The sequence below is a fragment of the Notamacropus eugenii genome, chromosome 3 (genome assembly GCF_028372415.1).
Source record: "Notamacropus eugenii isolate mMacEug1 chromosome 3, mMacEug1.pri_v2, whole genome shotgun sequence".
Taxonomy (NCBI): domain Eukaryota; kingdom Metazoa; phylum Chordata; class Mammalia; order Diprotodontia; family Macropodidae; genus Notamacropus; species Notamacropus eugenii.
The window spans coordinates 198,934,181-199,510,896 of record NC_092874.1 but is presented as its reverse complement, the minus strand read 5'-3'; the positions used below and the strand labels follow the sequence as shown (position 1 = coordinate 199,510,896).

General features: G+C 38.2%; 1 protein-coding gene and 1 pseudogene across 3 annotated transcripts; both read left to right on the top strand.

Moving 5' to 3' along the window:
• Positions 1-112,405: 112,405 nt before the first annotated feature.
• On the top strand, positions 112,406-113,066 carry LOC140531346 (ATP synthase F(0) complex subunit C2, mitochondrial pseudogene; annotated as a pseudogene).
• A 15,362-nt stretch (positions 113,067-128,428) lies between these two features.
• On the top strand, positions 128,429-450,861 carry ETV6 (ETS variant transcription factor 6). Of its 3 annotated transcripts, XM_072653929.1 has the most exons (9): positions 128,438-129,083; positions 175,742-175,862; positions 264,864-264,996; positions 362,594-362,758; positions 387,773-387,907; positions 414,273-414,818; positions 439,011-439,153; positions 441,483-441,583; positions 448,222-450,861. In XM_072653929.1, the coding sequence occupies exons 2-9, from the start codon at positions 175,821-175,823 to the stop codon at positions 448,325-448,327; spliced, it is 1,371 nt and encodes a 456-aa protein (XP_072510030.1). In that variant the 5' UTR covers positions 128,438-129,083; positions 175,742-175,820; the 3' UTR covers positions 448,328-450,861. The 3 variants fall into 3 exon arrangements, with proteins under 3 accessions (XP_072510031.1, XP_072510030.1, XP_072510032.1); XM_072653930.1 differs by lacking the exon at positions 175,742-175,862 and having other exon boundaries at positions 128,429-129,083; XM_072653931.1 differs by lacking the exon at positions 175,742-175,862 and having other exon boundaries at positions 128,493-129,083; positions 264,867-264,996.
• The last annotated feature ends 125,855 nt before the right edge of the window (positions 450,862-576,716 follow it).

Here is a 576,716-nt window from a genome sequence, read left to right as displayed (position 1 = left end):
AGAAAATTTGGAACTTTTGGAAGTGATGGTTGAAAATTGAAAACAAATAAATTAATGAATTTGGGGGAAAAAAGAATTGTTGGGAGGAGACAGATGCTGGAGAATGGGACTGAGTTTGAAGGTATAGGTTGAGAATATTAAGATTCATTCTATATCACATATATTGATCCTATTTACAATTATAGGGCTAGTAGGTGGCACAGTGGATAGAGACATTGGACTTGGAGACAGCAAGAATTATCTTTCTGAATTCAAATCTAGTCTCAGACATCTACTAACTGTGTGACCCTGGACAAGCTGCTTAAACCTGTTTGCCTCAGTTTCCTCATCTGTAAAATCAGCTGCAGAAGGAAATAACAAGCTACTCCTGTGTCTTTTGCCAAGAAAACTCCATATAGGATCACAGAGAATCAGACACAACTGAGTAAAAGTAACAGTTTATGATTAATTGATTTTGTCTTTTTGTACTTTTGTAACTGTTTAAGGTCAGGGTTCTCTGACTTTGAATTCAGTTCAGAATTCAACTCGACTTTAGTGGGTTAAATTTAGAAAGCCAGTTTTCTTGCTGAGCTAGAGTTTATAAGTACAATTCTCTCATAAAACATTCTAATTCTGTGGGAACTTGTTTCTCAACAAACACCTCTAAATCACTCCTGTCAAGCGAACCTTATTCTAACTTCAATTTCTGAGAAACTGAGTGATATTTTAGTGTTATTCTTGAGAAACAGACTAGATGACCTTGTCCCATCTTTAAGGCTCTATCCTTGTAAATTGTAAGTGGTCTTATCTCATTCCCCTAATTCCCAGGCACCAGCGAATCTACATCCCTGGGTCCATTACCAATGACCTCAAGATGCAACTAGGTCCCATAAATTCACAAAAGTATTCTTCAAAGACAGAAAGAGGTGGTCTTCACCCTACATGCATGGTATGCCCACTTTATTTTATGTAACCAATCATGATCTCTCACCTGGTGATGCTAGCCAATTATATGATTTGTTTTTGTTCTTTTTAGTTTCTGTGCTTATAAAACAATAAATTACATCTCCAGTTCTGGGTTGTTGGCATAGAAAGGAGGTAATCCATTGACTTCTTCATTGTCAGGGTAGCACCCCTGCTAATAAATGTTTGTAGAAATGTATCTCAGTTTACCCTTTTCTTAAATTTCACACACAACAGGTTGCAATAAGATGGTTGTTCCATTTGTTTTGTATCTCAGTTCTTACAATCCCTAACCTCTGTCATATATGTTAATGTAGGATAGGATATTCCTGCCTCTGACCTTTGGTTCAGTCAAGAGTCTACATTATGCTGTGGAGCTAATTTTAGCTGCATATTATTTCAAAGTTTTGTGGGATAGACTTTGCCTTAGGTCCTGAGTAAGCCAAAACCATTTTGGTCCAAAGTACCCATTAATTAGGGAATGTCTACAAAAGTTTTGTTACATGAATAATGTCATTTTTCAGTCACTTCAGTCATGTCAAACTCTTCAACCCCAGTTGAAGTCAACCCTAACTCTGGGCTCCATGACCCTATTTGGGGTTTTCTTGGCAAAGATACTGGAGTTCTTTGTCATTTTCTTCTCCAGCTCCTTCTGCAGATTAGGTAGCTGATGGGGCCATGGATAGAGCACTTGGAGTGGAATTAGTGAGACCTGAATTCAAGCCTAGCCTCGGACACTTTCTAGCTGTGTGACCCTGAACAAGTCACTTAATATCAGTTTCCTAATCTCTGAAATTGAAGATAATATTAGCACCTGCCTTCCAGGGTTGTTGGGAGGATGAAATTAGATAATAATTGTAAATTGCATAGTGCCTAAAGCATAGGAAGAACTGTATAAATGTTAGTTGTTTTTACTATTACTAGACAATCACCTCTATCATGAACTGGGCAGTATTCTTAATTTGTTCTTTTTCTAGCTTTTTTAGTTGCATGTCCAGTTTATTGATCTATTCTTTCTCTGTTTTATTGATGTAAGCAATTAGAGACATAAATTTTCGCCTAAATTCTACTTTGACCACATCCCATAAATTTTGGTATGATGTCTCATTGTCATTTTCTTTAATGAAATTATCTATTGTTTCTATGATTTGTTCTTTGACCCATTTATTTTTTAGGATTAGATCATGTAGTTTCCAATTAATTTTTAAACTATCTTCCATTGCTTGTTATTGAATGTAACTTTTATTGCATTATGATATGGAAAGGCTGGATTTATTAATTCTGTTTTTCAGGATTTGGTTGTGAGATTTTTATATCCTAATATGTGGTCAATTTTTGTGTAGTTGCCATGTAGTACTGAGAAAAAGGTATATTCCTTTCTTTTCCGATTCAATTTTCTCCACAGATCTATCATATCTAACTTTTGTAGAATTTTATTCACCTTAACTTCTTTATTTTTTAGTTAGATTTATCAAGTCCTGAGAGGAGAAAGCTGAGGTCCCACACTAGTATAGTTTAATTGTCTATTTACTCCTGTAACTCATTCAACTTCTTCCAAAATTTAGATGCTAAACCATTTGGTGCATATGTTTCATATTGATATTGCTTCATTGTCTATGGTACCTTTTGGCAAAATATTGTTTCCTTTCTTATCTCTTTCAATTAGTTCTATTTTTGTTTCTGCTTTGTCTGAGATCATGATTGCTACCCCTCCTTTCTTTGCTTTAGCTGAAGCATATTAGATACTGCCCATTGCCTTTACCCTGTGTGTGTCTGTTTCCAATATGTTTCTTGTAAACAGCATCTATTAGGATTCTGGTCTTTAATCCATCCTGCTCTCTGCTTCTATTTTATGGATGAGTTCATCCCATTCACATTTATAGTTACGATAATTAACTATATATTTCCCTCCATGCTATTTTTCTCTTGTTTCTCTCTCCCACACACACACACTTTTTCTCCTCATAAGTGTTTTACTTCTGATCATCACCTTCCCCAACCCATCCTCCCTTTAATCAGTCCCCCCTTCTGTTATCCCTTTCCCTTTTCACTTCCTAATAGGGTAAGATAAATTTCTGTATCCAACTGAATGTGTATGTTATTCCCTTTTTGAGCCAGTTTTGTTGAGAGTAAGGTTTAAGCTTTGTCCACTGTGACTCCATCTTTTCCTCCATTATGATAGCTCTTTCATGCCTCTTTTATGTGGGATAATTTACCCCATTAATATCCCCCCCCCTCCTTCTTACAGTATAACCTTCTTTCTCACCCTTTATTTTGGTTTTTTGGGGATTATCATCCCATCAAAGTCATCTTATATCCACACCCTTTTTCTAGATATACTCCTTCTAATTGCCCTTAAAATTATGAAGTTCTTAAAAGTTACAAATATTGTCTAGCCATATAGAAATATAAAGTTTAACCTTATTGAATCTGTTATGTTTTCTCTTTCTTGTTTCTTTTTTACATTTTTAAGTTTCACTTGAGTCTTGTATTTGGAGGTCAAAATTTTTATTCAGCTCTGGTCTTTTAATTAAGAATGCTTTAAAGTTTTCTATTTCATTAACTATTCATTTTTTGCCTGTGTAAGATTATATTCAGTTTTGCTGGGTAGGTGATTCTTGGTTGCAATCCTAATTCCTTTGCCTTCCAGTGTATCATATTCCAAGCCCTACAGTTCTTTAATGTGGAAGCTGCCAAATCCTACGTAATCCAGACTATAGTTCCACAACATTTGAATTATTTCCTTTTGGTTGCTTGCAGTACTTTCTCCTTGATCTGTGAGCTCTGGAACTTGCTATGATGTTTCTGGAACTTTTCATTTTGGGATCAAGAAATGATTGGAGAATTCTTTAAATTTCTATTTTGGTCTTTGGTTCTAGTATATCAGGAAAGTTTTCCTTGATAATTCCTTGAAAGATATTGCCTAGGTTTTGTTGTTTTTTAATCATAGATTTCAGGTGGTCCAGTAATTCTTATATTATTTCTCCTGAATCTATTTTCTAGACCAGTTGTTTTTCCAGTGAGAATTTTCACATTTTCTTCTACTTTTTACTTTTTTATTTTGTCTTATCCTATCGTGATGTTTTATGGAGTCATTAGCTTCCACTTGCTTGATTCTAATTTTCAAGGAATTATTTTCTTCAGTGAGCTTTTGTACTTTCTTTTCCATTTGGTCAATTCTAATTTTTAGAGAGTTATTTTCTTCTATAAATTTTTGTATATCTATTTGCATGCTATTAACTCTTATTTCACAATTCTCTTGTATTATTCTTATTTCTTTTCCCAATTTTTCTTCTACTTCTCTAATCTGGTTTTTAAAATCCTTTTTAAAAGCTCTTCCAGTAGTTCTTTTTGGACCTGAGACCAAATTACACTTTTTTTGGGCACCATTGTTCTCTTCTAAATTTGTGCCTTAAGCTTCCATGTCATCACAGTATTCTATAGTCAAGTTCTTTTTTCTTTGTTTGTTTTTTCTCACTTTTTCTGCCTATTTTGTGACTCAGTGTTTTTATGTGAGAGTTGGGCTCTGATCCTACATTGTACCAAGTTTTTTGTGCTGGGGCTCTGGGTCTTACTGCTGGCTTTCACTGGGCTTCAAGACTTAAGTGCTTGGTTGCACTGGAGGTAAGGCTTCCCTTCTGATGTACCATTTGGTGGGGGTCTCCCTGTTGGCCTCCCCCGGGTGTGAAGTTTAGATGCTGACCTGCTCCATGAGTGGGACCTTGTTTCTGGGTTGCTATGAAAGTAGGCACCAGGAACAAGGACTTGTTGTTGGCTAATCCCAGTGTGAGGGCCTTACTACTGGTCAGCAATGTCAAGACCTACTAGGTGACTTGTGCTAAAGGTGGTGCCACTGGTTTGGGAGCCCTGCTGCACTGCACAGACGGTTTGCCCTGCTGGCTTACAGGAGGGCAGAGCCTCACTGGTGGATTGCCTCAGGCTTGGAGCCTTGCTGCAAGCCCCCTGCTCTGAGGCTGTCTGCTTTTCTTAGACCTTGCTCCCCTCCTATCCCAATGAGACAGATCTTTCCTGCTGTCCTGATAAGCTGTTTCCCTGTTCCTATATCAGTTCTGAGGTGGATTTCAAGTTGTTTGGAAGGGAATTTGGGAGGGTTTCAGAAGGCTTCTTCCTCACTCCACCATCTTAGCACCAGAAGGCTCCAATGGGCAGTATTCTTTATCTAGAATCATGGTTGGTCTTTGCATTGATTAGAGTTTTTTAATCTTTCAGAATCATTCTTTTTTTATAATATTGATGTTATATTATGTTATTCTTGGTGCTACTCTCTTCACTCCACATCAATTTATACAAGTCTTCCTAGGTTTCTCTGAAATCACATCTTTCTTTATTTTTTACAGTACAGTAGTATTCCATCACCTACATGTACCATAATTTGTTCAGCCATTCCCCAATGATGAGTACCTCCTTAGTTTAAGTTCTATGTCACTATAAAAAGAGCTTCTATAAATGTTTTTATACACATAGTATCTTTTATTCTTCCTTTCATCTCTTTAGAGTATAGGCCTAGAAGAGGGACCACTAGATCCAAGAACATACACAGTTTTAGTAACTTTGAGGGCATAATTACCAATCAACTTCCACAATGGCCCAATCAGTTCATAGTTCCACTAACAGTATGTGAGTACTCTGATTATTTTATATTAGCATATAAATATACATATTATGTATATATGTATATACAAAATACATATATGTAAAATACATGATAATTATAAATACATATTATAAATAATCAATATGTTTTCCCTCACCTCCTTGAATATTTGTTATTTTCTGGTGTTATTAGCTTTACCAATGTTATGGGTATGAAGTAGAATCTTACAGTGGTTTTATATGCATTTTAATATGCATTTCTCTAATTATTAGGCATGTGAAGCATTTTTTTCATGTGGTTATAGTTAGACTGAGTTTTGTCCCTTGAAAACTGCCTGTTCATATACCTTTACCACTTTTTGTTTGGGGAATGACTCTTCTTTTTATATATAAATTTGAATCAATTCTTTATGTACCTTGGAAATACCTTTTTTACCAAAATAAAATTTTCTTTCTTCCACGAGTTAGTTGTTTCTTATTTGATCTAATTTGAATAGGATTTGTTTGTGCAAACGCTTTTTATTTTAAATAATCAAAATTGCCCGTTTTATCTTATGATTCATTTTATCTCATTTGTCATGAATTCTCCTATCCATAGACCAGAAAAGTTATTTTTTCCTTGTTGCTCAAATTTGTTTATGATGTGTTCTTTTATAACTATGTCAGTATCCATTTGGAATGGTGTGAGATGTTGGTCTAATTTCTTCTAGACTGCTAGCCACATTTTTTTGTTATTGCCAAATAGTAAGTCCTTATTACAGTAGTTGAGGTTTTTAGATTTACCAAACACTAGTCTACTAAGTTCATTAGCTTCTGCATGTCATAACTAATTTATTCCACTGATTGATCGCTCAAGTTTTTAATCAATACCAAATTATTTTGATAATTAATACTTTGTTAGTGTCTGATCAGATAGTCGTAGATAACCTTCCTTCCCACCTTCCAGATGAATTTTCATACTTTTTTTTCCTAACTTGATAAACTAATTCTTTGGTAGTTTGATTGTTATAAAATGATATAAATACCCTTTCTGTCTCTCTTTGTGCTTGGTTTTATTAGTACTACATGGAAATGCCAATAATCAGTGAGTGTTTGTTTTATATCCTGCAACTTTGAGATTATTATTTCAATTAATTTTGATTTGACTCTTTGGGATTCTGAAAGTATAGTATCATGTCCTCTCTAAAAAGATAATTTTGTTTCTTTTTTGCCTATGTTTATTCTTTCAATTTCTCAAATCTAATTCCCTTATATGCAGATCCCCCAGAAAGATCTGTCTCTCTATCTGTCTGTTTGTCTGTCTGTCTGTGTGTATGTATCTCTCTCTCTCTCTCTCTCTCTCTCTTTCTGAAAACTCCTGCACTATGAAGGGGAGTTCCTTTCTCCAACACTATTACACTTGGCCCTTGGTAGCCTTTCTGGATTTTTCTCTGTGGCCACTGCATGGGATACTCTTTTCAAAGTTCTAGGAAGCCACTTTTTCTGCTGTGGTTGTATTGAGACATGCCCACTATAAAACTGAAAGTTGATTATAATTCTATTTTTAACACTCAGTCAAGTTGGCATAGGTTAATTTTTACCCTTGTAACTTCACTCTTCACCTATATTCCAGAGAAATTTGACTAAAGGTCAAGCTTTTATCTTGTAATTATCCCCACCCTTTACTCAGGTAGCCTCTAGGCATTTGGATCCAATTCTATTATTTTAATTTGTATCTCTATCCTGGTATTATCCACCTTTGTAACCTCATCCCCATTTAACTCAAATGCAAGTTCCTTTGTAACCTTACCCACACCCATTTAACTCAAATTCAAATTGATTCAATCAAAGCTACTGAAGACTACTCCCTTTGTCTGCTTGTAGTTCAATCAGTCCTGTCCAATTCTTCTTTAACCCATTTTGGCAGAGTTAATGGAGTGGTTTGCCATTTCCTTCTCCAGCTCATTTTATAGAAGAGAAACTGAGGCAAACAAGGTTAAATGACTTGGCCAGGGTCTTACAGTCAATAAATATCTGAGGTCAGATCAGAAGTCAGGAAAATGAACCTTTCTGGCTCTTGGACCAGCACTATATTCATTGTACCACCTAGAATCTGAGGATTATTCTCATTTTCTTAGTAGGGGGGGGCCTATGTGACTCTCATCCCTCCTCCTCATTAAAATGTCTACTAATATGGATCGTCTTACCTTTGTCAGGGAAGGTCCAAATGATGTACTGTCAGGTCAATCAGAAAAAAAAAACACAACTAAGTTTAAAAAATCCTGTCAGCCCTCATTCAGAACCTTTGGTCATTGAAAGAGTACATTGACCCAATTTATAGGTTACTGCTAGTCTAATAAATTGATTGTGCTCAGATCATTATCTCTCATTTTACTTTAATTTTTAAAGGCAACACCACCCTTGCAGGGACACAAACACACAAGGAGCTAACATTTCTAAAGAAAAAGTAATGACAAAAGCACATCGTTACTCCTGGTCTTAGTGAAAAGGACTCTGGTTTATTCCCATTTTCTCTTGGTTTTAGATATATACTTTTACCTTGTTCAAGAAAGGTCCATTTACTCCTTCTTATGTTATCTAATGTTTTGCTGTTTTTGTTTTTAAGAAATAGGCATTGGGGGAGGAGCCAAGATGGCAGAGTAGAAAGATACACATATACTAGCTCCAAACCCACAGCACATAAAATACCTGTAAAGAAGAACTCCCAACAAATTCTGGAGCAGCAGAAGCCACAGAACAATGGCCTGGAGGAAATTTCTGTTCCAGAGAAAACTGAAAAACTGACCCAAAAAGTCCGTCGCGCACCGACCCAGAGCAGAGCCCAGCCCTGCCTCGGCTGCGCGACACTGTGGGGAGCAGATCCGAGCAGGCTTCAGGGACAGAATCTCCAACAACCTCGCAGGTCCCTCCACCCACAGACACCAAAGGTCAGTGAGAGGGTCTTTCCAGCTCACCAAGAGGGGAGCAGGGTGTCTCCATAACTTCTCCATAACTCAGGCCCCCTCAGGAGGCAGCAGCGGAGGCAGCAGAGGACAAGGGCTCCCAAAGCAGGCAGGAGCTCAGATCCATGGTTGAAGGTCTCTGCATAAACCCCCTGAGGGAACTGAGCCCTGTGGGGCGGCCCTGCCCCCACCTGAGCACCTGAACTTAATCTCACACTGAATAACAGCCCTGCCCCCACCCAAAGCCCTGAGGCTGGGAAGCAGCATTTGAATCTCAGACCCCAAGCACTGGCTGGGTGGATCTGGAGGCCAGGTGGGTGTGGAGAGGACACTCAGAAGTCAAGTCACTGGCTGGGAAAATGCCCAGAAAAGGGGGAAAAAAAATAAGATCATAGAAGGTTACTTTCTTGGTGAACAGATATCTCCTCCCATCCTTTCTGATGAGGAAGAACAAGGCTTACCATCAGGGAAAGACACAGAAGTCAAGGCTTCTGTATCCCACACATCCAAAATAAATATTCAATGGGCTCAGGCCATGGAACAGCTCAAAAAGGATTTTGAAAATCAAGTTAGAGAGGTGGAGGAAAAACTGGGAAGAGAAATGAGAGAGATGCAAGAAAAGCATGAAAAGCAGGTCAACACCCTGCTAAAGGAGACCCAAAAAAATGCTGAAGAAAATAACACCTTTAAAAATAGGCTAACTCAACTGGCAAAAGAGGTTCAAAAAGCCAATGAGGAGAAGAATGCTTTCAAAAGCAGAATTAGCCAAATGGAAAAGGAGGTTCAAAAGCTCACTGAAGAAAATAGTTCTTTCAAAGTTAGAATGGAACAGATGGAAGCTAATGACTTTATGAGAAACCAAGAAATCACAAAACAAAACCAAAAGAATGAAAAAATGGAAGATAATGTGAAATATCTCATTGGAAAAACAACTGACCTGGAAAATAGATCCAGGAGAGACAATTTAAAAATTATGGGACTACCTGAAAGCCATGATCAAAAAAAGAGCCTAGACATCACCTTTCATGACATTATCAAAGAATACTGCCCTGATATTCTAGAACTAGAGGGCAAAATAAGTATTCAAGGAATCCACCAATCACTTCCTGAAAGAGATCCAAAAAGAGAAACTCCTAGGAACATTGTGGCCAAATTCCAGAGTTCCCAGGTCAAGGAGAAAATATTGCAAGCAGCTAGAAAGAAACAATTCAAGTATTGTGGAAATACAATCAGGATAACACAAGATCTAGCAGCTTCTACATTAAGGGATTGAAGGGCATGGAATAGGATATTCCAGAAGTCAAAGGAACTAGGACTAAAACCAAGAATCTCCTACCCAGAAAAACTGAGTATAATACTTCAGGGGAAAAAATGGTCTTTCAAAGAAATTGGGGACTTTCAAACATTCTTGATGAAAAGACCAGAGCTGAAAAGAAAATTTGACTTTCAAACACAAGAATGAAGAGAAGCATGTAAAGGTAAATAGCAAAGAGAAGTCATAAGGGACTTTACTAAAGTTGAACTGTTCACATTGCTACATGGAAAGACAATATTTGTAACTCTTGAAACTTTTCAGTATCTGGGTGGCTGGTGGGATTACATACACACACACACACACACACACACACACACACACACACACATAGAGACAGAGAGCATAGAGTGAATGAAATAGGACGGGATCATATCTTTAAAAAATGAAATTAAGTGGTGAGAGAGAAATATATTAGGAGGAGAAATGGAGAAATGGAATGGGGCAAATTATCTCCCATAAAAGAGGCAGGTAAAAGATTTTTTTAGTGGAGGGAAAAAAGAGGGGAGTGGGGCGGAGCCAAGATGGCATAGTAGAAAGACGCACATACACATAGCTCCGAACCCACAACCCATAGAACAACTACAAAGAAGTAACTCACGGCGAATTCTGCACCCAGAGGCCACAGAACATTGGAGCGAGGGAGATTTCTGTTCCGGAGAGACCTGCAAACCTCTCGTAAAAGGTCCTTCGTGCTGCGGACTGGGCGCCGGGACTGGGAGCTGAGTACAGCCCTGCCGTGGCCGCGGCACCGAGAGGAACGGATCCGAGCGGGCTTCAGGGACGGGATCTCCAGCGGCCGCACAAGTACCTCCACCCACAGGTGACGGGGGTCTGTGAGAGAGTCCCTTTGGCGGGTCGAGGGGGGAGTGGGGTGCCCCCATGGCTCGGGCCCCCTCGGGAGACAGAAGCTGAGGGGCAGCGGCAGACCAGGGCTCCCCAAGCAGGCAGGAGCCTGGATCCATTGTTGAAGGTCTGTGCATAAACTCCCTGAGGGAACTGAGCCTGAGAGGCAGCCCTGCCCTCACCTGAGCATCTGAATTTAATCTCACACTGAATAGCAGCCCTGCCCCCGCCCAAAGCCCTGAGGCTGGAAGCAACATTTGAATCTCAGACCCCAAACACTGGCTGGGAGGATCAGGAGGTGAGGTGGGTGTGAGGAAAATATTCAGAGGTCAAGTCACTGGCTGGGAAAATGCCCAGAAAAGGGAAAAGAAATAAGACTATAGAAGGTTACTTTCTTGGTGAACAGGCATTTCCTCCCTTCCTTTCTGATGAGGAAGAACAATGCTTACCATCAGGCAAAGACACAGAAATCAAGGCTTCTGTGTCCCAGCCCACTCAATGGGCTCAGGCCATGGAAGAGCTCAAAAAGAATTTTGAAAATCAAGTTAGAGAGGTGGAGGAAAAGCTGGGAAGAGAAATGAGAGACATGAAGTCAAAGCATGAACAGCAAATCAGCTCCCTGCTAAAGGAGACCCAAAAAAATGTTGAAGAAAATAACACCTTGAAAACTAGCCTAACTCAATTGGCAAAAGAGGTTCAAAAAGCCAATGAGGAGAAGAATGCTTACAAAAGCAGAATTAGCCAAATGGAAAAGGAGATTCAAAAGCTCACTGAAGAAAATAGTTCTTTCAAAATTAGAATGGAACAGATGGAGGCTAATGACTTTATGAGAAACCAAGAAATCACAAAACAAAACCAAAAGAATGAAAAAATGGAAGATAATGTGAAATATCTCATTGGAAAAACAACTGAACTGGAAAATAGAGCCAGGAGAGACAATTTAAAAATTATGGGCCTACCTGAAAGCCATGATCAGAAAAAGAGCCTAGACATCATCTTTCATGAAATTATCAAGGAAAACTGCCCTGAGATTCTAGAACCAGAGGGCAAAATAAATATTCAAGGAATCCACAGAACACCGCCTGAAAGAGATCCAAAAAGAGAAACTCCTAGGAACATTGTGGCCAAATTCCAGAACTCCCAGGTGAAAGAGAAAATATTGCAAGCAGCTAGAAAGAAACAATTCAAGTATTGTGGAAATACAATCAGGATAACACAAGATCTAGCAGCTTCTACATTAAGGGATTGAAGGGCATGGAATAGGATATTCCAGAAGTCAAAGGAACTAGGACTAAAACCAAGAATCACCTACCCAGCAAAATTGAGTATAATACTTCAGGGGAAAAATTGGTCTTTCAATGAAATAGAGGATTTTCAAGCATTCTTGATGAAAAGACCAGAGCTGAAAAGAAAATTTGACTTCCAAACACAAGAATGAAGAGAACCATGAAAAGGTGAACAGCAAAGAGAAGTCATAAGGGACTTACTAAAGTTGAACTGTTTACATTCCTACATGGAAAGACAATATTTGTAACTCTTGAAACATTTCAGTATCTGGGTACTGGGTGGGATTATACACACACACATGCACACACGCACACACACATAGAGACAGAGTGCACAGAGTGAATTGAAGAGGATGGGATCATATCTTAAAAAAAAATGAAATCAAGCAGTGAGAGAGAAAGATATTGGGAGGAGAAAGGGAGAATTGAATGGGGCAAATTATCTCTCATAAAAGAGGCAAGCAAAAGACTCATTAGTGGAGGGATAAAGAGGGGAGGTGAGAGAAAAACATGAAGTCTACTCTCATCACATTCCACTAAAGGAAAGAATAAAATGCCTACTCATCTTGGTATGAAAACCTGTCTTACAATACAGGAAAGTGGAGGATAAGGGGATAAGCAGAGTGGGGGGGGATGATAGAAGGGAGGGCATGGGGAGGAGAGTGCAATTTGAGGTCAACACTCATGGGGAGGGATAGGATCAAAAGAGAATAGAAGTAATGGGGGACAGGATAGGATGGAGGGAAATATAGTTAGTCCTATACAACACAACTATTATGGAAGTCATTTGCAAAACTACACAGATTTGGCCTATATTGAATTGCTTGCCTTCCAAAGGGAAGGGGTGGAGAGGGAGGGAGCTAAAGAAGTTGGAACTCAAAGTGTTAGGATCAACTGTAATGTTCTTACCACTAGGAAATAAGAAATACAGGTAAAGGGGTATAGAAAGCTATCTGGCCCTACAGGACAAAAGAGAAGACGGAGACAAGGGCAGAGAGGGATGATAGAAGAGAGAGCAGATTGGTCATAGGGGCAATTAAAATGCTTGGCGTTTGGGGGGGGAGGGGAGAAAAGGGGAAAAATTTGTAACCCAAAATTTTGTGAAAATGAATGTTAAAAGCTAAATAAAAAAAAAAAAAAAGAAAAAAGAGGGGAGGTGAGAGAAAAACATGAGGTTTACTCTCATCACATTCGACTAAAGGAAGGAATAAAATGCACACTCATTTTGGTCTGAAAACCTATCTTACAATACAGGAAAGTGGGGGAGAAGGGGATAAGTAGGGTGGGGGGGATGATGGAAGGGAGGGCGAGGGAACAATTTGAGGTCAACACTCTTGGGGAGGGGCAGCATCAAAAGAGAGAATAGAAGCAATGGGGGGCAGGATAGGATGGAGGGAAATATAGTTAGTCTTACACAACACGACTATCATGGAAGTCATTTGCAAAATTACACAGATATGGCCTATGTTGAATTGCTTGCCTTCCCAAAGGGAATGGGTGGGGAGGGAGGGATGAAGAGAAGTTGGAACTCAAAGTTTTAGCAACAACTGTTGAGCACTGTTCTTGCTACTAGGAAATAAGAAATATAGGTAATGGGGTATAGAAAGTTATCTTGCCCTACAGGACAAAAGAGAAGATGGGGATAACGGAAGGGAGGGATGTTAAAAGAGAGGGCAGATTGGTGATCGTGGCAATTATAATGCTTGGGGTTTTGGGGTGGGGGGAAGGGAGAAATGGGGAGAAAATTTGGAACCTAAAATTTTGTGGAAATGAATGTTAAAAGCTAAATAAATAAATTTTAAAAAAAAGAAATAAGCATTGGATTTTTCAAAAACTTTTTCTTAATTTATTGATACAGTCATTTGATTTTTGTTCTTTTTGTTATTAATATTGTCAGTTATGTTTACAGTTTTCCTAATATTAAACCTTCTCTGCATTCCTAATGGTATAGTGGCTAGAGTGCTGGACTTGGATTGAGGAAGACTCACCCTCCTGAGTTCAGATCTGAACTCAGACACTTTCTAGCTGTGTGATCCTGAGCAGGTCACTTAACCCTGCTTGTCTCATGGTTTACCTCATCTGTAAAAATAAACCAGAGAAGTAAATGACAAATCACTCCCGTATCTGCCCAGAAAACAACAAATAAAGTCATGAAGAGTCAGACCAAACTGAAACAAATGAATATCAGCAATAAATTGTGAATTTTCTTTGTGATAGGTTGATATAATTTCATTGTTAATATTTTATTTAATATTTTTGCATCCATGCACATCATAGCCTATAATTTTTTTTCCTTTTGCTTCTTGCTGGTTTATTTATCAAGATCTTTTTTTGTGTGATAGAGGAAATCTGGTTGGATTTCTTCTTTTACTATTCTTGTAAATAGTTTCTGTAATATTGGAATTAAACTTTTATTGAATATTTGATAGAATTTTCTTGTTAATACATCTAGTTCTGGAATTTTTTACTTCCTTTGGGTTTTCTTTGTGCATTTATGGCTTATTTAATTTTTTGCTTTGAGTTTAGGTTGTTCAAATTCTTCATTGTTTGTTCTGTTTAATCTAGGTGTTCTTTATTTCGGTAAATATTCATCACTTTCACTTCAGTTTGGTGGTTTTTAACATATGGTTTGGCAAAAATAGTTTCTAGTTATTTCTTCATCTGTAGTGAGTTTGTTTTCATTTTTATTACTAGTCATTTTATTTTTCTCTATCTTGTTTTTAATCAATGGTTTGTTAGTGGTTAGTGGCAAACGGTTTCTCTATTTTATTGGATCCCGCTCCCCCCAAAAAACCAACTCCAATTTTTATTTGAGCGTTTTATTTATTTTATTTTTGCTTTCAATTTTACTAATGTCTTTCTTGATTTTTCAGGATTTCTATTTTGTTGTTTAACTGCTTTTTTTATTTGTTGACCTTACAGTTTTTTAGGTACATATCCTACTTGTTAATCTGCTCTTTTTCTCTTTTGTTAATGAAAATGTTTAGAGATAAATTTCCACAAAGACTCTTCGGCTGCATCCCAAAATTTTTAGTTTGTGGTCTTATTTTTATCATTATCAAATAAAATTTTCATTTCTATGATTTTTCATTTGACTTATCAATCTTTAAGAATAAATTACTTTGTGTCTAGCTGATTTTTAACACTTTCTTCAGTGATTCTTTACTTGATATAATTTTTATTGCATTGTGATCAGTTAGGTTTTATTTAGTATTTCTGCTTTTTTTTCTTGCATTTGTTCCATTATACCATTTCCTAGAAAGGATACTTTTTCTTAATACCATGTTCAATTTAGGAAAGATATAGAAAAACTGGAGTATGCCCAGACAGGGTCAGTATATGAGCATGTCAGAGCATGTCCAGATAGATCAGTATACAAGAGACTGGAGAATATGTTGTGTATATATCGGTTAAGGCTAAATTACTCCTAGTCCATCAAGTTCAAGATTACTGGAGGATATATGCTTTCTCATCCAGAGATTTCTAGGGAAAATACCTTGAATCCTATGGAATTGAAGGCTATAAAACAATATAATAGGGGTATTCATAATTTGGGATTTAAAGGAGGTGGCAAAAGAGCCTCAATTGCTAAAGTATCTATGGGTGAGTCAGAGAGTATAAGAGAAATGAAACCCCAGAAAAATTGCAAATTAGAATTTGAACTAATTTAGGAACATTTCTTAGTTTCACAATTCCATAGATTGGGAGAATTTATAGGTGATTTACTCTTGCAAAATCAATTGAATCAATTGGAGAACCAAAGTGGGAATTATACTTTAACCATTTTCAGGTGGTTAAAGTGGGGAAAATTGTACATATAAAAATAAATTCCTTCCATAGCCATTTTGAAGGACAATAAGGGAGGGAATTATTTTTTTTAATATTAGGTGTGATAAATCAAATAGATTTCCCCTCCCCACGATTATACATACACACAAACATGCATGCGCACACACACACACACACACACACTCATTATGATCAGCCTCCTTCATGGGCAGTTAGATCACACCTTTTAAGTGGCGCCCACCCCAAGTGACATTGGGCTGCAGTTATAGGCTTTCCCCACCAGACCACCATAAAAGCCTGGTCAGATCAATTGGTATCATTTGAGTGGAAGATCTGAGCAGCCCCAGTATGTGTGCTAATAAACCAGGCTATCAACACATACAAGAGATGTGGAGATGACAGGAGGAAGCGTAATGGGCAGAAGGTGATAATATTCTCTCTCGTAATGAACTTTGGAGTTTGGCTTTTAAAACACAGTCTAGATTAGGTTATTGATAAATAGTTTTAAAAGGTGTTAGTAATATTATACCAGGACATATAGGTACAAGGTAGTAAGGGTTCTTTTACACCATCAATATTTAGAACATCTTTGAAATCCTCTACATCACCTGATCACATCACCTACACACCTCTGTGTGTTCTGCAGCATGTAAGTCTTTACGTCCAGACTTGAGATATTGGAATGAGGGCCCCTAAGGTGAAAACCAAAGTTCTTCTAGTGTTCAAGTTGTTTTAAGTACAAGACCATAGAGCAGGTCTGCCATGGCCAGTATGTTGCTCAGACCTGTTTTATATCCTCTACATTTTTCATGGGCCACCTGAAATCCTTTCATGGGTTGCAAGCAGTTACAGGTGATACGTGGACTGAATGAATGTGGTGCAGGCCTGCCTTAGGGGGACCTGAGACCATGTGTCTAAGATACTGTATATGAAGAGGAACAGCTATCAAACACATAAGAGGGTGCTATATACTGGAAGCTAGGTTAAATTATACAAGGAAATGTTCAGTGGTTTTATAACAGGATCCTAGTTTCTTTTAAGGGACAAACCACTAGGGAATAAGTTCCCTTAATCAGGTAGAAGTGAGTGGAAGACCTATTGGTAGGGCCTCAGTGGTAGTGGCTGATCAGGAAGAACATTGTGGGCATGGCTATTTCTAATTCTTAGGAGCTAGTAACTGGATTAAAAATTATAGTATTTTCTGTTGGTTATCGAGGCTATGCCTTAAATTATACTTGCTGATCTCGTCAGGCATTGGTGTCCTTAATGAACAAATTGTGATGTTGGAGGCTGAAACCTCTATTCTCAGCCCTACAATGAGCCCCCTCTATCAGCCCACAGGGCCCCTTCCTTTGAGGACCTGGTTCTTGAAGAATATTGTTTAGGATAGTATGCAGCTACAGTTATCCCTTCCACACCACGGGGATTAGCAGTATGGTGCCTCCACAATCTAGAAAATCCACATAAAATTTTTTGGCCCTCCCTTTGTCCCAGAGAAGTCTGAATTATTATGGTATTAAAATGTAAAATATGTTGATATGAAATAATACTATACATATATTTTATGCATTTCTGAGTTTCTAAACTTTTTCTGAATCATCTGCTGGCCTTCGCATGTCATGTGTAGCTTCCACAAAACCCTCAAAAAAATCCCATTTGATTTCTTACGTCGGCCCAATATGTTGAAACCACAATGGTGAAAGTCACGAAGTGTAAGGGATAACTGCAGATTTCTGCAGCTATTAACACAGTGACTGAGTGGGAGCCTTGGCAAGAGGGTTGAATTGATCCACTAATTTATGAAATTATGAAATGGGAGTGCCCAGTTCTTTGGTTACTCATTGGGAAAACACTGAGATACCATGGTAATCACACTTTAATTAGGCACAGAGGATGTAAGGGAAAAGAGCATAGCAGAGACAAGAGGCAGAGGCAGACATGGAGTCAGGGCATGGGATAGTGAAGATAGACAGTGTGAAGAAGAGGATGGAGCAGAGAGGAAGAGAGTGTTACAAGTAAGCCTGTTTTTTTTAGTGATTTGAGATCACTAAACAGCATGGCCCCAAAGGAGGTGGAAGAGAACTTACAAGGCAGGAGTTTGGGATCTCATTTTATGGGGTTTTGGGGGAAACAGACTAAATTTTATGTATGCCACCTTGGCGTTAGATCATTAATATACCCACATCACCTCAAATTTGTAGGTAAAACTTTAAGAAGTGAACATGTTCACATTGTCTCAAAATTATCAGCATCGTATAGTTGGTCTTTGCTATGGAGGTCCGGAATTCGTCTGGGATTCACATATCATGGAACCAAAGGGCCTTGACTGTAGCACTTAGACAGCTTCCACTGATTTAGCACATACTACCAGGGTGTGAGTTTTTGTCAATATAGGATAAAACTTGTAAATTATGCTCCTTTGATCTTTGGGACAGTTTGTATGTGATTTCCAGATCCCCCTTTCCAACCTTATTGCTCCTAACCCTTTACATTTTATACTACTTGTAAGTTTTATTCTTATATATTTATAAGCTTTATACTACTTATAAACTTACTTACTATACTGACTAGAAAGAGTAGAAGACAGGAGAAACAGAACAATATACAATTTTAACACAAGGGCTGAGCAGCAAGTTGTATGGCCATCCTCGGAAAGTACTTTGAAGGATGGAGTAGATAAAAATTTTGTTTATCCTGATTCCTGGATAGCATCCATAGGCTGAATGATCTGGGACTGGGAGAGAACAGAGCCAGATAGTTAAGACTCTCCATTTTGGGGTGAATATCAATGAAAGAATTTTGTCATTGTCACAGTCTCCTCTTGTTTAAAGGTATGTTGGCACCTATTAAAGACCCTCTGCTAAATCAGTTGAATGCTGCTACCACAAGGAAAGCAGAGTTTGGGGATTGAGTTAAACATTAATGTAGATGTTGACAGATGGACTATGGATAGATGTTAGGATGCTGTGTTACAGTGGGTATGGGATTATATGATCCTTGTAACCAAGAATGATGCAGCTGCTTCTGCCCAACAATGCTTTTTATGCCAGTTAGAGGATTCACAGTTGAGAGATTAGTATGCTCTGATCCCATATGGTTTGAGACCTGTCTGTGGTGGGCAGATTGATTATACTGGCCCTCTTCCTCCATCTGGAATTCCCTGAGACATATGGTATAAATGTGGATCCAAATTCATTTCCTCCCAAATTACTAAACAACTTTCCCAAGCACATTTGTTAGATGTTAAGTATTTTCCCCAATTACTAAATCTTTCTATAGATTCATCAAAAACTTTTACTTAGATCTATATGTTCATACATATATATAACATGTATATGTATATACATGTGTTTTATATGCTATATTAGTGTATATATCATATGTGTATATATGTTTTTGTTAGATTATAACATCTCTCCTATTCCACTGACCTATTGCTTCATTATTAGCCCAGTATCTGGTAGTTTTGAGGACAATAACTTTATGGTGTTTTAAAGTTGGAGAATGCAGGATCATCTTCAGCAATTTTTTCTGTATAGATTGTGATGTTTTTGCCTGTTAATTATTTCCATGTGCATTTCATTATGTTTGTATTCAGTTCTATGAAGAAGTTCTTTGATATTTTTGATTGATATTACACTAAAGCCTTAATAGTTCAAGGACCAGTGTTTTAGTTGGTATGGAAATTCCCTCCATTAGCAAAGATCACAATTCATTTATAACTTAATAAATTGGTCTTATACAGTTCTTTGAGGTTCAGAGGAATTAAGTTACCTGTCCATGGTACATAACTAGTAAGTGTCAGAAATAATATTTAAACCCAGGGCTTCCTAATTCTAAGCCCAACAATATGCTATGCTGTTTCTCAGTTAAATACATAAATTGACTAGAGAAATTGTGTTATTTTTCTTTTATGACCCATCCATGAACATCAAATGTTTCTTAACTTATCTATATATCCTTCTACCTTAGACATTATAGTTTTATGCTTGACCTTATAAATGTAGCATTTTTAGCATACCATCATTGTGGTGCATATAATTCTCACATGTAGAGTAGCCTCTGGTTCTGGGAGCAGAGAGAGAGATCAAAATACAGTCCCTTTCTTCTATCCCACTTTTGTTCTTGGCTTTGGGATATAATATAATATGATATGATATGATATAATGTAATGTAATATAATATAATATAACATAATATAACATAACATAGCACAACACAACACAACACAATACAATATAATGTAATGCAAGATAGTGTAATATAATGTAATTAATATAACATAACATAATGTAACAAAATGTAACATGACATAATATAATGTAATAAAATGTAACATAACATAATGTAATATACTATAACATGAAATGAGATTATGATATGATATAATTTATAACAAATATGCCTATGTATCTATATGTATAATTAGTTATGTTGCATAATTTTACATATATGTAGTCTAGGGAGTTCAGCTTAGAGCTCACTCTTTCTGCTTTTTCTTCTGCTTATTCCTTTGGGCTGGCTCAGAAAGAAGCTGAAGCCAACTCTATTAGGTTCCTGGGAGCAGCCCCATTGCTCAGCTGCTGCTCCTACGCTTCCTGCTGAGGGGGAGGGGAGAATGTAATACATCTCCTCCTTTGGTTCCAGACTATTTTTCTCCAACTTCCATAAGCCCAAATAACAACTCAAACCCAGGTTAGCCTGCTAAATTCTTTTATCTAGCAGGGGGTATCCAATATCAATGAAGGGCAGGCAGAAAGAGCATAGGGAAGGGGACTAGGCAGTGTTTGCCAGCACAGTCCATTGGAAATACCACAGTCAATGCTAAATTTCTTACTGTAAGGACAGGAAATAACTTTCTCACTTAGACACCAGAGAAGGAGACAGTTAATGCAGCAGCTTACTTGGTGGCTCAGAGATGTGGGGGAAGAGAAAATCACTTGGAGGGACAATATCACCAAACCAAAGCACTTCAACACCTCATCATCCTCACTCATACCAGCCAGCCATAGAGTTAGGGGAACTGGCGTGGGCACCAACACCTCCCAACATGTTCCCAAGATGGAAGATACATTTATACCCTTAAATTGATTCCTCTTTCTTCTCCTTCCAGCATCTCTTTCCCAGAACTTTCTGTGAACAAACAATTCCAGAAACCTGCACACAGATCATGACCTCAACTGTCAATTGAATTCTGGGAAAGTATTTGAATCTCTATTTACCCTGAGGCAAGGATAGATTCCAATGTAGTTACATAAAAGTCATGAATTTATAGTTAGATTAATTCTCAAATAGTTTGTGGCTTTGTTATACTTGTAAATAAGTTTTGGTTTTTTTTATAAGTTGTCTTACTGTTTGTTGCAAGTAAATAATCATGCTAAGTTTTTGTTTTTTAAGGATTTTGGTTTTGGTTTGGTTTTGGTTTTTTGGATGAGTTTTTTGTCCTGTGACTACTGAGATCCTTTTTTGTCTCCATTAATTTTTTGAATGAGACAGTTAATTTTTTTTTAAATGCTATATAATCATATGTGTGTGTATTTGCCTCTTTGTTTCCAAAGTTAATCCTTCTAATTATTGAAAGCTATGCTGACTCAGTGACCCCTTTGTTCCCAGTCCTGTTTATCAGTCAGTGTTAAGGAGGTTCTATTAAGGGAAGCTTTATTGGAAGAGGTATTATGTAGTAGGCAGTTTTTGTAATCCCTGTATCCCACCTGCTAGCTGGAACTATCCCCTTATCTGTATTCTCATTTCCTTATGATCAGGTGACTGAGGATGAACTGAGATGCAATGGTCCTTCCTCTTTTGCTGACATGGACCTACCCAAATTGTCATTATCTCATTATGAAAGTAATCAATAGAAGCTGGCTCCACCTTGAATCCCTTGCTGAGCTCTAGTAATCAGCCCCTTGTATTTTTTAATAAACACTTCTTAATTCTCTTTTTCTTGACTTTGACCTCATTTATCAAGGAGAAAGCCTGAACAGAGAAATTTTTTAATATAGTACATTAGTCCTATTTTAGTGCTATTGCTAGTTTCTAAAAGTGGACATCCTGGCTTTGTGCCTGTTTTTATTAGGAATACTTCTAATGGGTCTCCATGTCATAACATTCTTTACTTTTGGCTTAAGGTACATATTTTCTATTGCGTTGAAGAAAAATCTCTCTCATCTTATTCTTTGTAGTATTTTATTATGAATCAATTTTTCATTTTATCAAGAGTTTTGAGATATCTAGTGACATAATCATAGATATGCACATAGTATAGGGATACAAGAAAGGAAGCAGGAAAAGAGCCAAGCATTTATTAAGTATTTACTAAGTGTTTAGGGATACAAACACAAGTAAGAAGACTGCCCCTACATTCTAATGAGGGAGAAGGCCACACACCAAAGAGAGCTGAAAATGCGTGGTGAGAGAGATGAAATAAAGTATCCCTGGCAGCAAGGCATAATTCTGAAATCCACAAAGTCAAGAACAGGACCAGGAGTGGAATGAGTCAGCCTCAAGAATCAGAATGTCCAAGGCTCAATACCATCTTTTGGCATCTATTGGTCAGGGTCTGTGACCCTGGAAAAGTTACTTGACATCTCAGTGTGCCGTGTAATTCTCTAAGATTACAAATTGCAGAACATTTGCTGATTTAATTAGTAGGAGTTTCCAAGCTGAGAATGTCCTAGACAAATGAAATCATAGGTCTATAGCAAAAAATAATAGTCATAATACAGTTGTAGTTTTATAAGGAGTTTGTTGTTGTTTATATATTACATATCATGTTGAATCAGTCTTCCATATCTGGCATAAGTCCTGCTTGATAACGATGACTATTTTAAAATTATCATATTATATTCTGTTAGCTAATATTTTACTTGGTATTTTTGAATCTATATTCATTAATTGTAAAACTACCATGCTTATTTGTATTAGTATTATCTTTGACAGGTTTAAAAACTGGCACAAGATTTGCTTCCTTAAAGTAATTAGGTAGTATTCCATCTTTATATGTATTTATGAATAATCTGTGAATTATGGAGGTGATTTATTCCAAAAAGATTGGAAGAATTTAATTGTGAGTTCACTTGAGCAAGATGTTTTTAATGGGGTGTTTTTTTGATTTGTCTTATTAAGTCCTCTGAGATTGGACTATGTGTTAATTTTTGTTGTATTTTGATAATTTTTATATTTACAAATAGTCATCTGGTTCTATTAGATTCTCCAATTTCTGATAGCATAAATTGCATGTAGTATTCTATAACAATAGTCTTTTTTGTGCTTTTCATTAGCATCCTTTCACACTTGCTTTCTTAAAAAATTTGTTTTCTTTTCCTTTTCATTTTATTTAAGTTTGTTAATACTTTGTCACTTGCAATGGTCTTTTTTTAAAAAAAATTAATCTTTTGTTTTTGTTCTTTCCTTTTTTAGTCTATTTGTTTCTGCTCTTAACTTTAAAATCTCCTTTTTTGCACTCTATTTTAGAAAGTGATTTTAAGTGTAAACTTCATTCATTTCTCTTTTTCTATAACTCCTGTAAACATTCAGTGATATAAATTCATCTCTGAGAACTGCTTTGGCTGCATCATCTAACTTTTGATACGTGGTATAATTGTAGGTATAGTCCTTTAAATAATCTGATTTCTTCTTAGACCCAATTGTTATATGATAGATTGTTTTGAGTTTTCATGTAATTTTATAACTTCTGAGGTTATTGTTGTTTAATTCTAATTGTATTGCATAGTGACCTGAAAATATAGTAAATAAAATTGCTACCTTTTTGGATTTATAGAGGGTTTCTCTAGAAGTAACCTAGTGTATGACTAATTTTTGTAAGTTTTATAGATATTGTTTAATGTAGATTTCCTACATTTACCCTTTATTCCATTTTATCCATATATTTGTTAATTCAAGCATTGAATAAGTACTTCAAGTCTGTGATTTCTTTAAACTGATAATGTAATGCCAAATATTACTTGTCAATTTCTTGTACTGTTGTGGTGAATGGCAAAGTTTTATCAACTAATGATTTGATTGTTTGACAGGCAGAAATTTTAAATTGTTATACGTTTGCTATTCATTTTTCTTATTACCATTATCCATCTTTAAAGGTTTCGTAATTTGAATTCTACTTTATCAGACATCATTACCACAACTCCTTTTCTGGGGGAACTTGTATTTAGTTACATGATATATTTTGGAACAACCTCTCAAAATTAAACTATCTGTATTTTTTCATTATGTTTTTTTTTCCTGAAATAACACATTGATGAATCTTGTTTCTTGAATGAGGCTATATTTTTTTCTTTTAGTGGTAGAATTTGGACCACTCATATTTTCATAAGCATTACATTTTATTTCTTTTAAAATGTTTTTTATCATTGTTGATGTTGCCTAAAGGAAGTAAAAAAATACTTTCTTGATATCTATGTGTAGATAGATATTTATACCTATATCTATTTCAGGGAGGTAGGTAGTGCAGTAGGTGGAGTGATGGAGTGGACAGAATGAATAGAAGCTTGCAGTTAGGAAGACTAATCTTCCTTAATTCAAATCTGACCCCAGACACTTACTAGCTGTGTGACTCTGGGCAAGTCACTTGATCCTGTTTCCTTCAATTTTCTCATCTGTAAAATGAGCTGGAGAATGAAATGACAAACCATATCTTTTGCCAAGAAAACCCAAATGTGGTCATTCAGAGTCAGACATGATTAAAAAATGAATGAACAACAACAAAACATTTATTTATATGAATGTACATACACACATGAGAACATACACATATGTGAATCATATGTGTATTGCACATATATGTATGTGTATACTGTACATGTGTACATATGTGTATATATTTCACCTCCTAGAGCTAAAGGAAACAAATTCTATTGCATTTCTTATACTTCCTTGAGATTTATGTTTCCTTTTATTATAGAGTTGTTATGCCTTGGGTATTACTCATTCCTTTCCTTTTTTGTTTGCTATTAATGTATCTCATCAGTCTGAGACCTTTTTATTAGTAAATATGGATGTATTTTGATGTTCTTTATCCTTTTGGGTTATTTTAACTATTTGTTTATTTTTACCACATTTTTAAAATTTTGAGTTCCAAATTCTCTCCCTCCCACTCACCTCTTCCTCCACTCATTTCAAAGGCAAGCAATATGATATTAACTATCCATGTGAAATCGTACAAGATGTCCATATTAGCCATATTTCCACCAAAATGTAAGAAAAATAAAGAAAGTGAAAAAATTATACTTTAATCTGTACTCAACATTTATCACTTCTCTCTCTGAAAGTAGATAGCATCTTTTCATCATGAGTCCTTTGGAATTGTCTGGGATATTGTATTGATCAAAGTAGCCGAGTCTTACACAATTGACCATTATTACAACATTGCTCTTTCTGTGCACAATGATCTCCCAGTTCTCATTTCACTTTGCATCATTTCATCTGGTTCTTGACATGTTGTGGTTTGTTTGCTGCTGTTTTTTTCCTGAAGCCACCTCCTTGTCATTTCTTACTGCACAATAGTATCCATCATAATCATGTGCCACAACTTGTTCAGACATTCCCAAATTGATGCGTATCCCCTCAATTTCTAATTCTTTGCCACCACAAAAAGAGCTGTTGTAAATATTTTTGTACATATGGGTCCTTTTTCTTTTCCTTTGATCTCCTTGGGTATAGACCTAGTAGTGATATTGCTGGATCAAAGAGTATGCACAGTTTTTATCAATTGGGGAATGTCTCTTAGTTTTATAAATTTGACTTTCTTTCAATGTTGTTTTTGTTTAGTCATTCAATCATATCCAGCTCTTTGTGATCCCATGAACCATAGCACACCAGGTTCTTCTATCCTCTACTATCTCTTGAAGTTCATTTTCCATGTTTCCATAATACTATCTATTCATCTCATCTTCTGCCATCCTTTTATTTTTATTATTATTATTATATCTTTTAAATACTTCCCAACATCAGGGTCTTAACCAATCTCTTCAATATACAGCCAAAGTTTTTAAGCTTTATCTTCAGTATTTGACCTAGTGAATAGTCTGAATTAATTTCTTTAAGTATTGACTAATCTGATGTCCTTGCTGTCCAAGAGATGTTCAAAAGTTCTCTCCAGCACCTCATTTCAAAAGCATCAGTTCTGTAGTACTCAGCTTTCCTTATACTTCAACTCTTACCATTCAACTCTGGCAGATTGCTACTAGAAAAAACATACTTATGACTATATGGACACTTTTTCAGCAAGGTGATTTCTGCTTTTTAGGATGCTGTCCAGATTTTCCATAGTTTTTATTCTGAGGAACAAACATCTTTTCATTTCATATCTGCAGTCACCACCTGCAGTGATTTTTGAGCCCAAGAATAAAAATCTGACACTGCTTCCATTTCTTCCCCCTCTATTTGCTAGGAAATGATGGGACCAGTTGCCAAGATCTTAGTTTTTTGGATTTTAAGCTTCAAGTAAGCTTATATACTTTCCTCTTTCACCCACAGCAAGGCCTACTTAATCCCTGTTCACTTTGAGCCATCAGAATAGTACTGTCTGCATTTCTGAGATAGTTGATGTTTCTCCTGGCAACATTAATTTCAACCTCTTAATTCATCCAGACTGGCATTCTGCATGATATACTCTGCATAAAAACTAAATGAATAAGGTGACAATATGCATCCTAGTTCTATTCCTTTTCCAATCTCAAATCAATCAGTTATTCCACGTTTGGTTCTAACTGTTGCTTCTTGGCTCACATACAAGTTCCTCAGGAAACAAGTAAGATGATCTGGTATTCCCTTCTCTTTGAAGACTTGCCACATTTTATTGTGATCTACACAGTCAAAGGCTTTAGTGTAGTCAATGAAGCAGAAAAAAGAAGAGTTCTGGAAATTGTTTCTCTATAATCCAGCAAATGTTGACAATTTGGTCTCTAGTTCCTCCGCCTCTTCGAAAACCAGCCTGCTCTTCACATATTTCTCAATTTACATAGTGCTCAAGCTCAGCTTGCAAAATCTTAAAACTGTAAAATGAGATGGCATGTAAAATAAGCACAACTGTTCAGTAATTTGCACATCTGTTGCAGCTGCTCTTCCTTAGGATTAGGACAAAAACTTTTCTTTTCCAATCCATTAACCACTGTTATGTTTTCCAAATTTGCTTGCATATTGAGTGCAGCACTTTAACAGCATCATCTTTTAGGATTTTAAATAGTTCAGTTGGAATTCTGTCATTTCCACTAGCCTTACTGTTTGCAATGCTTCCTAAGGTCCACTTGACTTCATTCTCTAGGATGTCTGGCTCTAGATCAGTAACCACACCATCATGATGTTAAGATCTTTCTTGTATAGTTCTTTCATGTAAGAATACTATCTCTTCTTAATTTCTTCTGCTTCTATTAAATCCCTACCACTTTTGTCTTTTACCATGCCCATTTTTGTAAGAAATTTTCCCTTGATATTTTTAATTTTCTTGAAGAGATCTCTTGTCTTTACCATTCTATTGTTTTCTTCTATTTCTTTGTATTATTCGTTTAAGAAGACTTTCTTATCTTTCCTTGTTATTCTCTAGAATTCTGTATTTATTTGGGTATATAGTTCCCTTTCTCATTTCCTTTTCCCTTTCTTTCTTGCCTCAGCTATTTGTAAAGCTACATCAGACATCTATTATACTTTCTAGCTCTTCTTTTTCTTTGGAATGTTTTTTGTTGCTGCCTACTGTACAATATTGTGAACTTCCCTCCATAGTTTATTCTATCTGCCAGATGTAACACCTTAAATCTATTCATCACCTCCACTTTAGATTCATAAAGGATGTTATGTAGGTCATGCCTCTATGGTCTGATTTTTTCCCTACTTTCTTCAATGCAAGCATAGACTTGTATTACTGTGAAGTGAAAGAATTTACCTTGATTTCAAACAGATATCATGAATTTTGAATAAGAACTTCATGACCTGATCCACAGTTAGCTCCAGGTCTTGTTTGATCCATCTTATTTGAACTAACTATAGAGAGCTTCTCCACCTTTGACTGCAAAGTATATAATCAATCTGATTTCTACATTGACCATCTGGTGATGTTCATGTATAGAGTTGTCTTTTGGATTGTTGAAAAAGAGTGTTTTTACAACCAGTGAGTTATCTTGAAAAAATTCTGTTAGTCTCTGCCCAGATTAATTTTGTACTCCAAGGCCAACCCTTCCTACTTTAGCTTTCCAATCTCCCATGATATCTCTCTCTTTTTTTTTGGTGTTATTTCTAGAAGGTGTTGTAGTTCTTCACAGAATTATCAACTTTGGCCGCTTCATCATCAGTGGTTGGAGCATAGACTTGTATTACTGTGAAGTGGAATGATTTGTCTTGGATTTCATTTGGTCATTTTTGAGATTGTAGTCCTGTACTGCTGTATCGCCAAGGCAATATTCAGAGCACTGGTGGTGACTACGAATATGCCAGCATAGTTCTCAATCGCAAAATGTAAAATACTCTACACACAGAAGGCAGAAGAAAAACATTTATTTAGATACCAGAAAGCCAAATCCCAGAACCAGAAAGCCATCATGGTGACCAAGAAATTAACAAACATGGTCATCACAAGGAGCAAAGCCATTCTAAGCCTCCCCCTTTCCTCCAGGGCCTTCTCACAAGCAAACACTTACGAGCCTGAGCCCTGCCATACACCTACCTGTGTCCTCTCCTCCCTAACCCAAACATACTCACTCATTTCCTCCAAGTTCTGCTCCAACCTTTCAGCAAACTCTTCCCAACACATGTTACATGTGACTTAATGGACCTGTTAATGAGTAGGAAAGATTTTCCAATTAAATTACCATTACAGCTGCTTTTCTTACCCTTTTGTTGACTATGAAGGCTATTCCATTACTTCTAAGGGATTCTTTCTCACAGTTGTATATGTAGTGATAATCTGGATTAAATTCACCCATTCTCATCCATTTTAGTCTACTGACAGCCAAGATGTCAAAGCTTAATCTTTCCATTTCCTTACATTCCAGGCTCCTATGAATATTGATCTTTATAGCATCAGACTTACTTTTGTCACCAGACACTTCCACAATCGAGATTGCCTTTGTCATTGGCCCAGACACTTCATTAGTACTGGACCTATTTGTAGTTGTCCTCTGAACTTCCTCAGCAGCATGGATGCCTTCTGAACTAAGGGTCTCATCTTCTGATGTCATCTCTTTTATCATTTTAGTACCATCCATGTGGTTTTCTTGGCAAAGATACTAGGGTGGTTTGCCATTTCCTTCTTCACTGAATCACCATTTGTCAGAACTTTTTACTGTTACCTTTCCATCTTGAAATTTCTATCTCACTCTGAATGGCATAGTTCCTAGTTTCATTGAGCTCCACAAGTCCCTCCTCCAAAATAAGGCAGTGATCCAGGGGTAGTAGTTTCCCTGATTATCTTTTTTAATTTAATCTACTTTTGCTTTTGATTTGCCGAGATCATGATTACTAGCGCTGCCTTTTTTGCTTCAACTGAAGGATATCAGATTCTACTCTAGCCCTTTATTTAATTCTAGGTATATCTTTCTGTTTCAAGTGTGTCTCTTGTATACAACATATTGCTGGATTCTGGTTTGTAATCCATTATGTTATCTGCTTCCATTTTTTGGATGAGTTCATTCCATTTATATTCAAAATATTTCTCTCCATCCCATTATCTTGTTTTTTCCTCTTCTACCCTATCCTTCCTCAAAAAATCTATTTTGCTCTTAACCAGCTTCCCCTTTATCATCTGCTTTTCTCTGATCTCCTTCCCCTCCTATTACCCTATTTGGTAAGCTGTATTTCTATACACATTTGATCATGTGTATATGTACATATATTCTTTTTTCTTTGAACCTATTCCAATGAGAGTGAGATCCAAGTATTGGCTGCTACCCCCTCTTCAATTTCCCCTTCATTGTAAAAGCTCTTCCTAGCATGACTCTTCTATATGAGGAAAATTTCTCCATTCTATCTCTCCCTTTCTCCTTCTCCCACTGTATCCCTCTTCCCCTTCCCTATTTTTTTTTTTGTCAATCATTCCAATACAATCAACTAATAAACCTGTCTTCTATATAAACTCCTTTTAACTGCACTAATGATGATAACATTCTTAGGAGTTCCAAGTATCATCTTCCCATATGGAAATGTAAACAGTTTAATCTTATTGAATCCCTTATGATTACTCTTTCACATTTACCTTTTTATATGCTTTCCTTGAGTTTTCTGTTTGAATGTCAAATTTTCTATTTAGCTCTGGTATATTTATCAGTAATGCTTGAAAGTCCTTTATTTCATTAAATATTCTTTTTCCCCTAAAGGATTACATTTAGTTTTGATGGGCATGTAAAATACCATGTTCTTAGACTTCCACTCATTTAACATGGAAGTTGCTAAATCTTGTGTAATCTTTGACTGTGGCTCCATGTTATCTGAATTATTTCTTTCTGGCTACTTGAAATATTTCTCTTTGTTGTAGGAGCTCTGCAATGTGGTAAAAGTTTCCTGGAAGTATTCATTTTAGGAGGTGATTGGTAAATTCTTTCAATTTCTATTTTCTTTTCTGAATCTAAGATATTGGGGAAAAGTTTTCTTTCATAATTTTTAAAAATATAATGTGTAGACTCTTTTTTTTATCATGGCTTTCAGGCAATCCAATCATTCATAAATTAACTCTCCTTAATCTATTTTCTATACCAGTTGCTTTTCTGATAAGATGTTTCACATTTTCTTCTAGTTTTTCATTCTTTTGGATTTTGTTCTATTGTTTCTTGATGTGTCATGGAGTTATTAGTTTCCACTTGTCCAATTATAATTTTTAAGGAATTATTTTCTTCACTGAGCTTATTTAAAATTTCTTTTTTCCATTTGGCTATTTCAGCTTTTTAAGGAGTTCATTTCTTCACTGAATTTTTGTCCCTCTTTTACCATTAGGCCAGTTCTGTTGCTTAAAAGTTACGTTCTTCAGTATCTTTTCTTGTGCCTCTTTTACCAAGCTATTAATTCCCTTTCCATGACTTTCATGCCTTACTCTCATTTTCCCCCAGTTTTTTCCTCTGCCACCCATCTCTTTCTTTAACTTTTGCAGAAATTCTCATTGGATTTAGGTCCAATTAACATTTTTCTTTAAGGCTTTTTTGTATCTTTTTTCACATTATTGTCTTTTTCTGAGTCTATATCTTGGCCTTCTCTGCCACAATAGTAAATTTTTATGGTCAGATTCTTTTTGCTTTTGCTGCTTACTCTTTTTTCCTGTTTATTTCTTGACTTTAAACTTTATATTAAAGTTGGGTTCTATTCACCTGCGGGTGGAGAGACACTGCCCTAAACATCAGGATTTTTCATGCTACTCTTTTCTGAGATAGTTCTGGGGTATATAAGTCTTCCATGCTTCCAAAATGGTGTGATCCTGAGTGAGATATGATAGCCTTTCTCCAGGTCTATACTCTGGTCTTCACCAAGGAAAGATTTCTAGTCATCTGTAGCTGCACACATTAGTGCTCCTTTTTGTTTTTGGTACTGTGAACAACAGTTGCCCTTCTGAGCAACCCCCACCACTCTTCTCTGCTCTGGAGTTGTGCCCCAGAATTCCTTATAGAGGGTGATAGAGTTGCCAATCAGTGTCAGCAAAGTGTCTCCTATAACCACCACATGTGTGGGGTCCAAACAGACTTTCACACTAGTGTTACAGGCTTCTCCTGCTTACATCTTAAATTTTCTTAAGCCAGAAAAACATCTCAACCCGACTTTCTGTTGGCTCTATCACTGCAAAATTTGATTTGAGATATTATTTTAAAGTTATTTGAAGGGAAATGGTGTAAGTATTCAGCAAGATGGCTGCTCCTAAAATAGTCCATCTTGACTCTACCCCCTAACCCTTTTGTTTTAGTCATAACACATATTTCATGTCCAAACTCTACTTTTATCATTTTAGTTATGACTATAAAATATTATATATACATATATATACATACAGCACAAAATAATATGTATATATGGATAACAAGCATAAGATATATATATATATACAGTTCATATAAGAAGATGATGGGTTTTGGGGTTTTTGTTGTTGTTGCTTGTGTGTTTGTTTATTAGGGAATGGGGGCATGAAGAATACATCCTCTAAAAAACGCTTGGTTTCTGAAAGATTGCAGTTGTCATAATAAATACAAGAATGCAGATGAAGTGAGCAGGGAACATTATCCTTGCCTCCTCAATTTATTGTTTGTTCTGGTTCAGTCTTATTTATTGCTAAGCCATAAAAATTTGTGGGGAGATATTAGGGGAATCTAAAGATTATTAGAAACCCAACACTTTCATTTTTTAAAAGGTTTTTATCTCTGCCCAGACATAGAGTGGGGAGGAGGTAAAAAAAGAAAATGCCTAATTTTAACCTGGGGACACTCTGCCTGGCTTATTTTACTGGTTTTGATGGCTATATCTAAAGAGGTAATGGTCTATCCTTAACAAGGATTGGTACTAGGTATTCAACTCTATCAAATAAGCTCAGATGACTTGTCTGGCTCTAAAAAGATGTGGACAGTGGAACAACCTGCCCAACAGATTCTGCGACCAAGAGCCAATTGAGAATCCATGGTAAGATCAGCAGGGTCCAGTAGAGTCCAACAGAGCAATATACCTAGGAAAGATGCTATGACCAGTTCAGTGAGAGCAGTGTAATGGTATTGACAGAAAACGTTAGCCCCCTGCATTGCCAGAAGCATGTTATCTCTCAACAATATTCTCCATTTGTGAGAGTATGCCATTGGTTTATGGAAGTGATGTTCTATTGCAAATTTTTTCTTAAATTATTTTATTTTTTTTTTTACTTTTTAAATGTTAACTTGATCATTGAAAAGGACAAGCACTTTAAAACATAAAATACAAGAAATAGGACTGAAGAAGCCAATACTGATTTACATTGCACACAGATTTTTTTAATTTTTAAATTTTTTTAAAAATTTGTACATATATGTAGAAATTGTAAGAAGTAGAATTTGAGCCAGATTCTCAGACTCTGGATTGATTCATTACATTACTATATAAGGAATTCCTTCACAGATATTAGCATAAGACCAGAATAAACTTGTATTTCTGTTGCAATTCTTGGGAAATTATAATTTTGATATATTATGTGAAAGTAAAATATTGGGATCTCAAATTTGTAGATATTTGAAATCAAGCAATGTATAAGACTTAGTTAAGCTTTACCAAAACTTTAAAGTTACTATCTGGTCATGTAAAACAAAATAACATACAACCAAATTTTAGCATACACTATAAGATATCAGAAAACACTAGCATTTTATATACATGATAAAATAGAATTTAGTTTATTTCATAAAACCACTATTGTTTGAATTGTGTAATTTGCAGTATCTTTACCTCATGTTAGAATTCCTTGAAGTTATATGATATTGGCTGCTGTTATTTAACACCACAAAATGTAATTTCAATTTTTTTCCTTTAGTATTGCTAAACACTCTGTTCCTTAGTTGCAACTTTTTGGAAAATCCTACAAAAAGAATATGAAATAATTTATAGAATTTCCCATGAGGGTTTTCACAAGATTATATAAGATCCATACTTCTTTTATGAACCTGCAATACCTGTTGATACAGAAGGTTCTCTCTCTGTCAGGCGACTTTTCTCCAAGGACCTGTTTGAATATTTTTCTAATTATAATTTCCCAATAAAATATTAGTTCTAATAGATCTGATCACCACACAGATTGCCTTTGTTTATTTGTGCAGGCCTGAGATAGACCCTCAGATAAAACAGCTTTAAGACCTTGTAGCCCTTCTTTTGGATGCTCTTTGGCTTATCAATACCTCAAAGGTCTCTGACTTTGATTGTGTGGATGTACCCTCAGTCAAAGGCACTGCACTTTCTCTCTAATTTAGTAAGTGGTCTTCAGGAGTTTCTATCAGAGGGGAAAAAAAACATATCAAACCACAGCAGTCCTGATGATGAGTCTCTCAGAACTTAACTAGGTGTAATGGCAATTATGAGAGTTAAAGATCTTCCCCACCCATTAATGGGCCTGTCCATTAAGGGAAGTTTGATTAAGGAAGATTTGTTTCATAAGAAGACCCAACTTTTTGTTAATTTCTAATAAGGCACTCGTTCTCAAAGGTTGTGATGCCCTCTGGCTCTGAAAAGTGTATAAATACTCTGAGCTTAGTCATTGGAAGTGTTTGTTTGGCCAAATGAGACTTTGGGCAGCAGCTAAGAAGCCCCCAACTTTGAAAACCCAGATGTTGGTGCTTCTCTCTCTGGTAACTATGTATGTATTGCTTACAGTCAGACAGTTGGAAGACCTGTCTGTTGATCTTTGTTTCTCTGTTTGTATTTTCTCTGAAATTCAGGGTGCTGACTTTTTCCTCTGAACTAAGTCAATGATATATATACTTGATTAAAGTGATTGTTGACCCCTCAAAATTTGCTTTCCTTTTAGAAAAGCAGATCTAAGAACCTGTACCGCAGGCTCTCCTGTGTATGTCAGGGTCCTTGCTGTTACACTAAGGTTAGCCTGACACAGAAGATATGTTGTATAATTTGGCCCATACTCACTACCTTTCTAGCTTTGTAGATGCTATCAATATCAGCAGTACCCTAGCAGCATAGGCTTCCAAAACCAAGAGTCAGCTCCATACAGTGACGGAATAACATAGTAGGACTTTAGGATAGGTGAGCAGAAATTTTTTTTTTTACTGTACCTGCGATTTCATTAGTATAGAAAACTCTTGATTAGGAAACTCCCTTTATCAATACCATCTGTAGTCTTCAAGGAAATCGGACATCCAAGTGAATAGAATGGAAAATAGTGGATAGAATATTGGCCCTGGAAACAGGAATAGCTGAGTTCAAATCCAGCCTGGAGCTGGGTGACCATGGGTAAGTCATTTAAGTTCTATCTGCCCCAGTTACCTCATCTATAAAATGGAGGTGATAATAGCACAGACTTCCCAGGGTTTTTGGAAGAATGGTATGAGAAAATATTTGTAAAGTATTTTTCTAATCTTAAGGTGTTATGTCAATGCTAGCTATTGTCATTATTATTATTTTTGTAATTCTTTTTAATTTATGGAATGATTTCACACATATACATATATGTGTATTGTGCATACACACACACCTACATATTTGTGCCTAATGATAGCCATCTCTAGGGTAGGAGAAGGAAGGAAAAAAGGGGGAGAAAGGGGGGAAAAAAGAAATTTACATGATAACTGTGTTATATATTTTAATGGATTAGCAAGTTGTACATAATAGATTTGCAGTTTCTTGTGCAATCTTTTTTATTGTTATAATAATACACTAGTATTATTACTACCAGTAGTAATAGTATTATTAATTCTATGCTATAATATATAATAATATCTATACTATTATTATTACACTATTAATAATAATAACATATTATTATACTATGTTATGGAAATGTTTATTGTATTATTACTATTTTAGACAACAGTTCATATACAAAAAAACTGAAGGTAGTAGTGGATTGAAATTCAATAAGTCAGAAGTAATATCAGACAAAAAAACCAATGTGATCCTACTTTTAGCATTAAGGGCCCAATGAACTGGAGCATTCCCTGCACTTGCTCCCTCTTCCTAAGGGGTCCCTCTGCTCTGAATGTAGTCCAGACTCCATTCAGTCTTAGACAAGCCTGGTATCTAATGAGAGGTTTCCTTTTCTCACACTCTCCAACTTGCTAAATTCCCCGTGCCCTGGCAGACTGGGAAAGATTGACATAACTTAGATTGTGCCTAATCTCTAAGGTTTTCCCCCAAAAGATGGTAGGGAATAAAGTAGAAAAATACTGAATATCCAAAAAGAATGAGATATGGGATCAGTTTTTATTTCCCAGGCACAAAGAATTGCTCCGAGACTTGTAGCACATATTGATAAAGTAACTACTAATAAAATCTTTGGGGAGTCTGATATTTAAACTTCATCTAAACAAGAAACAATATGAAGGACTGCTGATTAAGCATTTTACATTTCACCTGAGCTCTATTCTGGGTCCCTCCAAATCCATGTCTTCCAGTCTAGTCCCCCGCCATCATCAATTGTAAAAGCTCTTTGTCATCAGTTGACTCCACTCATTGGACTCAATGTTTCTGAACTTCTTGAACTCACTAAGTTACTACCAAGCCTGGACACGTCCACCTCAAAAACTACATTTGGTCACCTACTCAGGAAAGATAAGGCAAAGTAGAAAAAGCAACCAAGGGCCCAAGCATGAGCTCATGTAGGTGAGGCCCCACTCCAGGTGCTTGTGGGAGGAAAGAACATTGCCAACCTCCCCCACTTCCTCAGAGGAGAGTTGAGTAACACATATTACTTATTACCATGGGAAAGTAGAAGCAAGAGTGAGAGCCAGAAGCTATCTCTTCATTTGAAATGTTACGGCACTTATCCTCATGACCACCATCACAAAGGCATCAGTCTTGGCCAGAAGCAACCAGGGAGTTTGTTATTTGAGTACTAAGTCATATAAGTGGTTGGTGGGAAGAAGGAAGAGCAATTTTGTACATGTTCCATGGGATGGCTCTCATACTACTGTACTGAACTAATAAAGGAATAGTATGTAAGACAAGACCAGGGATATCAAGTCTGGTGGTATTTTTCCCTGGTCAGATGATATTTGGAATAAGTAATGTGTCCAGCTCTCAGCATCACACTAAAGGAAGGACATTAACAACTTTCAATGCAGATAGACTGGAGCAGTGAGTATTCCAAGAAGACTAGAGACATGTTATATGAAGATTAATTGAAGGAAGAGAAAAATATTTAGCCTGGAGAAGAGACAACTTAGTGGGGACATGATAGCTGCCTGCAAGTATTCAAAAGACTTTCATATAAATTAGGATTAGATTTTTTTTTCTACTTGACCCCCGATGGAAAAACCAGGAACAATTTCAGTAGAAGTTAGAGTGGAGCTTGTCTTCATCTCTATAAAAAGGGGGGAAAATAGTAATTAGACTTGATCAAAATGATATGAACTATTGTAACAGGGTTCAGACTGATCTGATGCCTCTGGTTCAAAATTGGAAAGAAATTAAATATTTGTAGAACATTAGCAGACATAAAAAAAAAAGTTTACTTGGCCATAGCAGGGAAAGGATATTCACAGAGGATAAAACATTTGGGCATAGCTTCCCTGCTTCTGTGTTAGTCATGTTGGTCAGAAACCTGAGGAAAGAGCCACTGACTACACATTCCTTGGCTTTTTTGTTCTTAGATCACCAGGAAACTCCATTAGTGGCCCTGTCCTTTAGTCCCTTGAACTGAGTCTTGAAGAAAGTTTTGATACCTTTTAAGAAAAAACTAGTTTAGCCTGCTTGTCATGGCCGTAGGATATTGTTCTTACCACAGCTGCCTCCTGAGATAATGGGCTCTCCCCAGTGGCATTCTAGAGCCAACTCATGATTGTTAAAGTTTTTAGTGTGAGCATTTATATCTCAGACATTAGCAAAGTACAAATCAGGGTTTGATTTATTGCTTTTTGATAGTCTAGACTTAAGAAGGTTTTAGAGAATGTGTCAATACAGATTAAACTTTAAAGTGTGCCATGCATATTTTTTTTTTCCAGAGACCTGGTTGTCAAACATTTACCTGAATACCTTCCTCTCCCTCACTAGAGGGCTCCCAAATTCAAGCACAGTTTAGACTAGATGATTTCTGAAGTTTCCTTTTAACTTATGTCATTCTTTTTATAATAAGAATCTCTCTCTCTTTCTCTTTCTCTCTGTCCTCCATATACATATATATCCAACTAGATTATGAATATATGTGTGGTTCATTTTCTCTTCTAAGATTTAATGTTTTATTTTTCCCCAATTACATATAAAAACTTTTTTTTTCAAATTTTGAGTTGCAAATTCTCTCCTCTTCTCCCCCTCATTGAGAAGGCTAGCAATTTGCCATAGACTATACATGTGTAGTCATGCAAAGCACTTTTTTCATGTAAGCTATGCTGTGAAAGAAAATGGACCAAAAAAACCAAAAGTAAAGATAGTAAAGAAAAAGAATCTTTGATCTGCATTCAGGCTCCTCTGTTTCTTTCTTTGGGCATTATAAATTGGGCATAAGATGGACATTATAAATTCATAAATATAATTCATAGACAAGACAAAATACACCTTTGGGGAAAGGCAATTTTTACAGATGAAACTCATTTTTCCATTCAAGGCTATGATAATGTCATTGTCAGAAGAGGATGAGCTAATCAATTCTTGTCATGTTTATCAGACTGTAAAAAATATTACCTAAAAAATGTTTTGGGGATTTATTTTACTTCCAGTAGACCTAAAAGTCTTTGTCCACAGTGAGCAAATATATTGATAAATTGAGAAGCAGAATCATTCTAGAATTACTGAAATTCTAAAGTGGAAATGGAATATACCAACATTGTCCTGTACCATGTTACACATCATGAAAAATAAAGAAATTTATCTGGGTTGGATATAGACATGCTTCAATGGTCTTGGAACTAACCTTATTTAAACACCATTAGAACCTTTTAGGCTAGACTTGGAAAAACGAACTGTTCACCAAAAATGGTTGATATTGGGGACTTCAGGCAAAGTAGTTGCCTAACAAGAGTCAGACTACCTAGCCCCAACATATCTACTCCATCAAAACACATCAAAAAAAGTTTGCACCAGACTAAATTATATTCAGAAAATCCAGTGAGAAACAAATAAATTTTCTGCTCCAGAAATTAACAAAAGGTCAACCAGATGCCCAAGAGCATTAATAAAAAAGACCACAAGCAAAGCAATCTCTAGTACACGTTAGTCTCCCAGTCCACTATCCAGAGGTATATTATGAAGCTTGGAAGATTTTATGTTTAAAGGCAGTAAGAGTGGAAGACCACCTATAAGAAATGAAGCAAGAGATTTTTTTTTAATGAAATGAATAGTCTAGGAGAATAAATAGCTTAGAAAAGAAAGTGGTAAAAAAAATTTTACCCAGTTAAGTTTACTCCATCATAATAAATGACTCTATGAAACAGAAAAAAAGATTATGACAAAATCAAAAGACTGAAATAATTATGGAAAAGGCAAGCTATTTGATACTAAAAACAACTGAAACAAGTGATCATTTAAGAACTGGATTCTCTAAAACCTTAATTTGTTTTTAAAAGCCTAGATATTATGAAGACTGCTTAGGTCTATTAAAACCAGAAGGCAAAGTAAAAATAGAACTAGTATTTTCATGTGGAAATTCCTTCCCACCATTTTTGGGGAAATTTGTGTGATTTTCTGAGAAATTCTGAGAAAAATTGGGGGAAAGGTATTATAATTATCCTGTAAAAATTAAAGTTTAATAATCCTATAGACATTACTGGTTGAAGGAATCCAGTAATATAAAGTTGAAAGTAAGAACAGGAAACACTGACTCACAGAGTTGAAGGTTAAGATTAACATCTCCAGGAAACAGGATAAGAGGATGTAGGAGAAAAGTGTTCGTGATCTAATCCGTCAGTCTTTTTCCTAACTGTTACCATATTATAAGTGTGTGTGTTTGTGGTCCTATCTGCTTCTAATGGTGAGTCATTCTTGCAAATAAAATCAATATTAAGTTTATACATTTAATATACTTTATATAATCCTATGAGTGATGTTTCAAAAGATCACAAATTTTGAAAGCTAAATAAATCCTTGAATAGGTGATTTCAACATAGGATTCTATGAGTACTAGTAACCTTTCTAGGAGATCTGAATGTCAGATAATCATTTGAATATTACCCAATGTATGTTGGTGATTCCCAGTGTTTGAGCATTTGCTATAGGCTTCCTTTCTTTGTAAATACTACTAAATTTAATATTTCTTACTTATTAAAGAAGTGTTTTTTAAGATATCTGTAATAATGAGTAAAAAAGTATTAGGATTGTTGCAAATATTTTAAGATAAAAGAAATAAGTTTTAAATTATTGTACTAATAATTTGTTTCATGATAAACTGTGTATTTGTTATGAGATGACTTTTTTTTTACAGAATCCCTCTCAAACTTTTAATATAACCCTATGACAGAAAAGAAATGATTCATTATTTATTGTTATGGACACTAATTATTACTTTAAAATCTGTAAATAAGATGGCATGGAAAATATAGGCTATTTCCAAGAATTCCTGTGAATTCTAAATTCTACTTCTCAAATCCCAAAGTTTAACATCTATCAGAAATTTAGAAACACTAGAAAAATACACCAACCCACTCCCTAGAGGAAAAGTTCCAGAAATGTCATAACCAAAATCCAGAGTTCCCACATCAAATAAAAAATACTGCAAGTAATACAGAAGCTGATCAAGTACCAAGGGACCATGGCCAGGATCAAGCAAGACTTGGCAGCTTCTACTCTAAATGAGAGGAGAACTTAGAACACAGGATTCCAAAAGGTAAAAGAGATAGGCTTACAACCAAGAATAATTTACCCTGCAAAGCTGTGTATAATCCTACTGTGTTGGGGGGGAAAGGAGGAAGGAGACCTTTAATCTTTAATGGACTAGGTGAGGGAGAGAAAGGAAGGGTAAGAAGGAAGAGAAGGAAAAGAGGAGGAAAAGAAAAACTAGGGAAGGAAGGAGAGGAGACAAGAGGAGAAGGAAGCAAGAAGGGGAAAAAGACAGGAACTTGAATCTAAGAAAATGCTTCAGATTGCCTGTTAGATAACTAAGGAATAGCTGAACAAACTGTGGCGTAGGATTGTGATGAGATAACATCTCTATTGCACTACATGGAATTAAGAAAGAGGTATAACCTTTTACTGTAGCCTTTTATTGGCTGCATAACTGAACCAGGCTACATCTTTAAAACTGGCTTGACAGAGAGGATCACTCCCTTTCTCCTGTTCTTTTCTGATCTTTCCTTCCTGCTATGCCCAGAGGGTGAAGATCACTGTTCACCAGCAGCACCCACTCCAGAAAGGGAACCAGCGAGAGCAGAAAGATGGTCTTCCTCCTACTCTCCCTCTCTTTTACCCCAGCTCCAAGAAATGGACCTCAGGATGTTTCTTCCTGTTCTACGCCATCTAACCTTCTCAGTTTTAGGTGTGGGAATTACACCAATGACAGAAAACTAGAATCATTTGTACAGAGCCTAGATACCCCAAACTTCTTTGAGGATACCAGAGATCCCTGGGAGAAAGGTAAAATCTAAGTTATTTGGCCTTCCAAGCAGAGAGGATCCCAGTAGTCAGTGTTACAATACATTTCTTGATTGAGAAGGTGATAGACACAGGGTAGAAGAAGAGATACATATTTTTTGGACATGGACACTATGTGGATTCATTTTACCTGAGTATGCTTATCACAAGGTGCTGTGTGTGTGTGTGTGTGTGTGTGTGTGTGTGTGTGTGTGTTTTCTTTCACTTTGTGGTTAATAGGGAAAGGGATTAGCTATAATGATGCAAAAGAGAGAGAGAGAGAGAAAGGGAAAGAGAGAGAGAGAGAGAAAAACAAAGAGAGAAAGAGAGAGAGAGAACAGAACTTTTTTTTAATGCCCATAGGGAACAGAAGGAAGTACTAACAAGCATTACAGCTATGAGAATAACATGTAGAACTTACCATAAGGTTTTTTTTAAGTAAGTAGTATGAAATGGAGATTCCCAGTTTCATGGAAACTCCTCTTTTTGTGTTCTTTAGTCTTTATAAAAATACTCTCTTTTGGTATTGAATTCAAACAAAAAATTGAAATGGAAAAAATTAATCCAATATTATACATGGTTTCGTGATGAAGAATTAAAGAATATATCAAAATCTCATGAACACAATGCTGTTATATAAGACAGTTATAGCAAAAAGAGAATATATGTTGTATACTAAAAACTTTGAAAAGATATAAAACATACTATTATGTAACTCATAACACTAAAAACATTTAATTATTTTATTTTGTCCCAAGTAATTCACACAGCAACTGTATGTATACAGAGCCAAAAGCAAAAGCATCTTTTTGTAGATGTTCTAAAAACTGTGATTTTATACTTTCTTCTCTCTTTTCTACTACTCTGCCAGTGTTACTGCAGAAAGCAAAAGGAACCACGGAAAACTAGAGGCTGTTTTCTTTTTTTTGTAATTTACCGCCATCAAAAATAAAATGCATAACCTAGGGACCAATCTTCTAGTGACTGGAGTCTCCATGCTTAACAAAACTGTTGCTCAGAAATTAACAGGACAACGTTCAGGGCCTTAAAATCTACCCGTGTTTCTCTGGCACAGCCTTTGAGAATCCACATTCATCTTAGGGAAGAAGTCAGAATAAGATTAAGATAAAGCCCTAAAGATGGGAAATGGACTGACACTATATATAATCCCCCTTATTTATTAACTGAATGAAAATTGAGATCTTTTTAAGAAGCTGTGAATGCAAAGAAACCTACCTAGCACTCAGCTTGCACCACTGGGCAAGTTTGTGGAACCTGCAGTTTTACTACTAGAGGGACGAAAGCTTCATGCTTATGACCACCTAAGAAAGAGTTGACAGACTCTAACATGGCTAGCCTGGCCACAACTCCAGATCTCCTATTTGTTCAACTCTGAGGGGTCTGTGGTCTCCCCTTCACTTCTCACACTGCTGTTGGGAGAAAATCATTCTGCTAAGAAAAATAAGGACTCCTGAGGTCAGAGTTTGATACATAAATGATGGGACTGAGAGAGAGAAGTGGGGCATCTGGCTTGGGCACAGAAGTGGGAATGACTCAGAGCTTCAACAAATAGGAGGAGAAAATGGTGGTTGGTTTGATGATCATGGTGAGTATCTGACTATATGTGTATTTCATGTACAATTGGGCTACAGAAAAAAAAAAAAAAAAACAGGCAAAAGACAAGCAAACCGTAATGCTTCCTTGCTCTTTGTGTTTACCTCAGCATTACTTTAGAAAATAAGCTGTGGTCCTTTCTCCCACTGAGTCTAGCACCAACTCTGGAGGAGAGAGTGAGGTTGGTGACTTTGCACAGCTCTGTCTCACTTAAATCCAATTCATTTGCCAGTCAAGACATCACCCTCATGATGTCATTGGTCCTCTTCAAGAATGATGAATAACATTACCTTAACATCCTTAACAGTCTTCAAATAGAATTACTTCACATTTTAAGCCCTAAGGCACAACCAGCAGGTGGCAGCACTAGATAGCAAAAAAAATTATTAAATACTGAATCTTATCACCCTGGAGAGTTTCTGCTGCAGACTCTTTTTCCCTCATTTTTTAACAATGATTAGGAAAAAAGAAGGATGATATAACTAAACATAAAAGTTTAAAATGTATTCTAAACAAGAAAAAGCCAAAATAGTAATCACCATAAAGGATGATCCACTCAAACCATCAGCATCACTACTGTCAAGTTATAAATACATTTTTTTAAATAAGAAAGAAGTCACACTGTACTAGTCTTTCCTCTCTTCTCCCTTTTGCCTTTCTGCTCGCTTTATCTTCCATTTAAATATTTCTCATTTCCTTCAGTTGTTAATCCCTCAGGAAGATGCATTATTTTTCATCAGTTGACATAAAATAGAGAAAAAATTCTAAACCTTTCTACTTCTAGTATAAAGTTGCCTAGGCATAATAAATAAATATGCCTATGCATAAGAGCATAAAGTTAACACAGCCACATGCTGAAGGTAAAGAACCCCATGTTCAGATTTTTTAGATTGGTTTTTGCAATACATTTAACTAACATACAATTATAAGGTTTTACCATTATCAGTCTATAAATCTAGATAGACGGACAAACAGACGGACAGACAGGCAGACAGACAGACAGACAGACAGACAGATAGAGAGAGAGAGAGAGAGAGAGAGAGAGAGAGAGAGAGAGAGAGAGAGAGAGAGAGAGAGATAGACAGAAGTATTTATTATTACAAACACTATAACTAACCAGGCTACTAAGATTATCATTTGTCCTATTTGGAATCAATCACTTTGAATTGTTATGGTTTGTTTTTCCTTTCAAAAGCAGACCAATGACATCATGGGGTGATGTCTTGACTTACACATGAACTGGATTTAAGTGAGGCAGTGTTGCACAAAGTCATCAGCCTTACTCTGACCTCCAGAGTCTTCTAAGTGCAATGGTAAAAGAAAAGTCAAGATGACTGGAGATGACCCAAGGGTTACAGTGGATGCCTTGGCACCTTGATGTCTGACCAAGCTCTAAGAGCTCCATGGAGCTTCAGCCACTCGTTTTACTAGAGAAAGTCTTCATTTGCTTGGGGCAAACGTCCCCCCAACTCACCAATGAATTTGAGACCTGTTGTCTACCTTCAACTTGGTTTAACTCATCTGCCAAGACAATTTTACCCTAGGTGTGCCTCTGTGAATGCTAGTTTCTTAGAGCCACAGGTGAGAGTTGGATAAAAGGTAGCTACCAAAGATGGATGAGCAGTCCTGAAAAGGGCTCAGAAAGCCTTTACACCAGAGGCTCTAGTCTTCCCTGAACACCCCATCACTCTTTGTACACATACAGTATTTATGACTGTCCTTATTAGTTCAAAATAAGGATCAAAATTTCTCTGAAGAGCTTTCTTTTCTACTTTAACTTTCAACTACATGTCAGAGATTTGAACTCAGACATCTCTTTAAGACTATAAGTTGAAAAATAATTGCTGGTCTGCCTCAGTAGAGAGTTTCTTCACTGGAGTTCCCTACATTCAGGGGTGTTTTAAAGCTCAAATGAAATAGTGGATATAAAACACTTTGCAAACCTTAAAGTGTCATATAAGTACCTATTACTATTATTATTAGCCCGTAAGCATCAGGAGTCTGGTGATGACTTCATTCCCTGAGTCTTATACTGCACTCCTTCTGAACTCAAGCCTTATTTATAGAACAATCTAGGGGTATACTTTTAAAGGCTTAACGACCAGGTTCTCTAGAAAGAGGGGATGGAGAATGTATGCTTTTAAGTTTAATTTGCATTATTAATATTTTCCTAAGTCTAGACAGTTAACAAAACAGTAAATCAAGCACTGATTTCTGATTTCTGAGGTGTAAATGGCTCACAATGAAAATTTAATAATAGGTTGGTCAGTCAATTAGAATTGGCTTGAACACACCCCTACCTACATCAGTGAAATCAAAGATATACCACCCTCCCCAACCCACTCTAATCTGTATTTCCCAGAGATCTGATTTTTTGCTAGGAGACTTAGGTTCCTCAGAATTCCAGAGGCATGAGTAGTTCTCAGTGGTAAACTAGTGAGGGTTTGGTGATTGTCCATCACTGGGCGAGGTCCAATGATTCATAGGAAACTATTAAAAATTAGGGAGAGTACTAAAGCAGGTTTTCTATTTTTAGAAACACTAAGTAAGGGCAATTAACAAAATAAACTAAAGATTTTAATGCAAGAAAAAAATTCAACATCAAAGGCATATTGGTAAAAATAAAAGACAAAGTAGAGAGGCTAAGTACATTGGTCTCCCTGAAATACTTAAAAATCAGGCTGAGTTTGCATTGACAGTTTCTCTGTGGAATATTTATAGAAACATTTATTAAGTACCTACCAGGCCCAAAGTGGGGCAGCTAAATAGCACAGTAGATAAAGCACTGAGCCTGGAGTCAGAAGAACTGAGTTCAAATCTTGCTTCAGATACATATTACTTATGTGACTCTGAGCAAGTCACTTAACCCTGTTTGCCTCAATTTCTGCATTTGTAAAATGAGCTGGAGAAGGAAATGACAAACCACTCCAGTACCTTTGCTAAGAAAATCCCAAATGGAGTCAGGAAGAGTCAAAGATGACTGAAACAACTGTACAACAACAAATCCCGATGTAAGGGCACAGTGAAGAGGATACATAACTACTACATACTATCCTTGGACAAGGGACCCTGTAACTTTGTCTAAAAGCATTTATTTCACAGTTTTCAAAGTACTTGGTCTCTTCCTTTTGTCTCTTGTCCTTGAACAAGGAATGTTTTCTTATTGTGATCATAAATACTGCTACTTACATTCTAAATATTCCCCTTTCTCTCTGTTGACTGATCCCTTCTTTCTCTACCCCATTCTCTTTTGAAACACTTCATTTTTCTAACCTAAATTACCACAAAGTGTTGCTGATAGACTGCGTACTCTAAGAGCACCTGAAAGGTTCTCGAAACCACATCTACATCTCAGCAATCTGAGTTTACTATCAGTGAGAGCAGATTTTTTGTTGCTGTTTTCTAGTCATGTTTGACTCTTTTTGACCCCATTTGGGGTTTTCTTGACAGACTTACTGGACTAGTTGGCCATTGCCTTCTCCAGCTCATTTTATAAATCAGGAAACTAAAGCAAACTGTTAAATGACTTGCTCAGGATCGTACAGCTAAGTGTGTGAGGTCAGATTTGAACTAAGGAAGTCTCATCTTCCAGACTCCGTGCTATCCTCTGCCCCACCTATCTGTCTAGCTGCAGATTCTTTAGCATGTTTAAATGTCTTAACTTCTAATTTGGCCTCCTATCTTTGACCCACAGTCAATGGAAGCTCTCCCCCGCTTTCCCCTCCTGAAAATAGGTATGCCTCTCCTAAGAGGTTCAGTGATATCAGCGATGATTCATTTTTCTATTTGACAAGATGCTCACCTTCAACAATCCCATCGAATAAGCCTTTATTAGCCACTTGCCTACTATGTAAATATACACTGCAAATATATGCTACAGATTCTAAGACAAAATAAAACCTTCAAACATTCTACTAAAACAATACAAAACGTTCATAGATGAATTAATACAAAATTAATTTCAGGAGGGAGAAGGTAAGGATAATTTGAAGGATAGAAGATTAGAAAAAGCTTCTGTTTGGAAGCAATGGCTGCATTGAGCCTTGATTTTCAGTGACAAAGGTGAGGAAAGACTGTGTTCCAGGAATGAATGATAGCGAACGCAAAGACAAGGAGATGAGAGATGGCTTGTGAAGTTTTAGGGAATACCTCGTAATCCAATTTAGCTGGAACAGAGAGTACAAGAAGGAGAATAATATGTAATGCCTGCAAAAGTCAAGTTGGAGGCATTCAGTAAAGAGTGTCAATACTAACCTGAAGAGAAAGAAAGGAAGGGTAATAGATAATAAACAAATCACTTCAGTTGCAGATCACAACTCCTCTTTCCCATCTTTCTTCTTTGTAGAAAGGAAGGGTAACATAATTAACAATCATAATCATAAACATGATTGAGATGAATTCACTACAAATGAAAAAGGATATCAGAATGAATTTGAAAGTAGATTCCAAAACTATGTTGTTTACAATAAACACATTTAAACATAAAGGTTTACTTTCCCAAGTCACCATGATTGTAATCCTAATTACCAGGAAGGCTAAGGCTGACAGCTGTAAAAATCTTTTAAGTTCAGAAGTTCTGAGCTTCAATGGTCTATGCCAATTAGGTTCAGGAGGCTACTAGGTTACTTAAGAAGGAGTGAACTGATTCAGATCTGAAATATAGCAGATCAAAGCTCCCATGCCAATCAGCAAGGGGACAAAGTCTACATCCTACCTGAGATAGATGGGGAGACCTAGTTTAAAAAAAAAAGTCACTTCCAGTAGCAGCTACCATAATGAGAAAAAAAAATAGCCTAAACATCATATTTCAAGAAATTATCAAAGAAAACTGCCCTGATATTCTAGAACCTGAGAGGAAAATAGATATTGAAAGAATTCACCAATCACCTCCTGAAAGAGATTCCAAAAAAAAAAAAGTCCCTTAGGAATGTTGCAGCCAAATTCCAGAGATCCCAGGTCAAGAGGAAAATATTGCAAGCAGTCAGAAAGAAACAATTCAAGTATTGTGGAAACACAATGGGGATAACATAGGATTTAGCAGCTGCTACATTAAGAGATCTAAGGGCTTGGAATATAATATTCCAGAGATCAAAGGAGCTAAAATTCAAACAAAGAACCACCTACCCAGGGAAACTGAGGGAGGAATACTTTGGAGGGAAAATGGACATTTAATGAAATAGAGGACTTTCAAGCATTCTTGATGAAAAGACCAGAGCTGAATAGAAAATTTGACTATCAAATACAAGAATCAAGAGAAGCATGGAAAGGTAAACAGGAAAGAGAAATCATAAGGGACTTACTAAAGTTGAACTGTTTACATTCCTATAAGGGAAGATGATATTCATAACTCATGAGACCTTTCTTAGTATTAGGGTAGTTGGAGGGAATATATATACATATATACATATGCACACATTTGTATAAACATACATATAGAGACAGAAGGCACAGGGTGAGTTGAATATGAAGGGACAATATCTAAAAAATAAAATTAAGGGGCAAGAGGGAGGAATGTACTGGGAGAAGGAAAAAGGGAGAAGTAGAATGGGATAAATTATCTCACATAAAAGAGTCAAGAAAAAGCTTTTACAATGAAGGGGAAAAGCGGGGAGGTGAGAGGGAATGAGTGAACCTTTCATCAGATTTTGCTTAATAAGGGAATGACATACACACTCAATTGGATATGAAAATCTGTTTTACCCTACAGGAAAGTGGGCACAGACAATGGTATAGAAATCTATCTTGCCCTACAAGAAAATAGAGAGGAAGGGGATAAGAGAATGGGGGTTATGGTAGAAGGGAGAGTAGATTGGGGGAAGGGGTTATCAGAATATCCACCACCTTGGGGTGGGAGAGGGAAGAGATAGGGAGAAAATTTGGAACTCAAAATCTTGTGGAAGTGGATGTTGAAAACAAAAAATTAATTAATTAATAAAAAGAAAAAAGTCACGATTGAAGTCCTAATTTTCAAATCCGATACTGTTCATTCAGTCTTAAATATACTTGCTCTTTCGGCAGCTCTTAATGGTAATAACCAACCAACCTTTTTTACTTGGATAGTCAACTTTTCTCTTAGCTTCAAAAGCACCATACTCTCTTGATTTTCCTCCTCATGCTCCAATCACTGCTTTTATTTCTCCTTCACTGAATCCTCATCTTCTTTCCATCCCTCTAATTGTCAGTTCTTGGGCTTCTCTTTCCTAAATAATTTCATTCATTCTAAAGGCTTCAGTTACTATGTCTATACAAAGCAAAGTCCTCCACTTGGGTTCAAAGGATCAACTTCATAGTATAAGAGAGGTGTAGTTAAATAGCAATGAATCTTGAAAAGATCTAGAGGTTTTGGTAAATTTTAACTTCAACATGATTCAACACTGTGATGTGGCAACTAAGAAAGCTACTGTAATTTAGGAAGGTGATAGGATCATTGTCTTCTGACCTTATATATAGCACATCAGGGGATCTAATGTCCAGTTTGGGGCACAATGTTTTAGGAAGGACTTTGGTAAGCTAAAAAATATTATATCAGCAAACATATCCGCCTACTAAGGCTTATATAAGCTAAGTACTACAAATGTTATTTCATTTCATTCTCCAAACAATGTTGTGGGGTGGTTGCTGTTATTATCCACATTTTGCAGTTAAGGAAACTGAGGACAGAGGTTAAGTGACTTGCTCAGGGTCACACAGCTAGTAAGCATCTGAGGTCGGATTGGAACTCAAGTCTTCCTGACTCTAAGCTCAGAGTTCTATCCACTACACTACAGAAAGGCTACCAAGAAGGTGAAGGGACTCAAGGTCATGCTATGAAAAGGTTAGCTGAAGAAATTAAGAATGTTTACCTTGGAGAAAAAACTGGGGGGAGGGGGAGACATGATAGTTGTCTTCATAGGATGATGCAATCACATCATATGCATATTAATTTATATAAATTCAATTAGAGATGAGGGAGGGAGAGAAGAAAAAAGACAAGGATAGGAAGGGGGAAGGGAGAGATTTAAAGAGCACTAGAATTTCATCTGCCATACCACTCAAGGAGCTAATTCTCTGGATAAATATGAGATGGAAGATGTGAATCTTCCCTCCAGCTCCTTTAGAATATAGAATCTGTATTCTGAAACTAGGGATATGGCATCCAAGATGGTCATGCCTTTCCCATGTGCAATCCTTTTCTTTCTCTGGATCTGGCTGACTTTGACTTAACAGACTATTTCGTGAAGATCGTGACAGAGAGACTACTGTTGATAAGGAAATCACACATGACATCAATGACGTGTTACGTTGCTCTAGACTTTGAACCAGTGCTACATATAGTTGTTCCTTGCAAAAGAACTATGAACTGCCCCAGAGTCACATTGGCACCAGTGGCAATGAAATTTTTAAGTGCCCAGAAGCTCTTTTCCAACCATCTTAGTTATGGAACCTTGTGGCATTTATGAAACTACTTTCAATTCAACTATGAAGTGCGAAGTTGATATTCACAAGGCTGGTTGTCCTCCTTCCTTCTAGAAGAGAACCAAAATGGCATCACTATGTTAGAGTCAAGTTACAGTGTGACTGATTGTGGCTGATCAGACCTAGGAAGGCTCTACCACAGGTTGGGCACTAACAGTTCATAAGAACTTTTTGGGTGGATGTTCTAAATTTGTGCATCTCATGTTTCTTTTGAGCTACTTTAATTCTGCTTTGCTTAGCACCTTTTTTGAGGAGGGCACACCATGCTGGGCAGTCCTGCTTCCATGTCATAGGATCAATTCCAAAGTTCTTAAAAGAAGCCTTGAGTGTATCCTTGTAACCTGACTGCCATGTGAGTGCTTCCCCTTTGTGAGTTCTCCACAAAATAGTCTTTGAGGCAAGAGCATTGTCTGGCATTCTAACAATATGGCCATCCCCATTGGAATTGAGCTCTCTATAGTAGAGTTTTCATGCTTGACAGTTAACTTCCATAAGAATCTACATGCCAGGAGGAAGAGCCAAGATGGCAGAGTGAGAACAACTACTCACCTAAGCTCTACAACAAACTCCTTCAGATACCTCTAAAAAGAGGATCTGAACAAATTTTAGAGTGGCAAAATCCAATAAAGATAGAGTGTGGCAGATTTCCAACCCAGGACAGACTGGAAGATCCACAGGAAGGATCTGTTGCATGGGGCTGGAGGAGAGCACAGCACACAAGCTGTACAAGCACAGACCTCAGCATAGCAAAGCCAAGCAGGAAGCCTCAGGCAATCTGAAGCATCCACAGCACTGTAGAATCTCAAACATATCAGCCTAGGACTAGAGTCCAGTGGAAATGAGTGAGAGAGAACTGCAGAACCCCAGGTAAATTGCAGCAGCCACTCCGAAGACTATCAGCTCACAGATTAAATGTCTGTAAGTCACCTTTTTGAACTTCTAGGAGCCTAGATGATGAAGTGATCAGTAAATGCTCTACCCTTCCCCTTGTTGACCTTGAAAAACTCAGAGAATATTTCCCCAGGAAAAATCCTGGAACAGTGAGATCAGTCAAAGGGGCAAACAGTCTCTTAACTCATGAGGCTAGGAAAATTGCACATGGGAGTCCCTCTTGCTGTGACTGAAGAGGACCAGTGAAGGGCCAGAGCTGTCCCAGACAGCACCACCTCAAAAAACTGAAAAGAGATCCTGAGTTCCAAAGGGGTGGAGCCTGTAATCATCAACACCAGGACCTCAAGCCTGCCTCTGCACAGCCAAGGGAATCAGGAAGACACTAGTGAAGAAGGGGTTCACCAACCACTGAGCCTGCCTGTGCTCAGGAGAGGAGACCTCCTGTGGTCAGACCACCCCTCCCCCACACTTAACACAGCTAGTTCCAGGGTAACTCCAGGGAAACTCAGAGAGACTTCACCTGATTTCTGCTTTAGCACACTAGCCAGCTCAGTACCAAGTAAGCTACAGCATTCTAGCTTCCAGCTGAAAGAACCAGAGGCCACAATATACAAAACCTCAAGTTCTAAAAACAAGAACCATAAGACAGAGCCCATTGTGCCTCAGAAACAGAGATCCATTTTAAAAGCCAGGAAAAAGGTGTTCATCACAAGTAAGAAGCAAACCAGATAAGATAAGACCATAGAATCTTTCTATGGGGACAGGGACCAAAACACAAATACCCAAAAGGGCAGCATTGAGACTGTACTCCCTTCAGAAGGGAATATGAACTGGTCTCAAGCCCAAAGAGCATTCTTGGAAGAGCTCAAGAAGGATTTTAAAAGTCAAATTAGGGAAGCAGAAGAAAAACTGGCCAAAAATTTTAAAAATATGAAAAAAGAAATCATGGAAGAATTTAAAAGGAAAATTGGACAAATGATAAAGGAAGCACAAAACCTAACTGGGAAAATTGAACAAATGGAAAAGGAAGAAGAAAACCTAACTGAAGAATCTACATGCTAATACCGTATAGTCTTGTGATAACACCTTGTCCCCAGGCATTGCTGGACAAAGGAGATTACAGCACTAGTTCCCATATTATGAAAAACAAGCTGAAATTGAAAGTAATGACCCAGTATGGGCTTCATCCCTCTTCTAGAAGATGTGCATCAGCAAGAAGAAAAATGACAAATCTGGATGCTCCACTACCTACTACAAATGATTCTAGATGGATTATTGTTTCATTTGTTTTTGTCAAAGGATATGATATGATAATTAACCAAAAAAGGAGATGAGATTAGCATGGCTTTAACTGGGGGATTTTGGTGCTTAACTCAAGATTTCAAAACAATAAAACAAAATTTTAAAACAATAAAAAGTGAAGGTGGCAAGCAGTCTACATATGTTGGAAGCAAACATTTCTGAAGTTCTATAGGAGGTCTCCAGGACTCAAAGTGTACATTTCTTCTTGTTGTTTTGAACAGTCTTTTCATTTATGCATTATTATGAGGTTATTTACTTCTATAATAGTTGCCCTTCTCAACAAAAAGAGTTAATTCTATAAATTTGGGGAGAGGGGAAGGGGGAGGGAGATAATTTTATTGTTTGCATGGAAATTACATAATCATTTTAAAAATTACTTTTTGCATCTCCACTTTAATACTTACTCCTTGTTTTTAATTATCGGAGTCATGGCTTCCTCTTATCTTTTCAACACCTATCTTTTCATAGATGTGAATAAAGACTTTTTATTACTTCCCTGGGGAGTTCAATACGATTAGTGCTAGTTCCAAGGGGAGAGAATGAGTTTTACCTATAAACTGATTTAAAACAAATTTTTTTTAAAAAGTGTATATATTAAAGACAATTTTTTTAAAAAAGATTCATTACCATCCACTTTGTTGATGCACCCTCTGGAGTACTGGGCCTCTTCATCCAACAAGTAACTAAAACCTTCCAAATTTTATCTCCCCCATTAGAATTGAATATCTTTTGTGGCTGTTCAATCCTTTCAGTTCTATCTGATTTTTCATGACTCCCTTTGAGATTTTCTTAGCAAAAGATACTGGAGTAGTTTGTCATTTCCTTCTCCAGCTCATTTCACAGATGGGAAGTTGAGGCACACAGGGTTAGGTGGCTTGTCTAGGGTCACACAGCTACTAAAAAGTGTCTAAAGCTGGAAGTGAATCCAGTCCCAGAGCTCTATCCACTGTACCACCTAACTGCTTTTTGAATGCTTTTACCATCTTGCTTTTCTATTTCTATCTCCAATTTTTAGCACAGTGCTTTGCCCATAGTAAATGCTAGTATCCCTATAATATCTGCCCGAATTGCTACCTTAGCTTCCTAAAAGTCTTTCCATCTCCACTCTCTCCCCAATCCTTCCTACTGCTGCTAGAATAACCTTTCTAGATCTAACCAGTATCTCTGTTAAAAAAAAAAAATGTTTTGTGGTTGGCTATTGCCTAACAAGCAAAGGTTAAACTATTTTGCCTGATATTCAAGGTTCTCTAAAAGGATGAGAAGGCCCCCATCCTTCCTTTCTAGCCTTTCCTCCTAATCTCAGGATTGGGAAGGACCTCAGAGACCATCTAAGTCAACCCATATCTACAACATCTATGAGGGATCATCCAGTCCTCATTTGAAGACCTCTAGTGAGGAAGAGCATGGTATATCAGCAAAATGTTATATAGAATCCTCTCTTCTTGTTTCTCATCTTTCTTGACCTCTTTTCCTGGATTTTCTCTTCTCTCTAAGTTTTCAGGACACTACTCTCTCCTGGTTCTACTACCTGTCTGACTATTCCTCAATCTCCTTTGCTAGCTCATCATTCATATGACAGCCTCTAACTGTGAGTATTCCCCAAGGCTCTGTGCTGGGCAGTCTCCTCTCCTCTCTCTACATTCTCTATGTTGGTGTAATCAGTTCCCATGAATTTAATGATCATCTCTAGGTAGATGGGTGTTTGTCCTTCGTTGCCGAAGAGACTGTGCCATCAGAGAAATGATGGCATGACTTGTACCTGACTTTGTTTTGAGTGAGGGAGGGCTGTGCAGGTCACCAGTCTCACTTCTCCTTCACAGCCATCTGAATCCAGTGACCAGATATTCATCAGGATGACTGGAGATGACCCAGGATTAGGTAGTTGGGGTTAAGTGACTTGCCCAAGGTCACACAGTTAGTGAATGTCAAGTGTCTGAGGTGAAATTTGGACTCAGGTCCTCTTGACTCCTGCACTGGTGCTCTATCCACCGTACCACCTAGCAGGTAGACATCTCCAGCCCCAATATGCATCACCAGCTATTGATCATTTCAAAATGGATTTCCTAAAGACATCTCAAACTCAACCTGTCCAAAAAAATTATATTCCCCCCTCCTGCCACCAACTGCATCTTAGCACAGTACCTGGCAGATAGTAGATGTTAAAAAAATGTTTATTGACTGACTGATGGTTGAAGGCAACACTGTTTTTCCAATACCTTAGGTTTATAACATGACAGAATCACAGACTTTGAGAATTATGATTAGGAATCCCACCTACATACCCAACAAGTTGTCATTAGCTTCTGCTCAAAGACCTCTAAGTCTTCAGTGGTTAAACTGACCTCTTTCAAACAATTATGGAGCAAACTGAGTCAGTGTTGTAGTGTTATGAGGTACAGTTAATACAACAGGATAAGGGCTAGACCTGTGATATTGGAACTCCCAGTTTACCACCTTCTGTTAACTTTTTGGAGAGCTGACAAGAGTTCTAAAAGGTTAAGTGACTTGGCCAGGGTCAAACAGCCCTGGGTCAGAGCTAAGTCCCTTGTAGCAAGTCTGGTCTGACTGCCTCTGGTAAGATTGGCTTTCGAAGACTCTGGGAGTTGTTTTCTTCCAAGTATGAGAAGAAAGGACTCATAGTGGGATCCTGAAAGGAGAGCAGAGTTGAGTTTCTGAGTTTGAAAAATCTCTGAAAAGGGACAAGAAAAAAGAGCGGGGAGGGAGAGGCAAAGAAGGAATAAAAAGTGGGAGGAGAAGTAGGAGAGAGGGAGGAGGGAGAGAGACAAAGGGGGAGAGAGAGAGACAGAGACAGAAAGAGAGAGAGAGAGAGAGAGACAGAGAGAGAGAGAGAGAGACAGAGAGAGAGAGAGAGAGACAAGAGAGAGAGAGAGAGAGAGAGAGAGAGAGAGAGAGAGAGAGAGAGAGAGTTGTTTCCAGAAGATTTACAGATTTAGAATCCTCAAATCACCTGTGAACTTTTCTTTTCCCTTCTTCCAAGATGGCTTTATGAAGACAATCCAGCAGGGAGGGACTAAAACAAGGGTGAACCTACACCATTTCCATTTTTCCCTTTTGTTTTATTGGCCCAGCAAAAGGTGACAAAGTTAATTACCAGGGGATTCCTTTGCTATTTAAATGTGTTGCCTGCTAGTTATTTACTTTTTTTTTATTTTGAAAAATGGCTTAGTTAAGATAATTGAACTTCATCCTAAGGTTATGTTTTTGATGTACAGAGTATGAGAGAAGTAAGGGAAACCTTTGGATATTGGATTGATCTAATTTCAACTAGCTGAGAAGTCACTCTCCTGACCTAGAAATCAATAAATTGCCTAGGATCTTGGTGCATTTTATGAATTGCATTTTCTGTTGTTGTTGTTCACTTATTTCGGTCATGTTCAACTCTTTGTGGAGAGTTGGGGTTTTCTTGGCAAAAATACTGAAGTGGTTTGCCATTTTCTTCTCCAGTTCACTTTACAGATGAGGAAACTGAGGCAAATAGGGTGAAGTAACTTAATCAAGATCATAGCTTGTCTGTGTCTGAGGCCAGATTTGGACTCTGGAAAATGAGCCCTTCTGATTCCAAGTGCAGCACTCTGTCCACGGCACCACCTAGCTGCCTGTGAATTCTATTTGCCCATTTGTATTTTTAAGTTTTTTTCTGTGTTGCAGGAAAAGGAAGTCTTGGAACTGGGACCTTATCTCTAGATTAAATCCCTCAAGAGCTAATCTCATTACCTCTCAACAGACTGTTCCCTTTGCATCTGGGGCCTCTAGGGGTTTTGTGTTTGTTTTCTCTCTGTCCTCTGGAGGAGGAGGGAGGGAGGGGAATAGAGACCTCAAGAAAGTCCATGCCCTGAGCCAGCCACAGTGAGGTCTTCTGGACAACCCTGGCTTCAAGGCTATGTCTCTATCCACTGCTATAGTTCATCATTAATATGACATCACTTGCAAATGATGGCGATTGGAAAGCCAGGCAATCAATAGGGATCATTGTTCTGTAGAAACTCTCTACAGAACTTCCAGGGTGTGCGGGGTGTTCCGAGAGGACCAACACTTCTGGTGTAAGGGCTTGCATGGACCTTTTCAAGCACCACTCATTTGCTTTTGGTGTCCACCTTCCACCCAACTGTCACCTGTGGTTCCAAGAAGCTGTAGCAGCCTCATGCGGGGTAAAACCATCTTGGCAGACAGGCTAAACCAGACTGAGGGTAACCAACAGTCCTCAAACCTGGCAGCAAGTTAAGGGGATGTCTGCCCCAAACATGTGAAGACTTCCTCCAGTGAAACGGTTGGATGAGAACAATTTGTTCCAACAGTCATGAAGATGGATTATTTACCAATTTGTATTTAATTAGACAAGCATTTGGAAAGAATCTATGATGTAGAAGACACTGTTTTGCCTGTGTACATATTTAATCACCCCTTTCCAAATCTTTTCATCCCTCATTAAACCTCCCATGGCTTCCTCTTTCCTTACCCTTTCACTTGAGAATCTCTTCTACAATTTTACTGAAAAAAATTGAGGCCATTAGCCAAGAGCTCCCTCTTCTCTCCTCATCACATATCATTCTGATGCCTTCTGCTACTATCCCCTCCTTCACCTCCTTTTCACATAAAGAGGTGGTCCTTTTCCTTGCTAAGGCTAACCTCTCTTCACTCATAAAATGCTAAGTAGGATCCTGGAAACATACTATGCACCTGTAATCTGAGACCATTCTCATTAAATTTAGTGGGGCTCCCTACCATGTTGGCTTTGTGAGGGTGGAGGGATAGCAAATTTTTCAACCATATCAATTCATAAAGATCATCTGCTAACATATAAAGGGGCTACTATCTGGATCAGTCAATCACAAGATTCTTACAGGATCAAATATTTTAAAGTGTTTCTTATCTTAATCCTGTCCCTTGCATGTTGTTCTCTAGGTGCCTATATGCATCGTTGTCAATCCCCAAAGGTGTTCTCTTCAAGGAGCAGTGATATTTCATTTTGATCCTGTACTGTAAGTAAATTTGGTGACTAAGATGACTCCACCTGATGAGAATAAGCAAATCTGGGGGAGGACGTTTTTTCCCTCTGGGACCGAAAGGCAATCAAAATATGGGCTATGGCCTGGGTGTAGTTATACCACACAAACTCAAGTCAGCTTTTATTCAAAACTCTTTTGTCAACTCAGCAGCTCCTCTCATGTGGAAACTACACCCAAAGCAGTTTGAGTCATGTCATTTTTATGACATTAAAGTGGAACAACTGATAAAATCTATTCTCCTTCCCCAATTCAAATCATGAATAGTTTTCTGCTTCTCATCTATTTTTCAATGTGTAAACTCTGATAACAAAATTAAATTTTATTTTGAACTCTAAACAATTTTTGGTTGAATCAAGGCAGCCAAAGAATCCCTAATATTAATTTTTAAGTTTGATCTGAGGAGGAATGAGGACTAAGAGAGAATTAAAGAATAGAGAGATTACCGACAAAGAGTAATGAAAAATTTTAAATACACACAAGGAAACAAAATGCTTGCCTACTCTGTATAGGGAAGGGAGAAAAATTGATAATTTGAGATTTTGCCTGTAGATCATTGAAGACCTGTACTGCTTCTGACATAGGCCTTTTAGTCACTGACCCCTCCAGGGTAGAAAACCCTAAGAGAAAACAATGGTTTGTAGAAGCTGGAGTAATTTTAGATCTATTTAGGGAGCTAATAGGATTTGAACACCACTAATTAAGTTATTCAGTCGCATAAGGGTTTGTAAAAGCTGGGTGAAGATGACAAAGTCCCTACCCTCTGGAAAGTTCTAATCTGAAGCCAGAGACAACAGTAACAGCCAACATTGATGCTGCCTCCTTATGAAACTTTCTGATTTTTTAAAAAAGTATTATTGATACAGTGGTAATATCCCTCTCATGCTCTCTGTCTCTTCCCTTGCTCCAAAGGGGGCAATTCTTTAGTTGCAAGAAAGAGAATTAAGAGAGGAAGTTTGTCACACAAATTAATAACAACATAGCTACAACCCAGGGAGGAGGATGTAAGAAGAAACAAAGTCCAAGTTAGAAAGATGTGATCTTGGTGTGATGGCAGCTGTACCATCCATTCATTCAGCACCATAAATAATGAGCTAGCACCAATGAAAAGAGATGAGAGGACACTGATAGCCACAGGACAGCCAAGACCAAGAAAGGGCCCAATTCTAGGAGCTTCTAGCTTTTCCTAAGACCCCTGCAAGCCAAATCCTGGCTCCTGTGCCTAAGGAACAGTCATGTCCAAAGGGCCTTTAGAGGTCCCAAGGCTCAAGATTGGCCCTACTGGAACCCTGAGTCCAACAATAAGTGGGAACTGGGCTGTATTTTCAACACTGTTGTGCTGTCTTTCAAGGAGTGAACTAAACAAACTCAAACTTCCTAGGATTCCTAGGTTGGAAGAGGGTTATTTACTGTCTGAACACTGCTTTTTAGAATAGACTTCTGGGTTGCAGTCAAGAGGTAAAGATTCCATTATTCATCGCTTTAGTGCTATTATGTATTTGTGTATTGTTTTATTTGATTCTATGCCAAATATAAATACCATATGCAGATAAGTATATTTGCCTCTATGTGAAACAATTCTGTCGTGCCATGGTCATATGACTAGAGCTGATTAAAAGAAATACACACAAGAAATATACAATTCCTTCCAAGGAGGAAATAAGATTCATCTTCAGGTAGGAGCTTCCTACTTGATTTCTGATTGGGTAAATCAACCAGAATAATGAAGCTGTGATCTCCTCAGCACTTATGCTCAATAGTGTAAAACCACTAGGCTAAAGGGAGCAATACACACACTCTTCCCATTCAGTAAAATCAGGAGAATATTTAGCAGCATCACCTAATGGTTAAACATTTTGTTATAGCATAATTAGCAACCCCCAAAATACATACCCACAAGTGCATTCTCACAAAACAGACAATTTATACTACCTTCTAGAGTAATTGCACCTGACAGTACATGTCATTTGCTAATGTTGGCATTTACTGGATAAGAGGGGAAATTATCCTAGCCCTACCCACTCACCTCCAACTCAGAGGATGGAGTCATGGAATGTAGTTACACACAAAGTTATTTTAATGTGTTAACAGAGTATAGCACCCTTTGATCTCTTTGGAGGTGTAAACATCTTTTTCATTGGATCAAGAAGGGAAAAACAAGTTAGTCCCACCCCTGGGAGCTTTAAATGAAATTCATGGATGAATTTCAGAGATTAAGGATGGAAGAGATTGCAATCAGGGAGAAAACACCTGCAAAGGGGAGTGGGAGGAAGGAAATTTTTTTGCTCTCCTCTGCCCTCCATATCAGCCATGTAGCTTTGAAGGAGACTTGCTGGAGCAGCAGGAGATGTTGTATCCAGTGAGGAACAGAGACACACACTTCAGACAGATACAGAAATAGGAAGATATATGAGAGAGGTAACTTCAAGCGTTGTGACCCACTGGCAGTAGAAAAGAAAGCCTGACTAGGGACCTAGCTGAGCAACTCATCCAGGCAAGGTAGTACACCCAAGCAGCACGGCTAAACTTTGTAGTAGCAGGAGTTAGGAGATGCCTTTGCTACATATGCATCCCCAATGTGTACCTCATTACTATTGTACTATTGAATCTATTCTATAATTGTTATATGTATTTGAGCGGAAATAGACCCCAAGTTTATGGGGGGAATGTTTGGTAACTGTTCTTGCTAAACCCTCCAAGTATTTACCTCTGCTAACAGCTCATTGAATCTATTGACTAAAGGGAAACAAACAGGTGGGGACTCCATACTGATCTATACTGTTAGGAATGCAGTCCCATAGTGCCTGGGGCAACTCTAATGCCAATACTTTCTCAGTTCAGGTTCAATACTACAATGAAACGAGGCACTCTAAAGTCATTGAACAGTTAACTAAAAATAGCTTACTCTGTCCTGATACAGTACAGATTAACAAGTATAAAGTGGCATTTTGCTTCCCTGAATATACCTCTACTTCTCTCTCATTATTCATATACAAAGAGTCTAGTTATCAGGATAGAATATGGTGAAAGACATGATGACTTGCTGGTCTCTATAAAGTTGGATGGTCCTTTTTATAATCCTTTAAGTGGCCAGGAAGTAGACGGGGCCAATCAGGTCCTAAAGACTATTTTGTCTACTTTTAGGGAAAGCTAATATCTGTCTAAGGAGGGAACGAAGAGGAGTCTGATCCTACTCCATGTTGTGGTGGGAGAAAAGAAGCTGAATCAGGGAAACACTGGTAAATACTAGACCCATCACATCTAAAATTACCTCTAGAACCTGAAATAGCAGCCACTCTCTAGGGTCCCAACCTTTGAGTGTTAAGTCAAAACTAACTTGGGAAAGTATCCTAGAGCGGGCATTTGAGAGAGAACAAAAGTGGACTTTAATTTGTCATTTGGTACCAACATTTTCGACTGTATTTCAAGAGGTTTGTTGCTTTTTTGTGCTGCTTTCATTAGCTTTGCTGTGTTCATTGTGTGCTTTTGGCTCTGATTTCTTTGTTATGTACAATTTGATGCCAGATTCCCAGTGTTTCTCTGAACTCCTCATAATAATTTTTCCTTATAGTGCAATACTCTATTGCATTCATATAGTAATAACAAGGGGCATTTATGTAACATTTTAAGGATTGCAAAATGTCTTATATGTGTTGTCATTTGAACTTCATGACAACCAGATGGATAGTAGGGATCCAATTATCCTCATTTTTATATATGAAAAAACTGGGTTAGAGAGAAGTTAAATAAGTGATTTGACTCTTGCACTATTCCAAAAGGAGGAGGAGAAATTGAAAGCCTCTTATTTACCTCCTGAGGAATGAAACAGCTTTCCCTGGGTGATCCTGTTCCATCTCTCCTCTCCCAATCAGGGAGGAATTTCTCTTTTGTTATATCCCACTACTATTAATATTTACTTACTAATGATGGAGTGAGATACTTTTGTTGATAAAATATGAAATTTCTCTTACTCTCCTGATTTTTCTTTTTACAGTTTTTGGCTCCTTAGATTCTTAAGTCCATTGTCTGTTTTTCAATCATATGTAATTTAAAAAAAAAATCAAAAAGTAAACAAAACAAGGCCTTTCATCCCATGTTTATTGCCTCACCTCACCCTAGCCACATGCAATCTGGGGGACACCAAGGGTTATAGGTAAACAATATAAGGAGCACAAGAAGGAGTAGTCAAATAGGGAAGAAATTAACCAAGTAATATTAGTGTCATGAAAGCCAGGAGTCCTTATTATTATTATCTAGAAGTCCTGGATATCCAGGATATGTCGAATAGTGCAGAAAAATCAAAGAGGGTAAGAGTTGAGGAAAAACTTTATCAGATTTTGTAGTTCATACATGTCCATGAATACTCAAATCTTTTTTCTCTCATAGTGAATCTTCCTTCAGCCAGCCTCCTGGTGTGGGACTTCCTCAGTTGCCTGGGTCTGAAAATTATAGAACACACAAGAAAACTTTAGTGAAATCTTGTCTCCAGTGAAAAGGATTGAACAATAGATGTACAATGCTGATGGATGAATTTATGATACATATCTTTTGAGTAGTTACAGCAGATTATAATGACATTACTAATAAAGGTGATGAGATATCTGAAATTTACACTTGGGACAAAGAATTCAGAGCAACCAAGGAACAGGAAATCCCTCCTCCTCAAAGTGATCATTTAACCCCCATTCTACCCCTAATCAATAGGAGAGTGAAGAGCCATTCCTTGAGTCTCTTTCATCTGCCCTACAAAGAGAGACACCAGCCTTTGAGCATTGATGACAATTATTTGGCCATGACATAAAGACAAACCTGTTCTACTCAGTGTTCGTTGTTTGTTTTGATTTCTTTTGAGAGACCACACTGACAATCTCCATTGATGTAAAGAATTCTCTCTACCAACATAAATCAGCTTCTGCTCTTCAACTAATCACCTTAGAGTTTTGAGGGAGAGGGACACTGAGAGGTTAAGTGACTTGCCTACAGTCCCACAAACTGTATGTGCTGGAATCAGGACTTGAACTCAGGACTTGTTATTATAGTCTATTTACTGTACCATTTTGTTTCTCATTGGGTAAATACAACAGTAAAAATAGACACCTTTCATAGAAAGAGAGAGAGATTAACTAAATGAGAGACTGAAAAGATCACAAAAGTTGAAGCAGGTCATTCAATTCTATGAAAGTAAAAACCTTGGCTCCTAAAAAAAAAAAGGCATCCAAATAGGAAAAGAAGGAAAACTGTTGACTAGGAAAACTGTCAAATACCTCTGATAAGAGTCTGATGCCCAAGTTTTATAGGGAACTAACAAAAATACGTAAGATCAAGGACTATTCCTCCAACTGGATAAGCAGTCAAAGGATATGGACAAAAGTTCTTAAAAGAAGAATTATAAAATGCTAATAACCAAATAAAAGACTAATTTACTAATTACTAATTACTATTATATCAAATTACTAATGAGAGAACCAAAGACAACTCAAGTTTCACATTACACCAAACAGGATGACAAAGATAACAAAAAGTTGGAATCATCAGTATTGGATGGAGGCGCACAAAAACCAGTAAATGAATACACTGTTGGTGGAAATGTGAATTGGTTCTAGTGACTAAAGTGTTCAGACTTTTTGAACCAGAGATCCCATTACTGAAAGACTATGGAAGTGGAAGGGGAAGACTACACATATGAAACACTGCATATGATGGCAGAATTAATTGATATGTTGTTTAGTCTTCTCTTTTTGCTCTTTCTTTTTAATTCTTTGTTATGAGGAATGACTTTCTGGGGAGGGAGGGGAGGAAAAGGGAGGGGCGAAGAATATATTCAGAAATAAAAGTGATGAGAAAAGAAAAGGTATAAATAATTTTTTTAAACCAGGGGATTTTGTAATTGCTGGGTTGTTGGGTTTTGTTTTTTTGTTGGGTTTTTTTTTTTAGTTAACCTGGGAAAATAGCAAGCAGAAAATGAAAAAGACAAACAACAGAAGAAACCAATAAGAACTTAATGAATTCATGGAACGGGAAAAATGAAAGATCTTGGAGATTCCTTGGAAAAATTATGTGTTTAGTAATATGGCAAATATAACTCAATAAACACTGTATTGCTGAGTTCTTGAAGGTTATTTCATTTGAATGCAAACTCTGACAGATTCTACCTATCTAAAAAGGCTTCCTGTATATGCCCATTGATTACATGTCTGTTGTCCAAAAATCAGCCTTAACTAAGTCTTAACCAGCTTGAGGAGGTTGCTCACTAAGTTGGTCATGGTGTAATCTAATTTTAGAATATAATAGCTCTCAAAAACTATTTCTTATAAAGACATTGCAATGTGTATTGTGGTAAAGAAAGTGCTTTTGTTGTCACATCCATTTTTTTAATAACCCCATTTTTTTATGTTCTTGGCAAGGACCCTGGAGTAGTTTGCCATTTCCTTCTCCAGCTTATTTTATCAGCAAACAGGATAAAATGACTTGCCCAGGATCATACATCCAATAAGCGTCTGAGGCAAGATTTGAACTCAGAACAATGAGTCTTCCTGACTCCTGACTCCAGGCCTGACACTCTATCACCTTAACCTCCTACTTAACTACCCAAGGGAGTGCCCACAATGATAAAATAACAGCTTCTTGAAGTATTTAAGTAATACGATCAAAAGACTTAGCACTTCATGAGTATTTTAATATGGGCACTATTGTTTAATAATTCCTGGGTTAAAAAGAAATTCTAGGCAGCATAACAGATTATTTCAAGATAACAAATATAGCATGTCAGAATTTATGGGATGCATTCAAAGAGACAAATTTATGGTGCTGAATTCCTAGAGTATTAAAAAGATAAAACAAATGAAAGGAAGTCGCATTTAAAGAAATTTTACAATGAATAAAATAATATACCTAGAGAAAGAAGAAAAAGTAAGATGATTGAGATCAAGGCAAAGATTAGCCAAATTATTTTTTAATGCTTTAATTAACAAAATCAGTACAGACTAGCTAATTGATAATGAATTAACAAGTTTACTATATACGATCAAAAAAGAGAAGAGATAATTCAGATTACTGAAATTAGAACTAAAAAATGTAGGAGAAATAACAATGGATAAAGAAATTGCAAAAATTATTATAGATTATTCTGCACAGTTTTATTCTAATGCTGATCCTCATCTCCCACCCACCCCATACCCCGCCCCCTCCAAAATCTCCAGGCGTCTCTAAAGGATGACTACCCCAGACTCAGAGTTAAAACCTAAGCACGCAGTAAGTTCTCAGCAAGCAGGGAGCACATGACCCAAAGGCAATATAAGGAGGGACAACCCATTCTTCCCATGCTGGTAGACTTCAGGACCACAAACAGCTTTACGCTATTCCCACTGAGCTTGTTCTTCAAGTCTCCACCGGATACTGCTTTATGGCTGTTACTGTCCTATTTGGCTGGCTTGGCTAAAAATCAGAGGTAGGATATTGCTATACTCTTTCAGAAAGAACTAGAGCCTCTACCCTAGGACCAGCAGAAGTCTTTCCTTCAGAGTCCCAGCTGTGTTTCATGTCATCTTCTGAGCAGGGTCTTAGCCCCAGGTACCAAACTCTCAACTCCTCTTACTGGGTCATATCCAATTTCATAACTAGATTCTGTCATATGCTTCTACTGCACACTACTGTTAATGGGGGGAAGGAGGAAAGAAAGTGAAATCTTCTACCCTGCCTTCCTTCAATATGTAAGAGTTGGGAGGGGAGAAGTGAAGTGACCTCAGGATCCAGATTCTTCATAGATGACCCACTTTTATGAATGCCAGAGCTGACTGCCTTTCTCAATTGACTCTGCAAATTGAGATTCCAGGGCTGGCCCTACCCCATCTGAGTTTCCTGGTCATTCATATGCAAATATGCCCATCTAAGCCTGAAAGTGGTTCACTCTTACATCTCACTGTCTCTGTTACCAGCCCTTTACATGTTTTAAATTTAATCCCTCAAAGTCTGAAAGGGATTTGCCTTTATATTTTATCTCTTTTACCTGTCCTTTTAATGCAGTAATTTCATCAAGTAGCATGGGAGAACTCAATTGATCATGGATCCTTTGATCAACAACTCCCCTTCAGTAACAAAAATTAAATAATAATGATACCTAACATTTATATAATACTTCCCATGTACCAGGCACTGTGCTAAGTGCTTTACAATTATCATTTCATGTGAACCTTACAACAATCCTGGAATGCAGGTATTATTACCATCTCCATTTTATAGATGAAGAAACTAAAGCAGAGGTGAAGTGACTTGTTCAGGGTCATACAGCCAGTAAGTATCTGAGATCAGATTTGACTTTGGGTCCACCCAGTACTCTATCTACCTAGCTGCCTCTAAGCAAATTAAATTAAACAGATGAATGCCTCCAAAAATATAAAAGCTCAAGTTTGAAAATTAAAAAGGAAATGGAAAACTTAAAAAGTCCAACTCAGAAAAAAGAAATCATGTAAGTCATTAATAAACTATATAAAAAGATATTAGAACTGTTAAAAATATCTAATCTTCATATTTCATGTTTGTACCAATTCTTTCCATGTGGTAAATGTAATTTTGATCCCTAAACCTGGTAAAGACAACATAGAAAAAGTAAACTAAAGGTCACTGTTATTATGATATTGAAATTACATATCACTGTAAAATATTATATAAAACATTGCTAAATAGAATGCAGCAAAAAAAATAAAATGTATTATAATAAAGTGGGACTTATATCAAGAATACAACTACAGTAATAGTACTTTGCTAAGTCTTTTAAGGTTTATAAAACCAGAGAAGAAACAAAGAGAATAATGAATTATGTCAAGAATATCATATGGTTTTATTAGTAGGTTTAGAAAATGCTTTTAAGAGGATACATCCATTTACTTTTAAAATACTGAAAAACATAGGAATTGAAGAGTTTAACATTGTTTAAACATATATGTTAAACATAGTTTAACATGGTTAAAAAAATATATTGATTAGAAACTAAGACCTAACATTATCTTGCCCCCAAAGCCCTCAGAGTAATGGCTCAGCCATATCTACATATGAAAACACCAGAATTGTGGTTAGACTTACAGAAGAATTTTTTAAGTTGAATTTATTTATTTGATCTTAATCCCGGACTTAGCTTCTCTTTATGATTTAGTTTCTCTATCCACTCATCTACATGGAACAACAGAAAAAATGTAGGGTTTGAAAAATGGAGAACCCAAATCCTACAACTATTTGATAAAGATTATGACCTACTTGAGAGCTAGGATTGTCTTTCACCTCTTTTTGCATCCCCACCACTTAACACAGTGATTGTTAATAGGCACTTAATAAATGCTTATTGACTGATGAACTGACTATTGAGCAAAAAACCATCACCTCCATAGACTATAGAGGGATATGGAATATTCATCACAAACTAGGATGAAGTCTTTTATAGGATGATGTAAGTTCCTGGAGGACCAGAAAAAGGAGTTCAAAGAAAAGACTAGGCAGAGCAGGAGGAAACAATACTTTCTAACTTTCCTTGACAATCATACTGACAAATATATAGGATAAGCACCAGAAAAAGTAGTGATCAGAAAATCCAAGGAGAAATCACAGTGAGTCATTTATCCTGCTCAGGTTAACATAGGGAGACAGAGCTCTTTCTCACTGACAAAAAGTCCCAGTTAGGAAGACCTCTCAAAACCTTCCTGCACAGTACTAAACTGGAGCCTGTTTTGCAAAGCGTAGTCATGGATCCAGCAAGGACTAGGCCTGACAACATGTACCAAACAAGGAAACGCAAGAGAGCAACAGTCATTTGGCAGATACTAGAGAGAAGTTGTGGATTAATCCCATAGAAGCAGACTAAAAACTGCAGTTCAATTAATGGTCCAGGGTTATCATGAGGAGAAAGACAAGGCAGGAACAGGGGAACCAAAGATGATCATTACTATCATTATTTGATATAGTGCTGGAAATAATAGCTATAACAATAAGATAAGAGCAAGAAGTTGGGGAAATAACTAGCAAATCAGAAACAAAATTATCACTTTTTGCAGATGATATGATGTTTTATTTAAAGAACTCTAGGGTGTCAACTACAAATTAATTGAAACAATAGCTTTGACAATGTTATAGATATAAACTCTGAGTCATTTTTCAGTTATGTCAAACTCTTCATGACTCTTTGGGGTTTTCTTGACAAAGGCACTGGAGTGGTTGGCCATTTTCTTCTCCAACTTATTGCAAATGAGGAAACTGAGGCAAACAGGGTTAAGTAACTTGTCCAGGATCACCCAGCTAGTAAGTGTCTAAGGTCAGATGTATACTGAGAAAGATTACTGACTACATGACTGGCACTCCAACCACTGTGCTGCCTAGTTGCCCAAGGATATAAAATAAATACACACAAATCATCTGTATTACTATATATTGCCAACAAATCCCAAGAGAAATAAAGAGAAATACAAATTTCATCTAAAATAACTATAGAATATATAAAAATCTGAGTTTGCCTGCCAAGATAAGCACAAGAATTATATTAATAACTATAAATTGTGTGTGTATGTGTATGCACACATATGTATGTGCAGCAAGTACTGGTGATGCAAAGAAAGGGAAAAACAGTTGATCTCAAGGAGTTTACAGTCTAATGCAAACAATTATATACAAAAAAGATATGTAATATATATGTTTACATATTTGCATGTATATGTATATGCACAAACAAGATATATACAAGACAAATTGAAAGTAATCTTAGAGGAAGGTCGTAAGAGTAAGGAGAACTGGGAAAAATTTCTTGCAGAAGGTGGGACTTAAGCTGATATTTGCAGGAGGCTGGGGAAGCCAGGAGGCAGAGATGAGGACAGGCAAAGTTGACAAAAAAAGAAAACTTAAAATGTTGGAGAGGTTATGGGAAAATCAGCACATAAATGTGCTAATGGAGCTGTGAATTAGTCCAGACAACATAGAAAGCAGCTTGGAACCAAACCCCCAAAGTCACTAAACTATGCATGACCTTTGATCCACTTATATCTACACTAGGTCTATGCTCCAAAGAGATTTAAAAAAAAATAGGAAGATGACCCATGTGTACAAAAATATTTATTGTAGCTTTTTTTTGTGATGACTAAGAATTGTAAATTATGAGGATATCTGTTGATTAAGGGACAGCTGAACAAAATATGTCATATGAGTATAATTGAATACTGTTGTCCTAGCCCAGTCAGTTCTAGCATGAGTAGGGTACACAGGGTGAGATGAAGTTGCAGAACATTAATCTTTGGAACTCCATGGAATTCACAATCCTGAAAATGAAGATGATTGGCACCATTGAAGAAATATCAGGGGATACTTATCAGAAGTGCCCAGACAACTGGTTGAGGCATACAGAAGGCAGAAAAAATTCTGAGGAAGGTGCACCATGGATTGCTAGAGGCAGACTTTGGAGAGAGCATCATAAAGGGCTCAGAATGTGCATACCCTGTTCCCCATAAGCTGCATGATGAGGAAACTACATCCTAAGCCTCAATGTTTTTCCCTCCATCTCTTTTGTGTATGTTCAACTTGACCCTCTTCTTTGTGTAGACATCTTTCCCCCCAGACCACACAGAGCCCTGTGAGACATTATGTTTGCTCTTATAATTTTTTTTCCTCAATAAAGGTTCAAAAACAAAAGCAAACCAAACAAAAAGGAATATTATTATATTCTAAGAAATTATGAAAGGGATGGTTCCAAGACCTGGAAAGACTTGCTTGAACTGATGCAGTGAAATGACCAGAACCAGCAGAATAATTTATACAATAACAACATAGTAAAAGACAAACAATTTTGAATGCCTTAAGGGTAAATGTGATGACCAATCATGACTCAGAGGACTGGTGATGAAGGATGCTACTGTCCAGACAGTGATCTCTTTAAATGCAGAATAAGACATATAAATTTTTGTACATAGTCAATGTGGGATTTTATTTGACAAATATTTATTATAAGAGTTTTATTTTTCTTTTTCTAATGGAGAGAAAGGTAGGAAGGAAAGAAAAATAAATGTTGGTCAATTTAAAAAATTTTAAAAATTTTTTTAAGATCTTGGTATCTAGGATCGAACAACTCTGACTTCAGAGCCCAGACTCTGAGGAAATTAGAAAGGAAAACCAATTACAAATAGTAACTTCATGCTTATTTCTAGATAAGAGTTTATGCTTTTTAAAATATATATACACACATAGTTTTCTGAACTTAAATACTAAAAAATATTTCTACATGCCCATTAGAACACAAAAGTAGCATTCTACGTGAAACCATGAATCTCCATTTCATACTTTTTAAGAGCTAAAGAAAAAATTACAGGCTTTAAGGTGAGAAAGCATGGCAGTGTCTCCCCTTCACCAAGAAAGCAAAAACGAAAGATTTCAACTCAACCAGAAGATACAGACAGAGGATACAATAGGCAAGTTATGTCTGGCAAAAACTACGTATCTAGGCAAGTAGCACTCAATAGAGATTATGTGACCAGCAAAGGGCAGGGCAGTCCAACAGACTGTGAGACTAACTGTGGACAGCAGATGAACACAACCATAAGGTTGGAGGCATGAGGAGCTGCCTCTCACACATGTGCCTTGGCTATATATGTTCGCAGCTGTATTTGTACATCCCCTTCTGCCTCAGCCACACTGTTCCCTATGTGTTTCCATTCTTCCTGATGATTCTGTATGTACTTGTGAAAGAGAATGCCCAGACTAACAGGGGTAATGTCTTGTGGTTACTTTTCTTCGATATTTGTTGTCGTTCACTTGTTTCAATTGTGTCTGACTCTTTCTGACCCCTTTTGGGGTTTTCTTGGCAAAGATGCGGGCATGGTTTGCCATTTTCTTCTCCAGTTCAATTTACAGATGAGGAAACCGAGACAAACAGGGTCAAGTGACTTTCCAGTCTGAGGCCAGATTTGAACTAAGGAAGATGAGCCTTCCTGACTCCAAACCAGGCACTCTATTCATTGTGTCACCTAACTGTCCCTTCTTAAATGTGCCATTGCATCAAATGCCTTGCTTTGAACCAGCTGTGTTCTCTGGTTGATTATGATAAGGTAAACACAGTGGTGGTGACATTTTAGCTGTCTTTTTAAGGGTGTGTAGATGTATGGAGTACTTGGAACCTTAGTTCAGTTTCGTTCACTTTGGCTCACTTTGGCTGTTGTCCTTTGTTCTCAAAGAGGAACAAAATGACATCACTATGTTAGAGTCAAGTTACAGCGTGTCTGACTGTGGCTGATCAGCCCTCGGAATGCTCTACCAGGTCAAGCACAAATAGTCCATATGAACAATTGGGATGGATTTTTTAAATTTGTGTATCTCATCTTTTTTCCTTTTTTTTTTTTTAACTTTTTTTAATAGTCGTTTTTTTCCAGAACACAAATACCGAATAGAGAAAAGAAACATAAACACTTCATAAACTTAAATACTGGAACTGAAATACAAAGTAAGAAAAAACATGTCATGTGCATAGCAGAACATAAGAGAGGGTTCAAAATATTTAACAATAAATTTTCATTTCAAGAAAGCCTGTATGATAAATATTGATAAAAAAAATAAAATTGTCCATCTTCTCCTTGCTTCCTTGTGAGTTTTCTTTTGTTCTCTGCTGTGCACTTTTTTACTTTGTTCTTTTTTCCCCTCCTTCCACCCCTCCAGAACATACACATGTACATATATACATATATAGACATATAGTTCACCAAACCTATTCTACTCCTAATCTTTGTTTTTTTGTTTGTGCATATTTCTTGTTCCCTACACCTCCTGCCTCCTCTACGTAACTTTTACCCACTACCTTGCCCTCTTATTGCTTGCCTACTCCCCTCCAAGGATCCCTCCCCTAACCTCCCATTTCCATAAATCTAAACACCCTTCTATTACCCCCCTTTACCTATTCCTTCATTCTCCCTACTAAAAATCCCTCCCTTGTCCTCTCCCCCTCCCTATGCACCTACCATTTTATTTCTTCTGAATTTGGTAGACTTTCATGCTCTTCTAAATACATATGTATTGTTCCCCCTTAAACCCATTCCCAATAAAAGTAGGTTACCAGAACTACCAGCCCTCCTCGCCCATCTAATTCCTCTGTATCCATTCTGCCTCTTGCACCTTATTTGTATAAAAAAAATTAGTCTTTTTAGCTGTTCCTAAATGGTTTTACTTTTTAAATTCATATCTTACTCAGGTTTTCCCCAATCTTACTTATGAGCTATCCATTTATTAATTAGAATCTTGGATATACATTTTACATTTTATATACATGTAAACAGTCTGTCCTTATGAATCCTTTATAATCAATCTTTGATATGTACTTTATATTTCTCTTGGTTCTTGTATGTCAAATCTTCTATTAAGTTCAATATTTTTTTAAACAAAGTCTTGAAAGTGTGAGAGTTTATCAAATGTCCATTTTTTTTTTTTGTTCAAGATAATACTTAACTTTGCAGAGTATGATATTTTCGAGTCAGAGTTCTGGTTTTTTTGATCTTTGATATATTGTGTGCTAAGACCTGAAGTCCTTTAATGTCTCTGCTATCTCCCATGTCATGGAATCAGTTCCAAAGTTCTTAAAAGAAGCCTTAAGTGTATCCTTGTATCATTTCTTCTGACCACCATATGAGCACTTGCCCTTTGTGGTTCTCCATAAAATAGTCTTTTTTTTCTCTTGATTTCTTTTTTTTTAAATTTATTTATTTAACTTTTAACATTCATTTTCACAGAATTTTGGGTTCCAAATTTTCTCCCCATTTCTCCCCTCCCCCCACCCCAAAACACCGAGCATTCTAATTGCCCCTATCACCAATCTGCCCCCTCTTCTAACGTCCCCCCCTTCTCTTGTCCCCATCTTCTCTTTTGTCCTGTAGGGCCAGATAACTTTTTATACCCCATTACCTGTATTTCTTATTTCCTAGTTACAAGAACAAAACTCAACAGTTGTTCCTAAAACTTTGACTTCCAACTTCTCCTCATCCCTCCCTCCTCACCCATTCCCTTTGGGGAGGCAGGCAATTCAATATAGGCCATGTCTGTGTAGTTTTGCCAATGACTTCCATAACAGTCATGTTGTATAAGACCAACCACATTTCCCTCCATCCTATCCTGGCCCCCATTGCTTCTATTCTCTCTTTTGATCCTATCCCACCCCAAGAGTGTTGACTTCTAATTGCTCCCTTCTCCCACTGTCTACCCTTCCATCATCCCCTCCACCCTGCTTATCCCCTTCTCCCCCACTTTCCTGTATTGTAAGATAAGTTTTCATACCAAAGTGAGTGTGCATTTTATTCCTTCCTTTAGTCGAATGTGATGAGAGTAAGCTTCATGTTTTTCTCTCACCTCCCCTCTCTTTCCCTCCACTGAAAAGTCTTTTGCTTGCCCTTTTTATGAGAGATAATTTGCTCCCTTCCATTTCTCCCTTTCTCCTCCCAATATATTTCTCTCTCACCACTTAATTTCATTTTTTAAAGTTATGATCCCATCCTATTCAATTCACTCTGTGTTCTGTGTGTGTGTGTGTGTGTGTGTGTAATCCCACCCACTACCCAGATACTGAAAAGTTTCAAGAGTTACAAATATTGTCTTTCCATGTAGAAATGTAAACAGTTCAACTTTTATAAGTCCCTTATGACTTCTCTTTGCTGTTTACCCTTTCATGCTTCTCTTCATTCTTGTGTTTGAAAGTCAAATTTTCTTTTCAGCTCTGGTCTTTTCATCAAGAATGCTTGAAAGTCCTCTATTTCATTGAAAGACTATTTTTTCCCTTGAAGTATTATACTCAGTTTTGCTGGGTAGGTGATTCTTGGTTTTAGTCCTAGTTCCTTTGACTTCTGGAATATCCTATTCCACGCCCTTCGATCCCTTAATGTAGAAGCTGCTAGATCTTGTGTTATCCTGATTGTATTTCCACAATACTTGAATTGTTTCTTTCTAGCTGCTTGCAATATTTTCTCCTTGACCTGGGAACTCTGCAATTTGGCCACGATGTTCCTAGGAGTTTCTCTTTTTGGATGTCTTTCAGATGGTGATCAGTGGATTCTTTCAATATTTATTTTGCCCTCTGGTTCTAGAATATCAGGGCAGTTTTCCTTGATAATTTCATGAAAGATGATGTCTAGGCTCTTTTTTGATCATGGCTTTCAGGTAGTCCCACAATTTTTGAGTTGTCTCTCCTGGATCTATTTTCCAGGTCAGTTGTTTTTCCAATGAGATATTTCACATTATCTTCCATTTTTTCATTCTTTTGGTTTTGTTTTGTGATTTCTTGGTTTCTCATAAAGTCATTAGCCTCCATCTGTTCCATTCTAATTTTGAAAGAACTATTTTCTTCAGTGAGCTTTTGAGCCTCCTTTTCCATTTGGTTAATTCTGCTTTTGAAAGCATTCTTCTCCTCATTGGCTTTTTGAACCTCTTTTGCCAATTGAATTAGCCTATTTTTAAAGGTGTTAAATTTCTTCAGCATTTTTTTGGTTCTCCTTTAGCAAAGTGTTGACCTGCTTTTCACGCTTTTCTTGCATCTCTCTTATTTTTCTTCCCAGTTTTTCCTCTACCTTTCTTACTTGATTTTCAAAATCCTTTTTGAGCTCTTCCATGGCCTGAGCCCACTGAATATTTATTTTGGATGTTTGGGATACAGAAGCCTTGACTTCTATGTCTTCTCCTGATGGTAAACATTGTTCTTCCTCATCAGAAAGGATGGGAGGAGATATCTGTTCACCAAGAAAGTAACCTTCTATGGTCTTATTTTTTTTCCCTTTTTTGGGCATTTTCCCAACCAGTTACTTGACTTTTGGGTCCTTTGTCAAGAGTAGGGTATACTCTGGGAATCTGTGAGATCTCAGTTCCTCCAAGGTAGCATGATCAAGCATGTATTGGTCTGGACGCAGAGAGGGATTTTTATGCCCAGAATCTTAGCAGTTACCTCTCCACAGCTTCCTGGCCTCCAGTTCTGCCAAGTCAGCACTGGAGGCTGATTTTCAGATAAGCTGGATGGTCAGGGTTGCCATTCAGTGTGAGACAAAGACCAGCTCTCCCAGGGCCTCCACCCAGGGCTGAGGTAAGAATCACATCTTCAGTGCCCCCCAAGGATTTTTATGCTCCAACAGTGGAGCAGTCTGTACAACTGCTGTGCAGCCTCTGTGGCTGCTGCCTGCTGCTGCAGCTATGGGAAGGCTCTTCTCCCTTCCTGGCCAGCTAATAAAATCCTGTCACTTACGTTTGACGCCTGTGGGTTGAGGGATCTGAGGACCGCTGCTGCATCTGGAGATTCTCCCCCTGAGGTATCCTCCTCCCAGAGTCTCGTCGTGCTGCGCTGTGCCAAGCGGCCAAGGCTAGGCTGGGCTCTGTTCTGTGTCTGGTACACCTGGCATTTCCACGGGCCTCTCAGGTCACCCTGGTCTGGAAATCTCCTCCACTCTGTTGTTCTCCACTTCTGCTGCTCCAGAATTTGTTTAGAGTCCCTCTCTACAGGTATTTTGTGGGCTGTGTGGGGAGACCCTGCATAAGTGTGTCTTTCTAGTCCACCATCTTGGATCTGCCCCCCCATAAAATAGTCTTTTTAGGCAAGTGTGCTGTTTGGCATTTTAACAACATGGCCAGCACATCAGAGAAACCCTTTCTGCAGTAGAGTTTGAATGCTTGGCAGTTTATATTGAGAAAAGACCTTAATGTCTGGTGCCTTATCCTGCCAGATGATCTTTAGAATCTTCCTAAGATAATTCAAATGGAAATGACTCCATTTCCTGGTATGGGGCTAGTATACTGTCCATGTTTCACAGACATACAACAATGAGGTCAGCACAATGACTCTGTAGACCTCAGTTTCGTAGTCAGCCTAATTCCTCTTCTACACTTTTCTTCAGAGCCTCCCAAACTCTGAACTAGTTCTGGCAATGTGTGTATCAACCTCGTTGTCAATGTGTACATCCTTAGAAAGAATTCTGCCAAGGCAAATGAACTTATCCACAGTATTCAAAACTTTTCCATTTGCTGTAACTAATGGTTCTATGTATAGATGGTGTGATGCTGGCTGATGAAGTACCTGTGTGTTCTTGGAGTTAATTGATAGGCCAAAATTAGCACAAGTAGCATACTTTGCTGTATCTTGGTTTTAGAGGCTACATTTAATTCACAATCTACTTTAAACAAAAAGTCATTCACCAACTCTTCCTCCACTTTAGTCTTGGCAGGTAGCCTTTTCAAGTTGAATAATTTACCACCAGTGAGATAACTGACCTTGATATAGTATTTATCCTCATCGAAAGCATTTGACAACATGGCTGAAAACAACATGCTAAAAAGCATGGGAACAAGCATACAGCTTTATTTCATTCCTTTGGTGATTGGGAAAGCATGAGAGCATTGTCCATGATAATTGTCTATTATCCAGAATTCAAGCATGTTATTACAAAACTGACATATAATAGCGATAAACTTCTCTGGGTAACCAAATTTTGACAAAATTTTCCATAAGCCTTCACAGCCGACAGTATCAAAGGCCTTGGTCAAATCTAAAAATGTTGTGTACAGACTTCTGTTCTGCTGGAGTTGTCAGGCAGCAAACACTATATCGACTGTTCCACAGCTCTTTCTGAAGCCACACTGGCTCTCAAGTAGATGACCATCTTCCACTGGCAAAAATTTTACCAGCAATGACTAAGACACATACACACACACAGACACACATGTTTGTCACAAGACAATCTATTTCCTTTATAGAGATGGACAATGGAGGCATCCTTGAACTCTTGGGTGATAACCTCCTCTTGCCATGTAATAAGCCAGAAAAATTTCAGTCATCTTTTGTATAAGCATTGGATACCCCCCCTCCACTTTTTAAATCTGAGCTGTAATATAATCAGCACCAGGTACTTTACTGGAGGAAATGAGCTCAATGGCATTCAGAACCTCTTTTTCAGTTGGAAATTTGGCTTGAGAGGAATTGACTTCAACCTGAGGTAAATGGTCAATTGTTTCAGCATTGATTGATGATGGTTTGTTGAGTACACTATGGAAGTGTTCAGCCCATCTCTCTAGAATCATGTCCTTATCACTGATCAATGTGGCTTCATCAAAAGTGAGTATTTGAAATGCACCATATGTCTTTGGTCCATAGATAGCCTTTCAGGCATCATGAAAGAGCTTTGCAGTGTTACTCTCAGCATAAAACTGAATTTATTTTTCCTTCTTATTGAGCCAAGAATCCTGCCTCTCTCTCTGAGATTTACTTATACTTTATTTTTAATGGAGTTAAATATTGCCTTCTTAGAGCTGGATGACATACTGCTGGTAAACCCGATGGAGTTCTCCTTTTTCATTTAGCAGCTTCTGAATTTGCCCATCATTTTCATCAAATCAGTTTTGATGTTTGTGAGTTTGTGAGTGTTCTGACCCAGATAAGCAAATGTAGTGCAGTGCTATACACCAAATATCTGAAAGTTGCCCACTCCTTTTCTGCTCCACTGTGGCCAACTGTGTGTTGGTTCAGCTTCCAAGTTAGAAACAAACTATTCCCTTTCAGAGAAGAGTTCTAATCTGTTGACATTAATTCTTGTGATAGTCATCTTGCCTTGGGGCTGCAGCTTTTGTTGAATGCAAATACTTAGCTTGGAGAGGATAAGTCTATAATCAGTCCAGCACTCTGAGCCATATATTCCTTCATCACTCTCACATCCTGTCTGTCTCATCTCCTCATTAAATGCCAGTCTTTGCTGCCAGGGTGCATCCACAAAGTTTTATCACATCCAACAGTGTTGGTAATGAGAGGGTCCTGATTCTTTAGTAGTAAGTGACCAATGCTGTTGTTGTTTCCAGCTCTATTCCTCCCAAAACCTCCCTGCCATGTCCAGTAGCCTGAGCCTAATCTAGCATTAAAATCACCAAGAATTATAAACTTGTCTTTTTTTTAACACATTGATCATGAGAATCTCCAGGTGTTCATAACATTTTTCTTTTACTTCATCAGGGTTTGACACGATGGGAGTATACGCCATTATGATCGTGGTGTGGCATTTTTCTGCAAATGACAATCACATCATCATGAGTCTGTCATTCACTCCTTTTGATAGGCATATAAGCTTGCTGACTAGATTAGTTTTGCCAGCAAAACCTATGCCAGTTTCACAGTGCTCCCTTCACTGAGGTCACTGTAGAAAAGTGTGTATCCAGCTCCGACTTCAGTAAGTGCTAACTCACCAACAGATTTGAGCTCCCTTGGTTACCCTCAGCCTGGTTTATTTAGCAAGTTTGTGGAAACAGTTTCCTGGGGTGTGGCAGTTGCACATGCTACCACTTCTTAGAGCCACAGGCAAGAGTTAGGTGGATTAGGTAGCACCAGAGGTACTAGTCTTCCCTGAACACACCCCAACTCTACCTGGAACCTCAGGTTGCCCTGAAGAACTTTCTCTGGGTTAGAAGATGCTACCCGACACTATAGATGTAATGGATAAATACTAGAAAATTTCCTACAAAAGACAGGAGTGAAGTAGAACTGTTCCCTTTGATCATATTGTGTAACAACGTTTTAGAAAAGCCACCTATAGCTATAAAGTATGAAAAAAGAAACTGAGGGAATAAGTTTTATTTATGAAGAATTGAAAATGTCTTCATTTGCAAATGAATGATTGTACATTCAGTACATCAAAAAGACTCAAAAATGGAGTAATTGAGATAAAATACTTAAGCAATATAGCAGGGTATAAGATGAACCCAAAAAAATCTACATTTTTTTTCATATACAACCATTGCTTTGGAATAACACACTATAGCCTGGATTTTAAAAACAAATGCAGTTGCCTGTCATGGCAACCAAAGCAGATATCCTCAATAGAGACCCAACATGGACATTACCATATGGTACCAAGTGAAGGTTACCCTGTGACATCAGTTCCCTACCATCTACTCCTGGGCATCCATGGATCAGATCTAGAATCTGTCAAGCTGTGTTCTACAATTATATGGGTGATAAGCTTGCCTTGTGGAACCTAGAAAAAGCAGAAGGGAGAAACCACAAATAACTGTATGTAGAAGTTCAGGGGGGAGGGGGATTGGGAGGTATGACAGTAAGTAACTTTTCTTAGAGAAGCCCAAAGCATCTGATGCTAAATCCTCTAATGATCTGCTTACTGAGACAATGGGAAAAGAAAGTGATCTTTATAAGATAATGCTTTTCCTTTTCTCTATTTACTTTTTTCACAGTTAAAACTCAGAACCAAATGAAAAGATAGTGGTAGCTGGTGCTGCCCTGCATGGGTGTAGCCAGTCAGCCATTTTTTAAAAAGAGTATTTTATTTCTCCCCCAATTATATGTCAAGACAATTTTTAGCATTCATCTTTATAGGAATTTGAGTTCCAAATTTTTTTCTCTCCCTTCCTTCCCTCCCCTCTTCTTAAAATGGTAGGCAATTCAATATGTTATATATGTGCAATTATGTAAAATATATTTCCATATTAGTCACAGTAGTGAAAGAAGAAACCAATCAAAAGGAAAAAGAAACACACAAAAAACATAAAGTTAAGTGAAAAAAAATCTATATTCGGAGTCCATCGGGTCTTTATCTGGATGTCTATAGTATCTTCTATCATGAGTCCTTTGTACTTGTCTCTGAATTGTGTGGCTGAGAAGAGCTAAGTCATTTATAGATGATCATCACACAATGTTTCAGCCAGGTATTTATTGACCTGATAACACTAGAGAGTTATTTTGCTTCCTGAAGCATGGACCGAAGGCAATACTGGAGTCAGCTTCTAATCAGCTAATTGTTAAATTTTCAGTAAGAACATTTACACCTGAGAAATTAGCAAATATTACAGGTCAAATTTGTTGACTGTCAAGACTTAAGAAACTGATGAAGAAAATATTAATAAAGCAGATTAAACTTAAAAATGTGCTGTCTATACTTTTTTCACCTGGAAAGCCAGTTGTTAAACATATTCCAACGCACTCATGAATGTACCTGAGAGGTAATAGAAAATTTTCTAAGAATCATCAAAACAAGTGACTACTGTCCACTTTTGATGTGTACATGGAAGCTGATGGTACTGACAAGAGGAGACAAAAAAGTATGACTGAAGATTATGACATTTTAGACAAGGAATTAATTGCCTTTGATAAATTCAAGTCACCTGTCCCAGATAAAATGAGTCAGGCAGTCAGCTGGGGACATAAAGAAAGGCAAAAACACTCCCCCTGTTCTTAAGGCATTCCCATTTTAATGAGGGAAACAACATCCAAACAACTACACTACATAAATAGGAGGTGATCTCAGATGGAAGGGGGTAGGGGAGAAAGAAAAGTTTCTTGAAGAAAGTGGAGTTTGGGCTGAGTTTCAAAAGAAGTCAGGAGATGCAGGTTAGAAGGGAGAACTTCAAGGCATGGATGACAGCTGGTTCAATGTCCAGAAGCAAAGATGAGGAGGGTGGGAGGGAGGACAGAGTATATAGCAGGCAAAGAATATCAAGAAGACATGTTGTTATATTGCAGGGTTTGAGAAAGCACACAAAATGTAAAAGTACTAGATTAGTAGGAAAGACCAGATTGGGAAGTGCTTTTAAAAGCCAAACAGAGGATTTTATTTTTAGAGGATTTGATTCTGTAGGTAATAGGTAGCAATTGGGGGTGGGGGACGAATACGGCATAATAAGGTCAGACCTTTAGGAAGAACACTTTGGTAGCTGTGCATTGGATGGATTGTAGTGGGGACAGACTTGAGGCAGGAAGAACAACCACAAGACTATTGAAGATGTTGCTGACCAGGTCTCTAGTCCTTCAGATTCAGCACTAGCAAAATTTAGATATATAGACCATTTGTTGTCATTTTTCATCCTTCTTTCTTCAAGTGGACCAAGGGCAGTGACCATCAGATACATTAAAAGAGGGTAGCTGTGGACCCCTAAGATCCCTTCCTCTACCCCTCCCTAATCCTGACTTCAATTTAGAAAGGTCAAGGTCACTCAGTGCATAGAATATCTGTTAACAAAATTAGATTTACTTAGACATAGTGGAGAAAGGATATTTAGGAAGGATCCAGCATCGATTCTATTAGATGTAGCTCTCCTGCTTTGGTGTTGAACATAGTGGTCTATGAAGCCCAAGGGAGGACAAAGTACTGCCTCATTGACCTTTATACTTAGACCACTGGAAGCCAAGTCAGTGGCCTGAGACCTATTCATAGAAACAAAGATTTAGAACTAGAAAGGATCTTAGAGACCATGATGGGGTACTTGGGTGCCTATGCTTAGACCCCAATTCTAAAATCACATTTCTCTCTAAAAATCACATTTCTCCCTAGCCTTAAAACACTGTTCCAGGCAGTTTCTCCCCAGCCCAAGGACAGCCTGCCCTAGCAACAACCATTATGTCCCTTCCTACTACAGTAGCCAGCTGCACCTATAGAATTTATTAGTTTGAACCAGATGTGTACTAGCTACACTGGGTCATAAGACATTTACTACTCACTGACCAATCATATGCATCCTAGACTTAGACATACGTATACTCCCTCCATTTATCTTGTCTAACAAGACATTGATGAGAGCAACCTGATATTACTTAGTCAGTCCTGACCATTAGCTTAGTTAGTGATGATTCAGACTGAAAACCACACCTCCATGTAGCCCCTCCTTGGGCTATTTCCCTATGAACTCTGAGTAAAATACCTGTGCAGGAAATACTAAAAGTGAATGTTCCTTTAAGAACTAACCACTCCTTAACCACACCCTAATCCCACCCAGAATCACCTAGTTAGCATATTTGCCACATGTTTTATTATACAATATCCTATATAAACTTTACCTGTACCCCATTTAAATCACAGGTTCCCTAAGAACTCTTGCCCAGTGAAAAGCATAAACAATCTTTACCACCTTGACCTCAACAATGCTTGAATTCTTTTCCAGAAAGTCCTTGCAGGGAACTCCAGTCTTGGAGTTCCTGTACTTCTATCTCTCCAGCCCTCATCAGTCAACACCTTCATGTTATAGATGAAGAAAGTAAGACAGAAATAGGTTGCTCAGGGTTTCTTTGAGTCAATTAAGTCTTAAAGATGAGATCGAAGATCTTATCTTTTAAAGAAATATTAGCACCTAGATAGCAATGTGAATATAATGTCTGACTTAGAGGTAAGAAGATCTGAGCTCAAATATGACATCAGATACTTACTAGCTGTGTAACTCTGGGCAAGTCACTTAACCTCTGATTACCTCAGTTTCATCATCTGTAAAATGGAGCTAATACTACCTCCCAAAGTTGTTGTGAAGATCAAATGAGATTATCAGTGTAATGTGTATAATACAGTACTTGGCACATAGTAGATGCTATGGAAATCTTAGCTATTATTATTAGTTAACAATTATCATTAATTAATAAGATTTTTTTTCCTTGCCTAACTTATTGCTCTAATTACAGATGAGAAAGAATAGTTTATCCTGTAGCTCCAAGCTCATTTCCTTTCTGAGAAGAGTCCAAACCACTATAAGTCTGGGGAGGTGGTCTACATAAACTCCAGTAGAAAATGGAATTTACCAAAATGTTGGGGTGTTGCCTAACAATTTCAAGTTAGTTTATTTTCTAAAGGAAATCCAATTCACAATATAGCATGATGAGCCTGAATGACTTATGGAGAGAGGTACTTGATGGAGCAGAATTCTGATCATTGTGAATTCTTTATGTATTTTTATAGACTTCTGTGGGAAAACAAAAGGCTGCCACATATTTGATATGTACATGACATCCCCTCAAGCTATCTCCTATATCTTGGGCCCTCTTTCTCAATCGAACTCCTTGCAAAAAAAAAAAAATTACTTAAAGTTACTGTCTCCACTTCTTTTTTCATTCATTCCTCAATCCTTTGCAATCTGGCTTCTGACCTCATTACTCAAATGAAACTGTTCTGTTCAAAGTTATAAATGATCCATCATTTTTTTTTTAACATAGGCTTTTATTCTTATATTGTCTAGGTTTTTTCCTACAATCTTTCCCTTTCCCTCTCTCTTCTCCCTCATTCCTTGTGACACAATTTTTTTTTGAAGGAAAATAGGAAAGGGAAAAAACCAATCACATATTGAAAAAAAGTGATATGTTTAAAAATTCAGAGCCAACATCCCTGACCTCTACAAAAAAATCAGAGGGAAGTATGTCCTTATATCTCCTCTTTAGGGTCAACCTTTACTTTTTTTTGGTAACTATAACCCAAGTTTCTAGTCAAGCCTGGGGCTTTTTCTGAAGACTCTCTTAACTGGTACGCACTCTCCATATGACTGTGTCAGGGAGGGAATTAATGAGAAAGTTTGACAGAAGAGAGATATTCTTCTTTCATTCTGTCTCTTAGAGAGACAGTCTCTTAAGGACTTACTATGAAAGATAGACTTTGGAAGGTGCAACCATGTAAGGAAAGCCAGCTCCTAAATGTCCCTTATTGCCAGCTTGCCTCCCTAGATATTTCTGGGAATATTCCTTTGAATGAGACTCAGGATTCTTTTGGCCAAACAGAAATTTCATTTTGCTGCCATTTAAAAGAGATCACTCTCTGTCTTTTCTGAAGATTTTCTAATCTGTTTCACTTTTCTGATTTCTTTCTGTTGTCTTTTATACGACTTTTACATAACTAACATTTGGTGGGAAGGGGCCATGCTGGAGGTGTAGTGGCTTCTTGTTTTGAACCAAGATCAAGTCTCCAGAACCACAATATTAATAGAGCAAAGTAAATATGGATCTAGTGAAGTATATGTTCTCAGTGACTGGAACTGAAAAATCACTAAGTGCTTGCTTATCCCTCCCCCTTGTTAGCTTGCTGGCTCTCCTCCTAAACCTTTCCTTTCATCTTCTGGCTGTTACTGAGACCTGACTGACAGGTCACAGAATTCCTGGCTGCTCTCTCTGTAACTGGCTACACTTTCACTTATTCATCCATCTCATCCCAAATCATTGGTAAAGGAAGAAGAATTGGAATAACCCTTGCTCCCCATTATCACTTAGAGGCTCTCCCCCTATCACTATTGCTCAGTAACCTCTCCTCCCTTTAAGGTCCATACAATTCATATCTACTACCCAATTAAAATCCTTGTAGGTATAAACTCTTTCCTACTTCAGTGAGTACAGGACCTGGTTCACAATCTTTCTCTCATTCTTAGGGATTTCAACACATACATTGATATGCCCTCAAACACCCTAACCTCCCAGCTTCTCAACTTATTCATTTCCCAAAATCTAGTCCTCCATTCCACCTCAACTACGTATAAAGGTGGCCTTGCCATCACCAACAAATGTACCACTTTCTTCATAAACTCTGTAATTTTCCTATCTGTCCACAGTCTGTTAACATTCTGCCTCTCCTTTTGCCCTGCAACCCCAAACTCTGTTCTTCATTTCCACTGTGACCTCTAGTCCCTCCACCCCACTGTTCTTTCCCAGGCTAGCACCATGCTCTGGCTAAACACTCCTCCTTCCCCCATCCTGACCCTTGGTGAACCAGTTCAACTCTCCACTGTCTTCTCCTCTTGAGTCTCATGCCCCCCTTTTCACATCACTAACTGCGTACTGCTAAACTTGTCATGTATTACTCCCATGTGATGTTGTACAAAAGTGGAGAAAATCATGAAACCATTCTGATTGGATCCACTAGAAATTTACATTGTATAACTTCAATTGCAGCCTTATGGCTTCTAGGCAATCCTTTTATACTTCCCTGATTAAGTCACTATCCCACTCACAACAAAGGCTCTTAAAACCTTTTCATCCCTCCTCAAAACTTCCCCTAGTTTCTCCTCTTCCCCTCTCCCAGTTGAGAATTTTGCTTTATATTTTATTGAAAATTTGAGGCTGTTCTCCAAGAGCATTGTCTTTTTCCCCCCTCCTCTCACATCACATAGATACTTTCTACCACTATCTCAGTATCTCCTCTTTAATTTCTGTCTCAAATGATGAGGTGCTAACCCTTGCCAAGGCCAACCCCACTATATGCAGAAGTGATCCCATTCTATCCCATCTCCTAGAGAAGAGTGTCCCTTCTCTCATCCCCACTGTCTCACTTATCTTCAGTCTCTTCCTGTCTACTGTCTGCTTCCTTACTGACTATAAACATGACCCTGTCTCCCTCATCCTCCAAAAATTCTCACTCAGTCTATCCATTCCCACTATTTCATACTATATTTCCTGTCCTTTGTAGCTAAACTCTTTGAGGTCCTGTCATCATTTCCCTGATGTCATGGTCCTCTTCTAGAACAGGACAAACACAATCTGTGAATAGTCTCCTCCTTTCCCCTCCCCTCCCCTCCCTTCCTCTCTTCTCCCCTCCCTTTTCCTTACCTCTCCTCTCTCCATTTACTGACTAGATTTCTTTTTCAAAGACCAAGCCTTAAACCCAATTCATTCTGGAATCCTTAGATTGGACAACAATAGGTCTCCTGCCCTCCTAGCACAGACTGAATTTAATAGTACATAGTAACTGTTTTGTCTTTTTGGCCAGCAGCCTGAGGGTCTTCCCCTCCCAGTTTTTGTTGTTGTTGTTGTTGTTAAAGGGGTCATCCCTTGATTCACTTCTTAAAGAGTCCTATTCACTGAATGGGCATTACTTCACTCAAAGTGAAAACCTGAAAAGTTCTTAACCTAAAAGGGCCAGGGTATCCCATTGCATCCTGGGCCATCTCCAGTCATCCTGAGGAATATCAGGCCACTGAATCCAGATGGCTCTGGAGGAGAAAGTGAGACTGGTGACCTTGCACAGTTCTCCCTCCTGCAAATTCAAGTCAACTGAAAGTCGTGTCATCATTTCCCTGAAGTCATGGTCCTTTTCAAGAGGACAGGGCAAATACACAACAACCACAAAGGTCAGCTTTGAGGTCATCCATGAAAGATATCTCTTCTTCCTCTCCTATCACCCTTTTAACTCTCTGCTGAATAGCTTCTGCCCTTGTCATTCAATGAAAACTGCTCTCTCCAAAGTTATCAATGGTTTCCTAACTGTCAAATCTCATAGCCTTTTCTCAATCCTTATCCTTTTTTAAAAATCTCACTATAGCCTTTGACACTGCCAGTCATTGTCTTCTTCTTGACATTCTCCTCTCTCTAGGTTTTTGTGACCCTACTCTCTCCAGGTTCTCCTACTTCTCAGATCCTTTCTTCTCATCCTCCTTTGCCAGATCTTTATCCAGGTTAAGATCACTAACCATGAATATCCCACAGGGCTCTATCCTGAGCCCTCTTCTCTTTCACTAGATGATCTCATCAGATCTCATGGATTCATTGATCATCTCTATGCTGATTATTCTCAAATCTACTTATCCAGTTTTAATTTCTCTGCTGATCTGTAGTCTGAATTTGACATCTCTAATTGGAAGTCTAGTAGACATCTTAACATGTTCAAAACTGAAATCATTATCTTTCCTCTTAAAATCTCCCCTTTCCAAAGTTCCTTGTTCCTGTTGAGAGTACCACTATCCTCCCAGTCCCCCAGGTTCGTATCCTAGGTGTTATCCTTGACTTCTTCCCCTCTTTCACATCACATATTCAATCTGTTGCCAAGGTCTGAAGATTTTACCTGCATGGTATCTATTGAATATGCCTCCTTCTCTCATCTGATATTGCCACCACCCTGCTGCAGGACCTAATGTACTCACAGCTGGACTATTACAATAGCCTTCTGATTGGTCTGCTTGCACAAATCTCTTCACATTCTTATTCATCCTCCACTTAGTTGCCAAAGTGATTTTTCTAAAGCATAGATCCAACCATGTCACCCCCCTCCACTCAATAAACTCAATAAAATTCATAACCTAATCCCTTCCTCCATCTTTCCTGTCTTCTTAGTCATACTTTGACCTGGTCACACCGGGCTCCTTGATATTCCTTAAACAAGACACTCCCTCTACCTGAATAAGACACTATATTTATTAACTCCAGGCATTTTCACTGGATGTCCCTCATATGTGGAATACTCTCCTTCCTCATCTTCACCTCCTGGTTTCCCTCAAGTCTTAGCTAAAATCCTACCTTCTGCAGAAAGGTTTTCCTCATTTTTAATTCTAGTACTTTCCTTCTGTGGATAATTTCCTATTTGTCCTATAAATAAATGGTATATAATTGTTCTCATATTTTCCCCCTTCAGACTGTAAGTTCCTCAAGAGCAGAGGCTATCTTTTACCTTTCTCTCTCTCTGCTGCCCCTATCACAATGCCTGGCACATAGTAGGTACTTAATAAATGTTTATTGACTTACTATACTTAGAGGCAGGACAGACCTCAGATTATATCCATGTCTTTCATAATCTGCATTTAGATGACCCCTGTGGATGTCGTACCTGACTTGGGCAATGCATACTTTATATTTCTAGCTTTACAGAATTCATTTCATAGCATTTGATTATTTTGTGGTTGTTTTTTCCATTTACATTGTTGCAGTCACTGTGTATATTGTTTTTCTTCTCTGCTTATTTCAGTTTCCATCAGTATATACGTCTTTTCAAGCTGCTCTGTATTCATCATATTCATCATTTCTTATAACAGTAATATTCTATTGCATTCAGGTGCCATAATTTGCTTAGCCATTGCCTGGTTGATAAGCATCCACTTTGTTTCCAGTTCTTTGCTACTGCAAAAAAATTCAGCTGTGAATACTTTGACATACATTGAGCCTTCCTTTTGTCAATGACTTCCTTGGGATATGTATCTAGCAGTGGAATCTCTAGGTTAAAGGTTATGGATATTTTTCTCATTTTATTGGAATGAATCCAAATTGATTTCCAAAATGGATTTTTGTCATTTCACAGTTCCTTCAACAATGCATTGGTGAGTATATCTTTTTACAACCTCTTCATCACCCACTATTTCCATCTTTTCTCATCTCAGCCAATTTGCTGGTTATAAGATAAAACCCTAGAATTGTTTTCATTTATGTTTCCCTTTTGATTAATGACATGGAGCATTCTTAGTGACTTGGTTATTAGTACTTTGTGATTCTCCTTTTGAGAACTGTTAGTTCATATTCTTTGACTACTTCTCTCTTGGAGAATGACTTTTAGTTTTATAAATTTCTCTTCATTGTCTCTATATCTTGGATATCAAACCTTATTTTATGTAAAGCTTTTTGAAACCAGTCAACAGTTTTCCTTCTTATCCCAGATGCATTAATTTTGCTTGTGCAAAAAGCTTTTCAATTTCATGCACTCTAAATTATCTATTTTATCTACTATTATTGCTCCTTTCCCTTATTTAGTCTTTTCTACCTAAAGCTGTACCCATTTTGACTTGATTGTGGCGTATAGTGTAAAGTGTTGGCCTAAGCCTAATTTCTGACAGACTGCTTTCCAATTTTCCCAGCATTTCTTATTAAAGTTTTTTTGTAACTTATTTGTGCCCCCAGGTTTGTCAAATGATAAATTATTGAGTTCTACTTTTTTTCTAATGACTTTCTTATCTAGTTCTTGCACTGATCTATGTTTCTACTTTTTAATTAGTAGTGAATGGTTTTTGATGACTCTGCTTTGTAATGTATTTGATGTCTGGAAGTACTATTTTCCCTTTGTTCCTTTTTTTATTATTTCTTTTCATATTCTAGCTCTTTTGTTCCTCCATATATTTTTTCTTTCTTTTTTCCTAGCTCTATAAAGTATCCTTTTGGTAGTTTGACTGACACAGCATGAAGTTTGTAGATGAACTTTGGTAGAATTGTCATGTTTATTATATTGACATAGCCCAACCATGAGTACTAAATATTCCTCCAGCCACTGAAGTTCTTAATTTCTTTAAGTAGCTCTTTATTAAAAATAGAATCTATATAAATATTAAGTATGCTCTGGTAGGTTGAGTTCCAAATATTTTATGCATTTTATAGTTAGAGTGAATGGAACATCCCTTTCTCTTATTGCCTCCTGAATCTTGTCATGATTATATGGAAATGCTGTTAATTTTTATGGGTTTATTTTGTAGCCTGTAACTTTCCTGAAGGTATTAGTATTAATTGTCTCAATTAGGTTCTTCACTGATACCCTAGAAAACCAACATGTCATCAGCAAATAGGAATAATTCTGTCTCCTCTTTACCTATCTTAAAATCTCTCTTTTGCAGGATTTTGAAGCTTCTTATGTTGCTTGGACCCTTTTCACAACCTGGTGGATTATAGACTTTTTCTCAGAATAATGCTTTTTAAATGTGTGTAATAAAATACATAGGATTATAAAAAATAATTATTCTAAGTACACACATAATTTTTTTTAAAAAAGTTCACAGACCCCATATTTTAGTCCCTGCTCTATGTCTAAACTTTGTAAAGGTTTTTAGCATAAAAAGTTTTGTTTTTTGTCAAAGGCTTTCTCTGCAATTGTGTGGTCTTTACATGTGTTACATTGTGGTCTCTAGCCCTTTTGTTTGAGGATCAGATCTGGTACATTTTAACCCCTCACCCAGGGTTCTCCAGTATCGTAAGTGGGTTGTGAACTCTCTGTTCTCTAACTTTGTCTTAAGCCGCTGATTCTGGCCCTTTTTAAGTGGCCCATCCCTTCCCTCTATTTAATCACCTAACATCTGATTAACTTTTACAAAGGGATATTTACTTCAGAGATAAAGCAAGAACAAACAAACATTTCTTTCAGCTCCTCATGGGCATAAATCACCCTCACACACCAAACTCAGGTTCTGGGGTGCTAGCACCTTAACTCAGTTCCTTTTCCTTTGATCTCTTTGGGATACAGATCTATTAGTGGTATTACTGGACCAAAGGGTGTGCCCAGTTTTATAGCCCCTTGGGCATAGTTCCAGTTTGTTCTCCAGGACAAATTCACCACTCCACCAACAATTCATTAATGTACCTAATTTCCCTCATCCCCTGCAGCATTTGTCATTTCTGATAGGGGTGATATGTATCAGAGTTGTTTTAATTTATTTTTCTCTACAGAGTGACTTAGAACATTATTTCATATAACTATAGAAAACTGATTTCTATTTTTCTGAAAACTGCCTTTTCATATTCCCTAATCATTTATCAGTTGGGGAATGGCTCTTATTTTGAATAACTTTGACTCAGTTCTCTTTATGTTTGAGAAATAAGACCTTTGTCAGATAAACTTGCTATAAAGTTTTTTGATATTACTTCATAGTCTATGCTACCTTCTAGTAAAATGTAGTTTCCCTGATTATCTCTTTTAATTGGTTTTATTTTTCTCTTTACTTTGTCTGAGATCATGATTGCTACCCCTGCCTTTTTTTCACTTCAGTTGAAGCATAATCGATTCTTCTCTAGACCCTTATTTCAACTCTCTAGATGTCTTTCTCTATCAAGTATGTCTCTTGTATACAAAATATTGTTGGTTTCTGATTTCTAATCCATTCTACTATCTACTTCCATTTTATAGGTGAGCTCATCCCATTCACAATTATGATTACTAACTGTGTATTTCCCTCTATTCTATTTTCTTCTGTTAATCCTTCTCTCACTTTTTATCCTGTCCCTCCTCCTGACCACTGACTCCCTTAATTTACTCTCCTTTTTATCACACATCCCACCCTGGAATCTCTTATCCCTTTCCCCTCATATCTCTCAACTGAGTGGGATAGATTTCTATACCCAGAAGAGTGTGTACATATATTCTTCTCTCTTTGAACCAATTCCTGATGAGAGTGAGGTTCAAGCATTGCTCACCTTCAACATATTCCCTCCTTCACTATAAAAACTCTTCCTTGCATAACTCTTATGTGAGAACAACTTCACCATTCTACTTCTCCCTTCCTCTTTCTCCTATTGCATCCTTCTTAGTCCATCTTTTTTAGCAGATCACCCCAACATAAGTGACTTACATTCATGCTCTGTATCTATATAGATTCCTTCTAACTGCTTTAATAATAATGAGCTACATGTATCATCTTCCCATACAGGAATGTAAATAGTTTAACTTTTCGAGTCTCTTATGACTGTGCTTTCATGTTTACTTTTTTAAGCTTCTCTTGAGTCTTCTGTCTGAAAGTCAAAATTTCTATTCAGCCCTGGTCTTTTCAACAAGAATGCTTGAAAGTCCTCTATTTCATTAAATATTCATTTTCCCCCCTGAAGAATTATATCCAGTTTTTCAGGGTAAGTTATTTTTTATTGTAATTCTAGTTCCTTTGTCTTTCAGAATATATTCTAAGTCTTACATTCCTTTATCATGGAAGCTGCTAAATATTGTGTGATCATGACTGTGCCTCCATGATGTTTGAATTGTTTCTTTCTGACTATGATATTATTGGGAGTCTTCATTTTGGAATCTTTTTTTTTTTTTTTAGCACAGTTTATAACAGATAAAGCAATTCAAACTTTTGGTCAGGTGATACTTCTTTTTAAAGCATTTACAATATGGACCACAAAAGAATTATTTTTTTAAACATTAACTAACTGACACACAAATAATATTTAAGTTGCTAACTTCACAAGCTCTTGACCTAATTGTCTCCACAGTATTACTAAGAATTAAAGGACCCTAACTTATTGTTGTTGGTCTAAAGTCCTGTGCCTAATAGCTTAATTTTAGACAACCTCGGATATTCCCCTACCAATAATCTATAATTGAATAGATCTAGTATTAAGCTTACAAATCTTTTGACTATAGGGAATTGCCACCAAGAGTAGGGACAATGCAGGGATACAACATCTCCCCAACTTCATGTCAGTTCCAGGCAGAATTAGATTATCCACTTGCATTCAGTCAGGCTTAAAGTCTGCCAGGTGTCAGTGGGGAAATTGAGTCAGGAGAATCCCACCTCAGCCCATGCTGAACATTTTGGTATCTCTTTCAGGGGAAGATTGGTGAATTCTTTCAATTTCTATTTTAACCTCTGAGTCTAAAATATAAGGGCAGATTTCCATGATAAGTTCTTGAAAGAGGATGTTTAGCCTTTTTTTTTATCATGACTCTCATGTAGTCTAATAATTCTTAAAGTATCTCTCTTTTATTTATTTTCCAGGTCAGTTATTTTTTCCAACAAAATATTTCACGTTTTCTTCTTTTTTTCATTCTTTTGATTTTGTTTCATTTATTATTTCTTGATTTATTGTTTAATGACTCCTCATGGAGTCATTAGCTTTTACTTACTTTCTAATTTTTAAAGAATTATTTTCTTCAATGAGCTTTTGTACCTCTTCCCATTTAAGCAATTCTATTTTTTAAGAAATTCTTTTCTTCAGTGAATTTTTGTGCTTCCTTTTCCATTTGGCCTATTCTACTTTTAAGATTTTTTTTCTCTCATGAATTATTGTTCCTCTTTTATCATTGCACCAATTTTGATTTTTACGGTGAACATGATATTGCTTTCCCAGACACTGTCCCCTATTATGTTCATCCTGCCTGGCATGCTCCCTCTCTCTGCCTCTTCCCACAACTTTCTGCAGACTTAGCTTACATCCCACCTTCCTCAGGAGATCTTTCTATTTGCCCCTTCCCTTGCCCCTCTCAAACCCTCCCTCCCAGGTCCTTTGTTCCAAGATTAATCTAGAATTTTTACTATATATATCTTGATGTGTGCTTTTCACATGTATCTCCTATTAGAATGTGAGCTCTTTGGGAGGAGATGGGTGAAGAGAGGAGGAAATGTGTTTTTGCAATGGCTTAGCACTATGCATGGCAAACCAGAAGTACTTAATATTTATTGATTGTCTCCCCAACAGAGCAGAAAAGGGGCATATACAAGGGTATGTTAGATCCAGCTTTTGGGAGAGCCCATTGTTACCTTTTTTGTATACCTTAGAAATCAGCAAACACTACAAATCAGGGCTTGATTTATTGTTTTGTCAAATGTCTAGATCTAAGAAAATGTTAATAATGAATATTAAACTTAAAAGTATGTACCTTTTTCTCCCTGGAGAGATGATTGTTAAATATTTACCTGTATACCCCTAAAATATCAGTTCATTCATTTTAGGGACTTAGAGACACTCACTGAAAGTATTCGAGACTAGCATGTGAAGCAGAGTCTGTTTGGTTATTTTCTTTTCTACATTAATGCAGGGGCAGTCTTTTTTTTTAAATGAATATTTCTATACACACAGCAGAACACAGAAAGTAAAATACACACACACACATACACACCTATGTGTGTGTGTGTATAACTCTGAATCTCCATTTCACACTACTTTCTTTTTTTCCTAAATATCTACTAAATTTCACATGAATTTTAAAACTGTCCTACTTCTCTGTGCTTCCTTCTGGTAAGTTCTGAGCATTTTAAAAAATGTTTCAATGGCATCTTTTTTTTTTTTTTTTTTTTGCAGCATTACTATTATTAACCCCTGTCCTGACATATAGCATAAGTGTGACGCAGGGTAAATTCTGGTTCTGCTCATTTCACTCTTATGGAATGGTAAATCTTATATGAACTGATATACGTTTTCCCAGATTTCATAAGAGGACAGAATAAGTCTGAATTTCTTGACTGTAGTGTTTATATTTAGAAGGGAGAAAAGTGAGGTCAAGGCAAGGTTTCAGACTGAGAAATCAGGTAGTAGAGAGTGAATGGAGGTTGTTGTGAGGGCAAATAGACCTTAGGAGGGATGAGATGTAGGGAAAGATGGAAGGACTGGAAATTGTAGTCAGAGGAATTTTGGAATTCTGGATTGTAGAGGCGGAACACATTGAAGTGATGATAAAATCTAGGATCTAACCATCCCTGTGTGTGACTAAGGTGGAAGAAGGAAGAAGTTATGTGATTTGATGAACTAGGAAGCAAACGTGTTTGAGGGGGATATCAATATGTATATTGAAGTCTGCAAGGCAAGGGTTAGGGTGGAGAGGAAGATTTTGAGCCAGACACTGAACTCCAAGAGGAAAGAGAATGAGTTGAGGCTTGGAGATAATGACCACTAGGACCCTAAAGGGTGGTAAACCTGAACTGAGTGACTCTTCAGAGGCAGAGGGGCCATCTTGCAGTAGCCATGAGTTCCAGCATGCTGCAAAAATGAGGGAAGGTGCATCGAATATTGAGAGGGTAAATAGTAGTATCTTTTTGGCAGGGGAGCCAACTTTTTATGATTTCTAGAATACAGAAGGGATGTAAGGGGAAGATGTCTAATAAGAAAGGAAGTCTGTTAATAATACCATTGGGTATAATGGAAAGGCAGGTCATAGGAACCCAAGAATAACACCATTAAAGTGAATGATGAAGGAATAGGGAGTGAAGACAGAAAAAGGGAGGTTTAGCCTGAGTGGTCTTTAACTTGGAATCCTAGCAATTTGGAGAGAGGAGAGAATTTACTAGCTATAAGAAAAGAGATTGTCACATTCTTCTAAGTAATAAGGGGAGCTGTGTCCTAGGGGGCACAGAGAATCTGCACCAGGTGACCCTGATGCCATAGAGATCGTGAGAAGTCTGGCTGGATTCTCCCTGTATGTGGAGAGCTGAGGCAGTCAATACTCTCAGGAATTAGCAGATTCTGCCTCAATTGAGGTCCATAAGTAAAATCTGGAGGACCATTTTTTAACTAAGTAATGGAGAGTATTCCTGTTCGGGTATGATTTTCACCTAATGACCCCTGAGATTCTGGGGGTGGATCCGAACATGAGATAGAGGATTGCAGTGGATGTTTTGGGATGTGTTTGGTTCATGGGATTTTTGTTTTTAATTTTAGTGGAGGCAGGACAGGGCAGAAAGATTAGTAAATGGATGACTGTCAAAAATGAAGCATTCCAAACCAAGGATGGGAGAAGGTGGTAAATCAACCCTTTATAAGACATAGACTTCTTTTTTTTATATTGACAAATTCAATAGATAGACAGATATCCAAACTTAACTACCAAACATTAGCTAAGCTTCTAATCTGTGCCGGGCACTTTGCTTGTGTTTGTGATATAAAATCAGAAGGAAAATATTTACTGTCCTCAAGGAAATTGTTCTATCAAAAGAGTTATGGGCTGTGACTCAGAATCAAGACTCATTAACTGCAATCTTGAGTTAGGCTTGGCCCCCAAGATCTATCTGCCACATCTCAAGGGAATAGCCATACTAGCCAGGGCTCCCCAGGCTCTTCACAGAATTTGTGGTATATACTCTAGATCTCCTATAAGTAAACACCCTCTAAACTAAATAGCCAACTCAACTGGCACTCCAATTCCAAACAGGAAATAATATTGACCTTCTCAATTAAAAAAAAAATTATAAAACTAAGTATAAACTTCCTTCTCAATTAGATTGACTCTAAAACTCTCACTTGGCCCCCATAGACTCTAATCTTAGTGACCCACAGACATGACCTATTCAGTCATAATTTTGTCTTTATCATCATATGAGTATAGTGTAAGGTACTTCTTCTTTTGCATGTGAACAGTGTGTCTCTGAAACAGAACCGTAAAAGAAATTCACATAAGGAAAATGACAAAATCAACTTGTTCAGAAACATAGTTTCTCAGATAACAGATTGAGAAGAGTCACAGAGTGTTCTGAGGACCAATTAGAGAGCTGCCCCAGATGAATATAGGAAGAAGATATGTTTGCAGTCATAGCAATAACTAAGGTAATGACGACTGAAGGGCACTATGGCCTGTCAGCTCATTTGTCTGTGGCTGTTTTTAGAATTTTGAAGTTCATAACTTCCTTTTTTCAAGACTATAAAAATATTATATATGGATTTTGGAGTTCATTCCTGACAAAAAGTTGAGTTTCTTGAATTTTACATCACTCATGTAAAGATGAGTAACTGATTATCAGGAAGCTTTGATATGAGGCATAGAAGAGACATAAGAACAAAAAGTCAGAGAAGAAGGGTTAAGAAGAAGCTATAGTAACATAAACAGAAGAAGAAGGAGAGTAAACAGTGCAGGAGTCACAAGAAGCCAGAGGCAGAAAGAAGGCTTCCAGCAGAGAAAGATGACTCTGAAGCTGCAGGGCTGGGAAATTGCTTTTTGGAATAAAGGAATTTTTTTCCTGATTGACTGGAGAAAGGCTGGAGCAGCTGCTGAAGGAGAGTTGAATATTATTGTTATGTGAAGAATTTCTGGGGCTTATTGCTCTCTACTTCCATCCAAAGCCTGAGAGAGGGGAAATCTTACCATTTTCTTACTGGGCAAAGATGTTCATCTTCTGTTCCTGAGTTGATGAAGAGGTGACAAGCTCTTTTCATAAACAGCCACGTTTAACAAGGTGCTGAGAAAAACTACTACGCTTTTTTAGTATCAAGAACTTCCTAAAGCCAGAATTCCTCCTATGTGCAAATAGTAGGGGATTCTTCTCATCCATTCAGTTCCAAGCTCCTTTCATAGCAAAGTACAGTTTACAGCAAAGCCTGTTCCTCCTCCTTCTTCCTTCAAATCAGAGAGGGAAGTAGAAGGGCAACACTAGCACCCTAGAGGCAGCTAGGTGGCAGAGTAGATAGAGTGCTGGGCTTGGAGTTAGCAAAATTTGAATTCAAATCCTGCCTCAGGCACTTACTAGCTCTGTGACCCAGGCAAGTCATTTAACTTTTTGTTTGGTTCAGTGTCGTCATACGAAGGAGTTAAACTCAGTTGACTCTCAGATTCCTTCCAATTCTAAATCAATGATTCTGTGAGAACAGAATGGGGAGTAGAGAGAAGAAAAGTGGCTTTTCTTGGTGCAGATTGTTTCTGAAGGACTGGTCCAAGGACACTGAGGCCTGAAATCCAGAGTTGTGAATTACACCAGGCAAATAGGTTCCCCTCCCCACCATGTGTATTCCTGTTAGGTTTCTGTGTGTATCCATTCTCCCTCATGATCTCATGTACAGTGGTGGGTGTGGGCCCACGTGAATCATCACTGATCCTTCTCTAGTTATCTATTGAGTAAAATATGATTATTCTTTCTTTTGGTCTCTATTGCTGGTGTGGTTATTATCTTTTTCTTATTTTTTTTATATTTAGTAGGAGCTTAATCAATGTTTATTGAATTGAATGATTTAATATTTTACATCTATAACCAGAGAGAATAATGAAGAGTTAAAATTTAGGACCTAAAAGTTTACAAAATTCTTTCCATCCATTAATTCATTTGAATCTCACAAGACTCTGAGGGACAGGAATTATTGCCTCATGTTGCCCAGGTTCAGCTAGGATCAGAGGCAATATTCAAACCCAGACCTCAAAACCTCAGGGCCATTGTTCTGCTGCCTCTTGACTGAGAGTAAGCCACTCAGAAATGGCTTTTTTTTTCTTTTTTCTTTTTAAATTTTACTTATTTATTTTTCATTTACAACATTCAGTTAAACAAGCTTTTGAGTTCCCAATTTTCTCCCCCTTCCTCTTGTCCTCCTTACTCCCCTTCTCAAGATGGCATGCAATCTGATACAGGCTCTATATATACATTCACATTAAACAAATTTACACATTAGCCATGTCATAAAGAAGAATTAGAATCAATGGAATGAACTATAGGAAAGAAGAAACAAAACAAAAAAGAGAGAAACCAAATAGTATGGTTCCATCTGCATTCAGACTCCAAAGTTCTTTCTTTGGATGTGGATAGCATTTTCCATCATGAGTCATTTGGAGTTATCTTAAAACCTTGCATTGCTGAGAAGAGCCAGTTCTATCAAAGTTAGTCATCCCACATTGTGGCTTTTACTGTGTACAATGTTCTCCTGGTTCTGCTCATTTCATTCACCATCAGTTCATATAAGTCTTTCCAGATTTTTCTGAAGTCTGCCTGCTCATTGTTTTTTTAGCACAACAGTATTCCATATACCCCAACCTGTACAGTCATTCCCTTATTAATGGCCATCCCCTCAATTTCCAATTCTTTTCCACCACAAAAAGAGCTGCTATGGTACATGTGAGTCCTTTTTCCATTTCCATTTGGATGATCTCTTTGGGATACACACCTAAAAGTGGTATTGCTGGGTCAAAGGGTATGCACATTTTTATGACCCTTTGTGTATAGTTCCAAATTGCTCTCCAGAATGGTTAGACCAGTTCACTTTATTATTGTTTAGTAAATGTTTTATTTTTAAGACAACAGTGTCATGGCTATTGATTTCAGTAAATAGACAGCACACTGGTAGGGGCTCAGGAAATACAATGGTGAGTATTAGAAGTGTACTTCCCCATGCCAGTTACCCATAGGACCTCAAAAGAGGGGTTGAGCTGCAGCTGTTGGCTATAGTCAGTCCAACCACTCTAGAGAAAACCAATCATTCCTGCCAGTGTCAGGAGCCATCACATTGAGAAACAAAGGAAATAGAGATGTCATATTAGAGACTATGCCTGAGGTTCAACAGGATCATAGATGTATAGCTAGAAGGGCCTTAGCAGTCACCATCATCATCAACAGACTATTGTTCATTCAATTTTCTACATAAATATAAGGAATAATGACACAAGTACATTCTTAATAACAGTAAATCTAAAATTTGCTTCATATAGATATATTTTTATTCAGTTATCAAATATTTTTCTTCCTCTCATTTCTCCCAACCCCTACTACCACCATGGAGGGGAGGTAGTGAAAGGAAAAAAACCAAACCCTTTGAACAAATATGCAGAGTGAGACAAAATAAATACCCACCTAGGCCATGTCCAAAAATGAGTCTCTCATTCTACATATTTAGTCCAACACTTCTTTGTCAGAATGTGAGCAACCTTCATCATCAGCTCTCTGAAATCTTAGTTTATCTTTGTGTTGATAAGAGTTATTGTCTTCTGAAATTGTTCATTTTTGTGGTTTTATAGTATAAGTTGTTCTAGTTCTGTTCATCTCACTCTGAATCAGTTCATATGAGTTTTCCCAGGGGTCTGCGAAAGCAACTCTTTCATAATTTTTTCCTTTTAGCATTCATTTTTGAAACTTTGAGTTCCAAATTCTCTCCTTCCCCTCAATCCCTCTCCCACCCATTGGGAAGTCAAAAATGCAAAACATATTTCTATGTCAAGCATGTTGCCAAAATATAAAAATAAAAAAAGCAAGAAAAATAAGGAAAGTGAAAGACAATGTGCTTCATCTGTTTATCAGTTTTCTTTCTGAAGGTGGACAGCTTTTTGTTTTTTCTTTTTAATTGTGAGTCCTTTGGAAGTGTCTTGGCTCAGTGTACTGATTAAAGTAGCTAAGTCTTTCACAGTTGATCATCATTACAATATTGCTGCTTCTGTATACAATGTTCTTCCAGTTCTACTCATTTCACATTGCATCGGTTCATCTAAGTCTTCCCAAGTTTTTCTGAAAGCATCCCCCTCTTCATTTCTTAAAGCACAATAATATTCCATCAAAATGGGACATATCATAATATGCCATGGCTTGCTCAGTCATTGCCCAATTAATAGGTATCCCCTTAATTTCCACCATAAAAAGAGCTGATATAAATATTTTTGTGCATATAGGTCTGTTTCCTTTTTTAAAAAAATCTCTTTGGGGTATAGATCTAGGATCAAAGAGTATGCACAGTTTTATAGCTATATCGATAATGCATTTTTGCTTATTGTTAATATAATTTTGCTTCTTAATGGGAAGATCTTTCCCATCCATTAAAAGGTCCATGTAACCTGCTTAAATCACCTGGATTTGAGATCACCAAGTATAATGCCTTGGTTTGTTCCAGGATCCATGGCCATTTGGATTGTAAGGCCAAGGATCATGGAAGGGTGGAGTTTAATAGCAAGCAAAGTAGGATCTTTTGCAGTTTTTGTTTTAGTATAATCAAATGCCTCTGTTTGAATCTTGCCTTTGAATTAATCAAGAGTCTTTAACTAAAAACAGCATATGTATTTATATTGTTAATTATGTTAACATGATTAAAGAAGATCTTCCCTACCCATTAATGGGCCTGCATATTGGCTTTCCATTTGGGAAGATTTGTAGGAAGGCCCACACCTTTTGTTAATGAGGCATTAGCGCTCAAGAGTTGTGATGCTCTCTGGCTCTGAATGTATAAAGAGTCTGAGATAAGGTTTTACTTTGGCGCTTATGGATGGGCAGAGGCTTTTTGGCCAGAGGAGACTCTGGGTAGCTGCTAAGGAGCCTTCTCCCCTCCCCAACTTTGAAAACTCAGATATTAGTGCTTTTCTCTGGTAACTAGATATGTATGGTCAGAAAGTTATCTGTCTGTTGATCTGTGATGTATGTATTGCTTATGTCAGGTAGCTGGAAGCCCTGTCTGTTGGTTTTTATTTCTGTGTATTTTCTCTGAAGTTCAGAGTGCTGACTTTTTCCCCTGAACTAAGTGAATGATATATGTGCTTAATTAAAGTGATTATTGACCTCTCAAGTTTCTTTCCTTTTACAAAAGCAAATCAAAGCACCTTGCTTTAGCACTTTGGGCATACTTTCAAATTGTTTCCAGAATGGTTGGAACAGTTTACAACTCCACAAACAGTGCATTAATGTCCTTATTTTTCCACATCCCCTTCTGCATTTATAATTTTCCTTTTTCATTATTTCTTACATCATAAGAGTATTCCATTATATTCATATACCACACTTTGTCTGGTCATTACCAAAATGAGGGGCACCTCCTTAGTTTCTGGTTTTTTGCTCCTACAAAGAATTACAAATAATTTTTACGTCTAGCATCTCTTTTTCTGTTTTTTTAGGAGGGAAAATGTCTTTGGAATTAATCTATATTTAGCAATAGACTTTGTTCCCATGGACTTACTATTACTGGTTTTCATTCCTTTAGCAACTATTGGTTTGGTGGAGGAGTTGGTAGCCCAGGAGGGCACTGGGCAATGGAAAGATAGATAATGAATTTTTAAAATTACATGGCAAATTAAGCACCAATTTAAATTTAATGTAGTACTCAAAGTAAAGTGAGAGATACAGTCCAAGTTCCTGAGACATTATAATGTAAAACTATCTGGGAAAGATATAAAGCTTGGAAAAATGAATTAATGAAACAATGCATTATCCTTATTTCCAAGATTAAGTGCTTGTGCATAATTACAATAGTGACAGGAGTTATGGGAAAAGATAAGATTTGACCAGTAGAACAATTTATATAGCAACAAAAACATTGTGAAAACAAATAACTTTCAAAGACTTAAGAACGCTGATCAATTTGAGAACCAATCGTGTGATTCTAGAGGATCAATGGTGGATCATGCTATCTAACTTCTGGAAGAGGTAATGGACTTAAGATGTTAGAAAGAAATACATTTCTTTGAACATGACCAAAGTAGGAATTTTTTTTGCTTACCTGTGCATATTTATTACAAAAGTTTTGTTTTATTTTTTCCAATGGGAGGAAAGTAGGAAGAAAAAAGAGGATTAAAGGCAAGGTTCTCTCCCCAATTCCCTGTACCAAAAAAAAAACAAAACACCTCAACAGCAACCAAAACCAAAAAATGAATCAAAAGAACAAAAGGATGGCTAGAAGAAATCACAATCAGGACAACTTTGAAAGTTACATGTTGAATTTATCATATACCCTAAAAGAAAGGCAAGTTCTACATCACGGAGATTTTCAGTATCATATGTAAGCTCCTATATTCTACAATGCATGTGGAAATGTTAATTTTATTTGATGTTTGTTATGAACAGAATAAGAGTATAATAAAATGGAAAAGGCTAGGATTTCAGATGCTGCTTAAAAGAAGCAAAAGCTTTGAGTTAGTAAATTTTTAAGTGGGCATTGGATGCTCCAAGTGTAAAATACACCTTTATCTGAAACCTGAACTTTCAAAGGTCAGACCTGGCTTGAACACTTCCTGAGATGAGGAACTCACTACTTTATCAGATAGCTTAATCTGCTTTGACAAAGTTCTAAATGCTAGGAAATTCTTTCAACTCTTTTAGTTGGAAGGTTCTTTCTTGCCAGAATAATTCTATTTCCTCTTTCAGAAAACATCTTTTCAAATGTTTAAAGACATCAATTATTTTCCCTTCATATCTCTGATCTGGGTTAAACATACAAGATTCTTCAAGTAATCATCCTATGACATCCTAAAATCTACTCACCATGTTCATTCTCCTTCTTTGTTATCTCTGCCATGTTCCTCTAAAAGTGTTCCATGTGGCTTCCATAAATGAGTACAATATTCCAAATATAGTCTGACTAGAATACAGTGAAGCTATCATTTTGTTCATTCAGGGCATTTGTAGTTGAGCACAAGATGCATTTGTTTCCTGGGAAGACTTGAATATTGGAGTGGGAAGACTGGACAAAGGGGACATGGTATATTTATAAATCACATAACCTAAAGGTTAAAAAGGACTTTAGACATCACCTAAGACAACCCCTACCCATATCAAGCTTCTCCCCCACAGCATCCCTGAAAAGTGGTCATCTAGACTTTATTTTAACCTTTTCAGTGCGCTGATGCTAAATCATTAACTTTCCTTCTTAAAGCATCTGAAATCCCATTCCCCCCTGCATAAATTCTTTTCTCACTGCTGTAATTGTAAAAGTTTATAAGATGATCAGATAATGTAGCTATGATTCTCTGGCCTAAAGCTAGAAGAGACAGTCAACTCAAGTTGTTTTTTTAACTTCCCCTCATCCCATATCACAAAATATTATGTTTGAGCACTTAACATTGAATATAGGAATAATGTGTTAGTATGTTAATTATTTAATTCATTATCCTATGAAGCAACTCATTCACTGTGGGATACCTCTAACTTTTAGAAAATTTTTTATGTTAGAATCTGCCTCCCTATAAATTCTGACTATTAGGCACACTAAAGTCAAGCAGAATATTTCTAGTCTCATTATTATTTTGGCTGCCTTCCTGGAGAGGTTCCAGTTTGTCAATGCTTTTCATAACTTGTATTGTTTACAATTGAATATAATACTCAATTTGTCATCTGACCAGTATAGACTACAGTGGTATTGTCAATTTATTCATACTGGATACTACTTAAGATCATATTAGTTTTCAGATAGCTAAAATTAGACTGTGGACTTATAATGGATTTATAGTCAATTAAAGCCTCTAAGTTTGTTTGTATTCCCCCTACAACTTCTATCTAATAAGGACTTTCATATCTTATACTTCAGTCAACTTTTTAAAATTTAAGTTGAGAACTTTACATTTATTCTTATGTAAAGGCAGGATTCCATTTATTATCCTACTTGGATTAAAAGCTAGATAAAGAAGAAGAAAAAAACCAAGATGGCAGAGTAGAAGCACTATGGCATAGCTCTCCCAACATTCCCCTACAAATAATGTTAACAGCTCAAATTCAATTCTGGAGTGGCACAGCCAGGAAAAGATCATGGTGAGATACTTTTGCAGCTCAAAATGATTTAGAAGGTCAGATGAATAAGTCTGTGATGCTAGGGAGGGGAATAGCTCAGAGTATATGCCCCAGCATGGTCTTGGAGGAAGCAGCAGCAGCAGCTTCAGAAGCTCTCAGCCCAGAGACTGCAAAGGATCAGACAGCTAGTCAGAAAGAGATTACAAGGGACTCCTGTGATAGCACTGGGAGAAGGATTGGGCACTGTTTGACAACTCCATTACCCATTTGCAGTTCCAGGTTGCTGTTTCAAGAGGAGTTTCAAGAAGAGTGCTTGCAGTCACAAGGGAGCAAGGGCCCTTGCTGGGTAAAGACAAGAATAGGGACCAGGAGAGCAGTGACCATACCTCTCCTTGAATCACACCACTTTGGAAGCAGCAAAAACTTATAGAACTCCCAAAACCAGCTGTAAAAACAGCAGAGTGAAAAGGTCTGAACTTTGGGACAGTGTTTCCTACTGCCTCCTTCCAGGTAAGCAGAGCCCAACTTTAATCTAAAGTTCAAAATCAAGAAATAGGTTAGAAAAATGAGTAAACAAACCAACCAAAAGAACCTGACATAAAAAGCTACTTTGGTCACAAAGAAGATCAAGACATAGATTCAGGGGAAGACAAAGTGAAAATAGCTAGAAGCAAAGCCTCAGAGAAAAATACAGATTGTACACAAGCCCAGAAAATATTCCTGGAAGAGCAAAAAAAAAAAAAAAAACCCTTTTTTTAAAATCAAATAAGAGTGGTAGAGGAAAAAATGGGAAAAGAAATGAAAGCAATGTTAGAAAGTTATGAAAAGAGAATTAACAGCTTGGTAAAACAGCCATAAAAAATATAAGGAGAAAATAACCCTTTAAAAATAGATTTAACAAAAAAGTAAAAAAGACACAAAAACTCACTAAAGAAAATAACTCCTTAAAAAACAGAATTGGCAGGGAGGGGCCAAGATGGCGGAGTAGAAAGATATACATATGCTAGCTCTTACCCCACAGCCCATAAAATACCTGTAAAGAAGAAGTCTCAACAAATTCTAGAGCAGCAGCAGGCACAGAACAACAGAGTAGAGGAGATTTCTATCCCAGAGAGACCGAAAAAACCAATGGTAAAGGTCTGTCTCACACCGGAGGCTGAGCAGAACCCAGCCCTGCCTTGGCCACGTGGCACCAAAAGGAACAGATCCAAGAAGGCTTCAGGGACAGAATCTTCAGCAGCAGCAGAAATCCCTCAACCCACAGGCGCCAAAGGTCAATGAGAGAGTCTTTTTGGCTGGCCAAGAGGGGAGCAGGGTGTCCTCATAACTCAGGTCTCCTCAGGAGACAGCAGTAGAGGCAGCAGCAGACAAGGCTCCCAAATCAGGCAGTAGCCCACATCCATTGTTGAAGGTCTCATCAGAAAGCCCCTGAAGGAACTGAGCCCTGTGTGGTGGCCCTGCCCCCAACTGAGCAGCTGATCTTAATCTCACACTGAATAGCAACTCTGCCCCTGCCTAAAACCCCTGAGGCTTGGGAGCAGTTCATGTGAATCTCAACCCCCAGTGCTGGCTTGGTGGAACTGGAGGCCAGGTGGTTGTGGAGAGGAAACTCAGAAGTCAGGTAACTGGTTGGGAAAATGCCCAAAAAAAGGGAAGAAAAATAAGACCATAGAAGGTTACTTTCTTGAGGAACAGGTGTCTCCTCCCATCCTTTCAGATGAGGAAGAACAAGGTATACTGTCAGAAGAAGTCAAAGCCTCTGCCTCCAAAGGGAACTTAAACTGGACTCAGGCAATAGAAGACCTTAAAAAACAAGTTAGCAGCTTACTAAAGGAGAACAAAAAACATGCTGAGGAAAATAACAGCTTTAAAAAGAGGCTAACTCAATTGGAAAAAGAGGTCCAAAAAGCCAATGAGGAGAAGGAGGTTTTAAAAAGCAGAATTAGCCCAATGGAGCAGAAGTTTCAAAAACTCACTGAACAAAATAATTCGTTGAAAGAGAGAATTGAGTTCAGGGAAACAAATGACTTTGAGCCAAACCAAGCAGTTAGTAAACAAAACCAAAAATTTGAAAAAATAGAAAATAATGTGAAACATCTCATTGGAAAAACAACTGACCTGGAAAATAGATCCAGGAGAAATAATTTAAAAATTATTGGACTACCTGAAAGCCATGATCAAAAAAGAGCCTAGACATTATCTTCCATGAAATTATCAAGGAAAACTGCCCTGATGTTATAGAATCAGAGGGCAAAATGGATATTGAAAGAATTCACCAATCACCTCGAGACCCAAACAGAGAAACTCCTGGGAACATTGTGGTCAAATTTCAGAGTTCCCAGATCAAAGAGAAAATACAGCAAGCAGCTAGAAAGAAATAATTTGAAAAAACAATTAGCTAAATAGTAAAAGAGGTACAAAACAACATTGATGAAAATGGTAAAAAGGAGAAATGACCAAGTGGAAAAAGAGACATAAAAACTCACTGAAGAAAATAATTCCTTAAAAATTAAAATTGGGCTAGTGGAAGCTAATGACATCATGAGACATCAAGAAACATAAACTAAAGTCAAAAGAATTCTTTTAAATAGAAGAAAATGTGAATTATCTCATCAGAAAAACAGCTGATGTGGAAAATAGATTGAAGAGAGATAATTTAAGAACTATTGAACTACCTGAAAGCCATGATCAAAGGAAAGGGCCTAGACATCATCTTTCCAGATATTATCAAGGAAAATAACCATGATAGCTTAGATTCAGAGGGCAAATAGAAATTGAAAGAATCTACCAATCAACTCCTGAAAGAGATCCCAAAATCAATACTCCTAGGAATACTCTAGCTAAATTCCAGGGCTCCCAAATCAAGGAGAGAATACTAAAAGCAAGCAGAAGGAAATTCAAATAGTAAATAGTGTGGAGCCACAGTTAGGATTTTACTTTTTTGCAGGTTAAAGAATGGAAGACTTGGAACACAATACTCCAAAATTCAAAGCAATTAGGATTGTGATCAAGAATGACCCATGCAGCAAAATCAAGTATGATTTTTCAGGGGAAAAAATATATTTAATGAAATAAAGGACTTTCAAGCATTCTCAAAGACCAGAGTTGAATACAAAATCTGACATTCAAACAACAGACTCAAGAGAAGCATAAAAAAGATAAAACATGAAAGAGAAATTATATGGGCAAATTTAATATGGTTAAACTGTTTACATTCTATATGGGAAGATGCTGCACGTAACCCCCAACAACTTTATCATTATTAGGGAAGTTGGGAGAAGTCTATATAGACAGAGAGCATGGGAATGAGTTAATTATTTTGGAGTGATCTAAAAAAATGAATGGGTGAAAAAGAGGGATGCACTGGGACAAAGGAGAAGAGAGAAGAAGAATGGGGAAATACAATTTCACATAAAAGAGCTACACAAAGGAAGAACTTTTATAGTGGACAAGAAAATGGGGAAAGATAGTCAACAGTGAAACAGCTCCCTCATCTGAATTGCTTCAAAGAGCATAGAATATATGTGTGTATAATATATGTATGTACATGTCTGTGTATATGTGTTTACACACATATACCTATAAATACACACACAAACTCAATTGTGTATGGAAATCTCTCTTGCCCAACAGGGAAGTAGGAGGGTACAGGAAGAAGAGAAAAGGGGGGATGTAATGAGAAGGAAGGAAGATTAAGGGAGGCAGTGGTCAGAAACAAAACAAACTTTTGAAGAGGGACAGGGTAAAAAAGGAGAGAAGGATAAATAGAAGAAAATAGTACAGAGGGAAATACATAGTAATCATAACTATGAATATGAAACAGATGACATTACCCATAAAATGGAAATGGATAGGAAAAAAATGGATTGGAAACCAGAATTCAACAACATGTTGTTTACAAGAAACATGCTTGAAACAGGAAGGTGTACACAGAGGTAAAATAAGGAGTTGGAGCAGAATATATTATGCTTCAGAACTAGCAAAGCAAGAACAAAAAAGGCAAAGTTAATGATCATGATCTCAGACAAAGCAAAAGCACAGATAGGTCTAAGTAATTTTTTAATGATTAGTTTATTTTTAGTTTTTAACATTCACTTCCCTAAGATTTTTGAGTTTTAAATTTTCTTAAATTTGAGTTCTAAATTTTCTCTGCCTTCTTCCAAGCCTCTCCCCTCCCCAAGAAGGTATGCAATCTGATATAGGCTACTTATACATTAATATTAAACATATTTTCACATTAGTCATGATGTAAAGAAGAATTAGACCCATTGGGAGGAACCACAAAGAAACAAAACAAAGAAGAAACAAAACAAAACAAAAAAAACAAAACAAAAGAAAAGGAGAGCAAATACTATGCTTCCTTCTGCATTCAGACTGCAAAGTTCTTTCTCTGGGTATGGACAGTATTTTTCATTATGAGCCTTTTGGAATTGTCTTAGAACCTTGAATTGCTGAGAAGAGCCAAGTCTATCAAAATTAGTCACAGAACAATGTGTCTGTTGCTATGTATAATGTTCTCCTCGTTCTGCTCCCATCACTCAGCATCAGTTCATATAATTCTTTCTAAGTTTTTCTGGTCTGTCTGCTCATCATTTCTTTTTTTTTTCTTTTTTTACTATTATTATTAATTTATTTGTTTTCAATTTTCTACAATCACTTTCATAAGTCTTAGATTTTCTCCCCCTCACTTCTCCCCTCCCTTCTCCCTCCCAGAGATGGCATGCAATCTTATATGGGTTCTACACATACATTCTTATTAAACACATTTTCACATTGGTCATGTTGAACAGAAGAATAAAATGAATGGAGAAACCATGAGAAAAACCATAACACAAGAGAAAATATTCTGTTTCATTCTGTGATACAATTCCATAGTTCTTTCTCTGGACATGAAAGGCATTTTGCCTCAAGAATCCATTGGGAATGTTTTAGGTCCTTGCATTGCTGTGAAGGGCTAAGTCTACCAGAAAAATTCCTCTCACACTGTAATTGTTACTGTGTACAGTGTTCTCTTGGTTCTGCTCCTTTCACTCAGCATCATCAGTTCATATAAGTCCTTTCAGGTCTCTCTGAAGTCTTCCAGTTCATCATTTGTTATTGAACATTAGTGTTCCATTACAATCACATACCTCAACTTGTTCAGCCATTCCCCAATTGATGGGCATTCCCTTGATTTCCAGTTCTTGGCCACCACAAAGGGAGTTGCTATACATGTAGGACCCTTTCCCATTTTTATGATCTCTTTGAGATACAGTCCTAGAAGTGATAGTGCTGGGTCAAAGGGTATGCACATTTTTGTAGCCTTTTGGGCATAGTTCCAAATTGTTCTTCAGAATGTATCAGTTTACAGCTCCACCAGCAATGCAGCAGTGTTCCAATTTTCCAACATCTTCTCCAACTTTTATCATTTTCCTGTTTTGTCATGTTAGCCAATCTGATAGATGGGATGGGTTATGTCAAAGTTGTTTTGATTTGCATTTCTCTAATCAATAGTGATTTAGAGCATTTTTTCGTAAGACAGTAGATAGCTTTAATTTCTTCCTTCAAAAACTACCTGTTCATATCCTTTTACCATTTATTAATTGGGGAATATCTTGCATTCTTATAAATCAAACTCTGTTCTCTATACATTTTAGAAATGAAGTCTTTATCATAGACACAAGCTGTAAAAAAAAAATGTTTCCTAACTTTCTGTTCCTCTTCTAATCTTGGTTGCATTGGCTTTGTTTGTGCAAAAACTTTTCAATTTAATGTGATCAAAATCACACATTTTGCATTTTATAATGTCCTCTGCCTCTTGTTTGGTCATAAATTCTTCCCTTTTCTATAGATCTGACAGGTAAACTATTCCTTGCTCTCCTAGTTTGCTTGTAGTATCAGACTTTTATCTAAATTATATACCCTTTTTGACTTTATCTTGGTATAGGATGGGGAGATATTGGTTTTTGCCTTTCTGTCATACTACTTTCCTTTTTTCTCAGCAGTTTTTGTTAAATAGTGGGTTTTTATCCCAGAAGCTGAGGTCTTCGGGTTTATCAAACAGTAGATTACTATAGTCATTGATTACTATTTGTTATGTACCTATTCCATCCATCCATGACTCTATTTCTTAGTTAGTACCAAATAGTTTTGATGATTGCTGCTTTATAATACAATTTAAGATCTTGTAAAAACTAGGCCACCTTCACTTGCATTTCTTTTCATTTATATGCTTGATATTCTGGACCTTTTGCTCTTCCAGATGAATTTTGTTAATTTTTTTCTTGCTCTATAAAATAATTTTTTTTGGTAATTTGATTGGTATGACACTGAATAAGTAAATTAATTAGGGAGAATTATCATTTTTATTATATTAGCTCAGCCTCCCCATGAGCAAGTGATATTTTCCCAATTATTTAGATCTAACATAGTTTGTGTGAAGTGTTTTGTAACTGTGTTCATATAATTCCTAGGTTTGTTTTAGCAGGTAGTCTCACAAATATTTTGTAATGTCTACAGTAACTTTAAATGGAATTTCTCTTCCTGTCTCTTGCTGTTGGGCTTTGTTAGTAATATATAGAAATGCCAATGATTTATGTGGGTTTATTTCATATTCTGAAATTTTGCCAAATTTGTTTATTATATCAAGTAATTTTTTACTTGATTCTCTAGGATTCTCTAAATATACCACCATATCATCTGCAAAGTGATAGCTTTGTTTCCTCTTTGTCTATTTTGATTCCTACAATTTCTTTTTCTTCTCTTATTGCTAAAGCTAACATTTCTAGTACCATATTGAATAACAGTGATGATAATGGACATTCTTGTTTCACCCCTGATCTTATTGGAAATGCATCTAGCTTATTCTCCATTGCATATAATGCTTGCTGATAGTTTTAGGTAGACACTGCTCATTATTTTAAGAACGGCTCCATTTATTCCTATACTCTCCAGTGTTTTCAATATAAATGGGTGTTGTATTTTGTCAAATGCCTTTTCTGGATCTATTGAGATAATCATGTGATTTTACATGATTTAATTTACTCCTCCTTTCCTCTTCTCCCAGTATAATCCCTTTTTACCATATTTTTTATCATCACATCAAATATTACACTCACACCTTCTGTCTACCTATGTTCCTTTTAAATGTCACAATAACAATACAGTTCTCAAGAGTTACAAGTGTCATCTTCCCTTGTAGGGATCTAGATAGTTTTCCCTTGTTAATAACATGCTGTTGTTTTTCTTTCCTGTTTACTTTTTTATATCTCTCTTAGTCGTGTATTTGAAGATCAAACTTTCTGTTGATCAAATTTTCTCTGAGTCTCTTCATTAGGAAGATTTGGAAGTCCCCTATTTTGTTGAATGTCCATCTCCTTCCCTGCAAGATTATGCTCATTTTCACTATGTAGCTGATCCTTGGTTATAATCCAAGTTCCTTTGCCTTGTGGAATATACTATTCCATGCCCATTGATATTTTAATGTAGAAACTACAAGGTCTTGTGTAATCCTGACTCTGGTTCCATGATATTTAAATTGTTTCTTTTTGACTGCTTGAATTTTTTTCTCTTTGACCTGGTAATTTTGAAATTTGACTACAACATTCCTTGGCGTTTTTAATTTAGGATATGTTTCAGGAAGTGATCAGTAGATTCCCCTCTGATTCTAGGGCCACAGGGCAGTTTTCCTTGATTATTTCTTGAAAGATGTTGTCCAGGCTCTTTTTTTCATCATGGCTTTCAGATAGACCAATAAATTTTAAATTGTCTCTTCTGGATCTATTTTCCAGGTCAGTTATTTTACAGTGAGGTATTTTACATTTTCTTCTATTTTTTCATTATTTCATTTTTGTTTGACTGGTTCTTGATATCTCAAAGAGTCATTAGCTTCCACTTCCCAATGCTAATTTTTAATGTATTGTCTTCTTCAGTTAGATTTTATACTTTGTTTTCCATTTGGCCCATTCTACTTTTTAAGGAGTTGTTTTCTTCAGTGTCCTTTTTTTCCATTTGACCAACTGCAATTTTTAAGAACTTGTATTCTACAGACAATTTTTGTCCTTCCTTTCCCAAACCATTAACTTTCTCTTGTATACCTCTCATTTTTTTTCCCAATTTTTTTCTACCTCTCTTATTTGACTTTTGAAGTCTTTCTTGAGCTCTTCAAGGAAGGGCTTGAGACCAGTTTATGTTCCCTTTTGTGTTTTTACATGTGGGCATATTGACAATGTTGTCCTCTTCTGAATTTGTGCCTTTATCTTCCCTGTTCCCATAATAACAACCTGTGGTCACTGATCATTTCTGCTCCTTGCTCATGGTGTTTACGTTATTTCCTGGCTTTTGAAGTTGAGCTCTCTTGCTGGAGCATGGGGGCACTGACCTACACTTCTTGTGCTGGCAGCCTGGGACCTGGCAATTTACTTTGTGTGCTCGGGCCTCAGGTGCTGGCAGCTGGAGGCTGTAGGGGTCTGACAGCTTACCTGGTGCCGAGCTGGGATCAGCAACACTGGAGCTCTTGGGGTGGGGGTGGGGAGTCTGGTCCCTGGAGGGGGCTCACCCAGGCTGCTTTAAAGTACTGGAAGGTTTGGCTGCTACAGAATGCCTGCCCACCATCCTGGTTTTCCAAACTGGTGTTTACCAGTTTCCCTGCCTGTGCTGAGGCAGTTGGGGGTACTGGTGTTAGCATTTGCCTGCTTCACCACCCTAGGGCTCAGGATCTCCTCCTAGTTTGCTGAGGTGGAACTTGCTGCTAACTGGTTGGGATGCCCCAGAGTGAGAGGAGCTCCTCCCATTAATCCCCCAAGCTTTCTAGGTTATAAGATTGCTACATTCCATCTTTCTGCTGGCTCAGCTATTGCAGGGTTTTTTCTGAGGCAATATTTTCTGGGCTTTCAGAGGTCAATAAGGGAAAGTATGAGCGAGTTACTTCTTACTCCTCCACTTTGGTTCCAAGAAGTCCAAATAGGCCTAATTAAAAGGAATAAACAGGGAAACCATATCTTGCTAAAAGGTACTACAGACAATGAAGTATTATCAGTCAACATAGACGTACCAAATTGCATAGCATACAAATTCTCAAAGGAAAAGTTAAATGAGTTACAGGAAGAAATTGACAGCAAAACTATACTAGTAGGTAGCCTCAACTTTTCCCTTCTTAGAATTAGATAGAGGGGGAACTTGAACAAGACATCAATAAGCTTTCTAAGAAAAAGTATCCAGCACTATTCACAAGTGAATTCTACTAAACATCAAAAGAACATCTAATTATATAACTACATAAACTATTTAAAATATTTATAAAGGAGTTCTGTTAAATTCATTTTATGATTTTAATATGATTTAATACCTAAACAAATATGATATATGATTTTAATACCTAAACCAGGGAGAGTAAAAACAATGAAAGAAAACTACAGATCAATTCCCTAAATGAATATCAATACAAATTTTTTTAAAATGCTAACAGTGAGACCAGAGCAAAACATCACAAAGAACATACACAATGACCAAGTGGAATTTATACTAGGAATAAAGGTTTGGTGCAATATTAGGAAAATCATAAGTATAATTCACCACATAAATTACAAAAACAACAAAAATTATAGGATTATATCAATAGATACAGAAAAAGCTGTAGAAAAAGTAAAACATCCAATCTTATTAAAACACTGGAAAGCATGGGAATCAATAGAACCTTTCTTAAAATGATAAGGAATATCTATTGAAAATCAAAAGCAAATATTATCTGTAAAGGGGATAATCTAGAGACATTCCTAATAAGATCAGGGTGAAACAAAAATATCCATTACCACCACTATCATTCAATATTGTACTAGAAAAGCCAGCTGTCACCATAAGAGAAGAAAAAGAAAACAAAGGAATAAGAATAGGCAACAAAATTATCACTCTTTGCAAATAATATGATGTAGACAATACTTAGAGAACCCTAGAGAATCAACTAAAAATCTAATTGAAACAATGTTGCAGGATATTAAATAAATCTACATAATTCATTGACACTTTGATATATTTCCCAAAATACCAGCAGGAAGAGATAGAAAGAGACATTCCTTTTAGAATAACTCCAGACAGTATAAAATACTTGGGAGTCTACTTACCAAGATAAACTACAAAATCCTTTTCAAACAAATAAAAAGACCTCTCTATCTCCTCTGCTCTGCTGGCAGCTCTTCAGCTTTGCCCCTCACCCCTTGAGAATGTATGCCTGCACCAAGCTCATCTCTGCCCCTGCCCTGGTGAGGAGCAGCTCTCAGCTACTGAGTAGACCTTTATCTGCAGTGGTACTAAAACGGCCAGAGGTTCAGACAGATGAGAACCTCAGCATTTTGGCAGCGTCAGGTCCCTTGACCTCACTTGTCCCCAGATGTGGATTCCAAACTAGTGCCGTCTCAAGGGACATTGACACAGCAGCCAAGTTTATTGGAGCTGGGGCTGCCACTGTGGGGGTGGCTGGCTCTGGAGCTGGTATTGGGACAGTATTTGGAAGTCTCATCATTGGTTATGCCAGGAACCCCTTCTTGAAGCAGCAGCTCTTTTCCTATGCCATCCTGGGTTTTGCCCTGTCTGAGGCCATGGGGCTCTTTTGCCTGATGATGGCCTTCCTCATCCTCTTCGCCATATGATGGAGCCATTTCTATCCCCCAATGTTTCTGAATGTTCCTCCTCGTCCTGGTCCTTTCATATCTCTTGCAGCCTGTGAATATCTCCCCCTCCATCTTACCAGGTGGTCCTGGGGAAAGCCACAGGCTCAGGGTTTGACAGAGGGAAGACAAATAAATACTGTATTAATAAGCTGCAAAAAATAAAATAAAATAAAAAGAGATCTAAACAGAGAAATATTAATTGTGCATTGTTAGGTTGAAACAATATAATAAAAATGACAATTACACCTAAATTAAATTATTCAGTGCCATATCAACCAAACTATCAAAGAATTATTTTATAGAGCTAGGAAAAAATAGCAAAATTCACATGGAAGAACTAAAGGTCAAGAATATCAAGGGAATCAATGAAAAAAATGTAAAGAAAGATGGCTTAGTAGTATCAGATTTTAAGCCCTCTTGAAAAGTGACAAAATAATCTGGCTAAGAAATAGAATAATGCGTCACTGGAAGATTATAGACACAAAATACTTTAGTAAATGACCATAGTAATCTAGTATTGGATAAGACCAAAGATGGCAAGTTTTTAGGGCAAGATCTCACCATCTGACAAAAATTGCTGGAAAAATTTCAAAAGAATCTAGGCACAGACCAAGACCTCACACCCTCCACAAAGACAAGGTCAAAATAGGTACATGATTTAGACATAAAAAGTGAAATCATAAATTAAGGGAATACAGAAAAATTTACCTATCAGATCTATAGATAAGGAAAAAGTTTATAACCAAATAAGAGTTAGAATATCATGGGAAATGATAGATAATTTTGATTATGTGAAATTAAAAAGGGATTGCACAAATAAAACCAATGTAGCCAAAATTAGAAGGAAAGCAGAAAACTGGGGGGAAAATTTACAGAAAGTTTCCCTGTTAGAGGAGTCATTTTTCAAAAATATAGGGAACTGAGCCAAATTTAATTTTATAAGCCATTCCCCATTGATAAATGGTCAAAGCATATGAATAGGCAGTTTTCAGAAGAAGAAATCAAAGTTATCTATAGTCATATGAATAAATGCTCTAAATTACTATTGATTAGCAAAAAGCAAATTAAAACAACCTCATTCCTATCAGAAATGACAAATGTTGGAGGGGATGAAGACAATTGGTACATTAATGAATTGTTACTGGAGTAGTGAATTGGTCCAATGATTGTGAAGAGCAATTTGGAACTATGCCCAAAGGGCTATAAAACTGTGCATAGTCTTTGACCTAGTAGATCTATGTCTCAAAGATAGCAAAGAAAAATGGAAAAGATTCGTGTACAAAAAATATTTATAGCAGCTCTTTTATTGTGGTGGCACAGAACTGGAAGTTGAAGGGATACCCATCAGTTGGGGAATGGCTGAACAAGTTATAATTGTGATGGAATACTATTGTAGTGTAAGAAATGACAGACAAAAATGGTCTCAGAAAAACTTGGGATCACTTATGTGAACTGATGCAAAGAGAAGTGAGCAGAACCAGGAGATTACACACAGTAACAGTAATATTGTGACAATAATTAACATGAAATACTCAGTACAGTAATCAGTACAGTTATCCAAGACAATTTCAAAGGTCTCAAGATAAAATATGCTAGCCATTCCAGAAAAAGAAATGATATACTGTGTACAGATTGAAGCATACTTTTTTCACTTATTTTATTTTTCTTGCCTTTTTTCCCCAACGTGGCTAATATGAAAATTTGTTTTGCAAGACTTTATAAGTATAGTTGATATCATACTGCTTGCCCTCTCTGTGAGTGGGGAAGGGGCTAGAAAGGAGAGAATTTAGAACTCAAAATTTTAAAAAAAATTAATGTTAAAATAAATATGATATTGTATCAACATTCAAAAATATTTTTTAAAAAGAATAAAAAAAAAGCTAAGAACATTTCTTGACTGAATCAATCAGAACCAAATGTGAAGAGGGTCTACAAACCTATTTAAAAAAATTTTTTTTAACTAATTAATTTGTGTTTTCAGTTTTCTACAGTCACTTTCATATATCTTAGATTTTTTCTGCTCCTTCCCCTGCCCACACTTCTCCCTCAACCCCACCTCGAGATGGCATGCAATCTTATATAGGTTTTATAATAAGCATTCTTATTAAATACATTTTTACCTCAGTCATGTTGCATAGAAGAATTAAAATGAATTGGAGACACGATGAAAGCAAAACAAAACATTACAAAAGAGAAAATGGTCTACTTCATTCTGTGATACAATTCCATAATTCTTTCTCTGGATGCAGAAGGCATTTTGCCTCGAGTCCATTGGGAAATTTTTAGGACCTTGCATTGCTGTGAAGGGCTAAGTCTACCAGAAGAATTCCTTGCACACTGTGGTTGTTGCTGTGTACAAATTTCTCCTGGTTCTGCTTCTTTCACTCAGCATCAGTTCATAGAAATCCTTCCGGGCCTCTCTGTAGTCTTCCTGTTCATCATTTCTTATTGAACAATAGTATTCCATTACATTCATATACCACAACTTGTTCAGCCATTCCCCAATTGATGGGTGTCCCCTCGATTTCCAGTTCTTGGCCACCACAAAGAGAGCTGCTATAAATATCTTTGTACATGTGGGACCCTTTCCCATTTTTAGGATCTCTTGAGGAAGAATTTAAAAAGAAAATTGGCATAATGGAAAAGGAAGTACAAAAACTAACTGGAGAAAATAACTCTTTAAAAGGAACAATTGGACAGATGAAAAAGGAGATGCAAAGGTTAACTGAAGAAAACAATTTGTTTAAAATTAGAATTGGGCAAGTAGATGCTAATGACTCTATGAGACATCAAGAATCAGTCAAACAGAATCTAAAGAATGAAAAGATAGAAGAAAATGTGAAATATCTCATGGGAAAAACAACTGACCTGGAAAATAGATCCAGGAGAGAAAATCTAAGAATTATTGGTCTACCAGAGAGCCATGATGAAAAAAAGATCCTGGACAATATCTTCCAAGAAATCATTAGGGAAAAGTGCCCAGAGGTCCTAGATCCAGAGGACAAAATAGTCATTGAAAGAATCCACTGTTCACCTCCGGGTCAAAGGGAATGCACATTTTTGTAGCCCTTTGGGCATAGTTTCAAATTGCTCTCCAGAATGGTTGGATAAGCTCACAGCTTTTTCAGCAATGAATTAGTGTTCCAACTCTCCCACATCTTCTCTAACATTTACCATCATTCTGTTATGTCATGTTAGCCAATCTGATAGGTGTGATGTGGTACCTCAAGAGTTGGTTTGATTTGCATTTCTCTACTCAATAGTGATTTAGAGCATTTTTTCATATGACCATAGATAGCTTTAATTTCTTCCTCTGAAGAAATTTGACCATTTATCAGTTGGAAAATGACTTGTATTCTTGTACATTTGACTCAGTTCTCTATATATTATAGAAATGAGGTCTTTATCATAGAAATTAGTTGCAAAAATTCTTTCCCAGTTTTCTGCTTCCCTCCTAATCTTAGTTACATTGGGTTTTTTTATGCAAAAGCTTCTCAATTTAATGTAATCAAAATTATCCATTTTTGCACATTTTAATATTCTCTATCTCTTGTTTAGTCAAAAATTTCTCCATTTTCCATAAATCTAACAAATATACTATTCCTTGCTCCCCTAATTTGTTTGTAGTATCAATGTTTATACCTAGATCATATATCCATTTGGACTTTTTTCTTGTGTATGATGTCAGGCATTGATCTATGCCCAGTTTCCACCACACTGTTATCCAGTTTTCCCAGCAATTTTTGTCAAACAGTGAGTTCTTATCTCAAGCTGGGGTCCTTGGGCTTATCAAACAGTAGACTTCTATATTTATGGACTATTGTGTCTTGAGTACCTAGCCTATTCCACTAGTCTATCCTTCTGTTTCTTAGCCAATACCAAGAGGTTTTGATGACTGCTGCTTCATAATACAATTTGAAATCTGGTAGGGGTAGGCTACCTTCCCTACCATTTCTTTTCATTAGTTCCCTTGATATTCTGGACCTTTTGTTCTTCCTGATGAATTTTGATATTATTTTTTCTGGCTCAAGAAAGTAATTATCTGGTAGTTTGATTGGTATGGCACTGAATAGGTAAATTAATTTAGGTAGGATTATCATTTTTATTACATTAGCTTAGCCTACGCACGAGCAATTGATATTTTTCCATTTACTTAGATCTGACTTTATTTGTGAGAAAAGTGTTTTGTAATTGGGTTCATACAGTCCCTGGGTTTGTTTTGGCAGTTAGACTCTCAGATATTTTATAGTGTCTATCGTAGCTTTAAATGGAATTTCTCTTTCTATGTCTTGTTGTTGGGCTTAATAATATATAGAAGCTGTTGGGCTTTGTTAGTGATGTATGCAGATGATTTATGTGAATTTATTTTGTAACCTGCAACTTTGCCAAAGTTGTTTATTATTTCAAATAATTTTTTACTTGATTCTCTGAGATTCTCTAAGTATATCATCATATCATCTTCAAAGAGTGATTAGTTTCTTCTTTCCTATTCTTATTCTTTCAATTTCTTTTTCTTCTCTTACTGCTAAAGCTAACATTTCTAGTATCCTAATGAATAACAGTGGTCATAATGGAATCCTTGTTTCACCCCTGATCTTATTGGAAATTCATCCAGCTGATCCCCATTACGTATAATGATTGCTGATGGTTTTAAGTAGATATTGCTTATTATTTTATGGAAGCCTCCATTTATTCCTATGTTCTCCAGTGTTTTCACTAGGAATGGGTGTTGTATTTTGTCAAAGGCTTTTACTGCATCTATTGAGATAATCATATGGTTTCTGTTAGTTTTGTTGTTGATATGAACAATAGTGCTGATAGTTTTCCTAATATTGAACTAGCCCTGCATTCTGGGTATAAATTCTACCTGATCATAATGTATCATTCTCATGAAAAGTTGTTGTATTTGCTAATATCTTATTTGAAATTTTTGCATCTATATTCATTATAGAAATTGGACTACAATTTTCTTTCTCTGATTTGGCTATTCCTGATTTAGGTATAAGAACCATATTTGTATCACAAAAAGAATTTGGTAGCGCTCCTTCTTCACCAGTTTCCCCAAATAGTCTATACAGTATTGGAATTAACTGGTTTTTTTTTTTTAATGTTTGATAGAATTCACTTCTAAATCTATCTGGCCCTGGAGATTTTTTTCCTAGGGAGTTCATTGATGGCTTGTTCAATTTCTTTTCCTGAGATGGGGTTATATAAGTATGCAAGTTCTTCTTCTGTTGATCTGGGCAATTTATAAATTTTTTAAAATATTCATCCATCTCATGTAGATTCTCAAATTTATGGGCATACAGTTGGGCAAAGTAGTTTCTAATTATTGTTTTAATTTCCTTCTTGTTGGAGGTGAGTTCACTCTTTTCATTTTTGATATTGGTAATTTGGCTTTCTGCTTTCTTTTTTTGAATCAAATTGACCAAAGGTTTATCAATTTATCAGTTTTTTTCATAAAACCAGCTCTTAGTTTTATTGATTAGTTCAATAGTTTTCTTAATTTCAACTTTATTAATCTCTCCTTTGGTTTTCAGCATTTCTAATTTCATATTTACTTGGGGATTTTCAATTTGTTCTTTTTCTAGCTTTTTCAGCTATATGCCCAATTCATTGATCTCCTCTTTCTCTATATTATTCATCTAGGCATTCAACAATATAAAACTTCCCTTAAGAACTGCTTTTGTAGTATCCCATAAGTTTTGGTAGGTTGCCTAATTATTGTCATTCTCTTGAATGCAGTTGTTGATTACTTCTATGATTTGTTGTTTAACCCACTCATTCTTTAGGATTAGATTATTTAGTTTCCAATTAATTTTTAGTTTATCTTTCCTTGGCCTTTGATTAAATATGATTTTTATTGCACTATGATCTGAGAAGGATGCATTGACTATTTCTGTCTTTCTGGACCAGATTGTGAGGTTTTTATGCCCTAGTACATGGTCAGTTTTTGTATGTATGCCATGTACTGCTGAGAAAAACTGATATTCCTTTCTATCCCCATTTAGTTTTCTCTAGAGAACTATCATGACTACCTCATCCAGAGTTTTATTCACCTCCTTAACTTCTTTCTTGTTTATTTTGAGGTTAGATTTATCAAGTTCAGAGAGGGGGAGGTTGAGGTCCCCCACTAGTATAGTTTTCCTATCTATTTCTTCCTGTAACTCCCTTAACTTCTCTCCTAAGAATTTGGACACTATACCACTTGGAGCATATCTGTTTAATAATGATATTGCTTCATTGTCTATGAAGCCTTTTAGCAGGCTATAGTTTCCTTCCTTATGTCTTTTGATTAGATCTATTTCTGTTTTTGTTTTGTCTGAGATTAGGATTGTTATCCCTGCTTTTTTTACATCAACTGAAGCACAATGTATTCTGCTCTAGTCTTTTACCTTTACCTGGCATGTATTCCCCCATTTCAAATGTGTTTCTTGTAAACAACATATTGTTGGATTATGGGTTTTAATTCATTCTGCTATCCATCTCTATTTTATGGGAGAGTTCCTCCCATTCACATTCACATTTATGATTACTGTCTGTGTCTTTCCCTCCAACTTCTTTCCCCTGTTTATGCTTTTAGTTCTCCCTTCTCCTTTCCCCCCCATAATAGTTTTAATTTTTGACCACTGCCTCCCTCAGTCTTCCCTCCCATCTTTCAGCCCCCTCCCTTTTCCTCCCCTTTTCCCTTACTGTTTCTTCCCTCCCTTTTTTAGCCTCCCCTCCCTTTTCTTTCTCCTTTCCCTTCCTACTGCCTATAGGGCTAGTTAGAGTTCTATACTTAACGGAGTTTGTTGTTCCCTTCTTGAACCAAGTCAAATGAGAGTAAATCTCAAACAATGCTCATCTCCCTCCCCTCTGTCTTTACTCTAACATGTTTTTGTCCCTCTTCCTGTGATGTAATTTACCTTTCTCTGCCTCCTCCTTTTCACATCTCCTATTACAAACCCTTCCCACCCTTAAATCACATTTTTAACATCATATCATTTAATTTATACCCACTTCCTCTATCTATGTATATCTCTTTTATATATATCATAATAAATATACAATTCTCAAAATTAACAAGTTGTCTTCCCTTATAGAAATGTAACAGTTTGCCCATATTGAAAAACAAGTTTTTTCCCCCCTGTTTACCTTTTTATGCCTCTCTTGAGACTTGTGTTTAAAGATAGAATTTTCTATTGAGCTCTGGCCTTTTCATCAGGAAGATCTGGAAATCCCTTATTTCATTGAATGTCCATCTCCTTGACTGAAATATTATGCTCAATTTTTCTGCATAATTGATCCTTGGTTGTAGACCCAGCTCCTTTGCCTTACATAATATCATATTCCAAACCCTCTGACCTTTTAATGTAGAAGCTTCAAGGTCTGGTGTGATCCTGACTGTAGCTCCTCGATATTTGAATTGTTTCTTTCTGGCTGCCTGCAGTATTTTCTCCTTCACTTGATAGTTCTGGAATTTCACAATGATGTTCCTTGTTGTTTTCAGTTCGGAATCCCTTTTAGGAGGTGAACAGTGGATTCTTTCAATGACTATTTTGTCCTCTGGATCTAGGACCTCTGGGCACTTTTCCCTAATGATTTCTTGGAAGATATTGTCCAGGATCTTTTTTTCATCATGGCTCTCTGGTAGACCAATAATTCTTAGATTTTCTCTCCTGGATCTATTTTCCAGGTCAGTTGTTTTTCCCATGAGATATTTCACATTTTCTTCTATCTTTTCATTCTTTAGATTCTGTTTGACTGATTCTTGATGTCTCATAGAGTCATTAGCATCTACTTGCCCAATTCTAATTTTAAACAAATTGTTTTCTTCAGTTAACCTTTGCATCTCCTTTTTCATCTGTCTAATTGTTCCTTTTAAAGAGTTATTTTCTCCAGTTAGTTTTTGTACTTCCTTTTCCATTATGCCAATTTTCTTTTTAAATTCTTCTGTGATTTTTTTTCATATTTTTAAAATCATTGACCAGTTTTTCTTCTACTTCCCTAATTTGGCTTTTAAAATCCTTCTTGAGCTCTTCCAAGAATGCTCTTTGGACTTGAGACCAGTTCATATTCCCTTCTGAAGTTTCAGATAGGAGTACAGGCTCAATACTGACCTCTTTGGTATTTGTGTTTTAGTCCTTGTCCCCATAGAAAGACTCTATGGTCTCATCTTTTCTGGTTTGCTTCTTACTCATGATGATCACCCTTTTCCTGGCTTTTAAAGTGGATCTCTGCTTCTGGGGCACAGGGGGCTCTGTTCCATGGTTCTTGTGCTTAGAACTTGAGGCTTTGTGTATTGTAGCCTCTGGTTCTTTCAGTTAGAAGCTAGAATGCTGTAGCTTACCTGGTGCTGCGCTGGCTGGTGTACTAAAGCAGAGACCAGGAAGTCTTTATAAATTTTCCTGGAGTTAGCTGTGTTAAGTGTGGGGGAGGTGTGGCCTTGCCACAGGAGGTCTCGTCTCCTGAACACAGGCAGGCTCAGTGGTTGGTGAACCCCTTCTTCACTAGTGTCTTCCTGATTCCCTTGTCTGTGCAGAGGCAGGCCTGGGGTCCTGGTGTTGATGATTACAGGCTCTACCCCCTTAGACCTCAGGATCTCCTCCCAGTTTTTTGAGGTGGGGTTGTCTGGGACAGCTCCAGTCTTGCACCAGTTCCCTTCAGCCACAGCAAGAGGGACCCCCCCCTTTACAATTTTCCTAGCCTTATGAGTTAAGAGACTTTTTACCCCTTCAGCTGATCTCACTGTTTTTCCTGGGGAAATATTCTCTGGCTTTTTCAAGGTCAACAAGGGGAGGGGGATAACATTTACTGATCACTTCACCATCTTGGCTCCTGGAAGTTCAAGTAGGTGACTTACAGACTTACATTCAATCTGTGGGCTGATACTCTCAGGTGCAGCTGCTGCAGTTATCTGGGGTTCTATAGTTCTCTCTCACTCAGTTCCACTAGACTCCAGTCCTAGGCTGATATGTTTGAGATTCTGCAGTGCTGCTGCTGCTTCAGATCACCCTGGGCTTCCTGCTTGGCTCTGGTATGGTGGAGTTTGCACTGGTAAAGCCTGTGGTCTCTGTGCTCTTCCAGCCCTGTGCAACAGATCCTTCCTGTCAACCCTCTAGTCTGTCTTGGGTTGGCAATCTGCCATACTCTGTCTCCTATTGGATTCTGCCACTCTAAAATTTGTTCAGATTCTCTTTTTAGAGGTATCTGAACACGTTTGTCTTAGAATTTAGGTGGGTAGTTGCTCTCACTTGGCCATTTTGACTCTGCCTCCTACCAACCTTTTTTAAAAAAATTTTTCTTAATATTTTATTTTTCCCCAATTACATCTAAAAACAATTTTTTTTGAAATTTTGAGTTCCAAATTATTTCTCTCCCTCCTAACCCCCACCCTCATTGAGAAAGCAAGCATAATTCCAAATTCCTCTCCAGAATGGTTGAATCATTTCACAACTCCCTCAACAATGCATTTGCTGTACACATTCTCAAAGCAGTTAGAGTTCTTGTGTGAGAGACTCAGTCATGCACTAAAGACCTTGTATAAAAGGGATGAGCTTTCTTAGAACAGATTAGAAATTCTGAGGATTTGGAAGAGCAGATGAAACAGAGAGCTCCTACAGGGGCTGAAATTGAAAGAATCTTCAGGGCAACTAATGAAAGGAGAATGAACAATTAGGACTGATTTGTGGCAGAGAAAGTAGACGTGGAAGAGGGTCTTCAACCTTACTGACATGTCAGAATGGCAGCTTGACTGATGACAACAGTGTATCCACTTCCAAGAGAAATTCCGGAAAAAGATCTGCTCTCCCTCTCCCCCTCACTTTCTTTTCTGGTGACCATCTATCCAGAGACACTATAATATAAACTGCAGTTTTCTAAATGTTTCCAGTAATCTGAATTTTTCCTTAACCACAAAAAGGTCAAATAGACGTTAATGTAAATTAAGACTTTGAACCTTTGCCTATGTGTTAGGAATTTTCCTGACCAGGAGTTTGGAGTAATTGTGATGGAATTCACAACTATTAGTCTTTAAATACACTCCCTAAAGCTGCAAAAGAGGGAACTACATGGATAGTAGGGGCCATTATTCTGCCCCAAGACGTAAAATGAACTAATTATTGTAATACTTATTAAATTTCATTTTGCTAGTTTTAACCCATAATTCCAGCCTAATCATATCCTGATTCTGTCAACTGATATATTAGCTATCTCTTTCAGTTTTCCGTAAAATGTCTTCCTAAAAACCATTGATGACAATATTGAATAGGCTAGGAATACGGAGAGCTTTGTAAATATATAATGACTTCTCTTCAGGTTGACCTTAATGAGTCTGTCAGGGGCCATTGCCAGTTGTCCTGACCTGTGTCTTGCCACTGGACTCAGATGGCCCTGGAGGACAGAGCGAGGCTTATGACTTTGCACAGCCCCGTCTCAGTTAGATGCAATTCACTTGTAAGTCAAGACATCACCTCCTGATATCATTGGTCCTCCTGGAGAATGAAGGACAAACAACAAAAATGAATTTGTCAATACTCTTTAGGTTTAGTTGCCCAATCAGTTTTGAATTCACCTAACTCTTGTCTACCATCCCATATCTATCCCGTATGCTTCCATCTTGGCTATGAAGATATATCAGTGCAGACCAGATGACCAAAGAGCCATAGCAGCTCTGCAACTGCTATTTAAAAAACAATCAGAGAACTCACACAGGTTATGAAAACCACAGTTAACTCTAAAAATAAAATAAAACAAAATAAAATCAAAGAGCTAACAGTGGTTATAAGCAAAAAGCTTTCTTTATTCTGTTAGAGGAGGGAACGAGACACATATATGCCATGATCCCCTCACCCTCCACCTCCCCAGTTGGAGAATTGCTTTTGTGTGAACATAGCTCAATTCTTACACGAGTGGCTATGCAGTGAGCTGTAGCCCTGACAATGGAGGAGTAACAGCAGCAATGAAACAAGTTTTATTCATAGCAGGACTTCGTAACCAGAACACAGGTACCTGCTGCTGGTGTGAAACGATTCTGGGATTGTGCAGTGGCTGAGTTCATCCAGAGGGTGAGCTGCTAAGCTCAGGGCACAGTTTGCTTGATGGGTCTTAGCTCTGGAAAACAAGGTGTCTCCCAACAGTAAAAAGAGAAAAGCAAAAAGAGAGGGGTGGTCTTAGCATGGGGATCCCAACATTTCCTCTTCTTGGCCAAAGGGAGGGGGTCTGAAAGAACCCATTCTATTCTGGCCAAGAAAGGAGAGGCAGGTATAAACCAAGATGCCATTTGAGACCAGTTTGGCCAGGATGAGACAGGATGAGATGTCCCAGTTCAGGGACAGATGTAGTCTTAGGTTGGTGAGCTATGGGGTTAAGGTGGCAAATCTAACAATTTATTTAGCCCTTCCCCTTTGCAATGATGGAAAGGTATTTTCATCCCAGGAGGTCAGTTCCTTGACGGGGGCTTATCGGCAAAGTGAGTCCCAGGAAGGAGAACCAAGACTGTAGAGGGAGAAAATGCCAACATACTCTTGAATCAGGGCCTTGATGGTTGGACACATAACAAAAGGGAAAAGAGAAAAAACTAGGATAATATACTTAGCCTTTGTCTGGGAATCTTGGAACAATTGTCTCCTCTGGATGTTGGCTACTTCTGGGTCCTTACTAGATAAACCTTGAGGTCCCCAGAGGCTTCTGCTATCCACTAAGGAGCAAGGACTTTCTTCAAATGATCCAGGAGTCCACACCCACAAAACTGGAAACTGTAGGGGTAGTCAAAAGAACTTGGTGGGGGCTCTTAGAAACAGTTACTGATTGATCAGTATGGGGTCAGTTTTCAGATAAGATACTTTAGATGTATAATTGTGAGAAAACTCTTTGCATCAATCTTTGAATCTGAGTTTCTGGTCAGCATAACGTAGGTCCTTAGTTAAGTTTTTAAACAGCGTATAGAGATGGTCCAGTTTCCTAGCCAAACAAGGCTTGATTCAAACAATGCTATAAGGTTTTTTATAAATTCATACTCATAATTACATTGTCATGTTACATTAATGTCACATTACAGATTAAACTACTTAGAGAGCTCACAATGGACTAGTTTTGAGAAGGAGAAATTTATACGTCACCAAGAAAACTTAGACATAAATATCATGAAACAAAAGACCAAAGCAATGCACGAATTAACACCAATATGAACCAATATCAGGTCTGCTTGTATCCCGGTGATCCATTCTCAATATCCATTTAACCAGCACATTTTGAGTTTCAGATGTCTTATGTAGTTATCTGGTCCTGAAACGTCTTTTCTTGTACAATAGGTTTTATTCTCAGGACATCTATAAAAGGGTCTCTGATTTTCTGGTTCATGATCTAGAGGTTCCTAGATAATTGTGACTTAATATAGTTTGGTACAATCACTTAAATTTGGTTCTCCAATTTTGAAACTTCAGAGAATCTCAGTTTATATACCATTTGCTGTTTCTATCCTTACTTAAATCCTGTACCTGATATAAGAATACTTTTTAAAAATTTATGAAGGTCAAACTGTAAGATGAATTCTTCTGCCTTTTTAATTATTAGACAGATGCTTTAGAATTGGGAAAATAATTCTAATTCTGTTGCTTTTTTCAAAATTTACCATTCCATTTATTTAGAAAAACTGTTACATCTTTGTCTTGTTACTTTGTCTAATCATTACCCCTTTAGGAGGATAGCATCCCTACATTATATTTTGGTCATAAATACAGGTTTAAAAATTGCAAGATGCAGTTAGATAGATAGTAACTCAGAGATGTTCCTATCATTTAATAGATTTAGTATTGTATTTACAAAAATGCTTGATTATAGAAATTTGCTATAAAAGGAAAAAGAGGGACATATTTATAACATTGTCATATATCATAACAGAAGGGGAAAACTTCCTTAATTCTGTTTGATTCCAGGCATGAGTCATATCTGACATCTAATCATGAAATCACAGGGTGTTAAAAGCAAGACTCAGAATTAGCCAGGTGGGAAAACTTCTTTTTTCAGAAGGAATATAACACAATGGGGAAACAGAGTCAGGAGGATCCTATCTAAGACCAGGCCAAGGTTGTTCCCCAAACTTTTTCCTGGGCACAGACATCCAGTAACTTTAGCAGTTACTAGGCTGACAATTCAGACAACTATCCCTGTAATCGAAGTTCAAAACAATAGTAAATTACAGTCCCAAGAATTTTCTTAAATAGTAAACTTTCATAGATACAACCTAGGGCTTGAATAACTTTTCTGATATTTCCCTAACACTTAACATTTCATTTATTCTTTACAAACTAAAACTACCCATATTCTGGGGTTTCAGACATACAGCAAATACCTAAGAGTTAACTCATCATTAATATGTGGAAGCTACATCTCTGAATCACCCTATATACTTTCATAACAGCCAAAAATTTTCAAATGAAAATTTGCTATTATAGTAAACATTATTATGTGTTTTATGACAAAATATACTCCATTAAATATTTAACAGTTTTCAAATATTTCTTTTTTATCATCCTTTTAAAAGACCAATTTATAATCTAATAACATCTAGATTAAAAAGTTATTTCATCTAATAGCATATCTGTTACAATGGTTTTTCAAATTTCACAATATAAGAGAATTTAGAAATGCTATAACAAACAATAGCATGTATTTAAAACATGAAACAAAACTTCAGATGACATCAATTCAGTCAATTGAATTTCCAAATTATCCCTTATAAAAATTATTAACCTAATAACCTTTAGCATTTTAAATCCATTTTAGAGTTATCAGGTATTTAGCAATGATATTCAATTAAAGAAGTAACAATAATACAGTCCTTGGCATATGCCAGTCACGGCGTTAAGCACTTTACAATCATATCATTTTGATCCTCAACACAGTCCTGCGAGGTGGCTACTATTATTATTTTTCTCTTTCAAGATCAGAAAACTGGGGAAAACAGAGATAAGTATAGTATAAAAGTACTAAGTTTCAAGCCAAAAGACCTACGTTCATATAACTCCACTAGTTATTACCATTACTTCTATAAGACCTTGGTTTCTTCATGATGTTCATACTTGTCAGCTTTATGATCCTAAAAGCCTGTTGAAATACAGGTATGATCTGTGAATGGTCTTTTCCTCACCTACTAGTCTAGTGATCTTCCTGGCCTGCTCACTAATTCCTTGGAAAAATGACATCTTCAGCAGGCCTCTAAAGATTTATCTTGGTGCCTCCACTGTTAATACTTAAAAAAAAGGTGAGTTGGGTACATGAGCATATTGGCTCAGAGGAATGGCAGCTTCCCATTTGAAGTGCTCAGACAATATAATGTATGGGAGCAGGTTTTGCAACTGGAAGGTGCTTAACAAGGTAATTGTAAAGTTCATACTCTTAATAATTCACAGGATTCCTTTCTCCCTCTCCCCTCCCCCCAATCTGCCTGAGATCATCTTCTACCTTAAGATCCTCAAGAAAGTCCTAAGGATAAAGGGTTTTTATTTTTTTTAGGATCAGTTCCTCTAGAATGGTGCTTCCTTTTTCCTCCTGTCTTATCTACATGAACACATCCTGCCAACTTTGTAGTCCTGCAGCACATTTCAGTCGTTAGGAAGTAGCTGTTTCTTTAAAAGGACAGCACTCACTGAACGCAATTTATTTCAAAAGGGGAGGAGGTTGAGGAAAAGGAAGGGGAACTAAACTGCCTTTGATAACTGGCTACTCTTTCCTTCTCTTGAATGCAGTTTTCGTTAGAGGGGTCCCCTCCCCCAGTACTCTGAATTCAAATCAGCCTACGTCTTTCCTTTCCAGTAGGTCTATTTTCCTAGAAAAAAAAAATCTTCCTGGTTTTATCTTCTAGCCGACTTTATCTTCCTAATCCATCATTCTGGCTCAGCCTCCAGTGCTTTTGTCTCCACTGTCCCTCCCGGGCTCTCTCCAGATTTCCCTGTGTTCAGTTTGCAACCTGATCTCCCATTTCCTGGTAGATTCTCTTAAAGAGGCAGCGGTCTAGGAGAACAAAGGCTATTGTTTTATTTCCTCGTTTAGACTTCTCATCCTTAAAAGACTATCCCGGGTTTTTTATTTTTTTTACCATGGCCTTGGCGTATAGGGGGAAGAAAAACCCAACCACTCCTGCATTTTAAACGTTGCTTCCAAGGGACCAGGGGTTTTAATAAATCCTGTAGCTTCCGAATGCAAAAAAAAAAATCAATTTAACATTCTAAAATGCCCTTTATTTTTACTTATGGGATACAGTCGTTGGCACAAGACTAAAAAAAAATCTGAGGGCATAAAGGGTTGCTAAGCCCGTACTATTTTTTATTTCCTTTTGCTGGTTTCCTTATTTCCTCCTCTTCCCCTCCCCCCAGGGATGCATCGGCCTTTCGAAGTTGGGCGCTCTCCTTCCTCTTAGTTTCTACACTTTCACCTGTTTTATCTGCAGCCCCTCCTCCCCCCTCCCCACCCCACCCCCTCCGCCCCCCGCCTGCCTCCCGTCCTGCGTTTATTTCCCTGATGCCTGGCTGTAACCTGAGCTTTTATTTCCTGGTGGCTCCTTTAAGAGGCTGAGCTCTTTGCTGGGAATTCACGTCAGTTTCAGCACCGAAACTCTCAAGATCAATGAGCATAGAGGTTTCTCAGTTCGCCTTTCAGTTTCTCTCTTCCAGGAAGGAAAACATTGAGAGAGAAGAGAGGAGAAGGAGGGGGAGGGAGAGAAGGAAGGAGGCAGAAGGAAGAGGAGGAGGAGGAGGAGAAGGAGGGGGGGGGGACGGACGGACAAGCCCGAGAGAGACCCAGATAAACAGTCTCATCCACCAGACTAGCTCCCAGCCGACCCAAATACACCTCCCTCCGAGGTCCCCTGACCCCAGCCCTCCTCTCTTCCCCTTCTTCCCCCCCTCACCCCGACCTCTTTTTCCCAGCCCCCCGGAAAAGAACTGCCAGGCTGCCTCTTCTGCTGGAGGGCAGAAGCCGCAAGATTCCCGGGGTTTGTTTTTTTGGGGGGGAAGGTGGTGTTGGTGAAGATGGTTGAAGAAACTTCTTAAATGATCGCATCTGGCTGGCTGTTTGGAGGATTTCTGGGTTGGGGAAGAGGAAAGGAAAGTGGAAAAAAACTGAGAACTTCCTGATCTCTCTTGCTGTGAGACATGTCTGAGACTCCAGTTCAGTGTACCATTAAGGTAAAGATCTTTTTCCCCCTCCTCCTCCTCCTCCTCCTCCTCTTCCTCCCTGTTTTAAAAAAACCTTTTGGCTCGACCCCCGGGGGTGGGGGGTGAGGGGGAAATCAATGTTTGCTGGTTTCTTAAAAGTGGGTTCGTTTGCAGTTCCATTCGCGATCAATCTCTGGGGCTGAAGGGAAGGAGATGCAGCTTGCCGCCTATACCCTTTAATTTAACCTTGCTGTTTGTCTCCCCCCTTCTCCCTTTCCCCCCTTGTTTTTTCTTTCCCCCCTCCCCCTTTCTTTTTGACAATGAAAAGCTTTGTCACAATTGGTCAAGAAAAAAAAAGCCAGGCTTGTTTTTTGGACTGTAAAACACCCTCAAGTGATAAGTGCTGCTTTTAAAAACCCTGCCTCTGTATGTGTAACCCTAACATGTGGACGGGGGGAAATTAACTTTTATTCTGAGAAGGGTGATTTTCTCTCTCTTTCTTTAAAAAACCTAAACTTCTTTACCCTGTAATGCTGGTTGAATCCTTTCTTTTCCAAGGATTGAACGTTCTCTTCCCTCTGATTGTAATTAAAAGCTGCAATTTTGAAGGCACTGGAGAAAGAATCCTAGTGGCAGCTTTTCTTAGCATTGCACAATGAATGTTTTTGACTTTTTTTTTTTAAGGTGAATGAAGTAGTTTGTGATCAGTGCATAGGAAAGTTGAGTAGGACCCAAGTAGATAACTCCTGTGGTGCATAAGGAAAATAGAGCTATGGAAGCTGCCATAGCTAAAATGACCTTCTGTATTTGACAGGACACCGAGGAAATCTTAAACTGTAGAATTTTCCTTGTTTTCTGTCCATTCCTTACCCCCCACTTCCCCATCGGAGTTGTAAATGCAGCTGCCGAGTGTGTTTGCAAACACAGCACTCACTCTGAGTAGTGGTGTAATTAAGGTTGGTGGTACTGTTCTGGGCTGCTTCTGAAAAGTTGATCATGTGGGAACACAAGAAGGGCTGTACATTTCCCCACTCACTTTTTTCCATCCGTCTATTTATTTGATTGGCTCACTTTAAGGAGAGCATGGAAGAGCAGACTCCTTCCTGTGCAGTTCCTTCGCTTTCTTATAAGGAAGTTTGCTGGTAGCTTGGCCTGTTTTAATGTGATAGCAACACCTCGTTTTAAGTGGGTACAAAAGAAAGAAATATAAAAATCAGTTTCCACAGTCTTCAGGAAAAGCTTCTGAAACCCTCCTTCCGTATTGAGGTGCTGAGTTTTATTTAGGAGTTACCTGTTGAGAAAGTCAGTATTCTTTCTTATGCTATGTATGTGTGTGCGGTGTGTGTATATATATATATATATATATATATATATATACACACACACACACACACATATATACACACACCGCACACACATACATATATACACACACACAGACTCCCTCTCAGGAGGAAGTTAAATTTTCATGAGTTTTTAGATTGGGCTAAGGACAGAGAGGTACTTGGATCGTGATTTTTAAATTTGTTTTTGTTGTTATTTGTTTTGGTGGGAGCAGGTCTGGGGTTTTTTGCCTTAACAAAAATAACTAGTGAAACTTTTTGGTCTTAGATATTCATTCATTCATGTGTGGTTGTAGTTGTAGATTTGGAGCACCTCAGTTAAAGAACTTTTAAGTCTTCTCACACTTTTAAGAGCACATTTCTTTTACTGTGCAGATTCAATTCTCCACTGTGTTTTGTGAAATATTGTGGTATGGATAATCTAATTTATTTCATGCTTCATAACACAAACTGAGGTAGCTAAATAATAGGGTTTTAAATCAGCAAATTATATTTAGCCCTATAGCAATAAATCTAACATGAGGAAAATCTGTACTACTAACAGGGCAGTATTTTTAGGGGGAAAATACTTTTCTTGATTTCTCTCATAGAGACTGCATATATCCACTGTAAACAAGAGCTCAGATGGTGGTTGTGCCTGAGCCAGAAGGACTACTATTCTTTGTACCAGAATAGAAAAGAAATTCTGCAATTAAGAAAGAAAAAATTTAAAAACTCAAAGCCCAAACCCAAAGCCAAACATTATTTCAAGTGCATCTTAGAAATCACGTTCATAGTTTCAATATCAATTTTATTCTTATTATTGCTTCCTCTGGCATTTAATCAGGTGTTGTCACTCTTTATGATAGAGGAATAGGTGGACTTGTAATCTAGGATATCTTTAAAAAATTTATTGGTGGGTGTGTGTACATATATACATATATATCTATGTATATATAATTTGCTTAGATGGTATGTACTTTTAGATGTTCAAGAAAAGTTCTCACATTTGCACATTGGTTTGATCAAGAATTTTAAAAAGTTGTAGGGTCAAGAACTGAAATTATATCAGACTATTTGGAAAGGGTTTGGGAATGTTTCATTTCTTGGGATGTGATACAGTTACTGCATAATAAAGTATTTTTGCTGGCAACAAACAAAATCTTTGCATGGCTTCCAGATTCCAGTAAACAACAAACTTTTCTTCGGAGTGGGGAATGAATGGCAAACATGTTTGAAGGACTGTCTGATGGATCAGAGCCTGTGTGTTGTGTAGAGGAGTCTTCTGTTGCGTGTGGGAGAGTATCTTTCATGTTCCTTCCCTCCCTCCCAACAGTGATCCTTACTTTCTTTTATTCTCTTCCACAAGGGGTAAATCAGTTGGCACAGTTAATCCCTCAGCAACTGGTGTGGGAAAACCTGGAAAGACAGGGGCTGAACCGAGCCCTCCAGTTTAGGAAGGTGCTTTGTTTGCTACTGAGAAACTTTTTTTTTTTTTTTGTGACTGGAAGGAAAGTATAGTAGAATTTGAGGTGGAGGCCTCCCTCCACATGAGTGTTTCTGAATCTGCCAGTCAGCAACACTTTTGGAGTCATCTCTTATCTAGGTGGTGGTTGCTAATGCACATCTCTTAACTGGCTTTGATGCTGAGTACTTTACCAGCATTTTCTCATTTAGCAAGTAAAGATCCCTTTCTGCCCTACTGTAAAATAGTGTGTAATAGTACTATTAGCTTAATTGACTTGTCCAAGGTTGGGGGGGAAAGTTAACTGAGATAGAATTGGAATCCTTATCTCCAAGTCAGATTGCCTCCTAGCCTCAGTAGGCCATAGGAACATAGATTTAGTGCTTGAGGGAAACTTAGAGGTTTGTTCTATGGCACCGATCTAACTCTTTTAACAGTTGCAAGCATGGGATCTTAAGAGGAGACGGAGTGCTGTGGAACGTCAGGAAGACCCAGATTCAGATTCTCTTTGACACCTATGTGTGACCATGATTATCTTCTTTGCCTCTCAGGTTAATCATCTGTAAAATAGGGATAATTAATAATAGCTGTTGTGCTTAATCTCAGGATTGTTGGAAGACTCAGATAAAATAATATATACTTTGCAAATTTAAAAATGCTATATCTGATCCATTGCCCTATCTTATCATTTCTACCCTCCCAACATCTCTTTATATGTTCCTTTCTCTTCACTTATATAGCCATCACTAGTTTCAGGTCTCATTCTCTGTAGATATGGCCAAAAAGTAGTTATTTTTTACCTGGACTCCCTGCTCCATTCAGCTGCCAAGATGATTTTTCTTGACCATGTCAACTCAATGAATTCCAGTGGCTCCCCATTACCTCTAGGATCAAATACAAAGTCTTCTGTTCTTTTGGCATTAAAATTCCTTATAACTGGGCCCCTTCCAATCTTTAGAGTTTTCTTTTCACTGTTTCTCTTGCTGTCTGTCACTGTCTTTTGTCTGTCTTTCCAGCACCCAGGAGACCATTTAAGTAATGGGACTGTTGTCTAGTTAAGTCACTAATGCTTTCTGTGTGCGCTCTCTACCTCTAGGTGTAACACACCACCCTCATTGACTCAGGAATTTTCTCAACGATGATCTCCAAAGATGGACCATGCTATGATTCTGCTTTGTGGCACTGGGATTTAAAATCTGCTTTCTTTTGATTATTAAGGGAGGAAATTGGGTGAGGATAAATAAAAAGCCAACAGAGAAATTTGAGAAATAACGAGCTGTCAGGCTGCTTTAATTTTTCCTGGTTTCTTGGTGAGGAAGAGTCTTAGAATGTTCAAACTTGCTGGATACCTTAGAGGTCACCTTGTCCATCCAAGCCATTTTAAAGTTGGGGATATGGAGGCCTAGAAACAATTAAATTAAGCAGTTTGCTGGCCATCTGTTTGGTCAACAAGTGTTTGTTGAGCACTTGCTCTAAGCTTACTACTGAGTTGTAAGGAAAGAAAAAAACAAGGATTGTCTCTGGGCTCAAGGAGCTCTCATTCTAAAGGAGGACAGATGCGTATACACACATGCACACATGCACACACACTCACCGATAACTAGACATATACAAGACATACAAAACATTGATTGAACGGTGTCAGTCAATAAGCATTTATTAAGTGCCTGTTGTGTGCCAGGTACTGTGCTAAATTTTGAGGTCACCAAAAGATATTTCTTGGGATTAGAACCCAAGTATACGTTTTCCACCCCCTTGACGATATGTTGTGCCTTAGACATAAATTTATAATAGTATGCTTCTGCCACTACTAGAACCAGAACGAGCTGGATACACATTGGATTATGGGCAGCTTTGCCATTTTCCCAGACTATTTTATTTTGGAGTCAGAAGATACCTGGGTTTGAAGCCCAGCTAAAACAATTACTAGTCATGTGACCTTGGGCAAACCATCCCTTGTCTTTAAACCTCAGTTTCTCCTTCTATAAAATGGTAGTAATATTTGCAGTTCCTAGTCATTGGGTTGTTGGGAGGAAAGTGCTTTGTAAACCTTAAACAGCAATGCAAATGTGAGTTTTAATTGCATATTGGTTGTGTGGAGAGTTTTTTAGCAGAGTGCTGGCACATAATAGGTGCTTAATACATGTTAGTTAACTGACTGGATTTGGAATCCAGAGACTGGAGTTTAATAGTGATTTTTTTAATTGTTGTGATAAAATTACTAGAATTCTCATTACTATGTTAACTGTTAATTGTTATGTTGAAATTACTAGAATTCTCAATACTGTGTTAAATAAATAGTGAAAGTAGTTATTCTTTACATTCATATATCATCATTTGTCCACTCCCCAATTGATGGGCATCCTCTTAGTTCTTTGATAAATCAAAAGGGATGGCTATTAATATTGTACATATAGCTTCTTTCCCTCTCTCTTATCTCTTTGGAGAGTGTGCCTTGTGGTAATGCTGGGTCAAAAGGTACACCTTGGCAGTATGTCTGTACCAGTTCACAGCTCTGCATCAATGCATCTTACCCAAAGCCTTCCAGCAATTATCATTTTCCCTTTTTTATCACTTTTCAAATCTAAAGGGTGTGAAATTGAATCTTAGTGTTATTTTTAACATTTCTCTTATCATTAGTGATTTGGAGATAATTTTTCATGTACTTGTTGACATCTTTTTTCTTTCTTTTTTTTGGAGAGCTGCCTACTTATATCCACTGGCCATTTATCTTTTGGGGAAATGCTTTTGTTCTCATTCATTTTAATCTGTTCCCTTATAATGTGTATATCTTGGATATCAGAACTTTATCAGGGAAACTGACTGCAAAGATAGTTTACCCAGTTAACTTTATGCCTTCTGCTTTTAAGTGCATTGGCTTTTTTAAAAACCAAACCAATCATTTATTTAATCATTCATTTATTCTTTTTTGGAGGCAATTGGGGTTAAGTGAATTGCCCAGGGTCACATAGGTAGTGAGGGTCTGATGCTGGATTTGAACTTAGGTCCTCCTGACTTCAGGACTGGTGCTTTATCCATTGTGCCACCAAGCTGCCCTTAAATCGCATTGACTTTGTGCAAAAGATTTTCAATTTTATGTAATAAAAACTTGCCATTTAATCTTATGTGGTCTTCCCTTCTGTCAAAATTTCTTGATAATATAAATAATATAGTAATAACTAGCATATATTATCTCATTTGATCCTCACATCAACCCTGTGAAATAGGTGCTATTACTGACTCCATTTTACAGATGAGGAATCTGAGGCTTGAGAGAGGTTAAATGACGTGTCCAGGATCATGTGGCTAATGACACAAAGTCTCACCAAAGTCTAAAGTCCCACCTTCTGCAAGAGGCCCTTCCCAAACCCCTCTGAGATGGAGTTCAGGGCCTGGAGTCAGGAAGACTGATCTTCTAGAGTTCAAATCCAGCCTCAGAGACTTAGTAGCTGAGTGACCCTGGGCAAGTCACTCAACCATGTTTGCTTCAGTTTCCTCATCTGTAAAATGAGCTAGAGAAGAAAATGGTAAACCAATCTAGTGTCTTTGCCAAGAAAACCCCAGAATGGGGTTGCAAAGAATCGGACACAATTGAACTACCAGCACCACCACAAACATAATTTTTTGCTTGTTGTCTCTCGTTAGACTTTGGGCTCCTTGAGAGCAGGAGTTGTTTTTTTTTTTTCCCCTTTCTTTGTCTCCCCAGATTTTAGCACAATGCCTGAATATATTACGTGCTTAGTAAATGCTTATTGACTTTGTCTCTTCTTAAGAATTTTGTGGTTCTGTTTGTCCTTTGGTAATTTGGTGTAGCACGGAATAAATGAACTTAAGTCGTGATAAGTACTTGTTGACTTGACTTTGTTTTCTCCGTGTGAATTTTGTTATATTTCTAGCCCTTTGGTAGTTTGTTATAGTGCTGAGTAACTAAATTAATTTAGGTAGTTTCGTATTTATTGACACAGTTCTATAGCGATTAATATCTCTTCAGTTGTTGATTTCAATGTGTCTATAAGGCCTGTTTTGTAGTTGTTCTTCTGTGTGTCTTGGTAGCCGAACTACCAGATATTTTGAACATTTTGTAGTTATTTTGAATGAAATTTTATTTTTATGGTAATAAACAGAAATGCTTATGATTTATGTGTGTCAGAGGCAATACTCTAATGCCAACCAATGCTGTCTTAGTTTGGGTTTGAGATTGGGATGTAATGAGACACTTGCAAGTCATTGTGTATTTAACACAAGGAAGTTTACTTTGTCCTAATGGAGCAAGGATCTTTTGGCACAGTTTCTCTAGATATATTTCCCTTCCTCCTGAGTCTTTATATGCAGATGAGTTTGGTTAGCAAACTAGGTAAATTGACCCAAGAGACTTTTGGGTATCCAAGTAAGAGGGGTGTAGACTTCATGTGACTAGTCTTTAGATGACCAGGAAATTGTGTCAGAGAAGCCAGAACCATTCATGTACACCAGTCAAGTCTAGGGGCAGGTTTGTCCTTTTTTAACGAAAGCCTCCGCATGTTGTAGGTTGGGAGAAAGATGCTGTGTCCTGTCACATGTGAATGGATTATGATGATTTATGCTAGTTGTCGGATTTGTTTTATATCTCACTACTCTGTTGAAATTTTTGTTCAATTTTTTGTTGACTTTCTAGTAGAGCATATCGTCTGCAAAAAGTAAATTTTGTTCCTGCTTTTCCTGTGTTATTCTCTCAACTGTTTTTATATGTCATTCTGATGCTATTACTAGTATTTCTACTACTTTATCAAGTGAGAACGGAGATAATGGACATCCCCATTTTACTCCTGATCTAAATGAAAAGTCCTCTATGGTTTTTCACCATTGTATATAATGCAGGCTCTTGCTTTCAGGTGGGTATTATAAGTAAGATAAGTCTATCTTTTTGTATACTCTAAATTTTTTTTAGATGAAATGGATAGTTTGTCAGAAGCTTTTCTGCAGCTTCTGACAGTCAAGTGATTTTATTGTTTTTATTAATGATGTGATGTTTTACAATTATCCAAATATTGAACCAGCCCTATATTCTTAGTATAATATAACATGTTCATAGTATGTAATTTTTTAATTATGTTGATACGGTCTCTGCTTATATTTTATTCAGTGTTTTTGAGTCTGTATTCATTATAGATATTGGTCCACAATTTTTTTTCTTTGTCTCTCTCTGGTTTAGCTATCATGGCCATATCTGTATCATAGAAATAATTTGGGCATCTCTTGTTTAACTAGTTTTGTAAACAGTTTATGTAATACTGAAATTGTTTAAACATTTGTTAGCATTTACTTGTATGTCCATCTGGTCCTGGGTTTTCTGGTTTTTTTCTTTGAGATTTCCTTTATGTCTTGTTTAATTTATTATTTTTCCCTATTTTTAATTTGAGTATTTTATATTTTTATAAATATTAATCCATTTCATTTAAACTATCAGCTTTTCCAGTTCTTTTTTTTTTCTGCTATGTTCAGTTACATTTACATTTTTTTCTTTTCTTCATTCACTTAAAAATCTTGAATTCCAAAATTCTGTCTCCCTTCAGCCCCTTCCCCACCTATTGAGAAGGCAGGCAATATATATCATATAATATATCATATATTATACATGTGAAGTCATGTGAAACATATATTCATATTATCCCTGTTACCAAAAAAAAAAAAAACTCAAGAAAAATAAAGATAGTGGGAAAAAATGCTTCAGTCTATACTCGGATAAACTATTGGTTTTGTTGACATATTCTTGGGCAAAGTTTTCAAATAATTTTCATTTGCTCTTTATTGGTTGCGAATTTTTTTCCTTTTACTATTATTTTGCTTTTTTTATTTGAATCAGATGAGCTAACACTTATTGTTCTTGTTAAAAATCAGCTCCTAATTTTATTTATTTATTAAATAACTTTTTTGCTTTCAAATTTGTTAAATTCTTGCATTTTCAGACTTTCTACTTTGGTGTTTTATTGGGTTTGTTTCTTATTTTTGGTTGCTTTTCTAGTTTTTTTAAGTTGTATATCCACATTCATTGATATGCTTTCTTTTTTGTTGGTGAAGGTGTTGAGAGACAAACATTTTCTGTTTTCCTTTAATGACTGTTCTGCTTTGACTACATTCTGAAAGTTTGGATATGTTGTCGCATTGTTTTTTGGATGAAATAATCTATTTTTTTCTCTGATTTGTTCTTAATCTTTAGAATTAAATTAGTCTCCATTTAAATTTGAATCTTTTCTTCAAAGTCCTTTTATCTTTATTGCATTATGGTCAGCAAACAATGTTAAATATTTCTGCATTTGTTATGAGGTTTTATGCTCTACGATCTGGTTAGTTTTTTTGAAGGTGCCATGCACAGCTGGAAAAAAATGTGTGTGTGTGTATATACATATATTCCTTTCTATTCCTATTCAGTAATTAATAGAGATACATCAGTCTACCTTAATTTCTTATTTATCTTTCTGTTAGGTTTGTTTACATGTGAAAGATTACATTGAGATTCCCAACTTTGGTCCTTGTAATTCCATTAACTTTTATTTTGCATTTTGAGATTTCTTTCAGGTGACGAGTAGATTATTTCTCTTCCACTTTGTCCTCCGATTCTAATAAATTTGGGAAGCTTTCATTTATGATTTCTTGAAATATGGCATTCATTTTTTCCTTTTTTCCCATGATTTTTAGGATGTTCAGTGATTTAAAAATGATTTCTCCTTGACTTGTTTTCCAGATTAGTTGTTCTTCACAGTAGGTATGTTGCATTTTTTCCCCTGTTTTTTAAATCTTTTGTTTTCAGCTTTTTTTGATGTTTCATGAAGTCACTGAGTTCTCTTTGGTCTATTCTAATTTTCAGGGAGTCTGTTACTTAGGTAAGTTTTGTTTTTTTTTAACTTTCTGTTCCAAGATATTCTCCTTCCATATTTTTTCTACAAATATACATGTTTTTCATTTTTCTTGATTTTATTTTTCCCATGTACTCTTAGTTCTTTGTGGTCATGTTTTTTCTCTGAACCTCTGCTTCTTTGCTGAATTTCTCCATTCTCCTGGGTATCCTTTTGGACATCTCTTGACCCATAATATTTTTTCACAGTTGTAAGTGTCTGTCTATTATGTAATCAAATCTTCAGGCTGAATTCATGATTTTTGATCTGGCTAGAGCCAAACTCTACAACCCTCTTGTACTCTTGGACCAGAGGGGTTTGCCCTGATTGTGACTTTTTGGGCTCCTGTGACTGTTTTCTACCTCTCCTGGTCTCTGAACACTCAGAATAAACTTTCAGGTCCCCATGGCTCTCTTTTTGCTTTGTATCCCTGGTCAGAGCACTGTTGTAGTCTCCCATCCCTTTCTGTGGCTTTCCTATTTGGAACACTGCTATGATCTTTTGACCTGTTTCAGTGCTGTGACTTGTCATTGCCTTTTTTGTGCAGTCCTGGGCTAGTTAAAGGATACATTTCATATGCATCTAAATGGAAGGAATTACTAATAGTAACACCATTTAGCGTTGATGGGAATTTTGGAGCAACGAGTACACTTGTACTTGGTGGAATTGCAAATCTGCAGAAATTCTTTAGGAGCAACTTGTAGTACACAGCAAATTCTTTTTCCTTTTTTTTAAAATAATTATCCCTGGAAATTCCATTGTTGGTAATATTTCCTGAAATTGTTATCAAGGAGAAAAAAAGAGCTATCTAAAAATTTCCACAGTATTACTTGTAATCGTGAAAACACTGTAATCTAAATGTTCAACCATGGGGAATGGTTAAATAAATCATGGTAAAACACTATGGAACAATATAATTAAGATAGACAAGTATGAGGAATACAAAGAAATCTGGAAAGACTTCTGTGAAATAATATGAAATTAACAAAGCAGAATCAGAGCCATCGACTGTGTATACTGCCTGACCACAAAGATGAGAGAGTGGTAATGAAGAGATGGAATTTAATTATTACATTGTGTTTGTTGAAATCTATTTATTTTAATGTAAATAATTACAAAGTAATCTTAATTGATTGCATAGATGATTAATATTAACTTTTTAACATTTTTTTTAAAAAAAGAAATGTTTAAAGGCTGATTGACTTGGTCCTTTAGGAAAGCTGGAGAAAGAATCCCTTGGTCACATAGGATATTCTGGAGAAATTGAACTACTTACTAGCTATATGACCTTGAACAAGTTACTTAACCTTTCTTGGCATCAATTCCTTCGATTTGTATAGTGAAAGAGTTAAGCTAGACCTAGGGATTTGTGGATAGATTTCGGGTTCTGGTGAACTTTGGATGGAAATAAAATTATACCTTTATTTTCTTTAATCTCCAACTGAAATTTAGCATTTCTTTCATCATTTTTTTAAAAAGCTATTCTGAGAAAGGGTCTGTGACACAAAGAAGGTTAAGCTAGATCTCTGAACTCACTTTGAGGTCTGATCTTATGAGCCTCCATTAAGACTTGGAAACTTGAGGGAATGTGTATTTGAGGGAGACTGGTGTCCTGTGAGAAGAAAATGTCTTTCAGAGGAGGAGATGTTAGAAGAGGTCAAGAGAGGAAACTTCAAGGAGTTATTTATTAAGAGAATGAAGGGAGATGTGAAAAATGCAAATCTCCACTAAAATGGGGAGGGAGGAATTCAGGGAATTATCCTTTGGATACTGAATGCTTTCCCCTTTAGCGTATGGGAGGTTGGTCAACCAGCAGTGACTGACTTTTTGCAGCTTGTAAGAGTGAGTTCCTGAGTTGTATTAACAATTAGGTACAACCTAGCTGATATGTCTCAGACTGGGTAAAAGATTTTGCTCTCTGTGGATAGCCAAACTTCTACCATTTACATAAATCAGATTTTCTATTTAAAGCAAGACAAAATGAAAAAAGCAGCAGTTGATTTCTATGGGAGGCAGCTACAGAAAAACATCAGGGTAGGAATAGGGAGGGTGTTTAAGGAAGAAACCACCGATTTAATAGCTCCTGATTGTACAAATTCTGTCCAACTAGAGAGGACTTGCTGATCCTCTTTACACAATTTATTGTTTTTCCAAATTACGTTTTGGTATCCTGATGTGTGTCTGACTAAACTTTTCTCAAATTAGAAAGTTTGGGCAATATTGTTGATATTAACCTTTCTGTATGTACCCAATTTTACAACAAAACACATTTTCTTTTCTATGTGAGTTAGTTTGGGACAAAGTATTAGTGTGTTTTTAGTTGAGAGATAGAGTGGTAACATTCAGTTTTGGGCTCTCTTGGTAGAAGAATTGGATTGAAGTTAGGCATGGTTGTGCCTTCCTGGAGTCCCTACTACCATATATGCTGTGTGAGGCTTGTGGATCTCTGGAGCTCTGGAGTTTTGAGCTGCAGTGCCCTTACCCAATGTGGTGAAGCCCACAGAAGTGGAGGTACACCAGGCTGCTGAAGAAAATGCTATCCAGCCCCATGTGTTGATAAGTAGTGGGATCAGGCCTATATGGCAGCTGAACTTGCAGCCTAGGGAAGTACCTAGGGAGACTGGTTTCACCCTTTGGCTGGGACATTTACTAGTGGTGTCATCTTGAACAAGTCAACGTTTTTATGTCTATTTTTGTTATTAGTAGAATAAGTAGAATGATGCTTAATAGTTCTATGAGGTAGGTAGTATGTGAGGAAACGCTTTGTAAATGCTTAAGTATGATATAAATATGAAACTTATTATCAACTGGTAACCCTTGGACCTTAATTTTGTCATTTGTAAAGTATTAACACAAATATTTGTAATCCTTGTCTCCTATGGTATTGGTGTAATAGAAAGAGTTCCCTTAGTTTGGAGTCAGAGGACTCAAGGTTAGATTCTTCATCTGTTACTTATTACTGGTCTAAATTTGGGAAGCTAAGTGCTGTAGCAGATAGTGTGTAGGTCCTGATTTTGAGTCCTGCCTTAGACACTTACAAGGTGCATAGTTGTAATTGACTTACCTGCTTGGCAGCTTGCTTGGGCAGTTACACTTCCTTGTGCCTCAATTTCCTTGTATGTAAAATGGGGATAATTGATGGTAGCTACCTCAGATGGTTGTTGTAGAATCAAATGAGATAAGCTACGTAAAGTGCTTATAGCACTAGTTATCATGATGTCATATAAGCTTTGTAGGCCTTAGTTTCCCTTTTTGTAAAATGAGGTTAGACTAGATCAAAGGTTTTTAACCATTTTTATGTGTTGTGCATCTCTTTGGCAGTCTGGTAAAGCTTATGGACCCTTCCTCACAATAATGATTTAAAATGCATCACATGAAATGCATTGGATTACAAAGGAAACCAATTACATAGAAATAGTTATATATTTTAAAATATATATTTTAAAACTATATATTTATATTTAAAATAGTTTTAAAGTCACATCAAAAGGTTCTGAGGCCCTTCAGGGAAAATGAGCTTGTTCCTAACTTCTCTGTGAGAGAAAGAAAAAGGTAAGTGAGGTTATACCAAGGTCATAAAAGAACCCTCTGTTAAGGAGACAGAGAGGACAAAAGACACCCTTATACATTTGCCTTTTCTCTTTCTTTCTTTGTGTTGCAACTTCTAAGAGAGAAATAGGAGCAGCCATAGTGCTCAAGGACTACGTGGAGAGGGAATGATGCCATGAATATCACTGTGCAGAAACAACTGAGTCTTGGGACCTACCATGATTTTGATTCTCTTACTTGGCTGTATCTGAGCCTGGGATGGGGAGTAAATACCCTGCTCTACCCAACCCCTTTTCTTTCTTACAAGTTTCTGGTGTATGTGGTCTGAATTTTGCCAGAAAATTTTTGGTGTTGACTGGCTCTCCAGAGGAGTGTTTGGTTAGTTTCCATTTTACATTATTCTACGTACGATGAACTCTGTGATCATGTCCTACAATTTTCTGAATCTGATGAGTAGGGAGAATGAGCTCAGAGAGTAGAATTCCTTAAAATGTAAAGGCTCAGAGTAAGCTATAAGATAATTGATTTTATAGTTGAACATTTGAATAAAATTCCATTTCACCTAGACCAAATTGAAACTTGGCCAGCAAAGACCAATAAAAGCCATTTCTGAGCCAAACACTTTAAAGTGATGCCACCATGTTGTGGAGCAATATGCGTCCAGTTTGCTCAGTCTTTTAGACTATTAGTAAGCGACTAGCCGGGGGTGTCTGCGAGTCCAGAGGCAGAGGTGTTGGAAGATTTTGAGCACCACTTTGTGGTTAGCTCAGATACATAGACGCTTTGAGCTCCTTTAAAGGCCCTTGGCTGGATAATTAACACAATGGCAGCTGGCTCCTTGTATGGTTAAGGGAGGAAGTACTGAGTCAGTATCACAGAAATTACTGCTTCATTTCAAGGGTTGTAGTAATAGTAGCTTACATTTATACAGTAAATTAAAGTTTATACGGAGCTTTTCTTAACACTGTGAGGTGGGTTATTATATCCATCCTCATTTTACAGCTGAGGAAACTGACGCATTTAGAGACTATGTGATTTGCTTAAGGTCGTTGTTCAGTCATTTTCAGTCATGTCTGATTCTTTATGACCCCATTTGGAATTTTCTTGGCAAAGATCCTGGATTGGTTTCCCATTTCTTTCTCCATGTTACGGATGAGGCAATTGAGGCAAATAGATTAAGTGACTTTCCCAGGGTCACATAGCTAGTAAGTCTCTGAGACCAGATTTGAATTCAGGAAGATGAATCTTCCCTAATCCAGGTGAGTACACTATCTACTGTGCCACCTAAGGTCACATAGCTATTAATGGCTGCAGCTGGACATTGAGTGTTAGAGGTCTCTTACTCCAAGTCCAGAATTCTTTCTACTGTACCATGGTGGGGGAATCACACTCAGTGTTATCTCCATCTAGATCAGGGGTTCTTAACTTGGCATCCACTCTCCAACAGGTTTGTGTATAGATTTCAGAGGGGGTCTGTGAACTAATCTGAGGAAAAAGAAATTTAGTATTGGCTTTAATTTTGAATGGAGGCAACAAAAAGTCTGAGAATGGGCCCATAGACCTCACCAAACTACCAAGGGGGTTCATGATGCAAAAAGGTTAAGACTTATATGTGTGGCTTCACAAAAATTATGTTGAGATAAATCTGCTTCTGAAGTGCCATTTGTCTCTGCGAATGATATTACCGTGTTAAGAATGATAGTATTAGGGGTCAGAAGATGGAGAAAAATCAGCCTCTAGAGGTAATGGGCTCCCCTTCGATAGAAGTCTCTAAGCAGAGGCTGGATAACCACTTGTTCGTTACAGATAGTGGAGATTCTTTTGTGGTCTAGGTTGGACTAGTTGACTGCTGAAGGTCCCTTCCAATTCTTAAATTGTGTGATTCTGACAGTTGGCTGATATGCTTATGGAGGCAGCCTGTTTTGGTCTTTCAGGAGGGATACTACAGGTTATTATGCTGTCAAAAGTAGTCATCTCATTTCTGATGAGAATGGAAGGCAAGGAGACTATCTCCCCATAGGATGCTCCATTTTTATCTTCCTCCTGTGGTGAAGGAACTGCTAAGTACGTATAAAGTGTAGGCATGTCTCCCTCCTAAAGGGAAAGGCAAATGGGCTGGGGCGGGGTATACCTCATTACTTTTCAGGTTATTAGGGAAAGAGAAAGGTGCCCCTCACCTTTTTTTAATAGAAGAAAGACTTCAAGGTGTAAAAGGGTAGAAGAAAAAGAATCCTAATGAGACCGAAAGAAATCCTAAGTAGGGCTGGAGGGCAGAACATGACACAGAGGAGCAAGGGAAGGATCATTGGATCCAGGTAAAAAAGACTCTTTGGGTAAACTGGGGAGAAAGACCTTCTCTTCGCACCCCAGGAAATAGTGAATGTGAATTCCCAGGGTCATCCAGCTTGGGACACAAGAACAGAACAGTAGTGGTAGGAGCTTCCTTGGCAATTTGTGTATTTAATATCACCATTACTGTGATTTCTACTGTCTTCCTAGAGCAACAAATAGCTTTTCCAGCACCTGTAAAACCTGATGGCCACTCCTGTCGTGGTTCACATGGGGACAAATGATACTGCCAGAGAAATCTAGAGGGCATTGTTAGTGATTATGATACCCTGGGCTAGAAACCAAAGACCTTAGGGCACATGGGATGCTTTTTAAAAACTGGTGCTGATCAGTGGCAGGAGTCTTGGGAGGAGGAGGTGACTTTGGGAAGGTAGTTTCTTAGGAATGTAGTTTTCTGACAACAATATTTGGATTTCTGAATCATGGCTTAAAACACAGGAATAATGGGGTCCTGTGTAGGAGAAATGTGTAACTAATGAAAACTAGTTTTTTCTAGAGAATTGCAAATCTGGTATAAAGAGAGCTTTAACCTGAAGAGGGAAAAGGACAAAACTGCTCCCCTATATTTGTCTACTAAGCCAGATCCTTTGAAGAACAGTAGCTGCAGCATGGGGAAACAAGTAGCAGTAAAGATACCCTAATAATTTACAGACTACAATATAGGAAAGGAGTCAGTAATACTTTTTTTGGCTTAGGTCTGGTTCTGTATGTTTCCTTAGACACAAATACAAATGAGTGTGGAGTAATGAGAGGAGGGAAGGAGAGAGACAGAGAATGTGTATATATATGTAACATGGAATATATATTATACATGTTTGTAAATAATATATACACATATGTATGTTTATCTGTATATGTGTATATGTGTGTAGTGTCATGAACATATACACACATGCTTTAAGGTAAAAAGATCTTAGTTCAAATCCTACCTTAGATCCTTATTAGATTTAACTCTGCATTTCAGTTTCCTCATCTGTAAAACTGGGGTAATAGTAGCACTTTCCTCACAGAGCTATTTATTGTAAGGATTAGATAATGTTTGTAAAGCTTTTTTGCACGCCTTAAATTATTGTATTAATTGTAACAGTCAACTACTGTTTATTGAAACACTAAAACGAAGGATGAACACAGACAGATGTTTTGACAGAACACATATTTCTCATCAAATACCCTGATCCCTCCATAAAATATGTTTCTTGGGGAAAAAGTCTAATTATTGAAAGAGGGGAGGTATTTCCTTTAACTAACATTGACCGGCATATGTGAACAGTTTTGGTTGCCTCTCCATATTGACTTTACATATGTCGTAGTTCTTTTGAATCTGTTTTTCTTGGACTTTCTAAGTTTTTTTCCATGTTCCTCTGAATTCTTCGCATTCATCACTAATGACAAGAGTAATATATAGTTGCATTTATGTTCAGCCATTCGCCAGCTGCTTGTCACATGTAATAAACTTTATGGGCCAGGCATTGTGCTAAGTGCTAGGGATACAGAAAGAGACAAAAATAGTCTTTGTGCTGAGGAAAATTAACAATCTAATGAGAGAAACAACAAGCCAAAGAATATCTGCAGGCATGCGATATACAGGATAAATAGGAAATAAACGAGGAGAGGAAGGTTGATGAGCTGATGATTTCTAGCCTTTTGCTAAACACACCATGATACTATGAGCATTGTTTATGAGTTCTTTTTAGCTGTTAGGAATCTTCCTGGAATGAAGTCCCAGTAATGAGATCTTTGCTTCCAAGGGAATAACTTAACTTTTCTTACATAATTTAAAATTATTTTCCAGAATGGTTGAACCAATTCATGACACTTCAAGCAACAAATTAATATGTCTGTCTTTCCGCAGGCCCTCCAATAATGAGTTTTTCTATCTTTTAACACTCTGTTAGCTTCATAGGTGTGATATGGTACCCCAGGTTTGATTTTAATTTATATTTTAAAAATTATTAGTAATTTTGAATATTTTTTTTCTGGTAGTAACCCAGTAGTTTTGTATTTCTTTTGAAAATTGTTCATGACCACATGACTTGTGAATTAGATTTCAATGTCATGTATATGTCAGTTTCCTTTATATTAGATATCAATCTTTTTTCTTCTGACCGTTGGGTTATATTGCTTTATTGTGCAAGAGCCTTTAAATTTTATCTACTTAAGATCATATTGTCTTTCACAATATCTTTTGCTCTGTCAGGTTACTAATTCTTGTCCCATCCACATTTTTTTTTTATGGTGTAGTTTTTGTCTATTTAAATATTTTAGACCCATAAAATTTGGATTTATTAAATGTAAGTTGCTTATACACACTTTTTTTTTTTTGCCACATGGCTTAATTCTAAGATATGGCAGCCACATATGGCCAACACTACTTGAGTCTCATTTCCTAGAGGTGTTATCAAAAGAATTTGCCAGACTTATGTGTCGTTGGTGAGTGTCATAGTTTATTTCAAGTTGACATTTCTTCACATTACAAATTTGACATAACCTACAAAAATCATATTTTATATTCTCTATTTCATGTACGAAAGCTTTATTTACTTAATAAGAATATAAGTTCTTTGAGAAAAAAACTTGTGTTAGTGTCCTAGTATATGTAGTATAATGGTGATCAAGCAACAAATATTTGATAAGTTAAATTGATTTGAGTATTGACCTCAGCCTTGGAAGATGAGTCAACCATTCACGTAATAATGACAAAACTACTCCATGTTCAGTAGTCAAGTTTTGAGGAAAGTTAGCATGATTTGGGATAATTCTCAGAGAGGAAAATCAGCATCTGGAAGGGTTGTACAGTGAAGGTATGTAATATTATTACTCAGTTCTGAGGCATCAAGAGAAAAACCCTAGAATCAGGGAGTCTGGGGTCTTTGCCATTGTGCCCTGAGAAACATATAGGCAGGCCCAGCCCAACCCAGAATGGAAGTCAACTGAAACTAAACCATGGCAAGAGAAAAGGCCAAGCAATTCTTAGATGGTGATGAATAAGAAGGACATTACCAATATGAATTACACTTTAGAAAACTTAGAACTGATAAAATTTCTGCTGATTACTGAATGAGAATAGCAAGGCGTTTATATGCTACTTGAACATGTATTGCAACTTTACAAAAATTGATCATTTGTATTGGGGCATAAAGTCTTCACTAAAATAAATAAAATTTGACTGCATTGTTTTATTTATCACAGCAAAATAAATTCACTAAGGTGCCTCTTAAGAAATTAAAAATTAACCCAATAACTTAATTCTAAAGAATAGATCAAAGAACAAATGATAGAAAGAGTAAAACCTTTCAACAAATAAATAACATACCCAAACTTATGGAATGCAGCTAAAGTAGTCATCAGGGGATAATGTATGCCTCTAAATACTTTGATCACTAAAAGAAAAATAAGAAATAACTGATTTGGCTAAGTGATTATAAAAACCTGGGAAAATAACAAATCAAAACCTTCCAGTTCCACCAGTGGAGCAAATATTTTGAAAATAAAGAAGAGATCAATTTGAAATTAAAAACTACTAATAAGCAAAATTAAGCTTTTTTTTTTTTTTTTTTTAATAAGGACAGCAAGGTGGTGCAGTGGATAGAGCACTGGGTCTGGCATCAGGAAGATCTGAGTTCAGATCCCCAGCCTCAGACATTTACTAGATGTGTGATCCTGGGCAAGTCACTTAACCCCTGTTTGCCTCAGTTCCTCATGTGTAAAATGGGAACACACTGTGGTGGGAAATGCCAGACCATAGTATCTTTGCAAGAAAACAGTCTTGTGGAGTTGCATGCAACTAAACAATAATGCTATAAAAGAAACTAACCAAACAGCTGGTCTTATTTTTTAAAAAGAGAAAGCAGAACCAAAATATATTAAAAATGAAAAAGGAGACTGCAGCAATTGGAGAAAAAGCAAAAGGGAATTATTAAAAATTTTTTTGCCCAGTTTATAAGCAAAATTGATATCTTAGAAGAAATAGGTGAATACTTACAAAAATATAAAATACTTAAATTATGAATAGAAAAAATAAATTATTTAAATTTAAATTTAAATTTAAATAGAAAAAGTAAATTAAACAGGTTAATGAACTTAAAAAAAACCTCCAAGATAGATCAGTTTACAAGTGAATTCTATCACTTGTTAAAATTAAAATTAATTTTAATAGTACACAAATTCTTTTCAAAAATAAGGAAGGGACCTTTTTAATATCTGTAATATGCATAAAATTTTCATACCTTAAAAAGGAGGGAAAAGAAGAAAGAAAACTAGACCAATTTTTCTAGTGAACATTGATTTTAAATATTTAAATTTTAAATATTAGTAAAATTTTAAATATTAGTATTTCAAATATTTTAAATTTTAAATTTAAGTATTTAAAATATTTAAATATTTTAAAATTTTAAATATTAATAAAGAAGTACAGTAACATAATAGAAAGATTATATAGTGTTCCTACATTGGATTTATATCAGGCATGCAAGGTGCATTCAATAAAAGAATTGTAACAGAAATAATAAACTATGATAACAAATTATCCCTTTCATCAAAAGATACTGAAAACAAATCAAATACCTGGTTCTGTAAAATAATGGCAAGCATGGGAATAAATGAACCTTTACTTACTATAGTATATTATAGCTATCTAAAGCAAAGGTAACATTTTTTTTAATGAAGAAAAGTTAGAAAGCTTAAAAAAAAGGTAGGGTAAAATAAAGTTGCCCATTGTCGGCCTTTTAAATTTAGGGATAGAAAAAGAGAATAAGGAAATGCACATTTCGCAATCATAACTCAATTTAAATGGGAAGTAGATAGGAGAATGGATTAAATTTTGGAATCTAATTTGTTTACAAGAGACACACTTGAAATAGAAAGATGCACAGAGTTAAAATAAGAGGCTGGAGCAGGATCTATTATGCTTCAGCTAAAGTAAAAAAGGCAGGGTAGCAATCATCTCAGACGAAGAAAAAGAAAACATAGGCCTAATTAAGAGATATTTGGGGAAATTACATTTTGCTAAAAGGTACCATATATAATGAAGTAATATCATTCTTGATATATGTGCACCAAATGACATAGCATCCAAATTCTGAAAGAAAAAGTTAAATTATAGGAGAAAAAGTAAAGCTACACTAGTGGAGACCTCAGTTTATCCCTCTCAAACTTAGATAATCTAATCATAAAATAAGCCAGAAACAAGTTAAGGAGATGAATAGAATTTGAGAAAATTTAGAAGGATAGACCTCTGGAAAAAATTGAATAGGAATAGAAAAGAGTGAGTATACCTTTTTCCTCAGCTGTACATGACACCTTCACAAAAACTGACCATGTATTAGGATATAAAAACTTTACAAATTCAGAAAAGTAGAAATATTAATTGTACTGTTTTCAGATTATAATGCAATAGAAATTCCATTCTTATAAAGAGCCTTGGAAGCATATAGTAAAAATTAATTGGAAACTAAATAATCTAATGCTAAAACAATGAGAGGGTCAAAAAACAAGTCATTGGAACAATCAATAATTTCATTAAAGATAATGACAACAAAGAGATCACATATCAAAATTTATGGGATACAGCCACAGTACTTGGGGGAAAATTTATGTCTCTAAATGCATATATCAATAAAGAGTAAAAGAACATACCAACAAACTGGGCATGAAACTAAAAAAAGACTAGAAAAAAACAAATTAGAAATCTCTAATAAATACTAAATTAGAAATCCTGAAAAAGGAGATATTAATAAAATTGAAAGCCAAAATCATTGAACTAATAAATGAAACTAGGAGCTGGTTTTATGAAAAAAAAATCATTAAAAGAAGTGATTAAAAAGAAGAAATCTGAATTACCAGTATCAAAAATGAAAAGAATGAATGTACCAATAATGAAAAAAATTAAACCAATTATTGGGAACTATTTTACCCAGTTACATGCCAACAAAACTGACATTCTAAGTGAAATGGATAGATATTTACAAAAATATAAATGCTCAGATTAACAGAAAATAGAATACACAAATCACCTTATCTTAGAAAAAGGAATTGAACAATCCATAAATGAACTCCTCCTCCTATCCCTCTCTGCAAAAAAACAAGGACAAGATGTGTTTACAAGCAAATTCTACTAAACCTTTAAAGAATTAATTAATTCCATTATTATATAAACTGTTTGGAAAAATAGGTAAAGAACTCCTACCAAATTCCTTCTGTGACACATATATGGTTGTGGTAACTAAACCAGGGAGAGCAAAAGCAGAGAAAGAAAACAGACCAATTTCCCTTCTGAATACTGATAGAAATATTTTAAGTAATATAGTAGGAAGATTATAGTAATATATCATAAGACTGACACACAATTACCAGGTTAGATTTATATCAGGAATGGAGGTTTGGTTCCATATTAGGGAAGCTACAGTTGATGACATCAATAATAAAAGCAATAAAAATCATAGGAAAAAGTTTTTGAGGAAATACAATGTGCAGTCCTATTAAGTACCCTAGAAAGCATAGGAATAATTGAAGCTTTTCTTAAAATGATAAGTATTAACCTGTTGAAATTCAAAAGCAAGCATTATCTGTAATGGTGATAAACCTTTTCAGTAAGATCAAGGGTGAAGCAAGGATGTTCATTATCACATTACTATTCAGTATTCTAGGAATGCTAGTATATTAATAAGATAAGAAAAAGAAATTGAAAGGCTAAGCATAGGCGGGAGGAAGTTAAACAATCACTTTTTGCAGATAATATGATGCTATACTTAGACAGCCCTAGAGAGTGAACTAAAAAACTAGTTAAAACAATTTGTTTTAGCAAAGTTGCAGGATATAAAATAAACCCACACAGATCATCAGCATTTCTATGTATTAGCTATGAAACCCTGCAAGAAGAAATAGAGACATTCCATTTAAAATAATTCTAGATAGTATAAAATACTTGGAAATCTACTTGCCAGGATACCCATAGGAACTTTATGAATAAATTTTAAAACACTTCACACAAACAAAGACAGATCTATGAAATATCAATTGCTTTATGGATAGGCCAAGCCAATATACTAAAGATGACAATATTACCTAAATTAATTTACTTATTCAGTGCCTTATCAATCAAAAACTAAAGAATTATTTTATAGAGCTAGAAAAAATATTTATTAGGAACAAAAGGTCAAGAAATCAATGAAATAGAAGTGAACAGTGGAAGCTTAATAGTACCAGGTCTCAAATCATTCTACAAAGTGGTCATTATCAAAACAATCTGGTTCTGGATAAGAAATTGAGTGGTGGATCAGTGGCATAGATTTGGTATGCAATATGGAGAAGTAATTGACCACAATTACCTAGTGTTTACAGACCCAAAGATCTCAGTTACTGGGGCAAGATCTCACTATTCAAGAAAAACTGCCGGGCAAATCAGAAAGCAGTCTGGCAGAAACTAGGCATAGACCAACATTTCTGTCTACCAAGATAAGGTCAAAAGGGGTCCATGATTTTGATATAAAGCATAATCTCATAAGCAAATTAGAGGAGCATGGGAAAAAAATTGTCAAATCTTTGGCTAAGGGAAGAGTTAGCCATCTAAGAGATAAGAGATAGAGAGGATCATGGGAGGGAAAATGGGTCATTTTGATTATATCAAATTAAAAAGGTTTTGCAGAAACAAAATCAAATGCAGCCAAAATTAAAAGAAAAGCAGGAAACTGGTAAGAAAAAAATTGACAGTAGAGTTTTCTGATAAAGGTCTCATTTCTCAAATACATAGGAAACTGAGCCAAATTTATAAAACTAAGAGCCATTCCCCTATTGATAAATGATCAAAGGATGTGAATAGGCAGTTTTCAGAGGAAAAAAAATCAAAGCTATTGAGAGTCCTATTAGTAAGTGCTCTAAGATATTAGTAATTGAAGAAATGCAAATTAAAACAACTTTGAGGTATTAGCTCATACCTATCAGATTAGCTAACATGATAGAAAAAGAAAATGACAGATGTTGGAGGGAATGTAGAAAAATAGGAACACTAACAAACTGTTGCAGGAGCCCAGATGGCAATAAAAGTGTGCCTAGTCTTTGACTTAGTAATAGCACTACTAGGTCTGTATCCCAAAGCAAAAGGAGAAGGACCTACATGTACAAAAATATTTATAGCAGCTCTTTTCGTGGTGTCAGAGAGTGGGAAACTGATCAGTTGGGGAATGGTTGAATAAGGTGTGGTATATAATTTTGATGGAATACTACTGTGCTGTAAGAAATGAGGAGGGGGATAGTTTCAGAAAAAGTTGTTAGACTTATATGAGCTGATGCCAAGTGAAGTGAGCAGAACCAGGAAAACATTGTACACAGTAATAGCAATTATTGTAAGGGTAAACAACTGTGAAAGACTCGGCTACTTGGATCAATACAATGCTTCAGGCAGGACACTTTGAAAGGATTCATGATTAAAGATGCTGTCTATCCTAGAAAGAGAAGCAATGACCTCTGAATGCAGATTAAAGGATATTTTCTTTCACTTTATTTTTCTTGCTTTTCTTTCCTTTTTTCCCAACATGGCTAACGTGAAAGTGTTCTGCATGACTACTCATGTATATAGGGGACATTCTGTTACTTGCCTTCTCAGTGAGTGAGGCAGGAACTGGAGAAAATTTTGAACTGAAAGATAAAATTAAAAAAAAAAAATTAGCCCTACAGATGTTTGCTAAAACAATTATATAAGAAAAAGAAATTGAGAAAACAAACATAGGGGAAAAAAGAAGCACAGTGGTCATTGTTTGCAGGGTGTATGATGATTCACTTGGAGAATGAAAAACTAAAAAACTTGGTCAACTAAAACATGAATTGAAACAATTCAGCAAACTTGCAGGACGTAATAATAAATCCATATAGATCATCAGCATTCCAGTCTGTTACCAACAAAGCCTAGTGTTTATTCAAAATAAGTGCAGAATATATATAAATTGTCGAGAGCTCTTTGTACTCAGACATATCCTGGACCTATATGAATCCAACCAAGAAAACTTTATATAGAAATAAACCTATGTGTAGGCTAAGCCAATAAAATAAAAATGACAGTCTTACCTAAATTAATTTGTACAGCACTGAACAGATGTTATCAAAAGATTGTTTTATAGACCTAGAAAAAATAACCAAATTCATCTATAATATCAAAAGGTCTGGATGGAATTAATGGGAAAAAAAGTAGAAAAGAAGGGGACCTATCAATCCTAGATCTCAATCTATGTTGTAAAACCAAAGTCATCTGAATGATTTGGGACAGGTTACAAAATAGAAATTTCATCCATAGAACTGATTAGATATGTGATATACTTTTAATATTCCATAAGCCCAAAGGTGTCAGTTCCTGGGATAAGGAAACTACTGGAAAAACTGGGTAGCAGTCTGGTGGAAATTAGAACTGGCCTACCACTTTTGACCATATACCAGTATAAACTCTAAGTGAATACATGAATGAGATTTTAAAAATGATGTCGTAAGCAAATAAGAGGAGCAAGGAAGAATTTTCCTGATATTTGAAGGTGGAAAGAGAAAGAGAATATCACAGAAGATAAAATGGACAATTTTGATTATGTGAAATCAGAAAGTTTATGCACAAACAAATCCAATGCAGTTAAAGTTAGAAGGAAATGAGGTAGCTGGGGAAAAAAAAAACATTTTTTTGCAGCAGGTTTCTTTGATAAGTATCTTATTTCCAAGATTTAGAAGGAACTGATTCAAATGAATAAGACTAAATCATTCTCTAATGGATAAATCATTGAAGGATATGAATAGGTAATTTACAAAGTAGGAAATCGACGCTGTCAGTGGTCATGTGGAAAAAAATGATCCAACCTTTATGTAGCAATGACACATTTTTTTTTGTGAATTGTATTTTATTTTTTCCCCTAATTACCTGTAAAGACAGTTTTCAACATTCATTTTTTGTGAGTTTGACTTGCAAATTTTTCTCCCTCCCCCTACTCCTCCAAGATGGCAAGCAATTTGATATAGGTTTTACATGTGCAATTATGTTAATCGTATTTCCACATTAGCCATGTTGTGAAAGAAGAAACAGAACAAAAGAGAAAAACCACAAAGAACAGAAGCCAAAAAAAGTAAAAATATTATGCTTTGATCTGTGTTCAGATTCCAATGCTACTCCTAATTACCATGCTTCTACTGCTTATAAAATAATTTATACAAACAATTAAAACTCATCTTCATACAATAACTTGCTATGGTTTTTTACCCACTAATCTTAAACTTAGAATAAAAATAATGCAACAACATATTTATTGAAAATTCTTATGCATTTTACATAGTGCAAAGTTTCTCAAAATGTGGTGATTTATTTTTTTCAGTCACCAAGTGAGATATGTTTTTATGATAGCTACAGCAGAAAATATTTTTTCACGTATATCAGATATTAAGAATGGTAATAAAACTTGTATCTTTTTGATAAACTAGAGAACTTTTTATTCAGCCATAGCCAAAACATAATAGAATTTTTAGATTTAAATGTGTCTTTCAGAGTGGACTGTCTTAATAAAAGGATATTAACTTTTTTTTTTGTATAATGGCACAAGACCAATTTCACATTTTCCCATGGTAAACAGGTCTCATAAACATTAATATTTAGAGATATTTGAAACTTAAAAGTGAAAGTTGTTTCTGTAGATGGATCAGGCTACAAGTAGATATTTACTTCTCTTCAACTTTCAAGGTAGGTTTTTTTTTTTTAAATTGCAAAATGGATCAAAGATGTTATTTTAGGCTTGTTTTCCGAAGCTCTAACTTTTTCATAAATGTAATCACTTTATCTTCCTGCATCATAACATAAATTTGAAAACTTGGTATTTAGAGTTCTCAATTTTTCAAAAATTTGCAAGTTTCAGGAAGAAATTTTCTGTTTTAAATTGCATTTTTAAATGAATATTATTATTATCACTGAGAAAATTGGCAGCTTGTTTAAGCTTAAACATTCTTCAAAGTATGCTTAGGCACAAGATAGCACATTTCACAACAGTATGGAAATGCTCTGTGCCCTGCCATCAATTGTCACACAATTTTCTAATGAGTCTCCATTCTAACAGACCTTTTAAAAAATAAAATGCTCATTGTAACAATTTGGTAAAACTGTAGCTTGTAGCATAAAAATGATGGAGAAGCAGGTAATGTGTCCAAATTGTATGAAGAGCCACACTTTTAATAAATGCTTATAGATTCGCTTTTCATCCTAATATGGATTGATCTCTGTTAATTCAGAGTCCTGAGTTTTCATTTTGATTTTCATTAGAAAAAAATTAAACTGCTTTAAAACTTTGGCTCGATTATAATCAGTCATTTTGCAGAATAACAAATCTCTATCCTCAGTTTCAACAACATATCATACGTGTGTAATCAAATGAATATAATCTGTTGCTTCATTGGTGTTCATGTGGTATAGAGAGATTCTACTTTCTCAGTTGATCACAAACATATGGCAGTGCTACTTCCCACCATATTACCTGCAAGTGGAAACATTCAGAATTGCTTTATATGGGATTTCCCCAAGCATCATTATACTTCAGGGATAGCAGCATGTAGCATCAATATTCCTCCTTCTGAAGGAGGCTTTTTCAACACTTCCCAATTCTGTAAGTAACCTTATATAACGCAAGGAATCCTGCTACTGTTCCAGGCTTGTTTATTGAGAGTTTTGTTTTGGTTTGTGTATTAATAACATCAAATTTTCTCTGGAAAAATTTTTCTTGTTTTGGCAATGTATTCTACATGTAGACGTTTAAGATGACATTTCAGTGTATTTGGTTTCATTCTATTTACACGAAAGCATTCTTACAAAAACAAATACAGTAGTATTTTTCTTCATTAGCAACTCTATTGGTGAGTTCCAGTGATATATATATATATGTATATGTATATATATATATATGATATCATATATATAAATGTGATACCATATGTATATATACATATGGTATCACATTTTCTGGATTTGGGCTCTTTACTTACTTTCTATATTTTCTGATACCTAAACTGTTTCTATTTTCTTTACTAATGATCTTTTCAGCTGCTCCAGCAGTTTTTAATCTTTAAATTAGTTATGAATTTATCATGAAGGATTATTTCAATTTTGGAAAATTACAAACAAGAAATCCAAGATAATTTAAATTTATCCTTAATTATTTTAGATTTTAAAATTTTATATATAACTGTTCTTTTTTTTAATATCTGTAGATTTTTTTTTTCTTTTACAAAATTGCTCATTACACTCGTCACAAAACCTTGAGAAATATAACAGATTGTGGTAGTTTTGTCTTTCGTACAAAAGTTGGTTAGCTTTGAGTTTATATCCCTTTGAGTTTATATGGACATCAGGGAGCTGAAAGTTATATATCATGAGTAAAGTCATAGTGATGGTGACAGATTGAGAGTCGGTGCCCACTAACTCAAATTTGATTGAGCAGACCCTATTAAATGATCACTTACTTTGCAGTCTTACCGTTTGGAACAAATTTGCTCTTTTGGTTTCACTTTTATTGATTTAGAGGTGAACTTTTTTCATTGAAAAAAGTGAATGAATTTACATAAGAGTTTTTTATTTTTAAAATGTTCAATGATTTTGGCCACAGATTCATGACCTACTTGAGAGAGGACAGGGGATGGCATAGAGCTCCAGAGGTTGGCACTTCTGGGTTAAATTACGTGCTCAAGGTTACCCAGGTAGTAAGCAGCAGCTGAGAATCCAATGTAGATCTTCTCATGGTTTTTCCACAGTGCCATACTTTAACCTCTTCGTTTCTTCAACTATAAGCCCCAAGGATGGTGATGAGTTAGACATTTTGTAAACTGTAAAGCAGCGTATACACATGAGCCTTCATTACTATTCATGGCAGCTCCTTTTGGCTCAGCCAACTGCCACAGCTGTGGAAGCTAATATGAAGCTGATTCCCCACCCATCTTGTTCTTTTTGGGACAGCTGTTACTCAAAAACATTCTGAATTCTCTTTTGGAGTCCTACCAAGAACAGGTTAATGTCGCCATTACTTGTTAACTAAGAAACATGGCAAAAGTGTCAAAAACTCAGTTTGTAGGCTTTTCTCTATGAGTTCCAAGTTAAGTCATCCTCACGGGGCCTCCGTCTCCTCATTTGTAAAATACTTGGATGAGATGATCTCTAAGATCCCTTCAGGCTTTAAATTCTGAAATTCCTTAATTTATAAATTTTTTATTATAAGTAGAACATCCAAAGGGGGTATATAAACAATAGATATGGTTTGCTTTTACCCTACTTGGTGTCTGCTGGTGCCTCACTCACTATTATAAATTTAACATTCAGATTTAAGAATTCACAAATCTGAGACCTACATCCTTAATTACCCCTGAACCTATTGTTCTAGGTATGAAATTGGGAAATTAAAAAAAATGTATCTTTAACATGGCTATTTACTGTTATTAATAATAACACATTTATTTCCCACTTTAAAATTTGCAAAGCATCTTAGCAGCGTTACTGTGAATTTGGTAGTATAAGTAGAATTATTCCCATCTTAAAAAGGGAACTGAGGCTCTTAGAAATTAACCATAGTCACACTAATGGATGCTTTCTGAGGTACTTAGGATCTGAACACAGTTGCACTAACTCCAGATCCCATCATCTACTCACAAAATAAAGTGGAAAGCTATTTATTCATGTGGTAAATTTTAGCAGTGTAGCTAAAATGTATGGTTTTTTCAGAATGAAAACCTCCTACCCCTTTATAGCCCTGAATGTGCCTTGGTTTGGCTCAGCCCATTGGGTCCAAGTACCTCAGCGTAGCATAGAATTAAGGAATAAATGAATGAAAAAGCACATATTAGGTGCATACTGTTTGCAGAATGTTGTGCTAAGTGATGGGGATGGGATGCAAGTAGCAGGACAGCCCTTGCTCTGGAGAAACTTCCATTCTAACGGAGGAGATAGCACCTATAAGGGATTTCCGTTGCAAGTCAGATGGACAAGTTCCCTTTAGGGTGGACTTATTGTAGGATATGGTATATGATGATTTATCTGCTTTCCTGTCACTTCCATGAATAAAACCACATCAGTTTCTGTTGTTGAATCCTATCAGGGGAGACCTGCAGTGAGTGATCCATCACCAATACCCAGATTTTAGCATATTATTTTTCTCTTCTGGGGTGGGTCTGTGTCCTTGGCAGAGCTTTGAGCCGAATGTTGACAGTGGAGCTACTGTGTAGGCAGAAGTCAGCTGTGGGTCAGACGCAGCTTTGAACATTGTGGAATCCACAGGGAATCTTGGCCAGGACATGAAGGCTGGAGTGATGATCCTCTAATCTTTTTCAGAATATGTGTGTGTGTGTGTGTGTGAGTGTGTGTGTATGTATGTGTGTGTATGTGTGTGTATGTGTGTGCGTGCATGTGTATGTTTTAACTTTCACCCAGACAGCCCTAGGGATAGGCCAAAGAAACCTTATGGTTTGGAGTGACATCTGAAGTTAGCAACCTTCCATTCTTTCTTTCCTCTTTTTTTTTCTATACCATCTCCTCATGCTCACCTGTCCTTTCTCCTTTGCTTTTACTTTTTGGATGAAGGAATCATCAGCAAAGTTGCTTATCCCCTACCAGTGTGTTTTAGCTGTGGATATATTGCAAGATGAAGGCCCAGGTGGAAGGACCATCACCATACAACCTACTCCAGTGGGAGAGGAATAGGGCAGCCAAGTTGTGCAGTTGACTAACAAGTGATACAGAATAGATTAGTGTCTGGAACATAAAGGCCCAGCCTGAAGGTTCTCAGCTGCGAGTCTGCGGCCCAGTGTGATTCTCCATTCTGAGTTTCCCATGAAAATCTAACCGAAGGGGCTAAGTGGAACTAGGAATATGCCTTAGAGCGCCTTGCACTGCACTATCTGATGGATAGGGAGAATGTTTTGTCCATATTTGCATTTCAATCCTGGCTTTTGGAGGTGTTCCTTGGGGTAGGTAAGGCCTCTTGCCTATTGGGTTTGATTTTAAATCTGGGTTATAGGTGAAATCGAGTTCAGCACTCGCTCGCCCTAGTTCTTACTGGCCTTTACAAAACCCATGCAGAGCCCACTCAAGATGAGGAGTTCCGGTGCTGCTCACGGGCATTGCAGCTGGGCTCATTTACACCGAAAAGGCAATGGGACAATTGAGTGCCAGATTGCGTGGCTGCCTTGGGAACTCTTAGAGGCAACTTTGCCTCACATCCTGGCACCCACGTTGGTGCTGTGGCACTGTTGGGAGTTTTATACTGCCTGGGGAATGGCTCGAACCTTCTGTTCCCTGGATGAATCTGGACCCTTGCTGAGAGGGTGGGCAGGCTAAACATGAGCTGGCCTTTAGGAAGTCCACTGAAATACTCGAACAGACTCAAAGAAACCTATTAGTCCTCTTCTGGGGGACATTTCTGCATGAATCCAGTGGGGCAAGATAAGAGTTAACCGCTGCTTAAGGTAGGGAAGTCATTAGGCCAAGTGTTTGCTTCACTGGGCAATGGTCTGTGCCAAATAGCTCAGCGATTTTGACTACAATATTTGCCAGAATACAATTGTCTCAGCTGGTTTTGTTTTTTATATCCTCCGAAATATCAATGTTAGGGCTGGGGGTGGGGTACTAGCAATCCGGGAGAGTTAACACACTTGGAGTCCACTATCGAAAGGCATTTGCTCAAATATTTCATGCACCTTCGAAGAGTGTTCTGAGTTCCCAACCCTAGAAGGCAATAGTGGAGGGTCCCATGTAAAGCTACTGGAGACTCTAGACAAGCAAGTCAATGATTAGCATCGGAGGCTAAGATCAAGCATGGCCTGGGAAAAGCAGTACGAAGGAAGTTTACACAGCATTTATGTAAGACCTGGCTCTCTCAGGATTCTAAGACCTTTACTTTTTTGAGCGCCATTCTCTTTTATTTCCTGATGGATTTGTTCATCTGTATGTTTTTTATCACAGAAATCCAGCTGTAACCACACTCTGCCTCACTGGATGAGGCTGTATCATTGCCGCCTTATCTGTCCTCAGAGGGTTAGCTTTCTGGTGGGCAGTAAACATTGATAAATACACTGTAAGGGGCAATTACTAAACTGTTTCAAAACATCTCACTGAAAAGAAAGCAGGTACATGTTGTAATTGTGACGTGATTTGCCTGTTTGTTTGTTTGGATGTTGTCCTTCCTTCTTGAAGAGGACCAAAATGACATCACCATGATGCAGTGAAATTCCAGTGTTTCCGACTGTGGCTGATCAGACCAATATGAGCTCAGAATGCTCTACCACAGGTTGGGCACAGATAGTCCATGTGAATATTTGAGTTGGGTACCAAATTTGCACATCCTACATTTACTTTGTGCTGTCTCAATTCCTTGCTCAAAGAACACAGCACCCTTTCTGATGTGGGCATGCCATGCTGAGCGGTCCTGAACCAGTGTCCCCCATGTTGCACGGTCAAATCCAAAGTTCTTGAGAGAGACCTTGAGAGTGTCCTTGTATCGCTTCTGACCACCATGTGATTGCCTTCTTTTTTGGCAAGTGTACATTTTGCATTTGAACAACATGGCCAGCCCATCAGACTTACGCTCTCTGAAGCATAGTTTGAATGCTTGGCAGTTCAGCTTGAGCAAGGACTTCAGTGTCTGGTACCTTATTCTGCCAGGTGATCCTCAGAATCTTCCTAAGACAGTTCAAATGGAAACAATTCAGTTTCCATTTCCAGTTCAAATGGAAACGAGTCAGCTGATCAGGCTGAAGGAGGTGTTGGCTTATCCACAGGGTTTGAAGTGACCATACTACAAAATGTTTCAGCATGTTTGTAATAATGCCCCAAGTGGTTAAGAGGTATTTTAAAGGTTGGTGCCTTCAGAATATTTGGATTAAGAGGTCGACCTTTCCATAAGCAAATTATCATTCAGGATGCCCAAGGACACCAAACTCTAAATCATATTAAATTCTTTACCTATTTGAACCAATTGTTAAGTTCCTTTAACACAGCCTTCTTCCAGTTACTACTGGTACAGTTTTGAAAAGAACTGAATCTGTGTTTTATGACTGGGATGATAACAGTAATAATTGTTGGACTATTGTCTTTCCCATTAGACAGAAGACTTCTTCACAAGATTGACTCTTATACCTTTCCTTGTATCCTGAGTGATTAGCACAGTGTAGGTGCTAGTTGACTGACTCGTTGACTAATATTTAGATAACACTGAAAGGTTTATATTTATATTCTCATTGAAACTCACAACCCCTTACGACAGGTGCTGTTATTATCTTCAGTTTACAGATGAGGAAAACTGAGGCTAAGAGAGGTTAAGTGACTTGCCCAAGATTGCACAGCTAAGGCAGGATCTGAACTTGGGTTTTCCAGATTCCAGGTAAAGCACTTATAACTCACCCCACCATCTAGGTGCTAAGGGATGCCATGCTTTGGTTGTGTTAGAAAACGTTCATGATACCACTAGGTCTAGACCCCAAAGAGATCAAAGAAAGAGGAAAAGGACCCATATGTCCAAAAATATTATAACAGCTGTTTTTGAGGTGGCAAAGAACTGGGAACTAAAGGGGTGCCCATCAGTTGGGGAAATGACCAAATAAGTTACTATATGAATAATACAATACTAAGAATGATTTCAAAGACACCTGTGGGAAGACTTCTATGAACTGATAAAGAGTGAAGTCATCAGAACCAGGAAGATAGTTCTGCAAGCAACACGGAAAGACTTAAAACTGATTAATGAAACGAACAATCACAATTCCAAAGAACTCATGCTTCCTCCCTCTTGAAAGGCGATAGACTCAGGGTGCAGATTGAGACATACATTTTTGGGACATGGCCATTAAGAGAATTTGTTTTGCGTGGCCATGCATACTTATTAACAAGGAATTAAGAAAAAAATTTTTGTCAATGATGGGTGAGAGGTGGGAGGGGAAAAAATTTTGTTAACTGAAAAAAATTAAATCAAATTTTAAAAAAGGAAAATGTGCCTGCCACAATCTGGTGATTGTGGGTTGGTTTGTGAACTTGGACAAAACCTTGTTTGGGTATAAGAAGTGTGTGTGTGTGTGTGTGTGTGTGTGTGTGTGTGTGTGTGTGTGTGTCCATACTTGTAATATAATGCTGATTGTTGTCGAAGGAGGAGGTGGTAGCTTTTCTTGGTGGAGGTTTCCGTTACCCATAAGTATATGGCTAAATAAAGCTGACCAGGATGTGAACTGTAGGGAGTAAAAGCCAAATAAAGGATAGTATGTTAATAGCACTGCCCTGTTATATCCTTTTCATTTTTTTTTCAAAGCCTTATTCCCCTTTAAAGACTTTTATGATTCTGTGGTTTGAAGGAAGTGAACTGTGAGTTCTGATTTAGCTGATGCAAAACAATCTCTCTCTCTCTTTTTCTCTCTCTTTCTCTCTCTGTCTCTGTCTCTCTCTCTGTTTCTCTCTCTCTCTGTCTCTCTGTCTCTCTCTCTCTCTCTCTTTCTGTGTGTCTCTCTCTCTCTCTCTATATATATATCTTCTTCCTTTACTCTCTCCTTTTCCTCTTTCCTTCCCTAAATGGAATGATATTACAAGAGCAGATATCACGTCCTCTGACCTTCAGAACCCTCCATAGGAAGTGACCATTTCAGGACTGGTCCTTAAGGGTCCCCTCTGTTCTTAGTGCGGTGATTTTAGCAGGTGGGTTAAAGAATCTGAGGCCTCTGCTCAATGGGAACTAAAATTCTTGGAATAAATGCCTTTGGTTTTGAATTAGTGTCAGAAACATAGAATCACCAGAGGTATTCCCTGCCTACTAAACAACAATGAGTAAAATACCAAGCGTCTCAGCTGTTCTCCCCCACCTTCCCTGCAAAGTGGGTACAGTAGTGTCTGCCCTCAGTAGCTGGGGGTAAGCTTTGGAGCCAATGGATTGAAGAAGCGGTGTTGGTAGTAGACAAATGAATGATAGCCTTGGAGTCGGCAGAGACTTGGGTTTGAATCCAGTCTTGTATACCTGATCTGTCCATAAATACTTACTCAGTGCCTCCTCCCAAGTACCTGGCACTGTGCCAGACTCTGGGAATGAAATGACAAACATATAATTGCCTAATTCAGGGTAAACTCTTGAGGAGATGAAACACACAACAATACACAAGTTAACCTGGGGGGCGGCAGTAGGCTGTGTGACCTTGGGTGAATCACTTGACCTTTTCTGAGGGGACCTTGGTACAATGCCTGTAGTTATTTGCCTCACTGGGGCTTTGTGAGGGTTAATTGGAAAAAAAAAAAAAAGAATGTGAAAGGTCTAAGTGCTATATAAATGTCAGCTGTTCTATACTAATCCTCTGTCTTGCTTCCCTGGGTCCCTGAGTGTCTGTTGTCCTTTGTAAAACAATTGCCTAGGGCCACTGTGCTGGGTGCTGGGTGGGTGGCTTTTGTTCTTTCCTTTGCTCTGATAGGTACTCTGTGGAAATAACCCAAAAGACCAAAACAACTTTCCAAACCTTTTACGGGCTCTAGTGAACCCACTTGTATGGGGTTCAAATTTATTTAAAGTTTTATGGATGCTTTATTGTTTTTATATCTGGTATTTCTGGGAGAGGGTTAGAGGAATGGGTGAAAGTGGTTACTGGGAAATGTAAAATCATCTCTAATGAAAATCTCTTGTGTTTACGTACCATTAAGCACATTTATTCATACGCAAGACTTTCTCTCAGTGTACTTTGTATGGCTGATGAGCAGCTGGGACTAGAGCCATTGGGATGTGGGGGAGTTTCCAACTTCCTGGTCCCAACCAGGCCCCAGGAAGAGACCTTAGATGTGGCATTTCCTTGGCTACTGGCCAGTAACTGTAATCCAGACCTACCCTGGCCATTGACCTTAGCCTCCTCCACATTGCATCTCTAGATCTCTCTGTCCTTGTAGAAAACATAAAGTGTCCTTGTTCTCCACTTCCTCTACAAGTGACTTGGAGACTCCATGAAAGCTTGTTTGGCAGATCAGTGAACTCTTGAAGAAATACTGCAGTTACAGGAGGATCAGGCTTTATTCTAGACCTTTTTCTTCTCTTTTGGTCTCTTGACTCTCCACTCCAACGGGGCATATCTTGAGCATCTCAGACCCCACAAATGGAGAACAGAATTGGTGCAGTGAAATAGAACTGGTGGAAAGAGTCCTCAGTGTGGAGTCACAAGCCTTGAGTTTGAATCCAGGCTTAGCTACTTAATACCCATAGAATGAACCCAAGTCACTTAACCTCCTCAGTTTTCTCATGTGTAGAATGGGATCCATGATGCTAAATTGCATTATCTTCCCTTCCCTAAACCTGCTGCTCCTCTAAATTTCATTTTTTCCCTTTTGAGAGCATCGCCATCTTGCCAGTCACCTGGTTCATAACTTGGAGATTATCCTTGTCTCCTTACTCTCATTTCCCCCCTCCCCCTCATCATTTGGGTAGATATTGGATCAGTCTTATTGGTCCTTCTACAACCTCTCTCCTACCCATCCCCTTCTGGACTTTTGAAATAGTCCTTTAATTGGTTTCCCTGCTTCTAGACTCCTCCCTTTCCAATCAGTCCCCTGCACAGCTGCCAAGATAATCTTACTGAGGTCTGGGTCTGACCACACTCCACTGTTCATGAGGCTTCAGTGGTTCCCAATTTATTTTATGATAAAATAAAAACTCCTCAGCTTGGCATTTAAAGCCCTGCCCCATTGGGCTCCAGCCTGCATTTCCAGGCTTATTTCATACTATTCCCTTTCATGTACTTTACATTGTAAGCTCCTGGAGGAAAGACTTCCCTCTTTGTTTTTGTGTTTTCTTTCCCAGCACATGCTTTGCACAAAGTAGCTATTTAATGAATGCTAATTGAATTGAATTATTGGTGGCAGAACTGTACAGGTAATCTCCACATATAATTTGCTGGAAAAAAGTTTCTTATAATATCATATCATAAATATGAGTTCAGGGACAGCTAGGTGATGGAAGTAGATTGTGTAAGGAGCTTGAAGTTCAAATTTGGCCTCAGACACTTAATAGTAGTGTGGGACCCTGGACAAGTCACTTAACCCTGTTTACCTCAGTTTGTTTATCTGTAAAATGAGCTGGAGAAGGAAATGACAAACCAGTCTAGTATCATTGCCAAAAAAAACCCAAATAGGGGCACAGAGAGTTGGTCACGACCAAACCTGACTGAATAATAACAAATATGAATGCTAGGAGAGATCTTAGCAAATCCATATTTATATAAGGTAAGTTAGAGAGTTATTGTGAAATCATTTCATGAACGGAAGGGGTAATATATCGTAGAGCAAAGAAGACCTAACTGAAAGTCAGAAAGTCTGTGCTGCTACTACCACTCATTATCTGTGTGACTTTGGGCCAGACATATAACTTCTGTGGGTCTCAGTTTTCTGATTTGTGAAACAGGGATACTTTCTCACAAGATTATTCAATAGAAAGAGCTTTATAAACTATAAAGATCTGTACATGTGTAAGCTATCATGTCTTTAAATGACAAGTTCCTGTCTTGAATTCAGATTGAATTTCTATAAATTAAATTTTAAGTACCATGATTACTTGAAATGCCACCCCACTTTACTGCATTCCTGATGCTGAAACTATCCCCCTTAAAACACAGGGTCTGGGTGGGTAGATGGTTTGTGTTTTTTTCTGTCCCTAAAATTGTGAAAAATACAAGCAAAAGTATGCACATTAGCATAATTATCTTTTGTGAAGTACAAGCAGTATTTGACTGTAAATGCTAGAATCAGTGACCCAAACATGAGACAACTTCTGTTGTCTCTAGGATCCGGGATCAAGATCTGGGACCCTTATTGGTATTATGAAAAAATAATTTTTCTTTCAGTTGTTTGGGAATGGAACTATCCTTTATAAAATTGTTTTTATGGAGAAATATGTTCTGAACTCTACATCTGAAGGGAACATTTACTGTGGTCATGTCAGGAACAACAGCCTCTGATATTTTACTTAACAGATTTGTAGTTTCATAGATTGTTAGACTGAGAAGGGACCTTGGGAGAAAATCTCATTTAACCACCTTATTTTGCAGATGAGGAAACACAGGTGTCAAATGACTTATTCAAGGTCACAAAGCAGCCTGACTCCTAATCCAATCCTCTGAATACTTAAAAATGTCTCTTTTCAGGCAGACTCTCTCTATACTCTCTTTTGCCAGTCAGACCATTATAGAATCCATGGCAGTTAAGCAATAAATAATCCATGAATTTGAATGGGAAGTTCCTCTATAGCCAGCTGTCCAATGTTTTGAAGGACAGTTTTTAGTCAGAGGAGTTAATACTTAGCTACTAAAGGCACTGAGTTGTGGACTTTTTAGGTACTTTCTTCATCTTCTGTGATCCTTGAGGGCTGAAAAGGAGGGGGGTTGGTGAGACCCCTACAAAGACGCCAGGGCAGGCTGCCTGGAAGGAATTTGTGGACTTAAGCATTGTTGAGGTCAAGGTAAAAATTTATTACTCTTTTCAGTAGGCAAGAGTTCTTAGGGAAACTGCAACGTTAGAGGGGTACAGGTAAAATTTATATAGGATATTCTATATGAAACACATGCCAAATATGCTAACTAGGTGTTTTGGGGTGGGATTAGGGAATGGTTAGTTCTTAAAGGAACATGCAGTTTTGGTATCTACTGTGCAGGTATTTTACCCAGAATTATCGGGAAATAGCCTAAGGCTCCATGGAGGTGTGGTTTTAGGCCTGAAACAGCAGTCAGGATTGACTCAGGAATAACAGGCTGCTCTTGTCAGTGTTTTGTTAGGCAAGATTAACATAAGGGAGTATATGTATGTCTAAGTCTAGGATACGAATGGTTGGTCAGTGAGTAGTAAATGTCATTAAGACCCAGTGCACAGCCACTTCAGTTAGTACACAGATGGTTCAGACTACTAAGTTCTATAGGTACAGCTGACTGCTGTATCAGGAAGGGAGATAATGGTTGTTGCTGGGACAGGCTGTGTCCTTGAGCTGGGGAGAAACTGCCTGGGATAATGTTTTGAGGCTAGGAAGAAATGAGATTTTTAAAGAGAAATGTGATTTTAAAATTGGGGCTCAAACACATGTACTCAAGCACCCCATCACTTGGTTAGGGTTGGAAGGTCTAATAATATGTAAATCAGTTAGTAAATATTTATTAAGCACCACTGTGTGCCAGGCATACTTTTTTCCACTGAACATATAAAGGCAACAGTCTCTCCCTGCCCTCAAGGATCTCCCAGTCCAATTGGGAAGACAACATGCAAGCAACTATATAAATAACCAGCTACATACAGAATTAACTGGAGATTATCAACAGAGGCAAGGCATTAGCTTTAAGAGAGAGTGTTTTTGTAGAATATGGGATTTTATCTGAGATTTGAAGGAAGCTAGGAGGTAGAGATGAGAAAGGAGAGATCCTGGCATGGAGTGTCTAGTTGGAGGCTCATTAAGGTTGCCAAGTATCACTGGAGAGAAGAGTTTATTTATGGGAGGGGTAAGGAGTGAGACAGCAAGCAGTAAGAAGACTGGAAAAGTAGGAGGGAGCATGTTTGCATTTCTTCCGGATAAAAATTGCAAGGACACTTAAGCCTCCTGCTTGAGGGCATAATCAGATCACCAGCTGAGATCAGGAAGATATATACTATCATGTTGCACAATTGCCTCACCAGGTATGTTGCTTTCTTTAAACATGTACCTCCTCCTCTTCTCCCTCTCCCCTAACCATTGTTAACCACCTTTAGAAACAGGCTGTTCAAGGTCTCCCGCCAGCCTACTTCATTTGGTAGATTCCAAGGTTTGTGGGACTCCAGCTTCCATCCCCTTTCTCTCCAGGCCATCATTCCCCAGTTTATATTATTTTCCAGGTATATTTTCAATGCTCTGCCCATAGATACCTTGCAAAGTTTTTTTGTTTTTGTTTTTTTGTGTAGCTTTTTTCTTTTTCCTCTACAGGATATCTTAAAACATGGACTAAGGAAATATACAATTTCATTTTTAAAAAATCAGCTGAAAGTCCTTAGTTTCTTCCATATCTTGTCCCCATTTCTGAAATTCATTTCAGTATCTTAGATCTACTGATAAATTCATTGTGATAGGCATGCATCATGCTCCTTTTCAGAACCTCACAGAAGTTTTATTATGGTAAAACTCTTTTATAGGAAGACCTGTGATTGTCTCAATTTGACTTCTCTGCCTGGGTGTTAAGGAATAGGGATGGGAATTATTTTACCTTTTTTCCTAAATAGAGAAAATAAAACAAAAGCCTGACTAGGCCACCTCTTGCTCAGTAGAATAATTCCTGCCAATTCCTAGGCTTCTCCCCACCCCTTCCTATCTCCTATGGTGCAGCATTTCCTTGTCTCTCTATTATTAGCTTACTTAGTTTTACTACAACTCTCTCTTGCTAACTCTTCCTCCTTGTTTCTCTTTTATCCACCACTGTAATGTTATTTTGGAGGGTAACCTTTCTTTTTATGATTCAGTGCAATTCTTCTTTTTATTCGTTAAAGTAAAATCCCAACCAGTTTCTCCTTCATTTCAACTTGCTCATATTCTAAAAATAAAAATCACCACCTACCAGCCCTTGAGGGCTGGCATGTTAAACTTTGAAGCAGGACATGCTAAAATAAGTTCCTCTTAAATAAGTCTGCTGGATTCACAAGGATTCCTGTTTTGTCTTTCACCTTTAACTGCCATTTTTTTTTTTAATCTCATGTTCTTTGCCCTTCTATTCATTCCTCATCCTTTCTTTAGTTGCTTCCTCTCCCAAAGTGACTTCTTGGAAGATTTATTCTTACCTCTTGGTTTCTGTCATTTTATCTTTCGTACAAAATCACAAAATTTGAGAGTGGGAAGAGATCTCAGGACCCATGTAGTCCAACCTATACTTAAAAAGAGTCCCCACTAACACATAACTGAGAGATAATTATTCAACTCTTCTTGAAGACTCCAAAAGGGACAGCCCTCTTACTTTGGAGGCAGTCCATTCTACTTTCTGGCACCTTGAATTCTGGAAATTTTTTCCTGACATCAAGCCTGAAGTTGCCTCTGAAACTCCTGCCCCTTGTTCTTGATTCTCTCTCAGAAGCTATATCAGAGACTCTTCCTCTCTACAGGCAGCTCAAGATAGGATGCTGGTGTCTCATGAAGCGATCCACTAAAACCTCAAAATTGTTTTCAGATTTCTAACCATGTATCCCCATCATCACCTTGCATGTGATTTTTTTTTTTTGGAGTCCAAATATAGGACTTTACATTTGTCTTCACTGAATTTGATGTTATTAGATTAAGCCTAATATTTTATACAATCAAGATCTTGGTATCTGCTGTGTTATACCTCCCACTTTTGTACCATCTGCAAATCTGATGACTTCTAAGTCTTTATCCAAGTCATTCATAAAAACTAAGGAGTGCAGGGCCAAGTACAGATCTTTGGAGCATTCCATTGGAGGCCTCTTGCCAATGTGACCTTGAAATATTAATTACTATGAGTCTGATTATTTATTCAGTTCCAAAGCGGTTGAATTGTATTATGATTTAGTCTACTGCTCCTTTCCACAGGAATAATATGAGGCATTTTATCAAATGCATTGCCAAAGTCAAGGTACTCTCTATCTTCCACAGTCACCTGATGGGCTTGCTTAAGATTCCATCAGAAAAGGAAATAAAGTTAGTTTAGCACGAGCTATTCTTGATGTACCCATAGTGGCTCTTTGAAATCACTTTTTCCCTTTCTGTGTGTTAACTATCTTTTCAGCATTGATGCCAAAGGTGATGTAGTTGACAGAACGCTGGACCTGGAGTCAGGAAGATCTGAACTCAGATCTAGTATCAGACACTTGGTCGCTATGTGACTCCGGGCAAGTCATTTAAGCCCTGTCTGCCTCCATTTCCTCACCTGTAAAATGGAAAATAATAGCACTTGACTCCCAGGGTTGTTGTGAGGATGATGGTGATGGTGGTGGTGATGATGGTGGTGTTCTAGAATTCTCCCAGAAATCAAAAACAAGCTTATTGATCTATATACTGCAGGCTGAATTCTCTTACCTTTTTGAAAATTAAGACATTTGCTCTTCTCCAGTCCCTCTCCTGTTCTCCAAAGTACTTGAAATATCCCTAACAGCTTAGTGATCACATCTGCCCAGGTTTTTCAGAACCTGAGAATCTAGTTCACCTGGGCGGGCTAACTTGAGTTCATTAAAGGCAGCTTGACACTCCCTTAGTATTTCTCCAGTTCTCTTTGGTATCAACTCCCAGTTAGCCATTTTTGTTTGGTCATTTTCAGCACAAAGTCCATACATTCCCTTTGCAGAGAAAATAGGAGTGAATTAAGAGTTGAACAGCTCTGCCTTTTCCTGAAATCACTTCATAGATGTTCTCTCACTTAAACTTTGTCACTGTCCCATTCACCCCCAACAGCGTTTCTGCCTCTTTATCTTTCTCATTGCCACAATATTGTTTGAAAACAAATCTTTTTATTGTCTTAGTTTCCCTGCACCAATCCATTCCTATCACCATTTCTGTAGGACTCTAGTAGGCTTTTACATTCACTCTGTGTTATCTGCCTTTACTTTCATCTTTTAAAAATCTGAGTTGTTTGGTGATTGCACATCCATCTTCACCACAACTCCAGTTTCTCCTCTTTGTTGAAATGTTTCCCTACGTACCAATGGAATTTCATTCTTGAGAGCCTTTGCCATCCTGTCCTTCCTCTGGAGAATTTTAGTCCAAGAGATCCTACCTATTCTTCCTCTGAACTCTTTAAAATCTATTTTTCCCAAAATCTAGAGTGGCCATACCAAACTTTTCTCTCCTCTGCCCAAACCTCCTCCCCTACCTACTGCCAATGTTATCATCATTTCTATGCCAACTACCATTTCCTCCTGTTCACGTGAATCAGATTCATATTGAATTTCTTCCCTTTGGCTTTCCCACCTTTTGAAGAACAAAAAGTCATGATTAAGGCACATTCAAGCAGTTGATGGGCCGCTCTGCTCTTGGCACAGTAAGAACTCTCATCAGATGCTGGGAGAACTGAATTCTCCCATTGCTATTATATCATGCCTCTCCCATGCCAGATTTGTAATCTATTTCCTGAACCATTTGTCTCTTTCTTCTTTGTGTTCACATGGTCTATGGTATACTCTGATGACAAGATCAGTCCTTTTGTCCCCCATCACATGGATACTCTCCCCCATACTCTTGTGAGTTTTAGTTCTTGGATTTCCTATGCCTTCTAAATATACAATTCCCCCTCTCCCCCTATTTACCTATCCTGTTTCTTTTGAATTAAGTATGCCCATACAGAACCATATTCCAGTCACGGTTTTCATTTCACCAAGTCTGAAGTGATACCTATGAGGTCAGATTTCCCTCTTTGTAGTAGGACCGCTAGTGCCTTTCATTTGGTGCCTTCACTTTGGACATTTGTGTATAGGCATTTGAGGTCACAGGTTTTATTACAGGTCTCCTTCTTTCTAATTCTTTTATTTTTTATACTTCCCTTCTTAAGTTTTTTTCATTTCAGGAAGGGGAGATGATGATTCTTCTAATTATGTTAAAAAGAATTACCTACTGTAAATTAAAATAATTTACATGAAATGGGCATACTCAATATCTAGTAAGAACAGCAGTAGTCTGTAATGTAATCCTTATATAGAGCATGTCATCTCACCCTCCTTTCCTTGCCTACCCCCTTCCAAAACATAAACAAACACCAACACCAGCCCTTGTCGACACTTGGTAAACTTTTGTTCCAAAACCCTAGTAAGTTACATATCACTAATTCCTAACTTGTAGTTGCTGATTTTATAGAATGGTTTGATGTTTACACAGCTCTTTACATAGATGATCTCATTTGGTGTGTATGGCAACCCTGTGAAGTGTGTAAATTCATTTCAACAGGCATGTATTAAGCATCTTGCCTTGTGCATTGTGCTGGGTGTTGGGGGGGAAGAGGACAAAAGTGGCAACTGTTGTTGCAACTGTCTCTGGGTAAAAGCAAATCAAATCAGGCTCACTGAGGTCCTGTTACTTGCCAGGGCTAGCAGTCATGGAAAAGATGGCAGCTCAAGTTTTCTGATTCCCAAATCATGCTTTTGCCGCCATATGCAACTCTTCCAGTGGTATATTTGATTCTTACCAGGACTGAGTGTGAGAAGTTTGTGCTTATGGAGAACATAAAAGTGACCTTGTCCTGGACATCATTGAAGAGGATCACCTTGGGAGTGTCACAATAGTATTCTGTTCATAGTGATTCCACTTAAGGTTTCTTTGGGAACATTAAATCTAACTTGTTAATCTAAAGATTCTTAGTATCCCTGCTAAACAAACAATCAGGCTTAGGAGACGTGATACAAGACAGAAATTAAAGGATGAGTTTGTATCTGAGCCCCTCAACAGCCAGCAAAACTCCTCCCTTCTTCTTAAGGACATCAAGTTAACCTTTTTTGGAGGGGTGATGTCCTGGTCTCACATTGAACCTGTAAAAGCCACAAGTTTCATTAGGACGTGAGCTTCTTGAGAATGCTTAATTAACTCAGTGATTTGCACACACTTCCTAAATACTTTTTTCATTCATTCACAATCCAAGTGAAGGAATAGAGCAGATCACTCCTTGGTCGTGGCCCAAATGAGTCTGAGTGTTTGTGGCTTCTCCCATCTCCTCTGATGAGAGCTGTGAGTTCCCTTCCATTCTCTCCTGTGTCTCCCTTTGAAACACACGGGTGAGCAAGGGTACTCTCCAGGCTCACGTGTGTCTTGATGTCTCTGTCTGTCTCTTGAGGAGCACATCAAATGTTTACGGCCTGGATTTGTGTCTTTGCCTCTTTCACTGTCCCCACATTTGTCTCCTTTCTGGCATGTGTATCTGGATCTCCCTCATTGAGGCCAACCCCAAAATGTTATTAATGCTGTTGTATCCTCATTGCTGGTACCAAATTAAGGCACTGTCTGTGGAGCAGTTGGGACCCTAAATAAAGGACTATTCATCCCTTGTCCAAGGAATTTACGTAATTTTCAACATGCAGCAAAAGAAAAGAGAGCTGACCTGATTCCTGGACTGGTCACTCCAAAAATATAAATAACTAGGGGCAATGTAGAATGGACAGATGGAATTCTCTTTGGAGCTTTTCTTGATAAAAATACAGGGGCAGTTTGCCATTTCCTTCTCTAACTTATTTTATAGATGAGGACCTGAGGTAAAATTGGGTTAAGTGACTTGCCCAACTAGGAAGTGTCTGAGGCTGGATTTGAACTCATGAAGAGGAGTCTTCCTGACTCCAGTCTAGCACTCTATCCACTGTACCACCTAATTGCTTCTGAGACTTGGGCAGTACAAAAAATAAGACAGTGCTCCTATGGCTCAGGGAATTTCTGGCTTTAATTTGACTGACTTAAAAGAGAATTTCTTCCTCTACAGATTTTTAGGATCTTGACCAGGGATACATAATTCCATGAAAACTCACTAAGTTTACTTAAACTGTTCATGAAAAAACATTTTTTTCAAAGTACCCTTCCCTCTATAGTGTAGCAGTTATAACCCTTTAATATATGGGAACAGTCTTTATGATACATTATTACGTTATGTTGGCCTGTTTGGAATTGTGATTTTCCCCCCCATTAATTCCATTTTACATACATAAATCAAGCCATAAACGAATATAAATGTTTTGTGCTTGAGTAGTAAAAGTGTTTTTTTTTCTCCCTAAAAAAATGGATACTTTTTTCTAAGCCCTCACTCTGCTCTCTCATTTCCCTAAATTAGTGAGGTTTTATTAATCAAGGATATTTTTCATTCCTAATCTTTAGAAATCTGTCCCTTTCTGGAAAAGAATCTTTGTATGTTAGAAGATAGGTGGATTTGATTTATAACATCTCAAGACATTCTTTAGGATGGGAAGCAAAGAATATTGATTGTTTGAAGAAAACAAGGAGATTTAAGGAAGTAGATTCTAAGATCAGTTTGAACTGTGGCCAGGTACCAATCTCCTCTTGTAGCTTTTAAATAGTTTTGAGGAGGTAATACCAACATGTGGGAGGTTGAAGGACTTTGTTAAGTAGCCAAGTGGTTATACACTTGGGTACATTGTTTGGTCATATTTCATAACTCTCCTGAGAATGATTCTCTCGTCTATAAAATGGGGATAACATTTTGTGCTGTCTTTTAGGGTTCTTATAGGGGGAAAGTACTTTGTAAACTTTCAAGTGCTATGCAGAAGTCATCCAAAATGACATTTATGTGCTTTTAAAATTTTATTCCTAAAATCATTAAAATTTTTTTCTATGGGTTCTGACTATTATGGTTAAAAAACAAAGTTGGTTAAAACTACTGTGCTGAAATGGGTTTGGGCTAGGGAGACCAGTCCCAAAAGAGAGAAGAAAAACTAAGGATCAAGATATACATATTTTCCCTTAGGCCTAATGGTGCTCTTGGGAGTGGGGAGAGGGGAAGGAAGAACTCTCTTATGTAAAATCATTTTTTTTCCCCACTAAGAGATAGGACAGTTGCTCTTCTAAATCTTCCAACCTCAATTCTCTTAGCTGAATTCTGAGAGATAAAAGTGAGAGTTTCTTAAGGCATTTGATAAGATTTTATTTTACTCTCTCGAAATGTTAGAACATTTTTCCTCCCCTTTTGTGAACAAACTCTGGAGTTCTTTCCTATTGAAGGAGGAAATGAGAGTTTCCCATCCTGACTCAGAATCACCTAGAACATGTTCTGTTCTGCAAGAGAACTGAGTAGCTGTGTAACCTTGTACAGTGGCTTAATCTTTCTAGGCCTCAGTTTATTCTGTTGTACAATGGAAGGCGTTGAAGTGGATGATCCCTGAAGTCCTTTCCATTACTAATATTCTAGCTCCACATTATTTAATTATGTAGTTTTAGAGCTGATAGGCTGAGAGGGAGAACTTGTGCAAGTCAGCCTGTGTCCTTATCTGAAAAGAAAGGGTGTCAGACTAGATGACCTTAGATCTCTTCTCTCTTTGATATTCAGTGGTTCTTTCACTGTTCTATAGAAATGGCTATACATACAGAATTGTAAATATCTTGGGTTTCAAACTCATTTGTGCTTGAAAAATAGTTGGTGAAATTTACTTTATGAAAAATAATACTTTCATCATCTCCCACCCATTTCCCATCTTGTGTGCCCTAGGATTCATTTTTAGTCACAGAATCTGAAAATCAAAAAGGACCTGTTCAGCATACCCAACAAGTGATCATCTAGTCTTTGTATGAAGACCTGTAGTGAAGGACAGAAGCTACTATCTGACCAGGTAGACCATTCTTCTACTTCCTCAACTCTAAAGGTTTGGGAGTTTTTCCTTAAATCAAGGCTAAATCTGCTTCCTCCCAACTATAACTCTTAGTTCTGGTGGAATAAGTAATCATTTTTCCAGATGACAGCTCTTTAAATACTTGAAGAGATCATTTCCCCAATGAATCTTTTCTTCTCTGCATTAAACATGATGATGATCATAACGATGATAATAGCTGGCATTTATAGAATGCTTTAAGATTTGCAATGTTTGCAATATCTCATTTGAATAACTGATCAAACAAATACAGTTCCTTCAGCTGGTTGTGATATGGCAGGGTCATAAGACCCGTCACCATGCTAGAAGGCCTACTATAAACACTCTCAAATTTATTCTAGTTCTTCCAGACAATGGTGCCCAGAACTGAACAAAATATTCCATGCACCATCTGACAAGTATACAGAGACAATCACCTTCCTAGTGGTGGAAATGATGCTCTCCAAATGCAGTTGTTTTGACAGCCTTATTATGTTGTAGGTTTGTAGAGTGACATCCCCTTGAAACTCTGAAATTTTTTGATTGATTTTTAATTGTACCTCTTCCATCTTGGATCCATGAAGTTGATTTTTTTGGAACCCACGTTTAAGACTTTGTAATTATCTCTGTTGAATTTTATTTCTGCCATCCAGTAGGTTAACTATCCCTTCTAGCTTTGTCATCTGCAAGTCTGATAAACGTGCCAACTATACTGCCATTTGAATTGTAGAAACTGGAATTTTTGCTGTCAGGGATGATCCCTTTACATCCCCAGTACCTAGCTTAGCGCCTGGCACATAAGAGATACTTAATATATGTCTGTTAATTTGACAACACAGGACCAAGTATACATTCTTGGAGTAGTCCAACAGAGACATCCTTTAAGTAGACATCAAATCATTAATGATTATTTCTTGAGTCTAGTCATTCAGTCCCTAATTTTACTATTTTTTTGTATAGAATCTTTTTTTTATAAGGTAACATACTTGAAGCTAGAAGGGAACTTAGAAGCTATCTACTCTACCTCCTTCGTTTTATAGATAAGCATGTAAGAGCCAGAGAAATTAAATTATTTTTATCCAGGGTCATCACACAGGTAGTAAGGAGCAGAGGCGTAATTAGAACCAAAGTTCTTTGACTCCAAATCTTGCATATTTTTCATTCTTCCATGTTACTATGTTTCACTCTACCATATCCTCATATGGTATTGATTCTTAACCTTTTTTGTGTTATATGGGCCTTTGGCAGTCTGGTGAAGCCTATATGTAGACTCTTTTTCAGAATAATGTTTTTAAATACATAAAATAACATACATCAAATCACAAAAGAAACCAATTATATTAAAATACAATTAATGATAATAATAGTTCACAGACTCTAGGTTAAGAAACCCTATAAATCTATGGAAAGAAGTGAACATGAGTTTTTTATTTTTGCCATATACTTTCCAATTGGAAAGAACTAAATCCTCATTCAAAGTAAATCCCCTGAGACACTTAAATCGCAAATGCCTTAAACATTAGTATATGAAAATGCTTTTGTAGAATGTGTGCAAAGCATTTTATCCTCCAAATAAAATCTATCTGCTCCAACTTTGATTGTTCAAAGGCAGATGGTTGGCAATTGAAACAGAAAGGCAAGCTGGCAAAAGGAAAGATAAAACCACAAATATCTGTATGTGAAAGTGATGTACTCTCTTGCCAAACTCCTTCCTTACTTCGTTAACACAGCAGTGCAGCAATTAAGTAACATGGGAACTCAGACTCATGGCTAATACAATTGTCCTCAGCTAATGGAGTGAAACGACTCTTGCATATAAATACACCCTGCCTTTCTCTAAAATGCTTACTGAAAGAGGCTAAACTGGATCAGCCATATAAACTATAAACTGTCCAGGCCACAGCATGTATTCACCTCCCCGAGATCCTTTACCTCCACCATGTGGTTAATGGTACAGGTCACCAGTGTGAAAGCTTTGATATTATGAGGTTCTGTGACTGGGTTGTTAGGCCCTTAAAGAGCCAGAAAGGCTCAACCTTCCTGCTCAGCAGTCTTAAGCAGCCTTTTGGAAAGCAAATAACCTCTGGAGGGAAAGGAAAGGAAGTAGTGGTAGTCTTGAATGGTTCAAGGCACTGAAGTTAATATTAATGGGACACATTGGATGAGGCCTTGAGCCTCTGTAAGAAGGATGGTGAATGCTTTGTGATGAAAGTAATCCCTTCCTCTGCTTTAGTGATGGGAGAGCCTGCCAGGGTGTTAAAATTTGGCTGGGCCTCATTTACTAGTTTAGCAAGGAAGAAATGGGAGAGACATATCTTCAGCTGCCTGAGTTGAAGAATAGACTCGGCTTCATGGGCCACAGGGCAAAGTGGGATCTGATACCATTTAAGTGTAGTAATCAGGAAGTCCATGGGAGGGTGTCTATCCATATTGTACAAGGGGGTTTCTTCTGAGTTGGTGGAGTAGCCATTGAGGTGGGGATTTGGAAGAGTGGTAAGTGAGATGATTATGTTTTGCTAGAGGCAATTTCATGATGCCCATCAAGAATGAATTTGATGGTAAAAAGTAGAAGACAATCCACACTGCCAATGAAGTTAAGGTAGCTAGGTGGTACAGTGGATAGAGTATTAGAACTAGATTGAGAAAGACCTGACATCAGATCTAGCCTTACTAGCTGGGTAATTCTGGGTAAGTCATCCTCTATCAATCAGTCTCAGTTTCCCTTACCTGTAAAACTGAGGATAATAATAGCACCTGCCTCCCAGGGTTGTTGTGAAGATCAAATGAGATAATTGCAAAGTGTTTTGTAAAGCTTAAAGTACTGTATACGTGCTTGCTGTTTTTATTAGGAAAACATCTTAGCATAGGATATGTTCTTGGGAAGTTATAGTTAGGGCATTGAGTCTTCTCTTAAGCATTAGGTTGGTCAAACTAGGGTGGAGAACTGACGAGGCTTCTAGTCTGGGAGTGGATGAGCTCAGGCCATGTTGGGTCACTCTCTTTGGGTCTAATAGCCTGACATACCTGCTTGTAGGCAATTCTCTGAGGGGTCATGGAAGAATGCCAAGAGGCAGTGGTCCATTTTTTGACTCAGGGGTACTGATTTACTCTACAAATCACTGGTGTCATAGGAAGGATAACACGTTAGTTTTGCCCCAGAGTGGCTTCATCAGTGGCATAATAGATTCCCTGTGGATATAGGCAGCAATTTTATGTTTGAATATGACCTGCATTATTGAACTAGCAGGTGTATCTAAGAATTTCTGCCCTTCTAAAAGATACTGTTCCCATCTTCATGATATACTCCATTAGTATAAAGATAATTTAAATGCAAATGAAATATTAAAGTGGAACTGAGAAATATGTACTTTTCCTGGAAATGGCTAATGACAGAAGTCCCAAGAAAACCTTTTAGGGAGTCAGTGTGGAGGAGTGGTTAGAGCTGGCCAGGAAATCAGGAAGACCTGGGTTTTAGAAAGTACTGACTTTGACATACTGACTGGGTGAGTGTGGATTCACATACTGACTGGGCGACTCGGTTATCTGACCTTTCAGGGGCCCAGGCAGCTATCTATTCTGCATGCTAAGTAGCTGCTACTCCTCATTGAGTGAGGGAGTTTCCTCACTTTGGAGTTTCTCATACCAATAAAATGAAAAGTCCCGTCCAAAAAAGGGAGAAAATATCTGGAGGAGTCTTTACGGTCATAAGAGTACAGATCTAGATCTGAAAGAGACCTCAGAGATGGCAGTTGAAACGTCTCATTTTACAGATAAGGAAATAGAAACAGGAAGCTTAAATAACATGTCTATAAGGTCACACAGGGTAAAAGACTTAGAGTTGGGAAAAGAAGAGAATAAGCATTTATGTAGTGCCTACTATGTGCCAGGCGCTGTACTAAGTGCTCTAAATTCTCTCTCTCTCTCTCTCTTTTTCTCCCTCTTTTTCATTTGGCCCTCACAACAACCCTGGGAGGGAGGTACCATTATTATCCCCATTTTACAGATCAGGAAACTGAGGCAAACAGAGGTTAAATGACTTGCCCAGGGTTAAATAGCTAATAAAGTGTCTGAGGCCAGATATGAACTCAAGTCTTCCTGACTCCAGACCTGGCACTTTGTCCGCAGTACCACCAGCTGCCCCCAAGTTCTGTGGCTCCAGAGTTGGTGTTCTATTTTCCCACACTGCTTAGTTTAGAGGAAATGATGGGGAATGGCAGAAGTTGCATTGAATGATCCTTTGCTCTGTATCTACTAGTTTGTATTGAGAAAAAGTAAATGTCATTTTTTGGAGTGCTTGATCATCTTTCCTTGTGATACTCATGATGAAGACAGCTATGAAGATGATGGCATTTCTTGGTGCAGCATCCTTTAAAGAAGATGTGGATCTTAACAGAAGCCTGCAGATTAAATGAATATAGATGTTAATGCTTAGTAACTGTCTTGAGTGTAAAAATGAGCCCTGGAGGAAGATGGTGACAACATTTTGGAAAATGGAGTTTGGGCTTGAAGACATAAAAGTAGCTGAAGTCTCATAGACTGCTTTTCTTAAGAAAAGATTAGGAAATTGCTAGTTGTTGTGAACACCAGACATAATTATAAAAAGTCCTAATAGGAAATGACTAGTGGCAGACATTTTAGAATCAGCTGTCTTTGCATTCAGTTTATTGGCTGGTTGGCACAGATCTTCAGGGGAGGAAAATTAGAAGAAAGGATAAGGATGAGAAGACATTGTGTAAAATTATATTGCCTTTAGTCTGACCTGTTTAAGCTGTTGACTGAAATCTGGGAAAAAGTAAAGCTACTGACTCAGACTATCACAGAAAGAGCCCATAACTAACTAGCTTCTACTAGCAAATGCTTCATTTCTTGGTGAAGCAGAGAGACGTGGGCTTCGAGGGCACCACTGATCTGGAACACAGGCTCATCTGTGAAATGTCACAAAAAAAGATGCTAGGAGACTATGGATGGAGGTCTGGAGGACTCTTCACACCAGTGAAGAGTAACTACCTGCAGGAAGCTTGGAGAAGTTTCAGGTATTTTAAAATCATCCTAGCTCACTTTCAGTTCATTCCCTGGTGGGTTTCACCTCCCCACCAGCTTTCTTGTCCACCTATGGATGACTCTGCCCTGAGGCCTTCTCCCATCATTAGTGAGGGAGACTCCGGCTGGGATGGCCATATTTGGAGGAACCCCAACCTTGTTCCTGATTTCACTCCCAGCTCACTTTCTGGTTGGCTCCACCTCCACAGCTGCCTTCCCCTCTCCCGCTATGGGTATCCTATTCTCTTCCTCTTCTCCCTTTTTCAGCTCCTTCTCCCTATATTTTTTTTCCTTCCCATCTGAATGTAAGAGGGTAGAGATTGTCTTGTTTTTGTACCCATAGTAGGTGCTTAATAACTGTTTGATTGAGCGATCTATCCATCCGTCCACCTCTCTCTCTCTCTTTCTCTTCTTTTCTCTCTTATTTACCTGTCTACCTATCTTCCTGTTTATCTGTCTGCCCCAGGAGCATTTGCAGATCAAACTGTAAATTGAACAGTGGTCACACATTAGATATAAAAAGTATTCCTGCATCTTCCTGCTGATGTCTTTTCATCATTGACAGTGGTGGATTTGTCTCATATGTGGACCCTACGACCTCAGGATCTGATGTACAAGGTGAGGAAGTAGCAGTGACATGTGAGAAATGAAATGTTGTAGTACAGTGGCAACTGACCAGGTACCTATGGAAGAAATCTGTGCTGTAGGCAAAATGATTTTTTAAGGCACTCGGAATAACTTTTCATAATATATTAAAAAAGAGAAGATTGCACATAGTGCATTTACCCAAAAAGAAAAAAAAGGTAATTAAGAATATTTCAGAGACCACTTGAGTAGGCTTGCGTGGATTTCCTATAGCTGACCACATAGAGTCATAGATAAAGAGCTGGAAAGATAGAGATAATGTTAGGCCAACTCCCTCACTTTACTGATGAAGAAATGAAGACCCAGAAGAGGTTGTGATTTGTGTGAGGTCACACTAAGTAGTACATAGTAGAGCTCAGGCTTTGATTCCAGGTCCAAAACCCAGTGTTCTTTCCAGTCCACCATGATACCTCTCCGCTGTGTGGTCACCCAGCCAACTGAGAAGTAGAGAGGTAATAAATAATAATTGAACTTTGTTTTTTAAGTATTCAATTTGATTGAGCAAAAGACTTGGTCAGTATTTGCAATGACTCTCTCTTCGTGACTTCTTAGATGGCCTGATTTCATTCAAGGCTTGAGGGTTACCAACCATTTGAAGTTTTTTCCTGATTACCCAATCTCCCCCAGCTGTCCCAGAAACAAACCTTCCCCACTCCAACTTCCATGTGTTTGAGCCTCTCTCCTTCCTTAAATTATCTTGAAGACCTGGAGGTCTTGTTAAGTATGTTAAGAGTTGAGGTTTCTTTTGAGAATAGTTAGATTAAATCACCGGAGAAGTATCCCTTCCAATTCTGTGATTCTAAGTTATTGTGCCTATTTAACTCTGCCCTTCCCTCCCCACTAGGTAAGCTTCTTGAGGTCAGGGATTTATTGTTTGTGGAATAGGGTTTGGTTTTTCTGTCCCTGGAGACATGCATATACATTGCTGCACAGTGCCTTGTGGATGCAGATATTTGAATTCCAAGGATTGTAGAACTATGCATGATGTTGCTTATCTTCCCAGACTAGGAGGGCAGGATTTAGGGTGGTACAACTCATAACTTTTTGGTCTCTTTATCCCTAATCCATAATTCTTACAACTGCTGCTTCTTTTCATGTTAATCTATTAAAACCATCTTTTTTTTTTTTTTTAAAAAAAACAACTTGGTATTCTTTTTCTAATGACGTGTAAAAACAATTTAACTTAAATTTTTTACAGCCTCCGAGTTCAAAGTCTCTCCCACCCTTTCTCTCTTACCCCTCATTAAGAAGGCAAGCAGTTTGATGAAAGTTGTGCACGTACAGCCATGTAAAACATTTCCGTATTAGTTATGTTGTGAAAGAAAACATAGATAACAAAAAGCAAGAAAAATAAGTAAAGGAAAAACAAAGCACATTGATGCTTTGATCTGCATTCAGACTCCATCAGTCCTTTCTCTGGAGGTAGATAGCACAGTCCTTTGGAGCTGTCTTGGATCATTGTACTGCTGAGAATAGCTAAGTCGTTCACAGTTGATCATTGAACAGTGCTGCTGTTACAGTGTGCTGGTTGTCCTGGTTCAGCTCACCTCAGTTTGCATCAGTTCATGTAAGTCTTTCCAGAAAACCATTCTTCATCTCTTACACTCTGTTCCATATGTATTCTCATTTTCTTTCTGCTCCTTTCCTCCCTCTCAATTTTTCTTTTCCTAATGTTTTCATTTAGACTTGATGGCAGTTGATTAACCCATATCAGACCCTCCAGAGAGTCTTCCGTGTCATGGGAACCACAGATTAGCCCTGCAGGTCTGCCTAATTAGTCTTTGACTAAAGTCCATGTTTGGTGTCACACCTGACATCCTATCTGTCTTGACATCACTTCATAAAATGTTCTTTGCAGCATTAGGCTAGTTATGCAGCCTTTTCATAGTATTTACAATTCTCAATTTGCAAGTTATGAGAAAGTTTGTTAAGGTTGTACTGAACAACTTAGTGTTTAATTTAAATTTTTAATTGGTGTCTTTTTTTAACATTGCATGAATGTCTGCATATATTTCTCTCCCCTTCCCCTCCACCCCCGTCCCTTTGCCTCCTTTTCCATCCCTACTCAGCAAGCCATCCCTTCTAAGTGGAAAAGGTGTATATGGGGAGGATGTGAAGCAGTTTACTAACACCAATCAACTCATGGACTGGGTAGGTGTAGTATATCATATATGCAATTGTATAGCCCCCCCCACCTCTGAAGTGAAGGGGAGGGAGGTACATTTTCTCAGTTGTTCTCTACATTTAAGCTTTTCAGCTTTATTACAATAATTTTTGCTGGGCCTTATGACCGATGGGTGTAATCTCAGCTGCCAGGAAAGCAGAGGTTGTCCGATAACTTGACTCAGGGGATCTAAGCTGGAGTAGGCTAAGCTGATCAGGTGACTGTACTAAGTTTGATGTTAATATGATGAGCCACTGAGAATGGGCAGGGGAGTTGCATAGGGAGAGGTGAACCTGCCCAGTTTGGAAAAACAGAATAGATTAAAGCTCTCTGGATGATTGGGGTAGGACCAGGCCCATGAGTACCACTTCCAGCCTGGGTGAAATAGGGAAACCTAGTCTTTAAAAAGCCTTTTTTTATTTGTTTTAAATTAAAAGGTGCTAGCTATGCTTTAGCTACAGAGATTTGCTGGTTTGTTTTAAAAATTAGCTTTTCGCCTAATTCTGTGGAAATCTGAATCAAGACAACTAAAATGTCTAGCTTTACACCTTCCTTTTCTGTCTGTTGCATATTGAACGTTTTAAGGAAGAGGAAACATGATCACAGATCCATCCCATTTGCTGTGTTTACTAAATAGGAAAGGAAGGTGCCTTGGTCTGGCTTAGTGAGGAAATCTCTCACTTGCTGCAGAGCTACACAAAACAGCTATTGAGGATACAGGTTTTCCAGCTCTAAATAGAGCAGTACTGCTGGTATCATCTTCTTTGTTCTTTTGAAATGTTTTAGTCATTGGTCTGAATTGGCTACCCCTATATAAGGGTTCTTTCTTGGTTCTATGGGGTTATGGGGTTTTACACATACGTTTGGGTGAATCCATTCAACGCAATTTTGTCCAAGAATGTTAAACCAAAAATGTGATCTTGCAGTACTAAAATTCACTTTATGATGGCATATTTATCCCACTTTTTACTGTAGAGGCCAATACAGGCTAGTTCATTCATGAATTGAAATGTAAAACCTTTTAAGGTTTGTGAAGTTTGTTCCCTATGCCTACCTACTCTGTAGGCTGAACGATGACTATTCTTCATAGTAGAATTCAGCTAATGAAAGATTTTGATATAGTTAGAAGCTATACTCATCACAATGTAAAGGGCGTCTTATTTTTATGTTCCTTCTCTTGCAGAAAATAACCAGCCTCTCTAGATTATTCTGAGAGCACTTCAGGTCCTCTGCTCTGAAATGGAAATAGAGAATGGAAAAGTCAAGTCTTTTGAAGTAAAGGAAATAATGTGAGATTGGGTTAAGTAAAGTGGAGCTTAAGCAAATAAAGCATCCATCAGGGAAACAAGTGATATAGTAGGGGATAAAAATTGTACATGGAATCAGCCAACTTGGGTTGGATTCAATCAGTAATCAACAAGTATTTATTAGATTAGACTTAAGAATTCTGGTCAGTGCAGTGACTAGTCAGTCATAACCCCAGAAGAATGATGATAAAACATATTCACCATCCCTTGGCGGGGTGATGATGGGCTTAAAGGGTCAGAATGAGATGTGCATTTTGAGATATGACTTATACAGTACAAATTTGTCTTCCTTGAGTAATTTGCTGTTTGAGGGGAGTATATTCCAGAGGGAAGTTGAGCTTAGTGATAGTGATAAAGAAAAAAAAAGAAAAGAAATGAGTGTCAAACGTGTTTTAAAAATACATAGAAGATGAAGGAGGTTCAGAAATGGACTGAGACATGGATAGTGTTGATACTAGCATGTTAGACTTTGATTATTTTTAAAAAGGAGCTACATAAAATATGGCAAATTCATGGTGTCTTATGCAGTTTTACTTTTGTCCTTTTTTTGTACATGGAAATATTCATGTTTAACTGTCAAGTTCATAATAAAAATATTTTTAAAAGAAAAGCGAAGAAAGAATATGAAAATACTTGATGGAAACCTACATTTGACAGTGCTTATTGAAATATGGGGATTAACATTTTGAGTTGTTGGTAAAGGTCAGCTGGGCTTTAGAAAAGAGTGTTAATAGAAATTTAAGCCATCTTTTCTGGTCAGAATTTTCTTTTATTTGGGAGCAGGTGAGAAAATAAATGGTTTTTTCCCTGCCTTAAATAATATGTACATTTATATTCTTGGGATGTTAGATGGATGCTAATTTCTTTAGGGAGAGATTACTTCTGAGTATTCTTTCTGTTGTCTCTCTCTCTCACATCTGTCAATACTGTTTTGTAAACATAAATTATTTACAAAAGACATTTGGCAAAAGATTAAATGAATGACTCCTTCTAACAGACCTGTTAGTTTGGGAGTCCATAATCTTCTCCTCCTCCTGAGACTTCTTTTTTTCCTTGGTTTCTATTTGGTGGGAGATGGCATATTGTTCCCTGGCCCCCCCTCCTCCTCAGCTATGCTGCTGTACTATAGTGTGCCTGTGACTGTTGCTTTTATCAATAATCCAGTGAATCAATGATTTCATTAATGTGGGTAATCCCCTCCAGCTGAACAGATGGCACCCCATCCACACCTTCTCATGGTAATAGTCATCGTGTGTAGGAAATGTGGTTCAGTTGCTTTCCGTCATGTCTGACTCGTTGTGACCCCATTTGGGGTTTTCTTGGCAAAGATACTGGCGTGGATTGCTATTTCCCTCCAGCTTATTTTACAGTTGAGGAAAATAAGGCAAACAGGATGAAAGGACTTGCCTAGGGTCACGCAGCTAGTAAGGATCTGAAGCTGGATTTCATGTTAGGAATATGAGTCTTCCAGACTCCAGGTCCGGCACCTAGCTGTCCCTATGGGAAATATCAGGTCTTGAGGCCCACTATTTAAATTGCTTAAAAATGAAGTTAACAGAGGATCATATTGTCTAACTAATCTCCCTCCCCTTCCCAGCCCTGCACCACCTCAACCAAGAGCAAATACATGTTTATGAAGTGAATTGAAAATCAGTGAGCAGTTAGCTAGGTACGTGTCCTTTCCCACTGGGCAGTGCTCCAGACATACTTGCAAGTTCTCCTTTTTTATTTTAATGTTTATATTGTATTTATTCTTATGCAGTTGGTAGCTCTGAATGAAAACACTCAGATTTACTTAGACTTCACAAATCCCATTCTTCTGCTTCTATCCAGGAGTCCCCCTCCCCAATCCCCATACTGATATTAGCTGTAACCCTGGGCAAGTCACTTAACCTCTGTGTGCCTTAGTTTCCTCATACGTAAAATAGGAATAAAATAATACCTTCTCCCCAGGGTTGTTGTGAGGGTAGAATGAGGTAATTATTTATGAAGCACTTGGCAAGCCTTAAAGTACTACAGAAATGCTTTTATTATGATGATGGTGCTGTCTGAAATGCTACAAAAGAGGTCAAGGGTCTTTAATTCCCATATACAGTTATCTCTTCCATATCTCAACTTACCATATTGTGGGTCTGCAGAAGAAAATTCAGGGTGAGTTTTTTGGGAATTTTGTATAAGTCACAGATGACATAGAATGTTTAGAAACTCAGAAATGCATCAAATGCATAGTATTGTATAATATCAACCCAAATTTTATAATATGGCTCTGTAAACACCCCATAAAAGAAGAAGAAAAAATTTAGACTTCTACTGTACAAAGGGAGGACCAAATTCCAGTTTGTGGGGGCACCATAACCCTTGTGATGTGGAAAGTATAGCTATAAGTATTCAGGCTCCTGACATATGTATGTGGGACAGGCTTTACTTTGCCCAGCAGAAAATGGAAAGACTTGGACCAATGCTCATAAGCAATCAAAACAACTCTCTTCCTTTCCATGGTGGACTACCACTTCTAGGCTGTATATCACCATTAGACTCCTGATAGAACCTTTGGATTGAAGCTTCTCTGAAAAGGAAAAGCGTTTGAGACTATTCAGTCAATCCCTATTCCCCTGAGTACTGAAGACTTGCTTTCTTCCAAGAGACTTCTTTTAAGAGCGTAGCATTTTCCTGTAACTCCTTTTCAGTGTCTCAGTTTGGCCCTAGGATTTCTCTGTTCAGAAACTCCTCCATTGCTGTCTCTTGGCTCTGGTACCTGCAGCTCCTGCTTTGACCCAGGAACCCCTTCCCCCTGTTTTATTTCTGCATCTGTCCAGTGCCTTCTCTGGGAACACATGGTTCACTCCTTTCCTGGGGCTCCCTGATTCACATCATTGCCCAAAGGGTTGGAGCAGGCTTCTTTCCCGTAGAAATGGAGTCTGTGTATGATCCGACTTCATCTCTGCTTCTTGTCATGTCTGTCTCCTCTTTTAAAAGACAGAGTCCAAAGTTGCATAGTCCAGAGGCTCCAAAACTGGCCAGTAATTATTCTGGTTAGTGTTAATGGGCTAGCCCAGGGTAAGGTGAGCTCATGCTCTCTCTTAGGGAGACATCGTCAATGACACAGAACAAAGTCTCAAATGTGGTGTCACTGAAGATGTTTATTCTGTATGTCAGGAAATCTTCTGTGTCAGAACTCAAGCCTCGTTCTTGGAACATATTAACCATTAATGAGTTAACCTGGACCAGTCTCCTCTTGGACGCCTTGTCTGCATTTCTATCCCGTCGTTTCAGTGGATTTTCATAACAATTTCCAGATTCATTTCCTTTTATTATGTTTTGACTTGTCTGTGAGGTGTAGCAGAAAAAATGCTGGGTTGGGAATCCAGAGACCATAGTCCTAGCCCTGCTTGTGCCATGAATTAGCTACATAATCCTGGCCAAACTGCTTAACATCTCCTACATCTGTTAAAATCAGAAGGTTGGACTGGATGATCATTTTGGCCCATCTGACCCTCAAATTATGTGATGAGGGGATTTAACCTACTGGTTTCAAAAATCTTTTCTTTCCTTCCCATTTTGGAGTGTGTGTTCTTGTCAAGTGAATGTACGTATTAATGGTAATGCCAGCCTGTCTGATGACTGGGAAAAAAACCCTCATATTTATAAGAGTACCCAAAACATCCTCTTGCTGACACACTCTGTCTTTTGACAGAGAAAATGCTAATAATAATTTTAGTCATAGCTCGCATTTTTTATGGCTCTTTATGGTTTTATGGAGCACTAACAAAGCAAAATTACAGATGTGAGAGCTTGTAATTTTCCCACCTGTAACTTTGGGAGGCTACTGCTTTATTGTTTCAAGTTTTTTGACAACTGTTGCGTGTGCCTACTACCTACTGCTACGGCCAGGAACTGTCCCCTAAGGATGGAAGTAGGCTGCTAAGACTCAGCCAGGCAGTTCTGGCTAGGCTAGATCTGAACAAAAAGCTCATCCTCACCCATTCTTCTCAGTCTTGTGCACTACTGTGTGTAAGCTCTGGCATGGCATGACTCCAGGTCAGGGATCATAACCTTTTTTCATGTCATGAGCCTGTTTAGCAGACTGGTGAACCCCTTCCCAGAATCAGGTTTTTAAATTCATAAAATATTTAGGATTACAAAGAAAACCAATTCTATTGAAATGAAAGTGAATTTTTTTTCCTATCCAAGTTCAAGGATCCCCTGAAATCTATCCACAGACTCTTTGGTCCATAGACTAACAGAATGCCCTATACTCCCTCCCCTTCATCCCCTTTCCCTACATTGATGACATTAGGATGGAGTAGATCCTAATGAGACAGGCTAACATTGCCAAATTTTTTCAGTGATACTTGAAAAATTATATGGTAGTCTACAAAACCAATCAACAAAGATTTAAACACCTACAGTACGGTAACCCCTAAAGAAACAAATAGAAAAACGAAATAGCCCCCATCTTCAAGAAACTTGCCTTTTATTTGGGGAGATGTGCACTTGTCTAAGTAAGTAACTGTGTGGGGCAGCTAAGTATTACAGTAGATAGAGCACTGGACTTGGAATCAGGAAGACTCCTCTTCATTAGTTCAGATCTAGCCTCAGATATTAGCTGTGTGACCCTGGGCTAGTCACTTAGCCCTGTTTACTTCAGTTCCTCATCTGTAAAATGAGCTGGAGAAAGAAATGGCAAACCACTCCATAACCTTTGCCAAGAAAACCCCAACTGGGTGATGAAGGGTTGGATGCCACTGAAATAACTCAATAACAGCAGATAAGAAACTGAATCAGGAAAGGTTTCTGTGTAAAATATGGCACTTGAGCTGAGCTTTGCCCAAAGTTTGGGATCCTAAGAGGTGGCAGGAAGGAGGTGGTGTGTTTAAGACATGGGAAAAGGAACAGAGACAGAAATGTGTTGTATGTGAAGAACAGCCCTGGCCATTTATTGCCTCTACTGGCCACCATGCTTATTTATATAGATCTTTCTGCTTATTTGTATTATTTTTTTTTATCATTTTTTTCATTTCTAAATATCCATCGACATTAGAAACATTAACATGTTTCTTGGTCAAGAAAGCAATAAACTGATTGACTTCACTCAAACGCAACATTATATCAAGTGGTTGATCCTACCTACCCTCCAGATCCCCAGGGAGCATGGGCTCAGTATCTCAGTCTCTGACTTAAGAGATTTATTTTCCATGACACCACTGAGTAAGTAACTCCCTTATCAATGGGTTCATAGTAGGGAAAGAACAGGTATTATTGTTTGTTAAACCAGACTGGCCCTATTTTTCCTTCCCTCTGCAAAGTGATCTGCTTGCAAACTAATTAGAGCATTTCCCCAATGGTGTTGATCTACTTCTCTTGGCTGCAAATTAAACATTTCTCTGGGCTTCTGGACAGTATACACCATCTTGTCGGGAAATGGCGATGAAGGTGCTGTCCCCTTGTATATCTGACCTCTTTAAATAGAATAATATGAAAATAATATTTTTCCCTAATATGTCCCTAAGCTGACATTTTATATAGTTTTTATTTTATTATCCTTGAAGGAAAAAGTCAACATTTGCATGTGATCTTCTATCTCTGGTCTCTGTCTAAATTTTTTTTCCTTTTGAATCTCAAATGTGCACAATGGAACTGTTTTCTATGTTTGGTGTTTTAGAAACATTTAGAAACTAATATGAATTTTAAAGCTAGTGTTGAGTTGGCAAGAACACAGTGTAAAAATCAGAAGCATAACGTTTTAGACCTGGCTCTGCGTTGGACTAACTTTATGACTCTGAAGTTGTCAGCTAGGTATTACAGTGGATAGAGCACTAGGCCTGGAGTCAGGAAGACATCTCTTCCTGAGTTCAAATCTGGCTTCCGGCACTTACTAACTGTGTGATCCTGGGCAAGTTGATTAATCCTGTTTGCCTCAGTGTCCTCATCTGTAAAATGAACTGGAGAAGGAAATGGCAAAACCACTCCAGTATCTCTGCCAAGAAAACCTCCAGTGGGGTCACAAAGAGTAGGACAGCAGAGGAAACAATGAACAATGAACAGAATGGCTTTGAGAAGGGCGCTTCATTTGCTCTCAGCTTTTCATCTGTAAAATACAAGAATTAGATATATGATTTTTAAGGCCCCTTGGAGCTCTCAAAAAATCAGGCTGGGAGCACAGGCAGTTGCCTGCAGACCTGGCATCCTTGGAGGAACCCTACCAGGCCTGCTCGGGATCATTCTCTGCTTCTTCTAGGTCAGTTCCTATCCTCAAATCAGAGAGGTACATTTGCCAAGCAAAGGGACCAAGGATGCGCGTGTGCCAGGCAGTAGCAGCTGTAGTCCCAGAAACAGCCTCCATCTGTGGCTCTGTTAACAGCTGGAGTGCCATTAACACTACTGGGTTTCCTGTTCCTTTCCAGAGCTTTATTAGTTAATCCTGTTGGGTCATAGACTTAGCTCTACCTTCCCCACCCCACCCTGACACTCCCCACCATAGAGACTTCTAAGGCTCCCCACTTTTTCTGTAATAGCTAGCCATCTAAATTTACATGATGATTTTTTTTTATTGTTGTTCCAAGGAGGTGATTGTATAGTATTCCTTTTCACCCATCACAAAACAGAGCTTGCATAGGATAATGTAAATAAGAAATTGAGGGCAAAGTGAAGGTTAGATATTATGTATATATCCCTAGCTTAAAGGTCAAACCAAAATGTAATTACCTGTAGCAGAGAAGAACATTGAATACATGCATGACATGTTTTTATTTACACGTTTTACTTGTTAAGGATAATTGGCTTGTTAGAAGTTCTGCCATGGTGAATCCATTAATAGACACGGACAAAAGAAAATGTGTTTCCATTTCATAGGCATAAGCCTGATCACACTTTAATGTATTAGCACCTTTAAATCAAGGCATGAAAGTTATTTGAACTAACCCAAAATGAGCTTTGCTATACGGACGTGTAAAGTGAACCGTAACTTTTTCACTTACCATGTGTTCTTTGTTATAGCTCCTTATTTGTACTGATCTTTTAAAATGTAAACATGCATACCACTAGACCATGTTCCTTTTCAATCTATACATAGGTTTAGGGCTGTAGGAATGGAAAGGGAGTCTGCTCACCCTAGTCCTTTATAAGTTCATGCAGCTGTCCTGTGTTCATGACTGTCTTCCCCCAGGAAGTCAGGGCTAAAGTTTCTCTCCATAGGAGCAGCACCAGAATGTAAGCTTGGAGATCAATCAGTCAGCAAGTAGTTAGTGCCTGCTATGTGAGATAGTCAGGATACTCCTTTACATTGTTTTTTCCCATATCATGAAACTCTTTATGCAGAGACAGATTTTGCTTTTACTGTCTTTGGGGGTTTTTTTTTCTTCCTAGAATTCCCTATGGATTGATTTATACATCATAAAAGTACCAATTACAGGAAAAATGATAGCAAAAAAACAAGCCCCAAAACCCCCTACCCTTTCATTTCCTCTTTTAGAAATGATCTCCTTAGAAAGAAAAACAAAAGCTACTGTACCAAGAGTTGAATGACACGAAAAGTGTAAATCTTATGTTTTTAAAATGAGAACTCCACGGATCTTGGTGTGGATGCGAATGGGACGATTTTGTTGATGAAGGTCGCTTTTAGTTCCCACTCTTTCTACTCAATAGAAAATAAATGTTCCACATGTCACGTAAAAAGGATCTCCCATTGGTATTGATTATTTGGTGGCCTTCCTTGTTGTGTACAGAATTAGTGATAGTGGCAATTTACAAATACTACCAAAACTTTTTTTTTTTAAAGGGAGGATGATGTGATAAACTGTTGAAATGATCTACTGAAAGCTAAGGTCATGACTTTTTTTTCCACCAGATGCTATGTAGACTGTCTTCATAGATCAGGCAGCTCTGACCTGGACAGGCCCCAGGCTTCTTCTTGAGGGAGGTTTGGCTACTTCCTGGTTCCTTCTGGGATAGAAATAAAGTCCTAAGTTCCTTTATCTTGTGACTTTTTCCGCTTCCTTTTGGTAAAAAAAACAAAAAACAAAACACCAGGAAGTATGAAAACAGATGCACTAAAAAAGCCAACTGAACCAAGGGGTTGTGGTTTATTATTATAATAAATAACTAAACTGATCCCACATTTGGATCTCCCTAATAGTGATGTGTACTCAGTGGTCCCAGGGAAATAAAAACAGGATAAAATATTCTTTCCTCAGGTTATATGTTTGTATCAGGTCTGTCTATGATAACCCATTTTGTCCTTTCAGAAGCTGGCTTTCCTGAAGGCAGATCAAGAAATAGTTGCTATATCCTCCTTGCATGTGTCTTCTCAAATTTCTTAGGACTCGGTACCAATGAGAGACAACTTTTATATCATACACATTCTCTTTTTCAGATGTACAGGGCGTTCAGAAAGTCTTACTACAATTTTGAGCTTTAGAAGTATAGCTGCAGGCTACAAACTTACCAAAAATAGCATTTGAAATTTTAATTGTTTTAATTGTTTCTGTCTTGCAATAATTGATTACATATATCATTAAAAATTTGGTATTTTGTGTTTGAAAATGTAACTAAAGTTTTCTGTTTTATAATTAAAAAAAGAAAATTTAATTATTTAAATTTCTTTTTACACTTCGTGAATTTTTGAATACTGTATTTTCAATTGTAATTTAATTTTCTGGAGCAGAGTTTCTTCGACTGGTACATGGAAGAGGTCAAGAAGAGGTTCTCATGCTTGGCCCCCTTGATCTATCCCTATTAGACTTTTCTTCTGATGCAGAGGTTGTGTCAAAACTTATGTTTGCCCCAGAGCCTTGCTGTTTGGATGGTCTTAAGGGTAGGATTACAAATGCAGTTTTTTTTCAAGTCACTGACCCAGTAGCCCATGAAAATTCACAAATCATCTAAAAAGATACATAGCACTAGACAGTAGTTAGGTAAATTTTAATAAGCACTACGTGTGGCTAGGCTGTAGTCCTCCCTGAAGGCAGGTAGTATTTCCTTTTTTTTTTTTTCCTGTGTTTTTAGTGCCTAGTTCAGTGCATGGCACATAGTAGGCACTAAATAAATGCTTACTGGTGAATGAAATCGACTTGCTTTGCTTGACATCAGAGAGCTGAGAAAAGCAAGAAACAAGGGGTCAAGTTGCTAAAAGCAAATTTCCACTGTATGGAAGGAGAAACATCCTAACAACTAGTTTTCAGAAGTGGAATAAGAGGTTATAGGTCTTCAAGCAAAGGCTGGATGATTACTTGTCTGGGATACTGAAAGAGCTTTCTATTTAGATATGGGTTAGACTAGATGAACTTTGAGTCCCCTTCTGTAGCCAAGATTACATGGAAGAGCTTACATTCTAGTTGGAAAGACAAGACATATATTTATGTGTGCGTGTGCATGCATGGGTTATCCTTTCAAAATGCAGGGTAGTATATAATTAGCAGTGTTAACAACAAACGTGGTAGGTATTCAGCAGAGGGAGAGATCATTTTGGACTTAGGGTATTTAGGGAATGACTAGGTAAGGCCATGAAGGCTGGATAGGATTTGGATAGATGTAAAAGAAGGGGAGGACATTATAATTATGAATGCCTTAAGAAGATGCCTGGAGGGCGGATTGTAAAAGCTAAGCTTCAGTTAGTGGACCGGTGTGGCTGGAATATGAGGGGAGGCATAATGGGAGAGATAGGACAAATACATTGGAACCAGATGGTGGAGGGTCTTAAATGTCAGACTAACGAGTTTTATTCTGAAAAAAAGTTATGGGGTAGCTCTAACAATACTTTAAAAATTAAAAAAAAATCCTCAACTTAAACATCCAAAGAGTATTTTCTATCCCTTCCTTCCTTCCTTCCTTCCTTCCTTCCTTCCTTCCTTCCTTCCTTCCTTCCTTCCTTCCTTCCTTCCTTCCTTCCTTTCCTTCTTTTCCTCCTCCTCCTCCTTTATTTTGCATTCTTTCTTAATGACTTTTCCTTCTGTTCTTTGACATCACTGTGTATTTCTATGATATATATACACTTCAAGCAGCAGTTCTAGAGAGGTATGTTGAAAGCCATACCCTCAAACAATACCTGCCTCCCCACAATAGCCAATCCTGCCCACTTTCTCCTGAGATGGAGAGCTGTAAGACACAAGTCCTCTTTTAAATAATAATTTCTCCAACTCCAAATATCCCTGCAAGTTTTTGCTAGTGACTAGTAAGTATGACTACTTTGTTAATAAACTCCTTTCCCACACAGCAGAACACAGAATGAAACTGAATTTCATCCCTTTTATTTAAAAAAAAAGGATATACTACCTTTTACACATTACTTGAAAAACTGTCCTGCTTCCTTGTACTTTGTACTGAACTTCCTTCAGTTCGTTTGAAAAAGGTTATAATACATGGCGGGTCACCCTTTTGCCATTATTATCGATAACCCAATTAAAAACTTAGAGAAAGAAAAAAAGGAATTCCTTGTAACAAAATAAGTGAAACAAAATTAATCCACACAGTGGATGTTCTAGGATTCTCTCCTATACGAGTGATGGCTTAGCTGGTGGACTTTCTTCCACATTACCCCTTGGGCTTCTGGTTAACTTTTTATCCAGTTCCAGGATGAAATAAGATACTTATTTTAGTTTCAAATTAGATTTTTAAAACTATTTTTCAGTCTGGTGCAGACTTTAGGGTATTTTTAAATAGGTGTATAGGAGCTGGGTAGCGTGCCTCCATCCTGGCCTAGAAGTTTTAATGTAGACATAGACACATACATGTGTATGTTGCACACATATAAATAGATACATATACACATGTTAGCAGGGGAATGACATGAGAATTGTAAGGAAATAAATTTTAAGGAAATGTTTTAGATGGTCATTGTAGTCACCATTGTTGAGTTTTGGCTGGTGAAGAACCAGGAATTTTATTGGCCTTGACAAGTATGATTGTCTTCTGGAAATACCCTAAGGGGCCCTAGTTGCAGCTCCATTTCCTGTATTCTCAAGTTCCACTTAAGATAGGTGATATTCTAGCAGGTTCCTCTTCCTAACTTCCTCCTGCTTTCCTCAGCCTTCCGGGTAGTGACTTAATTTCATTAAACATGAGCATAGCAATAAACACAGAAACTCACAGCTGAGAAAAACATTTCTTTTTATTTTATGCGTGACCGAAGAAGAAATTATTTCCAAAACTAAGGGAAATACAACCTTAATAAAAATGATTCCAAAGCATTATATTTGACATCAGAACGATGTGCTCTTTCTATAACTTTTAAAATGTGGGATTTGCCATAGGATTGACTGTTTACATAGCCCTAGTGGCGTATGGTAATAGAGACTTCATTTACCATTGTAGGTGTCCTATATGGAAAGGTCTAGAATCTCTTAATCTAGAACTTGAAACTCAGTTTTCTCTGATAATTCCAGAGGAATTCATAAAGTCATACATTGTTAGGATTTGAGATCAATCTTTCTAAAAAAGTATAAATTTTAACAGAAGCCTAGCTTTTAAGATGAACTTAACTATGTTCCACACTTCTTTCTGATGCTTGATTCTTGGCAGAGTAAGTTTTTGAGCAGTTAGAAGCCTGAAGATAAGTTTTTTGAATGTTACCCGTGTTCTTTGTTATCCTTTTGAAAGGTTAAGTGATTTTTCCCAAGGTCTTACAGGCAGTAAATGGAAGAGCTGGGAATTTGAACCCAGGCCCTGTGACTCCAGATTTTCTACCTTTTCCTCTAAACTGCTTCCCTAGTGGTAAATGGGAGCCCTCCCTCCCCACTTTAAAGATCAAGTAGCCCAACCGTTTCATTTTACAGGTAAGAGAATTAAAACCTAGAGACTTTAAATGCTCATTGTTGTGTCCCTAACCAGCTTTTGAAGAAAGTTGTCTTTCATGACATCAGGTTACTGGCATGCAGTGACGTCAAACTTTGTTAACCTAACATCTTTGGGTACTCTCTAGTAGCCTAAGCATCCGTACTCGTTTTTATGGTAGATTTTTGTTTCCTTACTGACTTGCTTTTGGTAGAACTAGCATTTTATGAGCAGCCTTTGAATATGGAAAGATTATCCTTATGTGGTCAATTTACTTAAGAATGGGGTGTGATGTGGAGGGCACCAACAATTCTTGGGGCCTTTCTGGGATTACTTTATCAGATAATCTGTCTAGTTCTAGGCAATTAGATATTCTAGATGTGATCGTCTGAGGATGATCTCACATTCTGAAAACTCACAAGTTACAAGAAACCCCACTTTCTTGCCACTTGATTTCATCTAGAATTTCATTTTGGACCTCAGAATAAAGGCATTTATTCCCAATAATCCAAAGAATGAGCCAGCCTGATGGAAATGTGGGAAGGGAAGGAGTTTGGGATGGGGAAGAGGTCACTAACCATATCCTCAATTCCTTTTTAGACCAAGAAAATATGTAGTTAAAAAAGTGTTTGGGAAGATCTTACTGAGATTATTAACTGGGAAGGAGGCCCAGAACTCAGCCAGGCAAAGGAAATGTGTAGTGTTCAGCTATTACACATGGAGAAGATCCTTTGGCTTTATTGCAGAAGTGATGCATGTGAGCAGGAATTAAGAACCAAGTCTGAACTCCACAGTAGTGCCATGATACAGGATTATTCTGTAGGATGTTCCAAAACGGGAGGTAGAAATAGAGCTTGAAATCATAATATAGAACCCTTCTGTCATCTGTCTATCTACACACACACACACACACACACACACACACACACACACACACACACACACACACACACACACACACACACACACCCATACACCCATATTTGCATTACTTTGGATCCACTATCTCTCACCGTTAGGAAAATGTAGATTACGGTCCATCCATGGACTTACACCCACTCCAGAGAGGCCGGTCTGTTGCCATAGCTTGTCATTCTTATTGTCACAGATGCAACCCTGCCGCAGACCTCAGTCCCTCACACCTAGACCACTGTAATATCCTTCTGATTGATCTGCCTGCCTCCCATCTCTCCCCACTGCAGTTCAGCTTCCACTCAGCTGTCAAAATGTCCTTTTTTTTTTACAGTTTTGAATTTATTTTTAATTTCAACATTTTCACTTCCATAAGTTTTAAATTTTCTCACTTGCCCTCCCCTTTTCCTCCTCCTCTCCCCAAGACAGCATACAGTCTGATACAGGCTCTAACATTCCTATTAAACACATTTTCACATTAGTCATGTTGCATAGAAGAATTATAACAAATGGGAGAAACCATGAGAAAGAAAAAAATAAGATAAGTTAAACAAAAAAGAAAATAGTCTGCGTCATTCTGCATTCCAACTCCATATTTCTTTCTCCGGAGGTGGACGGCATTTTCCAATATGAGTCTTCTGGAATTGTTTTAGGTCCTTGCATTGCTGAGAAGTCTATCAAAATCAGTCCTCACACACTGTGGCTATTTCTACAAACAGTATTCCCTTGATTCTGCCCACTTCACTCAGCATCAGTTCATTTAAGTCTTTCTAGGTTTTCCTAAAGTCTGCCTGCTCGTCATTTCTTATAACACAATAGTATTCCATTACATTCCTATACCACAACTTTTTCAGCCCAATTGTTCACCCCAATTGATGGACATCCCCTCAATTTCCTGTCCTTGGCCGCCACACAAAGAAAGAGCTGCTAAAAGTATTTTTGTACATATGGGTCCTTTCCCCACAAAATGTCCTTTGTCTGACCGTGCTGTCCCCCTTTTCAACCACTTCCAGCAGGTCCCTGTTAACTCTAGGATCAAATATGAAATCCTCTTTCTGGCATTTTAAAGCTTTTTACAACCTGGGCTTTTCCTGCCTTTCCAGTCTTATATTTTACTTGTCTCCATATACTCTACAATCCAGGTACAGCGACCTCTTTGCTATTTCTCTTACTAGGCACTCCGTTTCCCATCTCATTTCCTTCCTTGGTTTGGCCGCCATGCCTGAAATGCTCTTGCTCCTTTTCTCCTTCTGGCTTCCTTGCAGCATGAAACCTTTTCCAGTCTTTCTTCATCTTAGTCCTTGCCCTCTGAGCTTATCTACCTCTAGTGTATGACTGGTTTGTACCTAGTTAGTTGCATAGTATCTCTTCCATCAGAATGTAAACTCATTACTAGGCAGGGACTCCTATGTTTTTGTCTTTGTGCGTAGCACTTAATAAAATATTTGTTGATTAATTAGAGCCTCATGCTTTTCAGTCACAAATTTCTGTCCGTAGTCAGCCCATCTCTGGGACTGGCAAAGATTTTGACAGACAGCCGAGAGGATTCTACCTTTTATTTTTCTGTCTTCTTGATTTGACCTAGCTGCTTTCTTCTAGGAACTCTCTTTTCAGCTTGTTGCTGTTCAGTGATTTCAGTTGTATCTGACTCTTTGGGAGTCCATTTGGGGTTTTCTTGGCAAAGATACTGAAGTGGTTTGCCAGTTTCCTTCTCTGGCTCATTTTTACAGATGAGGAAACTGAGGCAAGCAGAGGTTAAGTGACCTGCCCAGGGTCCCACAGCTAGTAGGTATCTGAAGCTTAAATTGAACTCAAGTCTTCCTGATTCCTGGCACTCAGTCCTCTGTCCCACCTGGCTGCCCTCTATTTTCAGGTACTCTGGGACAATTAGGGTTAGCACAGAAACTGGCTTCCATCCCACCCCTCCTCCATGGCCACCTGCTCTCTGTGGTTTCTCCCCCAGAAGTCTCAGTGGTTATCTCAGGGAATATCGTCACAACAGCTGATGGATTGCAACAATCTCTGTTCATATGAAAAACTGGTTGGTTTCCTGTGGTGAGCTTTCTGTCCTATAAGCAGGTAGATACCCCTCCCCTATTTCCCCCACCCCGCCATACATCCACCCAGTCTAGCGCAGTGTAGAATATTTTATTGGCAGCCATAACTGTCTTAGTCTAAATAAGTAGCTGAGAAATGGATCGTACATTTGCTTTCCCCATTATTCCCTTCTTCACACAAATCTTTTTCATGATTTAGAGAAGTTAGTTTCTATCACTTCATTTTAATTATCCATTATTAGAAGTTTAATTTGTTCTCACAATATCTGCCTGTAAAGCTGAGTTCCTTTTTTTTTACCCTGATGCATAATAATGAAAGTAGGAACAATCCCCAACATGTATTGATACTGTTTTTAAAATCATAATTTGAAACATCTACCCTTTTTAAAATTTTGCACATACTAAAAATGCTTGCTGACAGAGCTCTGGTGTAAGGAAGACTGGGTTTGAATCTTACCTTAAGTAATTATTAGCCATGTACCTGGTCATTTATTCCTCTTTTTTAAAATGAGGAAGTTGGAATAGATAATAAAATAAAATAAAAAATAAATAAAAGTAACTAGTGATTTACAAAGCATAAAGTTTAGAAAACACATGCTATCTCATTTGATCCTCACAACATTCCTGGGAGGTGGGTGCTATTGTTATCCCCATATTATGGATGAGGAAGCAGAGTCTGAATGGTTAAGTGACTTGTCCAGGGTCACCCAGCTGGTAAGTGCCTCATGTACAGGATTCAAACTCAGGTCTACCTGGCTCCAAGTCCAGTGCTCCATGTCACCTAGCTGCCGTATCAAATTCTCAGTTTATGATCCCATGATCTCCTTTCCCTCTTTGCCCTCTCCCAAGTCTTATTCAACTTGTCCTGATTCATAAAATATATTTATCTTCACTGCCATTAGCAGTAAACTTGTTTGGTTCGTATATAGACCCAAGTTTTACAAGTTCTCATTTTCACTTTCCCGCTGCGTTGGGTCATAGATTTAGAGCTGGATAAAACTTTTATAGGCTATCTTATTTTACAGATGAGAAATCTGAAAACCCAGGCAGGGTGAAATACCTTGCCCAAGGTCACATGCAGGTAACATCTGAGGTGAGATTGGAACCTACGGCCTCTAATGCCATCAGCTGTACCATGATGCCCATTCTGTCTTGAACCTTTACATGCATAATGCCCTTCTTTTCTCATAACAAGTAAAGTGCCGCAGTTTAGCAGGAACTGCTCAATGAGTTTCAGTTGTCCCGTACTCATATCTTCTTCCATGTCCCCAAGCTGTTGATGAAAATTATTTTTCCTGTTACACCAGCCCATATCTGAGTCCTGGATTCCTCCCATCAGTATAACCTTTTATGAGCACCGCCTCAGTGCGTGCAGAATACAATTATCCCTTCCACATCATGGGGGATTAGGGGCGCAGCATCCACAAGATCCAGAAAATCCATGTAAAATTTTTTTGGTCTTCCCTTTTTACCAGAGAAGAACTCTGAATTTTTTTTCTTTTTCTTTTATGAGGTGTACAGGTAATATTATACAACACTTTTTGCATTTGTGAGTTTCTAAACTTTTTCTGTTATCATCTCCTGGCCTCTGTGTGTCTTTTTGGCTTCTTCAAAATTCCCCCAAAAGTCCCATTTAATTTCTTATGCTGAACTGTGATACGTTGAAATGGTGATGGGGAAAGACATGATGTATAAGGGATAACTGCACTGTCTTGGATGCTGTTGGAATATACATACATACATACATACACACACATACACAAATTTAAATTGTATCAATTATATAAATAATTGCATCTTTGCAGATCAACATACGACTGGATTCTGAAGCGGTAATAGTGGTTGGGGTTGGGTAGAAGATGGGCATGTTGACTGTGAGAATTTCATGCAATAAAGAAGTTTGATAAATTCCATTTCCGTTACTCTTTATGGTTACCTCAGTGCTTTTTCCCCCCTTATTCCCTTTGAGATAGTACCAGTTCTAATGAGCCATTTTCCAGATGAGGACATGGTCACACAAGCTAAGTGTCAGAACCTGGGTTTTGAACCCATCACTCTTGATTCCAACTCCCTATTTTTTCTTCATTGTAGCATATGCCTTCTCCTTATTTTAGAGACGAGAATCATTTTTAGGTGGGAGGTGTAGAGCTACTCTACATGCCTATTAAATAAAATATTCTTCTCTTTCCTGGTGGAAAGATGAATTTTCCTCCTAGGAGGGAGGTTAACTTGCGAAATGTTCTGATTCAGCATTCTGAATGTATTACTTTCATTCCAATAAAATCTTTTCTTTTCCGCAGTAAGATTTGAGAAAAGTGTTTTTAAATGAACCTGCTGTACTAATAGCTCTGTTGATTGTATACCTAATCAGTATAATCAGATTTCTCTCATTTCAATGAAATATTTTAAAAGTTACAGAAAATGAGACCAATTGAAAATTTATTTAGTTCAGTTTTGTTTGAAGATGGCAGACAGAGCTTAAGCTTTAGCTTTAGTAACGTATGAGATGTGATTTAAAAAGAAATTCTACTGAAAGTGTGTGTGACACAGTTGTAAAATCCTTAGCAGGTATGTTTAAGAAGAAATCTTGCCTCGTTGGGTCAGATATTTTAACAGTGAAAGAAGGATTAGTGTAGATAGTAGGAAGAGATAAAAGGAAGGAAGAATACTGCATATGGAGAGGGGACTGAGAAACTGAACTACAGCAAAAACGCAACAAAACAAAAACCCTCCTACATAATAATGCTTCTAAAGAAAACACCCAAACGTGCTAAGTACCTCATTTGAAGGAAGTCTCTAGATAGCAGTGAAACAGCTGAGGGGAGTAGCAACTTGAAGTTTAAACTGTAAGTCCCAAGTTCAAGTGCTGCCTGAGACACTTATTAATAACCGTGTGTGTGTGATTTTAGGTAAGGGACTCTTATAATATAATAATGGGGATAATCATAGCACCCATCTCCCCGGCTTATTGTGATGATCAATGAGATAATATTTGTTAAGCACTTTGCAAAAGTTAAGGTGTTATGTAAATATTGTTCTTATTTTTAATGAGATGATGATGATGATGAAGGTGGAATGGGGATGACAATAATGGTGCTGATGAGAGAGAAAAGAGAGGAGAGAAGAAAAGAGAAGAGAGGAAAGAGGGGATTGGATGGTTTATAGCCTAAGACTTCAACAGATCCATAGCCCTACCTGGGTTGTGTCTCTTCGATTTCTAGCTGACTTGCCTTATTATATTCCTTTCATAGAATCTGAGGTGGAAGGGGGCTAAGAAGCCACCTGGCTTCTGGAGTTCATATACGTGAACTAGGATTCCCTTGGACTTCCCCAACAGGTGTGACATTCTTATTGGAAGCCCTCTAGTTAGAGTGAACCTACTGTCTATCTCCCAAGGTATCCCGTTTCTCCAGGATGGTTTTATTTTTTTTCCTTGTATCTAAATCGAATTCGCAGCTTCACCCAACTTTTCCTTCTTCTGCCCTTTGGAGCCAAACAGAAGAAATCTCTTCCATGTGACTACCCTTCTTATATTTGAAAGACAACTGCTGTGTCCTCCCAAAGTTGTCTTTTCTCCACACTAAAAATAGGTGGCTCCTTTTATATGGCATACTATGTTAGACCTTAGACTTTCCTAGGTTTCCCTCCTGCCCTATCCCTCTCCAGTTTATCAATGGCTTACCTGCAGTGTGATGCTCAGAACTGACCAAAGAACTCCAGATGTGATTGGACTAGGGCACAGTACCATGAGATTCTTAACTCCCTATCCTTGGACATTGTGCCTCTTTCTTGTGCCTAAGATTTCATTAAGTTTTGGAGTGGGGCTGACATGTCACACTCTTGATATAAAGTGAACTTACATATGACTAAGACACCCAGATCTTTTTTAGACCAACTGCTATTTAGTCACACCTTACCCATCTGCTACATGTCAGGTTGATTTTTGGAACTCAAATGTACCACTTTATATAGAATCTTATTAAAATCCATCTTATATTAAATTTGGTCTAATATTCCAGCCTGTCAGTATCTGTTTGGATTTTGACTGTCATCCAGTATCTTAGCTGTTCCTTCCAGCTGTGTGTGCCATTTATAAAAAAAAAATTGTAAGCACACTACTTATGCTTTTATCCAAGTTATTGATAAAGTTATTGATGGATTAACATAATTTAAATGGCAGAAAGATTACATCTTTCAATGTTTGATTAAATTCTTATGTTTGTGCTTTGTCACCCTTTTTTTTTAAAGATCAATTCGTTTAGGGCCTATTCGTTTCTAGGTTATTGATTTCTTATTTTTAAAATCTTGGATGTTAAATTTTTTGCTCCTCTTCATTCATTTGCCTTATATTCTTAGTTTTGGTGGTTTTTAACTGAGGGTAATTTTCTTTTTTGCTAGTACAGTTTTGTTATCTCTTCATTTTTTTGCTGTGATTATCAAATCACTTCCTTGTTTTTAATTTTGATATTTTTGTATTTTCTTCTTTTTGGTTAAATTCACTAGCAGTTATTAATTATTTTAAACTGATATTTTTGAAAAGTTTTATATTATGAATATTATTTTAAATTTGTTTTGTTTTCATTTCTACTTTGGCTTTTTAAGTTGTTTGATTTTTCTCAGTTTTGAAAACCAAAATATTAATGATAAGAACGTATTAATCTTCATTTTCTTTTAAGATCGAGAGAAATAGACTTTCCTCCTGAGAACTGCTATAGCTGTATCACACAAATTTTAATGTAGAATTATTGTCATGTTTAAAATCATTGATTCAGTAATTTTCCTTGATAACTCATTCTTATCATTAGTATCTACCTATGCCTGTACATTTTGACAATATTTCCCTTAATATATCAGTTGAGTGGCTACTTTCCATTTTTTAAATGTACACCTAGTGGATATTGGTAACTGTCTGAGCTAGTATTTTAACACAGTCCCAAAGTCTGTTCCTACTCTTAGTCTGGCGTTAATGCTGAATTCCCTATTCTAAAAGGTATTTCTTTCTTTTTTTCTAAGCAGGAGAATGCAACCCAAATTTTGGTGGAAGGATAGTCAGTTTCATTTTGTGAATCTGTAATTAGCATAAATAAATGCCATGTTGGCTACAGATCATGGGCCTAATTCATAGTAGTTAAGATTCCTTAACCTCTTCAGAAGTTCCCCTTAAGGAAAACTTGTTTATCTGGGTTATATTTATTATATTAGAAATGTAAATATCTTAGTGTTATTGTGAAAATATTTCAATGGACTCCCTGAAAGGATCTTGCAGTCCTCTGGGGTACCTGAATCACATGTAGGCAAAAGAGGGAAAATTTGGAACTCAAAGTTATGATTATTAAAAATGTAATTGGAAAATATTAGCAAAATAAATAAAATTGACCAAGAAAAGTTGGGTCTTTGTGCAGGGGAGGAACTTTTGATCATGAAAAACACTTCACCATTTCCCAGATAAAATCTTGTCTTACTTTTCTCCAGGTATGAGGCCAACTCAGTATCTATCTGACATGTGCTGAAATGCTTAAACTCCATGTATTGGACCTAATTGCATGTTATACACATTTTTCTGTCCATTTGGGTTTTTTCTGCCTTCATAGGCAGAGAAATTCCATAGGCTCCAAAGTCAGGAACAGTTTAAAATATTACAATAGTTTGTCATGTCTTTCACAGAAGTAATGGTAATTTCAATTTGATTGCTACTCCCTGAGCAGAGAGGTGGAAAGGAGGGGGTGGCCCAACAGATAACAGTTCCCGCTGGGCCTGGTGGTCAGCTCAGGGAGTGGTAGAGTTCTGGAGCCCGCCTGTTTACAGAAGGTGGAGGCATGTTTACGATTTAGCCAATCATGCCACGTGAGCTCTTCTATAAGGCTCCCTCCAACAGTGGGCCCATTATCTCTTCCATAGAGGGGAAGGGATGGGGGGGGTGGGGGGGTGGGCAGCATAATATGTGGCTCAGGGGGAGTTAGTCTTGGTAATTTGTTAGCAATGTCATTAATCATTTCCCTTAATAACGTAGCATAGCCTCCCAGCAATCTGGTCAAATAATACTTTATACAAATGTCGTACCCTACAGTGTAAAGAAATTGTGCTCTCTATGGCATCTGGGAAATATATTTTGTGATAAAAGGCAACTAACTAGTTGGTGCTGTAACTGAAGCCTCTGTTGGATAGCAATACAGGGAATACATTTTCCAAACCTTGTACAGGAAATTTAAAAAGGAAGAGGAATATTTATGTAGTGAGAATAAACCAATGTGCAGCTATCAGGGATGGGAAAGAGGGACTTCTCACACTCTTTGGAAGGTTGACTTCTGAAGCCCCTTACAACTCTAAGAGTTTATGGTTATATCACCCCTTTCTCTCTTAAAATTCAATTTTATTTTTCAATTAGCAAACATTTATTTTCTCGCCTTTCCACCCTTTCCCTCCAATTTAAAATAATATAAAAAAAGCTATGCATAGCCATGTAAAAGAAATTCCCAATATATATGTCTTATTCAGTATGGCAGTCGTTCATCATTAGTCTTTTGAAATCTTGATTAGTCATGGCTTTGAGCAGAGTTCTTAAAAGTCTGGCAAAGTTGTTTGCTTTTACAGTGTTGTTTAAATTGACCTTCCGGTTTTGCTCACTACATTTACACTGAATCAGTTTATATGAGTTTTCTCATGTTTCTCATGTTTCTCTTTTTTTTAAACCAGGTCTCATTTTCACCCAGGTAAGCAACTTTTTATGGGTTGAATCCCATTATTGACTGGCTTGAAAGCTTTGAACTACTCTGTTTCCAACTTGGATTGTAACCCCTCCTTAGGGAGTTTGGTACGCACCCCCCTCCTTAGTTTGGCTTTGGTCTTGACGCAAGAAATCCACCAGCCTCACTCTTCCCCAGGAGGGGGCTTACAGATGTGCTATCAGATCAGGCTCTTACAGAACAATAAATTTCCTCTACATTCATATATTACAATTTATTCAGTTGATGGGTACCTCCTTAGTTTCTAGTTCTTTGCTATATAAAAAAAGAACTGCTATAAGTATCTCTGCAAATAAATAAATAAATAAATCCTTTTCTTTTTCCTTTGATGCATTGTGATATAGACCTAATAGAGATTGCTGGATCAGAAGGTATCCTACTTTTCAGAATGCATGACCCAATTTGTAACTTTATCAAAATGTATTGAATGTACCTGTTTTCCCACAAGCCCTCCAATATTTATCATATTCTTTTCTTTGTCAACTTTGCCAATTTGATGGATATGAGGTGAAACTTTGCACTTCTCTAATTAGTGATTTGGAGCATTTTTTTCATATGCCTTTCAATACCTTGGATGTCTTCCTTTGAGAATTGGAATTTTGAGAAATTTCTATTCTTTAACCATTTTTTAATTGGGGAATATCTTTTATATCTTTCTTTGAACATCTGATAGAATTTGCTTTTAAAGGCACCTGGTCCACAGTTACTTTTTTTTTAAAATTCATTTATGGCTCATTCATTTTTTTTTTTTCTCCTGAGACTGGGTTATTTCAGTTCTCAATTTTTTTGTTCTATTAATGCAAACAATTTATATTTTTATAAAAACTCATCCATTTCACTTAAGTTGTCACATTTATTGGCATAATAATTTTGTAATAGTAGTGTTTGTTGGAAAAAATAACTTCTAGTAATTTCCTAATTTTGTTTTATAGAAACATTTCACTTTTGTATAATGGAAATTGTCCATTTTTATCTTATATGATCTCTAATTTTTGTTTGATCATTAACTCTTTCCTTATCTGTACAGATAAAAATTAATTTCTTCCTAGTTCCTCTTATTTGTTTATGATTTAACTTTCTATATCTAAGCCTTGTGTCCATTTGTTGCTTGTCTTGGTATAAGTGTGAGATGATGGACTGCACCTAAGTTTTGCTTGACCACTTTCACGTTTTCTTAGTGGTTTTTGTTGTATAGTGAATGAAGGACAGCAACCAATCAACCAACCAACAAGTCCTTCCTCTGGTATCTGAGGTTTTTGTGTTTACTGAACACTAGACTACCAGATTCATGTACTTCTGTATGTATGTATCTAATCTGTTACACTGGTTGACATATCTATTTTTAAATAATTACACTGTGAGCACCTTGAGAGCAGGTATTGGGTTTGGAGTTTTGGGGGTGGTTGGGTTGGGTTGGGTTTTTTTGTTTTGTTTTTTCTTTAGTATTTCTTTGTGTCCTTAGTGATTAGTATAGTGCCTGTCACATACTGGGCAATCAATAAATGTTAGTTAAGTAATGACTGATTAACTGGTGTCACATTGTTTTGATGTTTACTGTTTTGTAGAACAGTTTGATATCTGGTATTGTTAGGCTACCTTCCATTTCATTATTTTTTCTCATTTCCCTTGCGATTCTTGACTTTTTGTTTCTCCAGATGAATTTCTTTTTTTGTTTTTGTTTTGCTTGCTTATTTTTTTTTGCTTGTTTATTAGAAAAAGAGGGCAAAGTAAAAATAGAAATTTCTTTTTTCCCCCTACATTTGTTAGAAATTCTCCATTTTCATTTTTGGTATTGATAATTTAGTGTTCTTTCTCATTTAAATCAAATCACCTAATCATTTATCTATTTTGTTGTTTTTTTTTAAAAGCCAGCTCCTAGTTGTATTTATTAACCCAATTTTATTATTGTTGTTAACTTCATCTTTGATTTTCAGAATTTCTATTTTGGCATTGTGTTGGGTTTTGAATTATTTTTGGTTATTTTTCTAGCTTTTTTTGCTGTTGTTATTGTTCTTGCATACTCAGTGGTATGCAATCTCATGTTGTTACTATCTTCAATGAGATTATCTATTGCTTTTATGATTTGTTCTTTGGCTCACAAATTTTTTAGGTTTAGGTTCCAATCAATTAATAATCCTTTCGTAAATAACCCTTTATTGAATCAAGTTTTTTATTGCATTTTGTTTAGTAAAGCATATGTTTAATAGGTCTGCTTTTATGCATATGTGAGATTTTTGTGCTGAAATATCTGGCCAGTTTTGTAAATATGCCATATATAGCTGAGCATAGGCGCACTCTTTTCTACTCTCATTCAGTAACTGCCTGAGATAGATTGTATCTAGTCTAAAATTCCGTTCTGATGCTTAACTTCTTTCTCATTTATTTTTCTCCTGTATTTTTCTAGGTCTGAAAAGATGTATATTTAGGTCTACCCACTATTATAGTTTTACTGATTATGCCTCCTATATAAACTTTTCCTTTAAGTATTTAAGTGCTACGTCATTCAGTGCATATATGTTAAGTATTGATTTTGATTTATTCTTTGGCACCTTTCAGAATAATACAGTATTTCTGTTTATATTTTTTAAGTCTATCTTTGCTGTTGCCTTGTCTGAAATCCTGATCACTGCTACCCCTGCTCTTTTTTGTTCAGTTCATTTTTACTCTAGCTTTCTGTGTCCATTTCAAGTGTGATTCTTATAAACAACATATTGTTGAATTCTATTTTCTAATTCATCCTGCTATCCAATTCCATTTTATCTCATTCACAGTTATGATAGTTAATTTTGTGTATACCTTCATCCTATTCTCTTATATTTTTCTTTCCCTTAGTGTGCTCAGCACAAGTGATCTGTCCTTAATGCAATCTCTTTCTTCTTGCCTGCTCCCCTTCCCTTCAACTTGTTCAGACCCATTCACAGGTTCTTGATTTTTCTTTCTTTTCATTTTAAACTCCTCTTGACAACCTACCCTCTGAAGACAGAGTTTATTTTGTACATCATTAATCTCTCTTTGAATCTGTCATCCTCCCTCTTTCCCCTACTCTCTCTTCTCCCTTTTTGAATGTATTTCTATATCAAACACTGTGTGTGTTTGTTCTACCTTATTTGTGTTCAATGATTATATGAGATAATAAGTTATGTTATCTCCCCCCTTTCTTTTCTACTGTATTTCTTTTCTCTTCTCTTTCTTTTCTTCTTTTAAGATAATCAAAACATTCTAAAGCTACTCCCATGTCCTCTGTCTTTTTTCACTCCTTCTATGACCCCTGGCAACTTTAGAGTTCCAATAGGACATTTGTATCAAGTCCTCCTATTAAAACTTAAATTCTTAATCCTTTTATAGTCTCTTCCAGTTACTCTTAGTTACATTTTTCTCTCTTAACTCCTAAATTTCAAACTTTCTGTTCAGTTCTGAACTTAACATCAGGAATGTTTTGAAATCCTTTCTTTGAAGCTCCATTTTCCCCTTGTACTATTATATTTACTTTTGCTCTGTATAAGTATCTATGGTTGTAAGCCTGTGTTTTTATAGCCTTTCAGAATATTATATACTAAGTGCTCTGCACTTTTTTTAGTGGTAGCTGTTAAATCTTGTGTCATCTCAACAGTAATTCCTTGGTACTTGAACTATTTCTTTCTGGTAGCCTGCAATATTTTTCCTTTGACTTGGAAGTTCTGGTTCTTGGTGTAGCCATTGCGTTCCTGGAATTTTTCATTTGGGAAATTTCTTCAGGAAGAAACCAGTGAATTCTTTCTGTTTTGACTTTGCCCTCTGGTTCTGATAGATCTGGGTAGTTTTCTTTCATGATTTCTTAAAATGTGATAAACTTTTTGGTAGTCCAAAAATTCTTGAATCTCTTCTTGTTCGCTTTTCTCAATTATTTGTTTTTTAATCATTCTCCTCACATTTTCTTGTATTTTTTCATTCCTTTGACTTTGATTTTTATATTTCTTTCTGTTTCATAGTCATTAAGCTCTGTATGTCTCGTTTTAATTATCAAGGAATTTTTAGCTTATGAGACGTTTTGTACCTATTGTACTTAACTATCAATTCTCCATTTAAGTCTTTCCTTCAGAGCTCTCCTTTCTTTTCCAGTTCTTTCTCCTAATGATCCTTTCAGTTATCAAACTATTTTAACTCCTTCAAAAACATCTTCCTTCATTTCTGTGAAGAATTATAATTAATATTGTGGCTAAGCTGTGTTTTTGCTTGTAGATATTTTAGAGCTAATATTTTTCAGTTTTGTGCCTTGTTTTTCTTCTCCATAATTGGTCTTCATCTGTGGTGGTCTTTTCTTGTTTACTCGTTTTTCTGGACTTACTTTATGAATGTCTAGTTTTTCACATTTCTTAAGGAACTGTGTGGATATTGCTTGGTCCTATTTTGCATTTTCTAGGACCCTGCTGCTGTTTTCTTTGAGGGCTTAATGAACATAGGATTGCCTTAAGCTTGGGACCTATGCTTGTACTACAGTCTGATCTAGGGCAAAGTCTTGTTGCTGTACTCTTCTTGGTATGAGATTTGCAAGCTCTTGACCCTAGGCTGTGTCTAGGTGACACAACTGTAGGCTTCCCCCTGATGGGAGCTCCAGTAGACAACTAATGGTACTAATCCTTGTCTGCTAGCTAGAAGGATCTGCAGGTTCAGAGTGACAGAATTGCAGGCTCTCTGAGCTCACTGTTCTCTTTACCCTTCCAAAGACCTCACACTGGACTGGCATCTTCTTCATATATGTCCTCACTTATGATCAGGGCCACACAGCTGCCTCTTTCTTCTTTTAAAAATTTTTTTTTTTAATTTTTTGGTTTCTGGCCGGGTCTGAGCAGCATTCACTACATCAGTGACTTCTCCTTGCCCTGGAACTCAGCCACAAGTCAATCCTGCACCTACCTGCTAGTCTCCTCCCAAGGCTCTTTGTTGGTCAGCAACTTTGTTCTGGGGTACAAGCAAAGCAGTGGTAGTCTGACTCTTCTTGCAGCTCCCTGCGTAGCGCCCTGCCCTTGATGCATCTGTACTTGCTGTTCACTGAGGAGCATAACCACAGATCAGCCCCTTTTGAGCTCCAGCTCCCTTTCCTCCTGGAAAAAATGACTCTGTGTTTTCTCCTTAGATTCCCCAGTCATTACTCAGCCCAGTCTACATCTTTGTTGGAATTGGTGTGTGGGACGTGGTCTTTACTTCCTCCTACTCTGCCATCTTAGGTTCTCTTTATCTCTTTTTTCCTTGAGTTAGTGATATACTATTTCATAAAAGCAATCTTACTTCTAACCTCTCAAATGTCACTCAGTCATGTAGTTCTTTTAACATTTAAAAAAATATATAATTTGTTTGTTTTTCAGTTCTCAACATTCACTTCCACAAGAATTTGAATTCAAAATTTTCTCCCCATCTCTCTCCATTTCTCCCCACCCCAGGCCAGCATGCACCCCATCCACTTCTTCTTCCAGTCTGTCCTCCCTTCTATTAACCCCACTTCTTCCATCCCTCTCCCCTCTATTTTCCTGTAGGGCAAAATACATTTCTATACCCCATTGCCTGTACATCTTATTTTCTAGTTGCATGCTAAAACAATTTTTAACATTCATATTTAAAGCTTTGAGTTCCGTATTCTCTCCCTCCCTCCCTACCCAACCTCATTGAGAAAACAAGCAATTCGATATGGGTCATACATGGGTAACCATGCAAAACACTTCCATAATAGTTATATTGTGAAAGATGCACCACGTTTACTCTGTCCTAGCCTGCCCTCCATTTATTTGTTCCATTCTCTCCCTTGACCTATCCTCCCACAATAGTGTTTGCTTCTGATTATCCCTTTCCCCAATTTGCTGTCCCTTCTATTATCTTCCCTCTCTTATCCTCTTCCTCCCTGCCTTCCTGCAGGGCAAAATAGATTTCCATATCCAATTGAGTGTGTGTTATTCCCTCCTTAAGCCAAATCCCATGAGAATAAGGCTCAATTATTGCCTTTCCTCTCCCCACTCTTCCCCTCCATTGTAAAATCTCTTTCTTGACACTTTTATGTGAGATGATTTGCTACATTCTACCTTACCCTTTCTCTTATTCCTAGTACATTCCACTCAACAGGCAATTTTATTTTTTAGGTATTATCCTTTCATATTCAGCTCGCTCTGTGCCCTGTCTTTGAATATTTTTGAGAATCCATAATGTGCTAGGAGATAACACCACTAATGAAGAGAAAAAGGACTAGGTATAATATAGACTAACAGTGGTTAATGCAAATCGGTCTAGCCATCAGGACTGGATTTTCCCTGAGATCTGTTTCAAAGGTAATAGTAGATCCCCAGTAAAACATTCCTGAAAGTTCAAAACTTATACTTCGAGAAAAACCTCAAGATACATAAAGAGGCTCTTCATGACTCAATCAGTCAATCAGTAAATATTTATTAAGTACCTACTGTGTTCCAGATACCATGCAAAGTGCTGGAAAGCACCAAAAAGAGTAATTTACCTTTGTTTAGCTCTACTTCCTCTCTACCCACTCAGTTTTCAACTCTTTGTAATCTGCCTTCCTATTCCAGTATATACTAAAGCCACTCCCTTAAAGTTCACCTACATCCCTTTGTTTGCTAAACCTGATGGATTTTTCTCATTTCTTTTTCTTGACCTTCAGTCAACACTACTTAGTTCTCCTGGATAATCTAACTTTCATGGTCAATCAAAAGAGCAATCTTTTCTAGTTGCCTTTTTTTGGCTACAGCACGTTTATTTTCCTGCTTGTAACAATAAAATTATTATTAATAACAAGCATTAATATAGTTCTGTGTGCTAGTTACTTTACAATTGTTATTTAATTTGATCCTCACAACAACCCTGGGAGATAGGTGCTATTATTATCCTTATTTTACAATTGAGGAAACTGAGGCAGTCGGTGGTTTAAGTGACTTGCCCAAGGGCACACAGGCTAATAAGGATCCAAGGTCGTATTTGAACTCAGGTCCTCCTGGCTCCAGGCCACAGGTCTATCCACTGGGCCACTTAGGGCTCTGAAGGGCAAGCAGTCTTTTCCTTTTAAAGGAAAGTTCCTAATCCTTCCCACCTCCACACACACTTCCCTATGGCCTGCAGGTTGTTCTTCCTTTGTTCCTGAAGAGGACTAGTGACATCAGGAGGGTGATGGGATTTAAGAAAGGCAGAGCTGTGCAAGGTCATCAAGCCTCACTCTCTCCTCCAGAGTCATCAGAGTCCAGTGGCAAGACAGGTCAGGAGACTGGAGATGGCCCCAGATACAGTGGGAGACCTTGGTCTTTCCCAGGTCTCATTTTTTCTGAGGCAACACCTATTCAGTGATTAAGGTCTATAAGAATTGAAACAAAAGATGGCCTAGTTTGTCTTCACAAAGGAATCAGTCTGGGAGGGGAAGGCCCTCAATTTCTGGCCATGGTCTGGCTATCAACTATCTAATCCTCAGATAGCTTTAAGTCTTCTTTGCTTGGCTTCTCTTCCCCTTTTTGCTGTCTTTGCCTGAACTTAGACTTGACTCCTCTAGGCAATGCTACATGTTCCTAAATCATGCCCTTTTTTCCCCCTCCCACCTCACTGGCACATAAAACTTAGGGGAAGGAGCCTGGCAAAGTGGAAATGCTACTGTACTTGGAGTGTGAAGACTTGACTATTCCAGTCATTAATTCTGTGATGTTGTGCCTTTGGAAAGTCATCTCACCACTCTGGTTCTCAGCTTCCTTATTTGGACAGTGAAGATGAGTTTTGATCACTTTAACTCAGGTACCTCAAATGAGTTTTGTATAGAGAACCTCCTTAGAGCTACTTAAATGCTTTGGTTTGGGGTAGAAGGAGGAGAGGTGAATGGAGCAAAGATGAATTTTGGCTGAAGACACAATCCATATAATGGGGGTATTTCGTTTCTGAGAATAGTGCTATCAGCAAGAAAGACTGAAATATGGCTTTGTGACTGGAGTCTGCGACTTTGTTGGGCTTTGGTTATAATGTATTAGCAATGTCTCTGTGATGGCTTTGGGGGAGTCCTTTGTATGATATTTTAGGATGGTTCTAGTCTCATTCAGACCCAAACATTGATTGTCCTTGATTTACCTTTGACTTTAGTATATGATATAGTAGGGGAAAATAAAAAAATAGGATTTGGAATTGGGGAACTGAAATTTAATTTTAGCTGTGATGCTTAGTAGCCCTGTGACCTTGGGTAATCCACTTAACTTTCAGAAATTTTATTTCCTGGTGTCAATGAGGAATAATAATACTTATACTGTTTACTTTATGCTATTATTATTAAATCGTTTTGTAAATCAATCAATTAATCAGTCATTCATTGATTGCTTATACTGACTACACAGCATTGTTAAACTGCTTTGTGGACTAATCAGTCATTGATTGATTGACTTATACTGGCTACTTCACAGTAATGTGGAAGTACTATGGAAACCTTGTCAGCTAATAAGTTTGATAAAGGCTTTCAATGATGTGATTCAGAGAATTGCTGTCCTTTGTTTTGCATATTTCTGCCCAAATTCACCTGCTTCAACTTTATGCCCTTCATCTTTAATTTTAATTCATTTTCATTAGTAGGATACAGTTGGGATCAATTTCCTCATCTGATTGTAACCATCTGTAAAATTAGGATGTTAGACCAGATCTAAAGAACCTATCTGGCTCTAAATCCTATACATTTTCACACTTGGGTCTTGAATAATTTTGTAGATTTAGGTTTCTGTAGCTAGAATAGCTAGGTTGTAAGCAAATCACTCTCTTTTCCACCAAATGGCTCAGAAAATGATTTGCGTACTCTATCCTTGTCAGTATCAAAGAAATATGAATACGATTCGAGGCACATCTGCCAGAAATATATATATATTTTTTGTTAATTTACCTTTATTCTAAATCCAAACATTTCTAGCTTAGAAATTTGTCATAATCTCCTTTTCTTCTCCTCCCATATCTTCTCCTCTGTTCTGCCAAAATAAGTAACCTTGAACCAGAAAAAGGCACAATATGTTAAATATAGTTTTGGAGTAATACTTTATATAACAGAATAATAATCTCTTAATCTTCCAAGATTCCTCTATTTTTTTTTTTGATTACTCCCTTCCAGTATTTCCCAGGACCAATCTCCAGCCATCAGTTCTCTATTCCCTTTAGAATGGCAAAGAGGTTACTGCCCCGACGTGCATCTTATCACTCTTTATATTCCTGGTGATCTTCATTAAGCAAAATATTTTGCGTAGTAATAATAATAATAGTGCTTAACATTTGTGTGGTGCTTTAGGGGCCAACCCATGTGCTTTCCAGTTATTTGTCATTTGCTCCTCACGGTCTTGGGAAGTAGGTGCTGTTATCCTCATTTTACAGATGAGGAAACTGAGGTAGCCTGAGGTTAAGTCACCTGCTCAGGGTCAACCCAACTACTAAGGAGGCTGAACTTGAACACCGGTATTCCTGACACCAGGCCTGGCACTTTATCTAACCTAGCTGCCTAAGTTTGTTTGCCATCCTCACCCCTTTCCCTCTGAACCTTAGTTTTTATTCTTGACTCTTTATACACTTAATATTGTTTTTTGAGGTAGTCGGGGATAAGTGCCTTGCCTCAGGTCATGCAGCTAGTAACTGTCTGAGGTTGGATTTGAACTCCGATCCTCCTGACTCTAAGGCCAGCACTCTATCCACTTTGCCATCTGGCTGCCCTCTTTTACACACTTTCTTGAAGGGAAAAATGTTTGGAAAGGACTTCAGACTAGAAAAATATTTATTTCTTAATATTTTCAGTTCTTACTAACCAATAAGATTTTAATATGCTTACATAACAGGTTAAATATGCAGGTTAAATAAAATACTTAATTCTTCAGGTACTTTTCTGATCCTAAAGATGACCTCTTTTATCTGAGCTTCCTCCACAGTTAGGCACAATGCTCAAGGCAGTAATATAGCATGAAGAGAGTGTTCATCCACATCTCTATTTCTTTTCTCTCTGGCCTCTTAAACTGCTATGCATTTACTCTATGCTATACTGATGTTACTCCTTTCTTTGGAGTACAGAAACATCTACTGGGCTAAATTTTACTCTCTTGCCTGTTAGAGAAATCGGCCACCTCAGAGCCAAGGACACTGTGTTGTTAGTGGCAATGACTCCAGCTCTGGCTTCTTCATTTCGTCACCAATTAGGATGTGTGGGCATCTCTAAATGACATAGTCCACGCACGCCATGTCTATTTCCTGCTGATTTCATAGTCTAGTACCAAGACAGCAGCACTTTAGGGATCCAGAGAGATTGGAGTGACAGGAAAAGGAATTGGTGATTTTAATTTAAATAAAAGGAATTCTTATATTTAAATGAAAATTCTTTCCAAAGGAAAAATGATTATTGGGCAGTGTTGTGTGTGTGTGTGTGTGTGTGTGTGTGTGTGTGTGTCTGTCTGTCTGTCTGTCTGTCTGTCTGTCTGTCTAGGTTGAAGGAGTTAAGTACAGCATTTAGGTTTTGGTTTTGGGATTCATCTGTGATTTTTCAAATCTCAGAACATTAAAAAAGTCCCCAAGTGCCTCTGGCTGAATACAGGCTGTCTGGAAATTGTCACTGATTCATTTTTAAAGAAATACCCAGAAGGGTTCCTACCCTTTGGGAAAAAATTGGAAATCATTTCAAAATCGGCTAATCACAAAAGATGTTCATTCTTCTGGATCTCTTCATCTGAAGTTTTAGTTTGACTTGGTATTTGGGACTTCGTCCCAAACAAGAGGTTCTTCTCCTGATTCGGCACCTCAAGCCCTGCCTGGTGACATAGGGCATCACAGCCCACTTGGTAGTAACTAGTTCTCTAGCTAGCACTGAGTTTAGAACGTTAGGTGGCAAATTAACATCCAGGACAGTGAGTTCTCTCAGCCTCAGATGTCAGTTGTTTTTAGAGATGTAAACAGAAAAGAGAGATGTCTGAATTGCAAATTTGCAAGAAGTCCATTTCTTTGAAAAAAAAAAAAAGGTAGAAAAACTAGACTGAAACTGAAGTTCAGCTCAGGCAGGGAAAGAAGCCATAATGCAAAAGATTATAGAGAGATTTGGGAGTTGTTCCACTGAGGGTGCCTCCAAAATAAGGAGAGTTGCCTTGTCTTCTTAACTTTCTAAATAAGGAGCCTGCATTCATGTTATTCTTCCTCTGCACAGAGTAGGTGCACAGAACTTGCTGTATATAAGCTAAACCCTCACTTGCATCAGTATGCTTTTTAACTGGACCATGCCTCGGTTACATAAGTGTTTCTTCCCAGTTCCTTGGCCTGTGTTATGGAAATTATGCTCCAGTAGGTGAAGATTACTGCCCCCCACCCCCCACCCCTACACCCTCTCTTCATGAATCGTGGAAAAAAACCCAGCAAAACTTTATCATCCCAGTATTTTGGGACTGAGCCCCTCTAACTTAGTAAGGGTTGCCCTCTTGAGCTAACCAGTCACATCCTGCTTCCATCCTCTGTCTTCCTAGCTTGATAATATTATCTCAGTGATCGTGGAGATAGGCGTTTGTGAAGGTTTTAAGTTCCTAGCAGGGGATGTTGATTGTACCTCAAAGTACCTGAGAACAGGCCTAAGGGCAATTTCAGGAAAAAGCTTTTGGGTCACATGGTTTTGAATGGGAGTAAGGACTTTCTCACTTTTCTCTTGCTTTGCATCTCCCCCATGTAACGCAATGCTTGGTCCATAGTAAGAGCCTAATAAATCCTTTTCCATTCCTTCTAGAAGACCACACAAAACCATATGTAGTGAATTTAGTATGTGACATGTCCTCTAAATGACAGGTAAATTCTTGGGGGACAGAGCTTTTATTTTATTTTATTTTATTTAATTCCTGGTGGCAGGCCATATCTTGTTTTAAATCTAAACTACCCAAGAGCTATGTGGTTCAATGGGAAAAGCACTGGATTTGAAGTTAGAGGACCTGGGTTCAACTCTTAGCCTTAGTCACTTATTGGGTTATCTGTTCCATATCATCGGGGTTAAAGATGTGGCACTCCCACAATATGGAAAATCCATGTAAAGTATTTTGGCCCTCTCTTCATACTAGAGAAGAAGTCTGCATTATTATGGTATTAAAAGATAAAATGTGTTGACATTATAAAATACTATACATATATTTTATACATTTCTGAGTTTCTAAACTTTTTCTGTGTTGTCTGCTGGCCTTAATATGTAGCTTCCGCAAAACTCACCCAAAATTCCCATTTAATTTCTTAAAGCAACCTATGTTATATTGAAACCACAATGGGGAAAGTCGTGATATGGAAGGGATAACTGTATATTACCTGTATGGTCTTCAGGTACTTTATGGATAAAATGAGAGGACTGGATTAGGTTACCTCCATGAATTCCTCCCAGTGCCAGATCTATGATCCTATGGTTTCCAAAGACTTTTTAGCTTTAAATTATATGATTCCATGGTCTTTCACTAAGGGAGGGGAAGGGAATAAGGACCTACTATGTACCAGGCACTTTTTACTAATCACTTTTACAACTATTATCTCATTTGATCCTCCCAACAAGCCTGGATGGTAGATGCTATTATTATCTTTTCTTACAGTTGAGGAAATTTGAGACAGACAGAGGTTAAGTGATTTGCGCAGGGTCACGTAGCTAGTGAGTGTTGAAGACCATATTTGAACTTTTATCCACTGAATCATCAATTGCCTCGCTGTAGCAGCAAGCACCCTGGCAAACACAGGAGAGCCTGCTGCACAGGTTCTTAGATCTGCTTTTCTAAAATAAAAGCAACTTTTGAGGGGGCAACAATCTACTTTAATTACATACCAACAGAGAAAATACAAGCAGAGAAATAAAAACCAACAGACAGGGTTTCTAACTGTCTGACCATCAGCAATACATACATGAGATCAACAGACAGATCCAACTGTCTGACCATTACATGCATACATACACACATAGTTAGTAGAGAAGCACCAGTGTCTGGGTTTTCAAAGGTTGGGAGTGGGGCAGCTTCTTAACAGATACCCAGAGTCTCATCTGGCACATGAATCTTCTTCCAAGCCCCCAAAGCAAAACTTCACCTCCGAGTATATATACACTTTTTCAGAGACAGAGGGCACAACCCTGGACCCAGTGCCTCATTATTAATTAACAAAAGGTGTGGGCCTTCCTGGAAAATAAGTCACCCATAATCTGAGGCCCATTAATGGGTGGGAAAGATCTTTCATTAACATAAATCTTATTAATATTACACTCATCCAGGGAGAGAATGCAGTTGACAAAACATTTTTAGGGCTTCTAAAAGATGGGGTAACCTTTGTGGACAGTTCTGGGCATGATTTTTTGGGTAGGTTGCTTGGATGTATCCTCCTGGGGTTCTTCCAGTGATCTTAGGTAGAATCAGAGAATACTACCTGAGAAATGAGATGGGGGGAAGGAAAGAATTCAGAACTGAAATGAGGAGAGGGGAGATCAATTTGCAGAGGCCAGGCTTTGCTGGGGGCATAAGTGAACTTCTCTTACCCTACATAGATTGTAGGATCTAGATGCTAACATCATCTTTAGAGGTCCCATGCTTCCCTGCTCCCTTTTATACATATGGAGACCTCGAAAGGTTGTGACTTGCACAAGGCATGCAGGATTTGAACTCGGGTTCTGTGTTCTGCTTTTCCCCACTTGCTTGCTAACCCTTTCCTACACTATTCTTAGACTCCTTCAGGTACACAGAATGACTGCTGTTGTGGGCCACTAGTTAAAAGTAAGGGATTTTTCAGTTTTCTGAAATAACAAGCAGTGGTGGCTATCTGTAACAAAATTTGGAAATGAAACTGTTGTGTCTTTGTGGTGGCAGAAGAGGAAAATGTAGGTGAATGCAGATATTCCTAAAAGAAATATTGAGGAACTCTACATTAGCCTGCCCTTTAGAATCTGTAAACACTGTAAAAGAGTGTAATGATGAGGTTTTATTATGAACGCTTTTTTTTCCTGAGGCAGGAGCATTTTCATCTGCTGCTATTTCTGGGATAGGTACATGGAAATTGAGGTGGAGAGAATTTGTAAACTTTGAACACAACTCTGTAGAGCAGAGGCCTTCATTCTGGAGTGGTTAGATTTATATGGCATGTAGGAGAAAAGAGTGTTATACTGAGGAGTCAGGAAATCTCTCCCTAGCACCAGCTGAATAAACCTTAGGCAAATCATTAACATCTCTGAACTACCTGCTGCCCTGTGTGAGGGAAATACTTTGCAAACCTTAGAGTGCTCTATTAATTTGAGTTATTATTTTTATCTTTCCCATAAAAGATGGCACCTGAGCTTCCCAGTCACACAGATAACATCTAAAAATCATTCTTTTTTATTTACTCCATTGCATTTGAGCCCAACAAGGGACATGGGAAGGAGGAGGTGTGGTTTGTAGAGGAAAAGGAATCTATGGTCTGAGTGTCTTTCAGAAACTCAAGATGAGGAAACTCAAGCCCACTGAGACTAAGTGATTTCCTCTGTGTCCCATCTGCCTGAATTCCAATAAGGGATCTGGGTTAGAAGTTGACTATGGGTAGATGAGAATAATGAAAAGAAACCAAAGCAATGCAGACTCCCTGGGGGGAACAAGGAGAAAATTTGAAAATTATTTGGGACTAGACAGTACATTTGAAGTCACCTGAAAATGCTATGTAAGTAGATCCACGGTCTACTTCGCTGTAACACACTTTAGATGAAGCCCTTGGGAAACCATCTCAATCCAGAAGCTCATTCCTCACCTCCTCTCTTTTAAATTGGGGAATACCTTCTAGTAGTGTCAGAGTGTAATAGAACCTTCTGATTTGGGGCTGCCGTGCAGAAATTTTCAAGAGTAGCTGATATAGATTGGTATACTTAAGCTGTTGGTGGCAAAAAAAGCCCAGGGTGGCAGAGTTTGGGAGGGGGGACCTATGCCAGTTTTCCTCTCTCACTGGCTCACTATGGTCCACGTTCATTTTTCTCTTGGAACTGAATCCATGTGCAGCTGCCGGACCTACTCTGGAGCTGCAGGAGGTGTCCCTAAATTCCAGATTAGCCCCAGTAGTTTAGTAATTTCAAACCATGTTTTTTTGGACAGCAAAGTTCTAAAATAGGACAAAAATTTAAAGGGTTCCCCTTGGACAGAAACACTCTGGTTTAGGCAGGTCCATCCATCATTCTCCTCCCATTTTGACCTTGGTTCTTTCTCCACATCCTTTCGTTCTGTGGCTCTCATCCAGTCTCCACAGCAGCTCTGTCCCCATCCCAGTGGTTCTCATCCTGCCTTTTACAGCATGGCTTGGCTCCTCCACTGATACTCTAAGAAGCGTAACTGGGCATTCTCATCATCGGTCTCCAAACTTGTATGACACCAGTTATATGGTACCATGCTCTCTTTACTAATGTGTTGTACACTCATGTCTTGTCTCCTTAACTAGATTCTCTTGTAGAGCAGTGACTTGTCTTGGGTTTTCTTTGCACTTGACCCAGAATTAATAATCAGTAAGTATTTGTTGAATGGATTAATCAGGATGCCAAATTTTTGTTTGTGATGGCATTTTTATCTTATTCAATGAGACTTGAGTTATGTGGGGCATTAGTGACTCTTTTCTTAAACTGATATATTCTTCCTGGGACTTGTTTAATGGGATTTGACCTGTATTGTAAGTTAGTAACTTACAATTACATAGCAGTTTGTGGTTTATAAAGCACTTTCCTCAATCAGTTACTTGATAAACATTTATTAAATGCCTGGCATTGTGCTAAGTGCTGGAGAAATAGAAAGAAAAAATAAAAATCTTTGCTCAAAACAACCTTGTGAGTAGGGATTTATTTTTATTTGATTTTTTGTTGTTCTTTTATTTGACTGTGGTTTTATTTGGAATGGAAAAAGGTTGTATCCCTGACTTTCTGTGGTATTGTGTATTGATTCTTAAAGGATGGTCTGTACATACCTGGGTCCCTAATACCCTTTCGGAGAGTCTACAAGGTTAAAACTTTTCACAGTAATAAGATGTTATTTACCTATTCAAATACTCCTTCTTTGTCCAACTATATTTCCACGTGAAGTGGGATTTTCACATTCCAACACATTGCAACAAATTGAATGCAGAAGCAGGTATGAGAATTTAGCTATCTTTTGGTAAACCAGACATCAAAGAAATTTGCAGAAGTATAAAAAAAGTGTTACTTCTCACTAAATTCTTTTTGGGGGATATACCATTATTTTTCATGGAAATTGATTATTTATGTTAACATGTAATAAGTTTGTTATTATTTTTTAAAATTACCAGTTTTAATTCCTAAAATGTTGCCATTTTAAAAGAATATTTAGAATATTTACATATTGATAGGTACAACCCATATAAACAAAAGATCTTTGAGGTCTTCAGTAATATTTAAGAGTATAAAGAGGTCCTGAGAACAAAAAGTTTGAGAACTTTTAGTGTAGGGAATTCTTGGCATGGAAAGTCCCTCTACCAGTGGATATCAACTACTTGTTTTCATCTTCTAGTCATAGAGAATCGCTCTGGGGATTTGAGAAATTAAATGATTTGCTCCTGATTACACATTATGTATTAGAGTTAAGATTGGAGTTAAAATCTGTCCAATTTCAAGGCTAGAAGTCTATCCACTAGGCTACACTGCCTCTCACAAGGTAGATGAACCTATAATTATCTTCATCTTAAAGATGAGCAAACTGGGAAGTTAAACAGTTTGAGTAGGTTCATTCAGTTGTCAGAACCAGACCCCAGCAAGGGTCCTGTTCTTTCTCCTTCTTCTCAAGCTTAATGTTCACTCTACCATATCCCAGTGCCTTCTCTTACCTCAACAAAATTAGAGACACAAATATTACTCTTTCTCAGAGGGAATATTGTATTCTTTAGTAGCATTCTTCCTCAGGTTGGGGGATCCTAATGGCTGATCCAAATGGATAAGAAAGAAGGAGGAATATGAACAGTTAAGCAGGGCACTCCATTCCCCCAGGAATTACTAGGTGTCCTGGACTTCTGGACAATCAGTCTACTCATTCATTTACCAGGTATCTATTATGTAAGTGGCTTATCTTGGATGTACATGGATACAAACAAGTTGCCTGCCCACTTTGCGTAAATTACCTCTTTCTGTAAATTTCAGCGTACTAATAGTAGAAAGAACCTTGGATTCCTGAGTCAGAGGACCTGTATTTGACTTCCTCCTCCACTTCTTACTTTATTACTTTAGGCAAAGTACATCAACTCTCTGGGTTTCAATTTCCTCATCTGTACAAGTGAGATAATCGTACTTGTACTTGTGAAAAAATCTCTTTGCAAATGATAGAGCCCTTTATCAATGACAGCAATTATTGTTCGGTGTTTACTATGTACATAGGCGTCAACAAATTCCCTGGTTGAGGATGTAGCCACCCATGGAAATGTGAAGTAGTCACTAAGGGCAACAGCATGGACTTAGTGCTGAGAAGGGAGCCAGCCCTCTGAGCTGAAGTCACTTAGACAAGTCTAGTGGAAGAGTTGGTCCCTGAGATGTTCCCGAAAAGATGGAGGAGTGTCTTATTTCCTATTTGTCACCCTAGCATCTAGTTCAGGACTATTTGTTGAAGTGAAATGTTTACTGAGGGGAGAGGAAAGGTGCTGGTCTGAATTAATATTAATAAGCCCAGTGGAGTCCCTTGCTGGGGCCTGGCACATTAGGATTGTGTTTTAGTTGGCTTGGAAGACATGGTTTGCCCTTGAATGCTGGTCAACCCTTCCCTGGGTCATAGTTTAAAGTTAGAAGGGGCCTTCTAGTCCAGTGGTACCTAATGATTTTTGTATCGTGGCAGTCTGGTGAAGCCAATGGACCCAAAAAGGAAAAAAAGCTTTATTATATATTTAAAAAGAATAGCAAATCGTACATAATAATTTGTAGTTTCATGTACAATCATCTTTTTTTTGTATTCTATGTTATGAAAATGCTTGTTTTATTTCTTAAGTTTAGAATAAAATAAATTTTAAAAAAAGAATGTTTTTAAATGTATAAAGTAAAATATTGGCTTACAAAAGGACTAGATCAAATTGAAATACAGCTTTCAAAAATTTCACAAATCTTAACTAAAGAACTCCTGTTCTGGTCCAACCCCTTATTTTGCAGAGGAGGAAACTGAGGAGTGGAGAGGTTAGGTGATCTGTCCAGGACTGCACAGTTAGTAAGCTTAAGCTAATAAGCAGGATTTTAAGCCAGGTTTTCCTGACAGCAAGGTTCTTCACTCTGCCTAGTGTTCCATGCTCACCCCTCCATGGTGAATAATGAATGCCCTGGCTGTCCTGTCATGCCATCAGAGAAATGATGACATGACTTGCACTGGACTTTGTTTTGAGGGAGGGAGGGCTGTGCAAGGTCACCAGCCTCACTTCTCCTCCTGAGCCATCTGGATCCCATGACCAGATATCGGGATGACTGGAGATGGCCCAGGATGCAGTGGGAGACCTTGGCCTTTTTTTAGTCTAGGCCTTTTGATGTACTCACTTCGAGGGAGGTAATGCCCATTGAGTGAATAGGCCTCTTTAAGAAGTAATTAGGGAGTATCCTTATATAGCACTTAGAGGAAAGTGGATGTGCTGAAGTTTTTGCTTTAAAATAACTTTGCTTCCTCCATTACGACTGTTTTGCCGTTGAGGTCTCTTCAAATTGCCCATCTCACCAGGGTGCCCCCAGGACACAGATTTTATCATCTTCTTCTACCTGGAGAACAGCCTTTGAGATTCTTCTCAACCCCTCCTTCTTCTGCTTTATCATTCACTGTGTCATTTGAAAGGAGAGCAGCCTTGAAGAAAGTGAAACGAGGAAAGTGAAAAGATGAAATTCAGTGGAGGCAAAAAAAATAGGGCAACAGAACTAAGAATTCAAGGCTGGTGTGAATGTGGTGTGAAGAAAATCAATGTGACCCGGATCAATGGGAAACGTGAAAGCTTTAGGCCGTCAATTATGGTTGTAAGATGTGAGAAAAAATATTATCACCCTCTAATTGGTGGGGGAGGAGGGAGTTATTTAAAATAGCACCACATATACAGTTTCTCAAATTTTAGTACAGTTTTAGCTTAAAGTGTCAATATATTACTACGTAATATCAAGACTTTTGGGATGATGTATGTTTATAGGGGTTTGTATTAAGATATATACTTTATATAATGGATATAATATATCATAATATGTACATTATATGTTATATAATGAATTATAATGCAGTACAACATGTATATTTTATTACATAGAATTATTATGTAAAATTAATATGTAGTAAGTGTACATTGTAATACACACAGTGCTTTTCCTACATTATCCCATTCAGTTCTCATACAAACGGTGATGTAGATTGTGTAAGTAGTGTACTTTACCAACAGGATAACAGAAAATCACAGACAGAAATGATTTGCCCAGGTTTGCGTCTGGATTCAAATCCAAGTCTTATTCCGAGGGAAGTAGAGCATGACAGAGCGGGAACAACGAGCCTAAGCTTAAAGCTACAATACTATCACTTGCAGTCCATGAAACCTTGGGACACATATTTAATGTGTCTCAGCCTTATTTTCCTCATGTGTAAAATGGGAATCATGCTCTCTATTTGCATAAAGCACTTTTAACTGTAAAGCTGAGTCCATTGATTTGCTCAGGGTTGTCCAGCTGTGTTAAAGGTAAGACTTGAACTCAGGTCTTCCTGGCTTTGAGGCTAGCTTTCTTTCTGGCTACACCAGGCTGCTTCAGGATCCAGTGAAAGATCATAGCTTTCCTCCTAGACTTTTGGTTACAATCTCTGCTTTCTGTTGCCAGTCTCTCTGTTTCTTGTTTTAGGTGGGAAAGCTTTGCTTGCATACCATGTTCACTCAAAATAGAGGAAGTCCTTTAAGGACTGGCATGGCTTGTGAAAGAATATTTTGTCCTCATTTTATAAATCCGTTTCTAAATGGCTTGGACTTCTTTTCACGTGCAAATAGCCATGGCTAGTTAAAATAACCTGGCAGGATCACTTTTTGCCATATCATTCTCTAGCTCTTCCCTGTAAAGTAAGGAAACAGGTGCCAAGTGGTGAGGTGTGTCAGTGCCAAAGACCTAAGAGGAGCCCCTAGCAAGTGAACTTTGCCCATGTTTTCAGGGGTTCCCCCCACCTATTTTTCCCCTCTTTGTTCCTATTAAAATAGAAATCAGTAGTCATACTTCCTAGATGACTTAGCCTGGGTATCTACACGTCAGCATCTTTTCCTTTTGGCCTGTCTCTGTGAGGTGGCAGGGGGTGAGGGTCAGGGATTCACAGGGAAACAGATGATTAGACAATGTCTATTGCTGAAGCAAGCCACAGGAGTGGATTTGCAAAGTTGAATTTCCTTATGGTAGACCTCTAATTATTCTGAGTTCCTTCTCTAGCTTTTGTTTTTGTTTTTAAACTAACTTACTAAATGATTTTTAACATCTCTGGAAAGTTTGTAAATTTGCAAAAAGGGAAGGTTCACATTTTTGTGTGTGCCTAGGAAATTTTTTTTTTTAGCAAATGTGTGTTATTACTGAATGTCTGGCTCACTTTCCCTCAGCTCAAATCTCACCTGCATTTAGCTGTGTACTCTAGCTGCATCTCTCTCTCTGGGTGCTATTCTCCTCTTTTCCCTACCCCATTATCTTTTTTTTAAGGCAGTCTGGGGTTAAATGACTTGCCCAAGGTCACACAGCTAATAAGTGTTTGAGGCTGGATTTGAACTCAGGTCCTCTTGACTCCAGGAGTGTTGCTCTATCCACTATACCCACTTGGCTGCCTTAAATCTTGGTGCCTGTGGATAGGGCTCTAGGCCTGCATTCAAGTGTGATCTAAGATACATATTAGCTGTGTGATATTGGGCAAGTCACTTAACCTGCCTGCCTCAGTTTCCCTTTCTATAAAATGGGAATGATAATATCTACTTCCAGGGTCGTTGTGAGGATCAAATGAGATAATGTTTGTGAAGCACTTAGCCCAGTGCCTGGATTGTAATAGGTGCTGTGTGAATGCTAGCTACTGTAAATATTGTCATCCTCCTCCTCCTCCTCCTCCTCCTCATCATTATTACATCTTGTCTGTGTGTCTTGACTCCTCAGTTAGAATCTAAGGTCCTTGAAGGCAGGACACCATGTTTTTGCCTTTAAATTGAATGCCTCAGCCAGGCAGTTATTTACCTAATGCCTGTGATGTGCCTGGCACTGTGCCAACCACTGAGGCTACAAAGAAAAGTAACCAACAAGCTTTGCCCTCAAGGAGCTTATATGCGGATGGGGGGAGACACCTGCAAACAGCTATGTGCAGCTAAGCTTTATACAGGATAAATTGGAAATAATCAGTAAAGGGGAGGCCCTAGAATTCAGGAGGATTGGGACGGGCTTCCTGTAGAAGCTGGGATTTTCCATGGGTCTTGAAGGAAGCCAGGCACCATTAAGCATTTAATACGATTGACCAACTGACTGGTGACAGTGGGATTTTTACTGTCTTCAGGGGAGGATACTTCCCTCCTGGAAGAAAGTGAACGATAATGTGTGAAATGCATCCTTTAATTTGCCTTTTCTTTTCTCTGAGGTTGCCACTCTCTCCTATAAATGCACTCAGTGCCAAAGAGAATAGGATCCCTTCATTGAAGGCCACGTGGCTTGCAGGCAAGGCTGTGGAGTTGTCATGGGAAAATTTTATCCCTCACTTGCTTCCTGATACCATCCTCTAGGAAGAAAAGTAGCCTAACCTGTTTGAGGCTTGTGTACACAGGAAGTGCTCCATGGTCCAAAGAATCCAGTTTCAAAGGAGATAGCCATAATGTGTTTGAATGCTAGAGCCATGGTGAGTCTCAGATGACTCTGGGCAAAGAATGCAGGGGCAGGTCCTGTTGTCCAGACTTAAGGGACCAAGGAGACATTTTGTTATCCTGGGAGAAATGGGTAATTCAGTGCTGCAGGTTTTCTGTGTTACCTGCCCCAGACATATGGATGCTAATAGAACATGTGGGATGTCTTGTCTCAGTTGGCTGCCATACCAGTCTCACTCTGGCTTTGAGTTCTTCCTCTGTACTTAGACTGGTAGAGGTCATATTGTTAAATTATCCATGGGAGTATCTGTACCTCAGGAATGCACAAACACCATAAATCAGGTTTGATTTGGTGTTTGGTTGATTGTCTATCCACAGGTTCTCAAACTTATTTGACCACCCCTTTTAAAAAAAATTTGCTCAATGCCCCCTGGAAATCTACTTTCTTTAGCCCTTCAATGTTTGTGGGTTTTTTTATGTGAATCATTAATTTTTTTTAAATGATACATCTTAAACTTAATAATTTATTGTAAACTTGTGTTTTTTTCCTGCATTGAAATTTTATTGATGTAATATTGTGTCATGTAACCCGTATAGTATTGTATTGTGAACAAGTCTTTACATGCACATATTTCTGCCAATGCATGCTGAACTTTCTGACAATGTGTGATACGCTTGCCTGCCAACACTTGTTTGTTAAGACCCGTCAGTGGACTTGACCACTGATCACTTGTAACTTGCATTTTGTGTGTTTGTTTGGAACATAAAGTAATCGCTCCGACTTTAACTCTGTTACACAACAAATGAAAAATGTACAAGTGGTTTTTCAAAATTCTCTTCTTTCCTTATGCTTCTACCACCCCCTTATTTTTATTCAATGCTGCCTAATTTCACCTAAAGCTACTACTGAACCCCCCCCCCCCCCATCAGGGATGGTATTATCCATTTGGGATCCTATGGTGTAGACTTAAGATTGTGCCTAATGGATAAAGTGTCCAGATCAGAAGATTGAGGTTCCTTTGTGGTTGTTTCCCCTTTGGGCAGTTAGGTGGTGTAGTGGATAGAGTGCCTAGCCTGGAGTCAGCAAGACTCATCTTCAATGAGTTCAAATGTAGCCTCAGGTATTTATTAGTTTTGTGACCCTGGGCAAGTCATTTAATCCTGTTTGTCTCAGTTTCCTAATCTGTCAAAAGATCTGGAGAAGGAAATGGCAGACCACAATAGTATCTCTGCCAAGAAAACCCTAATAGGGGGTCACAGAGAATCAGACAAAACTGAAAAAACAACTCAATAACAAGTCGATAGGCACTGTGTTAAATGTTAGATCAAGCAAGATAAAAAAAAATCTGGAGAAAGTCTTTCTATAAGGGACTTTTTTTGGTGGGGGGGCAGGGTTATGGTCCTCTTTGTTAGTCTGATAAGGCCAAGTCAATAAGCATTCATCAAGTGCCTGCTATGTGATAAATTCTGTGCTACAGAGAAAGGGACAAATCCGAACCAAAACAAAACCAGTGTCCATTCTTAAATAGCTTGAAATCTAATACAATAATGTTCTTAAACATGGAAAATAAAAGAGAATTACAAAGGCAGCCAATCATTTCAATACAGTTAACTAAATTTTTTATTTTATTTTTTAAAAATAACTTCATGGACCCAGACTAAGAATCCTTGCTTTAGATGATAAAAATCATCAGTGCCTGGAAAATCCAGCTCTCCCATTTTCCAGAGGGTGTCTTGCCGAAAGTTACCCAGATAATAAGGGGCAGAGACACCTCTAGCCCTCTTTTTAATGTATCCTGTTAACTGATAAGTTCATTGATATCAACAATCCCATTAAGATGACTTCACCTAATAACAGTTGAAGCAAAGTCATTTTTAGTGGATGATTATCACTACCGTATTAAAGTTGATGGAGTTCATGCCACTTTTTTTCCCCTCTATTAGTCAGTAAATAATGGGCGTGATTATGTGTTCAGTCATATATAACCATTTTTGTGGTGCTTATTTTTAAATTTTTATTGTGCTTTATTACTGTTTTTATATTTGAATACTTTAATAGGTTGATAGAAGTTAAAATTAAATCTTTTTTTAGAAATTTCTTTCTTCCACTGTTCATGACCCTTTCCCTGCCCAGGCTAGAGTTCTAGGAAATATGAAAGTGGAAAAGCTCTGTGTAGGATTGCTTTTTGTGGTTCTTGAAGTGAATTCTGCCATCAAGGATGACTCTTCTTGGAGTAATCCTATTCTAATTTCTGTGTCAGCATTCAGGAATAGCTCTTACTTGTCTGGTATGCTCTTTTCCAGATATGGATGAGACCAAACTTCTTTCCAGTTCTGGAGATTCATCACCACCATTACCACCACTGTTTTCTATTTCCTGTCTGAAATATCCCATCTCCTGCCCCAGGCCTTTGCATGGGCTGCCCCTTGGGCCTCTGAGGCTCTGTATTCTCACCTCCACCTTTTTAAACCCCCAAACGCCTTTTAAGGCTTAGCTCAGCTGTCTCTTTCGTGTTGCCTTCCTGGGGTTCGCTCCGTGTGAGTCTCCTGCCCTTCACCTTGTCTCACAGAAATCACTATTTCTGAACATGTCATATACTCCTAGTGCTCTTAATTTTTGCTTCTTAAGAAACTGTTGCTTCTTAATATATGCATATGTGTGTACATATATATAATATATATGTGTGTATATGTATATATGTATGTATACATACATAAACATATATTCCTTCTTATTTTAATGTTTCAGGGGAGCTAGGTGGCACAGTGAATAGAAACCTGGATCTGGAGCCATCTCATCTTCCGGAATTCAAATCCTGCCTCAGACACTTACTATCTGTGTGACCCTGGGCAAATCACTTAACCCTCTCTGTTTGCCTTGGTTTCCTCATCTGTAAAATGAACTGGAGAAGGAAATGGTAAACTACTCCAGTATCTTTGCCAGAAAACCCCCAAATGGTATCACAGAGAGTTGGACATAACTAAAGGATAATTTTTATGTTTCACGGTTGAGGTGTAAAAATTCATTAATTCTCTCCCCACCCTGGCAGTGTTTTGACTCTTCATTTATTTTTATCTGATCTACTTTAAGGTATTCCTTTTCCCACCAACTCTCTTTCCTGCCCCTTCCCCTGCCTCTAACCTGGTTGACACTCTTTCCCCTCTAGTTTTGCAGTTTTGTTTAATTTATTATTTCCTTCTTCCTTGTTTCTTTTATCTAGTTATCTAATTAATTTTTTCTCTCCAAGTTATATAGTTCAGTAAATCTCTCCTTTCTCCCATTCAGTTTGTTTTATGTTAGCTTTCTTTCCTATTTTCTACATGTCTTTCTAAAAAGGATTTGTTTCCTTTCTTCTCTTTAAGTTTTTTTACTTCCCTCTGTTATAGTTTTATTCTCTGATTCCATGACCCTTATACTTGGAGCAGGGTGGCACAGTGGATGTCACTTGTCACATTGTGCCTGAAGTCAGAGGAACCTCAAGGCCAAATCCAGCCTCAGACACTTACTAGCTGTGTGACCCTAGGAAAGTCACTTAACCTCTGCCTGTCTCAGTTTCCTCATCTGTAAAATGGGGGTAGTAATGCCCTGCCTCCCAGGAAAGCACCTGGCACCTAGTGGGCCCTTAACAGCTTGCTCCCTCCCTGCTTCTTCCTTCTTTTGTTTCTATGTTCCTTATGGAATTCCCATGGAGAGGTAAGAGCTTGGGAGCTGGAAGAAATATCTTGTTCTCAATCTTATTGCTTGTATGACTCATTTACTTTTTTGACTGGATTATTCTCTGCCCCAACCCCCAAGAATTTTCAGAATTTGTAGAGTTGGAGGGAACCTCTGACACCACCTGGTACAATTCCCTCATTATGGGGAAGAGAGCCGAGATCCAGACAAGGGGAGTGACTTGTCCAGTGGAATGGGTGGTAACTAAGGAGAAGCAGAATTCAAACTCAGGTCTTTTGACTCTAAGCCCAGCTTTGGTCTTCCCATTATACCCCATTCTTTTGTATGCAAAATAAAGGCATTTCCCCCTGCCAAATACTTTGATGTCCGTTTAATTTCTTTCCAAGCTTTAGAATGATTGTACTGTGGAAGTGTGGGTGGGAATGGTAGGGATCACACCGGTATCTCCTCCTCATTGTCGTTCTGAAAGGAGGAGATGCAAACCAAAATTTTGTGGCCTTTTTAATGGGAAAAAAAAAGTGAATCTGGAGGGGAGAACAAGAAAATAAGAGTCTGGAAAGAGGAAATGTTTTAGGCTTAATTAGTTCATTTTCTTTAGGAATAAAAAGGCTCACTGAGTTTCCATATTCTTTCTTTTATGAATTTAAGACTTCTGGCTAGTACTTTCATCCTGAAGAGCTCAAAGATGTGGTTTGTTTTTTACAGATATTAATCCTTGTTTCCCCCTTTTTTTCAAAAGTACCTCTGGTACCTCTCTATCAGAGTTAAAATGTCATCAACTTGAAGGAAAACTTACTTAGGAATCTATGTAATTTTTTTCTTTCTACCCAGGACAGTTAGCTCTTTTGGTTAGAGCATGGTATTATTGTAGCCAGGGTTTGTTCTAGGGCAGTAAGTTCTCTGTTCAGAGTGATGGACTCTTCCCCCTAACCCCAACCAGCCAGCTCCCTTGGAAATGGTTACTTTTGTAGGACCGGCCAACAGGACATAAATCACTGCAAGGAACCATCCAAAAAAGGAGAAATAACCTCAAAGCACATGCAGTGTTAGAGCTCTAGTTGACATTAGAGATGATCTCATGTCCACGGCCAGCCAGTTAGTAGTAATAAATCTCATCCAGAGGTTACGTGTTGTGATAGAGCCCTGAACTTGGAGGCAGAAGACCTATCTCTAGTGTGTTGCTGCCACTTACTAGGTCTGTGACCTTGAGAGTGTCATCTCATTTCTCTGAGCCTTGGTTTCCTCATCTGTAAAATATGAATAATAATACTTGCTCTATTACATTGTCAAGATCAAGATCAAGTAGGTAAATTATTTTAAACCTGGAAAACGTTAGTGTAAATACTCCCATCCTGTCATGTTGGCAGTATGACAATCTTTACATATGCCTCCAATACAGTTTTTGTTCTCTTTGGTCGCACTAAGTTTATTCAGTCCCTTTCCTATCTATACACATTTCTTATCTTGGTTATACACACAAAAATACAAAATCTTATCACCTATGTTAATACAAATAATTCTCAAGAAAGCCTCAGGTAGGAGTAAAAAAGAGAATTAAAAATAGTAAGAGACTGTCAAGGAGAAAGTGGCTGCTTAAAAAGTGGTTTTAAGTGGCCCTTAAAAACAGTGATTCTTAACTTGGGGTCTGTAGACTCTCAAAAGGGAGTTGTGGAGGGATTTTAGGGGCTCTATGAATTTAAACGGGGAAAGATTATATTTTTATGTCAATATAATTGTTTTCCTTTGTAATACTACACATTTATACATTTAAAAAAAAGTTATTCAAAGAATGGGTTCATAGGAATTCAAAGGAGTCTATGACACAAAAAGGGTTAAGAATCCATGTTTTGAGGATTCCCTACTCCTGTAGATTGATGCTTGTTATATTTTCCATCTCCTTGCATTCTGTCTCCTAAAAATTAGCAGTTTGTTAATTCAACCTCTTACATCTAACCTGGACAGCTTCTGTTCACCACGAAGTCTACTTTTTTCACTTAGGACTGGTGACACAGCTCAATCCAAGCCTCACTGCCTGACCTCAATCCCCCAGAATACCTAAGACACAAACTTTTGCTCTTGGGCCAGTCTTCTGTTTCATAAATGCATCCATTGCCCAGGATACTTTACTTTAAAAAATCCGGTGTGATGTATACACTCCATTTTGGACTGTATACCAAGGCACTGAATTCTGCCAATTGAGAACACCTTCCTATAACCCACTTTGCATACCCTCTGCTCCCACATGTCATCTTGTTTTAGTTCCCTGGATCCTTTATGATTTTGGTGGGTTATAACTAATATGTTTATATTTTCAGGGGGAGGCTGGAACTGGCCGGTATTGAGGCTATCTCCTTTAAACTCACCTTAACTAAGGGGACAGAATAAGAATTGAAACAAAATGGAGGAAAAAAATTTCTCCCGGATATTATCTAGATACTCTTGTCCAGATCCATGTGCAGCAGAATGTGGAATTTCTGACTTCCTGAACACATGCTAGATATTAGGTGATGAAAACCATCAGTGCTTACTTTAATTTTCTGATAAGTCATATTTATATAGAACTTTAAGGTTTAGAAAGTGATTTTTTCATACCAACCCAAGTGTAATTGTCCTCACTTTATCTATAGAAACTGAGCCTCAATGAGGTTAAGTGAGTGGCTCATGGTTTTAAAAGCTGTGGTTTAACAAGGCTTCCTGCCAGACTTGGAAGTCTAGCACACTTACCCTTTCAACCATATCATGATGCATTTCTGCTTTTTATATTAACTATGGTTCATACTTTACTCGTAGCATAATCCAAAAAGAATAAATAAAAAAAAACCTCATTTTACTTATGAGCTATGAACTTTTCATCCTGCTTTGCAATAGGGGAACTTAAAATCAGAGAAATTAAGTGATTGATACAAGTGGCAAATGGGAAATCAGATGTGGAGTTATTATCAATCTGTACTAATTCCCTGTCACACTTGTGGCTCCAAATTCTACCCACCTTGCAAGGATTTGCCAAATTTCCAATTCTTCCATTTCTTTCTGCTTACAATCTGTATAGAGTATCATATGCTATCTACCTTACCAAGGTTCTTCCTAAGGAAAATGCTTTGTCAACCTTATAAGTGTTACATAAATGTTACCATGCATTGTTTCATATTGTTCTTCTACTCTGTCATTCATGGTACTTTTTCCTCCCCAACTCAACTGCATGCACCTGAGGGCCTCACCGGTTTCTGATCACCCAGAATTCTTAGCATGTTCTGAGCACAGAGTGCATGATTATTGATTTATGTAACTAATTGAACCAGGTTACCATTATGGAGCTTACTTACATGGTCATTTTTCAAAGTGATTATGCATGGAAGAGAGGGGAATTTGCAAAACTAATAGTAACTCCCTGTGCTGGACAGTTGCCACGTTTCTTCTACTGTTTTTCACAATGTTTAAAGATGGTTGCAAGGTGTGATAGAAGGGACGCACAATGCTGATTCTGAAGCATAGGACTTGGAAATCTCCACTCACCATCTTGCTACATATTTCAGCTTTATCCTCAACCAGGGGAGTGCAGTGGAAAAGTGTCTGAATAGGGACTCAAAGGACTTCAGTTCAAATCCACTACTCAGCACAGTGCCTGGCACGTAGTAAGTGCTTAATGAATATTTATTGATTAATTTAAATTTATCCACTCTCACTTATTAACTTGGAGACACTGGGAAAATCACCAGATATCTGTGAAATTCAAGGATTGAACTCAATCTCTAAGGTTCCTTCTGAATCTATAATCCTATAATCAAAAGAAAATTGCACCTTTATAAATTACTCAAACTTTTCCCATGTAGGCATCCAATCGGTGAAGAGAGATGGTTTATCTAATTATCTTGACACATGGGAGTGGCAGTGCCAATTTGCCTTATTGGCAGATATTTTCTGGAACCATATATATATATATATATATATATATATATATATATATATAAATTTGTTTCTGTGCTATAAATTTGTTATAAACTTTACATTTGTTTTCATTCCTTTTTTTTTTCCAGTAATGCCTTCTATCCTGTCTTCTAAACAATGGGGTTACGTCTTTACCTACTAAGTAAAAACTTGTATTTATATAGCATTTAAAAATTTACCAAGAATTTAAATCCCATGAATTCTACCTCAGAAATGCACAGGGAAGAAAGGCGTAGAGGGGTCAGAGAGAATGAGGTTTGAGAAAAGGCCATTGGATTTGGCACCTGGGAGATCACTGGTAACTTTGGAGAAGTTGGGTGGAATGATGAGGTCAGAAGCTGGATTAAGAAGAGAGTGAGAGAGGGAAAATGGACTTTTTGGAAGAGTTTAGCTGTAAAGGGCAGAGGAGATAGAAGGTGACACTTAGTGGGGAATGAAAGGATCAAGTGAGGGCTAGAGAAACATGAGCATATTTGTGGACAGTAGGAAATGAGCCAGTAAACAGGGAGAAAGTGAAGATAAGTGATGGCATGGGGATGGCACTCCTCATGTCATTTCTGATCCCTGGCAGTAGAACTTCTGGTGATCTCTATCTTTCGGCTCTGAGCTCTCAACATCTATGATTTTAATAAAGAACAGCTTTATTTAAGCATTGCCTCTTTCATTGTAGAGCCCCAGAATGAATCACTTCCAAAAAGTTGACACCTGGTAAAGCAATATTAAATGATGTAGTGGATAGAGTTGAACTTGAAGACAGGAAGATCTAAGTTCGAATCCTGCTGTTGACATTTATTAGTGGTGTGACCCAGGATAAGTCACTTAATCATCTGAACCTCAGATTCCTCTTCTGCAAATGGGATGATAGTAATAAGCACCCCAGAAAGTTGTTATTTTTATTCCATCTCAGTGGTATGAGTTATTCTGTTGAACTGTGACTACTTGAGACCTTATTCAAAGGTCTTTGGTCCACTGATGCTTTGTATCATCTAGAGTGATAATATAACCCTTCTTATGAATGTTTTAAAATATTTTATTGGTCTAAACCCGACTGGACTCTATTTTGTCCCTGTGTCTAACAACAGTTCGTAAGGCAATGACTTACAGCATGTATTATAGATGGCGAGTGGACCAGATTTCAGGGGCATTGGTTGTCTCTGCCACTGGTCATTCTGAATGCTTCTTGTGTATATCAGCAGATTCAGCCCACCACCCTTTTCCCTGCCTCTCTCCCTTCCCCCACCTCTGCCTTCCTCTTACATTGGAAGAATGGGGGCCGTACTCTGGTTGAGCTCTGATGAATAAGGTCTTTATGTGCTTTGGTGATTACTCCATTGCCGCACTATCCTAGTGCAAGGATTGCTAGGGAAATTTTTTGCTTATTTCTTGTAGTTCTACTGCAGTTTATTGAGATTTTCTGAGTCACTGGAAACACCTTCTTGAATAATACAAGATGTAACCATAAAGCAATGTGACATTTAAGAAAACACACACACACACACACACACACACACACACACGCATGCACACACATTTCAGAATTTACACATCTTGATAAGTGTCACCTCTTGCAAAGTAGTCACCTTGTGGGTTATTCATTCATCGAAGCAGATGTTTTTGGAACTCTTATGTGCAGAGTACTATAGTAGAACTGAATGAGCGATAGAATATGATAAGACATAAACTGAGTACTCAGTCATTATTTAAATAAACTATGATTCATGATATGCAAATAGTCCAAAAGAAATGCTATGTAAGACCCAAGGCAGATAAGGTTCTTAAAGTCTGAGAAGATCAGGAAAGGTGTTATTAATCTAAAAATGTGATTTCTATTTTGGAATTATCTTTAGAGCTGTAAACTATTCTTTTGAATATTTTCAGTGGTGCCAAATCTTAGCCCTCTGAAGGTGAACTAGGTTTTTGGAAACCTTGGTCTCACTTTCCTTCCTTTACTCCAATTTTTTTATCCTTTCTTGGTTGATTTTCTACTGGGAGCTATTCCAGACATTTTCTCTCCTCATGCTTCCTGCACAACCTGCTCAGCAATGGAATTTACCTCCTACTTTCCTTTGAAAATAGAAGCAATCCATTGTGAGTTCCATTTTCTCGCCATCTGAAATTCTGTTATCTCCACTACCATTACTGCAGTCTCCAGCAATGAAGTGTCCCTTCTTGCCCAGGCCAACATCTTTGCTTGTCCCCTCAATCCCATCCCCCCTCCTCTCTTTTCTAATTGCTCAAACTTTCAGCTGTCTTCCCTGTCTCATCTTCAAGTCTTTCCTTTTACACCATATGTGCTTTCCTGCTGCCTTCAGATAGGTCCACAGTTTTCCTATCCATAGGAAGCCTTTGCTTGACTCTACTGTCCCTTCAAACCATCAACCTGGGGCTGTCTTCCCTTTCACAGCCAAACTTGTAAGAAAAAAAAGAAATCTGTCTACAATTTTAGCTTCTACCTGCCATCTGGCTTCCAACCTAATCACTTGACAGAAACTGCTCCTATAAATGTTACAAGATGATCTCTTAATTGCTACATCTGATGACTTTTCTGAGTTTTCAAATTTCTTGACCTTGCTTGATTGACACTGTTGATCATTGCCCCTCTTGGTTTAAACCCTGACTCTGTCCTTTCTTGGTTCTTCTTAGCTGTTTGGTTACTTTTTCATAGTATCTTCTGCTGAATCATCTTTTGGCTCCAGGCCATACTGTTGGGTATCCTGCCCTTTTTCCTTTCTTTCTTGATGATCTCACCAATTCCATTAATTCAGTGGGTTTCCTTGTAGATGACTCCCAAAACTATCTATCTGTCCCTGATTTTCCTCCGGAACTCAAGACCTACATTGCCTGTTGTCTGATGGAAATGATATGGTTGTTCCAGTGGCATCTCACACACGATGAAACATCACCCCCACTACACATGATTCTCTTATAAACTCCCCCATTTCTGTTGGAGGTACCACTGTCCCTCTAAGCCCCCAAGTTTGCCACTTCATAGTAATCTTTGACTCTTTCCTTTCAGTTAGCCTCCACATTGATTAATTTGCCAAGTCTTGTCAACTCTTTCCCCACAATATCTCTCTCATCTGTCCCCTTTTCTTCAGTTCCTGGGCCACCATTGTGGTTCGTTCCATCGTTGATCACGTCTCACCTGGAGTATTGAAATAACTGCCTATTTGGTCTCCCGATTTTCTGTGTAGCTCCTCTTCACTCTATCTTCTCCTGTTTGCTAAAATCATCTTCCTAAAGCAGGGATCTAACCGTGTTCCTCACCTGCTCAGTTAGCTCTAGTGACTTTCTGTTTCTTATAGGACAAAATTCAAACCTTTCAGCTTGACATTAAACCCTTTCAAGATCTGCCTTCAGACATTTGTATATTACTTTTTTTGTGTGGTGTTCATGCTATATCCAAACTGGTCACTTTGGTGTTCCCCACACTCGGTGTTCCACCTCTGCTTCTGCGTCTTGGTAGAGGCTGCCACCAGTGCCTAGAATGCACTCTTTCTCCACATCTGCTTCTTGGAATTTTTAGCTTCCTTCAGAGTTCAACTCAGCTTCTACTTCGTAAAAGAAGCCTTTCCCGATGTCCTTAGTTATTTTTCTCTCTCTTCTTAAATCATCTTGTATTGATTTATTTGACTAAATGTAGGAGAAAGTATACTCCTTGATTTATAAAAAAAATTCTTTTTTTCTATGCCAACCTGGCACATAGTAGGCACTTAATAGATGCTTATTAAAATTCATGTTGTTGTGTATCTTATAAATTTTGAGACCTGAATAATCAAGACCAATCTAACAAATATTTATTGCATATCCAATAATAATAATAATACAAATATTATCTCATTTTACCTTCATAACCACCCTGTGAGGTAGGTGTTATTACCCTACTTTACAGATGAGAAAACTGAGGCAGAGAGGTTAAGTCATTTACCTAGGGTCATAGAGTTTAATGGGTATCTGAAGCAGGATTTGAACTCAAGAATTAGGCCTTCCAGCCTCCAATGCAATGTACTGTCATTGAGGCATTGGTTTCTAAAACATATCAGGCTATAAACAGAAACATGGAATATCCTCTTCCTTACAGTTATTACAAGTAATAATAACATTAACAGCATTAACCACAATACCTTACATGTGTTGTCGGATTTCAATGTTTTCAGAGTATTTTCATATGCATTTTGGCATTTAAATCTGACTTGAGTAATGCTTCAAAGTAGCTGGGTCATGCATTATTATCTTCCTTTAATCAAGGAGGAAACTGAGACTTGGAGATTTTTTTTGGGTGGTTTTCTTGGCAATTCATTTTGCGGGGTGGGAAGGGATGCTGAGTGTATTTGGCTGTAGGCTTCAACTTGTGATTTGGGACTGCAGAAAGCAGATGAAGATGGCCAGCCTTGGTGACAAAGGTAAATGTGAGCAAGCCCCATCAAATTTGCTAGATCTGATGACTTTAAAAGATGATGTGTCAGACTGACCTTAATGCAAGGTTGTCGTCAGATTATCTTGGAGAGCGTGTCGTTTTCTGAGGCCTACCCTGACAATGCTTGCTTTCTAAAAAGGTGTCTGTGATAATGCATTATGCATTTTGGTCCACATCTTTCTTTTTCCTTTGCCTTTTTCCTTGTACTGATTATATTTAGCCCTCACCATGTGCTAAGCTTGGCAGGGCAAATCAGAATATGTAAAAGATATGGAACTTGCCCTCAAAGAGATTGACTCTACAATTTCCTTCTTGTTTTGCCATAGAGAAAGCTTTAAGCTGATAATATTCCACATGAAAAAACTGAAGGGCCAGGAATAGCATGTGGTAAAAAGAATCCCAGCCATCTTTGTTTAGGAGAAACAGGTGGGTGGCCACAGTGATTCCAGCGAGATGCAGAGTTTAGTCATAACCAAGTTAGGGGACTGAAGTCACACTTATTCTCTCATCTACAGTCTTGGGGGAGTCACTGCCTTTCTTCAGTCTCGTGCCTCATTTGAAAATGAAGGTATTGGACTAGATGGTTTCAGGTCTAAATCATGTGATCCAAGGAAGTTTCAAAATAGCGAATGGTGATTTGTGTTGAAGGGGAGAATATGGTACCTCCTTAACTAATTTGGGGTTTTTTGGTTGTGGTTTTGTTTTGTCCCCTCCAACCCCCCCAGTTATTGAAGAAGTCTTAGGATTGTAGATTTAGGGGGTACAAGTGACCTTACTTGTGTATATCCTCTGAAGTTCTTTATTCTGAGTTCAAATTCTGTGAATGTAGTGGGGAAAGGAAAAAACACCTCTTTCCTTCCAACATTCAGTGATAGAATTGAGACTTTGCTCAGTCCCAGGATCCCACAGCTGTGTCTCTGTAAGCAACTCTTAAAGCTAGGGAAAAGAGTATATGGGGTGGTGTGTGCCTCATTTTTGTTGAAGACATGAAGGCAAAAAGAAGGTCTGTCTACTTACCCACTAAAAAGGAAAGATGCTTCTGTGTCACCCGCCTGAAAATCTGAGAGGTGGCATCCCCCATGTTGCCCATGTTTCAAGGTATTTGTTTACAATTTGTTTTCTTCTGTCACCAGTAAGAAAAGGCAATGGAGTAAGCGTGTTTTCACTGACTTCTGATGTGACGTGGAGGATTTTTCTCTCACCTATGATCTTAGGTTATGGGCTGGTCTGTATCTGAAAAGGGAAAATTTGAAGGCCTTGAGGTGTCTGAAAAATCTTTACTTAATGCAAATGAGAAATTATACTTAATAATGAAACAGATGGCAAACAACATTGAAATGATTTTGGAAAGGAGATGGCATACTTAGACTGAAATTCTGAAAAGCCCTTTTTGAATTTTATGGCATGATTCCAACTACCAGACCAAAACAGAGTTAAAGTGGGTATCTTTTATAACTATCATGAACCCTTGCAGTATTGGACATAAAGTGAAAAAATAATTTCACGATTTGTATATAGCATTATATGCAGACGATGTTTCTTTAGTAAAAGTCATAAGAGGAAAGATGGAACTACAAGGGATATCCACTAAGGACATGAGCTACTCGCTCCCTAAAGGTAAAACACTATCCTAGCAGAAACAACTTGAAATAATTATTGAAGATCTGCAGAAAGGCTGGATGACTGTACTAATATCTAGCTGGAATATTCAGGAGAAAACATGAATTCAATTTTGCCTAGTTAAAGGCAACAAAGAAGAAATACATGCCCAGAAATCTGGAAACCAAAAGCTTATTACAAGTTCTAAATTCACATAATCAACATTTGAAAGCCAAATTGAAAAAAAAAATGAAGGTGATACAAGGAGTCAAAACTATATAAAGGAAAAAACCCCCCAATTTAACACCAATCAGAACTTTACTATAGGGAAAAAGGTATAAGTGAAATATTGGTTGAAGAGAAAAAAAAGATGTGCCAATAAATCCCACGGTGCAAAGAACAACTTATTATTGATTTGGTAGTTACTGATCAAGCTACTCTTGCATCTAAGTACCATAACACATAAACCACCTTTGTTGATTATCACAAGACCTTAGACTCAGTTTCCTACTCATGGCTTCTTCACATACTTCACACATATAAAATATATGTATAATGAGAATGCTACAATATTTGATATCTACATAGAAAACTATTTTCTGCTTCAGGCATGCTGCTAAGGCAATAGTGTCAGGAAGAGTTCATATACAATATGACATTTTTCAGGAGACATTTTAAGCCTATTATAATTCTACCTGACCTACCTGACACTATCTTCTTTCTTAAGTAAAACTAAGTATGACTTCCAAGTTTAAGAGGGTTTTTGAACAAAAGCGTCTTATTAACTGCTTCCTGTGTATAGATGACACTAAGCCATATGACTCTACTGGAAAACATATTAAAGAACTCTTTCTTCTTGTGGAATCTTTCCCTAATGATATCAAAATATCATTTGGACTTAAGTATACAATATTTAACGTATGCCAAGGAAAGCTAGAAACTAAAAGTTTCAAGCTTGAATTTTTTGAAGGTCATCGTACAGTTGTTATGAACATAACACTCACATATACTTTGTCTTTCTCCAGAAAACCCAAAGATATATAGGAAAAGGTTGCTGAGCATCTTAAGAGACTTACTAGCATTCTGAAATCAAAGTTGAATGGAAAGAACACATTTAAAGCAATCAACATGTGTGTAACAATCTTCATGTGTGCTTTCAGAATTTTAAAATGGGATACCAGCACATTTGGAAAGTATCTTAACAAAACTCATAGGATTTTAACAAAATGTAGAGCCTGTCACCCTAGGGCAGTTAACACTTGCACACCTGAAAGAAGGAACAGTATTGATAATCACTCTTATAACACATGAGAAATAGGTTAAACAATTATACAAAAGTTAGGGAAGCAACCAGAGCAATTATAAAAAAACAATTACAGGAATACCGCCATGGGAATTGTCAGATATAACTGAAAGGAGCTTACCTCTGGTTGGAGCCCACAACATTACTAAGATTCCAAAGCAGAATAAAAAGCCTTCCATGGGTGACATCTGTATGAACTGAACCCAAAATGTTTCTACCAAGAGTTGTTGAGCAAATGACTGAATTATACAGAATTGTGGAACAAGAAGGATTTACGATGGAAATGCAGGTCGAGGTCATTGCCACCAGAAACCATCAAATTCTTAAGGAGCCAAGACTTAGTGACCCATGTGGAATATTCAAACAGTGACAGCAGATCATTGTAGGCTGTGGAAATGTAGTACCTGTGGAATATCTAGCAAGCTACTACTCTGAAAGCTAGAATTATATGTCAGAAGCTTGCTAGCTAACATGGATTAACAAGACAAATTCAAATACTACAGATATAGAGCCCTGGATGTCTTAGAAAATTCAGCTAATAAAAAGTACTGAAAGCAGACCAAACTATGCCCCATAATCACCCAGATTAGTATTGATTCATAAAAACTTGGATCAACATTTTGTAGATTTTTTTTTTTGCCATCCCAAATATTCATAATGCCACAAGCCTTATAGAATGAAAAGTTTTCATAGTACAGAAGCCTGGCTGAGGACATCAGAATTATGTAAGAACTTGCTAACTTAGGTTTGTCACAGGAGACACTCCATCTTCTACTTCTGGGCATTTTCTCTGGGATCCTCCTTGCACAGAAATGCTCTGTCTGTCTCTGTTGCTTTCTTCAAGTCCTAACTAAAATCCCACCTTCTATAAAAAACCTTCCCTGGTTCCCCTTAATTCGAGTGCCTTCCTTCTGCTGCTTATTTCCAGTTTATCCTATAATAGTTTTTACTCGAACATAGTTGTTTTACGTGTGAGCTCCTTGAGAGCAGAGACCTGTAACTTTTCTCTTTCTTTGCATCCCAGTGCTTGGATGACACATAGTAGGCACTTAATAAGTATTTGTTTACTGATTATTGGCTCTATTCCAAACCCTTCATTTTATAGAAGAGGAAGCTGAGACCCAAATTGGTCATGAAAGGAGTAAGCATGAAGGTTGGATTTGAACTCAAATCCCTCAGCTCCAAAGGCAGTGTTTTTTCTCCTGTACCACACACTGCCTCCAAAAAATGAAAACAATGAAGGAAACTGAGAGTCAAAAGAGATGAAGTGAGCAGTCGAAGATTACACAGCTTAAATGGTCCAGCTAGAATAATTTGAACCTAGGGATCTTTGACTCTAAATCTGACACTTTTCCTACTTCACCATCTTGCTTCCAGCTCTCTAAAATGAGTCTTATGAAAAAATGAAAGTATCCAAAGAATGTCCTGGGATGACTTTTGTAGACACTGAGATTGAGACACCAGTCTGGAAGTTCTGTCAGAAGTAAATGAAAACCCTTGTGACCTTTGTGCAAGCTGATAGAGCTTTGGCGCTTGTGTTTACCACGCTTGATGCTGAGAGACTCATGGGGAGGATGTAAGCTGTGTCTTCTTTAGCTGAGCTGGGAGTAAATGGAAAAGCCTGAGCTCAGATGGGGCTAGCTCCTAAGACAGGAAAGAAAAAACAGCAGAAGAGAACCAGAATGACCCCCCCACCCCCGCCCAAAGCAACCTTTTTTACTTCTTAACTGCAGTAGCTTTCATACATTTTAATGTTGACAACCAACGACCCTCTGATGTGTGAATTATGGCCATTTTGCAGATGTAACTGAGGCTCACAGAGTATGTATGCAGCGTGCCTACCGCCATATACGAGGCAAAGACTGCATATAATGGAGGTTTCCTTTAGGTCCTGTGCCCTTGCCATTAAATCACAATGTTTTTCTTATTTTAATGAAGACCAGAAGCAAAGTAAAACCAAACAAAAAACCGTTAGAAAAAGCCTTTGTTGCCAGTGGGAGAGTTAGGGGTGTAGAATTGTTTCAGAAACCTTAGAGTAGGGGACGATGTTGGAAACCCCCTCTCTTTTCCTCAAGACTCCCGGATTAGATAGGAACCCCTGGGGGAAATGTGTGTGTGGGGGGGGTTGGCAGTGGGCCAAACCGTAGAGTTGCAGGGAGGGAAGACAGTATAGTATAGAGAGCCCAGCCTGGAATTACATGTCTGCAGGACTTTAGCTGAGTCTGTGCACCGTACTAAAGAAAGATCTACAGGTGTGTCAACAGGTATGAAACTAAACGTCATTTTTTTTCTGTAAACCAGTAATTCCTGCTGGATTCACTGTTTTAATTGATGATATCACTCCTGGAGTTTGAAACTTTTGGATCACGGTTGACTCCTCCCTCTCCTTTGCCTCTTAAGAATATTTCTGCCTCCACAACATTTTTACATCAGTTTTCTCTATTTTCACAACCCTGTTTTGTACTCTTATCACCACCTACCAGTACAGGTCTTCCTCCCTCTAGTGTCCCTCTGCTTTATCTGTTCCCACTTCCAAGTCCATCTTCCCATTCGTAGCACTGGCAGAATAAGTTTTTTTTCTTTAATGTATGCATGCTTCTGGTCACATCATTCTTCCATCAAATAGTCTTCAGTTGCCTGCAGAATAAAGCTGAAACTCTTTTGCTTGGTCTTCAGATCCTTCTATCAGGGTACCACCTTCCATCTCTAGCCCTTGTTTCATAATATTGCCCACCATGTAGTCTACAGTTCCAAACTTCTCCATATACTTTCCTGTCTAATACTGTCCTCACTGATTTAGAAAGTCTTCCTTCAGTTTCTTGTCCTGCTAAATTCCTACTCATCTTTTATTTTTAGAAAATTATCTTTTGTTTTTATATCTGCAACTCCCAGTAGACCCAAACCCTCTCTCATTCCAAATGATTATCCCCTATAACAAAGAATAGAAAAAAGAGCAAAACAGTTAAACAAAATTAACCAAACCAGACTTAATTTGAAAAGTTCCACACATTTGGTCTTATATATCTCATATGGTGAGGTCATTGCCAATCCTCTAACATGTTTCCAACTAATTTCATCTTCTGAGTTAATATCATAGTGACAGCTGTAATTCTTAAGGCACATAGGATTTTTTCCTAAGAGTAATAACATCTAGTTCTCAGAGACCATTCAGATGTCATAAATTGTTTTGTTCCAAGAACTCACAACCTTTTATAGGTCTTCTCTTTCATTTCTACAATAGCCCTATGCAGTTTTGAGGGGGATGATATGTCACTTTCACAGATGGTAAAGCTGAGGTATTGACATATTGAGAAGCAGCATGGTACTTTCTTTTCTGATAAAAAAAATTCTTTTTTAAAAATTTCAATTAACAAGCATTTTTTTTCCCCTCTACCTCTCCACTCTCTTTCCCACCCTCTCCACTAGAAAAAGGAAAGCAAAAACTAACAGATTCCTCTGTATTCCTTCTGCATCTTGAGTCTCCCAATCACCCCTTTTGTCAGGAAGTGAATTGATTGCATCGTCATAGGTCATGGTACTTCCTGTATGCAGCAAGGTTCTCTCCCAAATGTAATACTTAATAATTGTGTGACCATGACCACTTATCTAAGCCATCTCTTCTGTTTCTGCCTTTGGGACCATAAATTCAGAGCTAGGATAGATCTTAGGGTCATGTAATTTAAGGCACTGTAACTTTAGAGCCAAAAGGAACTTTAGAAATCCTCTGGTCTGTCTCTTCCCCACCTCCCATCTCCCCAACACAGACACTTCACAAATGAGGAAACTGAGGCCCATGGAGGTTAAGTGATGTGTCCGAGGTCACACTGGTAATAAGTAACAAAACTGGGATTCAAACCCAAGTTTTTGCCTCTAAAATTAGTGCTTTTTCTATTGCACCATGATGCTTACCACTTTATGTATAAGGAAATGGAGGATTAAAGAGATTCGAGTGACTGACCAAAGGTAAGTTAATAAGTTGTAGAGCTGAGAGCTCTAAGATGAATGTAATAAAACTTGCCCTTACCTAATTTGTAGATGGTTGTAGCAAAGCACTTTGTAAACTTTAAAGTACTTTTTACATGTGAACTACAATGTGAATTGCTTCTCAAGAAATACATATCAAAAAAACCCAGATTGTTAGAGTTTTCCTAAAGTTGGCAAAAAAATAATAGTTTTATGAGGCTTAAAAGATCACATTCTAAACACAAATGAAATTTGTTTTAATTGGTGGCTGTTCTTTTCCAGATTATATATGGATTTTAGTTCTGACTTTTGGTTAATAGCTTAATTGCTGCCCAGTGGGACTGAGGAGGAACAGATAAATCGGAAATCAGCTGTTGCATTTTTGCCACAAGGATTAGGGGAAAGAGATGAATTTCTGGCTCTGCACTAACATTTGTAGGAGCTTAGCTTTATTGAGATGCTCATAGTAACAACTTGAGTGATTTAAGTTCAAGAGAGGTTCTAGACTAATAATATAAGTTATGGCTCAGAGGCGCTCTTAATAATGCCTATTTCGTAGGGAAAATAATGTACTCATCCACCCACCCACTTTAGAAAATCCCAGTTGTTGATATGTGGTCTCTGTAGGCTTTAGGCAAATTGTAAAATGCATAACCACAGTTTGGATTTTCTGTGTTGGAAAATGTTAGTGAGTACAGAATTAGCAGAATGAGCAACTCTCTACTCTGCCCTCACATACCCCGCTTCCCCATGCAAAACTTGTAGGAAAAAAAAATATGCAAAGGAACAATGAAAGGAAGTTTACTATTATGGAAAATGATAGAAAACTGTTGTTTTCAGGGCCCTAGGTAAAGATTCTGGTGCAAATTCAATTCAAGAGGGGAAAGGATGACAATGGAAATAGAGTGACAATCTATGGAGGGGGTTAGAATGGAGGAAGAGTCTCTACCAGTCAAATGAATTCAGACCAGGCAGGCCTTAGACAGAGGCTGGGGAGGGGCTGGCAGACCACAGGATCAAAACAGGGAGGAAGTGCATCCTTAATGTCTCGGGTCAAAGCACTGCTGGCCTGATCCTAGTTATGGCTTTGCTTGAGTCCAGAAAGTGTGAAGAGAGAGCAGGAAGGATTTTTGTACTGACTTGCATAGAGCATACAGTATTTGTTATTCTGTCATGACCTAGTCATTGGTATTTATCTTTCAAGTGTCTGCTGGTCTCCTTCCTAGAAGATAAGATAAAGAGGTTCAAAGAACACTTCTCCACTTTCCAGGTTATCAGGGACAATGCAGTGTTCTTTAAAAAAAAATAATAGAAGGAGAGCTTAAATGTAAAAACGAAGAACAAGGATATGAAGAGGCAGAAGGAATCCTGATATGTCACAAAGTTGGGGGATATTTAGAAGAATGACATAAAGGAGAAAGAAAAGAGGGCAGTGTGATACAGAGGAAAGAGGGCTGGGATTTGGAGATGGAGGATCTGGGTTCAGATCCTGGCTCTGCATTTACTGCTGGTGTGATTTTGGGCAAGCCAGCCTCTCTGGGCCTCTGTTTCCTCAATTTTAAAATGAGGGGGTTGAACTCAGATGACTTCAGAATATCTCTTCATTATTAACTCTATTATCCCATGATCCTTATTGATCCCATGATCCCCTATCATCTAAGTGACTTGCCCAGGGTCCTAAGTGATCCCATGATCCATGATGAAATACCTAAGGGTCTTTCCAAGGGATCACGAAGAGTTGGACACAACTGAGTGACTGACAAACAACTTCCCAAAGAGGACAAAGTAGAGCTCTGAGGAAAAAGTAACTGTTCTTCCTATAGCATGGTATAGTGGATAGAAAGATGGCTTTGGAGTCCAGAAGACCTGTGTTCAGGTTCCAGCTCTGACACATCGTAGTGAATAGAGTGTTGGCCTTCGAATCAGAAATAGTTGATCCACATTCTGCCTCAGAAACTTACTGGCTGTGTGACCTTGGACAATTCACTATACCTCTCTGAGCCTCAGTTTTCTTTGTAAAGGAAGCAGGTTGGACTAGGTCCCTTCCTTCTTCAAATGTATAATCTTGTTAATAATGATGGGCATCTTCAAGGGGTCTGCAAAAATCTCATAAGAGAACATCTAGTACAGGGGACAGGAAAGAGAATAATACTGGTGATGGGTTAATCTGATTGTGTCAGTCTGAGACCATCAAACCTGAAGACTCTTTACTAGTGCTGATATTTCACGTGAGCACAAATGATGTTGCCAGATACAATGTAGGAAGCAGTGCCAGTAGTTTGAGGTCTAGATCATGAAGCTAAAGGAATACAGGCAGTATCTTCCTCACTAATGCTGAAGTAAGATGAGGGTATCAGATGAGAAAGACTGACTTGAGAACCGAGCCACTTGTTAAGAAGATGGTATCTGAGAACTGGATTTTGTGTTTCTTAACTCTGGCTGGGGATGTAGGAATGAACATGTCCTCAGCAGGAATGGAATGTACCTAGCAAGGGCTGGTAAAACTGTGTTTCCCGGAGCCTTGCAAATCTAATCTAAAGGGCTTTAAACTTGATACTCTAGAGAATAGCTATAATGTACCAATGTTAGGAGAAACACTCAGAAATTTAAAAGATGCAATGTCCAAGAAAATTACTGGTACCTATAAATAATTGGACAAAGGATGGGAAACCAGCATGGTGAATGAGAGGTTCCAACGTGAGAAGACAAATTTGACCTCATAGAGACATATCCTTGAGATATGGTGGGATATGAGGGATTGAGCCTGTAATGAAGTAGAGTTTTGGAAGGCTATGTCTTACTCAAAAGGAACAGAATAGGCAGAGGGCCTTAATACACTAAGACATTATATGAAGAAGGCACATTCACACTCATGAAGAAGTCAAGCATTCAGGAGCATAGTAGTAGAGAACATTAGTATGAAGACTGATAAAAGCACAGACAGAAGCAATATTGTAATCAGACCAATCACCTAGAATATGAGTGGAAACACAAAAAGAATTCAGGAAATTGATCACATACTGGGCATGGAGCTCTGATCAAGTAGGGATAGGGCCTTCAGTTATCTGGATATCTGTTGGAACTCTTTTCCAGGTGAATTTTGTTATTCTTTCTAGTTGTCTAAAGTACCGCTTTTATTGTTTGATTAGTATAGCATTAACGGTGTAAATTAGCTTTGGTAATATTGGCATGGCCCAACAGTGAGCCCTGAATATTCCTTCACCTATTTAAATTGTCCTTTATTTCTTTAAAAGGCATTTTGTAGTTGAATCTGTATAAGTGTTGAGTGTGCTGTGATAGACTGACTCCAAAATATCCTTCATTTTATAGTTATTTTTAATGGAATTTCCCTTTCTATTGTCATTTCTTGGATGTCATGTGAAAATGCTGGGTTTCCTCTGTGGCCTGCAACTTTGCTGAAGACATTAATTGTCTCAGTTTCTTTACTAATTCCCAAGGATTTTCTAAATAAACTAACATGTTGTCAGCAAATAGGTATCATTTTATCTCCTATTTTTCTCTCTTTATACTTTAGTTTCTTTTTTTTTGCCTTGCTGTCATTTCTAAAACTACATCAAATAATAGTGGGGAGAGTGGGCACCCTCACTTTATTATGTTTATTTGTTCAGAAAACCTCTAGTCTATTCCTATGGGTTCCCTCTTACTGTAGGTCTTCCACAAAGGTTAAGGGCCATCTCACTGAGCATGCTGAAGATGTGATTCATGTTCAGTTCTGGGTTGACCTTCTGAAGTCCCTTCCTACCCTTAGATTCTGTTAACAGGAAATTGGTCAAAGAAGGGTGATGAAGATTTGGAAACTGGGAATGAGAGAGGGAAAGGAAGAGCTGTTCGTCATGGGTTTTTTGTTTGTTTGTTTTAAAGAATCCATGTACTGCTTCACTTCCTGTGGTAGATGCATTTGCAATGGGACTGAAGTTCAATCTGGCCCTTGTCTAAGATTTCAGTGCCATGTGTGTGCGGAAACCCCCATTCCCTGGTGCATGTGTGGGATAGAAAGTCATTTGGTTACATTTTTGGTCCCTGAATGCCTGGGAGGAGTCTCTCATTTTGGGGTAGAAATCAAGAAACTCTCCCTAATGGTCTTTATACCACTAAGTGGCAACTGACCCAGTTCATTACTTATTATAGCTTCAGGCAGGAACAGTACAGATTGGTTAATTGTAACAGACAAACCATTAACGTATGTGGCATTAATGGAGGAGAAAGCAGCAATAAAGAATCTCTACTTGGTCACTTTTATTATCCTTTGAAGATAAGCTGTGTGGTTAAATCAAGTATGTCTCCTTTATGTTTTTAAAAGTGGTTTAAATGAAATGAATTAGCCGCTGCTTTGCAAATGGCAAAAAAAAGAGCATTTTGGGATAAATATTCTATCAGAAAGAAATGTATCCTGCGTGTTGTGCAGTATTGAAAAGAAAAAAAACCCAACAACACCTAGTGCTCGCATCATGAGATGATACAATTGACTTGCCATCAATAAGGACATTCACTTGAGGTTGATTTTTCACCAGTGATAGTAGCTTTGCCCTGATCTCTCCATGATCTCATGTCATCTTCATTAGAACCATTCAGCAGATTTGTGTGTCATAGCAGGATTGGGGGGCTGGGGGATGGGCAGAGTGGTCGTTAACTTTCCCACCTAGGAAGAGATGGCCATCTGTAACCATGCCCTAATATGAAACGGCTGTAACTAACCAATTGCAGGTGATATTTGCACACCGAAAAGATCTTTATAAAACTTCACTCAAAGCTATGGAAGCATCATTTTCCTTAATTAATATGCATAGGAAAAACAACCAAAAAGAAAATATTTGAACTAAAAGGGCCATCTGTTACTAGGATGCTTTCTGAATCTGAGTTCAAATCCCACTACAATTGCTTACAAGTTGTGTGACCTTGGGCAAAGTCACCCTGGACCTCAGTTTCCTTATCTGTAAAATTAAGGTGTTGGAGTAGATGATTTTGAAATCCCTCTCAGCTCCAGCTCTGTCTGTGATCCTATGAATGTTCTTCAGAGCAGTGCCTCTTTATATAATGGTCTCCAGATTCCTGGGTATCAGTGAAATTACTTGGAAAAAGCAAAGAAACTGGACATAATGATCATTGTATCTGTTCCATCATATTTTATCTGAACTTTAAGCATGTTAAGAACAATGTGTTGGAGAGTTGCAAGGGACCTTAATGTCAGCTAGTCCAACTAACTGTCTGTCCCTACCAGATTCTTCCTTCTGTGCCATTTGGCCTATGCCGAACCACTTCTGGTGATGGGGAATTTATAAACAGGTTGAATTCTTAGAAAGTTCTGTATTTGAGATAACATTGGCTTCTCTGAATCTCCCATTTGACTCTGCCCTCTTAAGCAGTACAGAGTAAAGTTACTCCCACTTTGAAAGGACCTACCTTGAAGACATCTATTGCATTCCCTTTTTCATTTTTTCTCCAGGTCACACAAAGCAGATCCTTACACTTCTTTTTCCTCATGTAGAAGCGGATTCCACAGCCTTGGCAACAGCTGTGGCCGGTGTGGTTTCTAGTGCCCATTGCCATTTCTCTCTCTTGCGACAGTCTGTAATCTCTTGGCACTCAGGATATGGTGAATTATTCCTTCCTCTGTCTGAGCTGTCAACCAGGATTTGGGTCAGTAAGCACAAATGGATGAAAAGGAGTTGAGAAAAGAAAAAGGAAGAAATGAACATCCTGGATTTAACCCTAAGAATGGTTTTTACTCGAATTGTCTGGTTTAGCAAAATTCTGTAGTCCATGTATAAACAGCATGAAGATGATTTTGTGGTCCTCCTAACTTTTTTATACATCTAGACTTGTGACCTTTAGATAAATACTAATGGAAATCACTGTTTCAAGATGGAAGTTAGACTAGGAAGACCTTGGTGTTCCATTCCACTAAGTCCATATGACTGTTTTCATTTATTCCCCAAACTGTGCTCCCATTAGGATAAGCCACAGTTTGGATCAGGGAGGTTTCTGATCCTGGCAAAGAGAATAGATTAGATTTTTATTGAAAGATACCTAATTAAGACAGATACCTAATTGTAAGACAGACTGACAACCACATCAATAAGAACAGGAACAGCGAATGTGAACCACATCCATTCCTGGTGTCATAGCATTGAATGGCAGCTTGTTGAACAACCGGTGCTGCTAAGATGTGGGTCTTTACTTCCAGTATTTTTTGGATTAATCCAAGAGTAGTGCCCTTAAGTCTCATGCTCCTTAGATCAGTGGTGGCATGATTTAAGGTCACTGAACTAGGTGTTGTTAATCTTAGCTTTGTCACTAACTAGACTCCTTAACATTAGACATCTGGTCCAAGCATGCATACATATACATATACATATACACATATGTATGTATATAGATAGATATATGTGTGTGTGTGCATGTATTTGTGTGTGTGTGTATATATATAAACACACCCCCTCCGCCCCCCCCCCCCACACACACACCACCTCTAAATATATAGAGATTTGGGTCTGTGAGTTCCTTGTGTGGGGAAGCTTCTAGTGTGGAAAGCACCCTCAACGAATTCAGATTGGGAACTTACCTGTAGTTTATGGTTTTATGTGGAGGGGTGGGGGTGGGGGGTGCACAGAGTGGTGATGTAAATTTTCTCATGGAGTCACATTTAGTTTTTGTTAGAGGTGAGACTGTACCCAGGTCTTCCTGACTCTGAAATGAGCCTTCTGGCCACAGTGACATAATACAGCCATGTAATACAACTGTGTACTTTATATAATAAAGTACTTTGCTTAGCCTTTAATTCCCCTTCATATTTAATATCCCATAGTAAGGAAAGATAAATCATTTATAATTTTTCAAATGGTTTCTTATCCATAAGTTATCCCTTGTCTTACCAGAGTAATTTTAGTCATTTGCTTTCACGTGCTCAGGTTCCCTTACCTTGACTCTGTATTTGGTCTTGATGCTTTCTCCTAATTTTTTGAAAAGGAAGTTGACCTAAGTCTATGATGTGGTCACAATTCAGGGATATGTCAGGGAGATGATGAGTTCAGTAGAATAATGTATATACCCATAATGAGCTCTGTACTACGTGGCTTTCTTTTCACATTCTAAATAAGCTTTACGTGTTTCTTTTATGTGTATTTCACTCTCCAGACATATTTTTTAGTGATGGTTCATCTGGCAGGTTAACTGTCCAAAGGAGTTTAACCATTTCCCCCTATGTTGCCAAGTTATGGTTGTCCAAAGCCTTCTGCCCTGACCCAACTCTTCTGTTCTTGGGTTGATGCACAATTTTTGCAACAATTTTTCTCTTAAATCATTTAAAGCATGGCTTTTTTTGGGAGGGGGGCGGCAGATTTGTATTATTCATAAAGTCTTCTTTCTCTTGAGAGGCTAAATTCCTCTGTTTGAATTTAAAGACCCTTAAACAGTCAGATTCCATTTATCAAGCACAAAGTACTTGCTACTTTCTCTCCAGTTTGTATCCTGAGCTCTCCATGTGCCATACTGTATCCCACACCCACAAACACCGTGTGGCTTTTAACCTGTAGAATCAAGGCACTGTGACAAAATGGAAAGAGCTTTGGGCTTGGAGCCATGAGATGTGGATGGGAACTACACGTACAATTTCATTGGTAGGGGGAGTTCTTGCGACCAGTACACATTGGCCCTTTCTCTGCACTCTATGTCTTAAAGGGTTGCTGAGGACACTGAGAGGTTAAGTTACTTGGACACAAAAGTAATTGGTTTGGAGAGGGGGCGTGTTCCAAATTAGCATAATAAGAAGAATGGTACTGTACTAAGCACTTTGTGATTTGTTATCTCCTTTGACCTTCGCCACAATCCCAGGAAGTTAGGGTCATTATTATTCCCATTTTACAGATGAGGAAATGCCAGAGGTTAAGTGACTTGCTTAGGCTCACATCGCTGGTATATGTCTGGGGCTGGATTTGAACTCTGGTCTTCCTCACTCCTGACCAGGTACTTCATCCACTTTCCCATTGAACTGTTCTGATTGTGTGATATGATGTCTTTGGGCTGCAGTATCATATCTAAAAAGAGGAACGGACAAGATGATCTTCAAGTTTGCTCCAAGCTCTCAATTCTTTTCCCTCAAATAACATTCAATGTCCCATCTCAGTGTTCTTGCATAGACTGTATCCTCTGTGCCTAGAATGTGTTCCTGTCCCCCTCTTACCCCTTCTCTCCCTCCCCCTCCCCCCTTAGAACCTCTAGTTTCTGGCAATGCTCAGCTCAGGCAGAAACATTCAGCTGCTAAAGAGCAAGGTAGTGCTGTGGACAGAGCACTGTGGGGTCAGGGAGACCTGAGTTCCAATCCCACCTTAGACACTTACTGTCTTTGTGAATCTGGGCAAGTCACTTGTCTTCCTTTTGCCTCAGTTTCCTCCTCTTTAAAAGACAGGATATTACTAGGACTTACCTTATATAGTTGATGTGAAGATGAAGTGAAATAATAATGTATGTGAAGTGCTTTTCACACTTCTTGAAGTTCTGTGTAAATGCTGGTCATTATTAGAATTGCAGGGTTTGAAGCTGGTCCTCCATTTCCAAATCCAGTGGTCTTCCCAATATTCTTTTGTAATAAGTATCTCATCTATTCGCCAATGATTGATTTGTGTTTCTGATGTCAGATACATTCCTGGTGTGATGACAATCAGGAGACAAGGGGCCTTTCACGGGGGCCTTTTGTAAATTTTATTTTTAATTCCAGGGTCTCTACTTGATATTTTATGTTCACATAATGACACACACTGGACTTGGAGTCAGAAAGACTTGGGTTTCATTCAGCAGATGGCACAGTTAGAATCAGGAAGACCTGAGTTCAAATCTAGCCTTATGTACTTACTAATTGTATGACCTTGGGCAAGTCACTTAGCCTGTCTTTCTCAGTTTCCTCATCTGTAAGATAGGGATAATAGCAGCACTTTCCTTACAGGGGTATTGTTGGGATAAAATGATAATAATATTTGTAAAGCACTTTGCAAACCTGAAAGTGCCATGCAAATGTTTGTTGCTGTTTCTAGGATCTGCTCCTTACCCTCTGAGTGACCAGGGCCACATGACTTAACTTTTCTGAGTCTGTTTTCCTTATCTAGTAAATTGAGATAATACTGCGAATACCTACTTGCTAGGGTTATTTTGAGGGAAGTCATTTGTATTACATCCGTATCGATCTGAGTTGTTACTCATACTTCTTTCCACCCACAAATGCAGAGCATCGTCCTGAACAACCCAACCACAAGCTTTTTTTACTTGTCCTGACAGTCACGGCATACTTCTGGTTTTAGGAAGTGACCTATGAAGTGGTAGAAAAGGACTAAAAATTTCAGCTCCTATTTATAGCATGCTCTAAAGTTGCATAGCCCTTTGCATACATTTTTGTACCTACTCTGTGGGGTAAATGGTACCATTTTTTGTGAAGGGTGAGGTGAGGCAGTTGGAGTTAAGTGACTTGCCTAAGGTCACACAGCTAATAAGTATCAAGTGTCTGAGGCTGTATTTGAACTCAGGTCTTCCTGACTCCAGGGCTGGTGCTCTCTATTCACTGCACCACCTAGCTGCCCCTGGTAGATGGTATTATTGATCCTTATATTACATATGGGAAAACTGAGACTCAGAGAGGTCACATAATTTGCCCCAGGTCCCATGACTAGTAAGTACCTGAGGTAGGATTAGGACTCTATCTTTCTGACTAGGTGCAGTATTTTGGCTACTACTATACCAATCTGTTGTAGAGAAGAGCCTCTTGTGTTTCAGGCTCTGAACCATGCTCTCTCCACTTCTAAAGAAGTGCTGTTTATTAGAATATTTGAATGCCATGCATCTTTGGTTCAGGACATCTCCAGGTATTAGATGAGTTATGTGAAGCACCCATCTCCCCAGAGGATGAAATCAGCTGCCTTGGAAAATCTTCCAACCTGTAGAAGAATCACAGAGATTGGGAATGTAATTTCTACCCATCCTACTTTTCATAAGCTACTCTCCTAATTTTTTTTTTGGACAGTGCTGGGATATGTCCTGAAAGCTTGTTTTTTAAAAAAAGAAGAAAACACCGTTTGGAATATGAAAATATAATGATTCAACTGTGTGTGTGTGTGTGTGTGTGTGTGTGTGTGTGTGTGTGTGTGTGTGTGTGTGTGTTTTCCAGGGGACAGATTCCTAAAGAATGGAAACCAATCATTTATGGCCTACTTTGTGCCAGGCACTGGGCTAGAATACATAAAGAAAAGCAAAATATGATCCCTTGTCCCAAGGAGTTAATACTCAATTGGGAAAGGTGGCATGTACATATGTAGATATTTGCAAAATTGATGTAAGGTGCTAGGAGGTGTCGGCAGCTGGGAGGGAGCATCAGAAACCGCTTCGTGCAGAAGGTAGAATTTGAACCAAATCTTGCAGGAGGCTAGAGAGCTCAAGCACACAGGTGAGGGAGCCATTCCAGACACCCGGCAAAATCTCTGTGCAAAGGCACAAAGATTAGGAATTGAGTGCTGTGTATGGGGAGCAACTGGCCTGGAGGGAGTGTGAAGACGAGTAATATTTAGTATAACTGGAAAGGTAGGTTGAGGTCAGGTTGTTACGGCTTTAAATACAAACCAAAGGAGTTTGTCGAGTTTTACTGTAGAGGTCAAGCAAGCCAGAGTCAGCAGTTAGGGTACCCTGTGCTGCTGGTCAGATGATGATTTTTATGTTAAAAAAGAACAAACCTAACAGTGCCAACTATATATCTTTATTTGATTTTCATGGTAATATTAATGTTTGGATGCCTGGGTTAAACCTCTGTTTAGCACCTGTTTTCTTCCTTCTTTGCTCCCTCCCTCCCTTCCTTCCTCCTTCCTTTCTTCCTTCCTTTCTCCCTTTATTCCTCCTTCCCTCCCTTCTCTCCTCCCTCCCTTCCCTTCCCTTCCCTTCCCTTCTTGCCTTTCTAGAATTATAGATTTTTATAGATAATTATAGAGTTGTAGATCCTCATTTTACAAAAGAGAAGACTGAAATTTGCCAAGTTTAAAATGACTTGTACAAGGTCACATCTAGAGAAGCCAGATGTTAGGAGGAGCGCTGCACCTGGAAACTGCTTCTCCTGATTCATGGCCCAATACTCTTTTCTACACGGTTATTATTTATGTCATTTTTCTGAGAAGGATATAAAAAGCCTTCAGTGGTATCTGTGCTTTAAGAAAAATCCTTTCATGGCGCAGTGAAAGGAAATCTAGATTTGGAGCTGGAGGATGTGGGTTGAAATCTGTTGCCTATAACTTATGTGACCTTGGGCAGGCTACTTCAACCTTCCTGGCCTCAAAATCCTTGTTGTCTGTAAAGGAAGGGTTGGACTAACTGATCTGGGCGGGGCCTTTGAGCCCTAAATTTGGGCTTCTGTGGCCATGGAAGAACAAACTAGCACCTCAAAGTTGTCCACTCCCCTAAGGTGTGACTTTTTGATAAACACCATTTTGAATGGAACTTTAAAGATAAAAGAAATGGTGTTTCTGGTGTGGGACTTGGTTTAAGGCCTCTTATCTGTATGTGTCCATGGTGCTAGATGTATAGATGAGAAATGAGCATAGGTCACTTTTTTTTCCAACATTTTATTACACTGTTTCATGCCCTGCAGGCATAAACTTTATATGATTATAGCAAGAATAACTTATTTTTATTAAAGCATTTGAGAACTGACTTCAAGGAGAAAAGACTTCCCATAAAGTTGGATTATTTTGCAAAAGGAAGATGTTTGCATTAAAGTAGACAGATTTTTTTTATCATTTCAACCCTTAATTTTATAAAACTAAGTGAATGATTTTCATCGGTTTACCATCCCTGCGATTCTATTTAGTCTGGAGTACAATGTGTGTGTGTGTGTGTGCGTGTGTGTGTGCATATACACACATATGTATATGTGTGTATACACTCACATAAATATAGGGAGGAATTAGATAGTGCAGTAGATAGAGCACTGGGCTGGGAATCAGGAAGGTGTATCTTCCTGAGTTTAGATCTAACCCCAGACACTTACTAGTTGTGTGACCTTGAGCAAGTCACTCAGCCCTGTTTGCCTCAGGTCCTTAGCTGTAAAATGAGCTAGAGAAGAAAATGGCAAACCACTCTGGTATTTTTGCCAAGAAAACTCTAAATGAGGTCACACAGTTAGACATGATTGAAACAATTGGACAACAACATATGTGTGTAGGTGTATATACATAGACATATTGAAAAAGAACATCTTCCCTCCCTTTGAGGAACTACTTAATCCTTGAGACTAGAGCTCTGAGTCCCTGGCCAGATGCTTGCCCTGCCCTGAAAGAGCACCCACCTGACCAGAGTAGAGGGTCCTGTGCAGCAGGTGACTGTAATGCCCACTTAAGAGTTAATTATAGGGTGGTGCTATCACTATTGCTGTGCTGCTGACAAGATTCATTCATTCCTGGAAATGAACCTTCAAAGCTTTTCAAAGTTTTGCCATTGCAAAGACTCACAAGTAGTTGATTAGCATGAATGGGAGAGGCTATGAGAGTATACTGTTGTAACACAACATGCTTAATTTTTTTTTGTTGGCAGAGAATTTATCATATAGTGGATAGAGGACAGTCCTAGGATGTGAGTCTTCTTTCTATGGATAGATCTTTTATTTTTGTTCATTTTTTAAAAAGGTATTTTTAGATTATTAGAGATTTAGCCATCTTTTCTTTTTGATAAAAATTCAGGACTGATAATCATAACTGGCATTGACATAGCACTTAAAGGTTTACTAAGTGATTTACATATATCTCATTTGTTCCTCACAATGGCTCTTCAAGTTAGCTCCTACAAGTTAGATTGACTCTCTTTTACAGTTGAGGAAACTGAGGTCCAGAGTTGTAACTTGCTCATGATCACACATACAACTGTAAAGTGTCAGCTGGAATATAAACCAAGGGCTTTCCAGACTCCCAGTCCAATGCTTATTCCATTATGCCATGTTTTAAAACGATATTTAATTGACAATTGGCTTTGTCTCAGCTTTTTCAAGTAGTTAATGGTCTGTGGGCACACATTTAAATGTACTAAAGTAGCATCCTATTTAAGGAAAATGTGTGTATATTCATCATTTTGTAGAACCCAGAAGTGTTGTCTTAATAAGAGTCATCTATTCTGAGATTTTTCTGTTTCTTAATTTGGTTAGAGGCAGGGCACTAGAGCATACTAAGTCTTCCTAAACCAGACACGTCTTCACCTACAGAGGAGTGGATCAGCAAACCTGCTTTTTACTTAAGTAAAAACCAGAGATTCCAAAACATTCTATTTTGTCAAAAACAGAACCAAATCTGTGCCTTTCATTGGCCCTGGAATGGTGGGGAAGGAAGGTAAAGTGGGGCTTTGCTGTCCTTTCACACTTTGCCCTATTTTCATATACATACTCATTTGTTTCTCCATGTCCCTATTCCTTTTTCCCCAAAGCCTTCCCTGTAAGGTTTAGTTAGTTCCACTTTCTAATCTTGGGCCATACAGTACCTTTTACATATTTTAAATATAATTTGTTCCCCTCCATTCAGGTGTTAGGCATTAATGATCTTCCAATTGAAAATATTTCTCTTTCATTTAGCCACTTACTTTGATCTGTCTGTGAATTTGAGGAAATTTTTTTTTTCTTGCACCATCCAAATAATATTACAACATTCTATATAATGGTATCTCAGCATTATTAAAAAGGACTAAATGAGGTAATCAATCACTTTGATATAGCATTTTAGGGTGTATAGAATGCTTTCCTCACAAAAGCAACCCCATAAGTTAGGTATTATTGCCCTTATTTTTGCATGAGGAAGTAGATGCCCAAACAGGTTAAGTGCCTCACCAAAGGTCGTACAGCAAAGGCAATAATGATAATTAACATTTCTGTAGCACTTACCATGTGTCAGGCACTGAGTTAAGCCTTTAAAATAATTATCTCATTTTATCCTCACAACAACTCTGGAAGGTAGGTGTTATTATTATCCCCACAGATGGGGAAACTGAGGCAAATAGGGGCTAAGTGACTTGCTCAAGGTCACAAGACAAGTAATTCTCTCTAGAACTTGGGAAATGCAGGTTCTCACGAACCTCTGAAGATCCCAATGCCTGGTCATATGGGATTACATACAGCCAGTCAGGAATTCTTCTGATTTAAAAAGTATATATTGATGATGAAAAGGGGGAGGAGGAAGATGATGAATAACCTGTATACTTTCCCCAAAGTGGAAATATTGGCTTTCAACTATCAGTGATTAATTAACTTGGGTAGTTGAGGTGCTTTCTCAATAGAGTGAAAATAGCATTGAACCCTAGTATAAAGTACCCTTTCTGGATCTGATCTTAGGTTCATATGTCTCTGTCAGAAGGGACCTCAGAGGTCATCCAAGTCCAACTCCCTTATCTCACAAATGAGAACACGGAGACCAGAGATATTAAATAACCTTCCAAAGTTCCCATAGGTAGTGAAGCATCAGAATTGAGATTTGAACCCAAGACCTCTGATGTTACAGAAAGAACTTGGTAGAGGGGAAAGAAGAGTTACTGTTCCTCTTTTAAGATTATTAGATGAACATATGGCTTTTTGTAGCTGTAAGATAAATCCATAATGTTTCCATAATACCGTCCTATCTTCTCTTTTTGCGTATGTACCTTGTAATTGTTGGGGTCTTTTTTGGGAGGGGGAAGGTTATGAAATTGATTAGTTTGTTGAATGTGTTTTCACTAATTGTTTCACTTTTGCCAAAACCCTAAATGCTATTTTTATATCTAGAACCCGTAGCAGAGATGTTATCTAGAGAATGAAATGGAGGACAGTAATCTCTGAAGAACAGGGAATTTGTGAATCAGAAAGGATAATAAAATGGACTAGGTATGGAAGACATGTATGAATATAGATTCATAAATGAGCTGGAAGGACCTCATCTTGCCAATGAGAAAACTGAAACCCCAGAAGTTTAAATGATATGTATGTTCAGGGACACCCAGCTAGTTAGTAGCAGACATGAGATGTGAAACCAGGGTCTCTGTCACCTGAGCAAAACTCCTCAACAGATCTTAGTGATTTTCCCTCTCCACTCAGATATCTACATTTCTGGAGTTTTATAATCATCGTAATAGCACACATTTATATAGTCCTTTGCAATTTACTGAACATACAATCCATTATTTCTAGTGGTGTGAGGGATGTAAACCCCTTCGTTAAGTTTTCAGTGTAAGCACTGACATCTGGGAAACTGGCCAACACTACAAATCAGGGCTTGATTTGATTGTCTAGACTTAAAAAAGTGATAAGAGAAAATTTAAATAATGCAGATTAAATTTTAAAGAGTGTCATGAGTACAGTACATTTTAGTGGAGAACTGGTTGTTCAGTATTTCCCAGTACACTCTTGTTATCTCCTTCGGAGCCCTGTAAAGTAGGTACTATTAAGTTCAGTCATTTTTCAGTCTTGTCTGACTCTTCCTGACCCCATTTGAAGCTTTCTTGGTAAAGATACTGGAGTGGTTTGCTATTTCCTTCTCTAGCTCGTTTTACAGATAAGGAACTGAGGCAAACAGGGTTAAGTGACTTGCCCAGGGTAACATAGCTATTAAGTGTCTGAGGTCACATTTGGACTCAGGAAAATGAGTCTTTCTGACCCTAGGCCCAAGGCTCTATTCATTGAACTACCTAGCTGAAGTAGATCTTACAGATACCTATGTTTGGTCCATATTACAGATGAGTAAAATGAGGCTCTGAGGGGGTTGTGTCTTGACCATGGTACTAATGTAGGCGGTAAGTGTTTTATTTGACTTTTAAATCTAGTGACCTTTATGGTTATCTGGTTGCTTGCAGAAAGGTGATTATTTCCCCTCTAGGTGACCTTTCCCTGGGTGTCATGTATGTCTTGGAAATCTAGTACTTAGACTTCAAGGGATCTACAGAGCAATAGGGTGTTGTTTGTAAAACAGAACAGTTTTTCATGCTCTAGCTGCTTCTCCAGTTGGATGTTTCTGCTTCTGCTATAAAACCTCAGTTCAGCCTCTGACTAGAAGAAACACTTGGGTACCCAAATCAAAAAAACAAAGCAGCTTGATCTTAAGCAAGTGTCTTATTACCCTGTGTGGACTTCTGTTTCCTCAGCTGTAAAATAAGGTAGTTGGAGTAGATGATCTCTAGGGGCCCTTCAGCTCCAACTTCCCATTATTCTGTGTTTCCTTCAGGGGACCTTCCTATTTCTTCAAGTTTAAAATCTGGAACTACTTTAAGAATGACAGTTTTCCCCTCCTCTCCCACATTTTCAGGTATGACTGAGGGATTCTCTCCAGTATGCACATTCTCTCCAGTATGTGTGAATTGACTTGGATTTTTCCCTCCTGAAAGCAGATAGATTATTTCTGTAAAAATATCAGTAAAAATATAATTTTCTGTTATTCCTGGGTGTTTGTTTGCTTTTATTTTCGTAATGATATCTTACAGATTTTTATTTCTAATTTTTGATGCTAGGCACTGTGGTTTTCCTTATTGTAGCTTGGATAATAAATCAAAGTTCTGTTCAAAATTCTCTACATCATATTGGGAACATCCTAAGGTGGGGGAAAGGTGCTTGGTGCATGGATCTTATTTCATTGACACAAAAGTGGGTTATTTACCATTTTTGTTAAAAAACAAAAAAAGAATCCTTCCTACCTCACTAGGTTTATTTATATTCAAGGCAGGGTGCTAACCACTGGGGAGAATTTTTTTTAAGGCATTTATTCTTTTTCATTTGGCAAATACTGGTTGTTGGAGTTTAGCTGTGGAGCTAAGGCATTTTTTCCCCCTTCCTTATTAGGTCAAATGAATATGTCCAGTTAAATACTGCTAGCTTAATCCTGGAAACTTACTGTATTAAGAAAGAGAAAATGCTGATTTTGGAGATATGAGAATAGCTAGGAAGAGATCATTATTAATATTGTAAAAATTTACCTGTCATAAAGGAGAGTTAAATGTTATTGGGATTTTTTTTTGGTAGCAATTTAAGCAATTAGAAAAATAAGAATTTTCTAGATTATTTACTATATTCATATAGATATACATGCCACTGTAAGCATAAGCTGTATGGCATGATCTTATTAATTGTGAGTATAGAACTCCAGCTTAGGAAATTGTTGGTTTTAATGTACTAGTAAATGTATTTATTTTACAGTAAATTAGAAGAGATTTTAAGAAACATCTCCTTAAGCCTCATTACTAAAAACCTCCCCTTCATTCCTTTCTTACTATATTCAAGGAAACCACAAGGGTATCTATTTTTCCACTTCAAAAGGAAAAAAGCTTCCTGATGTTACCCTACAAACTCATAAACTCTTGGGAATCTGAAAATTCGCCACTTTATTGGTTGGAATTTAGGCCACATTCCTTTAAATCAGATCTCTTTGAAAGAAAAACGAATATATAGGTATACCCAAATAATTTTTGCAGGCCATATTCAAATGTTATTCAGGCCAGATTAGAGAAAGGAGGGTCATCCATAGTTAGACCAATCCAGCATGGGAAAGCTTAATAGGAAGCGGCAGATTAAAATAGGGAATCCTGGGCTGACCTCATCCATGAAATGTCTCCCCCTCTCCCTCTTCCCTCCAATGCTTTCACACCTCCATTCCAAGGTTCACATTGTCCTTCTTTTTCCCTCTCCCCTCTTTTCTTGCTCTTATTTTTAACAGCAGGAGAGAATTTCATACACCCCTCCAGAGAGCCCGGTGCCAAATTACATTTCCTCCTCAACTCCTCTTCATGTTCCAGTGCCTCAAGCCATCAGGATGGAGGAGGACTCTATCAGACTGCCGGCACACCTGCGTGAGTGTTACCAAGGCCAAGCTGGCCAACCCACCAGGGAGGTCCTGCTGAGGGAGGGCAGGGGTTGAGGGAAAACTGGAGGGCCATCCAGGGAGTTGCTCTGAAAAGCCTTTCCTAACTCTTTCTTCCTAAATGACTTGGAAATGCTGAGGGCACATGTTCCTCTTCCCAAGTGATTTTTTTTTAATTCCTCTGACAAAAAAGAAAAAAAAAAAGAAACAGAATTTGAAAATGCGTAAAACATTTTAGAGTAAACGTGTTACTGGGTTGATCCTGAGATTTTGAATCTTTTTGGATTCTCTCTTGACTTTATTTCTGAGACTTTATTTCCTTTTCCTCTCCCTTTTTGAATCTGCTTTTATCCTTATTTTTTTGCATTTCTTGTTCTTCCTTCTCTTATGCCTTTTCTTTCTTTCTTTTCTTTTGCTTCATTCTCTCTCCTTGGCTTTTTCCTCACTATTCAGTTTGGTCAGCCCTTTTAGTCAGGTTAAGCCAATGGATCACTCCATACCCTCTTCTATTTTTTTTGTAGCCTCAGCTATAAATCTTATGGACACTCCCAGTAACATGGGAAATTATTTGTGCTGACTCATCTGTGTCACCAAGTAGTCCCCAAAGCAAATACCATACCTGTTACTTTATCCTCATCTGTTCTTCCTGTGCTGCCCCTTAGCCCAGGTGATAAAATTCAGTTAAGGGTATATAGAAAAGATGAATCAACTTGATTCTCTCCGTAATGACTGTTGTGGATAGAATACCAGTAGCACTTCTGTCTCCTTAATTGTCTCAGAAGGCCAGTCCAGTTCTGGAAGGTGTAGGTCCAGGATTGATATGGTTCTGGGACTTGACTAGGTTGATTTCTGACTTCCTTTCACTGATTTCTACCTCTTTCTACACATATATAATACTCTGTGATCTTGTTGACACGTGCATACATATATATTTACATACATATGTATATACACTTATATAATATACTTAAATGTACACACTTATATATACATGTATACACACCTAAAGATTCTAGACTATATGTATTCTATATATCTATGCACATATATATAAGCCCACTACTTGAGTGAGTAGTGTGTGTGTGTGTGTGTGTGTGTGTGTGCGTGCGTGCGTGCATGCATACATACACACATACACACACACACACTCCAGTGGGTACAAATTTCAATCATCTTCTCATAATCATACATTCCCTAAGTAACCACTCTGTGCCAGGCACTGTGCTGAGGATTGGGAATGGAGGGGAAAAAGTACTCCTTGCTCTCAAGGAACTCAGTCTATTGGGAATCTTTAAATCTTCTCCCAAGGGTTCATAAAATATGTCGGAGGCTCTCCCTCCAGATCTCTTGGCATTGCATGGAGGCCAGTGGAGCATGCGGTCTCTTTATCAAAGGATTGTAGTCCCAGATCTCTAGGGGACCTTCAAAGCCATCTAGTCCAGCCTTCTCATTTTTCACATGAGGAAATTGAGGGGAGGTGAAGTATTGAAAGTGAACCCAAGGTCCTTTTACTCCAAAGCCCATATTCTTTCCTTTGTATCACCCCTGCCTCAGTTATCTCTTGATCTCTCTTTGTGGCAGAACTGTTTTCTTTTCTGATCATGCATGTTTGTGATGAGGTCCTTGATTGTATTTTTCCTGAATGATGTGTGGTTGAGATGATGTTACAGGCTATTCATACCCACCATATTCCTCTGTATTGTCTTTTGGATGGCTTTTAACTTTACAGTATTGAACACTGTGTATTCTGTGACTTGTAGCAATACAGTATCACCTGCCATGTATTGTTTTTCAAAAGTTGATCTTTGCTTCAGGAAAAATCTGAGGTTATTAAATCTCCAGTGCATATTTTCAAAGATGATTCAGCCAGTTTCTCTCTATGTATTCAGTTCTAGGCCTAGTTCAATATCCATCCACAGTTACCTGTTCAAGGAACATTTACTAAAGGGCCAGGTAACATGGGTTGTTCATCAGCCACATATTTCAGTGTGGGCAATAGGCATTCTTTCTATCCCTGGGGTTTTAAGTGTGGATAGTTGGGCTGAGTTTTTTGAGAGTGTGGATCTTATATGGGAAGTTCTGCTGTGTTTGGGGGCTTGATGTCATCAATACAATGTCATCTATAGAAATAGTTGCATCTGAGGGACTTTACTATCCTTAGGATTTTCCTCTTTCATTTGGGCTTTGTGTTGAAATCCTCCCATAATAATGGTAAAAATCCACATCAGTAATGTCTCTAGCTCTTAGTTTTATGCTCTACTTGATATTAATCATCAGAATTTTACCGAATATTTGGTATAATTAATAATTAATTAATAATCTCTGTTACTTCTTCCAGGGAATCATGTATGATTTTGGCATCCGCATAGGAAACACCTTGATGTTGAAGATGTTTTTGCATTACCAAACTAAATGCTTTGTATAATCAGTTTCAATAGCCCCTTCTACATAAAATATAGATGCTATTTTTCTTTAAGAAGAAATAGAATCTGGGATAAAGGCAGTTTACTGTAGAGACTTAATTGTCACAACTGGAGGCAGATTGAGGGAAGAGAGGAAGGACTGAAGGAACTTCCTCCTCAAGAGACCAAGTTAACCATCAGAGAGAAAGAGTCTAGAGAGAGTATTCTTGAGAGAACCAAGTTTAACTCTCCTCCTGTGGAGAGGTTATTAGGAAGAGAATTCTTGAGGGCATGGGACAGGTAATCTGTAAACTTTTCAGAGCTGAAGGAGATCAGTAGTTGCAGTTGATGGTGGAAAGTGACTCCAGTTGGGTGCTTTCTGTGATATATTATTAAAATATGTTTATATCATTTGTTATACTCTTAATACATCATATAGCCATAGCATTCATGTTTATTTTAGCCTGTGAGACTGACGGGTTTGATATTGGGAGAGATGAGCAAAAGTTCATGGGAGAAGACATTTCTCCACTTTATTTGCAAACCTAGAATGGGGACACAAAGCTAATTGTTCATGAGTGAAGTCATGCAGTTTTCTCAATTTTATTGGAGGTGTGATACCCCTAGACTCTGTATCATGCATTGCACTAGTTGAGAACCATACCAGACTCCTCTTCCCTAGCCTACAAAGCCTGCTACTTGATTTATTACCTTATTTTCTATTCAGCTCTTAAGGCACTCAAGTAGTACCTTCTACTATTTCCTTGTAAATTAGTAGAAATACACGATATCTTTAACCTATTAGCTCTTAAGCTGCACCATGATTTATAAAATCAGAGAAACTCCTTCTCCTCCATAAATTTTCATTCAATACCAAATGGCCTAGTCTCATAGGCTTAAATAAACATCACTTTCACTGGCTTTCCAATTTATTGACAGTGTAACAAAAGGCAACAAAAATACATATATTTATTTAATTTTAACACTTGATCACAGAAAGAAAGATGATAGTTGGAGTCACCTCTAACCATAAGCTGCAGCTACTGACTTCTCTTCAACTCAGGAATGCCCACCACTTGATTTTCTCAGGCTGTCAGTCATAGTCTTTCAGGAATTCTCTTCAAGGTGCCTTCTCTATGGGGTAAGAGTTAAAAACTCAGTTCTCTTAAGAAATGTCTTGACTCATTCTCTCAAGAAAAAAGTCTGTCTAGTCTCTTTATGGTCAAGATTGTTAAAAGTCTCTGAGGTTTTTTTGTTTTTAAAGGTACCAGTATCCATAGTATCTGTGGGAGGAGCTGTTGAAGCTGGGGTTACATAATCAACAGACAAGCAGGGATTCTCCACATTTTTCAGTCACTTGTGACTTAAAAGTACAGTCTACAGTGAATATTATTTTTTAAAAAACCTGTTGATTCCCCTATTAAATCTTATTTAAGGATCCTTTCAAAATGAATGTAGATTATTCTTATAAAGATTTTTATAGCAGTGGGGAAATGGGCATATGGATTAGTGGTGGTTGTTGCTTAGTTGTTTCAGTCATGTCCAACTCTTTGTTACCCCATTTAACATATCATGAGACTGAGATTCAGAAATTAAATAACCTCTGAGATCACACTTCTACTAAGGATCAGGATTCGAACACTGGTCTCTCAACCTTAATACAGCCTTCTTTCCACTATACTAAATTGTTTCTTTCTGTATAATTGAAACTTTTAGGGGGTTATCTCTTTAGAACTGACAGGGAACTAATCTGGTCTAGCTCCCTTTTACAAATGAAGAAACTCCCTCTCAGCTGCTAGTGCACCCCATCCCCAGACTACCTCTTATTAATTTTATCTTTATTATACATCTGCTTACATATGTACCTATTGATTTCCCTGTTAAAATGTCAGCTACCTGAGGATCAGAACTGTTTTATTTTTGTCCCTGTTTCCTCAATGACTAGCATAGCTCCTTGCATATAAATACCTAATAAATGGTTTTTGATTGATCCAGAGAAGTTAAGTCATTTTTCTAGCATCACCAAGGAAGGTGTGACAGAACTAAGCCTAGAACCTAGTCGTGGGCTCTTGGTACCACACCTCATCTCCCACAGGACTTGTGGTATGCATTATGGGATCTTTCCATTCTGGATCTGTGGAGTGCAGTGACCTAAGTACTTCTCCCTCATAGTCTACAATGAATCCTCTGAAGATCCAGGCATCCAGGCCCTCACTCTGCGTCTCTGTTGGGGCTTTCTAAATGAAGGCAATGCTGAGCTATCCTATCCTATCCTCCTGTGTTAGAGAGCATGACTGTGTTATTCTTGGTTTTTGAAAAGAATCTGTTTTCAGCTTCTAATTCTTGATGCTCTACTTCATGCATAAAGAACTACCCCAGCTAGGCTGCTGATCCTAAAAGAGAATAAATATTATAACAAGGGAATAAGGTTATTGCTGTTTTAATCTGGGATTCCAGACAATTCCCAGTAGAATGCTCATGGAAAGTCCGGGGGAGAATCTGAAAGCAAAGACAGCACCAGGACATTTATGGTACTGCGAGGTTGAAAACATTTTTAGCCTCTTGTTTTAAAGAGATACTCACCAGACTGGTATGCCCCCAAAGCAGCTCATTTGAAAGTCATTTTTCCTTCTCAGATCTCCAGATAAATCCTGCTTGAGAGCCTTTTTTTTTCCTCTTTTAAATCAGTACATATTCTTTTCTCAGGGGGAAAGTCAAGTAAGCAGCCCACTAGCTAGAACATTCAGTCATTTACAAGCTTGCAAACTACTGCTTTTTAAAATGCTTTCTCATCAGCATTCTCAAAGCTGTTAGTCCTGTGAACCCAATGCCATACTTTTAACAAAGAAATTTCAGCAAGCAGGCTGCCCGTGCTAATGGAGAAGAAAATGACAGGAATACCTTTTCTCTTGACTTTCTTGGTGATGGGAGGTGAAGGGCCAATAGGGACAGGCAGATAGAGAAGCAGAGACTCATGGTGATTATGTGCAACAGGAGATGGCAGATCAGGGCAACAAGCCTACAAGTTCTACAAAAGTGGTTCGAAGAACCAGCTTGTGATCATCATGTCTGCAAACAGAGGGATAAAGCACTTTTTTTCCCTTGAAGATAGGAGTTAATTTTTTTTTTCTAGGAATAGGCAGGTAAATGTAGATAGTTGTCCCATTCTTTAAAACATTCATCCAGCATCTTGAACTGAAATATACAAGATCTACTAGAAAGGATGTACCCCTTTTAAAATCAGAGAATTTTAGAACTGGAAAGATACTAAGGCCCAGGGAAATTTGTCAAGAAAACCCCATTGATAGTACTGGCATACTGTGGTCCTTGGGGTCATGAAGAGTCGGACCCAACTGAACAACAACTGAGCAAAACCATGCAAAAGTGGAAGAGGTGGGATTAGAACCCAGGTCTCTTGATTTTTTCTTTTTTTTCTTCATCTTGTGGAACATTAGGCAAGATGTGAAAAGCTAGGTCAAAGGCCATCTATGACATGGCAACATCGACATGTTTCAATTCTTGTTATCCAGTTTGTGGAATAAAAGAGTTAAATATTAATTAATTTTGAAGGTTTTTTTCAGCTTATTTAAAATGTGGTCCACTTAATCATGCCTTTATTTTAAATATGTAGGCAATGTGGCATTCTCCTTAAGATTTTCTCCAGAGCCCATGCAGTCTTTTTTAAAAATCTCGGTGAAATGGTGCTTAAAAATCAGAACTTATGAGTCATTCATATTTTGTAGGTTTATGGTTTATGGTATTGTGGGTTAATAAACAGTCACTAATAGCAACATTAGTTTTCTAGAATAAGAACTCCAGAAATAGTCCCATTGGCTGGAATTCCCCTCCTTAGGAGTCTTCCAGCATTCTTATACTTGCGTGGGGGTTTAAAATAATTTAATTTAAAACCTGCCTTTGGAAACATTACCTTTCTGCTCACCCACTTGGTAGACTTACATTCTCAGGAGAATAAACTGAGTTTATCAACAGTTCAACTCCTAGCAAAGTTGTACCCAGAGTGAAACATCGAAACAAAATCTAATTTTAGTTCTGTTTGGCCAACATGTATAAATTTTTTTGATTTTATTTTTAATTTATGGAATAAAACAGCTATTTTCATAACATACAATTTTTAAAAAGGTGGTTGTACATGAAACTGTAAATCTACTATGCACAACTTACTATTCCTTTGACACATGCAACAAAATTATTTGAAATATCCTGGCTTTGATGGGACAGAAGAAAGTCTCTTCCATTATTCAAAAACTGCAGTCCCTGGATCTTTTCTTATTGCTATAAAGTCTGCTTCCTCTGAGCAGAGCCTTCCACATTCCACCTGGTATTGCATTTTTGTGCTTGTTTTCTCCCTTCCCCTGTCCCCAACCCCTTTCCACTCCAAAGACAGAAGAACCCAACATAATGGATTGTGGATTCCTTGTCTTCTTGGGGCCTGTCTATGGAATGTGACTTCTTACTGCTTGCTTTCTTGCCTCTGTTCCCAAAGCACTTCCTACATTTCTTATTCCACTTTGATATTTTATTTTATTTGGAGTCATTTGTTGTCTTATGACCCCTATTAAGCACCATAAATAGTACAGGGATCATTGTTTTGCCTTTCATTCCTTCTGTCTCCAACTTTAATAACTCCTATTTCTTTGGTGCTTTAAGGCTTACAGAAGAGCCTTCTGAACAGTTCTGCAAGATATATTGTGAAAATAGGATCATCCCTGTTTTACGGATGAGGCAACTTTTGAAAGAGAGGTTGGCCATCTTGCCTAGGCTTTCCAATCAGATGTGCACAAAGCACTGTACTTAGGCACTTGGGATACAAAGGCAAATTTAAAAAGCGGCAGAGCTGGGTAGCTTAGCTTCTGGTTCGAAATGCAGAACACTTTTTACTTGGCCAGAGCACTAATGAATTTGTGTAATGACTGTGCAGGCACTCAGGACATTTTATAGGATGGTCTTACACCCTCCTCAAATCTGATGAGATTAAACACTCAAGGGAAGATCCAGAATAACTGAGAAGCCAGGTAAATGCATTGTATTGCCTTTCCATTTTTCATGCTTCTACATGAATTTTGGAAGTTATTTTCTCTTACCCCAAAATATTACCTTTTCTGAGGAAGATGGGTATGACTTTGTTTTAAGAAAAGACTTTAATCCTGTTGTTAGAAGATACAGATATATGACTATAATACAATTATATTGACTTCCATAAGCTGCTAGTGCCCTCTTTTTTAGTCACCTCATAATTAGTGAAGATCCATTTACATTAATCATTCTGTACGTCCGGCACCTCTCAGCTCTCCTGTCTAAACCTCTTTCTGCCAATACTTAGGATCACACACCTGAATTGTGAGAGAGCCCAAAGCCTTTGCCTTGAATCTGCTAGCTCTTCTTTTGAACATGGCTCACCTTCCAAGATTATACCTAAGCAATCCCTCCCCAGGATTCTTTTTCTTTTCATTACCTCTGATGGGAATGTGGCCTACCTTCTTACTTGTCACCATTTTATCTGGTGGTACCATGCGTTCATAGATGCATAGGTGTGGAGAAGCAGATTTCTTCCTTTTTCAATACCCAAGGAAGAGATGGCTACATTCCACATAGTGGCTAGGCAAGAAAAGTGGCAAAAAAGTAATTTTTTGAAGACCTACCTTTATCACTTTTTTACATGAAAAATGTTTGAAAGGTTCCTAGTTTATCAGGTACACATCGTGATGTAAAAGCTTTGGTCATCTGCTTCAGTCAGAGACGGAGAGAAAGAGAGAGAGAGAAAGAGAGAGATAGAGATAGAGAGAGAGAGAGAGAGAGAGAGAGAGAGAGAGAGAGAGAGAGAGAGAGAGAGAGAGAGAGAGAGAGTAGTAACATTAGCAAAACATCCAATATGCTTTGGAAGGGAAATTTCCTTTCTGGGTTTGGTGTCTGAAAGAATTCCCGATGTAGACAGTCACTGATTCCCAGCTCTATACTTCCAGATAAGGAAACATTTTCAATAAATGCAGCTATTTAGGGCTGTCATACACACACACACACACACACACACACACCAGCTCTAAATAGCTGTGTGTATATATATATATATGTGTATGTGCATGACCTTTTCTTATGGTGATCAGTTATATCTACAATATTAGAAATTGTCTTAATATTGTTATAAAAATAGTCTTGATCTCTTCAGTCCTCTGTAAGGGTCTGGGGCAGGGAGTTCCGACCACACTTTGAGGACTGATGCTTTATGGCAAACATAGTGAACATCTCAACATATAAACGTTGAAGGTAGCTTTCCCTTGATCTTATTGTACTGTGAGTCTCTAAAATAACTATTCTCTCCACAAAATCTTCCCCAGCCTCCAACATATACCTTGCTACCCATTTTCCTTAGGTTTCCCCAATGATTAAAAGACCATGCTCTTTCTTCTTGTGTATTTGGAGCATGGAATTTAAGACCTTCATATTCACGTCAAGAAGCTCTGAGTTTGAGTCCTACCCCTGTCTTACACATTCTGGCTCTATGATGCTGGGCAGGTCACTACCTCTCAGCGTCTCAGACCAGTACTCTTAAGTTGCAGTTAATCAGCAGATCTGAATTGGTAGAATAAGTTCCTCACCTGGAGCTTTACCAAGTCAAAAAAACCCCTCAAAATCACCTGTTTCTATCTTTCTATAAAACTTGTAGGTACAAGCAGAAAAAAATTTTGATCTTTCAGTACAGGTTGCAGATTTGAGGCAGATCTAAGGTGGCCTAATTTTGGAACCGTCTTGTCCCCTTTTTTGTATTCTCCAGCACAGTGCATTGGAGATCGTAGGCATTCATTAAAGATTTTGTGGAGTTGAATTTTAAACTCCTTGAGGGCTAGGACTGCCTTCTGCTAATGCTTAGCACAGTGCCTGGAGCATTTATAGTTTAGTTGTGCCCAGCGTTTCACGACCCCATGGACCATATTGTCCATGGGGTTCTCTTGGCAAAGATACTGGAGTGACTTGTCATTTCCTTCCCCACTGGATTAAAGCAAACAGGTTAAGTGACTTGCACAGGATCACATAGCTAGTAAATACATCAATCTGAATTCATGCCTTCCAGACTTGAGGCCCAGTGCTCAATCACCTAATTACCCCACCTGGGACATGGTAGGTGATTAATAAGATTTATTGATTAATTGATTGCTGAAGCACTGTGCTGGGTGTGGGAAATATGGAAATAATTCTAAAACAGGATCTCAGACCTTAGGGATCATGTATCAATCTCAATTAGATAAAAAAATGTTTGAGCTTTCTTGAAATTACTTTGCCTTACTTTGTGTTTACTTGTGCACATGTTGAATCTCCCTTAGTAGAACATATGGTTACTAAGTGCTGGATTCACAGTAAGGAAGACTTGGGTCTGAACCTGCCTCTGACACTTCCTAACTGTGTGACCCAGGGGCAAATAGCCCAACACCTCCCTGGCTCATCCTCCTCATTATAATAATATCATATACCTCACAGGGTTACTGTGGGCCTCAAATGAGATAAAGTACTGGACAGGCCTTAAAGTACTGTATAATAGGTGATGGCGGTGATGATGCTGATGGCCATGGTGATAGGTTAGTGAGGTGGAATGGTTTACTAGACCAACTCTGAGTTTTGTCATTATACACACGGCACCTATCTGGTGAAATGAAATGCATTGAAACCCATTTTCCCAGTGTGCAAATTCCTTATAACCATTGGCTTAGTCACTGGAAATTACTTAACGTCATTCTGATAAGGGTCATGGAGGTAGTTACTATCCTTTCCCAAAGGCATGGAGCAAGTACTGCCCTGCCACCTGGACTCTGCTCCTTCCTGGTACTGATTTATTCTCTTTCACTTCTTCTGTTGGACATACCCTGGGGAATCTTTTTCTCTCTTTGGTTCCTTTTGGCCTTAAGGAGATCTTGGTCTCTGGCTCTGGGCTAAGTGTGGATTCTTAAGTCAAGTGAGTCATCCTACCCTGCCCTTTCTTTGCTCTGTTTTCAGGTGGGCGGGTTACTACTACCCAGCCTTTTGAAATTAGCCTTTATTTAGGTTTCCTGTGCATCATGGATGCAAATAGCCCTCTGCTGGGGATGTGTGGATCCAATAATAGAAATGCAAATCTTAGAAATGGATAATGTGTATGAGGATTGAGTGCAGATGGGATGATAGAAAGGAGGAGTCTGAAATGTACCAGGAGACTAAAGGCTGCTGTGAAGAGAGCCTGGGATTGGGAGTTTGACAATGGGGGTTAGTATCCCAGCTGCTGGTGCGTGTGTGTGTCTGTGTGTGGGGTGTCTGTGTGTGTCTGTGTGTGGGTGTGTGTGACAGACAGACAGACCAGCAAATGTTGGGGAAATGATTTCACTTCAGGGGGTCTGGTTCTTCATCTTTAACATAAGGGAGCTGGAGGAGATGACCTATGATTCTCATTTCACTCAATGCCATCCTGTAAAATCTGTATCTGAACTCCATGATCTTTAGGTTTGGAGTTTAGGGATCATACTTTCTCTGGATCAAGGATTCTTAACCTTTTTGTATGTCATGAACCCCTCCGGCAGCCTGATGAAACCTATGGACTCCTCAGAAATATATTTTTAAATGCATAAAATATGTAGGGTTACCAAAAAAAAATACATAGGGTTACCACATTTATATTGGAGTACAATTTTAATATCTTTTTGAACATGGCTAAATAAAATTTATTTTATATTACTTTATATTTGTAATGGGTTTTATATTTCTTGCTTCCTTAATAAGTAGCGGAGGAGGAGGGGAGAGGATAGGGTGAAGGAGATCATTTAGAAATGAAAAATAAAATAAAATTGAATTTGAAAAGTAAAACACCAAGTTCATAAACTCCAGGTTAAGAATCCCTGCTCTGCAGGGTAAAGATTGTATTTGAATGAAGCAGGTGAAGTTCTTGGAGACAATAGGGGTGAAGGGGATGGGGGAAACAAATAAAACAGTTTGAATTAAGGAGAATTAGCAGAGGCAGCAAGGAGTTCAGGTCCTTCTGCTTCAAATATGGCAATATTGATTTTGAAATACTGTAGCCGCGCAGACTGATACATCCTGCGCCATTTTACGAGGGAGTGACGTAAGTGTTCCAGGGTTCTATTCAACCAGTCACATTCTAGTCAAACTATAGGGTATCTCAAAAGTTTTAGTGTGGTTTAAGTTTTAATTATGTAATTTTAATTGTGTAAAACTGCACCAAGACTTTTGGGACATCTCATAAATGAGGAAGAATCCCATTCATAGAAACGTTTTGCCAATAGCACCTCATTTTATCTTCAGAACAACCCTCAGCGAAAAGTGTTATCTCCTTTTTATAGATGAGGAACTGAGGCAAGCTGAAATGACTTGCCCAGGGTCACTTCCCTAGGAAGTGTCTGCAACAGGATTGAAAGCAGTCTTCCTGACTCCAGGTCCAGTGCTGCCTCTCTAGCTGCAGAGGAAAGGGAAGGGAGGATTAGGAAAGGCTTCATGTGGGTTAGGGCACTTGATCGGAGCTTTCAAGGAAGTTAGGGAAGGACTGTGAAAGGTGGGGTATGAAGGAGGACGTTTCAGGTGGTGATAGTAGTCACCATTCTGCGGGGGCACTGTGGGACAACTGTATCTAATGTCATAATTTGATTCCAGAAAATTCTGAGAGAAGAAAATATTTTCCTTTATGGAATGGATGTGGAGGGGAGAGAGGTAAAGGGAGAGACTTTATACAGCACAAAATCCAGAACTGTGATTTCATGGGTGTATGGGAGCTGAAGGTATATCACCTTCCTTCTCCAGCGCTGATTGCAGCAAGTCATGTCTAACTTTATAGTATTAGAGAGTGTCCTAGGGTGCTGGGAGGTCATGGGATTGGTCCATAATCAAACAGCAGTGGGGTAAAGAACCTGCGGCCTCAAGGTCATATGTGGCCTTCTAGGTCCTCAAGTGTGGCCCTTTGACGGAATTCAAATTTCACAGAACAAATCCCCTTAATAAAAGGACTTGTTCTGTGAAGCTTGATCTCAATCAAAAGATCACACCCAAGGACTTAGAAGGCACACGTGGCCTCCAGGACACAGGTTCCCTACCCTTCCATGTGCCAGAGACAGGTCTTCCTCATTCCACATTAGCTAGATCTCTGTCCTTTCTACCACATTTTCTCTAGACCCAAGAGGAGGATGTGTAAACTCAGAGCTAAATTTAGAACTCAGAAAAAGGAGTAAAAGTTATTCACTATCATGAGTGCTGTCCGTTGGTAAGAAATAAGATTTGTACCCTGGAGGCGCTCCCATGCTCAATGAACCCAGACTTCAAATTTCAATAACACCCAACATTGATTCACTCTTGGATGATGACATAGCTCATATTTATACAACACTCTTAAGTTTTACAGAGAGGCAAGAGAGCTTAATGGATAGGGAGCTGGCATTAAAGCCAGGCTTACTTGGGTTCAAGCCTTGCCCTGGGCCATTCAGTTCTAGATAACGATGTTATCTAGTTGTGTTCTAGATAAGTCACTGAGATTTAGCAGTGGCAGAACAGATTACCTGTACTAATAGAGAGAGTTTCCTCACCTAGAAGTTCCCTGTACCAAAGAAATTACAGTTCTGGTCCCTACCCCTAGACATAGTTCTTTATCCACAACTACTCTGAGGTAAGTGCCTATTATCCTCATTTTATAGACAAAGAAAGGAGACAAGAAAGGCTAAGTACCTCCCTGTGCTGAGGTCACATGGCTGGGTGTTAATGTCAGACCTGGGATATTGCCCCATGTAACTCTTGACTGCATGTCTAATACGTTTTTTCTTTACATAGTGGAACATGACTTAATTTTCCTGTGTCTTAATTTACTCGTATTCACATTGGTGGAGAATGTGGGGGAAACTTGGGGAACTCAATAAAAACAGAAAAGAAATATAAAATATCTTATGAAGTATCTTATGATCTCCAGTTTCTAAACATCCTTAGTCACTTAGGATCCACTGTTAACATCAATTTCCAGTGCAAATGGTGACTGCAGCCACTTTAGGAGATTGTACTTTAAATACTTTAGCTCTGATTTTTATGTGAGGAAAGTGCTTTTGTAAGGAAATATGATAATACAATGCCTAACTACTGCAGGATGCTTACATATGATTTCTGTAATTTATGCTAGGTTAATCCATTTGTAATGCCAAACCAATAGATTGGTTTTAGACTTTGCCAGGGAGCTAAAGCTAACTCCAAGTCTGGATAGTGTAGTGCTTGGCCTGGGACTTTATAGTCTAGTCCTATTATGTGAACTATACAGCTGCCTTCAAAGCCTTTTCATTTGGCGTGACCCCTAGACCTAGACCCTGAGCTGGTCTTTTGCCTAGGTCATTGTAACTGTCTGCATGACCTCATGGTGCAGTATTGTATAAAATCCTCTTGGAGGTCAAAGGAGTTTGCCTCTGGATAAAACCTCTTCTTTAATCTTTTTAGGTGATAATTTGCCCTACTTTTTCTCACTTACTAGTTCCTAATTGAATTTTATAGAAACAGCTGATCTGCATGTATATCTCCTTCCTTCTGCTGGCTTCAAGTTAGTAGAATATTAATTAAATATGAGAGAAAGCTGGAAGAAACACAAGAATGAACACTTCTAGGTTCTAAAGTGAAGGTTTTGCCACTATATTATAAAGCAGTTTTTTCCACAAAGTAGGGGGTTGTGGCAGGACCCCAAGGTGGAGCGTTGTGATCAACCCTTTGGAGAGTGGGAAGTTGGGAACACTCTACTCTCCCTGGGAAAGCCAATCACGCCTGTTTCTAACACAACCACACCTCCCCTTCAACCATTACAGCCCAGCATTCCTCAGCCCTTTTTCTGCTTTCATTGTGCGAAATCTCAACCTAACCCTTCAGTCCCTGCCATAGGCCCCTTAGCCCAGTCACTATTTCATGTCCTAAATTGGGTCTAAATCACTTAAATCACAATGATAGTATTGCTTATCTCCTTTGATCCTTACAACAACTTTTGTGAGGCAGATGCTGTTATTATCCCCAATTTACAGATGAGGAAACTGAGACAGAGAGGTTGAAGGTCACATAGGTAATAAGTGTCTGAGATGGGATTCAAATTTGGGTTTTCCTGACCCCATCCAATATTCTGTACTGTTCCACATAGCTGTAAATAGCCCCAGATGATGAGCAGGTACCACTGGGAAAATTCCCAGCCCTCACCTCCTACCCCCATAGAGTGAATGGCATTTATACAGTTTATAAATATACATATGCTGGGGATATATGTTCCAACTTTTTTTTTTTAATTGATGGGGTATGCCATCCAAAAAGTTTAGAAACCACTGCTTTAAAGTACATTCCCAGCCAGAATATTTTTGATGCCATACCTTCCCCTCCATTTATTAAATCCAGTACTATTTCCCAGGGAAATCTTTCTCAGCAGAAGATCTGAACTAGTGATTGTAGTTTCTTGTTTCCAAGGCAAAGGAAAGCATATTGCTTTGTTGGGGAGTATAATATAGTTTGCATCACATTCTACCAGTACGAGAGTTTTGGGTGTACTTACTCTTGCCTCCCCCTACATTTTAAGTTCCTGAAAGTCAAAGACTGTCTTGTTTCCATTTGCCCAGCACAGTGCCTTACACATAAAAGGCACACTCAATAAATGCTTGTTTAATTCAATTGGGAGAATGAGAGTTGCCTAAAGTATGGGCTGTTAGTGACCAAAGCTGACCTGAGATTTTATTCTCTTTTCACAAGTAGTTCTATTTTAGGTCACCAATATTGAGAGGTTAATATTAAGATCAAAGATAAGGGAATGGTACTTTATCTTCTGTCTCTCCATACCCTGATAGGCATCATCAAGCCAATCTACAAACATTGATTATATGTCTATTATATGAGAAGCAGAGAGGAGAGCAACAGTCAAGAAGACAGGATCAAGGCTCACTTCTGAGACATAAATAAATCCATGAGAAATACAAAATAAATATACAGGTAGGACAGACAGCTGGAACAGAGGAAGAGCTGGTGAGAGGGGATGAAGGAGAGCCCTCCAAGGATGGAGAGGCTGTACAAAAGTTGGAGATGGAATGTTATGCATAGTAGACCAGTTTGCTTGGCGTGTAGAGTATATGATGGGGAACAATGTATATAACTTGCTAGAGACGGGGGTGGAACTACATTGTAAAGGATTTCAAAATGCCAAGCAAAGGATTTTACATTTTATCCTTGAGGCAACTGGGAGACATTGGGGATGCATGGGATTGACCCGATCACATCTGTGTTGTAGGACTCTCACTTTGGTAGCCTCGTGGAGAATAGATTGAAGAGGGGAGATATGGGAGATGGGAATACCTGTTGAGACTACTATAAACATGCAATATAGAACAAAGTAGTCCTAAAATCATTCAAGTTCACAAAGCCTGTTATTTTGATATTTTTTGAGATTAATGTAATTTTGGCGCATTTTCCCTCTAGAAGTAAATTTGATAGGGTTGGAAATTCCCCTTGACATACAAGGTTCTCTCTTTTCCTTCACTTTCTCTTTCATTCTGATTTCTTCCACACAACTGTTTTCTCAGCACCAAACTCCCACTGTTTGTTTTTTCTCACTTCTTGTTCTGGGTTACTGGAGCTATTTTGTCAAAATCCCCTCTGTGAATACAGAAACGTTTTTGTTTTTTCTGTGATCTGTGTCAGGCTTGTTATATCAGTTTCTCAGTCACTTTAGGATTTAGTACCCAGATATCTGGGTTCTTATTCTGATCTTTTAACCACTAGAATTCCTTAGAAGAGTCATTCATTTATTGATTTGTTTCTACACAAGGTTTATGTGTTTCTGCACAAGGTTGGGTTGAAAATGTCACAAGTTTTTTCTTTTCAATTAAATCTTTACGCTCCTAGATCATATACCAGGTACAAGCACAGAGGTACCTGAAAACCCGTGAAAATGAGTTTTGTTTTTACCAAACATGTTTTTGGTTTTAGTGTAAAAAATCTTTTTTTTTTTTTTTACTATCATCGTAGTCACTGTCCAAGTAATGATTGTTCAAAATAAAATATTTTTAAAATATTTTAAAATATTTTATATTTATTTTATATTTAACTATTCTATAAAATATTTTAAAATATCGCTTCTGAGACTTTGTACAAATTTTAAAAAAACTTGAATCGAGTATGGCATTTATTAGGTTCTTAGCCCCTAATTGTGTTTTTAGAAGCTTCCAGGAATGTATGTGTAGAGCCCATAGAAGACTGCATGCCATCTTGGGGAAGGAGGGGGAGAAAATTTCGAACTTAGGGAAGTGATCATTGAAAATTGAAAACAAATAAATTAATAAATTTGGGGAGAAAAAAGAAAAAAAAAACTTCAAGAATGATTCCTGCCACCAAATGAGTTCAAAGGAATGGAGGTTCTAGCAGGAACGCAAAGAAACAACTAGGTGTTTTAGCACTAGCAGGAAGCTTACTTAGCTTTGCTTATACTAGAGCTTATCTCTTGTGCTTTATCCACTGGGAGGGAAGATGAAGGGGTGGACCTCATTAGCATGGTCTAGTATGATTTTAGGATCATTAGATTTAGATCTGGAAAGGATTATAGTGTTCATTTAGCCCAGCCCCCTCATTTTATGTGAGTTGAGAAGGGAAGTCATTTGCTCAAGGTCACATAGCTAGTCAGTGACAAAGCTCAAGATACCTTGGGTAATGAAAATGCTCAAATCCCTGCACTTTAATGTGGATGTAAATCTGTAGAGATGGTCAGCCTCACCCAAAAGTGGGACAGATGGTCGCCTACAGTATGTGATTTGCACTGGGCTTGGAATCAGGAAGACTCATCGTCATGAGTTCAAATTCAGCCTTAGACATTTTCTAACTGTGTAATCCTGGGTGAGTCTCTTTTTTGCCTCAGTTTCTCATCTGTAAAATGAGCGAGAGAAAGAAATGACAAACGACTCAAATATCTTAGACAGGAAAGCCCCAAAATGGGGTCACAAAGAGTTGGACATGACTGAGCAACAAAAATTCTGCACATAATACCAAGGAAAATAAAGCATAAAACCATTCAAATTAACCTAAGAAGAAGTTAGAAATATTAGCCAGAGTTCACTGGGAACTAAGTAGGAGGATCTTAACTCTTTGTAGTCTATCTCATTAGCAAAGAGCTCAAAAGTTTCAACGATAAATTCATTTCTGAGGAGAGGGAAGCAGGACAACATTCTTTTTTCCTAGCTCCTCAAATGTAAGACAATTGATTTCCTAATCAGCTCTCACCACGAACACAAAAATGGCCCTGTGACATCTAGCAGGGGTTAAGCCTTTATAATCTTTAGGAAAACAGCACAGCCCATCAGAGTAAAATTAAATAACAGCCCTAAACAAAATACCCACCGTAACTACATCAACGGCAGCAAAGCAACTTCAGGCTGTTTATGCTTCTATGGGCTATGTGATTTCTTTCCAGTTCCTTAAATAATTTATTTCTAGGTAAATAATATCTCCTTCAGAGGTTTGGGACAGGAGTAGCATATTGAGATTAGATCCCATGAAATGGGAAATTAAAATCTTAATCTCATAGAGCAAAAATTCAGTATTGTCTTAGTTCCTCGTATATCTCATCTGCTGTTTCTGTCTCATCACATTTTGCTTTCCTCCCTACTCTGTGTGCTTGAGGTCTGTCTTTTGTTTCCTAATCTTGGCCTTTTTTTTTTTTAATGAAGAGATTTGAAATGGGAAATTAAAATCTTAATGGGAAGTCTGGCAGTTTTTCTGCTAATATCTCCTTTCTGTAGTGTTTTTCATAAAACGTAGTGCATTATTCACTTCATTTTGGCTGTTCTTGGCTCTCACCCACTCAGTGATTCATGATGTCTGAAGGATTAGTTTTTATAAGTCTGAGTGGTTTTTTTTCTTCCCTCTCTCCACCCCTAATTTAAAATCTTTGATGGGAAAGATTATAATTTTACCACACCTTCCCTCCCCCCCAATGTTTTCCCCACCCTTCTAAAAAGGTAATCTGATATTTCTTCATATAAAATGATATAGACTTCCTAACCATAGTGTTTGAGTATATGTAGCCCAGTTCTAACCCAAGTGAATGAGTATATGTAGAAGAGTGCTGATGAAGAGGAAGAAATGGAGTGTTACTTGGAAGGTGACTAGAATGGTAGTAACTTCACAGTACAAGATGACAGAGCAAGCTTGTGTATATGCTAGACTAGTGGTTCTATATAAGGAGATACATGTCTCTTTGTAAATATGAAGTGACATCTTTAGCTACTAATTATCTCAGTCATAGGAGACTGCTCTTTGAGTCACAGGCTTTGGGGATCAGAGCAGCAAAGACATGGAAGAGAGAGAAGAGGTAAAGCCATGCCAGTGGAATTGATGCTTCCATAGCTGAGCTATGGATTCAAACATTTCAACTGTAGTGGCAACTCCCCCTTGCTGCCCCCTGCCTGAAAGTAGCTTTTTCTTTTTCAATTTTCGTATTTTCAATTCACAAGCACTTGTTTTCTCTCTTCCTCCCATCCCCCCAAACAAAAATAAAAACAAACAAATATGTATTTGTTTACAAAGCAAATCCCCACGTTGTCCATGTCCAAAAATGTCTCTCATTTTCATCTTGACTGTTGCTTCTGTCATCCCAGGAATCCTGGTTGATCATTATACTGATCAGAGTTCTGAAGTCTTTCAAAGTTGTTTGCCTTTATAGTATTGGTGCTATTACATAAATATTCTCCTAGTTCTGTTCTGCTCACCCTACTCTGCATCTCTTCATATAAGTCTTCCAAAGTTTCTCTGAAACTGTCCCATTAATCATTTCTTATGACACAGTAGTATTCCATTACATTCATATGCCATAACTTGTTCAGTCATTTCTTAGTTAATAAGTAGGTAACCCTTAGTTCCTTGTTATCTGCTATAACGAAAAGAATTGCTATTAATATTTTTGTACATATGAATTCTTTTCCTCTGTCTTTGACCTCTTTAGAGTATGGGCCTAGAAGTGCTATCACTGGGTCAAAGATGTATGTACCGTTTAGTGATTTTTTGGATATAGTTCCAAATTGCTTTCACAAATGGCTAGACCAGTAAACAGTTCCAACAGCAGGGCAGTAATGAGCCTATGTTCTCACAGCCCCTCCAACATTAGTCATTTTCCTTTTTTGTCAAATTAGCCAGCTTGATGGGTGTGAGGAAGAACCTCAGAATTGCTTTAATTTGCACTTCTGGAATTATTAGTGATTTGGAGCATTTTTTTCATAGTGTTGTTGATAACTTGGATTTCTTTCTTTGAGAACCGCCAGGGGTGTTTTAAAGACTTGCCTGCCAAAGGTTCTTGAAATGATTCTGCTCGAAGGCATAAGCTGAGTGTACTTCTGAGGGAAATTTCCTTTTTGGGGAAGTTGAAGCAAAGGAATTTCCTGTGTGGGCAGACAGAGCTTCCTGACTTGAAGGCTTCTTGGAAGGGAAACATTTTCATAATGAAATGACAAATTAAAGACATACCAGCCTGGCTCACTTCAAAACAGCTATTGAGTGTGCAGGCAATTCCCTATTCTACTCCCCCACAGAACAAAAATAAATCTCATCCTGACCGGTCTCTGTGTACAGGAGGGTATGTACTCCTTTGTTCTTTCCCCCTTAGTTCCTCCCTCCTATCTCTCCCCCCCATTAAAAAAAACAACAACTTTATGGCCTTCCTCTTCCTTTGGCTCCTGTTCGCACTGCCACCCCTACTCTACCAGCTGCTACTGCACTGATGGTTAACAGTCCCTCCAAGCAGAAGGCCAAGTGAGCTTAGAGCTTAGATTGCCCTGCTGCTGTTGGTCTGTGTCCATCTCTGATCTTCAGTTGGGCAATAAGTTATGCTGCAACCTATGCTGCTATTACTAACAGAGCTGCAGAGGACCACTTCACCCACCCAACACACATACCCCACCAAAAACCGCCTTACAACAGGCCCAAGGAATCACCCAGCTTTTGTTTGAAGACCTCTCCTGAGCCTTTCTGAGGCAGCCTGTTCTTCTGTGGATCTTTGTAATCATCAGAAAATGTTTCCGTACCTCAAACCTGAATTGACCTCTCTGTTACTTCTAGAAATGTGCTTGCTGATAAAACACATTAACAGGATCCCTCAAACCAGGACACACTTTTAGATTTAACCTGCATTATGCTCATTTTGTCCATCTCTTTCTTACAACTCTAGACAATCAACAAAATCCACCAAAATTTGTAGCATTTGCTGATTTCTATGGTGTAAATGCTCACGCTGATGTAACTTCACAATCAAGAAGCTCCTGTGATCTGGCTCTAGCACACCTTGGAACTTCCTAGTTGTTCCTAGGTTCTGCCCCATTCCCTGATCAAATAGAAAAATTCTATGACTTCTTCTGGATGGCAGTCTTTAAATTACTTGAAGATGGCTATTGTGTTTCCCCTAAGGCTTCTATTGTCCATGTTAAACATCTCCAAGTTCTTTCTTTGGAACCTCATAACAGTATGAACTCAAGCTCCTTCACTTCCCCATCTTGGTTGCTGTCTTCTGGGGTATTTTCCACTGTATCCATATCCTTTCCAAACGACAGTGCTCAGATCTGAACTCAGTGGATTCACATGTCTGACCAGTTCAACAGACAGCAGTGCCACCACTCCTTTCATCTTTGACATTAGAATTCTTCATGTACCCTAAAATTGCATTTGCTTTGTTGGCTGCTGGATCACACTCTTTTTTGTAAAGCTTTTTATTTTATTTTTTATTTGATATTAATGAAGAGCAAATAAAACAAGCATTTTCATGTACTATTTCCATACAGTAGAATAGAAAAGAGGACTATACATGAAACTGTGAATTATATACAATTTTTTAAAAAAAATATAATAAATTTAAAATGTAGTTTTCAAAAACTGTTTTGCTTGTCTGAGATTCTCTCTGGTCTTCTATTCCCTTATATTCATTTAAAAATGCTTCAGAGATCCTTTTTCCCTTTTTTTTTTTGTTAAAAGAGATGTTAAGGCTGTGAAAGTAGATTTAGGAGACATTTCCAAGCAGGAAATTTGACATCTAGGAGTAATTGAGGGTATCTTTCCCCTCATCAGCGCAGAGAGGGCAGAGATATCTGTAGCTATTGCCCCTTTTTGTCTTTTCAAAATATTGAAGTAAATGGGAAAGCTGTTTTGTCTTTTGGAGCTATGGATACACTTTTCTGCCTTGTTGAAGAAGATGTAATTGAGTAGGTGATAAAATGTTCTTACACCCAAATATATACTGAGTATTTTTGAGCCCTTTAGCCTACAGATTGTTTCATATTTATTATATGTATCTCATTTTTTACCATGTCATGATAGTAGCTGCAAAGTTTCCATCAAAGTCATGATGCTGGATGGAAAAAAACATAAGTAAATAAAGTAGAACCACACTGTTATAAGAATATTATCAAATAAAAAAATTTACAAAAAAGTAAATCATAGTTTGAATTGTTTACTCAATTTGGAATGAATAGAAATATTAAGAGAACTAAATGAGAGATGCCAACAATATATAACTTTCAAAAATGGATAACTTAGGTTATAGTGAAGCCCTATATAAATTTTAAAAAGCAGAAATTATGCGTTTGGTATCTTAAGACCATAATACATCAAATTTAGGGATAAATAATATGAATAAAAGTAGCAAAACTACATAGAAGCCAAAAAAATCTATTAAGTAATGATTGGGTTAAAGATGAAATCAGAAATCAGAATATTTAAAAATATTTAAGAATATTAAAAAAACAATCTTAAGTCTATGCATAAAAGATGCTTGTAGAGGTAAATGTATAACTCTGAGTAACTACACTGGCAAAAAATAGAAAAAAATCAATGAATTAAATTTGTAGCTAAAAGCTTTGGAAAAGTAGCAATCCAAAGGAAATTTTTAAAATGAGAAATAATAAAGGTTGGAATAATTATAACTATAATAAAGAAAAAAAAGAATGGTTTAACTGATAAATGAATCTAAGATATAGTTATTATAAAAGACCAATAAAACAGGTAAACCATTAGAAAATTTAATTTTTACAAAGGAGAGGACCAACAAACAAGCAACATTGCTAATGAAAAAATAATCAATAATATCTTTAAACATATACAGACAGGATTGTATAATCAATTTGATAATTTAAAGAAAAAAACAAAAAAATGTGGACTGTCAAAGTTGACGCAACAGGAAACAAATAGGTTAATCTCTGAGGAAAACAATTAGATGTCATCAAAAATGAATTAAAAAAATAATAGATTGGTCCCCATTCACAACAGAAAATATTCTACTTTTTCCAAGAACAAATAATTCATACATTACATGGATTATTCACAAATATAAAAGTGAAATATTTCCTGCTATTTTTGAGACAATTATGACAATAGTAACAGATAGAGATAACACTAAAAGAAACTTGTAGACCATTTTTCCAAATGATGGGGGGGGGGGCGGAATTATCCGATAAAACACAGTAAAACTTTAAGAATAAAGTATTCTTCATTATCAAACAGGGTTTTCACCACATATGTAAAGCTAGTTCAACATCAGAAGAATTATTTACATAATAAAACATGTAAATCAAAACACAAAAAAAATTTGACTTTTGATCAATTAAAAGGGAATGTCCACTCTTGGGAGTTCCTTATGTCAATAAATTTAAGGATTCAATTCCAGCTTTATTACCCATCAATAGTGGTAGAAGAAGCCTTCAATAAAATCCAGCCTTTGAAATATAACATCTACCTCTTAATAGAGAGGTGATGACTCACAGTATAGACTGAAACATTTTCTTTTTACATGACCAGTGAAGGAATTTGTTTTGCTTGACATATACATTTGTAATAGGTTTAATTTTTCTTGCTTTCTCTTTGGAAGAGGAGGTAGGTTGGAGAGAGAATACAGAATAGAAAATAAAACAAAATTGAATTTAAAAAATACAATAAAATACAGCATTCATTCAGTATAAAAACACTAAAAAAAAAAAATAGAGATTTTTTTCCTCACCACAGAAATAAATATCTGCCTTGAGCCAAGAATTGACATAATATACAGGAGAGAAACATTAGAAGCTTTCACGCCAAAAATAGATATTAAGCAAGAATATTAACACTCTTTTTATTTGACCTAGTATTAGAAGTTCTAGTAATTGCAAAAAATATATGCTACAGGTCTTAACACTGGGAAAAACAAAGTTAAAATTTCATTATTTATAGGTAATATAATAGTTCTACCTGTGAAGACTGTCCAAACCAAAATAGTAATGGAGACAATGAGTTCAAAGTTTCAGAATATAAGATTAACACATAAAGATCATGAAAGCATAACAAAACACCTTTTCAATAGTAATAAAAATTATCAAGCATTTCAATATTAGTTTACTTTGGAATACACAGGATATCTAAAGATAATTTTGTAAAACTGGAATGACAAAAATAAAGGAAGTACTAAAAACTGGAATGACATCCAGTGTTCATAGAAAGGTTGGATTAATCTGTTAAATGTGACAGTATTCTCTAAAATGATTTTTATGTTTAATGTCATTCCAATTAGAGAGCTATACATTATAACCACATTAAATGGATAAACAGGCAAGCAAGATTGCTAGGTGATACATGAAGAAAGAAAGCTGGTATTGGCACTACTGAATTTTAAACAAAGATGTGGTCATTAACTCTGTGGTATGACAAAAGAAAAAAATTAAATGGAATCGAATTATCACCTTATATCCAACAGATTACTTATAAAAGAATAGAAATTACTTTAAAGTTCAACAAATGGAATGATTAGGGATAAAATAGATATGCTTCATTATATGAAAATAAGTTTCTGTTTAAGAAATAACAATGAAAATTGGGGGAAAAGATTCAGAGCAACTGTGACCAAGAAAAACTTGACTTCTCAAGTATATGAGGGACTATTAAAAAGTCACAGTAGTATTTCCCAGTCAATCGTGTCAAAGGATAAAGAACAATTCTCTAAAGAGGAAACACAAATGATTAATAATCCCTTGAAAAAATGTCCAACTTCACTAATCATCCAAAAAGATATGTTAAAATAATTTTAAGGTGCCATCCCTCTCCAGTTAGCCAAAAATTAACAGTAAAGTTCAACATTAATGGGGTAATAGAAAAATAGGTAACCCATAACTAAGTGGCATCTCTGCTGATGGAATTGAAAATTTTAAAAATATTTTTGAAGAGCACCTTGTCAGTACACTGTAAAAATTACAAAAATAATCCATACCCGTTCCCTCGGCAATCTCTTCTTGAGAAATATTCCCTTCAAATTAATAATTATATAACCATGATAAAGTCCTAAATTTCCAGCTAGAAGGGACCCCAGAGCTCATCTAGTTCAAACCCCTTCATTTTACAGTTGAGGAAACTGAGGCCCAGGGAGGTTAATTGATTTGCCCAAAATTATACACATTGTAAATACAAAGGTGAGATTTGAACCCAGTTGCTCTGACTCCAGAGTCTGACTCTTTTCATTATACGGCCGGTATCATCCACTTACCCACTTAGTCTGAAACCAGAACTGGCTAGAAGGAACAATTAGATGTTAATTAAGCAGCTTCTAGTGTTTTCCTCTATCTCATACTGAATGTGCAAGTAAGGCAAGCTTGCAAGGCCACAGTTCTTTAGTTTCACTGTAAGGACATAGAATTACTATAAAGCCTGGGGGGAGTGGTTCCTTCCTCCTACTTGTCCTGTGCCAGAAAATTCTATCTCACAAGGAATATTGACTTAGAGGCCAATAGGAAAACATCCTCTCTACTTTTCATAGAGGAGGTAGTGTAGAATAAGGCATATATTTACAGACATGGTCAACGTATTGGTTTGTTTTGCTTAATTATGTCTATTTGTTACAAGAGATGATTCTTTTGGGAAGGTGGTATGAAGAAATAACTTGTTAAAACATTTTTTTAAATTGTATTCTAAAATCAAACAAAAATGCTTATTAATCATGTACTTTATTCCAGGTACTTTACTAGGTGCTGGAGGTATAAAGACCAAAAAAAAAAAACCCTCTATCTTCAAGGAACTTATATTCTACTGGGGAAAACAACATACATACACCTTTAAGTAGATGAAAATATGTATAGGAAACACAAGAAAATTGGGAGTGAGGTAGAATGAAGCATTAGCAGCTCGCTGGGGTGTGGGGGAGAGGGAAGAGGGATCAGGAATATGTTGGTACTTGACCTGAGCTTTGAAGAAAGCTGGGAATTCTAATCTGAAGCTAAACCAGAGGGTTTAGGACATCAGACATAGATTGGCATGGTCTGTTAAGAATAGTTTAAGTTCAGAATATCCTTAGTCTGGTGAGCAAATGTGAGGACAACCAAAAAAGCATCTGTGGGCTCCATTGATGAAAAGAAGAGGCTGGGATGGATAGGATGATAATTGATGATGGAGATCAAGTGAAGCTTCTTAACTTTTACTCCCCTCCCTCCTTCCAAGCAAAATGATCTTTGAGTTAAAAAGAACAAAGTAAAAATGATAATAGAGGGTAGCTAAGCAAGATAAAGAGAATAGGAAAGGATCACCTGTCTTTGATGAATTTGGGGCACTAGGCCCAAATTAACTGTATTATTGAATACTGAAAAAAATGGAAGATACGATACTGTCAGTAAGTTCTGAGAGGTCTGGGAGCATATAGAATTACTGCAGGACTGGAGGAGAGCAGAGGTCTACCTTTGTCAGACTGCATTTGGAGTATTGTGTCCAGTTCTGGGTACCATGTCTTAGGAAGGGATACTGGTAAGCTGGAGATCTTCCAGAGGAGGACAGTTAGGATGGGGAAGGTCCTTGAGATAGTGGTATGTGAGGACCAACTGAAGGAACAGGGATCCCTTAGCCTAGAGAAGAGTGAACTACCATGAAGGTATTTGAAGCACCATTATAGAGAGGAGATATCAGACTTGTTTCTTGGTCCCAGAGGGCAGAAGCAACAGTGGTAGAAGTTGAAAGGATAAATTTGGGATTAATGCAAGAGGAAAGTTCTTAAGAACTAGAACTGTTCAGAAATAAAAAGGACCTTGGAAAGTAGAGGGTTGTCACTGGAAGTCTTCAAATAAAGGTTGGTTGACCAGTTATTGGGTAGATTCCGTTGAGCTCTGTTCAAGAAAGAATTCTTGGTCAGATATGAATTAGACTAGCTGGCCTCTGAGGTCCCTTCTGCACCAGAGATATCATGACTATGAAGAAAATGGATGCTTAATATACAATGCAAGCAACAGTTAATTAGTTTTGCTGGGCCTCCAAGTTTTTGCTGACTTTCAGGGAAACCAAGATCCTGGCTTGAATATGGAAATTTCCTTGAGAGAATTTATCCTAGGGCTTTGATTTATACCATCTTCCATCTGCTCCCAAATATCTAGAATTCATGAGAAATTTTTCAAAACGATTTTCCACACTTGTTATTTCCATTGTGTGTGCTCCTGTAAGGTGCTTTGGGAAAGATTCCTTGGCACTAACCAACTGGCTCTTCTGATCTCCTTTTGTCATTTGCTAATGTGGAATTTGAATATTTTACATTTTTTTTCTTCAAAATAACTGTTTAGTAGACCCGCTTTACAAATAAGGAAACTGAGATACCAGGTGACAGTCAAGAAACAACATAATGTTGTAGAAGTGCAGTGAATTTAGAGTTGAGAGACCTGAGTTTGAATTGTAACTACAGTATTGTTACATTAGGAATTAAGGCAGTGACAAAGACAAGAACTCTCACAGCCAGTGTTTTTATTTGCAAACTGGGTAATTTATTGTTTGTTTTTCAGTATGACCGACACTTCATGACCCCATTTGGAGTTTTCTTGACAAAGATACTGGAGTGGTTTGCCTTTTCTTTTTCTAGCTTATTTTACAGATGAAGGAACTGAACATGAAGGGTTAAATGACTTGCCCAGAGTCACACCACTAAGAAGTATCCAAGGCCAGATTTGAACAAAGGAAGATTGATCTTCCTGATTCCAGGCCTGGCACTTTATTCAGTGCACCAACTAATTGCCCACAGGTTAATTTGAACCGACTTCAGATTCTCAAGGATGGTGGCAGACTCACCATAATACCCATTTTCTGGGCACACTCCTCATCTCTATAGTGAAGAGACTACTAACATCTCTAAGGTCTCTTCTATCTTATATTTCCAGTAACAGCAGGACCTTGTGAAACAAGTGTCACCTCATATCAGTCGGTAAACATTTCTTAAGTGCCTGCTATGACCCAGGCCCTGTGCTAAGGACTTAGGATACAAAGAGAGGCAAAGGATAGTCCCTGCCTTAAAGGAATGTACAATCTTTTTTTTTTAATTGTTTTTAATGTTTTACTGCTGGGATTAGAAGCTCAATTCCGTGTGGGCGGTCTCGGGCGGGTAAAGGTGGGAACTTCTAAATCTTAGAGTTCTCACGAGGCCCCCGCAGGAAACGACTGGGAATCGAGGTGAACCGAGCTATCTCGTGTATTTCCGCCTCTTCCCGTGAGAAACGTGATGGGAGAGAGCTCTCCCCGCCCTCGAGATCGTCCCGGATTGGAGCACACCTGTTGTTACCTAACAGGCTCGGTATTGACATGCAAACTACGCGACGGGAGAGCTTAAGTAGGGTCAGGAAAGCCTGAAAGTTCTCTTGGGCAGAGGGGCCACGTGTGAGGACACAAGGCTCCGCTTTTCCTCTCTCCTCTCTCCCCTCCCCCTCTCTCCCCACTTACACTTCTGCTTCCAATCTCTCACCGTAAGATCTTTGCCTCCTTGGGAGATTTCTCTAACTCTCCTAAGGAAGAGTTCCCCCTGCACATGCAACCGAGACCCTGAATAAAGCCTAACCCTTGTTCGACTCTGGAACGTCCTTTCTCTCATACGAGCATCCGGCTTGGCCAGCCGAAGACCTCGAGAGGTGAGGTAAGAAGACTCGGGTAGCCCACAGGCCTCTAGGCCTGGCATTTTACAATCACTGCCATAAGATTAAGATTTTATCCCCCCATACCTACCCCCCACTATCCCTCTCCCCCCCCATGACCGCATACAATTCTGTATAGGTTCTACATATACTTTCCTATTGAGTACATTTTCACTATAGTCATGCTATGTAGTCGAACTAAAATAAATGGAAGAAATCATATAACAAATCAAAACATGATACACAAAAACACGCATACACACAAACATGATCTGCTACATTCTGCGAATGACTTCCATATTTCTTTCTCTGAGTGTGGAAGGCATTTTGCCTTAGAAATCCACCATTGGGATTTTTTTTAGGAATGTACAATCTTACAAGGAGATAACAAGCAAACAAATATTTGCAAACAAGATATTACAGGATAATTGGGGAATAATTACAAGGGGGAAGAGTTTGGGAAAGGCTTCCTGTGTAAGAGATGGGATTTTAGTTGGGACTTAAAAAGTAACCAGGGAAATCAGTAAGTAGAGATGAGGAGGGAAGAAAAATCTAGGCCTGGGAGATAGCAAGAGAAAATGCCTGGGGTTGAGAGATTAAGTGTCTTGTTCACAGAACACATCCTCAGAGCTGTGGTAATATTGGAAAAGTTGGCAGCCTAATTACATTCACTAATGTAACTGGGTAAAGAAATGCCTGAGCAGACACAATCTATTCCCTCTTCCCCCACCATAGGTCAGGGTGCCAGTCTGTTCTGGTTCATCTCTAGGACATTTTGAACCTAAGCAGATAACTTTGGCCAGCTCTGGGTTAGACCATGCCATTGGTATTTGGACAGAATTTTACTTGGCTACATTAGGAGAGGGAGGAAGGAAAAAAGTGTGAAAGAGCAGGGTGACATTGACTTGGTAGAATTCTGATCCATGGGACACTTTAGAAAATTGACTTTTCTGTTTGTTGCCTGTGTTCCACTTTTCAGTAGAGAGGCAAGACACTATTATCTTCATAGTATTTATTGAATACCTACGCTTTGCCTCAGTACCACACTCCATGTTGAGGAGGACACAATTGAAGTAAAAAAACCTATTTTTTGAACACCCACCACATGCAGGGCAAAGTACATAGTAGTGCCTTAATGACGAAATATAAAACATAGCCCCTGCCTTCAAAGAGCATACAATACAATTTGTGATAGTAGTAATAATAAATAACATTTCTGTGGTAATTTAGGGTCTACAAAACACTTTATTCAGAGTATCTTAAAACTGCTCTAAGACTTTGAGGACACCCTGTATTATCTCATGTGACCCTCATAGCAACTTTCTGAGATAATTACTGCATTTTGCAGATAAGCAAATACATTGATTGAAAGAGGTTAAATGACTTTTCCAAGGTCACAAAGCTATTGACCTCAAGGTGGTGTTCAAGTTCAGATCTTCGTGACTTCAAGATCAGCAGTCTATTAGCTCACACCAGTACATAATCAGATGGAAATTTACATGATGCAGGCAATAAAAAGACAAAAATGAACCAGCCTTCATGTCCAAAACACCTGCATTCTATTAAGATAGATAATGTGAACATGACCTATGAGTATATATTGTTGTTGAGTCATGTACAACTCTTCATGACCCCAAATGGGGTTTTCTTGGTAAAGATGCTGGAGTGGTTTTGACATTTTCTTTTCCAGCTCATTCTTACAGATGAGAAAACTGAGGCATATAGGGTTAAGGAACTCATCCAGGGCCACACAGCTAGTGTCTGAAGCCAGGCTGTGAAGGACTTCACATACCAAACAGAAGAGTCTGTATTGATGTGAAGAGCTAAGAAGGATCCATTGGAGTCTTTGAAACAGATGAGATATGGTAATAAAAATTAGAATATTATATATATGAAGGATAAAAAATGCTTTGCCATCAGATAAGGGAGAATGATTCCCAGCTGTGGAAGAGATGACATTTACCTATGTGTCAAAAGTTTAGGTGGGAATTCAGCAGATAATGGTATGAAGGGAGGAAGGTATTAGGGAATAAGAGAAGAAGAAGGTTTTTTTTTTCAGCCTAGCATTGGAAAGCTAGAAAGCTGCAGCACTTGTTGGAGGAATCTTTTATTACCAGAATTTATAGATTGTGTGCAGGAATAGATATTGGTAGGATAAAGTTGTAAAGTGTGGGAATAGGTGTTATTTTCCTACAAATTTCAGGTTCTGTTCCCTACAGACTTTTTACCAAAACAGCTAATTAGTACAAAATATATTAGTTTAATCTCTGTCTTCTTTAATAATTGTTGCCCGTTAGATAGAGGTGCTAATGAACAGTACTGGAGGACGCTGTGGAAGGAAATGGCAAACCGTTCCAGTATCTTTGCCAAGAAAACCCCATGGTCCATGGGGTCACGAAGGGTTGGACATGACTGGATGACAACAAATGCACAATAAAATAACCGAAAAGCAAGCAAGCAGAGGAGAAAGTAGAAACAGAAGGCCTAGATAAAACCTTCTTTTATGTATCATTGTGTACTTGTGTCAATGCATATAACAAAGTTAGAAAAGAAATTCCAGTTTTTCTCCCGATTAGTCCAGTGACCCATGATGTCGTTGGATACGAGAAGAAAGAGTAAACTGTCCTTGTCTGTCTTGCATTCAAAAGCTGTCACTAACTCCTAGTAGAACAGGAATGCCTAACTTTTTCTGGTGTGGTGAATCCCTATGGTAGTCTGGATCACTTCTCAGAATTGTATTTTTAAATGCATTTTATAAAATACATAGAATTTTTTTTAAAAAATTATATTTTAATATACATTGAAATAGTTTTTATATTAATAGTTAATATTTTATATATATATTGAAATAGAGTTATCGAAGTATTTTCCCCACCCAAGTTCATTGATCCCCCTGCCCAATGATGCAAACTTGTATTATACAGGTAATAAAAAGACAAAAATGAATTTGCTTCCATCTCCAAGTAACTTAACGTTCTGTCAAAATAGGTAACATGAACATGACCCCCCAAAAAACAAACAAAACCGAACACATTTTCCACGGACTCTGGAAAGGCAGGGGTCTGTGGAAACCAGGTTAAAAACTCTTGTGATGGGCCATTATCGAAACCTGACCTTATCTATTACAGGAATGGTCATTGCTGCCATGCCTCCTTCCTTTGGTTTTGGGGCATTTCCAGGTCCATGTCCACCCTGTTGTTCACTGATTTGGATTGCAGCACCCTCTATCCCTATCTTATTTCCATACTATTAAAAAGTAAAGTGTAATTAAAAGTTGATCCTCTTGTGGAAAAAGGAAAGGAAAGAAAATTACGTTTACTAAGCCCCTAATGTGTGTCAGGACCTGTGCTATAAGCACTTTACAAACATTATTTTTACTTGGTCATCACAATAATCCTAGGAGGTAAGTGCTTTTATTGTCATCTCCATTTTCCAGTTGAGGAAACTGAGATAAACAGAAGTTAAATGACTTGCCCAGGGTCACACAGCTAGTAAGTGAGGCTGCTTTTGTGCCCAGGTCTTCCTAATTCTAGGCCCAACCCTCTATCCATTGCAATACCTAGCTGAGGATCCAGGCTCTAACTGTTTAGCATGTAACCTTACCTACTTAGTGAAGGAACTATTTTCCTTAAAGAAGTGTTAACTATGTGTCCTCTGTTGGACTGAGGAGGGGAGGAAAGCAAGAAATCAAAATGTTGCCCATTAAGCCTTTCCTAATGATTGATACTCATTTTTCCCCATCTTCTCAGTTTAGGCTAATTAAATGTACTTAGATTTAACAACCAAGCATTAAACCAGTCTAGAGGAAGATACTAAGATGAGAAAAGGCAGGGTCCCTACCTTCATAGTGTTTGTAGACTAGACTGCCACTGGTTTGACATAGAGCAACAGTTCTAGAAAAGGAAGGAGTTCTAACGGAGTTCTGATTTCACATTTGAGGATATCAGGAATGAGTTAGGTATTGTATGCCTGCAGGCATAGCTTGTAATGGATTTTCTAGTTAGAAAGGAGAAAATCGATGGGAATTTTTTCATTTGTGGTTGACTCAGTGGTGTGATAACTAGTATCTTGTTAATTCCCAGGAAGGAATGATCAGTAATCATAACAGTAGACCACTGTGATTTTTTTTTTTTTATAGTTTGTCAAATATTTTCAGAAGAGGCAGTAGGGTATAATTAAGAGCGCTAGACTTGAAGCCTGGAGACACAAGTCAGAATTCCGGCTTGGACACTTCCTAGTTATAGGAGCATGGCCAGGTGTTAACCTCTCCAAACTTAGTTTTTCTTGTTTGTTACACCCGGGATGATGGATAACATGTGGACTACCTCACTTCCAGGGTTGTTGTGAGAAGCTTTGTAAATCCTAAATGCCAGTTGCTATCAGTGTAGTTATCCGAACCTATAACTCTCCCCATGTTAGAAAATATTACACTTGAGATTTATTGTAAGAAACTTTGAACTATCTTAGCCTTTATCTTTTTCTTGCCCTGTGAATATTTAAAATTTGAAGAAGGTGATGAAAGTCATGATAATTCAAGAAAAAGACCGCATTAATTTCATGGTGAATCCCATGAGTCTAATGTTATGCTGAGGTCAATCCCACAGAGATGTAGGATGAGATTATGCAGTACCTGGATTAGTGATAGGTTTATATATTACCAGAGTGATCACCATGGTAATATTTCAACATGGTACCTGTGACATTCTATACTAGGTAGTTTTGGTTCCCTTGAGAAAGTGGATCCTCAACCAATTCAGAGACAGAAATCAAGAAATATACACACTAATTTCTTTTCAGAGTTATGGCCATGAAGGGTCAGTTCATGACTAGTTCCTTCATTTGTTTGTTGTTTTCTTATTCTTGACCAGAACACTGATTTTACAAATGTAGGGAGCTCCCACTGAGAAACTTTCTCTAACAATACAGATAAAACCTTCTCTGCAACCTACATTCTTAAAGGGTTGCCTGGGACATGAGAAGGCTGAGTAGCTTGCCCAGGGTCATGCATCCAGTAAGTATTGAATGCTGAACTTGAACTCAAGTCTTATTAACTCCAAGGTCCACTATCTGGCCACTTACTGCACTGTTTCTGACTCAATATAGCAAGTGTCTGGAAAACTTTTTGTTTATTTCATCCAGTTTGTATAGCTAAATGCAAAAATGACTTTACTCAAGCTGGGCTAGACCATATATAGAAGGTCCCATCTGGCTCTGTTGTCCTTGTTGTTTGGTATGGTTTAGTAGCAAGAGGTGTTGATCCAATCTTCTATTTCTGGCTTTGCCAGAACCGTGTGATCTTGGATAAGTGAGGCAATTTGATATAGTAAATATGAGCATTAGATCTAGAGTCAGGAAGGTCCTGGTGCAAATCCTACCTTAGATACTTAGCAGTCATGTAACAGGATTAAAATCAAGTCACTTATTCTCAGTTTCCTCATCTGTGAAATAAAGGGGGTTGGACACAGTGATCTAAAAGGGCCCTTCCAACTTTAAATCTGTGAAATTAACCTGTTTGGGCCTCAGTGTCCTTATTTCTAATATGATTATGGGGTGACTTGTAAGTTCTTCTGTTACTCAGATCGTTTATGCTCAATCAGTCCTCTACCATGATGAGTGGCAAGTAAAGGGTGAGTGGATTAACTGTCATCTCTGCCATACAAAGAGGTTATGATAATGTATATGAAAAAATGTGAGAGGCTGTGAAATGTAAATCTGGAAGGTGGCATTGTTACTGATTAATATTAGCTCATGATAGTGATACCAGAGATCCAAAAACTACATGGTCAATACAGGGTTTTATTCATCCATGACTTCAGCTTAGCTTGTAGAATAAATCAACAGTTGTTTATTTGTCTGAAACCACAAGAGAACAAATGTCCACTCTGAAAAACTATGACATAATTTAGTAGTTTTAGCAGCCTCTTCCCAGGGGAAATCTTGTGATAGAAGAGATGAGGGTGACATGACAAGATTAGTTTTAGTACTGAGGCAAGGGCTGATATCTGTGGTGGTTGAAGTACATGTTTTGAAGTTAGATCCTATGGAGACTCCAAAGGGGTATTTGAGTGATTTGATGATGGTTTGAGTTGTGGACACTAAAATCGGGCTGATTAGTATCTTACTTTGGAGGGAAATTTCCTTTCTGAGAAAATTAGTCATCCAGAAAAGGAGGGGAAAAACACTTAAATTCATTATAGTCCAAGGGAGTGCCCTGATAATACTTATTTTTTAAATGCTGTTCCCTTACGACTGACTAATAAAAATTGGCAGTCTCATTCTACAGCCTTCTGGTTCAAAAAGACAAGTATCTGAAAGTACAGATAGAACCAAAGTATTTTCTTATTGGTCTTTGTATATGATAAAACAACTATGAGTGGTCCATTGTCTGATTTCTAGTATAAATCTTTCTGGCCTGACTTTAACCAATCAAGGCATTAAGTCACCTCTATCAGTTTTTCTCTTCTCTTCCCCACTTCAACAAATATTATTGTATTCCCAGGGTTGTTCAAAAAGCTTCAGGCTCTTGAGTGTCCAAAATCCTACTTGTACAAATTAAAGGGATTTTGAGCTGGAGGTCATCTTGTCTAACTTTCTAACATCATGAAAGAATTCTTTTGTGTCTCTAATAAATGGTTATCTTTCCATTTCTTGAAAATGTCAAGGTCAACCACTCAGTCAACAAGTGTTTGTGATTAAACATCTGTCATGTGCCAGAACAGTAGTAAGCCCTGAAAAAATGAATACAAACATGAGAGTTCCTGCCTTCAAGGAGTTTGTATTCTGATAGGAAGAGATGTGTTCTCAGGGGTATGTGTGTGTGTGCGTGTGTGTGTGTGTGTGTGTGTGTGTGTGTGTGTGTGTGTGTGTGTGTGTGTGTGTGAGAGAGAGAGAGAGAGAGAGAGAGAGAGAGAGAGAGAGAGAGAGAGAGAGTGTGATAGAAGTACTATTTCCTGGGGCCGTGATCTTTGCTTCAGATACCTTTTTCTAAGAATGTAATCTGTGAAGGTTAAGGTCATTCTTTTCCTTTAAGAGTATTGAAAGTATTCTTGAAACTTCACTGACTCTGGCCATTGATGTAGTTTCATGGTTGCCTAAGTAAAAAATGGCTGTGGTTTTCTGAAGTTTAAGACCATAAACCAGCAGCATAACCAACACCAGAAAACTGTTTAGCAAAATCAACATGGTGTCCTTAATGAATATCCTTCCCCCACTGTGGCTTAGTAAACTCCATTTTGTTAACTGTAAGATCAACTATGGGTGTCTCATTTCATTTTAATATCAAACATAACCTACTGAGGAAAGGGCTCAAGTCGAGCCTATCCTACAACAACCATCTATATAAGCCCCTCCCTTCTCCAAATACAGTGATGGGAATGGGCAGCAATAAATGCAGAAATCAGGAAGGGTCTCTTGAAGGTGAAACAAACTGAGCCTTGAAGTGAGTTAGGAATAGAACCTATAATTATGAGTTGAATATGAATTTGTTTTTAAAGGAATTTTAATACATTTTGAACTAGCATCTCAGTTTTTCTAGGGGCATAATTTTCCTCTTTTAAATAAATGTTCAAATGAATGTGAGCAAGTACCAGTCTCCTTCTGTATAAATTATTTTATCTAAGCCTAGTCGTAAAGAATCTTCCCTGATACCAGAGTCTACCTAGTATGACTGTCATGAAAAGCCATCAAGGGGTCACTTTTTTTTATTCTGTGGACATTACTCTTTCTGGGCTGCTCTGTAGGGCAATAATTCACTTTGAAAATGATGATAGGCCTTGAGGTGGACATACCTTACCCTTTCAAAGCTTATGATCTGCCAATTGGCTACAGCATGAACACAGATAAGTTTAATGCAAGTTAGAGAGTAATCGAGGGAGAAATCAAACAAAATGTTCTAGGAAATGTTGAGAACCAAGGAGGAGATAGTACATGAGCTAAGTCTTGAAGGTAAAGATTCAGAAAGGCAGAAATGGAAATAACCTATATTTAAAGTATGTGGAATGCTTTGTGAGAATGCATAGATCAAGGAAACAGACCACTGAGTTAAAAGAACTCTACTTTGACTGAAACACAGAGTGCAAGAAGGGAAAATATTATTAAATAAGACTGGAAGCATAGGTTGGGACTAGATTGTAATATTCCTTAAAAGCTGGCCTCATTAAAGCATTTGTATGTTATCCTAAAAGCACAAGGGAACCACTGATGGTTTTTGAACGAGGGAGCTATATGGTTAGGTCTATGCTTTACGAATGTTATTTTAGTAGCCTTGTGAAAGATTGGTTTCCAGAAGGGAAAGACAGGAAACAGAAAGACCGATTAGGATATTTTTACAGTAGTCTGGGCAATAGGAAATGAAGGTCTGTACTAGAGAGGTAGCCATGTGAATAGAAAGAAGGGGACAGAGAAATGTTACAAAGATTGAATCAATAAGATTTAGCAAAGGACTTAATCATTCCATCTTGGAATTCATGATAGAGGAGGGACAAGCTAAATGTAGTTTGACATGTACCCAAGGTTTTGGGAAAACAGATTTCAATATTATTCAGAGAAAGGGTAGGTAGCATCCCATGTACCAAAGCTGGACATAGTAAATTAGCCAAGGAGAGCTAAGAAACTCTCAAAAGACAGAATTCTAAAGAGACTAAGGGAAATAATTTTGATGAGGACAAAAAGAATTGGGTTGTCTTAAAGAACTAATGTGGAAAAATCATACTGCCTTTAAAATTTTTCTGGTTGAGTTAAGCTTGCTGATAAAGATTTTTAAAGATGGAATAGAGCTTTAAGCTATATTGGAGGGGAAAAAAGGAGAATCAAAGAAGGGCTTAGGACTGCTACTCAGTGATGGGGTTATGAGAACAAGTGATAAAGAAATAAATGGCAGAACGACTCAACTGGGCTGAATTTACCTTTTGTTTTCTTTGCCAAGAAGAATAATCTTTGAACAAAAATAGCTAATAATGAGTTGAAACCCATGATAAGTAAGGAAACAGTAAAAAAAACTTGGCCCTTCATAAGTTCAAGTCACTAAGCTTAGACAATTTATTTCTCAGAGTACTAAAAGTACTGAAGACCATGATCTTGGGGAATGGCAGAGACACAAATATGGCCTTAATCTATTTTTTTTTAAAGGGAAACGAATAAAGACTTCAACTAATAGCCAATGAGCTTGACTTTTATTACTGGCAAAATTCAAAAATACATTATTAATAGTATAATTAGTGAATATCTAGAAAAGGGATGTAGTGGTCCTATCTAAGCCTGCCCTGCCCAGCACAGATCCAAAGAACAGTGTTCAGTTTTAGATGCTACACTTTAGGAAGGACTTTGATGAGCCCCAGAACATTTAAAGGAGGGGAATCAAGATTGTAGAAGACCTTAAGAGCACTTCAAATGAGTAATTTTGGAAGTAACTTGGAGTATTTAGCTAAGAGAAGACTTCATGGGGGCACAAAACTTTTCAAGTATTTTGAGGTTAGTCAACAAAAATTTATTAAGCATCCACTGTTATTCATCTAATTCAAGAAAGGATACTTTATTTGTGCCTGATAGATGGTCTCTGTCTTATTTTTAGAAACTTCCAATTCAACTAACCAAGAAACCTTTATTAAATGCCTATTCTGTGCCAGGCACAAGGGAAGGAAATACAAACAATGAAATGCTGCTCCCAGAAAGCTGATATTTTGTCAGGGAAGAAAAATGTACCTATATAAGTATGTACAAAATGTATTCAGAATAGATGCAAGGTAGTTAGAGAGGGCACTGGCAGTTGTAGGAATTGAGAAAGGCTTCATTAGGAGGGTGATGCTTGAACTGTATGTGCTGAAGTGAGAGAGTGATTCTGTGAGGTAGAGGGGAGGACGAAGTACATTTTAGGCAGAGAAATGACCAGTGCAAAGGCATGGAGATGGAAGGTAGAGTGCCATGTGTGAAGAACAGAGAGAACACCAGTTTAGCTGGACTGTAGAATGCAGGAGGAGGAATGATGTATAATGAACCTTGGAAAGATAGGTTAAGACCAAGTTAAAAGGGCCTGAAAAGCCAAACAGGTGTTTTCATTTTGTTTTGGAAATAGTAGGAAGCCACTGGAGTCTGAGTAGGGGAAACTACTCAAAGTAGGCAGTTGGGTGGAGAATGGAAAGGAATGGTGAGAGACTTGAGGCAGAGAGGAATTACTTAGGTGTACATTGTACTAGTCCAGGTGGGAGGTGATGAGTACTTGACTTAAGGTGATACCTTTGTGAGTAGAGAAACAAAACTGGATGTCAGAGATTGTGGAGACAGAAACAGCAAGATTTGGCAATCCATTGGATATATGGAAGAATAAGGAGTCAAAGATAATACCAAAGTTGTGAACCTGAGAGAATGGGAAAGGATTGGGGCTGTTGATAGAAATAGAGAAGCTCAGAAGAGAGGTGGGCTTGGGGGAAAATAATATATTTTGACATGATCAGTTTGATATGTCAGACTTCTGAGAAAAGGTGAGAAGGGAGAGCTCATGGCAAATGTCCTCGATTTTCTCAGTAAAGAGTCCAAGTCCTCAGATGAGAGGATGTTGGGAAGGGGAGATTGGAGAGGCTTGAGGAACGAGGAGAAAATTTGGAAGGAAGGAGTTCCTTTGAAGTCAGGCAGGAATAAAAAGATTGTGTTGCTGCAGTGAGGGCACAGTTGAGGTTAATGTATCCAGTCATCATGGTTGTGTGACATCATTCATCAGCTCCTTTCAGCTGTCGTTGAGTAGGAGTAGAGGAGATGGACTATGGGAGTTATCTGGGGTTAGCATTTGGCAACTGCAACTCAAGATGGAATACTCAAGAGGGGAGGGATTAGAGACCTAGATAGGGCAAATGATAGGTTTAGCAGGAGTAACGCTTAGGGAGAAGCAAAATAATGGGAAATTATGGTCAGTTCTCCATCTGTCAGAGTTTTGGTAAAGGAAGTGGAATATTTGTGGTTAATGGTAAGATTCAGGGTGAAACCATCCCCATGTGGGGCTGAGGTGGAGAGACTGAGTTCTGTGATGTGGAAGTAAGATTGGATTTGTTTGTCCCCCAAAGGGCAGAATTGGGAGCAGTTAGGTGGAAATTGTAGGAAGTTAGATTTCAGTTGGTACCTCCTCCGTTGATATAGTTTTCAGTAGCCTAGGACATTGACTTCAGGAGTTAAAATAGCAAAGGATGAAAAGCTTTGTTTTAAGAACTGAGGCATGGAATTAAAGCTCTTTCCCACCTGGCTTTCTCTCTAGTGTTAGATATCCACTTTGCTTTCCCTCAATCCCACTTGATCTTCCCTGGAAACAGATTGAGAAACTCTCTTAGGCAGAAAAGTGCTCATTTTTCCATTTTCAAATTTGTTTTCTTTTAGATGATACAAATTATGCAAACTGGGAAAATTTCAGTCTTGAATTTCACAATCTAGTAGCCACACTTATGCTCTAAAGTTTAAGCTGACACTGTGAGAAGATTTCGGGATAAAAGACCATAAATCATCCTTCTATATAATCCTTTGTTCAGATGGACACAACATTGGGGCTGTGTCCCTGTTGTTTCCCATTGGGAATTGTCATGTGTTGATAGTGATTTTCTATGTAATAGCCCCCCAAAAAGGAGCCAAGGTGCCAAGTAAATATTTAGAGAGTCTGTACATTCTGAACCCATGCCTTTGAAAAGCCTGAAATTATATTAAATATTTCCTACCTCATTCTATACTTTACATATGTTTGAGCTCTAGTCAGACATGAAGTGGAATCTTCAGTACTTTCAGTAGAGATACTTGATGTTTTTTTCCCCAGCCAGCACCTTCTCACACAGCCTAACAATTTATTCTTGCAGGAATTGTTTACTTCCATGTTTGCAGTGGAATTTTTTTTTTTTATGGTACTTGTAGGATGATTATAGTGTTTCGCTGGAAAGGATTGCACAATAGTCTTCCCAGAGATATTTTTTAGCGTTATTAGACTTGCAGAACTTCCCTTTTTAACAAATCTGAAGTTCACATCACTGGCAAGAATTTTGGGAGGTAGATGGTCCTGAGTTAAAGTTGAGAGCAGGATTTGGAAATAGTGTACATTGCATTTTTGAGGAGCAGCACGAGAGAGCCATCCTTGGAACCAGGAAGACGTGATCTCAAGTACCACCCCTGACACACAGCACTTGTGTTACTCTGAGCAAGCCCTTAACCTCTCCTTGCCCTAGCCAGGGGTGGGAGAACCTGCAACCTGGAGGCCACATGTCCTATAGGTCCTCAAGTGTGGCCCTTGGACTGAATCCAAACTTCATAGCTCTTAGGGATCTGCACTTGAGTATCTAGAGGGTTACATGTGGCCTCCAGGTTGCAGGTTCCCCACCCCTGCCTTAGACAACTCTCTAAGACTAAAGCTGTAGAGAAAGTGCTGACCTGCCTTTGGTAGAAGAGTTTCCTTACTTGGAATTTCTCTATACCTTCAGAATTATGTCAAAAAATCATATCCTTCATTTTTTTTTTTGTAATAGAGGAATTATTTTCTCAATTAGAATAGAAGCCAGAGATGGAAAATAGTTTCAGGCCTGAGGATACGTTACCTTTTCTGTCTTGAAATGAAGACAGAATAAATCTTGGTTTGTGGGCCGTATGTAATAAAGAGCTTTGGCTGCCTGTATTCTGCCTGATTTTCTTCCTTTTGAATAGAGAGGAAAAGTGGCTTAGGAAATTGGGGTTCTAAGCCCAGACTGTCCTCCATCTTTTGGTGCTAAGGGATCCCCCCCACTGTAGATCTTCAAAGACTAGATACCACTTATTGGGTAAAAATCACAGAGGAAATTTTTATTCAAGTATGATTTGGACTAGATGAGGTAGCTCCTACTATCCCTTCTGGGTTCTTTTTTTTCTTCCAGCCAGCCAAAATGACCCTTTATACCATACAATGTTTCATCAGAAGAATGGACGTGTCAGAACAACGCGATTGACCACTTCAGCTCCTATGCCTTTCTTTCTGACAAAAGCTCCACCGGTCACCTTGATCTCATTCCCTCCCACTTCCATTCTTTTCAGTTTCAATCTCTTCCTACCTATTGTCTCTGTTTGTTCTCAAATTCCCTCAAAAGTCTGCAGAACCTTTGTTAAAAAGCATTTATAAAACATTTGAATTTTATGTATTTTTTGTGAAAAAAGTCATGCAGTTGGTAAGGTGGATATCTCATTATTCAGTATAGAGTGGATTTTAATTTCCTTTTCTTCCTCCTAAAGCAATTTCCCTGTGCCTGCCTTTAGTAAATATTACCAGTGACAGATAGTTAAAAACTTCTTTCTTGCTATCTCACAATTCTCCTAATGAGTTAGGGAGCTTGTACTATGCCAAGGAACACTGATAAAGCCCCACTTTATGTCTGCAATGCCCAGCTCTCTTTAAAAAGTATCCCCTTCACAGGAACTTTCCAAGGAGATGGTCAAGAAAGAAAGCATTATCTCCTTTCCCATGCCCTCCTCACCTTTTATTTCTGGGGTTCATTCTCTTTTTGGTATGTTTCTGCAGTGTCCTGAGAGTCAGGGGACATGCATTCTTAAATCACAGTCTTGCCACTAATTAGGTATGGGAACCTTAGTCTCTCTATTTTCATATTTTAGATGAGATCTAAGCTCCCTTCCAACCCTTGCATTCAGTGAATGGCATGTTATCTTAGAGCTAGAACAACTTCAGGGGGGCCTCTTGTCCAGCCACTTTGTCCTGCCAAAGTCCATACTTCAAAAATCTCTGACAGATGATTATCTGCTTCTGCTTGACAGGCCCCTCCTGAGAATGTCCATTACATCCTTGGATACCCTGGTTATTAAGAGTTCTGTTTTGGGGGGATTGTTGGGCTTTTGTTTTTTGGATGGTTTTTTTTGGTTTGTTTTGTTTTACACTGAGCTGAAATCTGTGTTCTTAGAACTCCACCCCTTGGTGATTCTGCCCACTGTCACACTGCAGAGCATATATCTTCTGTGTGACAGCTGACAGCCTGTCTGATATTTAAAGATGCCTATCATCTCTTCCCTTGGCATGCTTATAAAATTTTCAGATGATAATTTCAGATGAAATTGTCTTCAGGAGAGTTAACTGATACCCTAGAAGACAGTCAAGATCAAAAAAGATCTTATACCTTTCTAGAATGTTGGTAAACCCAGTAGAGTAAAATTGTAGTCCTTGGGTAAATGTAAATTTACTTGTGTTAAAACAAAAAATCAACTATACAAGTGTGAAGTGGGGGAATAGTGGCCATATTAATGGCTCTTCTAAAAAAAGATCCAGAGTTCTTAGTGGATTGAAACAACTATGAGTCAGCAGTGTGCCAGGGCAGCAGATGATGCTAATGGGATCTTAGCATGAAATAAGAGCTGCTTATTTGGGGCAATTCTGGTTCCCCTTTGCTCTCTCCCAATGGGCCATATCTGAAGCCATATGTTTAGTTCTTATGGAGAGCACTTAAAATGAATAACCAGGATGGTGAAATCACATCATATGATTCTTAATTGAAGGAATTAGTGATGGTTATCCTGGAGAAAAGATACTTGCCAGGAGCAGGGTGGTGGTCTTCAAGCATTTGAAAGACTGTAAGTGGAGGAGAGGTCAGACTTTAGGCTGCTTGACCCCAGAAGGTAGACATGGGAGCCCAGGTGGGAGTGGTGAAGGCTTATGGAGACTTGATACAGGGAAACTTCTTGGCAGAGCTATCTAAAACTGGGCTAGACTGCTTCAGGAAGTGGGGAAGTTCCCCTTAATAGGAGTCTACAAGCAAAGGGCAGGCTGACCACTTGTCAGACTAGGTTGTTCTTCATATATGGCCCCTGGAGTCTCTTCTGACTCTAGATTGTGATTCTCTAGTGTTAAACATTCCCAGATCCTTAAGTTATTGCTCCTGTGAGACAAGTTTCAGAGACCTCCATCATCTGGATGGCCAGATTGTAAAGGTTCATTTTTAATCTGTTACTTCAAATGAAACCTAATAATCCAGATGTTGTCTGATGAGTGCAAGAGTTCAGTGCTCCTGTCATTTGTTACCTGAAGCCTGTACTTAGCACAGGTGCCTCCCATGTCACTGATGCAGAATAAATGATCTGTTAGATGAGTGGATCCATGTAGAAATGAGTATACTGTACTTCTGCTAATGCACCCTAAGACTATGTTAGCTTTTTAGCAGATACATCACCCTGTTAGCACATTTTAAGCTTCTGATCAACTAATGAACAGATGTTTTGTACATAAACTGGCGAATAAGAAAGGCCTCCCCCACCCTATATTTATACAAATGATTTTTTAATATTCTGGATTTGACATTTATTCCTGCAAATTTTCATCTTGTTCATTTCAGGCAAGCCTTCCAGCCTTCAGAGATAATCTTCACTCTTAATTCTGTCATATATCAATATTGATTATTCTCTTTTGTCTTTGCCATTAATAAAATATGTTGAACAGGGCAGACCAAGGACACAGCCCTAGAGCTCCCTGATAGAAACCTCTCTAAGTTAAAAGTCACAAAAAGTCTTTGGATACAGTAGTTAGTTATTCACCAGTAGTGATAGATATGGAGAGAGCCCTGGGCTTGGAATCAGGAAGACTCATCTTCATGAGTTCAAATCCAGCCTCAGACATTTACTGGGCTGTGTAACCCTGGGCAAGTCAAACCCTGTTTGCCTCAGTTTCCTTCTTTGTAAAATGAGTAGCAAACCAGCATAGTATCTTTACTCCCCCCAAAAAATTCCATATGGGGTCACAAAGAGTTGGACATGACCGAAATGACTCAACAATAAGTAGTATGTCTAATAGTACAATGATTCAAGGCATATTTTGCCATCTTGGCCACAAGGATGCCTTAGGAGACCTGCCCCGTGACTTCATCATGCCTAATAACCTTGTCTACCAAAAGATTTTAAAAATAAAATCTTCCAGAAAAGCAACACTACAAGCTGACTACTTCCCTTTCTTAAGGTAGGCAAACCTGAAACTCTTTAGGTGAGGTTATGTGTAATATTTTCTTGGTTCTGTGGCAAGACAATATAGTTAATCCATTTACGTATTTTCAGGGATTTCGATGGAAAAAGAATGACAAGTGTTCCTAATTTGGCGTGTCAGCCAAAACAGATCTGGTTCAGGAGACAGACAGGTTTAGAAGGTGAAAGAATTCGTCATTGTTCTCTTTTGTAGAATTTGCTTTAAAACTGTCCTCAAATTTCATAAAAATAACTCCCAAGCAAATTTCTAAAATGGAAGTCTTTGATGTCATTGACTATATACAAATACATGATGTGTATACCCTCATGGGTGCTGACACATGAAACACAGCTAAACTGAGGAAGCATAAAATTGTATGTAGAAATATAAAATAAAAAGTGTAGCAATCTATTGAATGGCAAATGTGCATAGGTTAAAAACCAGCAGTATGGGACAAAAGATTTTCCAAGGGCAGAGAATTGTAACGGAATAGGGGACATGTTTCTTTTGATTAATTTGAAACAGGTTTAAACAAAGACGTTCATAATGTTTTTTCTTAGAAAATGGAGTAGGGTTCTTTCTCAGAAATCCTGGCTAATGACCAGACAAGAAAGACTATATATTTCAGTCTTGCCCATTGATTCAATGTGAGGTTGGTACGTTAAAAAGTATTTTATTTTTGTTGATGCCTTTTGTTTTTACATCACATTTATTTCTGAATATATCCCTCCTTCTTCCTTACCCAGTGAGATATCCCTTATAACAAAGACTGAAAACGAAAGAAGGGGAAAATCAGTTCAGTGGGAAAATATTCTACAGCCATAGCTTCCCACTTCTGCAACCAAGAGACAGAAGTATAATTTTTCAACTCTTCTACAGGGTCACATTTGGTTAGTTTAATTACAGAGCATTCACTTTTGTTTATTTGTCATAATTTACATTGTTCAAGTAATTGTGTATGGTTTTTTTCTGGTTCTACTTCCTTCACTTTGTAAATTCTTCCCATGTTTCTCTAGAGAGCATAGTAGAAGTGGTAGGTAGATGTGGAGTGAGAAATTTGTGGGGAGAGTATAGGGCTAAGGTGGATAGAAATGAGAAAGCAGATTGCTGGAGTTGGGAAAAGAGCTTTTCTTGAGCAATCATGGGTTCCAGATCACTGGTAGGGGGGTGGGTGTGTGCCAGCCTTTAAGGGGAATGGGTTCAGTGAGGACTGCAGATGAAAACAGGTGAAATAAAAGGTTCATAGTCTACCCTTGATGGTTTTTCCACCATTCTCAAATGCCTGACCTGCCATGTTACTGTGTTATATGAAACATCTGAAAGGGTAATCATAAGCTGGAAGTGGTGTATACCTTGATAGTCTTCTGGGTCTTGGGCTGACTCAGGTCAAGACTGGCAAATTTGTGTCTTTGGGGACATCAGAAAGTCTAGTGAGGAGGCAGAAAGTGGTATGTTCTGCTTTTCACCCTACCCCTAACCCCTCTAGAAATCCAAAGGCCTGGTGGGAGTTATATATCAGAAGTTTACTCATGGACTTCACAGACAACATATCCCCAAATTACAAATAAAAACCTCAAAATGTCCCAGAGAAGTCCACCTATTAACTGTATTGGAACGAATCATTAACATGACCTGAATTGTTAGCTACAATTGTCTAGATATAACCTAGAGCCTTAAAAACTTGACAACAGTGTTATTAATAGATGTCATACCAAATAATCATAATCTCTAAACTACCTAGAACAAAAAAAAAAATCTTTGAAAAAATATATATGGAAAAGTAGCTAAAAATCAGATAAGAGTAGAATAGGATACGTATCATGCCTATATCCCCTCTGTTGCTTTGAGTGAGCCTAGAGGATAAGCCTGAATCCTAACACTTTATTGAACTACACTGTAGCTGTTATTATGCCTGTCTGTACGACAATCTGTAGCGGAGGTGTTTAATGCATCCCAATACTCTTATTCAGTTATAAAATTGTTCTTTTGTCCACTTGTGCAATGTCCATAGAACACTAAACACGGGAGAATCATAGCAAGAGAGTGACTTATCCTCTGAGAGTTTCTTTCTGAAACTCACCCAGAAAAGATTGCTAATGATAATTATTATTATAATGCCTGGTCTTTATTTAACCTTCAGCTTTACTAAGCATTTCGCATCTACAGTCTTCTACCTTAAACCTGTCATATAAGCTGAAGAGGGAAGGGAGTAAACATTGACACAATACCTATTATGTGCCCTGCACGTTAAGCGCATTTTACAGTACACATTTTACAAACACAAGCAAATGTTGCAAATTCATTTGAATCTCACAACAATCCTCTAATGTAGGTGCTGTTTTCATCCCCATTTTACAGTTGAGAAGACTGAGGCAAAAGTGAAGTTGGCTTCGTAAATGAATGAATGAGAAGCGGGGGGTATTTCTTAGGCTTTTGCTATGTACAACACTTTAGGACAAGCTCCTAGACTCCTAGGTTTAGAGCAAGAAGGAACCATGAAGATGATCTAGTCCAACTTTTTGCCACCGATCCTCCTTTTACTTATATAAAAACCACAACTAAGGTTTAATTTAAGACTTAGGATCATCGTGGGGTTTTAGATCTAGCCTGCAAATAACCTCAGAGACCAACTCATCCAACTCCTTCGTTTAAGCCCTGGGGACTTAGTGTTCCAGTGACCTAAGTGGCAAAGAAGGGATCTGAACCCAGGTCCTCTGAGCCCAAATCCAGTGTTTTGTTTTGTTTTTTCTTTGTAACATGTTTCTTCATCTAGGCTTATGATACCCAGTATGCCGAGATGGTTTTTCATCCAAGTACTAACCAGACCTTCATCCTATTATTCCACTATTATGTTAAAGGAGGCCATTACTTGGTTACCTTTCTGTGTCTTTTAATGCTGCTTTGAAGTTGAGGAACATTCCACACTTTTTCATATCTCTCAAACAGAATTTCCTCAAGTTTTACAGGGTATCCTTACTGGGAATGGATAAATATTGAGTTATGTGGGGTTATGTGGGATTACATTTGGTTTAGACAGTGCTGGCTAGATCTTTCTCAGGGTCTTTGGCCAGCTTTAAATGCATGGATAGTCACTTCCCCCAGAAAACATCAGCGCTCAGTGTTGTCCTCTAATTAAACACTGAAGGCAAAGATGAGGAGGGTGTAATAAATGCATTTCCCTAGAGGTCTGTAAAACTTGCTTCTCTTGTTAATGGCTGAGTGCGGGCTTATGTGTGTGATTCCAGTGAGAACTTACCTTCCACCGTAATCTATTCAGTCCTAAACCCCACATATGCAAAATTGAGGAAAGAAGTAGGAAAACATAGCCACCTGCTAAAAATCTGGAGAAAAAACCACTTGTAGTTAAATGATATTATGCAGTATTCAGTTAAACACCTCCAGCACCCTCACTCCCACATACACACCCAGTAGTGCAACATGAATTGATGGTAAAATTGTAATAAGAAAATAAATAATCTAGCTCTCTTTCTTCAGCACAGCAAGAGTCTGCAATAAATAAACATTAATAAATTACACCTTCCTGATGAATAAACTGATCCATATCTCTTGGATTCATAATGCCATTTGACTTCATTTTTGTAGAATTAGAAACCCTAAGACTTTGTCCCTTTCACTTGGACTATATAAACATTACAGTATTATTCTGAAATATTGATTAATTTTCTTTTTTAATTTTTGAAAGAACTAGACTCTGTATAATACTTTCTCCTCACATAGGCCCTCTCATCTAAGAAATGCTATAGTGTTTAACCTAACCTGACAAATCAGACTTTTGTACTATGTAGGCATCTATACGCTCACTATATGCCAAGAACTTAATGAAATTGGTGCAGTTGAATGAGACAAAATAGACCCTGAAACACCTGCCAGGTAGAAGTCACAATCAAGATGAAGTTATCCTTGATTCTTTGTCCTTTCTTTTCTCTCTTAGGTTATAATAGCAAATGTTCTTCCCTCTCTCATGGAAATTTTGTCAAATTTTTTAAATCCACTATCAATCAATCAATCAGCAAGTATTTATGTACATTTCTCCTACGTCCCAGGCACTGCTCTAGGTATGGGGGATAACAGGTACAAAGAATGAACCAATCGCTACTCACAAAGAGCTTATCTTATCACACAGCTTGAATTCTTTGGTCTTCTTCCTCCTTTTCCTCTCTGAAACTTTTGAAGTTGTGAAGAATTTTAAGTGCCCTAAAGAATATTTTTTTTAAAAAAAATATGTATATGTGACATTTTATAAATTTTGTTTTTATAAATATTATATATGATATAGATAATATATTTTAATCTAAGACGTATTATAGAATCACTGGAGTTTATTGAGCAGGGGGGTGACTTGGCCAGATCATTGTGGTGTGTGGAGGGTGGATTAGAGGGGGAGAGGATCTCTGGCCAGGAGACCAATTAGGAGGCTACTGTACACGTCCAGGAAAGGGGTAATGAGGGCCCAAAACAAGGGTGGAGGCCACGTGAGTGAGAGAAGAGGTGGGAGTGGAGATTTATGGGGGAAGAAATAAGAGGACAGGGCAACTGATTCATTCTGTCCAAAGTGGAACTGATTTATCTTTAAACCAGCTCCTCCAGATGTCACTCTTTCTGTCAATGGTGCCCCATCCACATGTTTGGAATCTTGGTGGTATCCTTGACTTCATTTCACCCCTCTCACCTTCCCCATCCAATCATTTATCCAGTCTTGTCAGTTCTCTTGAGAGAATTCCCTCCTCCCCTGCTGCCTCCACCCTCATTACAAACCTTCAGTATTGTCTGCCTGGGATATTTTCATTGATTTTTTTTAGCAGTTTTTGCCATTACTACTGGGGGCATATAGGTGGTGCAGTGGATAGAGTGCTGGTCCTTGGAGTCAGGAAGATTCCTCTTCATAATTCAAATCTGACCTCAGACACTTACTAGCTTTGTGACCCTGGGCAAGTCGCTTAACCTGATTTGCCTCAGTTTCATCATCTGCAAAATGAGCTGGAGAAGAAAATAGCAAACTACTTAAGTGTCTGTACCAAGAAAACCCTAAATGGTGTCACAAATTGTCAGACACAACTGAAACAACCACACAGCAATGACAAAGCCACTTCTACTGCCAGACTGATACATTCCTTCTATAGAGATCTGGCAGTGGTGCTGGTCTGCTCAGCCCAGGGAGAATCCAAAATCTTTTGCCTGTATTCAAGGGACCCTGCTTGAGGGCCTTCTGTTACTACAACTCTCCATGGACACTGTGGACTTCTTAGCCAAAGCAGCATCACCTCTTTGTTCATGTTGGTTTTTTGGCCCATGGTGTCCTCCTTCCCTTCTAAACCTGTTAAATTCTGACCAGTTATTTAAAGACCAAGTCAGATACCACCTTCTCTCAAAGACCTTATCTTACCTATATTTTTCCCTAATTCAGTAATTAATTTTCCTCTTCCTCTCTTATCTCCAATAGCTCTTTACCTGGTACTTCCTGATATACTTGTGTATTATGTTATAATATAGTTATTTGTATATGAATCATGTTCCTTTATACTAGACTATAAATTCTCTAATGGCAGAAATTAGTCTTAATCAGCTTTTTTCCCCTACCCCAGAATCTGGACTAGTAATCTGCACATAGGGAGTGTTTAATTCATCTTTGTTAAATTTGCTCTCACAATTCCTAGATTTTCTAATCTTCATTTCTTAAGATCACACTTATCTATATCCTACTTTCTTCTTCTTAGCCCCTTGTTCCTGAGGAATTGTTACATATCTGCTCTCTTCATGAAGGTATTTATTGATGCTCACTTGGACTAGGACAAGACTAGAGAGCTGAGTTCAAAGACCTGGAACTCAGGTACAAAGCACAGAAAACCTCAAGTTAGGGGTCTCAGGGCTCAGACCAGGACTTGAAGTTAGCTGTGCTTTCAGAGACTTGTGAGATTGGTCTTTCTGAAGTCACATATGGAAGAAAAGGTGAAAACTTTCAGCCTCATGCAGCTTCTTCACCAAAACCAACTTTGAGCTGTGCCACAGCAGTCCCCTTCTTCCCTCCTACTACCAGTTGATACAAGCACAACCCATACTCCTGAATGGGAGAAATACCTAGAATAGTTTGTACCTTAAAATAGAACTATATTTTAATCAAACCTCTACTAGTTGCAGATACCAACTCCTTAAGGTGTCTAACTCTTTTTTCATAAACTGAGACAGCCCTTATAGTTCATGGTAGAGATGAGGGTGGCTATAGGAAAGGATAAAACAGCATCAAGTTTTATTTCCATTGTAATGATTCAGCAGGCTATAAAAGTTATATATTTTAGTGTAGAATTAATTATAACTCTTGGCTTAAATGTGCCAGCTTTGGAAGAATAAGGAAATGCAGACCTTAGTTTGGAAAGAAGAGGCAAAAATTGGGTGTAACACAAAAGATCAGACTCAGAGCTAGTAATAATGACATGGGATGCTCTTGTGCTTGATGCCAAGATGTACCTTTTTCCAGTTTTTCAGGATTTTATCTTTCAGTGCCAGTTGCACTTGAGCACACTGAAAAAGTAGGGAAAATGGAAAATACAAATGACCCCACATGGTAGAATGGCCAATGCTTTATTTTCTAGGAGAGGAAGGAAAAATGGCTAATGTTGGTTTTTGTCCAGTTCACCTCATAGTTGTTCAGCCCCAACAGGAGGTGTGGCCTACACTCAGGCTCTGGACAAGAACAGAGCTGGGCAATTGGATGCTGAAGGCATGGTGCTTTTTTAATTATCTCATGTACCCTTGGAGGGAGGAGACACTGGGTCATAGAAAAAGCACTGGACTTGGAGCTGGGGGTACTGGGTTTCAATCTTGATCATGACACTCAGTGACTTTATCTTTTATCATGTCTGTGGGAGCTTTAGTTTCCTCCTTTGTAAAATAGAGGTAATACTTGTATTGCTAACCTCACAGGGTTGTTGTGAGGAAAAAGCTACAAAACAATACTAGCTAACAATTATATAGCGTGGTACTATGTACCAGGTACTGTGGTGATGATAATAAGAGCTAACATTTATATAATGCTTACTCTGTTCCAGACGCTGTGAGGTGGCTGCTGCTGCTGATAGCTAACAGGTAGTACTTACTATGTGCCAAACACAACAAAGAAACATTTATATAGTATATATAATATGTCAGGCATTGTGTTTTTATAATTAGATATTTTACATTTTTTTCTATCTTTTCATTCTTTAGATTTTGTTTGACTGATTCTTGATGTCTCATAGAGTCGTTGGTTTCTACTTGCCCAATTCTAATTTTTATCAAATTATTTTCTTTAGTTAACTTTTGCATCTCCTTTTCCATCTGTCCAGTTATTCCTTTTAAGGAGTTATTTTCTCCAGTTAGTTTTTGTACTTCCTTTTCCATTTGTCTAATTTTCTCAGTTAGGTTTTGTGCATCCTTTTCCATTTGTTCAATTTTCCTTTTTAAGGAGCTGTTCTTGTGAATGAATTCTTTTTTCATACTTTTAAAACCATTGGCCAGTTTTTCTTCTATTTCTCTAATCTGGCTTTTAAAATCCTTCTTCAGCTCTTCCAAGAGTGCTCTTTGTGCTTGTGACCAGTTCATAGTCCCTTCTGAAGTTTCAGATGGGAGTACAGTCTCAATGCTTACCTCTTTGGTATTTGTATTTTGGTCCTTGTCCCTATAGAAAGATTCTATGGTGGTCTCTTTTCTGCTTTGCTTCTTACTCATGATGATGATGATCACCCTTTTCCTGGCTTTTAAAGTAGATCTCTGTGTCTGGGGCACAGGGAGCTCTGTCCCACAGTTCTTGTGCCTTGAACTTAAGGGTTTGTGTGTTGCGGCCTCTGGTTCTTTCAGCTAGAAGCTAAAGTGCCGCAGCTTTCCTGGTGCTGAGCTGGCTGGTGTGAGAAAGCAGAGGTCAGGTGAGGTTTTTCTATCTTTCCCTGATTTACCCTGGAGCTCACTTGTTAGGTGTGGGGGAGGGGTGGTCTGGCTACAGGAGGTCTTCTCTGCTGTGTTAAAGCATAGGCAAGTTCATTGGTTGGTGATCCCAGCTGCCCTAGTGTCTTCCTGATTCTCCTGGGGTGTTGAGGCATACCTCAAGCCTCAAGTGCTAAGAGACCGTTTGCCCCTTCTGCTGATCCCACTGTTCCAAGATTTTTCCTGGGGAAATATTTTATGGGTCTTTCAATGTCAACAAGGGGAGGAGCAGAGAGCATTTACCAATCACTCCACCATTTTGGCTCCTGGAAGTTCAAGTAGGTGACTTACAGACATTTAATCTGTGGACTGATAGTTTCAGGAGTAGCTGCTGCAGATATCTGGGGTTCTGCGGCTCTCACTCACTCAGTTCTGCTGGACTCCCGTCCTGGGCTGATATGCCTGAGATTCCACAGCGCAGCTGGTGTCTCAGAGCACCTGAGGCTTCCTGCTTGGCCCTGTCACAGCAGGAACGTGCTAATACAGCCTGTGCGCTGTGCACTGTCATTGTGATAATCATAATAATGGTTATAATAATAACTAACATTCATATAGCACTTACTGTGTGTCAGGCACTTTAAAATAATTACCTCATTTGATCCTCACCACACTTCTGGGAGGTAGGTACTGTTATTATCCCCATTTAACAGGTGAGCAAACTCAAAAGTGACTTGCCCAGCATCACACAGCCAGTAAGTATCTGAGGCTGGGTTTGAATTCCACTCTTCCTGACTGGATCTCTGTGTACTGTAGTGCTACATAAACTTGAGTTAATGACAAAAGGTGGAGGAGGAAGGAAGTGAATGTATGTTAGTGTACATAGGGCTTCTATGCTGGATGACTCATAGTAGGGAGGTGGAGTTCAACCACTCTCCAGCAAGTAAACCTGCCTTTAAGAAGAATAAACAGAGAAGAAGGAAACCTCCACTCTGTGCTTGGAAGAAATAGTGCCCTCATTTGGGAGGCTGAGTGGGGAGGTGGAAAGAAATCCTATGTCAAATTCTATTAAATGAGCATCTCTTAAAGACAACATAAAATAGAAGATGCAGTATAAAACCATGAATTTTCATTTCATACTCTTTACTTTTTTTGTTGGAAAACTTTATAATAAATAGTACATATTTTCAAAGCTACCCTGCTTTTCTGTACTTCCTTCTAAGTTTTCTTTTTTTCTGCTGTGTACTTTTTTCCCCTTCCCTTCCTCTCCATTCCACCCTAGAGAAGGGTACCACTAGACACAGAGGTGTGTGTGTGTGTGTGTGTGTGTGTGTGTGTGTGTGTGTGTGTGTGTGTAAAATCACACTATATATCAGTTTATCATTTTTTTGCTTTGTGGATAGCATCTGCCTCTAAGTATTTTTTAATACTCAAAATGACTTAGTTGCTCTAGGTTGTTCTTAAAACAATATTGCTGTTACTACATGCAATGTTTTATTGGTTCTGCTCATTTCACTCTTCATTACTTCATGCATCTTTTCATGTTTTTCTAAAATCAACTAATTCCTCATTTTTTAGAGCACAGTAGTGTTCCAAGAATGTACCCTGTTGTGACTCATGGAGCTAAGCTCTTCCTTCTTGGACTGCAGTGCCAAGATCTCAGAAATGAGTTCCAACCAGGTACTGGTTAAGATTGGACTCGTGGTTATCCTGGAGGCAGGTTCTCAGCCACCTTTGTTCTCAGCCTGATTCAGTGGTAAAGTTTATTGTACCATGGGTGACTAGATCCGTGGTCTGAGAGAAATGTGGGTCCAGTGAGCCACATAAAGCATCAGAGAGGTCCCCATTCACCTGCAGACTAGGTTTGAGCCTCTCAGGATAATTGTGTTTTTATAGAGACCAATGGCTTCTTTTCATGGTTATTCTAGATGAGTTGAATTCTGTGACTTTTTGTGCCTTAGTTTCACTTAGGATTCACCTTGATATTTGACAAGAAAAACCACATATACTGGTTCTCCAAATTCAGCTGTGGGTCATGCTCACTCTGCTAAATGGTATACTAGTGTTTATTATTCACCAGTATTTTGACTGCATAAGGTTTCTCCTTCACGAACAAGCTTTATCTTTTATCATTATATGTGTGCAGCATTTCCTTTTGTATTTTTTTTTTCATTCGTGCATGCCTTTACATTAGCTATCCTCCATGCCTGGAGTACACTCTCTCCTCACATAGGTCTCATGAAATTTTTTACCTCCAATAAAATGCAACTTAAGTACCATCTTCTACACAAAGCCTTTCCTGATGTACCCAATTGATACTGCCCTCTCTATCTTGTATTTAACTACCTTTTATTAATTTTGCATATATTAATCCTATATATACTTATAGGTGTACATGTGGTCTTCCTTAATCAAAGGCAAGTGCCCTGAGAGTAGGGATTCTTATTTCTTGTATTTGTATCAGCAGTACCTAGCACATAGAGCAGGTGCTTAATAAGTGTTTGTCGGTTCATTCATTTGTTCATTCATAAAATATCCCTTTAAATTGAACTACAAGATAGATGCAAGTACAATATCTAAAATGTTTGAGTTGTTTTTTTCTTTTTTTAAAAAGCAGGAGCAGTTAGCATATTCTTAAAATGTTCACTTTAAAATCCTACTGTATTAGGGAACGACTGTCCAAGCCATGTCCTACATGTGACTAGGCAAGGCCTCTTATCACACCACAGACAAGCAGAGAGCTCCATAGAAAACATCCTAACTCTAATTCTCTGTCCACAGAATTAGAGTAATAACCTGATGCTCTTTTCCTGCAATCTCAGTGATCATAATGAAGCAATGGGGGAAAACATCTGTCTAAGGTGCTAGATATCAGAGCTTCAAGGTTTTTCATCTTGAGTTACGATGAAAAGTCAGTAGGGAAGCATTGCACGTGATAAGAATTTTCGTGCTTGACTCCCTACAGACTGGTTCATCTTAGCAAGTTGAGCCTCCCTCAGTGTTCTGCCCTGATCAAAGCTTCTGAATAGTTTCCCAAGACTGAATATTGTGTTCATTTTAGAGGTTACTAATTCATGGATGGTTAGAAATAGAAGAGGTCATAGTCTCCCTGTCATGTGAAGATTTAAACATGAAACAGGTCTGTCATCTAGAATCTCATTAGCATGGCAAGAGACTGACGATTGTGAAATGATTGTGAAACCCCTCCAGCGAAAGACAGAAGCTCATTCCTTGGAATGAGCAAACTAAGTCTACGCCTATTGCCTTCTCAAAGTATTTCCTCTGCTCATCTACCTCATTTGGTGTAAATTAAATACTGACATCGGGCATGAAATTGCTGATTGGTTAACCTACCCAGGAACCATAAAGAATAGATTTTATACCAGCATAACGAGGATTATAAGATCATAGGTTTATCCAAAAGACCTTCAAGCTCATCTAGTCCAACCTCATTTTACAGTTGAGAAAACTGAGGCCCATCAAGGTTAAGTTGTTTTCGTTGTGTCAGAGACTTTGGGGGACCCTGTTTTGGGGTTTCTTGGCAAAGATATTAGAGTGGTTCGCCATTTCCTTCTCCAGCTCATTTTACAGATGAGAAAACTGAGGCAAACAAGATTAAGTGATTTGCTGAGGGTCATACATCTAATAAGTGTTAGAGGCCAGATTGGAATTCACAAAGATGAGGCTTCCTGATTCCAGGCTCGGTATTTTTTATTCTGTGCCAACTTGCTGCCCTTTATCCCATAGCAAGGTTAAGTAACAATGTTACAAAAATAGACCTATATAGGCAAAAGAATCTGCATTAGAAGTTGGCTATCTCACCATAATTGAGATGAGAAGCGGTATGCATGACAGGTTGCCATTTGAACATATTTCCTTATAGTTTTTGTATATAAGACTTGGAAGTTGGAACTGATTTTGGTGTTAAAAATTGAGCAAGAAAGAGAGGTCTGTACATTAAGCAAAAAGATTTGAAAATTTAGAGTAGTTAAAAATGTTAAGAAATCAGGATATGTTATCAAGTGGTAGGGTAGATCTTTTTTAAAAAATAAGGAAGCTTTGTGTGAGCTAGAAACAACATTGAAATTAAAAGCACTGTATGTATTGGTGAAGAAAAACTATTAAATTTTATAGGCTTCACACCAATATCTCTACTGGAATTTATCAAAAGCTTATTGTGTCTAATACCAGTTTTGGCATTTCAGATTTTGATTTCTGAAATGTTATCTACTCCCACTATATTCAGTGTACCTGTAGTAACATTTCTCTCACTGCAGGTCTGACTCAGTGCCCCCAAATGAGAAAAATTTTGTGATGCAGTTGGCTGTAGTTCAGAAATCTAGTGGAAGAAATGGCTTGTTGTCAAAGAATATTTGTTCAGATGGAATTCTTGGAGATCTGTAACAAAAATGTAACACTCCCTATTAAAGAATCACTATTTGAAGTCCTTGACTTGAAATTTGTGGGAAGAGAAGTATGTCTCTGAAATACTATATTGGTGTCCAATTTGAAATGACAATCATTAGGCTATCCCCTTTTCTCATTTTATCTATCAATCTAAAGTACAGTACAGAAATGTAAAAGTACAGTACAGAAGACAAAAAAGCAGTGAAATGAAATTAAAGAGTTACTAGGAAAAAAGAAATAAGAGAAGACTGTAAGAGGAAAAGCTCCTGGAAGATTGAGTACCATCAGGGAGTGGAACTGGAAACTCTGCTAGGGTTTTCCATAGAAAACTATAGAAAAAATTTCTAAAATATATATATTTCTGAAAAGAAATCTACAGCAGAACAGTGATAGAAAGTAGCAGAAGTAGTTTTAAATCTGTATTGCTTTGGGATCATGATATATAGAAGAATTTAACATTCACCAGTTCTTACATAAAGTTTGCCTTGAGCTTCACAGCCTAGAGGCCTAAGTAAGAAAGAAAACCCCCAACAGGGTCCCAGAGTCTCTGACAAAACTGAGACAACTTAACTTTGATGAGCCTCAGTTTGCTCACTTGTAAAATGAGGCTGGAGTAGGTGAGCTTGAAGGTCTTTTCTATAAACCATCTTGGGAGAGTCACCCATTGGGCAAGAAATGATTCCCAGGTGTTGTCTGTCCCTCTCCAGGCTGTCTACGGTCTTGAATGTTCCAGACCTCCCTGGTCCATTCTGTCAGTATTTGTTTTCTTTTGAGATGGGAGCTAATTTGGTCACACTTTCTTCCCTTGACAATAACAGCTCTACCCTCCCACCCCCATTTTTTATTTTCTTCCTGAAGTAGCTTTCCCTTTATCCGTTTCTTGTTGTTCTTACCCAAGACCTAGTATCTGCCAAGACAAATGCATGCTAGTGATAAAAGCTAAGAGGAATGTCTGTTGGACCACAGGAAATTTCCTGTGCAGGAAGCGATCTTGGGAACTTCCTGTGGAGCAGTGTATTGTGGGGCGCTTGGCTGCATGCCCTTTACCGCAGCTGCAGTAACTACAGGGGGGAGGCAGGGAGAAGGGGGGGGCGAGGTAACAGCCACAGCCTGTATGTCCTCATAGCTGAGAAGGGAACTGGCTGTGTGTACTACCCAACCTTCTCCCCCCCACTGCATCTTTGCAAATGCAAAAAAGTAGGGCATGGATGATCCCTTAAGTATCCTTTGCTTTCACTGTCCTCAGCCCCTTCCATCCACTCCCTCCCAGATGCTCTCATGGGGTGTCCCTGAAACAAGAACTTGGAATGGTAAGCATTGGTATATCAGCCTGTCAGGGGCCCTCACTCACACCCAGGTGCGGGCTACCCCAGTACCATGTTCTTCCCTTTCCCTCCTCAGCTGAGTGGGATGTCCTCATTAGCTTTTGGGAAAGCGAGGGTTGATGCAGTAAGTAGTGCACCAGACTAGCCTACTAATTAGCTCCCGGAGACATGCACTTGACGGGCCTGTGGAACAGAGCCAGGTGTGGATAAGAGAAGATGTGATAGTGAGGGACTCAGGGCTCCTGGAATACTCAGGTCTTCAGTATGCCTTTTTTTTTCTCCCCCTGGCTTGGCAGACATTAAGTAAAAGTAAAGGATTTAGAAGTGAAGATTTAGATAAGTAAAGCTAGTACATACTTGGCATTTACAACCAAGAATAGTATCCTCCATTTTTATACTGTGATAAATAAAAGAAATGCCTGTTACTCAGAGATGTCTTTCTGGACTTCCTAACGTCACATTGCTTGATACCAAGATTTTGTGGGAGAGCTTTGATGTCCCATGAGAGGAGCATTTGTGTGGTTCTTTCATGACTTACTTAAGGTATGTGAAGTAGAGTCATTTTTGTTTGTTTGTTTGTTTTGGGGGGTTTTTGTTTTCCATAGAGATAATTCTTTATTCAATATCAATACTTTAAGTATTGTTGTAGGAGAGCATTTCCAAAGACATCTTGTTCCCTTTTAGACCAGTGTTTTTTTGTTTTGCTTTTTTTAATGAACAGATAATTGATGGATTTATTATCCCCAGTACTTCCTCTACATAGTTACCAATGTGACTTTTGTTTTGTCTTTTTTTAATTAGTTAATTGCTTTGTTTTCAGGTTTCTACAATCACTTCCACATATCTTAGATTTTTTTCCCCTCCCTCTCCCTCCTTTCCCCCTCCCTCCCCACTCCCTCCCTGAGATGGCATGCAATCTTACATAGGTTCTACACATACATTCTTATTAAATACATTTTCACCTTAATCATGTTGCATAGAAGAATTAAAATCAATGGGAGAAGCCATAAAAATAAAATATAACACAAAAGAAAATGGTCTGCTTCATTATGTGATCCCGTTCATAGTTCTTTCTCTGAATGTGGAAGGCGTTTTGCCTCAAGAGTCCATTGGGAATTTTTAGGTCCTTGCATTGCTGTGAAGGGCTAAGTCTACCAGAAAAATTCCTTGCACACTGTGGTTGTTGCGGTGTACAAAGTTCTCCTGGTTCTGCTTCTTTCACTCAGCATCGGTTCATATAAGTCTTTCCAGACCTCTCTGAAGTCTTCCTGTTCATCATTTCTTATAGCACAATAAGACTCCATTACATTCATACATTACATACAATTTATTCAGCCGTTTCCCAGTGGATGAGCATCCCCTCGATTTCCAAGTTCTTGGCCACCACAAAGAGAGCCGCTATAAATACTTTTGTACTTGTGGGAACCTTTCCCATTTTTAGGATCTCTTGGGGATACAGTCCTAGAAGTGGTATTGCTGGGTCAAAGGGTATGTACATTTTTGTAGCCCTTTGCACATAGTTCCAAATTGCTCTCCAGAATGGTTGGATCAGCTCACAGCTCCACCAACAATGAATTAGTGTTCCAACTCTCCCACATCTTCTCCAACATTTATCATCATTCTGTTTTGTCATGTTAGCCAATCTGATAGGTGTGATATGGTACCTCAGAGTTGTTTTGATTTCCATTTTTCTACTCAATAGTGATTTAGAGCATTTTTTCATATGACTATAGGTAACTTTAATTTTTTCCTCTGAAAACTCCCTGTTCATATCCTTTGACCATTTATCAATTGGGGAATGACTTGTCTTCTTGTATATTTGACTCAGTTCTCTATATATTTTAGAAATGAGGCCGTTATCACAGACACTATTTGCAAAAATTCTTTTCCAGTTTTCTGCTTCCCTCCTAATATTGGTTGAATTGGGCTTTTTTATGGAAAAACTTTTCAATTTCACGTAATCAAAATTATCCATTTTGCTTCATATTCTCTATCTCTTGTTTAGTCAAAAATCTCTCCATTCTCCATAAATCTAACAAATACACTATTCCTTGCTACCCTAATTTGTTCATTGTATCAGTCTTTATACCTAGATCGTGTATCCATTTGGACTTTATTCTTGTGTATGGTGTCAGTCATTGGTCTATGCCCAATTGCTGCCATACTGTTAATCCAGTTTTCCCAGCAATTTTTGTCAAACAGTGAGTTCTTATCCCAGTAGCTGGGGTCCTTGGGTTTATCAAACAGTAGATTGCTATATTCATTGAATATTGTGTCTTGAGTACTGGACATGTTCCACTGGTCTACCCCTCTACTTCTTGGTCAGTACCAAGTGGTTTTGATGATTGGTACTTTATAATACAATTTGAGATCTAGTAGGGCTAGACCACCTTCCCTACTATTTCTTTTCATTAGTTCCCTTGAAATTCTGGTCCTTTGGTTCTTCCAGATGAATTTTGATATTTTTTTTTCTAGCTCTAGAAAGTAATTATCTGATAGTTTGATTAGTATGGCACTGAGTAAGCAAATTAATTTAGATAGAATTGTCATTTTTGTTATATTAGCTCAGCCTACCCACGAGCAACTGATGTTTTTCCAGTTACTTAGATCTGACTTTATTTTTGGGAAAAGTGTTTTGTAATTGGGTTCATATAGTCCCTGGGTTTGTTTTGGCAGGTAGACTCCCAGATATTTTTTAATGTCTACTGTAGGTTTACATGGGATTTCTCTTTCTGTCCCTTGCTGTTGAGCTTTGTTAGTAACATGTAGAAATGCAGATGATTTATGTGGGTTTATTTTGTAACCTGCAGCTTTGCCAAAGTTGTTTATTACTTCAAGTAGTTTTTACTTGATTCTCTGAGATTCTCTAATTATATCATCATATATCATCTTGAAAGAGTGATAACTTAGTTTCTTCTTTGCCTATTCTTGTTCCTTCATTTTCTTTTTCTTCTCTTATTGCTAAAGCTAACATTTCTAGTACCATATTGAATCACAGTGGTGATAATAGACATCCTTGTTTCACTCCTGATATTACTGGAAATGCATGCAGCTCATCCCCATTACATATATTGCTTGCTGATGGTTTTAGATAGATACTGCTTATTATTTTATGGAAGTCTCCATTTATTTCTATGGTCTTCAGTGTTTTCAATGTTATGTTATGTTTTGTCAAACGCTTTTTCTGCATCTATTGAGATAATCATATGGTTTCTGTTACTTTTGTTGCTGATATGATCAGTAAGACTGATAATTTTCCTAATTCTCTGCATTCCTGGTATAAATCCCACCTAATCATAATGTATTATTTGTGTGATAAGTTGCTATATTCTTTTGGCTAATATCTTATTTAAAATTTTTGCATTTATATTCATTAGAGAAATTTGTCTATAATTTTCTTTCTCTGTTTTGACTCTTCCTGGTTAGGTATCAGAACCATATTTGTATCATAAAAAGAATTTGATAGGACTCCTTCTTACCCAATTTTCCCAAATAATCTATATAGTATTAGAATTAACTGCTGTTTAAATGTTTGATAGAATTCACTTATAAATCCATCTGCTCTGGAGATTTTTTCCTAGGGAGTTAATTATTGTTTTAATTTCCTCCACATTGGAGGTAAGTTCACCCCTTTCATTTTTGATATTGATGATTTGATTTTCTTCTTTTTTGAATCAAATTGACAAAAGGTTTATCAATTTTAATTGTTTTTTTCATAAAACCAACTCTTAGTTTTATTTATTAGTTCAGTAGTTTTCTTAAGTTCAATTTTATTAATCTCTTCTTTGGTTTTCAGTATTTCTAATTTGGTATTTACTTGGGGATTTTCAGTTTGTTCTTTTTCTAGTTTTTTCAGCTGCATGCCCAGTTCATTGATCTCCTCTATCTCTGTTTTATTCAGGTAGGTGTTCAATGATATAAAACTTCCCCTCAAAACTGCTTTTGCAGTATCCCATAAGTTTTGGTAGGTTGTTTTATTATTGTCATTCTCTTGAATGAAGTTGTTGATTGTTTCTATGATTTGTTGTTTAACCCGCTCAATTCTTTAGGATTAGATATTTAGTTTCCAATAAATATTTAGTCTATCTTTCCATGGCCTTTTATTATACATAATTTTTATTGCATTATGGGGTCTGAGAAGGATGCATTGACTATCTCTGCCTTTCTGCACTGGATTGTGAGGTTTTTATGCCCTAGTACATGGTCAATTTTTGTACATGTGCCATGTACTGCTGAGAAAAAGGCATATTTCTTTCTATTCCCATTCAGTTTTCTCTTGAGGTCTATCATGTCTACCTTATCCAGAGTTTTATTCACCTCCTCAATTTCTTTCTTGTTTATTTTTAAGTTAGATTTATCACATTCAGAGAGGGGGAGGTTGAGGTCCCCCCAGTAGTATAGGTTTGTTGTCTATTTCTTGCTGTAACTCCCTCAACTTCTCCTCTAAGAATTTGGATGCTATGCCACTTGGAGCATATATGTTTAGTAATGATATCGCTTCATTGTCTATGGGCCCTTTAGCAGGATATAGTTTCCTTCTTTATCTCTTTTGATTAGATCTATTTCTGCTTTTGCTTTGTCTGAGATTAGGATTGCTACCCCTGCTATTTTTACATCATTTGAAGCACAATATATTCTGCTCCAACCTTTTACTTTTACCCTGTGTGTATCCCCCTGTTTAAAATGTATTTCTTATAAACATCATATTGTTGGATTATGGTTTTTACTCCATCCTGCTATCCATCTATGTTTTATGGGAGAGTTATTTCTGTTCACATTTATGATTACTGTCTGTGTCTTTCCTTTCATCTCTTTCCCCCCTGTTTATGCTTTGAGTTCTCCCTGCTCCCTTCCCCTCCAGAATAAGTTTTAATTTTTCACCACTGCCTCCCTCACTCTTCCCTCCCTTCTATCAGCCCCATTCCTTTTACTCCCTTTTTCTCTTACTTCTTTTTCCCTCTCTTTTAGCTTCCCCTCCCTTTTCTTTCCCCTTTCCCCTCCTATTGCCTATAGAACTAGTTAGATTTCTATGCTCAAGTTAGTTTGTTGTTCCCTCCTTGAACCAAATCAGATGAGAGTGAACCTCAAACAATTCTCGTCTTCCTCCCCTCTTTCCCTCTACTGTAATATGTTTTTGTTCCTCTTCCTGTGATGTGTTTTACCTTTTTCTGCCTCCTCCTTTTCTCATCTCCCGTTTCAATCTCTTTGCACCCTTAAATCAGTTTTTTTTTTATCATCACATCATTTAATTTATACCAACTCCCTCTCTCTCTATGTATACCCCTTTTATATATCATAATAAATATGCAGTTCTCAAGATTAACAGGTATCATCTTCCCTCATAGGGATGTAAATTGTTTGCCCGTATTGAATAACAAGGTCTTTTTTTTTCTGTTTACCTTTTTTTGTGTCTCTTGATACTTGTGTTTGAAGATCGAATTTTCTGTTGAACTCTGACCTTTTCATGAGAAAAGTCTGAAAATCCATTATTTCATTGAATGTCCATCTCCTTCCCTGAAATATTATGCTCAACTTTGTTGCGTAATTGATCCTTGGTTGTAGTCCCAGCTCCTTTGAATTACAGAATATTATATTCCAGCCCCTCAGAACTTTTAATATAGAAGCTGCAAAGACCTGTGTGATCTTAACTGGAACACCTCGATATTTGAATTCTTTTTTTCTGGCTCCCTGCAGTATTTTCTCCTTCAGTGATAGTTCTGGAATTTGATGGAATCCAGTTTGGGATCCCTTCAGGAGGTGATTGTTGGATTCTTTTGATGACTACTCTGACCTCTGAATCTAGGACCTCTGGGCAATTTTCCTTGATGATTTCTTGGAAGATTTTGTCCAGGCTCTTTTTTTCATCATGGCTTTCTGGTAGAAACAGTAATTCTTAGATTTTTCTCTCCTGGATCTGTTTTCTTGTCCAGTTGTTTTTCCAATGAGATATTTTACATTTTCTTCTATCTTTTCATTCTTTAGTTCTTTAGATTGTCTTTGACTGATTCTTAATGTCTCATAGAATCATTAGCTTCTACTTGTCCAATTCTAATTTTTAACAAATTGTTTTCTTCAGTTAACTTTTGCATTTCCTTTTCCATCTGTCCAATTGTTCCTTTTAAGGAGTTATTTTCTCCAGTTACTTTGTGTACTTTTCCATTTGTCCAGTTTTCCTAATTAGGTTTTGTACCTTCTTTTCCATCTGTCCAATTTTTCCAGTTAGGTTTTGTGCTTCCTTTTCCATTTGTCCAATTTTCCTTTTAAATTCTGTGATTTCTTTTTTCATGTTTTTAAATCATTGGCCAGCTTTTCTTATACTTCCTAATTTGACTTTTAAAATTCTTCTTGAGCTCTTCCAAAAATGCCCTTTGGGCTTGAGACCAGATCATGTTTCCTTCTGGTGGAAGTTTCAGTTGTGAATACAGTCTCAATGCTGTCCTCTTTGGTATTTGTGTTTTGGTCCTTGTCCCCATAGAAAGAGACTATGGTCTTATCTTTTCTGGTTTGCTTCTTGCTCATGATGATCACCCTTTTCCTGGCTTTTAAAGTAGATCTCTACTTCTGGGGCATAGGTGGTTCTATTCCACAGTTCTTGTGCTTAGAACTTGAGGCTTTGTGTATTGTGGCTTCTGGTTCTTTCGGCTAGAAACTAGAATGCTGTAGCTTACCTGGTGCTGATCTGACTGGTGTGCCAAAGCAGAGGCCAGTTGAAGTCTTTCTGAGTTCCCCTGGAGTTACCCTGGAGCTAGCTTATTAAGTGTGGGGGAGGGGTTGGTCTGGCCACAGGAGGTCTCCTCTGCTGAGCCAGAGTACAGATAGGCTCAGTGATTGGTGAACCCCGTTTTTGCTAGTGTCTTCCCAATTCCCTTGGCTGTGCTGAGGCAGGTCATCACTAGGGATCCTGGTGTTTCTGATTAGGGGCTACACCTCCCTGGGGCTCAGAATCTCTCCCAGTTTTCTGAAGTGGGACTGTCTGGGACAGCTCTGGTCCTGTACCAGTCCCCTTCAACCACAGCAATAGTGACCCCCCCCTTTGCAATTTTCCTAGCCTCATGAGTTAAAAGACTGTTTACCCCTTCAACTAATCTCACTATTCTGGGATTTTTCCTGGGGATATATTCTCTGGGTTTTTTAAGATCAACAAGGGGAGGGGGATAGCATTTATGGATCATTCCTCCATCTTGGCTCATGGAAGTTTGAGTAAGTGACTTACAGACGTTTAATCTGTGGGCTAATAGTCTCAGGAGCAATTTCTGCAGTTACCTGTTGTTCTGTGGTTCTCTCTCACTCAGTTCCACTGGACTCCTGTCTTGGGCTGATATGTTTGAGATTCTGCAGTGCTTCTACTGCTTCTAGCCACCCAGGGCTTCCTGCTCGACTTTGCCATGGCAGGGCCTGCACTGCACCAGTATAGTCCTTTTTAGAGACCAGATGGTATGTTTGAGGAAGCTTTCACTCCACATTCTATCATATGGTAAAGCAGATAGGTCCTTGCCAGTGACTTTCCTTATATCTCCCCCTTTCCTTCCCTTACCCCATTAGTCTTTCATAAAATTCTCCTGTGGGAACAGAACCAGTTTGACTATGTCTAAGTCCTGGTGGTCTCTCAGTGGCCATAATCAGGGGCTACCCTCAAATCTTTTTCCATTTAGGATTATGAAAAAACCACCTGAACTACATATCTTCCATCTTTTGCCTGTCCCACTTCTTCCCCCCATTCCCCAAATCCCTTTCTCTTTTTTCTGAGGATTCAACACAAGAGTTTGACTAAGATAAAACAAGAAAAGAAAATAGTCTGCTTCACTCTGCATTCAGACTTCATTGTTCTTTCTCTGGATGTGGATGATATTTTCCATCATGTATCCTTGGGAATTGTTTAAGCACCTTGCATTACTGAGAAGAGCTAAGTCTATCAAAATTAGTCATCACATACTGTGGTTGTTATTGTGTAGGTTCTGCTCACTTCACTCCACTTCAGTTCATGTAAGTCTTTCCAGGTTTTCCTGAAGACTACCTGCTCATCATTTCTTATAGCACAATTATATTCCATTACATTCATATACCACAACTTGTTCAACCATTCCCCAATTGATGGGCCTCCCCTTGATTTCCAATTCTTGCCCACCACAAAAAGAGCTACTATAAATATTTTTATTTATGTACCTATTTTCAGAAAAATCATAGAATTTGGCTCTCTAGTCCAATCCATCTATGAAAGACACCTCCACTTTACTACGTCCAAAAAGTGGCCACACTGAATCTCTTAATGATCCCCAAGGAGGGACAGCCCACTGCCTCTCAAGATGGCCCATTCCACTTTGGGGATGTTTTAATTATTAGGTTTTTCTATTAAACCCACCTTTGCCTCTTTGAAACTGATGACTGAGATGTTCCTGATTCTACCTCCTTTTCTCCCATGTCTATCCAACTTTCATGAGAATAATATGCAGACATACCAAGGGAGACCACAATAATGGTACGTTAAGGAAACAGGACAGTTTTTACAAATGATGGTCAACAGCAGGTCACATCTTTAGAGAAATTGTTGTTTGTAAAGTATAGTCAGTACAGGATTGCGCTGTGCTTATTTGTTGACTGTCAAGAAGCACTTCAAGGCTCCCCTCTCACAGGATATCTCCTATGCATGTGTTAAAATTGAACAGTATTCCTGAAAGGTGTGACCCAAGAGATAATTCTGTTCTGGGACCTTTAGGTAACAAATACCAAACAAGGTAGAACAGGGAAACACATTATCTCACTGTTATGTTTGCTGCTGTTATGAAGAATTTCCAGCTCAGAGTCCAACTGGAACAAGATTTCTTTATAGACAGTGGTATTTCTAGGTGCTCTTCTTTGTAGGTAAAGATCAATCATTGGAAAACTTCAGAGCCTCTTAAAATGACATTCATAATTATTCAAAAGCCCCCAACCTAACCTCAGTGAAATCAAGAAGCACTTATTAAATGCCTACAATGTGCCAGTTAACAAAATGGATTTTAAATACTTATTGTCAGAACCGTGATGTTCAGCTGGATGTGTAACCCATAGAACATGGTCTGTTAGTAAGGATATTGCAAATGGACTATGAGGTAGGCCCAGAATTGAATAAGAAAATGGGCTGATTTACATCTGTAAAATTGTGCAGTTCTTTTAATGAAACTAAGCTTCACTTTGAAACAAAAACCTGTCTTTTAAAAATTAAACTTTATTGATGTCGTGTTCTTTTAATATCACCATAATTTCCATAGTTTTCTTCCTTTTCCCTCTGCCAAAGGGCCACCTCATATAACAAATGGTTTTTAAAACTTTTTTATGAAAAAAAGAAAAGAGAACAAAACCAGCAAAACTGATCAAAACATTAAAAAATCTGAGAATATATGCAAGGTACTACTTTTATGAATTTCCCACCTCTGCAAAAGGGGAGGAGGGTGTGAGGGGTGGTCTTCTCTTAATTCTTCTCTATGGTTTATAATTTTCTAATATTAACTTGGTTTTTCTTTGATGGTTCTTTCCCTTTGCATTGTTAAAGTAATTGTGTAAATATTGTTTTCTTAGTTCTGCTTACTTAATTCTGCATCAGTTAATGCAGATCTTTCCCAACTTCTTGGTGTTCATTATATTTGTTATTTCTTATAGCACAATAATATTCCACTACATTCATGTGGCAAAATTTGTAAAGCTATTCCCCAGCTGATGGGCATCTACCTTGTTTCCAATTTTTTGCTGTCACAAAAAAGTGTTGCTATAAATATTTTGGTACATAGCAGGCCTTTCTTCTTGTCAACAGCCTCCTTATCATGTAAGCCTAGTGGAATCCCTGGGCCAAAGGCTATGGACATTTTTTCACTTTATTTGAATTATTCTAAATTGCTTTCCAGAATATTTGTAGTTTATTCATAGCCCTACCAACAATGCATTAGTATGCCTATTTTCCTACAATTCCTCCAGTTTTTATTATTCCCATCCTGTGTCATCTTTGCCATTTTCAGGATGAGAGGTGAAACTATAGGGTGGTTTGCATTTGCATTTCTTATTATTAGCGATTTGAAGCATTCTTTCATGTCGTTGTTAATAGTGGCAGTTCTTTTGAAAACTGTGCATATCCTTTGACCACTTATCTGTTGGGGAATATTTTTTTGATTCTATTTCAATGCCTTTTGAGTTTTTTATCAAATTTTTCTGATAAGAGTTTGCTATCCAGGATATAGAGACAATTAACATATACCTGCCTATGTCTGCCTATATATGTGTTAATTGTCTCTTATATCTTGGATATCAAACACACACATATGTATACACACATTAATTATCTCTATATCTTGGATACCAAATTCTTATTAGAGAAATTGGATGCAAAGATATTTTTCCCCACTGACTGCTTTTCCTTTTCATCTAAGGTAGTGTTTTTTTGTTTGTGCATAACTTTTTCAGTTTCATACAATCAGAGTTATATCTATTTACTTTTTTATAATTGCCTCTCTCATATTTGGTTGAGAATACATCTACTGTAGCTGTGAAAGATACATGATCTGCTCTAAGTTTTTTTTATAGTATGATCACTAATTTTAAGGTCTCATCCATTTAGAATGTATTGTGAAATATGGTATAAAATATTAGTCTAGTTTCTGCTAGCTGTTTTCTAGTTTTCCCAGCAGCTTTTATCAAATAGGAACTTCTTAAGTAATTTATGTTTTATGGTTTATCAGTCACATGGGTTCTTGATTTAGTGTCCTGATTCTCTCTTGTGTGGTCTTTTCCCTTGATCTACCTCTCTAAAAATCCCATTTTTAAATCCCAATATTCTTGGATGGAAGGTAAGCATCCTACAAAGCATGTAAATTCCATAGTCTCTTTTTTTTTTTTAGTTTTTTTCTTGACTCAAACGCCAGAACAGAAATGCAGAATAGAGGAAAAGAAACAAACATATCATATACTTAAATATTTGAACTTGAATACAAAGTAAGAAAGAAAATAAAAAGCATGTCATGTGTGCATACGAGAACATCAAAGAGGATTCAAAATATGTAACAATAAGCTATCATTTCAAAAAGGCCTTCAGTTAATTTTTGCATCTCCTTTTCCATCTGTCCAATTATTTCTTTTAAGGAATTATTTTCTCCAGTTAGGTTTTGTGCTTCCTTTTCCATTTGTCCAATTGTCCCAGTTAGGTTTTGTGTTTCCTTTTCCATCTGTCCAATTTTCCCAGTTAGGTTTTGTACTTCCTTTTCCATTTGTCCAATTTTCCCAGTTAGTTTTTGTGCTTTCTTTTCCATTTGTCCAATTTTCCCAGTTAGTTTTTGTGCTTCCTTTTCCATCTGTTCAATTTTCCTTTTCAAGGAGTGTTCTCTTCAGTGAATTCTTTTTTCATACTTTTAAAGTCATTGGCCAGTTTTTTTCTATTTCTCTAATTTGGCTTTTTTCTTCAGCTCTTCCAAGAGTGCTCTTTGTGCTTGTTACCAGTTCATAGTCCCTTCTGAAGTTTCAGATGGGAGTTGGTCTCAATGCTGACCTCTTTGGTTATTTGTGTTTTGGTCCTTGTCCCCATAGAAAGATTCTATGGTCTTTTCTTTCCTACTTTGCTTTTTACTCATGATGATGATAATCACCCTTTTCCTGGCTTTTAAAGTAGATCTCTGCTTCTAGGGCACAAGGGACTCTGTCCCATAGTTCTTATGCCTTGATTTTGAGACTTTTTGTGTGGTGGCCTCTGGTTCTTTCAGCTAGAAACTAAAGTGCTACAGCTTACCTGGTGCTGAGCTGGCTGGTGTGAGAAAGCAGAGGCCAGGTGAGGTTTTTCTGGTTTTCCCTGATTTACCCTGGAGCAAGCTTGTTAATTGTGGGGGAGGAGTGGTCTGGCCACAGGAGGTCTCCTCTACTGAGCTAGAGAATAGGCAAGCTTAGCGGGTGGTGATCCCAGCTGCCCTAGTGTCTTCCTGATTCTCCTGGGGTGCTGAGGCATGCCTGGGGTCCTGGTGTTGGTGGTTGCGGGGCTCTATCCACCTGAGGGTTCAGATCTCCTCCTGGTTTGCTGAGGTGAATCTGTCTAGGACAGCTCTGGTCCTGCACTCTTTCCCTTCTGCCACAACAAGAGGGACTCTGCTTAGTGATCTTCCTAGCCTCTCATGCTAAGAAACTGTTTGCCCCTTCTCCTGATCCCACTGTTCTAGAATTTTTCTGTAGAAATATTTTAGGGTTCTTTCAAGGTCAACAAAGGGAGGGGGAGAGAGCATTTACTGATCACTCCAACATTTTGGCTCCCAGAAGTTCAAGTAGGTGACTTACAGATATTTAACCTGTGGACTGATAGTCTCAGGAGCAGCTGCTGTAGATACCTGGGGCTCTGTGGCTCTCACTCACTGAGTTCCATTGAACTCCCGTCCTGGGCTGTTATGCCCGAGATTCCACAGTGCAACCACTGCCTCAGACCATCCAGGGTTTCCTGCTCAGCCCTGCTGAGGAAGAACGCACTGGTAGAGCTTGGGTGCTGTACACTGTGTGCTCCTCTAGCCCCGTGGAACAGATCCTTCCTGTCAACCTTCCAGTCTGCCCTGGGCTGTGAATCTGCCACAGTCTGTCTCCTATTGGATTTTGTCCCTCCAAAATCTGGTCAGATTCTCTTTTTAGATTTATCTGAAGGAGTCTGTCTAAGAGCTTAGGTGAGTGGTTGTTCTCACTCTGCCATCTTGACCTTCCCTCCCCTCCCCCCCAATTCAAGAAAGCCTGTATGATAAATAATATACATTGTGTTGAGAATTGTGCATCCTTTCTTTGCTTCCTTGTAAGTTTTTTGTTTGTTTTCTGCTATGCATTTTTTTTCTCTTGTTCTCCTCCCCCGACTCTCCTGAAGGCCACAATTAAGTTTGGATATGTTTCTCTATTGCTATAGATATATACATACATATATAGATATATACTTTCCAACACAAATTCCACTCATGATCTTAATTCCATAGTCTCTTAAGAATTAAAGTTGTAAATAACCCAAAGGCAAATGAAGAAACAATGTTGAACATGAATATGCTATAACAAATAATAGCAGAAAACTCCATAAAAGGTACAATGTAACAGTTATCATAAAAGAAAATGAATAATTAAGAGTGCCTATTATGTACCAGGTGCAATGCTAAGCACTGTAGATGTGTATAAACCACAGCCTGCGTAATTTATTGGTATTTATGTATTGTTAGCTGTGTATGGAATCTCCTCTCCTCCCATCCCCTGATACGTTAAGTAGACTTGTGGAGTTTATGAATAAGAGACGTACAGGATGAGAAATGGTGGGCTATGATAGGAACTTCTGGACATAGAACTCATATCAGTGAGATCACAGATCCTTCAGGGTATTAAAGTATCTTTTTGTCTTATATATTATTGACTTAAGTATTTACGTATCATACATGTTATTAACTATGGCTTACTAAGACCCAATATGTATTTCTCCCATTGACCTTTGAGTCAGTGGCATTTTGTTCCTCCAGAGATTGTGGTGTTACAGATTCTAGCTGTATAGTATCACATGGAATATTTAAATTTTAAAAATGAGGTTTTGGTCTGGAAACAGCTTGGAATTCTTGAAAGTGCTGTACAATTATCCAAATACAGGTCACTATTCTCTTATTCACTTTCAAACCTTTCTGAATTTATGGATCGGTCATTCTTTCATCCATTTGGTTTTTCCTTGTGGATTGTTAGGCCAATATCTTTTGAGTCATCAGAGATCTCTTTGAGAAGCCTATATGGTATTCTGGGATTCAGGGCAATCAGTACAATGCCATCTCTAAAAAAGATCATCTAAAGAACCTCACTGTCCATTTCCTTTCTCTTTCATTTCTATGCTTCACCTTACATCTTCCATGATCATTTATCTTCTTCTTTTATGACTGAACTTCTCATCCATGGTTGCATATGTTGAGTAATTTTTATGAACCTAACATATAAATAATACACATAAGAGCAGTTAGTTGCTGGAGGAAGAAATTTAAGACTACATTTTGTACTATTGAGTTAATTGCTCTTATAATCAACAAATAAGCTCAGTGGAATATGGCATTCTGTGTACCTTTCAGCCAACTGTGCGACTGTAAACCTGTGCTCTAAAATGTAAAATAGTTTATGAAAGAAGGAAAGAAGGAAGTCCTAAGCAAGCCCCAGGCATCTTTAGATGACATAGGGAGGTCAGATGACAACTCTGGGTGCTGGTGGGTATATAAGCAGGACAGATGTTAAGACCTGGTGTTCTTTCATCTCAAAGGAACAGTATTAGTGAGTCCCATGTAATCCAAGTAGTGTGAGTAGGAAATAGATGTTTGAGTTGATGCCCTCTTAGTTGCCTGTTAAAAAGTTGGTGATTGTTTTTCATAATCGTTTGGCCTATTACCCTTTGTTGCATATCTTAAAAATCTGTCCTTCTCTTCATACAAAATTGCCACCTTGACCCAGCATGTGTGTGTGTGCGTGTGTGCGTCTGTGTGTGTGTACGTACTTGGCTCTTTCCACCTCCACGTTCTTTATAGTCATTTTCCCTTCCTCATACAGGAAATAGGAATTTTTAAATGGAGTCATCTCACTCTTATTCAGTATAAAATTGTGATAGAAATGCTGACCGATCTATCCTTTTTTCATTTTCATCTCTAAATGTTCTTGGGCTGATCTGGCTCAAGTGGGTCTCATGCCAAACTCTGTGCAGAGTCATTTTCCCCTCCATTGCTCTTCTCTGTTTTATGAGGTTGTCCTACTCATAATCTCCCACCCTCCTCTGTGGAAGATTTTGTAAATGGTTTCTATCTTCCTGTGCCATTGCCTTTAGATGCCCTGTCTCTCTGACTCAGTACAGAGTCACCTCAATTTCCTATATATTCTAGACCTACCATACTGTATTATGATTATCTGCCTAGTCATAGACTCAAAAAATTCCAAATATACTCTACATACTGTAGTCATTGAGGCAGGAAAGTGAGAACATTCTTTTTTTTTTTCCTTAAATTTAACTAATATACTTTAGAATGATTTCGGCAACCAAGGGTTAAATCAGAAATCTAGTCTAGTTAATCCCAAGAGAAACAAAGGATTCAGTTAAACAGAACATGCCATTTCAATTAATTACATCCCAGTGGCCTGTTTTAATTCCTCCTCCCTTGACTGAATCTAAATCCTAAAGGTAGTTTTCCAAGCACAACCCGGAGTACTTTATCACCATCCCATATCAGCTAGAAGTCATTGCCAACTTGAAAGCCAAACCACCAAACTCTGAATTTCAGAAAAAACGAAACAAAAAACTTCAGTCTCTGTGAGTCCAATAACTTGATCCCAACCCTTTATTTCTTTGTTCCCCCTCTCCAGCCCCACTACCACACTCCTCACCAAATGTCTTGTTCCAGCTGCTTCAGCTTTCCTGCTTATGTTTTCGTTGTGTTCTTTCTTGTCCTGTGAGGGCTTCCCCACAGGAAATTTCCTATGATGGAAAAAGGGGGTGGGGGAAACTTCCTTTTGATTTGGACACTGCAAGGGTCAGATAACAAGAGCCACTTAACACCCCCTGAAGCTTGGTCACAGAGGAGGAAAAGGAAGAGGAGGAGGAGATGCCAATTTTCAGCTGAAAAAATGTGGAAGGGAAAGATGCAGAAACATCAGTTTATGCAAGGTCCAAAGACTGTGTTTGCTGAAGACTAGAAACTGTAGCTCTCAGGAGATAGCTCTGCACAACCAACCCACAGTGTAATTAAACCAGCTACTTAACTTTCTTCTTGGATTGAAATGTCTCTTGGTTGGGAACTGAAAGAGGAGACTGGGCAGGGAGGGTTACCTCCAGAATTTGGTGCTTAACTTGGTCCCCATCATTTCCATATTTTGTGTTCCTGGTATCCATCACTGTAGTGGGTAAATAGATACTATTAAGATGTATTGGGAATATTAATTTAATTTTAGTATTGCCAGAAAGCAATTATAATAGATATGATAGAATGCACTTAACACCAAGGTATTAATGTAAATTGCCCATATGGTATTATACTCCATCTTAGTCTCTGGCCATGACACCAACTCCCTTGGGATTAGAGATTCATTTGGGTGTGAGAGATGACTTGTGGATTATCCTGTTGTTTGCCTAGAATCAGGGTAGGGTTTATTATCCCTGAAACATCCCTTGGGTTTGAGACTCACATTTTAATGTCTCCAGTAACAATGGACTCTTTTGTCTGTCTCTCTCATAGCCCAGAACATAGTTTAAAAGTTTGTTCCCCTAATTAACCAGAATTTTCTCTAGTGATCCTTACTCTTGTTATTTCTTTCCTTCACCCCACACACATGGATTTAATTTATTTAAGAGCACCCTGGGAGAGGTGGAGGGAGACAGTCTTAAGAAAACAACTGGACAATCCTTGGGAAAAGGGGGGTTGTGACTGAGACCAGGATCTAGGAAACCTTTACTCATTCTTCACATTTCTTAGCCCCAGCAAAGCCATGTTCTGGCCACTCATGACCTCATTCAATTCAGAATGAAGCATGTTGAAAACTTCTGATTTAAAAGAGCCAACTGACTAGCCCATCTTTTTTTATTTTCTTCTTCTTCTGTCGCATATCGGATATTCCTCTTGAAAATGAAACCAAAATGAATCTTGTGCAGTTTCTGTGTTAATCGGCTCCCTCATGCAGGATTTCTATATTGAAGAGTAATCGTATGTCTATTAGTGTGAAATTCTGTGAATCTTAGCACCTGCTATACTTTTTTTCTGCTCATTTATTTTGGTCACTGAGTGGTGAACCTACCCACGAACAACTGCTCACACATAGGACTGCAGACCATTAGAAATCTGGTTAGATTTGTTCATTGTTGAATAAGCCTGTTATTTCTCACTGTCACCTGGTATTCTAAAAACAACGCATCCCCTTACCTCTTTGTGTGTCTTTGTAAATATATAGGCAATTACCTAAATGACATCTCCTAATCTCTTGATTCACCCAGGCACATTTTTCCACAAGGGTCATCACTGATCTTGTTTTTCAGGAGATAGGCATCAAGTCAGAATGACCTTTTCCTCTGAAAATGTTTTTCTTTACCAGAGAGATCCTTCCTCCTTCTGTCCTTGTGCTGTTCCTTCTTGTTTCGTTGCATCAGGATAAAGAACCAAATTGGAAGATTTGTTATATGGAGTTTTTGTAGACTTGCCCATACCACAATGCAAAGTAGAAAAACTTAAAAGAAATTTGAGTGAGCTAGGACAGAAACTTGTTGAGCATTGAATGTTTATACCCCGGACCTGTATGGGAACATGTGCTTTTGCTGTGACAATAGTAGGTAGAAACTGGAGAACTGTAAATGTGGCAGACTGGTAAATGCTTTGAGCCCATCAGCATCGCTGAGCTGACCTTGTGAGCTGAATATTCATCTTCATAATAATGATCCTAAGATACAGAGTCATTAAAGAAGAGCCTAGTTATGTTTTATATACTCTGCTTATTAAAAAGGGAAACAGACATCAATTTTTGAAAAATGTTTTTAACAAAAAGTTTCTTTGTTAAATGTCTGGGCTTTCAAAGTTGTGATTGGGTTTTAACATGATAGGAAAATGGGCCAAGGCATTCTTTGTCATGTTTTATATCTTATTTCCAGTAAAAACAATGTTTTTATGTTATAGAACTAGGATTGATTGGACATGTTACAATTCTAAAGTGATACCATTATTTATAAGCAAAACATCATTGGTCTACATCAGAATTTTAAGCATTTTCAAATCATATTTGGTCTGATCTTGAGATTAGAATGCAATCATGATAGGTCAGGAAGAAGGTTCTTCATTTTAAAAACTCTCAGTCTGAAGTATTACATCATCATGGGTATATTAATGACTATGGGGCTCCATAGTAAGGTTTGTACAAACAGGGTTAAATAAATATAAATGGTCACAATTTAGGGACTTATACAAAGCATTATTGATGACAGAGGGAGGTAAAGGATATACGGGATGTTTACTTTAAATGCAAATGTTTAAGTGAAAGGGTCAGTGAGTCTGTGATCTTTTCATGTTTACCCACAGTTGAAGAGGTAGAATGATTCACTGGACAGAACACTAGCCTTAGACTAGGTGATCTATAAAGTCCCTTTAAACTCAACTACTATGAATGTCTTAGAAGACCTGGATTCAAATCCCAGCTTTGTTGCTTACTAGCTAGCATCACCTTGAACCATGCCTCTTAAAGTCTCAGTTTCCTCATCTACATTCATATACTACCTAACTCACAAGTTTTTAGGAGAGTGAAAAGAATATAAATTTTAAAATACAATGTGCCTTTTGTGTATAGGTTATAATATGTATTTATAAGATGAAATTATACGTGTTATATAAAATGTCTATAAAGTGATGGGTAAATATATACGATTATAATGGAGTAGGGGCCAAAAGAAAACCATTATTTCTTGCTTCCCAAATCACCTGAGAAACATTCAGTGGAGGAAATGAGATTTCATGAGTAGCTTACAAAAGTCAGAATTTAGAAGAAGAAAAAGAGAAGAAAATTGCTTTCTAGGTAAAGAGCAGTGATCTTATTGAATTATTTTTTGAATCTGATAGTCTAATATAAGGGACATTGAATACATTTTTTTCTGAGAAGAAAGAGGGCTCTGGCTATAAAATGAGTTCAGCAGTATCTCTATCACTATCGTTGTTCAAGATGACTTCTCTAAGCTTTGTATCTTCTTTAGTTCAGTGTGTATTAAATAGACACAAATGGTTATTGAATTGAATGAAGATCACAAGGTAGGTTGGGTCTCTGGTTTTACAGGCCTTTGAAATGACACAGGAACTGTGAAGACAGTAGCATTCTTGGGTTTTTGTTGTTGTTTGTTTGTTTTTGTTTTTTTGGTTTTTTTCTTACCCCTAATCCTTTTGGGAGTTGTTTGAAAAATAGGTTCCTCCAAAATTCTCTCATTTTGCAAATGAGGAAATTGAAACCAGGAAGGTTAAGTGATTTGCCCAAGGTTACTTGGCATTAAATGTAGGTCTTCTGATTCCAGAACCAGAACTCTTTCCATTTTACCATGCTGTTGGGACTAAGCAAATAATTCACTACAGATTATACTCATAAGAGCCAAGGTTGTAATACATTCAAAGAAGAGAGAGCTTTTACCTAAATGAAGCTGAGAGAATGCTTATGCTGTCCATTGAAATAGGATGCTCTTCTTCCTGCTGTGATCACTATGTCTAGAAGCTTATCTGGCTACCTTTGTCCCTAGAGGCCTTCCTGTTTCATAGGTTGTATTTCTGTTTAGCACATAAAAAATTTGTGATATAAAGTCCTCTTTCTCCCAAGCCAGATAATTTAGCAAGAGCCAGTGTAATTTCTGCCTTTTTTGTTGTTTAATTGTATTAGGCATGGTCACAGAACTCAAAAGGAATAAAATTATAATATATTTTTTAAAAAAAACAACTCTCAGGCCAGAGAGGCCACCTGAATCTCTTTGTGGTTAGTTTCTACTTATATGAAGAATTTGTGAGATCAGCAGCATGTGAGCCTTCAGTCCCCCAAGCCAACCTACTCTTGAGGGTGGTCTCATTACCTTTTAAGGAAAAACTAGTTTAACTTGCATGGGACCAGGGATTAGGATACTGTTCCTTCCACAACTGTTGTACACACATGGCTCTGCCAGTTTAAGGCATACCTTAACCAGTTTTTAGTTGTGTCCCAATCTCAAGAGTTTTGGCACCAAGATTCAGCCTCCCCATCAGCTGTCCCCTCTGGGAACAAGCACAGATACACATCCTTCAGGGCTGTCCCACCTCAAAGAGCCTCCAGTCAGTGGATGGAACTTACGATCTGGGATGATTTATCTGATCTCTGACTCTTCCTAGGAGGTGGCTGCTGAAGTTGGAGGACCCTGGCTCACAGCACAGTCCTAATATATAATACTAATGTGACCTTGGGCAAGTCATGTTACATCCATGGGCCTCAATGTCTTCATCTGTAAAACGGAGTTAGACGGCCTCTGCAGACCTTTCTAGCTCTAGAGAATTTTTTGAGGAATTCAGAGAATTTTTTTATGCAGTACCTTTCAGTTTGTAACATCATGTTCCTGTGAGCCTTTGAACTCCTTTCTGCTATTTTGTTATAAAGTGCTATTTTGCCATTTCCCTTGCATTTTCCTTTTGTCAAGTCTGCTGATTGGACTTCAGAGGGGTAGAGGAAGAGGAAATCCCAAGGCAAGAGGAAGGAAAAAAAAGGAAATGCCACAGAATGGGGGACCTGGAGGACCAGATATAAAACTCCCCAACTTCACAACTTTACCCAGGACAAATCCTTTGTGAAGTGATAGTTTTCAAATGCCACACATGGCCATGGACAAATCAGTACCAATTCAGTGCCTCCTCAGTTTTCTCATCTCTAGAGTGCAGCTGTTGGTGTGTATTACCACCAGTTTCTAGGAGGAGGGTCTGAGCATGATCTCCAAGGTCCCTTCCAGCTTAGACATTCTGTACTATAAATTTTTGTAGAGTATTTCTCAAGGAATCCAGAGTACTTTTTAATCCAGTACCTTATTCATTTTTATGGTGTCACAAAAAGGCTAAAAAAGAGACATTTTAGATAGCCCCATTTTTTAGGGGATTACTTTGCATACGAAGTGGCTATTGCTGTGTAGCCTGGTAATGACCTTGAGAAGGGCATTAGGTCAGAAAATCTCCATACCTGTCCCCTCACTTTTCTAGATCTATTATCTCTGGAAGTGCCTTCCTGTTTCCTCAGTCCATATCTATTGACATCCTGGCTTCACTAAGGAACGTTCATGTGATTCATAGGGAACCATACTTTATCCTCCTAAAAGCCTTTACAGATTCTTTTGCTAGTAGTAATTAGAAATGTGTCTCAGATTTCACCCAAAATTAGTAGACAGGAATAAAATCAATGAATTTCTTCCACCTCTGATAATAGTAAATACCCAATTTTAATGGTTCTGTACAGCTTGTTTAACGATTTCTAATTTTAAGAACTAATATTGCAACAGGGGTGAGTGGTAATGGATTTCTTTGTTTCTTAGACCTGGAGGAAGATTGAAACAGGTTCTTTAAAAGCCAGAAGTAAAATTATTGTCAGAGGCTGGTCTAGACTTCCTCATTTCCTGCAAACTAGAACATACCTATCTACTAAGTAGACCTACTTAGAAATATCACCAAAATCCTCTGTGAATCTGGAAGCAGCTGGGGATGATAGCCTGGAAGGCCAAAGATTTGGAGGTTTCATTTCTATCCAACTGTTTATTATTGTTTTTGAATATGGAGAGCAAAACCTCCCCTAAAATTGGATGTGAGACTCCTTATCATCGCAGTTTAGTGATTCCCAGGTACTCAAAGTTATTGTGTGTGTGTGTGTGTGTGTGTGTGTGTGTGTGTAAATATAATATAAAGGAAGCCCCCAGGAATTCCACTGGAACTGCCTTAGGCCTGGGGTGCAGAGCCAATCTAAAGTGAATTTTTGCTTCTCTTTCCTTAGCTGGTTCCTAAAACCACAAGGCTAATGCTGCTGTTTGACTGTGCAGCTTGAATTGAAGGTAACTGTAGGTTATTTTGTTCCCTTTAAAGTGATTCAGAAAGGCAGAGTTTTCCATTTCTCTGAAAAATAATTAAATGCTGAAAAGAAAAAAAGGAAGCTCCCTACTCTATTTCCCACCTTCACTTCCCCAAAGCCCCCAGTTCCATGTGCAGTAACCCTCCTCCCTGCTTGTAAGTGAAACTCTTCTCCCATACCTGAGTCCTCGAGGCACAGTAAGCCATGAGATTTTATCTGTGTTGCCAAGATTCTGCTTTAACAGTAGCAGAGCTAACGTGGCCATGACTCAGAATTATGGGACCCTGATTGCCAAGCAAGTGAACTAGTTTCATACTGGCTCACACTGAACTCAGCAAGAGAATCAGTTTTGTTTTCTAATGACATAATGTGGAAAGTCTCTTCCCTTCCCCCTCCTTCCTAATTTTCCTCCTTTCTTTTTCCCTCCCTTTTCCCTTCCTGTTTCTCCTCTTTCTCCTTTCCCTACCCTTCCTCCCTCTCCTTCCTCTTTTTCTCTTCCTTTTCCTGTTTTTTTGATGTCTCTTTTATTTCCTCTTTCCTTTTTTTTTTTTTTTTTTGCTTTAGTCAGAGTTGAGTTGGGAACCCTGAATCCAACCCAAATTCCTTTTAAGCAAAGGGACCTCTGAGATGTGACCCTGAGAAGATTTCTTCCTGTGGTATGCACACAAAGGGTTGTAAGTTGCTCCCTGGACTTAGGGAAGGCCAGAAAAAATCTTCCATTCCATTTAAGGAGAAGCTTTATGATTATAGGATCAAGCCTTGGACTTGAGACTCAGAATTAAAAGACAGATAAGCATAAATGCAAAGCACAATGATGTTCACTTGAGGGCATATAGCACCTTTAGGAAAGCACGTAGTATTCCCTTTGGCAGAAACCCCATTGTCACAGTGGGTCACATCTCCTAGGAGTGACATGAGTGGATTTGGAAGCTGTGTTTAACCCTTTACTAGCCAACCACCAGAATACCAATTAGAGACAGAGTTCCTAACCTGGGATCCATTAAACTTATTTGTTTAAAAAAAATTGGCAACTGTATTTGAAAAAAATTGGGTTTTTCTGTATTTTATTGTATTTTATTTTATGCTGTTAGTAATGAAAAAGGGGTCCATAGATCTGACCAGACTATGAAGGATATTCGTGACACCGAAAAGGTTAAGAACACCGCTGAGTTACAGTAAAACTCACTGTTACTTGATATTTTATGAACTCAAAATCTGTATTAACTGAACTTCTGAGTTTTACCAACCCAGCTATATGATTTTATAGTGATGCATATGAAATGTTCCAGGTTTTTAAAGTATCTTTTGAATCATCCCAAATAAATGACATAATCAGAATAATCAGTTATATCAACAACTCTAGAGTTGGAAGAAAGAACTCAACAGTCGTCTAGTCCGTTACTGTTACTTAACAGGGGTATGCTTGGTCTCTAAGATCCAAAGGAAAGATTATTTCCTAATTGATAAATGAGCAAAGCATATGAACAGGTAGTTTCCCAGTAAAGAAATCAAAACAGTTTATGTGTCATGTAAAAAGTACTCTAAATCACTATTGAGTAAAGAAATGCAAATTAAAACAACCTTGAGAAACTATTTTATACCTATCAGATTGGTTAAAATGATTGAAAGGAAAAGTCACAAATGTTGGAAGAGATGTGGAAAAATTGGGACACTAATTTACTGGTGGTGGAACTGTGAACTGATCCAGCCATTTTGGAGAGCAATCAGGAATTATTCCCAAAGAGTAATAAAACTGTGTATACCCTTTGACCCAGCAATTCGACTACTAGGTCTGTTTCCCAAAATGATGAGGGAAAAAGGAAAAGAACCTATATGTTCTAAAATCTTTGTGGTGGCAAAGAATTGGAAATTGTGAGGATGCCCCGTAATTGGGGAATGGCTGAACAAGTTGTGGTGTATGCTTGTGATGGAATACTACTGTCTTGTAATGATGAGCTCAATGATCTTAGAAAAACATGGACAGACTTGCACAAAATAATGATCAGAATGATCAGAGCCAAGAGAATTTTGTATACAGTAACAATATTGTTTTAAGAATAATTTTGAACAAATAAATCATTTTCACTATTATAAATACCTGAATTAGCTACAAAGGATCTATGAAGGAAGAAGCTATCTGCATCCAGAGAACTGATAAATAGAAGTATATTTAGAATGATTCTCTCTCTCTCTCTCTCTCTCTCTCTCTCTCTCTCTCTCTCTCTCTCTCTCTTTTCCTTCCTCCCTCCTTCCCTCCCTCTGTCTCTGTATATTTGTATATAATGGTAGCTATCTCCAGAGTAGAGGTGGGGAAGGGAAGAAAAAAAGGAAAAAATAAAATTACATGGTAATTTTCTTATATATTTAAAGAGAATAACAAATTGTACATAATAGATTTGCAGTTTCATGTACAATCAAATTTTTTTCTATTCTATGTTATGGAAATGCTTATTTCTTAAGTAAAGAATAAAATAAATTTTAAAAAATTGAAAGATTCTAAAAAGATACCAGCAATATGTGGTAATGCAAAATAAAATTAAAAAGACCTGGAGTTAGTAGACCTAACTTCAAATCTTACCTTTGACATATACTAGCTATGCAATTATGAGCAAATCACTTAACTTCCCTGGATCTATTTCCTTGTCTGCAAAATGGTATTAATTTTTTGTGTTCTCCTCATCTCCCAAGGTTATTATACAGGAAGTGTTTTGTAAACCTTAAAGTACTGCCTCCAGATTATTTGAACAAAACATTTAACACTAAAATTTTACCCAAGTGAATTTGACTTCAATTCTGGGGGAAAACACTGGAATTTATCATTAAAAGGGATGATTAGTTTTGATCAGTAAAGGAAGTCGTGATTACAAAGAGCTGTCATGGCTTCATCGAAGACAGGTTGTGCCAGACTAACCTGATTTCCTTGTTTGAATAGGGTTACTAAACTAGTAGAGAAGTAACAACATTTAATGAAGTAACTCATACTATTCCTGTGAAAATCCAAATGCAAATTGAGGTGGGCCAGGAGATACTGTAAGTAAATGATCATGGACCTGGTTGATTGGTTGGACTCACGGTAGCAGTTAATGGTTCAATGTCACCTTGGCAGGGCTCCATGAATGCTTCAGGGATCTATTTGTGCTTGGCCCTATGCCTTTTAACACTATCATCAGTGACTTGGGGAAAAGGCGTAGATGTCATGCTTATCAAATTTGCAGAGGTAATTAAAACACTAGACAGTAGTCAGGATCCAAAAAGATTTAACAGGCTGGAATATGAATCTAATAAGATGAAATTCAGTAGAGAAAAATAATATCTTGTCTGTAAGTTCAGAGATCAACATGGTCAGACAGCTGTTTGTCTAAAAAAAGATGTGGAGTTTTACATGGACTATGAGCTTTAACATGGGTCAGTAGCAGGTTGATGTGGCAGCTAAGAAATCCATCCAGTGTGATCTCAGGACACATTAAAAGGAGAAAAGCCTCCAAGAGTAAGGAGGTGATAGTCCCTCTGTATACTACCCTTGTTAAACAACATCTGGAGCATCTCTGTTCTGTTCTAGTCCTCTCAGTGTAAGAAGGACATTCAGGGGGAGAAAAACAGGTCCTTGAATCAATGTCAAATGAGGACCCATGGAAGTTTAGCCTAGAGAATAGAGGGGGTTGTGGAGGCGGGGAAGCTAAATAGCTATCTTCAAATATTTGAAGATATCTGTCACATGGAAAAGGGATTAGACTTACTCTGTTTGGCCACAGTGGGCAGAGTCAAGAATGATGGATGGATGCTGCAGAGATGTCAATTTATTCTTGATGCCAGAAAAAGCAAAAACATGTAAATGTGGTGATATTAGCCTCAACTAAACTCATATGCATGTACCCCTCTGTGGGGTGGAGGAGACTGTTGATGCTTGAAGGCTGTGTTTGTGGGAGTCTGAGCTCTAACAAAGCCTTCTAATCTGGAAAGGGATGAACCCAGTGATGTCCTTTATTGTCTGGATTTTGTATTGGATTTGTCCCAGAGGCATAGACTAGAGACCTGGGTTTAGAGACCAATGACTCAGGTTTCAATCTCAGCTTGGCTACTTACTCCTTGTACGATGCTGGGGCAAGTTAGAGAACCTCTCAGGTTCCCAGTTTCCTCATCTCTAGGAATGCAAATAATAATACCTAAAAAATACCTAGCTCACAGGATTATTGTTAGGATCAAATGAGATAATGCTTATGTGTTGACTGCCACATGACCAATAAGGAAAATGCTTCCCACAAGGACTTTAGAAGAAATGATCTTACAGTGTATATCTAGAAATTCCCCTACTTTGTTAATGCAGCTATTGTTATTTAATTTTTAATTAATGCTTTTTGTTTTCACATTGCATTTCTCTCTAAGTATTTCCTTCCCCCCCTCACAAGCTTTCCCTTATTCCAATTTTTTAATGAAGATATTGATCACTAACTTCCCCCTCCCCTTTACCTCTTTATCATTCTGTTGCCTCTTAAATATTTCATGCTGGGCTTTCTGGAGAGTGTAATGACCCAGTCTTTTATCTTGATAAAGATTTTCCCCTCTCTTTTCCATGGCCCCTTACTACACCTCTAGCTCTGTTTGACCAATTTGCAAATGTACTTCATTGATGGCAACAGGAATCAACCTAGGGAAACAGGATGAGTCAATATCACCTCATCACCCCTCCTGGAAAAACAGCTGAAAGGGTATGGCGTCCTGGAGGGTGGATCAGTGACATCACCAAGAAGACAATGTCTTTTGTAAATTTCTGCTCTCTGCCCCTCACCCCCAAGAACTTCAACACGGTGCCCTGTACACAGCAGGAGTATTTATCTAATGAAAGAATAAATGTTCCAGTCCTTATTATGCCCCACTCCCCTAAGTCCTCCTCTGGTGCTTGATTGTAACATGAAGGTGATGATGAATCCTCCAACTTTAGCAAGCCATATGAAGCTAGAAAGGGTTGGAGTATCGGGTCCACAAACTATAAAGGGGAAGGGAAAAGAATAAAGCATTTATTAAGTGCCCACTGTGTGCCCAGATGCCATCTATACTAAGCACTTTAATAAATATTGATCCTCACAGCAGTGCTGGCAGGTGCTAATATTATCTTCATTTTAGAGATTAGGCCACTAAGGCAGGATCTGATTCAGGTCTTCCTAATTGTTGACCCAGGCATTGTATCCACTGCACCACCTCCTCCAAGTCCAACACAGTTAAATTTAGAAAATGCAGAGACCCATGTCTTAAATTTATTGTTATTACCCAGTGTACTAGCATGTTGCCTTTCTCTTTCCAAAGAATTTGTATTGCTCTCTTTTCTTTTTATATCACCTTCATTTCCAAATCTATCTCTTCTCTCCTTTCCCTCCCCCACAAAGGCACCTTATTTTAGTGAATAGTGTGTTGAAAGACTGAACTGGAATCAGAAGACCTGAGTTCAAATACCACCTCTGATATTGACTAGCTCTAGGACATGGGCAAGTCCCATGAACTCCCTGACCCTTTGTAAATGAGGGGATTGTCCCTTCCAGCTTTAACTCTATGTTTCTATGGTCCATACCTTATAACAAGTTATGAGCAAGGAGAGATAGGTGAGGTGGATCAGCAAAACTAAATGTTACATCAGCTGAGTGTGCTGGTATAAACTGCTGCCTGCTGATAGTTTCCCAAGGAAAGGAGGCAGCATGCTGCCTTTCTTATAACAGATGCTCAGTGAGTATCTGTTGGTTGTTACAATTAAGACATTTCAAAGCTTGCAGGCTTCTATAGGGAAAGAATGATGGCTGCCTAGACCCACACTCAAATGAACATTCACTAAATGCTTTTTGATGGTAACAGTAAAAATGGTGGATTTCCCCCCCGCCCTGATATTAGGTTGAAAGAAATAGAATCTCTCCAGACTAAAATGACAGAACAACAGATGCTGGGAGGTACTTGTGATAATTTTGACAACCCAGACACTGTCACGTATCGCAGAGGCACACAGTCGTATAGCTTGGTGTTTCCCTTCCTCCCCCTTCTACTCTACACACACACATACTCTAACACTCACACACACTAGACAGGGAGTTGATTAGGAGACCTAAGTTACGGCAGCTTTTCGTGTGCATCCAGGATTTTGCAAATCTAAATCTAAAGGGAAAAATGAAGCTGTGAACCAGATTACCCTGGTGAATGGCCACATGCTTTCCCCTCGTTGCTCCTACTTGTTTCCACTCCAGCCATCGGGTGAACATTACTCGTTTAGATATCCACTTAGATAAATGAGCAAGGAATGCAAAATATGTTTGTCAGTGAGTGGCAATCAAAGAAAGGGGGGCTGTGGGGAGAAAAACATGGAGTAAAGGGAAGATAAGAGTATGTGTGGGTGTTGCTGCATTTCCAGAAAGGGTGATAGTTGCTTCCTGGAAGCTACACTTAGCAACAGGAATGGAGAATGGGAAAGATTTATTCCCCTTTGCCAAAGCTCAATAACTCTGACTTAGTAATTAAAATCAATAAGTTTCTTGCAAATATTCCAAAGGCTGCATTAGAAAAGCCATTTTTAAAAATTATCTTTACATGATGCCATCTTCTAATGACACGGACATGTCTGAGAGGTGTAGGCTCTTCCAAATAGATAAAAACTGTAATGAGAAAAGGAGGCTGTTCAAAAATCAGCAAAGCATGAGCCAGATGTGACAGCAAGACCCATCACACTCATGTGGCCTCCAGAATCATGTGGCTCATTGATTTTGTTGTGGTGTCCTTTCTGGGACATGAAGTTCAACACGTCCACAGGTAGAATCTGTACACAGAATGTGCCTTAATTACTGGTCCTGAGACTACACTGAGACCAGTGTAGGAGATCCTGGGGCCCATGTGTGAAATGACTAAAGTGTCAGCATTCAGCCGATGTTGCTCAGTGGTGGGAAGTCTTATGCTCTGCGTCCAGACGGTCTTGCCCTTTTGGGGTGGGGGGGCTTAAAATCAAATCAGTGTGCAAGCATTTATTAAAAACCTATTTTGTACAAGGGCAGTAGAGATGGCCCAAGATACAGTCTCTGCCCTCAAAGTGCTTACAGTAAAAGAGTATTTGTTACTCATGTTTCTGATCTCTTCCAGCCATTCCCTCTTTACTCCCCTGGCTGCTTAAGTGAAGAATTTCTAATAATGGATCCTCTGCCATTGATAACCAGATTCCATCATTACAAAAAACCTGACATTTCATCCATTTGCATCCCCAGTGCCAAGCATTTGGTTGGTTCTTAATAAATATTTGTTGGCTGATTTTATGATATTTCTTCCTTTTGGTTCATTATATATTTACTCACTGCAGTGGTTCCTAAACCTACTTGGATTCAGTCAAAGGGCTGCACTTGAGGACCTGGAGGGCCACATGTGGCCTTGAGGCCAACAGGTTTCCCACCGCAGTTCTAAGCCAAGCCTTTCTTGTCTTCCCCACTTTGGAGCTTCGCTCTGGCCTCAGAGGCTTGTGACCAGGGCTCACATGGCCTTGGAGTCTTCCCCTAAAATTTTACTCTGCTACCTGCAGAGTTAGGGTAACCTCCTTCCCCAAATCTCCACAAATAAACATTATCCTCGGCAACTGAGAAAAGCTTGGTTGAGAAGTCTATAGGTAACAGCACACCCCCAAAGCTGATGAATGATAAGGCTCATTACTACCCATGTCCATGTTTCTAGGAGTGTATTTAATGCTGCGCCATGGAAATAGATTTCTTTCTTTTGCCTTTAAGTGATCAGTGTAAGCCCTGAAACAGGGGGATTAATAACCTTATCTATCATTCTTCCCAATGAGCATAACCAGCATGAGAGAGGATTGTCACTTACCTTGTAGATAAGTACCAGCAGTTAAGTGATCCCTAAAGAAATTATTTCCTTCCAGATATTCCCAGGAAACAGGGACTAAGATGATGAGAAATAAAATCTATGACACATACTTACACATATGCAAAATTGTCTTTAAATAGGAGACTTTTATTTTTTTTCATGAGGCATCAGCAGCTGCATTAAATGATTGCATCCTGCCTCCATGGCCACAATGGGTCTTGCCCCTCACGGGGCTTAATCAGCATCTCTTCAGCAGGAAAGTTGATTCAGCACAAACAAGGCAGCCAACATCAGCCTTTTAAGAAAACTTTGAATCACTCTCCAAGGAGTATAGACAAGAGGGAAAAGGAAGAGAGGTTTCCAAGGATTGCTATTTCAGAAGAAAGCTTCAGATCACTTTATGCCCTATCTAATCCCTGCCTTCTATTTACCTTGATCTGGAATGGTAACACTTTAGAAGGCGTGTTCTACTTTCAGTCTCCTTCCTTCCTACCAAGCTTATGTCCACCTCCCTTGACTCAGTGACACCATAGACCGTATCTCCTGTTGCTCTGAAAAGCTGTTTGCTTTGTCAGTTCCAGACAAATAAAAAGGGACCTGTAAGGAAGGGGAATGGAGGAAAACCAGCTTTACAAAGGAAAGTCTGTCACATGTCAGTGATTGGGAAGATCAAATTCCCAACCAGAATGAAAATGAGTTCTACTCTTGTTACACTTTGCAGAATTTGCTGCAGACTGTGGTAGACCCAGGAGATGGGCATGAGAACTTGAAAAGAAAAAGAAGAAAAGAAAGAAAGAAAAAAACATTCATTCTTTTCCCCTTCACATCTGCTCAGCTGACAATATGGATTTTATAGAACATGAAAATCAAGTGGGATTGTTATGTTTTCAGTACTGCACTGATGACTTTAAATTAGTGTTCTTACACCTACTTTACATTGGCAGTCTAAAGATTCTGATTCAACCTGTTTAAGAAAAATCTCTGCTTGCTTATTTTGTTTTCATAGTGTTTTTCCTCAAAAGTTGGCCTTTTTGTGAGCATAAAAATTAGGAACTTTGGGAATAAGACTTGTCTTTCTATCCAGCTACATAAGGAATATCCTAAATTGCCTTTATGTGTTCTAAGAAACATTTTAAAATTTTGAATTGTCAGCATTATCTTTCTTTGACTACAAAAAACCTCCTTTGTAAAGTTGAAGTATTCTACCAATGATTAGTGTTTTTTTTAATTAAAAAACTGAAACATTTTAAATCAAAAAAGAAGAAAATCCAAACCTTTGTAACAAATATGTGTCATCAAGCAAAAACAAATTTGTGCATTGGCCATGTTTTTTTTGTTAAGTTATATTCTGAATGTTCAGCCTCTCGCCTCTCTGTGAGGAGGAGGAGGAGGAGAACGTTTCATCATCCGTTCTCCGGATTCCTGACTGGTTATTAGATTGAACCAAGTTCTTAAGTCTTTCAAAGTTGTTTGTCTTTATTTACGTTGTTCTTGTCATGCAATGTGTTCTCTGTTTCTTGATATGTACCTGCAATTTTTTCCAGGTTTCTCTGAAATTGTATTATATTACAGGACAATTGTACCATATTACATCTATGTGCCATAGTTTGTTTGACCATTCTCAAAATCACTAGGCATCCCCTTGGTTTCCAGTTCTTTGACTGTACTACAAGATACTTTAAATATTTTTGTACATAACAGTCCATTTCTTCTTTATTTGATAAACCCAGTAGTGACTAGTCAGTCTTCATGAACTAATTTTAATAGTTCTGATTTCTATTTCATAATAATTGAGAATTTGTATTGCAAATTTATGTATGCATTGGTGGCAGAAACTGGGATAAGTAGGATTGTGGTTCTTTGATGATTTTAATAACATTCCCCTACTTCTGAGGAAGCGTAGCCCACTTCTCAGTTAAATTTTCTTCTTTCCACTCAAAGTGACAAGATGTTTGTTTGGGGCGAGGGGAGACAACAGGGAGAGAAGGATGGGAGAGTAGGGAGTTGATCACCCTATTTCCTCAGTTTTTCCTTCCACAAATCCTAGTTTTCCCTCTGAATCACATCACCCTCGAAAAATATGTGTTTGACTTCTATTGTATTCATGATACCAGAGTAAATGCTTCACTGCAGCAAAGCAGAAGATCTAGTGAACTTCTCTTTCATGGTCTTGATTTGTAAGGCTCATTTTAGTCTTTTGTGCTAATTTATCATCTAATTAATTGACCTCCATCAGCAGAACTAGATTCTGTTCTATAGAACTATATTCCCAGCAGTTTTGCAGGCAGTCTTATGGCAATGAGGAAGCCCTTGGCCACCTTTGCTAGCCATTTTAATGACAGGTTTCTCCACAAAATGAATTTTGTAAGGCAAAATATTTCAAAAGTAGATGTGATATTGGATCTGAATAGGCTGATACCATCATCCTCTTGCTGGGTGAACTTTAAGCCTCATGAAGCAACTAGATGGTACAGTAGATGGAGCTCTGGGCTTGAGGTCAGGGAGACCTGATTTCAAATTTGGCCTTAGCCACTTAATAGCTGGGTGACCCTGAGTAAGTCACTTAGCTCCTTGTCTGTCTCAGTTTCCTCAACTATAAAATCATAATAGTACCTTCTTCCCAGGGTTTGGGGAAAACCAGATGAGGTAATATTTGTGAATTATGTAGCAGAAACTTGTCCTTTGCCTCTTCAAACTTTTCTGCAGAGCTTTCCATGTTTTCCCCCCTAAAGTCCAGAGACACTGTCACCCTTGCGAGATAATAGTAGCTTTTAGAGAATAAAGTCTCCTCTAATAGACAAAAGAGATCACTTTTCCCTCCACTTCAGAATTCCTACATCCAGCAGAGCTTCACTTAAGCAAAGTTGCCCATGAGATGGCCCCAGAAGCTCTTAGGTGTGATGCTGCCATAATCCCTTGTATTTGTATAGCCATTAATATTCTTCAAAGGCTCTTCACATCTATTATCTCATTTGATCCCTTTGTAAAACTTAGGTGAAAAAGTTGAGTGTAGGACTTAACAGTTTGACAGTATGGACAAAAATAGTGAATCCGTTCATAAAAACAAAAACAGAATATAAATTGTAGAGAATTTATAGAGGGAAGACAAAATAGCCATCCTTCAGTATAAAGAGTTTAGCAAGGAATAAGATGGGTCCTGAAGCAGTTCTGAAAGCTCATGAACTATCCTCAATGTCTGTGTAGCAGAAAAGATTGCAAATTTCCACTTTTGCAAAATAGGAAATTGATTCTTAATTTAATATTTGGGAGTAGAGACTGACCCATATGTCTTTTTAATTTTTAAAATATTAGATATAATTAAATATACCTTATGCTAAAATATATATTAAATTACTGTAAACTATATTACATATAATAATATGCTATAACATATATATCACATATAATATGTAACATATATTATATATAATATATAATGTAGTATAGTATATTACTGTATACTAAATTAGATATACTTTATACTAAAAAAAACCTCTCATGGTCAGACCTGTGTTTTAGGAAGGACACTTGGGCAGTTGCGTGGATGGTGGAGGAAGGTAGAGAATACAGATAACACATTGCAATAATTGAGGCAAAATGTGATGCCTTGAGCTAGAGTGATGGTTGGATGAGTAGGGAGGGAAGAACTAATGCCAGAGAAGTTGTGGAGATAGAACAAGCTTTAACAACTGATTGGATGTATGCATTGATGGAGAGTGAGGAGTCTAAGATGACACCCAGGTTTCAAACCTGGGCTACTAGAAAGATAGTGCTTCATGCATTTTCTTTTACTGGCTGTTCTCATGCCTGGAATATTTGCTTTCCTTGTCCCTGCTTCCTTGCTTTTTTCAAGTCTCAGATAATATCCTGCCTTTTGCAAGAAACATTTTCTGGTCCCCCTTAATGCTAGTGCCTTTTCTTGTGAAATTAACTTTAAATTTATCCTGATCATACAGATTTCCTATTTGCACATTGTCTTGTTGGCATGTTGAAATGTAAGCTCCTTGCGGCTAGGGACTGGGTTTTGTTGTGTTGTTTGGTTTTGCCTTTCTTTGTATCCTCAGCTCTTTGTATAGTGCCAGGTGTAGAGTTTAATAAATACTTGTCCATTGATTGATTGATGTCTTTAGCAGTAATAGGGAAGTTTGGGGGAGAAGATAATGGGTACTGTTTTGTATGTACTGAGTTTGAGAAACCCTTTGGAACAGCTAGTTCCAAATGTCCAGGAGGCATTTGATGGTGATAGTCTGGAGTTCAGGAGCTATATTAGGACTGGACTGTAGATTAGGTTCTTCTCATAGAGATGGTAATTGAACCCAAGAAGCTGATTAGGTCACTAAGTAAGAGAGTAAAGAGAAAAACAAGAAGGTTTGGGAAACATCCACAGTTATTGGGCATGACAAGGGGGATGAATGGCCAGGAAGAGAATAAGGAAAGATCACTGTTATGAAAATTGAAAGGAAACAGTATGAAGAAGGAAAGGGTAGTAAACAGTGTGAAATGCTGCAGAAGAGTGAGGATTGAGATGATGTCATTAGATTTTTTAATTAAAAGATCATTAGCAACTTGAAGAGACCTGTTTCAATAGAATGATGAGATTAGAAGCCTGATTGCCAAGCTTGAAAGAGAGTGAAAGGAGAGGAAGTGAAGGCACCAAGTGCAAGTTGCTTTCCTAAAGAGTTTAACTCCACATGGGAGGATAAATATAAGACAGTAGTGGTTAGGAATCATAGAATTAAATGAGAATTTTTCTTCTGATATTGGGAAGACATGGGTTTGTTTGTGAGCAAGACAATAGGAATCAGTAGATAGGAAAAGATTTAGGAAATAATGAAGATGGTAGTGTCTTCTAGACAAGACAAGAGAGAATGGGACCAAGAAAATATGTGGTGAGATTGACTTCGATGAGAAGGTACTGGTAAAAAGGAGGAAATAGTGTGTGTGATATCAAAGGGGCCTAAAAGGATGAGGAAGAGAACTATGAGATGATAAAGAGGAGAGAAGAGAGCTGCCATGGTAAGGTACATCAGGTTTTGTTTTGGGGGGGGGGGGGGTTTAATCTAAGAGTGAGAGGGGAAGAATGCTTTGGGAAGGTCTGGAAGAGTCATTGGACACAGTGTGGTAGACAATCACTTAGTAAATAGTACAAAGGATTTCCTTATCTAACTATAACTAATTAACCATAGACCCAGTTAGCATGGTTACATGACTTTTTCTAGATCCATTTGTAGAAAGAAAGTAGAGTCAGAAAGGAAATAGATAGTGGACATAATTTAGGATTGGAATTTGCCAAGGTAAGTGGTAACAGAAGTGAATAAGGGACTTTGAGAGTAGAAAATCATAGAGATGAACTGATTCACTAAAGGTTGGCTTTAGAAAAGGAGGAAAGTGTAGCAAGAACAAGGGTGATGGTGATAGTGATGGCAAAGTGTTGAGAGATGGGAGGATTGTAGGTGATGGTGAGACTAAAAAGTCCTTTTAGGAGCTAGGGATAGTAGATAGGGAGAGACTAAAGATGATCACTCTGTGATATGAGGAGAGGAGAATATAATCCAATGAAGGAATTTCAGAGTCCTGTAATCATGAAAAGGTAGCACTTGTAGGTGATGGCAAAATCAAGAGGATGACATTTCCTTTGTTAGATGAGAAATCAGAGAGGTCAGGAGAAAAGCATTCTAGACATAGGTGACAGGCAGTGAAAATACTTATTTATATTAGATCATGGAGATGATTGAAAGCCACTGGAGTTCAATGCACAGCAGTGGAAGGAGGTAAATGGTCAGACATAAGATCAATTTCACAGCTGAGTGGAGGATATACTTGGAGTAGGGAAAGACTTGGGGAGACCAAACAGAAGATGGTTGTGGTAGTTCACTTTTGGGGCGATGAGATCCCTACCCCAGGGTGATCCCCAGTATCAGAGGGGAGAGGGTACAAATCCAAGAAATGTTATGAAGATAGAATTGATAGGACTTGGCAAATGTGGAATATGGGAAGCAAGAAAGTTACCATCTATATTTATCAATTTAACTGGGTTCCAAATTGCAACTGATGGCTTTGTAAACTTGTATATGCCACAAATATAGGTTGTTGGCCACACAAAAGTTCTACCAACATTAGTAGGATTTTTATATAATTTGGAGAAAATTGTTAAGTGTGCTATCGAGTTTCTGTAGAGCTTGGGGAATAGGGATTTGCATTTGGATAGGTAGAGGATGAGAATGGCAACAGTAATGAGGAGTGGGAATCAATATTTTTGGGAGAACCTTATTTCTGGACAGCATTTATAGGAGAGATCCCTCATTAGCTTCCATTCACGTAGATGTTTCTCTAGAGAGAGAGAGACTGCTCAATCCATACAAATTCTGAATTTCTTGGTTTGCCACTCACTTCCTTGAAAGCTTTTCAAGTCCTCTTTTTCAAGGATTCCATTTAGTTTGGTAAGTATATATCAAGTGCACACTCAGACCCCCTTACTGTGAGGCTTGATGGACAAACTTTATCTCAGATGATCAAGAGCAGCCATTGAGAAGATGAGGGTGAAACCAGAGTACAGAGGCGAAGTGACAAAATTCCAAGTAGCATGTGAAAATTTAGAGAGAGGTACAAAATGCTGTAAGCATTGAGAGGAGAAAAGGGCATTTGAGTTGGACCTTGAAGGATGTGTGGGACTTTCAGGAAAGCTGCTGTTCCACTGAAGGGAATTCAGCGTGTAGAAATCTACTTATGGGGTGGTTAAAGAATGGTGGCTGTCCACTTTGACTGAAGCACATCCAGATTTAAAGCTTGCATTCAAAAGATCAAGGGGATATATTAAGTGGGATAACACACATTTGCAAACCTTAAAGCACTGTGTAAGTACTAGTTGTTATTGCAGGGGGAAAGGATGTTCTTTCCTTAATTAGAAGGGCAGAAGCACTTCTCTATCTTTTATTTCACTAAGAAATAGCTGTGGGACTTAGTTTCACTATAAAAGTCAATCATGATAATCTTTCAAATTCTCTCCAGTTTGATGAGGCTCTCTCATCATTCTCTCTGTCTCCTAAAAAATAGACATGTAGCAATTTTGAATTATCCTAACCCTGCCAAAAATCTATGGTGTGAACTTGTACAGTGTGTAACTATTGGCACTTTCTTCCCAAAATGGACATGCTTTAAAGCATAACATAGAGATCAGCAAAGAATCTGCACCGACTGGTAATGGCGGGCCAGTCCCAGGAAGGAAGGAAGGAAGGAAGGAAGGAAGGAAGGAAGGAAGGAAGGAAGGAAGGAAGGAAGGAAGGAAGGAAGGAAGGAAGGAAGGAAGGAAGGAAGGAAGGAGGGAGGGAGGGAGGGAGGGAGGGAGGGAGGAAGGGAGGAAGGAAGGAAGGAAGGAAGGAAGGAAGGAAGGAAGGAAGGAAGGAAGGAAGGAAGGAAGGAAGGAAGAAGGTATTTATTAAGCACTTAGTATGTGCCAGACATTGTCCCAAACACTGGGCGTACAATTACAGGTAAAAAGAAAAACAGAGCCTACCTTTACGGAGCAAACTAAAACACTATAGAAAACTGATCCCTTCACAAAATGGAGGCTTGAGGAGGAACTCTCCCATGGGAAAAGGAGGGTGGACTTTGCAGATGGATATTCCATGGTGAGCAGGCCACAGGGTTTGTGGTAAAATGGTCAGGGTGTGAAGGTCCTAGGCACAGAGAGACGTACGCATGTGACAGGCATGATTTTGAAGTCCAGGAAGTCAGAAAGAGGGGCAAGAGAAGAATCCTATATAAAGATTCTATGTGTGTATATTTATAGGCATATGTTTGAACATGTACATATAGAAATACCTTTATATATATATATGTATATATATACACACACACACACACATATTTTACATACATATGTGGAGAAAAATGAAAAAATGTGTGTATTGTGTGAGAGAGTGTGTGTGTGTGTGTGTGTGTGTGTGTGTGTGTGTGTGCACAGCTAGGTAGCACAGTGCATACAGCATTGGACCAGAAACCAGGACGGCTCATCTTGCTGAGTTCAAATCTGGCCTCAGACTTTTATTAGCTCTCTGACTCTGGGCAAGCCACTTAACCTTGTTTGCCTCAGTTTCTTTATCTCAGTGGGAAGCCATTCCAGTATCCTTGCCAAGAAAACCCTGGATAGGGGCATGACTGAAAAATGACTGAACAGCAGCATAGTATATGTACACACACATACACATCTATCTCAAACATAAATCTAAAAATTGCACTGTTAACAGATGTCCAATCCACCTTTGGTAATATTATGAAAATGTCCTACCCACTCCCCGATGGGGATTTTCATTTGGTCGTGTTGGTCACTGCAGTGGCTTGGCTGTGGGAGAAACTAATGGGAAGTGGACAGAAACTTTGTTGTTATTAACTGCCAGGCTTGTTTGCAGTATGTGACTCCTGTATTTAAGGAGAAGATTACTCATGAATATTTTCTTCCACAGAATGTACAGAACCTCAGATCACCACTTGCCTCCCCACTCCCAACACACACGTCTTCCTGCATTTCAGCTTGCCCTCCCCAGTACTTCACAATTTCACTCTCATTTCCTCTCCTGATCTGGATTCACTTCTGTATCTGCTTCCTCACTATCACTTTCCAGTGAGTTTAGACCATATTCTTTCCAGTTTCTAATCTTGTACTTTCCACTTTATTGGTTACTTGCTACCAGGAACTTCTCTTTCTCTACCTTAATTTGAACTTCATGTTTCTACAGAAGACATAAATGTAATTATATTCCTCTAGGGAAAGGGAGAAGAATTTTTAAAAAGTCAGTGATAACTCAAGTCTAGTGCTAGCCTCCATTAACAAAGATAATTCTACTGATCCCCTCTTAGTTTTACAACAACCTTGAATTGTTTTTCTGAGCCAGCCAGAGTTCCTTGTGACTAATGATGGGGCTTTTTGGAATGACTAGCCAGAGGTGAGAGTTCAGTTCTTGACTATGTAGACTGTATTTCTCTGTGTAAAGGTAGTGGATCCTTGTAAGGTCAATGTATCACCTTGATTTCTTTAGCACCAGATTCTGAAGGTCACAACTAGCTGATGTTACAGTCAGTCTTGATAGCATCTGCCACTTTCTCAAATGAGAGAAGCTGTGTTATTGAAAATTATTGTAAATGGTACAGCCTAAGGGTGGGGAAGGGAGAATGTTGTGTGTGCGTAATGTGTATACATGCATACACACATGTACCTCTCTTTACTTAAATCACAGCTGCTCTCTTCTTGTCATTATTCTTTATCTAAGTAACTATTGTAATATAGGTAGATAGATGTAAGTATATGTATCTATGCAGATATATCTATATGTCTATAAAACTAATCTTCACCCCTACTGTGCCAGGGAAGTTGAGGACAGTTTAAGGTTGAGAATCTCTGCTCTAAAGAATCCTGGGATATCACCTGATGTGTTCAGAGGCATTCTTCAGCTCAGTGCCACTTTCAATCTGTGTCCCTCAGACCACAACAAAGCTACCTGAGAACAAACCTGAACCACAGGAATAGAAATGAAACTAAACCAGTTTCCTGGACAGGGAAATGTATGAAGATAAATGACTCTTCGTTTCACTAGTTCCTGTGCTCCCAGACTTGGCATTTGTACTCTAGAGGTAGAAAGGAAAATGTTTCCTGTTGTCTGATGCCTTGACATAAACATGGCGTAACTATTAAAGCAACTCTTTCCAGTCAGAGTTAGGGACTGAGGGAGAGAGGGAGAGAGGGGAGGGATGACAGTTAGATTTTTCCTTCCCAGTAGTTCTTCAAATAGAAAATATCTATCTAGAAATATTTCTCCTTTATGAGAATCTGTCTGTAAGGTATAGTGCAATACTTGGAGGAAAGTGAAACCTGGATTTAGATTCTGCCTTTGGACCTGTACTAGGCAATAAATCAATAAACGGATATTAATTTAGGCACTACAAATAAAATGATAAAAAAACCAAACAGTCCCTGTCCTTGAACAACAAACATTCTGTCAGAAGAGATGTTACGTGAACATGGAGTTGTACATATACATATGTAAAATCATTCTTTTCTACATAAAATAAACACAGAGTCATTTTTCGGGAGGGAGGGAAGGAGACAAGTCCCTTAATCTTTTGGAGACTGAATTTCCCCATCTTTAAAATGGGGCTAACGATGCCTATTGTCCCCTCATCACAGTATTGTCTTAATAAGCAGAACAAATGAGGCAACGTACATAAGGCCCTTTCAAAATGTTAAACGTAGTATAAACACCAGTTATTACTAATTATTTCAGTTAAGTGAAAGGATCTCATATGTATGCGTCCTTCTCTCCAACAGGCTTGCAGCCGGTTTACTGGAGCAGGGATGACGTAGCCCAGTGGCTAAAGTGGGCTGAAAATGAATTTTCTTTAAGGCCAATTGACAGCAACACGTTTGAAATGAATGGAAAAGCTCTCCTGCTGCTGACCAAAGAGGACTTTCGATATAGGTCTCCTCATTCAGGTAAGTTCATGACTCTTGACAGGTTCACAATACAGAAGGGATGATGAATCGTGGATTGATCTTTGGGGCCACCCCCCGTAACAGTGTCCCTATGGTAAGCAGTATCATCATTGAACATGAAAAACCATGGTATTTAGCAAAAGGAAGAACCTGATTCCCTGAAACAAACAGGAGGAGAGAAAAGGATAAAGAGCTTATCATCTGGGAAAAAATAATCAAGGCTAGAAAGATAAAGTTCAGCTCTAAGAATCTAAAGAGTTTTATACATTCCTAGCTAGAAAGAAAAGTCAAAACAGAGAAAATTAGACAAAATTCAACCACAGAAGACTTAGGTTACAAGAAACACTTCAGTGGCTATGCGTTGGGTGAAGTTATGTTAAAATTTAATTTGCTACCAGCTGCTTTCCAGAAATGTTAACAAACTGAAGATCATCTAAACCAGGCCTGTACAACCTGCAGCACATCAAAAGATTTTGGACGGCCCATGAAAAATGTAGGTAAAAAATTTTCACAGGCCCCCCGAAATCCTTTGGCGTGCCTGTGGCAGTCAGCAGCTCACAGGGTGCAGGTTATGCCGACCTGATCTAAAATAAATCTCTTACCCCAAAAGACCAGATAAGAGTGGGGAGCATAAAGTCCCCTGCTTTTCCCAGTCAGTTAGCCCAGAAAGTCAGATATCAGAGCATGATGGAGGGGAGGTTTCCCAAGATGTATAGTTGTTGATGTCTTACCTGGAAAATTCACAGCACAGCATGCAGACTTGCTGTGCTGAACACTGGGACTCGGGATATTCAAGCCTTCCTGAATCTCAGAAGTGTAAGAATGATTTCATATAAATGAAACCTAAAGAACCCCACATCTAAGCAGTTCCCTTAGCAATCAATTGATCAGTGAGCATCTACTAAGTCCCTACAATGTGTCAGGCAGCACTGGAGATACAAAGAACATGAAACAGTCCCTTCCCTTCGGAGGCTTATATTCCATTAGGGGAAACAAGATATGTATATGTGTGAATGTAATCTGTTACTTATAGAATATAGTCATACACATAAAAATATGTAGGGAATGTACAGGTTCTTTTGGGGGAGACAATGTGTGTATATGAAACTCTGCTTGGCTTTGGAGGCCATCTCTTCTTTTATAAATGAATAAACGTAGGGCCAGAGGGTTTAGGTGACTTGCCTAATGTCACATAGATAGTTCTTTGTAAGATACTTTTCTAAAATAGAAATGAACCTAGTTCTTAAGAAATTGGAGTAATAGCTACAGAGCTGTTTGGAAAGGAAATGAATCGAAAGTGTATTTGCATTGTTCCAGTAAAATCATTTCAATAAGACAACTGATGTAAAATGAAATACGTTTGAAAAGGATTTCTGCTGAATTTGACGTGGACCGAGTGATGCTTTCTTCCCTCTGTGACTGGAAGTACTGAAGATGAAGGAGAGTGGGAATCTGATTTTGCCTGGAAATCCCCCTTCCTTCTCTTACTTCCTCTTGAGACTAATCTATACATCCTTCTCCCTCTGCTCTCATGCATACCCCTTCCTTCTGCTAATGCATCCGGCCTGGAAGCAAAGATGAGCCAAAGACTGAAGGCAGTTTTACACTGTTCCCCCAAACCTGAACATCCCCACTGAATAGTACCATGTTTCTGGAGTGTGTGTTATGCGTCAAGCACTTTACAAAATATCCTGGGAGATGCAGTCCAAGGTTAGCAGATGCTATTGACAAAGGACATAAATAGCATAGTTGGACAGACAAAACTAACACACTGGAAAGAATTTGAGACCAAGTGTTAAATTCTCTGATGTTGTCTGCTTATATTTCGTTATGGGCTGAACCAGTCAGAGAAGGCTTCGTGGAGGAGATGGGACCTGTTCCAACTCTTACAAGATGACCAGGGAGGCAGTTAGGTAGCTCAATGAATGGAGCACTGGCCCTGGAGTCAGAGGACCTGAGTTCAACTCTGGCTGCAGACACGTGGCGCTTAATAGCTGTGTGACCTTGGGCAAGTCACTTAACCCCAATTACCTTGTGTTTCCCCATCCCCCCCAAAAAAGATAACCAGGATTGGGTTAGAAGGCAGGCAGAAGGCAGGGTACTTCAGATGAAGGATATAATATGAAAAAAGGCAAGGGAGGCATTGTCATTGAGTATGGAAGGGACATTGAGGAGACTAGCCTGGTTAAGGTAGAAAGTACATGTTGGGACATAATGGGAGGGGATGAATGGGTGGGATAGGGCCATATTTTGATGCACATTGATAGCCAAAAGGAGAAATCTGTACATTAGACTGTAGAGGGATATTGCAGATTCTGAAACAAGGGAATGAATTTTGGGGAAGGCATGGATGTACCAGAGCCAGCTAAAATGTGACCATGCAGTATGTTCCATAATGTCTGGTTTGTACTTGTGATACCCCTTTTTATAATGTGTGGAAGAACATCTTATTTAGGATTTTCATAACTGCAAATATTGTTCTTTCTTTGGGATTAAATTGGCACTGCTTCCTAGAAAATGCATCTTGGAAAAGCCATAAACTCCTTATGCAAAGGCTCTATTGTGTTTTTACCTAAGAACATTCCTCAAGACCGTTTCCCTTGGCAGTGGTCTAGTACTCTAGTTAGTTAAAGATGAAGAAAAATCTGTTAGAATAATGATGGTTTATTTTCCAGCTTTCATGTGTTACTTTTTACTTCTTACTACTTTGCCTTATGCCCTTAAACTGTTGACTTTCCAAAAATGACAGTTTCAAAGGTAATGCTCATCTCAACTCAAACAGAGTTAACAGAAAGTAGTGTATAGTCCTATTAGGTAACAGATTTCCCTATCCTAAGTTGAGATAAGAATGATGGGAGTTCTGATCCCATAGTTTGCATCCTATCTAGCCAATCACTACCTGGAATCCTTTAGAACCGTAAACCTGAAGTATCACTGACATGTACCAGAGATGAAATTCTTTCTTTATAAAAAGGGAAAGCTAATGAGTCACCGGTGATGTTGCAATCCCCATGAACCATCTGGTAACAGCCAACATCCTCTTTATTCCCCCCAACCTGGTTTGAGGCAGCAGGCCTTTTTGCTACTGGGAATACTATTGGAGACCCAACTCAAGACAGCACCTCCATCTCCAGCCTTCCTGAGACCTCTACTGGCCATGTTGAATATACCTCAAAAACATTAGGATCCATATACTGTTTCCTTATTAGTAGAGGGGCTAATTTAACACCCCATCCCCACACCCCAAAAAATCATTCGTTTAGAAAGTAATTACCATTAAATGCAGGAAATAAAATGAATAGGAGAACCTTATAATCCCCCTTTTCAGCCATTCCAGTGGACCCTGAAAATAACACTAATTCAGTGGTCAGGAATCCACACAGGCAAAGAGACATGGATAGGTAATAATACTCACATTGGAGTGAGTATCTACATCAGTGAGAGCTTGAATTCATTGACTTATAGATGAAGTATTCTGGTGTCCGCATGGATTAAAAGGAGAGAGACTGGTCAGGAAGATATCACTGGAATATAGGAATGAGGTCAGGGTGATAAAAAGTGATTCAACAGTCACTCGATGAGCCTCACATCAGGCCAGTCTGTGAAACTGGCTCCATTATCTATACAGGGATAATCATAATTTCTAGCATTTATGTGACACTTCTGAAGTTTGCAAAGCACTTTACAAATATTATCTCATCTTATCCTCACAACCACCCTGAGAGAAAGGTACTGTTATTGTCCCCATTTTATAGGTAGGGAAACTGAGGCAGACAGAAGTTAAGTGATTTGCTCAGGGTTATACAGCTAGTAAGCATCTGAGGTCAGATTTGAACTCAGGTCTTCCTGACTCCAGGCTCAGCAGTCTATTCACTACACAACTTAATTGCCCTCAGATAGCCCCACATGGTATAGAAAGATGATATTCCAGTTCAACAGGTTATAATTTTATAATGTTTACGTGCCACAGACATGGGTAACTTAGAGACTGAACTACATATTCATTGACCAAATTCATAAAGAACTACATCATTACAAGAATTCCAGCACCAAAAGAAGAATCCATTGAAGTGACATGGTTCCTCTCCCCTGAAGGATAAATGCCATCCATTTTCCTTTTTTTATGGAAATATTTTGCTTTGATACAGTACACACTTCCCAACTAATATTCAAGTCATCTCTCTAATCAACTCCTCCCTCCCCCCACACAAAGTATTCCCTAAAGAATTTAAGGTAAAACTACCTTGTAGAATCTCAGAGTTTCAAGAGCTGGAAAGGACCCACCTGACAAATTTGATCTACCAAGGGCAGTGCACAGTGGGAGGGTGTAACTGATCCAGCATGTTAATATCCACTTCTAACAGAGAGGAATGCTCTGTACTTGAACTTGAACAGGATGGGGCCAACTCATGGTTTCTAGTCTATTTGGGCCATTCCATTTTAATGTTGTCCTTATCTACATTCTTATAGCATGGTGTACGTTCCTTTGACTCTGCTTTTTTCATTCTTTCTTTGCTCCATACACGTTCCCCCATGCTTCCCTAAATTCTTCATATTTGTCATTACTCATGGCCCAATAATATTCTGTTACATTCATGTGTCATAGTTTATTATCAATCAGCATATATGAAATGTCTATGATAGGTTACACTGCACTAGATATTAGTGATATAAAGACAGCAATGCGTTAGTCCCTGCCCCCAAGGACCTTATATTCCATTGGGTGAAACAATATTTATACATATGTAGTATGTTTGTGTGTGTGTGTATATATGTATATAATATATGTGTGTGTGTGTGTGTGTGTGTGTGTGTGTGTGATGACATGACTTGCACTGGACTTGTTTTGAGTGAGGGAGGGTTGTGCAGGTCACCAGCCTCACTTCTCCTCCAGAGCCATCTGAATCCAGTGACCAGATTTTCATCAGGATGACTGGAGATGACCCAGGATGAGGCAGTTTGGGTTAAGTGACTTGCCCAAGGTCACACAGCTAATGAGTGTCAAGTGTCTGAGATGAAATTTGAACTGAGGTCCTCCTGACTCCTGCACTGGGGCTCTATCCACTGCACCACCTTAATATATATATATACATATATGAGATAGAGAGTCAGTCAATACAAGATAATTTTAGGGAGAAGAAGGCACAATAGGAGATTATTCGTGTCTTCACTAAGGGGATTGTTAATATATCTGGGGGGATCAGGAAGGGTCTTTTGGGAGAGGTACTTGAACTGAAATTTGAAGGAAGCTGGGGTGACAGGGACTAAAGATAGAGAATAAGAGGGAATGCATTTGGGAAATTCAACAATATTTGTTGGAAATTTTGTTATTTATAATGTTGCTATGAACGTTTTTGTACATATAGGTCTTCTCTTATTGTCATTAGCCTCTTTCAAGGTCTTGAACCTAGTAGTAGATTCTCTAGGTCAAAGACAATAAACAACCTAACTTTTTTTACATAATTGAAATTGTTTTTCATAATGTTTAGACAAATTTTTGGTTCTAACATTAGTGAAATGGCATGCTTATCTCTGCATAGCTTCTCCATCATTAGATTGTCCCATCTTTAGCCATTTTTACAAATTCATATTTCATTTGCATTTCTCCAAATTAGTTATTTTGAACAATTTTTCAGCTAGTTATTAACAGACTATATTTCCTTTTAAAATTATTCTTTGACCATTTTTCTACTGAGTAATAGGTTTTAATATGGTAGATTTATGTCACTTGTCTTTAAATTTGAGATATCAGAGTCCATTAGCAGTGAAGATATTTTACTGTGAAATTTGTTTTTCCTCCATCTAATCCTGTTACATTGCTTTTCAAAAATTAACACTATGTACCTGAAGTCTATACTGCTTCAAATAATCTTTATCCCTCTCTTCCTCATACCATTCCCTTAGCCCAGACCCGAATCAGTCCTTTGGATCTGTAACTTGCTTCTCAGATCCAAATCAGTAGATTTTTGTCTTTAAAAAAAAAAGTCAGTCATTTGTGTCTGTGGTTTGCTTTATTTGAAGTAATCCAATCCCATTCTCTTTGCTCACCCTTAGCCCTCTGAAGTCCTATCTAATGCTAAATCTCTAAGTCCCCAGCCCCAGATCTATTTTTAGTTTAGTGATAATATCGTTTTTATTTTACGTTGCCCTTGCTTAGCTAAAATGAATGTTTCTTAAGACTTATGAAGATTCTGAAGCCTCCCTCACATCCCTTCTAACTTTGTGTGACCTTTACCTGCGACATCCTACTTTAAAAAGTACTAAAGTCACTTAATCACCTTTACTGAGATTGACCCAAAGGTTTACTCTTTTCATTCCGTCAGTGATCTTGAGAATTTAGATGAGAATTCTTAGGAATAATAACTTTGTCTCTTATTTGCAGAATATTAGCAATGTCATCTTACCATTATTAAATAGTGGGGGGTTTTATCCACGGAGTTAGCATTTCAAAGACTCCACTTATCCTTATTTTTCTCAAAAAGAATAAATAGAAGTCATTAATTCTCTTAAAAGTATTTTTTTCCCATGTACAAGTATGCTCGATTTTGTACATTAAATTATCCTTTGATGTAAACTATTTTCCTTTGCTTTTTGGTATATCATATTTCGTGCTTTCTTTCATTTCTCATCAGCACTGAGTTATGTGCATTTCAAATGAGCATTCTTTGATAAGTGAACTGTCTCCTCCTAGCAACTTGTTAGATTTTCTTTGACCCAGAAACTCTGAAGCTAAGCAGTTATGTTTTTAGGTTAAACCTGAGGTTCCTCTTTGACAGCTTACAGTCAGTTGTATTGATCTGTACTTTGCCCTCTAATTCCAATACTCCTAGGCAGTTTTCTTTTATGATTTCATGAAATAGAGTGTCTGTGTTTTTTGTTGCATCATGTTTTTCTAGGAGTCCAGTGATTCTCAGACTGCCCCTCTGAGCTTTAGCTTCTAGGTCCAGTTGGTGGCCATTTCGGTTCTTTCAATTGTACTAGCTTTTAACTTTGCTCTAATATTTCTTGTACATCTCTGCTTTCTTGTTTGCTTCTTTCATTACCATTTAATGATGTTTCCTACTTTATATTTTCCATCTTCTTTTCTAAACTGTGTAATCTCTATCTTCTTTAAGAACACTATTTTCTTTCCTTATATCTTCTGTCATTTCTTTTTCTTTCTTTTTACTTTTTTTTTTTTGTGAGGCAACTAGGGATTAGTGACTTGGCTAGGGTCGCACAACTGGTGCGTGTCAAGTGTCTGAGACTGAGTTATTTCTTTTAATAAACTTCTCAACTCCTCTGGGGTTTTTTTTTAGTAATTCCATCCTCATTCTTAGGATCTAGGTATTGTCCATATTCCCTTCTGGAGATTTCTCCTTACTTTCTTTTACCCCATGGTATTTCTCCATTGAATCAGGAGTTCTATTTTGTTTACAAATTTCTTTCATCTCTAATGTTTTTTTCTATAAGGATTTCCTTTTCTTTCATTTGTTGTTCTTTTACTTTATTTCGTGCATTTCTTCATGTTTCGACTTGAAGGATAGCAGGGCTGAGACATAAGCACTAACTCAGCTATCTGGCAATCAGTGTCATCAGTTTTCATTTTTAAACATTAGTTTAATTGATGGTTTTTAGTTTTACATCAGTTATTTTTGTTCCTACTCTTACAGTGAGCTCTCCCTTTTAACAAAATCAGCTGACACTGTGACCATTTCTGACAGTGTCAGCACTATTTCACATCCTTGGTCCCCCACCTCTCTACTGAAAGGAGGGTCATGCAGTTCTTTTTTTCTCCAGAGTCCAAGATCAACCATTATTGTTCATTAAGCTTCATCTTCGTTTTCTTTAATTGTTGAAATAATAAAAGGTTCCTCTTATTCTGCTTACTTCATTCTTTCCTAGATGTTTCCCCATGTTTCTCTAAATTGCTCATATTATTATTTCTTATGGCACAATAACAATCCACAGCATCCATATGCATAATTTATTCACCCATTCCCCAACTGTTGGGTACTTACTTTGTTCCTCCTGTGGGGGGATTGCTACCACAAAAAAAGTGGTGCTATGAGTATTTTGACATATGAAGGTTTTCTGCTTCTCTCTGCCTTGGAGTAAACGCCCAGCAGTGGTTTCTCTTTGTCAAAGGTTATGAACAATTAGTGCCTTTTCCCACAACGTTCCAAATTATTTTCTCATATAGTTAGAACCATCCATTTTCAGTCACTTCAAATTGTAGTAGTAAATAACCTAGAATATCTAGGAATAAATATCCAATTGCTAGATAATCACCAGATGAAAGATCTCACTGTTTGAAGATCAGTGGAAAATTTTCTTTATTATTATCCTATATTGCTAATAATCATTAATAATGAGAGCCTTTATTGTATCAATTTAAATTTTACAAATATCATCTTACTTGATCTTTACAACAGACCTGTGATATAGGTGCTGTTGTTATCCCCATGTATACCAATTCAGAATCTAAAGCAGATGGAGATGCCCCGATATCTGAGGTCAAATTTGAACTCAAGTCTTTCTGACTCCAAGTCCAGCCTGGAGCTTAGCTACATAGATATGATCAGTTGAGAATTGATCAGGACAGTCTGTAATTCAGGGATAAGTAACAAGATGACAGAATCATGGAATTTACTCAGAAAAGAGACAAATTCAATTTGATCAGGAAATAGCTAGCATTTATATAGTGGATTATGGTTTGTATATCTTACCTCATTTGATCCTCACAACCCTGTGTAGTAGGTGGTATTATTACATCCATTTTACAGATAAGGAAACTGAGGCAGATAGCCAGTGAGTGGTCAGTGTTAACGCAGCTACTAAATGTCTGAGATCAGATTTAAACTCAGGTATATTCCTGACCCAAGATCCAGTGCTCTATCCCTTGTGTCACTTACTTGCTAACATATATATGAGTTATATTTAGAAATCTAAAATTAAATTAGAATCAACAGAAGAAAAAGTCATTCTACCTGATATTTAAGATACTAGGCAATCACCCTGTGGCTAAAGATTTCCATAATAATTTTAGTTAAGATACATCCTACTACTTCTGACTAATCTTAAGTAGTCGGACTAGAAAACTCATAAATGAGACATAACCTACCAAGTTGTATTTTTATTAATGCATGGAGTTGCCTGATGTATAATTTCTGTAGGATGGACTTAGAGATCTATTAGTTGGATCAATAAAGAACACACGAATTTATAATGAACTGACTTTCTTAGTGCCCTTATTAAAGTTTGCAGATCATTTAATCTCCCAACAATCCTGTGATTAGTAGATTCTACTAATTATCAAAAATTTCTACTTTTTAATGCTTCTGTCTTTCTCATCTTTAATTGGTGTTGGGCCTTATTCCACTTTTAAGGGAGGAGTGGGCCTCATTTTGATAGTACATAGACTCTGCCGCCAGCCCTTTTGGCCAGTTATGCTTTCCTGTTTTGTACCCATCAGGTTTTTCTTTTTCCTTTCAGAGGCAGGAAAGGTACTCCTTTGATGTCAGGTTGAAAACATCCTATCTTTTTCTGCATGTAGCTTATTCATTTCCCAACTCATTTCAATCAAGGATCTGATGGAATAGTTTTTAAGTTTAGCTGCATCATCTTGTCTTGGTTAGATGCAGCCTCAGAGTCTGTTGGTAAAAGGATGGGAAGGGTCAGAGAGGGAGAAGGTGCTCCTGGGGGTGAGGGGATGCAGTTGAAGTAATTCATCCCTGAAGACAGATAAATGTATGAATGAATTTCATTCTTGAATACTTATTGAGCACATAGGATGTGCCAAACACTGAAGTGTTAAGGATACAAATAGAAAAAAAAATGAGACTGTGTCTGCCCTCAAGGAGGTCACACTTTTACTGAGGGAGACAGCATATGTAAAACAATAACACAGCAGGGAGAATGGCAAGAACCACAGGTCCTGAGATGACACTAGTCAGATGGCAGTGCCCAAGGAGTAGGAAGGCACAGTGGTGAGGTAGGCAGCAAGACTTCATGGACTTTAGAATTCCCAGGCAGGACAGATGATAAGTCCTAGTGATCCATCATCCAAGTTTTATGAAAAGCATGTCCATTCTTCCAGTCTGGCAGTCTCATACGTTTAAGGATGCCAGAGAATCCTGGGAGAGTGGTAAAGGGAATGGAGGAGGGGATGGATGCCCAGAGTGCCCTCACTTTCATCCCTTATACCTTTAAAGAAGAACACATACCCAGAAAAGGTGCTGAAGTAGAAAAGAAGATTTAAGTCAAATGTTAGGAAAAAAAGGGGATGAAAACTTAGAATGAAATCTTAAGGAATTCATTGAATCACTTTGAGTTTGAATTGCCCCAAGCATAAAATAGTGACCAGTTGTGATTTCTTTGTAGTTCTTTACCCCAAATCAACCACCTCCCCAACTCCCCCGCCTCCCCCAACCCCCCCCCCCCACCGAAAAAAGTTCTGTTCGAGGCTTGGTGGTGTTTTGTTTTTGTTGCTCTTGTTTATCATGTCTTTTTCCTTTTGCATCCAGAACAAGCCAGTTTACAAGGGTTTATGTGTATCTGTTTATTTCTCTTCTTTTATTTATCCACTACAAAGAGCTGGCCCAGTGGAAAATGCTCTAGATATGAAGCCAGTTGTTGTTGCTGTCTGTTAGTTGTGTCAAACTCTTTACAGTCCCATTTGGGGTCTTCTTGGCAAAGATACTGGAGTGGTTTGTCACTTTCCTTCTCCAGCTCATTTTACAGATGAGGAAACCAAGGCAAACAAGATTCAGTAACTTGGCTAGGATCACACAGCTAGTGTCTGAAGCAGGATTTGAACTCGTCCTCCTGACTACAGGGCCAGCACTCTCTCCACTGTGCCACCTAGCTGCCCATGAAGCTATTTAACACTGTTCTATTAAAGGAAGAGGTATCATGTTCTTCCATTTTGCAAATAACATAATTCTAAGAGCATTAGTTAGCACCTTGGATAACAGTCAGGATCCCAGAATATTTCAGCAGTGATCTAACAAGGTAAAGTTCAGTTAGGATAAAAGTAATGTCTTACACATGTGAGAACACAGAACACAGCTTCATAAGTACAAGATGAGGCTGGGTGAGGCAAGGTTACATAGCATTTCTGAAAAAATCTGGGGAATCTAGTGGTCTAGTGGCTCAGTGTGAATCTGCAGGGTGATGTGACAGCCAGAAAACCTAATGTGAGCTCAGTTGGCAACACTTCCAAGACTGGGAAGGTGGTGGTCCTATTGTGCTCTGCAGTTGTCAGACCTCATTGGGTGGATGGTGTTCAGTTCTGGGCACCACAGTTTGAGAAGGATGTTGACAACTAAAAAGCCTTGAATTCATGTCATTTGTCATTGTTGTTTGTGCTCTGTTCTCGAAGAGGACCATGACATCAGGAAGGTGATGCCATGACTTGAAAGTGAATTGGATTTTAAGTGAGGGAAGGCTGTGCAAAGTCACGAGCCTCACTTTCTTTTCAGGAGCCATGTGAGTCTAGTGGTCAGATACATATCAGGATGGCTGGAGATGGCCCTGGATACAGTAGGAGGTGTTGGCCTTTTTAAGCTAAGGTCTTTAACAGGTCTCAGTTTGACTGAGGCAACACCCATTCAGTGATTAAGGCTAGGTAAGAAATGAGTTAGCGAACGACCTTTTTTTTATGTAGTCAAAAAAATAATCATCTTGGAGAGGAACCCTTCAGGGTTTCTAACCAAACAGAAATAATTGCTATTCATTCTGGAATGTGAGGAAAACTGCATAGCAATTAGAACCCTGCCTCAGGTTGATGGGTCCCCTGTCCTTGGGGGTCTTTAAGCAGAGAGCATTTTTCAGGGATAGTAAATAATGTGTCTTGCTGTCTCCTAGAATTGAGTTAGATGTCCATTGAGGACCCTTCCAACTCTCAAATTCTGTGACCTGGATTCAAATCTCACCTCTGACATTGAGCAAATTGACTAATTTGTCACATTGATCAAATCTGACTGATTTACCATTGAGACCTTGGGCAAGTCATATAACTACCCTGGGGCTCAGTTCCCTTCTTTTAAAATGAGGATACTGAACCACATCACCTATATATCTAGAACTATGAATTCTTCAAAAGTGAAGAATTCACATCTGAAGTTTTATGTACTTGAATATTTAAATTCCCCTACAGTCTCTCTGCCTTTTCCCCCTGCAGTGTATTAAATCTGTGCCACAAATATGAAACCATATTTTAATTATTCATTTCTAAGTAATATGTGTTTTTGTGTACACAGAAGGTGCTCTCTTTTAAATAAAAAGGCAATTTAATCAATTAGCAGAATTGATTGCTCTTCTTTTCTCAGCATTCTACTGTAAGCAGGACTTGAAAGCAAGCAGTCACATTGTTGAGAGAGCTCTCTTACAGTGACTTTTGGACCTTCCTCTAGGGCTAAGATTGTCCTGTATGTTTGTCCTTCATTCTCAAAGAGGACCTCTCATCTAGATGATGACATACACTTGACTTTGAGTGACGGAGGGCTGTGCAGCATCACCAACCTCGCTTTCTTCTCCTGAGTCATCTGGGTCCAGTGGTCTGATATTCATCCGGATGACTGGAGATGGCCCAGGAGGCAGTGGGAGACCCTGGCCCTTTTCACTTTGAGTGAGATACACTCATTCAATGAATAGGCTTCTTTAAGTAGTTATTCAAGGGATGGCCCCTTTCATTAAAAAAAAAAATCAAACTGGGAGGGGAAGACCCTCAGGGTTCCTGGGTGAAAGAGAAACAGTTACTATTTAGTAATTACATTCATTCTATACTGGATGGGTGGAGAACTGGTGTCCAATCTGTGAACTCCAGAGTGAATTGGGCTTAAACCTTGTTCTTTGAGCAAGAAATGTAACCAGCAAACTCAAAGGAGAAATTATGATTTTCTTTTCACTTTGTATCAGCTTTGATATTTAACCATCTGAGGAGCTGAGAACCCATTTCAGGTTCCTTGATAGGATATGAAGAGTACCCTTGCTGTGGGTGCTTGTCTCATTGATAGCACATTGGTTGAGCCATGGCATTTGAGAATGATTTATTGAGTCATTGGACTTAGCTTTTTAAAGGGAGCAGATACAGATCTGGAAAAGACAGACAGAGATCAGAAGCTTAAGAGATGCCATACTGAAAGAATAGGCTTAGATCACTGGTGGGAAGAAGCCTTTTTATCCACTCACCCTCCTCTCAGAGAACGCTCTGACCCCAGAGAGGGGAGGAACTGAGAGCCCCTAGAGATGAGACTACCCAGTGAAGGAGTTTCTGGAACAAACCTCCTGGGAGAAGAGGAAGAATTCTTTGATTTTGATTTTCTGAACCATTCACCCTGGAGATGAGAGGGAGAACCATGTGGCCCTGCAGTTGAGCAGAAGTACCCAGAATGTAGAAGAACAACCTTGATGGTCCTATTGAGTTAGAAAGGGACTGACTCTCTAGCAATAGCCTTGTCTCATTTCCTTTTCTCTTTTGGATAACTTTAACTTCAGGATACATTATAAGTCTAGAGAATTGTGTAGGTCCATGAAGAAAACTTGGGAAACTAGATGGTGCATTGGATAGAGTGCTGGGCCTGAAGTTAGGAAGACTCCCCTTTCTGAGTTCAAATCTAACCTCAGACACTTATTAGTTGTGTGCTAATAGGCAAGTCACTTAACCCTCAGTTTTCTCATCTGTAAAATGAGCTGGAGGAGGAAATAGCAAGCCATTCCAGTATCTTTGCCAAGAAAACCCCAAATGGGATCATGAAGAGTCAGACACGACTAAACAACAAATGGGGAGAAGACCACCAGCTTGTAAGAGCAATTACCTAAATTATACAAAACTAGACTAAAAATAAGAAAAAAAAATTGACCTATAATAATTTCACAAAAAAGTTTAACCAATGTAAATCGGTTGTCATAGCAAGGAAACAGAAAGAGGCCTAAGACAGACCTTAATCAACAGGTACTTGGCTTATTTGCCAAGCAGAGAGCTATCATACCCAAAGGAAGTTCCAGTTTATGTTATAAAATCATTTGTAAAATCATATTGAAAGGATGGATGTGGTATTGTCATCAGTATCACCACATGAAAAGGTAGAAGTAGTAAACTTCTGGTTTAAAAGTTTCTCAAGAAACCCCACTCAGGAAGGTCATTTTAAAGACTTTGAACATGACAAAGAACATAAAATAGAAAAGAAATGGGAAAGATCTATAATACACACCACACCACACACACACACACACACACACACACACACACACACACACACACACACACACACACACACACCAAAAGGCATTTCCACTATGAAAGATCTAGGTTGAAGAGGAGTTCCTGTTGCGTTATGAAGACCTCCAGATGTGCCAGTTTGCACATGGCATTTTTCTGTCTGTATTATGTCCTAAAATATATAGAGCCTCATGAAATCATGAAATATTCTAGTCTCTGACAAATTAGAAATGGTACATGTGGTACTAAGACAAGAGAGAAACACATTAGAGGGCAGTAGAAATATGGAACATCAAAGAAAAAAGCAGAATAAAATATGTCATCAGAGGAATATATGATAAGAAAATAAAATGGTTAAATGACAAAAGTTGAGGAATGGGCAATCTTATGTTTAGCAGGCTGGTGAAGTAGTTATGTTCCTGAAACTACTCAAAAGCAAAAGCCACAGAAAAAAAAATTATGTACCAGATATAATGTAATTAAGCCTAAATCCACAAACTAGGAAGACAGAAACACTGAATAAGATTTTTTAAGGCTGGGGGCGGGGGGTAGGTGGGGAGAGAGGGTAGCTAGGTGATACTGTAAATAGAGCACTGGTCTTGGAATCAGGACATTAGTTCAGTTCTGACCTCAGACACTTAGTAGCTTTGTGACCCAGGGCAAGTCACTTAACCCCAGTTGCCTCTAGATAAGGAAAAATATCCTAAATCGACCTTGAGCATCTGGGGCAATGGAAGCAACCACTCAAGCTCATTCTTTAGGATCTGCCAGTATACTTACTACCCCACACACACACCCATAGCATTCTCAGTTTTTGAACCACTATGACCTCCCTGGTTCTGCCAAGCTATTCAAAGGAAAGGGGAAGATAAGTTAGGTGTGGCAGATAAAGGCAAAAGAGAGTTTAGCATAAAGGTGGCTAGAATAAGAGAACTTACATCCTAGAAGAAAAGAAGACCAGCTGGAGCCAGCCTTCTCTCTCCATTGTTTACTCTGGGCAGAGATCCAGTTAAGCTTCCAAACCCAGAAGCTGGGTGACTGAAGATGCCCAGCTTCAGAGGGATCCATGTGGCACTAAAAAGAGGAGAGAAGAGGGTGCGGGGCCCCAATTAGTGAGAAGAGAAATCAGGAACGAGCAGCCGTGGATATTAGAGGAAAGCTGAAAGACCCAAAGTCCAAGGGATTGTGATCATAAGCCTAATTCCCAGGCAGAGAAACCAGCAGAGAGGGTCATTAGGATAGAAAGGACAATGAATAAAATGAAAAGAGATACCAGAACATAATAAACAAATATTATACTATGTAGAAAAACAAACAAAAATCCCCTAATAAAAAAGGCAATCCTGTGAATTTCCCAGAGATTATCAAACAGTAAGGAACTCTATAATGGTTCGAAGGATTAATTTAAAAAAATTTTTTTTTAAATATTAGGAATTTGGTTCAGTCAAAAATATGAGCTCTCATTGCAGAATTATGTAAAATACCAAGAAAACATAATGATGACTTTTTCCAAAGAAAGAGAGATTCTGAGAAAATGCATTACAGCATTGGAACACAAAATACAGAATTGGAAGAAGATTTGGCAGAAGCAGAGGGACAACTCGAATGCTGCCCCAGGTGCTTACTAGCTATGTGACCCTAGAAAAGGCCATCCAAACTTTCTTTTCCTCAGTTTTGTCATCTGTAAAATGAGGGGGCTGGACTCAGTGGCCCTTGAAGTTCTTTCTACCTCTAATTACAATCCTATGAACTTTAAAAGAACACGTGAATTCTGTAGAATTGTATAGAAACCAACATGAAGGGGCAGCTAGGTAGTGCAGGGGATAGAGCGCCAGCCCTAGAGCCAGGAGGAACCAAGTTCAAATCTGGCCTCAGATACTTACTAGCTGTGAGACGATGAGCAAGTCACTTAACCCCAACTGCCTCCAATAAAAGAAAAGAAACCAACATGACTAACCTTGCAGATGGCAAGAACAAAGAAAACTTGAGCATTGTAGGTCTTTTAGACAAGCATAACAAATTTAAAAACCTGAGTTCCGTATTGCAGGAAGTAGTGAATAGAAAATGTCCAGAACTTTTGAGTTCAACTCAACTGATCCATCAAATCCACGAACAGCCACCAGAGAAAATCCCCATGGTTGAAACTTCAAGGCACACGCAGTGGTTAAATCTTATAATTTCATTTTTCAAAAAGTTCAGGTTGTAAAACCTCAAACAACATGAATACAAGAAAGAGAGCTAAATATAGTTATAAATAAAAGACTAGATAACAAATAATTGTTTTACGAAGAGAGTTTGCATTTTCTTAAAAATCGCAAACTGAAATGAGAGGCAACAGAACAAAAAAATTAAGATGCATGTGATTTAAGTGGAATATAAAGAATCACCCCAAAAAGCAGGAAGATGAACTGAATAAATAAATATTCCATGGTCTAAGTCTTGTTTTCTCCTATTAAGTGAAGCAGTAACTTTAGTGGGAGGGAACATATAGTAGGATATTGGCTGGATGCACTTTACCCTCACAGTATTTTCTTGATTTTCTCTACAAGACTGTGGTTTATAGTGGATAAAAGTAGAGGAGAAGGGGAAGCAGAGGGTAGTCCTGCTGCAAGAGAAAAGAAAAAAGAACACGTCTCACAGTGGGGAAAGGTATTTGTGGTAAGACTTGAAGGTCATAAGATGGGTCTTATTTAGGGGGTATTTGCACATGAGGAGACCACCTTCTCCAAGGAGGGATCATTGTTCTTACAATGACATCTCAACCCCCAGGGTATCCAGTCCATATCCAGAGTGATAGAGGAGGCATAGAACCTAGCCTAAGGAGTAGTGAGTGACCATGTTATGGGCATGGCTAGAACTGGTCCCAATGCTGTTACTGAACTTTGTTCTCAAAGAGGACCATGACATCAGGAAGGTGATGCTATGACTTGCAAGTGAATTGGATTGAAATGAGGGAGGGCTGTGCAAGGTCACTAGCCTCACTTCCTATGTGGGTCCATGATATGGATGAGGATGACTGGACATGGCCCCCAGTCCTAATGACTTGGAACACAAAGTGATTTTCATCCCATGACCAGTCCACATGGTTACCTTCTCAGATTGATTTTCTCTGAGTGAGACATAGCAGAACAAAGGATGAAGGAGATATGATCTACAAGTGCAGTCACATAGAAATGGGAGAGTGGAAGGAGTTCAGATTTAGCCTTTCAGAACCTCTGCCCTCCTGAATGACACAGAGTGAGAATGAAGAAGGGACAAAGAAGAATGATATAAAGGTATAGTCAGTGAGCTGGAGAGTGGAATTCAGAGTAGGCTAGAGAGGAGGAGAAATAATGAGAACCAAAGAAATGACAACTTGGCAAAAAGGTTAATACAAAAGAACTTCATTTAAACTAAGTGGGGGGAGGCATTAAGAAAAGATCAAAAGAAAGGAAGAGTCAAATAAATGAGCAAAAATAAAAAGAAATGAACGGTTTGAATAAAAACAAGGAAGTTGGGGAAGAGTCAGTAAACAGGAGTAGAGGGGAAAACGTGTAGGAATAGACTGGAACCGAAGATAGTAGAAACAAATCCAGTCCAAGGGACAAGATGCTGACCTAAAAGAAGGGGAGAAAAATCAATACAAAAGAAATAAATGGGGGAACACACAAGCCTAACCAGCATAACCTTAAATGTGAATTGTTGAAACAATCCAGTAAAATGAAAAAGATTGGAAGAATGGATAAGAAAAGAAAACCCAAGTTTGCTGGAAGAAGCACATCTAAAAGTGAAGACACATGCAGAATTGGGGGTGGGGGTGGTGGGGTTAAAGAATGTTCCTGGATACACATTTCTTTTGTTTTTCAGTTTTAGGGATCCACCTACCTGTAAAAAATTTTAAGGAGTGACTTTGAGTATTGAAGTGAACATTGGGCCAGTCACAAAGTGTGTGTGTGTGTGTGTGTGTGTGTGTGTACATATACATATGTGTATATATGTATATACACGCATGGACAGACATTGATAGATAGACAGACAGACATATAAATGTAACAGCCTTGAAGGTTCTTAAAGATACCGTTTCAGTTGAAAATACGGTCGCTGATCTGTGTTGCGTAACAGTCCGTCATCACGCACTCAACAAGAGGCTGGGTGCTAAAGTATGTTGGATTCTGCCGATGGCATGCTGCGTAACCTTGGCCATATCACTTAACCTCCCATGTCTCATCTCACATGGGAACGATAATATGCAACAACCTCAGGGGCAGTTTATATGGGTTAAATAATTAATGATTATAAATCTCTTTGAGGAAAGCAATAACCTAAGTTTGTTGAGGTCTTTTAAAGTCTTTTGCCAGAATTTCTAGCTCGTGCGGTTTATATGTGTATCTGATGAAAGCATCATCTGAACAGTTTTTTTCTTAGACCAACAGTGGAATCAGTTGGACCATCTTCAAGGAGAGGAATTTATATTGTTAATTATTTTGTATCTCTTTTTCCGCACTTTGCAATTATCTTTGTATATGTTGTACCCCACATCAGGAGGCAAGCCTTCTAGAGAAGGACAGAGCTGTTTGATTTTTGTCTTTGTAGCATCGGCATCCTGTAAGCATTTAATAGATGCTTGTTGAATTGTGGTAGGGGGAGAAATGAGGAATCAGAGAGCCTATGTGAGCTCAGTGAGGTTTTAGAGCTCTAGGAGACATCAAGGCAGGCCTCCAGAGCATTGGGAGGGCCCTCTACAGTGAACTCGTGGGGAAGATATGGGTGGGCAGGATATTTGTCCTCTGCATTGTTGGAGGGAACATCCATTCATTCATTTGAACATTTGAGTTGAAAAGTGAATAAAGGAGGGTCATGAGTGCTAGAGACCCTCAGAAACCATTTGCTTTGACCCCTTTATTTTTACGGATGATGAAACTAAAGCCAGCAAAGTTAACGTCCCCAAGATTACCCTGGGGAATAAACGTTATAGACAGGATTTGAATCCATGCCCTCTGAGTGCAGAGCCAGTGGCTTTGCTGAGTTGATGATTGAATAGTTGCTTTGGTGTTTGCCAAGCATTTTCTATACATTATCTCATCTGATCCTTATAACCTTATAAGACAGATATTATTTTCCCTATATTATATATGAGGAAACTGAAGTTAGAGTGTAAGTGGTCACATGACTAATGAATGTCAGTGGATTCAAACCCCAAGTCTCTCCTGACTCCAAGCCTGTTGTTCATTCCACATTTCCATAATTTCCCAAACTTGAAAGGTAATTGTGTAGAAGAAAAATTAGATTTGTTTTGTTTCTGGGTTGTTGTTTTTTCCAGCTAAGGAGAAAGATCTGCCAATTAAGAGAATCTGAATAAAAATGGTTCAAACAATTAAAACAGAAGATAAATAAGATGATAAAAGAGCATCTGATTGCCCTCATCTGCTCAAGTCACCGGACCCATAAAACTGCATCCCGGGGCACCCAAAGCAATGGCGAATGGGATTGTTGAGATGCTATTAGTGATCTTTGAAAAACTGGAAAATGAGAGAGGCACCACAGTACTAGAGAGATGCAAATGCGCTGATTTTAAGAAAGGGAATGGAGTAGATTCCACAAATCATAACCTGGCAAGTTTGTCTACAATTCCTTTAAAAATTGTGTAACATAATTTTTAAAAGAATAGTTTGTGAAGTTCAGAAAGAGAAGTAACAGCTCCTAAGAACCCACCTTAATTCACACAAAAATTTTAAAAAGTTGTGCCATTTTAAAGTTCATTTTCTCTTTGATCTAGCGCTTTTCCCACACATGTGGCATGCCTAGATTTCAGGAAAGCATATCTTATAATATCTTTGTGGATAAGATGGAGAAAAGTGGGCAAGATGATAGTACTATTAGTATAGCATTTATAACTGGGCAAGTGACCAGACCCAAAGAGTAATAACTAACAGATTGCTATCAGATTAGAGAGAGATCTCCAGTGTAGTGCCCCCAGGGAGTTTTTCTTGGCTGTTTCTTGTTCAACATTTTTATTAATGACTTGACTGCAGGTATAAATGGCATGCTAACCAAGCTTGAAAGTAACACAAAGTTGATAATCAAGTTGCCAGAAGATCTCAGTAACCTAGATTCTAGAACCATGGACCAGATCTTATAAGACAAGATATAATAAGGTTAAATATAAACTCCTGCACTTAGATTCATTAAATTGACTTCACGAGTTGAGGGGGAGGTATAATTAGATGACAGTTTATATTTTAAAAGATCTGGGTATGTTAGTGGACTGCAAACTCCCTATGAGTCAGCACTGTGACATGGCAGCCAGAAACAGTTTATGGAGCTTACATTAAGAACAGTACAGTACCTAGAGGGTATGATAGACCCACTATGTTCTGTGATATGATTAGCTGCACTCAGTTGGAGGCATCCCATTTCACGGAGGCCATTGACAAATGGGGCCATGGTGAGCCTGAACTTCTTGCTCTGTGAGGATCAATGAAAGGCTAACAGGATGTTTAACCTGGAGAAGGGAAGACTTATAAGAGATATTTTTTATTCAAAAATCAAAATCAACAGATACTATCCTTGATCTTAGCCAAAAGTTCGGTGCACCTACTTCCTTTCTCCAGAAAGCCAAGCAAAATATAACACAGACCCCAGAATTCGCATTGTAATGGAAGAAAAAACAAATACGTAGATAACAGTGATGTAAGGATGGGAGAGATCTAGGCATAGTTCTGTGTTACTCAGTGTTGGGGAGTTTTAATTGGGAAGAATATAGAGTGAAGTCAACAAGACCACTTAGGAGGTTTCTGTAAGAGAATGGATGCCCAAACTAAGGTGCTGATAGTGAGAATGGAAAGTTCGTAAGTACTGGATATAAGATTTATTGCAGAGGTAGAAAGGAAGAATTTGGTAACTAAGATTATGCAGATGTTACAATCCTGGGAACTGTGGTAAGACCGTGGTACTCATTATAGAAATCAAAAATGTATTTTGAAGGGGCAGATTTACAGAACAAAGTTGAGTGCAGTTTTAGGTTTATTTGGCTTGAATAGTTAGCCAGGTAGCCAGAGGAAACTGTCCAACAGATATTTGTAAATATGGGATTAGAGCAGAGGGTGGGGTAAGGTAGGAGGCTGAGAGTAGCAGTATACGCTTGGGAATCAGCAGCATAGAAGGGGAAATTGAAGTCATAAGACTGGAAAGGAATCAGGAAGAGAAGACAGCGTAGGACACCAAATGCACCAAAGACAGCAAGGAGGAATTAGAGTGGGGTTGGAGGGATGGAAAGACAGGAGTTTGGGGTCAGATTGCAGTTTCAGAATTCAGCATCTTTGAGGTATTGATTATTTTAATTGATGGCAAAAGGGGTCATATGACTCCTCTTCCACCCAATCATGAATAGTTGAAGTAGAGTGGAGTCATAAGAGAAATGATGACTGTCTTCAGGTTATTTGAAGAGCTATTTGGTTGAAGAAAGATCAGATGTTCTCTGCTTGTCCCCAGAAGGCAGAACCAAGAGCAGTAAATTTTGATTTGACAAAAGCAAAAAACTGCTCAATAGTTAGAGATGTTCCATTGTGGATTGGGCTGCTTCAAGGGTTACTAAGTCCCATTAGTGGAGATTTCAAACAGAGACTAAATGACCATTTCTTAGGCATTTTATAGACATGATTTTGATTCAGGTAAGGGCTATCCTGAGATGACCCCTGAGATATCTTCTACCCTGCCATTCTGTAACTCTTTGGGGTCGGGAGGAGATTCCTACATTAGGTAATAAGTTTATTAATAATTCTCAGGGGCCTTTCCACTCTAAGGTGCCGATATTAACAGTACACAGGTAAGACATGCAATACGAGTCTTCATTTGTGCTCCGCTAATACCAACACTAGTACTGGTCCCTTGTTCAGGTTTATGACATCATATCTTAGAGATAGAAGAAACCCCAGAGGTCATGAAGTCCAACTCCCCTTAATTTACAGACATGGGAATTGAGGCACAGAGAGGTTAAATGATTTGCCAACTGTCACAACTAATAAGTATATGAAGTGGAATTGGAGCCCCTATCTTCCTGACTTCAAGACATGAACCAACTTTTGGATACATTCTTAGAACTGAGGAGGGTTTTGTTTTGTTTTTTTTAATATGTATATAGCTATCTAGCCAATTTAGGACTTCTTCCTGTATCCTTGGGTTCCTTACTGCCTTACTCCAAGTCAATAATTCATTAATCTTTGAGATATATTCAAGAGTTAAGTAAAAGTTAGGTAATGTATGTGTAGCATGGTAGTATTAATCATTTTCCCCAACATAGAAGGGAAAGGAGCTTTCTCCACTTGGCTCCCACGTTCACTGTTTTAGCCCCTATTCTAGACAGTTCGATATTTTTCTAGGCCTGCCTGAAAGCTTAATGTAGAAAGTATAGAAAAGTACCATCAAAGAAAAGTGTCAACTACCAGGAGAATGAAGGTTGGGTGTGATACGTTGCTGGCTTCATGCAGGCTGTTTGCACTGAGCTGGAAAGATGAGTCCCAGGGAACAAAAAACTGTTACATTTTCAGTGCAATCAGTTTCATTGTAAAAAAAAAAAAAAAAGTCATTGATTTAGTTCTAGGTGACACCTTAAAGGTCATTTAATCCAACCTCTTTATTTTATAGAGGGGGAAACTGAGACCCTAAAGCTTAAGTGATTTGCCAAAGTTACACAGATAGTAAGTGGCTGAAATTAGATTTGAACTCTGGTCCTTTGACTCCAAATCCGGTGATCTTTCCCCAAACCATGCTGTATATGTGTGCCCCTGTCTGTATGTGTGTTGTATAGTTGTATGTACACATACACATATATATGCTTTCATCTGTGTGTATTTGTGTGTACATATGATTAAATATGTATATATAAGTGTATATATGTATGACTACATACATTTATGTAGCGGGAGCATATAGGGACAGGGGAAGGAGGAGAGAAGTGGTGTCTATGAAGGGAAGCGTTACCTTCCCTTTCTCACCTGTATAATTTTTCTTCATTTTCCATCTAGACTGTTCCTTGACCCATAGGTTTGAAAATCAAGCCTTAGGACCCCCCTTTTTCCCTGGTTACTTGGAGAAGTGGAGCACTTCTTCCAAGCAGCATATTTATGTTCCCTGCCTCAGCCTTCCCAAATGAATCCCCCAACTGGAAATCATTCTTTCATAACAGTTATTCATTTTAATTATTATAATTATTTTTTAAAGTTCAGTGGCCATTTTTATCCAGAAAACCACCAAAATAAATCAGAAGTATAACATACAAGCGTGACGCTATGTCTGTCATCCAAGAGCTAGAAAGAAAGGAAGATGGGCCAAAAAGAAATAAAGCAGAAGGCAAATGATTATGTTAGTAAAAAAAATCTAGAACTAGGTTCGTCCAATTGGACTGTTTTTTGCCTCTCGTTTCATCACTGCTCTGGCTGCTATGAAGTTAGATGGTATTATTTGCAAAGCATTTGTAAACCTAACTTCTGTATAGATACCAGCTGTTGTTACTGGAGTAAACTAGATGACCCCCAAGGTTTCAGCAACCCATTTGTAATGTGGTCTGTGACGGTTGCCTGGGATACTGAGAGGTTAAGTGATTTGCCCTTGGTTATACAGTAAGTTTATGTCAAAGGTGAGAATCAAATCCTGGTCTCTTTGACCCCGGAGTTAGCTCCTTATACTCTATTTTGTGTTCCCTCTTATTTATATAAATATCCACATTGTAAGTAAAGAACTAGACCTGAATCCCTCCACAAAGTATATTTGTCTTACTCTCCTAACTGGTTTTACTGAAGCCATATCTTTTTTTTTTTTTTTTTTTTTTGGAGGGGAGGAAGCGAGGCAGTCAGAGTTAAGTGATGTGCCCAAGGTCACACACTTAGTAAGTGTCAAATGTCTGAGGCTGGATTTGAACTCAGGTTCTCTAGGACTCTATTCACCATACGCCTCTTTCAGTCCTTAGATTCCTCTAGCAACAGTGACATACGTTAATAACGATCAAAATGCAGAGACAGTGAGAGAACCAAGTCAAAGCAAAGGCACAGAGCACCCTCTGACTTAAAACAAAGTTTGGGATCTGATCAAAAGAGGAGAGTGGAGATTTGCTGTGGGGAGAAATTAATATAGAGTGTTTCTCAGTTTCATGCTGTTTGGGGAAAAATATAACTAACTACAGCCCACCATATGCAGCTAAATTAGGTTGGTAATTAAAGTATATGTTAAAAATAGTTAAAATTAGAGACAAAGCCCTATTGTTCAGTGCAGTTGTTGGCTGCTTATCTGTGCTGGGGGGAAGGGTGTGAGGGGGCTAGGCAGAGGACTTTGGTATTTTAAAGATTAATCACCCGCCCCTCAAGGGTTTTAAGACACCCACCTGCATTTCGGATTTGGTTGTAGGCCAGAGAAGTGTGACAAGTCTCATGGCATTTTTTTTTTCTAATTTAGCACTGGGTAGGCACTTCAAATGCCAGATAGATCAGGACTATGCTCCTTCCAAAATGAAGGTCAGCCTTGCACATTCAGGGAAGTGACTGACCTTTAAGGGTGACTATCAAGGAGTATTGAAACCTTGGACAGATGCTAGTATGTATTCAAGAAAGAAAGCAAACTAAAATTTGGTGCCGTTAAAAAGCAACTTCCAAAGTAATACTTCTGACCTAACTTGTGCCCTTTACCCACCTCTTGACAAAGCATGCAGAGCAGATTTTCCTCTGCCCGGAACTATATGCATCAGCATCCTTGGAAGTTATGACGACTACAACCTGCCCAGGAGATAATCCCTCTGCCTCCTTTTTCTTCCTTGCCACCAATTTCTTTCTTTTTTCTTTCAGGTGATGTGCTGTATGAAGTTCTTCAGCATATTCTGAAGCAAAGGAAGCCGCGAATTCTCTTCTCACCATTCTTTCATCCAGGAAACTCTATTCAAACACAACCAGACGTCATGTTGCACCAAAACCATGACGAAGGTACAGAATGGCCTGCCATATTTCCTTGGTGGTCTAGACAGGTGTAGTGGGTTACCTGACAGGTGGTTTCTGTTCTTGTATGGTCATTCAACCCACCAACCATGCCCCCTTACCTGGAATGCGTACCCTCTTCTCACCTCCTCCTCTTGAGAGTCAACTCAAGTGTCACCTTCTACACAGTGCCTTTCCTCTTCCCCAAATCCTGCTTCTCCCAAAACTACCTCTTATTCAGAGGACAGCAGCAGTTTCATTTTTGCCTTTGTCTTCCCAGTGCTTGGGGCATAGTAGCAACTTAATAAATGCTTGTTGAGTGTTTGAATCGCCGAATAATTATTGACCACTTACTACTGCATCAATCTCCCTGCTTCTGTTCTCTCCCATGGCCCTCCAATCCATCCTCCACAGTGCTGACAGAATAATCTTCCTAAGACATAACTCTGACCATGTCATTTTCCCTCCCGGGAATGTTTTGGGCTCACTCTTGGCAGTAGGATAGAATACACCCTTAGTCTGACATTTAAAATCTGTAATCTTGCTCCCACCACACTTTTCAGACCCACATCCTCTTACTTGTCTTCACGCACTCTACATTGCAGCTGAGCTGGAATATCAAGTGCTTTCTTAAATTTAACATTGAATCTCCCACTGTGTCTTCATATAAGTGGGCTTACATCCCTGGAACCTTGAGCCATGAGGGAGGAGCTGAATTATATTTCTCTTAATCTGCACCTCTTAGGATCTAACTTCCTTTAAAGCTGATCTCAGATGCTACCTATTGTACAAAGCCTATCTTCATCCCCCCTAGTTTTTATATTTTCCCTTTCTTCACAAATTATTTGATAGTTATTTGTGTTTCTATTTGTTGTATCCCCTCGTAGCATGTAACTGAGGGCAGAGACTTTCCCCCCTTGTTCCTTTGTACCCCCAGCACCTAGCACAGGTTCTTGCCGAGTAGATGTTTAATAAAACTGCTAATTGAATTGCAAGGTGCCAGGGGCATACAAAAATCAATTCACCAACATTGTATGCCAAACACTGGGCTAGGGCTGGGCACCAAAGTAAAACAGTCTCTGTCTTTTGGGAGTTTTTATTCTCAAAGGAGAGGCAACATGCACTCACATAGACACATACAGAACCCATACATGGGAGAGATAAAGCGGGTGGTGAAAGATGACTAGTGCATGCTGCAGGACAGTCAGCTGGAGTAATGGTAGAAGAAGAAAAGCCTGTCTTGAGCGTCTGAAGGATGGATTTAACGCACTCAGCTTTGCCCCAGAGATTAGAATTAGAACAAATCCGTAGAAGTTACCAGGAGGCAGATTTTGTCTCAGCGTAGGGAAAAGCTTCCTAGTGGAAGAAATATCTAAAACTGAAATTTGCTACTTCAACAGATAGCAAATTTTTCCAACTGGAGGTCTCAAAGCAGAGATTAGATGACCAGTTTCAGGCATGTTGTAGAAGAAATTCCTGTTTCAGATGGGAGTTGTCAGTCAATAAGCATTTATTAGCACCTACTGTGTTCCAGGCACCAAGACTGTGCTAAGTTCCGGGAAAAGAAAGAAAAACAGAAGGTAATCTTGTCCCTAAGGAACTTAAAGTCTAATGGGAACGTCAAAGAACAGATGTTTAAATTTATTAAACACTAATTGTTTTATAAATATTAGCTTATTTGGTCATTTGAGTTGAGCTAAGCCTAACTCTGAGATCCCTTCAAGTCTTGAATTCTATAATATGAAAGATTTTTGTCTCCATTTTATAAAAGAGGGAATTAAAATGAGATATTGCTAAATAGCACTTGGGAAAAGATTTCTCCCCCCTCTCCCCTCCCTTTGTCTCCAAAGGCAAGATGCAGGCTTCACCAGTTCCATTTTAACAAGGCCTTTGATCTTACAAATCCTTAGCCCACTGCACAGAAAATAGATTAAAAAGGAAAGACTGAGAGAGATCAGGAGAGAGCACACTGTATTTATGTGCACATGTCAAAATAAATCCCGACTGTCATAGACATAGAATATGTTGTCTTTTTTGATATGGATGCTATGTAATTATATCCATAAGCAGCATGGTCTAGTGAAAAGAACAGTGGGATCTAGGGTAAAAAGACTGGGGGTTCAAGCCTCAACTACAACACCTGCTCTCTCTGTGACCGTGGATGAATCATTTTAATTGGGCCTCTTTAAGGCTTAGTTTCCTCATCTGTAAAATGGGGATGATGATATTCCCACCTAATTTATATGACTGTCTCTTGGCTCTATCCCCAGCACTGACCATGGTGCCTGGCACAATGTAGATGTTTATTTTGTCGATTGATTGATTGTAATGAAAGCACTTTGTAGATAATAAAGTGTTATATGTGAATACGAATTATCATCCCTAATATTATTACCAGCATTATTACTTATTTTTCTTATTTCTAATAATTAATATTAAATAATGTTTCAATATTATGATTTCTTTTCCTTTTTGATGGGGTTCTGATAGAGGACAAGCCACTTTCGTGCTATCGTTGTAGATGAAATGCCTGTGGTTGGTTTTTTTTTTCTTGCGATTGACTAAGAATATGGGAAGTAAGCTCACCTTCTAGAACTCATTGGGAAGTGAGCTCATCTTCTGCAGATTTGTCAAAAATATCTTCAGGACAACTCCAGTAGCAGATAACATGTATTTTGTCCTGTTAGCACATGGATTTAAGTTCTCTATATTTTGAAAGCTTTTCATTCAGTCACTCTGTTGATCAGTTTTATCAAACACCAGTGATGTGCTGGGCACTATGCTGCATGCTGAAAATACAGACACAAAAATGAAACATTTGATATCCTCAAAGAACCTACAGTCTCTCAGAGGTAACAGCACCTATCTAAGTTAGTACAACATCCTAATTTCAGAATAAACTGAGAGGAAAGAGGGTACTAGTTGACTATGGTATCAGGAAAATCTTCATGTAAAAGACGATGGTTCTTATACAGAACTTGAAAGAAAACAAGATTTTTTTTTTATTGATTTATTTATTTAACTTTTAACATTCATTTTAACAAAATTTTGGGTTCCAAATTTTCTCCCCTTTTGTCCCCTCCCCCCCCCAAACACCAAGCATTCTAATTGCCCCTATGACCAATCTGCTCTCTCTACTATCATCCCTCTCTGCCCTTGTCTCCATCTTCTCTTTTGTCCTGTAAGGCCAGATAGCTTTCTATACCCCTTTACCTGTATTTCTTATTTCCTAGTGGCAAGAACATTACTCGACAGTTGTTCCTAACACTTTGAGTTCCAACTTCTTTACCTCCCTCCCTCCCCACCCCTTCCCTTTGGAGGGCAAGTATTTCAATATAGGCCAAATCTATGTAGTTTTGCAAATGACTTCCATAATAGTTGTGTTGTATAAGACTAACTATATTTCCCTCCATCCTATCCTGTCCCCCATTACTTCTATTCTCTTTTGATCCTGTCCCTCCCCATGAGTGTCGACCTCAAATTGCTCCCTCCTCCCCATGCCCTCCCTTCCATCATCCCCCCCCACCCTGCTTATCCCCTTATCCCCCACTTTCCTGTATTGTAAGATAGGGAAAACAAGATTTTTGAAGAGGTGGAGATGAATGCTACATAACTACCAGGAATGGGGGGGTAGCCCTGCACAGGATCAAGTCAGGAGATGGGTTATTACGTGTGAAGAACTGTAAGGAGACTGTACATGATGGGTCGTAATGTATAATAAGGAAGGGTGGGGCCAGCTTGTGAAGGTTTTTATAAGCCAGACAGAGAAACTTAGAATTCCTTCCAAATACTTAGGAGATGAGGAATATTTGGTATAAATACATATATTAAAAATGTTGCTCTTAAATTTTTATGGATCACTGTTATGTCTGAGTGGTTGCAGGGAATAGTTCTGCTTGTAATGATGCTCTGTATCTTTCCTGGCTTCACAAGGATCTTTTCGGAGGTTTGTAGCTGTACTGTATTACAGACATTTGTCATCTCTTCATTTACACAGGATAATGAGCTTCTGGTCTTATAATTTCATTTGCTTATTGGTGTCTTTCTGGGTGTCCAAAAGATGCCATATTTTTGCAGCCTGCCCGCATTCCACCACTCCTCAACCTAATTTGCACTGATCTCTGAATCCAGGATCCTTAAGGATAACCTTTCTGTGATATCTGGTAACAGTGACCTGAACCGGAATCTCTATCATAATCTCCCCCTTTCTATAAACAAATCTTCTTTTCTCTATTTGTCCTTCATGTCTTTGTCAATATACTGTTTGGTTGAAGTCAGGTGGATGTTGCCTATGAAAGGCCTTAAGATTCCGCTCTTTGATCTTTGCCATATCATAGGCCCCAACCAAAAATAAACTACGTTTAGGTGCATTTGACAAATCCAGTGGGGTGTACCTGTGTTCAGCCTTCACTATTGCTGTGAAAAGTGAGGACTCTTTGCTCCAAAAGTAAATATCTAACTTGCTTATCATGTGCTCTATCAGCCAGTAGGCATTTATCCCTGTGCTGGTGATAGAAATACAAAGGATGAAACAATTCTTACCTCACAGATTTGACATCCCAGCAGTGACGACACTGAATCCATACAACATACATTTATAAGTATAAATAGAATAATACAAAATAGTTAAATACAAAGTAGTTTGAATGGGAGGGTATTAGCAGTTTGGTGGATCAAGAAATACATTGTGTAGGAGGTCAGAGATGCATTTCGAAGGAAGAGAGTGATTCTGAGAAGTAGAGGTTGAGAGGGAGTCAGAGGTTTTTGTAATAATCAGTAAAGGCCATGTAAATATTAAATTGCTTTATGGTGACTCATTCAATTCAATAAACATTTATTAAGTGCCTCCTGTGAACAAGGCACTGTGCTAAAGCATTAGGGATAGAGAGCTTGAGGGCAGGACTATCTTTTACCTCCTTTGGTATCCCTAATGCTTAGGACAGTACCTGGTACAAGTGACTGGGATTTTGATTAGGACTTAAAGGAAGCCAGGGAGGTAAGTAGTCAAAGTGTAAGAGGTGGAATATTCCAGGCATGGAGAGAATGCCCAGACCTCAGAAATGGAGTGTCTTGTTCCTGGAAAAGCCAGGAGGCCAGAGTCACTGGATCAAAGATTATATGTTAGGTAGAAAGGCACAAGAAGCCTGGAAAGGTAGGAGGGGGCTGAGTTAAGAAGCGCTTTGAATGCCAAACAGCATTTTGTGTTTGCTCCTGGAGGCAACAGGGAGCCACTGAAGTTTATTGAGGGGAGTGGAGGTGACATGATTAGACTTGAGTTTTAGGAAAATCATTTTAATGTTAAATAATTACTGAGTCAATTATGAATTGTTCTTTACACCCCTGGGACTTTTTGGCATGCATTTTTCCTTCTCAGTGAAAATACGGTTTGCTTATAAATGTAGATTTTTGAGCAACAGTTTTTTGAGCTGTTGATACATTTTTATAAAATATACAAACACATAATCGGCCCATATTTTCAGGGGTCACTGGTACTCATGTTTTGGTAATAAATATGTGATACTTTCTATTAAAAAAAAGAAAAAGATGAAATCAAGCATACATCACAGAAGAAACTGATAAGGTTGCTAGTAATTCCTGCACCTGTGAAACTATGAAACACTTGAGCCAGTCTTCTGCTTTCCAGTTTTGCAGAAGACCTAGAATTACTTCTCTTGATATATTCTATCATTCATTATATTAACTGTCCAGGCTTTCTGTCTTGTGTTGTTCTATCTTCTGTTTGAAAAAAAAGTCTTGAACTTTTAGACCATATAGAGAAGTTTTTGCCCCAGCCTCCTTCAGGGGTTCACTCTCTGTCCTCTTAATTTCTTGGCTTCTCATTCTTTTTCTTAATTGGAGTTTTATTGATATGGCATTATTGATGGTGTTCCTTGCTCTCCTTGACTCTTTCTACCACCTTCACTTTTTTGGCTTTCACTTTTGATTAATGACATCAAGAATTTTTGAGGTACTTTTTATTTTCTCTTTCTTTTTTTAACTGGGCAGTGTGGTGTTTAGATTTTCTGCTGCTACTACTTGCCAAACATTGATGTAATATACTAATGGTTTTCCACACCCTTCAGTAGTTTTCTCAAGCTACTTCTTCCATGGTGGTATTGTACTCCTCATCTTTTGCTAGAAACTCTTAGATAGTTCCATTTTCCCTGGTATGATAGTGGTGGCGTACATCTCATGTGTGTGGGTCCTGAAATGTCAAATATTGTGGAGGAATGTGACTGTAGAAGATAACAGCTTTTTTGCACTATTCTATTATTTTAATATAATTGATCTATTAGTTGGAGTGTTGCCATAAAACTCCAAAAGAGGTTTTCAGAATTCCATTCCGAGTATACCCTTCTCTTTTTTTCAAAGTCATTTGAAATAGGATTATTTTTTCCATATGTTTCATTAGTAGGTCATGCCTCTGGAATGTGTGCTAAGCAGGTTCAGGGCTTTTCATATTTTCATATCTAATAAATATAACTCCTCAATTTCTGCCTTTTCTTCATCTATCAGGAATGAAGTTATTTCTTATGATTGCCCTAGAATTGATCTATAAAACATTGTGAATGTAGCTTAGGACTGAGGTTATTGGTGACAAAAAGCAGTATGAAGTCCCTGTCTATAACTGATAAGATCTGTTTCCAGTTTTGCTCGGGTTTCATACTAGCACATGATAAAAGCATTTTTATATTCAGTTCATTTCATGTGCAGTCATGGTTTGTCCACTGTTATGGTCAACCATATCTGTACCAAAGCATTTCTAGCAGGTGGGTTATTGGTGTTTCAGAGTTTATGCAATTTGTCTTTCTTTTTCATGGTCATCAGAACATAAAGGAGCGCTTTTCCCTTTGCTCTTTTCTCTTTTCTGTCAAGCTCATTATCGCAATCCTTCCAAGTGTCCCACAACCCTTTCCCGCCCCATGTATTGATTGAATTCAAAGGAGCATTTATTGCTGGGGTACAACTCAGTCATTGCGATCACAAGAGCCCCAACTGGCCAGTGTTTCAGGCAGGATTCCTGCAACATCTTGATAACTACCATACAAATCTCAGAGCACACAAAATCCCCATTGTACCTCACCCTGCCTAGCATTGCCTTATCTTTCCATTCTCTCTCTCTCCTCCTCACTTCATGAATGGTGGGCTAGACTTTGAGGGAGTTATTATTATTCATTGTCATTGTTATATCATTCACCTTATCTTTTTAGATGAAGTTTAAACCAAAGTGTTTGAGGACAAATATCTGTCCAGCTATGTGTATACATATACACACTATATGGGTGTGTACGTGTATATGTGTACATGAATATATATGTATGCTCTGCAGACTGTTGTACAAGTGCATTAAATGGCAGGCTATTGTAATAAAATTAAAGAATTGATACACAAGCTCATCTTCTTTAGACTGTTAAAGATGTCTTTGGAACATCTCCAAAGGACAGGCAATAGGGATGACATATACCTCTTTCTATTCCCACATGGCTCCCACATGGCTTCTTCTTCTGCTAATTTTCAAAACTTTCCATGTAACTTGAAGAGGAGTGGTATTTGGGATGGTGACATTTATTAAAAATTTCAAGTTTTTATGAATTACCGTTATGTCCCAGTGATTGTAGGCAATTGTTCAGACTGTGATGACAGTCTGATTTCAGAAGAACCTATCAGTTGAGTGGTCCAGGATATTTTGAGTTCTTTATTTGTAGTATGGGGATTTGTCATCTGTCAGTCTATGAAAGAAGGTGAGCATCTGATGTCATCAGGTCATGTCTTTAAATTTTTTAGTATATGCTAAATTTTTATAACCTTCAATGTATATACACATACAGATAGACACGTAGTTTTTATGACATTGCATTTTCATGACCTTCATTGATCTGTTTCACTTTCTTCATATATCATTGAGTAATCTACATTGATCACTAACTTGAAGCACTTTAAGGGTAATTTGACTGTATTGGTGGCAAATGAGCTTGAATTGCTATTATAGAAAACCCCTTCATTTCCACAAACAAATCTGCATGACTCAGCCATCTCTTCATTGCTTCTTTGTTAACATACCCCATTGACATAGCCGTTACCTATTGAAGGCCTTTTGATTCTACTCTGGGATCTTAATGGATTCATTGGCTCTCTCTGGAGGGAAACTGCTTTGAGTTATATTTGATGAATCTAACAGCATGTCCATATCATCAGTCTTTATTGTTATTGCCTTCATTGTTAATATCCGCCTGGTTGTATCAGTTTTTCAAACCCCATGTAGGCCAGTTTTCCTCTTACATTGTTTCCTGGACACAAATTGTACTTGTCTTACAGAGACATATATGCCTTTGCTCATGAAGGAAACAAGATAAAGTAGGAGGTAGATTGATGCACGCTTCTGTCTGCTATTGGACAAACAAACAAAACCTGTGCTCCTAAGTGCATCGCTATCATTTCCTTCATATTTAAAGGATATCAAAGATCAAAATTATTATAAAGCTAGAAGAAAGAGTACTTGTGGAAAGAAAAGATGGTATGTCATGGAAAGAACTATCTTCATCTATTTAAATAATTATTTGTAATGAAAAATGAGTAATGAATAGTAGAAATGACAATCATTACAATAATTTTGTACAGACAGACTTAACTAATATAAATCTATGATCATAACAGGAGACCAAAAGAGGCTAAAAAGCTTCATAGTTTATTGATCGATTGATTATTCGCCAAAGGGAAAAGAATCAAGTAACATAGAAATAAAGTAATAAAAAGCATTCATTAAACCTTGACTATGTACCAGTCACTGTCCTAATAGATGGAAATACAAATACAAAACGTCTGCTCTCAAAAAGCATGTATTATGATAATAATGACTGTGATTATTATTAGTGATGATAACAATAAAAGCTAACATTTATGTAGCATTTTAAGGTTTAAGCACTTTTCAGATACTCTCACTTTCTCCTCAAAATAACCCTGGGAGATAGATACTAATATTATCTCTTTTTACAGTTGAAGAAACTGAGGCAGACGTGAAGTGACTTGCCCAGGGTCACATTGCTAGTCAGTATCTGAGGCTGGATTTGAATTCAGGTCTTCCTGACTCCATATACATTACTTTATCCACTGTACCTCCTAGCTGTCACTACAATACAGGAAGACAGCATATATTGGGTAGTGGTGATTAGGGAGGGATGCTTTGGCTTGGGAAATCACATATAGTAAGTGGAGCCAAAGAACTATTGATGAATTTCTCACACAAAGTCATTTTTATTGTTCTTCTGAATAAATAAAATGCTGACATAAAAAGGGGTTACTACCTTATGCTTGAAAGATATAGCACCAGAGATAACCTTGTTCAACAGTTCTCTGCTCATAAATAATCTGATGTATGCTTGCCAAAATCATTTACTCCCATGATTTCAGAGAGCACACCAAGTTGAAGAGGTCCCTGTGGATGGTAAGGGCCTCCAGATGTTCCTGTTCATGGATGACATTGTAGAACCTCCTGGATGAAATCTACAACTACTCGGAAGATTTTGGCCTGATCATCCATACTGGAAAACCCAAGTGGATGAAGAATGTCGTGATTAGATTATGACATACAGTTACATGGAGACATTGTAGAACTCATCTATTAGAATACATATTTTAGAGAGACAGTACAGATGTATAAGTAGGTCCTAGAATAGGAGGAGGTGAGCACATTAAATTACCTTCAGAAAACTGCAAAACGTCTTTCATGATCCCACACTTGTCCCACAGACAAAGGCACATCTTTTAAATACGACTATTTTTCTAATGGTGGTATATGCCTTTGAAACATGCACTATAACAACTTTTGTGTAATTGAAAGCAAATATCACAAGGATAGCAGTGGGTAAATGCATAGTAGATGTGTATATGAGTGCAACATATAACAAATGAGAAACTCTGAATAGCAGAAACAAAGCAATAAATGTATGATAGAAGAAAAAAGAGATAGGCGGAGCACAGCAAAAATGAGAGATGATGGGTAGACAGCCCAAGTTCTCCATTGGCCTCTTGTCAGGTCAGGAAAAATGAAGAAGGCCTTCAGCATGTTTGGTGGATCTTCTGTAGAGAATAGAAGGGAGGACAGGGATAAAAGTCACCTAGGATGGGCTGGATGAATGGATTGGAAGCTATATCATTAGAAAGGATATGCATATAGATAAGATTACAATTCCATTTGAGTATGTGTGTACAAAAGACAGCTCGTTGCAATCTGCCTAATGCTTACTATTGTCCCTGGATGTAGCAGGCAACCTGAGAATATGATTCTTTTTCTCATGCTTTACCTGCGTAGCTTGGTTTGGGGTCTTTGTTGTTTTTTAACCTAGTTGTTTGGGCACCTATTGGTGCTTTTCTTTTCTTAAGCTTGTTGACCATTACCAAGAGGAGAGAGGGTCTAACGTATTTTTTTGTTGTTTGGAAAATTTAAAGGTTTTTATTTTTTGTTTGTTGTGTTTTGTTTTAATGATTCACAAATCAGAACCTGATCCTACATAGTGACAGTACTAATTTGTGCCATCTCTCGCAGCAGGTAGCCTTGCTTTCCTGTTGTAGAATAAATGAGTGTTTCTTGAGTACTTTCTATTTATCTCCATCCCACTATTTTCACTCTGACTAAATTTAGCATCCCTCCCCTCCCCCATCCCAATTTCATTTCTCCTTTCCTTTTCCCTTTTGTTATTTCTCCCAGGAACATTTCGGGCTTACATAATTGCCAAAAAACCTACTTTGGAGAAGAAAGAAGATTCTACCCTGTCTTTGCAGCTCCAACATATATATTTCCCCCCTCTAAAAAAAAATTCTCACATGGTATTTTTAAAATTCCTGGGATTGGAGACTTATGGTGTTACCACAGCACAAATCCTTCTCTTTTCCCCCACATCTGATTTGACTTACAAATGAGTATGTTTGGTATTTGTTCCCATTTGCAGCAGTATACATCAGTAGGAAAAGCTACTCAACTTGCTTCCTTTCAGAGCTCTTTCTAAACCTTATCCAGAGGTTGTGCCTCTGCAGAAAGAATCATCCGTGGGCAAACCTTCCTTTCATTGCTTGGGTTGGTTAGAGAATGACACTAATGAATGCACAGTCTGTTTGCATCACTGCATGGGTCACTTAGTGTCATGCAGTCTCTGATTTCAGGTATAATGGGTTTCTAGAAATTATGTTTCTAAACAAACCACCAAAAGCAGTATTCTGGCTGCAAATGAGGTATTTCTTAACTGGCCATCCCGTTGGCTTCATTGTTAGACATCAGTGGAAAATGGTAAGTGAGGAAAAGTCATAAGATATGAAATCGGTATCTTGATGAGTTTTAGGTTGTTTCTCTTATAGTGGGGCTGGTTTGCTTTGACCCAATCCCCTATTCATCTTGAGAGCCAAAATAGCAGAGAAGATTGAGTGCTGGACCTGGGGTCAGAAAGACCAAAGTTCAGGATCCTGCCCATAACTTATAAGCTGTATGTCCATGTGGCAAGTCACTTAACCTCTCAGAAACTCAGTTGGCTCATCTGTAATATGGAAATAACAATACTTGTAGTACTGGCTTCCTAGGTCTTCAAAACAGTGAGGCTCAAATGTATGGAGAGAACCTTGCAGACTTTAAAACTTTCTCATTAGGATTGTTCCCACAGTGAGTAAAAGCAGATTTCTGTTATCTCTATCAATGACAGTGGAGCCACCATGCTTGGACTTGGATCCCACCATCCCTGGTGGTGCTATATGAGAAAACAGAAATGGCAGTAAGGAAAACAGCAGCTAGACCACAGCAAGTGTACCTCAAGGAAGTCCAGGCTGAAGGTGACAATGCTTTGAGAGTGTTGAAAGATCAAATCTCCAGATATCTCAAAAGCCAGAAAAACCTAAACAATCTTTAAAAAAAACAACAAAAAAAACCCCATGAATGTTATCACTATGCAAAAAGGCAGTCATGAGGATATGAGTAAACTAACTACCGTGTCATTTGCCTGTTTTCTCAACTCAACAAAATCTTTATGGGGATAAAAAATGAATACATATATTAAGAGTATGGTTAATGAAGGTATGAGAATGGAATAGGCAAGCTTTTATAATAATGGCTAGAAGAACAATAATAATAATGGCAATTAGATTTATAAGGGCAGCTAGGTGCTGCAGTGGATAGAGTTCCAAGCCTGGAGTCAGGAAGACGCATATTCCTGAGTTCAAATCTGACTTCAGACACTTAATAGCTGGTTGATCCTGGGCACAACCCTGTTTACCTCAGTTCTTCATCTGTAAAATGAGCTGGAGAAGGAAATGGCAAACCACTCCAGTATCTTTGCCAAGAAAATGTCAGATGGGGTCACGAAAAGTCGAGCATGACTGAAAATGTCTGAACAATAACAAAATGAAATGAAGACTTAGAAAACAAAGTTCATGCACAAGATGTACTGCTCCACTGGAAAGGGACAGAGTGGCATGAAAGATATCAAAGAGGTACAGAAAAGGTGATAGGCCTGTCATGTCATGAGGATGGGATGTAACAAACAGACACGCCACACACCATATTGGGACCAGTGTCATTTCAAGATTCAAAGAAAGGTCCTCAGCATGATAGTAACCATCTCCCTCCCTTATTAGAAAATTTCCCGACCTCTTGTGGCTCAAAAAAAATCATTATCTATTGATATCTTTTCATTCCACTCATCTTTGTCAACCTTTCCATATTTAATGTTTCTTTGTGACAAAGAAAAACAAGGAAAAAACATTTAAAATAGTGACTTTATCTGACAATGCATACAAGACTGAGGCAGTATGCTTCATTATCTCTTTTCTAATACCTTCATTGATTTCTTAAATTACTCAGACATCTTCGGGAATCTCTTCCCTTATATTATTGTGGTCATTGTGGATATTGTTCTCTTGGTTCTACTTGATTAACTCCGTATCAGTTCATACAAATCTTCCCATGTTTCTCTGAATAGCCTTGCTGAGGGTTCTCCCCTGAAATATTATGTTCAGTACTTGTTTTGGTTTTTCTCTGGTATAAGGAAAAGTGTTCTGACTTTGGAATTGTAGGGTCTGTGTTCAGATCCAGCCAACCTGTGTGACTTGCCTGGGCCTCAGTATCCTCATCTGTGAAATAAGAAATTTGGACTAGATGGCCTTTAAATTCCCTTAGGGGCCTATGACTTTTATAAAAGTTTTATTGATGCCTTTTATTTTTATATCACAATCATTTCCAGTTATGCAGCACTGACCCCTCAGTTGAGCTTTCTTTTGTAATCAAGAAAAAAGGTTAAGGAAACCAACAGAGCCCAACCAGTATGTTAGACAACTTAAGTACTCTTCCATGTCTCTATTACCCCATTTTCCCAAGGAAAGGAGGGAGGCATAGTTTCTCATCTCTTCTCTGGGCCCTAGATTGGCAGTCAAATTCATGCTTCAATCCACTTACTGGGTTAGTCATCCAAAAAGCATAGTTCAGATCTTGTCCTCTCTCCTACTCATAAACCATTTGTGGCTCCTTGTTTCTTACTGAATTAATTTCAGATTCTTTGGACCTCCACAGTCCATCCTTGACCCAAGTTTCTAGCCCTACCTTACACCATATCCCTTCATTTTGTCCCAGACTCCAGTAAAATTGAATTAACTACTCCCTGTTTCCCAAACATGCTCGTCATCAGGAGATTGGGTGACTAAGGACTGGGAAATGAGTAGGGAGGTGGAATGGGGAAGCACTGCTTTCCATGACTTTTCCTAGGAGTGGGATTGGCCAGCACATAGATCGCACTGATGTTTCTGCTGAGATCCCTCAAATCCCAACAATGTTGGGGGAATAAGATGCTAGATCATTTGACATGAGCATATGAATCAAATTACTGGAATACATGTTAAGGGAGAGACTGGGAGAGGTAGAATGGTGCTTTCAGTTTATTTTGTTTCTCCTTCCCTTCTCTTGTAATTGTGGTGCTAGGGATATGTAAGGGACATGTGTCTAGATCAGCCCAGGTTAATGCCTTCTGTGAAGTCTTGAGTTGGCAGATTCCACCCAATTCAGCTATTGGGAGAAAGAGGTACTTGTTGGGGCACTAAGCTACCTGAGAACCCCAACTCATTCAGGTCTCATTCAGCATTTAGGCTCTTTTCTCCTCTAATCTTTTGAGAAGTGAATATGGTATATTGGAAAGAATAGGAGATATGTTCTGGTCCTTTCTCTAGCTGTATGTCATATATTGATATAATTATAAATAATAACAACAATAATAATAAATATTTGAAAGAAGCATTCTATCAGGGAATCATAGTGTGAGAAATGTAAAGTTGGAAGAGATCTTAGAGACCATATAGTCTGACCCCATTTTATAGTTGAAATTAAGCAACGTTTCCCAAGGTTATGCAGGTACTGGAGGGGTGGAGCCAAGATGGTGGAGTGAGAGCAGTTACCTAAGCTCTAAGACAAACTCCTTCAGATACCTCTAAAAAGAGAATCTCAACAAATTTTAGAGTGGCAGAATCCAATAGGAGACAGAGCGTGGCAGATTTCCAACCCAGGACAGACTGGAAGGTTGACAAGAAGGATCTGTTGCACGGAGTTGGAGAAGCACACAGGCTGTACCAGTATAGACCCTACCATAGCAAAGCCAAGCAGGAAGCCTGGGCTGTCTGAAGCAGCAGCAGCACTAGAATCTCAAACATATCAGCCCAAGACAAAAGTTCAGTGGAACTGAGTAAGAGAGAACTGCAGAACCCCAGGTAACTGCAGCAGCTGCTCCTGAGGCTATCAGCATGTAGATTAAATGTCTATAAGTCACCTACTTGAACTTCTGGGAGCCACGATGGAGGAGTGATTGGTAAATGCTCTACCTCTCCCCTTGTTGACCTTTAAAAACCCAGAGAATATTTCCCCAGGAAAAATCCTGGAACAGTGGGATCAGCCAAAGGGGTAAACAGTCTTTTAGACCATGAAGTTAGGAAAATCGCAAAGGGGGGGTCCCTCTTGCTGTGACTGAAGGGGAGCAGTGAAGAACCAGAGTTGTCCCACACAAACCCACCTCAGAGAACTATGAGGAGATCATGAACCCCAGAGGGTGGAGCCCATAATCGTCAACACCAGGACCCCAGGCCTGCCTCAGCACAGCCAGGAGAATCAGGAAGACACTAGTGCAAATGGAGTTCACCAACCACTGAGCTTGCCTGTGCTCAGGAGAGACCTCCTGTGGCCGAACCACCCCTCCCCCACACTTAACACAGCTAGCTCCAGGGTAACTCCAGGGAAACTCAGAAAGACTTCACCTGGCCTCTGCTTTCACACACCAGGTAAGCTACAACATTCTAGCTTCTAGCTGAAAGAACCAGAGGCCACAATACACAAAGCCTCAAGTTCTAAATACAAGAACCATTGGACAGAGCCCCCTGTGCCTCAGAAACTGAGATTCTCTTTAAAAGCCAGGAAAAGGGTGATCATCATGAGCAAGAAGCTAACCAGAAAAGAAAAGACCTTAGAATCTTTCTATGGGGACAGGGACCAAAGCACAAATACCATAGAGGTCAGCATTGAGACTGTACTCCCATCTGAAACTTCAGAAGGGAATATGAAATGATCTCAAGCCCAAAGAGCATTCTTGGAAGAGCTTAAGAAGGATTTTAAAAGCCAGATTAGGGAAGTAAAAGAAAAATTGGCCAGTGATTTTAAAAATATGAAAAAAGAAGTCACAGAATAATTTAAAAGGAAAATTGGACTAATGGAAAGGGAACCACAAAACCTAACTGGGAAAATTGGACAAATGGAAAAGAAGGCACAAAACCTAACTGGGAAAATTGGACAAATGGAAAAGGAGGTACAAAAACTAACTGGAGAAAATAACTCCTCAAAAGGTTGCACAGGTACTAAGCAACAGATTTGGAATTTGGACCCCAACCTCCTCACTCCAGATTCAGTGTTCTCCCCACTGTGCCAACAGTGCCATCTTAGAGGCAGGCTCCCACAGATTTCAAAGAGCCAGCACTCTGTAACACTGGTCATAGGTACTGCCATTATCCCCATTTTCACTGATGAGGAAACTGAGACAGAGAGAGGTTAAGTGGGAGTATTTGAAGCAGGATTTAGATTCACTTCTTCCTGACTCCCAAGTCCAGCACTCTGTCCACTTTATCACATAGCTGCTTTAGAAATACTTTATTGTTAATAGTTATATTGTTATTAGTTTATTATTAATTTTTGTTTATTTGTTATTGTTATCATTTATTGTTGTTAATAGTCATTGTTGTTGTTTATTGCTTGTTATTGTTAATAGCAATAAAATAGATCTTATATACTGGTCTAGAAACCTACCGTAGTCAATCACCTTTATTCCTGTCACACTTTGCTCCTTCAGTCTTGAACCAGTGGTTAACTTCTTATATAACATCTCAAATTCAACGTGTTTACAATGGAACACATTATCTTTCCCCTTGACCCTGCCCTCTTCTCCAGTTTTTTTCTTTTATTTCTGTCCAAGGCATGCCATCTTACCAGTTACCCAAGTAGCTACTCACTATACAAATGTGTACTTGATGGGTGCTAACAAGTGCTTCGTATTTATTCATTCACCAGATTTATAATGTTATAATGAATGAACCTCAGCCTCTTTTCTGTCCCTCACCACTGATGTTCAGTCAGTTACCAAATCCTGTGAATTTTCCTTCCACAGCATTTCTCGAATCCATTAGCTTCTCTCTCTGCATAACATCTATACAGGTCCTGGTCACTTGTTACCTAAGTTTACTATAATAGCTTCCTACGTTATCTCCCAGCTTACACTCTCTCCCCTCTCCAGTCTATGCTGCATAAATGTATGACAGTTTCATTTAAAATCTAATTTGACTAAAACACAGAATGTGTGAAAGGAAAGTAATTTACTGTAAACCTGCAAAAGTGAGGAGAACCAGCCTTGATTTTATGTTTTTATGCTAGAATTAGCCTGGTCCTTAAAGTCCTCCATCTTACTGCTTCTCACCTTCCCAGGTTCATGGTAGACTGCTGTCCTTTCACACGTTCTGTGTTCTAGCCAAATTAGAAGACTGCTTCCTGAACTTGACATTATACCTCCCTGGTCTCTGCTCATTCATTTGCACAACCTGCCCTTCATACCTGGAGTGCTCTTCCTTCTCTCTCCACCTCCTCTCAACTCTTAACTTCCTTCTGATTCACCATTTCCTTGATGAAACCTTCCCTGATATGGGAACTTGACAGTGCTTTCTCCCCACTCAAGTTACGTTTGTGTTTGTTTGTTTGCACACACGTTGTGTCTTCCAAATAGGATAGGAATTCCTTTAGGGGAAGACGCTGATAGGCTGGAACATGTGCAGAGAGCACAGATAGGATGTTAACAGCACTGGGATAAAAGATCATTGGAAGAAACTCAGAAATGTTTAATAATAGCTAATATTAATCACTAGCCATATATGGCACCATAAAGATTAGACAGTGCTTTACAAATATTATCTCATTTTATCCTCACAGTAGCCTGGTACAATTATTCTCATTTTACAGATGAGGAAACAGACTGACAGAGGACTTGCCGAGGGTCACAGAGCTAATTGGTGTCTGAGGCTGAACTCATATTTTTCCGACTCTGTGTTCAGCTCTCTATCCACTGCACCACCTGGTCTAGGCTCAAAGAGGGCATGATGAATGACTTCAGGTGTTTGTAGGGCAGTTATTTGGAAGGAGGGATTAAACCTGTTCGAATTGATTCCAGAGCACAGAACAAGAAATAAAGAGGCAGATCAAATCTTGAACTGGGAAAAACTTCCTAATATTTAGAGTTGTCCAAAAGTAGACTATTAAAGGCTCACTGGACCACTTATATGGGTATGTTATAGGAGGAATTCTTGTCCAAGCTGAATTCTGCCATCTCTCTGGTTGCTTTTCCAGCTCTTCAGATTTCTCATTGGTAATCTTTACATTTTATCTTCATATCTTTAGCCTCTAGCGTGATGGATTGCATACAAATGTTACTATCCAGTCATTTCAGTTGTGTCTGACTCTGCGGGCCCCTTTGGGGTTTTCTTGGCAGAGATACTGGGAGTGGTCTGCCATCTACTTCTCCAGCTCATTTTACCAATGAGGAAACTGAGGCAAACAGGGTTAAGACACTTGTCCAGGATCAACACAGTAAGTGCCTAAGGCCAGAGTTGAACTCAGGACCTTCCTGACTCCAGGTCGGACACTCTATCCGTTACAACTTTCTAGCTGCCCCAGATGCTTCATAGACACTTGTTTAATTAAAATGAACATTGTTTGTGCAGAAATTAATTCCAGGGGTCTAAACTGGCTGACGCTGAACTCATGTAATAGAACCCATTCATAGCTTGGTAACTCTTTATGCAGTACTTTACCTAATGGTCTATGGTTGGGGAACCTGTGGCCTCGAGGCCTCTTGTGAAATTCAGTCAAGGGGTTGCACTTGAGGATCTAGAGGCCCCACATGGTCCTCACGTGACTCCTGTCATGGTCCACGAGCCTCTTGGATCCTTCCTGACCATGCCCTGGTGACTTCCACTTACAACTTGAGGAATATTGAATTAATTAATATCTCCACACCACCTTTTGACCATGTGATTCTACTATTAGGTGATTCAGGGTCATTCCTTAGGCAAAGCAGACTGGCAGAATATGTCACACATTTGGATTGTCACCAGACACCCCCACTCTTTTATTTCTCTTATTCCTTTTCTTTCTCTTCAATTTTATTTTGGGTCCTATGACCTCAGCCTCCCCTGCCCCTCAGTGGTTCAACACACAATTAAAGGCTACTGCATGAGGAACCAGGAAGTATTACAAGATACTTCAGTGCTCTGGCAAGTACCATCCATTCTGGTAAATCTGGAATAAGTGGGTGGTAGCTTCCCATCATCCATCCTTCTTGCCCCGCTTTTGTGCTTTCCCACATCCTAGAAGTACTCTGGTTATTTTCTCTTCTATATCCTCTATTTCCTCTTACCTGGCTTGGGTAATGTGGTTTCCTGAACTTGACCCCATATAGGCCACCTTGCATCTAATGAAATCTGATCACCAAATTCTATTAACTGTCCGAATTATTGAGACCAGATGAAAGATAGCTTGCTTTAGCAGAACCTGTGGGATAAGAAAAAGCAGACTGTCTCCACCAAGAAGCTCCATACAGATGCTAGTAATCTGTATGGAGCTTTAAAGTTTGCAAAGTGATGTAAAGGCATTTAATCCTCACAGCAGCCCCATGAGCCAGATGCTGTTATCCTCCCCGTTATATATAGGAGGTAGTGGCTTGCCCAGGGTCCAACAGCTAAGCAACTGAGGTGGCACTTGGCTCTCCCTGACTCCCAATTCTAAGGCTCTATCTACTCCACACGCTTGTGAAGTATACCCTGCAGTATGTGCAGACTACATTATTTGTAGTGTATGGATTACAGTAATTTGGAGCCTGGGGAAAGAAAGCCAATTCCTTCATGCAGTTTTGCATATTTTTCCCATTCTGAGAAACTTGCAGATAGCTAGTTTGTTTAGGCTGAGTTCAGTGGGGTGCCACCAAATTTTAAGCCTTTGAGCCTTGGAAATTAGAAGTTTTCTTTTAGCCCCTTTCACTGTTGCATTTGAAATTCTAGGAACCTCTGGTTTCTTGTTTATGACCTCAAATGTGTATGAATCATAAACTCCAGACTGGGACAATTTCCTCCCCTTGCAAAGGAAACTGGTTATAGTTAGAGAGTTGTGGAGATGTACAGACTAAAATGGGTGGGTAAAGGGTCAGTGGAAAGTCACAGGGCCATGTCTCCTGAGCAGCTCTGGAGTGTGAACTACAGGGCTTGGGGAAGGGGAGCTGAGTTGGGAAGGAGTGTATGAAGATATGGAGCCTTCCAGGTGAGGGCCAAAGAAGAGAGGGGGCCTGGAGGGGCAGGGGAAATATTCTAGACTCTGTCTTTCTTTTCTCTGTGAATTAAAAACATCTTTTCTAGCCCCTGTAGTGTATAAGAGTAACCAGGAAACTGATAAGCTTTTGTAATTTTCACAATTCTTTTCAATTTTTTTGTAAAATTGGTCTGAGAAGCAAATAGCTTTGGGAGTATGTAGAAAGCAGGAGAGTAAAGTGAAGTAATTAGGTGGAGGAATAGAGAGAATGTGGCCTTGCACTCAGGAAGACCTGAGTTCAAACCCTGCTTCAGACATCTACTAGCTATGTGAGTGGAAGCAAGTCACTTAACCTCTCTAGCTCCCAGTTTCCTCATCAGTAAAATGAGGGAATAATCCTTCTGAGTTCTGTTCCATCTGTGATCCTATGAACCCAGGTGACTGAGTTACCTGTTAGTATCATTAACAATATCTCTGACATTTTCTTTTTCTTTTCATCTAAAGCTTTGAGAGCCTTGCAGGAGAAGAGGAAATATTTGATTGCATTTTAGTTTTAGTTTTCTAAATGAAAATCTGATCTGTTCCTTTATTTTCAACTGGAAATTTCCTAGTCTGAAAGTCAAAGCATTTGGGATTTTTTGGTTATTATTTATAATAGGACTCAATTTAAGTAGGATCTTAATGAATTTAAATAAGGGATCTCTTCTGATGAACAAAAGGAAATGAGGCTAGAAAATTTATCTTTAATTCACTTGAAAAGGAGCTACAGAATCCAGAATCCTTTTTTTCTTGTTGATACTCGTCTGTAAGACACAGTTTCATTCAAAGATATTTGTTAAAGAGAGGAGATTCTATATTTATGTAAGCTTTCTACAAAGAAATAGGATTTAGTCATTATAGTTGGAAACATTGCACTTGAAATCAGATTTGGCTTCAAATCCCACCTCAGACTTTTAATTTTGTGATCACAGAGAAGTCATTTAACCATGAAAAGCCTCAGTTTCCTAAAGATCCTAATCCTAAAGATAACAGTGCCTGCATTACCTATTTCATAGATGTATGGAAAACACTTTGTAGAACTTACAGCACTCTGTAAATGCTTATCATCATCACTATTATTATTCATCAAGGAGGATAACCTTTCTCTCCCTTCTTCCTCTCCTGCATAAACAAATTGTGTTAGGTTTTATCCATTATTGTTTTCCCTTCCTATATTGGGAACTTCCAAATGAGAGCAGCAACATGGATTCCTTCCCAGTTTTCCATCTGGGCAAGTCACCAAGAACAAGCCCAGACATCAAGGCCAGACCAAAAAAATCTTGCTTTAGACAGAGGACTCCTACATCTGGGAGATTTAATGCACCCACTGTCCGCTCAGTGTATTTCCTGTGTCCGGAGCGTCTCTGCCTGCCGGCTCTGGTCTCTAAGTTTCCATACCCTGCTGCCAACTTATAATAACAGAGACAGCAGGCAGCCGGGTAAGAATGTCATAACCCACTCCGCACGTGGTTGCATGCTTTGCAAACTGAAACAAAGCCTAGAAAGTCTGATTGTAGGCCTTTTAGCCTTGATAGTGGCTGTGTCCCAGACCACTAGGAGCCTGGAATTAAATACCATGAGGTCCAGTTCTTTACCAGTAATGTTATCATCTTCATCAAGCACTTCCTTTCTGAGTTGGTATCTGAAGATAATAAATAAATCACATTCTCCCAAATTGCATTCTTGACCAGATAGAAGCTCAACCATAAGAAAAGTCTGAAGTGGATTACCCAGGGCTGTGCCTCTTTCTTTCCTTGTTCCCAAAGCTGGGCAGGACCAGAGTGGAATCTCCACAGGAGATCACATCACTTCCTCTTTCAGCATGGCACCAAAGTTTGCCTTCCTTTCTGAGCCTTCCCAGACTTCCTATGGCTTGCCCTGGATACACCCACACACAATCAGCTTTGAAGCCCAGCACTTCAAAGAATGCCTGCAGGTAACCAGGGTGCTGACCGAGTGGCTGCTTCCTTTCTGAAATTTGTAAGGAGGGAAACGGGTTCAGGAAATAGGATACATGCTTCTCAGAAAATCTTTGTGTATGTGTAAGCTTTAATAACTCAGGATGATAGAAACCATCTGTATGTGAAATTTGAAAGGAAATGTATTAAGCTCTAGGACAACTACATTACACAATTGTATACAATGTATTTTTTATTCAGATCCTGCCCCAACATCCCAGGCTTTTTGGAAAAGTCACCATTGAGTAAGGGAAAGAGCAAAGAAGGTAATGGAAAAAAGACGTGGGATTGAGCTCCAGCTCTGCCCCTTAACTATCACAGGCAACTCACTTAGCCTCAAGTATCTTGGGCTATAAAATGGGTGTAATAATATCTAAACTGTCAACCTTCTAGAGTTACTCATACTCAACAGGATTTGCTGTTTTGTTGAGGTGGCTACATCCACCAGTGATGCTGATCACAATCCATCCACACCAGCACATCCTATACAACTCTTGTCCATGACTTTCCACAAGACCACCACAGAGGATCTGCCTCCCCTGTTTGGGACCTTCTTTATTTCTCCCTAATGCCTTAAGTGAATTCGTGGAGTACTCAGATTGTCTGTGTAGGCACTCATCTCCAGGCCTCCCCGCAGGACCAGCCCATCTTTTCCAATGATACAATCCTCTTGGTGGTGTCTATTGCTTGTTCTTCATGATTCTTTGGTATGTAATGCAACCTTCTCGTGCACTGCCTACCCCCTGAACAATACTAACTTTTACTTCTTTAGAAATGACAGTTATCGTATCCCATGCTTCATAGCCATAAAGCAACATGGAAGACCAAATCAGCTGATGTATATAAACTTTAAATACAAATAAATAATTGTAAACTAAAATTATTATCTTCGCGCACACATACACATGCACATACACACAAAGCTTGTCTTGGATAAGCTTAACTTTCACTCTGGCCAGTAAGAGCAAGTTTATGGAATAAATAAATAAATAAAAGCATTTAGGTTGTGAAAGGAAAATTCAACACTCATGACCTGAAAGTTTTTGTATTATTTGTGTTAAGGTCTGTAATCAGGGTGGACTGTGCCCCAGGTTACCAAAATTAAAGGATGCTTACTACATTTACACCCCTTCAACAAGTCGGAACTGCTGAGCTTAACACAGAATTGGCAAAATAATTAATTAAAATACGAAGGTACAGCTAGAGTGTACCTCCCTGGCCTGACCCTCTTTTGCCCCTCCATGATAGAATTCCCAAGGGTAGGTAGTTTGATTAAGCCCATGCCCTGTCCCTATACTGACACATACACAGGCCAGTGTCCCAGGATCTCTTCCTCCTTGATAATTTGTGTTTCCTGTGGTTCAAGGTTTTCATCTCCCCTTGCTCCCAACCACCTCCCCACAACAGAATTTGTTTAAAAATTGATTTGAGGGTGCTTTTCATGCTATAAATCCCAGGCCCAGTTTGTGATACTTGCCATGAGAGCCAGAATTGCTAATTAGACTGTTTCTATTACACTTATAACCTATATTTTTAATGATGTAAAACCTGCATAAGCACTATAATGGAGTACGTGTGTGTGTGTGTGTGTGTGTGTGTGTGGATTAAAGTGGAGAAATTAGAATAAGCATCTCAACCTGCATAATCACAGAATAATACCCAGCATTGAGTTGAACAGTTCTTGAAAACTTAGCCTTTTCGCCTTAAAGAGTTTAAGGTTTAACAGTCATGAACAGTGTACCTTTTGCCCACTATTTTACTTGATAAATGACCTTGACTTACAATTCAAAATTTCTACCTTCTGCTACCTAGAATTTCATACTATGGTTTCTTCCCATTCAATCTACGGAATAAAGGTTTTATTTTGGGTCTTTTTAAAGATCTTCTACTTCCTGAGCCCCACCATGTTCCCAAATCCTCTTTAGGTTGCCCTAATAAAAGTATATGTGTGAACAAAGTTGATTTCTTTGGGGGAAGGGAAAAGGGAGAAAAAACCTTATAGGATATGTGTGTGTGTGTGTGTGTGTGTGTGTGTGTGTGTATACACAGATATACACATTATGCATAACATATACTATCTATTTATACGTGTGTAAAAGTAAACAAAACAAACTCCCATATTGGCCATGTTTGAAAATGAACCCATCACCTCTTAGTCAGGAAGTAAGTAGCCTGCTTTATCATAGTTACTCTGCAATCATGGTGAGTTCATGCATCGATCAGAGTTCTTGAGGCTTTCAGAGTTGTTTGTCTCCATTATGTTGTTGCCATACTGTAAAAATTGTTATCCTGGTTCTCATTTCATACTCATTTCACCATTTCAGCTCATGCACTTCTCTAGGTTTCTCTGAAACAATCCTTTTCATCATTTCTTTTGTTTTAATATATTTTTATTTATTTCATAAAATATTTCCCAATACATGTAAAAAACTTTAACATTCATTTTTTTCAAAATTTTGTGTTCCAAATTTGCTCCTTTCCTCTTGCCTTCCCCCTCCCCGAGAAGGCAAGCCATATGATATTGCTTAAACATACGAATTCATCCAAAATGTATTTCCATGTTAGCCATGTTGCAAAAGAAAACATATCAAAAAAACAAGAAAAAGAAATTTTTAAAAATATGCTTCCATCTGCATTCAGACTCTTAATTCGCTTTGTGAAGGTAGAAAGCATTTTTCCTCATTTGTCCTTTAGATTGTCTTGGGTCGTTACCTTGGTCAGGGTTGATCACCCTCACAGTATTGCCGTTACTACGTACGATTCACCGTGTCTTAAAGTACAATAATATTCCATTACATTCATATACCATAGTTTGTTCAACCATTCTTCAATTGGTAGACACTGCCCCCCTTCCTTACTTTCTGGTTCTTTGCTATATAACAGAAAGAATTGCTATAAATACTTTTGTCCATGTGAATCTTTTCCCTCTTCGTCTCTTTAGGATATAGGCTTAGTTCTGGTATCTCTAGGCCAAAGGGTTTGCACATGTTTAGGGTCACTTTAGTGATACTGTTTCAAATTTAAATGCTGCTTCTGTTTACAAAATGAAACTGACCATCTCTAGTTAGACTAAAATGTGAGTCCCTGGAAGCTTGGGGGCATATTTTTGCCTTTGCACTTCTCCCTGGCACGTAACACAGTGCTTTAAACTTAGCAAGCACTTAACTGCTGGCTGACTGTTGACTATAATGACCAAACTTGGCCTGGGTAAGGTTCCTCTTTAACCATCTCCTCCAAAAGCCTCTAACTTGCTTCTGCCGGTGAAGAGGTCCAAAGCCAGGTTACAGAGCGTTAGAAGAGAGGGAGATTAGAGGAAATAAAAGTGCTGATTGCAAACAGCTTTCTCAAGGACTATGGCTGGGAAAGGATGGAGAGGGACTGGGCTTTGCCGAGGAGAAGGGCTGCCTCTTCATTGGAGACCGAGGTTAAGGAGGATATGGTCAGGAATGACGTCATGGTTTTGAGAGGAAGGAGCTCTTGGCCCTACTCCCCACTTTGGCATCAGTACCCCAAGACCGAAAGCCAGCTAGACATCTAATCAAGCAGAAAAACTGGAGTTAAGATTACAACAAGTTTCACATAGCCCAGAACCTAATTTGAACTTTTAAAATGCTGGATTCAGAATGAGGAAGATAGGAGTTCAGCTCCAGTAATGAAATCTTCCTACATGTGTGACCAGTGGCTAGTAACTTAGACCTCTCTGAGCACATCATTTCTAGATGGATTTGTAGAGGGAACTATCACATCGGTGAAGTCACAGAAGTTTGACATATTGACACCCTGTTCTGGCTAAATAAAGTCACTAATTTTGTAGATTAAAGTTTGTTCAGTCCCAGCTTTGTTTTATCTTATGGCCTAGGATCCATCAGTTATTGCCCTGGTCTTTGTTTGTCACATCTGTAAAAAGAGAAATTTTAATTACCTTACCCAGGGTGTGGTGAAAATTTAACTCAGCTGATGTTTCCTAAGCACCTAGATGCTGGAGTAGATGCCAGATTTAAATAAAGCAGAGCTCTCAATCCAGAAAGGAGGTGGAACCTATAGGTGGATAACCTTCTTACAAGATAACGTAAAAGTTTTATGTGAAGACTCAGCAGGAAGGAGCCATTACTGACTTAGAGAATTCAGGAAGGTTTCTTGAAGGAGCTGGCAGATCTGGAATGGAATCTCTAAGGCCATTTCTAGCTCTTAAGATTCTGTACTTCTTTAAACCAGCTATTGAGAAGAGGAGGGTGAAATAAGAGAAGGACTGAGCACAGATATTTGAGTTTATTGTACTTATAGGGAACTAATATGTGATTAAATGTTTGTGGACATTCTTGGCTTGTGTGGTGGTAAGGAAAGAATTGTAAGTATGCGTAATATGTAAATAAATACTTTATGTAATTAAAAACCTCTGAAAATGAGTACCCTGACCTCCTAGGAAGAAAGGTGCCACGTTATACAAGTATAAACTCTCCTGACTGCTTTATTTCAGCCTTTTTACCCACAGCTCATAACATTTTTATTTATTTATTTGCTCTTTCCCCAGATAATTGTGTCCAGAGATCTTCAAGGCCCTCGGTGGAAAATATGCACCATAATCCTCCTACCATTGAACTCTTGCATCGTTCCAGGTCACCTATTACAACCAACCATCGGCCTTCCCCAGACCCTGACCAGCGGCCCATCCGGTCCCCGCTGGACAACATGATCCGCCGCCTTTCCCCATCTGAGCGGATCCCAGGCCCAAGGCTTCACCAGGAGAACAACCACCAGGAGTCCTACCCTCTGTCAGTGTCTCCCATGGAGAACAATCACTGCCCACCCTCCTCTGAAGCCCACCCAAAACCATCTAGTCCTCGTCAGGAGAACACTCGGGTCATTCAACTGATGCCCAGCCCCATCATGCACCCTTTGATACTGAACCCCCGGCACTCAGTGGATTTCAAACAGTCCAGGCTGTCCGAGGATGGACTTCATAGGGAAGGGAAGCCCATCAACCTGTCGCACCGGGAAGACTTGGCGTATATGAACCACATCATGGTCTCCGTCTCCCCACCGGAGGAGCATGCCATGCCTATCGGGAGGATAGCAGGTAAGCAGGAGCCAGGCCCTGTGTCTTCTTCACTGTCCCCAGTATCAGCCAAAGCTCAGGAGTCATCTGGGGAATGAGCCTTGCCCCACTCCCAAAGAGGTGCCTGTAAAAATGGTGTCAAAGGAAAGGGAGTCTCCAGAGTAGCTGAAAGAAAGCCCCTAATGGAGCCATTAATGAGCTTCTGGGATGGGGCAGTTAATGATCCTCTGAACATTGTTAAAAAAACAAATGTCCAAAGTCCAGCTGACAAGAGAAGTCAGGGAAGAGGCATGGCTGAGCAAAAACACTTAAAATGAAAGATTTATGGCCGCATTAATGGTCCCGTCCTCAGGTTTTCACCAGCTAATTAATGACCAGTCGGTGCAAAATGAAGCTTTGCCTCAGTCGTAGGCCTTTAATTTTGCTGTTCAGGTAGTCAGCTCCATGTGCCTTTCACCTTGGGAAGGTAGAAGAAGAAAGATTAGGGCTCCAGTGTCCAGGGCAGGTGCTCCTGGGTCATTTGGTCAAGAGACACCACGCCCAACATCCCTCCTCGTGGTGACAACCCCAGATTTGCATAACTAAGCCAAGAAATCAAACCGGGGAGCAAAAAGGAGCTTGTGACTTTAGCTCCAACAGTTATAAAAAAAAGAAGTTGAGCATGCAGGTTTACACCATACTTTCTTCACAACAGTCCTTTGAAGTAGGCAGTAGCGTTAATAATAACAACATGCTAATAACTGACATTCACATAGCACTTCAGAATCTGTAAAGTACTTTTCACATATTATCTCACTTGAATCTCACAGCAACCCTGTGAGTTGATGCCGTTACAGGTGTTCTTGTGCCAGTTTTATAAATAAGGAAATAGGTTGAGAGAGGTAAATGGAGATAACGTGGCACAGTGGAAAGGGTTCAGGATGTCGTTACAGAATCTGGGTTCAAATTCGGGCTTTTCTCCTTACTGCTTGTCACTTTATATGTCCAGGCCTCAGTTTACTCATCTGTAAAATGAGGAAATTGGTCTCAATGACCTTACAATCCCTTCTTTCATGGAGCCTATGACTCTTGCCAGTGGTCATACAACTAATGCATGTTAAAAGCAGGATTCAAATCAAGATCTTCCCAACTCCAAGGCCAGCCTTCCATCCACAAACATGCTGGGCAATGCTCTCAGGTATCATCTGATTAAAATATACCAGGAAAATATTTAACAAAATAAATAAAAATGCGGTAGAACATAGCTAACGTTCGTGTGTGGTTTTCTAAGTCAATATGCTATGATCAGGTATCCTTGCCTGTGGTTTAGTGGTCCCCATTTTTATGTGAGTTTGACACCCGTATCTGAGACCATGGTGTCACTGGTTTTCAGCTATGTTCTTCTCTTCATGACCCCATCTGGGGTTTTCTTAGCAAAGCTACTAGAGTAGTTTGCCATTTCCTGGTCCAGCTCATGTTACAGATGAGGAAACTGAGACAAGCACAATTAGGTGACTTGCTGAGGGTCACACAACCAGTAGGTATCTGAGGCTGGATTTGAACCCAGGAAGATGAGTCTTTCTGACTCCAGACTCGGCGCTTTTTCCATTGCACCACCTAGCTGCCCTAGACCATACTGTCTCATTACAATTATGCTCATACAAATTCTCCTCATTTAACAGGGAAGTTGAGTGATTTGCCCTTGGCCAATGAGCTTGGTAGGTGGCCCAGTCAGCATGTGTACTCAGCAGGAACTCGTGCTTGCATCTAACTGTAAGAAGCAGTCATTAGCATGAGTGAAATTGTATGAGATTTTCCAGAAAAGCCACCCCTCTAGCCCCTTGGCAAGTTTCATTTTTCCAAGAACAGCCCTGGCTGCCTCCTCCACTGAAAATTAGGTGAGGAATAATCCCAGGAAAAAGACGTAAAAATCTCTCCTGTGGAGACCTGGTTCAGCTGCTCCCACTTTGACTCATATCATTGAGACCTGTCAGGCCTCATTTGCAGACCTAAATTTATCTCCAGTCCCACAGAAAACTCAAGTGTCGTCTCACCTTTTTCATTGTAAATAATTTACGTCACAAATGCTAGCTCAGGAAATAAAGGGAAGACGAAATATGGTTTGTGCTTTAAAAGAAGCAGTGATGAGAAGAGGAGGAAAAAGCCAACATCTTTAGATGAACATACTGGCAGACCCCTAAATTATTAGGAGAAAGGGACAGGTTCAGCACGCTGCTGGCCTACTGTGTGAGCATTGTTAGCCCATGTTTCTATAGCCCCATAACAGAAACTACACTTTTGTGAGGTGGAGCCCTGCAGCCTGGAGTCAGGAAGGCCTGAATTCAGATCCCACCCCAGACACTTACCAGTTTTGTGATTCCAGACATGTCACTTGAACCTATTTGCCTCAGTTTCCTCGTGTGTAAAATGGAGATAATAATCGTTATCTACCTCCCAGATTGTTGTGAGGATCAAACGAAATAATAATTGAAAAGTGCTTGGCACACAGTAGCACTGTGTAAATATTACTGTTGTCACTAGCATCCCCCTCTTGTATCAGAGGAAACCAAGGATCCCTAAACTGAAGTGACTTACCCAAGGTCAGCTGGTAAAGGTTTATGACAGCGGTAGCTAATTTTACATAGCGCTTTAAGCTTTACAAAGCATTTCATATGTGTGTGGGTGTGTGTACACACATATACATATATACATGTATGTATATTTATACACATACATACAATATGTATATATGTACATATGTTTTTTATATATATGTATATATGTATAATTTCTATATAAAATCTCCTTCTGATCCTCACAGTAACCCTCATTTTACAGATGAGATAACTGAGGCTAGGGGAGCTGAAGTGACTTGCCCAGAATCACACAGCTAGTAAGTGTCTGAGGCAAAATTCACACTCAGATCTTTGTCCCCAAGTCCGACGGTCTATCTACTGCTCCGCCTTAGCTGTCTTTAGTTTTTAAGTGCGGTCAGCACAGAGCAGACCAGAAAGCCGCCAGCGCACAGGGAGGTCCCACTCGAAAGAACTCAGCATCCAGCAGACAGCATGATGGATCTATGAGTCTTCCTCCCAACCTTGATTCATCTCCAGTCTCTGTGCTTTGCTGAGGCTGTCTGACTTTTCATGACTGCAGTGCACTCTGTCCTCCCCTCGGCTTAGTGTTCTTAGCTTCCTTCAAGGCTCAACTCCGCAGCCACCCCTCCAAAATTATCTTCTGCATACTTATTTGTCTTAATGTTAGCAGAAAGAAATCTCCTGTGTATCCCCAGTGCCTCACACATAGTAGGTGCTTTTAAAATGTTTGCTGAATTCTTCACATTTATCTCAGGCTGCTTTCTTAGGTTTATTTTTCCCCTTTAAGTATGCCTTCAATTTTAATTTTAGCTTCTGTATAGATGTGTGTGTACACACACAGACACATACACACACACACGCACACACAGAGACACACACACACAGACACACACACACACACACACAGACACACACACACACACCCACCCCCTCGCCACACAGTGTGTGACTGGGTCCCACACTTCCTTAGCAAAGGCCCTGAGCCTCCTACCACTCTATGACTGCCCTGACTCACAGGAAAGGCCTTGGTCCTCCAGTTGCATTCCTTCACCAATAATGATTGATAACATCCTCTGTTTTTATGATTTTCCGACTCTTGCCTCCCCAGGTTTTTGTGACCCTCTCCAGGTTCTCCTCCTACTTGTCTGCCTGGCTCCTTCTCTGCCTTCTTTGCCAGGTTCTTATCCTCCATGACTTGCCTCCTTTGTGTATATATCCCCTTGACTCTGTCCGTACTCTCTCTTCCTTCTCTCCACACTTTCTCTTGGTGACCTCATTTGCATTTAGGATTTAATTCCCCACATCTATCCAGATCTCTGTATCCAGTCCTAGTCTTTGTCCTGAGTTCTGGTCCCACCTCACCAACTGCCTACTGAATGTCTCCAGCTGAATGTCTCAGGGTGAACCTAGCAAGGTGCAAACTCATGATCTCTTCTGCAGTTCCTCCCCCATCCCTCTCCTAAGGTCCTCATTTCTGTAAGGGTCCCAGCACCCACAGAATAGTCATCTTACTCTCCCATCCAGACAGGTGGCACAATGATTAGAGCATTGGGCCTGGAGTTAGTAAGTCCTGAGTTCAGATGTAGTTTCAAACACAAGGTCATTGTGTGACCTTGAGCAAGTCATTTGACCTCTGCTTGTCTCAGATGTAAAATGGGGATGATAATATCCCCTACCTCCCGGGGTTGTTGTGAAAGTCAAATGGATAATATTTGTAAAGAGCTTAGCACAATGCCAGGTACATAATAGGCACCATGGAAATACAAGCTGCTATAACAATAATTATTAACAGCATCATCATTATTACAGCAACGTTGTAAAATTGTTTCCCTGTTTCTGCTTACTTCACTCTGTATTTCTTCCAACTCTCTAATGTCTTACCAGATTTCTCTGAAACTGCAGTTTTCATCATTTTTTATAGCATGATAGTATATTCCATTACAGGCCAACTAGGTGGCACATGGATAGAACACTGGGAAAACTCTTCTTCCTGAGTTCCTATGTGACCTTGGACACTTACTAGCTGAGTGACCTTGGGTACCACTTGCCTTGACTTTCTCATCTGTAAAATGGGCCAGAGAAAGAAATGCAAACCACCCCAGTATCTTAGCAAAGAAAACCCCAAATGGGGTCATGAAGAGTCAGACAGAACTAGAGTCAGACTGAACAACAACAAATTCCATTACATTCATATAACGTAATTTATTATCAGTTAATTAATGGACACCCCCTTAGTTTGTGGTTCTTTGCCACCGGAGAAAAAAAGGAGCTGCTCCAAATATTTTTATATGCATCATTTCTTTTCTTCTACTTTTCCTTAGCCTGCTTCGTTGTGTCACTGAGTCAGAGATTACACATAATTTAATCATTTGAGGAGCATAATTTTGGATTTCTTTCCAGAATGGTTGAACCACAGGAGATAATATCAAATTAGGTGATATTTTGTAAAGCATTTCTCTGGTGCGTAGTAGGAGCTTAAGAAAATCCTTATTGACAGACGGACCAATTGACAGCACCCCCAGCAGGGCATCCTAGGGCCTGTTTTCACAACACTTTCCATTCCCCTTTTCTGTCACCTTCCCAATGAGATGGAAGGGTGGAAGTAGAACCTCAAAGTTGCTTTCATTTGCATTTCTTTTATGTGTTCATGGTTTGGAGCATTTGTTCCACACAGCCACTGATAGCCTGGCTTTCATCCTCTGAAAACTCACTATTCCTATCTCCCTTGACCATTTAACAATAAGATAACTCTGAATCATCCCTTATATATTTTGAAAGTGAAACACTGGTTCTCCTTATTCGGTAGGTGAGTTACGTGTTGGACAGTGACAGTGAGGCCTAGTCTGTGGCACCCTGGCCCCAGGTCAGGAAAGAGAGTGAGAGGAGTCCTGAAACAAAGGAGGCATTGACATGGAGAAACTGGGCGATTTCTCAGGCTTAGCCTCATTTCATTGGAAATCCACTTAAGCGCTTTTCTTTTTCCTCACTTCCTTTGAAGCTTCCATTTATTGGCAGGGCTTTGAGGTAATTAGCTTAATTACCATTGGGGGTGGCAAACATCCTCCCTAGCAAATATTCTGAGCAACTTGGATGGGGTCCCACCTAGACTTAGTCACTTTATTTCTTGTGTGTGAGCCTCTGAAAGAGAGACAGGCCATCACGAGGAGGAAGCTTCTGTTTCATTTCCCATCCCCCAGCCCCACTCCCCCCCTGCCCCCGGAGAAAACAGTCGTTGGAATTTGGGCAAAGTCAGAGAGGTGACTTGACCAGAAATTCTGGTTTGGGGCTGGGGGAGGGTGGTATCCTGGCTTCAGTGCCCTGGCTCTCCTGAGTTCACTGAGTCATGAATGCCTTGACTTTACCCAGACTTAAACAAATGAAAAAGAACAAGTAGTTTATTTAATCTTGGCTTTGCAACGTGAGCCTCTGATACAACACTGCCCAAAGTTGGCTGTATGCTTGTTATAACCTGGGGGGAAGGGGGGTGTCATCCTCCTCTCCAACTGTGACTCTCTTAACCCCAGCTCTAATCCGGAAGCATCAGTGTGCATTTTCTGCTTCGGATTCTGCCTGCTGCCTCTGGTCTTGTGTGGTTCTTACATTTGAGGCAACTAGGTGGTACAGTGGTGAGAACGTGGGGCCTGAAGTGAGGAAGACCTAAGTTCAGATGTGGCCTCAGATGTTCACTAGCTGTGTGACCTTGGGCAAGTCACTTAACCTGAGTTTGCCTCAATTTCATCAACTTTAAAATGAGGAAGGAGCTAGGTGGCTCAGTGGATAGAGCTCTGGGCCTGGAATCGGGAAGACCTGAGTTCAAATTTGGACTCAGACACTTACTCCCTGTGTGACCCTGAGCAAGTCACTTAACCTCTCTTTGCCTTACTCCACTGGAGAAAAAGATGGTAAACCACTCCAGTGTCTTTGTCAAGAAAATCCCACTGACAGTATTAGCATGCTGTGGTCCACAGAGTCAGGAGGAATCAGACAACTGAACAACTACAAAAATGTGCATATTAGTAGCACCTACCTCCCAGGATTGTTGTGAGGATCAAGTGTAGAGTACTTGCATTCGTGCCTGGCATGCAGTAGGAGCTTAATAAATGCTTGTTTCCTTATTTCCTTTATTTCTACCTTCTTATTAACCTCTAGCTAGATAGGAAACTAGTGGCCATTTACACCATGTTAAAAAAAATTGCATATGCAGAATTAGAAGTTAATTAATCTACCTTTCTCCTTTTACAGAGGATGAAACTGAAACCTAGATAGTTTAAGAAGGTTGTACCATGTCACACGGGCTGTTAAGTGGCAAAATCAGCATTTGAACTCAGGGTCCTGTGACTCCAAGTTCTACTTTCTTTCCTCTACACCACAAACCTGAATTTGTCCCTATTCTGCCTCTAGGCTGTGGTCAGTGTTGAGAGAAAGAAAAGGGGGTCAAACAAGGCCACAGCATCCTGGGTCCTGGCATGTACATAGCTTCCTTTTTTCTCTTGCTCAGATTTCTTCCCATCATTTTCAGATGCAGCCATTGCTAATTAGCAACCTCACTGGTTTGGGATGAGTATGTAAGTGGATGAACCACCATGTAAACAGACTCTTCTCATCAATAAATTTGCTTTCCTATTTAATTATTAAAGAATATCAGTTTCTTCTAGCTTTTCTGTTCTTTAGAAACAATACTGGTCAAGTATGAACTGCCGTTCTTTCTCATCTCAGTGCTGTGACTTATACAGTTCACTAGTAAGAGAGAGATGTGGGAAGAAAAAATCTTCCTAATCACAGGAAGAAATCTTTTTTTTTGAGGCAGTTAAGTTTAAACCAGAGTTACACAGCTAATAAGTCTCTGAGGGCAGATTTGAACTCAGGTTCTCCAGACTTCAGGGCCAGTGCTCGCTCTATCTATCTATCTATCTATCTATCTATCTATCTATCTATCTATCTATCTATCTACTGCACCACCTAACTGCCTGGGATTTTTTTTTTTACAACAGCTTTTTATTGATGCCTTTTGAATTTTAGGTCATCATGCTTTCCTGAAAACTTCCCACTCTGCTATCAATACTTCCCCTCGTAACAAAGAAAAATAATTAGACCAAATTGACTGAAAAAAACAAAACTATATTTAATTGTGTATATGACATTTTACTCTACTGAAACAAGGGTTGTTTCTTTCAACATCTGTTCTTCAGAACCAAGAGTTGTCATTGCAGTTAATTTGAGTTCAGCTGCCTCACTTGGGTTGTTTGGTCATGGGACAGTGGATAGAGCTCAGCACTTGAGAGTCCAGAAACCCTGAGTTTGAATCTGGTCTCAGGCACTTAATAGCTTTGTGACTCTGGACAAGTCACTTAAAACTGTTTGCCTCAGTTTCTTCCTCTGTAAAACGAGATAGAGAAGGAAATGGCAAACCACTCCAACATCTTTGCCAAGAAAACCCCAAATGGGGTCATGGAGATGGAGCACGACTGAACAAAAACAACAGTATTATAATATCTGTAATTTTATGTATTATTATATATTATTTCAGTGGGAATAACCTAGTACACTTCACCAGGGAGAGAAAAGAGAATTCACTCTTTTCACAATTAGACTATTCACTCAATGGGCTTTACCTGCCTCTGAGTGAGTACCTGAAAAGCCAATCCTAAAAAGGCCAAGGTCTCCCATTGCATCCTGGACCATCTTCAGTCATCCTGATGAATATCTGGTCACTGAACCCAGATGGCTCAGGAGGAGAAAGTGAGACTGATGACCTTGCACAGCCCTCCCTCACTCAAAACAAAGTCAAGTGCAGGTCATGTCACCATTTCTCTGTCATGGCCTTCTTCGAAAATGAAGGATGAACATAGACAGACCGAAAATAATACCTATTCCATGCTTTGTCCATTCAGCAGCAAAGCGAAGTTTTCTTTTTGAGGACATAGAATGATTTTGCTTTTGTATCTCCACTACCATGGTGCCTCATATATAGTAGGCTTATAATTAATGTTTATTGAATTGAAATGAATTTTTTAAAATTCATTTCATTTAAAATTCAGTCTGTTTATACATGTTAAGCATTGCACTAAATACTAGGGATAGAAGTAGGAAAAAATGAGATATAATCCCTTCTCTTAAGGGATTCACACTCAGTAAAGGGGAAACAGCCCATAAAAGAAAGTTCAGCCATGGGGAAGATGGGAAGGCCCCCAGTTCCTAAGGGTGCTTCAGTGAAGGAGATGGCAAGCCCCAGAGGTCATCAAAAGTTAGATACATTATTAGGAACAGGAGCAACAGAATTCCACAGCAAAAGAGATCCGTGCATTCCATGCGAGTACTGGGGTGCTGTTACAGATTGGCCTGTATCAATAAGCATAGTAAATGGGAAAGATGAAAACAGCCTTCTTGCTCAGCATTGTGAGATTTCCCCTAGAAATGCAAGGCAAAGTCTTACGTCCTTTGAAGTCATAATTAAGAAAAAGACCCCATCAACCAGGGACTGAAAAGAAAGGTATCTCAGAAACCCTGTATTTGCCCCACCTCTTTTTCATCTCATAGGAGAGAGCTTCCAACTGGAGATGTGGAGTTCCATTGTCACAAAGCTAGGATTTGAAATGACGATTCCTTGTGCTACCCAGACCTTCCTCAGCCCTTGTCAATGACAATGACAATTTAAGTTCACTTACACGTCAACCTGTTTTATTGTTCAGATGAACTTGACATTCCTAGGTTAAAACAGCATTTCAGATAATCATTTGTCCACTGACAGAGGACTAGTCCTCTGTTTGTAAAAAAGGACAGGTTTGATAGTTTTCAATGTGTAGCAAATATTCTGGAAGAATGGAGTGGTAGAATTGACCGAGAGAGGAATAGACGTAGTCTTTTCCTTAATTTATGGCATCAGTGGGCTGCATACACACGTGTGTACATATGTGCATGAATACATCTATACGTACATGCATATAGAACCATTAATTTCAGGGGGTGGGGAAGTAAGGGCAAAAACTTGACTATGGATTTAAAAAGGGATTAAACAGAGCACCCAAACCTGACATGGCTTCTCTTGCCTCATAAAGTCAGCATATTTCCCCGACTACCGGCTTAATTAAAGCTCTCATTTATCATGACTACGTGTAATTTGGGGCTTCCATTTCTGACAGATACAGGGAACTAAAGAAGGCAGACCAGCTGAGCATCAGCTGGGAGGGGCTGGTGGAGGAAGGGGAAAAGAAGGAAATGAACAAGGCAGCCACCTGGATCTCCAGCCAGCTGAAGGCTTCTGGGCGTAGTTCAGTATGGCGCTCATCCAGGGGTCAGGAGAGGGTCATGCCGTCTAGCCAGACGTTCAAGGGCCTTTGAAATGCCTCTCCAGAATACAGCTAAAATCCATAAAAGCCAGCACTGGATAATAGGAATAATCATAATGGCTAACATTAATTTGCATAGTGCTTTAAAAATGTATAAAGCACTTGTACATATATGATCTCATTTGGTCCTCATGACAGTCTGAAGAGGTAGGAGCTCAGAATAGTGATAGCCTAATAAGAGCATGGTGGATAGAGCTCTGGCCCGAGTTCAAGTGCCCCTTCTGACACCTCCTAGCCTCTCTGTTCTCTGGATGGCTGTCCAAGACTGGAGTTTGGCCCTGCCTGCCTTCGAGTTGGTAGGAGTTTTTCTCATCCATTATTATAGCAAATAAAATCACAAGTCCTATAGGGATCATCCCTAGAGGCAAAGAGGAGGGAATGATCATTTATAGGATGCTTCTTGTGTGCCAGGCACTGTGCTGAGTGTTTTTTGTACAAATGTTCTCTCCTTTGATCCTCACAACAACCCGGACAGGCAGGTATTTTTATTATCCCCATTTTCCACTAATCCCCAATAGTCCATTAGATTATAAACATCTCCATTAGATTGTAAGCTTCTTTAGAGTAGGAACTGTCTTTCTTTTTACTAATTTTGCCTCCCCAGTGCTTAGCACAGGGCTTGGCACATAGTAGGGACATGTTTATTGGGTTTTACAGTTAGGGAAATGGAGGCAGAGATTGAGGTGACTTCCCAGGCCACACAGCTTGTAAGTATCTGAGGCTAGATTTGAGTTTGGGTCTTCCTGACTCCAGCCTAGTGCTCTCTCCACTACCCACCAGGTGCCCCTGCACATGAGTACATGTATGTAAACATGCACACGCATATTCATGTTTATATATTTTATACTACACACACAAGCAAAACCTACATAAGCAACACGTGTTCCATATATACAGGTGTATATGGAGCATGTGGTACGAATTTATACAAAAGACTATCACCAAAGTGAGTGGAGAACAAACCCATGTATGCAAGCAGAGAGCAAAAAAGGAAACCAGACAGGTTCTCCAGATTAGAAGGTGCCAGACTATACACAGAGTGACTGAGCTCTTTCCCTGGGGCTAAGATAGCGTAACCAAGAGGGAGATAACCGATCTCACCCAGGGGGAAGTGACCCAAAGTCTCTGCAGAGGCAGGCTGGAAGTCAGGGACAGGTGGAAGTGCTGGCCTCTCCACCTGCCTGCCTCTTCCCAGAGATTTCTTTTCTTTCACTCCCTGAAACTGGTCCTGATGAAAGTCTGGCACCACATGTGTCATCTGTGAAGAAGACAGTCTCTCTTCTCCAGTGTGCTCCCACCACTGTGCCTTTCACAGGGACATGTAGTGCTGAATAATCATTCTGTCCACCAGTGAGGAGGTTCTCATGCATATATGATTTAGTTTGGAAGCCCAGATTACACACATGCATACATACATGCATGCAGTATTCACACGTGTACATTTGCACAACACATATGTACATGGGTCATCTGCTCTCTTGGATGGGCACTTCTGTTTTTCCGCATTGTCTTCAGAAGCTTGATGAATACTATTCTCATTCTCTTCCTGCTCCCAAACCACACAAGATTCAGTGCTTCCCTTATAGAAAGTATCATACAGAGAGGGACCCAAGAAAGTATTTCTTATGTAGGACTGTTTATTGTATAAAATTTCCCATAATCAGTCTAACAAGGTATTGTTCTGATGGGCCCTCTTCCAAGAAAATTGATTTATTATGCAAAATATTTCCCTTTTTAATGGTGTTATTTGAGAGAGAAGTGAATGTTATACACTTATTTATCCCTGCAATGTTCTATTTTTATTGTAAACTGATTAAAATAACATGAACCAGAGAAATTATTTGAGTTTGTATTCTGTAGTGGAATCAGGGATCCTAAGTCAGATGGTAGGCTAGACAGGCAGAGTAGACATCTCCTCCACCCAATTTGTCCTCAGTTCTTTCATTGTTACACAGATGCTGGGCACACAATAGGTAGTTTACAGGTGTTTTTAGCTATTGAGACTTGTGGGCATGTTGGGCAAACCTCTCTTACTTATTTGTCCCCATCTATGAAATAAGAATAATGCTTCCTTTCTCCTTGCTCATAATGAACATCTTGAGGATTAGACCAATTTTTCTACAGCACTTTGAGTTCCTAAATAAAAGATCACTTATAAACATATATAATTAGTGCTAGGTAAGATCATTCTTCAGAATATTTCCTGGCAAAAAATACCATGTAACTATTCTTGTCTTTTTCCTATTCTCTCTTTTTAGTTGATTTTCATGAGAATTTAGACCTGGTATGAAGAACTTATTCTTAAGAGTATGTTTATTGTAAACAGATTATGTGTTATTTTGTTCTAATAAAAGAAGATTAGGATGATAGAGGAGTCTTAAATGTGGGTGTATCCAGTGCACTTTGGTTTGTTGAGGGCCCTGTTTGTTTTATTTACTAATTAACTGTGACCAAATTTGAGAAAAAGTCTTTCCCCAGAAAACTAAGGACGCCTGCAAGACCTCGGGCCATCCATATTAGACAATGGAAATTACATGAGCAGAGTAAAAAAGTGATTGGTATTCTTCCTTAATGAAAAGAAATAAAAATAATAGTTATATATTCTTATGTTAGAATTATAATTCTTCACATATGCAGAAAGAGAGAAAATATCAATCAGTCTCTCAGCAAGCATGTATTAAATGCCTGTTATGGCCCAGGCTGGGCGCTAGGTGAAGTAGCGGACAGAGTGCTGGGCTTGGCATCAGGAAGGCTCATCTTCCTGAGTTCAAGCCTGGCCTTGCACTTTTACCAGCTGTGTGACCCTGGACAAGACACTTAACCCTGTTTGCCTCAGTTCCTCATTTGTAAAGTGAGCAAGAGAAAGAGATGGCAAACCACTGCAGTATTTTTGCCAGGAAAACCTCAAGTGGGTCACAAAGTCGGACACACACCTGAAAACGATTGAACAACAACCCATGGTCCAGGTGTTACGTCTAGCTTGGCCCTGGGGATCCAGATGAAAAGGATGAAACAATCTCTACTCTCAAGGAGCACACCATTCCAAAGGAGGAGACCCTATTAGTACAGGATAAATATAATACAGAGAAGTAGGGACGCGACCTTTGATTTCATTGGGAACTCCTAACGTAGGTCTGCACCTTCTCTGCAAGTTAGAGCCCTAGAGAATTGTCTGTGGCACTAAGAGACTGAGTGATAGTGCCCTTGGTCATATAGCCAATATGAGTCAGAAACAAGACTTGAACCGAGTCTTCCTGGTCTTTTATCCACTATGCGGTGTTACCTCTCTCTATTTTGAAGGGAATAAATACGAATACTAAAAAGGTACCAAATGATTTAAGAAGGGAGAGTACCAGAAGTGGAGGAACCAAGAAATAAATACATCCTATCACAAGTAGCTGTATCTTGAAGGAATAGAGGAATTCTGTGTGGTAGAGGAAAGGAGGAGGTGCATTTTAGGTGTGGGGATGACCGCTGCAGAGGCATGGAGATAAAAGGTGGAGAAGATCAGAGAGAAGGCTTGTTTGGCTGGATAATGTGGGATGGGAAATAAGGTATTCATGAGGCTGGAAAGCTAGGGTGGGGTCAAGTTGTGAGGGAATATGATGTTATGTCTTGTAATGTAGCATATGCAAAATAGCGTAACATAAACTATATTGCTCTCATGCTTCCTCATGGAATGAATGTGACCTTTCTTAAAGAATATGCCATCAGAGTACAAGGTTCGTCAGCTTCTGCCATCCTTCTGTCAAACTGTATCTTCTTTTTAAGGACAAGATTTATTAAGTACAGAAAGGTTCACTATTGGCCATGGCAACCCAAACCATGCTTACATACATTCATACATACATACATATATATTTATGTATATGTTTAAAAGTTTTATTTATGTATTCTGTTTTTACATTATAAACACTTACTAGTCACTTCCACTGAGAGGTCTCTTGTAACAAAGTAAAACAATTAAAGTAAAACAAAATAATAGTATATAGTGACCTTATCTGAAAGTACATGCCACATTCCACATCTGTAGCAAACCTCACGTCCAATTTCTCTATTCTCTATTTTATATAAATTAACAGAAATCTATTTTAAAAGACCTTGTAAAAGGATCTATTTAAAAATTACCTCATTGACCTGGGTCCTCCCTCCAGCAGTACAAATTGTCCCCCACTAATACCTTTTTATTCTTTGCAATTCTTGTTCAACTCCTCATATATATGTAAGGACAGAAGGAGAGAAATGAACATTTATTAAGTGCCCAGTATCTCATTTGATCTTTAAAACAACCCTCTAAGATATGTAGTATTTTGGGTTCCATCTTACAGTTGAGAAATTGAGGCAGACAGAGGTTAAGTAACTTGGCAAGGGTCACACAGCTAGTGAGTGTCTGAGGCGAGATTTGAACTCAGGTTTTCCTGACACCAGATTCAGCACTCTCTTTAGTATGCTTACCTGGCTGCCTCAAAAGGGTTTTAACTCAAAATGCAAGGTTATTCTTCTAGATCTCTTGATATAATGTAGGTGTCTGTGAAGCAGGCAAGATATCCCTCACTCTTTTTCTAACCATACATGGTATCTCTAATGGTTTCTTTTCGGCTAGTTTTGCTTGTAACTTATCACGATGCTCTGCTGCCAAATACTGTCTATCCTATTAGACATAGCATGTGTCATTCCACTTCCCTTTGGCTGACCTTCAGTTTTCATTGCTCAGAGATTGTGATATTGTGATTTCTATCCATATATAGTATTGCTTGAAGAATGTTGGTGTGGGGGAAAAAAGGAGTCTTGTTTCAGAGAAAAGATTGGTATCAGTGAAAGAGCTGTACAGTTTCCCGATTGAAATCCAGTACACTCCTACTTCTCAAGAGAGGGCCAAATTCATTGTCATCTGCAGTGTCAGTTGTTTACCTAACTGCTTGACATAGTCTGGATAACAAGCATTTTTCATCCATTTGTTTTTCCCTGTGTAGATAGTTGAGCCGATCTCTTTGGAGTGATTATGTCCTTCATTTAGGAGTCTCTGCGGTGATCCAAGATTGATGCAGTCAGCACAATGCCATATGCCAACTCTCTGTTTATACACACACACATACATATATACAATATATGTGTATATATGTAATTTGCATGTTATTATTATTACTAAACAGTATGAAGACCTTTTAGGGTTCACATGCTTTTGCTTCCATTAGTCTTCCAAGTGTCATCTGTGATCATAGGCACATTTTGATTAAGGCCTATGAAAATGTTGGTTGACAAAGCCCTTATGTTACTAAACACCCAGTTCAAACAATGGATCAATTACATTAGGATTTGTATAACTGCATCACAAGCATGCAATGGTTAAAAAAAAAAAAAAAGATTGCTACTTAAGCCTTAGACTTCCTACACCTATTTTATTCAACTAAGCCTATGTTCAGTATAATCACATAACATTATCCCAGTTTGTATTTGCATTAAAGTATACAAAAAGATCTTATTTATCCTTTCTTCTCCCCCTCCCTATTCTGCCTGTGCACTGTGGAATTTCAGGCCCTTGATGCTCAAGAAAATTCTCACTCATGGTATGACTGATGCCTGAAATCTCAGTCCTGGAGTTTTAAGCTTTGGCTTAAAGCTTTGATCACGACATGAAAAGTCCACTGGGAGGGGGTAATACTTTATGAGATACTTACATGGGAGGAATAAAGGCTGTGGGACAAGGTTTTAATGGAAGAACTCTAGTGACAAAGCGAATCACAAGAGGTACTACCCAAGAAAGAAAGGTCCTCAGAAATAGAAAGAAGAGGGAGATTCAGACTTTTAAAACCTTTATCCATGTTACAGTTTTATTTATAGCTGTCAGGAGAGATTGAAGTCTATCTCCTTCTCAGTTTGGAACTTAGTAAGTTTGTGATATATAAACATACCTGTGGGATATGCCGTTGGTTGTCCAAGTGGTTAACAGAAATTAGAAATCCCTAAGATTAAAACAAGAACAATAGAACTTTTAAACTTGGTCTATGGGAATAAAAGTCATGTCATGCTCATAAATAAATAGCGTCTAATCTCTGAGTATTTAATTAAACAGTACCATGCTTATGGTGGGGGTGGCTGGGTAGTACCATCCTGCATAGCGTACTGAGCCTGGAGTCAGGAAGACTTCTCTTCCTGAGTACAAATGTGGCCTCAGATACTTATTTGCTGTGTGACCTTGGACAAGTCACTTCACCTGTTTGCCTCAGTTTTCTCATCTGTTAGGTGATCTAGAGAAGGAGATGACAAACTGCTCCAGTATCTTTGCCAAGAAAACCCCAAATGGGATCATGAAAAGTCAGACACAACTGAAATACAACTAAATAATAACAACAGCATGCTTATAGTAGGCACTTAATACAGATTAATTATATTCAATTTAATGAGCATTTAATATGAATGAGCATATATTAAGGACAGTAAACCATAATCAGCTCCAGAGTCCAAGGTTCTCTTAGGACTTTCCTATTAAATCTCATATAGCTTTTGTAGTCCAGAAAAAAAGGTGTTTGGGGTACAAACATATAACATTTCAAGAAATTTTCTGTGCCATTGTAATATGCTAAACTACTAAGGCCATTTACCCTGACTCAGTAGAGAAATCTTTGTATCTTTTATAGAAGTGGTGTAACATAGTGGATAGAGTGCTGGGGTTGGTTTCAGGAAGACCTGAGTTCAAACACTGCTCTAGGAACCTACTAGCTGTGTGATCCTGGGCAAGTCCCTTAACTTTTCTTGGACATAATTTGTTCATCTGTAAAATGAGGATAATAGTCTCATCTACATCACAGGATGGTTGTGAGGATAAAAAAAAAATAAGTGAATGGAAATAACATTTTAAGGCAAATGCCACCCCATGTACATAAGACAGCCCTTCAAAAAATTCTGTGCTGGGCCAGCAAGTACTGACTGTATCACACAGTACTCTGTGAAATCCCAAAAAGTCTTTCATTGATGCTCACCAACAGCAGTGCTTCTCACCCCAACAGCCACCTGATTGGCTGACAATTGACCAAATCCCAAGGGTCTAATAGAACAAGGATGATTGAGGGAATCAAATAGAAGTCTTACCTCTTCCTCTCTAAGCAAGGCTGAACTGGAAACATGTTGCTGTTCAGAATGTAGTGGAATAAAGATGGGTCATTCTTTATCTGATCCACTACAGCTCATGTTTCATATTCCCAGAAAGCCAGGATGGTTCTGGAATATCTAGTAATAACACAAGAACCTAAGTCCAAAGTGGCCTCTATGGACTCGGCTATGGAAGAATGGCAATAAACACTGAAAGCTCTGGCTGATATTATTGTTGAGCCATCAGTGATCTCCAAAAGGTCACAGAGAATTAAAGAGACTAAACTAGAGAAGGTCAGATATTATTTTCATTTTTTTTTTAAAGGACATTGTTGGGGATACAAGAATGGAGTCCGTAAACTATAGGTCAGTGAGCTTGACTTCCTAGAAAAATTCTAGAATATATCATGAAAGGAAAGGTGTGTGAAGAGTTAGAGAAGGAAACAGTGATCACTAAGAGCCGTCATGGCTCCTTCAAGAACGGATCTCTGCAGACTGATTTCATTCCTTTTGACAGGATCATTAATCTGGTATAAAGAATACAAGATCTTACTGTTTGTTCCCTATAAGAAAGCATTTTTTTCAGTAGAACAAGAAATCATTTCAATAACTCGTCTAACAAGATGTCTCCCATGCATTATGTCAGAATTATACAAGATTCCTTGACAGATAAAACAATGGGCACAGTTTTTTTTTGTGATCCTCTGGTTATTAATGTAGGTTGAAGCATAAAGCACATGCTTGCCAAAGGTGTTTGCTGACATCGTGGAGGATGTCCAGCACTAAGTCCAAATTAAAGAGGAATCCCCTGTAGCCAGTGAGGTAAGAGATACTACTGTTTAGACGTGACATCAAGCTAATTATATTCATCTATGACTCATGGAGAGCCTCCTGAGATCCATTATCACTTAGAAGAATTGGGCCTAACTATCCACATGGGAAGAACCAAGTGGATAAATAATGCCTGTTTTTCATACTGATATGCAGTTGAATGGACAATGCATAAAGCTCATCCATCAGTATGTATATTGTGGACATATACTTCAAATGGATAATGAAATGAGCCCAAAATTTAACAGGAAGAGGACAAAAGACTGTATTACCTTTAGGAAAGTGAGCAATTCTTTTAGTAACCCCTAGGTTCTCCTTGAAACAAAAGCATCCATCTGTTTAATAGCAATATTTTTCAGTTGACTCTTGGCTGCAGAGTAACAGATTACTGCAGTCTCCAAAGAATTTAAGTGGAGGATGACCCAAAGGTCCCCACATTATGCCTATCATCATGAGAACAAGCAATCTACAACAAATTACAAATGAAGAATTGCACCGCAGTCATATAAAAGCTGTCACCAGAGAAATTAATGACTGTAGGGAAAAGAAAAAGATGATCCAGTCACCTAGCAAGAGCAAGTGACCAATGAGAAGCCTGCGTATTCCATTGTTGGCTACCATAACAAACCAGTGAGCAGTCTGTGTACTCCATTGTTACGTCCAAATGGTAAGAAAACTAGTGAAAGTCTCCCAGTACTTTGGACTCCAGTGACAGATTTAGGGGAGGACGTGAACAAAGGTGACACAAGGGATGGATTCCAGTCAACATTTTTGGAGAGAATGCCCACAGGGATAGAAAAAAAGATGAGAGTATTACACGGTTAGACCAGAGGATTACTATAGATACCATTTACTTAGATTTTAGCAAAACAGTTGACAGAGTCTCTCAAGGTAGTCTTATAGACAAGATGGACTCATAACCAGTTGAATGGCTGAAGCCAAGGAACAGTCGTTAAGAGTTAAATGTCAGCTTAGAAGGAGGTCTCTAATGGGATGCTGCAGGGATCTGTGTTCTACTCAATGATTTTTAACATTCTTATTACAGTATCTTAGATTAAGGCATAGATGACATTCTGATCAGATTTAAAGATGGCTCGAAGCTAGAGTGTGTGACTGACACGCTGAATGACAATCAAAATCCAAAATGTTCTTGAAAGGCTAAAATGATGGCTTGAATCTCCTCAGATGAAATGTAATATGAACATCTGTTCAGAACTCAACTTCACAGGCACTAAATGGGGAAGGCATGACCAGAAAGAAGTTTGTGTGAAAAAGATCCGGACATTATTGTTACCAGCCTCATATGAATCCTGTGGTAGCCAAGAAATAAAATGTGATCTTAGGTGGCATAGATACTCACATCCTCCCTGTTCCCTGCTCTAATGAGAACGCATCTAGAGTATTGTGTTCAGTTGAGTGTCACCATTGGAGTATAACTCCTTTATTAGAATATAAGGTTCTAGAGAAAGGAATTGTTTAGTTCTCTGTATTCCCAGCAGTTAGAACAGTGCCTGGCCCATGGACAGAACTTAAACATTAATTGATTGATTTCCACACTTTAGGAAGGATACCAGTAAAGCAGAAGTCATTCAAAGGAATACTCAAAGGACCTTCACATCATGCCACATGAGATTCAGTTGAAAAAACTAGGAATTTGGGAACTGGAGAAGGCTTAAAGGATGCATTATTACTGTCTTCATGTGTTTGTATGGTTGTCATGTGGAAGATCATAGTAAAATGCAAAAATAAGGAATGTCAAAGACAAAAAAATGAGATGGCATAAAGTTGAAATACTCAGCCTAAGCTAATTAAGTGAGTGACTAGCAACGGGGATGACATTCACAACAATTATAATAACTTTATACAGAAATTTAATAGATATAAATTTATTGTCACACAATAAGACCAAAAGATCCCAGAAAGTGCCTTGATTCTGCAAACAATTGATTTAATTACTAAGTGAACAGAGATGGCAGTTACAAGGCAATATTAGTTTAGAATGTAAACTCATTTGTAAAATCTTACTGAAAGGAATGATGTATAATTATGAGCAGTATCCTCTCATAAAGCTAAGAGAAGCAGTATAGGGTAAAACCAATTTAATAAAGACTAAGCAGAATTATCCTAGGGCTGTGTAAGGATGAGTATTGAAAGAAGAAAAGTGGAAAAGATACATGAAGATTACTCTAACAAGACTGCTTTTACCATCAACAACAGGAACCATCACAGTTGAATCATCACAAATAATGTGATTATAGAGGGAGCATTTCAGCGCTTTCTGCCTATTGGCTGGTGGTGACAGACAAGATGCCTAGAGTCACAATCCAGGGTGTGAACCACAGGAGTTCACAGAGGATCAGCTGCCTTCCTCAAATTAATTATTTAATTTCCCCCACCGCCCCCCCATCCCCCCAATTACATGTATAAACAATATTTAACATACTTTTTTTTTTTATTTTGCATTCCAAATCCTCTCTCTCCCTTCACTCCTCTCTCCCCTGAAAAAGCAAACAATTTGATATAGGTTATACATGTGCAGTCATTCAAAACATTTTCATGTTAGTCATGTTGTAAAAGGAAAAATATACCTATAAAATAAGAAAAAAATTTAAAAGTATGCTTTGATTTGCATTCAGATTCCATCAGTTCTTTCTCTGAAGATGGATAGCATTTTTCATTCAAAGTCCTTTGGAATTATCTTGGATGATTGTATTGCTGAGAATTGCTAAGTCATTCACAGTTGACCATCGTACAATATTGCTGTTACTCTGTACGATGTTTTCCTGGTTCTGCTCATTTCATTTTGCATCACTTCATCCGGGTTTTTCTGAGAGCGTCCTGCTCATCATATCTTATGACTCAGTAGTATTGCATCATAACCATATACCACAGCTTGTTCAGCCATTCCCCAGTTGATGGGCAACCCCTCAATTTCTGGTTCTTTGTCACCACTAAAAGAACTGCTATAAACATTTTTGTATATGTAAGCCCTTTTCCTTCTTGTTTTTTATCTCTTTGGGATACACCAAAGGGTATATATGGTTTTATAACTTTTGGGGCATAGTTCCAAATTGCTCTGCAGAATAGTTGAATTAGTTCATAGCTCTATCAACAGTGCATCCCACATCCCTGCCAACATTTGTCAATTTCATTTTCTGTCATATTAGCCAATGTGATAGGTATGAGGTGGTACCTCAGAGTTGTTTTAATTTGCATTTCTTTAATCAGTAGTGATTTAGAGCATTTATTCATATTGAGTATAGATGGCTTTGATTGCTTCATCCAAAATCTTCCTGTTCATATCTTTTAACCATTTATCAATTGAGGAATCAGCTGCCTGCCTTCCTCAAAAAAAAAAAAAAAAAGATTCCCCAAAGATGGGGCACCAATGAAATGGGGTCATGGCCAATCATTACAGCAAAGATTCTAAGAGAATCTCCGCAGGATCTAGTACTGCCCTATGGTTCCACTTACCATTCCTGCCACTCCACAAATTAAAACTTCCCCTGCCTTTCCTGTATGTGTGTCACCTCCCCCCACTCGAGTGTAAAGCTCTTTGTCTCACTTGTGCTTTTGTATTCCCAGCACCAAGTACATCACTCCTTCCATGTTACGATTATTTATTTTTCCCTCCAGCAAATCTTGTGAAAATATTTTTTTCTGCCTTCCTCTTTCCTTCATTTGTGTCTCTCCTCTTCCTGATGAAAATTTCTGTTTCATCTCCATAACCCAGCCCAGACCCCTCCTCACCTCAGGAGGTTCTATCTATATACTTTTCAATTTTCAAAAATTTAACCTCTTCTCAACTAGCCCAGAAAAGAGGAGGGTTCATTTCCTCAAGTAAAACCTACAAGTCATCCTTTCTGTTAGGCATTGTGATAGAATAATCATAGGATTTGGAGTCAGAAGATCTAGTTTGGTATAATCATAAGCAAATCACGTAACCTCTTTGGGTTTCATCTTCCCTGTCTGGAAAGTACATAATGCAGTGACTTAAAAGTTGATCAAAAATCTTTGTGATTTTTAGTTCACTCGACTACTGTCTCCCAAGAAGAGAGTTGCCATCTAGGACTGGGGACTATATATATTTGTTCAATATATTATTACATATTTTATATTATGTATTTGTTTGCTTCATGGGTTTCTTTGTTCCACATCTGGTAGCCAGTTTTCTCGTCATGGACTTCTTTATGCTTAGGATTCTCCATGAGGAGCAGACACATAATCTTTCTTACGGTCCTCCTTAGTATCACTCTAGTGCCTTCCTTCTGAGATTATCTCCAGTTTATTTTGTCTGTAGCTTGTTTGTACATAGGCATTCGCATATCGATTCTCCCATTAGAATGTGAGCTCCTTGAGAGCAGGGAATGTCTTTTGCCTTTCTTTGCATCCCTGGCACTTAACAAAGTGCCTGGGACATAGCAAGTAAATTAAAATAAATGTTTGTTGACTTTTTTTTTATTAATTTATTTTTTAATTTTAATTTATTTGTTTTCATTTTTCTACAATTACTTCCATAAATCTTAGATTTTCTCCCCCTCCTTCTTCCCTCCCTACTTATATTGGTTCTACACATACATTCTTATTAAATACATTTTCACATTAGTCACATTGCATGGAAGAATTAAAATGAATGGGAGAAACCATGAGAAAAACCCAAACAAAACATAACACAAGAGAAAATATTCTGCTTCATTCTGCTTTCCAATTCCATAGTTCTTTCTCTGGATGTGGATAGCATTTTGCCTCAAGATTCCTTTGGGAATGTTTTAGGTCCTTGCAATGCTGTGAAGGACTAAGTCTACCAGAAAAATTCCTCGCATACTGGGGTTGTTACTGTGTACAAAGTTTTCCTGGTTCTCCTCCTGTCACTTAGCATCAGTTCATATAAGTTCTTCCAGGTCTCTCTGAAGTTTTCCTGTTCATCATTTCTTATAGCACAATAGTATTCCATTACATTCATATACCACAACTTGATCAGCCATTCCCCAATTGATGGGCATCCCCTCGATTTCCAATTCTTGGCCACCACAAAGAGAGCTGCTGTAAATATTTTTGTACACGTGGGACCCTTTGCCATTTTTATGATCTCTTTGGGATACAGTTCTAGAAGTGATATTGCTGGGTGAAAGGGTATGCACATTTTCGTAACCCTTTAGGCATAGTTCCAAATTGCTCTCCAGAATGGTTGGATCAGCTCACAGCTCCACCAACAATGAATTAGTGTTCCAACTCTCCTACATCTTCTCCAACATTTATCATCTTCCTGTTTTGTCATGTTAGCCAATCTGTTGACTTTACTTGTTACCAAGCCTGTACCTGAAGCCTTCCTTGTCAAGCAAAATCTGCCAGTTTGCCACCTACTGCTATTTCCTTAAAGAACTCAAGGTCACCTCTATACCATGATGAAGCTACACAGTAGAACTTGAATGAAGGCATAGAAAGTATCTCTCTATCTGGTAGATCTGGGCAAGTAGTCCATTTTGTTCCAGTGGCCATGTAGGGAACCTGACCAGTCGCCATCAGCAGGATCAGCTGCCTCAGCAAACCCAATAAACTTCTTTGAATGCCACTGAATTCTGGTCTTTGAGCTCAGTCTCATTACCCAGTACCCAGTACAGATGGACAAATCATAGCCTGTCTTCTAGTGTGTAAAGTTTGTTTATTAATTCAGTATTTTCGGTTTGTTAAAGGTATATTTCAAATAACCATCCTGTCCTATAGCTCCTTCAACAAAGGCCTGACTTCTTTGCAATCTAAGAGGTATAGACTTATTATGGGTCTAATATGACTCACAAGAGGATGCTGGAGGACTGACGCTTCCAGTTCTGCCCAGTTAGAAGTTATATGAAAAATCAAGTCTAGTTTATGGGACACTCTGCAGACAGTGACTGATGATAGTGACAGAAATGTGGCCAAAATAATTTGCTGAAAGAACCAGGGAACTTGAGGACCTAGAAGTAAGTTTAGAGACTATTTAATCCTTTTACATTCTAGGGGAAGCCTCTAAGCCCCAGCAGCATGAAATGATTTGCCCAAGGCCACATAGCTTGTTCATGTCAACGTTAGAAATGAAATTAGGAGACCAGAGATCTGATTCTAGCTCTGCTGCTAACTAGCTGTGTAACTTTGTGCAAAGCATTAAATTTTCCATTGCTTTTTCCCTAAATGAAGGGATGTTACAGATTAGGGGATGGGGTAGGAAATCTGTTCTGTTCTAAGTTACTTAGATTAAAATGAGTGAGTTGGAAAACTGAGCTTGTATAACAAAGGTATCACCTGTATTATTGCTTCCGTAAAAGTTCTTTCCCTGAGTGTTATTTCACTAGGAAGCCTTTGTCACCACTGTTTTCTCGCCCTTTTTTCCATAGACTGCAGGCTGCTCTGGGACTATGTCTATCAGTTGCTTTCCGACAGCCGGTACGAAAATTTTATTCGATGGGAGGACAAAGAATCCAAAATATTCCGGATAGTGGATCCCAACGGACTGGCTCGACTGTGGGGAAATCACAAGGTAAAGAGTCAGAGATCTGTTTGGTGAAATCAATACAAAAACTAAGTTCTTTTCCCTTGGGCCAGAGAAAAATTGTCTGTCTGCTATTTCTTAAGTTCTGTAGTTTGTTATTTAAATCATATTTAATTGCCCTAAAGAGGGGGAAATTATTAAAGATTATCATAGCCCACCTTCCAACATGTAAAGGTTGCTCAATCATTCAGTATTTCTGGTTTGTTAAAGGTATGTTTCCAAACAGCTATCCTGTCTCCTATCCCCTTCAACTAAAGTCCAACTTTTGTGCAGTCTAAGAGGTATAGACTCTCTATGGATCTAATATGACTCAGAAGAGGAAATAATACTTCCAATTCTGCTCATTTAGAAACTACAGGGAAAATGAAAGCCTAGTTTATGCTTAGGTAACAGTTTGATTCTGACTTCAGAGTGAAATGGTAATCCTTTCCAAAATGTGGTAGGAGCATCATTTTGAAAGGCAGGGAGATGAAGGAAAGTAGTAAAAGAGGATGACATTTGAAAAGCAGGGTTTTTTGAGTCCATGGTACCAAGGGGAAAACAAAATTAGTTCAAATACAGTGTTCCAAACTACTCAGTTAGTAGCAGGCAGATTTGGGGCAAACTTTCCCACAAGAAAGAGTGAAGATACAACTTCACCACTGTATTAGGGAGCAATGTAGACTAAAAAAGCTGGCAGTTGACTGAATTTATCCTGGGACTTCCATTGTCTTCTAGGAAAAGAATATCTCTGGCCTGCCTCTAGGATAATTAGAGAGATCCTATAGGCCCTAAAGGGGCAGTCAGGTGGCACAGTAGATAGAATTCTGGGCTGCCATCAGATCTGGAGTTCAGATCTAGCTTCAGACACTTACTAGCAGTGTGACCCTGGGCAAGTCACTTAATCCTGTTTGCCTTAGTTCTTCATCTGTAAAATGAGCTGGAGAAGGAAATGGCAAAATACTCCAGCATCTTTGCCAAGAGAACATCTTACAAAGAGTCAGACATGACTGAAACAACCAGTTTCATTCTTGACCAAATAAAGAAAGACAGTGTTGATGGGGCTGAACATGTAGTCTGCTAGGAAGGGAAAGAAAACTCTTCCATTTCTGACTTCTGTCATGTCTCCCTGGTTTAAGAATCATTCCCCCTCTGGGCCTTTTTTAGTCTTAATTTTAAATGATATAACAGAAACGCCAGCTCAATAAGTGTCACTGTAGGGAGGCTGGACTGATGGGATAGAAGAAATGTCCCATGGGAATTTCCGTGGGCCATCCAGAAAGTACTTTGTGGGAAGACAAATTTAAGGAAGATTGCTAAAAGGTACATTGTTCCCTATTGATCTCAAGATGTTTTACGAAAGGTTATTCATACCCTAAAAGAAAACCACAGCCATGTGTATAAATACAAAGGGTTGGGGCAAAGCAGGCATGGAAACAGCCAAAGGGGAACTGAACAGGCAGGTAGCTTTCCAAAACTGGCTAGACTACTCCAAGCACTGGTTTGGAGGTGTGTGTGTGTGTGTGTGTGTGTGTGTGTGTGTGTGTGTGTGTGTGTGTATGTGCGTGTGCATGTGTGTGTAGGTGTGTGTGTATGGGGGGATGTGCGTGTGTGTGTGTGCATATGTATATGTGGGGGGGGTGTGCGTGGGGGGGTGCATGTGTGTGTGTGTGTGCATGTGTATTTGTGTGCGTGTGTGTATGGGGGTGTGCATGTGTGTGTGCATGTGTATTTGTGTGTGTATGGGGGGGGTGTGCGTATATGTATGTGTGTGCATGTGTATGTGTGTGCGTGTGTGCATATGTATGTGTGTGCATGTGTATGTGTGTGCGTGTGTGCATATGCATATGTGTGTGCACGTGTGTGTGTGTGCATGTGTATTTGTGTGCGTGTGTGTATGGGGGTGTGCATGTGTGTGTGCATGTGTATTTGTGTGTGTATGGGGGGTGTGTGCGTATATGTATGTGTGTGCATGTGTATGTGTGTGCGTGTGTGCATATGTATGTGTGTGCATGTGTATGTGTGTGCGTGTGTGCATATGCATATGTGTGTGCACGTGTGTGTGTGTGCATGTGTATTTGTGTGCGTGTGTGTATGGGGGTGTGCATGTGTGTATGGGGGTGCATGCGTGTGCGTATTTGTGTGTATGTGCGTACATACGTGTATGTACCTGCATATATGTGTGTGCATGTGTGTGTACACGTGTGTGCATGGGGGGTGCGTGTGTGTGTGTGCATCTGTATGTGTGTGTATCTGTGTGTGTGCATGTGTTGCGTCTCCTTTTCGCACAGCCCCCTCAGTGACTTGTCCGGCTCCTTTCCCCCCCCCGAACAAGCAGAACAGGACGAACATGACGTACGAGAAGATGTCCCGAGCCCTCCGCCACTACTACAAGCTCAACATCATCAGGAAGGAGCCGGGACAAAGGCTTTTGTTCAGGTACCGTTCTCTTTCCTCTCCTTGGCTTCCCCCAGGTGGTAGATTTTCTCTAAGTGAGGACTGAAGTTATCAAAACCTGCATAGCTGTTGCAGTCTCAAGGGTTCCAGCGTGTATCCTAATGCATTACTGGTAGAACTGTGGGCTGGTCCAGCCATTCTAAAAAAGTTTGAAAATACACTGGGAAGGTCACCAAAATGCACATGTTCTTTGACCCAGCAATGCCACCAATAGGGATATGTTCCAATAAGGTGGACGGCAAAAGACAAAGTTCACCCTCCCCCAAAAAATAGATATTTATATAAGTACTTTTTTTGGTAGCCAAAAAAAAAAATGGAAACAAAGTGGTCAGCAGTTGAGGATTCACTGGAAAAAGGTGGTATATGAATGAAATGACCTTGAAAAATAAGAAATAGGGAGAAGTCAGAGAAACTTGGAAAGATTCATGTGGATTGATATAAAGTGAAACTAGCATAACCTGAAGAACTCTTTGTGCAGTGATCATAGTAACGCAAAGGAAAATGGTTTTTAAAGACATCAGACCTCAGATTAATGTAATAACTAATCTCAGCATCAGAGGAAACCCACCTCCATCCTGTTGACAGTGAGGTTCAGAACCATAGGCACACAATAATGTTGTCATAAGTGGCTGATGCATAGGTTTCTTTTGCTTCATTATATCTTTCGTTTCAAGGAGGATAATAAAGGGGAAATGGGAGTGTTAGAAAGTAACAGTGATATAAAATCTTTAAAGGGATAAATGAAAAAACATTTCATAAGCTCTTATTATGTGCACAGTGCTGGAGATACAAATTACAAAAGCAGAGAGTCACTGCCCATAAGGAACTCGTAATCGATGGAATAGATTGGCACATCCTATTCAGAAACAATAGCAATGGTTCCGTAACTGGAGAGGCAAGGGGACAGTATTAAGGAGGGTATGGAGAAGAGAATAAAGTGAAGTATGGTTGGGACTTTCCTTAAATTGTGTTCCTCTGGAAAGGCAGTCTCCAATGAGAAGAGTGGGTCCCCAGGGCAAAAATTCCTCCAGGGCATGGTTTCTGGTGATAAGGAGGCTCTGGAGGAGCTAGATATATCTTCTGATGTCATAGACCATCACAGCTAAAGACACATTTGGAAATAATGGGGAAACCTCTTATTTGTCGTTATTTTTACTGAAAGCACTGGTTAAGTATTAGCTGACTCATCTCCCAAAATACTAATGATCAGTTTGCATTATCTTTGTAACTTTATAAAAGAGCTGCTTAAGTCCACTGGAGTTTTTTCTGTCACATATTGGTAGTGCCAAGAATTGAACCTGAATTTTCAAACCATCAGCCCATACTCTTGTGTGAGTACTGGAAAGATCTCTACAGAAATTCTTCTCTAACATTTCCACTGTGGCATAGAAGTGGCTGTGGCTTCTCAAACAATGCGCTGGTAAAGTGAAGAATTGCCACTGAAGAACCTTGGTCATTTCTACCGTGCTGGAATAACTCTGACTTGGTTCCAGTAAGAAGAATTGATTGCACCATGCACCAAAAAAACAATAAAAACATCCCCATTTCATGCGATACTGAGTCATCTTGCCCTGCAATGCTTTCAGTGATTATAAGCCAAAAAACCATCATGAAGATATTTTTAGCTTATATATGAGCATCAGTTGCAGAGGATCAGAAGGTAGAAAAAATCTATAAAGAATATGAGAGATTCTTATAATCCAGGTCAACATGGAGAAAGATACTTAGCGATTTCCATGTGAAAGTGAACACAAGAAAGGGCAACAAAAATGTTTCATAATTGTGTTCAAGATTAAGGAATCACAGAGGCTACATAATAGGCTGCAAAATAAACCCACAAAAATCAATAGCATTTCTTTATAGCAAGAACATAATCCAGGAGGAAGTAATAGAAAGGAAAGTCCTACTCAAAAATAACCACAAAATACATAAAATACCGGGGCTTTAATCTACCAAAGTATTAGTTAAGTAACTGGAGAAATACTCAATGCTCATGACTCTGGGGATACAAAGAAAGTCAAAAGGCAGCCCCTGACCTTAAAGACCTCACAGTCTAATGGAGGAGACAGCATGTAAATAACCATGTACAAACAAGCTGTATGCAAGACAAATTGGAAATAAGCAACAGAGAGAAGGCAGTAGAATTAAAGGGGATTCAGAAAGACTTCCTGTAGAAGATGAGATTTTAGCTGGGCCAGGAGACAGAGATGAGGAGGAAGAGCATTCTAGATGGGGGACACAGCCAGTGAGAAGACCCAGAGGAGGGAGATATGGTAGCTTTCGTTCAAGGAACAACATGAAAGCCAGCATCACTGGACCTCAGCATGTGTGTGCTGAGAGTGGGGGTGGGAAAGTTGTAAGATATAAGAAAACTAGAAGAGAAACAAGTTATGAAGCATATGCCTTTTGACCCAGAGATTCCACTGCTAGTCATATGCCCCCCCACCTCCCAGTGTATCAGAAGTAGAGAGATTCCATGAACAATCAATCTATAAACGTTATCAGATGCATACTTTCTGTAAGGCACTGTGCTAAGTAAATGTATCCAAATATATGTAGCAGCAGAGAACTGAAAACAACGAAACTACCCATCAATTAGGGAAGGGCTAAATAAATGGTGATACTTACACATAATGGAATATTACTGCAGTGTAAGAAACGATGTCTAAAGAAGACAGAAGAACATGGAAAGGCTTCTATGGAAAGTGAAGTCAGCAGAACCAAGAAAATTACGTACCCAGTGACTACAACAGTGGAAATGGAAAGAGTAGCATTCAAAACAAAAATGAAATGGAATACTTTGTAATGAACAAACTTGGCCCTAAAGAAGAGGTGATGAAACGTACTTCCTTCCCTTCTTTGCATGGGAGAGGAAGTTAGAACAATGTATCTACTGTCCACCTCAGCAGGTTTAGCCAAGCTCCTTTTTTCTTTCTCTTTTTATTTTTTGTCACCCTAGATGGGTAGGGCAAGGGGAAGAAGGGTATATTTGGAAATAAAATTGATGCAAAAATTCAACAGATATCAGTAAAAAAAAAAAATTTTAATAAATTGAAAAAGGTCAGAACCTCAGAGACTATTCAAGCTTCCAAAACTATATACCATAAACACTTTCTTCAAGAGGCATCTATGAAGGTACCAGATAGTAAGCAAATTGACTATATCCTTAAAGACAGAAAACAAGTGATTACTGACAAGGGAGTCATATCAGACTCAGCCACTTATGCGCAGCCGGGCTGTTAACAGACATGGTGAGGAGACTAACTCTATCTTTAAAGACAGGCAACAACTAATTACTGACAAGGGAGTCATTTCAAAATCAGCTACCTATGTGCAGTATGTACAGTCTGGAATCGGAATCCACACTGCATTAGAATAAAAGATAAAGGTGAGAAGAAGACACCTCAGTAATATCAGCTCCAGTGCAATCAGTTTAAACAAATTATTGACATCAAAAATGGGAGATGGGAGCAAGACTTAACAAAATTTCATTCAGGCATTTTCTATGGACTCACCATTTATGCATCATTCTACTAGGCACTGGGGATATAGATATAGAGGTGCCTTCCCTGAGAAAGTGTAAACTTCTTTTTTTAATGGAGGATACAACTCATCCATAGATAACCAAACATAAGATATATTAAAAAGTAAATGCAAAGTAACTTGAAGGGGAATGCTAACAGACAGGGGGATCAGAAGCAGGTGATACTTGGGCTAAACACTGAAAAAAACCAAAGATTCTGAGAGGCAGAGGTAAGAGAGAGAAGGTTCTAGTCATGGGAGACAGCTTGTGCCAAGGAGATAGAATGTCATTTTTAGGAAGCAACAAGTAGGTCAATTTGACTGGAATATAAAGTTCTGAGAGGGAGGGCAGAATAAGTCTGGAAAGAGAGGTTGGAGCCACATTATGGAGAAAATGGCATTCATTGGGATTGTTACCATTTCCTGCAGAAGTTTAACCAATTTAAAGCCATCAGAACAAGATGGTTAACATATCCCAGAAAGCATCTCAGCAAACACTTGCTCTCTTTTCCAAGCACAGAGATTTGGAAACCAAGGGAATACAGGTTTAGAGTATAAACTTGTTAGCAAAAATGTTACAGGGGAGAATGTTGAAAGAGTGCAAGTAGTGTCTTCTAGAACAGAGAAGAGCTGAGTGAGTCCCAAAAGCAGCAGGTTCAAACATACCATCAGCTGCCCACAGTTGGTGGCACAAACTGGATTAAAATATAATGGAGAAGTATTTAACAAAATGAGTAGAAATACAGTGTAACACAGATAATTGTTTATGTGTGGTTTTCAAAGTCAGTCTTTGCCTGCAGGGATCCTCATGGGACCAGCCCTGTTGAGTTGGACATTACTGCCCAAGAGTGTTCAAAGATGAACCTGAAAGGAAACAAATAATATTAAAAATACCACAAACCTGCTGTCATGTCTTTAGTGATTAATTTTCTACCTTGAAAACAGCAGGACCACAGAGAGAGAGAGAACCAAAAGTTCTCTTTAGTCCTTCCTAGTCAAGTAAAATTTATGTTAGCAGGGCCATCTTTGGAAATATGTAATAAAGCATTCTTTTGCAGGAAATTTCAAAAATAATGTTCACCACCACAAGGATCTAAAGAGTTGAGATTATACCACTTCATCACATGAATAATGTATACCTTCCAAGTTTTGATGAACAAATAAAAAGACTCTCTCTCTGCGCTGTCTTGTGTTACATAGTCTTTGTAACCTGCAGTGTGACAAATGAATGTATATCATGAAATCATTCATTGTTTAAGTATTTATGTAAGGCATACTATTAAACCAAATACGGACATGCTTGTATGCCTAGCACTGTGGGGGATACAAAAAATAAATTTTGTAAGATAAGATCTCTGCCCTCACATGCTTAACAGGAGAGACAACAGTCTAAGCTGGGGTGGCAGTGTGGCTGGTGGAAAGAGTCCTGGCTTTTTAATCACCCTCCTCTTTTTCCATGACTATTGGTGATGAGTTCCCTTGGTATCCATATCAGTTTCTTGGATAATTCTCCTTTTCTTCATCATCAGGACTATTTCTATCTGTCTACATGATCATCTATGGAATTTTAGATCATGGGACGCTACTTATTCTTTCCTAAAATCTACTCCCTCCCCAAATCTTTCTCATTAGAAGTGTTTCTCTCTGTGTCTTGATGTTTCTTTCTAGAAATTTAGTTCAAGGGATCCTCTTAAATCTGGGATGCTTGTTAATCTATACCCAGTTTTCCTCTCCTTTTCCACAGCAAATTTTGAGATCAGATGAAATAGTAATTGTAAAATTCTTAGCATAATTCCTGGCACATAGTAAGGGCTCTATAAATGTTAGTTATTATTATCATAATTATTAGTCTTTGGATCAGGGGAATGAATTGATGAAATTGGTGTTTTAGGAAGGATTCATCTGGTGTCACAGGATGAGATGAAGACAGGAGAGCTTAGAGTCAGGCATCGCAGTTAGGAGGGATTCTGAAGTTTACGCAGTCACCTCATCTTCCCTATCTATCTAGCACCATAGCTGAAATTATGTTGTAAAACTATCAGCTTTTCCAGTGTTATAGACAGCACATGAGAGAAATTTTCTAGGACTTAACGTAAGCTCCACCTAGGAGAGAAGTTGAGTTAAGAAGGATTTAACCCAAAAAGCTCTGGAGTAATAGAGCTAACCCCTTTTTCTTCCTTTTCTTCTCTCCCTCCTCCAAAAACAACACCAGTTTGCCTTATAGGTCTGACTGCTATTCGGTAAACTCCAGTGGCTCCCTGTTGTCTACAGGATCAAATAGGAAATCCTACGTTTGATATGCAAAGCTCTTTGTAACTTGTTGCCTTCCCGTCTTTCCTGTCTTCTGACAATTTACTCCGCTCCAGATACTTTACCATCCATCACTGACATCTTTGCTTTCCATTGCGTAGAACATTCCATCTCTGTCACCCATGCCTGAAATTCTCTCCCTCATGACCTCTGCCTTCTGTATTCCCTCAAGACCTGGCTCAAATCCCACCTATTGCTGGAGACTGTACTGGTCTTCTCATCCCCCATGCTTCCCTCTGAAATTATTTCCAATTCATATACATACATACATACACACATACGCACAGACATATATGCATATACACGCACATATATATGTATATAAATTGCCTCCCAGTTCATTCATACATATATATGATCTATATGTGTACATATATGTATGTGTGTTTCTGTAAATAATATATATATTATCTTATATGTTCTTTGTTATTTGCATGTCATATCCTTCATTAGAATGTGAGCTCCATGTGGGAACAGATTGTATTTTTGTCTTTCTTTGTATCCCCAGCATTTAGTACGGTCGCTGGCACACAGTAGATGCTTAATAAGTGCTTATTGATTGATTGACTACAACACCTTTGAGCTAAAAGTTTACGTACCACTCTCTAGGGAGAAAAAGACTGAATGGATCTTTATAGATTCCAAAGATCTGTAAAGAGGAAATATAGATAACTCAGCTCTCTAGCTAACCTGTGATGATAGTCGACCTTTCTTGGTTACAGTGTAAGAATGGAGAAATCTTTGGGGAAAAAAACTTAATCTTTCTCCTCTTCTTCTTGAAAAAAAAGGTTCATGAAAACCCCAGATGAAATCATGAGTGGCCGAACAGACCGCCTTGAACACCTTGAGTCCCAAGAGCTGGATGAACAAATGTACCAGGAGGATGAGTGCTGAAGGAACCAACGTGCCACCTCAGGGGATGGATCAATGAAAAGAAAAACCATCCAGCTGGAGGGCTGGAGGTGTGTGGGAGCAGGGTGGATTGAGGGAAAGCAAAAAGGAAGAAAACACAGAATTGGGAGTTGACCAGACCAGAAAGGACCCCAGACACCTTAGATAAAACATCCGCAGCAGCAGAGCTGGTGTTCTGATAGAGGGCCCAGAGCCTGGGACTTACATACTATCTCACTCTCCTTTGAGGATCTCCCTTGGCCTGTAATTCCTCATCCCCACCCCCTCTGCCCATTGTTAGTTTCTGGGTTTGGGGGTTGTTGCTGTTTTTTTATGAACATGCAGTTTGACTTTTTCATAATTCATATAGGGCAAGATGACAGTTTGCTTTCCTATGGAAATATATATATCGATTATATTTTTTTTGCAAGTCTCACAAATCATGGCATAAAAATCCAACCTGACGGGAAAGAGAGTATGCAAGGTTTCTTTTTTTTTCTTCTACTGTACACAGAAGGTTTGCTTCTGTTGCTATTGTGTCCTGGCTGCTGGAGGATGGGGGAGGAAAACTTACTTAAAAAGAAAAAAACTTTTGTAAAAGGGCACTCACTCTTACTCTCTCCCTTTCCTTCTCTCCTTCCTGCCTTCGTTTGAGCTTTGGACGTCTCTCAGCATAGTTCAGCCTAGGAACATCTTGAGAACTACTGGCCCATGAACTAAAGCCAGTGTCCTAAGTGCTAGAAAGTCAAAACAAAGTACCAGCATTTGGCCACCCATCCCAAATATGCCTTAGTGAGGTCAGAAACTCTACAGGTGTATTTCCAAAGGATACATGCAAGGCCTGAAAACCAACCTATAAAGACCAATACAGCATTGGAGAAGGGCACTCACCTATTTGTCCTTCCCTAGAGGATACCACTCCCAAGTTGCCCGAGATGTCTACAAGAATTAGGATCCTTTGTAACACTGAAGAGTGAGAATATGTTAAGAAAACACGGGGACTTAATGAAAAATAGCTTGTAAAGTAGAGAACTTAGAGAGAGGAGAAGGGTTAGGGAAACACCCTATTCTCCTTGCCTCACCTCCGACATCTGGCAAACAATTCCACACCCTATCCTATCTTTCCCATTATTCAGAGATTTTTATTAATGATTTCATAGCCTCTTTTAACCTGTTTTCCCCTTAGTGCCCATTTGAATTAAGGAATTTCCAGGGCAGCAGCAGCTGCCAGCAGTGATCTCCTTCTCTTCCCTTTTGGGACACATCATCAGCCATTCCGTCCTCCCTTCCTTCCTTATGGATGGGATGTCTGAACTTGCGAAAAGGCTCATTTATCAATCTATTTCTCTTGGAAATTAAGGCAGTAATTTCATAAGGTGAGGATGTTCCCACCTTTTATTACTTTTACTAATAACAGAGAGGTGTTTTTTTAAAGAAATGCTATGGGCATTTTTAATTTTCTAGGTATTTAGAATTGATTTCAATTCAATTTACTTTTGTTAAGCACCTGCTATGTGCAAGACATTGTGCTTGGTACTGTGGATACAAAGACAAACTAATCCCTGCCCTCAAAGAACTTACATTTATTGAGTTTATCTTAGAAAGGTTAAGGCTTCCGGAATGAAGAGCACAGACATTTCCCCCCCTCTACCACCACTACTACCACCACAAAAGTAAAACGTCTTCATTATTCTTATGAACTATATCATTTCTGTGGACTCACTCGTTTTGGCAAGACTCTCACAGCTACTTCAGTGACAGTAGGTGCAGCTGCTATCCCCATTTGAGGCACCCAGAATACCTGGGCTTTCTCCACAAACCCCTCCTACCTTTTCCACCTTTCCTGGTTAAGTCAGGTGTGCTCAGGACCTGGGCATACTTCTCTTTGAACAGTTCCTGATAGGGGAACCTATCAAGGTGACAGAGCTGACAACAAATTTCTCTCTGGTCTTGTTCAGATCCTTTGCATCTTAACATGTCCCAGGTCAGTGCAAAATCAGATGATAGCTTTCTCACTGTCTGGAATGGTTAGGACTTGTAGGAAGTTAGAAGGCTTCCTGTCTTTCAGTAGAGTGACAGACTCTAAAACCCTTGGCTTTATTCTGCTTTAGTAAAGGTGAAATGCCATATGGTTCACCCCAACGTGGTTCAAGTGCATACAGATCTTTTAAGTGTACTTGGAAACAACAGCCTGAAATTTTTCACCCTGTGAGTGAATTTCAGGGGATGAAATTGAACCAGTGGCTGTACTTAGTATGTTGTGAAAATAATTCATATTTTTAGAGAAGATTTTCAAAGGAAAGAGAAAGAAAGGGCAGGGATTTTTACCCAAAAGCCATATTTTAGGGCTGTAAAATGGAAAGAAAATCCTGCTCCCAACAAGAGACAAATGGTGAGTCTCTTATTATCCAAGTGGATGTGATAGAATTAGAGAGGAAAAGATTCCCTTTTCCTTAATGTTTTATATTTGCTTGCATTCTCTGTGGGAATGCAGAATACTGAGGATAACCATGTTGAAGAATAAATGGCAAAAGGTATTTCCTTTTTGTGTGTGGTTTTTTTAGTAATCCAGCTATCTTACATAACACCTTTCCCTAAAGGTGATTGCTGATCATGTTCACTCCACAAGCTCCAGCTGATGGTGTACTCTGTGAAGGAAGAGATAGGACCTTTGGACCCGACCTCAAGTACAGCGTTCACAAGATTCATACCATTTTTCGGTATACCTCTCTGATTTTATGAACAGATTCTAACTAGTAAGAAATCATCTGCCACTTCTCCCCCACCAGATAATACCAGTTGTTAAAATGTCACCTTGGACAAGTTTTAAAACTCATTCAACACCCTAAATAGTTCTTTTATTTTCTTTCTGCCATCCAATGGGGATTCTTGGTCAGCAAAGGAAGTGAAAGAAAAATGCAGAGGCTGAGAGCTACATGAAAAGATGCTCCCCTTCTAGTTGAATCTGAGAATCTGGGAGTTGAAATAGCCCAACCCCTCCCTGAACAAGAATCCCTCTGTAATATCTTGGGGAAAAAATGAATTGTCCAATGTCTGCCTGAAAGCCTCCAGGAAAGGGGAATCTTCTGCCTCTGTCCCCCAACCACCATATGTTCTAGTTTGCCTGGACTGGGTGACTTGAGCCAATAAAGAACTAGATGCTTGTCTGACCTTTCAATATTAAGCACCTACTATGTGCTGAGCACTGTGCTAAGCCCTGGTATTACAAAAAGAGGCAAAAGACAGTCCCTGCCCTCTGGAACCCATAATCTAATGGATTTTTACTCCCTACTACTCATTTTTATTCCAATCTTCCTAGTCCAAAAACTATCTTTGGAAAAGGAAACAAAACAAATAAGGAATTGGACAATTCCCTTTTTCTCCCTCTCATCTATTATCATTCCTACCTCCCTCAGAGTCCTTCCTTCCTCTTACTTCTAATACAGATTTTGTTGTTATTTTCCTTGGTATTTATTGTCAGCACTAGTTCATTCTGGGCCCTAGGATTCCTGTCAGTTCTTATAGGATTGTCTTTTTCATGTTCATGCTTCTCATCATGTTCATATTCATTTAATTACTCTTTCTTTCATCCTAGATATGTCTTCTAAAGTTCTTAACTGGACAGTGATCTCTTGGTATATCCATGTCTCAATTTCTTCAAGCAGCCTTCTGTTTTCTTTTTCATAAAAACCAGATCTGCCTGAGTCTTCAAATTTTCATTTTTGAGAGTTTTCTAACTCCCTTAAGTCAACTTCCCTAGCAAAATATTAGACCACTGGATCCAAATCTTTTGAAATATGATATCCCCAGATATATTTGGGCGTTTATCCACCTCCACTTGGCTTTTCTCACCCTTTGCCCCACTACTTTATCACAAATGGTATCACTTGCTCCCAAAGTTTATATTGCCTCTCCTTCATCAGTTAATTCCTCCTTGTTAATCAAAATGATCCAAGAAGGCAGTTCCCCTTTGTTGCTTCTCCCACCTTTTGAAAAATAAAATTATTGTCAAGATAAGCCACAACTTCATCAGCTGCTCTGCTTTCAGCAGATAGGATGCCAACAGGTAGGTGTCTGGATTGTTAAAAACACCTGCATCTAATTTGTCTTTGTATTCCAAAACAGTACTTCTGTATCTGTCCCTCTATTGGTTGTTACCTAGATGGTCTCCACAATGTCCCCCTCCCCACTTTTGACATTCCTGGATTTCCCATATGAATATAACTTCTAAATATGCAATGCTGTTCCACTTTCCCCATGATCTGTTCTGCTTCTTTTGAATAAGGTATGCCCTTCTATAGCCATGATTCCATCACGAATCCCATCCCACTCAGTCCCAATGGAACTGGTTAAGTAAAATTGGCCTCCTTATCTTAGCCATAGGACATCTAACTTTCATCCTGCATTTTCTAACATTGCATTTCCTTAACATCTCCCATTTTCTCCTTACCACTGGAAGCCAGAACACCATAATCACTCTATTCAGAGCATCTTGTTCAAGAAATCACTGACAGGTTACCACCTTTCCACCAGACTGAAGCAGGGACATCTTGGTAAAGATGCTGGACTGAGTGCAAGTACATTAGGATCTCTAAAATACACTCAACCTTTTTATCCTCCTTCCTGATTGGGATACCAGTTTGCCAGCTGTTCAAGAGCCACTTAGGGGAGAACCACAAGGAGAGGACAATAAATGGTATCCATAATTACAATCATTTAGAGCAAAGATTCCTAGACTTTTTGTATCATGAGCCTCTTTGGCAGTCTGGCAAAGTCCCTAGATTCCTTCTTAGAATTGTGTTTTTAAATTCATGAGACAAAATTTATAGAATTGCAAAGGAAATCAATTCTATTAAAATACTTATTTAAAAAAAAAGTTCACCAACTCCAGTGAAGAATATTTAGAATGTGGTCAGGGCCCTCCCATCCTCTGTCCTCTCCAATGGCAACCTGTTTAATCAAGAGCTTATCTTCACTTTTCAAGTAAAAATATTGAGAGCTGAAACACAATTTCTACTTTCCACTACCTAGGGTCCAAAACTCAAAGTATTTTAGAAGTATTAACTTGCCTGTTGCAGATGAAAGGAAAGGCATAGAGAAATTCAAGAATTGGAAACAGCGAGTCAGAGACAGCACTAGGTTTGGGACCTGGAAGACTTTATTTATATCAGCCATAGTCCATTTGACCTACCCCTTCAAAGGAAGCTGAAGAAAATGCTGAAAAAAATACTAAAAATAAACAAAAAAGGTAGCGTTTCTTTGCCAATATTTGGTGCTAGTGAGAAGCATTTAATCTACTACTTTTCAACAGGGACTAAAGGGGGTTAATGTTCCAATCCACAGCTGGACGTAAAAGTCATCTTCTGCCTAGTTGAAGACTATAGAGGCCAAGTAGGATGCTCCATCAACACTAATTGACTACCAACCCTCTAAATCTCTCACATGCCCAGTGACTATTCTTAAAGGTTTTTCTTTGTGACAACCACCTGCAAATCCAGAATAAATCTAGACATTTTTTCTTTCTTTTTTTTTTTTTTAGTTTCTAATCTGTTGTTTATGAGGTGTGGGGATTATAAGGGACTGAATCAAATGAATGTAACCAAATACAAAAAAAAAAATGCCTATTCTCAGGGCCAGTGAGTTGCAAATAATTTTTAAAGAAAAGCCTATAATGACATCATCTCAATAAATTGTTTTTATATAAAATGATGTCCCAAGTCTCTTTATGATAGCATGAAATATGATCAAAGTAATTCCTTGTTCTGCTCTATTACTGCATAAAATGAAGTCATGGTTTGTAATTGAGGAGAAGCTTGATTCAATTATGATCTCAGTATTTTCTTAGGCACATATCTCCAACTAGATAGCGAGAAGGCATTTCGGATCTGAGCAGCTGCCACAGAAGAAGAAATTAGTCAAGGCAGGCTTGAGGGTAAGTGTATTGTCTAGTTCAAACAGGAGCTGAGAGTTGTAAGGAGAAAATCTCCACAACTTGATTTCTGTTTTTGTCCCATGGAACCTCTTTTTAATTACTAGAATGGGAGTCCAAGCTTACCAGTGACAAGGGAGGAAGGACTGTCTGAGAGGGAGATATGTCAACTCTTGTGCAGTGAATGACTTAAGGTGTTGGCTCTCCTCTTGACTTAGAAACTTAGAATGCCTCAGTGTACTGTAAGGACCACTTACTCAGTCTGTGTGGGATAGGTCAGCTGAAACACTCACACATGAACCAAAAAGCAATTAGGATTGGGAGAGCCGTCTAATATAAAGTATACTGGAGCCAAGTAAGTTAAATGATCTGAGAGCTAGTTTGTGCAGCTGGATGACTAGAATATCAGCAGACATTTCAATTCGATTAACATTTGCTTGAACACCTGTGCTAGCTGGTTATTGGTAATAAAAAGATAAATATGATACATGGCCTGTTCTGAAGGAGTTTGCAATATAATTATAAAAAAGACAGAAATTGGGGAGGTTATGAAACACAAAAGAGAACCGGGCAACATACTAGAAAAATTTGAGAGAGAGGCGCCTTCGTGGAGGAGATGACTATGGACTATGGACTTCAAAAGATGTAGGTTTGGGGAATTCCAGGAGTGGGAATCAACCCAAGACAACAGAGAGAAGGTGGGAAGGAGGAGACCAATTTGACTGGAACACAGACTGTTTCTTCCTCTTGTGCCCCTCAACTGTTAGAATTTACATTTTTTTTCCTGCAACCATTGAAGTACTAGCTACAAGGCACCATTGTATGCTTAGTGCACCAAATGAAACACTGTTCCCTCAAGGATTTAAATTCTACTGAAGGGTTACAAACATGTAAATGAATTAATACCAGGAAAATTGAATCTGGATGGTTTCATTAAAAAGTGGGACCCAAGTTGTGTCTTGAAAGAAGACAAGGAATCTGAGAGGTGGAGGTGGAAGAGGAAGCAAATTCTAAGCAGAAGGGATGTCTTAAGCAAACGTACACAGGGGCAAGATGAATTGTCAAGTTCTGGGAATAGCTAATAGCCCAATTTGGTTTTAACATAGTTTGTGAAGGAGAATAGTATAAAATAAGATTTAAAAGGCCACTCGGTCTGTAGAGGACTTTAGATTGGGGGGCGGGGGGGAGAGATAAGCATTTATATAGTGCCTACTATGTGCCAGACACATAGTAGGTACTACACATGCACTTTACAAATACCTTATTTGATCCTAACAACACACCTGTGAAGGAGTTATTTCCCCACTTTACAGCTGAGGAAACTGGGGAAAACAGAGGTTAGTGACTTTCCCAGGGCCATACAGCTAGTGTCAGGAGACAGATTTGAATTGAGACCTTTCTGATTGCAGATCTGGGACTCTATCCACTGTACCACCCAGGTGCTCCAAGTTCCAGCCTGAGGTATTTGCATTTTAACCTCCTCTTCCCACACTGGGGGTTTTTGAACAAGTGAATGTATATGATCAGACCCAGGCAATAGAACTTTATTTTGGCAGCAGTTTCTACTAATAGCTGGCCAGGAAAAGGGAGAAATTTTGTGATTTAAAAATCAGTGATGGTACTTTAGCATATCTAGTAAAGATTGGGTGGGAAGTTAAATACTATTCGCTTAAATGATATTACACAAAATAGATGTCATTTATCTGAAAAATCCTTGTTCTCCGTAAGTAGCATTGCTGAGTTGGCTTTAATGTCTATTCTTTCAAAGGACAGTGTCAGACAAGGGAGTAGATCTATCTTATGTCAAACTCAGCAGTTCAAAGATGTGCCTCTGAAGTGACCTTGAAAAGGTCAGTACCAGGAAAACTCATGATATTTCAACTACAGTATGGAAGCCAAAAACATGCAAATGAGGAACCGCAAGATTTCTGATTTTGCCTTCATCTTATGTGTACTATTTCATATTCATTTAAATTACATTCTTATTTTTCCTCTAGACTTCTAGCAATTTGAATTGAATTCAACAATTCTATAAAAATAAAGGCAGTTCCAGAGGTAAAAGCTAAGGGTTAACTTGCCAATGGTAGCTTGGTGGCATATACACCAGGCCTGGAGTCAGGAAGACTCATCTTTATGAGGTCAAATCTGGCCTCAGACACTTATTGTGTGACCCTGGGCAAGTCACTTAACCCTATTTTCCTCAGTTCCTCATCTGAAAAATGAGCTGGAAAAGAAGATGGCAAACCACTCCATTATCTTTGCCAAGAAAACCCCAAATGAGGTCACAAAGAATCTGAAATGACTGAACAATTACAAGACATCCTCATCTTTCAGAATACCAAATTTTAAATGAACAGTATTCTACATGTGTCCTTATTTACCTCACCAAAATTTATTATTGGCTGTAGGCACAAGACTTTCTGCAAAGCTGGATTACCTTCTTCATCTGAACTTCCCTGCCCTTTGTCCTTAGAATGCCTATTACAAATGACCATGACCTAGCAAAAGTTTGTCTTCTTTCTCTTTAGAGAATCCTTTGGTCAGGGACAAAAATTAAGAGTCCTTGCCCTTAATTCTTTTATTAAGTGAAATAGCTCTCCATGACCTAAGTTATAGTCCTAAAAATGACTACTTGGGTATCAGTTTCCTCACACAGCTGCCATCTTTATTGGTAATCATGGGGTTTTAGAATCCAACCCTTTGAAGTCATCCTAATTCTTCCTTGCTGCCACTAGAAAAGACTGTGCTAGGATCACTATGATTGCAGAGTTATATGATCCTTCTATTATTAAACATGTTCATGCAAGGGAAAGTTACAAAGTACCAGTAAACTAAAAAGGATGGCTGATAGCCTTTTTTATATCCCAACTACCAAACTGATTTGGTGTGAGGTCGTGAAGTCTTTGTATAACCCACAGGGCTGACTGTAAAACTCTCTAGGTCCTTACTCCTACTCAAGGTCTTTTAATCAGGCATTCAACAAGCATTTTTAAGTGGCTACTATGTGCCAGGCACACTATGCTGGGAATACAAAACCAAAAGAAAATGGTCTACAGTCTATTAGGAATAGGGATGTGTGTGTACATATATAGTATGTATATGTGTGTATGTATATATCTACATGTAGGTATATGTACATGAAAACATGTAGATTATATGTATATATACAGTAATGGGTTGGTTCTATAAGGGGTGGGGGAATCAGTGGAAGGCATTTATAATGTTTAACCTGAAGAAAAGATGTAGGGGGAGGGAAGTAAGGGGGATACAATGATGACTATAGTCAAGTATTTGAAAAGCTCTCATGTGAAAGAAGGATTACACTTGTTTAGCTTGGTCCCAGAGAAAAGAATGGGGAGGAAGTTAAAAAGAGAATGATTTCAGCTCTCTACATAAACATTTAAAGCTTCCCATGTCTCCCATAGTTTAATAGGCATACTTTTCATGCATGACTGATGTGTTCATTTGTTTTCTATGTTTTTTCGTAACAAGAGAAGAACTTATTGGAGATGGAGGGGCAGGGGTCAGTAGGAATTGACAGTGATGTTCAACAAAGAAAGAAAATGTTTAAAAATAATTAAAGCTGATCAAAAGTGGAATGTGCTAGCTCTGGAAATAATGAATTACCCAGCACTGGGGCTCTTCAAGCAGAAGGTGGCTGACCGTTAGTTGGGGATGTCATGGAAGAGACTCTTCACCAGGTAGAGGATGTACTAGATGGCCATGGAGGTCCCTTCTAGTACTGAGATTTTGTGACTGGGCACGTAGTTTACTAAATGTTTAATTTTTTTTGTCGTTGAATATATGGAATATAGATAATAATTATATAACAATTTAATTATTCAATATGTAATTAATATGTAGCATATTACATGTGATAATTATAAAATATAGATTATATTAAATGTATTTTTATATATTATGTATAAGTATATAGATAAATATAAAATATAGATTAATAATGAGATGGAATAGATTTGCTAGCATTTCCATGATGATCTATTCTCGTCAACAGTGTGAGCAGAGCCATCTCAGTTTCCAATGTGCTGAAAGATGAAGCAACATTTAAGAAGATAAAACACTGGGAAAAGTGTTGGGATTTCTCAGAATGCACACAAAACAAACCAAAGGTGGTGACAATACAATTTTAAAGGTATATATTTTCAAGGTGTCTCAAATAGAGGACAGTTCCAAAATAATGGAAATTATCATTGATGGGATTATTTCTAAGGGTGGCAGAAAAGATGTAAGGAAGTACTTACTCACAGGCCAATTTCTTCACTTCTGTTCAGTCTTTTAAATAATATCCTCTGTTTGTGTGTTGAGATTGTCCTTGATTAAAACATGACAAGACAAATAGGCAGCCTTTAACAAACAATTTTCTGCAGCTTAAGAGGTATTCAAAGTCACATGTAACTCACAGAATCACTGACTTTTAGGGGTGGAAGAAACCACAGTGACCATGTAGTTCAACCCAGTACATGAAAGAGTCCCCACTATAACAAACCAACAAGTGGGTATCCAGCCTCTGCTTGAAGGCCTCCAGAGAGAAGGAATCCACCACTTCTTGAATAAAGCCATTCCACTTTTGTGTAGCTTCAGTTCTTGGAGACTTCTTGACATCAAGTCTAAATCTGCCTCTTTTCAGCTTGACCAATTGCTCCTAGTGTATATATAGAATCTAGGACTCAGGAGTGGGGGAACCTGTGACCTTGAGGCCATATGTGGTCTTCTAGATGTTTACATGCAGCCTTTAGATTTTGGATTCAGTCAAAAGACTGCATTTAAGGATCATAAAGGCCACATGTGGCCTCAAGGCCCCAGGTTCCCCATCCCTGGTAGGTGAAAGTGAGCTCAAGTCTAGAGAGCACATGTAGCAAAGGGGTATCTCATAACAACTAGTTGCTATCTTTTTCTTCCCTTAGGGTACTGATGAAATTCCCCTTAGGCATGATGTAGTTTCTTTTACTGGACTCTTTGTAGAGCTCTGAATCTGTATCTAGTCTGTGCTTGACTTCCAATGAAGCACTGCTATCAGGTGCTATTATACTGAAGTATGCTGCTAGAACACCATTGGTAAGTCCAAAATGTTCAAGACCCTCTGAAGTTCTCAAGGTACTTCTCCAGACAAGAGAGGGAAAAGAGTAGGACACCAAAGTCAAAGCTAAAATATTCTCTTGCCTGATCCCAATCAACACAGGGAGTGTGGCTGGAAGTCTTTCTCTTCCTTCTAAAGTTTATGGAATCCAAATCTCTCCAATAACTTCAGTTTTCAACTAGCTTGACTAGCTAGTAATTTTATAGACAGCCCCTAGAATATGACAAAGTAAGTTTCTTCAACCAATCCAAACACTTTCATGTAAAACCACTCAATGGCAGGGATGGGGAACCTGTGACCTTGAGGCCACATGTGGCCCTCTACGTCCTCAAGTGCAGCTCTTTGAATCCAGACTTCACAGAACAAATCTGCTTAATAAAAGGATTTGTTCTGTAAAACTTGACTCAGTCAAAAGGCTGCACCCAAAGACCTAGAAGGCTACATGTGGCATAGAAGCCACAGGTTCCCCATGCCTGCTCTGTGGCAATTCAATTATATCTAAATTCATCAAGGCACTTTCATTCTTAGCTGGAATACCTTTAATTTATTTGATTCAGCTGAGATGTATTCCCACCTGATTAAGGAACCAGATATTTTATTACTTTAGATGGGGGTGGTGGCTATTAATATATATTCATCTGGGAGTTCTATATAGTTGAGAATCCTGAAACCTCACAATTTCAGGAGAATAAAAATTGCAGGTGACCCAGAGAATGATGGGAAGACGTAAGGTGGCTTATGTAGGTTGTGGTGTGTTCCCAATAATGGTTTGTGCACACACACACACACACACACACACACGTGAAATAAAGATCACAACAACCAGAAAACATGATGAGTTCATCATGAGAGTAAAGAATTACAGATGATCTGTCAGAGTATTGCTCTCATCTCCACAAAACAATTTTTAAAAACCTAACGGAAGTTCTTCAATATATTGAAGAATTTATAAATGTAAAAGAACAAAAATCTCACTATTTGAGTATGATTGCCACATAAATGGGTTGTGATCATTACCAGTGGAAGGAGTGACTACATCAATGAGAACACAGGTTTTATTCAATTTAACTTGGATTTGTTAAGTATGTACTATGTCCTAAGTTAGACACTGTGGATGCAAAAACATGTTAGCTTCTTAAGAGAAAGTTACTAACTTCCTATTATTAACACAGTGCCTGGTCATTTAATAAATGTCTTTTCATTTCAGTAAGCCTGGAAAGGTAGTTTGGAGTCAGATTGTAAAGGGCATCTTCACCCATCCATAAATGTATACATCAGAACAATTTTATTTGTAATGTTAGCTTTTCCATGAAGAAACTTCAGACAGTTGTATTATTGAAGCCATGTCATAAAGGAATTTCTTGTATTGTTTCACCTCACTAAAATGAAGGAGAAAGAATAGCCCTTAAAAAGAAACTCATTAAATCCCTGTATGGTCATAGTATCTATAATGTATTTGTTCTTGAGGTTGAAGGAGAGGAATTATACAATTTAACCTAAGCCTGTACAAAAATCTCCCATACAACATACATGTATAATAATGTATAATAATATAATGTATGTGTAATAATAATAGCATTTAAATAGAACTTTATATTATCACATTTTATCTCCACAATGACCCTGGAACATATATACTATAATTATCCCCATTTTACAGATGAGAAAACTGGGGAAGACAGGTTAAATAACCTACCCAGGACCACATGTTGGATTTATACTCAGATCTTCTTGACTCCAAGTCCAGCGCTCTATCCACAGTCCCCCGACTGCTAACTGTGATTTGGGATTTCTGAATAAATTTGGGTCTGAAGAGGCAACAGTCTTGCTTATGGTCAAATTTAAAAGTAGTCAAAAATATGGTCAGCCAAAGGTTCCATCACCTTCTCAGCACTTGTGTGTGAGATCACCAGTAGAAATCATGTTGAATTCAAGCTGTTGTACTTTTGAGAAGCAAAATACAAGAATTTTTCCCCTTCCAAATTGTTCCATGTTGGTTGAAAGTTGCCAGGATTCTAGAAACTGACATCATCTGCCTCAAACCATAGACTAAAAGCTCAGGAAGGACTTAATATTATCCCACCCCTTCATTTTACAGATGAAGAATTAAAGCACAAAGAGACTGTGGTTTGCTCTAGTTCACAAAGATTATTAGTAGCAGACCTAGAACCAGAACCCAGGTCTTCAAATCCCTAGGCTCTTTTTATGATACCTAGTCTGAGATGCAAGAAATAAGAATTAAGAGGGCTTTAAGCTCTGCCTTAAAATGCCTGTCAGAATGAACGGCCATTTAGAGGTTGAGTCTCCTTAATTCTTACTATTCCATAAGAAGAGTTAGGCTGTAACCAAGGCCAGGACATTCTATCTTTTTTTAATATGCCTCTCATTTCTAACTTTTTTAAACGGCAGTAAATCTAAAATCTTCTAAGCTTTCCTTACTGGGCAATGTATCCAGCACATACCATATGCCTGGCACTATGCTAGGCTCTGGGAATACAGATACAAAGAATCTCTGCCCTCAAGGAACTTACATTCTAAAGGGGGAAGGGGAGAGCAAGTACATACATATATGTAAGGGAGTGACTGTTGACAGTTTACCTGTCGAGGGCATAAGTATTTAGGTTCTAAGAAAGACAGTTGATGACTAAGTTGTGCTCTAACAATTCATTTATCTGAGGCATAGGTCTGCCTTAAAGTTCCAAGATAAGCAAGTTATTGAGAAAAGTCTGACTCAGAGTTCTGTGATAGCATTTGCTCATTTATGTAATACAAGCTATAGAATATTGGAGCTAATGGAGAACACAGTCTGCTTCAGTGATGGATACCTTTCCATCAATAACTAGGAAAATATGGGCACCAGAACTCTTCAAAGATTGTAGCAAAATATAATTTAGCTGATTAGACATAGAAGATGAGAATTTGGTTACTAAACCATAAACTAAAGAGGACCCACCTGCTAAACCAAGAAAGGTTAGAGAAGGAGGAAGAGAAATGAAAGAATAGATTTTAGAACTGGCAGAGGAAATCTCCAAATCTCTCTCTCTCTCTCTCTCTCTCTCTCTCTCTCTCTCTCTCTCTCTCTCTCTCTCTCTCTCTCTCTCTCGCCCTCTTTCTCTCTCTCTCTTTCTCTCTCTCTCCTTCTTTCTTTTGACTTATGAGAGGCAGGAGTTATCTCTACTGCTTGCCACCTGTTGCTGTGAAGAAGAAAAGGAAGGAATTGACAGACACTGCTTTCTATTATTAGTGGTTACTAAGGAGAGAAACCATAGTCTGGTCTCTATTAGGATTTTTAACTGAGAAGAGAAGAGATGATTTCATACATTGCCACCTGTTGCAGAGAAAAGTCTTACATAGGAGGAGTTGGAGAGACCTTTGATAACTTTAGTATAGGGATAATTTCCTTTTCCTAAAAGAATAATTATAATTAATGATGATTAATAATAATGTTCCATAATTATATTATATATACTAATTGAATATGACATCGTATCATATACAATATAATAACATATTAGAATAGAAAAATAATATTACATGTTACTATATAATAAAATAATATACTAATAATATATTAGATTAATTATATGTTACATATTAATAATACGATTATAGTATGTGTTATCATGTATTAGATCAGATAGAATATATGCAATATATAATGAATTATAATTAGCAAGTGTAATTGCTAATAATTACACTTGTTAATTATAATTCATTATATATTGCATATATTCTATCTAATATACTATATGTTTCATAAATGATAATGTATAACCTAACAATACATTATATAGTATTATGTAATAGATTAGATATGGTACATGTAATATATAATTAATTATAGTTAGCAAGTATAATAATTATTATAATTGCTCTTTTAGGAAAAGGACATGATCCTTATGCTAAAGTTGACAAAAGTCTCCCCAACTCCTTCCTTTCAGGACTCTTTTCTGCAACAGGTGGCAATGCATAGGATTATCTCTTCACAGTAGCAAACCCTAGTAGAGACCAAAGTATGTTTTCTCTACTTTTTATTCTTCTTATAGTATATGTAATATATTAGATATAATATATGTAATATATGAACATGATATATTTTGTGGTATAGAATTACTATAGAATATATCAGATAATGTGTGATATATAGCTAATTATATATTAATTAAAATTATTAATAATAATTTCCTAAAAGAACAAAAATACTATTTCATTTTATGGCATTAGTCAAGATTGAAGCTGGAAGGGAAGGACGTTACAGCTGCTGTAAGCCCAAGTGAGCAGAGGAACAGCTTGGAAATAGAGCATCAGAGAAGCAACCAAGAGAACTGGCTAATTCAAATGAGACATAGAGCCAAGTCATTAGTCAAGTAGTACATGGATCAGCTCTATATAGCAGTGAAACCTTATGGTCAACACAAGAGCTGTGCTCATCAAGGAACTTTAATGTAAAGTTCTTGAGAGAGAGGACTACAACTCCAAAGTAATGAGCTGCCCTGGCCATGTTGTTCCCTATGTGCATACTGTTACCCTAGGGCTTAGGACTTTAGATGTGTGCTCACTCTCCCCGTGGACACTGTGTGCATTGGTGGAAGAGTGTGATTGAAGTTTATGGGTGGAATGTTACATAAATTATATGTGCTTGCTTTGCATTTTAAGTACATTTTTTACTAAGATTGAGTGACCAGTTAATGGGAAATATACCAGTGTGGTCTCATGAAACACCTGTGTTGGTAAGAATACTCACTCATGAGAGTTACCCCTAGAAACTAGATAATTAAAGTAATAGTTGTCTGGTCATCTTTCTGGAGAACCACCCAGACCTGTTGAAGTGTATACAGATGTGGTAAGTGAAGGCATTCTCAGCCCAGGGATAGAGAGAATTGAGAGATTATTGGGGAGTCATGCCAGGAATCCACACTAAATACACACACACACACACACATGAGAATGAACAAACATAAATATATGAATGAACATATATGAGGGATTTAGGGAGAGAAAAATTAGCAGCTGGAAGAATCAGAAAAAGCTTTGTGTAGAAGATGATGTTTGGGAAAGGATTCTGGGAAGATGGTGGAATACGTCAGAAAATTTCAAGCTCTAAAGATTTTCCTCCACAAAAGAGGAGTGCCTCTGGGCAAGTACAGAGCTGTGAAAATGAGTAAGGGCAGAACTGGGGTCCTACTGGGACAATCTGAGAAGATCTGAAGAAAAATCCTAGAAGGAGATTTCCTCCCTTTGAAGAGTAAACACCTCTAGGCTAGGGTCTGCTTTAACAATAAGTGGCAAGCCCTGGGCTAACTGGGTTGGGAGAGTCACTTGTCCCCAACCACAAAAACTTTTACCCCCAGGACAATGAGGGCAGTTGGGCCTCAGACCTGAGGAAGATCTAGGGAATCTCTGCTGATAAGGAGCACTAGACCCAGCTGTGATGCAGAGAGTGGAGGGGTGAGAAGGAACCGGTATATGCCAGTTGAGTACAGAAGCAGTGGAGTGGAGACCCAGCTGGCTGTGGACACTTACAGGAGGCTGGAGGTCTTGGTTTGAGTTCAAGGTGAGAGGGGACAACTGAAGAGAATCAGAGACCAGAAGCACCATCCTCCATACCCCAGGACTAGAGGTGATTATAAAAGCTAAACTATTACCAAAACAAAACAAAACAAAACATGTATAGGCAAAGAAAGGAGAAAGAATTCAAGCATAGAGAGCTACTATGGGAATAGAGAAGACCAGGGTTCATCTTCAGAGGAGGATGCTGAAGCAAAGAAATCTCTTCTACCCAAAGAATTATGTCAAATGGTCACCTGCTCAAAAAGAATTCACAGAAGAACTTTTAAAAGACTTTAAAAATCAAATGAGAGAGATTGGGAAAAAATTAAAATGAAAAATAAGAATAATACAAGAAAAATAAATAGATTATGAAAGGAATGTCAAGCAGAGATAGGAAAAAAAGAAATACACACAAACATAAAAATAAAGATTAGGAGTGGAATCTCTTAGGGAAAATATGTTTATATGTGTGTATGTATGTATGTGTGTGTGTGTGTGTGTGTGTGTGTATCTCCATGCTCAGTTGTAGCCTTGGGGTGGCTGGTAGGGGGGAAGAAAGGAGAAAAAAAGAACAAAGTAAAAAATGTAAAGAAGAAAACAAAAGAAAAACTACCAGGAAACAGAAGGAGAGCTTTCAACATAATGCACATATATGGGCTTTCTTGAAATGAAAAGTTATTGTTCTCCTATATTCTGCTGTGCACATGGCATGTTTTTTTTCTTTTCTTATTTTAAATTTAAGTTTAATACTTAAGTTTATAATGTTTTTTTTTCTTTTCTTATTATGTATTTGTTTTAGTATTTGTCTAAAATTAAAAAAAAATAGAAATAAAAGATGGTGTTTGAACTGCATCTTAAAAGAAGAAAGGGATTCTATGAGGCAGAGAAGGGAGTGCATTCTAGCAATCCTGTAATGGGGACCAAGGCACAGGGATGAGAGATGGAGTACTATGCATGAAGAACAGTGACATGAGTAAGTGTAATTTACAGTGAGGCTAGGAACATAGGTTGGGGCTAGGTTGTGAATACCTAACAGTGGAGTTTATCCTAGAGACGTTTGAAAGCACTGGAACTGAATGAGTTAGGAACCAGAATGGTCAGATCAGTGCTTAAGGAAAATTACTTTGTTTTGTTTTATGGTTTCTCCCATTCATTTTAATTCTTCTATGCAACATGACTAAGGTGAAAATGTATTTAATAGGAAAGTATGTGTAGAACCTATATAAGATTGTATGGTGTCGCAGGGAGGGAGTGAGGAGGGAGGGGGGAAGGAGGAAGAGGGAGGGGAAAAAATCTAAAATATATGGAAGTGATTGTAGAACACTGAAAACAAATAAAATAATTTAATTTAAAAAAAGAAAATTACTTTGGCAGCTCTGTGGTATACAGACAAATGGAGAGATGCTTGAGGCAGAGAGAATAGTTAAGATCTCTAAATTGCTTTACTGCAGTGAGGGCCCAATTGAAGTTGGATAACATTATTTCATAATCTACCTAGTCAGTGAGTGTTTGACTTCTTCCAGATCAGATGCCATTCATATTAATCACTCATAGGACCTTATTCACTTAAAATTTTGGAGTGTCCTACACAGTGCCTCATCTCTGCTATCACTTTTTAATGGAATAGAAAGAGCATTAAACAAGGGTCTAGAGACCTGGTTTTTTGTCTTAGTTCTGTTAAAAACTCATTGTGTGTCACTCAACCAAATGGATCCTCAATTTCCTCATCTTTGAAATGAAGACAACAATGCCTGTGTTATAAGATTATTGGAAAGTATAAATTAGATAATTCAGATGAATGAGTAACATGAAGTAGTGGATAGAGTGCCAGACTGGCAATCAGGAAGACCTAGATTCAGTCAGAAAAATAAAGACAGACCTTGCCCTTAGGGAGTTCAGAATCCAATGGGTGAGACAACATGCAAACAAACATGTACAAACAAGCTAGGTACAGAATAAATGGGAAATAATTAACAGGGAAGACAATAGAATGAAGAGGGATAGGATTTGTAGAGGGTGAGATTTTTATCAAGGACTTGAAGGAAGCCAGAGAAATGAAGAAGAAAAGTATCCCAGGCATGGGGGACAGCCAGAGGGAATCCCTGGAGCCAAGAGATGGAACACCAACATATTCAAATACTGCTTGAGATGCTTAGCTTCTGTGACCCTGGGCAAGTCACTTAGCCCCTCAGGGTCTCAGTGTCTTCATCTGTAAGGTGAGAAATATACTATTATGTGTAGTAATAGTACATGCCTCACTAGGTAGTTATGAGGATCAAAAGAGGTAATAAATATAGAGTACTTTGCAAATTTTAAAGTGTTATATAGATGTCAGCTATTATTATTTATTATAATAATTAGCTTTCAAGATTAGGAACTCTATGAAAATCCACAGTTTTAATATTAATTAATGTTATTCTAACTCTGGCAGATTCAACTTCCTCTTAACACCAAGGTCTTATGCCTTTAGAAGATTACAGGTTGGACCAGGTCATCAATGATGACACTTGTAGTTCTGGGACAGGGGTCAGCAGATTATTCCCCAGGAGCCAAATGCGGCTCAAACCAAATTGTACAAAAATAGAAAGTTGAACAGCTTTGGTGTGCCCAGGTATACTCTGCTGACCTTTACTCCATAAATAATTACATAAATTACAGGAATTTTTAGTGGTGTTGATGGGTGGAAGACCCATCTGTTTACACTTTCTTCTATCTTTTCATTCTTTAGATTCTGCTTGACTGATTCTTGATGGCTCCGAGTCATTAGTTGCTACTTGCCCAATTCTAATTTTTAACAAATTGTTTTCTTTAGTTAACTTTTACATCTCCTTTTCCATCTGTCCAATTGTTCCTTTAAAGGAGTCATTTTCTCCAGTTGGTTTTTGTACTTCCTTTTTCATTATACCAATTTTCCTTTTAAATTCTTCTGTGATTTCTTTTTTCATGTTTTTAAAATCATTAGCCAGTTTTTCTTCTGCTTCCCTAATTTGGCTTTTAAAATCCTTCCTGAGCTTGAGACCAGTTCATATTCCCTTCTGAAGTTTCAAATAGGAGTACAGTCTCAATGCTGACCTCTTTGGTATTTGAATGTTGGTCCTTGTCCCCATAGAAAGATTCTATGGTCTTATCTTTTCTGGTTTGCTTCATACTCATGATGATCACCTTTTTCCTGGCTTTTAAAGTAGATTTCTGCTTTTGGGGCACAGGGGGCTCTATCCCACAGTTCTTGTGCTTAGAACTTGAGGCTTTGTGTATTGTGGCCTCTATTTTTTTCAGCTAGAAGCTAGAATGCTGTGGCTTACCAGGTGCTGAACTGACTGGTGTGCCAAAGCAGAGGCCAGGTGAAGTCTTTCTGAGTTTCCCTGGAGTCACCCTAGAGCTAACTGTGTTAAGTGGAGGGGAGGGATGGTCTGGCCACAGGAGGTCTCCTTTACTGAGCACAAGCAGGCTCAATGGTTGGTCAACCCTGTTTGCACTAGTGTCTTCCAGATTCCCCTGGCTGTGCTGAGGCAGGTCAACACCGGGGTCCTGGTGTTGTCGATTAGGGGTTCCAACCCCCTTGGAGCTCAGGATCTCCTCCTAGTTCACTGAGGTGGGGCTGTCTGGGACAGCTCTGGTCCTACACTAGTGCCCTTCAGCCACAGCAAGAGGGACCTCCCCTTTGCAATTTTCCTAACCTCATGGGTTAAGAGACTGTTTATCCCTTTGACTGATCTCACTGTTCCCAGATTTTTCCTGAGAAAATATTCTCTGAGTTTTTCAAGGTCCACAGGAGGAGGGGAATAGCATTTACCAATCACCTCACCATCTTGGCTCTTGGCAGACCCATCTCTTGATATGTTTTAGGAAACTTCACTTATTGCTTTAATGTGTAGAAGGCATTCTGGAGGAAATGCATGTTAAATACAAGATCATTGTCATTAAAAATAAAAATACATGCACACTTGGTTTTCAAGGTTGTTGTGCAAGGTTATATAATAGGCTATATTCTAAAATTGATGACACCTGTCATCAGCAAATTTCAGGAGACCTATATGGTGCAGTGGAAAGAGAATTATACCTGACTGGCCCAGCTCTACCACACCCTAGATAGCCGAGAGAATCTGGACAAATCATTTAAAGTCTTTGAGTTACAGTTTCCTCATCTATAAGATGAGAGTCATACTTTTCCTCTTCATCTCATGGATGAGTTGTGAGGAATGTGATTTCTGGGAAGATGGCTGGATGAGAGGTTGGAGATAATTCAAATATCCCATCCCTTCCCACTCCGCCTACCGCACCCCCTTTACCACAAAGAAGCTAAGTTTGCTAAATAAACTTTAAAAATAAAAATTGAAAGAGGGGAAGAAAAGAAATTTGTAAAAGGAAAATAAACCAACTAATCATCAGAGAGAATTAGGAAATGAGTATGAATTGAAGAAACACTGAGGAAGAGGGGTATTGGTGAGAGGGGATGGAGAAGAGAATGTGAGAAGAATGCTCCAGGACAAAACAATAAATCTGCAATGTCTCCATGTAGGACTCCAGAAGAGAAAGAAAAGAATGGCCAAAAGAACCCCCAGAGTAATTGGGAGGTATAATAAATACAGGAAATTAGAGATTTTAATGAAAAATCCACCAGGAGAAAACCAGCTACAGAAGCAATCAGAAAACACAAATAATCTTCCTTATATAAAGTTAAAATATTTTCCACAAATAAAATGGATGTAACTAGAGTCAGCAGAAAAGATATGTACTGAAAAACATCTTTACATTAAAAATTTTGATAAAACTTTTGACATATAAAAGCTATAGTGAATTGACACAGAAAAATGGACATGGTCAAATAATGTGAAAAAACTTTCAAAAAATTAAATAAAAACTAACAATGACCACTTAAAATGTTTTAAATCACTAAGAATCAGAATCACAGAATGAGAATCACTCATACCCAATGGATCTGTCTTTTCTCTAGGAAGATTAAGACTGACTGTTGAATTCTTTCACTGGGGAGATGTTATAACACAACGATCAGAGTGATGGGGAGGCTGGGGAGAGGAGGCACAAGGTATCCTTAGCAATGATTGTGTGCCATTTGGACTTCAGAAAAACCTAGAAAGACTTATATGAACTGAGGTTGGGGGAAGGGAGCAGAACCAAGAGAACATTGTACACAATAACAGCCACAGTGCATGATGACTGACTTTGATAGACTTAGCCCTTCACAGCAATGCAAGGACCTAAAACAATTCTGAAGGACTCATGATGGAAAATGCCATCCACATCCAGAGAAAGACCTATGGAGTCAGAATTTTCTTTTTTATTTTGTTTGGTTTTACTTTCTCATGGTTTCTCCCATTCATTATGACACTTCTATGCAACATGACGAATGTGAAAGTGAATTAATAGGAATGTATGTATAGAGCCTATATCAGATTACATGCCATCTTTGGGAGGGAGGTGAGAAGGAGGGGGAAAAAATTTAAAACTTATGGAAATGAATGTTAAAAACTAAAAATAAATAAATTACATAATTGATTAGAAAATGATTGTCTGCCTTTTATCACAAGTAAATATAGTATTAATTTGCTTCAGGTCCAGAGATTGTTTTGTTTTTCTCAGTTCATTGTAGTTCAATAGTTATAGAAAATGTGTAGGTTTGGTTCCATTAAAAATGAGTTGGGGTTTTGTTTTTTTGGTGGGAGGATGTTTTTTAAAGTAAACCTTTGTTTGTCTCATGGTTTAACTTTATACAAACTGCAATTTTGATTCTGTTTAGGGTTCATCAAATTATTATTATTTATTATGATGTATAGAATCATCATATATTATTATAATTTATTCTAGTTTGGGGGAGATAACAATTTGCTTTAGTTCAATGCTCTTCCCTTTATGCCACAATGAAACAAGACCCCAAAGTCCAGAATATGTTTTACTTGTTTTTATGAACCATTTCTAATTCCGCACAAACTTAGAGTCTATTGTGTAACCAAGGTCAGTCCCAAAAGTCGAGTGACCATAAGGTCCTAATAGTAATAATGTCTCTCAGTTTATATAGTATAACATATAGGTAGATTCCTTCAGTTACTTTTTGGCTAACTAAACTGAATTTGGCTTTATATCTGTTCCAGTGAACACTTCTTGTATCCATTATTGTTTTTCTTTCCCTCTCCAGAATCTCTTCTCCTCTGGATCTAGATCTGATGCTAATCAATTATAAGACATTACATGATGGTAATGAAAAGGTATGATTTACTTAAAATAGAAAAAAAAAGAATAAAATTAGAAAAATTCATTAACAGAAAATATTCTTAATATCATCCAAGAAGGGCCCCTCCTCAACTGTCAGCTTTTACAGTCAGTCCAGTTTCACTTAGCAGGAGAGAGATCCAAGACTTTCAGATAAGGATTCAGTTACAGACCCCAGTAGGTAAGGGAATGGTTCAGTCCCTCATGGTAGCTAGTGGGAAACATTTTGGGTTAAAGCTCCTTCGGTGTCCTGGAACTGGAAACTGGGAATCTCTGAAGCTTACTGGTATGATAGTAGACTAAAACTGTAGCTGAAGGGAAATGCCTCCTGCTGCCCCTTCCACCAGGGATCCGTAATGTGAACATGCCAGTGTGATCCATTTATAGCTGAGGGGAAAGCATCTGGTGGGAAAACATAGCTCTGGATCCCTCTACTGTAATGCTGACACCCCTGCCTCCTGGCTAGTCCTAGAATGGACTATGTGCAGCAGCCATACTTATCCTGCCATCCCATCATCTAGTTTCCCATTTCCCAGAGCACAAGAACAGTGGGAGGAGGCAGACAGTGGACACCATGCAGACACCTGATGCTGTCCTGAAGAGGTTAAAAGATACCTGGTCAGGCCTGAGACATTCCTTGCCCCATTCTTAACTGTAGTACAGAGGAAGTGGGAAGATGCTGGACAGCAGGACTCAAGAAAGCTGGGTTCTTGTCCTGGCTCTATGACTAACTAGCAAAGTGACTTTGGTTTGGTTTTTTTTTTTTTTAATCTAAAAAATAGCTTTATTCATTTCATTTCAATTTATGCAGCATTGAGAAGAAAAAGTAGAAAAAGACTATCACAATTATTCATTCATTTCTTGAGGATAAAAAATGGGAGTTAGGGAGGGAAGATGAGGAAGAAAAGTTCCTATTGCCCTGGGACAGGGGAGATCCAAAAGAAGCTGGACACTGTGCCTGGGTGGCAAGCCCATGTTTTACACTGAAGACTGTGCATGCAGCTTCTAGACACAAATACTTAGCTCTGAACAGTGACAGGAGAGAAGTGACCACCCAGTGACCTATGAGAGTGGGTTGGCTGGAGGTGGCACATAAGAATGAAGGCAGCTATTTTGGGAGTCTGTTGGTTATTCATGCTCCCCTAGAGAACTGCTCTTGGGAGGAAATGCAGTGGAAGGCAGAAATTTTATTTCTGCAGTCACAACTCTCCAAAAAATGCTATAATATGTTACGCATGAACATTTCTCATTTCAAATATCAATTCCTTTAAAAAACAAAAACAGAGTCAAAAAATGTTTTGAATCCTGTATCTTTCAGATGGTGCCCACTATAATGTGGACATATTGTACCAGTGTCCTTATCTTGAGGAGATTCTGTGGTTGGTAGGTTGATGAGGCCTGGCCACTATGGCAGAAATTAATTCTCTGGGCAGCCCTGTTCACTGGTTTTGCCAACCATGGCTAGACTCATTAGGTGGCCATCTGAGTCCTGATTAGCAAGCTGGATAAGCATGGGCTGAGTCAGGTCCTGGTTGGCTGGCATGGTTATTTGTTGACTCTTGTAGAGCTGGTGCTCATCTGTGAACTGGCTAAACTGCTGTTTCCTAGCTAGGCTTCTGTCTGTATGATTTTCTAGGCACTAGATCGGAAAGTTTGGATCTGTCCCTGATCGAACTGGGTGCCTGATGCAGGCTATGCTAAGTGGATATACTGTAGTTGGCTACATTGAACTGCAAAGGAATTTGCCAGATGTAGGTATAGGTCCTAGTTTTTCCTGACTACCCTTGGTCCCTGTGCTGACAGGCTTCAATGGGACACAGTCTGTGGCTTCGTGTAGACCTGGGTGAGTGAAACTCATTTACAATAGTTTCTCCTTGGAATTATTGATATTTTCATGATATTCTCATAGTGGTTTTTTTCTAATTTTTACTTTTGTCATCCTTCTGAGAGATGTGAATTGTTTTGCCTCTACTTACTCTGTCATGTTAAAGAAAGTTTTCAATCATTTCTGATATTTCTTTGGCACTTTATCTATCTTTTCCTGGGTACTTAAAATGTCTTTTTTTTTTTTAACCTGTAAGCTCCAGAGCTTCACAACTACATTTCTGTGTATGTTGAATTTTAGATACTTTATAATAAAAACTCTCAGCAAAGCAGCCAGAAAGAGTTCAAGTACCAAGGAGCCACAATCAGAATCACATGGTACTTATTTAGCTGGGCAACACTAGGTAAAGTACTTATGTACCTCAGTTTCCTCGTCTGTAAAATAAATATAATAGTAGCACCTACTTCCCAGTAGGTGAGGGTCAAATGAATTAACATATAGAAAGTGTTTGCAAACCTTAAAGTGCTATATAAATGTTAGCTATCATCATCATCATCATCACCAACAGCAGCAGCCTTAAAGGAGAGGAGAACTTGGAATACAATCATCCAGAAGTCTTAATGACCAAGAATAACTTACCCAGTGAAGCACAGTATAATACTTCAGGGGGGGAAATGGGACTTCCAAGTATTCCTGGTGAAGAAACAAAAGCTGAGTAGATACTTTGAAATGCAAACACAAGAGTCAAGAGAAGCATAGAAAGGTAAATGCATTTGAACAGCTGGAAGGTACCATACCATGATGAAATGTTTATACTCTAATAGGAAGAGAAAAAACAAGGATGTCTCCTTAAAATCCTAAAAACTTCAAGGATCATAGAAGTCTTAGAGCAGTTTTGTTATATTTTAATGACTTAAGAAGAAGAAAAAAGAAAGGAAAAAAAGAATACATTAGGAAACAAAGAGGGAATATAGGAGTAGAGCTCCTTTCACATAACCAGGATGTATAAGAAGAACATATAAACATAAAGGAAGGAGTAGGAGGACCAGGCTACACATCAACTACACTTTTATCTGATTTGGGTAAAAGTGTGTTGGATACAAACACACACACATGCACGCACACACACACACACACACACACACACACACACACACAGAGTTTCCCATAGAAGTATATGAAGTTCAACACGAAATGAGATGGAAACAGGGAGAGTAGAGGCAGAAATTAAAAGGGATAGCAGATTAAGAGAGAGATTAACCATGAGCAAAACAACTTCCAGTTTCAGGGAGTGGATCATGAAGTGGGAAATGAAATGATAGAAAGAATAAGAACCTGTGAGCCAGGGTTAAATGAGGGATATGAGGGATAAGGTAAAGGAAACAGTTTGCATCAAATATAGATCACTAATGTTGAGTACACTCTGTTCTCAATACCTTCATCTTCTTTATAAAGAAGGGTACAAGAGCTAAGATAGAAAAAGGAATAAAAGGAGAGTAAATACACAATTAACAATCATGGCTTAGAACATAAATGGGATGAACCTACCCATAAAAGGGGAGGGGGACAGAATAAATTAAAAAACAGACTCCAACAGTATATTGTTTACGAGAAACATGCTTGAAATGGAAAGATTCACACAGAGATAAATAAGGGGTGAGAGGAAAATCTATTATGCTTCAGGCTGAATTTTAAAAGTAGCAGTAATCATTATCTCCTAGAAGACAACAATAAAAATAGAATTAATTCAAGGAGATAAACAGAGAAACTACATTAAGCCTAAAGGTAACATAAATAATGAATCAATAGTAATACTAAATAGATAGATAGATAGATAGATAGATAGATAGATAGATAGATAGATAGATAGATAGATAGATATACATATGTATGCGTTTATATGTGTGTATACTGATTAAGATTGTAAAGAACAAATAGCAAGTAAAACTATAATAGTTGGAGATCTCAATGTATCCCCCTCAGAGCTAGAACTCTAATTAAAAGGTAAGCCAGAAATAAATTAAGAAACTGAACAGAATTTTTAGAAAAGTTAGGTGTCTGGTCTCTGGTGATTAATAAACAGCAATAGAAAAGACTATAAAAATTTCTCAGCTGTGCTTGGTACCTCAAAAACTGAACATGTAGAAGTGCATGAAAGCCTCACAAACCAAATGCAGAAAAGCAGAAATATTAAAACACATCTTTTAGTGACCATAATTCAATAAAAATTGTATTCAGTAAGAGGTCTTTGAAGAAAATATTAAAATCAATATTCGTGGAAATAGAAGATCCACTTTGTATATTTTTAGACTTTTTCAAAATATTGATCAGTTCTGCTGATTTTTTCTCATCTTTTTTCTTTGTCTTAAAATATTATTTGTCATATGGAATGGTTCTCTAGGATTAGAGGGGATATTGGGGATAAAAGTGATAATGTAAAAAAAGATAACAGTAAAAATTATTTTAAAAAGAAAAAAAACTAAGTGGAGACTAAACAACTCAATCCCAATGAGTACCTGGATCAAAGAACAAATTATGGAAATAATTTATCAAAGACAATGACCACAATGACCACATACCAAAACTTTTCAGGTGCAGTCAAATGAGAAAAAAGGAGAAAATTTATATCTCCAAATATTTTCATAAAAATAAAAAGAGAAAGAACAGATCAATGAATTTGCCATGCAACTAAAAATATAAATGCAGTGAATTTTAAAACTTCAAACTAAACAATATGATAGAAACTATAAAAATCAAAGAAAAGATTTACAAAATTTAAAGCAAAAATAAAAACCCAAACATTAAATTTATATATAAACCTAAAGGTTTATGAAAGTAAAACATATAAATCGTTGATTAGTCTGATTAAAAAGAGAGGGGAAAACAATATTGTCAGTACCAGAAGTGAAAAAGGAGATATATCAAGTGAAGAAAAAAATAAAAGAAATTATTAGAAACTATTTTGCCAAATTGTAAGCCAACAATATAAATTAAATGGATGAATATTTGCAAAATTTTAAGGTATTAAGACTAATAGAAGAAACAGAGAATTTTAATAACCCAGTCTCTGGAAAAGAAATTGAACAAGTCAAAGATGAAATTGTCAAGAAAAAAACACATACGATTAGATGTATATTATGTCAAACATTCAAAGAATAATTGATGATAATATTACACGTCAAATATTGCGAGCAAAGAATCTCAAAAATAAGTTTTAAAAATGTCAACAGTGAAGAAGAAAATTGAAAGAATTTGGCACAAGTGCTCATTACAGAAAGAATGACTGAAGGTCAACTTATTGGTCTGTTGCTTCTGGTGTCCAGCTACAGCCTCTCTCTTTTCTCACTGCCTACCACTGTAATCGGATAGTTAGTCCCTCCTGTAGTGGGAGTGGAGTGGAATTTTAAGTACCATTATCCAGAGTTCAACTTTCAGTAGGGACAAAGCACCTTGCCCCTGAGTGAACTGAGATTCCATTATTCCTACAACTCCCTCAATTGCTTTCTCCCTTCCACTCCTTTCTTTTCAACAGCTTCCTTGCATCCTTCTTATATGGCATCTTGGAGTTAACCCAAGAGTAAAAGGTGATTAGGTGATGGAGTGGATAAAGCACCAGGCCTGGAGTCAGGAAAACTCATCTTCTTGAGTTCAAATCCAGCCTCAGACACTAGCTGTGTGACCCTAGGCAAGTCACTTAACCCTGTTTGCCTTGGTTTCCTCATCTGTAAAATGAGTTGGAGAAGAAAATTGCAAACCAATTCAGTATCTTTGCCAAGAAAAACTCAAATGAGATCGTAAAGAGTTGGACACAACTGCCAAACAACTGAACAACAACAAATTAACTTCCCTCAGAGTTGCCTTTGAGGCCACTGGGGGTAGAGTTATATAGTTAAAATAGTCAAGAAAAATTGAATCTAAATCCCTTCATAATATGTATGTGACCATCAACAGGTCATTTAACCTATCTGAGCCTCAGTTTCCTTACCTGTAAAACGGGATGAGAATATCTTTACTACCTATTTCTCAGTGTTATTGTGAGAACACAACATTATCATCATTTCATGCCTGTCTTATTTCAGTAGCTTTTTGGATGGTCTTCTTGCCTCAAGTTTTTTCCCACCCCAGTCTGTCCTCAACTCAGCTGTCAAATCTTCCTAAAACACACACAGAACTATTAGAGAAACTGCAGGTTTGCAACAAGCTTCAGAAAAGACAGTGAGATGTATAACCTTAGAGTTACACCATCATAGCCTTCATCCACATAGGGGGACCACATCACCCCACTATTTAATAAATTCCAGTGACTTTTAATGACCCCAGGATGAACTATAAAATCCTCTGGCATTTCAAGCCCTCCAAAATGACCCCTTCCTTCTTTTCCTGTCTTCTTACACCTTACTCTATATATTCTTTGATCCAGTGACACTGGCCTCCCTGCTGTTTTTTTGCATGAGACACTTCTTGATTGCAAGCGCTTTCATTGGGTGACCCCAAATCTGGAGCTCTCAACCTCCTCATCTCCACCTTCCCTTACTTCCTCCAAGCCCCATCTAAAATTCAACCTTCTGCAAGAAGCCACTCCTCTTAATACTATTGCTTTCTCTTTGTTGCTTATCTCCAATTTATCCCGAAGATATTTTGTTTGCATTTGTCTCCCTCATTAGACCATGAATTCTTTAAGGACAGGGACTGATTTTTGTTTTTCTTTGTATCCTAAGCTCCTAGAACAGTACCTGACACATGGTAGACACTTGATAAATGCTTATTGACTGACAGACATGTAGGATCAGAGAGAAACAGATTACTCACGTAGAGAACATGAGTAGACAAGGAATATGTGTTTTCACCAGTCTCATGGTCACTGAGCTGGTCTCTGATTCTGTTTGCTGAGGCATAGTGGCTTCTAAGTCTCTCCCTGGTAAGGGGAACTAGAGTTCTTTCACTGTGTGACTGACTGAGAGTGATAAGCTACCGGTCTAATCAGACAGCCAACAACAGCTGGCAAGGTGCTCCAGGCAAAGATTATCTATTCTTTTGATCAGTCCTGACCCTCTGCTGCTTCTCTTACTCCTTCAATATGACTTTTCATCTGAATTATGTTCAGAAATCTCTTACAATTCTTATCACAGTTCCCTGGTCTCGAAAAGTATTCTCAGGACTTCACTTTTCAGCAAACAGCACAGGGGCTCTATGAAGCTGCTTTTGACTGCCTCTCTTAATATGACGTGTTGTGGTTCTTGTTCTATGCAAATCACAAGATTTAGATCAGGTGGTGAAGACCTAAAAGGGTTGGGGAATTTGGACCCACTTTTCCCAATATCAAAGTAGCTGCCTTTTGTTGATTACTGTATTTGGTTACTTGCTGCTTTTCTGCACTACCTTCTGACCTGCACAAAGGCACTGGTCTTTCCACATGTTCGTTCACTACCCTCAAAGGCAGTGGGGTGAAAGGGATAAAGTGTTGGGCATCTAGTGAGGAAGACCTGGCATTGAATCACACCTTTAAAATTTATTAGCATCTGGTCATAAGCTAGTCATTTAACTACATGAAAACTTAGTTTCTTTATCCATAAAGGGGGACTAATAATGCCACTTGGAGCAACTATGTCACAGGGTTACTGGGAAAATCAAATGAAAAGTTGTATGGAAAATTCTTCTGAAACCTTTAGATTCCATGTAATTGTCAGCTATTATTATTTTACACAGAATTCTAACTCAGGATTCTATAAAGAATATGGATGGCATCTTATTCATGGGCCATTTTCACTAAATGCTTTTTTCTCTTCAGAGGGGTAACAGATTCAGCCTGTTGGTCGAAATTGACAGCAATCTGACCACCAGATAAGAAGGATGCTCCGGTGCACCTGGAAATATGTGAAAATTGATATAAAAGAAGTTGATAAGATGAATTTGCCTGAGGTTATTATTTGTACTCAAGTACTCTTTAATGGATTTAGTTTCCAAATTATCATTACTCCTTATTCATCAAAAAACCATCACTGGAGGCAAGACAAATCCAACAAAACCAGTATTGTCAATTATGGTTTAAAAAGAGAATTAATTTTTTCTAAACATAAATTGGGAAATGGAAATGGAGCCAGCTACCAGGAAGACAAGACCAGTCTTTTCCAGGGTCATTTTACCTGGACAGGGAATCCATAGAAGAATGGAATTCCCATTGGACAGTATCTAGGAAATGCTGAAACAGGATTCCCTTTGTCCAATTTCAGCATTAACTTTTATAAAGATGAAAACTTTCTTTTCAGTCACTCCTATGTCCCAAACATTTTAGAAGGGTTCATTAGATCATCCCATAAAACCCTCTGAACTTCTTGGGAAAGGACTCTTTAATAATTCAGGCAACTACATGGTGCATTGTTTGCCTTGGAGTCAAAAGACCAGAGTTCAAATCCTACTTCAGATACTTTGCCAGTTGTACGATCCTGGTAATATCACTTAATTTTCTTCAGCCTTAATATCCTCATCTGTAAAATAAGGATGATAGTTACACTTATTTCATTGGGTTATTGTAAGAATCAAATGAGAGAGTATATGTAAAATGCTATGCAAATCTTAAAGTGCTATCCATATAAAGGATATTATTGTTGTAAGTGGTAGCTGTCTCATCATTCCAACTCCATGTGTCTTTTTGTCACACCACTGTTTTTTGAGCATCCTTATGACTTTGCTCAAGCTGTTCTAAATTCTTTCAAGCTGCCATTTATTTCAAATCCATTAAGGGTTCCTCCCAGGAAGGAGAAAATAACACAAAAGCCTGTATTAGCCTCTGAAGCCCCAAAGTACATGTTGGGGACTTTGCCATGAGTCCATCCTTTATGCACTAATCATACACAGGAGTAGTAAGAGGACACTGCCAATCTTCAAATCTAGTCCCATTAAGAAGCCTGGGCTGTCATCATTGCTGTAACTGATTTTCCAGTTCCTGGAGTCTTCTTCCCAAGGATGTGGTAGAGGAAACTATACTGCTCCTCTCCTGCAGCAATTACACATCTGCAGCATTATTACTTCTCATGTCAAAGAATTTGAACAAAGGGTGTCTTACAAGTGGGGCTCCATGGATATTAAAGATCCTGTCAAAAAACCAAATGTGAATAAACACAGTCTGGGAGAAATGTGAGAAGCGAGGATGTGCAGGCACAGTCGATTTAAATGTTCCAATCTAGGCTTAACTTTTATTTTGAACAGTGAAGGTACCTAGCACATAGTAGGCATTTAATAAATGCTTGTTAATTGATTAAAGACCTTTATGCTAAAGGATATGTGTAACTCTGAAGTAAGTCCTATTTCACAGTTAAAAATGTGTAATGGCATTTTTTCAATGAGACACACTCAATTCTAAAAATGTTCAATTTCTCCTACCTATAAACTTACGAGGAAGTCTAACTAGTCATTTATTTTTCCCATCTGCCTATTTTACTACTTGAGTTCCTTTTGACATAGTCTCAAGGGGATGAATATTTATGTCTTAATTTTGTCCACAACAAGGTCTAAATTGAACTAATTCAATTCTACAAACATTTATTAAGTACCTAGTACATACAAGGCAATGTGCCAGTGCTGGGGTTACAGAGATAAAACAGAGATAAGACCCACCTTTATTAATTCTACAACTTGTGAACAGAAAAATAAATTCAAATATAGTTCATGTTTCAAAACAGGTCTGGAATCACCAAGATGCAAGTTCATTATCTTCAGGCTTTTAATTAAAAAATCATCCTTGAATTTTTTCCACCTTTGACTAGGTAACTCTGAGAACTTTTGAAGTTAACATCAGTTCACATATTTGGTGACTTTCCAAATGAAATGATCCAAGCTAAGATCTTCAAAGACTGACATTATATCCCTTGTGCTACCAAGCTGCCTGAATTATTAAAATGTTCTTTTCCAAGAAATCCAGAGGGTTTTATGGGCATGATCTAATGAATCTTTCTAGCATGTTTGGGATATGGGTAGTGACTGAAAAGAAAGCCTTCACCTTCGGAAGTTAATGCTGAAAGTGAACAAAGGGAACCCTGTTTCATAATAACAAATCTATAGTAAATTTAGAGTTTGAAAGGAACTTAGAAGTTGCCTACTCCAACTTTGTTATTTTATAGATGAAGAAACTGAAGGCCAGAAAGTTAAAGTCACTTGTCAACTTTCTAGTGGAAAACTGGGATTTGAACCCAAATTCTCTGAGTCTAATACAGTGCTCTTTCTATTCTGCTGATATGATTTTTCAGTGCATAGGAAAATAGAAAGACTGAAGAGTCCTAAAGGTCCCATTCATAAGTTTCAGTGAGGCAGAACAGACCATATGGAGACAATCAGATCAAAATCCTGATGAGGAAAAAATAGCTGTGGATGCTCAGGTGCATCCAAGGCTGCCTCAACCTACATTCAACCCCTGGCTGGTCAGAAGAAAGTAATCCTTTGGTAGCTTGATTGGTATAGCACTCAATAAATATTTTAATTTAAGATAGTTTTGTCATTTTTATTATGTTGACTTGTCCTACCCATGAACAATTAATATTTTTCCAGTCATTTAGGTCTGTCTTCTTTTCTGTAAACAATGTTTTATAGTTGTTTTTATGTAGTTCTTGTGTACTGTCATATATTTCATACATTCTGTAGTTATTGTAATGGAATTTCTCTTTCTGTTTTATTGGCATTATATAGAAATGTCTATGATTTGTATGGATTTATTTTGTACCCTGAAATGTTTTTGAAGTTATGGTTTCAATTAGTTTTTAGTTTAATCTCTAGAATTCTTCAAGTATGTCATCATTCATCTGCAAAAAGTAATAATTTTGTTTCTTCTTTATTCATGCGAATTTCCTCAATTTCTTTTCCTTGTATTGTTGCTATGGCAAACATTTCTAGGAATCTGTCAGATAGAAATGGTGGCAATGAACATCTTTCTTTTACCCCTCAATTTTATTGGAAAAAATTCTAGTTTATCCCTATTAGATATGCTAGTTGCCATTTTAAGACAAGAACTCTTTGTTCCTATGTTTTCTAGTAATTTAAAAACAAAACCAAAAATGAGTGTTCTATTTCTTCAAAAGTTTTTTTGCACTAATGATATAATCAGATGATTTTGCTATTAATATTAATGTGGCTAGTTAAATTAATCATTTTTCTAATATAAACCAATCCAGCATTCTTAGTGTAAATCCAAATTGGTTATAATGTATAATCTTTATGATATGTTGTTTTAATTTTTTGTTTAAATTATTAATTATTTATGTTATTTTACAGTTTTTTTCTTTCTTTTTAACTGTCCCTGGTTTAGGTATCAAGACCATATCTGTATCATAGAAGGAATCTGGTAGGATTCTTTTTTTGTTACTTTTGGCAAACAATTTATATAATGTTGGAATTAATTGTTCTTTGCTAATTCCCTAGGATTTTCCAAGTAAAACATCATACCATTTGGGAATACCTATTCTTTAGTTATTTTTATGTCTTTGATTTCTTTCTTTTATCTTATTGCTTTTACTAGCATTTCCACAACTATATCAAATAACAGTAGGGAAAGTGAGCCTTGCTGCACTCTCATATTTACTGGGAAAGGCTCTAGAGTATCCTCATTACAGATCATATTTACTTATGGTTTTTGTTAGATACTTCTTATGATATTTTTTAAAAGGTCCCTCTATGCCTGTGCTTCATAGGCTTTTTAGCAGAAAAGTGTGTTGTACTTTATCAAAGACTTTTTTTGCATTTCTTAAAATGATGTGGCTCTGGTTTTTAATGATTAATTATGTTGATTGTTTTCATACCATTGAACCATTTTTGGACCCCTGGTGTAAATTTACTTGTCAAAATGAATGATTTCTTGGATAAATCACTACAGTCTATTTCACAGAATTTTGTTTGAAATGTTTTAGTAAATATAAATTAATGATATTAGCCTGTAATTTTCCTTCTGTATTTTATCTTTCCCTGGTACTATATTTTTCTCATAAGAGGATTCTGGTGAGGTGCTTTCTTTCTAACCTTTTGAGAATAATATATGAAATATGGGTACTAAGTGCCCTTTAAAAGTGTGATAGAATTCTTCTGTGAATCTATCAGGATAAAAAGGATGTTTTTCCTCTCTTGGTAGTTCCTTTATGGCTAGATTTATGATCCTTTCTGAGATTGAGTCATTTAAGATCTCTGGTTTTTTGATAGTGTGGTATTTATATTTTTGAAAGAATTCCTCTATTTCTGTTGCATTCTCCGCTTTGTTAGACTAGAACTATGCTTAATATGTTCTGATTATTCTTTTTCTTCTGGCTTTGCTGTGATTTACTTTGCTTATTTCCTATTTTAATTGATTTGATTTTTCTGTTCTCTTACTCTTTTTGAACAGATTACCTAAGGGTTTATCAATTTTATTAGTCTTTTCAAAGAATCAGTTTTTAGTTTTATTTATTATTTTTGTGGACTTTTTTGTTTCCAATGTATTTCTTCACTAATTTTTAACATCTATTTTGTGCTCATTTCAGGTTTGTGTATTTGTTGACTTTCTAATTTTTTAAATGCATGTTCACTTCATTAATCCTGTCCTTTTCTATTTTGCTAATGTGTGTTTTTAAGGATATGACTTTCGCCCTGACGACTGCTTTGGCTTCATCCCAGAAATTTTGGCATATTGTTTCATTGTTATCATTTTCATTCACAAAACTATTAATTGCTTGTATGATTTGTTCTTTGACCTAGTCATTATTTAGTATTTCATTTTTAAGTCTCTATTCGGTTTTGGTATCTTTTGTTTGTGATCTGTATAGGACATATTGCCCATTTCTACCTTTTTTATATTTGTTTTTGATATCTCTATACTCTAGTACATGGTTCCAGTTGATTTTTTCAATACTTTTTTTCAGTGGCCTTGTATTCAATATAGTCAGTTAAGGATTTATATAGTGTTTCTGCTTTCTGCATTTGTTTGTGATGGCTTTATGTCCTAGGACATCATTAATTTTTGTAAAGGTACCATGTACACCTAAGAAATCCAGCAGGGGCTTAGCATACTTAACTTTACTGAAATTCCTTTCATGTACTTACCTTCTTTATTGCTTTTTTGATTAGATTTATCAAAGGCACAAAACTATAGTTTTGCTATCTATATCTCCTTGTAATTCATTTAGCTTTTCCTGTAAGTACTTAGATGCTATGCCATTCGATACACAGAAGTTGTTTTGAAATAAATTCATTGTCTATGTTACCTTTAAACAAAATGTAGTTTCCTTGATTATGTCTCTTAGTTGTCTTTGCTGTTACCTTATCTGATTCAAGGCATGCCTTTGCATATCTCAAGTCCAATTAGAAGGTTCCCAACCTTACTAAAAATACAAATTGACCATGGAAACTTAGGCTTATGCAATTTTACACTCAGGGGTAAACAAAAGACACTCTTTACCAATGCACTTATCTCAGGTTATAAAACTCCTAGGTGCTTTAAAATATGCCATTTAGAAGTAAACCAGACAATGATGCACACAGAGGTTAGTCCAATTCCTTTAGCATTTAGTTATAACATCTCTGAATTTACTTGTCTCTCTGGCTACTTCTATTTACATTTTGGGAAAGGGACCAAAAGTCTGATCATACTGCTTCACATTATAGGATAGTTTGCCAAGGGGTAAATTTTGAAGGCAGAGAGACCATTTAGAAGTTTCTTTCAATAGTTCAGGTTTGAGATGAAGAGATTCTGAATAAGCGTAGTGACAAAGGATAAAGGAAACTATATATGCAAAGGAAAAATCAGTAGGACTTGGTAACTGACTGACTGAAGATGGTTATTAAGACAGAGAGGGAGGGAGAAAAAGAGTTAATGAAGATAAGGAGAGAGGGAAAGAGGAATCAGAAGTTTGAAACTAAGTGACTGACAGAATGATAATAAAAGTGAGAAATTTCCATTTTAGACTATGGAATTCAAGATGAAGCTAGGACATTCAGGTGTAGATAACCAGCAGACAAGTAAAGACATATGATTGAAATTCAAGAGATATCCAGGAATAAAGATGTACATTTGGGAGCCATCTACATTAAGGTGATAGGGATCACTATCTGGCCAATGTAGGGATGGGAACTGGATGTGGCATTTCATTGTTCTAGAGAATTCCCAGGTAAAGAAATTTCTTCTGCCAATGCAAATCAGCACCTTCTTTACAACTGATAGTTTTAAAATTGTCTAGAGCATTATGAGCAACATTTGGTTTTAAACTCCCTCTACTGAATTAGAGCAGAATCTTATAATCTTAGAAAGTTGTCTGAGGCACTGAGAGATTAAATTACTTTCCCAAGGTCACACAGCCAGTGTGTTCCTGGCTTCAAGGCCAAGTTCCTACCCACCTCCCCATGCCAAATTGCCTTTCCCATCAACCAGAAAAATGTATACAGTGTCTGAAAGAAAGAATATATATAGAGAGAAGGGCTTTCTTGTTGTCATTTAGTCACATCCAACTCTTCATGACCCCTGTTAGGGTTTTTTTGGCAAAGATACTAAAGTGATTTGCCATTTCCTTCTCTAGCTTATTTTACAGATGAGAAACTAAGGCAAACACTAGTGGGTGACTTGTTCAGGGTCACACAGCTAGTAAGTGTCTGAGGTCAGATCTGAACTCAGGTCTTTCTGACTTCAGGTTCAGCCACCTATTGATTGGGCCTTGAGGTCTACTTATTATATGAAACAAGTAAAAAGAATGATGGAGAACCATATATCACAAAAGACTGAAGGGGATCACTGGAGGCACCATGATATTGTTTAAAGAGCTGGATACAGAATCAGGAAGACGAGTTTAAATCCTTCCTCTGACTCATATTGATTATATGACCCTGGACAAATCTCTTAACTCTCAATACCCAAGGCAACTTTCTGAGACCTTAAGATGTAGATCTGCTTTGATAGAGGGAATTTATAATCGACTGTTGCAACATAGAATAAAAATAAAATGGGGAGCAGGAATGTTAAGGGAGGTCAAGGGGGGGGGGTTGGGGGGGGGAAAATAGTTCTTCATAAGAATCCGTAAGCCAGTAACTACCTTCACTGAAATCCTCTCAGCCCTTTCAGGTCAATTTATGGGCCCTCAGACTTTGAGTAAATCTGACAGCTGCTCCTCTAAGCACACACAGAAGCTGTGGCTGTCCAATCGCTTCCTCACAAACATGCTGTCACGGTGTTACCTGTCTGCTAATAATTAGTTTCCAGGTCCAGGACAGCCTAGCAGAGAAGCCAGGTAGGTTGTAGGGGTGAGAAAAATGGGAAAAGGCAGCAAGCAGCCTTCTGAGGACTTGGCCAGCTGGTCAGAGAGGTGGCAGCTCTCCAGATAGGGACAGGGACATTTCCCATGCTTGCAGCGTGCTCGCCTATTGTTGGTGTGGATCGAACTGTTCCAGAGGTGACAGATGGGTGAAATGAACCGGAAGGCAGCATCTCTCTTGCTTTCCATCCGTAGTCCCAGCAGCTGGTGAGAGAGAGAGATTTGAAGGAAATGGCTTCTTCATTTTCACCTTGGCAGAATTTATTGCCACTGACCAAATGTTCGTATGATGCATCAGAGAGGAAGGTAAAAGTGGAGCATTTAGAGGCGGAGGGAAATAAAAGAGCAGTGAGGTTTTATTCTACATGTTTCCATCAAACCAATATCCTGGAACCAGACTGTTATATCCTTTGGGAAGAATTATTTAACAGCATTTGACATTGAATCAAGCTCAGTCAGACACACCTTAGATTAAGGGGACAAAAATATCCTCCAAACTCAGTGTCATGTGAGAGGCAACCAGCTCAAGTTCTTACAATAAGGGGAATGTTCTCCCTCTTTTAGAAATAATTCACATTTATATGGCACCTTATATAACCTATTGATCAATTAATCAACAAGTATTTATTATGAACCTACTGTGTGCCAGGCACTGTGCTAGGAGCTGGGGCTACAAAGACAAAAGTAAAACATTCCTTGCCCTGAAGGAGCTTACAGATTTAAATGGAGGATACAGATGCACTAATTATGCAGATATAGCTAACAGTGCCTGGCACATAGTAGGTGCTTAACAAGCATTTATTGATTGATAATAACAAAAATACATATAATATCAGGTAGCACAGAACCTAGTGCATAGTAAGTGCTTAAATGTTTATTGATTGATTAAAAATACATACAATGTTAGGTGGCACAGAACCTAGCACATAGTAGGTGCTTAATACATGTTTATTGATTTTTTAAAATGCATATAGTGTGTGCTGCCTGCATGACATGCCTGCATCCACATGCATTGTCAAATGTGGCTCATGGGGAGGCATGGATAGTTATCTCTGGAATTTTGTCCACCCCTCTCCAAGGAAGATTTTGATTCCTGGCTATGGGGGAGCAGAAGAAGAGGATATGAAACTGGACACTCAATTCTCCTCTGAAAGAAAGATGTATGGGCCTAGACTTATATCTCTAACAAATATCATTGATCTATGAGCATGATTTTTTTTTAATGTTCAAAAACAACAAAGTCCCTAGCTTGCCTGCTTTCTGCCCTTTAAAGGGGACTAACTGAAGTTTACATCTGCAGTTTTGATACTTTCCCACCAAATTATAGTTATTCAAAAGACCATCATAATTGGTGAATAGTAAGTAAACCTGTATCTCCAAACAGATCGCAAACAGAAATTAGAGTTCTGTAAAGGAGAATACACTAAAAACAAACAAATCGATATATTCCTTAGATGGGAGAGAGATGAAAATCTTGCTCAACCAAGAGAAAAGTCTCAATTTCACCCAAGAGAAAATTCCCCAAAGTCTTGAAGCTGGAAATTAAAGACATGTTGAGAAGCCAGCTTCCCCTTATATGTCTACTAAAGAATTTCTTTTTTCTCCCTGGAGCTGGTCCCAAAGAGAGTCTGGATCTAGTGTCCTCTCTTGCAAGCAGGCATGAAAAATGTGATTTTTCTCCAAAGCTCTTGCACCAACCCTGCCTCTCACACATCATGAAAGGCTATATTATAATTCTTTTTACCAGCCTGGATTCACACCTAAGCAATAGCATGCATATACCTCCTCTCTCTTGAAAGTAGGGTTACACATACACAAAATAAACACAAGGTAATTTCAATGGAGTAAGAGAGTGGATTAGCAACTGGAAAGAGGGATGCAAGGGAAACTCTCATATAAGACGTGACGTGAGCTGAGCTTTGAAAGAAACTGGGATTGCTAGACAGAAACTACAGGGTGAGTAAATTCCTCATATGAGTGACAACTTGTGTAAAGTCATTGAGACATGATATGAAATGTCATATACAAAGTATAAGAAGTTGACCAATTTGGCTGTAGCACAGAGAACATGAGGGAGAGGTGCATCCAACCAGGAATGATAGGTTTTAATCAGATTGTAAAAACCTTAGAATGCCAAACATAGAAGGATATTATAGCCTAGAGGCAAAAAGGAGACAATGGGGCTATTTGAACTGAGAAATGATGTAGTCACCTATGCTTTCAGAAGATCACTTTGCCTGCTATGTGGAAGATGAATTAAAGAGAAGAGAGGCTAATACCAGGGAAGCTGTTAGAATGAATTAGATGAGAAGTGAAAAGAATTTGAACTAGGATGGAGGTCATATGAGTGGAGATAAGAGGATGAATTAAGGAAACTTGGCCATTGATTGGCTTTGGAGACTGAAGATGGGTGATGAATTGAGGATGGCTCTGAAGTTGTGAACCTGGGTAACTGGAGAGATATTGGAAACTCAGCAGAAATAGAAACATTAGGAATAAGTATAGATTTGGGGAGAAAGATAATTAATGAGTCTTATTTTTCATGTGTTGAATTTTAAATGTGTTTGGAAGCTCCAGCTGGAAATATCCAAAAGGTAAATGGTGATGCAAAACTGGAGCTCTTTTTTCTTTTTTACAGACAAGAGAATGCAAGTCAGGTGAGGTTAAGTGACTTGCTTTTTTTTAAATATTAATTTTATTTATTTTCAGTGTTCTACAGTCACTACGATATAACTTAGATTTTTTCCCCCTACCTCTCCCCTACATCCCCCGTCCCTCCCTGAGACGGCATACAATTTTATATAGATTCTACACATATATTCCTATTAAATACATTTTCACTATAGTCATGCTATATAGAAGAATTATAATGAATGTGAGAAATCATATAACAAACCAAAACATAATACACACACACAAAAAATGATCTGTTATATTCTGTGACTGAATTCCATAGTTCTTTCTCTGGATGTTGAAGGCATTTTGCCTTAAAAGACCATTGGGAATTTTTTAAGTCCTTGCATTGCTATCAAGATCCATGACTTGCATTTTTTACAGATGGGGAACCTAAGGTTCCAAGATTAGAGAAGAAGGTTCCTCTGTTTCCACATTGTCAAGCTTCATTAAAAATTGTCCTTATTTCTTACTTTTATGACTTGCCAGAGAAATCATGATTGTCCACAGGGGACTTAATTCCACATGTCCGTTCCACTTTGAAGGTACTTTGACTTTGTTACCTATGGAATTCCTTCTAAGAAAGCATCAGCTTACTGAACAACCCTTTTCAATGTTCCTGTCTGCAAGATAAGGTCCAGTATTTTCAACTGTGCTTGAAATAATCATTGTTCCTTCATGTAAATTTCTGGGAATGCTAACAGCAGCAGCTGCAGCAAACCAAACTCCCTCAATGACAGAGTGCTTGCATTTAGACAATATGTTCTTTTGGACTGTGAAGGGTAATATATCTTATGTCTTCATCTTTTACCTTAATAACCAGTCAAACTATGTATTGTATTCTGAGTTGTGCAGTATAATTTAAAATGGAGACTAAGGAAAAAAACAAATGGAGACAATAAACTATACTGAGGGAACTCAGTTAAAATGGCACCTGAATAGGTAATAAATTCTTGATATCACTAACGTGGAGATCTCTGTAATGTGGAAATGCCCAACAATTCATTTGTAATTGTATAATTATAGAGTTGCCTAGGGCATGGAGTGACTTGTCCATTGTCACCAAGCGAGTGTATCAGAGTCTAGACTTAAACCCAGGTCTTCCTGACTCCAAAGCCCTCCATCTATCCACTCTGCCACAATACCTCTCAAATTCATATTAACTAAATTAAAATGGACCTTCATTGCTGTTCAGCAATCCTGACAAGGCCAGATCTATACTTGAGGAAAATTAATTTGACAACTTAGAGAGGGAGGGAGAGACTGGAGGCAAGAAGTTTGTTTAGGAGGCTATTGCAATCTCTAGGCAACAAGTGATGAGGAACTGGTTGTGCTGTGAGTAGAGAGAAAGAAATGAATTCAAAAGATGTTGAGGTAGTAGAATTGACAAGATTCAGTCAACTGACTATGAAAACTGAGAGTGGGCAGATAAAAATGGGAAAGGAAGGCAAGGGAAGGAATTTTCCTGATCCCCAACCAACCCTCTTCTGCCCCCAACCTGAAAGTGTTCCTTCTTTTCTCACATTTTCCTGGAAAACCTTTGCTGATTCTCTCCTCACCCTCCCGCATCCCCATCATACTTAACCTTGTACATTTATGTGTGTATGTATGTTATTTCCTCTAGTAAATTCCCTGACGGCAGAGTGCCAGTTTTATTCTGTGCATCCATAGCACCCTAACATAGGTACTTTGGAATAGTTGTTGTTGTTTTTAGATTGAAGAGACTTGCCCAGGGTCCTAAAGCAAGAGAGAATAGGAATAAGTGGCCAAGTCTTCAGGCTAGTTCTATTTATGCTAGACTATGGAGAAAGTGGAAAAAATGAGCCATAATGATCACAAATACACTATTTAAGACCTAGAGCAGTAATTCACTACTTTTTCTTTCTGCAGCCATAAATTGGACACCAATAAGGCTTTGGTCATCCTCTCCTCCCTAGAAAAGTTTTTCCATTTTCTACCCCAATACATGTTTAGCCTGAAGGTAGGGAAATACATCTTCCTTGAGGATCATAGAAGTCATCAAATTAATGAGGGGAGGAAAGTGAAGAAGGTTTGATGGGGTGTGGATAGAAATAGTTCCATAAGAAGGGTTTTTAATAGAATGATTTTAATCAGAGGTATGCTGGTAAATATTTAACAATTGACTCTCAAGGGGAAGGAATGTATTCAGGACATAAGTTTAATTTGAACTATTAACATTTTCTCCATAATATTATGAAGTCTAAATAATAAATAATTAATTATTAAGTTATTGAGTCTAAAACAATCAACAAAACAATAAATCAATAAATAGTTTGTAGCTTGGTGATTTCTTAAGTATGAATGCTCATGCTGAAAATTTAGCAGTTGGTTCTCATGAAGTGGCCCAAACTGGCTCCAGTTTTAGTGCAGTTACAAGCTCAATATGTATCCGGAGTGTGACTTGACAATCAAATTGCAGTCCTTGGCATTAACCACAGGAGAAGTATAGTGTCCCAAAATGGGGAGATGAGAGTTCCACTGTTCTTTGCTCTGGTCAGACCACATATGAAGCATTGAATCTAATTCTGTGTGACACATTCTAGAAAGGACATTGACAAACTAGAGCATATTCTGAGGAGCATGACTAAAATGGGTTTGGGGAGATTTGAAACAGTATCATACTGGTATCTTTTGAATTAATTGGGAGTATTTATGTGGAGAAAAGAAGAATTGGGGTAATACAATATTGAGGTAATACAATAATCAGATATTTAAAAGGTTATCTTGTGGAAGTGGGTGTAGATTTTTTTTATTCCCAGAAGACAGAGCGAGAGCCAATGGGAGGTCAGAGGCTGCTTATGCAATTTGACTGGAGGAAGAAGGGCACCTCCTCATAATAATTTACTTCCCTGTTACTTGAAAATCCATGAGATAATTTTTTTTTTGGACAGGAATGCAAAAAAAAAAATTAAATTAAAAAATTAATGAATAGAACTGGCTGAAAAGGAGGAAAGGAAGGAAGAATCTAATTGATTAGAAACTGAGAGGAAAGAATAAGGGGAAGGAATATATAAACAGATAAAGGCACTAGAGAGGAACAAATAAACAAAGCCCTAAACAGGAAAGTGTAATAAATGAGAAGAGGATATCAGGATTAAAAGGAAGAAAGCCAGTGGAAACAGGGCCACCTTAATAAAAAAAGAAAAAAAATAATTGAAGGAACATAGTACTTTTTTTTTACAGTAGAAAAGGAAGGGAACCATAACTTAAAAAAAACAATTTTAGAAACAGATGGGGGCAAATATAAACCTAACTCTTATCACTTTAAATGTGAATGGTTTAAATAATCCAATAAAATGAAAAAGGGTAATAGATTTCTACAATTTGTTACTTATAACAAATATATTTAAAAATCAAAGACATACACAAAATAAAACTGAGAGTAATTTTGGGTGAAGAAAGATAACAGATAAGGGAGAGTTCATAGGGTCTAGTGATTTAGAGCTGAAAAGAAACTTAGAAATCATCTTGTCTAATTCACTCATTTTACAGGTAAAGAAACTAAGGCCCACAGTGGTTAAATGACTTTCTCAAGGTCAAACAGCTAATAAATAGCAGAGGTAGGATTAAGCCCTGACTATAAATCCAGTGCTTTTCCCACTAACATGCTTTTGTTGTTGTTCAAGTATTTCTATCAGCTTTGTTTCTTAGTGAGTCCATTTGGGGTTTTGTTGACAAAGATACTAGAGTGGTTTATCATTTCCTTCTCTAGGTCATTTTATATATGAGGAAATTGAGGCAAACAAGGTTAAGTGACTTGCCCAGGGTCACACAGTTAGTAAGTTTCTGAGGCCAGACTTGAACTCAGAGGGATGAGTCTTCCTAGGATATAGAATGGGGTAATTGAAAGCCAAGGTTAAAGGAGAAAGGGGAATGAAGACTAAAGAAATAGTTGGACTCCCCACACCAACTTTTCTGCTTCTCGGTGTAGTTATGGTTATGCAGGCACACTCCAAGAAGAGGTGGAAAAGTCTTTGGATCTTCATAAAAGCCCTTAGCCTTGACTTTAAAAAGAGGAAACCACATATAGAGAAAAAGTGTGGGACTCAGGATGAGCTCATTTTCATACAGAGAGACCACAGAGACTTCCACGAATCTGTGTACATTGAAGAACCAGCACCAGCTAAAGACACAGAATGAATAGGGGGAAGATAGATTCTCCTGAAGGAAAAGCCTCCAGAAACTCCAGATTCTCCTAAGAGACATTGCCAAACAGATACAAAGGGAGGAAAGAAATCTAGATGTATTTCTTCAATGGCACTATGATTTGTGGAAGGTATTATTCCCAACAAAAGGTGAGACCTACTAGACAACAGGGTTTCTTGACTCCATAGCTATCAAATTCCTTTCATTTATAGAGGAATTCCACCCAGGGCAGTCCTAAGTTAGGAGGACCATAGAGGTTCCCAAGAGAACCTCAAGACAGGGAAAGAAAAACATAGTTTTTTGGTTACTGGGCACATAATTACTGCTGGATGATAGCTGCATAGGGCTCTTTTCCCAAGAGAAGTTGTATTGAAAATGATGCTGTGGAGGTTGCTGTTGTTCAATTGTATTCAACTCTTTGTGACTGCAATGGAGGTTTTCAAAGACACTGGAGTGGTTGGCCATTGGCTCATTATACAGATGAGGAAACTGAGGCAAATAGGGTTAAGTAACTTCCCCAAGGTCACCCAGCTAGTAAGGGTCTGAGGCCAGATTTGAAGTCAGGAAAATGAGTCTTCTGAACTCTAGGTCTGGCATTCTATCCATTGCACCACCCACCTGACCTGATGCTATGGATAGACAGCTCTTAACTACAAATACTTTGTAGTTTCTCTACTGAAAGCTAGTGCCTGCTCTTTCTCAGAATTAGTCATGGACCAAGCTTGATATGACACACCAAATATAATTTTGAAGGGCCTATCTTGAGCTATGTTCTATTGTTAGTGAAGGTCACCTAGATCCAAGAATAAAAGCAAAATAAGACATCCAAGAATGGATTAATTGTATTGAATGTCACCTGTGGCCTACAAGTGAAACTCTGGACTCACATGGACCAGGTTCAGTCTCTAAGAAACCTCTTCCAAATCTCTGATTGCTCATTTTGTTCCATGGACATTCTTCTCTTGTGTGCTATTAACATGTAGGCTGGCAAAATATTGTCTATAGGAAAGGTTTTATTTAACCTTACAGGGAGCTCAAAGTGCTCTCACTCAGATAGTCAGTGGGTGCTTGGTCCCTTTTGACAAACTAGCATTGCCCTCCCAGTGAACTAGGCCCTGACTATTTCTTTGGAAGAGTATAGGAGGACCTAGATTTCAGAAGAGAAACTACAAAGTACATCTATTCTAGAGTTAATGATCCATAATAATCATTTCCAATACAGCCTCTCTCTCTGGCAATGGACCTATTGCAGCTGTCATCCTGAAGAAATCATGGGCCAGGTAAACCAAGGAAGCCATCTGAAACTGCTCAGAGCTGCATGGCCTGCTGCTCTAACTAGGCATTTGGGACTCAAATCTCTTCCCTACTTCTGGGAAGGAGGAGGAAGATAGCTGGGGGTCTGGAAGGGAGGGAAGGAGAGAGAAAAATGCCTACTTTCCTTCAATTTGTAATGTTAAAAATCCTAGTTTTGATCTATGTCTGATGTCAGCTTTCTGGTGTATGCCCCCTTAGGAAAGACTGTGTTTGTGATGACTCCAATAAGAAGCAAAAGGTTACTTAACCATGGATGAATATTAATCAGACATTTGTCTAACAGCTACTGTACTGATGAATAATTTAAAATTTTTATTACAATTGAGGCAAAAAGCACTCTACCCAAACAAATTAGCCTGTCAGCTCTGCCAAGGGGAAAGTACAAGTGCCCTAAGAGTAGCTTCTTATATACTTTACTCTTTTTTGGTAGGGGCTGGAGTAGACCTAGGAGGAAAGAGGGGTGGATTCATAAGGAGAGACATAAATAAAGCTGCGGCTCATTGTAGAAATCTCTTCAGGACACAAAGTAGCTGGCTATCAGGAGAAAGGAGGAATGGGTGAGTCCATTTTGAAAATTTAAGGGCAGATCTTTTGGGTGAATGCACAGATAAAGGAAGAAGGATAAGGAGGAAGAAGAAGAAAAAAGGAGGAGGGAGAAAAGAGAAAGAGGAGGAAAAGGAGAAGGAAGCAAGAGGAAGAGGGAAAAGAAAAGGAGGGAGATGAGGAGGAAGAGTAGCTTCAAACCCAGAAATGGTGATGATTCAAGACTGCTTGAGAGTCAGGAGGAAGAATAGGTTCTGAGCAGTTAGAAGAAAGACCTGGATGATATTTCTGCTGGTTATTCAGTTGATTTTAGCTGTGTCTGGCTCTTCATAACCCCACTTGAGCTTTTCTTGACAAAGCTGGTGGTTACAAAGCTTGACTGTAGTGGTTGGCCATTTCCTTCTCCAGCTCATTTTACAGATGAGGAAACTGAGGCAAATAAGGTTAAATGACTTGCCCAGGGTCACATAAGTAGTAAATTTGCTGATTTTAGGCCTGGAACTCTATCTGCCATCTAGTTTCCATTTGGTGACTTTTAGATATAATTTTATTAACAGCATTCTCTTTGGGGCTATCAGATAATTGACAAGGGGATTATGATTCTGTGATCCAATCCTAGGTTTTCCTCTTGGGTGATTCTTGATTTGCAAACCCCAATGACTCCCTTTCACCTCCAGGACCAAATATAAAATCCCCTGTTTGGTATTCGAAGTCTTCTACTTCACAGAGTAAGGACTTAAGATAATAATCAACCTGAGCATTTGAATGTGAATGGGATGAGCTCACTCATAAAATGGACGTATGAAGCAAATGGATTGGAAAGCAGAATCTGAGAATATGTTGTTTCCAACAGAAACTTGAAATAGGTATCGTGGGGCAAAAGTCTTGATTGATGCTATCAGTTGTACCCACCTCCTCAAAAACTAAAGGAAGTTCCAGAAAACAGTTTCCCCTTTCTCCAACTTTCCCTGCTGAAGCCTATCAATATTGTGATTACTGGTAAGCCATTTTTTTCTCAATCACAAAGAAGCCAGGGGATATCTAGAGATAGATATATGTATGCATAGAGTATAGATATGCATATGTATGCATATGTATAGATATATGTATGCATAGAGCCCAACCTTGGCCTAAGTGTTAGGAGTGATTGTAATTGTGATCCTAACTTTTTATCTAATATAATCTCTCTAAAACAGCAGAAGAGGGAATCACATGAACCCGAGAGCTCATTATTTTCCTAATAAAAAGAGCTAAATGTTATGAGGATATTACCTATACATCCACATATGTATGCATGACACATCCACTCAAGCACAGAGTATCACGATGGGAAGTTGATAATACTTCACAAGACTTTGGTATCTCATGACCAGTAAAATGGAGGGCTAGATACTTTCTATAATCCTCACAACCTCTCAAATCTCTTAAAGATAGAAATTGTTTGCAAGAGATAAAACAATTTCAGTTCTCTCCATAGTCTAAGACACTGAGAACCCTAACAAAGTAAAAACTCTAATGAACTAATAGCAAAAAAGAATAATCCCTAAGTCTGAACACTGCACAGCTTCTTCTCCCCTATCCATCCCACCAGCCACCACATTCTAACAGCACAACCCAACCATGGGCTTGCAATAGAACTTAACTCTGCTTACTTCTCTCTCTGTGACAAGGCAAACCAAGAGCTAGAAGCTTGCTCTGGCTGAGATTGTGCTGCAAAAGGGTTCAGTCAAAGAAGTGAGGAACAGAGGGAACTAGAGGAAGATGTTTGCATGTGGGGTGCTTCACTAAACCTTCAGGGAAAAGTCCAGTACTCACCTGGGGCCAATTTTGTTCCACTAGAAGTAACATGGGAAAGAGACCAAGACAGGTGAAATATGAATTCTTTCCCAGAATGGGATGAGGTTGAGATAGCTTTGAGGTTCAGACCCCAAGATAGCCACCATCAAAGATGAAGGAGAAATAAATAATAACTCTTCGTGTAACTGTGAACTGATCCAGATTTCATTCTGGAGAGTAGTTTGGAACTACATACAAAAAGCTGTACATGCTCTTTGACCTAGCAATACTACTATTTGATCTATACCCCAAAGAGATCAAAGAAAAAAGAAAAGGACCCATATGCACAAACATATTTGTAGCATTTCTTTATGTGGTAGCAGAGAATTGGTACCTGAAGGGATGTTCATCAATTGGAGAATGACCAAACAACCATGGTATATGAATACGATCTAATACTATTGTGCTATAAGAAATAATGAAGGGGATAGTTTCAGAGAAACCTGGGAAGATTTGTATGAATTGATGGAAAATGAAGTGAGAAGAATCAAGAGAACAGTCTATATATTAACAACAGTATTGTAAATACAAACAACTTTGAAAGACTTAGGAACTCTGATCAATAAAATGACCAATCACAATTCCAGAGAACTCATGATGAAACATGCTCTCTATCTCCAGATAGAGAAGTGATTAAAGTGTAGATCAATACATATTTTCTTTTCTTTTCTTTTCTCTCTTTCTTTGAGTGGAAGATGACACAACTAATGTGGGAATTTATTTTGCATTACTATATATTATATATATGCACATATATACATGCATATATACATATACTTACATGTATATGTGTGTGTGTGTGTATATATATATATATATATATATATATATATATATATGGATAGATACACATATACATATAGCTGTTGTTCACTCATTTCAGTTGTGTTTGACTTCTTGACTTCATTTGGGGTTTTCTTGGCAAAGATACTAGAGTGATTTGACATTTCTTTCTCCAGCTCATCTGACAGATGAGGAAACTGAAGCAAATAAGATTAAATGGCTTGCCAGGTCATACCACTAATAAGTGTCTGAAACCAGATTTGAATTCAGGTCTTCCTGACTCCAGATCCAGCACTTTATCACTGTACCATCTAAATACCTCTGTGTGTGTGTATTACTATATATTAAACTCCTACTATATACCAGTCGCTGTATTAAACACTATGGATGCAAAAAAAGGTAAAAGACATTCCCTACTTTCAAGGAGCTCACAAATATGTAAACAACTACAGTTATCCCTTTCATGTCAGGACTTTCCCCATCATAGTTTGCTATATCATGAGTTGACATAAGAAATTAAATGGAAATTCTCTGAAAGTTTTGCAGAAGCCACAGATGACACAAGAAGGCCAGCAGATGTGACTGAGTCTGTGACCAAATACTCAATCCAAATTTTACAATAAGGTACTGTAACCCCAGAAAAGAAAAAGAAAAGAAGTCAGACTTCTCCTCTGGTATGAAGGGAGGGCCAAAAAATTTTGCATAGATTTTCCAGATCACAGAGGTTCTGTGTCCCTAACTCCCATGATATGGAAGAGGTAACTGTATATACAGAGAAGATATATACAGAATCTTCCAACAGGAAAATAAATTTAAATGAACACAGGATTATTCTTTAGCCACACTTAAAATGGTGGAGAAATTAAAAAGAAGAAATTCTATTCATGATGCGATTCTCACTAATAGAGAGGAATAGATTACTGGGGCAGAAATCTTGGGACTCTGGGACTTTCTCCCTCTTAAGAGTTTGTGATAGAAGAGAAGAAATCTCTGTATAATTGAGTGTGTATACTAGATTTGGGGAAAACATTTATTTCAAAACAATTTATTTCAATTATTTAATTCAATGACACTATTGTGTTAGTGGATATTTTAAAAGAAAACAAGTTTTCTTGTTGCCTAATAAATACTAACATTCTCACGATACTTGGGTATATCATATATTTACAGTCATTAATAAGCTATCAGTGGATCAAAAGCTTTGAAATTAAAAAGTATAAATGTTGCAACATTTTTTAACAATTTGTTCAATAATTACTGAATTATTACTTTTTTTTAGCACCTTGGGTCTTTTTGTTCTTTTCTCTCCTCAGAAAATGTCATGTTTTCTTATATGTTTGTAGATGTTATTTTTTCTTGTGATAAAATTTGTGAATATTTTGTGTAACATCCATAAGCATTTATTGGCATATAGTTGGACTCTTATTTATCATCCTTTGGTAATAGATATGTGATGCTGATGATATCAGAAACTAGGAAAATGCTTTGCTAATAATTGCTCCTATCCTTACCACTTTCCAATTTTGCAGAGAACCCAGAGTTTCAGTCACTTCCCTTGACATCTGTTCATTATATTAATGTTGTAGAAGCTTTCTTATTCAATTTCAATCTGACTCACATTTTTCTTACATTAAACTTTTTGTAATCATATAAGTCACAATACATTTTTGACATTCTTCTTCTTTGAGAATTCTCTCTCCTCTGTTTTCTTTCTTTTTCAGACCTCTCTAATAAAATTTTTATTGATGTTAAATTGTTTTGTTCTTTCTGTTTCTTTAACTTCTTTTATTACCTTAACCCTCAGGATTTTTGTTTCAGTTGTTTATTAAGGGAATTTAGACTTTCTATTGTACTTTTTTGAATTCCTTTCTGCCAGTATCATTTTTATTGCCTTTAATTGGACAATAAAAGCATTCAAGTTTTCTATTATATGTAGTAGCCCAGTGTTGAAGTTATCTTTAAATGACTTTCTTCAAATCTTCAATAGCTTACTCAAATCACTTTTGTCATGATAGTTTTTCACACCTATCCACTGAAATACTCCTTGATAGCCTATGGTTTCTGCCTTTCCTTGTATGGTGCTCTCTGTGACAATAGCTATTGTGTGCCTGAAATATTTGCTTTTATTTTTTATATTTTATGTCAAATACTGTGAAAGAAGTATTCACAAATGATGACTATAGAAGATAAAACAATTTTTAATTACTTTGTTTTGGAGTACTTTGCCTGTTGGATCCATGCCATCAAAGTTAAAAAGAAATTTTTGAAATTCCAATCTAAGTATGCCTATCTCCTTTGCAAAATAATTTAAGATATCTGTGCTGCTTTGTCATTTTATTTATATTAAGTATAATTTCTAGTTGCTATTCAGTTGTTTCAGATGTGTCTAACTGTCCATGGCCCTATTTGAGGGTTTCTTGGCAAAGATACTGGAATAGTTTGTTATTTACTTCTGCAGCTCATTTCACAAGTGAGAAAACTGAAGCAAACAGGGTTAAATAACTTGCCCAAAGTCACACAAGTGTCTGAGCCCAGATTTGAACTCAGGTCTTCCTAACTTCAGGTCAGTCCTCTATCTACAGCAGCACCTAGTCAAAGTTTTCAGTGACCTCAGGGTCTTGAGCTTTTCCTTCTTTAGATTTTAGTAGCTTCTCAATTTCTCTTCTTATTTCATTGAAACTAGGCTTAGGGATGAATATGCTTTTCTGATTACTCTACGGTAATAAGTTGTTTTATGACTTATGACTAAAGGAACCATTGACCTCAAAAATAGTATAAAGCCCTTGCCTATAACTGTTCAGCTTTGTTTTAATTTTGTTATAATAATCCATTATAATGGCACATAATTAAAGCATTTATATTTTCATATTGTCAGTATGCCATCTTCACTGAATTATTTACAGTAGGTGGGATACTGGTCTTTCTGTTTGTTCTAGTACTACTGGAACACAAAGGAACCTCACTCATTCTGCTCCTCTGTCAAGATTGATTGTAATAATAGCTTTAAGCAATCTAATGTCACTCTATTGCTGTTTTCTTCTAAAACTAAATTTTAGTTCCAGAGAGAATCCATTTTGTATATGTGTGTGTGGAGATGATTGAGGTTAAGTGACTTACCCAGGGTCACAGTGAGTAAGTGTCTGATGCCAGTCCTCCTGACTCCAGAGCTGGTGGTCTATCCAGTGCTCCACCTACCTGCCCCAAAAATGCATTTTTTGAAAGGACCATACTTGTTTAAAAATTCCATTTTCATTAATAGATTACACCCCAGAACAAGGAAGCAAGAAAAGAATTATATAACACAGAATAGACATTTAGTAAGTCTGATGAAGGTAAGGTAAACCTTAAATTATATGTATATGTATGTATGTATATGTATAGACATATACATGCACATGTATACACACACACATATATATATAATTTGTATATATGTATATAAATTATATATATATATTATTATTATTATTACAAGAATTTCCGTTAGTCCAGTATATTCCAGAAATTCAACACTGAACCTCAGTTAGCAGGGCGTCAGTCTGAGTGAGGTTTGCCTCTAACACAGCTGGTCTGTGACAAAAGTAGAGTTGAGCTCAGGTCTTCCTGGTTCCAAGGCCAGGTCTGTGCTTTGCCATCATGACAATATCACTGTTATTTGATATAGATAGTGCATCTCTTTTGATTGTTCTGGAAGGGATGTCTGATGCAGCTTTCAATAAGGGCAGCAGAAGTAAGACCTGCTCTTTGACATGTCTGCTAACCATCCCTTTGTATCATCAAGACTTTAGTTGTCAGTGTTTTGAATATTTACTATTTTCAGTCCCTCAAGTGAATTTTCCATCTCTGTGGGAGTCATGGCTTATTCTATGCTATTTGAAAACACCCACTTTTCCTCCATGGATTTTCTCTATCCTCCAACATGGCAAGTGATCTGACTTGGAAACTCTCATTCAGTGTCAGTCATATCTGTTATTTGTCCTTTGTTCTGGAAGAGGACCATGACAGCAGGAGTTGCAAGTGAATTGGAGGGAAGGGAAGCCTTCTTAGTTTGCAGCATTCCCCACAACTTCCTGGCCTCCTTGGGCTCCCTGCCCCAGGTCACACCAAAGCCACAGCTTGCATGTCAGATACCTAGCTGAGCACCCTTCTATTTTGCAGACTCATAGGAACAACTCAATCGCATTGATCAGACAGCTAACCCAATCACCAGAGTCCAATTCAGCAGTGATTCAGGGCTGCTGCCAGGTCTTCATAGCTAATTTTGTGATCTCAGAGAACACAGAATTCCCATCATAAATCTCCCTGACTAGCATCCCCTTTCTTTGCTCTTCTCTCCCACTCTTACAGCATGAACATTTGGTTAAGCTTCCAGCGGATCAATATTATGGAACAAGCATAATTTCATTGGTGATTTCACTAGCATAGAAAATTCCCAGATGAGGAAATTCTACCAATACAGGTTGCCACTTTCTCTGCAACTTAGAGAACTGAAGTTGCGTAAAGCACTGCTAAACGTCTCCAACAAGGTCACACAGCATGAGGAGAGAACATTATCCTAATCCCATTGCCCCTGTGCAATTTAGGTTAATTTTTCCTTAACAGGCATGAAAGCTGTCCCCAGAATTTGATTGACTCAGGGAGGCTAAGGCTCAGAATACACTTTTGTTGATGCAGCTTCCAGATAGTCTATCTTGACATGGCTTCCTGATCACCTAAGGGCATAAAAAGTCCCACCAATGTGGGGTCAGTGACCTTTAGACCAAGCTATATCCCAAGACCAGCCCCATCACCACATTCTAGGGGCTCCACTGATCAGGCAGGTTTCTTAAAGAAAATGAGGAGGAAGTTATGTCTACTGGAGCTAAGTATTAGAATATCCTCTTTAGTAGCCTTTCTATAGGGTGTATGGGCTATTCAGGGAGGATTGGCAACTCTAATGTGAGGACTTGCTGAAGCCTTTTCAACGCTGTTCATCTATCTTTGGTGACCACCTGTCACCCAACTTTCACTTGTGGTTCCAAGAAGCTATACATGCATAGCAGCTATACCCTAGTAAAACTATCTCTGCAAATTCACAGGTTGAAAGTAATCAACAGACCTCAAACTCATCAGGGAGTTAGGGAGGTGTCTACTCCAAGCATCTGAAGACTTCCTCTGACCTAATGGGTGGATTAGAACAATTTGTTCCAACAACCATAAAGGCAGCTGAAACATGTGTTGTAGAGCACTTAGAAATTGGTCAGACATCAAGGATGTTAAGGTCATCTACCACATTCTGGGCCATTACCAGTCATCTTGACTTTTGTCCTGCCACTGAACTTTAATGACTCTGGAAGAGAGTGAGGCTAAGGACTTAGTGCAATTCTGCCTCATTTAAATCTAATTCCTGCATAAGTCAAAATATCACTTCAGGAAGTCATTGGTCCTCTTTGAAAATGAAGCATAAACAATAACAACAATTTTTTTCTATGACCTAGATGACCGAGATATTGATCTGAGTCAGGCCCACCCATAACATAGCCAATATAGGTCTAAGGTAAGATCTTCCTGATTCCAAGGCTGACTTTTTAGCTACTATGCCATGGTGCCTCACTATTTATTATCATTATCATTATCTACATCCTTGTCACTAGAAGTCTCCAGATGGAAGATAGATGACTTTTTGGCAGTGTTTTAGAGGGAATTGCTCCTTAGGTATACATTGGACTGGATTATCTCTGAGGTCTACAGCAACTCTGATTGCTCCATGATTGGTCCTCTTCCAGAACCAAGGATCAACAGCAAATCACAACAATGATAAATACCAACAGAAAAGATTTGTGAGTGCAGGCATCTGCCTTTGGCTCTTCCTGACCCCTGGTACTCTAAGAGTCTGGGCAAGGTCCCTAGTGAAGATAAATGGAAAATCTTGTCAAAGAACAATATTCAATAGGATCCATATACCAAGCTTTAGCACAACCTCTCCAAGCCCAGCCCCCCAAACCCTAAAACAATGGAGGAAATTGAAGCAACCAGAGATGATGTAGACCTCAGAGATAATCTATACTTCTAAATCTATACTTCTAATACATAGTCACCAATCTTCACCTGAAGACTTTCAGTGTCAGTGATATAGATAATAATAATAATAATAAATTATAATACCTTGGAGTAGCGCTAAAAATTTGGCCTTGAAATCAGGAAGACCTGAGCTCAAGTCTCACCTCTGGCCTATATTGGCTATGTTCAAAGTGGGCCTGACTCAGGTCAGTACTTTGGTAGTCGGGGTTCAAATGTGGACCCAGATGAGACATTCATAGGTCCTTCAATACTTACCAAAGGAAGTTTACTCAGTTGTAGCTTAGGAAGAATTGTCATTTTTGTTCATTTTTCATTTTCAAAGAGGACCAATGACCTGAGGTGCTGTCTTGACTTGTGCATGAACTGGATTTAAGTGAGGGCAGAGCTGCACAAAGTCCTCAGCCTCACTCTCTCTTCCATAGTCATCAAAGTCCAGTGGAAGGACAAAAGTCAAGATGATGTGATGACCCAGAATACAGGGGATAACCTTGGTTCTAAGCACTCCACAATGCCTCCTTCATTTGGCTTCATGGCTGTTGGAACAAATTGTTCTCATCTGTGTATTCCCACTCGAAGTCTTTACATGATCTGCTGTGCCTGCTTCAGTCATCTTCACAGTGGTAATGATCTATCAACTCTACCATAGGAAGTAGTGACTTTTAGCTTTCTTTAGACCCAAATAAGTAATCTAATGTCCCAATCTGGGACAAATCCAGCATACTTATTCATGAGGAGAGGAAATTTAATTTTTTCAAAGAGCTGATATTGTCCTACCTAAACTCAGATAGTCATAGATCTAAAGCTGGGAAGGACCAGACAGGAAATCTAGTATTACATATCCCTCCCCCTTCAATTTATAAATGAAGAAACTGAGGCCCTGAGAAGTTAAATGACTTGCCCAAGGTCACACAGGAAGTGTCAGAGGTGGGATCTGAAACCAGTTTCTCTGACTCCAAAGCCAAGCCACTTCATTTTACCAATGAGGAAACTGAAGCCCAGAGACATAAGTAACTTGCTAAAGGTCACACAACGGGGAGGAGCCAGGACTTGACACCCGGTCTTGTGACTCCTGATGCAGTCCTCTTTTCACTACACCACACATCTGAGACAGCTCCAAGTCTTACTTCCAATGGCATGCACCAAAGTATCAGATCTTCCTGGCTCTGTTTCAGCAGTCCCTCCAGCAATCATCTCTGTTCAAACTGGAAGTGGGAGGACAGGATAGAAGAAGACTTAGGGTTATGTTGTTTCTGTGGCTCTGAGGACATATGGCAAAAGTGCAACAAGCCAGAATGTTACTTTACTGGGGAAGCTGTCTGCTTATCTCCATTTTTCTTACTGTTACCGAGAGACATAGTGGTATAAGTAGGAACAAGTTCTAAACGTCCTGAATTCTGGCCCAATCCTACTCACTAGGAATAAATGCACCAGGAGAATTCCAATAACTGTTCCCTTCAGTTCTGCAGACAAAGAATTTCTTCTTAGAGTAATCCTGACTTCACAGGTCACGGTATTATTTTGTTTTGTTTTAAAGAATGTAAAGCACCCATTTGAACTAACTTGTTCTCCCATCAATGAATTCATTGTGGGCTTGTACAAATAATTATAATTTTTTTAATGTCAGTTTTGAGCAGACAGAATTAAATTTGGCTACAGGTTATAAGGAAGTAAAACATAAGAGATGAAGCTTTTCTTTGCTCAGGACAAAGGCTTTTATAAATGCTCTAGATATATGACTATGGATTAGTATGTGTTCACGTGAGTGCATATATGTACTCATATATATGTATATATTCATACTCTGTGTGTATCTCTGTCCCTACTTCTGTCTCTTTGATTCTGCGTCTCTGTTTTTCTGTCCTCCTGTTTGCCCATCTGTCTCTCTCTCTGTCTCTGTCTCTCTCTCTCTCTTTGTCTCTCTCTGTCTCTCAGTCTCTCTCTGTCTCTTTGTCTCTCTCTCTTCCCACCTCCCCCCACAGCTCATAGCTTTCCAGTCAAATTTGCCTATCCCTGGAAGAGTCTGGATCAAGGTGTTCTAAAGGGTTGAGTGTCTCATATAACTTGATTATCCCACCAAAACAAGCAGATGACATGCCATCAAAATGCAAAAGAATGATTCAAAAGTTCATAGTTATCTTGGCTAAATCTTTGAGTCAGAATTCTAGACCGTAATTTGGGAAAAGTCACTGTTGTCTTTTCTTCCATATTCTTCCTTTTTCTCTAGTTCCTACTTCCAGGCTATTTTGAAAAGAGTCACTGACCAAGTGACATTATGTGCCCTCTGACAGAAGAAAGAAAATAAAGAATGGTTGAGTTGATCCCAAAGCGTTTTAGTTTCAACCATCTCTTAGTTTACATCAGTGATTGAAAATATATAGAATTAGGTTGGAAAGGGAGAAATCCTTGCATGACTAAAATACAGGTCAATATGTATTCCCTAATCAAAATAATAAGTCACTTAACCTTTGGGAAAGATACAACTTGTACCAAGCCCTAAAGGTCATTCAATAATCTTCCACAATTTCATGTTAGGAAGGAAATGGAATTCAGAGGTCATTTCACACATCATCCATTCCTTGCCTGAAAAACTTTTAATTGAAATTGCCCCCTTAGATCTGTGAATAAGTAGAAGGTAACCAGTAGTCAAACTATATGTAGCTCAGAGTAGTAAAAAAACAAAACAAAACCAACAACAAAAAAACCCAACAAAAACCATTACTACCCACAACATTATCAATTCATTGAATCAGTCTTGAAAGCAAATGTAGACTACACACTATGCTGAAGGCAGGATCCATTGAAACCTTAGAGTGTCAAGAAACCACATGATATAGGGAAAAGAATACTGCATTGAAATTCCAAAAAATGCTTGGACTCTAATGCTGGTTCTACTAGCTGTGTAGATTTGGGCAACCCATTTTGAGCCTCAGTATCCTCATTTATAAAATGAAAGAGTGAGATTAGATGATCTCACACATTTCTCTCTGCTCTAACATCAGTCACTTTCCATCTTAACATACTATGATTTTGCATTCTTTGAGAGCAGCCACACTGAAACTTGGTTGTAGCTATCTATTGTGAAGGTGATTCCATTAACAACCCTACTGAGACTGGCACCTGAGAATATAGCACTCTGTGTATCCAGAAAGAAAAAGAGGATCCTGGAAATGGTTTCCACTTGGGAATCCAAGAGCTGCTTGAGGAGTCAAGAAAGACTCCAGATTGTGAAGTTCCTAGGCAAAAACCAAGATACATTTATCATCTGTAGCAGCACCATCTGCTCCGTTGCTTGCCATATACCCACATTCCCTCTGCCTTGGCTAGGCTAAGTTTTCCTAGGCTTTGTTATATCTTATCATACTACCCACCAGTTAGTCAGCCTAGGACCATATATTCAACAACAAAATATTGAATAAATGTTTATTAAGTATCTCCTAAGTACAGAGCACAGGACTAAGCAGTGGAGGATATGCAAAATTAGGTAAAACAATATCTCTACCTTCTGAAGCTTACAGCCTAGGAAGTAGGTTGGGGAAAGGGTGTGTAAGACACAAGACTGAGCCACAAATAAGCATAACATAATATCCACTATATACATATATATGTATGTATATATATAAAACCCCTTATACGTACACGTATGTATGTGTATATATATATATATATATATATATATATATATATATATATATATATATATATATTATATCACAAGTGCATTTCATCTCCCATTGTCTGTGACTTTGTGCTCACCATCGCACGTGTATAAAATGCATTCCCTTCTTATCTCTACCTTATAGAGTTTTCCTCTGCCTTAAGTGGCAGTTCCAGTGCCATCTTCTCTGTGAAGCCTTTCCTGATCTCTCCAACTGCTAGTATCATCTTTCTTCCTCTATTTAACAACTTGTAACTTCAATGTACAATTTACTTATTTGTTTACTTTGTATTTATTCACTTTATGTTTATGCTGTGTAATATGTTTGGTGGCTCTCCTATAAAATGCAAGCTCTTTTTGAGCAGAAATTGTTTCATTCTTTCATATTTCCAAACCTAAAATAGCACATGGCATGTCCTTAGGTAGGTATTTAATAAATACTTCATTGGTTAATCAATTTGAGAAGTGTATAATAAAGGACATTTTGAAGACAAAAGGAGAAAGTTGCTATGACTTTAGGGAAAGAGGAACTGAGAAATATTTCATGGAGGAGGTAGCATTAGACATGAGCAATAAAAGATATAGAAAAATTTCAATGGGCAAAGAGTTGGTTAAGCTCTTCTAGACATAAGAAACGGTATAAGCAAAGAAATAGAGACAAGAAAACAGAATATTTCCAAGAAACATAGAGCTTTCCATTTGTTCTGGTGCATATCATGTGTTAAAGGTAGAGTGAGATTATATCACTGAAGGCTTTGTGATAGATAGATATATATTAGAGCTACTATAGATATCTACAGATCTACTAGCATGAATTTACCTTAGTAGTTAATAGGGAGCAACATGTAGCAGAGACTGATTAGATCCACAAATGTTAATGATTCAAGGTTCTCCAGGCAAGACTAACTGCTACTTTCTAGCAAGATGTGGAACTGCACATTAACAGTTTGGATCAGTTAACAGCTACTGCCAGCCTGAGCTCACTGGTATCCAAATCTCTTCTGTGTTTTAAAACAAAAAACCCTTAGTCTAGAAAACTTTGCTAAGCAACTTTAAAGTCTCTCCAATCATCAGCATCCTACTGGAGTTCCCAATAGGACTGCTTCTCACCACCTGAAGAATTCTACAGCTGGTTATATCTATCACAGAGCTAAGCCAAGAGATACTGCTCTTTGCTAAATGAAGTGGCCAGGCAGAGATTCCTCCCAAAATCGTCTTCATATACTGGGCTCCCATGTGTCATTTACTATGCTCACCACCTGTACCACAATCTCCTGAATGGCGAGAGGGGTCAGTGGAGACAAGGGTGGGTGGGGGAGGGAAGAGAGAGAGAGAGAGAGAGAGAGAGAGAGAGAGAGAGAGAGAGAGAGAGAGAGAGAGAGAGAGAGAGAGAGAGAAATGTCTACCCCCCCCCAAATGTAGATAAGTATGGTTATAGATCTTGATTTTCTATGTTATGTCTGAGTGATCTCTCTCTATGTGGTCTAAGTAGGAAATTATTCCACCTGGAGTGAATGGTTAACCCTCTCACTTTAATATCTATCATTTTAGTAGTTGTCTGAACACAGCACTCTTCCTGAACACCACCTAAGGTGTTTGAGTACAAGAATGTGTTATTCCGTGTGAGAGTCCTAGAAAGGCAGATTATCCAGAATTAATGGCATGATCCAGATTTTGAGAATCATAAACATTTCCAAAAGAGTAGAGTCTTCTCCATAATCAGTGTCAGCAACTAGAATTTACTTAGTTGGCGGAACTTGAGTTGAAGAGTAGTCATCAACATAAGACTAAATTCCAAAGAATTATATTAGCCTGGTGTGGAGGGAGCATTATAATAATAATTATAATTATAATAAAACTCACAAAATCTCTGTCATGTAGACTATATAGTTTTTCCCCTAAAAAATAAAAGAAATCAGCCTCAAGATTTAATGACTCCATCATACTAAGAATCAAACTCTCAGGTAAATAAAGTCTAAAAAGGCCAGCACCTAAAGAGTCAAGACTTCTCCAGCTTGACCATTAAGGTTCATGTGACTGAAAAGACTGCTCTGAGAGCCACTGTGGCAAATCGGAAGTGAGGGAGTTATGCCCACCTGAATCAATGCCATCTATCTCTTTGCTGAATATCCTTCCCATCCCAATGTTAAGTAAATTTCCTTTTGTAAAATGTTACATGGTCAAAAAATGTCTCGTTTCATTTTTATTCCAAGTCTGTACCACCAGATGGGTCTTAATCAGACCTTAATCAGAGCACCATTAACAAAGAGTGAGAAGAAGTAGGTTGGGCACCTAGGTGGCACAAGGGATAAAGTGCTGGGTCTGGAGTCAAGTAGACTCATTTTCCTGAGTTCAAAACTGGCTTCAGGCAATTACCAGTTGTGTGTAATAAGTATAGTAAGTCATTTAACCCTGTTTGCCTCAGTTTCTTCATCTGTAAAATGAGGCGGAGAAGAAAATGGCAAACCATTTCAGTATCTTTGCCGAGAAAACCCCAAATGAGGTCACAAAGAGTCTGACATGACTGAAACAACTCAATAACAAGAAGAGGGGGTGGGAGGGGAAATTCAAAGTCCATTCAAATATACTCCTGAGTCATCCACTTTAAAAGTACTGCCCTTGCAGTACAGTATGTCTTTTGCATGCTTTCTTCATATTTAACTTGATAATGAGCTCTTTAAATATCTGGATGGTTCCCTCTCCATCTTGCCCTTTTTTTCATCAGAATTATTTCTCTTTGTGTTTTCAGAATTTCAGTCTTGAGTACTTTCCATTCTTCCTGAAGTGGAGAATTTTAGTCTATGGGATTACTATCTCTCCATTCTTCAAATACCTTGAAATGTGTTGTCCCCAAATCTAGGGTGCTTGTCACATCATAGTATGGTTTGCTGACTCTTCTGGATCATAGATTCCAAGATAGAATAATCACTTCCTCTAAGATTCTCTTCATTCCACTTCCCAACCTTCTTGTTGGTGAGAATCCGATCCAAAATATTAAGAAGGCATACAGTCTCCAAGGACAGATATGATTACAGACATGTGGCACAGTTCTATAAGAACAGTGTCAGTGGTGTTAAAGTATAGAATGAGATAGTTCCCTAGACATCTTTGAGCAAAAGTTGGATGGCCATTCTTTGGATATTTTGTAGAGAGGCATCTTGAGAAGAGGTTGTATTAGATGATCTCTGATGTTCTTTCCCATTCTCAGATTCTGTGAGTATATCACTGACTTTAGCATATTTTCTCTACCTTCATTTTGTTAAGGAGTTTTAATCTTGTTGTTTGTTTTTAATTTCTATGAAAAATAATGACATTATGGAATGATGTCTTGACTTGCACACAAATTAGTTTTAAGTGAGGTAGAGTTGCACAAAGTAACAAAGTACTCTCTCATTGAAGTCCAGCAGCAAAATAAAAGTCAAGGTAAGTGGAATGACCCAAGATGCACTGCATGACCTTGGAATATTCAATGTCTGACCAAACTCTAAGCACTCCACAGTGCCTGCTTTAGCCACCTTCATGGCCATTGGAACAAATTGTTCTGATCCTCCCAATCTGCCCGGGGAAGTCTTCGCATGCTTGGGGGTAGATATGCCTTAGATGACCAACAGTGTTGGTTGCTGTCTTCTGAGATAGTTTTCCCAGGGTGTGACCACTACACATTCTACAGCTTCTTGGAGGTGCAGATGAGAGTTGCGTGGATGAGCAGCCCAAAAAGAACTTGACAAGCTCTCACACCAGAGATGCTAGTCTTCTTTGAACCCCCATATCCCCCAGTTCTAAGATTAGTATGGATTTATACTTCTTTGTGAGACTGAATTGATAATTTAAGAGAATATATACCTGGGAAGATTGTCAATGACTACACCAATGTATATCAGGAGGTAGAATGAAACAGTCTGATCAGACTAGTGGTGGAGAGAGAGGAGTATATAAATAGATAAAACTGGGATGATTGATTATCCCCTTTTCTTATCCTTATCTCCTCAAATCACATCCCTCATATGCCTTCCCTACTTTCTCCTCCTTCACCCCTATCTCACATGAAGACATAACCCTTCTTCTTGCTAAGACAAACCCTTCTTACACAGTCCCAATCTACCCCATCTTCTCCATCAGATTACCCCCTTGATCCCATTATCCCACTATCCCTGCTACCTAAAAACACACATCCATGTCTTTCCCATCTTCAAAAAAACTAACCTGATATATTCATTCGTGATAGCTATCATTTTATATCTATCTCTACTCCTTTTTGTAGTTAAACCACATAAGAAAGTCATCTACAGAGTACCAGAGCTCAAATTATATACAAAATCATAATCACCAAAACAATTTACTACTAGGTGAGAAATGCAGAGGTTCATCAGTGAAACAGATTAGGTAAAAATCAGAAGCAAACAAGTACAAGAGCTTAGTGTTTGATAAACCCAAAGATCCCAGTGCTTTTGGGACAGGAACTAACTATCTGACAAAAACTGTTATGAAAACTAGAAAGTATTCTGGCAGAAACTAAGTATAGACTGACATCTCATACCATATGCCAACTCAAGCTCCAAATAGATATGACTTAGCCATAAAGACAATATCATAAACAAATTAGAAGAGCAGGGAAAAAAATATCTGTCAAATCTATAGATAGGTAATGAATTGATGACCAAACAAGAGACAGGATCACAGGGGGACAAAATGGACACTTTAGATTTTTTAAAATTAAAAAAGCTTTGTACAAGCAAGACCAACCCAGCTAAAATGAGAAGAGAAGCAGGTGAGGGAAGAAAATCTTTGCAACAAGTTTTTCTAACAAGAATTTTATTCCTAAGATTATAGGAATTTGAGTCATATTTACAAGAATAAGTGCCTCTTTCTAATGGATAAATGATCAAGGGATATGAATAGACAGTTTTCAGAAGAAGAAGTCTAACCTATCAATTAGCCATATAAAAGTGTTCCAAATAACTAATAATTAGAAAAATTCAAATTAAATCAATTCTGAGGGATTGATACTATCATATACCCTTCATTACTGGCAATGATGACCCCTCCCCAAAAGGAAAATATCAAATACTGTATGAACAAATAAGCACATTGATGTAATGCTGATGGAACTTGTGTCCAACCATTCTGGAAAGCAGTTGATTTCTGTCAGAATTCTAGTACATATTGTTAAAGGGATGGCTAATGAACATCTAGAAATTAAAACATTGACTACAAAAAGTCTTCATCATTTCCTCAAGCAGAGAGCAATAACTTCATGTCCAATTTTGATATGGCTATTCAATATTTTAAAAAAAAGTTTGGGAGAATGCTATAGAAACTATTTAATATAGCTTTTAGAAAAGAATATGACAAAATCTCTCATGCTATTCTTGTGATCAGGATGAAAAGATTTCAGCTAGACAATTAGAGTGATCTGGTGTTAGCTTAGAAGGTTCTTACTATGAGACTAGCCTTGAGATCAGTGTGTTCGTCCTTCATTGCTGAAGGAGACCATGCCATCAGAGAAATAATGACATGACTTCTACTTGACTTTGTTTTGAGTGAGGGAGGGTTGTGCAGGTCACCAGCCTCACTTCTCCTTTAAAAATAGACTAACTTAAATGACAAGAGAGGTCCAAAAGGCAAAGAGGAGAAGAATGCCTTAAAAAAGCAGAATTAGTCAAGTAATTGACAGGAAAATGCCGAAAAAGGGGGCAAAAAATAAGACTATAGAAGGTTACTTTCTTGGTGAAAAGGTATTTTCTTCCATCCTTTCTGAGGAGGAAGATCAAAGCATATAACCAGAGGACGAACAAAGCATACAACTGGAGGAAGATAACAATGTCAAGGCTCCTACATCCAAAGCCACCCCCACAAAAATATGCAATGGTCTCAGGTCATGGAAGAAGTCAGAAAGTATGTTGAAAATCAAGTAAGAGAGATAGAGGAAAAATTGGGAAGAGAAATGAGAGCAATGCAAGAAAATCATGAACAGAAAGTCAACAGCTTGCTAAAGGAGACCCAAAAAATGCTGAAGAAAATACAGAAATAATTCCCTTCAAATTTTGATTCTAAAAAGCAATGGCAACAAAGCCATCAATCCAAAGTTGCCAGTTATCCTAAACACATGGGTTTTCCTCCCTAATTGATCTCCCCATTAAGAACATTGGTGAGAGTGTGACAAAGGCTGAGGTGTCGCTTGTGCTGTATGTATAATTCTTGCATTTTGTTTCATGTGTGATGTTACTAATATTTCTTTTACCTTATTGCTAAGAAAATGATTGTGTTTAAGATATAAATGTGTCATCTGTGGCTGACTACTTTGTGTAAATTTAAGTTGTTCCAGAGAAGACTCAAGAGGTAAAATGTTGAGTCTGAGGAGAATGTTCACTCTCAACAAGGTTATCCTTAGGACTCTAAACACTATTGAATGTAACTATAAATGATAATCCTTCTCTAGGAAACTAGATCTGCCAGTTTGAGAACAGCTTGGAGTGATGGAGCAAACTTTGACAATGAATAGGTTTTTATGCACCAATGTGAAAGATAAAATGTACTATATTGTGAGAATGACCATGTGCATTACACCCTGCCATCCCCTTCAATTAACATCCTATATTTCTCTCCCTTTTCACAGCTCAAAGTCCTAGAAAAAAATGCTACATTCACTGTCTCCATTGCCCCACCATCCACTCAACCATCTGCAGTCTGGTTTTTTATCCTACAATTCCACTGAAACTTCATTTTTTAATATTACCAATGACATCTTAATTACTAAATACAATGATATTTTCCTGCTTTCTCTTCATCTTTCTGTAGCTTTTGACATTGTTAATAACTCGTTATTCCTAGATATTTGCTCTCTCCTCCCTTGGTCTCTGGAACATGTCTTTGTCCTGATTCTCTAACTGCCGTAATTGCCATTTCTCAATCTACTTTGCTGGTTCATCATCCATTTCCTGACCCTAAATGACAACAACTAACAAGACTATGTCTATTCTCTCAATACTCTCTCCTTAGTAATATCACCTATTCTCATAGATTCAATATTTCCACCTCTACTATAATCATTGCCAACTTCCTCCCATCTACCTTCACCTGAATGACTCACCAGTATTCGTGAGTAATGAGTAGAAGTTGCAGACTGGCAGAATTAAGCTTCCTAGTTATTTGAGTTGTCCAAAGCAGGGACCAGCTACCTCAGGAGTTGGTGGGGTCCTCCATATTGGAGGTGTTCAAACAAAGATAGGATGAACACTTACTGGTGACATTTTAGAAAGTTTTTCTTCAGGTATGAGTTGGACTAGTTGACTTCCAATTTCCTTTGCAGATCTAAGATAAGATAACCATTTGTTGGGACTGTTGTATCAAAGCCTTTTGCTTGAGTATGAGTTGGAATAGATGACCCCTGAGAGGTTTTCTAGATCTTAGGTTCTCTGATTCTATAAACTCTGTGAGGTTCTGTCTAATCTGTGCCTAAGGTGTCAGGAGAACCCCCAGATTGCCCCTAGTGACAGATCATGTTTATAGTGACAGTAAATTGGGAATTGGGCCATTTGATGGCAGGACAGGGGGAAAAGGGGGGGCAGAAGTGAGCCCCGTGCTTCATGTACTAAATAAACTAAGCATTCTTTAGCCTTCTCCATAGTTGTCTGCTCATCCAGATCCACAGAGTTTGGCCTAGATGGAAGCAGTCTAGGACAATGAATGAGGTTAATATCTCCATTTAAGATTCATGCACTAACAAGTACAAAACAGCATGAAATTTAAAACAGTTTAACATTCAAAGGATTCTGTGTTATTTGTCCCCCAAATCACTTTTGAATTCCACAAAGACATGACTAGCTAGATAGAACATGTCCTTCTTAGCTCTTTGAAACATTTTCATTTTTACTGACAAACCTGCTATTGACATCAATTGCTAACAGGATAAACACAGTCCCACTTCCCCTGTCTGATGGAAATAGAGGAGCTTGTCTGAGTTGGTACATAGCAGAGGAGTCAGGCAGTCTTCTGCCATTAATTGGAAGTATAAGTATTTATTTAGACTGTAGGAGCCCAGTCTCAAAAAAAAAAAAAAAGAGTTTTTTGTTTCCTGAATAAGCACTTATTACAGCATTAGACAGGATGAAAGTTTCCCTTTAGGTATTTTACTAAAGGATAATTTATGTTTTTCCATTTCATTATTCTTGATTCTCATTTGGTCAGAGTTGGATTTCAGGGATTGTCTATAAAAATCTAGCTTAAATTAAAACACTAAAGAAAAAATTTTTAAAAACCAGAAAATTTGTGAAAGGGATTTTAATCAAACTTTTTACCATTGACTTCATTTACAAGGTTTGGAAAATACACACACATATATGCACACACATACACACACTGACATTAATCATAAAAACCCTGGATTAGGGGTCTTGCTCTGGTTTTGCTCCAGTCTTGCTCTGGTCACTAACTAGTTGGTGGCTTTGAGCAAGTCAAGTCAACAACTATGCCAAGCATTGGAGATAAAAAGATAAAAAATAACCCAACTACAGCTCAAAGAAATGTCCGTCTGCTGGGGAGAGACACACAAATATATACAATAAAAGACCAGGAACAGATCCAGATAATGTGCTATAGTAAAATTTAAAAAGCAACAGTACACTTTGAGCTGAGCAGGTAAAATAAGGATTCACCGAGGGGGTGAGACATGAGCTAAGCCTCAAAGGAAAAGAAGAATTTTGATAGCTGGAGTGTTTTTCAGGAATGTAGGATGGGCTGATCAACTATGCAGAGGCAGGGGAAAGGCAAGCTGAGTAAAGGAAACAGGTGGGAACATGGTGGGTAGGTGCTAGACATAGAGTCAGGAAGACCTGGATTTGAATTCTGCTCAGACATCTATGTATGACACTAGGCAAGTCACCTTTCCTTAACCTCTCTGGTCTGGGCATCATCACCTATGAAGTTAGAGGGTTGAACTTGATAAATTTTACAGTCACTTTCAACTCTAAATTATGAGAAGTAAGAAGTCCATGGATCAAACTTAATGCTTCATGACTCCATGGACTATAGTATGCCAAGTGCTTCTATCACTATCTCCTGAAGTCTGTCCAAGTTCACGAAAATAATTGAGTTTAATTTTGTTGTTCAATCATTCAGTTGTGTTTTACTCTTCATGATCTTGTGGACTATAGCACACTAGTGCTGTCCATGAAGTTTTCTTGTTAAAGATACTGGAGTGGTTGCCATTTCCTTCTCCAGTGGATTAAGGCAAACAGAGGTTAAGTGACTTGCCCAGGGACACACAATTAGTCTGAGGCTAGATTTGAACTCAGGTATTCCTGACTCCAGGCCCCGTTTTCTATCTACTCAGCCACCTCACTGTCCTCATGGAATTTAGCATATATGAAATGTTATACTATGAAGTAAGGCTGGAAAGGTAGGTTGGAGTCATATTGTGAATGGCCTTATATTCTAGGCTGAGGAATTTAGTCTAACTTGTGTCTTAGAAAGATAATTTTGGAAATTAAGTAGAGGAAGATAAGAGAGTCTGAAGGGAGGGAGATATTAAAAAGACTAACACATTAGTCTAGAAACATAGATAATGCAGATCTGAAATAGGGTAGAGGCAGTGATCCTACCCTGCAACAATCGGACAGATTGTGAAGGTAGAATCAAGAGATCTGGGTAACTCATTGAGTACTGAGGCTGAAAGAAAGGAAAGAAAAAATGGTAACTCTAAGATGTTAAAACTTGCTCTCTAGGAAAATATTTGCAATAGAAGAGAAGGGTAGGTTTAGAGAGAAAGCAGATAAAGTTACTTTTGGATATATTGAATTTGAAATGTTTGTAAGCCATCTAGGTAGACAACATAGGGTCAAAGGATGAGAATTGGAAAGGATCCAAAATGGCACCTGGTTCAATCCTCTCATGTTACAAATGAGGCAAGTGAAGCCCAGAAAAGGAAATGACTTATACAAAATCACACAAGTAATGATTGAAAGAACTGGAATTTGAACCCACATCCATTGCCCTCTTCCACTGAACCTAGTGTGACTGATTGCTATGGTGACTAGAGAGACAGATGGGAATAGAGTTTTGTAATCTTTTAACTTAAGATGTTTTGTTCTTTTAATTTCTTATAATTCTGTATTGCATCTTTTTCATTATTTACTTATTGCGGGAGGAGGGAAGGGCATTCTTTCTTTTTAAATGTTCAGCTCCAAATTCTTTCCTTCCTTCCCATCCTTTCCTCACCCACTGAGAAGGCAAGCAAAATTGTATCAATTATACACGTGAAACTATGCAAAACATATTTCCATGTTATCTGCAGTGCTGAAAAGGAAAGAAGCAAGCAAGTAAGAAGTTACATTGTTCAATGTTCTCCAGAATGGTTGGACCAGTTCACAATCCACCAGTGGTTTATTAACGTACCTGTTTTCGCTCCTCCCCTCCAGCATTTGTCATTTCTGATAGATGTGAGGTGGTAGCTCAGAGCTGTTTTAAATTGAATTTTTATAATCAAAATTGACTTGGATAATTTTTTCATGACAATAACTAGCTTTGATTTCTTCTGAAAAATAACATTTGATATTTACCAATTGGAGAATGGCTCTTATTTTTATAAATTTGACTCTCTATATATTTGAGAAATGAGATCTTTATCAGAGAAACTTGCTGTACAAATTTTTGATAAAATTCCATTACCTTTAAATAGAGTTTCCCTGATTGTCTCTTTTAATTAGGTCTGTTTTTGTTTTTGCTTTATCTGCCTTTTGCTACCCTGCCTTTTTTACTTCAGCTGAACCATAAGAGATTCTGTTCCAGTCCTTTATTTTAATTCTATGTGTATCTTTCTGTTTAAATTGTGTCTCTTAGAAGGAACATATTGTTGGATTTGGTTTTCTAATCCATTCTGCTATCCGCTTCTGTTTTATGAGTGAGCTCACCCCATTGACATTCACAGTTATGATTACTATCTATGTATTTCACTCCATCCTATTTTCTTCTGTTTATCTTTCACTCTCTTTTTTTATCCTGTACTTCCTCAAGAGTCTCTTGTTTTCCTATTGGACAAAGACCCAATTGAGTGTGTGTATGTTCTCTCTTAGAACCAATTCTGATGAAAGTAAGGTTCAAACATTGCTCACCACCCCCCATTTTCTCCTCCACTATAAAACTCTTCCTTGCACATCTCTTTTTCATGAAAAAAATTTCCCCCTTCTACCTCTCCTTTCCTCCTTCTCCCAATGCATCCCTCCTTCTCAGCCCTTCAAACTTAACCCAGAGCCAGCAAAGTGTCCCCCATAATCTCTATGTGACAAGTTGTCCAGCCCCCTTACTGTGTCTGGTCTGTGAGCTCCCAGAGCTGTGCTGCTGCTGTTATCATGGCAGCCTCCAAGACCCACAGTTGGTGCTACTGCCAAGTACACTCTAAGCCAGCACCACTTCATTGTCACAGACCTTTCCTGACAACCATCTAAGTTGTTTTAAATTGGAAAAAATTCTCACTCTGACCTTTTTTTGGCTCCACTACTCCAAAATCTGATTTGAGGAGTTATTTTAAAGTTGTTTGGAGAGGAATTTTGGTAGGGCTGTGCTGAATTTCTGTCTATACTCACCATTTTGTCTCTGTCCCCTCATTGTATCTTTTTTCTTTAATTACTTTTTTTCAATAAACAAAAATCTGTTTATTTTCTCCTTCCCATCCACCCCCATTGGTAGTAAAAAGAAAATAAAAACAAAACCCTGGTAGCAAATATGCATAGTTAAGCAAAACAAATTCTAGCTTTGGCTATGTCCAAAAAATTTAGGCTTCAGTTTGTACCCTGATTCTGTCACCTCTCAGGTGGTGGATCACATGCTTCATCATGGGTCTTTAGAATCTTGGTTTTCCATTGTGTTGATCAGAGTTCTTAGGCCTTTCAAAGTTGTTTGTTTTTAAAATATTATTGTTACTGTATAAAGTGTTCTGATTTTGCTCACTTTCCTCTGCATCACTTCATATGAGTCTTCCCAGGTCTCTATGAGACTGTCCCTTTCAGCATTTATTTTAGCGCTATCGAGTTTTGTTACACTCGTATACAATAATCTGTTTAACCATTCCCCAATTGATGGGTATCCACTTAATTTCCAATTCTTTGTCACCACGAAAGGAGTTGCAATAAATATTTTGATACATATGGGTCCTTTTCCTCTTTCTTTAGTCTCTTTAATAATACAAACCTAGTAGTACATATTGGTCAAAAGATATGTACACATTAGAAGCTCTGAGGACATAGTTCCAAATTGTTTTCTAAAATGACTGGACCAGTTCACGGTTCTACCAACAGTACGCTCACATACTGACCTTCCTGAAGGCTCTCCAACAGCTTGTCATTTTCCACTTTATTGTTTCTTAACCACAGAGTCTGAATCACTGGGCTGGCCTAGCTTAGGATTGTTCCAGTATATTACTTTACCAGTGAATCAAGTATGGATCCAAGAAGTGAAGTGATTTGCCCATGGATAGATAGATGATACAAAGAGAGAAAGGTAGATGGATGGATGGATAGATAGAAAAAAAGAGAGAATTTTTTTGGATGGGCCATTTCATTCTCCAGCTCATTTTACTGATGAGGAAACTGAAACAAACCAGGTTAAGTGACTTGCCCAGGGACACATAGCTGGTAAGTTTCTGAGGTCAGATTTGAACTCAGGTTTTCCTGATGCCAGGCTTGGCACTGTGGAAATATCTACCACTGTGGTTGAATCTATCCCCATTAACTAAACTGTTATTTTTTTTTCATTTTTTCTTGTATCACTCTCATTTCTTTTCCCAATTTTTTTCTACTACTCATGTCTTTCTTTACCTCTTCCAGGAATTCTTGTTGGGCTTGGACCCAGTTAGTATTCATTCTTCTCTTCAAGCTTTACTTGTAACTGTTTTCACACTGATGTTTTTTTCGAATGACTTCTTATGCCTTGGTCTTCCCTGCCACTGTAGTAGCTTTTTATAGTTAAGTTTTTTGTTGTTGCTGCTTGTCTGCTCATTTTGAAGTTCTTAAATGTCCAAGCCACAAGGATATTGACCTGAGCCATGGAGTATGTGGAGACTCTGGTGAAACTAATCTTTCTACCAAATTATCAGGTATTTTTTTTTTTTTTTACAAATTTGGAAGCCTTATGGAGATGTGTTATTTTAAATTATAATAGTAATGATTTTGTCAAAATATTGTAATTTTAGTTCTTTTTGAGGAAAAGAAAGAGAGAGTTGGAAAGGAGCATATAGCAGATAAGCATATAAGCTCATAGCAACATGGTGTAGAGTTGGCCAGAAAGTAGCTTGGAGGCATATCTGAGGAAGATAGGGTGGAAGTTCACCTATCCGAACCTGGTGCAAGGGGATGGGAGTGAGTGGTTTAAAGTTTCTATAAGAGAAAGAGATGAAAATTATACAGACAAAATGGTGAGACATATTAAGTGTCTAAGGTAAAATTTGAACTTAGTTCTCTCCTGACTCTGTCCAACTATCCCTCTCTCCATTATACAGCGACACCTCTTAAGAAACTGAGTCTTAGAGCAGTTAAATATCTTGCCCAAGATTTTCTAACTAGTAAGTGGCATCATTCAAAAAACATTTATTGAGAGCCTGTTAATAGGTACTGCATCCTGAAGATACTGAAAATATACACTATAGATATTGCAAAGTGAATCACAGATAGTCATATTGGTCCTGTGCTCACCTCTAGACTGATCTGTATCTTATTATTAAAAGGCAGTTCTAGAGTTTCCCTTAAGAGATAGTCCCAATGATCTATAGCCCAGCATTCTCAATAAATATTAAATTAGAAGGATGTTACTTTGATAACCTCAGAAAAATAGCATTGTGATATGCAAATGGGATAATGAAAGGCAAAAAGAGAGAAGAATCAGTTGTGAAGAGGGAATTATTAAGAGGGAAATGTTTTAACAGAACAAAATTCTGAAAGGGGCATACTCCTCCTTTTGTATAGGAGGAAAAAGAAGCCTATAGTGTCCAAGGACACAAGGTTAATTAGTGTCCAAGTCTAACTTAAGTTAGACAATATGGTCTGTCCATTAGGGTTGAGTAGATATACAAATCAATATAAAATATTATATTGATATAATTAATATAGATTAATGTAATCATATAATCAACATGTGTGATAAAATCAATCAAAAGCACTCATTAAGTGCCTGTAATTTGTCAGGTACTACACTAAATGCAAAGACAAAAAGAAACAACTTGTGTAATATCACTTCTAGGGCTGTATCCCAGAGATCACACAAATGGGAAAAGAACCCACATGTACAAAAATACTTATATCAGCTGTTTTTGTGGCAAAGAACTGGAAACTGAGGGGAATGGCTGAACAAGCATATGAATGGAATGGAATACTATTGTTCCATAAGAAACGATGAGCAGTCAGACTTCAGAAAAACCTGTAAAAACTTCTATGAACTGATGCTGAGTAAGGGGAGCAGAACCAGAAAAACATTGTACACAGTAACAGCCACAGTGTGTGAGGACTGACTTTGATAGACTTGGCTCTTCTCAGCAATGCAAGGTTCTAAGACAACTCCAAAAGGCTCATGATGGAAAATGTTATCCACACCCAGAGAAAGAATTGCAGAGTCTGAATTCAGATCAAAACATACTACTTACTGTCTCCTTTTTGTTTTGTTTCTTCTTTCTCATGGTTCATTCCATTGCTTAGAATTCTTTTTTTGCATCATGGCTAATGTGAAATTATGTTTAATGTTAATGTATATATAGAGCCTATATCAGACTGCTTGCTGTCATGGGGAGGGGGGCAGAGGGAGGGAGAGAAAATATGGAACTCAAAAGTTTGTGGAACTTAATGTTGTAAACTAAAAATAAATAAATAATAATAAAAACAAACAACCCCTGCCCTCAAAGATTTCATATTCTTTTGGAGGGGAGTGTGTGTATATGTGTGTGTGTGTGTACGTGTATGTAAAATATATACAAAATGTTGACTTGAATTTATAAAGTAAATATGAGTTAATGAGGGGAGGAAGGGGAAAAATGAAGAGATCAGGAAAGGACTCATAGAAAAGGTAGCATTTGAGCTAAGCATTAAAGGAGGGGAAAGATTCTAAATGGTAAAGATGAGGAGTGAGTTAATTTCAGGCATGAGGTAAAGCTTGTGAAAAAAATAATGGATGGAATATTCAGATGAGGAAGAACAATAACGGGTTTGGTTAGAGAGTAAATGGAGTATGCAAAGGAGTTGCTGCTGTTGTCATGTCCAACTCTACATGAACTTTGTCCATGGGATTTTCTTGGCAAAGATACTAGAGTGCTTTGCTATTTCTTTCTCCAGCATATCCTCATTTTATAGTTGAGGAACTAAGGCAAACAGAGGTTAAGTGACTTGCCTAGGGTCACACAATTAATAAGTGTCTGAGGCTGAATTTGAACTCAGATTTTCCACACCAGGTCCAGTGCTCTATCCACTGCACCAGCTAGATGCCCCATGTAAAGATGAATATTTTATAATAAAATGGGAAAGATAGACTGGAGTCAAATTATGAAAGACTTTTAAATATCAAAACTAGTGACAGGCAGGTAATCCTGGGAGCCTCTGAGCAGCAGAACCCCCCAGACCAAGAGAAGCCGAAGAGGTTTTCATTGGTTACCTCCTGAAAGAAAACTTAAAAATGACTCCCTTCCCACTAAAACATCATAGCCCAAATCCAGAACTTCTGAGCTTTATCTTTATCTATTTTTATTAAGAAAGCAATATCCATTTCTGATGTTGAACAATTCTACAATTATAAATATCCTAAGAAATATTTCTTGTTGCCTTTGGGTATATAATAAAACCTACTCTGCCAAGTCTTTAATTGGCTCTCCGAGGGGCAGTTGCTAGTCATCCTTCCATTTGGGGGCAATTTTCTTTCCTTCTGGTTTGCTTATAGCAAAAGTGTCAAAAATGAATATGATTTTGGCTCTTCTGGTCCCACTTACTGGCCACTGGACAGTATCTCACATTTTGAGCACTAATGAATGGTCTAAACACAATGTAATTCTTAGCATGCTCTGGCCCTTTTCTGCCGCTCTACCACAATCACTGCATAATTGGAAGAAGCACAAGATTGATGGCCATTTTAAATTTGTCATTGTTTCATGAGTTGGTGTTGTTCAGTTGTCTTAGTCATGTGTGGTGGCCCTTTTGGGGTTTTCTTCATAGATACACTGGAGTGGTTTGTCATTTCCTTCTCTAGCTCATTTTACAGATGAGGAAACTGAGGCAAATAGCGTTAAGTGACTTGCCTAGGGCCACACAGCTAGTTAAGTCTCTGAGGTCAGATTTGACTCCAAGCCCAGCATTCTATCTACTGTGCCACTTAGCTGCCCAGGGCTTCATGGGTTGCAATAGTTGGTTTTTTTTTTTTTAAAGTCATTGCCAAATGGCCAGTGATGTGCTTCTCCATTGTCAGCAAGCTTGGTCCTCAGAAAATAGATTCAGTCTGTGGCCATAATAAGTAAAGCCTTTCCAGCCTGACAGTACCTGCCAGAGATTGGTGTAGTCAATTATATTATATCATTGTTGTGAGGAGGTGATCCTTGGTTCTTAGAGGTTATGTTAGTGGAGTAGGCCTTTCCAACCACCACATTTAGACCCTTCCATTACAATGCCACATAGGCTTGGTAAATTCTATTAGGTCTGTATCCCAAAGAGATCATAAGAACGGGAAAAGGAGACACATTTACAAAAATATTTACAGCAACTCTTTGTGGTGGCAAAGAATTGGAAATTGAAGGGATGCCCATCAACTGGGGAATGGCTGAACAGGTTGTGGTATATGAATGTGATGGAATACTATTGTGCTATAAGAAATGATGAGCAGGTGAATTTCAGAAAAACCTGGAAAGACTTATATGAACTGATGCTGAGGAAAGTGAGCAGAACCAGCAGGACATTGTACACAGCAACAGTAGCATGGTTCGATGATCAGCTTTGATAGACTTAGCTCTTCTCAGCAATATAATGATCTAAGACGATTCCAAAAGACTTGTGATGGAAAATGCTGTCCACATCCAGAGAAAGAGCTATGGAGTCTGGATGCAGATTGAAGCAAACTATTTTCTTTTGTTTGTTTGTTTGTTTCTTTTTTATGGTTTTTCCCTTTTGTTCTGATTCTTCTTTCACAACATTGATAATGTGGAAATATGTTTAATATTACTGTACTTGTATAGCCTATATTAGATGGCTTGCCATCAGGGGAAAGGGGGAAGAGGAGAAAGTCAAGGAAAAAAAAAATTGCAACTCACAATTACATAAAAGTGAATGTTGTAAAAGAGGTAGATATACCTTTTTGTAGATTTACAGATGTGAAAAGTTGCTGGATTGTATCAAATGTATGTAAAACTGCTCTATGTGGAAGGAAGTACAATTGTGAAGGCTTGGGGAGACCAATATACAAGGCATATGACTGTGGGGAAGATAATAAAGGCATAGGAAAAATCTCAAACTTTATCAATTACAAAAAAAGTATAACTAAGAGATCAGTAAGTTCTTGCCCATATGCCTACTCTTTCATCTACACAAAATCTTTATGAAAGTTATCTATACACAAATCAAAGACATCCCTAATGAGGGTAAAATAATAGTAGGGGATAAGTAGGTTTTCATTAGCAACATATTTTTATCATTTGAAAGATATAGGCAATATAAGATCCCACTGTGTTTATTGTTGATTGACTACAAAAAAAAAGTATCTGATTCATTAAAATAAAACATTACCTTGTAGGGTCTTTTACAACTAGATGTATCCAATCCATATTTCAAACTCATTCAAAATTCCTTGAACGTATAAAAATAGAAATGGCCTAATTCAGTGACCCTCTGATTATAAACATCAGAAAAGGTATAAAATAGAGCAATATAAACTTATTTAGATGTACAGATGTGAGTCACTGTGCTAGAAGTTGAACAGAGAGTCCCTGTGAATGATGAAGTCCTCCAGATGCTCTATTTGCAAAGCATGGTATCTTAGGCTCATAGATTCAAAGGTAGAAGAGACCTCAGGGGCCATTTTGCAAATGAGGAAACTGAGGCCCAGAGAAGTTGAAGCCCAAAGTTACATGGGCAGGCATTGAACCCAGGTCTTCTAACTCCAGAATCAGTGCTCTTTCCACCATACATACTGTTGACATTGCACTGACTGCATCTAGTCACAAAACATTGCAGATCTCCTAGAAGAGACCTACAATCATTTAAAGAAGTTGGGTCTGACTATCTACACAGGAAAGTTCAGATAAATGAAAAACATTTATTGCCCAGATTAAAATATACATTTTAATGGACAGTCTATAGAATCTGTCCATTTGTGTGTGTACATATATGTGTATATATGTATGCATATACATATGTATGAATGTATGCATGTGTGTATGTATGTATGTATGTATGTATACACTCTGGGTAGGATACATCTGGGACAGGGCAGATAGACAATGAGTTAGACCCAGACTTGAAAAGGAGTTGATGGATCCCTTCAGAAAACTGCAAATCACTTTTAAGGATCCTAAGCTTCTCATGAAACAAAGGTTTATCTCCTCAATACCAACATTCTACTGGTCTTGCTATACTGGAAGATATGGAATACAATAATCTCTGAAGAATTAAAAATTGGTATCATACAAAGGGAAATGAAGAGACATGAACAGCCAGTAATATATATACAATGAGGAACTTCATAGACAAACAGAAGTTAAAAAAAAATGTATAATAGGAAGACAAGATGGGTTGCTCACATGGAACAGTGAGAGATGACCAGTGGACTGCCAGAGTAGTCCACTGATACCTCTCGATGATAAGAATATGAAGAAGACTCTCAGTGGCAAACTTATGGAGACAACTAGACAAGAGTCCCACAAGATGGCCAGGCATGGTTTGGTTACAACCTGCCTTGTTGAAGAGAGCTTTTCTATCCATGAAATCACAGATCCATTTAAGAAGAAACAAGAATTCAGAGAAACGTGGAAAGATTTGTACGAAATGATGGAGAGGAAAGAAAGCAGAATAAAGAGAGTAATTTTCACAATTATCAAAATAATGTAATTTAAAATAATACTTAAAAGTAGCTGAACTCAGGTTAATTTTAATGAGCATTCTTGGTTTTGGAGAAAAGAGAATGAAATGCATTTATATGAGAAGTAAATACTCAGAAAAGTGGGGGATTTCAGGTGTGGAATGTTATATGCACTGTCAGACATACATAGTTGTTTTGTTGATTAGTTTTACTTAACCGTTTTGTTGTATTGTTACAAAAGAAGATTTAGTGGAGACTGAAATATATAAGAAATGATTATGATTTTAAATACCAAAAGGCATCAATTTTTAAAATATATGAAAAAATAAACCTCAGACCCATTCTGGTGTAAATCCTCACTTCTGGGCTAGAGGTGAGATTGTAATACCTATCTCCTCCTTTGTTACAAAAAACAATTAAGGAAATCTTACATACCCAGACTAGAACTATTTCTCCTTCATACAAGAAAGAATAAAGAGAAAAATACTTTTCATTTTTTTGGTGCTTCATCCATCATCTTTAATCCTGACAACAACCCTGTGGGAGAAGCATAACTGGGATTATCCCCAGTTGTGCAAGATTCAAAGTGATTAAAGACTTGCCAGGATCACAAAGCTAATAGCTAATTAATGCAACACCAGAACTTGATTCTTTTGTCTCATAGTGTTCCTACATATACATATGGTATCCTAACATACTGCTTTGTAGTGGTCCTGAAGTTTAAATAATTTGATTCGATTCAGCATTTATTAAGTGCCTAATTATAAACATAGGCAACGTCTATTTAGTACTTTAAGGTTTGCAAAATATTTTGAAAATGCAAATTTGTTCCAACATGATTGATCTATTAGGGAACAATTTGAGCAAAGCACAAATTTTGTGTTTGCTTATGTGTGGTTTTAAAATAGAGAACACAGAAAACTGCAACACTTCAATAATTCACCAGCTGCAACCCTTCTGACGTTCACTTCCACAAGGAAACTTGTCTTTTTCAAGGCAAAAGGCCATATTTATTGCATATCTTCTGGTTCAGTAGGAGCTGTGGGCTGAGGAGGACTGGTCCATCCCATCCCCTTCTCCTACCTACCACTTTGGGGGAAGCCCCCACCCATTGTTCCAGTCCCCTGATGCTACCCACCCTCCCTCCCAGCCTAGGATCATGTGGGAACTAGGGCTGCTAAGCAGCAGCTCAAGCCTACAGACACCTCCACCATTTATTGTTCCATTTATGAATTACTTAATCACTTCACATGTATAAAACTCATATATCAAGTTATAGCAGAAATGACTATAGCGTTTTGACAAAAAACTGGCTGGCACCAATAGGAGACTGCCCCATCATCCATAGAGAAAAACATTTATATAGCTGGGACCAATGAAATTAGGGTATTTTAAAAATTATTTGTTAAGGAATGAGGAATGAGATGTAGAAAACTTAACTCTGTGCCAATTCAGCAAGAGGTTCCGGGTTTGGGGTGATGCTCACGCTAAGGACTTAGCCTGGGAAGCCCAAAGCTTAGCACAGTATTTGACACATAGCAGTTAATATTTGCTGACTGATTGAATGGAGTACAGGTATCCTGGGGACTCAGGCCATACCAGTCAAACCCGTTTTCTTTGGCTCATAGTATTGTACCTATATTATCTCATTTTCTCTGCATAACATTCTTATGAAATAGGTATGATTACCCCCATTTTACAGATGGGGAAACTGAGGCAAACTTGCTCAGGATTACAAAGCTAATACATATCTAAGACAAGATTAAAACTCAAGTTCCTGAGCAGAGCATGCAATCCTGGTATTTCAAGCCTCCTTGAAGGTCTAACAAGGGATCGCCTCAAAACTCAGTTTACCTTTAAAGAAGACAGGAAGAATTGAATTTGAGGTGATGAAATTTGCTCTTACTAAAAAAGGCCCATAGAAAAGAATGGGATTAATTGCCTTAAAGGAGGTCCACTGAAAGGAAGCGCTTCCCAGATTAAAGAAAGTTATTTGTATATGTTAGGAAGGAAAGAAGTGTTTAATTTTGAATGACTTTTGGAAGTGGCAATGCATCTGAACAAGCAATCTTCACTCCTGTAGCTGTAGAGAGCCAAAGCCAGTCATGGAGGGGTAACTGTAATAGAATAGAAACAACAGCAGATCCCTAGAATTTTAGAATTGTCTAATATCTCTGCTGAAGCAACTGTTGAAGTTTTGTTGTTGCTGTTTTTAATTTGATTTAATTGAAAGACCAACTGGAATTGTGCTAAATGGACATTGTTGTGATGCTTCCATTTTCTGATACAAACCATTCAAGGAAGCGTTTGAAAGAACCACGATTAATTTTCCCAGAAAACTTTCTGGAATAGGGGACAGGACAAATGTGGCAGCTTCACTGTAATTCTCTTCTCTCCCTCTGTGGCTCTCTCTGTGTCTCTCTCTTGCTTGCTTACTTCAAGCTAGGAGCTCCTACAGAACTCAGACCTCAAGTATTCTCTCTCATTCTGGCTAAAATAGCCATTGTTCTGACATGGCAGATGATAGACTGTATGTTCTGCCTAGAAGAGTGTCTGGTTTCATATCATTCTGCTTTGCTTTCTGTCTTTCTCTGAACATAGGTGAATGGTCCTGAACTGGACATTTCTAGTCTTGGTGACAGCCTTGTAAGTTTGAGATGTCAGGAGCTCCTGGGTGGGGGCCAACTGGCCATAAAGGAATTTCCTCCTGCATTAGAGAGAATACTCTGCATGGAGGGTAGAATCAGTTCGGCCATAAAGGTTCAGAAATGGGATTCGGTAATAGCCATGATAATTTTCAGGCCTGCCAAGACAGAACTCAGACCCCAGTAGAGACAACAATCCTACTCCAGCAGAGGGGGATGGCACTTGACACTGGTCGAATGAGCAGGAGGTAGAGACACAGGCCACAGTGATTGTCAGGGGCAATGGGCATTGACAGATGTGAACCACAATATCAGGGGACAGCAAAATGGCACCCAGAAACCATGGCAGACCAGAAGCAAAAGATTGGGTGCTGGCCTGGGAAGTGGCAAAAGGCAGGTCTACCACAGTCCACTGCTCACTGTAATATAATGATTTTCCCCTCCATACTGTTACCAGGTGGTTATGCTGAAACTCCTTCAGGGATTGGAGAGCCAAAGGGTGGCATTTTTGGGAGGGAGTTTGCTTTCTAGAGCTAAGGAGTTGGTGAAAGTATGCCTCCCCCCCCCCCCCCCCCCCACTCCCAGCAACCACAAAGTAGACAGAGCCTCAGAGGCTTCTTACGGAGCAAAGATTTTTAATTTCTCCCTGCCTATTTGTATTGTTAATGTATTTTTAAAGGAATGGAAAGATCTTTCCTATCTCTTAATAGGCCCATTCGACCTGCTTAAGTCATATGGAAGCCTAAGTCACACGAGTCAAGCCATATGGAACAGGAAGGGGTAGAGCAGGAAGGATGGAACAGGAAGAGGCGGAGCTAGAGCAGAGCTAAGAGGAAGTTGGCTAGAGAGCAGTCAGAGCTGGGAAAGGCAGCAGCTAGCATGAGTGGGAGAGCCTGTTTGTGATTTGTTTAAGGGAGCTGGTTTGTGGGAAGCCTAGCATGGGGAAGGCTTGGGGATGGTGCTGTTCTCTGCATTGTTATTGTGTATGGATTTCTTTGTTACTATGATAGATTTGGTTTTCTGGTGTTGGGCTTTGGCTTTCTGGTATCTGAATAAATATTTTTCTTCTGCCTTCTACATGGAGAGTCCATTACACTTTGTGATTCAGAACTACCCCAGCATATTCATGGCCGCAGTAGGTGCTGTGAATATTGTGTGGGCACTACATTGTTCTCAAGGAAATCCCAGGGAGGGGCAGACCCTCGCTATTGGGTCAAGGAATACTCAGTGATAATACAGAACAAGTCTCTCTGACTCATGATGAGAATTGGTGATTATGCAGGAAACATCATTCTTCTTGTGACCCTGACAAACTAAGTCCTATTCCTGCTTATGGTCATCTCTTTACATTAAGACACTGTGTACTCCAAGGATTTGACCCCACCTACCACATGGACTTGATGGTCTAGATGAAGGATTCAATCATTCCAAAGAGAGGGGGAGGAAAGCCTGAGATTTCTGGGTTTTGTTCTCCCATCTTTAGTCACTCCTTTGGGGGAGCTATCACATAGTTTGTTTTGTTTTTACTTTGTTTTTGTTTGGGATTTTTGTATTCCTCTTTTAGTGCTACCTCTAGCAGACTTCTTGAATACCAAAGGTCAAGGCTGACCTGAAATAGACTTAATGTTATTTAAATTAAAATCCTGCAGACAACTTCCAAGACCTTACTTCTAAGACAGGAAGTATGGTAGAAGCAATATCCTAACCCATGCCCACCCTATGTAAATTAGACTGGTTTTTCCTTAAAACATATTGAAACATCCTTCAGACTTGGTTGGTTCAGGCTCTCATTATCATTTCCTGGTCACCTGAGAACAAAGCTTCCATAAAGACCTACAGGAGCTATGGTGCTTGGCTGACCACTATGGGCAGCTCAGGCAAGGAAGTTCCTCTTAGCTGAATCAACTCTAGGTATCCTCAATGTCTGCCCTTATTGAATATCCTTGTGCTGTGATGGAGTAAATCTCCTTTTAGTGAATGATCTCAGAGTGTCTCATTATGTTACAGTATTGAACCTAAATTTCCAGAAGATAAGCCTGAATCAGATTCAGCTTAGAATAGAAAGTGCTTGCTTAGGGGTATTGTGAGGCGCAAAATATATAATGGATTTAAAGCACTTTGCAAGCCTCAAAGCCAGTATAAAATGTATTTATCATCATCATCATCATCATCACTATTATTAGCCTCCAGTCTGATGTCATTCCCTAAGCCTTCCAAAGCACTCCTCCTGAACTCAAGCAGTGTTTAGAGAACAGTACAAGAGCATGCCAGAAAATGCTTAGCAAAATGAGGGAGAAATGTATGTACACACACTTTAAAATTTAATCTGTACGATTAACACTTTCTGAAGTCGACAATCAACAAAACAATAAATCAAGGCATGGTCTGTAGAATTTGCCCATTTACAAGGTATAAATGTTGACCCTGAAAATTTAACCACTGAGTGAATGAGGGCTGGCTCCAGCACACCCCGGAATCAAGCTTGCAGTGAGGGAGAGAGATGAAGACACACAGATAACACTATGACATGATATTTGAAGTTAAATACATTAAGGAGGGGCAAAAGAAAAGTCTACTGTTATTGTGACATAGTGTTCAGTTTTCCATTTTAAAAGACAAAGGCTTCTGAAATTCCTGCCTTTATGCCCTCAGTGAAATGAGATGATTTGGGGGTAAGGGTGTTGGGGGTGGGGAATTGTCCATCTCCTCTCCTCAGAAGCAAACAGAAGAAAGAGCCTGTATACCTTATAGATGAAGGTGGTTGGGCAACCATCCATCCTCTTTAAACACAGACTCGCCTTGTTCTTCCATTTCTGGCTGAGTGATAAAAACATTAAATGTCATTTCCTGTATCAGTGGTTAACCACTAGATACTGGATCAGAGATTTACCAGAAATGCTGAACTCAGAAAGCAAGAGAAGGGCCTACTGTTTTCAATAACCCTTTCTTGAACCTTCTGGGAGCTACTTAACCTTTCTTTGGTGGGTAAATGGCAGGGGGAGGCAGCAGACAGAGAGGTTAGAGGAGCATGTCCTGGATTTGGGCTAGGGGATAAGGCATAGGAATGGATTTCCCTTGTATGAGAGTATGAAAAGTAGGATATATATGGCTCATACTTTCTCCAACCTGACCTTGCCCTTCTCTCCCCCCAACACCCCCATCCCCAACATTTTGCTCATACATTAGGCAGTCACTATTTAGTAATTACAGTCACTCTGTGCTAGGTGGGTGGGGACTTGTTGTCCAGTCTATGAGCTCCAGAGTGAATTGGGTTTAAGGCTTGATCTTTGAGCAAGAAATGTAGCCAATAAACTCAGAGGAAAAAAGGCAGCTTTTGGGCATGGAATGTACCTTCTCCTGGAGGAGAGGAGTAGGAGGAGGAGGAGGAGGAGAGCTGTTACTCACTCACAGGTTGTGTTTGTCCTTCCTTCTTGAAGAGGACCATGACGTCAAGATGATGACATGACTTGCAGTTGACTTTGATTTGAGTGAGGGAGGGCTGTGCAAGGTCACCAACCTCACTTTCTTCTCCTGAGCCATCTGAATTACTCAATTACTGAACAGTAATTGTTCCTCTTTTACCCAGGAGTCCTGAGGGTCTTCCCCTCCCAGTTTGATTTTTTTTTTTTTTTTATTAAAGGGGCCATCCCTCAGGTAACTACTTAAAGAAGCCTATTCATTGAATGAGTATATCTCACTTGAAGTGAGAATGTGATTAAGACTTTAGCCTGAAAGAATCAAAGTCTCACATTGCATCCTGGGCCATCTCCAGCTGTCCTGGTGAATATCAGGCCACTGGACCCAGATTTGACCTCCAGGGTCAAATATAAAATACCATTTAGCTTTGAAAGCTCTTCATAGCCCAACTCCACCCTTTCCAGGCATTCTCCTTACTCCTCAGCTCTGTGATCCAGTGACACTGTCCTCCTTCATCTTCCCTTCATGAGACACTCATTTCCGATTCAGGAGATTTTCACTGGTTGTCCCCAGTGCCTATATCTCTCTCCCCCCTCATCTCTACCTTCAGGCTTCCCTGCCTTCCCTCAAGTCTCAGCTAAAGTCCTACCTTCTGTAGGAAGCTTTTCTCAGTTCTCCTTAATTGTCATGCCTGCCCTCTGAGATTACACACACACACACACGCACACACACACACACACACACACATGCATATAGAATTTGTATGTATGTGTATTTATATATGCATCTGTACACATACATATACATTTATAGTTACCCATTGTTTTCTCACATATTTTCTCCTCTATTAGACCAAGACTTCCTTAAAAACAGGAATTGCTTTTTGCCTTTTTTTGTACCAGTAGAGTTTAGCACAGTGCCTGACATCTAATAGGCATTTAAGAAAGATTTGTAAACATGACTTGTATGTTTAGAGGGAAAGAGGAAGGAATACAGTGAGGAAGTATAAAAATCTCTCACTCAAACCCCCTTCAAGATACTCATTAGTTTGGGCTTTAATAATACCAAGCTGGAGGCAGCTAGGTGGCTCAATGGATAGAGAGCTGGACCTGGAGTCAGGAAGACCTGAGTTCAAATCCGACTTCAGATACTTACTAGCTGTGTGACCCTGGGCAAGTCATTTAACTTGTTTGCTTTCATTCACTGAAGAAGGAAATGGAAAATCACTCTAGCAGCTTTGCCAAGAAAACTCCAAATTGTGTCACAAAGAGTCAAATACAACTAAGGGACTGAACAACAACAAAATGCAAAGCTGTTGGTGGAAAAAAAAACAACAATTGTTAATATTTTGTGTTATCAGCACTTTTGAAAATAGCAAAGATTCAGATAGCACTTACAAATTTGCAAAGTGCTTTACTTGTCTGATCCTTACAACATCCATGTGAGTGAGGTAAGTGCTATTAATACCTCCATTTTTGCAGAAGGAGAAGCATAGTGGGAAAGGTTAATTTGGCCAATGTAATTAATCTTTGTAATAATCTGGCCAAAGTCACACAACTAGTGACTGTCTGAGGTGAAATTTGAACTCAACTGTTTCTTACTCCAAGTCCAATAATCTAACAGTCTAATCCTCTAGCAGTAATAACATGACAGAAATTAGAAAGGACTGCTCAGGGCAGAGCGGTCTGCAAAATAAACTTGTGCTGAATTGTGGCTACGATTCTAGTCAGTGGTCTTGAGAACTCGGGGACTCTTTGACTTGTTTCTTTGTCATGTTTTCCCATTTTCTTGCTAAAGGAATGTAACTATTAAATAAATGTAGTGTTCAGAAAAGAAAGGACCTTAGATCTGGTCATGTTCCCAGACAATGGTAACTGCCTTGAGAGCTGCCCACAGACAGGCATGCTCTAAGCAAACTTCAAGCTTCAAGTCTCTGATCCTACAAGCTCCATCCTGACTTGTGCTCCTGGTCCTCTCTTCTGCAACCAACACAAAACTGTCAAGGCCAAGAGTAGGGAACCTGGAGCCTCAAGGTCACATGTGGCCTTCTAGGCCCTTGGGGGCGGCCTTTGGACTGAGTCCAAGTTTTATAGAACAAATTCTTATATTAAGGGGATTTATTCTATAAAGTTTGGACATAGTCAAAAGGCCACATCTGAGGATCTAGAAGGTCACATGTAGCCTCGAGGCCACAGGTTCCCCACCTCTAGTTTTGGCATTCTTGATCTGACATCTTCATGTACAACAGTGTAATGCCTCAGTTGGTAGTGCCTGTTTGGCAGTATTTCTTCCCCTCAAATAGCCACTTAGATTGAGAGACCAGGATGAGCACATTCATATAGTCTCTTCATAGTCTCTCTGTCTCTGTCTGTTTATCTGCATGTCTGTGTGTCTGTGTCTCTCTCTCTCTCTCTCTCTCTCTCTCTCTCTCTCTCTCTCTCTCTCTCTCACACACACACACACACACACACACACACACACACACACACACACACACACAAAACAGATACCTCTGACATTTCAGCCCTTGCCAAACATTTAAGTTTTATCTGGCCAGTTCAGATTTGGCAAGAAAGATTACAAATTAAGAGTTCCTAGTGGAATATGGAGACAGGGATGGGAGGTGGAGTGGCAAAGAAGGCAGGTATAACACAGTCCTGCAAGAATATTGTCAGGAGATCTGTTGTTGTTTTCATCCTTCATTTCCGAAGAAGACCTAAAGCTAAAAACAGTGAGTATACTCATACAGCTCACACGTATATGGCCCTTGAAGATTTGCCCAGCATTTACAGGTCACTCGATCTGATACAACAATCTTATAAAGCAAATGCAATTATGATGCCATTTTATAGATGAGGAAAATGGAATTCAGAGATATTTAGTGGCTTTTTCAGGATCATACACACTTAATAAATGTCTGATGGGGAAGTGAAGTCGCATCCTCTTGATATTTTTTTTCCAACTCTATATACAGTATATATATTTCAAGCTGTCAAGGAAAGCTAATGACAACAAAAAAGTGATTGTTTGAAAGGCATATTTAAGAAAAGAAAGGACCAATATAGTATAATGGTAGTTCATCCTCCTGCTTGCAGTGGCAAAGGAGTAAGCTATCAATTAACTGGTTGATCAGCGAAGAAATGTAGCATGTATTTTGGCCACTAGAGGGCAGTCCTACCTTCTAGCCATCTGCCCACTGGCTACATCAGAAGATGTTCAACATATGAGCATACTGACTTTTCCAGAGGACATTCACCTGTCCCACTGTTGGAGATCTGGACCTGTGGAATGAGGTATCTAGGCCCAAATTCAATATACCTAGGATTATAACCTGCAATATGCTCAGAAATGACTAAAGGAGGAAAATCTCACGTACTAGGCCACTATGTGGCATAACAGATAGAGAACTGGACTTAGAGCCAAGAGTTGAGTTCAAATCCTGCCTTATTGTCTTGTGTGACCTTGGGCAAGTCATTTAGCTTCTGTTTGCCTCAGTTTACACATCTGTAAAAGAAAGGGGAGACTAAAGATAACTTTTATGTCTAAGGGTTGTTTTGAGGACAAAATGGGATAATATTTGTAAAGCACTATATATATTCTAGGTATTTCTACTCAGAATCCAAAGCAGGGAGACCTCCTGCTCCTCACTGTCTGACCTCATTTATAGAACTTAAATGATTTCCTTTTTAATGGTCATGTGATTTCGTGAAATACTACAAAGTGACTATAAATGAGCCATACCAGAGCCAAAAAACAAAACAGAATTTAAGAAAGGCTTTGAATAACAAAACTATAGTGAAACTTTTATTCAGATAACTGATCCTCCTGTCAACTATGCTCACTGACCAGGCTCTGGGAAGAAAAATCAGAGAATAGGCTTGTGGATTTGAAATTTACCTGGATATAAAAAGTGACTATTAAAAAATTAGACAAAACAGGATTGTGGATTTTTCCATTAGCTAAAAGGAGTCATTATTAATCAAACAAGGGAGAGAGGTGATCACAATGATAAAAATAATTTTTATTACATGAAATAGAAAGACTTTTGCACTAATAAATTCAATGCAGCTAGGATAAGAAGAGAAGATTGCAATTGGGGATTTTTTTTTACTTACATTATCTCGGATAAGAGTATGATAGCCACACAATTAATATGATCAAAAGATATTACCCAATGGAGAAATGGTCCAAGGATACAAGCCATTCTAAAAAGCATTGCATACTATTAATAAAAAGATTGCATTAATAACAAAAGAAGCAAGCCATTTTGAGATTTCACTTTACACCTAAAAAACTGGCAACGATGAGGAAAAAATCAAAATAATTAATATAAAAAGACAGGAACACTTAAACTATTATTGGAGCTTGGTCTAGCAATTCTGGGAAACAATTTGGAATTATGTCAGAAGAAAGTGATTAAAATTTCCATATATTTTGGCCCAGAGATCCCATTATTAGGCATATTCCCCAAGGAGGTCAAAAACAAAGCAAAGGTCCTGCATAGACAAAATTATTCCTCACAGCACTTATTGTGAGCAAAGAACTAGAATCAAAATAGATGCCCATCAACTGAGAAATAGCTAAACTATAGTGGTATGTTTCTGTAATGGAATATTAGTGAAGTATAAGAAATCATGAATGGGAAGAATTCAGAGAAACATGAGAAGATTTATATAAACTGTTGTACAACAAAATAAGTGGAAGAAAGCAATATATTATGCTGGTATATTATAATACGCTATTGCTATATTACATATATTCTATAAATGGGGGAAAACCTAAATAATGTATATTTCTATTGATTAAACTAGGGCTTATCAAGAAATAAATTTTTGCATTGGCGAGGTGTACAATATTATACGTACTGTCATATTTGACTGATACATTTTTCAGTTCAATGTTTTCCCTCTCTTTTACGTTAAGATAATCTAAATAATCTTTAAAAATCTAACAAAAACCTCTTTTACATGAGATAACATAGATTTATAGGTAGAGTATGGATAGAAGTATATTTAGAAATAAAGGTGGTATAAAAAATTTTAAATGAACTTTTTTTAATGAATTAGTTAATATCAGGTCAGTGAGTACTCAGAGAAAACAGGGAAATTTCAGGGTTTGAAGTCACATTCCACTGAATCTCATTGTGACTGAGGGATGTCATAGCACTAGCTAGTCTTATCAAAGTCTTCCAATTGAATCCCACCCCTCTCCAGGTCCCTACGCAACCACTACAATTTTTTAAGATCTCTCCAACAACTCATGGGGGAGCTGAAACTGCTATAGCAAGCAGCAAGAAAGGAATTAAAAAGTGATGGGCAGGCAGTGACCTATCCTATGAGCAGCATGACATAGGAAATATTTCTTGGGGCAAAACCAGGGTGGAAAATTCTGAGGGGCAGAGTCAAGCTCATGCATCCACATAAAAAATCTTGATCTGCCACCTAACTTCTCCCACAGCTCCATTCCTCTGTCAAGGTCACCCTCAGAGTGGTCTACAACCCTTCCCTGCCCCACTTAAAGGACAAACAAGAGAAGACAAAATAACTCAACTTGCTTTTTTCCTGTTTACTCTGTTAATGAGAAAGACAACTAGACTGGAAAAGACAAAATAAACATGTCTAATAGGGAACTGAAACCCAAGTCAAGTGAGAAAATAGAAAAAAAAAACCCCAACATAGACCTATGCTTGATAAGTTCAGGTTACCAGGATGAGACAAACTACATCCTACTGTGCTAAAGAAACTTATTGATAGGGTTGGTGAACTCTGAAAAATCACATAAAATGAAAGAAGTGCCATAAGAATAAAAAGGTCAAATGTCCAGTTTTTTTTTTATTTTTTTAAAAAAAGAAGAATATTGAATGTATAAATTATAGGCCAGTGAACTTGACTTCAATTTCTGGCAAAATTCAAGAATGTGTTATCAAAGACATGGTTAGTAAACATCCAGAAAAGGAAGCAGTAATCACAGGGTCCCAAGATGTCTTAGCTAAGAAAAAGTCACAGAGACAATTACAAACATGACCTTAGCCGTTGGTACACTAAATATGAGATCCTTTCCCAGTGACCAATGTGAAGCTATGTAACTGAAGGAAGTGAGTCATCTTAATACTGATTTTCTCAGCATAAATGGAACTGGAAGACAAAAAAGAAACTATAAGAGGAAGGGTAACTCATCGATTCTCCTTACAACTAAAAGGTCCTCTAGCCCAACTCCATCCCTTCAACACACACACACACACATGCACATGCATGAACACATGCACATGCACACACATGCACATGCACACACATGCACATGCATGCACATATGCACACACACTTTACAGATGAGGAAATTAGATCTCAGAGATGTTGAAATTTGCCTAAATTCACATAGGTAGTAAGCAGAATAACCAGTATTTGAAGTCATGTCATCTGCCTGCAAATCCCATGTGTTTTCCTCTGTACCATGCTGCCTCCTAGGAGAGGAGCAGATGGTGTAGGTACAGCTGATTTTATTGTGTGTCCAAAAACAAGTAGCATCATTTTACTGGCAACTCCATCATTTGGTATTGCAGTACTCATGATAAGCATTTTACAAATAGACCATAATGAAGATAGTGACCTTTTGTGGCCAACATCTCTTGCAGAGGACAAGGAGGTAAAGAAAATCAGTGTAGACCTCTATAAGATCTTCTAAATTAAGTCCACAGATACTTCAAGAATCAGTTACTTTCATGTAAGTGTAGGATTAAGTAATATGTTGGAAACCATGGCATAGTGAATAATGTTGGACTTGAAATTAGGAAGACTTGGATTCAAATCCCACCTCAGACAATTAATAGTTGTGCAATCCAGGCCAAGTCATTCATGTCCTATGGCCTTAGTTCCTCATTTGTAAAATGAAAGGTTGAATTCAGAGGTCCCTAAAGTTCCTTCCAGCTCTAAATCTACATCTGTGCTTCTTGGTTCAAGATTAAGAAACAAATAATGCCAAAGGCATATCCTATACAGAAGCACAACGTAAATACTTTCTTGAAGAGAATTAGAAGGAGCTAAGCATAGAGTATCAAATGATATCCCAATTTAATATTTCTGCTTTTGAGATACTATCAAAATATGAAACAATAATTCTCACATATGTGTAGCTCTGAGCCCCCACATTGGGAATTCACAACAATTAAAGAAGTCTACCTTTCTCCTAACATATTTTGCCACTCGTATCCCTATCTACCATCACTGCTCAAAGACATACACAGAATGTCAGTTCAATGGTTAATCACTTTATGTCCGAGAATTCAGGAAACAGAAAGCAAAACACATATAAGCAGTTGGTGAAGGAGCTCTTCCTGAGAGAGGAGATGAGATTGCAGATTTACCCATTGTGTTTTCAGTAGGATGAATGGCTCTGTTCCATGTAGGTTCCTCAGCTATAGCTGTTGCTCCTCTCCATTGCCAGTTTGCTTGTAGTGATAGAAGTAGAGATTGTAGTGGTGGCTGTGGTAGTGGAACTTCCTTCAAGAGCAGCTTGAAGATAGCCCTCTCTTGCTGGGGGTGGGAACAAGGCAGTCCCAGTTTGCTTACGCCAATTCCTTATCCTTACTCTCGTCCTTTTCTTTCAAATCTTGCTTCTCTCATGAGGCTTCTTCTTTTCACTTTTTCAGGATATCAAAACAACAAGAACAGCATTTACAATTATCCCTTCCATACTTCAGGGATTAGACTGGGGCATGGTGCCCACACCATCTAGATAATGTGCATAAAATTTTTTGGCCCTCTCTTTTTGGCCCTCAGAAGTTTGATTTTTTTTTCTTTTATGAGGTGTTTACAATACCTTATCGTAAAATTTGGGTTAAGTATTCAGTCATAGACTCTGTATCATCTGCTGGCCTTTGCATGTCATCTGTAGCTTCCTCAAAACTCCCCAAAATTTTCATTTAATTTCTTACGTGACCCACAATATTTTGAAATCTCAATATTGTGATGAGGAAGGGATAACTGTATATAGTGTTACTGTGCCAGGTATTATGCTGGTTAGAAGATAAACTTTCAGCCACTGTCTCGTATCTTTCTAGAGACTCAGGTAGATAAAAATAAACAGTAAAGAATTCCTGTCCAGCAGACATAGATCTCCACCAATACACTATTGGAAAGGTAAGTAGAAAGAAGAACAGATATCAATACAGACCACCACTATCTACTAAACAGCTTTTATCATATAAATCAATTGCTACAATGAGGACGCAAAAAGAACCTAGGAACTTCCTTGTCAACCTTTTTATCTCCTGGTCAAGTGAGGAAATAAATGACAGACAAGGGCACTGTTGACATAGAATATAAACTTATTTATAAGGTCTTTTGAAAGTGGATGGTGAGAAACATTGAAAAAGACAGAGCCCTTATTCAGCCTAACTACACAGAGATTATTTACAGATGAAATATGAAGGAAGATGACAGAAAAAATTTTAAAGACCTACCAATATTTCTATAACTATGTTCTCCATGAATTACAGTGATGTCACTATATTGGGACTTTAACATCGCCAGTTTCACTACTTGAGAAATTAAAAATGGCACTAAAAGGGATACAGACTGGAAGAGTAACTGCAAACTAAGTATAGAGAGAGGATATCAGTTCTAGAGGGGATATAGCTCTGGGATCATTGAAGCAGTGGGTTCAAATCCCCATGCCAGATAATTTAGTGTAGGACCATAGGCAAGTCACTTACCTTAACTTAATTCTGCCTGCTTCTTCTCTTGTAAAGTGAGAAACTAGAAATTGATGGACTCCAAGATCTTTTTCATCCATAAATCTATGATCTTATCATTTTTTAAGATATCTGCGAGTCATAGGTTCCAAATATTTTGAATGGAGGAATACGGATGGAAATTATAAGACATATTAAATAAAAAAGCAATTGAAAAAGTATCAATAACTACAAACCCAGCATACCTAGTTTCCAAACTCTACAAAACATTTTTATGAGAACAATTTACACATGTATCAAGGGCATTCTTGATTAAGATATCAAAAGGGAAGAGACAGGCTTTCACAAAGAATATTCTACAACAAAATATAGCTTTACAATTAGAAAATTGAAAGAATGACAGAGAATATTAAAATGCACCATTATTGTTTGTTGAAGGTCAAGTACTGAAACTTCAGTGTTTTGGCCACATAATGAGAGGATTGAACTCACTGGAAACGATCCTGAGGTTGAGAAAGACTAAAAGCAAAAGAAAAGGAATTGCAGAGGATGAGATGGACAGATAGGGTCATGTAAACAATAAACATGAACTTCAACAGGCTTCTAGAGATAATAGAGGATAAAAAGTGCCTCCTATGCTATGGTCCATTAGGTCACGAAGAGTTGGACACAATTGAATGACAGAACAACAGTTACTCTTTGTTTACTACACCAAAAAAACCAAACTGATTCATTATAGCAAAATGTAACCTCAAAGGGTCTTTTCCAACATCCATGCATACATAAAAATCATATAATATTCTTCAAAAGGTATAGTAGTAGAAATAAATTTGTTCACTGATTGTATGGTAATTAACATCAAGCAAGGCATAAAACAAGGAGACATATGCTCATCAAAAGTGTTTGCCATTGTCTTGGACAAGGTCCAGCAGAGTGTCCAAATACAAGGAGTCCCAATGGGTGGTGAAAAGCATCTGCTTGTGTTTGTAGATGACATCCTACTAATTGCATCCAACCCCAGGATTTTGTGAAACCTCCTAAATGAGATCTTAATCATTCAAAAGAAAGTTCAGTCTGTCTACTTAAAAGAGAGCTCAGTCAATCTATTCAGAAAAACCCAACTTATGAAGAATAACTACTTTCTCATGCAGAATGACTATTTCATGCAGCTCATGCAGTTGTATAGACAGCTTGATGAGCTGATCTATAACTATTTATATTTTAAAATACATATACATATGCAAGTGTATAAAATAGACACCGTGAAACAGCGAATTAGGTCTAAATCTGAACAGGAGGAGACTGGTTTGTATTGCTTTCAGGAAACTATGTGATGCTTATAATGACCCTGAGTTTCTCCCTGAAACTGAGGTCCATATTTTTAATATTAATAATCTCCTGAAAATTCCACATGACTGTAGGTCAAGAAATATCAAAATTTCCAGGATTAAAGTTAGAGCCCATTGGAAAGGCAATAGAGACATATGGTGGATAGGAATAAGCTGTAACAGATTACCAATGGAGAACTGTTGAATAGAAGAAGTGTAAAGTAAATCACCAGAGATATTAATAAGCAGAAAAGTAAGTAGACCAGGCATGTAATGAGAATGAGGGGTGATCGACAGACAACCAACACATTCCATTGCTATCCACTCAATCAATGTTAAGAGATCTAGAGAAAGTTTCATAGGACACTGGGTGGACGTGTTGTGCAGAATCTACAGGAGAATAAGAGTCCCAAAAAAGGAGAAGATGAGAATAACCTGTTACCTATACCATTGGAAGAACTATCACCACTACTATCGATGAGACAAGAGATTTCAAAGTATCTAAATAAGTAAATATGGAAGGAAGTCTCTTCTGGAGAGGCACTTTGAAGGTATCTCAGTTTAATCTTTTTATCAATGCCTTGGATCAAGGCATAGATGACATATTTACCAATTTTTCAGAAGCCACTCAATGGTAGTGTCAATATTCTTCAAGAATTTCATACTAGAATATTACGCTAAACCTAATGACATAAAATTTGATTGGGATAAATGCAAAGTCTTACATCTGGCTTCAAAAGATCATTTTCACAAGCACAAGATGGGAGAAGTCTGAGTAGATTGTAATAGTCCACTTAGAAAAGATCTGAGGGGTATAACAAATTGCAATTTCAATGAATTAACAGTATGATATTACAGCCAAGAAAGCTAATACAATCTTAGGCTACATAAAGAGGGTCATAACAACCAGGGAGGTATTCAGCTGTGCTCAGATCATATCTGGAGGATTGTGTTCAGTTCAAGGCAACATTTTTTTAAAGGACACATTAGTTTGAATACTCCTCGGCTTCTCTTGCCCCAATACAATTAAGTTCAACAAACACTGAAGTGTTTAACTCTTAAACATTTAAGTACATAAAAGGCCATTGTGAAAGGTAGGATGTAGTCCAAATTCTTTCATTTGACAGATAAAGAAAGAGGTAACATAACATGCCAAAAAAAAAAAATCACACAGCAAATTAATAAGAGAGCCTGTATTCGAACCCAAGATCTACTGATTTATTGTGCTATGATGTACCCAGACTTCACCAATGCCTCTGACTAGAATCCAAGGAGTGATTATATGCATAAATATATACATTGTTCAATTGTTTTAGTCATATCTGACTCCTTGTGACACCATTTGGGGTTTTCTTGGCAAAGATACTGGAGTGGAGTGCCATTTCCTTCTTACTTTTTACTGTACCAGACTTAGACATTTAAATGAGTGCTGACCCCTCCAAAGAAGTCACTTTGAGAGGCTTGCCCCACATATTCCAAAGATGCTGACACTGCTTAAAACATACTGGTAATTCCTGTTGTGGAACTGTCTTCAGTAATCTGGTACATGGGCACACCACCACATGCCAGGGCTGAGTTCACCCATGCTGATAAGGGTTAGGAAAGGCAGAGGAATGATAGAGGAATCCCAAGACTGGAATTCCCTGTGTGGGCCATCTGGAAAAGAATATCACTGACTGAAGCATTGATGAGGTGAAGGTGGTAAAGATTTATTATGCTTTTCCGTCGGCAAGAGTTCTTAGGGAACCTGTGACTTGAATAGGGTACAGGTTAAATTTATACAGTATATTCTGTAGCACTACATGTGCCAAGTCTGCTGACTAGGGTGGTTCAGGGTGGAATTAGGGAGTGATTAAAGACTTAGTTCTTAAAGGAACATGTACTCTTAGTATCAGCTGAGTAGGTATTTTACTCAGAATTCATCTGGAAATAGCCTGAGGTGTGGGTGGTGGAGCCTACATGGAGTTCTAATCTGTTACTAAGTCAACTAACGGTCAGGACTAACTATATAATACCAGGCTGCTCTCATCAATGTCTTCTTAGACAAGATAAACATAAGGGATGTATGTCTAAGTCTAGGATACATATGACTGTTCAGTGAGTAGTAAATGTCATGATGACCCAGTGCACAGCCAGTTCAGCCAGTACACAGCTGGTTCAAACTAATGAATTCTATAGGTGTATCTGGCTACTGTAACAGGAAGGGAGATAATGATTTTTGCCAAGGATGTCCTTGGGCTGGGGAGAAACTGCCTGGGATAGTGTTTTGAGGCTAGGGAAAAATGTGATTTTTAAAGACAATGTGATTTTAGAATTGGGGTCCAAGCACATGCACCCCAGCACCCCATCAGTGCCACTCCAGGTACTCCCTTTTCTCATGCAAAGACTACTAGCTTCAGAATTGTATTTAATCAGATATTTACAGCCTCATCATCACAGTAACCAAAATGGCATATCATTCCATCAGCACTGTAGCTCTGAGATAACACTTCAACATGCCATACAGCTACAATAGTAGGAAAAACCTACCCCTCAAACCTGCTGTGATACTTCAACTTCTCCAACTTTACTTTCCAAGTGAAGCATTAACATATTATCCTAGGATAGGGTCCTCAAAATGTGGTCCACGGACCTCTAAGAGTCCCCCAGGACCTTTTCAGGGGGACTGAGAAGGCAAAACTATTTTCATAACAACATCAAGACATTAAAATTAAAATTTCTACTATAGTAAATACCCATAAATATAACCAACATAACCAAAATCTCTTTGGTAGGTCCAATAATTTTTAAGTATATAATGGTGTCCATGAGTCACAATATCATCATGAAATTTATTCACACTCTTCCATTTAACTGTCTTTCCAGAAGCAATGACATGAGACAAATTTAGAGAACTTGAAGATAGAGTTGTAAACTCCATAATATGCAAATAAATATGGCAGTCCAAGACTGAGTTGAAGTACCCATGCCAAAAATGAGTGGGTGACCTGTTTTCCATCTTCTGAAGAAAGATAATAATATCTGTGGATCTTTTAGATGTCTGCAGGGGTCTAGCAAAGAATGGGAGGAGATGTTATTGCTACTGTTAGTATACATTCTTGTATTCATAATTTTCATGAGTTGTTCAATATTATAGAAGATAGGAGCAAAGGAGAAGAAAGTTTGATCAAATGTTGTTTCAGACACTCACAATGAATAATAGTTAAAAAGAAAAGGTAGACTGTACAGAAGCAGGATAGCAGCAGGGAAGTTAACCCTATAGCCCCAGCCAAAAACGCTTCCTTCCTACTTGCCTCACAGTAGAAACCAGTCACAGAGAATAGCATGGTCTCTGAATTCCTGTCCAGCCAGCTAATGAGCAAGCAGCACTTGGAGATGTGGATGCCTTAGTATCGATACTGCTCTCTATTCAGTGTCAGCCATGAGAATCATTGAAAACTACCCTGTGTCCTCAAAACTTGGTGAGAACAATGAACTGAGTTAATGGTTTGTGTCCAATTTTGGTTTTCCTGGGAGCCTGGATGCTTTTGATCAGATCCTGAATTCCCATAGTATCATGAGCCGGACCTCCTGTGACCCAGTCCTGCCTAAAGAAGCTGTGCCTGGCCAAAAACAGATGCTAGACTGAATTGGGGTTTTTGCTGCCTATGGGCCTGGACCTGGGATAGAATGGAAGGTTCAATCTATACCCTTTTTGGTTTTTTGTTTAGTCACTTTTCAGTTGTGTCAGACTCTTTTTGACCCCTTTTGGGATGTTCTTGGCAAGGATACTGGAGTGGTTTGCCATTTCTTTCTCCAGCTCATTTTTACAGATGAGGAAACTGAGGCAAACGAGACTTGCCCAAGGTCACACAGTTAGTAAGTGTCTAAGTTTAGATTTGACCTCTGGGAGAAGAGGCTTCCAGGCCTGACATTCTATCCATTGCTACACCTAGATACCCCATTACCTTTTTAGGGCAATCCAATTAAACTGCTACTGAAATAAAGATCTTTTGGCACAAAGTGGAGAGAAAAAGTGATTTAAGTAAGTGAGGGAACCAGGGAAGAGTGACTTGTCCACAGGTTCTTAACCCAGGATCTGTGACCTTGTTTTCTTTAATTTTGATAAGTGTATTTCAATATAATTGATCTTTTTGGTATTCCTTGGAATACTTTATCATATGTATTCCAAAGCATTTTGAGAAGGGATTCGTAAGTTTCACCAGATTGCTGAAGGGATCCATGATACATAAAAGGCTAATTTGATCTAGAATTACGTTAAAATCTAGTGTAGCTTAACATAAGGGTAAAGCCAGGGGGTCATTAACACCCTGCTTTCCTCAAAATCCTAAATAAAAAAAACCACGTAGCTTGGCTTGTCCAGAACCCCTGATGGTTAAAGATGGTGAGAGGATGCCTCCAAAAGGGAGAAGTTGGCTAAGTAATAGTGGCAGAGGGAACGTGTGGAAGTAGGAGTGTGGAGCAAAGAATATTCCAACTCTTCTCTTACAATGTTTTAGAGGACAAATCAGAAGGAAGCACCAGTGAGGGTGGCCAGGGACGCAGTGTCTTCCAGAGAGAGCCAGGTTTCCATGAGCAAAGAAAACTGCAAGTACAAAAAGTTGAGAGGAACTTGAAGGAAAGTTTGTTAATGACCAAATAGGGGGTTCTAAAGGGCGCCGCATGGCATGTCATTCCTTAATAAGAGGCCAGAGAAGGAAAGGGGCCGGGTCGTTAAGCTGGAAGCAGAAAAGCATTGGCGTAAGGGGTTTTCTCCCAGGGAGAGGGTGATTCTGAATCATTGGGATTAGGAATGTTGGAGGCACATATTAGGTAGGTACTAATTGGATGGGGCTGCCACCTTGGTTCAGTATAGTCTTTTCAAATACTAAGGGAATTGGGTAGGCTTTGGGGGAAGGTGGCAAGTTCAGGCCAAAGATCTATGTGTCCAAGAACTGGACTGAATGTGACACCAACTCCACAGTTATATCCCAAGATGGGGTTGAGGAATGCCCGGAAAATATCCCACTTCAGTTGCATACACATAAGTGCTAAACACTGGGGATCCAAACAGAGGAAGAAAAACAGTCCTTACCCTCTAATCTACAATCTAACAATGTAAACAAATATATACCGAGCAAGCTATATACAGGATAAATCAGAAGTAATAAAAAGAGGCAAAGCTTTGGAATTAAGAGGGGTGAAGGAAAGCTTCCTGTAGAAGATACGATTTTAGTTGGAACTTCAAGTAAACCAGGGAGATATTTGGTCACATCCTCCAAGACCTAGGTAAAATCATGGTGCTAGTTGAAATGAGAGATTTTGAGTGTGGTAGAAAAGAGGGAGTATTTCAGCTAAACCCCTGAAAATTAATTGATTTGGGGAAGTTGAGGGGTTGGGGTGGAGCAGAACTTTGATGTTGATTTCCTTCCCTTCTCCCCCCCTGAATAGAGGGGGAGAACTTTGTGAACTTTGGGGGTCTGGAGGATTTTAGACTTTCTATCTTCCCACTGACATCTTAGAAGTGTCCCAACAATTGCACTGGGAGCCAAGAATAGACTAGAAGCAGATTCAAGACTCTACAAAGAGCCCTGCAGAAAAAAACTAAACCACACTCTAGCAAAATGACTTCTAGATTTGTGAGTTACTCTTTTGCCCCATATTATCTCTCTAAACTTGAGTCCATTTTCCCCTGGACTCTGCATGTACTGGTGAGAGAGTTTTTCGGAGACTTTAACGGGATATTCTCTGCCAATTATACCATCACAGTAACTATCCCTTTCTGAAATTTAAGTAGGTCTGGTCAACTAAGTGATATCAACTGGTGGCCATGGCAGGAGACACAGTAGTGGGGGCTCATGAGTTGAAAAAACAACTCCCAAGCCCTCAGGTCTACCTCTAGACTCTGATAAGAGACTTAGTAACTGCTCTTTGAGTATCAGACCCATCAGTGAGAAAGGGGTTAGGATAACCACCTAGTTGCTTCAGAACACGTGCTATACATATACATACATACATACATACACACACACACAGAGTGGAGATTCATGGTTTTATATGTAGCCTTTTTCTGTTCCTATTGATTGGAAAAAATGTTCATGTTTGTTGATGTTTGTCATGTTAGTAATAATAAGAAGAAATTTTCTTCTAAGTTCTAAAAGAAGGAATGTACAAAAAAAATTTCTCTATCTCATACAGAGTCATGGATTTGGAAGGGACCTTGGTGGCTTTCTGGTCTAATCTATATGAACAGGAATATTCTCTACAGTATTTCCTCCATTGAAATGAAGCCCAATACTTCCTAAGAAAGTCTATTATACTTTTGGAAAGCTCTCATTGTTTAATGTTTTCCCTAACATAAAGTTAATGAACAACATAAAATCTACCAACAAACATTCATCAAACACCAATATGTATCAGGTACTATACTAAGTGCTCAAGATTCAAAGATGAAATTTAAGCAGTCTCTACCCTCAAGGAACTTATCTTTTAATATGGAGACTATTATATAATATAAATATATACATTTTTCAATGGCCTTGATCATGTCTGGCTCTTCATCAGCCTGTCTGGGATTTTCTTGGCAAAGATACTGGAATGATTTTGTCATTTCCTTCTCCAACTCATTTTATAAAGGAGGAAATTGCAGCAAATAGGTTAAATGACCTTCCTAGGGTCATACAACTAGTAAATGTCTGTGGCTGGATTTGAATTCAGATTTTCCTAACTCTAGGCCCAGTGCCTTATCCATTTTGCCACCTAGCTGACAAAAAATGCTAGCCATTATTATTATGGGAATTGGGAGTAGTGCCATTTTCATCCCCTCCATTCCGAGAACAGATAAAGCAGCCACCTAGCTGCCCTAAATACATGTGTGACACATACACACACACATATACATATATTATACATATATATTACATATACAAATTAAATGAAATACAAGGTTATTTAGTAGAGGGAATGCACACAGAACTAGATGGGTCAAGAAAGACTTCAAGTAGAAAACTGCTGAATCTTGAAAGTGTAGCCTCCCTTTTAGAGCAAAGTGAGATGGTGGCAGGCTCCTAGCAGGTACTCTTTCCCCTGGCTCTCAAGTTTAGAAAGGAAAAGTCTTTACCTGAGGACAAACTACCCAGAGTATTCTGGGTTTTTTTTTTTTTTGTTTTTTGTTTTCTACTCTGACCTTGAAGTGAGTTTGTGAGTAAGAGAAACCGATCAAACAAATGAGACACAGAGTGACAGGACTGTCATCTGGCAGAGAGATGGAAACTTGAGGAGGTTGAAGCCAGTGGAGGGTCCCAGCTGGAGTCTACGTGCTGAGTTCTGCCATCACGGGCTGAACTGAGCACCATCAGGCACAACTGCCCCCTGACAGAGGCAAAGCTTCATGAGCCAAGGACAGAATTCCAGAGCTGGCTCGAAACCACCAGAGATGTGTGAAAGGAGTTCTTGGTGAGACTGCCTTGGGGACTTCCCTGCGCTTCCCTGGTGGGGAGAGACTCTCATCTGTTACCCACCCTGTTTACTCCCTTGTTTTACCTCTTCCCTGAATGGACAGGATGACAATGTGATTATTCCCTATTTCCTTAATAGTAATAATTAGCATTTATTTAGAGTACCAGGCCTGAAGTCAAGAAAACTCTTCTTCCTGAGTTCAAATCTGGCCTCAGACACTTAATAGCTGTGTGACTCTGGGCAACTCACTTAACCCTGTGCGCCTCAGTTTCCTCATCTGTAAAATGAGCTGGAAAAGGAAATGGCCAATCACTGCAGTATCTTTACCAAAGAAAGGTGTCACAAAGAATCAGACATGACTGACACACAGGCCCTGTGCTATTTGGTTGTTGCTTAGTCATCTCACACTGGGCTAGGCTCTTGACAAATATGATCTCATTTGATCCTGACAATAACCCTGGGAGGGAGGTGCTGTTATTATCCTCACTTTACAGTTGAGGAAACAAAACAGAGGTTAATTGACTTGCCCAAAGTCACACCGATGCAGTAAATTTCTGAGGCTAGATCTGAGTTCAAGTCTCCCTGAGTCCAGCCCCAGTGCTTTAACCACTGTACCATTCAGCTGACTTCTTCCTGACCTTGAAGAAGCAGACTATGGCCACTTTTCAAAACTTCTTAAAGTCATTTTAAGTGTTGTCTCAGTATGTGTGTGATAATACATTAATTTTTTTTGTTATTTAATAATATATTAAAATCTGGATGATCATTCAAATGTCTGATTATGATGATAATAGTAATATTTAACAGCACCTACTATGCTCTAAGCGCTGTGTTAAGCACTTTACAAGGAACAGCATATTTGAACCTCCTGGGAGGTAGATGTTATTATTATCTCCATTTTACAGCTGAGGAAATTGAGGCACATAGAAGTTACCTTGCCCAGGGTCACACAGCTACACTCTTAGTAGCTAAGGTAAGGCTTGAGTTCAGGATTTCCTGACTCCAGGTCCAAAACACTATCCACTGTGTCACCTGGTTGCCTCTACTTACTTAAATGCAAGCCATGAGACTGGGAATCAAGGGAGAACAAAGCCATAGAAGGGATACAGATTGAAAATCTTGGGGTTGGATAGGGCAGACTAGTTAATGAGGGCCCAGTCTGATTAACCTGATTCTGGAAGTGGAATAGAGGGACCCTGCCCCTGATCAAAATCATGAGTAATCACATTATGGGATTATTTCCTATCTGCTTGCTGTGTGGTGAAGTCTTCTGATTGGCCCTTTTGATAGAGCTGAGTATGAATACAAAAGACATTAATCTACCAGCTTAGTTTCTTTTTTTCTTGGTGATGATCAAGGCAAGGATGGCTGCCATCTTCTGGGTGGGGAAAGAAAGGTAGCACCAGTAGACTGGTGGATCAATGTCACCAATGCGACATTGTGCATGGCATGACTATTTTTGTCTCTGTTGTATTTATTCTCTCCTGTTCTTAAATGAAGGAGGATGGGAAGCAGTATAACCCAATGCCTGGCAGATGGCAGGAAATCAGTAAATGTTTGTTGAATTGAATTAAATTGACCACTGTAATCTGGGGCACCACCAAACTTTGCCTGTTGCAGCAACTGGCAAAACCAATTACAGAGCCAGCTACCTCAGATGTAATGTTCTAGGTCTCACTCTCTTCTCCTCAACTCCACGGGCAGACTCTATCAACAGGCTACACCACCCTGGCCCTCCACCAAGTGTCACTGGCTTCTGTCATCATCAATGCATGCATTTTATACACATGCACATGCATGCATATGTATATATGCATATATACACACATATGTATGTGGAAATGCATTCTTATATATCATATATGTAATGTGTAAATATGTTGTAAGTATATACACACATAACATGCGTGTGTATAATACATGTGCATATGTGTGTGTGTGGTCATATTCAGATCATCTAACATGGAGGCATCTGTTTCCCTATTCTCCTAACAAAGTGGGTGAGTGTAGTCTTCTTTGATTGGCTGCATAGCAGGAAAAGGCTGCAGCTTTAAAACTGGTGAGATTGAGATACTGTCTTTTTTTTCCTGCAAATTTCTTCTTGCTCCATCCAGAGGGTAAAGATCACAGTTCACCCTCAGGATAGGCTCCATGAACTGAAACCAGAATGGGGAAAGGACTTCCCTCCCTGCTCCCTCTTGTCCCTAGACTAGAAATGGGCATGGAGTATTTCTGTTTCTGTTTCATTTGTCCTTCTCTATTTCAGGTACTCGTGATGATCCCCACTAACATGGGAGTTCAAGCCATGGAGACATTGGAGTTAGGAATATGGGCATCATTGAGCAGCCATCCAGGGTGCCTGAGATTCAAGCCATGAAGACATTGGAGCCAGGAAAGTGGATGTCATAGTGCAGGTCAGCCCATCAGGCAGGTGCCTGAGACTCAAGCTCCATAGAAGTTTGGACTTAAAACTGAAACTATGCTCTATAGGAGCTGAACTATGCTCTGAACTTAATCACCTCAGCAGAGACTGAGGTGATCATGATAGAAGAGTTGGAAGACCTCCCATGAAGTAGAGGAGTAAGTTTGAACATTTGTGATCATACCTTTTGTAGTAAATATTTTTTTGTAGAAAGCTAATCAGATTGTTAGTAGTTAAATAGAACTGACTTACAGGGGACCACCACCTGACACTTTAAGGAAATGCCATCTTTAGGGCTGGAGACATTTGCAGAGAGCCTAGACAACCCCAAACTCCCTTAAGTATACCTGAGAAGCCTATTGGGAGGAATGAAATGTAACCTCCCTTGTCTTCAGGCAGTTAGGGTAAGGGTGGTCAATGTTACTTTCCTTTGGGATCAGTTCCACAACATCACTTGGATGCTGCAGAAACATCTCAAATACAACATTTCCAAAACTGAACTCATTGTCAAAGTCATTTAAGTGACCAAGGGGTGAGGTGTGGTAGGAACAATATCTTGTCTCTGTGAAATGTAAGCTATTTTTTCCTTAAAAGAAATGGAAACCACTTTCAATACTTGAATAGCTTGGCAGAAACCTGAGCCTTTGCTCAAGTTGTTAATGTCACTGCCTGGTCAGGAGCTCCAGATTTGCTCTGATGCTTGACTGATAGACCACAACAGGAAACTCAGGCAGGAGAACTTTGTTGATTTCAAAATAAAAATTACAAGAAAAAGAAGTGGTGGTCCTGGCGGAGCCAACATGGCAGAGTAAAAGCAGGGACTTGCCTGAAATCTTCCCCAAACCTCTCCAAATACCTGTAAAAAAAGACTCTAAACAAATTCTAGAGTAGCAGAACCCACAAAATGACAGAGTGAAACAAATCTCCATCCCAAGACAACCTGTAAGATTGACAGGAAAGATCTATTGCACCAGACTGAGAGAGGAGCATGGTTCAGCCCCAGTAGCAGCCACAGCAGTAGTGAGTACTTCCAGAGCTCTCAGCCCACAGACTATGGAGGGATTGGGCAGCTGGTCAGAGGAAGATTGCATGGATCTCCTTGTGGCAGTAAGGCAGGATTCCTTGCTTTGCCCATGCTTGGATCTGCATTGCAGTCCTAGGTGGTGGTCCTAGGGTGAGTAGGAGGGCTAGCATGGTGGAGCTCATGGTGGCAGTGGAGAGGGAATCCTTCTCACAGCTCCAAGGCAGAAAGGAGTGCTTGTGGCCATTCACGAACCAGAGCACAGGTCAGGAGAGGAGCAAACACCTCTCCTTTGATCATACCACCCTGGAAGAACTGAAAATTTATAGGTCCTTAGAAATGTCTCTGGAAACAGCTGCACAAAACCTCAGAAGCTTGGGATAACGTACCTTCCACTATGGAAGCAGAGTCCTACCTTAACAAAGAGCTTAAAAGTCAAGCTATTGGCTGGGAAAATGAGCAAACAGCAGAAAAAAATATCAGATGATAGAATCTTACTTTGGTGACAAGGAAGCTCAAAGCATACAACCAGAGGTAGACAACAAAATCAGAGCTCCTACATGCAAAGCCTCCAAGAAAAATATGAATTGGTCTCAGGCCATGAAAGAGCTCAAAAAGTATTTTGAAAATCAAATAAGACCAGTAGAGGAAAAATTGGGAAGATAAATGAGAGTAATGCAAGAAAATAATGAAAAATGAGTCAACAACTTGGAGACCCCCCAAAATACAGAACAAAATAACACCTTAAAAAATAGACTAGGCCAAATGGCAAAAGAGGTCCAAAAGCTCACTGAAGAAAATAATTCATTCAAAATTAGAATGGAGCAAATGGAAGCTAATGACTTTATGAGAAATCAAGAAACTTTAAAACAGAACCAAAAGAATGAAAAAAATAGAAGACAATGTGAAATATCTCATTGGAAAAACTACTGACCTGGAAAATAGCTCCAGGAGAGATGATTTTAAAATGGTTGAACTACCTAAAACCCTTGATAAAAAAAAAGAGCCTAGACATCATCATTCAAGAAATTATCAAGGAAAACTGCCCTGACATTCTAGAACCAGAAGGGAAAATTGAAATGGAAAGAATCCACTGATCACCTCCTGAAAGAGATTCCCAAAGGAAAACTCCTAGGAATATTGTGGCCAAATTCCAGAGTTCCCAAATCAAGTTGAAAATATAAAAAGCAGCCAGAAAGAAACAATTCAAGTACTGTGGAAACACAATCAGGATAGCACAAGATTTAGCAGCTTCTACATTAAGGGATCAGAGGGCTTAGAATCTGATATTCCAAAGGTCAAAGGAGCTAGGATTAAAACCAAGAATCACTTACCCAGAGTATAATCCTTCAGGGGAAAAATGGGTATTCAATGAAATAGAGGCCGTTCAAGTATTCTTGATGAAAAGACCAGAGCTGAATAGAAAATTTTCCTTTCAAATACAAGATTCAAGAGAAGCAAGAAAAGATAAACAGGAAATAGAAATCATAAGGTACCTATTAAAGTTGAAATGTTTACATTCTCATATTGAAAGATGATATTTGTAACTCATAAGACCTTTGTCAGTATTAGGGTAGTTGGCGTATGTATGTATGTATGTATGTATGTATATAGACAGAGGGCACAGGGTGAGAAAATATGAAAGGACAATATCCAAAAAATAAAATTAAGGGGAGAGAGAGAGGAATGTACTGGGAGAAGGAGAAAGGGAGAGGTAGAATGGGGTAAATTATCTCTCATTAAAGAGGAAAGAAAAAATTTTTACAGTAGAGGGGAAGAGGCAGGAGGTAAGAGTGAATGAGTAAACCTTACTCTCATTGGATTCAGCTTAAGGAGGGAATGACATACACACTCAGTTGGGTGTGGAAATCTATCATACCCTATAGGAAAGTGGGGGGGGGGAAGGGGATAAGAGAGGGGGAATGATAGAAAGGAGGGCAAATGGGAGGAAGGGTAATCAGAAGCAAAACACTTTTGAGGAGGAACAGGGTCAAAGGACAGATCAGAATAAATAGGGAGGGAGCGGGATGAGATGGAGGGAAACATAGTCAGTCTTTCTCAGTATGACTATTATGGAAGTGTTTTGCATGACTACACATGTATAACCCATTGAATTGCTTGCCTTCTCAATGAGAGTGGGTGGAGAGGGAGGAGGGGAGAGAATTTGTAACTCAACATTTTAAAAACAAATGTTAAAAATTGTTTTTACATGCAACTGGGAAATGATATATAGGCAATAGGGTATAGAAATCTATCTTGCCCTGCAAGAAAACAGAGGAGGGAAAGGGATAAGAGAAGGGGTTGGGAGTGATAGAAGGGAGGACAGAATTGGGGAAGGGATATTCAGAATGCATACTGTCTTGGGCTGGGAGGAGGGGAGAAATGGGGAGAAAATTTGGAACTTGAAATCTTGGGGAAGTGAATGTTGATAACTAAAAATGAATTAATAAAAAAAAGAAAAAGAAGTGGTAGGTTTCTCTCAATCAAAATCTTGAAACAGAGGCTAAAAGACCCTTTTGGGGCATGTTTGGTGGGGATTCCTTTTAGGTATCTATGTATTGTAGTAGATGGATTATGAGAGCCCTTCCACCTCCAAATACTTTGTTTTTTGTGGTCCCACTTAGATTGTTTTTTAAATTACATTTGTGACTTCATTTGTTTAAAAAAAACCTCTGGTGTGCAAACTCCCTTCACCCTTGTAAATCAGTAATTCATCTGTAACTCTGTTAGAAAATTATCTGGAGTTTGTCCATAGTCAGACAGATCTTATGAAAAAGATCTTATGAAAATCTTCTACAATCCAAGGTCAGCCTTCTATTTACTAGGCCAAGCTGCATTTCTCAAAAGTAGGTATAATTGTTTTTTTTTTAAATCACATGAGTCACTGCTACATTCTTGTCTTCCATACCTGATTTCTGGCTACAGTCAAGGTTTCTATATTTATTCAAACCATTCACTGCTTGATAATTTAAAATGGTGATCCCTTCCAGGCCAGGAACTATACATTTTTATATATGTTTTATAAATGCATAGAACACTAATTTTTTTCCAACAGCACATCATAATGTATATATCCAAATAAGTGTTGTCCTTCAAGAAGTCACTCTTATATAGAATTGTTGTTTCCTAATGATTACTTTGGGAAATAGCTTCCAAAGGTGTGTCCTACTTTGGCTCTTCTTATGGGACAAAGACATTGAAATGTACAGGAAAGACTTTTCGGATGCAAACGAAACATTCTACACCTTAGAAAGGCCTCAATAGCTCAATTGCATATGAAGAGGCCAGCCAGCCAGAGGTTCCCAAACTTATTCTTTAAAAAAAAAAATTACTCAGTGCTCCCCTGGAAATCTACTTTCTTTAATCCTTTAAGGGTTTTTTGCAATTTGCATCATTTTGAAAAAATATAATTTTTTAAATGATGCATCTTAAATTTAATAATTTATTGTAAATTTGTGGAGTTGTTTCCTGCATTGAAATTTTGATGATGCAATATGGCATCATGTAACCATATTGAAAATGTATTGAAACATATTGAAAATCATAATAAAAACAAATCATTACACTCACATATTCCTGCCAGTGCAGGCTGAACTTTCTGACCATGTGTCATAGGCTTGCCTGCCAACACTTGCTTGTTAAGACCTGTTGACGAACTTGATCACTGATTGGTTTTAACTTGCATTTTGTATGTTTATTTGATGAAAAAAATGTAATCACTATGACTTTAACTCTGTTACACAACAGATGAAACATGTATGAATGGTTTTTGACAATATTCTTATCTTTTTTTCTTTTCTTAGCTTCCACCACTTCCTTATTTTTATTCAGTGTCCCAGCAATTGCACCTGAGGCTACAACCACACATCTGGATCATTCTAGTGTCCTCCAGGGGGTGGTGTCACCCACTTTGAGAACCTCTGGAGAAGGCATAATTTGACTAATCATAAGAAAGTAAGGATAGAGTCTAAAACTAAGGTAAGCCACCTCTGAAGCAGGAATGATTGACAAATGAGATAAGGAAAAGCTCTCCCATCTCTAGATGTCTAGAAGAAATAGACTTCAGAGTTCAGATGCCGAGGGAGTCAAGCAGGTGAGGCCTCTGCCAATCCTAGGTTACGAATTGTTACCCTTGCTTAAACGAGCACATTAATACTCCAGATGCAAAGAGCGCTATAATACCTAGCCAAGCCAAAGTCTAAAGGCAATGAAGACTGTAGCTGCCCATCAAAGGGTGAGCCCTGAGCCTAGAGAGTTCAAGCGATTGACTTATCCAGCAGAGATGTTGTGCTCCATGAAGAGTATAATAGCTAAGTTACTTGTCCAGCTCAGCAGCTATCAAGCCCAAGAAGGAGCCAAATTAAGACAAATTCCTAAGTACAGACAGTTGACAAAACAATAAATCACTGCTTGATTTGTAGTATTTTACTATTTCTGAGGCAGAAATTTCTGAAGTGAAAATTTCTTAAGTGATAGAGAAGAGGTAAATGCAGATTAAGCTTAGAAGTATATCCGGTGTACATTTTTTTTTTTTTAAAGAGAGCTATTTGTTAAATACTTACTAGCATACTCCTGCATACTCCAAATGGGTTCTAAGATTGAGGAATATCTGAAGAATTCTAATGACCTTTGGGCCAAGTAGGAAGTGAGTTGCATACTTTTTCCAGTTCAAATGATGCCAGGAAAGGCTAAAACACACTCAAAAGGCCATTAATGGTACATCTAACCCCTTTGGGGAATCTGGCCCATGGCCTATGCCTCTCAGCAGGATGATGTTTCCTTCTGGAAAAGCTAAAGAAATAGTGCTCATAAACCACTTTGCATATGAATTACATACTCTTCCACCAAGACATACATGTGTGTATGTGTACATATATAATATACACACACATACATGTGGGTTTATCACACATATATGTGATGTATATGCATGTGTGTGTATATATACATATATAGATATATAGACATATATAATGTATATATTTAAACTATATATGTAAACTCCCATTTTTGATGCCTCATCTGAAATTCTTCTCTTTGATAACCTCACAGAAGATTGCTCTAATCAACAAGCCACCAAGCATTTGCTATTTGTCTGCTATATTCCATCTACTGCATCAGCCACTGAAAACACAAGTACAAAAAATGAAATAATCTCTGCTTTACAGAGGAGTCTACTTTCCAATGGGGAGACAAAAAATACATATATAAATAGATAGAGAATAATTACAAAGAGAATAGATATAAATTATATCAAAATGTTCAATAGACTGTTGTTCAGGAGATAGGGTGCTAGCAATTGAGGAGGTCAAGAAAAGCTATACCACCAACCGTTTAGTGCTTCTTTACCCACAAGCCAGAACTTCTTGTTCTTGGGGGCCCTATGGAAGACAGAGATGCCAAATCTATGCCCCACTCTATGTTTCTCAGGGACTGCCCCTTTTCTTCTGTGAGGGTTAAGAAGACACTTTCACCTTCCCCTTACTGCCAGTCAACTCCCAACAATACTGGGGCCTCTGAGTCTTCCCCAGGGAAGGGATGCACTGCCAGCAACATGGAAAGGCCTATCAGTTCTAGACTGTAGTAAGTAGGCGACAGTGCGTCTGAAGGTGCCACTGCCCAGGCCAGTGGCCACTGCTGCTGGGGGCAGTTACAGCCTGGAGGGCACACTTTGCTACTCACAGATCACTGTGCCTCTGCCCACCGCATCTGCCCCCACCACTACTTCTAGGGCCAATATCTCTGCCCACTACTTCCTCTCACTCACTGAATTTTAGGAGCTAATTTATAAGGTTCTTCCAAATTCAGAAGTCAAAGATAAATAGTCCTCAATTGCTCAAATTCCAAACTCCAAAAAGTCTCAGTGGAATGATCTTTTCCCACAATTTTTGCTAGTCCTAAATTAATTAATTTAATTAAATTAAAAGATATAAATAATCAATTTCACTTCAGGAAGCTTTTGAACCAAAAAATGGTTAACTAAAAGTAAAATATCCTGATTAAGAATCTGCATAAAAGTACAATACACTTTTCATACCGTTGTTCATGAAAATTCTGTTTCATAGTAATATGCTGATCCTTAAGGATCATAAGAATGTACCTGGTCTCTTTATGGCCCTGGTCAATCAATGAGTATTTGGAGCTCGTATAGCATGCCCAGAACTGTGCCAGGCTCTGTAGGGGGTTCATAATCTCATTTTATCTATTTTTTCATCTTTTTTAAAAATTTTAAACTTGAAAACTAAAACTTACATAAGAAAAGAAAAAGAAATATTATCAATTTAAATATGAAATAAGAAAAAAACATGTCATATGCACAGAAGAATGTAAGAGAAAATTCAAAATATATACCAACAAATTTCCATTTCAAGAAAGCCTACATATTAAATACTATGCATTATATTGAAAGTTGTCCATCTTTTCTTTGCTTTCTTGTAGATTTTCTTTTGTTCCCTGATGTATACTTTTTACTTTTTTCTCCCTTTCTCTCCCTTCCAGAGGCTACAATTAAGTGTGGATATATTAATATATATTGATATAGAAATACATATGTACACATACATACGTATATACATACCTAAACATATACTTTCCCTAAGAGATTCTACTCCTAATCTTTGTTTTTATGTTTGTGCATATCTCCTCTTTTCTATCCCTCCTGACTCCTCTACTTTATTTCTACTCACTACTTTGCCCTCCTATTACTTAACCTAGCCCCCTCCAATAATCCCTTCCTTACCTTCTCCTTCCCATAAATCTAAACATCTTTTTATATCTCCCTTTAACCTATTCCCTCACCTCTAAAGAGTCTCCCTTTATCCTCTTTCTCTCTCTATTCCCTTAGCATTTTATTTCTTTCTAAATTTAGAATACTTTTATACTCTTCTAGATGTCTATGTATTATTCCCTCTTGAACCCATTCCCAATGAAAGTAGGTCTCCAGAACTAATAACCCTCTCCCCCATGTATTTCTTCTGTATTGGTTCTTCCTCTTGCACCTCATTTAGACAATTACTCTTTTTGGCTGCTCCTGAACAGTTTTATTTTTTGAAATCATAACATACTCAGGTCTACCCCAATCTTTCTTATGAACTATCCAATTACTAATAACAATTTTAGATATATGTTTTACATTTTACATACATAAAAGATAAACAGCTGTCCTTAGTGAGTCCCTTGTAATTGGTCTTTGTTATGTACCTTATGTTTCTCTTAGCTCTTGTATGTCAAATCTTCTATTAAGTTCAGGTTTGTTTGGTTTTTTAACAGTCTTGAAAGTCTGACAATTCATTAAATGTCCATTTTTTTTTCCCATTCAGGATTAGGCTTAATTTTGCTGGGTATGATATTTTCGACTGGAATCTCAGCTCCTTTGCTCTTCAATATACAGTGTTCTAAGACTTGCAGTCTTTTAGTGTTACAGCTTCTAGGTCTTGTATAATTCTAATTATGGCACTGCCATATGTAATTTGTTTTTAACTTGTTGCTTGTAATAATTTATCCTTGAGCTGGGGGTTGTGGAATTTGATCATAATATTCCTGTGAGTTTTCCTCATAGGATCTCTTTCAGATGGTGATTGGTGGGTTTTTTCTATTTCTATTTTCCTCTCTTGTTCTAATGCTTCAGGAAAATTTTCTTTAATTATTTCTGTATTATTGTTTCAAGATTTTTTTTTTTGATCATAGCTTTCAGGTAGTCCAATTATTCTTGTTTTCCCTTCTTGATCTGTTCTACAGATCAGTTGTTTTTCTTATGAAATGTTTCAAATTTTCTTCTATTTTTTTCATTCTTTATATTTTTGTTTTATTATTTCTTGATCTCTTGTAACTTTGCTGGCTTCCCTTTGCCCAATTCTGATTTTCAAGGAATCATTTTCTTCCTTAAGATTCTGGATCACCTTTTCCAATTGGTTGACTTCCTTTTTATAATCTTCTTGTTTTTCTTGGATTGTCATTTTTTTAAAAGTTTTTCCTTGATCTCTCTCATTTGATTTTTTAAGTCTTTTTAAAGTTCTTATGAATTCTTTTTGGGCAGGTGACCATTTGACATCACTGTTTGGTATAGAAGAGGGTTTCTTTGCTTCAGTATCCTCCTCTGAAGATGAACCCCAGTCTTCTCTGTTCCCATGCTAACTCTCTATGGTTGGATTTGTTCTCCTTTGCCTATACATTTTTTTAATAGTTTAATTTTGTAATCACCTCTAGACCTAGTATATAGGGGATGGTGCCTTTGGCCTCCGATCCTCCTTCAGTTTTCCTCTGTGACTTTGAACCCAAACCAAGACCTCCAACTTCCTGTAAATGCCCATAGTAAGAAACACCTTTGCCCTATTGCTTCTGTACTCACCAGGCATGTACTGGTTCCTTCTTGTCCTCATCACTTTCCACAGCATAGCAGGGTCTGGCATTCCTTGTCAGTAGAGGTACCCTTGATTTTTTTCCCCCAGCTCAGATGCCCAACTCCCCTCATTTTCCCCAAGGGTAACCAGGCAGCCTCTCAACACAGCTAACCCCAGGTTTGCTACTTACTGTTTAAGTGGTCCCTAGTCTGGAGGTATTTACTCTTCATAGGGACCAGACTTAGACCAGAGATTTTTCTTCAGAGACCCCTGTTCTGCCCCTTCTTTCATTTATTTTTGTGCTTTGTGTTTGCTCTGAGGCCCTATACTTTCTCCTTTGTGGAGGAAAATCTTGAAAGCTTGGAATTTTCTTATGTCTTCCCCCATCTTTCCAGAATCTTCTCTATAATCTCATTTGAGAGATAAGATTAACACATGAAACAATTAGAACAATTAAATGCTTAATGGTGGGACTGTTCAAGGAAAAGACAGTCAATGAAAGCTTCCAGAGAAGGTGACATTTTAGCTAAATTTTCATGAAATTAGGATTTAGGTAGCTTTGGTGGAAAAGAAACAGCATTTCAGGCTCTTCATGGAAACAGCATGAATAAAGCCTTGGTAATTGGAACAAATATGGAGTGCACCTACAGCAGTAAAGAAATTTAATCAATTTAGCCACCAGGGAGGAGTAGATTATGAGGTCCTCCTGAAATGGGTAGAGTTTCCATTTAATGCAATAGGGAAGGGACAGTCCTCTCCGGATGATTAAAAAAGTTCAAGAGACATAGTTTCTGGGTAATTTAATCATTTTGTTAGTAAAGCCAGCATATTATTAATAAAAGGATGATCATTTGACTCTCTCTCTTAGACCAAAGATAGTTATGGCAGCAATAAGGGGCTGAGAGTGACATTGTGTTGAAAGTATCTCTATACTCAGACCACCAAAGGGCTTTCTGGACAAAAATAATAGTTTGAGTAGAACGTAATGGGCTTCCCTACCTTAGATTAAATTTCTTGTAAGGTTTGGTGGAATCTGATCAAGATAGAGGAGAGTTAATTCAATTTCATTATCAGTCAAGTCCTTCAAGAGACTGAACTTAAAATCAGAAATTTGGAAGAGGGGGAAAGCTCTGAATCTCCCCAAGATTATTAATAATCATCTCTCTCACCCTGTAGCAAGGAGATTATAGGGATAGGACTGACTTTATCTTGGTCCACGTAGGCCCTCTGCCCAAAAGTATTTCCTCCCTAGTCTTTCAGTGGTTGCTGAAATCCCCACTACTAGTCATCCCTTTATATCTGTGATTTCATCACATGGGTATTCCTTCTAGTAGTACATATCACAATCTACCCACAGTTTCTCTTGTGCCTGTGTTCTCACACAGATCTACCCAATGCTGAAGTGTTCTTCCAGGCCTCTTTACAAGGGGATAATAATATCTGCATTGCTAGATGGTTGAGAGATGCTTGTCAACTTTAAAGTGTTACATGAATGCGAGCACTAAAAATAAATTTCACATCACACTTTAGCATTGTGCTGACCTTGACTAGGATGAAAAATGTCTTGCTGTCAATAAACTGTTCAGTTCTAATTCACAGAATCACAAAGACTCAGAACTGGGAAGAAACTGAGAAACTGTCTCCCTAAATGAATCCTCTGTTCGTCACACCTAAAGAAGTCACTCAGCTTTGGGAGAAGACTAATAAAAATAATAGCTAAAATTACAGAGAACTTATTATGTGTCAGGCATTTTAGAAATATTATCCCATCTGATCTTCACAACAACCCTGGGAGGTAGGTGCTATTATTAACTATATTTACAGATGAAAAAATTGAGGCAAACAAAGGTTAAGTGACTTGCCCTGGGTTATACAGCTAGTAATGTATCCTCATATAAAGTAATCTCTAGGCCTGACTGCTTCCCTTTGAACTTTCTAATTTGTCATTGTCCTTAAAATGCAGTGCCCAGAAATGAACAAAAACTCTACATATGCTATGACTGGAGTAGACATCAGGGGCCTCCTTATTCCTGGAAGCTCTGCTTTGCCTAATGTAGGCCAAGATCCCATTAGCCTTCTTGGCTACCATATACCACTCTTAACTCCTGTGCAATCCAATAAAACCTCCCAGATCTTTCTGAAACAAACTACTATTTAACCGTGCTTCTTTCATTATATTCTATGAAGTTTTGAATAAAATATTTTGAAGAATACTTTTGCAAATAGATGTAAGAATTATTCCTTTAGGATTTTGTCTTATTAGACTCAATTTTCTTACCTGTCATGACGTCTTCTTTGGATCCTGAACCTGTCAGTCAGTGTTTTCCCAATGTCAATCCTTACCAGCTTTGACACACCTGTAAATGACTTTTTAAAAAACATAACTATTTCCTTGCTATTGAGGGAGGCCAAGGTTGCTGAGTTTGGGAGTTGTGAGCACAGTCGAGCTAAAGCTGATCGATCAGGTGTCCGAGGTAAGGCCAGACAAGTACAATGAGGAGCTCAAGGCTGCTCAAGAAAGGCAAAAGGTCCTAGAAACACAGCAAGTTAAAGTGATCATGTCCTTTGGAATTGTAATCATGACTGAGTGTGCCCACTTCACTTCCAGCGTGGGGGGAACCCTAAACCCAATCATAAACAAACAAACAAAACAAAGAACAAAAACAGATAAATAAGAAAGGAAATGATGAATGTTAGGAAATAAATAGCTAAATAAACAGCAAATGAATGAACAAGTTAGCACATAAGTAAATAAAATACATAACGTACACATGTAGAAAACATAATATATAGAAGGATATAGGTAAATAAATATAAAATGCAAACTCTTCACAACTGAAGTATAATGACCAAGTTTGGCATCCCAAAGAAGTATGAGAAGGTACTTTCTCCTCATATGTGCAGAGACTCTAGGGTGTGAGTGTGGAACACGGTATATGTCAGACTTTTTCAATGGATTGGTTAGTTCTGTTGAATTTTAGGGTTTTTTTTTTCATCTTTTTTTATGTGATTGTAAGGAAGCTAGGTGGTACCGTGGATAGAGTGCTGGGTCTGGCATCAGGAAGACTTACCTTCCTGAGGTTAAATGTGGCCTCAGATATAGCTGTGTGACCCTGAGCAAGTCACTTAACCTTTGCTTGCCTCAGTTTCCTCATCTGTCAAATGAACTGGAGAAAGAAATGGCAAACCACTCCAGTATCTGTGCCAAGAAAACTCCCAATGGGGTCATGAAGAGTCAGATACGACTGAAATGACTGAGCAACAACATAAGGGATGAGTGGAAGGTGAGAGAGATACAGTGAGAAATGAAGGTGATATTTTAAAAAAAGATAGCAATAAAATTTACTAATTTAAAAAAGCATGTTATCTTTATCTAAAGAAAGTATATAGAAGTGTGGAAGAAAAAAATGTTTTTACTCACCCCATTGCCACATAGACTTTCCTTACCACAGCAAATATCATTTCTTTTCATTCTTAGAGGCTGCTGTGCTTGGGTGCATCTTGTTTTCAATTATACTTTCAATTACAATTATATATTATATATACATACATACATATTTTCAATTACATAATTATATATTTAGAGCTAGGAAGAACCTTAGGGATCATCTGAGCCAACCCCTCTTTTTTACATAAGAGGAAACTAGAGTTGGAGCTTTTAGTGACTTACTTAGCTGATTTTCAAACCCTAGTCCTTCCACTTCAGATCACATGTTCTTTCCTCTGCAGATGTGGGAGAAGATTGCAGAACTCAGGAAAAGAGGTTAATCCTAGGCTCAAAGCCTAGAGGCATAGGCCTACTCTTTGTCATTTTGTGCATTCTGGTATTTGAACCCAAGGATCTTGAGCTTTCAAACACAAGTTAGAAAGAATAGCAGGTGTGGAGTTGAAGGGTCTGGTTTTGAATCTAGGCTATGTTACTTACTAGCTTGCTGACCTTGGGTAATCGATATGACTTTAGTTCTTCATCTTCAAAATAAGGGGGTTGGACAAAGGTGACCTGAGGTACCCTACCAGAAGTGATGCAAGCCAAAGTTGATGAGGAAGCTGAGGCCTTGGCCATCAGCCTTTCCAAGCTTCTCACACACAGCAATGGGAGCATGGGCCAGGTCCCCAGAGAGAGTGGGAAGACAGGACAAAGACTATCCCTTCGGGAGATGCCTAATCTCTCCCTGCATTCCTCTTCACTTATACCACAATTCAAACCAACAAAGGGACATTGTTTGAGAAAGGAAGCTAGTTCAGTTGACAGACGAGGTGGCCATCTAGTGGTATAATTTATAGGATCATGAATTTAAAAAAAAAATTCTTTCCTTCTCAGCCTGTAATAGCATTGTTTAACGGTTTGGAAATTTCCACCACCCAAGTCACTAAGGAATGAAACAATAAGATGGAGGAAAGTGGGCTCTGGGTCTAAAAGACTAGGGTTCAGACTGCTTTATCAAATTATCAAGGTCCCATGGGAAGAAGAGATTGGATGGAGAAAACACATCATTAAGAAACCCAGACTGCTGCTGTTTGTTCTTATTCTTGAAGAGGGCTATAACATCAGAGAGGTAATGCAAGGACATGCAAGTGAATTGGATTTAAGTGAGGAAGGGTTGTGCAAAGTCACCAGCCTCACTTTCTTCTCCAAAGTCATCTGGGTCCAGTGGCAAGATATACATCAGGACCACTGGAGAAGTCCCTGGATACAGTGGGAGACCTTGGCCTTTCCAAGCTAAGGTCTTTAACAGGTCTTAGTCTGACTGAGGCAGTAACCATTCAGTGATTAAGGCTTAATAAAGAAATGAGGCAAAGAATGACCTTTAAAAAAATAGATCTGGGAGGGTAAGACCATCAGGGAAGAAACCCAGATGTGAGGCTGTGAAGAGAGGGAGGTGGTGGAGTCTGCAGGTCTAGGGTGATAGTATAACCTGGGAGAGGGGAAGGAGCAGAGATCCAAGTGCAGGGAAGGCTCAAATTTCATCTACTTCTGGACCAATAACTTATATTTCCATGGTGCTTTATAGTTTACAAAGCATTTTCCTCCCAACTCTGGTAGGTAAGTAGTATAGGTATCATAGTTGTTCTTCAGTTGTTTTGACTCTTCATGATCCCATTTGGGGTTTTCTTGGCACATACTAGAGTAGTTTGCTCTTTCCTTCTCCAGCTCATTTTTACAGGAACTGAGGCAAATGAGGTTAAGTGACTTGCTCAGGGTCACACAGTAAGTGTCTGAGGCCATATTTGACTTCAGTGTTTTATCCATTGTGCCATTTAGCTATCCCATAAGTATCATAAAACCCATTTTATTGAAGAGCAAACTAATGGCCAGAGAGGTTAGTATCAGAACTAGGAGTCAGGCCCAAGTCACATGACTAAGTTTAGTCAGCTACAGTATACTGACTTTCATCAATATGAAATTTTAAAGGGGCATTCATATATTTTGGAGCTAAAAGATGTCCAAGCTTTGTTAATGGAAATTCCCGAAGTGCCCTTTCTTCTCACCCCCTCTAAAAAACAAACACCAGAATTGTCCTCCTGGGTTTTGGTTGTAACTTCTCTACAGCTGTGTAACTTTGGACAAGTAACATTGTTACTTGGTTTCTCTCTAAAAGAATATCACCTTGAACATTTTCAAAAGATTTTATGGAAATGAGACAGTAGGCATATGGTTTTTGCTCACTTGTTTTTAAAATAATACCATCTGTATTTTTTTCCAGCCATTTAGTTCTTTCTTCTTTGAGAACTCTCAAAAATGAATCCTTCAAAAAATGTTTCCAAAAATGAGGCCGTCTCCAGCATGACTTTCTTCTGTGTGAGCAGTTCAATCATTCTTCCCAAGCTCATTTTTTAAGTGCCATTGTGTTTCCTCATACATCACTTTAGGCAGTCAGGTATCAGAACCCATATGTGGTAGCTCTACACACACTGATGAGAACAGATCGCCTTAGAAACCATAAGAAATGTATTCTACTTTTCTATCTACTTATTCTCTCATTCTCTACTTTTCTATCTACTTATTCTCATAAAATGATCTGGATCAGCTGGACGTCATGATTCGCTCTCTTCTACACACAAACTGAGGAAAAGTTTGGTTTTTAATGCAATGCTGAGCATTTTCTTCCACCATCTTGCTTCATAATGTTTTACAAATGTATTTGAATTCCCATCAGCTGCCATGTCTTTGTGTTTAAAAAGAAAAGCACTTGTTTCTTCCAGCTGGGGGTTTCTGGACTTTTTAGTAAACCTCACAATGATAACTGTTTGATATCTGTTCCTTTAAAGAAATTAAGAATGGCTACAGTGTGAAAACAAAGAAGAAAGAGGATCTGAGGAAGCACAGAGAAATCTTGACCTAAGTCAAGAGATCGGAGAATAGAAGAATGTGGTAAGAAAGGGAAGATGAGTGGTCACTGAACACTTGGAGCTACATGAAAAACATGAAACTCCTCACCCTTTCTCCCCCCCCCCAATAGAAAGGCTATGGGCCTTCTGCAAGCAGCTATTTGTCCTCCAAAAAATAAGGATAAGGATGTGCAGATATCATCAGTTGAGAGATCATTCAGTGTTAGAGTTAAAATAAAAGGAGGCAAAAAGTGACTAATGACTCTCAAATGAGAGATACTAAGGAAACTATTGTCAAACTGGTAACAATAGAGAGGTCTGGTTGTTTTGTTTTAAATTTGAGTTATATCTTTAAGATCTAATGAAAAACCTCCTTGGATTTGTCAAACCTGGTGACTACTCTCTAATTCTGATGATTCCTGTGTGAAAAAATGACACAACCTTAAGAAATCTTAAAACATTATGAAGTCTTGGGCAAATACTAAAAACCCTAGAGGCATAGATAGTACATTATAGATGCTGAGCAAAGGGAAGAGCTGCAGAAGATTTGAGAAGCAAAAAGTTGATGGAGAAGATGGTGTCTGAAAAACTGCCTCCTGTTTCTAACTCTAACACTCTAGAGTTTGTTAAAAATTCTAAAAGGCATAGGAATAAATGGACATTTCCTTAATATGTTAAGTAATATCTACCCAAATCCAAGAGCAAGTATTACATGTCATGGAGAAAAACTAGAGGCCTTTCCAACAATACCAGGAATAAGGCAAAAATGCTCATTATCACTACTGTTATTGAACAGTGCAAGAAATGCTAGCAGTAGCAATAAGAAATGGAAATCCAGAAAATAAACATTGGCAAAAAGGATACAAATTTATCACTTTTTGCATATGATATGATGATTTGGTTAGAAAACCCTAAAGAATCAACTAAAAATTAATTGAAACAATAAATTCAGCAAAGTTTCAGGATATAAAAGAAACACATAAATAACGAGCATTTCTATACATAACCAACAAAACCCAATAGAAAGAGAAAGTTCATTCCAAATAACCACAGAACCTATGAAGTATTTGACAGTCAATCTACTAACCTGAATATAAGAAATATATGAATCCAACTATAAAACACTCTGCAGAAATATATTAATAAATGGAGAACATTAATTGCTCATGTGAAGGTAAAGCCAACATAATAAAATGACAATATTATTTAAATTATTTTACTTATTCTTCACTGAATGAATCAAAGTACCAAAGGAAATAGTCAATAGAGCTAGAACAAATAAAAACAAAGTTATATAGTAGATCAAAATCAAGAATCTCAAAGGCAATAACAAAAAAAAAAAAAACCTACCATGAAAAAGAAGGGGTTCTATCAGTACTAGAGCTCAAACTGAACTACAAAACAATAATTATTAAAAATGATTTGATAGTGGTTAAAAAATTGAGAGAGTGATCAGTAGAACAGATTAGGTACACAAAATACAGAAGCAAACAAAATAATACAGTGTTCACTAAATCCAAAGACCCTAATAACTGGGGGAAGGACTCATTATTTGACAAAAACTACCAAAAAAATTGAACAATACTCTGGCAAGAGTTAGGTTTAGATCAACACGCAACATGATAAAATAATCTCCAAATAGATACATGATCTAGATATAAAAGGTCACATTATAAACAAATTGAAGGAGCAAAGAAATTACCTTTCAGATTTGTGTATAGGAGAATGGTTCCTGACTAAATAAGTGGCAAAGAGGATCACAAGACAAAATGGACAATTTTGATTAAAATTTTATTCAAACAAAGGTAATGTAGTTAAAATCAGAAGGGAAACATAAGTGAAGGAAAAATCTTTGCAGCAAGTTTCTTTATCACATCTCATATCTAAGATATATAAGGAATGGATTCAAATTTATAGTACTAAGATATATTCCACAATAGATAAATCATCAAAGGACATGGACAGGCAGTATGCAAAAGAAAAAAATACAAGCTATCAACAACCATATGAAAAAAGTACTGTAAATCACCAATAATTACAGAAATGTAAGTTAAAGGTTTTACTCTGAGGATTTACTTCATACCCATCAAAGTAGCAAAAATGAAATGACAAAAGAGAAAAATAATCCATGTTGGAAGGGCTTCAAGAAGAGGAAAACATTAATGCACTGTTAGTAGAGCTGCAACTTAGTTTTCCATTCTGGAAGATTCTAAAGGAAGGAAGAAAATATGGCATCATAGGTATCACTGAGACTTGCCAGTATAGGATCTATGAATGGACAATGACTCTGGGAGGACATGCCTCATTTAAAAGGAACAGGATAAGTAAAGGCAGAGTCAGGGGCAGTGTGTGAAGTAAGCATGGAGAAGCCCTACATATAAAGAATATATGACATCAGCTAGGAAGAAGAGGAAAATGGCATTTGGCTGAAGATCATTAGAGGGAAAAAAAATAAATATTGCCATCAGTGCATGCTATATACTGCTTGGACAAAAATAGAAGAGTTTGAGCAACAGATTCCAAGCCTAACTTATTTTAACTATGGGGGATTTCAATTATCTGGATACATGCTGGAGTTCTCATCCTACCAAAAGCAAGGTGATTACTAACATCTTGGTTTGCCTTAGTAATTAATTCTTCCAAAAGGTTTAGTAATCAATGAAGGGGTACTTCTATCCTGGACCCAATTTACACCAAGAAGAAGGATTTTTTCCCTTCTAATTGGAGTGGAAATGATAAGAACTTTGAAGAGAAGTAATAACTTCACCTTAGAACTTGCAATCAGGAAAGGAATGTCAGACATGGTAATACTCATCCTAGATTGGAAAAAAATAAATTTCAAAGAATTCAGAGAAAGTATAAGTAAAGGATCCCACAGACTAAAATTCTACTATGATTTCAGCCTGGGAACAGGAGTTGAAGAGATGGGAAATTCTCAAGAATGCAATTTGGAAGGCAGAAAGGCTGGGGCTCAGGAGAAGTGTTCAAAGTTGGATGAGTCAATCTAGGAAATGTAATCATAGAGATGATAATTAAACTCATGGAAGATAATGAATTCATCAAGTGAGATATTATAGAGGGAGAATAGAAGAAGAATCAAGACAAACTCATGAGGGATTGCTACAGTTAGTAGACATGACCTGGGTGAAAGTCTGGCAAAGAAGTCTGAGGAGCAATTGGTCAGATAGGAGAAAAATAGAGAAGGGGGGGGTGGAGCTAAGATGGCAGAGTAGAAGGATGGACCTGTAAAAGCTCTCCCTTATAGCCCATAAAATACCTATAAAAAAAATTACTCTAAACAAATTCTAAAGCAGCAGAAACCACAAAACTATTGAGTGAAAAAGATTTCCAGCCCAAGACAACCTGGAAGACAGGAAAGGTCTATTGCACTGGGCATGAAACAGGGTGCAACTCAGCCTTGGCCGCATGTGCTGCATGGCAGAGACAGGACCAGAGTAGGCCTCAGGGGGCAGAATCTCCAGCGGTTCCAAGATTGCTCAAACCACAAATGTCAAAGACAGCTGCAAAGGTCAGTGATAAAGCTCTTTCACCTGGGTGAGAAGGAAACATGGTGTGGCAGTCTGGCCTCACTGCAATGGCAGAATCCATTTTAGGAGCCCTCTGCTTAAAGACATTGGAGGAATTGAGTTGCTGATCTAGATCGCAGTCCTGGGGTGAGAAAGAGTGCTGATATGGTGGAGCTGATAGAGGCTCTGGACAGGGAATTCTAATTGCAGATCCTGGGCAGAAAAGTTTGCAGTAGCTCCTAGATCAAAGTGCAGGCAAGGAGAGGAGTTCCCTTAATTTTGCCATCTTGGAGGAACTGAGAACTCACAGGTCCCTAAAGTATACCCTCCTCTTGACAAAGGACTCAAAAGTTAAGTAACTGGCTGGGAAAATGTTCAAAAAAGGGGGGAAAAATAAGATTTACTTTCTTGGTGAACAGTTATTTTCTTCCATCCTTTCAGAGGAGGAAGAATAATGCATACCATTAGAGAAAGACTTAAAAGTCAAGGCTTCTGCATCCAAAACCTCTAAAATAAATATGTAATGGTCTCAGGTCGTGGAAGAGCTCAAAAAAGATTTTAAAAATCAAGTAAGAGAGGTGGAGGAACAATTGGGAAGAGAAATGAGAGTGATGCAAGAAAATCATGAAAAGCGAGTCAACAGTTTGCTAAAGGGGATCCAAAAAAAATGCTGAGGAAAATAACACCCTTAAAAATAGACTAACTCAAATGGTAAAAGAGGTCCAAAAAGCCAAGGAGGAGAAGAATGCTTTAAAAAGCAGAATTAGCCAAATGGAAAAGGAGGTTCAAAAGCTCACTGAAGAAAATTGTTCTTTGAAAATCAGAATGGAGCAGATGGAAGCTAATGACTCTATGAGAAACCAAGAAATTACAAAACAAAACCAAAAGAATGAAAAAATTGAAGACAATGTGAAATATCTATCTCACTGGAAAAACAACTGACATGGAAAACAGATCCAGGAGAGACAATTTAAAAATTATGGGACTACCTGAAAGCCATGATCAAATTAAGAGCCTAGACATCATCTTTCATGAAATTATCAAGGAAGAGTGAAAGGAAAATGCTAGAACCAAAGGGTAAAATAAATATTGAAAGAATCCACTGACCACCTCTTGAAAGAGATATGAAAAGAGAAACTCCTAGGAATATTGTAGCCAAAATCCAGAGTTCCCAGGTCAAGGAGAAAATATTGCAAGCAGCTAGAAAGAAACAATTTGAGTATTGTGGAAATGCAATCAGGATAACACAAGATCTAGCAGCTTCTACATTAAGGGATTGCAGGGTGTGGAACAGGATATTCCAGTAGTCAAAGGAATTAGAATTAAAACCAAGAATCACCTACCCAGCAAAACTGAGTATAATACTTCAGGGTGAAAAATGGTCCTTCAATGAAATAGAGGACTTTCAAGCATTTTTGATGAAAAGACCAGAGCTGAATAGAAAATCTGACTTTCAAACACAAAAGTCAAGAGAAGCATGAAAAGGTAAACAGGAAAGAGAAATCCTAAGGGACTTACTAAAGTCGAACTGTTTACATTCCTACATGGAAAGATCATATTTGTAACTCTCGAAACTTTTTCCAGTATTTGGGTAGTTGGAGGGATTATACACACACACACACACACACACACACACACACACACACACACACACATACACACACAGGGCTGAATAGGAAGGGATGATATCTAAAAAAATAAAATTAAGGGGTGAGAGAGGAATATATTGGGAGGAGAAAGGGGGAAATTGAATGGGGCAAACTATCTTTCATAAAAGAGGAATGAAAAAGCTTTTTCAAAGGAGGGGAAAAGGTGAGAGGTGAGAGGGAAAAAGTGAAGCTTACTCCCATCACATTTAGCTTAAGGAGGAAATAACATGCATACTCAATTTGGTATGAAAATCTACCTTACACTATAGGAAAGTAGAGGAGAAGGGGATAAGTGGGGTGGAGGGATGATAGAAGGGAGGGCAAATGGGAGGAGGGAGTAATTAAAAGTAAACACTTTTGGGGAAGGACAAGGTCAAAAGAGAGAATAGAATTAATGGGGGCAGGATAGAATGGAGGGAAATATAGTTAGTCTTTCACAACATGACTTAATAGTTGGAAGTCTTTTGCAAAGCTACACATATATAGCCTATATTAAATTGCTTGCCTTCTCAGTGGGGATGGGTAGGGAGAGAGGAAGGGAGAAAAGTTAGAACTCAAAGTTTTAGGTATGAATGTTGAAAATTGTTCTCAAATGCAACTAGGAAATACAGGTAATAAGGTATAGAAATCTATCTTGCCCTACAAGAAAAGAGAGAAGATGGGGATAAGGCAAGGGAAGGGTGTGACAGAAGGGAGGGCAGTTTGGGGGAAAGGGTAATCAGAATGGACAGAGTTTTGGGGTGGGGGAGGGGAGAGATGGGGAGAAAATTTGGAACTCAAAATTTTGTGGAAACGAATGTTGAAAACTAAAAATAAATAAATAAACATTTTTAAAAAAGAAAGGAAAAGAGAGAATAGTGTCACAAAAACCTAGAGAAGAAAGAATATACAGAAGAAAGTGATTAATGATATCAAAAATTGCAGAAAGATAAATATTAAAAAAAAGGTCATTAGATGTGGAAATTAAGACATCATTGGTAACTTTGGAAAGAGCAATTTCAGATGATTGGTAAATTTGGAAACCAGTTTGTAAAGGGTTCTGTTTGTGGATGGTTTAAGATCAAAATAAGAGGAAAAGTGAATACAGAAAGTGTAAAAGGATTTCTCAAGGAGTTTAGCCCTGAAGGAGAGGAGAAATTTGATAGTAGTCAATGGGGATGGCTAGATCAAGTGCGGGTAGAGGAGATATGGGTCTGTTTGTAGTCATCAAGGAAGTAGCCAATAAATAAGGAGAGACTGAAGATCAGTGAGAATGGGGATATGGTAGGAGAAATTACAGGAAAAGATGGGATGGAATGAGACCAAAGATATAATTAGAGGCATTTAGCTTGGCAAGGAGATGAAGAAGGAGAGATTTGAAGGGAAAATAATTTAAGTAATGTGGCATGAAGCAGGGAGAAGACATGTAGCCAAGATGCTAAAGTAGAGGTAGCAACTCAACGAAACTCTTCCAACATTTCCCTCCAAATAATCCAAAGTAATTCAGACAATCTAATTCTGGAGCAACATAACTCACAAAAGGTCAGGATGAGACGTTCTTCTTTTTCTTTCTTTTTCAGGATGAGACATTTTTCAAGCCCAAGAAAACTTAGGAGGTTAGAAGAAGAGGTCTGTGATATTGGGGTGGGGGATGGCAACCATGCTAGGAGCACACATAACAGTAACCTCACTGGTGGGCCTGAGAGGCAGCTTTGACACTGGCAGCAACAGCAGCAGCAGCAGTTTCAGGAGCTCTCATTTCAGAGACATAAGGAGATTGGACAACTGGTCAGAAAGAGATTACAGGGGAACTAGAATTGACATCAAGCTCAGGACCAGGTGCTGTTTGGGAACTCCATTGCCCATATACATTTCTGGGTTGCAGTTACTGGGCAAAAAAGGGTGCTTATAGTCAGTCACAAAAGAGTTGCATTTCCAGGGTAGAGAAGAGCGCTAAAACTTGCAGCTGCAGGGGAACAAGGAACTAGTTACAGTTCAAGGGCAGAGGGAATCCCTAACTCTTGTGGCTGCAGGGGAGGAGGGGCTCTAACTGGGTAAAGACCAGAGAGTAGACCAGGACAGCCGTGACTACACTTCTCCCAGGATAACATCACCTTGAAATCACTGAACTTACAGATCCCCAGAAATAGCTCTGAAACCAGACGTGTGAAAAAAATCTGAAGTTTGCGACAGTGCCTCCCAATCTCCAGTGTGCAGTGCCCAACTTTAACATAAAGTTCAAAGTAAAAAAATAAAATTCTAAAATGAATAAACAAAAAAAGAATCTGACCATAAAAATCTACTATGGTGACAGGGAAGAGCAAGATACAAACTCAGAAAATAACAATGTGAAAATAGCTACAAGCAAAGCCTCAAAGAAAAAATGCAAAAATCCAATGAGAATTCCTAGAAGAGTTAAAAGAAAGAGATGAATGGTAGAAGAAAAATTGAGAAAAGAAATTAGAGTGATACAAGAAAATTATGAAAAGTGAATTCACAGCTTAATAAATGAGGCTTAATAAAAGAGGCACAAAAAACACCGAAGAAAATAACTCCTCAAAAATTGGCCAAATGGTAAAAAAGAAGCGCAATAATTCACTAAGAAACACAACTCCTTAAAAAGCAGAATTGGCTGAGTGGAAAAAGAGGTACAAAACCTCACTGAAGAAAATCATTCTTCAAAATTAGAATTGCAGCCTGAAAAGACTTACATGAACTAATGCAAAGTGAAGTGAGCAGAACCAAGAGAACGTTGTACGTAATTATAGCAATATTGTACAACAAACAACGTAAATGACCTAGCTATTCTCAGCAATAGAAAGATGCAAGACAATTCTGAAGGTCTCCTGATGAAATAAAGTCATCTAAATCATTAGCATTTCTATACATTACCAATAAAACACAGCAGGAGATAGAAAGAGACTTTCCATTTAAATAATATAGATAATTTAAAATGCTTGGGAGTCTACCTGTCAAAAAACAAACAAACAAACTCAGGAACTATATGAACACTTTTCATAAAGATAAAGACAGATCTAAACAACTGGAGAAATAGTCACTGATCATGGGTAGACTGAGCCAATATAATAAAAATAACAATTTAATGTAAATTAATTTACTTATTCAGTGTCAAGAATATCAAGGGAATTAACAGAAAAAAATGTGAATGAAGTATCCTAGCAGTATCACATTTCAAACTATATTACAAAGCAGCAATCATCAAAACAAATCTGCTATTGTCTGAGAAATATAGTGGTGGATCAATGGAAGAGATCTGGTTACATAATACAGAGTAGTAAATGACCATGGTAATCTAGTGTCTGATAAACCCAAAGATCCCAGCTTTGGGAGCAAGAACTCACTATTTGACAAAAATTGCTGGGATAATTATAAAGAAGTTTGAGAGAAATTAGGCAGAGACCAATATCTCATGTTATATTCAAAGATAAGGTCAAAATGGATATGTGATTTAGACATAAAGGGTGATATAAGCAAATTAGGGGAGCATAGAAAATTTTACCTGTTTTTTCTATGGATAAGAGTTTATGACCAAATAAGACATAGAAATGATCACAGGATATGTAATGAATAATTTTGCTCAGATAAAATTAAAGAGGTTTTGTACAAACAAACCCAATGCAGCCAGATTAGAAGAAAAGCAGGAAATTG

What these genes read in the sequence shown, in the direction of transcription:
- ETV6 (XM_072653929.1), top strand. Translation starts at nt 175,821, where the DNA reads ATGAAGACCTGTAGTGAAGGACAGAAGCTACTATCTGACCAG. An exon ending in GCCTATCGGGAGGATAGCAG is followed by an intron (nt 414,819 to 439,010) that starts GTAAGCAGGAGC and finishes TTTTTTCCATAG; the next exon opens with ACTGCAGGCTGCTCTGGGAC. An exon ending in GACTGTGGGGAAATCACAAG is followed by an intron (nt 439,154 to 441,482) that starts GTAAAGAGTCAG and finishes CCGAACAAGCAG; the next exon opens with AACAGGACGAACATGACGTA.